Raw genomic sequence first — 576,716 nt, 5'->3', positions numbered from 1 at the left:
TAGGCCCATGGCAGGGGGGTGGAATGAGATGAGATTTAATGTCTCTTCCAACCCAAACTATTCTATGATACCATGATTCTTTGATCCCAGCCCTGAAATGTAAAGGCTGAAACTTTCTTCAGTCTGAGCTGCCCTGGCCCATCCTTGGTCTGCAGGGCCAGAACTTCTGTGAGCTTTGTGTGAGGGGAAAGGAGCAAGAGAAGAAATACATGGCCATCTGCTGCACCACTTTCCCCATTGAGTGAGATGTGGGTCTGCCCACAGGCTTGGGATCACACTGTCACCCACCTACCTGTGCTTTATGGGCAATGCAGAGGCCCAGATATTAGTCTGTCCAAGCTGCCACTGAAGTCTTGAACCAAGTGGTTTCCACTGATGAGAGGCTGGAAGCCAAACAAGGGGACTCAGAAGGGTCTCAGACTGAGTGAGTCTTCTTCCCAAGAATGTTCTTCCTCCCCAGGAATGTTGGAAGTCTGATCTCAACATTTTTACCAGAGATTTAACCTTTTCCCCTGTATTTTCATGGACTTTCCCCCTTGACTAAGTCTGGCTGCAACTTCCAGCTACAAGATAGGACTGGGATACCAAATCAAAACTTACTGTGATACTCCTTGGTCCACACATAAGAAGCTCTTGCAACACAAATCAGTAATAATCATGTGAAATTTAGCAGGACATTCAAAAGAGGCCCCAAATCTGCTCATTTGATGCTCATTTAGAAGCCTTCACCTCTGAGAATAGCTGCAATCAAACCACTGCTTGCTAATTAAATCTTGTAATTTTGCCTCCTTTCACCTGTCCCAGAGCTCTCTCCTCTGAATGCAGGACAGAGTCACTGTTGGTGGTCTGGGAGATGCAAATGGCACAAATGCTCTTGCCCTGAAGTACTTCTGGTTATAAAAACCTGCATCTCTCTGCTACAGAAATGGATGGGGAAAAGTTTCAGGGCTTGTTTGCAATGCTATAGTTTGCTGTTTTAGAGCAAGAGTTGCTACCACACCAATTAAAATTGAGGGTTATTTTAGCACAGAAAAAAAGTTAAATGTTAGTTACAAAATTGGAAATGCAGATGCAAAGAGAAAAAGCATATAACTCTCATAGCAAAGTGTCAGGACCTTCCTGAGCTTCTCCTGATATTCTTTCTGCAGCCTGTTTTCTTCTTAGGCACTTTACTCAGAGTCCTAAAGTCATAGAGTTGAAGAGTCCTTTAGGTTGGAAAAGCCCTCTAAGATTTTTGGGTCCAACCACTCCCCTAGCACTGCCAAGGGCAACACTAAACCATGTCTCCCAAGTGCCACATCTACACACCTTTCAGGAATGGTGATTCCACCACCTGCTCCCATGTCTGACCACCCTTTTGGTGAAGACATTTTCCCTGATATCCAACCTAAAGCCCCACAACTTGAGACTGTTTTCCCTTGTCCTGTTACTTGTCCCATGGGAGAAGAGCCCAACCTCCACCTGGCTCCACCCTCCTTTCAGGGAGTTGTAGAGAGTGAGATGGTGCCCCCTCAGCCTCCTTTTCTCTAGGTTAAGCCCCCCCCCCAGGACCTTCATACACTTCTCATAGGACTTGTTTTCCAGTCCCTTCTCCAGCTCCATTGTCCTTCTCTGGATACCCTCCAGCACCCCTTGCTACTAAAAAAAACCCAGAAGACCCTGCTTGGCAGGGCTGTGGTGCAAAACCACTTTTTTCTCTAGGTCTTTGACTCATGCATGGTTGCATATTCTATCCTGGCTCTTGAATTTCAAAGCACATCTCTAGAAACCATGCATGGCTGAAGGTACCTCCCCATTGTGGGTGAAGAAGGATCTTGCAATAGAAATTCCTCTCTTTCCTTCAGGAAGGCAGCTAACACACCATCCCCACTGCACTTTGCATGTTTGCAGAAAGGGTTTGTGGTCATCCTGTGGGAGGCTGAATCTTAATTCCTCCTGGGTCAGCCAATCTGAGCCTTCCCACTGTGTTAGAATAGCTTGAAATGTGGAAATATAATTTCTATAGTACTTTTTTCAGCCCTTCCACTGCAGGAATTGATGTAGAGATTACATGTGAAGTGATTACGTGTTAGACTAGAGTTGCCTGAGTTCACCATGCTGTGAAATTTAGGGGGTTGCATCACAATAAAATATAAAATTATAAAAACTAAGAGTTAACAAAGACTGCAGGAAGAGGGTGCCAGCTTTATTTCACAACTCCTGCAGGTCTCTGTAGAATTGTTCGACACACGTATTTGGACTGTAGGCATCAGACTCAGTCTTGCAACCCTTTATTCACCAGGGAGTCACACTGACTTCAACAAGACTGTTTCTGCAGATGCTCCCTGTGCACTCCACTTCAGCAAGAACAGGCCAGGAAATGCAGAATAAGAGTGGTACTTCTTGGTGCTATCTACAGGCTGAAGGACAAAAAACTAATCTAGTCACCTGAGGTTGTTTTCACTCTCTAAAGAGCCTTTCAGTTGCTCTTCATCTTGTCCCACATTTCTGGAGTGTTCTAAGAAAAGTTTATCATAGAATCAGAGAATGGTTTGGCTTGGAAGGGATCTTGAAATGTCATCTATTCTAACTCCCCCTTCTCCCATGGGCAGGGACATTTTCAGCTAGACCATGTTGCAGGTCTTTTCAGCGACCTGCCACATGAGAAATTTCTTGGTCAAATATGGACCAGTGTTTTGAGGACACCCAAGAACAGACCAATGGCTTTGGTGTATAAACGGGAAGACCTCCTTTCACAGGTCATTTTCTCTCAGCTCTTTTGTGCTGCAGTACTTTCAGACTCATGGAAGTCCTTATAACCCTGTGTTGTCCAACTCCAGAAGTTGAGATGATCATCAAAGTACACTTATCTGTGTACACTCAAGCACCCATTGTGATAGAGATTATTATGGAGATTTTACTGGATCCAACTCATCAAATAAACATGGTTTAGCCTGAAAACCTGTGGATTGAGAAGACATGATATGTGATGACATGAAGACAGAGAAGGGAATAATCTTCTTTCCATACTGGATGGGGAAAAAAAAGCCATGAGCCAAAGCACATCTTGAGAATTTGAGTTAAAATTTGGGTTAGGTATAAATTCTCTGGGAAGGCTGTGGCATGTTTATCACATAGAAAGTCTTCAAGAGCATATTAACACCATGTCTGCCTGGTGACATATGACATGGATGGACTTGATCCTTCCTTGAGATAAAGGGTATGGCCCCACTGACCTCTTAATACCCCTTCCCAGCCCTGTTTCTCTATGACAGCAGTCCTGGGAACAGTAATTTCAGCTACATTATCACCTCCACTGCTCTAAGAGGATTTCCCACAGGATGTGCCTTAGCTAATAGGCTTCAGAAGATCTTATGTGAGGCCAGTTTTAGCGTGACCTGCTAGGAAGTGATGAATATTTCTTCCTTCTTAGACACCAGTGTCCAATGGCTTCGCTTGTTACTGGGTTTCATTGCTTCTAATGCATCTAACACTCCTAATGCTCTGCACTGGTCAGTGCAAAGGAAAGTGAAGTGGTAGAAGGCCTCTTTACCCAAATAAAGCTTTCAACAAAGATTAACCTTTCCTACTGCTCCAGCCATGGCCAGCCCTAAAGTTTAGCAAGGGGGAACCAGCAGCACATCCTATCGTCATTAATGTGGTGTGCCAGGGCTGCAGTGACCTCTGTGCTGCAGCACATGCTCTCAGCAAGATGTGAAATCCATTCCACCTCAACCTTTGGCCAAAGGATGTGGACATCCCAGACACAAGGAGGTCTGATACAGCACAGCTGCAAGAGTTTCTGCAAGGGAACTGAGGTCAAATAGAGTGGCAAGCTAAGAAGGAAGGAAAGGGGAAATAGAGACAAACAGAGATGGTCACTGAAAGAGGAGGTGGGGCTGTAGGGACTCCTGAGCCATGGGGCTAATGTGGAGAGTGTTGGAGTCTGGAATACAGAGTGTGTGCCCTTGTTTCTGATACCTAGTTATAAGATCTAGAATAACGCTGAATTTCATATGATATGAAATTCATGAGCATGTTTTCATGGTGATACATGAAAACAAATGTTAAAGTTAAATGAAATAAGCTAAAAGTGTAAGTGTGTAGATTAGAAAGTTTTTTTAAATCACTAGGTAAAAAAGTTAGTTTAGAGAACAGGAGACAAGATGTAAGACTTAAAGTGTTGTCCCTTGTCCCTTCTTCTTTCTTCTTCATGTTCTTCTCCTAGAAGTTTTTAAGTAATAGTAAGTGATTGGATAGAAAATGCCGCAGTGCATCACAGAGGTGATGGGTCATTGAGTCATTAAGAAAAATAATATATGTGTCTCTTGTTAATTAAGTAAAAATAAGTATAAAGATAAAAGAACTGTGTATTTCGGGGCCATTTTGTGCATCAGACACAAAGTGTACCACAAGGCCTTGTTTGTACCATCAGAAGAAAGAAATGTACCAAATTGCAAAGATTAACCTTGTGTAACCAGCCTGGAAAGACCTGTTAAGTTTTGTAATCACCTGTTAATAAACACGAGAAACAAGATTCTAACAAGCTCTAGAGTTTTCTTCGAATCATAAGAACTGAGATAAGCAAAGCTCCCCACGAGGGAGAATCCCAAAAAAAATTCAGTCCAAAAGAAGCTGAAGAATCCAAGAATAAAAAGAAAAATACAGAAGAAATGCAGCAGAAACAAAAAAAAAACCCAAAAAAATACTTTTTAAAAAAAGTTACAGAGAGGACTTTTTCTGTGTCATTTGCACTTTCCAAGGAAGGGAATAATTTTTGTACTAAATACCTGTCAAATCTGGACATCACTTCTTTACTTCTAGTTTTAAGTAAGAATTTAGCCATTTTGCTTGCTTGCTTTAAAGTAATTGTAATTTCAACTTGTTTGGCCTATTTCTTCCTAGACTGATACTCTTCTTTCTCCCCCTCTATGTTTAACTGTAAGTATTCACAGAAGAGAAGGTTGATTCAGATTAGATATCAAGAAGAAGTTTTTTTACAATGAGGGTGGTAAGCTATGCTATGATTCAGGAGGATTTGGGTCTCAACTTTGCTACTGTCTTCCTCTGACCAGCCACAAATCACATGGATCTATATGATAGGGTAATCTGGGCCACAGGTCATTCTTATTCTTGCTCTTTGGCCTCGTGACGTTCCTGATCTTGGGCTGACAGTAGCCCAGCATGAACAGAAGGGTTAAAGAAGCTCCTCCTCTACCTTTCTAGGGATTATGGATCCCATTTCCTTGTAAAGTGCTTGGCAGTTCCTGGAAGCAAGGCACACTGTGGGACTTGTAGATAATGCCAAAAACACAGCATGGAAAAATCTGGCACTCAGCTCATTCCCTCCTCTGACAGACACACTGATTCTAGTGAACAAGCATCTCTGGATTCTGGGGTGCTGATGAGGAAAATGAGGTGCTTAGCTTTCCTAGGAGATCCTGCCACACGGCAGCTTAGAGGATCTCCCTCTCAGAAGGCAGAAGCTAAGCACTTTGTAAATAATTCCGAAAATCCTGACCTCACAGCCCTGTTTACATGCTCTTGGCGATGCAACACTGCTCTCCCAGTTCAAAGTACTCTGATGTGGAAGTGAGCTCCTCAGCATCCACATGCACCCTTGTACATGAAGCAACCAAGTTCTGTTCTTGCTGGCAGTGGTGAAGATAAAAGCACTGATTGCTAGCACTTGTTCCCTTTCAATTCTAGGGGATCAGAAAACTTTTTTACCAAGAATTAAGCATGAACTTTTTTCTTTTGCATTATTTTTCTTCTGTGCATGCGCAATGCATAGTATTCTGTGCATTCATGGTTTTCTGCAGGCTTTTCAAGAACCCAAGTGATTTCAAATCCTTCCTGTACTGCTTTCTGCATGTAATTTTCTGTGTCTTGAATTGCTCATTAAAATCATGTTTGGTCTGTATTTTGTTGGCTTCTTATAATCTAATAAAATATTAATCCCTTTAGCTCACAGGAATTATTTGGTATCCTGACACCCAAGATGCTGGCTCACAACTACCTGATTTTACAGGTGCTTTCCCTCCTGATAAATGCATTCTGTTTTGAAGGTCACCTGTTGCCTGAAGCACACAAATCCCCTGTGTCCCAGAGATGTGGTGGCTCAGTAGGTTGCCAGCCCAAAGTTAATGGTTTAGCATCTCCAAGGGGGCTGGGGTTAGGACATGGGTAATAGTAAAGCCAAGAATGAGCTTGAAAAATGGATTAATCATACCAAATAATTCCTTAAATCCAATATATACCCTCCTGCCTTGTTGGTCATTGTAGATTATTCCTTCACTCATGGGTTTTTATAACCTGAACAAGGTGGTTTGCCAAAATCCTGTATCAGATGTTTCCTCCAAGAAAGGCTGTGTCAAGAGGTGAGTTCACATAATGGGAGATGCAGAAAAGAGTTCACTGGGTACAAGTCAGACAGAACTAACAGATTATCCCAAAGTGTCATTATTTATGAGGAGACCCATGCTTTCTAAGTGTTTTAAATGTTATTGTTCAAAATGTTTAAATTAAAAAGGAAACAAAAAGATGTCATTTCTTGATTTGGATTTGGTTTTGTGTTTCTTCCTTTGTTTGTTTTTCTAATGCAAAGTGATGGGTTTCAGATGGTCTTGCAATTTTATTTCCTTTCTTGAAAGGTATACCATAAGAGAGAGATGTTTAGCATACCACATTTTGGGACTTTATTGAAATAAAGGCAGCAAATCTTTTTCTGAGTAGAAAATCACATTTTTCAGCAGAAAACCTTTTAATTCTGTTTGCAACAGCAGGCAGTCTTTTAATCCCATCCTCAGGGCAGTAAAACAACTTTGCAGCTCTAGAGCTGCAAAAGGGCAAAAAAGCATTTTTTTGCTTGGCTTGCCTCCTCTTGGAGAATTAGTCCATGTTTTGTATTCATCAGTCATCAGAGGTTTTCTTCTGAGCCTCATGATCTGAACCTAAGTAAAGCAAATCCAGATTAGAGCCTCTCAACCAGCTGAGTAAGTAGGGAGTGGACATGTTGGAAGGAAACATACAGTTTTGTTTTAGCTTTGAGGGGTCCTTATTTTGAGGCGACAGCTTGGAGTTTCCTCAGTTGAGGGTGCCTCCAATTGAGCCAGTTTCAAGCTGAAGAGTCAAACCTAAACATTGCTTGATTTGGTTGATCTGAGCACTTTTCTTTCCTTTAGGCTTCTCCTGCCTTGTGTAGCATCAGAGTTTTAATCCTCCAGACAGCTCTGTGTGAGGCTGAAATAGCACAAAAGCTTCTTGTTTTACAGTGTTTCACTCAGAGACAGCTCAGAGAGAAGCTCTGGCCTCTTGAGATGGGACCTCTCATTGTGCTGAGCTCCCCGAGCTCCTGAGGCTGCAAGGATGCCTACGAATTATTGTTCTTAATGTTATATTTTACACAAACCCAGGCACTTAGCTCTCCCTCCTGGGTTATATAGGTCCCCAAGGGATTAAGGGTATTTTCCAGTCTGTGAGATAAAACTGACCTTGAAAGGAAGCCAGTTACGTACAGCCAACACTCTCCTCTGACTCCTCCTCTCCAGCATTGTGGTCTTTCTTCACCTTTGGATCTCTCTGACCACCCCAACAGCTTTCAGACAGCTCCAGCATCCTCCTTCCCTTGCCTCCCTGAGATTTTTTCCTGACCACCCATTTTCTGCCTTTTCTCTCTCAGAATGGTAACACAAGCCAGGAAGGTGAGGGGTCAGCCCACCTCTCAAGCAGGCGTGTCTCTCACACTGGGGGCACCACTGCGACAGCCCCAAAAGGATAAGACTGAGGCCTCTGTGGACAATTGCAAACACACCTTCTAATATGGCTCCTCAGTGAGGTAGAAGTCTCTCCTACTGACCAAACCCCTCTTGTCAGTACCAATATCTGCCATCCTTGTCTGTGACTTTGCATCCTGCCCCTCTCCATTTCCTACACCCCCCAAAATATCACCACATCTCCACAAATCCCCTTCCTCCCCTCACTGCTGATTTTCACCCCAACAGCAGCACCTTCACTTTTTATCCCCTTGCATCAAGATCTCAGCTCCTCATCCTCACCTCTGGAGACCTCCCCCATCCCCACAACGTGCTGTGATGCTGGGGACATCCCCATCACTTCCCTCTGGCACTGATCCCCACTGGGGTGTTTCCAGAAGGTCATGGCAACATCCCTGAGGTCTGTGAGTGGATGGCCAAGTAAAAGGAATGGCAGAAGAAAGGATAGAGAAAATAACCTGGAGCTAGGGTAATGCTTGGATGGTAATGAACTCCGAGAGAAAGGGGTGGGAGATGTATATTTGTTTGTTTGTTTGTTTCTGGTGCAGAAAATCTTCCTCCTCCTTGGGCACCTCTGTCCTTAACTAAGAACAAAGGAAAAGAAAAATAGAAAGCAAGCAAGAAATCAGAGCATGTGACCTGTTTTATTGGATTGGATTAAGTGTGGGATTATAGGAGTGTTTAGAATATTGAGCAGGGCTCCATTAAATTCTTCCTTGCTGCTGCTTTTTTTCTGGGAATGGGAGGCATCTGCAGGGGGTTATTCAGATTAAGAATGTGGTGAAATCTTTACAGCCTTGGTCAGGACAGGAGGCAGGAAAAGGAAACAAACCTCAATGATGGCCTGGTATTGTCAGTCGAGACAGAGTTTTCAATTTTTTAACAAGTTTTTCTCCTTAAATGCATTTCTTGCAGTTTCAGGAACAAAAAATAAGTGCCTATGATCTGCAGGATTTTTGGCGGCTCCTCGCAAGTGGGGAGTAGGATATGAGGAAGAGAAAGAAATGAAGGGAGGGAGAAAGAAGAAAAAGATAAAAGTATCAGGGCTCTGTAAGAGTGAACTTCACAAATAGCTTCCTGCCACCTGAAACTTTCACACTGCAAAATCCCATTAAGGGCAAAGTTTAATGAAGTTCTGGATATCAAAAAGAAACAGCTATTTAAAGCCTCGACCACCTGCCAAATGTGGCTCCCCCAAACCCCAATAGATATTTCTGGCCCAAATCACTTTTCCCTTCCCCCATATCCTGGTCATGCTTCTCTTTCCTAAGAAAATGGTCTCATTTCTAAAACAAAATGCACAGTGACCTGCTACCATAGCTGATAATTGGGCATGTTCCTATGCAGGGGTGTCTGGGATAAACCAATCAAACTGGAAGCAAGACTCCCAGAGCCCCAGTATAGTGAACCCTTTGGATAAGTCCCTAGACATTATAAATTTATTTCTGATTCATATTTCTAAATTAATTATGAAATAATGTATTCAGAGCAGGCAGCTGAGGGATAGCTGCAGTGCCAGGTGTAGATGGGGCTGTGGTGGCAAGAGCTGGAGGCAAGAGGCAGCTGCCAGCCCTTTGCAAAACAAAAGGGCACAGGGACCTTTGGCACAGCCAGGTAAATGGATGTACGACACAGCAGGAGCCGAGGACTCAGCGAGAAGAGCCCAAACTTTCCCCCACACTCAGATAATAAGGGCACATAAGCTGAGGGTTACTTTTTTTTTGGAGATTCCTTATCACTTCTGGAGGTTCCCACCCCAAGCTGTTATTTTGTTCTTGCATGATTAAATTATTTGAAGTATCCAGATGTCTGAGACTGTGCTATGGGAAACCAGGGGTTGAGCCAGTAAGGAACTGAGCCAGTCTGAGTGAGTGTGGAGTGTGGAGCTGCTAAGGGGCCTCAGTTCCAGCTCAGGTGGTGTGAGTGTGACTGCCAGAGTGGCTCCTGATTTCTTTATAATAATTAGAAATATTTTAATTTCTTTTGCACCCATGGGTTATGGCATTGTGCTGCTGAGGGTGCTTGGCATCGTGCTAGGCATATGACCTTTCTGATAAACTGTACCTGAGGTGGTGAGAAAAGACCCTAGAGTAATTAAAAGCATGAAGTGCACCAAACAATGTTCATTTGTTGATCTAGATGAATTATATTTTTAAAAACATATGCCTTCATCACAAGTTATGGCTCATTGTCCCATTTCAAAATGAAAATAATGAAAAGGAAATAATTTCAGTAATTCAGATCTGCCTGGAAATATCTGAATAAACTGGCATCCAAGCCAGACTAGAAGTGCTAGTTTTGTGCTGGGGAGTTTCAGTTGTGCTGACCACAGATAGGATTTTTTTTTGCTTCTCTTTTATATCTTTTATGTGTTCTGCATGGAGAGAAAAATAAAAACATGGCTCTACACCCATGCAAATACTGGGAAAATCAAGCTCTTTTCCCTACACTATATAGACTACATATTAACTGTGACTATATTGAGGTTGTGAAGTAGTTCCAGAGAACAGGGAAACTTGGAGTTTGATCTCCATGGTTTCACCTTGCTTGAGGCACTCTATATAAATTCCAAGTGGCTTTCTTCTGGGATATTATATTTAGCTTTGTGCTTCTCAAAGAGGTTGGACAATTCATTTAGATATTTTTGATGGACTTGATCAACTTCTTCCTCCGAGGGTTCATGCCTCTTCTGCACTGGAATTGGCTTCCCAACTGGAAAAGAAGCACAGGTGTTAGGAGGAGCCAATGTCAGGTACCTCTGAACACCTCGCTCACCCTAGCACAGAGCTGAGGTCAGCCTCTCCAGGATGGACACATCAGTATCACCAGTTATTTCCTGGAGCCTGGGAGATAGCACAACCAAGGAGGGATGGTGGCTCAGATCCTGACCAAGCTCTTGGTCTCCAGGATCACACTGGTCCTTGCCTCAGTTTACCCATCTGCAATGTTGGTTAAAGACCCTCTGTGTAGCCTTTTGAAGCAAGAAGTGCTGTATCCCAGTGCAGTCCCAAGAGTGCTTCTCACATCTCAGATGTGCTGCAGATAAACACAATATAAAGACAGGATAATACTTGGTTTGGGCTTTCCAAGTTGTTTCCACATGACCCTGGGAATCTGCATTGCAAATGGAGAATGTGAGGAACAGGGGAGCCCCACACTATTGAAAAACATTTGCAGTAAAGGTGCTTCTACTTTGCTCAGATTAAAGATTCTGTGAAATATCTGATTTTTATTAGGAACCAAGTACTTACTGATCTTTTAAAAATCATGTTTTATTCAACAGAAAATCTAGTTATTTTGATTCCTATCTCTAGAAGAGCCTTTCCATCTCCTAGAGCTACCAGGAGCAGGACCAGGTACCTGGCAGGGGACAGACAAAATCCATGAGGCACCTCTCTTGCTCTGGTATCTTACTCAAATTGTTTTTGTCAAGTGATGGAGGGTTTCAACATCTTATAAGGCTATTCTTCATCCAATTAATGATGAGCCAATGTGATACCACACAGCTCATAAAACCATTGAGACAATCCAAACAGGCTGTAATACAATTAGAAGTAATTGCTGGTTGTCAAACTTAATCAGTGGTGCCCTTCCAAATAGCATTTTTAATTACATTAATTCACAGAGCATCAGCCACACTAGTGGGCCAAGCATGGAGATGTTGAAAAACTTATTCAAAACCAAAGATTTTCTTGAAATTTGGTTTCCCATGGACATGGTCAATATGGTTCAACTTCCTCACATGCAAATAGGTTTGGATTTGCAGATATGACTGCACAGGACAGTGAGCAAACTTACAAACTGCTTGAGTGTTCAGAGAATCACAGAATGATTTATCTTGGAAGTGACCTTAAAGATCATCTCATTCTAACCCCCTGCCATGAGTAGGGACACTCTTCACTAGACCAGGTTGCTCTAAGCCCCGTCCCAGCTGCCCTTGAACACTTTCAGAGAAGAGAGGCAGCCACAGCTTCTCTTGGCAACCTGTGCCAGGGCCTCACAGCCAAGAATTTCTTCCCAATATCCATCTAACCCTGCTATCCTGTTACTCCATGCCCTGGTCCAAAATCTCCCTTCAAATTCCCTTCAAATATGCCCTTCAAATTCCCCCTTTATTGGAGGCCACTTAGGCACTGGCAGGGGCTCTAAGGTCTCCCTGGAGCCTTCTCTTCTCCAGGCAGAGCATACCCAGCCCTCCCAGCCTGTCACCCAGATGCTCCAAGCCCTTGGTTGTCAGAATAGGGGCAGAATACTCTCCCTAGACCTGCTGGTCCTACTTTTGTTTATAAAACTTCCTTGGAAGATGTTTAACACAACTCGATTGTAGTGTTTTTTGTAACCTGTTTTTTTGTGGTGTTGGGGTAATCTGCATCTCACAGGAGTGATGAGGTTGGCCGCATTTGCTCTGGGGCTTTTCCCAACACAGCCCAGATGGCCTGGGATCTGTCATGAGATCAAACCAGATTACCAAACCAGTGTGACACATGAGCAATTTGGAACACGCTGCTTTGCAGCACCTTTCTAGCCCGCCACTGTTCGTGCTCTCTGGCATGATGCTTCAGCCTGGCCAGAGGATGACACAGCCCAGGGACTGTCCCTGTTTTCCCAGTTTGGCCAGCCTAAGCGTGTCTGGCATCATGTCAGAGCTCTGTGGATTGACTCACCCACGGTGCAGATGGGCCGTCGGTAGGGTATCAGCCCAAAGCTGTACTGGAAGATGCCTCGTGCATGGAAGAGGGGAAGGGAGATGCCCATGATCTGCTGGAGACAGTACTGAATCCTCCTCAGCCAGGAGCCCTTAGGATTCTTCACCTGATCAAAGATGTTGTTCTCCCCAAAGGAAAAGGCAGGGACCAGAGGTGTGCTGCAGGGAGTCAAAACCAATAGGGTGTCAAGATTAGCAAAGCCCACTCCAGAACCCCTTTGTTCTTCTCCAAAACACCCCATTAACCAGCCACAGAGCCAAGCAGGTCTCCCTCAGCACCCCTGGACCCCACACCCTGCATTACCCATGCTGGATGGCCAGGCGCACAAATCCCTTCCTGTTCTTCAGCAGCAAGGTGAAGGATCCTGGATGGGCATCCAGTGCCTCCTGTGCCCCACCAACAATGATGGCCAGCAGGTTCCCACCCTCTGGCTTCTGCAGCACATATGATGCACTGTCCTTGTCAGAGGGGATGAGGCCTGGAGAGCAGAGAGGAATTAAAAGTAAAACCCACCTGTCTGTGGTTTGCTCTGGACCTTTTTTCCCCATAACCCATCTCTGGAGAGATGCTGAACACTTCATATTCAGATTTGAAAACCCCAGCCCAATTCCCTTTAAAGGTACTAGATTTGCCTACAGCTCTGCTGGATGAGTACACAATAATCCATTTGCTGTCTGGCTCAGAAGTGAGAAGTGAGGGAAAAAAATTAGGAAAAAAAATAAATGGGGAACTAGCTGCACTTGAGCTCTAGGTAAAATCTGTTTCAATTTGTTGTCAAGTGAGATCGTGTCCAGTTCTGAATAATTCTAAAGTCAGAGAAACGTTTGCTTTAGGTCAAAACACACATGCTTTTCAGTGGATGGTGCTAATTAAAAATGGAATTTGATGATGGATTTGGTCCTTTGGTGTTATTTACTTGAATAAGATAGAAATCTTTAATTCTAAAATGACAAAGCAATGTTGTTTTGACTATTTTTTAAAAAAGCCCTTGTTTCAGGGGCTAAAACAATTTGCACATTAAAACCTCACTGTGAAATGGATTCAATTGACCTGAGCGTTATGCACCCAACTCCGACATTACAGTGATTAAACCTTCCTTCACCTGAGCCATAGGTCTCTCATATATTTCACTGTTTGGATTTCTCACTCCACATAAATACTCTGGCAGCAGGAACAAGAGTTTATGTGGGAAACAGGGTAATGGATGCCTTGGGGTACATCAGATGGAACTGGATGCCTTTGTTTAGCCTATTGAATTCTGCCCACAGTCAGCTGGAGAAGCTGAATTGCCAAGCCCACTGCTGAGAGATGGAGGTCATCCTGCCAGTGTCCAAAATTCTATCAAAACTCCCTTTTCACTTCTCTCTGTTTAATTTTTACCTATCCCTTTTTGAATTCCTTTTCACTACATCTTCTCCACCACCACATTCCATTGCAGCAGCATGAGCTACTATTTTCATCCTCTGTCCCTAGATACTGCTTCCCTGGAAGCAGCAGATGCTTCAGAAAAAGAGTTTTCTCCTCACAATTTCAAGCCTGAATATAATTTTTATGAAAAGAAATACAGAAACATTCTGACCTGCAGCTCTCAGCATTTCTGTTCACAATTTGCTCTGCATTTTGCTGTTACACAGCACCTGGCACAGTGATGCACTGAGCACAGAGACCATTTATGAAGTTGAACAAGAGAGATAAAAGCAAGGAGGGCAATTTTTAACTTCAGAGGTTTTGGGTTGCCATCTCAAATAGCTGCGTCCCTGAATGGGATCCAGTTGGCTCCAGGTGAGGGAAAACAGATCCTTGACTCCTCTTCCCCATGTATCTTCACTCTGTGTTCCCCAAAAAAGCACCCACACATACCACTGCTTGCCAGAGGCCCATGTTCCTTACCTCCACTCATCAAATAATCCCTGAAGAACGGGAAGCGAAACCACAGAGAAAGCATCATCAGGTGGGGCGTGATGCCTGGGAAGAGTGTGGAAAAGCCAGATGCCTCTGTGCAGAAATTGATAAAGGCTCCAACTGCCAGGACTCCATGGGGATGAAATCCCAGCAGGTAGTTCTGCCGAGGGTCCAGCTCTGCTGTCTTCACCAACTAGACACGGGGATGAAGTCAAAAAGGGGCCAGGGTTAGTGCTGTAATCTCAGCAGGGTGGAACACTGGCTATGGAGAGCAGATAAGGCATTCCTGGAGGGGAGTGTCTTGCACCCACCATGTCTTTCTATTGGGAAAAGTCAACTGGAACAATTCCCTCATTTTCAACTGAGATGTATTTCATTGCCCATATTTCCATCTCCTCCTATCCATTGGCCTAAAATGACTTTTCTAATGGCACAGTTCCTTATGTAGCCTAGAACTTGTCTAGGTGCTCTTGGGAACCAACTTTGTTTAAAATGTCCTCCAACACATTTTCTAATAAGGGGGAAAAAGCAAGAAAAGGGTGATTTCTTTCACACAGTACCACTTGATGCCACAACCAGAACTGTAGAGGGAGTACATAATCACTCTGGTAGACCTACTACACAGTGCAAGCACATGTCCCACCCAACAATTTGGTGTGGATCAAAGGTTTATCCTGTCCAGAAGCATGTGCCAGGTGATTCTAGGATGTTTTCACACATGGTAAGTTGAAATCTAATTCCTAGACATCTAACTGAGAAGCTGATGGTTTTTTTCCCACTGGTGAAAGCCTGCAGGATGCCAGCTGTTTGTGCCTGTGTTGGGTGCCCAGATCCATCAAAGAGCAATGGATGTCTGTCCAAGGCTGCTGTGACTTTAGCAGGAGGGAACGGGGAATGCCCATGTCAAGCATTTTAGGGATGGGCAGCATGGATTGCAGATACAGTGCAGCTCATGGCCTGCCCTTGAGGGCTGGCTAAGCAGCTTGTTAAAACCCTCAGCCGATCTGAAAGTGATATTGAAGCTTCAGATATACTACATGGGAGAATGGATACCAAACAGAACAAGAGGGAATGGTTAAAGGGAGATAAGGGACAACTGGGATTTGAACTCCATTACACCTGTTATGGGCTGCCCAGGGGAGAGGAGCTGGTGTGACAAAGCCACCCTCCAGCTCTGGCACCAAGAGGACCTTGCATGCCAACATGCAATGAGCCAGCATGTGCACAGCCCAGGCAGAAGCAGGCAAAACTGAGTGCTGACATCTCTGCACCATTTCTGTGGATGCTGAGGACCCTCACAGTAGCAAGGAAGGATGAACCTTTCAAAGGTTAGTCGTCACACCACTTCCTCACTTAAAGGGTGGTCAAACATAGAAACAAGATGACTGGGGAACTGGTGGGACCACAATCCCTGAAATTGTTCAAAAAATATGATGTGGCACTTGGGGACATGATTAAGTGGTGTTTGTGATGGTACTGGAGAGCAGTTGGACTCAATGGTCTTAGAGGGCTTTTCCAACCTGAACAATTCTGTGATTCTGTTATCACAGAGCCACCATGCCTTTCCAGACAACTCAAAGGCATTTGTGCTCAAGAACGACCAAAGCCCTATGCATTTCGGTGTCACCCCTCCAAATACCCTGATTCCATCTGCACTCGGTGCAGTTAATGGTGCATGTGTTTTCCTAGAAGCAACTAGAACTGCAGGTTAACCATGAGAGTGTATTTTACTTTCTTCCATCATGGCTCATTTTCCACCTGTCTGAAAGCACTATTGACTGTACATGTGCCCATTCAAGCACCTGCTCCTAATGAAGGGAATGGACAAACAAAAGTCCCACTGCTGCCCAGGTGCAGAGGTCTCTAGGCAGGAAGAGAGGCAGATGGCTGAATCACTAAGTGCCCAAGGCCCCCTCCACCATTTGCTCTTTTTTGAGTAATCTCAGCTTGCATCAATGTTTCCTGCATTCATCTTCAGCTTCCAAACAACCTTTCTCAGGCCTGTTGGAAACTGCTACATTTCTGGCTCTGTGTGTACAGGGAGACAAGAAGGGGCAAGGCCGGTGCAAGAGGGCAGACACTGAGTGGTCAAATTGCCTTGATGGGAGAGTTCGCCTCTCGTAAGACACCACACATCTGTAAAAACACTCCCTAAGAAACATCCAGCTGCTATCTTGGTGCTCATCCCAGTTAAAGAAGAGGGAGGAGCAGAAAGGAAATTACAAAGGATAGTGCTTGGAGTGATAACATGAGGGAGAATGCTTTTAAATTAAGCTATGAGGACTATTCTATGAGACTAGCTTGAGGAAATTTTTATGATGAGAATAGTGAGGCCCTGGCACAGGTTGCCCAGAGAAGCTGTGGCTTCCCCATTCTTGAAAGTGTTCATGGACAGGTTGGATAGGGTTTAGAGAAACCTGGCCTAGTGGAAGGTGTCCTCATTCAAACAAGGATGAGCCCCTTCCAACCCAAGCCATTTTGTGATTCTGTGATAAGACATGATCCTGGGAACCTGGCTCTGGATGGCCCTGCTTGAGCAGTGGGTTGGGTATGTTGACCTCTAGAGTTCTCTTCCAATGTCACCCAGTCTTTGAATCTTGTTTTTTGACTCCCTGCTCTAAACCAGACAGCTGGAGGGTAACAGTTGAGTCCCTCAAGAGTTGGTGGACCTGGGTAATGTTTCTGCAAGAGCTGTTCCCTGCAGTAGCCTTGGGAAAGAAAGTCCTCATTTTATCACAGATTCCTCTCACATCTGGATGATTTGGCCAAAACTCTGAGAAATCAGAGCTTGTACAAGAATGAGAAGGAAATCTGTAGCAGAGGAGAAACTTGGACAAAGTCTCTTAAACCATAGGTCTAGACCCTACACTACCATTTTCCCTCTGGAAACTCTTCAACATAGAAACTCCATCTTCTCTTCTGGATTGTTCTCACTGTCTCACTCCTTCTCTCTCCACCTGGCAGAGGTCCATTCCTAAACTTCTGGGAAAGTTAATAATGTGACTCTGCACAGCCTCCCCCTCCTGCTGTCCAGCCAAACTGCCTAATGGAACTGGGTTTGAGGTGTCAAGGAGTGGGACTATCCTCCATCCTGACATCTTTGGAAGGAGGGTCAGGTCTCTCAGGAAGTGCTAGATTATGTAGGAAAAAAAATTAGAGAGGTCAAAGCTCACTTTGAACTTAAAATGACGACTTCTGTGAAGGACAATAAAAAATGTTTTTACAAATATATTAACAGCAAGAGAAAAGGGAAGACCAACCTTTGTTCTTTATTGGATAAGGGAGGGAACTTAGTAACTGCAGATGAGGAGAAGGCAGAAGTACTTAAAGCCTTCTTTGCTTCAGTCTTTAGTGGGAAAGCAACTTGCCTCCAGGACAACTGTTCTCCTGGGGCAGCATGGTCCCCCCGTTATCCAAGAGGAGGCAGTCAGAGAACAGCTGAGGTGCTTGGATGCTCATAAATCTATGGGCCCAGATGGGATCCATCCCAGGGTGATGAGGGAGCTGGCAGGTGAGCTTGTGGAGCCACTCTCCATCATTTACCAACAGTCCTGGCTCACTGGTGAGGTTCCAGATGACTGGAAGCTGGCCAGTGTGACACCCATTCACAGAAAGGGTGGGAAGGAGGATCCTGGTAATCACAGGCCACTCAGCCTGACCTCAGTACCTGTTAAGGTAATGGAACAGTTTATACTGAGTGTCATCACACAGCACTTACACTATAGCCAGGGTATCAGACCCAGCCAGCAGGGGTTTAGGAGAGGTAGGTCATGTTTACCAACCTGGTCTCCTTTTATGACCAGGTGGATGTTGGAAAGGCTGTGGACATTGTCTGTTTGGACTTCAGCAAGGCCTTTGACACTGTATCCCACAGCACACTCCTGGAAAAGCTGTCAGCCCTCAGCTTGGACAGGAGCACTCTGTGCTGGGTTAGGAACTGGCTGGATGGCCCAGAGAGTGGTGGTGAATGGTGCTGCATCCAGCTGGTGACAGTCACCAGTGGTGTCCCTCAGGGGGCTGTGCTGGGGCCAGGTCTGTTCAATATTTTTATTGATGACATGAATGAGGGTATTGAGTCCTTCATTAGTAAATTTGCAGATGACACTAAGCTGGGAGCGTGTGTCGATCTGCTGGAAGGTAGGAGGGCTCTGCAGAGAGACCTGGAACATTTAGATGAATGGGCAAAGTCCAGTGAGATGAAATTTAATAAGTCCAAGTGCTGAGTCCAGCATTTTGGTCACAATAATCTCCTGCAATGTTACAGTCTGGGGACGGTGTGTCTGGACAGTGCCCAGGCACAAAGGGACCTGGGGGTGCTGGTTGACACCCGACTGAAGATGAGCCAGCAATGTGCCCTGGTGGCCAAGAGGGCCAATGGCATCCTGGCCTGGATCAGGAATAGTGTGGCCAGCAGGAGCAGGGAGGTCATTCTTCCCCTGTACCCAGCACTGGTGAGGCCACACCTTGAGTGCTGTGTCCAGTTCTGGGCCCCTCAGTTTAGGAAGGATGTTGGGACACTTGAATGTCCAGAGGAGGTAACAAGGCTGGTGAGGGGTTTGGAACACAAACCCTGTGAGGAACGGCTCAGGTTGTTTAGCCTGGAGAAAAGGAGACTCAGAGGTGACCTTATCACTCTCAGGTGGGGTCGGTCTCTTTCACCAGACAACAACTGACAGAAGTGACAGAACAAGAGGACACAGTTTCAAGCTGTGCCAAGGGAAATTTAGGCTGGATATTAGGAAAAAGTTCTTCACGGAAAGAGTAATAAAATACTGGAACGGTCTGCCCAGGGAGGTGGTGGAGTCACCATCCCTGGATGTGTTTAAAAAAAGACTGGATGTGGCACTCGGTGCCATGGTTTAGTTGAGGTATTAGGGCACCAGTTGGACTCGATGATCTTGAAGGTCTCTTCCAACCTAGTGATTCTGTGATTCTGGGATTCTGTAACAGAAGCATCCAACCCTCCAACTAGAGTTTTTCCTCATGGTGTAGTTATGACCGCAGCTGGCAGGTGCCTCTGGCCGCCCTAGCGAGGCAGAGCGATCCCCTCAGCTGGTGGCGTGAGGGAAGGAAGGAAATTGCTCCTTTTGCAAACTCAGGGGCAGCATTCGATCTGGGCACTACCAAGGAGTAGCTGGCAGAAGCAAGGGAAGCAGGCAGATTGGATGGTAGTGCCGAATTGCAGCATAGTGAAGTCCTGGAGCCGAGTACACAAACTCCTTCAGCACCGTGCGACCGCTCTCCTCAATCCCCTTAGGAAAGGAGGAAAGGAAGGTAAGACCTCACCCCCACCACGGCTCCCGTCTAAGTTCACAACTTGTGGTGACATCACGCCACAAATCCTGAAAAACTCTGAAGAGAAAAACCCACTCCTCCAGCCAAAAACTCCCCAACCCCACAACAACTCCACTGGAATGCCAGGAGACTTCTTTTTGTGTCTTGATCGCTAACTATTCACCCAAAAAGATGCCTTCTTCCAGCGTCCCCCTGATAACAACGGGAATAAATTCACTGAGAAGCCTAAAAAAACCACAACAGTCCCCAAAATTATCCGAGACCTTTATTTGCTAGAACGGACTCATAACCCAAGCTGTGTGATCCAAAGGTGAGATGTCTTGTCTAAGCCAAACATCCAGCCCCAATTTTCAGTCAGTGAGAAAGATGGTGACTTCTGTTTGATGACCGTGGTAAAGATAGATTTTGTCAAGCTCATGCTTACACTTTCCCCATTTCACCTTCCTCATCTGAGGTTACCAAAGCACCTTGTCTGTATGAGGGAGGATGGTGACAGGACAGGATGGGGCTGGGGGGAAAAAGCAGCAATGTCCATTCACTTGGCATGGGGACAGAATTTGTTTTTACTGTTAGTCTGGGTGTATCCTTCATCGTAAAGATGCCCTGATAAATGAGGAGGACGGCATTATGAAAATGGAGATAGGGTTTGGGCAGCAGCAGACAGATTACTGACTTCTTTTTGAACATAGCATAGATAGAGCAGTTGACAACATCCAAAATCACTCTGTAGGCAGCATCAACACAGCAAGCATCACAGGTTATCTGACATACTCTAGCTCAAACAGATTAATTTAAAACTTTTTGGTGTATTTTTCACAACATTATAATGCAGCTGAGCTCAGCCATGTATTGGAAATGAAGAATCATAGATCCATTTAGGTCATAAGAGCCCTCTGAGACCATCAAGTCCAACCATTACCCCAGTACTGCCAAGGCCACCGCTAAACCATGTTCCCAAGTGCCACATCTACACGATTTTGAAACAATTCCAGGCAAATTGAAGGACCAGAATGAGAGCATATTTCAAAAATAAATAAATAAATTAAAAGGAAAATTAAATAAATAAATGTTAATAAACAAACAAAACAAAACCAGACTAGAATAGGTTTAAAATGCAGGGAAATTAAGCAGAAATAACTTCCCTGGGCAATGCATTGGACCCTGACTTGGTTTCTCACTGCAGTTTTTATTATCCCCCTTTTAAAAACACTCAAGCTCGTTCAAGACCTGCCTGACTCTGATTTTCAGATCATTAATTAAAAGGCAGTCAGTTCCAAGGGGGATAAATCCAACAACAAGTGGTACTTGTGCAAGGGTGGTGAAGTGCAAGTGTGTGCAGAAGGTGCACCTTGCACACACTGTGGTGGCCTGTCTCAGCACTGGCATGCTCCATGTTCTGCAGCACACTACAAATTAACACTGCCCAGAAAGCAGATGCTCACCCCAACCTCCCTTTGCTTCCACGACAGCAAACATGCACAGGGATCCCTTAAAAGCAGTGTTTAAAGCTGTTTCCTAAAATAAAACAGCAGGCAGCACTTGCTGCCTCCAAACACTTGACCATACTAAGTTTGCTGCTGGGATCTGGTAGGATTAGGAGTCATACCTAATCTTCCCAGAAAGCCTAATGCTCCAGGGCTTAACAAACTCTATCTACACACAAATACAACCCAGAGTCCTGGATGCCAACCCAGTCTGTGTCCCCAGATCTCACTTCCTTGTGTCCCTTGCACTTGGACTTTGGGTAAGTGGGGTTGTTCAGCCTGAGGAAGAAAAGGTGAGACCTTTGAGCCCCTGCCAGTGGCTCTAGCCTCCTGCTAAGGGAGCTCAGAGAGCTGGAGAGGGATTTTGGACAAGGGCCTGGAGGGATGGGACAAGGGACAATGGCTTCCCACTGCCAGAGAGCAGGGTTAGATGGGATATTGGGCAGAAATTCTTGTCTGTGGGAGTGGTGAGGCCCTGGCACAGGTTGCCCAGAGAAGCTGTGGCTGCCCCATCCCTGGAAGTTTTCAAGACCAAATTGGTCAGGGTTTGGAGCAAGCTGGTCTAGTGGAAGGTGTCCCTGCCCATGGTAGGGGGGGTTAGAACTGCATGATCACTGAGGTCTCTTCCAACCCAAAACATTTTTTGATTCTACAATTCCATGACTGAGAAAATATTTTGGAGAAACAGTATTATGTGATTTCTTGGTTATAATGCTCTCTATATTATATATATTTTTAAATGTTTCTGCTGTCCTTTTGTGGAACTTCCTCTGTGTTCTCCCAGAGAAGTGGAGAGAAGGGTTCTGTGGAAGCCCCTGGGCCCTCACCCAGCGAGCTGCAGCCAGACCCCACACCATGCTCCCTCTACTGGTGTTAGTGGTCCTGCTGCAAGAAAGGACAGACAGAATGCAGTGAGGCATTCAGGAGCGGGCTTCCATGTTCTTTAGAAAGGGAGAGGAGAAAGGTCGTTGCTGGGCTGAGATGGCAGCTAAATTTCAGCAAAGAGATTGGTCCAACACTTCACAAGTGGTGGCTTACAGCTAATACAAATAATTTACAGAATATATCTTGCATATGGTTATTGCAGTCACATAAATCATTGAATTTCTGTATGGTTTGGGTTGGAATGTGATAAATAACAGAGAATATAAATTTTCAGTTCCCCTGAAGTTGCTGAATAGAGCTTAAAGACTAACTTGCAAAAAAAAGATTAAATTATGTAAAGGTATGCACACTGGATGATAAATGTAGCTTAGCAGTTGAGGAACAGATAAAGAGGGCTACAGTGGTTTTTTTGCAAGTTAGGTAACCAGAACCAACAGCACATACTCAAAGAAAAAGTTCAAGGAAAGGTCACGTTCAAAATTGAAGTATTCACTGAATAGGACCACCAGAGATCACTCCAGGATCATATAATGATTTCCAATAGAAGGCAGATGCATGCAAGTTAGTTCTAGAAAATGTGATGTTTATGTGTTAGCTAAGAGTCACGCTTTAATGAATATACATGATTATAATGTTGTAAAGCCTCACCAACCACATTAGATTAAAGGAGACATCCTTGCAAGGTGTCCCACACAGATAAAGAATGCCTACTTTCAAACACTTCAAACTGTGTTAGAAAGTTTATTTTCTGACTGATTTCAGTACCAAAGGAACCTTAAAATTCCACTTCCTGGCATGGGAACGGACACCTTCCACTAGACCAGGTTGCTCCAAGCCCCACCCAATCTGGCCTTGGACACTTCCAGGAATGGGGCAACCACAGCTTTTCTGGGCAACCTGTACCATGGCTTCACTACCCTCACAGCAAAGAACTTCTTCCCAATATCCTATCTAAATCTACTCTCTTACAGTTTGAACCCATCCTCCCCTTGTTCCATCACTATAGCTCCTGATGAACAATCTCTCTCCATCTTCCCTGTAGGGCCTCTTCAGATACTCGAAGGTGCTGCATGGTGTCCACACAACCTTCTCCAGGATGAACAGCCCCAACTTTCTCAGCCATCTCTGTATGGCAGGTGCTCCAGTCCCCTTATCAACTTTGTGGCCTCTTCTGGACTTGCCCCAGAAGTGCCATTCAACCTTCTTACATCGGGGCACCAGAACTGTGCACAGTATTCCAGGTGTGATCTTATGAGAGCAGAGAAGAGGGTTATTTCTATTTGAGCAAAAGCTGATGAGCATGTCATCTCTGGTCTTCACTTTGCTCTGGCTCCCCTTAATCCTTATCCCAGCCCCTACTCCATGCAGGATGGACTCTCAGGCTGGGTTGTTTTTGCCTTTGGGCTGGTAGGTTCTTTGGCTTTTTGGGCTCCCAACTTCATTATCCTGGATTGTAGCAGTCAGCTTCTGACTCTAGGTGATCTCTGACCAGCTGGGGGCATCCCATCTAATATATTCCTAAAGGAATTATCTTAGAAATTCCCATTGCCTGATCTACCCTTGAAGCTTCCTTGCACAACCCATGAACTCTTCTGCTCCCTTGCTCAGATTTATACCAACTTGTGATGGCTCTGAGGCAGGACTTGCTGCTGCTGCATGCATCCATACCGTGCCAAGGGGACACCAGATAACAGAGTAAGGGCAATGGCCAGCCACATGCATTAAGTAAATCAGAGAATGTCTCAGATGTCCCTCTCAAGAGAACAGCAGCTCTGTGAGACTGCCCAGTGCACCCCCAGCTCTGCCCATCCATCCCCTTCCTCAGCAGAATGGGATACTGGCATTGCAAGGCACCCAGGATATCTTAGATTTTGGTTAAAACTTGGCCCTGTGCCCACTGGGTAAATTCTGAGCAACCTGGAAGGCAGGAATGTTGTAATATAGACATGGAAAACAAAGGTGAGATTTCCCTAACAGCTGGAGTGCAACAAGGTTAAAAAGGTGCAGAATAGACAGCTGATTGAAGGACGCAGTTTTTAAAAATGGTAATCCTCATTTTTTACTGTGTCTTTGAGTAATCTGGGAGCTGGCAATATTATCCTTCAACACCAAATTCCTAGCACCCCATGCCATGACTGCTGGCCCCAGACTGTATTTAGACTCCAAGGACAAAGCTGGTCCCTGAGACACTGAAAAGCCAATGGATTGGTGGCACTTACCGTGACGGGGAAATAGTCCTTCATGTACCTCCAGACGATGCCGTTCCGGAAGAAGTGGATCCGCCGCCCACCCTTCCTGGGTTTCTCCCTGTCTATTAACCACCATGCAGCATAGAGGGCACTGACCAGCCAAAAAGGAGTGAAGAAGAGGGCGATGAAGGCAACTGTACAGCACTGTGCTGAAAGAAAAGCCAGCAGTGACTTGATAGTTGGGTTAGGTAGACTTTGGGAGAGGAATGGTTCACTTGGAGAGGCATTTTGGTCCTGGGATGGAGCCTCCACTGGGCTTGCTGCTGAATTTATCAGTGTGAAGGCACCTCTGATGCAGAATTGGTTTGTTTTCTACCTTCCCCAGTAACCTGAAAAGACACCAGTCACCTCTCTTGTAGCCACCATGTCCCCCTCTTCCCAAAAGACTGATGAAATCTCATTCCATTCACAGTATTCTCATGGATCAGCTCTCTATCCCTTTGCTGTCTTGCTTTTCCCTGGAGTCCAACTGATCTCTGCAATTATAATGGCCTTGTTTTATCCCAAAACTTCTGTTAATACCCCCTGATGACATCCAATATTTTGCAATGGCAGCAAAAAGTAAAAAGCAAAAAAAAAAAATAAAAAATTATGTGATGTCCAGTATGTACAGTCCCCAATAGCTTTATCTTGAGCTAATGATTCCCCATTTTAATTGTGTCCATGATTTATACCCATAGATGAGATTTTACTCTTTACTGAGTTTTTTATTATTGATTTTGGACCCTTTCCTACACTTCTCAGGTTCCATCTCTAATCTTGGACTCTAGAGGATTTTCAGTTTTTTCAACTCAGTGTCATCATGAATTTTATAAGAATGCTCTATTTCATTCTCTAAGATTTCCATGATTGGGACTTTCTCCAGTTAGTGCCCAGCTTTGACCACTATCTCCCACCTCCCTTATACCCTATGTTTTGGAAACAAGAGAACAAAGGTCTTTGTGCAAACAAACATCACTTGGTACATAAAATCCCACCCGAGCCCAACACTGTCTGCAGATACTGGAAAGTGATGATGGCCACTAAGCTGCCACCTGGTAAAGCAGATGTCAGGTCCCCAAACTGAGTCTACCACCAGCAGTTCTACTGTTCAGAAGAAATGGGCAGGTTTGGGTGTGAGGTTGCAAACAGACATGATCCTCATCTCCTCCTTCTGCAGATCTGGACTCCTGTGCTATAGCCCAGTGGCACTGAATTGCTATAAAATGGCTTAAGCCCTTACACAGAGCTCTTTCAGAGCACCTTGGGAAGAGCTGCATCCTCTCCATCTGTCCCTCTGGAACCCTTTTGAATGGGAAGACTGAGCTGAAGAAAATCCAAAGATTCATCTAAGTCTTTTGCCTTCCCCAGCTCATGGATTACATAATGTTTTGTATATTTTGTTCTACTTTGCATTCTCATTACAGATCCACCACCCAGGTCTGGAAGATATGAGGATGGAGATGCCCTGCTCAGCTTCAGCTTCTGCTGTGACATAGATGCATCCATACCCTCATGCTCTGAGACATGCTTTCCATCTTTGGGAGTCACCTAATACCTGCTCCTTCCACTTTCTCTCAGCTAATGCCCGTCAGAAGTGGAATATGCTCTCATCTAAGACCTTCATGTACCTCTTGTTTGCTTTCACTTAAGAATAAATAAGTAGATTGTGTTTGTAGCTCTTTTTTTTGGTGATAAATCACCCTGATTACAAAGCTGTGCATTGAAAAACAAATTCTTGCCCTTTTTAAAAACTGTCATGATGGTACCAATAATTCCTATGGGGAAAAAAAAAAAGCAATAATCTAACAGGATCCTAAATCCCCTTAAAGCCAAATGGGATTGCATCTTCCTATAAGTAAAGACACTGCAGCAGGCACCTGGGTAGGCACTAAGATTTTTGCAGTCGGGGGAGAAACTGCAGCTCTCAGCAAAGAAACAGATCTAACCTATAATGCATTGTGCAGTTCAAAAAGAACCACTTGGTGCCACACTTTTAATGGAACCATGGAAGTCCCCATAACTCTGGCCTTGGACGCTTCCAGGGATGTGGCAGTCACAGTTTCTCTGGACAACCTCTACCAGGGTCTCACCACCATCACAGCCAAGAATTTCTTCCCAATAACTCATTTAACCCTGCCCTCTGGCAGTGTGAAGCCATTCTCCCTTGTCCTGTCTCTCCAGGCCCTTGTCCAAAATCCCTCTCCAGTTCCCTTAGAGCTCCTTTAGCACTGGAAGAGGCTCTAAGGTCTCCCCAGAGCCTTCTCTTCTCCAGGCTGAACACACCCAGCTCTCCCAACCTGTTTCCAGAGCAGAGGGGCTCCAGCCCTTGAAGCATCTCCATGGCCTCCTCTGGACCCACTCCAACTGGAGTCTCACAAAAGCAGAACAGAGTGAGAGAATCCCATCCCTCAGCCTGCTGCTCACATGTCTTTTTCAAATGCCACAGACACAGACTTCATAATTCTCAAGAACTGCCTAGAACATAAACTGCAGCTCTAGGGTCCATATGATAAATAAACACAGTTTTACTGCACCTGGGACCCAGGTCATCAGGTCTGCTGCAAAACAGTGCAGTACCTAATTCTCTTTTTATCATACTGTGCAAAGTTCAAAGTACATTCTGCAAAGTGAAGGAGTAGTTCTGGTCCAAATCCATGCTTTATCTCACAATTATATAATTATTAATTTCTTCCTTGATTCATTTACAAATCAACCTTTTTTCCCCCAAAGCAGAATTTGCACTCAGTGACCTTCACTCAATTTTAAGATGTGGGGGTTTTTTGTCTTTTTGAAACCTTTTGGTGCTCTGTGGGAAAGTAGCCCATTACTGTCCCAGAATGGACTGTCAGTCTAAAAGCTACTGTGGATGAGACCAAAAAGACAGGAAGGTTCCAGAGAATATACAGTTAAATCTGCATCTAAACAAATTCCAGTCTTAGGCAGGCACCTGATTATTTATGGTCTGCAATTTGGTGAGGAGGAACTCTGTACCACTGTCTGGACACCGACACTTTCTGTGCCACCAGAGGCAGGCTATTTCCACAGAGGTCTATTAGTGCTTCCCAAAAGCCATGTCAGGTCCCCAGACTGAGTCTACCACCACCAGTCTCACTGCTCAAAAGAACTGGGCAGGTTTGGGTGTGAGGTTGCAAACAGACATGATCCTCATCTCCTTCTGCAGGTCTGGACTCCTCTGCTATAGCCAAATGGTATATACTAAATTGCTATAAAATGGCTTAAGCCCTTATACAGAGCTCTTTTATGGCAGACAAGGGCTGTAAGAGCAGGGTTAAGGGCAAATGCAGATGCATCAGTTCTGTTATCTGAAAAACAGCCAGATAATTCTGGGCTGGGCTGAGATTAGCTGCTGCACTGCCATGGAAAGAAGAGACTGCTTCAAACCAAAACTAAAATCAAAGGGTCCCTGACAAGAAAGAATGCCATATGCAGACCCTAAATCTTGCATTTTATGATGAGTCCAGATTCAGGAAGGTTCCTCTGTGGTTGTCCACGGTGAGGTTTGGCTCTGGGTAAAGCAATCATAAGATGGTCCTGGACTCTTGCAGTGCACCTCTTGAGCAGGGGTGCAACAACTTGTCATGGTCCAGGACCCAGCATCTCACATCTCTATGGCTGTATGGGACTCAGCAAAGAAAAGACACATCAATGTGTATTTGATGGCTTTTTTGGATTTTTTCACAGGTCAAATAGTTTCCTGGGCTGGATTCCTTCAAAGAAGCTCATAGCAAAAATGAAGTGGTGGGTTTCTTATGCTGAGTAGTTTTGCTGTGAGCTGTAAATCCCTCTCTGGACTAGAAAATGGCCATATCACAGAGAGCACAAATATGTCATAGGCTCCAAGTGGATTCCAAAGGTTTGGCCACACAGGTTTCAAAGCACATGGAGGACTTTTCTTGCCAAATCTGAGCATGGACCATGTCCCATCAAAGTGCTCCTAACCCAAAATGTGGTAATTCAGCCTGAAACAGGGAAAACTGCAGCCCACAGAAAGAGATTTTTGTTGTCACAACAGCCCCAAAGTGAGTCAGATTCATACTGCACTTGTCAGAAGGGTTTGCAAGATCATCACAGAATCACAGAATGCATTAGGTCAGAGGGATCTTAAAGACCATCCAGTTCCAACTGCCCTGCCATGGGCAGGGATACCTTCCACTAAACCAGGTTGTTCAGAGTCCCATCTAAACTGGCCTTGAATACTGCCAAGACAGGTTGCTGAAGTCCTCAGTGCCAGCCTGGAGTCCCTGATTGTGGCCACCTACACAGATACTGCACCCTTGGGCACAGCTGATGCACCCTTGGGCACAGCTGATCTGTGGACTACACTCAGCTGCCAAGGAAGCCTGATCATGCTGGTACCACATGCCCTTTGAGCCAACCCTGATGACTTGAAGGTTCAAAGGCTGGGTTTGGTATGCTGGGTCTGCAGAGGTAGAATTCCCAGGTGTATTGCCCCTGCACTGGGTTTGTTTGCCATGGTTCAGCCACGCAGTCGTAGTTCTGCATGGTCTGCCTGGATGGGCATCCATGCCCAGTGGAAAGTGGGAATGAAAGATTCAGAAGGAAGCAGTGTAGCAGGCCTGGGCACCAGCCTGCTGATTTCAGTTCTTTGCAATAGCCTGGTAACTCCATTACAAGGGGGCACTGGTCAGTACTCGGATCATGTACTGGGAAGGCAATGGGGTCCCCACTCCTTATCCTGCAACCTATTCTTACACCTTTCACTCCTCCAGCAGCTGTCAGCCTCTGAAATAAATGGAGCCTTTTGTCTCCATGCTCTTGTCAGGAGCATCCTCAAGAAAACTGGCAGTATGGACAGTGCCTGCCTATTGCAAGGGATGCTGGAGCAGAGCACTGGGGCCGAGCTGCTGCCCTCATCCAGCATCCTGCCAGGAATGAATGTGTCCCTCCCCCAGTGCTTGGCTTCTTAGGGGATGCATTTGCACAACCATAGCAACAGCTGTCTGCAATCAGTGCTGTGGGGATCTCTGGCCAAAGGGCTGTGCATCAGTCAAATCGGTGTTTCAGACACAAACCTATCTCCCAAACAAAGGAGCAGCTGGCAGCTAAATCCTGCCCATGGAAAGTGTGAGCTCTGTGCCTGAAGATTTTAACAGTGCAACAAAGGGTGTTTGGCAGCTTATGGGATGAAAATAAGGATCTTAGCATCTAGTTTATGCAGTGGTTAAACTGGGAGATTTTGGGTGGAAAGCTCCAGGCTTAAAGAAACTTTGTAAAATTAACCAAACCAGCTGGAATTGCTTCATAAGGCTTCATTACCAACTTTCTAATGCCCTTTTTAAGAGCATTTCTTAACTGCTTTTGGTTTCAGATTGTATCACTGAAAGAAACCCAAATTAAACCAAACCGAAAAACAAAACAAAAATGAAACAAACAAAACAACAAAAACATCTTAGGTTGCAACTCAAGATGTAACCAAAAGTATGTATTCTATTACCATCTGTTAAAACCAGGTGGGGCAGTGTTCTTTATCTCTTCCACAACCCATCCTCCCTCTAAGGGAACATCTTCTGTTAATGAGCCATTGAGTCTCACTGCATGACTGATAAAATTACATCATCCCATTGTAAAATGCTCCACCCAGGGGGAGGAGCCCAGCATTCCTACCTGGATATAATCTGAGACTTGGAACACCACAGGCAGCCTTTCTCCACTGAATTCCCAGAGGAGAGACCAGACCCATCTACACCACCACTAGACCTTCAGAGGAAAACTACACCTTTGTACAGGATCACTGTTCCAACAGAACCGTGTCTGTCACTCCAGGAGGACTGCTGCCAACACCCTGACCAACAGGGTGTCAGGTTGTATTGTAACTCAATCAGTGTTTCTTGTACTACTGCATTTTATTTTAATTTTCCTATTAAATTATAGAAGTTTTCTTTATTTATACATACTAGCAAAGAACTATTATTCCTATTCCCATATATTTGGCCTGAGAGTCCTTTAATTTCAAAATAACAATAACTCAGAGAGAATTTACACTTCCCACCTTAAGAGAAGATCCTGTGTGGGGGCCAATAAGGCAGCCACCAGGGCAGCCACTCTCCCCTGCAGAAAAAGCCCTTACACTCCAGCTTGCTACATGCCCCCTGGGGGAGAAATGCCAGCTATCAGACCTGCCAGCTGTGGCAAGCCACCCCACCCACCCCCCAAGGATGCCTTGCAAATTTTGTGTATCCCATGCAGATTGTATGTATCCCATTGGACCTTCCCCTTTGTTCTGCCCCTGAACCCTCAGTTGACTAGTCCTGCTCCTCCTATATAAACCCCTGCTCCATCTGACTCCCTGGCTCTTTGTCTCATGAGCACTCTGAAGAAAAAGCTGAATAAAGCCTCCCAAGGAACTCCTTACAAAGGCTCTGTCTCTTCTGTGTTGCCTGAAGACCTGCAATTGCAAGAACGTGGTCTTGACAACCCATGACTGGGGGGAGCAGTGTGCAATAAGGGGAGTTGAGAAGGGGTCTTGACAACTGGGGATGGATGGATCTTGCTGTTGTGTTGGAACAGAACTGGTTAAAGGAGAGTGTGGAGAGATATGGTTGAGGCAAGGAGCAGCAGGACCAGGTGTGGAGGTATGGGACTGGGAGCACGGGCTGGGGGCCTGTGGGGCTGCTGGGACTCAGTGCTGGGCAGTGCCTGACACCGCCAGCCCTGGGCAGGGGTGGCAGCGGCTGCCGGCCCTGTGGGGCTGCAGGACACCCTGGCCACGTGTGGTGATGCCAGCCAAGCCTGCCAGTGGGGAGGAACTGCCTTTGGACGCTGCAGCAGAAGGACCGGCTCTGGTCTACGGTGTGTGATAGAGGGAGAACAAGGAGGAAGGAATACCCGGGAAATGCAGATTGTACATTAAAAGATTAGGATTTTCTTTTAAGGATTTTGTTTGGTTCACTGGAAAAATGAATAGTTTTGAGGTCTCAGAGAATGAGTACCCACAGGCAGCTGTGGGAGGGACTAGAGGAAGGTCAGAGTAAGTCCCTGGATGAACTGGTTGAAAAGATACAGTAAGTGTATGTAAAAAGGGATGAGGAAAAGGAGAAAGAAAATGCAAAGGTGATGGCAGAGTTTTTACAGCCCCAAATGATAAACTGCAGGACCCAAGGAGTCCACTGAAATAGAATGGATAGGGTCAGCCACAAGGATGACCCTACCATCCCTCCTCAGCATTCCCTCCTCAGGAGCAAAGAGCTGACCCAAACAGTGGTTGAGAAAGAATCAGTGTACTTTCTGCAGGGCAGAGGGACACTGGAAACGGGAATGTTCGCAAAACAGCTGGACCTTCAGGAGGAGGAAGTCCAGAGGATAATTGAGATGGATTTCTAACAGTGTCAGGGCCTTCCATTATATACCAGGGACCGACTATCCTGGAGCCCTTATTAACTTTTAAGGTGGGTCCAGATCAGGAGATGTGTATCCTAGTAAACACAGGGGCCTCTTGATCCACCTTAAATTTTATCCCTTGGAGGGGGGAATTGTCAAAAAGATCCTTGATTATTCAAGGGATTGTGGAAATTGTAGTTTCTTCTGTAGGCTTAGAAGTTTGAACATATTTTTCTCTGAGGGAATTGTGGAAATTGTGATAAATAGATTTGGGGATTTAATTCCATTTTCTAAGTGGGGTTTTATGTGGAATCAAGGCTCCCATTTGGAGGGGACCCAAGCCCCTGTGCTTTTTGTGTGTTTTGTTGTGGAAAAAGCCAGAGTTGGCAGGTTTCAGTCCTGAAGCCAATTCTGCATCCTCAATCTTGTGGGCAAAACCCACCAGTCTGTGATTTGTTGTGGAAAACTAGAATTGTCAGGTTCTAATCCTGAGGCCAATTCTGCAGCTGCTGCCTTGTGGGGATGGTGTTGTCCCTATGCAGGCCTAGGTATTTAACATGCAGCTTCCTCTGTGGGAGCCATAGGAAAACTTCAGGGGAAAATAGTTTATTATCTTTACTTGGTTAATTTATTAGTCACCTTCCTACCCCTAAGGTGGACTTGATGCTAAAAATTGGGATAGGGAGAAATTGGTTACTAAAAAAAAAAAAAAAAAAAAAAATTAAAAAAAAGTGATTGGTTATTAAGAAAGGCTTTAGGCAGTGGCATTGCTTGCTGCTGAACTGGATCGTGTCCAAAAGGAAAATCACTAAAACAAAAGGAGCAAACTGATAAGACAATGCTCCTGGGAAAAATGCAGAAGCCTGCTAAAACCCTGAAATAAAAACAACTCAAATACCTAATTCACAAATATTTGTAACTCTTACAAAACTTTTAAAAAGTCTCACTCCCTCTGCTGAACAGCTGAACAATCCATCAGAGGAAACTGCAATGAGAACCTGTGGTGCAACAAGCACTTCATAGAATAAAAGTTAAAATTCCACCTGAATAAGTTAATGCAATTAACTGTTTCACTCAGGCATATTTTGCCAGGGAACTCTGTTTGCTTTGCCTTTTCTAGAAATGTAAAACTTCCCTGCATCAAAGATAAGGAAAACATTTTGAGAGCAGAGAAACTGCAAGCAGCAAAATCACACCTAAATGTGATAAGTCCATTTCTTCACATGGACTCTGTCACTTTGTGTTAGCCACCAGAAGTTTTTACTTCTTTTTAATAATCGGTCTAGTAGGCCAAATTTTAACTTTTCTTTTATAGGAACGTGCCAACCCATGAGATGGAGCTGCATGAAAACAAATTAAATTTAAAGTATCACCATAATTGCTTGCATTGTCAGTTTATTAATGCTTGTAATTTCTGTTTTCATTGCATGTAACTTGGTGAAAGATCAAATATTAGTTAAAACATTTTACATATTCTTGAGTTTGATTTTTGTCTAATTTGTTTTGTCTTTTTAGTGAAAAATGATGTCACTAAAGGTCTTATGGATGTATAATTTGTCTCAACCAATTTTATGCTAAGTTGGCATAAGAATTTTTATATATTTGGAAACAGACTAATATGTGTTAACCTTCCCAGTTCTGCCTCAGAAGGCTTCAAAATTATTATAATTTGGCTAAATATTTTCATTTACTAATTAGCGAATAAAATAATCTTAACAAAACCCAAGGAAATGTTACATGAGAAATGGTTGAATCCCCCTTCCTAAACCAGGAGGAGCAGCTATAGACTTCAAGTAGGACAAGCATAAAATACAAAAAAGCCAGCTCTCATATCTTAGGGAAAGTTAATGAATATTTACTGGTACCAAATATGCATGTGGGGTGGTGCATTTGTTTGGAAAGATAAGAAATTTGTTAAGTTGCAGGGGCAAAGTCCACTCAGGAGAGCTCAATTTATCGCTTGTTGGAGGTAATGAATTTACCCAGAGAAATAGGAAAAAGCTGTTAAGGGACATTGAGGCAAGGTACTCAAAAGAGACAATAGGTAATTGACTGTCTAGAAAGATTCAGAAAGGAGCATTTCTGCTAGAGGTCTCTGGAATCCCCCCTTTGCTCCCTGTGGCTCTGCTGTTCCCAGGGGAAGGGAAGAAGCAGTGGTTGTGGTGGTAGTGGTGCTGCTGCTGTCTTTCCCACCAGAGGAATTGGAGATAATTAAAGGTAGAGCAGCAGAGGAAGGAGGGGAGAACTGAGTTATAAAAGACAATAAACATTGAATGCCAGGAGCTTTGACCTTGCAAATATTGGGAGTCTCCATGAAGGGAATTGTTTGGACTCTTGAGCATTGGGAGAGACTTTCTTCAAGATGTACTGCCTCGGGTCTTTGTTGTAGCAAAACCAGCTGTTGAAGAGTGCCTGGCTAAAGCTAATAGCCAGACTACAAAGGAGATTGCAAGGCAGGGAAATGACCTTGGGCTATACATCCTTTCCAGAGATGTTGGGTGTACTTTGCTGAGATGCCCTGGACAAGAGGGCTTAGATATTAGGATTAGGGTAGTGGTATGCCAGCTGGCAGAGTGGCCAGAAAAGTTCCCAGTGGCTTCAGCAACCATTTGCTCAGTTAACAAATGGGATTGTGAAGGCAGTGGACTTGGACAGGGGAACTCATTTTACAGGGGGATCCTACAGGGGATTATGGCTGCTTTGAGAGCACAGTGGGACTTCCATACCCCCTGGCACCCCAAGAATTCAGATCAGGTAGAAAGGATAAATGGAGGAATAAAGAAATACCCTTTGAAACTGGTGACAGAAACTAAAATGCCAAGGGTACAGCTTTTGCCATTAGCTTTGGCAAGAATAAGAGCCAAACCCAAGGTAATATTCAATTATTCCCCTTTAAATTGTTTGGGATTCTTACCCTGCTAATTTTCATTGCAGCAGGGAGGTGAACACATATATTTAAACCAGTACCTGGCCAGGATACTGTGTCTCATGAAAGCTCTTTGACATGTGTCACAATATTGTCACAATACAGCTGTTCTGGACTGGACAAAGTGAATCTGACCATAACACAAATCCAAGTCAGCTGGCCCAGTTCATGTCTGAACATGTCCCTGGATAAGTTATAGAGGACCCTCAGCCAGCCCCATTCAAGCTGAGAAGAAAGTACACCACAGCCCAGGATGCTGGGCAGGGAAACAGATATCAGCCAATGGCTGTCTAGCCTGGGAAATTTGAATTGGGTATTTAGTGAGTTCTGAATAATAGACGAGGCTGTTTGTCTCATGAGCACCTGGAGCACGAGTTGTGGGTTTTCTCCTGACCCATGACTGGCACCTTACAGACAGGAAGCCCAGTTAGCACAGACACTACCTTTGGACATTGCTGTTCACAACATCCAAACAGGAGATTGGGTCCTAGTTAAGGAGTGGAAAGAAGCACCACTGGTGCCCAAGTGGTGTGGACCTTTCCAAGCGTTACTGACCACAGAAACAGCCCTCAGGGCAGCTGAACATGGGTGGACCCATCACACTCAGGTCAAGATCTCTAACACCCCAGAGGTTTGGACATCTCAGCTGGAAGAGCAGGACAGGAGACCACGACCAACACTCCACTAACACAGGAGTGGACCACAGCAGCAGCCAGTGCATCTAGACTGCCTACCCACAGGTTATCTGCTGAAATAGTCTGTATGGGCATCCCTCCTTTCAAATCTCCAGTCACTGGGGGGCTAATCCTTCCTGTCATTGTTTTCTTTATGTTAAGTGGTTTCTGTGCCTTCAGTCACCAGAAGTGATGCGGAAGACAACAGAAGAATTAGGTTAGGAGATTAGATTACACCATTAGAATGGTTTTCTTAATAATCTCACCTTTATATTGTCAGTTATGTTTGGGCCAGGAGTGGGAGAATTGTTTTTTTAATCCAAAGAGAAAAAGTAGCAAAAAACTTTACCCTTAACTTTTGTTGAATCTGCAGAGGGCCAGGAAGATCTGGCCCTGCATGGGTGGCATCGCAGGTTACCTTCAAACTGGTCAGGGATATGTTATGTAGGGTATATTAGACTGTTGTTATTTTTGCTACCACAAGTTCAGGCAAATCAGTTAGGAATCAAGGTATATGATGATCTAATTAGAGAAAAGTGGTCAATTGGTGCATCCCTGGCTGGAGGGAGCACCCAAAAGTGAGGAAAAGATGAATGACCACCTAAGCAAATCATACACCACTATGGAGCAGACACTTGGAATCCAAATGAACTAATATCAGGTGCCAGAGAACCCATTTATAATTTGAATCGGACAATTAGATTACAAGCTGTCTTTGAAATAATAACCAACAAGACAGCAACAGCTCTTGACCACCTTGCTAACCAATCCAGTCAGATGAGGAATGTGATATTTAAATATCAAATAGTAATAGATTATCAGTTAACAGAAGAAGGGGAAGTGTATGGAAAATTAAATGACTCAAACTGCTGTTAGCAAATAGAAAAGTGGTGAAACAAGTAACAAAAGGAATAAGAAAGTTAGCTCATGTAGCAGTCCAAACATGGAAAGGATGGGAATGAGACATGTTTTTGTGGTTACCTGGTGGACTATGGGTTAAATAAATGGTTTTTTCCTCTTATATAGAGGAAAAAATATATCTTATATATCTTATATAGAGTTGCTATAGCAACTCTAATCTTTTTACCATGTACAATCCCTTGCTTAGTGCAATGTATTCAACATGTGATCAAAGGGATGCAGGTAGTAGCCTTGCCAATCCAGAAATGTCTATAAAAGGACAGAAATTAATATCATTGCAAATAACTGCACAACCAAAAAAGACCCAGTAGCAGAAATTAAGTAAATGATAACTAAAGTTTGTAAAAACAATTATTGAGAAAATAAAAGAGGAGGGATTGAAAGGAATGGGAGATTTGTCTTTACAAACTGTGAGTCTGCTTGTAGGTAAAACTAGCAGTGAGAGATAAAAGAAATAATGAGAAAGATTCCACTGATTGATAAATTAAATGAGAGAGATTTGTCTTTACAAACAAACTGTAGGTCTGCTGATAAATTAATTTGGGAACAGAAAAAGTGCAGGGGAGGATATATATTATAAGGGGGTCTTGGTTATTAGGCATTTTGGGAAGTCTGTACCTCCCAAATACCTCACCCAACAGGGAAAGAGAGAGGGAAATGCAGCTGGGAAACTAGAATAAAAAGGAGGCTGCATCCTCTAAAAATTTGAGACCCCTAGGAAAATGCCCCATGGCCTCTTCTTTTATTGAAATACAGTTACAGGACTCCTCTGTCTCTTTTTTGGACATAAACCTCTGGTGTTCGTAGATTAATTTTCCTGACACACAGCATGGGCCAATCCTATACCAAGAAACATTTAAAGAGCTGCATTGTCTGGAAAAGTATGGCACAGTCCTCCAGTCCCTCAGATACTGGTGCAAAGGTAGGCCATTCAGGCTCAGGTCTGTGGCAGATCTTGGAACGGCCCATCTCAGAAATTGAGTGGGAGTCTGAAGCACAGCCTGTGTTTTCTGTGCAGGTATAGTTCTGGAGATATTTGTGTACCTCTACAGGGATACACACAAAGATCTGCTGTGTTTTGGGCTAGTTAACAACTGTCTAGCCAGAGCAAATGAGGATCTTTACATACATCCAATCTGAGATTCACAACTGGCATAACAATGGGAAATTCTATCATGTTACCTTCCAGCTTGGTTCCTGATGGGCTGTAAATGGCCCTAGACACTTTACACTGGTAACCTACCTCTGATACTCCCATCTCTTTATTTCCCTAAAATTAGGAAACACTGGGATATCACCTTCCAGCCTGATGGGCTGTATATATGCCCAGGAAGTTTGCACTTTCTGATGATGTGCCCCTGTGCCTCCCATCATCATTTCCCTGTGCATCCTATCCAAAACTGCATGTGTGCCATTTCCATCAGCACCTGATGCCCTCCACCAAGGAGTGACTTTGTCTGCATCTCAGTTTGCTGATGTGTCTTTTCCTCAAACTATCTGGATTTTCTTGGAAAAATGACTTTTTAGAACATGCAGAGGCATCTGTAAAAAGCGAAGTGTCTGTTCCCAGGGCTGCAAAGCAGAATCCCTAACACTCTTCCTGGAGTACAATTCCTCAAGCATGGTAATTCTATTTACCATCCCTAACACCAAGCAGAGCAACAGCTTAAACCAGGAAAACTCTTAACCTAAAGAGCAAGAGAAACTGAAAACCCCACCCTGGTTTTAGATGCTGCATAAGACCCATAAATATTCCCACACGCCGGCATGCACAGTCAGCCACACAATTCCTTAGTGCCACCGTGCTCTGATCAGGTGGTGAGAAGAAGCCAAAAACACTGGCACAGATTGCTCAAAGAAGCTGTGGCTGCCCTATCTCTGGGGCCCTGTTCAAGGCCATGTGGGACAGGCATGGAGCAACCCAATCTAGTGGAAGGTGTCCCTGCCCATGGCAGGGGATTGCAACTGGATGATCTTTAAGGTCCCTTCCAACCCAAAGCATACTGCAATTCTATGGAAAGCTTCTCTGGCTTCTCAAAAAAAGGAAAAAGAGATGTCTCTTACCTAGACACAGGAAGCTGAAGACCCATTGAGCCACTGATGCTGTCTGAAGCCTTCTCTGCAGTGGCACAGACCGTGGTGCAAACTCAACCTTCATCTTGGGTTCTGCATGCACGTCTTGCAAGGAGAAGGAAGCAAGTGGCGAATGCAAAGTGCAAAGTCACCTGTCAATATCTACCCAGTGTTACAGTAGAAGGGATTGTGCAACATACATTTGAGGTGGTGGCTGCGCACAGCACCGTGCTGTACGGGGAGGAGAGGGAGGTGTCACGGACTTTACACCATCATGACTCACAACACTGTTAGATGGTGACAATTTTATGCTTCTACCACAGAAATCTGGGAACGAAACTCCATTCAGGACCCAACAGGTTCAAGATCCTGTCTTTTTCAAATTTGGCAATATTTGAATGTTGGCAGAGACAATGAGGCATTCATGCCTGTAAACCAGTTTTATTTTCCCCCTTCCCCTACAATTCTGAGACATAAACTTTGAAGAATTTATAATTTTAGAGAAGATAAGGCCTTAATTAAAAATAAGCCTTGTTACAGCTAATTAAAATAAATAGATGGGCCTTGCTAAAATTAAAGGTAGATAGAGAGGCCTTGCTAAAATTAGAGGTTAATCATTGGCTAGTAACTAATTGTTTGTCAACCTTATGCTTCTTCAGCTGGGCTTGTAATGAGAAACAAAGAATCTGGTAAGGAACTTCAAGAACATAAGACAATTGCAAATCAGAAATCAATTGAAGACATGAAACTAGGAGCCCAGACAGGGGTCCATTTGTCACTTTGCATGGAAAAGGTAGAAAGGTCAGGATGAGGAAGAGCTATATGTCTTCCTCCCTTCTGTGATGCCTCCTCATGTAAAGACCACCAACCCATTTCAAGGAACAAACTACACATGCTTAATTGCTTTTTTTGCTAATTAGCATAGGAAGCAGAGAGTGGGTGGTAACTGGGTTGTGAATATGTATTTGTATTGAATATTTTTGCAAATAAAAAGCCTGTAATCATCGGCACTCAGGGCTGTGTATAAGGGGTGGCCCAGCACTGGCCCAGCACTGCTAATAAACATACACTCTGTAACCCCAAAATAGTTAAAGAGTCTTTGTCCATCTCAGTTGGATATTGATACTAGATCATATCCATATTTTGGTAAATCAATTCACCCTGTGAGCAGCAGCAAGGGACAAGCAAAAGGGATGAGCACAGGCAGGTCACTTTTGTTTGCAAATGATGTGATGTGGATAGGTTTCGGTCTCAGACAAGGAGGTGGGGAGACAACACAAGGGTGTTTCACTGCTGACCACAGGGTACATAAGCAACCTCATGCCTCTGCCAAGACATGGATGGATGGTGGACGGATGGGGCAGGTGAGTTTCCATGTGCATCCTTGCACACATTTATAAAGGTGTTGAGAAAGGAAATATGACTCCCATTTTGCATTTTTATCTCCAAGCAGGTGCACAGTCTGAGCCTCTGCCTTGTCATGTGCAAAGAGATGCAATTTACTATGTGGAAAAAAAATTAGAAATTTGAGGGGAAAAAATCCTCAAGGAACCGGCAAGCCACTCAGGTAAGCAAAGAAATCATCTCATGGGAAGGCTGGAAAAACCAAAGGTCTCATTGTAACTAGGATACAGAATAATACTATGAACAGACTGCACTGAACTATGAGCACTGTGAAAGGACTGGCCACGTACAAAGGCTTCACTCACATGTCTAACAGGCATTTCAATCCCAAGGTCACTGCAGCCAAGAATTACAGGAAGAAAACTAAAAGCAGCCTTTGGCAGAAGCAAATCAGAGATATTAGCTGAAAAATAGTCCCACACACACACACACACTTCGTCCAGCCTAGGAAGACTCTGGGCTATGAGGGATCTGTTAGACTCAGTTTTCCCAAATCACTAGGATAACGGGGCTCTGGTAAAACTCCAAGGGATCTTTTCCTAATGGCATTGGTTGCTTTAATTGAGATAAAACTGGTTTAGATTTCACTCAAATCTCTCTCCATCCTTTGTCTTCTGCTGCAAATGCTTCAGACCCTGCCTGCTTCAAGAAAGCAAAGGAGGTTTTTAATTCTTTCAGCACTGTTACCTTGAGACAAGATGTTTCCTGGTGAGAAAACATCAGTGATTTCCAAAATTCTGTGGGGAGATCTGTGGGCCCAGGGCTCTTGGTCTTCCTGGATTGTGCAACACCAACATTTTCAGAGAGGTGGATGGTGGGACCAAGGAGGGGTTAGATTGGTTATTAGGGAAAATTCCTTCCCCAAAACAGTTTTCAAGCCCTGGCTCTGCCCAGGGCAGTGGTGGAGTCCCCATTCTTGGAGTCCCCATTCCTGTTAACGCACATGTAGATGTTGGATTAGTGGTGGGTTTGGCAGTGCTTGGGGAATGGTCAGACTTAATGGTCTTGGAGGGCTTTTCCAACCTTAACAATTCTATGACCTATGAGAAGTTATGCATTTCAATTATTCTCTTTATGGAGAACTCTGAAGTGGACTCACTTTGGCTCCTGCTCCATTTGCCTCTCACAACATACATGAATCATAAGGACAGCTGGCAAGGAAAACGAGAACATCCCAGGCTGAACCTTGTGAATCCCCCAGGCAGAAGCTGTGCATGATTATAAATTAAAGATGTGAGAGGCAACTGAAACTCCCCTTTAAATTGCCACCTGAAGTGTTGTCATGTTCTCTTGTCCCAGGTGATAGATGTTAGGGATGGGAGCAATTGGTGCCGGGACATCTCCTGCAAAGTGGAGGGAGTGCCTGGAACAACCAGAGTAAATAGGGCTTTCCTGCATCTCACTAGGGTAGTGTGGAGCTGAGCACTCTGCACAGAGGGAGCTGCAAGTCCAGCTCTGGCTTTGGAGATGGAGTCTCACCTATCTGTAGCCCAGGGCATCTCCATTCCTATAATGGAGGAAAGGATATATATATATATATATATATATATATATATATATATATATATAAAACGGAGATATGGGGCTCCTGACTGATTTTTTTAATTTTCACTTCTTTACACCTTTTGTCAGTGATCTCCTGGGAGCAATGGGATGAGTTGCTATCCCCTTTCTCTGACTCTAATCAGTGATTAACATGGAGTTAGGTGCCTACCTTTGAGATGGCTTTGATTGCATGGGGTGTTTTCCCTAAATAAACTCACCGTCCATTCCTATAAGGTCTTGCCCTGAGCTTTGCCATGCTGTTCTCACAATGCCATTGCATTATGTCATAAAAGAACTGGTGGATATGTGTGTACAGGGTCTGGGAGAGAATGTGTACACACAGCATGTGAGGAGATGTAAGCTGGCGGTCTGAGAAGAAAAGCCAATCCACCTTTGTCATCAGATCCCACAGAGATAAAAACATTGGCTCACATCATCATTGCCAGTCATCTTGCTCTTCATGCTACCACAAAATGCAGCAGAAACTATCAGAAATGTACCTGGATGGTCTCCAATGGCTTAAGTTTGACTGAAAGGTGCCCTGGCTTCATGTGATGCTGGCAGGAGAAGCAGGTTCATCAGGTGTGGGAACTGAATTACCTAGGATAGATCATACCCTGGACAAAGTTCCTAGCATTGAGGGGATAAATCTGAGGCCCTGGAATGTGGAGTCCTGGGAAGATGCTGATAGAGACATCCCAGAATAGGCATGACCTTAGACTTATAAGGTCAAAACCTTGTCCTGTGGCTACAATTGGCTGTTCAGCCCCAGGTAAACCTAGTTATTGTGAAGCCCACCACACCTCTGGGTCTTTGGATTGCAGCCAACGGACCATGAGGTCTTTCTGTGAACATTAAAATCTATCTTGGGCACTCCACTGTACCCATCTGAGAATTATTGCCACCTCCTGGTGGGACTGGACCCCAGATCACAGAGAATAAACTGTGATAATCAGTACCTTATTAATGAGTTTCCAAAACATCCTGGATATCCTTGCACAGGGGATGCTTGGCACTATTCCTTGCCTCCACACCAGTGGATCCCAGCATGGACAGGACAAGGAACCACTGCTTGGGGCTCTGCTCAAAGTCAGAGATGATTTTGGGGGCTGCAAAATATTGGTCTTGCTCTGGTTTGTACCACACCATCATGCCTTTAGCATCATCATACAATCACAGACTGGTTTGGGTTGACAGAGACCTTAAAGATCATCCTGTTCCACCCCCTGTCATGGACAGAAACATCTTCCACTAGACTAGGTTACTCCAAGCCCTGTCCAACACTTTCAGGGATGGATTAGCCACAGCTTCTCTGGGGAATCTGTGCAAGTGCCTCACCACACTCAGAGGGTGGAATTTCTTCCTAATAGTAAACTTTTTGGCAGGATTGTGCCCCAGGCTGATACAGTCTGATGCTGTATGACACTCATGTCCTTGACCACCTCCTCATGTTCCACAATGTGGCATCACCTCCAGAGGAGGCTGGAAAAGGAATTCCTCCTTCCTGCCATGATGGCTGTAATTTAAAAACAGATTTTTTTTTTTTTTTTTTTTTTTTTTTTTTACTCCCGTCCTCTCTCAGAGATGCTTGCAGCCAACACATCAATTACGCTGATGAGAGTGAATGGATTTTACTTCATGATGCTTTTCCATAGCTGATTCCTGAACAAGAATGAGCAACCATGCTTCAGGATAAAGATACAGATATAGATATAGAAATATAGTCATATATTTCACTGAGACACTAAGCAATTTTTAAAATTCTGCAGCTTCTAACACCAGCTGGGTCTGCACAGTATCTGCAGAGCAGCAAAGTCTCCTGATGCTGCAAAACCTCACAAGGCAGTTTTGACCATGACTTCTGTTATAAATAAAGATGATTAATGCATGACTGAGCATTTCCATGTGGCTTGAGCCAAGGCCTGCTGCAGATGAGGGACTCTCAAAAAGAGGCTCAAAAGCTCTTCATGCATATGCCAATCCCCAGTCCCCAAACATGTTCAAGATGCTGTGCAAACCCCTGTGTGATGGCACTGCTGAATGCAGAGCTAGGACATGGATTAGCTCCAGAGTGGGAGCTGTTGCAATGTATTCATACAGGCTTGCACCCTCCAGAACACACTAATATCTCAGAATCACAGAATGGTTTGTGACTTCAAAAGATCATTGTACTCCACTCCTCTGCCAAGGGTGGGGACATCTTCCACTAGACCTGGTTGCTCCAAGCCACATCCAGTGTGGCCTTGAATACTTCCAGGCATGGGGCAGTCACAGGTTCTCTGGACAACCTGTGCCAGGGCCTCACCACCCTCACAGCCAAGAATTTTTCCCTGATACCCCTTCTAACCCTGCCCTCTGTTGGTGGGAAGCCACTCCCGCTTGTTCTGTCATTCCAGGCCCTTGTCCAAAGTCCCTCTTTGTCAGGGTGCAACATTGGTGGGTGAGTTCTTTTTTCCCAGGACTGACATTGACAAGAGAGGCTGTTTGCTCATGTTCGGGCTTAGTTGTTTATTCTTTCCTTATCAATATTACATATATACAGAGTACAAGGAGCTACATATGCTAAGATAGAAAGGTGCAAAATGGAGAGCAAAGAATCTCCCTAAGGTCTTTTATATGTCTGTTTGTCCAATAATCAAATGCCAAGTAAGTTATTTTTCTTAGTCACCCATTGACCCAACACCTGTGTACTGCACTGCAGATTTCTTTATCCAATCACTCATTATTACCAAAAAACCCTTAGAAGAAGATGAAGAAGAAGGAAGAAGAAGGAGAAAGGGACAACGGCTTAAATCCTCCATATTGTCTTTTATTCTCTAATACAGCTTAAGCCCTAAACTAACTTTCTCACCCAGTGATTTAAGAAAACTCTGTCTACTTACACACTCACATTCCCAGTTTTCCGGCTTAACTTTAAAAGCTGTCTCCATGGTGTTGTGCTAAACTCAGTGCTCTCTTGTGTGTTAGAGCCAGGCACAACAAATAAGGGCTTATTTTCTGTATTTCTGACCCCAACACCTCTTCAGCTCTTGGAACCTCTTTTGGGACTGGAAGAGCCTCTAAGGTCTATACAATCTTTACTTGTCCAGACTGAACAGCCCCAGCTCTCCAAGTCTGTCTCCACAACAAATGGGCTTCAACCCTGTGATCATCTTAGTGGCTCCTCTGGACTCATTCCAACAGGTCCATGTCCTTCTTCCCACAAAATTTCACTGTTAGATTAAGAACAACTCATTTCACTAACGCCTCTCAGTGCAACAAGTCCTGAAACAGCAACACAGATGCACTTCAAAAGGTTTTCTGGAGGAAAGTCCAGAAACATGTGGGGTCTCTGTGGGCAGCAGTTCGCAGATCAAGATGGGGTTCACGCTCTCAAAAATTGTGACTGCGCAGTTGGTTTGTAGCCGCCAGATTAATCTGGCCATATCAGACCCCCAAACTTGACCAGCCTAGAAGTAAAACAAATTCCTGGACAAGGTAAAGATAGATTGGATTCAAACCTACACTGGACTCTCAACCAGTCCCATCTAATCCAAATGCAGACATATCACTGGTCTAGGAGCTGGGCGGTGTTAAGACCCAGACCAATCAGTTGTCTAAGCCCAGTAAATTTAAACCCCCTGTAAAAAGAAGTTCTGAACAATAAAACAGCCTTTTTATCTCATGATCATTGGTCTTAAATCATGAATCTGTCTCCAACCCATGACCACATGTAACACATGGTACCCCATGTAAGGACACAGCCATACTGCGAGCAGAGCAGGGGAAGACAGAGGCCAGCACTGCAGAGCCTGTCCAAACCAGTGAAAAAGCTGGGAAAAAGCAGAGTATGTGAGAAGACCTGCTCTGTGGTGGAAAGCCACCAAAAATCTGGATTTTCCTTTTTATATATCCCTGTAAATAGAAAATGGCACTGAAGACATGGGATGATGGTTTTCACTGGAAGAAAACCCAGTTATGAAGGTCTGGACTATTTTTTTATTTCAACGGGGAGTAAAGCATGAGCAACAGGCTTTAAAAGCTGCTATGGAGTCTACAGACGTTATAAAGCTGTGGAACCTTTTTTCAAACTTGCTGGAGCAATTGGAAGCCGAGCAGAATGCAGGGACAGCAGTGGAAATACTGCAGCACAGCCCACTGAAAAACCCCACCATAGCGGTCGCTGCGTGGTGCATGAGCTGCCTGCTCAAGGTGGCGGAGCACACGCACCAGAAACCAGAAGAGAAGCTGGCAGCTGCACTGCTGGAGGCCTTCTGGCACCACCTGTGCCCATGCCATGAGTAGAGCTGCTGGTGCCAGTAGCTTTTGCATCGTGCCCAAACTGTTCACCTGCACCACAACTGCCTGAGCCAGCACAGCCATGGCTGGGTGCATCATCAGAGTGCCCAGGAGCGCCCACACCCCAGCTGCAAGAACTATTGCTTTGCTACACATCCCTCGTCACCTCAGACACATCTGGCACGCTCACTTACAGCTTCAGCACTGTTATAAATGCATATTGTGATGTTGGCTTTTGGCAAGTATTAAGATGAATGTTATATGTATAATTTTAGAATGGCTTTGCTGTGTGGATGTAGGTTTGTTTTTTTTCTCTCTCCTGATATTAGCAAAAATTTAGGCATAAGTGGTAATAGTTGATATAGTATGTTTGAACTGCCCACAAGTTAGGATAACCCCCAGTGAACAAGTGATGGGGACCTGGCTGCTATCAACACTCATCCCTGTGGAAAGAAGGAACCAAAGCCCAAATTAAAAGATGATAAGAAAGGAATTTAAACCACAAGCCAAGAAATGTGCATGCTCTAAAAAGGCGGCTCCAAGGAGTGGTCATGCAAAATAGTTCCTGGAAAACTATAAACTAGTTAATAGAAAAGTTTGAATATGCATAAAGTCTGTGAATGTGCATCAAGGTGATGCAACAGAAATTATATATAAAGGGTGTTTCCAAAACACCAGGTGTGCTCTTGGCAGAGTGCCAAGCACCTGTCCGTTTTAACCTTTTGCTTTATTGTCTTTGTCTCTTACTGTCTTTTTTTTTCTTTTTTTTATTAAACCTTTTAAAATTTACCAGAACAGTGAACATCATTTCTCACATGCAGAGCAGCGGGCCACTTTCTCAGCAGGTCTGGCAAGACGCCCATAGCTTTCTGCATGTTGGCACTGCAGAAGTGACCCAGGGAGCCCAGTGGCAATGGCCAGGGCAGCACAGCATTCCCTTCCTCCCCAGTACACGGTAGGCTTTGCCCAGTAAGGCATGGCCACCATCTGCTGGGCTAGCAGAACCCTGCAAGCCGCCCCGGCACTACCTCCAACCTCTGCCTCACCGCTCCCGCTTCTGCCAAGCTCCCGTTCACTGCAGACCCTTGTGAGCTAATATTGTGCTGGAGAAAAGACCTGGCTGGATAGGTAACCCCTTCCTCAGGGGAAACTACAGCATTTGCCCAGCCTTGTGCAAAAACAACTGCAAGCTAAGCCTGTTGGTTCTACAGCCATTCCGTAGAACTTTTCTGGTTTTATTATTCAGATAACGATTACTACATGATTTAGGGGGTCAGTGCTGATGTTGTGTCTGTATTACCACTATCCAAGACCCTAATTTAAAACTGCTTTCTGTGAATAGATGCTCCTGTAATAATTCTAATCTGCAAAGCTATCCTTTCAAGCAAAAATTAACTGCATCTTTTCAAAGTTCCCTCTTTGCTACTTAAGGAAACTGAAAAGGCAGCTGCATCTACAAGTGGTGCCACTTACATATCTGCTTATTATCGTATTTTAAGTTTAACATATGATCAGTAGCATTCCTTATCTGTCACCCTGAGAATTCAGAAAATGCATGAGCTCTTCTACTAAACCTGCTGTCCTTAAAATATGTACTATATTTATTAACCTCTTAATAACATGTTTAAGTCTCAACAGTCACATACAGCTCTATATATTATAGCTAAATTTATAAGTATATATAATATTTACAGTTTATACAGTGTTAATAGATGGGTGATGTGATGGTTGCCACTCACAATTAAGGGATGAATGTTATGTGTGTGTTAAGAAAAGTTTTGTAGATGCATGGTTATGTTACTGTGTTCTCCCCATAGTTCCCTTCCCTTCTCCCTTGTATTGTTGTCAATGGGCATTTGGGAAGGGCAGGCTTGTTGCTAGGAGGCATGGCATGGCAACACCTGAATTTCAGCCAAGGTGTAAGAAAATTATCTCCACCAATGGATGGCAGAAAAGGAGTTAACTGACAAGACTTTGGGAGGGGCCAAGAGTGTAAAAACCAGAACATCCATTGTGTAGACGAGCATGTGGCATTTTAGTCTTACACTTCCAGCGCTACCCTTCTCCTTATTTACTCTTTTGTTGTATTTTGTTAAGGTTTAATAAACCTTTGAAATTTTAAAAGTAGGTGTCGTTTTTCACATACAGCCACCTAACATGGCAAATTATTTTCTAATACAAAATGCGCTGTGATGGGTAGAGAGTTTATATATTGCAGACTGCCTTAGAAATAAGAGATACCACAATTCCACAAATCAGATCAATCAAAACACTCATAATTAGTAATAACTAACAAAGTTTGAACTTATATTTTCTATCTCAAGGCTTCATACATATACCCATCCACACAATACTGCTTTAATTAACAACAATTAACATACAGGTTTGCATAAATATTATTTTTCCAAATATATTGGAACATGATAGAACAAAATAAAATTGATTGCAGTGTCTAAAGACAGTGCAAGTGGTTAAATATTCCTTTTGTGTTCACAACTTTAAATTATTTCATTAGCAAGTTTCTGATTATAGCAAGTCTGTCACTACTATCACTAAAATAATAATATACATGTTTTCTTATTTTTGAACCAAAATATAACCATAGCTTTTAATGTTCAGCTTTTGCAACTAAGTATACAGATACAATAATCAAAAAATAATTTCAGATTACAGAAAAGTTAAAAACAGAAACTTCTAAATTAACAAAAATAGTTTGCCTTGCACCTTGAGGCCACGTCTTTATACCTTTCCTGAGGAAAACATATTATTTAAAGATGCTTAATCATCCCAAAATTACATTTAAATTAATTAGAATTGTCATCAATTTCGAAACTGTTAACAAAAGGAAAAGGTTCATTATTTACACTACTGACATTAAGCAATGTGGTTAAGTATACTAATGATAATACAGTAGCTATGTAACTTAATTCCTTCCAACCTCACGAAACAACTTCATAAGTGTCCTTAAATAACAAAATTATTCACTTTTGTTATCTCTGTTCTGTAATACTACAAACAATCTATATTTATAGAGACAATCAACCCAACTAATTTTACACTGTTTTTAGTATTGTGATTTTACAAGGCAATTATACAAATAAAACTGAATTATTTTATTAACGTTGCGTCTACCCATGAAAGAATAAGCTAAAATCACAACCAAGCAAAAAAGCCTTCGCAAGAGAAATCCAAAAATTCCACATATACACCTTAAACCATCTTTGGGACCCATAGAATGACAGTTTACTTATGACTTGATTCAAAAAACCTCAAAAATCAAATATTTTAAGGACATTGTTAATACAAGGATGTGTCACTTCTAATCATATACTACAATATGACATGTAAAAGCTAAGACAAAGAGATGTTTCCTTTGATAATTTTGAATTAGTTTGATTGTAAAAAAAAGGTAAATAATACTTTCAAGACAGTTGTATATATAAATATGCATAGATATAGTTATTTACAAGTTATTTATATATCATTAGTTATTTAGCTAAGGATAGATAACAAAGCCAGCTGTTCTATGAGTCATTACTGAAAGAGTTCTTTTAAAGATATGATAGGGAAGCCTTCCTAGTCTAGGTCTTAGTTCTGGCCAAGCTATGGCCTTGACTGGCAAGGGAAAATATGCCATCAAACCTAGGTGTTTCTTTGATGAGCTGATTTGGCTTTGCAGAAGCTGAACCCCTTTCCTTCAAGATATACAAGGAAGCCTCATCCAGAAGAGGCCTTCCGAGTCCTCATTGTGAAAAAGAGGTTCCCTGTAGGGGCTGATCAGACCATAAATATCAACCTGAAACCATGGGAGTCCAGTCTGTAGGCCAACTTTAAATTTTTAACTTAGGGTGAGCAGTACCCTGCCAGCATTGTCCCCTGGGAAAGTGGCATGCCAGTAGTTCTGTCTTTGGAAGGTTGTGGGTCTAGACAGTTTCTCAGTTCTTCCCTCTGACTGGTTGTTGTGTGTTGCATTGTTTTGCCTATTCCTAATCACTGTTTCTTATTGGACTGGAGTTCCTTATTGAACTGGAGTCAAGCATCTTATAAGATGCTTGACTCCAGTTCAAAGGCAGAAGATCATAAGGCTTTATTGTCTACTTTTTTGTACCTTTTATAAGGTGTTCCAATACAGACTTAACATGATTGGTAAAAGGAACAACACCTCTCTAGTCCCACTGGTGGAACAAGAGAAACACAGTCAGCACAGCTGTACAGATTTGTTTTGAGAAACATAAGTTATTTACAGAAATTGTCCTTGAAACAAAGACTCTCCCGAGAAATCTTCCCTTGGGAAAGAAATCAGCCGCTGGCACACTGAAAACCTTTTCAGACTCAAGAAATATCAGGCCCACACTCAACCAATCCCATCTAATCCAAATGCAGACATATCACTGGTCAAGGAGCTGGGCGGTGTTAAGACCCAGACCAATCAGTTGTCTAAGCCTGGGAAATTCAAACCCCCTGTGAAAAGAAGTTCTGAACAATAAAACAGCCTGTTTGTCTCATGATCATCAGGCTCAAGTCATGACTCTGTCTCCAAGCCACAATCACATGTAACAAAACATCACCATGGCACCTTAAAGATAAATTAAATTATTGAGAGTATTTAAAAAGAAACACAATCTTGAACTTCACCAGCCAGAAAGCTGGATCCCATTGCAGTATTTTGGTTGCACATATTCCTTGCAGACCTTGGTCATAAAGGTCATTCTTTTCCAATTTTCCTTGTTCCTTTTTTCATACATATATTAATTTTTTTGTAATACCATAGTGTTTTTAATGCAAAACCTTTATGCCATTAACCTGTAGTATGCATGGAAACAGAGACCTGGGGTCTGACAGCAGCAGTTTTGGGATGGCTCTATCGTCTTTGGTGCTCGAAAATGACTAAGGGGTGCTTGGTCGAGTGTGACAGCTATAGCTGGTCTATAGCTGCACAGGTAATTTTACTTGACAGACACTTACTCGACCAGCCTAGCTCATTACAGAATTGAAGTGAATAAGTGCCCAGGAGTGAAAGTGATTGGCTGAATTCAAACTCAAACAGTGGACCCCAGCCAATCCCTTTTGTCAGGAAAATTAATCCACGAACACCAGAGGTTTATGTCCAAAAAGGAGACAGAGGAGTCCTTTTACTTTATTCGAATAAAGGGAGAGGCCACGGGGCATTCCCCTGGGGTCTCTCAAATTTTTGGAGGACACAGCCTCCTTTTTATCCTGATTTCCCAGCCACATTTCCCTCTGTCTTTCCCCATTGGCTGAGGTACTTGAGAGGTACAGGCTTCCTTGAATGCCTGATACCTAAGATTCCTCTCCAATGTATAACCTTTCTTTTTAATTTTTAATTCTTATGGAACTTATGGTTTTCCCCCATTGTTTGTTTCATCTTTCAATATCCAATTTCATTTCTCAGCAAACCTACAGTTTGTTTGTAAAGGCAAATATCTCTTTTCCATTCATCAGTCAGTGGAATCCTTCCCATTGTTTCTTTCATCTCTCAGTGCTAGTTTCATCTACCAGCAGACCCACAGCTTGTTTATAAAGACAAATCCACCATTCCTCTCACTTTGAAGCATGGATGCTCCCATACCATTGGCCAGTGAGCTGGGTGGAGTTGAGACCCTTAATCAATCGTGTATGTAAGCATGGGAAATTTGAAGCCCCTATAAAAGAGGACACCCCCAATAAATGTTGGATGCTGCTGCATGAACTTTGGCGTGTTTATGTCGTATCACTCTCTCCAACAACAGTGACAATTGAGAATGTTCTAGGTGTGCCCAGATGGGCAAGAGGCCAAAGGCACTTTGCCTGTGTCAGCAATGGTGTGTCCAAAAGGACCAAGGCAGTGACCATCCCCCTGTGCTGCGCCCTGCTGAGGCACATCCAGTCCTGGGGGCAGTTCTGGGCCCCTCAGTCTGACAAGGACATTGGAGAGTTGGATGATGTCCAGAGAAGGTAACAGAACTGGCGAAGGGTCTGGAATATGAGGAGCAGCCAAGGGATATGAGGGGTTCAACCTGGAGAAAAGATACTCCTTTACTCCTTCCAGCCTGGAGAAAAGGGGGAACCTTCTCACTGTCTTCAACTCCTGTGGCAGGACTTCCCCCCATACCACAGAAGAGCTCATCTGCTCTGTCCATCAGATCGTTTGACAGCTCCAGACATTCTCCCCCCACCCCCACATGAATTAATAAGACAACCCAGGCCAGCTTGCCTAGCTAGTGAGATATTTCTCTCTGGCCCCAGGGGTGGAAATCCCAATAAACAACTGCCTTGAGAACAAGATTGGGGAGATAAGTTGGAATTCCTGACTGACAGACACTTTATGTTACAAACTATTAAAGCTACACAAACTTTCACAGAGGCAGAAGCTTCATACACACACCTTGGAACTATGATGAACTATGAACTTCTCCCTAGATTTTGGATGCAAATAATGTGGATACTTTCCTGAAAAATGAGTGAAAGAATTCTATGTGTACTCCATCATCAATCTGGTGGTTACATTGAATCCTAATCTATACTATTTCTTAGCTAGCTGTAATATAGGTACCTTTTTATTGTGGAATATGTGTTTTATCTACTAGTAGCTCTTTTTGGTTTACCCTGTGTAGAAAGACTGTTTAAAGTTTTATGTCTGTTCATTTTGTGTCTATTCAATAAATAATTCATTTTGTAATAGACCTAATCAGACATTATTAGGAATTTGCAAACAAGCAATCTGGGTGCAGGCCCCCCCAAACAGAGCTACTGCCAGAAATCTGAGTCAAAGGCAGAACTTGTCTAAGCTCATCTCCATTTGTAATAACTCATTGGAAGGAGGCTGGAGCCAGGTGGAGGTTTGGCTTTGCTCCCAGGTAACAAGCAACACAACAAGAGGAAATGGCCTCAAGTTGTACCAGGGGAGGTTTAGATTGGATATTCTTCATGGACAGGGTTGTCAAGCTGTGGCAAAGACTGCACAGGGCAGTGGTGGAGTCCCTATCCCTGGAGGGATTTAAAAGCCACGTAGATGTGGAATTTAGGACACGTTTAGTGGTGGCCTTGGCAGTGCTGATAGAATGGTTGGACTCAGTGATCCTAGGGGACTTTTCCAACCTCAATGATTCTGTGATTCTGTTTCAAAACTCAGCCTAAGCAGAGATGAGCACATCTATGGTGGATGCACAGAAGTACACTGCACACTTACAAAGGTGATACATGGTGTATTGATGCCCCAGAGCACTATGGCTTGGGTGCCAACTTGGGAAATACTGAGGAGCTTCCTAAATCTTTAATTGTAATCCTTTCTTTTAATTGCAGTGGATGTAATAGCAAGAATGATATAATTCTGGAAGACAAAACAATGTCTATATAGAGACACTGCTGGTTGATACTTATTTATTCTTTCCAAAAGCAGCTCTTTGAACCATCTATCCCTAGCACTGAGGGCTCCAACACCATCCATAAAATGAGTTTCCACAATATGCCTACAGGTAAGAATTAAATTAAGCCATTCCAGGCAAAGACAAGCAAAGAAAAAAAATCAAACCCAAGCCCAGAATCCTCAAGGGTTAAGAATCAATAAGGGGATACAGTGCTTTGTAGTAGAGAAGCAATCCCCGCAGGGGTAATCCCGTCTTTCACTGAACTCCCAGCAGCTGCAGTCACTGATGAGTGGGAATTGCTTTTTCTCTTTGTAATTCAGCATTTGGGTGTGTGAATTTCACTGGCTTTATTGGAGTTCTGCTCTCAGTGGAAATGCTGGCAGTGCCACAAGGCTGACAAAGGCTGGGGGGCTTCAAGTATAGATGTGATTTGAGTGCAAATGGACTCTATTGGCACCAGGGAATAAAGAGAAAGATGCAGAGAAAAATGGAGGGGTTGAGGGAGTGATGGAGGGACAGTGGGAGAATGGAATGGAGTGATGTAGGGATGGAAATAGAGGGATGAATGGAAAGCTGGAGGTATGGAGTGATAGAGTGAAGGAGGAATGAAGGGATGAAGAAACAAGGGAGGAATGGAGAGAAGGAGGGATGGAGGGACTGATGGAGAAACAGAAGGATGGAGGAAGGGTTGGATGGCTGGTATGATGGATGGGGTGAAGGTGCAGGCAAGGCTAGAAAGGAGGGTGGGATTTGGGGCTGTGATTCCACTCTGGGAATCAGATTTCAGAGGAAGCCTTCAGCAGGAGATGGCTGGAGGATGTTTTGGTTTGGGTTTTCAACTGCAAAAGAGGCAAAATAAAAGAGATAAAATGTGTGGGTATGTGTGTCTGCACATATGTGTGCACACAAATGGGCAGCTCCCATATGTGCACACGTGTGTGCAAGCATCTGTGCATGAGTGCATGCAAGCCCTGTTGTGTCTATATCTATCTGTGTATCTATATCTATCTGTGCATGGGTGCATAGGTTCACATGTTCACATGCATGTGTACAGCATGTGCACATTTGTGAGACTGGACATGTGTGTGTGTGACTGTGTGTATGTGCACGTGTGTGCATGCATTTGTACAGGGGCATGTGCTTGTGCATACAAATGTGCATGTGCACATGTGAGTGGGCAGACATGTCTAGTTGTGTGTGTGTTCATATCTGTGTGCATGTTCATATTTATGTAGTGTGCACATATGTGCTTGTACATGTGAATACTGTGCATAGTGTTGTGCATGGGGGTGTATTTTCACAGTTGTTCATGTGCATGTTTCTGCATGTGTGTACAGGGGTAAGTGTATGTGTACAGGTTTGGGTGTACATGCATGTGTTTGGATGTGCTTGCATGTGTATGCAGTCATGTGTGTGTACACGTGTGTGCACACCTGGGTGTACAAATGTCAGTGTGTACTGCATATGAGAACCTACACGTGTGAATGTGATTTGTGTGGTTTTACATGTCCGTGTGTCTGTGTGCAAATGTGTGTGTGTGTGAGCTGACCTGTGTGTGCATGTGCACGTATGCCTGTGCAGGTGTGCACACAAGCGTGTCTTGCATGTGTGTTTGCATTCCTGTGCATGTGTGTGTGCAGGTGAGTGTGACCACGCATGCATGTGTTTGCACACATGGGAGCCTTGCACATACGAGTGGAGGTGTGTGACCATGCATGTGTGCACGCACACAGGAGTGTTTGTTGGGTTTGCATGTCTGGCAGGTGTGTGATTGTGCAGAAGTGTCTGTTGAGGTGTGTATGAAGTATGCAGGTCTGTGCACACATGGGCCACATGGGTGTGTCTCCTCGTATGTGTGCAGCTGTGCAGCTCTGTGGCAGTGCAGGTGTGTGCACATATACGGGCATGTCTTACATGTGCATGTGCAGGTTCCTGTGACCCTGCATGCGGGTGTACACATGAATGCCTTGTACATGTGTATGTTGGCAGGTGTGGGCACACTCACAGCCAGGAGCCACACGCGTGTGCAGGTGCGTGGATGTGCAGGAGTGGGCACACGCACAGCCAAGAGCCACACGCGTGTGCAGGTGCGTGGATGTGCAGGTGTGGGCACACGCACAGCCAGGAGCCACACGCGTGTGCAGGTGCGTGGATGTGCAGGTGTGTCGCGCATGTCCGTGCCTTGCCCGTGTGCGTGCAAGCGCCGCCTCCCTGGCCCGCCCCCCGGTTGCGGAGCGCGGAGCTCGGGGCGGAGAGCGGTGCGGGGCTCGGAGCGCGGAGCGGTCGCTCCCGGTGCGGGCCCGCCATGGCGTGGCCCTGCATCACCCGTGCCTGCTGCATAGCCCGTTTCTGGAACCAGCTGGATAAGGCGGACATTGCCGTCCCCCTCGTTTTCACCAAATACTCGGAGGCCACCGAGCATCCCGCCGCGCCCCCGCCGCGCCCCGCGGCCCCCATCGAGACCCAGCCCGGCGGCGAGGCGGCTGCGGGGGCCGCAGGCAGCGAGCCGACTCCCGGTCCCGCCCGGCCCGGCCCGGCCCCGCACGCCTCTCCTCCGGCCGACTCGGTCATGCGGCACGACTACAAGCCTTGGAAGGTGCAGCGGCCGGAGCCCAGCTGTAAACCCAAGAGCGAGTACCAGCCCTCGGACACTCCCTTCGAGAAGGAGACGCAGTACCAGAAGGATTTCCGTGCCTGGCCCATCCCCAAGCGGGGCGACCATCCCTGGATCCCCAAAGCGGGACCTTCCCCCGTCCTGGCCCTGGACCGCGCTCCCCCGGAGAAACCGGCTCAGGAGAAGCGGCGGAAGGTGCACATCGCTCCCGAGAAGAAGGAAGAACACCCCGAGGTGGAGGATGAGCATCCCAAAGCAGTGCGGCCCGGGGATGGGAGAGAGAAGGGTCGGAAGAGGCCGGAAGAGGCGGGGGGGCAGCCGGCGGAGCCGAGCAGAGGCCGGGCGGCTGCCGATGCTGTCAACAGGCAGATCAAAGAGGAGGTGGCGGCGGGGGTCAGCTCGTCCTACAGGTGAGAAGACATCTCCCTGTCCCCACCCCCATCCATCTAGATCCCCAGTCTGCCGCGCCCTTGCCAGGTCTTATCTAGTCCCTCTTTGCGCTTCCCCGGAGGAGCATCCCACCCTGGGAGTGAGGCTGTGAAACATTCCAGGGGGGGCTTGCAGATTTCCTGCCGGGGGGGGGGGGGGGGTGTCCTTAAATTCCCTGTCTCTCTGGGAATCGATGATGGGGCAGTAGGTATCGTGCAGGTAGTGGACACCTTTTGTCGGCGGGTTTGGCAGCGGGTTTGAGTGCCTTTGTGTCGTGCCGTCGTCCCCCCCCCTCCACTCCCCCGCCGCCACTGCATTCCGAAATTCAGAGACAGCCGCCACCTTGGATTTCCATAGGGCTAATGTTTGGGGTCACCTCCGTGGGGATGTGCAAATCGCCTCTAGTCCTTTCCAAGCACATCCCTGGCTGTATTGCTGCAGCCAACCCAAAGGATCAGCAGCCTGACCACATCTCAGGGGGCCCATGCACGAATGGGATGCCCGACACGCAGGAGCATCCCAGGAAGCATCTCAGGCTGGCCCGTGCTCAAGACAAAGCATCCCAGCTATGCGCCAGGATGAGGGATCTGTATCCTAGGCCGCTTGGGTGGGGCAGCCTTGAGATGCTGCCATGTTTTAATGCAGCGCAGCAGGGGATGACACATCTTTCTGTCTCCCCCTAACAGCTCCCCAGCCAACTAGAAATGGATGCCCTTATTTCACCTCAGCAGTAGACTTTGTTGGGGATTCAGAGTGTGAAACTCCTTGCAGTGAGCTGCTGTTGTTTTTTCTCTCTGGGTCAATGTTCAATGTGTTGGGAATGCAGAAACAGAAGTGACGGGGTGGTTGCCCTGCATGTACGTTTTGCAAGGAGGGTTTGCTGCAGTTGTGTTTTCCAGTGCTTTCTTTGTCAGAGCCTGCCACTGCCAAGACCAGGGTGAGGGTGGCATAGAGCAAAGCTGGGGGTTGTGGTGACAAAAGTGTGATTGCAGCCTTTTTGCTTTTCCCTATATCTGTGTGAATGCTGAGGTGTTTATGCCTTTGAATTATTTATTTTCATTTCTGGGGAGATTAGAGGTGGCAGCTGTGACTTGACTTCTCTGTCCCACTGTTGGTGCAGAAAAGCTGGCAGTCATCTGCTTTCCCCCCTGTGTAAGTGGGAAACACTTCAAACAGTGAGATCTTGATTTCTGCTGTCTTTTGGCATCAACTCTCACTGGATATTGCTGGGGTCTCAGGTGCATAGAGTTGTGACTTGGTGCTGAGACACAAGAAAATGGCCAGGGATTTTTGGGGCCTCTGTTTTGCAGGGGTGGAGAGGGTGGGGAAAGGGGTCTCTAGGAGTGACACAGCTCTTAAATCTGCTGTGAACTGAGACTCAGCTTTTTGTCTGCTCCTCTGGGCTTGTGCTGGCCATAGCAGGGCTAAAGCAGAAAGTTCCCCTGGAACTGGAGAGGTGATGTGTTGCTTCTCTTCCACTACTACAAAGGATAATTAGATTTCTTTGCATATTTAAATGCAGATTGCTCACCTTCCTATCCCTCCAGTCTGCTCCAGCAAATTCCTAAGGCACTGGGCTAGGATTCCTCCTCAAGGAAAGGGGTTGGATCAGAAGGGATGTTAAACCTAAGAAGAACTAGAAGGATTCAGCTTTCTTTGTGTTGCTTGTTGGCTTTCACAATACTCTTAGGCCTTCTCTTTCCACTTGAGAAAGTGTTCTCCCACTTCCATGTTTTTCTTCCTTGCCGCATATTACAGAAGTGTTTGCTCTGATGCTCAGACGTAGAACATAAGCACCTCTTCATTAATGAATAAGTGATATTTTGGCTAATTGTTCTCATTTTCTGTTCAAATTAGGCATCTTCTAAATGCTGTTTATTGTTTGGGTTCTTTTTAAAAACCAAATTCTCCAAATCCTAATTACTGCCAAGAACCTGTCTGTTGACATACTCGGTGGGTATTGAACATCTCCAAGGATGGAGACTCACAGCCTATTGGAGCAACCTTATGGGCCACCCAGGAACCAAAAATTACCTCCTAATGACCTCTTGCTAGAGAGGAGCAAGGATGGCTTACATGGGGCTTTTCTTCCTTGTGCATGGATCAAGGCTCCCCATCAGCAGAGAGTGGGGGGGAGATTTCCTTAGATGCAAATCAGTGTTACCAAGGCTGGGAAACAATTCCTTGGTGAAACCAAAGAGCAAATCAGCAATAGTTAAGCTCACTCTGTCCCACTGGGTATTATTTCCATGTGAGGAATACCTGAGAGCATGGGATAGAGTAAGCAACTAGCCCAAGGTCATGGGGGGAAGTCCATGCTAAAGGGAAGAATTCTCTTTTTTAACCTTTGTGTACCTAGACAGATGAATATCACAAAGACTATGTGCCTGTGACCTCCTCCCAGGTCCACCCAGAGGTACACAGCAGAGGTGGTGCCTGGTGGTGAAGTCCATGGAAGATGGAGGTTCCTCCCAGCCAGAGGAATGAGTGATTTGTTTGTATTAGCATTTGAGCCAGAAGCCTTCAGTGAGGCCAGAGTGGCAGGACTGTGGATGTCTGCCAGAGACTGCCTGTGCCCAAGGATCCAGCAGAACAAATAGGATTTATTTCCAATATTTCTAGTATTTCTTTATCTCATTCATAGTATTTGCATTATTTATATATTTATATTTAGATATTTATTAATGATAATTTATTAACTATTCAGTTATATATGGGATTTATATATGTACTTATTCCCACTGCTCTCACTGGCTGTGCCGTGGTCAAGCAAGGTTCCAGCACCGAGGGGTTTCTTGCCTCAGTTTCCCTCCCCAGCATATGAGCTGCCCAAGTTTACAGGTTACCAAGGCAGATTACATCTCCTTCACCCCCCTCTTCTCTTTGGTCCTGCTTCTCAGGGTGGCCTGTGGACCCTGAGGGACCAAGGACTAGGGAATCCTTCAGTCAGGTCAGTGACTAGCCCCTTGGAAAGCCACTGGTGGTGGATGAAGCCATTCCTTGTTCAGTTCTGTGAGGGCTTTGTCTGTATTGGGTGAAGGGATTTCTCCCCCTGAACTTCTGGATGGGATGGGCAGAGCATTTCTCCCTACTGCACCAAAGGATGGAGTGGGCTGGACCTGACCCTGGGGATTTGGGACCAGAGAGAGCAAGTGACAAAATGTGCACACAGCAGCATTTGCTGATGGATGTGAAAAAGTAGAAGCACATTTGCCAAAAATAAAAGAAGGAATGAATGCTTTCTATTTTTATTTGAAAATTATGGGAAAATTACAGCATTAGATGTTTCTTGGGTGTTTCCCCCCCCCTTCTTTGTCTTACATTCTGCTTATTTTGTTACCTTTATTCCCTGAAGAAAAAAGATACAAAAGGGAAACCATTTACTCCCTTTGTAAAGTATCGACATGAGTACTAAGAAAATTAATTTCCCCCTGAGGAGTAATATTACAAAACCAGATTTGATTTTTTTTTTTTTTTTTTTTACCAAACCAAACCAATTATTCTTTCTCTCTCACCAACTTCCTTTCCTAGCAGAGGAAACAAAACAATACAAGGCTTCAGTGGAAAATTTTGGACTGCCTCTAGTACTAATGAATTGCCTGTTGCTAATGCTCTGTCATTCATCTCAAACCCTGGAGTTACTAAAGATGTGGAGCAAATGAGAATTTGTAGTAGCTATAGAGACAAATGAGTCAGCACTGGAGACTTGCTGCCTGGTTTTCAGAGATACAGCAGAGATAATTTAGGGAGGGATGTCCACACAGGAAGGCTGGACCAAGATAAAAAAGGGCAGGAAATTCATACTCCTTGTTCTGAAGACCGGCTGGGGGAACTGGGGGTGTTCAGACTGGACAAGAGAAGGTTCTGGGGATACCTAAAGTGCCTAAAGGGGCTCCAAGAGCCAGAGAGGGACTTTGAGCAAGGGCCTGGAGGGGCAGAACAAGGGAAATGGCTTCCCACTGTCAGAGGACAGGGTTAGAAGTGATATCAGGGAGAAATTCTTGGCTGTGAGGGTGCTGAGGCCCTGGCACAGGTTGCCTAGAGAAGCTGTGGCTACCTCATCCCTGGAGGGGTCCAAGGACAGGTTGGATGGGGCTTGGAGCAGCCTGGTCCTGATGGCTCTGAAGATGGACATCCCACTAGACAAGCCCGGGACATGTTGGTAATGCCTCTGTGATAACATTTAAGAAGAAAATCAAAACAAAGTGGGGCACAGTTTTTCTATAACCAGAGAAGAGAAGGAGGTGAGACCATGTGAGAGAAACAACATGGAGACACCAAGGTAAGTGGAGAAGGAGGAGGAGGAGGTTCTCCAGGCACCAGAGCCCAGATTTCTCTTCAGGCCATGGTGATGACCATGGTGAAGCAGGTTGTCCCCCTGCAGTCCATGATGATCTGTGGGGGATGCAGAGATCCACCCACAGCCCATGGGGGAGGTACCAACACCAGATTGGGTGGATGCCTGGAGTAGGCTGTGATCCAGTGAGAGACCTGGTAGAGAGAGGGGACCCCTGCCCCCAGGCTGGAGCAGCCTGTCCTTGGAGGACTGTGCGCCATGGAAGAGTGACCCATGCCACAACAGTTTTGGGAGGAATGTTTTCCCATGGGAAAGACTCACATTGCAGCAGTTTTGGGAGGACCGGTGCTCATGAGATTGGAATGACACTGGAGAAGTTCACAGAAAACTGTCTACCATGGGAAGGGACCCCATAGTGTATCAGGGGAAGGATTTCTCTCCCTGAGCAGTGGAAGATCTTGGGTGATGAACTGACCAAAACCCCCACCCTCTGTCTTCCTGCTCTGTTGATGGGAAGCAGGGAGGGGTTGGGGTAAAAAGGTATTTTTAAGGGCTCATTTTACTTCTCATTATCCTCCTCTGACTTCGTTAGTAATAAATTCACTTTGTACTTCTAAGTTGAGCATCTTTTGCCCTTGGAGTGTGTTCTCTCAGTCCTTAACTCATGAACCATTCATTTAATTTTTTTTCTCACCTCTGCCCAGTTGTAGCAGGGGAGAGTGAGTGAGCATCTGTTGTGGGTGCCTGGCATTTGGCCAGTGTCAAACCACAACACACAGACAGAGAGCTATTCTACCACACTCTTGATCTCCTCTGGATGTTAGTCTATCAGCTGAAAAGACTGCTGGTGTCTCCAAGTTGGGGACACTTGCAGTAGGTAACTCCAAGTTGGCAATGTATTCCCTGCCATCAGTTTAAGGTGGACAACATCAAGCCCCAAAAGCCATTGAGGAGCTGCTCAGCAGTGTAGGTAAGACCGAATTTTGCTGCTTTGACTGTGTGCAAACTGGAACTGGTCTGTGCAGGCCTTAGGACATGGTAGAGCGGGTGGAAGAGGTGGAGGCGGCATTCAGGTGATGGAGTCAACATGCTTGAGCAACTATTCCTCTGCTCCTGCTCAGGTGGGTCACCTCATAGAGACCTTTAGGCACATGGAACTGGATGGGACCCTCTGAACCTTGAAGGACAATTATCTGGTTTGTTGTTTAGTCTTCATAAATAACACCCAAGGCTCTGTCTCAGAAATGCAGAATTTTTAGTTGCATTATGCCAGCAGGAAGGATGTGCCAAGATGTTTCTGATGATTTGCAACTCGTTCCCAGTCTGGATCAATGGACAAGTTGTAGTTTGCTGGTTTATTTGGTTTATTTCTCTCTTATATTTTTTCTGTTTTATTGGCATACTTAATGATTTTCTCCTGTTCAAATGTCACTGCTTTGTGTCTCCAAGTACAGTATCCACATCATTTAGCTCTATAGCTAGGAAATAAACATTTTTACTTCCTATTAACCTTGTCTCTCTAGCTCTTCCTAGATAAAATCTCTGTTTCTTAAACAGAGATGCAGACTATTGCCCTTTGGAGATGAGGTCCCCATTTGTACTGAAGATTCATGAGTCATGTTTGTGGGCATCACAGATTCATCATGAATCTCTCATTTTCTCTTTGATAACAAGGATGTCCACACTGTTCTCCTTCTTCTCCTTCTTAGGTAGTTACATCCCATAGTAAAAAAATTCTGGTGATTAGTACCAAGGCTAGAATTAACTACTAATTTTCATTACATTTTGAACATGGCAGTCAAGGTCAATCCTTTCCTTCCTCTGTGGTTTCCTGATTCTCCTACACATTGGTGTTCCCAATTATATTGTGTCATTAGGAAGTGTTATCAGTGTTGCCCTACTTTTTTAGTGCCAAAGTCAACCTTAAAAATGTTAAACACTGCTAACCTCCTTCCAGGCTGCAGCTCAGCATTCCAACACTCATCATTTCCCTTGCCTGGTTTCCCATTCTGCTGATGTTCATGTTCATTGGCTTAATTAATCATTTCCCATACGGCCCTGGATAAAATGCTTTGCTGAAACCAAATAGATTTTCACATTTCTTTTGTCTGTTAAGACAGTTATCGTGTCAAGCATCTCTCATCCTCCTTTTCCACACACTTCTGTGTCTGGTGAGACCACCAACTTCTTTGGGATGCAGAAGCTGATGCTGTAGGGCAGATGCCACTTTTACTTGGTGGCTTCAAGCCACCACTGTAACACAAAGGGCAAATAAAGAGGAGAGAGATCAACTATTTAAATTACCCATCATTTCTTTTTCAAATGAATCACTAAGAGCTGTTATAAATCTGTCTCCTCTTGCATTTAGAGCATGACATTTCCTTTTTGTGTGTCCTACCAGCTAAACAAACTATCTAAGTACTTCTACACCCAATCTTGCATCAGTCTCACTGTTCTTTGCTCTGAGCTGAATGTATTTATTTGTTTGTTTATTTATTTATTTATTCATATGGTGTCTTTGGCTAAGCCTTGCCCCACTGTGGCATGAGCATGGATGCTTTTCTGCTACTGTGGTCACCACCACCAAGGAGGGAAAGAGCCATTTTAGGGAAGTTTTATAGGATGGAAGTTTTATTTCTCTTGATGTTTAACTTGGTATTCCAGATACCCTTCCAATGTCCTTTATAAATATATATGTATGTATGTATGTATGTATGTATGTATATATATTTATAAAGGACATTGGAAGGATATATAACTATTTGCAATTATGTATGGTTTATTTTTATAGATTGTTTTATATAATAATGTTTTATCTATTATGTTTATATCTATGTATATCTATTTTTGTATATTATTAAAATACTATATGCCCAAATGGGGCTGTTGATCCATTAGCCTCCAGCTCATTTCTCCTCCCCAAATCCAGCATTGCAGCCTTATTCTATTGCAAACACATTTTGCTTTCTATTAATAACTGCTTTATTTTGATTAATAGCTCATTATATGGCAACTATTTTTTGAATTAGTAATTTCTTTTTGATCAAAAAGTGCCTCTAGCTGAGGGGACCCTGCAGCACTTTGCACACAGTATGCATATGGAGACACTGCTGCTGCTTTGGTGAGCTGGATGCAAGCTGTGCTGTTGACACTACAATATAGGAGCTGAGAAGGTAGGGAGGCTGTTATGTTTAAAAAAAAATCATGAATGTTTTTAAAATGTTAAAAATAAAGCCTCACATTTTTAAGAATTTTAATAATTTATATAAATATTTATATTATGATAGTGTAAAACAATTTTTAATAATTTTAAAATCTAATTTAATTTTTAATTTATATAATTATCTAAATTAATCTAATTTTTTCTTTAAATTTTAAACTATTTTTTAGTTGTTTGAGGTTTTTTGTTCGGGTTTTTTTTTGAGTGGGTGGGGTTTGTTTGTTTGTTGTTTGGTGGAGCTGTGATTCAGCCTGGAAAAGAGAATGTTGCGTGGAGACCTCATGGCACCTAGCAGTGTCTCAGGGGGCCTACAAGAGGCCAGAGGGGCACTATTCATCAGGAACAGCAGTGACAAGACAAGGTGGAATGAGTTCAAACTGAAGTAGAGGAAATTTAGGTAAGATATTGGGAAGAAATTCCTCTCTGTTAGGGTGGTGAGGCCCTGGCACAGGTTGCCCGGAGAAGCTCCTGGAAGTGTTCCAAGACCAGGTTGGACGGGGCTTGGAGTAACCTGGTTTAGTTGAAGGTGTCCCTGCCTGTGGCAGGGGTCAGAACGAGATTATTTTTAAGGTCCCTCCCATTCCAAGCCATTTTGGGATTAATTAATTTAATTAATTAGTATATAGCTTCACTGCAGACAGCCACTAGTTTTTTTAAGACCATCACCTTCTGGTTTTTTCCCTTTCCTGAGCAGCAAAGCACCTGCAGAGCATCACACATCTTTAACCCTTTTAAAACACAAGAAAAAAATGAGCAGCAGTCAAGCACCATTAGTCAGGCACCAGCAACCCTGCAAAATATTCCAGTGAGAAATCTCTGTCTGTTTTCTAATTCAGCATCTGAAAAGTTGGGTAGATAAACACCCTGTGAGAGCTAATAGGGTCTTTATGCTGGATGAATGGGAAAAGAAGAGGTTGTCCAGATCCAGGAGAAGGAAATTCTTGAGACCTGATTGCTGAGCTTCAGGCTTCCTCCCAGATTTCACTTTGCCTTTCACCTTGAAGGAGGAGGCTGCGCATCTGCTCTCATGCAGGGAGCTTTGTCTGAAAGCAATCATCATCACACTCCGATGGGCTGGAAACACAGGCAGAGATGTGAACCCTGATTGGTCCCATTCCCAGGCTGAGGCAGCAGTGGGGTTGTTGGTTAGTTGATTGGATGAGACTTTAAAGGAAAATCTGCAGATGCCTTCAGGATGCCATTTCACTGCACGGGTGGCTCCTTTCCCTTCTCACATCTATTTTGGTTGTGTAGTTCCATCGCCGCGAGCCTCAGCAGAAAGTTGAAAGGACCCTGGGTGTCTTGCAAACTCCTTTGCAGCCTGAGCCACACTTTTCCACCAGTGCATCAGAGCAGACTATCAGTGAAGTTCCTAAAACTAGGGAGGGAATTAGCCAACAAGGTCTGATTATTCCAGTGTGCTGGATTTGTGCACATCAGCATGCTGGATCACAGATCAGGGCTTTGAACATGTTTTGTGCTCTTGTTATTTGGATATAAATGGATGTGTGGAAGATGTGAGGTAAGGGAGGAAAGGTGGGACTGGAGGTTACCCAAACAAGATCCTATGAAGGTATGAAAGCCCTGGGTTGCATTTGCCATGGCTGGGTGATAGCCCCCAGCCAGGTACCCTGTGTATCCAGAGGATGAAGGCACCAGTCTCAGCCAAGCAGTGGAGCTTTGTCACTGTCAGTCAGCAGCTATGGCAACTCATACAGAGGATTCCCAGAGAGGGATGTGTTGGCAAGCAGCCCAGTAGAGGAAGGATACAAGAAAAAAGCATATGTTCCCTTTGGGAAACTGGGATGGGGTTTGGCAGTGTCATCATGCAGAGAGCAGAGAAAGTGGCATTGAAAGTTCCAGTGATTGAGCCTCCCTTGGTGGGTAAAAGCTTCTGACAGCACAACAGCACTGGAACAAAGCTCGGAGCAGAATCACAGAATGGTTTGGGTAGAAAGGGACCTTTAAGCTCATCCAGTTCCACCTCATGCCATGGGCAGGGACAACTTCCACTAGATCATGTTGCTCCAAGCCCCATCCAACCTGGCCTTGAACACTTCCAGGGATGGGGCAGCCACAGCTTGTTTTACGGGAAGAGGTGATTTCCTGGTGTCTCACAGAAATTCTCCCATGGCTCTGTGTAACCCACAAGGCTAGAAGGTCTGCAGCTTTTGGCTGATGTGAATTCTGGGATGACACAGGACAGGTTGTTTCAGCCACTGACTGTCTGTAGCCTCTACAGAAAGCCAGCCAACCTTCAGAGGACATACAAAGGTCCGTTGCTTGATCCTGATCCCAGAGCATGGGATGAACTACATGTGTTCTTGAGATTCTCCCCAGCCCCATTTCCTGAGATTCTCCTTCATGCTTGTTCTAGGACTGCATACTAACATGGCATGTTGATCCCTGTACATGGAGGATTTTCATACTCCCAAGATTTCTCTTCTATGACCAGTTGCAGTTTGTCTCCCTGGCTGCTCTGAAAATTGGAAACCCTCAGAAAACACAAGCATGCCTTAGAGGATGGTTTTCCAATTGGGTTTCTTTAGTGTCCTCTAGTCACTGAAGTCTTGGCAGTATTTTTGGTAAGTGTTTACAAAGCCCAGCTCTTGGAGTTACGTGGTTTGGGGAAGCCCTCAGCTTCCTCTAGAATAAAAATCTTGCAGGGTGGTGCAATCTCCAAAGCTGGCAGTGAGTAACTGAAAGATGTTTCTTTAAACTCAATACACTGTGGTTGTGAGTTGCAGCCAAGTGTGTCTGTCGAGCCCTTTCTATCTCAATCTTTGGTCTTCCAGTGGGTCTTGATGTCTAGTAGTCCATCAGTGGTGATGGACTCATCATCATCATCATCTTTCTCACACCCTGTTGGGCAGTAGGGGTGCTCCAAGGAGTTAGTGCTGGGATCTAGTAACCAGGCTTTGGACTATATCACGCTGATGTTTGATATGGAAGTTGGGTGGGAAGTCAAACTGGATGGCTGTGTAAAATTGTTCTTTTCATGTCAGACTTAGGACATGATGCAAAATAGGAGGAAACAGAGGCTAGTCTTGTAATTCAGGCCTGGGAAGAGTGAAGATGCGAAGGTGGTGCACTGCTATACCTCACTTTTGTAGCCGTGTTGCTCTAATGAGGGGAGCAACATAGAGGCTGTATTAGAGGCTTAAATAGAGGTTGTCTTTAGTTTTGAAGTCTCAAAACACTTGCAAACAGCTCCTATTTAACCTGGTCCCCAGTCTGGACTTCGGCAGACACATTCCAGCCCATAGAAGTATTACTGGGTGCTAGAGTCTGGCAGTGTCCAGCTTCAGGGCTATGCCCTTGACACAGAAGCTGCATGGATGTGTTATGCAGAAGGGGAAAAGAGGGGAATCACCATGACCTCAATTGCTGTGCACACTCTATCCCTCTTTGCTGTGTGGAGACATCCCTTGGGCAGCTGCACAGGTGCTGGAAATGTGTTCAAGCTTCCACAGGAACAAATGATCAAGGATATTCTACTTTTGAAATATTATAGGAAATTACTGTATAATGTTCAGTGTAAGATTTTGTGGAAAGGGAAGATACTTATTCACAAAATGTATTAAAAACTAGGGGTTTTTTCCTCTTTTTTCCTTTGATTTCATTCATTTACACCCACCTTGCAGGTAGAGAGATGTCCATGTTCAAGCGATCTGACAGAGATCACTGGTAGACAGCCTGAGGGACACCAGCTTTTGAGTTCTCATGTCATTCCTGGGTTTTTCTTAGCTGATGGCAACAAACTCAGTTTTGGGCAGGTCTTTCATATCATTTAGGGGTTATTTATCTCAGATTTATCCTTGAATAGCCCATCAACAGGACTGTCTTACACTGAACACTTCCATGGATGGAGCAGCTGCAGCTGCTCCAGGCAACCTGTGACTAGGACCATGCAAGGAAGAATTTCTTCCCAATATTCCATCTAACCCTGCCCTCTGGCAGTAGGAAGCCATCCCCCTTGTCCTGTTCCTCCAGACACTCGTCCAGCTCTCTTGGAGCCTCTTTAGGTGTAAGATGCCTTAAATGCCTGTCCTGGTTTAGGGCAAATTTGAGAGAAAACCTCTGGATGGGATCCCTCCAGAAAGCAAATTCAAGCAGCCCCTCCCCCAAATGGTTCAGGAAAAGATTTCCTTAGAGAAACATGGAAAAAAACTGTTTATTTAACAGAAATGGAATAATATTAAACAATGAAACGTCTCGCTGTTCAATGAGATGTCACATCCAGAAAAGTCCTTGTCCTGGTGTGTTGCTTGGCTCGCTCAGTCCCTTATCAGTCCCTCCAGCGCTGGAAAGTGCTGAGGTCCAGGCCTTAATGGACCACAGGTATGAGCTCCTGGGGTTTGGCTGGGTTTTCAGTCCAGAGCAGGTTTGAACAGATCCAAGGAAAAAACAGTCCAGGGAACTTCCCTGCCCAAGCTAGCTAAAAACTAACTAAAAGCAAAAGAGAGCTCTTTCCAGCTGTCTGTCCATGCCACAGACAATGCAGTCCAGGAGAAGGATGTGGGGCAGTGAGTGCTGTTTCTGCAAACAAACTGCGGCTGCTTCTTTCCCCCTCTTGGCTCTCAGAGTCAGTCTTAAAGGCGCAGAACTTAGTATGTAACATAAACAAGGTGACTGGGGATACAAGCATCACAAAGTCACCCCAGGACAACATCCCACAGGCAATTCACATTTGCAGCGCTATGTTCCTCCTGTAATTCTAACTGATACTTCATTTGTGGTAAGAGATTTATAAGGGCAGAATGTGGCATTAGGATGGACCCTCCCACCTAAGAGACTGTCCAGAGCCGTATTTCATCCATGTAATCTTGTGCTGAGTCCTTCACTTATGTTTGGCTAAATAATTTAGCATGAATTGGAATTCAAAGAGATCTTGACATATTGAAGAAATAGCTTGAAACAAAGAAGCGACAGTTTAGGAGAGGTGAGGGCTGGTAGGAGAGGAGAGGTAGGGATCAGCAGTGGTGGCAGTGCAGATGGGAACAGCTGGTGGAAGAGCAATTCTGCAGGGAATCACAAATCACATGTCAGTGATTTTAAAAAACATTTTAAAAAACAATTAACAAAAAAAAGCACTCCAAAATAAATACTTTGGGGCAAGTAATGTAGTGAGATACATGGAGAGGATGTGACATCTTTCCACATTAACCAAGACTTGGGTACATTTTTTTGGTTCAGGTTTTGGTTTTGTACTTCAGCAATCATGGACCAGAGAAGGTTCTGAGGACAGCCATTAGAGAGGCCAGGAGTGCAGCAGACATGGTCATAGCAGGAAGACGGAAAGTATGGATCGGTTATGGAAGAGAGAAATGGATTATTATCTTTGCATCTATGAAATGTAACAGTGGGTTAGTGTGAAAAACAGAATTGACTCTTTAGAATTGGGATAAAAAGGGACAATGTACAGTGCTGGGGTGTTTCTGGCTATCAGTTATCTATACACTGCTACATTACAGAGGTCCATGTGATCAGGTCAATATATTTAATTCTCTCATCCTGTTGCTTCACACTTCTCTGATAATGAGGAGTTAACAAGTTCTTCTCCAACTCCTCTCCTGTGCTCTGATTTGTGTCATTGTTATCACTTGAAGAAGTCAGTCAGCAGATGTGGGAAAAACAACATAATTGCTTCACACTGCTCTCTTAGTTACATAGAAGCATTTTAACATTTCATGTTTTGCTAAGGCTTACAATATAATACATTTATCACACCACTATTTCTATAAGCTATATTGTGCACACATAGATATGATGTATTCATCACACCATTACTTTTATGAGCTATACAGTCCAAAACTAATAAATTGTGGTATACTAATACACAGCTAAAAAGAGTTACAAATTGTACCACATCTAAATACTTATGATCAATAACAACATGTAAAGGCTAATACATAAATGCAAAAGACAAATACTGTTATTTTTAACAACTCCTCCTCTTTTTCTTTTTTACTGCATTTGGCTTGAGCTATACTCTCTGATCTTTTGCGCTCTTGGCATATTGATACATTTTACAGATCCCAAATGCTGCCTTCCTTAGGTTTCTATTCTCTTTCATTTTTCTCAATACTGTAATTTTCTGCTTATTTTTTATGGTTCTTGACTCTGGGTGGGTGGGTACTGTCATTATTTGCATATTTTGAAACATGTAAGTAATTAGTCAGATAAGGCATGGGATTAATCATGGAAGAAAAATCAGACTTCTTATTCCACATAACACTACAAACCCCTACCTTTTTCCAATAGGATATTCCAAAAACCTCTTCTAATTATCTTTTATGCATTATAGATTCCTGTTTTTGGACTGGTACATGGGCTATTTTCTGGATGTTTCTGGCTATATCTAAAACTGCATCTCTATTACCATCAATTTGTAGACAAAAATCAGATACGTTAAACTTTCTGCAAACCCCTCCTTCTTCCACTAATAAATAGTCTAGCACTAACTGATTTTGGTATGGTGCAGCTCTGGTTTACTTTTGCTGGCTGACTTAGTAGTCAATTCCATGGCCCTGGCTGTTTCATTGGTTATGATTTCTACAATTTGCTTGGAGACTTATGGTGTGATTTAGCATATAAATTGGAGTTTGGTATCTTTGACTCCCATTTTGTGCCTAGGTAGCTGGACCATATGTGTATTATTAATTCAGGAGGCCACCCCTCACTGCCCTACTTCTGGTACCTTCTAATTTCTCTGATTAGGTTTCTCTTGTTCTTTTTAAGGCATCGCATACTGGTATTCCTAAATTATTTCTGTCTTGGTTTGGTAACAGGAAAAATCCTTGTTGTATAATTCTTAGAGTGCAACTTCATTTCTACAGGGGAGGAAGTTTTGGATAATCCTTTTTCATACATATCTAGAATAAGCCATCTGGTGCTTTCTAGTACTCTTTTCCTTGGTTATTCATGTTTTCTCAAAATTTAGATTTTTCAGGAATCTTATAACAGGGTTTTTTTCTTAGGGTCATTATACAAAAAAAGTTTAATTCTTTTCTCATATTTATAATTCTTTCCTTTTCTCTTGGGCCCAATACTGTATTGGTTTTTCAGGAATCTACTATGTGAAAGTTCTATTGTAAACTTTATATCTTTTACAGGAGGTTTATCTTACATTGTCTAGAAATTCCTTTTTCATACTCTAGAAGCACTTCTCTCCTATTATTTCTGAATTTAATATCCATCTTTCTGGCCATTTTTTGATTTTTATGTTGGTTCTGTTCTATTTGAGAAGTTCAGCTGGGCCTAGGCTACTACCCTTCTATGGCTACTCTTTGGACATTTGGTAACATTTAGAAACATTTAGTTCTTTACTGATTCTTTCCCCCAGATCTACAAACAAATTCTTTCCTAACTTTGGGATTTCTATTTTATTTTCCAGTTGTTTGAGTTTTGCATATAAACCTCCACATGGAGTTGGCTCTGGGGTGGGTTGCTGTCTCTGTTTTCTCTATTTGCTTATCATTATCTCCCATATTAAGTCTTGCATCGAATCTCTTTTTTTTTTTTTTTTCATTCTTAGGTTTGACCCATGGAGAAGTAAACCCATATGTCTCCCCATGGGCATCTAGGTTTTGACCCTAGAATTTTTGTAACCCCATACATTCAGTCGTTTTGTAGGCAAATGTCTGCATTTGATGAGTTATAACAGCGGTGGCTGAGGAAGGTATGAAAGCTAAAGTAAGAATTCTGAATTTTTCCATGATACAGCTGTCTGTTGCATTTGTGACATGGATCATCTGGATTCTCAAGGGGGCAAAGATTAATAAGGAGTAACAGGAGTCTAGTATAACATGTACCCCCATCTTCCATGCTTGATGGGATTGCTGCCCACAGTATGTAAGTATGAACTTCTTGGTGACAAGTATAATGATTAATCTGATCTTGCCTCTTTATCTCCTTACTACAAAGTTATCTATGTTACCTGCTTTTCTTGTATTTTGGTTCTTTTTTTAGTAAGCCAGCACTTAGTAATTTCACTTACAGAATAGGGCCTTACTACTTCTTATGGAGTTATATGGAGTTGTTGTCTTCACTCAAAATATGATTCGTGTTTTTTACTACAGCCTCCCACTCAGCTTCTAATAGCTCATGAGTATTGGGAAGCATCAATTCAACTCTATAACAAAGTGTTAAAATTGGTACTTGCTCTTGATTTGTGTTTGAACTTTTCCCTTTCTCTCAACAAATTTTGCAACACGCTTGTCACCTGGGGGAGCTACAATGCTAGAGCTGGCCACAGTTTTCACACTGACATTGTACTTAGCTTGAGTGTGTTGCTTTAGAGTGTTTTAGGAAGGGTATGTGACTAGGAATAAATCTGGGAGATGTTTTAACAGGGAGAGCTGATGGTTTTGCTTTTTGTAGGTCACAGGCTAAAGCAAAAACTCCAGGATCGCTTATGGACCTGGTGTTTGGTAATCTATATAACCCTGATCCCCATACCTGAGAACGTAGTGAATTACTGCCCCAGAGTTTGGAAAGCCTCTGGCCTTTGGGAATACAAAAGAATCTATAAAGCCTACAGGGAACTCTCAGTCTGGATTGATGTGCAGTTGCCCATAGTTTACTTGCCACATTGAGCCCGTGCATTGTGTTTTAGGGTAATTTTTAGTTTTACTGTGGGAGTGATGATCTAGTCATGGGGTTCTTCTACTGGTTCTTTTATTCTGCTAGCATGAGTCTAGCTTCACTCTGCAGTTCATACAGTTGATTTAGCGGTCAGCAATACTTGAAAGGGACCCTCCCACTGCAGGGTTAAAGGCTGTTTTTCTATATTATGCAACCATTACCTATTCCCTAGGATTAATATTATGAATTTTGAAATCTAGGGTAGCTGTCTGAGGGATTCTTCTCTTTTCCCACGTTCCTCTAGAGCTTGTGCTATAGACAGGACATATTTCTTGACACTGTCCTCCCCTTCTTCGTAAGTGGTAATACTATTTGGCAAAATCAGAAAACATAAACTAAATATCATTTCATAAGGTGAAATCCCTAAATCCAATCTGGGCTGTGTTCTGATTCTTAACAAAGCTAGGGGTAGGCATTTGACCCATGACATTTGGGTTTCAATCATCAGTTTAGTTTGAATTTTCTTAAGAGTTTGATTCATCCTTTCAACTCACCCCAAACTTTGTGGATGCCATGAAGTGTGTAATTCTTATTCTATACCCAGAGCTTGGATCACCTGCTGTAGTACTTTTGATGTGAAATGAGTTCTTTGGTCCAAGTTAATGTTATTTACTATTTTATACTGAGAAATGATTACTTCTAAAAAAGTTTTGCTTACCACATTGGCAGTAGCTTTAACTGCTGATACCACTTTTACCTAAAGGGTTAAATGATCTACTATTACTAGCAAAAATTTCTACTGTTGCACTTGGGGGAGTTCAGTGAAATCTACTTGGATACTCTGAAAGGGCACTAAGGCTAATTCCTGCCCTCCTCAGCATGTTCCCCTCATGACGTTTTTGGCAATATCACACACTTTTCAGTTACTTGCTTAGCTATTCTAAAAATCCCTATGCAGCCTCAGTTTCTCAGGAACTGATCATTCAGCTCTTGGGTACCTCAGTGAGTCTTTTTATGCATGCTTTCTAATATTTTCTTTGCTGGTAGTTTATTTAATAACTGTCTCTCATTGGATAACACCCACTTCTCTTTATTGTCCTTTTTTGCTCTTATTTCTAGGAATTTTCTTTCCTCTGTTTCACTGAATATCAGTATATCCTGAATTTCTTTTGTGAGGGTTAGGACTATCATTCTGTTCTCTTCTCTGGTTTTGGCTGCATTTTTAACCTCTAAGTCTGTTGTTTCCCTGTATCTCTAAGGTGGTTTCTTTCCGGTATCGCTGAACGTGTACAACAGCAATTTCTTTGGCAGTTGTAAAACTTCTAACACTTCTGAGATAAACCTTTTATGGACTAGTTCTTTCCCTTTTGAATTTAGTAATCTTCTTTCTTCCCAAATTTTCTCAAAAGTATGCACTACTCCAAAGGCGTACTTAGAATCATTGTACATGGTCTCTCTTTTTAGTGCTAATACTTCAAAGGCTCGTTTCAAAGCATATAACTCACAGACTTGGGTTGACCAACTGGGTGGTAACTTTTTATTTTCCATGGTTATTAATTCTTTATTCACTAAAGCATATCCTGACATTTACTTCCCCTGAATTACTCTTGAAGACTCATTAATGTATAATCGCTTCCCCACCTTGAAGGGGTTGGTCTGTCAGATCTTCTCTCATTTTGGTTTGATAGTTTATGATTTCTAAGCAATCATGCACTAGTTCTTCTACTGATTCTCCATATAAAAACTGGGCAGGATTGAGACATTTATCTGCAACTAGCTCTAGATAACTTTTATCTATGAGAATAGCTTCATATTTCAATGCTCAGGAGTCAGAGCTATTTCTCAGCTTTTTGATTCAAAGTATTTCTAACTACATGTGGGGTGTGCACTTCTAATTTTCTTCTAAAAGTTATTTTTTTTGCTTTCTTCTACTAGTAAGGCAGTGGCAGTTATCGCCCGGATACAGATGGGCCATCCCTTACTAACAGGGTCTAACAATTTTGATTGGTAAGCCACTGTTTCATGCCCCTCCCCTATTCTTGGGCTAGGACTTCATGGGCTACCCCATTTCTACATCTACAAATAAGTAAAAAGATTTATATAAAGCAGGGAGACTTAGCGCAGGGGCAACTTTTGTTTCAAATTTTCAAATCTCTGTTTATCTTGTTTTTCTCATGTAATTTCATCCTTCATAAATTTTTTATATAGGAATTTAACAGCTTGGGTATACCTTTCTATTCATATCTTACAATATCCTAACAAGTCTGAGAGTTTTATAATTTCTTTTTAGTTTTAGGCTGGGGGAGTAAGGTTATTCCTGTAATCCTTATAAGTTTTCATCACCTGCTTCCTTGGCTTATTATATGCCCTAAGTATTTCACTTCATTCTCTAAAAATTGAACCTTTTTTGTCAATACCCAAAGCCTTTGGTTTCCTAAGAAATTCAGCAATGATGCAGTGAATTCTCGGACTTTCTCTTCTTCTCCTGAAAGAAGTAAATTATCTACATATTGGAGAAGTTTTATTTCTGTATAATAGGAAAGAGTTTTAATATTTCTTCTAAAGATTTTCCAAATAAGTTAGGGGATTCAGTAAATCTTCGGGGTAATTTTGTCCACCTAAGTTGCTACTTTCTCCCTGTATTGGGATCTTTCCATTCAAAAGCAAATATATCTTTGCTTTCTTCTGCAAAGGGACAAGCCAAAAAAGCATCTTTAAGATTGATCACACTGAACCACCGATGGGGTGGAGGAATTTTTCTTAATAGTGTGTAGGGATTGGGTACTATTGGATATCAATCTATAGTTCTTTTTTTCACTTCTCTCAGGTCTTGGACGAGCTTGTACATCCCATTTGACTTTTTTACAGGTAATATAGGGATATTGTGGGGAGACATGCACAGTTCTAAAATTCCATCGTTTATTAATTCTTGAATTAGAGTTTTCAACCCTATTCTCACTTCAAAGGAGAGTAGAGGGTATTGCTGTACCCGAATTGGGTGGTCTTCATTGGTTATTTCAATTACTATAGGGGTTATGTTTAACTATGTTTAACTTTCTAGGCTTGGCCCAAACTACTTCTTCAATTTGTTTTTCATCTTCCTCTTTTAACCAGAGGAGTTTGCCTACTATTTTATCCCTTTCTGGAAGCACCCTGATGCCTAACTGCACTTGTAAATCCCTCCCTAGCAAATTACATCTTGCCCCTGTCCTATTTTGTTTGTTCCTTAAAGTATTACATGTTTTATAACTGGCGCTTTAAATCATTCTTCTTTTGCCTCTAATACTTGAATTGTATTTTGTATTGTATTTGTATTTGAATTGTATTTTGTATTTTTGTATTTTATAAATAAATATATATCTCACATCCTTTTGGAATTCGACAAACACATGTCCTCTCTGCCCCTGTATCCACTAGAAATTCAAATTCCTCCTCCTGAGGACCTACTTTTAAAGTTATAAAAGGCCCCTGCTGATATTTTGACCCTAGGAGACAGAGCCCTTGACACCCCTATTCATCTGTTTCTTGAATCTCTTTGAAAACATTCAGATTTTTTTTCTCTCTGTGGGCAACTTTGCCTTAAGTGTCCAATTTCCTTGCAATAAGGATAGATTGGGCCCCAGTTATTAAACTCCCCTTTTTCCTTTCTAGGGCCTCTTTCCCAGGGAGCTCTGTTTCCTTTAACCTTCTACCTGGTCCCCCTTGTTCTGGCCTGACTGGGGCCTCACTTCCTTATGGGAGTGGTTCCTTGCACAATGGTTTCCTTTGGCAATAGCAGCTGCCATTACATTAGCTTTTGCCTTTGTTTTCTCCTCATCCCTCTGTACATATACTTTCTGGTCTTCTTCTAACAGGTAATTCAATCTTCTGTCTTGCTAATCTAATATTTCCAGTTTTTTCTTATATCTGGCCAAGCATTACTGACTAAGGTCACTTTTAACAGAGTTTGTCTAGTCTCTGTATTAGTGTCTATTCCTGAGTACTGTCTCGTATTTCTTTATAATGTCTCTAGCTATTCAGTTGGCAAATGCTCTTTCTTTTTGTTCAGCAAATGCATTATGGACATTTTGGTTTCAGTGAGTAGCTTCCCTAATTCCCCTGATAATTAATGCTCTATACTCTTCCATGTTTTGTCTTCCTCTGGGGTTATTGTGATCTCTCATTGGGCGCTGTAATGGCATCTTCTCCTCCCCAGGGTCTGTTTGCATGTTCCCTCTCCTGTACCTGCATCCCTGCTGCTCAGATTATTTGTCCCTCTTTGCATGTAAACAAAAGGTTTAGCATAGATTGCATTTCATCCTCAGTATAAATATTGGTCTCTAAAAACTGTTCCAGTTGTTCTGCTAATCCGATAGGATATTCTAGCAGACCTTTTAATTCTTTTTAAAATGTCTTCACATCAGAGGAGTTAAGTGGGACAGTTACAAATCTAATTCCTCCTTGTGCCCCTCCCAATGGAACTTCCTGGAGGGGTTATAGTGATACTGCTTGTCCTCATTTTTCAATTCCTTCTGCTGGACCGCTCTTCCCCTGGTATTCTGGCTGGGTCCACCAGGGTGTGGAGGGGGCGCATTAGGTGCTGTTGGATATGGAGGGGGCAGACAATCTAAGGGGTTTCTGTTTTTAGTTCCTTTTAATTTAAATATGTTCACTTCCCCCAGGGAGGTTCCTTCCCCCCAACAAGCAGGGTAATCTTTTTCTTCCTGACTTTTGGCATTTACATAAATATTCAAAGCTTGGTACATCTCCTTCCTAAAGGAAGCATGCAGAGGCTAGAATAAATGGTCTGATCTTACCTCCTCCTTAGTCCATTCTATCACACAGTAATGTATCATTTTGATCTCATTTTTATTCTTTGTGTCAGGGTTAGGTTCCCACTGTGTCAATTTTACTCCCAGGGGCCTATTGGAGGTACATCTATTGATACTTCCTGGCTTCCCCTTCCCCTGGGGGCTTTCTCCTTGCTTGCTTTGTGCTTTATCTTTTCAGTTTATCTTACCACCACTCATATTACTCTTTTTGCTTCTTTTTTTCTTAACTTCTATGCAAATCTAACTCTACACTCTCTACAGATATTTCCCCATTTCTCCTCAGATACTGTCTAACTTCTGTGAACTAAATACTGTTTTCTATACAGTACTTTAATTATTTCTGCCTGCTGTGACTCAGCCTCTGCTTCCCTCCAAGCTGTTCTTATCCTGGGGCTGTCTACTTCCTCGTGTTCTACAGAAATTAAGAAATTCAGTGCCCAATATCTGGTTCTTAATTCTGCTCTGCTGCACTCCTGGCACCAGGCACTCTTGCAAATAGCACTGCAATACCACCTCTTATGGTAGTTTTTGCACTCACATAAAACCTAAGGCTCACACCTGGGTCTATAACTTGAGCACAGTATTGCACTCATACAAACAATACAAAATCTTATAGGACAACAAGCATTTCAAGCCTTTTTCTGGTCACCCAGAGAATGAAATTGCAGATCCAGGCTCTCCACTCACTTCATACTAACAGTACATCCCATCCATTTATATATTTATTTATACTTGCCAGTCACACTAGACAAGGGACACTCACATATACCTCACAAACATTTACACAATAATAAGAAGGCACACTTGTTGTCAAATTAGATATTAATATTCCTTTACAGGTGCTTATTTGTTACACAATGACTTACTCCCCAAAACTAGTCTTAAATCCTTCTAAAGTTTTCCTAAATTTAAAATCTTTCTCCTGCCACCCACACACCTATAAAACCCTGGTCATATAACATCACTTGAAATGAACCTCAACGCTTTACTACAGAGATTTAGCTTTTTCCCTGATATCAAGCAGGCTTAATCCATCTCTTCACATCTCTCAGGTAGTGTTTTCTATTCAGCAACGTAACAGTCCAGATCAGCCCAGTCATTCATGCCTCAAGATATATTGGGATTTCAGGTTCTCAGTTTCTCACCTTTTTGCAGACTCTGCACCAACTTTTAACTGTTCCAGCCCCCAATATAGCCAAATTTCCTGCAGGCAACCAGACATGGGTCGAATGCAGAACTACCTAGAACTAGGATTTCTGCAGTCAAAATTACAGGCAATTCCTCTCCTCTTTGTTTTCATAATTCCCTGTTTAAATCCCAAAATAGCTAAACCTCCCCCATTCTGGTCTCCCACTCAGTCTCCAGCATTCGCTTTGTCCCTTCACCAGCCAGTCCCCTTGTGGGGAAACAGAACCTTGGTTAGAAGGACTCTGCAATTCGCTTCACAGATCAGGGACGTCCCCTGCCTGGAATCCTCTGAAGTCACAGGGACTTGAGATCTAAATCTTGGTGGAAGCTCCAAATCTGTGAAAAGCAGAGTTCACTCCTCAGAATTTTTAAAAGTTTAATAAGGGAATAAAAAGGGACAATGTTCAGTGCTGGGGAGTTTCTGGCTATTGGCCAAAGAACACACCAGTAGATTAAGACAGTGTTATCAATATACTGTTACATTACAGAGGTCTATACATATTCATGTGCTTCATACAGTACTCAAACATTCTTGGGAGCTTTTGAATTTGCAGAAACTCTTTTGTTTGGGCTTACATGCTGACTTATCTGCATGACATTCTGTAGATCAGGTCACCATATTTTAACTCTCTCATCCTGTAGCTTCACACTTCTCTGATAATGACGAGTTAACAAGTTCTTCTCCAACTCCTCTCTGGTACTCTGGTTTGTGTCCCTGGTATCACAGGTCAGTCAGCAGATGTGGGAAAAACAATATAATTGCTTCACACTGCTCTCTTAGTTACAGAGAAGCATTTTAACATTTCATGTTTTGCTAAGGCTTACATATAATACATTTATCACACCACTATTTCTATAAGCTATATGGTGCACATATAGATATAATGTATTCATCACACCATTACTTCTATGAGCTATACTGTCCAAAACTAATAAATTGTGTTATACTAATACACAGCTAAAAAGAGTTACAAATTGTACCATATCTAAATACTTATCATCAATAACAACATGTAAAGGCTAATATATAAATGCAAAAGACATTATTATATTGTTATTTTTAACAGTTAGGATGCTCAAACCTGCTGTTGTCACAGCCCAGAGGAGCAAAACTTGGATGTCAAAAGTTGATAATGTATTAAGTGCATTGCCGGAGAAATTCCAAGTGCTATTGTGAATCTCTGGGGATGCCAGGAAGATTTCTCTACAGTCCCTCTCTGTGAATCTAGGAAAAAAAAAAAATAAATCACTATCACTCATTCTCTACATTGATGTTTTTCTCTGCAGTGTTTGGTGCTGCTTTTCTTTATGCTCCCCAGGGCACAGATTGGATCAAGCAATTAGAGTTTCAGTAGAAGCTGCCTCAGTGTATGTGTGGTGACATTTGATTTCCATTATTTTGATGGTTTCTGCTGATCATCAGTCATTGTTCCACTACCCTCTCTCCTCCCTGCCATGCTCTCTGTCATCTGTTCCATGTTGGGGTCCAACTGTTGGAGTCTTACTCCATGCTGGACCTTGTGTATCTTTGCAACCAAGACCAAATAACCTGTCAGTGGGCTCACAGCTTCCTCACATTCATGTTGGCTTGAAATCAAAAGCATTATTGCTTGACAGCAGAGCTTAATGTGAGACCACTGAACCTGCCCTGCTTGGCTGGAAAACACTTCATGGTGCTCAGAAAGTCTTTGGATATGGCACTTGGGGTTATGGGTTAATAGTGGCTTTTGGCAGTGCTGGGTTAATGGTTGGACTTGATGATCATAGAAGTATTTTTCCATATAAATGATTCTATGACTCAAGAGCAGGCTTTATATAGCTGTTGCAGAGATCAATGGGAAGCACTCCATTCAGGGCAGGATCAAGATTTGACTGAATAGAGCAGAGTACAGCCAAGAATGACCCCATTGAATTGCTTTAGTGGTGGTAACTTCCATGCAATCATTTCCCCATCATCCTTTGGGTTGATTTTTCTCTTGGCTAGCATGTTAGTTTGGGTTTTTTGCAATGTAAAATTTAATTATTACTTAATATCAATATTTTATGAACTGCTATGGGAGGTGAATTATTTATGGGAAGGGAAGGAGTGCTTTTTCTGAGCCTTTCTGCTGTCAGTTGCAATAAGGATCAAACTAAGAGTGTGTTTAAAGCTTGCATGCTCTGCCTCGGAGACAAGAATTCTGCCTTTTTCCATCATCTCTTCTCTCAATACCTGGTTAATACATTTGTTCCTAGCATGTTTTATTTTTTGATTAAGTTTGGAACAGCTCCAAAGGAAGAAGTATTTGCAGATCACCTCATTTTCAAATGAGACAAATTATTTATCAAACAGCATACAAATGGCTTGGAGAGGCTGTAAACATTTGCTGTGTGTACAAAAGTGCATTGTAACAACAAATCCTCCTTCTACTTCTTTCCAGAATACTTATAAAAGTGGTGCTTCTATTTCTTTGTTCCTAAATTTATTGCCTGGGAGCTTTTTTGCCTTAAGAAAAGGATTGCTGTACACACTTTTGTGTGCTGGCAGCTGAGTTTGGCAGGTAGGTCTGGCATGGGTGATGCATGAAGAGACTGCAGTGGAGGAGTGTTTTTATTTAGTTCTATGTTAATGGTACCTTTCTTGGGAAGTTTGTTTCCGTGATCCATCATGATTCCCTTATACATTTAAGGCTATTTACAGCTACATTACAATGGCATGATCCTCTAGACCAGGTGTCTCTGGCCACATGAGCATCAGTACAGCACTGTCTCTAAGGAAGTGGCTTATCTGCAACCACCTTCAGATGTTTCAGGCTGGGCCTGGAGGTGCCAAAAGACCCCAGGACATCAGATCCCTGGGTGGTAACATCCCGTCAGCTTTGCAAATCATGACAATGCAAGGTGCTCCCCAAAATGAGAATAGGCTCTGAGTCTCTTGAGTGTTTCTATGGTTTTCTCCCAGCCTGTGCAGCTCTTCAGGCTTTGCTGCACACAGTGGTTCTAGACCACCTTTGCTGGCACAGGTAGCAGTGCACATAGCCAGGAATTTTCTTTCTCATGTGCGTGTGAATGGTGTGTCTCCCTGATATTTTTGGTGAAAAGCATCAGCATGATGCTTTCGATGGAGCACAGTGGGACCCTCTGGACATGAGCACCTTTGATATAAAGACACAACCTACATGGTGTGAGCTTTGCTTTCAGAGCTTTACACTCTGTGCAAACACTGGAGGAGCCCTTGAAAATAACCAAATAATTACAAAACAACCATCTTCCACAACATGCTTTTTCACTGTTTTCCATATAAAGCTTTCCTACAGTCATCCTTACCCCTTTTTATTACACTGTGACGTGTAACTGGCGACAGTTAAGCTTGCCCTGCTCTGTTCCTTCCTTCCACCTTTTGGCTTTCCTTTGGTGTCAGCAGATCAAGGCAATCTGTGTCTACACAGGACTTGACAAGCATCTCCAGAGACAAATGGGAGCTCATTTCAATCCCAGTGTGCCCTGGCTGGGCTGAAAGAGGGTGTTCAGGTCACCTCTATCTTGCACCAGCTTCAGCAATCCTCAGTCAAAGGGAAAAAGCAATTAAAACAACCAGGGTGGGCGAAGCCTAATGCAAGAGCAGTGTGGTGTTCACTGGTACATGTGGAGACCAGGCTTAGCTTTAATGGATATGGTTCAGGCCACCACCTCCCCAGGCTACTGTCATCTAATAAGATCTGCTGCCTATGCATTTGTAAGGCATCTGCCCTGTTCTGGGCAGTCTTATGTTCTCAACAGGTCTGTAGATGGATAAACTCTCTTGAAACGCACTGGGAAATTTTCCTGTTGAACATGGCTTGCAAAAGGTCACCTGATGTCTGATATACTCTTTTTCACTGAGTTTTATTTCAAGTTCCATTTCAGGTCAGCACTGGGTTCCCTGTTGATTCTAATTATTCGTTGTAAGGCTGGGACCAGAACTAGGCAGAAAATTAGGAGACATGTAATTTCCTGCTATTTCTGTTCAAACCCTCCATTTCATGCGAAGAGAGCAGTTCCAAAAATCTTCCTCAGCAAAATTAAGAGCAATGAAAATCCCTTCAATAAAGAATTTCAAAGCTGGACTAAGCTGTGCCTGTTGTTTTCATCCAGATTAGAGCTGATCCGTGGTTCATGCTTGCTGCTTGAGAAAAGGTTTAAATGAGCTGTGAGACCGACCTCTTTTAGAACAGGTTCTAACATGGTCCTTGAATACTTGGGAGAGCTAATTTGGTGTGCAGAATTCTTCAAAGGCCTGGACACCACTATGACCTGCTGTTCTGAAAAAAAAGGGGAAAGTAACATTTTCAGGGGTTATTTCAGATTGCAGAAGGAATTTGTAACTTTTGGGCATCTTTCCCACAAATTTGCCTTGGAATGTTAAATAATAATAGGGGAAGTCTCAAAATGACAGGATCTTTCTCCAAACCTGTAACGCTGTATTAGGAACGTAGAAGTGACGACACAGACTCTCTAGTCTTGGTTGCAAAAGAGAGCAAGTTTCATTCTTCAGGATCTTCTTTTATAGACAGTTCTGAGCAAGTCACAAAAGGCAAAACTCACTGGTCATGAAAGTAACACATCACCATCATTGGACAGTTAGGAACTACACCCCTTGACCATTTCTTACAAGTAAACAAGGTGATAAACAACACCTGCAAATGTTGTTTTCCCTGTCTGAGGACTGTTTGGATTCCTCCTTATGATTTCTCTGGCCAGAGTGAGAGAGTTGTGTACTTGACTTTCCCACTTGAGACTTTCAGGCTCAAGCTAGTGCCTGAAATTTAAAAATCTCTTATTTGACCACTGTCAGTCCCCACACAAACCAGCCTAAGTTTTAATGTTACAGGAGCAACCAATATGGTTCCTTAAAGTACAAATATTTTTACTACACCCAGAATAATTTAAAAAAAAATAAAAATTAACTCTTAAAGCTGCTAGTTTTCCTCGCATTTCTTCACTGCATATTAGAAGTATGTAAATGTATGACACAACATCTCTGAGTGACATAAAGATCCTGGAGAGTCAGGCCAGTTCCAGATGACAGAATCATAGAATGGTTTGGGTTTGAAAGGACCTTAAAGACCATCCAGTTCCAACTCCTTGCCATGGGCAGGGACACCTTCCACTAGACCAGGTTGCTCCAATTCCTATCCAACCTGACCTTGAATACTTCTAGCAATAGGGCATTGCACAGGAAGTACAGTGCAACTGCCTTAAGAGAGTGTAGCTGTGTCATCCACTGTTTGGACAACATGAGGTCATGGTGACATTGAACAGTATCAGACAGACATTTGATTCAGAGTCATCAGACCTGGAAGGGGGATATAGGTTACCTTCCTGAGACATCCCCTTCATCCCTACAAGCAATAGAGATGCAGACCCCAAGCAAGGCACCTGACTCCTCTTTCGTACTTTGCATTGGGAAATTCCCTGTGCCTGACATTCAAACATGGTGATACAGGTTGCAAAGTTGCTAGCGGACTCTTGGCTGCAATTCTGTCCCGTTGTAACTAATGTTTTCCAATTAATTGTTGAGTTGGATTCAGGAGCTGGCATATTCCAAGAGCACTTCCCAATAGGTTGTTTTCCCTCACTCATCTGCGGTGGAGATGGAGAGACTTAGGAATTAGTTCTCATGGACCATGTTGAGTTTCTGGACACTGCTGCAATCAGCAGAGAATAGCCTGTGTCTGTTCTAGTAACACTTATTCAAAGTTTATGTGTTGCCTGAATATCATAAATAGGCTTTGAGACCAGCCTGTTGCACCAGCTGCAGCTGTAGTAAAGGGTCAGAGATTCTCTCCTCTTTCTGCTACCTCTGCATGTTCTGGATGGCAAATATGGAGAACTGGACACACTGGGTGTTTCAGTGGTCTAGTAGGAAGTGTCCCTGCCTGTGGTAGGGCAATTGGAATTACATGAGCTTAGAAGTCCTTTTAAATCAAACCAGTCTGATTCTGTGTACGTGGTAACAATGGGGAGTGGCTGGTCCATCCCAGGTGTGGTGGGACTCCATATGAACATGGCCCATGCTCTCTCATATACTTGAAGTGACCAGTTGTAGTATAATAGCTGGTGATGTTAAAACATTTGCCTGAAAAGGATTTAGACTTAGATTTAGGTTTAGGTTTAGATTTAGATTTAGATTTAGATTTAGATTTAGATTTAGATTTAGATTTAGAACTATGTTGGTCTTGTATTAATTGATATTTAGTAAGGAAGAAAGAAACCACCCATGGAAATTATTTTCCTGAGAGAAGCTGATAAGAACTTCCTCTGTGCCTGGAAACAAAACCATAGCTGGCTAGTTTTAAAAATTGACGTCCTATTAAACCATTTAGAAGCTGGGTCTGCCTCTGTGAATTCCACATCTTAAAAACAGGCAAGCCCAGGAAATCTCTCTCTTGCTTCTGGCCTCCAAAGGTAACTGACCTCTGGTGGGGCCTGCTGAAGCAGGGCCAATTCACAATTACTAACATCTTACTAACACCAAATCCTGCCCCTGGCATCGGCCTGTGCCGAGCCGGGGTCCAGCAGGCCCCGGGAGCGGCTCCAGGCCGGGCCAGGCCCCTCACCGCCAAGGAGCTGCCAGGCAGGGGCCCAGCAGGGCCTAAAATCCATCACCATGTGTTGTGGTTTTAAAGCAGTAACTAAAAAATTACTAGAAAACTTACTTATTTCTTGCTGTGAAATATGGATTAGAACAAGAGCAAAACAGGCTTATAACTTAAAAGGAATAAAGAAAGTTTATTAAGAAAACTACAAGAATAAGAACACTAGAATAAACTTTCATAAAAGTCTTTTATCTTCCACTGCCTACTATTCTCTTGTTCACATGACAACATAGAGACAAAAAACTTTGGAACTTTGGTGTTTAAAACAGTCCCAATTTTTGCTAGAGTCTTTTCATCAGCTTTTGTAGAGAAACAGAAGTCTTCTTCTGCTAACCTATGGAGTTTCTCACAAGAAAACTATTTCTGTTATAGTTTTCTATTTCTCTGATGCCAGCTGCCTGGAAATCTGTCATCAGTTCACTCCTCCCATTTCACATCACTCTGAGGTGTGTATGGGCCATGAGTCTAGGGATGTCATTTTTAAGGATGAGTTATTCAAAGGCAAAAGTTCTCTTCATCTGTCTCTGTGAGCTTCTCTGGAAAAACAGTTTTCTCATTGCCCTCAAGGCCTCAAATCTTCGCTTCACTCTGTTCCAGCACCTCACTGTATCACAATTACTCTATCTTAAAGGTAAAGTCACCCCATGACACCATGACTGCTTAACCCCATAACCATCTGCAGGCTTAAACAAAATATTAACCCTTTCACTACACAGATGAGACCTGCAGACCTTAATCCTGTCTCTCTCTCTCTCAAAAAAAAAAAAAAAAAAAAAGGCAAAATAACAACATGTAGAAAGACAACACAAAAACGCCAAAGTCAATTAAAAAATCAAGTCTCAAATTAAAAAAAAATACCCTAATATTAAAATTAAAAGTTATTACAGTAAAAGCATTAAAATATACTGTAATACACTAAAATATCCCCTTTAATTCATAAGAAAGTACGAAGAAATAAAGTATTCAAACTATAAATGCAAACAAAAGTGTCCAGAATAAAGCAAAATAAATACAAAAAACTATAATCCCATAAAAAACATAAAAACAAAAAAAAGGAATAAAAACCCTCTATCCCCAGGGAGGGAAGAAAAAGACCTCTATTCCCAAAAATAAAATAAACATAAAAATAAATAAAAAACCCTTTACATTTAAACAACTCATCCTTAAAATAATACCCCATAAGTTAACGTAACTCATTTACCCAAATGTAAGAAAGCTGCAAAAATAAAAAAGTTTTTAATTTAAAATTACAAATTTTTTCCTCAAACAGCTGCTATTCATAAAAATAAAAAACACAGTTTTTTGTAAACTTTTTTTATAAAACTTATAAAAAAGGTTCCATAACATAACAAAAAAAACCCTCCTCTCTCTACTGAAACTAATAAAAAACTATTAAAAAATAGTAACTAATTTAAAATCCCATGTTTTATCTCTACGTTATCAGTTTAAGGAAAAAAAATCAAACAAAAGAAAGTGTTGTAAAAGTTTTATTCTGATACTTCTTATTCTCTTAATTCTATTAATAAAATTTTCTTCATACCTTTTAAATTTTAAACCTATCTTACCCTCCTCCTAATCCATATCTCACAACAAAAAAAAAATAAGTACAGTAGTAATTGTATCCAACACTAAACCCACCACATTATTTAGTACATTAACCATAAAACTCAAATCAACAAACCTAAACCACTACAAGAATATAAACACAGAATCACACAATGGTTTGGGTTGTAAAGGACCTTTCAAGGTCATCTTATTCCAGCCCCCCACCATGGGCAGGGACAACTTCCACTAGACCAGGTGGCTCCAAGCCCCATCCAACCTGGTCTTGAACAGGGATGGGGCACCCACAGCTTCTCTGGGCAACCTGTTATTTCTCGATGTGCACTGAATCCATGTGACATACTGCTGTTTAGAATTTCTTCCTCAACAAGGTGTGGTATTTCTAGATCAATAGACTTTTATCCTCCATTTCCAGAGTCGTGGCTGAGCTATTCCAGAGCTGGTAGACACAGTGCAACAGTGCACGTCCACCTAAGAGTGGCTGCTGTTCTATTATTTGCTGCAAAGGCTCATCTTAGGAGACATAAAGTAGTCAAGGGTCAAGTCCAATCATCAAGAACAGTGGAGCTGAGTACTCACAGAATTGTTATATCTGCATTCAGACCAGCAAAGCAAGGATAGAGACAGGCAGTCTCATTTTTCACAGTCAGATGAGACTGTTGCATTAAGAGCCTGGCTCTGTTGCAGAAATGCATTTTCTGACAGCCCACAGGGAGTACAAGGCTTTTCTGTGCCTTTCTGCAGAGATCACAGTGGTATGGGGGGAAAGCCTGTCACTTCCTGCATGTTTATGTTTGTGTAATACACCTGCTAATGAAGTTGCCAGGCACTATGGTAACAAATACAGTCATGCTGCTTCAGAGCTCACTTTACATAAACCAGCATTCTATGAGCAGCAGAATGAATAAATCCTAGTTTGTGTTCCACCTTTAAAATCCACTCCCTACATCCACAATATAACAGCCTTTGTCTCTGGTTCTGTAGATACAACCTGTGCTTGGTCTTGCTGGTTGACCTGGTGATCCGTGGGGGCAGGTTGTTCTCTGTCCTGAGAATGAGTGAGAAATTTTACCTCTTTCCCTCAGCTGCAGAACGCTGTTTGTATGTTACCCATGCACCCATTCACTGATCTTGAGAAAAGCTATTGTGATTTTCACCTTTGAGATTTCTACTTCTGCCAAAAATACAATAGAAAATAGTTAATGGGTTTTGAAGTCACTAGGAAAGAAATCTGAGAGACAGATATGGGCAGAGAGAATTAGTCCACCATTTTATTTATTTCCATATATTGAAAATATATAGTCTATTTTGGAACAAATGTGGATCCTAGGAAGAAACCTCTTCTAAGCAGTTTAGGATGATCTTTGAATTTGTCATTCTGTCTCAGTTTGAGACAATTTAATGGAGAATGCTCTGGAATGAATTGTCTCCCTTTATAGGTTCTAACAATCCCCTTCCACCAATAAGGAACATAGATGAATAGATAACTGAAAAAAGAACTTTACTACATTTACTAACAAGCAGAACAACAACAGGCAAAAATAACAAACAGATACAAAATTTCTAAATTTCATGGAGTGCCCCCAGAACAAGAAGAGACCCAAAAATGCTGGGGACACACACACACATACCTGCATCCACCACGATGGCGTTCTGCAGTCAAGCATGTGGTTCGAAGGACAAAGGGAAGGCTGGTGTCAGTCTTTCCCCCACCTCCTTGCTCTGCCTCCCTGACAGCTAGAGCTCCGACTGATATTCTCTGGGTTAAGGGGCTAGAACTTGCAGAAGGATTTTGTCTTCCTTGCAGCAGGAGACTACAGGACAGGCAAGGCAAGGTGGCTGGGCTGGGGCAACTCACGGTTTTCTGTCCTCAGGAAAACAGACGACCCTCTGCAGCCTAGCATCCCTGCCTGAGAATCCTCTGATGACATGCATGTTATAGATGAGAAATGCGATGGTTTGCTCTCACAATTAAGGGATGAATATTATGTGCGTGTTAAGAGAAGTTTTATAGATGCAGAGTTATGTTATTGTGAAAAACAAGATTCACGTAATAAATTATAAAAAGTTTCATATAAACAAAAAGACAATTAGGAGACAAAGGAAATAAAGCAAAGGGTTAAAACTGCCCGGTGCCCTGGCACCTTGCCAGGAACACACCTGGTATCTTGGGAACACCCTTTTTATCCCATCCTGCTGTGAGGGTTTAATGCATATTCAAACTTTTTCAAGAAGTATTTAGCATGTCACCTCCCTGGTTCCGCCTATTTAGAACATGCTCTGTATGGTTTTTATTTTTGGTGATCATCATTATTTTTGCTGATCATCGTTATTTTTGAGTTTGGTTTTCTTTCTTCTGCAAATGGTCAGTGTTGATAACTGTCTGGGCCCCTCATCCTTCCTCTGAGGGTAGCTGGGCTTCATTTCTTTCCACTGCCAACAACCTGGTCCTGGCTGATGATAACAGCTCGGTCTCCATTTCCTGCTGCTGACAACAGCCTGGTTTCCACTGTCCTTCCGCTGAAAACAGCTTGGTCATCCCATTGTCTTGCCTGTTGGCGTTATCTTGCCTTGTCCAGATGAAATATATCCCTACTGTTCAGAATTCCTTTCTAAGCCTGTAACTTGCTAAGAGAGAGAAGAATATAGCAAAAAGCATATAGCATGTAACATTTATCATAATACTTGCGAAAAGCCAATATTTACAATATGAATTCACAACATTATGGTGGTATGTTGTTTCCACAGTACTCTTTCCCCTCCCCCTTGTATTGTCAAAGGATGGCCTTGATAGTCAAGGCACTTGGGGAGGGCTGGCTTGTTACTAGGAAGTGTGGCATGTCAACATCTGGCCTCCAATCAAATTGCAAGAAAGTAGTCTCCACCAATGGACGGCAAAGAGAAGTTGATTGGCAGCCTTTGGGTGGGGCCAGGGGTGGCTGATGTGACACCAGGACTATAAAAGGTGGTGCAGCCATTTTGTAAATGAGCACATGGTGGTTTAGTTCCATGCTGCTAGTGCTGCTTTTTCTCCTTTTTCAGTCTTTTATTTTGTTACAATTTAATAAACCATTGAAATTTTAAAAGTGAGCATTGTTTCTCACAATGCACATGTCCATACTTCAAACTTTCCTGATTCTCTGGACTCAGTACAGCTGCGTATCTTCATAGAAGTGAAACCAACTATCTCCATTCCCTTTCGACAAATTTGGTTGAAGCTGATTAAGATATTCAAAATTATTACGGGAAGGGATTGACTGGCATCCCCCTTACACAGAGTTCATTTCCCTAGTGTTGAAGGTTAGGTTTTCTTTTTCTTTAGGGAATTTTCCTTCATTTGTTGTCATAGAGATGGTGAATGGACTTTCATTTAAAAGACAGAAGACGTAGCCAGGGCTTTGGGATTTCAATGGAACGGTTCTGGGGGAGGGGGAGAAGCACCTATGGTGGTTGGCAGTTTCTTGCCTGGGTGTGAGTCACTCTTTGCCTAGCTTGGAGGGCAGACTGTTGTGGATTTTGGTGCTGGACTTCTCCTGCTCAGGGGAACTTGCTGCTACATACAGCTGAGCCTTCCTTTCCATTTCTCCTTGCCGTTGGTGGGCCACTGCTCATAGGAGCGATGACTGGAATAGGACTTTTTGGCACCCACTGCTTTAAGAAGGTCCCTCACCCATCTGCCTGGGCACCTCAGAGGAAAACTGGGCCCCTATCTCCTCTCTCTCCAGAAAGAGAACCTCACGCCTGCTTACTGGAGCCCTCGACAGGACATGTGAGAGCCAGGGGAAAACAGAAACACCCCTCACTTTCCACCTCTCTCCTCCCAGGGAAACCATTATCCCCTCAGGAGGCGCAGTGCTTCAATGAGCCGTCCTGTGCCTCACACGGAGCCAACAGCACCCCCTACAGCTGTGGGGGAGTCACTGCAGCCTCTCTGTCTCAATAGGCGACATCAGCGCCCCACTGCCAGCTGTGATTGTAACTACACCAAAGGGGAAATCGCTTGACGGGAAGAAAAACTATGTTACTGGGATTTTTTTCCTGTTTTGTTGTTGTTGCTGCTGTTGTCATTGATGTTTGTCTGCCTTGTTTTATATTTTTATATCTATATACGTGTGTGTATATAAATATTTATATCTGTTATAAGCAACTCAGACCCCAGGCAGGAGTGAGTAAATAAAATTTAATTAGAACCCATTAAAGTTGCAAAGCAAAGAAAGGACAGTGCTGGGAGCATAGTGAGGCTTTTTCTGCTCACCAGAGGCTCAGCTCATAAAATGGCATCTCTGCCTTTTAGACACTCAAGGTTGCATCAGCGACATTAATATTCATAAACAGTCCTAATATGTCCTCCCAGCACTTCCCACAGTGGCTTTGCCCATATATGTATATTTGGCTCCTCCTGGTGTCTGTGGCCTCATCCTTATAGGTAGATTTGTCTCCTCCCAAGGTCTGTCAGCCAGTGCTCCGTGGCTTTCACTGCTGGATGGAGCCCCTCTCACATCTTGGTGAGATGGTGGTGAGATGTTATCCTGATGTTATCCTGATGTTATCCTGCCAAGCCTCCCAGCAACACGTGTCCCCCACTCCCTGCCCCTCCTGCAAGGGGCAAGTATACACCCTCCCCCAGATGTTTTGACAGCCCTGTTAGCCAGACCGGCCAGGCAGTAACCACAAAAGGGGGAGAGGAGGATTGAAGGGCGAACAGAAAAGGGTTCAAAACCAAACTAGAACAACAAAAGTACCTGTCAAAGGAACTGTAGGCCTTAACAGAACTTCTTCTGACTTTATTATACTTAATAACTCTTCCTCATTTGTATGAGCTAATCATGACACCTTATTCATAACATACCTATTTTAGTAAAAAACTGTTATTCCATTCCCTTATTTTTGCCTGAAAACCCTGTAATTTCAAAGTTATAATAGTAAAGAGGGAATAATATTTTCCATTCCAGGAAGGTTCCCACCTTCCTTGGCAGACATTTGTCTTTTAAACCAGGACACCTAGTAATCCAGGCTGAAAATGAGTAATGCAACCCACAAGTGGTTAAGTGGAAAAGGCAAGAGGGGCAGGGTCTGTAACTCAAGAGGGTTAATGCCTTGGAAGTCCTGAAATTAATACAAGAGCTTGGAGCAACCTGGTCTAGTGGAAAGTGTCTCTGCCCATGGAAAGGGGTTGGAACGAGATGTGCTGTAAAGTCCTGGCCAACTCAAACTATTCTGCAATTCTGTGATTTCCAAGGAAAATTTACCCCTTTGCAGAGGGCTTGTATCAGCAGATGCAAGATTCTGGCTTGCATTGGTTTAAGGATCTAAACACTGTCTTGGTCTATGTCTGAGCACAACTCCCAAAGTTAGCAATGCCTTTAGGGTTCCTCCTTCCCCATTCTCAGGTGAATGGTGAGGTTTAGAGAGAAATTAAAATGGTTTTCTTCAAACCTGGAAGGTTGTTGATGTTGTATTGGGAAGAACTACAAAAAAGCAAGTGAAGGAGGTTCTGGATGGGAAGCAGAATGTGTCCAGAAGACACTGATACACACTTTCAACTGTGTTTGGGGCTTTTTCTACCAGAAGTTGCAGCTCTGTCCAAAAGAAATGAAAGATGGTGTTATTTTTTCCCTGTAAATCAGGAATCCACTATCAGTTAATAAAGGGAAGCCGTAGCTCACAAGATACCTGATAAACTGCATCCCCTGCTCAGCTTGAGTTTACATCTCGGTTGGCATTTTGTTAATTGGTTAACCGTTCTGCTTAATAGTTGGAATATAGGTGGAATAATACCAGTCTCTACTTACAGGCATGGCTAAAGGGTGTCCAGGACCAGCTGATTTTAATAGACCACATTTCATTTGAATTTCTCATAATGTGTCAATAGGTTTTGGATGAGGTAAAAAACAAATTGTTGGGAGACGGTTTCTATGTAAACCTGATTGGATGGATGAAGGCAAAATCCTTTCCACATAAACTTGGTTAAGCAGTGCAAGACTCCATTCCTATGTTATCATTGTTCTCCTGTTGGTTTAATTCCTGAACCCTTTTTCTTTTTGATCTTCAGAAATGAGTTCAGACCCTGGATAGATGTCAAGCCTGTGAAAGCGATAAAAGCAAAGCCCCAGTACAAGCCGCCAGAGGAGAAAATGACCCATGAAACAAGTTACAGCGCTCAGTTCAAGGGGGAAACCAGTAAGCCTTCTCCAGGTGATAACAAATACCTGGAACGCAGAAGAATACGCACTCTCTACAGTGAACCCTACAAAGAACCTCCAAAGGTGAGAAACATGGCAGAAAGGACACAGGGACATCACTACTCCTGGTGGGACATGTCCAATGCAGTAAGGCTGGGCTGAGCACCACTCACTGTCATTCCCCTTTGTGGTATCCTCATTCCAACCAACAGGTGCATCTCGGGATCCACCTTGGAGATGGTGGTGAATAAAAAACTAAGCATGTCCTGGCCATGTGGGCTGTCAGCCCAGAAAGCCAACAGGGTCCTGGGTTGATCCCACAGCATGGACAGGGAGGTCAGGGAGGGGATTCTGCCCCTCTGCTCTGTGAAACCCCCACCTTCAGTGCTGCCTCCAGCTCTGGGGTCCTCAGCATGGGAAGGACATGGATCTTTTGGACTTAGTCCAGAAGAGGCCATGGAGATGCTCCAAGAGATGGGCACCTACCTCTGTTATGGAGACAGGCTTGGAGAGCTGAGGATGTTTAGCCTGGAGAAGAGAAGTCTCTGGTGAGACTTCAGAGCCCCTGTCAGTGCCTAACAGGGCTCCAGGAGAGCTAGAGAGGGACTTTGGACAAGGGCCTGGAGGGACAGAGCAATGGAGAATTGGCTTCACATTGCCAGAGGGCAGGATTAGAAGGGGCATTGGGAAGAAATTCTTGGCTGTGAGGGTGCTGAGGCCCTGTGGCTGCCTCATGCCTGGAAGTGTCCAGTGCCAGGTTTGAGGGAGCTCGAAGCAACCAGATCTAGTAGAAAAGGTTCCAACCCATGAAGGGGGTAGGGAATGAGATGTTCTTTAAGGACTCTTCCAACCCAAACTGTTCTATAATTCTGTCAGCTCTGGGACAGCTTAAGGCACTTCAAGACAATAGTGCCCTACATCAAATTGTAAAGAAGTGAGGGTAGGGCTGAGATGAAGAGGTTTTTCTGTTGCCATTTCCTATGTGATTGTCCAGGCAACTTTCTCTTCCTCCCTCCAAAACTTTAGGAGCCCCACGTTACATTTTATTCCAGGAGCCAGACATCTGTTAATTCAGAGCATTCCACATATCTTGACAGTATGCACTTCTGGCTTTGATCAGGTTGAGAACATGTGTTGAGAAGGGCCTGAGCTGAAATGGCTTCCAGCCTTGTTTTCTAGGACCAGCAGAGGATCTGCATATAAAAGGAGTCAGTCTGTGAAGTTTTAAACAGAGGAAATAAGTTGTTCCCCAAGTTGATTTGTGCTGAGATCTGTGAGGACTGTTCTTAGTCCTCAGGATTGCAGGGTGAGCATATAAGAGATGAAAGCTTCTCCCTTGATTTTTGTGACTGTCCTTCCTATTTTGGGGGGTGTAGAAACAAGACATTGTTGTGGAATTTTCTCATGTGCCAATTAGTGTTCTGCACCTCAAGTATCCCAAAGTAATCTTCCTCCATTTTGGGAATCTGTTTGAGGACAAACAAATAGAGGAATCCCCTCTTTCAAGAAAGATGGATACTTACAGCAGCCTCTTTTTCCTGAGCATCATTTCTCTGCTTCCAGTCCAGAGAATAACTATCCTCTGTGGGTTTGCAAAACCCTTTCTGAAGTCAGAGAAAGATGCAGAAATTGATAAAATGACTGATAATATTCCCTCTCCTATTCACTCTGCTCTATCCTGATCTGGATACAATGGGCTCTGCTGGCTCCAGAGGCAGTGACTTCAGGGCATCCTGAAAGGAGCTGGCCATCTGCAACTCAGCATAAGCTCAGCTGCTCCCCTGCCTTTGTGGCAGGGCAGAGATGAGCAGATAAGTAGCATCTGTGCTGTTTCAGATCTAAATCCTGTTTTCCACTTGTCCTTGTGTCTCTCTCCTCTCTCTCTCTCTCTCTCTCTTTCTCTTTCTCCATCTCTGTGTTGTCGTTTTGCCTGTTACCCTCCATGCAGGTGGAAAAGCCTAGCATAAAGCCTTCCAAACCAAAAAAGACCACAACAAGCCATAAACCCCTGAAAAAGGCCAAAGACAAGCAGATTGCATCTGGCCGGGCTGCCAAGAAAAAGAGCGCCGAGACCTCCAACACTGCAAAGCCAGAGGATAAGGAGAAAAGTAAAGAGATGAACAATAAACTGGCTGAGGCAAAAGAGTAAATGTCACTGCACTTTTCTTTCTTTCTCATTTTTTTCCTTTCTTTTTTTTTTTCTTTTGATTAAATAAAGGCCACAAAATTAATTAGAGGCTTCTAATCTGCTTTTTGTTCTGATTGTATTAGAAGCTTTTATGTTTTATTTCCAAGGAGGATTAGGAAATCCTTGTTTCTGAGGTCAGGTTGTTCTGCTTTGCCTGCACAACACGGCTCTGCACAGAGTGAGAGATGTGAGAATGCATAAGCAGGGTCCTAAGAGATGAAGGTGATGGATCAACAGTGATTGCATTCAACAGCTTGTCCCTTTCTTCGGGCTTGGTTCTTCAGTGCTTTGACAGCATGCAAGTGCCCACTGAGCCATGGTGGGGCTGTGCTCTCATCCAATGAGGCCCTTTTGGGTTGGCCATTGTTGTGCCATCTCCCACTGGTGTCAACAGGTAAAGAGTTTGGAGGCAGAGAGGATCAGGTTCATTCATGATGCCATGGATATGCTGTAAATCCACCAAAATCAATGGTGTGGCCAAGAAGGATTTCCCCTGGTGACAGTGATGGGAATTCTGCTCCAAGAAGCAACGGGGAAGGAGATCCCATGTAAGTAAAGGGCCAAATCCTCTCCAAGGGTAGCTGGAAATACGTGTAGCTGCATCAAGGCAGCTTCACTCATTAACACCACTTGAAGTCCTTGATGTAAAAAAAAAAATTGGTGAGGGAAGGTGCAGTGAGCAGTGAAGACATTCCAAGCATATGGCAGGTTAGACTAGGTTATCAGCAGGTTGTTCTTCCCTATTGTTTCCCCTAAGTTATGGATCTTGTTAATTATTCCTGTTTTGTTTAGAATCTTGGTCTGTTCTCTTCACTTCTGGGATGCCAAAAGGCAGAGCTAGGTTTCAGAAAGTGATTTAGTTTGCAGGCCTGACCTTCCAAGGGGTAGAAAGAAATGTGTCACCAAGGTTGGCTAGAGCTGTCAGCCCCCATTGTGTTTATTCTTCCAGCTGTTTATGTTGGCTCATGAGCATCTCAAGAGGGCCATAAAAAAATTACTGGGAACCCTAGACTCCCTCCAGACAAGATCTCAGGGTTTCAATCATATTTACTGTGCTCTTACTCTAGGAAATCCCCACAACCAGTTTGGAAGCCGTAAATACAGCAGGACCATTTGTCAGTGAGTATGAACCAGCCCAACAGATTGGCATTGCATGCCACAGAATTTGGGTCACTGGATCAGTGGGAGAGCTGTGGTCCCAGTCCAAATTTATGTGCCTAATTTCTGGATTGGGTCCTAAATACATAAGGATTAATCTTTATCCCACCAAACTGAGCTGTTAAACTCTCCCATGGCAGAGTGGCTGCAAGGTAAGACGCAGGATTCTTGTTACTTATTTTTGCAGCTCCAAATTTTCTCTCCTAATATGAAGTCCAGCTTGAAACTTGCAGTGGACAATTAGAAAGCATGAAGACAGAGATGGGATAGAGTAGAGAGGTGGTGTGTTGCTGTAGAGGTGGTGGAATAAGGAAAGTCTTGCTGCTAGGGGTAAGACCCTAGCAGGATGCTAGGGGTATTTTAGAGATATGAAACTATCTAGCAGAAAAATGGATGAGTTGGGAAGGTAAGGAGTCCTATTTTGGGGGTTACATCCCATTAGAATTGGTCTTTTGGAAACATAAATGAGTGGTGGGCTACAAGGTTGAGTGAAAGTTTCCAATGAGGAGGAAAGCTCTGTGATATACAGGTAGTGACATTTGCTGGCTTTAGTAATGAGTAAATGCCAAGTTCAGTGTATCATGTGATGTGTCCTGTTTGCCTTGCACTAATAGCCTAAACCTTTGAGTATCAGTAAGTGTAGTGTTTGAATTAAGTGATGTAATTCCAAGCTTAGCTTTGTTAGAACTGTGTGCTATGAGCTAGTCAGGTTGTGCATGTGGAAAATATATATTCATATATATAAGTACATATATATATTTAAACCTCCGCTGTTTAGGAGGAAACCAGGGAAAATCCTCCAGGAAGTAAAACTGTTGAAACATTTGTGAATGTAGGTTTTTTTGATTGGTTGTTTGGTTGGTTGTTTGGTTGGTTGGCTGGGTTTTTGTTGTTGTTGTTCAGTTTTTGTTTGTTTGTTTGTTTTTTCTTTGGTTGGGATTTTTTTTATGTGCATGCCACATGGAGATGCTGACCTGTCCATACTGATCATTGCTTTTCTGAGTGCTCAGAAGCCCCTGCAGCACTGCTCAGCTCTGTCTCCAGATCAGCTCGGCAAAAGGCTTGTGTTGAGCTGGTGGAGAGGTGTGCTGCTTGCAGTTCTTCCTACCTGTCACATGAGGGACAACTGGCCAGAGAAGATGAGCTCCCAAGACTTGGTGTGATTCCTTGGCTTTTAAGATGCTTCATTCATCTTCAAACTCCTCAGTAATGTCCTTTCCTATAGGATATAGCATAAGCTGTGAAGATGGTATGTCACAGCAGGCAGAACACATCAGGAAGGCACTAGACAGTTCAAATAGCTCAACACACCAATCTTACATGAGGACAGACCATACAAAACAATTCTTCCTATTATTTTTCAGCCCTAAGTTTCACATTTAAAGATACACCACACTTGCCACTGTTTCACCTGAAATTCAATGAGAATTTAGCCCTTGATTTCAAGGTGAACTAAATTTTGCCCAAGAAACATCACTAAGATGCTCAAATCACCTAATCCAAGCATCTCCATGATTCTGGAGGAGCCGCTGATCATCCAGCTTGGGATGGTTTCTTCTTAATGAAGAGCATCCATCATAGTATTTGAAACATACACAATGACTGGTCAGAATATAGCTTTATTTTTCTTAAATAAATATGCATATAAATATTTTCCATTTAGTTTCCATAATACATTGAAGTTTTTTTTTTCCATAATACGTGAAGCCCCATGGCAAGGGGCTTGTAACTAGAAGATCTTTATGGTCCTTTCCAACTCAAGCCATTCCATTAGCTCACTACAAAGCTAGGTGTGAAGTGTTAACCAGTGGTTTTAATTTCCTCTCTAGTGAAGGAACTTTCCAAGAGTCATTGAGCTGCCTATTTTTGACACCTGTCTTTGGGTGGGATGAATGGTCCTTGAAAGGTTTTCTTTGCAGAAGGAGCTTGGGAGACTGGTAAGGGCTGGGTGCCTTCCTCTCACATCAGCAAAATAGGGATAGAAATCCTGGCTTGTGCTCCATGTGCACCACATCTGCAGCATGCATCCAAGCACACACACATATCCAAGCACATGGGCTGGCACTGCATTGAATACCAGGAACTACAGCAGAGGCAAGCCTCAGGGTGAAATCCTGCATTGCTGTACCTTCCACAGACTCTGTGCCCATCCAACCCACTCGCATTTATCAGAAAGGAGACCAAATCTCTGCCATTTCAAATTCACTTTGGGCTCTGAACTTGTCAATCCCACTGGGAAACAGTGCTGTGCTGTTATGTGTTTCCACCTACCACAATGCTGATTCTGTTCCACTGCTGATTTGTAGTATTATACTTTTATTGTATAAAGAAAATAAAGAAATTATTTGCTTTTTACTCTGTGAGAGCTCCTGTGCTATTGCTTGCTTTTGCATTTTCACTGTTGTACTGTTACTCCTTTCTGCAAAATGGTGCTAATTGCTGGCTGAGCTCCTGACTGCTTTGCACACCAACCACCTGCTTCTTCATTTGCAGCGCAGCCAGTGCCAAAACCTGGCACCCATGCATTCCAAGAATTCTTGACTCTTGGAGGCAGATAGGAAGTGTCTAATTAATATTTTGTGGCCTGGGTTTGGTTGCATATCACAAATTGTCTCTTGTAAACATGTTAAGCATACCTCCTTGTGGTGCTTTTTCATTGTTGATATTCTGATGAAAGTCTCTCACACACACACACACACACACACTCACACACACACACACATTAATGTACCGCCAATTGATTGTGATGTGCTTGTGATCTTTGCTTGCTCAAAGGGTTCTTTTTCCAATGATAAATAAATGCTGAAGACAAATACCACCTCCTTGATCTTGTTTTCTCAATCAGAAGCACAGTTAAGTGAAAGAAATGCCTATCCAACCAAAATGAGGCTTGTGTTGCTTAGAGTTGCCACTTTCATGCCTGCTGTAGGGACAGCTGGGCTGGCACAGTCTAACTCCCTTTAGGTGGCTGCTAACCTCAGATTGGTCTGGCATGAGCTATAGGTGTTTGCAGATGCAAAGACGGACAGTGAAGTCGTGGATGGTGAAACTTTAATTTTCTATATAAAATATTTTTGAGTAGAGGGTCTGTGCAGTGCCTTGCTCATGTCTATCTTGTACTGGCTTAGGGAACAGAGACCAAATGCCATCAAGAGCTGGAGGAGGGTAGATGATGTGTATTTACCAATGTTAATGACACATTTTTCAACTGCCTACAGCTTTTGTTTTCTCTCTAAACCACACCTGAAAAATCTGGTCTACTGGAAGGTGTCCCTGCCCATAGCAGGAGATTGGAACTAACTGAGCTTTAAAGTCCCTTGCAGCCCAAACCTTTCTATTGTTCTGTGAAAAACACTTTCAGTGCACTGCAAACCCAGCCACTGTTGAGCAAGTGCTTGTCAGAGTCTGTAGAAGTGTAAAGCAGTGATTTTTTATTAATGAAAGTATTGGCTATCTGGAGAAAATGTTGCTTGAGAAGAAAGCACGACTGAGGACACAATTTTATTTTAAATTGTTAACCCTAATCTTAGCTTAATCTTTTTTTTCCTTTTAATTAGCCTGAAATTTTTTGTATTTTTGTATTTTTGAGTAATCTGGTCTAGTGGAAGGGGTCTCTTCCCATAGTAGGGGGTTTGGAGCTAGATGGTGTTTAAGGTCCCTTCCAATCCAATCATTCCATGATTCTATGATTTTGAAACTTCTCCTCCACCTCCTCCTCCTCTCTGTTGACATCCATGGACCACCAAACCTTTTTTGCCTTCCTGTTCATAAGGGTGCTATTTCTCATCCCTGCCTGGTTTACAAATCACTTTCTGAATTTATTCCACTTGTGACCACATGTGACCAGTGCTGCTTTCTGATGTCCTTTGTATCACCCTGCCTTCCCTCTCCCTTCCCCACCAGTTTCATCCATTCATCAGTTACACCTACCTATATGATCTTGGGAGTGTTTCAGCTGGGTTGTAGGTTGCAGGATTTATCATTTCACTCTCTACAGCTGGTAGTGGAGAAAATGCCCATTTCTAAAAGGTTGGTTATTATTTGGGCTTATCCGTGACAATCCATGATGGGCAACAAAGTGCTTCCCCCATGACACGAAGGTATGGGGTCTTTTCCATGCTGCAGTCTGGATAGGTAATCCATCTGATCCCTGCAGCTGCCCAAAGTGAATGCTGGAAAACATGCCTTCCCTGCCCTGTTAACCTCTGAACTCGCTCAGCCTTGCAAAGCCCAAACGTAGAAGGGGGCAGGATGCATTTCAAAGGAACAGTAGGACCTACTGGGCTAATGAAAGGCCTGGACTCCCTGGTGTTTAACCATCATTACCCGAACCCACTGGTGCTGACTGACCCCTTAATCTTCACCAAATCACTAGTGACTGGCACTGCCTGCCTCTTTACAAGGGCTGTGCTGGAGGGCTTCACTGAAAATGAAGTACTTTGTCTTACAAGAGCATTTAGTATGGAGGTGTGGAGGCACTGGCTGGAGGAGTCTTTGTCAGTGTTGGCGTCTGGGTGAAGTGAACAAGGAGGGCAGACAATAAGTGGAATTTTGAAAGTCGAGTGTCCCTCTCAAATACTTAATAACAGAGTGTCTTAGAGGGTTTTTTTCCAACTTAAATAATTCTGTGATCAGAGAGTGATCAGAGGCTTTGCAGAGGTGTCGCTTTGACTGCCATGAGAAGTTGCCTCCCAGCGTCCAATTTTACTGAGCTGCTTTTTGAATACATTGTGTCCATTCATCTAGGATCCTTGTGCATGGGTGGATGAAGAAGTTTTTCCTTGACGCTCTCCATCCTTCCATTTCAGCTTGGGCACAGAACTGAGCGCCCTTTGAAAACCTCAGTTATCATTTTTACATCCCTGACTGGTAAAAGGATGTTTCATCAGCTGACATATCAGCCCTTATACAAATGCATGTCATGGTATTCTTTTGATTTAGGATTTATTTAGAGATGTGCCAGTGCAGGAGAGAAAGAGACTTTTTAAGAAGATGCTTCTGACATGGCTTGTACCTCCCAACATCCAAGGAATAACAACCATCCCCAACAGTGATGTCAGATCAAGAAGAGAAGACATACAGGAAGGAGAAAATCCTTAGTATAAACATGATGATATGGATGTGCTCAGCTCTAAGAACAGTGTCTTTTCCAAATTTGGAAAATATTGTGATGTTCAGACATAGGCTTCTGCTCTGCCTTGTTCCAGCAGCGTCATGGTAAGTTGGATTCTGTTGGGGAATTGGCACCTCACTTCCATTTGTCCTTATTCACCTAAGCTTTCTGGGTTGAGAGCAGTTCCACTAATGCCACTCAGTCTACTCCCAAGCTCAGGGGTGTGTGATGAGGGGTAACACAGCTCTGACTACTTCAGAACAGGTCTGTCATTAACTCTGAATTGCTTGTAAACACTCTTAATTTCTGTTGCAGGGTGCCTTGGGAACAACTGCCTTATCCTGGCTGTCATGACAAGGACATGTGAGGCAAGAACACAAGAATCCTACTAGTGCATTGAAGGCATCTTTATGCTTTCTAAAATGCCAGCTTGCCCTTCAGGCAGTCTACTCCATGGAAGCCAACGACAAGGACCAGTCACCAAAAAAATGATGGATGATAGTGGCAGATCTTAGCGATATGTGAGAGCCCTGACTGCTTTCAATGTGTTCAGTGGTGTGAGAAATGGGAAAGGGAAAGCATTTCTGAACCCTCCTTGTTGTCCTCTGCCTACCCCAACCTAGCCTGTGGCATGCAACAACCCCAAGCCCCAAAGAAAGCTGGATGTTCACATATCTTCTTGGAGAACCCAGTGTGTCCTCTCTAGCTCTGAAAGAGGTCTGGAGAACTGGGTCACAGCAAAGAGTGAGGAGCACCCTGCATGGCACAGGTGGAGGGAATCTCACCATATGATGGGTGGCAGGTGGGTCTGTTCTTGTCAGTTAACAACACTCATAAGCACTTCATGGTTCCAGTACCAGATGGTCGAGGTAGGGAGATCCTGAGAGCAGACCCTGCCCATTGGACTGACCTGCTCCTCAGGATTTAGTACCCAACTGAAGACAAGTTCAGCTGCAGCCGCCTTGTTTGGACCCAAGAGATTTTCCCAGAGAAGCTGTGGCTGCCCCACACCTGAAGTGTTCAAAGCAAGATTGTACTGGAGTTGGAAAAACCTGGTCTAGTGGAAGGTGTCCTTGTCCATGGCAGGGGAGTTGGAACAAGAGGATCTTGAAGATCCTTCCCACCCAAATAATTCTGTGATCCTGTGATTTATCAGCAGGGACACAACCCCGCAATGTACCCTGAATTTAATGAAACAGATAATGTTTTGGAGCTGCACAAAGGACAGTGAATGTCTTTGCCCTCCTTGCCCTTGCTCTCTCCCCTCTCCCCAAGGTTCACTGCTGATCAGAGATCTCTCCCTGTTGGCTCCTTCCCTTGCAGTCTGAAATGCCCTCACCTCCCCATCTGACCCATTTGCCTGCCGCAACACCATTTCTTCTTGCCTTCAGAATAATTTTCCCTCCATCCTCTCTGCCAGCTTTTCTGTGTCCGTCCCACAGCTGCTTCTTCAGTCTTTGCTTTCTCCAACACCTTTCCTCTCCACATCACCCCAAATACCCAGCTCCACTAAGGACGTTCTCCTTCCCATCCTCTCTCAGTTACTGTCTCATGTCCTGTCTCTCTTAGATTGGAAGCCTTTTTCTTTGCCTGTACTGTGTGATATCACTCACTGCTTGAATAAATGATACCTCACCTACCAACGCCCCTTCTATCTCTTTTCTTGGTGTGACTTCACTAGATGTGTCTGCAAGTGTGTCTGTCCTAGTGGCCAGTCTTGCTTCTGCAGATCTGTCTGTCTTTTAGGATGACATTGCTTATGCTTTTGTCCTCTGGTACCTTTGTTTCCTTTTTTTTACAGCCACAGGGACAAACTTTGTTATCAGTGTAGGAGCCTGGCACATTCAGAGCTGCAAGATCTTCTGTCCCTTGCTATTCTGGTGCATCTGATAAAGAGGTTGGCCTTTCTCCAGCTTCTTGCAGAGATGTCCTGTGCTGCCAGGTGGCTCAACAAATGCAGCAGCTGAGGAAAGTGAAGGAGAAATCTTGTAGCCCAGAGCAGAAGCAGCTGATGGTAAAAGAATGATGTTCCACTGTAAGAGGAAGCAGTGGGCAGAGATACTTCAGTGGAAATCCAAGCAGATATATGCCTCAGGGGAATCAGCAAAAGATGGCTTAGCATGTTTCAGAGAAGGATGCCCAGGAGGCATCTTGTGGCTCAGAAGGTGCCCTGGATATCTGCTTCCTTCATCCCAGGTGAAATGAAGGACCACCACCTGCCTGTGGTTCCTTCTACCTGTGAGTACATCAAGGACCCAGTTGTGACCCAGTCTCAGATGGCTCCTTGCTACCTCCTTGTCCTAATTTATTGCCTCAAAGTGCTACTTTGGTTGGTGCTGGCTGGAGCTGTTGATGCACATGAAGATGGTACTTCTTCCCAAGTGCTCCTTATAAACATGGAAAGTTACAGGAGCAGCTTGGTTCCTCTACCCTTACAGTGACCCTCCCTGCCTGTGGTGTGACACCAGCCTGCCAGAAAGCAAAGGAGACTCCTGGTCATGCTGAGTGAGCTCAGAGCATGGTCATCAGCCTGATTTCATGGGCCATCTGCAGGAGTTAGGTCTGAGGACTTAACAAGAGGCAAAACTGAAGTGGTTTGGTGGACATGTATGGGAGAGGGATCAAGCAGTGCTCAGTCCCCTGGGCCTCCTGCAGTGCAAGAGCAGACAGAAGAGATTGAATGTGTGGAGAGCTCAAATATTCAGTGATGAGCTTGGAAATGCCATCTAGAACAAGCAAGATTTGCATCTGGGTTGTGCCTCACATCTCACATCTGGTGTAGGTGCTGGAAGGAGGCATTGGGAAAGAGGATCAATCACTTGATGTAGGTGTCTCCTGGTTTAGGGCAAATTTGGGAGAACAACACAGTCCAGGAGCAGCATGCAGGGGGAGCAAGTGCTATTTCTGAATACAAACTGTGCACTTCTTCCCCACTCTTCACTCAGAACCAGTCTTACAGGTGCAGAACTTTGTATGTAACATAAACAAGGCAACTGGGGATACAAGCATAAAGTCACCCCAGGACAAGGTGATATCCTCCATCTTTTCCTATGTGCCACCATGACTTACTTCCACCTGCCTTGCTTCCACAGTGCTGCTGCCTCCTCCTCCAAGCTGTAGATTCCACCAGCAAAAAAGCACTGAAAAAAAATCTCAGCTGCAGTTTTAGGGGCTGAGTAGTGTTTAGGACATGATACCTCCATGCTGCTCAGGTCCTCATCTGACTTGGAGGTATGCAGAAGTCTTCTAGCATCTAGATTTCTGCTATCAGAGCTCTGTAAGAGCTTGCCTATCTGCTGGTTTGGTTTGAATTCCAAAGGGCTGAATTCCTTGTTGCTCATCCCACACCTACATCAGGCCAGATTATACAACCAGGCACTTTCTTCTTCAGACCTTGCTGGACCCAAACAGGTGCATGTCTCCAGGTCTCACAGCTTTGCAAGGACAGCAACCCCTCTGCTTGCTGAGGTATACAGTAAGGCTGAAATTCTGCACTTCCCTGATGTGATTCACAGTGATACCTCTACTGCTTGATGTGCCTTTTCCAAAGAATGCACCTGAGACCAATTATAAAGTACCATGTTAAGACCACTTTTCAGGATAAAAAAGGCTTGTATTTTTGTTGCTGCTTTGTAAAGACAACAAGTTTCAGTGCACAAAGGGCAACACAGCATTTGGAAGACAGAAATGACTTGTCATAACCTACTCACGATCTAACTGGGAATTGCATTTGCCCAGAAATCAATGGCTTTCTGTCTTCTGAGAAATATGAACCTGCCAATGTCCTCCTGGATAAGGGCACTAACCAAAAGGTGGTTCCTCCACAGACAAGAGGTGTCTCCTTGCCTGAATTCTCTGGGAAAGAAAGGACAGATTTCTTGTGGGTTTTTTTCTTTAAAATGTTCCTTCAGCACCCAAGTTCTGTGCCTGAGGCTGTCTCTGAGCTACTGGTATGAGGATTCCTGCTGCTTCTAGTTCTCTTAAAGACAACTTTTAATTTTCTCTGTGCCTTTACAGACTCATAACAGCTCCCAAATAGCTAAACTGCTTTAAATTAAAGTAATTTTGCAGAAGACAAGTTATCGGATCATTTTGATATGAGGCCACCAAAACATGAAGATGTGAATTCATAGAGGAACAGGGATGACATGTGAGCAGGTCCTCCACATCTCTGAGGAACAGGATAATACTGCTGGAGCTGTCAGAGGCAAGTTTAGACCCAAGTCATAAAATCCCAGCTCCATGTGGTTACACCAGGACCAACAGAGAGGAAATGGTGCTATGTGTGCTCATGGTGGCACATAAACACCCCTGATTATTTCCAGACACCTTGTGCTGCCTCTGGGAAATGAACCCCTGCTGAATTTCATACTCTTTTCTGCACCTCTCTCAGACATAACAGGAGGAGAAATCTGTCACCTCCAATTCATCTCTTCTGTATTTCTCACCATCTCACAAAACTAACCCGACAATTTGCCATCAGCAGCCCTCATGAGGGCAAAGATCTCCAAACTTTCCTTGCTTGGCTTAAATAAAGATCATTCATAAATGTTACTGCATGTGTGTTGGGGCTTGTTATGTTTCAGGATCAGGCTTTCCTTTCAACTTTCCAATTTGCACACTGCCAGCTCACTCTTCCCAAGGCTGGTACCTAGGACTAGACCTCACTGTGCAGCCCTGAAGAGAACAGCCACAGTTATTCTCAGCTGTGCATGCTCATGCAACACCAGGGGAAAATATTGTAATTACCTACCACTCACACTCCTTCCATTTTTAAGCAGGTTTGAATGGACAATCACAAAATTGTCTATATTCATGCAAACAAAGAGGAAGCCAGGGGATGAGATGTGACACAGTTTCTTTCTTCTCCTTAGGCCTGAAATCCATGGCTGAAGGATGCACACAGTCATGGGAAAAGAGACAGCAGATTAAAAGGAAGAACATACATTGCATGCTTTTTGACTGTCTCAACAGGCACCATCATTTGGGACCATCCCAAATGCTGCTGAGATAGAGGAATTCCCCTGGTGTTTCTAGCAAGGGCTCAGGAAAATGCTGGCAGCTTGAAAACAGTTTACGTTGCTTCAGGAAGAGATGATTTTTTGATTTCAAAGCTCTCCTTTGAAATGCAGGGTAGCAGCAAGAGCAGGGTTGGATACCAAGGAAGAGGTGGGATGGCTCTGGTGTTGACCCACCTGGAGCCAGTTGAACCCGAATCATCATGTACACACTGGCACCTGAGATCATACCCCATAGTTCCTGCATCCTCCCTCACTAAATGAGGTGTGACAATGTGCTCGGTATCTGGAGTAGTTGCTGATGGCCTTCAAACTGCAAGTGCAGGTGCCCTTGGGCACCATTTCCACTGGCAAGGATGTGCAGGCATTTCCAGCCTCCTCCAGTGACCAGGCAATGGGTCCCATCCTAGCAGATGACTGCATCAGCAGTATGGACCTGGTCTACCCTGACAGTGGGGCATCTTTCCAAAGAGAAGCTGCTCTGCTTTTTCTCCCTAATCCTTTGATTTACAGTGCTGGGCTCACCTCATTCCCATAGGAACTACTGGGCTGAAAGAACTCGTCAGATTTCCTACCAACCTCTGCCAACAGCTTCTGGCAGCAAATGTCTCTTTGTAGTAAGCAAAAAGAGCAAGTTGAGGGTGAGTATTTGAGAGACAGATGTCCTTCCAGGGCTCTTCACATGGTCCTGCCCCACAATCCTCTCACACAGAAATGGTTTTTCTTGTGTCTGGGTTGGGCTGATTTAATAGATGAAGAAAATGGTAACCAGCCACTCCATGGTGTCAGCCCCTCCTTCCCTCCTCTAACCTGGAACCATTCCCTCCAGAAAAATGATGCAAGACTGGGGTACAAATGGGGATCTCCACAGTCCCGTGATGAAACCACCGTGTAAAGCTGCTCATTTTAAATCTTAGCAGGCTTTTTGTGCATCATCAACCGTTTTTTGCCTTTCTGCACCCTCAGAAACCCGTTCCTATCCATCCATGTCTCTCCTCATCCCCAGAGATCATCCTCCTCTTTCCTAATGAAAACTGATTCCCTCATTCCCTACAAGTCTTTCCTTTCCCATCCCTTCCTCTGTGCTTTCTCAAGATCCAGCCTTCTTTCCAACACATGTCCAGAGCTTTTACTGGCAGCATCTACCTTAACTCCAGGATGCCTTTTTTCTTTTGTGCTGCCATCCAAGACTGTCCAGGTACAAAGCTGACCCTGCCAGACATCCAGTATCTTGGTGCCACCATCACCTCCTGGTGTCTTCTGGGGGTATCAAGCAGAAAAAGAGTGTTCTCAAAAATTGGGAGTTAGTATATATTAGCTGTGCTTATTTGCCTGCTAGCTGTTTTAACAGGTTCCAGGTGCTTCCTGAGTGGCACAAGAGCTCAGGTCAGCTGTGACAGGGCTTTTGTTACCTGTCATGAGGGAAACAAACTGCTTCTTTGTTAGACAATTTTACACCAAGGTGTTTGTTTGATGCAGGTTATAATCAATTTGCAAGCATTTTTTGTAGCTGACAGTAGACATGATCCTGGTCACAGTTAAAACAAGGGCTGGTCAAAAAGTCCAACCCAAGCCCTCACAGGTTGTGTGGACATCCATGGCTTTTGGACCAGTTCCTTGCAGGGAGCAGAACCACTCACCAGCCAGCCTGAGGACATACCAAATGTGTGGTTGCTTGGGGAACACTCTGCAGAGCCATTGGTAATGGGGCAAAGTCCAGCTCAGGGGTGGCATTTTTTTGTGATGGGCCAGCTGATTGCTCTGAAAGCTTTGCAATGATGCTCTTTCTCTGCTTTCCAGGACCCATGAAGAAAACACTGGTGCTACTAACCAAGAACCTTAGTGCAGGACGAACTCACGTGAAGTCAGGAACTTCGGTCTGAGCAGCAGCTGAAGCAAATGTATAGTTCGCATGAAATGTGTATTGTCTGGCTGGCATAAAATAAAGCTGATGATGAGAGCTGAATGACAACTTCTATTGTCTCTCAAGCACTTTGAAGTTATTGTGTGATGCAGTTAGCATGTCTGTGCCTTGATTTATGTATAGTAAAGTTACAGAAAAAAATGGGTCCAATTCTCCCTTTATTCATAGATGGGAAGCAGCACTGGTTTTAAAGGTCTCTGTATTTTACATGGGCAACAGAGAGATAGATTCATATCCATAGCTTGTGGAAATATCACAGTAGATTTCAGATATTAGGCCAGAATCCAAGCTGATAGAAGCAACAACTCTCTTCAAAGATCCTTGGAAGATTTCATGCACTATAAATTTTTAATCACTGACTGGAACTTGTGTTTGGATATTGCCAAGTGAGGCACACCTTGTGCAACATCTGGCAGATCCCCTTGTCACTGTGCTGTAGCCACAAATATTTCAGATCTTCTGAGGCTGCTAATATTCAACTGATTGCAAATTTGGGTATCACTTAAGGCAAATCATAGAATTGTTTGGGCTGGAAGGGACCTTATAGATCATCCAGTTCCACCGCCCTGCCATTGGGAGGGACATATTCCACTAGACCAGGTTGCTCCAAGCTCCATCCAACCTGGCCTTGAAGACTTCCAGGAATGAGGCAGCCACAGCTTCTCTGGGTAACCTGCTCCAGGGTCTTGCCACCCTCACAGGGAGGAACTTCTTCCTGATATCTAATCTAAATTTTATTTCTTTCTTCTTTCATTATTTTGTTTTGTTTTGTTTTGTTTCTTTCTTGTCCTGTCACTACATTTCCTGATGCAGAGTTCCTCTCTGTCTTCTTTGTAGACCCCTTCAAATACTGGAAGATGTTCTCAGGTATCCAGACAACCTTCTGATTTTCAGGCTGAACAGCACCAGCTTTCTCAGCCTATCCTCTTAGGGGAAGTGTTCCTTATCAAATGCTGGACAAGACATCAAAACTTGCTGGAAAATTAGTATTTCTTCTCAGCTTATTTTCTAAAAATGTTTTACTGAAAAACTGTGAGGTTGTTCACAATTGGAAATGTAGGAAAAATATAGTCTACTCATGGTTGTTCTGTATGTTCATCTTTTCCGAATGAGGTTCCGTATGTTCATAAGATTGGACTGGGTGATCTTGGAGGTCTTTTCCAACCTTTATGATTCCTATAGGATGCATGTGGTGCCATGACAGGAGATGCAATCCAGTTCTACAGCCTGTCCTGTACAGATGGCATGGAGTCCCCAGACTGCAATTCAAGCACGGTAGTGACTCAGCATACTCCAATATATATTTCTAGGTTTAGGCTGAAGTGTTCTAACATTTAGAGCTGAGATTAGGTTTACTTTCCCAAAGTGGTAACTAGGCAAAAGGTTGCTCTTCCTTCACAAATTAGTTATGCAAAGGAAGTTCTTCACTGGAATACTCTACGGAGCATGGCAGCTCCATACCCCTCCAAATCCAGAGTGTTTGGCTTGCTGAGTCTAGTTCATAAGAAAATTGCCTTGGGGTTGGAGAATTCATTAACGTATTTCAAAGTGAAAATGCAAGTCCATGACACACCTCATCCTCCTCATCCTCCTTGTCATCACCCTCATTCTCCTCCCCCTCATCCTGATGTTCACATTGTGGGGAGTTCTCTTTGGTAGCAAGAAAGTTGGAAATAACATCCTTGTAAAAGAGATTAAATACAGAGAAATATTTGTCACAACTCTGTTTCTACAACCTCTTATAGATCAAGTGAGAGCCTTTAGACCATCTCTGCATTAGGTTCAGATTTTTGGTAGCAGCTTTACTCAGACAACCTGCTCCTAAAAAGCTCTGGCTTGCAAATTCTCAGGAATGGCCAATCAGGTCTATTATAAAAATTAGTTATTGATTGAATAGAAGATTAACAGACAAAAGGCCTTAAAGAGATTTACCTACTACACAGATTAAAACAAAGAACTACTACTAGACTTCCGTAAAACTGTGCACAACATAAATGTGCCTATACTATAGCTAGCAAAGAAACAGTATAGATTAGGAGTCAATCTAATTTACACCAATTGATGACGAGTCAATGGCACATAGGGTCCTTTCACTCAGTGTCTGGAAGAGCAACCACAAAGTGTAGTCCTGACTTCAGGGAAAAGCCCCACACATATCCAGGAATTGTGCAGAAGACTTCTGTTTTGTGAAAGTTTTGTGTAGCTTTTACAGCTTGTAAAGTGAAGTGTCTTTCAGTCAGAAATTTGAGGTTGTCTTTCTTCAGTCTCACTTGTAGCGTCGGGTGTGGATGATAAGGCGATGCTACCTTCCCAAAAGCACCTCCAGAGGAGACAGCATCTGGGCAGACTGCAATCACACAAACACACACAGACACAGACAGACACACACACAGACACATACACACACACTCTCAGACACGCCATGGATAGCAGTTGCTAATGGAGAGGCAGGAAGAGTCTCTGCGCAGAGTTCCAGTGGGGCTTATTCCAACCACACACTGAAGGGGTCCAGGAACATAAGACAGGGAGTAACGGAGGGTCCAGGAATATATGTGGGATTGAGGGGGTGTATCCAAGGGTCAGGGTCCAATAGAAACAGGGGAAAGTGGTGCAGAGGTGGGGTCAGGGAGAGGGAGAGCCAATGGGATTACAGAGTCAGAGGATTGCACCAAACTGGGGCCAGTGGGGAAACAGGGAAGGGAGAACTTTCCAGGGAAAGGACATACAAGGTAAAAAGAGGAGGGACAGCCAACAGGCAAACTGGGTATATAAACTGGGGTACAACAAAATGGAGGTGCAAAGCACTATGGGAAAACCCTTTCTTATTAACTTTAAAATGGGGGAAAACCTTACACCCTGGAGGCCTCCTTCCACGCCATGATAGCTTTTGGCTCCAGAGCCTCCACACTCACTCTCAGGGCATGTTTATTGTCAGCTGGGAATGCCACCTCAATGGCTCAAGGAATAACTCACTACCAGACAGATGTCCAGCTTATCTCACCAAACAGCAAACTCATGTGAGGAGGAAGATGCCCTGAGCTATCCCACCAGCTGACAGGCGGAACAGATAAGCCCTCCTCTAAGGAGTTACTCTGACAAGAGTAAGTAATAGTAACTAATTAAATATTTACTGTAAAGGGTCGGAGATTACATGCCTATGAATAATTGCACTGTGTGCCTCAGCAGCTCAAGGATCCTTGTTACACATGATTAAGTAATTAACTGTTCTTGTATATAATTACCATGATTGCACAATTATTACAGAGGAGACCAGTCCAAAGGTCAAGTGCCAGATGCTGGTTGCCTGCAGGAGGTTTTGCTCTGATTCCCTGGAGCTGTTGGTGTCCAGTTAGCCAAAAATCGTATCTATACACAATTATGAGTAGTAACCCACATATCCACAGTGGAAAACTTGAGAAAAAGAGGCTTGTTCTTCCAGCAGTATCTGATTTCTGCAGTGGCTTGGAGAGGCAGAAAATCCAACTCAAACATGCACCAGAAGAAACATTTTGTGTGCCTCTTCAGTTCACTGAAAGTAAGAGCAGGAAAAAACGGTCACCAGCTTTCATTTCACCAGTGGAAAATGTAGGGAAATGTGTCTGAGTTAAGTAGGTGAAATTTCCCAGCGGTAGGTTTTGTAGCAGTAGAGTTGATTTAAATGCTGACCTAAATCAAGGCAGAAGAAAACATTTGTGTAACACTTGTGTAAATAGTGACGTGGTTTTCCACCAGACTGGGTACAATATTTCAGACAAACCAAAAAAACCTAAAGTTCTAATTTAATTTCATATAGTACTGCAGTGTTCTGACTTACCATAAAATCATGGAATGGTTTGGGTTGAAAGGTGTGGGAGTCAGGCTGGCTGGGATGGACAGGGGGCTGGCCTCAACTGATTACACAGGAGGCATCAACTTAAGGCCATGGGAAGCAGGATGCCAAGAGGGAAAACATCTAGCTAGGCTACGGTGAGAAGAACAGGATCATGAGAGTTATTATGCTAATATTGTCATTCCATACTAGACAATGTTTCTAGTTTTTGTTTCTGATTGGTTATTATCATTTTACGTATAAGATTATGTTCTGAGTTCCTGTTGATGATTAGTTGCTTGTGTTATATATATTGTTATGTTTCCCCCATTTTGGGGTCTTTGGAGATTGCCCTATACTGTGCACAGTATAGGGCAATCTTGCTTGTTATTAAAGTTCTTTTCTGGGCTACTCCATTGTACCCATCTCTATTTCATTTTGCCACGCAGCTCCCAGCTGGTCCGGTCCTGAGGTCATGAATGCTGAATTGCGACAGAAAGGGACCTTGAAGACCTTCTCATCCCACCCCCTGCCATGAACAGGGACATATTCCACTAGACCAGGTTGCTCCAAGCCCTGTCCTGTCGCTATTGGACACGAAATAAGGAGTGTTGATTCAATGCAGCAGCAGAGGTAGATCATCAGAAAGGGTTTTTTTTGGAGCTTTCTGCCCCTTTTATAAGATGTCCCAATACAGGTTTAACATGATTGGTAAAGGGAACAATGCCTCTCTAGTTCCATTGGTGGAACAAGAGAAAACACACTTAGCACAGCTGTATAATATTGTTTTGAGAACCATAAACTATTTACAAAAATAGTCCTCGAGGCAGAAATTTTCTCAAGAAACTTTCCCTTGGGAAGAGGATTTTTTACTGACAGGCTGAAAACCTTTACAGGCTCAAAAAATCAGGTGCACGCTGTCCAACCTGGCCTTGAACACTTCCAGGCATAGGATAGCCACAGTTTCTCTAGTGCCAGGGTCTCACCACCCTCACAGCTAAGAATTTCTTCCCAACATCCCTTCTAACCCTGCCCTCTGGCAATGGGAAGCCATTCCCCTTTGTCCTGTTATTCCAGTCCTTTGTCCAATGTCCCTGTCTTGTTCTCTCAGTCCCTTTAGGCACTGGCAAGGGCTCTAAGGTCTCCCCAGGACCTTCTCTTGTCCAGTCTCAACACCTCCAGTTCTCTCAGCCTGTCTCCATAACAGAGGTGCTCTATTCCTTGGAGCATTTCCATGGACTCCTCTGGACTTGATCCAGCAGTTCCATGTCCTTGTAATGTTGGACCCCAAAGCCAGAGGTAGCACTGTAGGTGGAGAGCTCTTGAACAGGACAGTCTTCCCCCTCCTCAGCTGTCCCCACTGTGGGGATGCATACCAGCATCACCTCCTTGTCACCTTAGAATTTTCATTTTGCCACAGGCTGGAATATTTACGGTTTATAAAGAAAAATCAATAATTTCTCCATTCCTCATATTTCTCTTCCCTCCCTCTTGGTGTCAGCTGCTATCCTCAGACACCTGTTTCCTTTCACTTTTTGTTCCATTGCCTTTTCTTTCCCTACACATTATGTTCTCCTCAGGTTCCTCCTACTCTCGAAAATAATCAAGTTACTAACTGCACTGCCCATCCTATGTATTATAGATGATTTCCTGCCTTGGTTTTCCTTTTACATTGCAAAATCTTTCCAGCTGGGAATTTCCCTACATTTTTGACCTGCTCATCTTGATCTTATCCTGAGCTATTACTGTAATACATGTGACAATAGGAATTATCCTCCTGCCAGCAAGCTTAATTCAATGCTGCTGAATTGTGCATGCCTGCTTTTATCTGTTGTGTTGTGAATGTGGCACATTCTTCCAGCCCTGGCTGTGGTTTGCATCAGAGTGGTGTAAATGTGTTAAGACTGAGGGAGAAGAGGAAATACCTCAAGCAAAAAAAGCCAAAGTTGAAATAAGAGCAACACAGGAGACCAGAAATTAGAGGAGTGAAAGAAAAGTAGTATTTCAGATTCAGAAATTAATGAAATGGAGTCATATAGAAGCAAGGGGGCAGGGTTTTCTGTTCCTCCATCCAGGAGCTGGGTAATAATACTGGTGGAAGGAGTACATATACCCTAGAGAAGAGGAGCAGCAGTACTGAAAAACAAAGGAGAAGAAAGTGCTTGGGTGAGTGTTTCAGACTGGATTTCACTCTTTGTAGGCTCCAGGCCTCACAGCTTTGAGGGCATTTGCTGATTTTTCAGGGAACAGCATTGCCCAGGGATAGGAGATGTGTAAAGTTCACGCTGGAGATGCTTTACTCACCAGCAGCACTAGCAATATGGGCAGGGATTAATGCTGCAAAGCTCCTTATTTATGGGCTATTTCTTTTTAATGAGGCAGTGACTGAACTTGTTCAGTGGCTAAGGAGAGCTCCCAGACAGATCCATCAAAGACCAGGGCAGAAGTAAGGGAGGATTCAATTAGGATTTGAGGGCAACAGCATCTGTGGTGTAAAGTGACCAAAACTGTTGTGATTGTTCAATCTGTCCATCTGATTTATGGGTTATGTCCTCACTGCATTTTGCTGTAAGGGAAACCATGGGATGCTACTTTTACAGACTGCTCAGACGAAATCAAGCACACACGAGCCGAATATTGCATGTGAGAACTGTTATTGATAAAGACACCAACCTTCTCTGTGTCCCAACCAGAGAAGGATAGAAAGTCAAGTGTAGAGAGGAAAAGAAAGACAGAAAGCGAGAAAGGAAGACAGGGACAGAACATTACCACCAGGATTCTTTCTGGGATGCACCACTGGCATTCGATCGGCAGCTGGCGGACAACCATGGGCTGGCCAGGGAAATTTTTCCTAGTCAGCAGGGGTTTGCCTGCAGGGGGAGAGACTTGCAGCCCGGTTTGAAGTGGAATGGTTGTTCCCAATTGAGGTGGAAGTTTTCTCTCCCCTGATTAGCTGTCAGGCGAAATCACCCCCAGAGACAGAGCTCCCCTCCATATTCCAAAGGGGTTGCCTTTGTAGGGACTGTAATTTGGCAGTCTCCACCCCTCCTCACATGTGTTAGCCACCTTCTACACATGCCACGTGTTAGGGCTCAGCCCATGTAGTAATTTTCCACCTGATGTCAGAAAATGGCTTTATAACATAAAATCCGAAAATGTTGAGGCATAAATAAAAGTTAAATTGGTTCCTCACAGTCCTGTTAAGGTGTAAATACCCAGAACTAGATTGACTTGTTGCTGATTTACCTGAATCAGTCTGTCCAAATGGTGATTGTGAGAAACAAGGCTCACTATTTAGGATTTTTTTTTAAAAATAGAAGTTTAATAAGGGATAAAAGGGACAGTATCCAGCACTGGGGTTCCTGGCAAGCTGCCAGAAGCACTCCATTATCTTAAAACAATTTTCTTATATACTTTTCATGACATTCGTTAATGCATATTGATGAAGGTGATACATACTCAAACATTCCTATGGGTTTACATGTTTTGGGAATTCTTTTGCTTGGTTTTAACCTTTGACTTGTCTTTATGCCACCTGGTGGATTAAATCAATATATTTTATTTCTTCTCAAGGCTCCATTCTGTTGTTTTGACACTTCCTGATAACTGGAGAGTCAGTAGTAAATTTTCTCTTGGTGTCCTGGTTCTTGTCACCTTTATCTTATAATTCAGTATAGTCCACAAATACATTGAATCAGCTTAGCTATTTCACACCATTATCTGAGTTAGTTACACAAATAATAGTATTTAACAGTACATAGCCTCTATTTTAATATTATGTGACGGTCTAAGCTATAATGTATTTATATTTACTACACTACTGTTTATATAAGCTATACAGTTGTCTACAAAAGCTGGCAGATTATATTATATCAAAAAGCAGTTAAAAGGGAATACATATTGAACTATATCAGAGTTTTTGTGATCAATAATAACTTGCAAAAGCCAATATATAAATGAGAAAACCAATAACTGTATTGCCATTTATAACAGTGATTCAGAGGAATTTACAGACAAATGGATTGTCTGCAAAAGCACTTTTATTTTAGTTGTCAGTAGAGCAGGGGTCCACATGCCACCAAAGTGCTTCTCCAACACTTAAAATTTTCAGTGGGTTTGTATAAAAACTGAAAAACTGAATATATAAAATTTTTTTATAAAAAATACCATACATCCTCACACTTTTAAGGTTAGTATTTGATAAGAAAGTGATTAGAGCTACATTGCTTCAGATTCCTATAGGTTAAGTTAGTGTCCCTGCGCTATCCACACACAATCTACATAGCCTAAAGCAGTTAGTCTTCCTTATTGCTTCCTTGATTCCCCTGATTCCCTACTTGCCTCTTAGCTACTCTGGTATACTAAAACTTTTTGTCAAGTCACACTCATGTCAAGCTAGGCTTGTCAGGCTTTCTTATTCTAATTTATGCTAAGCACTTCTGTATACTTGTGCTAAGTACTTACTTACTTATGCTAATTTATTCTACTTGCTTATGCAAAACAATCCTTTATTTTGTAAGGGTTAAAAGCATTGTGCCTAGACATTCTTGGGCTGTGAGGTGCCCCCTCACCCAGGGAGGCAAAGATTTCATTTCAGATAAGCATTGTTAAAGTGAAAGGTATGGCTTCAAGCCCAGGAAATGTAAATTCTAAACCTCTGCCTCAGGGGATGTGTCCTGTGAACCCAGGAAGAGCTGCCCCACCCCAGACCCCCTTGTGGGGTGTCAACCCAGGGAGTTCTGATTGAGTTTGAGCCCCTGGGGTTTCTCCCTTGCTGTGTTCTTAGTGGTCCCTGATCTTGAACTCCACCCTGATTCTGTCCCTCAAAACCCATCACCCTGCCTCTGTTCAGGGCTCTCTGTCTCTGTATCTGAGTTTGTTCCTGTACTGAATAAATGGTTTCCTGAGCAGAAGCCCGTCTCCTTCGTGTCCCGTGCTGGTTCCTGGTAACGTAGCTTCTCTGGACAAGATCCTGCAGCTGCAGAATGCAACATTGGGCAAGAATAAGATCCATTGCAACCAAGACAGAAGCTAGATGAAACATGGCAAGAAATAGGGAACAAAACTGAAAATAATGAAGGACAAAGCTTGCTAAAACTAATTAGGAAATCACTGAAACAGCTAACAAGAGACTGTGGATGCCTGGAGGAGAAAGGTGAAAAGGGCACGGCGAGGAAATTATCTCACCTTCATCAAAGGATCACCGAGGAAGATGCAGAGCCTTCCTCAGTGTGACCACAAGGGTGCACCATGCCTGCTCTTTGTGTATTCTAACGATAATGATGAGTTCTAAGAAATAGTTTGCACATAGTAACCACACCTTTTCTAAGGCAAACAATGAATATGTATGAAGTATAACCATATCTTGTCATCTGCGGTGTACCGGTGTGTGCGTATGAGGAGGAGAGATCCCACACATGCCCAGCACACTGAATAAAGTGATTACGCACTTCTTTGACTTTGCCTTGGAAACGTCTCTTCACCTGCTTTGGGGTGATTCAATTTCAGTGGCACAAAATATCCAGCAGGTCTTTTTAATGCCATGAATATCATATTGCGTTTGGTTGGTTCCCTCCCCTCCTCCAGTGATTCCTAGATGACTTATGTTCCCTTCTTTACTCGACTCTCATAAATCCTAACCTGAATTATTTAACCCTGAATGACTTCCCCTTTCCTCCACTGACTTTTATTTTTTGTTTCCTTTACCTTGATGTGTTTATTTTCTTCTTTGTCACTCCAGTCACTTCATTTCTCCTTCTTCCCTTATGTATCTTTCATAATTCACCCCACTTTCTTCTGGCAAGGGGCAGGTTTTCCTTCTGGTGGAGTCAGTTTTTGTGGCATATCTAGGTTACTGTCAGGACTTCTTTCCTGTGTAAAATGACTTTAATTTTGTATGAATCTGCTTTAATATTTTATCCCACATCAAAGATGTACAACGAAATCACCATCCTGAAATGACTTTTCCATGCTGAGGTAATGGAGCAGAGATGGGCTGGAAGGTATTACCCCCAGATACTATTTTGGTGCAAAATAAGCCACAAGATTCAGGGGAAAGAGAAGGCTGGAACAGCTGAGATGATGGTAGTGTTTAGGGTCTGGATTAGAAGAGAAAGGAATAGACCCACCTTTACTTTGCCTTATAGTAGAGAACATCAAAAACCTAAGAACAAAATTTTCCCTATCCCAGCCAAAAACAGGATGTGAACCATCAAAATAGTTTCACTGATGACTCAGAGCTAAGCAGCACAGAGATGAACCACTTTAAAGAGGAAGACCCAAAACATCTTTGCCATAAAATCTTATTCACACATCTCAGGATTTCAAAACCACTCAAGATTCCATTATTACCTTTCCTGAGCTGCATATTTCCCCAAGCTGGTCCAAAATGGATCCCAAGATGTACATAAGACTTATGACCCTCATGAATTCCTGTGACTGCTGCAGTCAGTCTGTAAGCTGCACAGATAAAAGCAGCCATAACTGACACCAACTCAACCAGCCTAGCTCATCAGAGAATAGAAGTAAACAAGTCCTCAGGTAAAATAATGATAGTCTGGATTCAAATTCAAACAGGAGACCCCAGCCAGTCTCATTCAATCACAGATCCATACATTGACCAGTGAGCTGGGCAGTGCTAAGAACCCAACCAATCACATATGTAAGCGTGGGAAATTTGAAGCCCCTATTAACGGGGGCACTGACCCCCAAATTTTGGCTGTTGTTGCCCAAACTTCAGTGTGTTTTGTTGTGTGCCTGTCTCCAACATCAGTGACAAATTCATTCAGTAGATGGGAGAGCTGCTGTAGTCCTGGTGATGTAGGGACACCTGTGAGACAAGGTTGGTAGCTATTTTATCTTTTATTGGAAGAGTGTATTTGATTTAGTTCATTTTCCCATAGGAGCCTTCACAGTGCTGTGTTTTACATTGGTAGCTATAAAGCTGTTGATAACACACGACTTTTTTGACTACTCCTGAGCAGTGCTATCTCTCTAACACTGCCCTTCCTCATCAAGGGGCTGCACGTGGGCAAGATCCTGGGAGGGGACAGAACCAGGCCAGCTGATCCATATTTACCAAAGGGATATTCCACACTGTATGCTGCCAGCTCAGATATAAAAGCTAAGGGATGGAGGAAGAACAGGGGACATTTGTCATACTACAATGTTGGCCTTCCAGAGCAACGGCTATGCATGCTGGAGTCCTGCTTCTGGGGAAGTGACTGAACATTGGAAGTAGAGATTAAACTTTCTTCCCTTTTATTTATATGTGCAAAAACCTTCACTTTCTTTTTGCTTTAGTAAACTGCCTTATCTCAACCTACTAGCTGTTTTTTGTCTTATTTTCCTTCTCCTGTCCCGCTAGGAAGGGGAGTGATGGAGTGGCTTGCTGAGCACCTGGCATCCAGCCAAAGTCAACCCATTATAGAGAGGAGCAAAGGTTTAAGAGAACATTTTCTTAGGATCAGAACTGCTACATCAAACTGAGTGGAGGATGCTGGTCCAGTCCCTTCCAGTGTCCTTGGAAGGGCTGATTAAGAAGTCAAATGCACACATACAGTATTTTAATAGGAATAACCAATTATGAGGCACAAGCAAAATACTCTTAATTTTCAGGGTAGTGAGGCCATGGCCCAGGCTGCCTACAGAAGCTGTGGTTGCCCCATGCCTGGAAGTGTTCAAGACCAGGTTGGATGGGGCTTGGAGCACCTTGATCTAGTGGAAGGCATCCCTGCTCATGGTAGGGGTGGGAACAGGATGATCTTTAAGGTCTCTGTCAACCCAAACCATTATGTGATTCTATGGTTCTATAGTTGTATGCATATGTAAAGGCAACCAGGAGCTGAAAGCATCACCAGAGACATATTTTATTCAGATTCTTCTAGGTTTACCACAAATGCCTCTATTGAACTTCACTTGGAATTAGAGGGAACAGACATCCTGAAAGGATGACTGGTCCAGCCTCAGCCTAGAAGGAGGTGGAAAGAGAGACAGATTTGCAATCAGGCCCAGGCACTGGTCCAGGCAGTGACCTGGGACACTGGCAGCAGAAGAGAAGGGCAGAAGGTTTGAAATTGCAAGGAGGGATTTATCCAAGTACACAAGTCCACACCATCCAAGATGTTCACTCCAGCCTTCTTCATGGCCAAAAAAGAGAAACAAGCACTTCCAGGAGACAACACAATGCATCCTAAGAGAAATGGTAAAAATAGCTTGCATGAATCATGTCACAGAGAACTGGGTCAGGGATGATCATCTCAAATATTTATATTTAGATGTCTGATGTCGAGGGAATTGTACTCCCTGGTGTGGCCCAGAGAAGCATACGCAAAAGTCCAAAAACATCTTACATGAAGTGTGCATTGCATCAAAGATTGCATAAAAAAATAAAGGACAAAGCCTTGCTACAGTACCAAAATGTGGATTCTTTGCATCTAAATTTAATGCATACACACACCAACCCCAAAAAAAATTGTCAGGGCTGCATCTGCTAACACATTAGATCATCTACTCTGATGCTGTAAAAGAGCAAGATACTGTTTACAAATAGAAAACCAAATCACAAAGAATTTAATTGCTTTCACTCATTTGTATAGAATATAGAAATGAGTGAATAATGGATTTCATGCTTATGTCTAGGTACACACAAATTATTCATAATTACTACAGGAACATTTTCATTTGTCTTAATTTGCATGACATTATGTACGTGATATGCTGGATTTCCTGGTAAAAAGTGCAAGGAAAAGGTTAAACCAAAGGTGTACTACAAAGAGATTTGGGAAGAACTTGATGCTCCTTATCCACCCTCCCCACAGCACTCACCACTTCTTCTAAACAGGCTTTGGAGTCAGAACCTTAGAGAACTTTGTTAGTCACAAAATCACAGAATCACAGAATGATCTGGGTCGGAAGGGACCTTAAAGATTGTCCAGTTCCACCTCCTGCCAAGGGCAGGGACTTCCACTAAACCAGGTTGCTCCAAGCCCTGTCCAACCTGTCCTTGAACACTTCCAGGGATGTGGGAAGCCACAGCTTCTCTGGGAAGCCTGTTCCAGGGCCTCACTACCCTCACAGTGAAGAATTTCCTCTTAACATCCACTCTAACCCTACCCTCTAGCAGTGGGAAGCCATTCTCCCTTGTCCTGTCATTCCAGGCCCCGGTAAACAGTTTCCTTCCAGTTTTCCTGTGGACTCCCTTCAGGTAGTGGAAGGCCACAATTGGGTCATCCCTAAGCTTTCTCCAGGCTGAACAATCCCAACTCTCTCTGCCTTTCCTCACAGCAGAGGTGTTCCATCTTTCTTATCAACTCGGTGGCCTCCTCTGGATTCGCTCCAACAAGTCAATGTCTTTCCTGTGTGTACCTTTATGGACCTGTAAATAGGTGCTCTTGCTTCAATTAGGGTAGTAATTTCTTTTCATGATAAGCTATTTTTGCAGTGTTCCTTCTAGACTGTTTTCCCCCTAAAATATCACACATCAAGCATTAAGAGCTTTCACCTCCAGCATAAAAAAAATCTAGTTCTTCACTGCTGAATTTCTAAGTCTGAAATGTCTTGTGCCCGTTACTTTAAAGAAAAATTTGAGAACAGATTTCCAGTGGGGGAAAGTAACCAACCCACTGATTCTTTATACATAAATTTCCTTATACTTGGCATAAGTAGATGAAGTTTGGATTGTTATGAATGAAATTAGATAACTAGGTCTATTGAGTTAACAGCAATTTAATTAAAAAATAATACAATTTAGTGAATTGAATAGCAACTTGGTATAAATGAATACAATTCAGTAAAAGAATGCAATTTAGTGAATTGAATAGCAATTTGGTATAAATGAATACAATTTAGTGAATATATTCAAATATATATATATATACATATATATATATATGTATGTAATTTGCCAGTAATTAAGTATGATTAAACATAAGCAAAACCAACTGGGGTACAGGTTTCTCACCCCACCTCACGTACAAAACAAAGCAATTCAAACTAAATTTATGTACTATATTCTTATACATATTCATTCATGTTTCCTGTAAGTTTCCTCCTACTTTCAATTCTTAAATTCTATGTCACTATACTTCATGTTGCATGCCTCACTTGTTGCTAGGGGGTCTTCAGTCTTCTTTTGGTGGCCTTTGGATGAAGGCTTACAGTCAACCTCATTGTCCTCTGGATAACCTTACAGGTTGCACATGTGTACTAAGCATTGTGTTACGTGAGTAAGCATTATATTCCAATAATTAGCCTTGCATTTTGTAGGTAAAACCATAATTTTAGACTCTATGCTTGAAGTCATTGTAGCTTTGTCCATCTCAAGGTCACTTCTGTCTTGAGACATTACTTATCTTAAAATTACATCCTGTATCCTATTTTTAACATGTAACATCTGCAAAGGGGTCCATCTGCCTTTTAACACTAATTCCCTTGATTGCTTTATAATAATAACTTTCCAACACTAATTCCCTTGATTGCTTTAAAATAATAACTTTCCAAATAGTTGCGATTTAGTTAGCACTATTCATCTCCACTTATCACAGGATTAAAAGAGTGCAGGAACAACATCTTTGACCATATTCCTCTGAATTGCAGTGGAGCCCTGCTTTTCTATGCTTCAGGGTCCCATTTGCACGCTTCAGATGTTGAAGTCACTTTGTGTTATCCATGGCAGAAGGAGTCTCAATAGCTTTCAGAGATAATTTCAGATGTGCATGCATTGTGAGCAAAGTCCTTGGAGAAAAAAATCCTTAAGAGCACCTCTGTGCTGTCAATCAATGTCCACTCTTGTAGATTAAATCATTTCTGCAAGCAGACACTTGTTACTGGCTTGGCCCATGGTTAAGTTGGTGTCTTCATTACTGAACTTGAACCCCTATGTACAGCCTTTCTACAGATTGTGCCCTCAACAGATTCCTGCTGTAGGACAACCTGGCTGTAAGTGCAGGAAAATGGACATTATATTCCTTCTTAAGAACTGACTGAGTTTGATCTTAGGAGACTACAAAATGAGGAAGGGTTCAATGGAGTGAAGTAAACTTTAGATCTTCTTTGAGTCTATGTTGTCACTGTTATTCTTTCATTGTTTTTGCTGCTTCTCCTCTGATCCCTCTGAAGCTGGCCTCATTAGCACTAGGACACTGGAGAGATGACCAGTTTTATCCAGTACAGCAATTCAGTGATTTCCACCATCCTTGATGGGCTTTCAAGGCAGCAACACTCCATTGCTCGCTGACAGCCCCTAGGCATAAATGTAATGGCCACAATTGCAAAAGAAATTTCTTTCAAGAGGGGATTCCCCTTCCAAACAGTCATGGAGCATTTCTTATACATCTAGTCATCCAGAAGACCCCAATCCTGAAAGGCCTTATGCCCAACAGAGATCATTGCAATCCATAATTCCTTGAAAACTGGTGTCACCATTGAGCTGATCGGACTACCTGTGACAGTGGTGTCTCAGACCAACCATTTAGCACAGAGTGAAAAACCCAGGTCTTGGTTTCCCCATCATTAGTTAATTAATATCAGTTTAATTCCTCAGCCCACCTTTCTGGGCTAGTAGCAGCAAAGGTCCTCCATCCTGCCCAATATGTAGGATGAGGTGTGTCTGTCTTTAGTTTCTATGACAGGTGTTAATTTTCAGATCAGTTGCATAAGGAGGAAATGTGATATGTGTGCAGCTGTGCTTGTGGTTCAGCTTTCTAGTAATGCAGAAATAAAAACAGGTTAGTGGGTTTGCAGAAACAGGAAGATCCTGCAATCCCCTCCTCATGGCAGTGCATAGTCAGATGCTTTCTCTCTGGACAGGCTCTGCAGCCAAGAGAGAAACCCTTTTCCACCCTTCCCAGTTATGCTCTGAACAGAGCTCAGAGTTAATCCTTCTCATCTAGCAGGGCATCTTATCAGGACATGGCAAGTCACCCCTTACCTCACAAAGCTCTTCTCCCTTGGCAATTAAATATGAATTGCTTTATTTTGTCTGATAATAAACAGCCCCATTGAATTTTTAGGAGCTTCTCTTGATGGCACTGTTTTCCTCTTGAAGGATTTCACTAGCCCCTTTTCCCCAGAAGATGAGACTTACTGCCTTCTCTTGGTGACCCCCACAGCCTATTCAGAGCCCTTCCTCCCAAGAAATCAGGCCACAACCTCCTGCTTTTTCCCAGATTCCAAGATCTTTTTGGTTTTATTAACATGTATTTTGGCTTTACATCCCCCAGGTGACCCATGTGGTCTCCTGGACAGTTTTTGTGGCTTCTATATTTTCTGTGCATTGTATCAGCAATAATTTTATATTTATTTTCAGATTATTGAGGAAAACATTGAAGAGCATCAAGCCCAGTAGCAGCCTCTGTGGATCTCTATTCCAAAGTTCTGCAAGCAATTAGAGAGTTCAAGTCACCCAGCTGGTATCTGGTAATGGAAACCTGTTCTCTTGTATCATTGATCAACATTCCTTTTGCTGATGGCATGGAAATCTCTTTGTCATTGTCATGCAGGTGAAATACAGCATCCAACATGACTTTCTGAGGGTTTGACTAATTCTTAGTGACAGCTCCAACCTGTTCCTGGAGCTCCTCCCTTTCTCTTGCAGCATTTCTTTGCTATCTTCTCCCCAGACACCTTGGGGTTTTTTGCAGCATCCAGCTTCTCTTCCTCCATTTTCTCTTCTCTTTTGCCACTGTATATAATACAAGATATAGGATTTCCTTTTTGCCCTTGAATTTTAGTGTTTTTAATTGTAGACACCAGAGAAGGTTTTGATAGTAGGTGTCCCTCTTTGTGCTACAAACCAAAGTATTTGGAAATCTCATTGGCTCTTTCTGAAAAGCTTCTCGATATCACCCACATTTTCTTAGACCAAATTTCCCCTCTTGGTTTGTCTTATCTCTGTTGCTCCTCTCTGCAGAGAAAAGACATGTCTTGAACAGTTCATTGCTAAGCCAGAGAGGAAAAAAAGGCAAATTATTTGAATTCAGAATTATTTGAACATTCAGAATGAATGTTGTGTTATTAATGGACTTAAAAATATATGAGTTACAGTCCTTAATTCTGAGTTCTTCAATCATCTGGTTAGTTGTGGTTTGGATTTAATTTTACCACTTGTGTGAAGCAAGCCAAGAGTGCATCTGTGCAGAAGGAAGTTCCTTTTTGGAAGAGCTCACCAGCTCCTGAGCTGTTTTCAGTAGGGGGATCTGGCAGCACATGGGGATGCAGATGCTTCAGAAACACCACATGACCAAATGCAGGCTGATCTCTTTGGAGAAATTATCCTGCCATACTTTGATCATGACAAGCAAACACAGAATGAAGGGTATGTTGGAGTCAGAGGCAGAGTGTGTACCCTTATCTATGATACCTGGCTCTGACATCCAAGAAAGCACCGAATTTCACATAACACCATGGAGGCAACTGTTCAAGTTAAGTAGAAAAACTAGGAGTGTGAGTGTGTAAGTTAGAGAATTTTCTTAAGTCACTAGGTGAGTTTAAGCTCACCTAGTTTAAGCTCTTTTAAAAAAACAAAAAACAAGATGGAGGATTCGGGGTGTTGTCTCTCCTTCCTTCTTCCTTCTTCATCTTCTTCTTCTAGGGATTTTTGGGTAATAATAAGGGATTGGATAGAAGATGCTGCACTGCAGCACACAGGTGTCAGGTCATTGGGTCACTAAGAAAAATTATTTACTTGGCATTTGTTAATTGGATAAATAGACATATTAAAGACCTTGAAGAAGTTCTTTGTTAGCCATTTTGCACCTTTCTATCTTAGTGTATATAGTTCTTTGTACTCTGTATATATGTAATATAGATAAGAGAAGACTAAATAACCAAGTCCAAATGAGAGAAAACTGACTCCCTCTCATCAGTCTCAGTCCAAGGGGGAAAAGAACCCAGCCACAAGTGTCACACCCTGACAAGGGGGTACCAGCTAGTCCCACCTCCAGTGTGTTCAAGGAGCTCTGTAAACAGTGCACTTGGAAATGAACCTTTGCCTAAGGCAGTATTTTAAACAGGCAATGGCCTTACTCATGCCACAGACTATGTATCTATTTGGAAATGTGATATGGTTACTTTAACACTCTAAATCACAAAAATTGTTCCTTTGGCGGGTTTTTCTCCCTCTTCTTTCTCTATGGAGAAAGGAAGTCTTGTAGCAAAGATTTATTTTCCGCAAAGGTCTGGTTTAGAAATAGAGGGGAGGGAAGGCTGCCAAAAAAAAAGTAGAAATGGAGAAGGACCTGGGGGTACTAGTGTATAAAAACTGGACATACCCCAGCTGTTTGCACTGGCACCTCGATACCCCTCGTGCTGGGCTGATCCCACAACATGGGCAGTAGGGAAGGGAGGATTCTGTCCATCTGTGGTGAGACCCCACGTGTAGTGCTGCCTCCAGCCCTGGGGTCCAACATCAGAAGGATGTGGAGCTGCAAGAGGGAGTTTGGAAAAGGCCACAGAGATGCTCTGAGGACTGGACTACCTCTCCTATGGTCAGGCTGAGAGAGCTGGGGTGTTCAGCCTGGAGAAGAGAAGGCTCCAGGGAGATCTTAGAGTCTCTTCTAATGCATATAGGGGCTCCAAAAGAGGTGGAGAGTGACTGTGGACAAGGGCCTGAACAAAGGAAACCCCGAGCTTTTTTACATTCACATCTAAGTGTTAAAGTCTTGGGTCATGGGCTCCTGTTGTGTCTCTTAAGTGTCTGGTCACCCTGTGCCTTTTGTTTCCCCAGGTTCCTGTCCAGAGCTTGACCTGCAGCTCACACTGCAGCTGCACACCAAGTTACCTGCACTGAGTGTGTTCCTCAAGAGCCATCACTTTGTTTTAATTGAACACTGCTGTTAATATTCTGAAAGGAAAAAGGAAATTTCAATACATTTAAACACTGTCCTTCCATATAACTTTATTTCAAGTACCAAATGTAACACAGTTAAGGCTAATAAGATTGCCTTAAGAGAGTGGAAATTATTATCAATAAAAAATCACATAGGAATTTCAAAAGTCAGTTACTGATCAACTGCTTGATCACTGTTTCTAGCATAAATCTCCATCCAGCTGGGTGCCTCCTAAAGAAGCTCTCTATCCCCAAAGACACAGCTGATCAATTATATTTGCTGTCAAATGACACCTCTGGCTGATTCAATTGACTGTGGAGCCCCATATCTAGGTGCAATTTCCTCTAGCAGGGCTTTTACAGTTCTGCCTGTGTCAGCCCTTCTTGCTGGAAAGGCTTCTGCCCAGCCTGACAGCTACCTACTGTCACTGGAAAATGCTTACACCCAGCATAGGTGGCATGTCCCAGAGTCCATTTGCAGTGTCTGAGAAGGGAGGTAGGTCCATGGTTGCCATCCTAACTCTGAGCTCATCTGATACTAGAGAACTTCTGGCAAGTTAGGAAAACAGTTTGTGTTCTTTTCATGGCAACATAAATTCCTGGAGCTATCCATAAGTTTTTAATTTGGTTAGCTATTGCCTCTGTCCCTCCAGGGGCTTGACTGTGAAACCATTTAGCCACAATAAGTGGCTAAGTATTTCTTTGGCAGAGTTGGCTTTCCCCCCCTTCACTTCCTAGAAGAAAATGGAAATTCATATAAATAACATTATTTTTAAAAGTAAATAATAAACAACTGCATGTAGTAGCAACCCAGTAAACAGTTCCTTCAGTGCAAGTTCATTGTCTCCAGAGATATGGTCCATGTGTGCATCAATTGCATATTTGATGGTTGCTGAAGAAATTTGAAAGTGCCTCACTTTCAAGGCTGATTCTTTAATCACCGTGCCTTAAAACTCTATTGTCATGGTTTTAGCACTAGCTTAAAATCACTAGAATTACTCATTTCTTGCTGTGAGATATGGATTAGGAGAAAGGAAAAACAGGCTCAAAACTTAAAAGGAATAAAGAAAATTTATTAACAGAACTACAAGAATAAGAAACTAGAATAAAACTTTCAGAAACACTTCCTCCTTACTACCCAACATTTCCCTTGTCCAACTGACAACATAGAGATAAAACTTGGTGGCTAAAGCAGTACTAACTATACAATAGTCTTTTCATCAGTCTTTGTAGAGAAAGGAGTTTTCTTTTGTCATTCCATGGAGAGTTCTCCACAAGAAAACAGTTTTCTCATGGCTTTTCATTCCCATGATGGCAGCCACCCAGAAAAAACTCTGCCATCATGCCCTCCTCTCATTTTCACACTACTTTGAGGTGTGTTCATAGGCCATGAACTCAAGGGGTATTATTTTAAGGATGAGTTATTCAAAGGCAAAGGTTCTCTTCATCTGTCTTTGTGATCATCTCTGGGAACAGAGGTTTTCTTCTTTTCTCCCTGGGGGCAAAGGGTCTTCATCAACTCTCACTTCTTTCTCTGTTCCAGCATCTCATAGGATCACATGCTTAGCTTCATCAATGGATACTTTTGCTCAGACCTACACTGTCCCACGTTGCTGCTGGGTCTTGGGGGCTTGTCCAGTCCCCAGCTTCTGCCAGCAAGTAGCCCAGATAGTCAGGCTGTCCCAGGGGACAGAGCCACCATCCAGGGTTCTGCAAGCAGTCTCCAGCCAGGGGTAACCCCTGGAGCATGGGCACAAACTTTAGGGTGACCAGCTCTTTTAGCAGTGATTTCTGCCCTGTGATCAGCTCTGTTCAGCCTAGACAGCTCCATTCATTACCCCAGCCAACACAGACAAGAGATGGAAAGATCATATGGCATTCCACAGAAGGTCTTTAATGCAGACTCCAGCAAAGGGGGGCAGTGATGATCTAACCCTGATCTGGGCAAAAGCTGGAGTTTTTATAGGGAAGGGGAGAATCGGGAAGGGGACCAATGGTCTGAGACCAGGATAAGGTGACCAATGGTTAACAGAGAGATAACATGGGGTCCTGAAGCAGGAAGGGGTCCACAGCTTAGTCACAGTGACCAGGCAGTTTTATCTTATCTTAGGGGGTTGATCTCCAGGGAAGATGCCTGTCAGAGGACTGGCTTCCTCCACAGTCCCAGGAGGGGTTGCCAGCAAGAACAAGCTGAGGAGAGGAATTTGAAGGGGCTCTGTGGATTGGCAGGTACTCACAAGATAGCAAGATCCCATCCACTGGTGGCTGGGGGCACAGTGGTCAGGCCAGCATGGCAGCAGTCCAGCAGCTGACACCGTGGAGAGATGCAGGGGTGCCAGAAGGGCTTTCTGGAGTGCCTCAGGCACAGGGCCAGTGCCAGTAGCAAGCCCAGCAGGAGCAGATCATACATGGGATGTGTGAGCAGGTCTGAACCATGACTGCCTGCAGTCACCTGGTATCAGAGGAGGCAGAGCCTGGGGCATTGCTGTGATGGTGCTCATGTCATGGCTTGGAGCAGGACCGGGGCTCTGGGCATGGAATGTCCATCACCAAGAGACTATGTCATACTCACAGGACCACAGCACAGAATCCTACAATGGACTGGCTTAGAAGAATTGTCCAGTCCCACCCCTCTGCCTTGGGAAGGAGCACCTTCCACCAGACCAGGTTGTTCCAAGCCCTGTCCAACCTGGCTGTAAACACTTCCAGGGATGGGGCAATCACAGCTTCTCTGAGTACCTTTGCCAGGTCTTCACCACATTCATACTGAAAAATAAAAATAAAAAACACAGCAGGACCTTTTCCAATAACCCTTTTCAAACAGATGTCTCTGGAAAATCTTCTTTGGGAATACAAGCCCATTTTACCTTCTCTTGCACTCTACTCTTCATTGCACTCTGTTCTGTCAAGCCTTAAATACAACCATCAGTCCCAGCTCCACATGTTTTGGTTAAACTTTATCCCTTGCAACCCAAAATCCACCCCCTAGTCTCAAATCTACCCTCAGCACCAAATCCACATGCCAGCTCAAAATCTACACCTCCTAGTTCCAAATCCACCCTGCTCAGACTCAAATACACACTTCAGGCCCAAATCTACTCCCAGATTGCTCCCCAGCCCCAAATCTACCCACAGTCCTAAACCTGTTAGCATTCAGGAACACACATAATCACAGAATGATTACATGCAGGTGCTTTTATTGAGGCACATGGGAACTAGGGGTATCAGCAACCCAAATCTAGCTCCATCATCTTTGTCCAAAGTGCACATATTTATACAATTTCAGCTGTAGCAGTAATCACTATAACAACCTTATCAATATTGCTTCATTAACTTTATCAATATTGCTTCATTAGAGTTAGCTCATCCATTCGTATACAAACATGTACAAATCTTATCTCTGGGTATCTTAGAGACCCAAGTACCAGTTCCCATTACTATGAACATTTTCGTTTGCTAAGCCATCCCTAATACCAAGCATTCTTGTGCCCTACTTTTACATGATTTTCAGAAACATTTAACCCCATATTAACAAACCTACTCCCCAGTACAAATCTACCCCTAAATCCTCTGTCCTCCCAAGCTCCAAATATGCTTTCTTAATCCCATATCTACGTCCCAAGCCCCAGATCTAACCTGTCCCATTGGCCGCTCCCCCCTCCCAGCCCCTCAGAGTAGCCTGTCCCACCCCAAAAAACAGACATGTTGGCAGTAGCAAGTTTATTCTTCAGCTTTCTTTCAGAGGAGTAGTGCAGCCATGGTTGGCAAGAGGCTGGAGTGGGAACAGAGCTGTCCCTGGTGTCAAATGGTGCAGTTCCCCTCTCCATAGCGCCGGCACTTCATCACCTTCAGGTAGGTCTCCACCTTGTGCAGGTCCTTCTTGAAGCAGGAGAGCAAGCCGTAGTTCTGCAGTAGTGCGTCCTCACTGCGCAGGTGGATGTCAAATTTCTCATAAGTGGCTTTGAGGATCTGGGGACCTTGTGGGCTTCGGTCCTGCAGCTCCTGCAAGAGGATTGAGAGGTGCTGGAGGAGGTGGTGGGTGCCTGGGAATGAGCTTGGGTCACAATAACCTCATGCAGTGCTTCAGGCTGAGGCAGAGTGGCTGGGAATGGCCCTGAGAATACTGGTTGACAGTGGCTGGACATGAGCCCATATGTGCCCAGGTGGGCAAGAAGCCAATGGCACCTGGCTTGCATTAGCCATGGTGTGTCCAGCAAGACCAGGGCCATGATGGCCCCCCTGTCCTGGGCAGGATACCTCCTGGGGGCAGTTATGGGCCCCTCCTTACAACAAAGACGTTGAGGTGCTTGAGCATGTCCAGAGAAGGGAACAGAGCTGGGAAAGGGTCTGGAGCTTCAGGAGCAGCTGAAGTAGCTGGAGGGGCTCAGACTAGAGAAAAGAAGGCTCTGGGTGGACCTTCTCACTCTCTATAACTCCCTGATAGGAGGGTGGAGCCAGGTGGGGGTCAAGCTCTGTTCCCAGGGAACAAGTGACAGGACAACAGGAAACAACCTCAAGCTGTGCCGGAGGTGTTTCAGATTGGACATCAGGAAGAATTTATTTACAGGTAGGATTGTTAAACATTGGAAGGGACTGCCCAGGGAGGTGGTGAAGTCACTGCCCCTGGAGGTGTTTAGGGAATGGCTGGACATGGCACACAGTCCTCTGGTTTGGTTGACAAGGCAGTGGTCAGTCTTGGACTTAGTGATCTTGGAGGTCTTTTACCACCTCAATAATTCTATGATCTTCTACAGGCCCAGTGCCACAGCTCCCATTGAACTTTAAATTAGGTCAGGGGTTTCTTCCTCCAGTCTTAAAGCATATTTCAAACATATTTTTGAGTGTGTGTGTTTGCAGGAAGAGCAGTGAAGCAGGGATGATGCTACAGTGAGAAGGGAGCTGGGCACAGGGCTGCAGGGAGGGAGGAGTGTGTCTTTGGGGTCTTAAAATAAAGGGAAAGTTTCAGGGTCTCTCTGTAGCCCCTCCAGTCAAGGAGACAGGGAACCAGGCAAATAATTCTCTCTTTTCTCCCACTTTGCCAGCAAATAAATCTCTGACTGAGACCCAAGCCATGTACATCTGGAGCTGAGAGCTGCACTCCTCCTGCCCTGCTGTGGTCACCAGCTGCCACAAACAGGAAAGTTTTGGTTAAAAAAAGGTGCCATAAATGGGTGAAATATGATTGTTTTCTGGTTTCTGTGCACCATTTCCTAATGTCCAAGCACATACCTAATGGGGACCAAAATCATAGAATCGTGAAGTCACAGACTGGTTTGGTTTGGAAGGGACCTTAAAGACCACCTCATCTGAAGCCCCCCTGCCATGGGCCAGGACACCTTCCACTACACCAGGTAGCTCCAAGCCCCATCTAACCTGGCCTTAAACAATTTCAGGGAAGGTCAGACACATCTCTGGGCAACCTGTGCCTCACCATCCTCACAGTAAAGAATTTCTCACCCACACAAAAATCTGGAAGTGGTACTGATACCTACCCCTACTTTCTCCTGCTGAAGTACCAGGACAGAAGGTCTCTGTTTACCCTCTGAGGCTGACATTCAGAATAATTTTAATGCTGGAAGACGTAAACAATATTCTAGACTCATTTCTCACAGCTGCAGGTCTCAGAACTCTAGCTACAGCATGAACCTGCCAGATAAACTTAATTACAGAATAAACATAACTGAAAAAGTGTCCTGGCAGGTAATGCACAACTTCATTTAAAACAACAGTGCAAAAATAAAGTAGATTATAAAGGAGGCTTAGAGCAAAGGTAGAGAGTGACTTTTTACATGGACAGATAGAGACAGGACAAGGGGCAATGTTTTTTACTAAAAGAGGAGAGATTTAGATTAGGTATTAGGAAGAAATTTGTGGTTGCCTTATTCCTAGAAGTGTTCAAAGCCAGGTTGGACTGGGCTTTGAGCAACTTGGTCTGGTGGAAGGTGTCCCTGCCCATGGCATGGGGTTGGAACAAGCTTTAAGGTCGCTTCCAACCCAGACCAGTCTGTGAATCTGTGGTTAGTTCTTCCTTAAAGAGGATCACCCCTCACCTTTCAGCTCTCTGGATGCTGTAATAATGTATGAGGGAAACACCAGAGTGCAGGCTTCCATCTGTACACAGATGTTTTTATAAAATATTGTGAATCATCACAAAATTTGCCACATTTCACAGTATTTTGCATGGAGATGCAGCAAACATTATTTTGCTGTTAGTACAACTGAATATTTTTTTGTTGCTGTGTTTGGGAAGACTTTGGGTGTGAATTGTAATTCCTGATCAGTAGTGCTTTGCGATGGGTGTTAACATTTGTGTTTTCTTATCCTCCCTAGCAATGAAACCCAATATGTAGTATCATGATCTCATTATCTAAAGGTAAACAAAGTCCTAAGGATGCCACTGGTCTTTAGCATGGATGGTGGTGAGATTTCTCAAGGTCTTTGGATCCGTGAGAGCTGAGTGCCCTCTGTCTGAGAGATCAATTCTATAGTCATGCTACATGCTGCAACTTACCCTCATCAGAGCTTGAATCCCTTCTTCCAGGTCCTTTAGTTTTTCATATACTCTGTCTGAGGTGCCAAAAACCAGATTGTTTGTGAACATCTTGCTTAAGTACTGCATCGGGGTCAGCCAGGATTGGATGAGAATCAGGGAAAACTGAAGAAGCTCAATGTCCTGAAATTAAGACAGGAAAGGGTCAAAGCTGTGCAGGGGTATTTGACAGTGTGTCCTGCACCCTTTGGAATACCTGGAGATGTACCACCACTCTTACAACTTCAGCAGACACAAAGTTTTCATGCTAGTTTTCATGCTGGGAAGCACCACCCTGACCTGTGTCCTGTGCAGACAATAGCTTTTCTCATGCTTGGAGTAGGAATGTGATTTATAGTGTAGCCCACAATAGTATTTCTTTATTTATGATTGGTTCAAGTAATTAAAAAGGGAGGAGAGAGATGAAACACTCAAAGGTTCACAGATGAAAACCCTCTGTTCCTGCAGTGAAGCACAGCTGGACTCTTCAGGCAAGTCTGTGCTTGACCTGAGGGCGAAAAAAACTTACTGATTTCTGTTGGGCATCATCCTTCTTCATGGGAGCAGGGATGGTTTCCGAGTAACAAAATGCTACCTGGGAATTCTTGTTTGTGTGTCTTTGGTCCTCTGGAATGTAGGTGCGTTCCTATGGAGACATCCCAAATACACTCAGATCTATTGCCTGTGTTCTGGACAAGACCTCAGACACTTCCAAAGCTGCTCTGAATGGTTACTCCTTGCAAGAAATAAATGTGAGACATGAGGTGCCTTTGGACAGGGTTGGTAGGTGGGAAGCAGGAATATCATGTTGGCACAATAGCCACTGGGCCTAAAGGTCTTCCTAAGCCAAGGTGCTGAGGTGAACCACATCTGAACTAGGTTCTCCCAAGGAGTAAAAGACCCCAAAGGTAGGTCTTGACAAAGTGACAGCTCATGTCAGCAGAAGAAACTAGATAGTTTTAAGCACTCAGACTCTCCCAGGGACAAAAGTGACCAACACAGGAAAGTCTTATCACACATCTATGCCATGTCACAGCTGATCCTGTGCAGCCATGGTCCTGAGAAGGGGGGTGTACAGAGTATGGGGGCAGAGGGCTGAGAGGAGAAAACAGGGCTCAGTCTGATGGGACCTAACCTCTGCTATTCTGTTAACACCCTCTCTCCTCATCCAAAGAGGGCAAAGGAGACACCAGTAGTTGAAAGATGTCTGTTACAAAGTCCTGAAGCCACAAATATAAAGTGGAGGAGATGAGCAGAGGCCAAATCACTTACAAACTCCTTGTATGTCTCGGCAGCCAGGAGGTGAAGGTGCTGAGCCCTCAGCACAGCGTTGGTAAACAGGCTGGAAAGGGGTATGGCCGGGAAGGTGGCAGCTTGTTGTGGCCACTGCAGTCCCAGAATGATCATGGCAATGGCAAGAGGAGAGAACCATGACCCTGCAGCAAAGCACAGTTGAAGGTGTTAGTAGCCCTCAGGAAACTGGGTTGAGGAGGGAGTGGCACCTGGGAATTAATTCCCATTCTCTTCTGTCCATGCTGGCTGAACGCTTATCTTCCTTGGTGCCTGTTGGCACCAAGAGTAAGCTTAGCTTTCTCCAAAATTCTTTGAAACCCTTTTTACCAAGACCAACCCCCACCAAGATCTTGTGCTTCTCCTAGTGTTACCAGCAGTGTTTTCCTGGGAGGAGTCATGGTTGTTCCATGAAAACTAGTGTGTATCCCAATGTTTTCACGTGATACACTCAAGGTTTTCCTTTTCTCATGAGTCCTTGCCCATGTGAAAAGAGCATGGTGCACTCTGAGGGTGCACTACACACATGAGCAAGCAGTGGATGATAAGCACCAAGCGAGGGCCTGGGAGCACCTCACTGTAGCCATGGTTTATGCTGTACTGTTAATGTGATGGTGGCTGTCTGCTTCACTGGGGTGAGAGCACATTGCCTGTGCTCTGACTGACACTCTGGGATATGACTGAAGAATTTGGTGTTCTTTGTCAACTCTAAATATTTTCAGCCTGTGACATCTGACTCACACTAGTGTCTGTCTGCTGCAAAGACCACAAACTTAATCTCAGACAAATACCCCTTGGAGGAGAAATGCCCTGGAGCCTGTAGGACTTGGCCTGTTTAGGCTAAAGATTAATTAATGAAGGAAAGTCACATTTCAGGGAAAGGTATTCTTAGTCATTGGTTTATAAATTGCCATACTTTAAGTTAGGGCTGTCACAGAGTGTGTGTATCCCACCACATACCACCCCATCATCATCTCCTCTCACCCTACACACATGGCAGCACTGACAAATCCTTTAAAACTGTAATAAAAAGTACCTGGAGCCATTTCTGCCTGGTGAGTTCTCAGGTGTTGCTTGACAGTGAATATTTCCTCCTTTCATCTGGCAAGGGGAACTGTTGAGCCACCCTTTATATAGCAGGGGGTCTGTTTAAAATGGATCTGTGTGTCTGTGATCACAACAACTCTGCATCTTCTCCATGCATAAATGCACAGGTGTTACAGTGGTGCTGCCTCATTGTAGTAATTTATACACAAAAGTACAAGTTGGGAAGGTTGTTTACCTCAGAATAAAATCAGTGCTCAATGATTTCACCATATCCTGCTGTTTATGACAAACAGAAGTTTCCTGGTCATTGGAATACCCATCCCAAGTCACATCAATGTTTTTATATGGTGGAATTTGCTTTGTCCACCTGTTTTTACTGTCTGGCTCTGCAGCCTTGGCTCACAATTCACAGGCCTGACTAACCAGTTTGAGAGATTTCTGATTTAAAGCAAATGGCAAGTTATGCCAGGGCAGGTTCAGGTTGGATGTGAGGGAAAATGGCTTCCTCAAAGGAAACCAGGCACAGTCTTTCCTGGGCAGTGGTGGAATCCCCGTTCCTGGAGGGATTCAGAAGCTTTGTTGATGTGGCACTTGGGGACATAAGTTAGTGGTGGGCTTGGCAGTGCTGGGGGAACAGTTTGACTCCGTGATCTCAGAGGACTTTTCCAACCTAAACAGTTCTGTGATTCTATGTTTTCCCCTTTATTCTTAATAGGGATAGAGCTGGATGGATGTTGTCAGATTAATCCTATTTCTTTCGATTTCTACCAAAATATTAAATATTCAGCAATTACTATTGCTGAGGGTGTGACAAAGAGCTGTCATGCCTAGGTGCTTGTTTGGGTTCCAGCCTGCCCACTGCAAATACAACTGCCAGAGCTCTGGGAGGTTTCTCTGAGTCTGTGAAAAGACCTGGTTAAGAACATGTTCCTGCTCCTAAACAGATTAAGCAGAGGGCAGCTGTGGAAAAGAGGTAGAAGAGATAGGGAAGAGAAGAAGGGGAAGAGAATCATAGAATCATGGGATGGTTTGCATTGGAAGGGAACTTAAAGCTCATCTCATTACAAGCCCCTGCCATGGCATACCTTCCACTAGACCAGGGTGCTCCGAGCCCAGTCCAGCCTAACCTTGAAGAGGAAATGCCACAGCATGCCTACACTTTCTTTTGAGCAAAATGAAACAGAACCCTGGATGGGCAACTACAGGGGGGTCTTAAAGGCCTTTTACTCCTCATAAGGCACTAATCTGATTATCCCAAACCACACTGGTTTGAACTTTTGTTGGGAGTTCAGGGTCTGTTTCTTTCTGGACAAGTGGTGATTTGTCTTCCCCAGACCCTGCATTTGCTATGCCTCCCAGTGTGGGTCCAGTTTCCAAGAGGCAGCATCATCCCTGGGGCAGCTGGAGCAGAAGGTGGAGAGGTGGTTAATAAACATGCTGTGGAGAGCATGGTCTGTTCTGAAAAGCCCCTGGGGTGGAGATGTGGTGGTGTCACAAGGTAAATGTCAGTCCTTGGAGAAGTGGGAATGGCTATCAGGTATCCCGTCACCCAATAACCAGCAACATCTGGTTGTGTTTTTCTATTCCATATTATGTTTAAATATATCAATATTTGTCAGAGATGAGCAAAGCAGCAGCACCTCAGCACAACCCACGGGCTGCTGCCTGTGAATGATGATAATGTGGCACTGCAGCACCTTGAACCCATGTCCTGCTGCCCCTTGCTTCACTGGCTGGCTCTGGTTTTCTTAGTGAAAGCTTGGTGCTAAGTCAACATTTTTTATGTTGCAGCCAAGCATGGAGATGCTAGGATGATCAGCCTGTGTGGTTCCTCTGAGGCTTGGGCTGTCCTCAATCATTTCTGGGCATTAAATGAGAAAGAAGCATTGTGGGGAAGGCAGTGTAACTGAAATGTTGGGCTGGGAAAACACACACCACTGGCAAAAATATAATTGCATAAGCTCTTAAATCTCAACTTTTTTTATAGATTTCAGACACAGGAATTTGCAATCTAAAGCAGTATCTCTTAAAAGCAATGTGTCACTCTGTAATTGGCAAGTTCCTTTTATTTTTGAAAGAGAGAAAAACCCTACTTCCCTTCAGCATGTTCACACATCCACCCACTTTACCCTGAGCATCACCTACTCTAACAAGTTTCACTAAAGAAGTGAAACAACTCTCCTTGCAGTGCATGTGCTCCCTGATTCCTAGGAACCCCCCATCATGGGGTGGCTATGTGGAGAGGACCTTCCCAGCCTGACCTTCCTTGCCTGGACCTTTGTGGTGGGCCAGGCCAGGTTGGTTGATCTGACCCGGGAAGCCACAACCTTCCCAGAGGGAGCAGTCCTGCAAGAGACAGCCTTTGAGGGATCTCTGGCAATCCCTGGCCACCAGGTAACCTCAGCAAGGGGCAGCCTGTTTTTATGGCAAGTGATTTCAGCTCAATGATTTCAGTTCAGCTTGCTAGGTTATCCCAGTCTGACTCAGAGACAGAGAGACAGGAGTGTTGTGTGGAGATTCCACAGAGACAACCTTTATTGTCCAGCAGGTCTGTGAAGGGTAGCCAGGGACACCAGCTCCCTGCTGAACTGGGCAGAAGCTGGGGTTTTTATGGGGGAAAGCCAGGCTGGTACCAGGGGGGAAAACCAAAACCAATGGGTTACAAAGGATCAGCACAGTCAGCAAAGCAAGATGGGATAGGTTACCATGAGAAGAGAGGATGGTCCCATCTAAGGGGTATCTATCTCTCCAGGAGAGGGTTGAGATAAGTTTATTACAGGTCCCTTAAGGCTTTGGCAGGCTCACTTGCCCCCACAGACCTTCTTGGGTAAGCATAGCTGGTAAGTCCTGACCAAGGAGCCACTGCCAGCCCACAGGCTAGGTTCTGCACATTGGAAAGCAACAACATGATTGACGGAGCATTGAAGTGGCAGTTGACATCTCTTCTAGCTCACTGCTTGGAAGGTAAATTCCTTCTGGAATTTATGGGTTTTTCTTACTGGAGGTAGGACTGCACAATTTCACTGAACCCATTTGGAAAGATTTTAGAATCATAAATGCATAAAATGACCAGGATTGGAGGGGGCCTTAAAGATAATCTTCTTCATCATCTTAAAAACCCCTTCCACTAGACCAGGTGGCTCCAAGCCCCATCCATTTTGGCCTGGAACACTTCCAGGGATGGGATAGCCACAGCTGCTCTGGGCAACCTGTGCCAAGGCCTTGGCACCTCACAGGGAAGAATTTCTTCCCAGTATCTCATCTAACCCGGCCCTCTGTCAGTGTGAAACCATTCCCCCTTGTTCTGTCACTACACTGCCTTGTAAATAGTCTCTCTCCATCTTTCTTGTAGGCTCTTTTAAGCTAAAGAGGTCCAGGACTGTAACTCAGTCTATGCAAAACCAGCCATCTTGTTCAAGCAGTCCTGATTCCAGTTTCCAGCATGTGGAAATATATTTTACAATTATTTTTCCTGAAAACCCTCCTGTTTTCTGTATCCATACATGTTGGTTGGAGTTTTTAGCCTGGTTCCTTACTAAACCAGTGCTGTTTTTCTGCTTTACCAGTCAGCCTGGAGGTCTACTGCTCATGTTCATTTGCCATGAGCAAATGGTCCACATGGACCATTACCTCTCCTCCCTGCTTCTGCAATTGTTTTTCCATTATAATTACCTGTAAGAAAAATCTTATATAAAGATGTGTGCAAAAGCAGTCAGTAAGATTTTATCTATGAAGTGCAATTTCTGTGTCACTGGCTTGGGGGTGCAGCACCAGAGCCAGACAAAGGGATTTCAGATCCCAGGAATAATCCCTACCCATGTCCTGAGGAATGTTACAGTCACTGCCCATGCCTCAGTTTCTCCACTAGTAAAATGATGGTTCTGACACTCATTAGAAACATAGCTGGAAAGCAGGTAATGATGGCAGAGACACAGGTAAATTAAAAAAAAATCTCATCTTTTCTGCTGAAAACAAAGCAAAGCCAGTCAATTTAACCCCTTTCCAGTGATTTTATTTATTTATTTTTTAATAAGTCTTTTAAACTGAAATGCAGCGACAGGAGGTTGTGCAGGAACAGGCAGCAGCAGGGAGTAAAAACAGACTCTGCAAAGTCATTCATTCACATTTTTTCAATTTCTCTGTCCACCAGTGGATATGACACCATCATGTGTCTCCCAGCATGAGCTGCCACATAGGAACCATCAGCCTTAAATTTCCTGGGCTGAATTTCTTGGTCAGTGCCTCTCCAAATGAATGCACTGTCCTATGGGATGCCAGTGGGGTGGGGAGGGAAGGTGCTGAGGCCAAATCCCAGCTCTAGCAATGCCACAGTCCCGTAGAGATTCCCGAAATAGCTTATGCTGAAGGGTTTGCTGTAGGGTGTGGAGAGGAGCCATCCCAAGGCACACAGTATGAGGAGGACTGGAGCCTCTCTGCTCTGGAGATACGCTGAGAGAGCTGGAATTTTTCAGCCTGGAGAAGACAAGGCTCTGGAGACACTTTAAAGCCCCTTCCAGTGCCTAAAGGGGCTCCAAGAGACCTGGAGAAGCACTTTGGATAAGGGCATGGAGTGAAAAGAAGGAGGAATGGCTTCACACTGACAGAAGGCAGGGTTAGATGGGATACTGGGAAGAAATTCCTGGCTGTGATGGTGGTGAAGCCCTGGCACAGATTTCCCAGAGAAGCCATGGCTGCCCCATCCCTGGAAGTGTTCCAGGCTAAACTAGATGTGGCTTGAAGCAATCTCCTGAGTGAAAGGTGTCCCTGCCCATGGCAGGGGGGTGGAAGATGGTGTTTTTTAAGGCCCCTTGCAACCCAAACCATTCTGTGATTCTATGGCTTAGGGTGTTCAGCACAAGCTCTCATAGATCTGATTGCTGGGTGCTCAGTTCTGGATTGATCTTTTGGCTTCTTTAAAAAAAGAAAAGGCACTTTTTACTCCAGTGGTGCTACTGGGGATGGTCAGCAAATACAGAGTCTGCCAGCATGGTTCGACTGCAATTTTCTAAGTCTGCAAAAGGGCTGACTCAGTTTGTAATTTAATTTTGGGAAAGTAATCTTAGTGCCTGTTCCAGTTTCCCCATGTATGCAAAGGGGTTTTGAAGAGCACTCATTCTCAGAAACATTCCTCACTGCTTCAGCTCCCAAGTGGCTCAGTTAGGAAAAACTCTTTTCCAGGATGCTCAAGAGGTGCTTTGGACCACCCCTGAGATGGAAGGGATGTTGTATGACCACATACCAGGCTTCTGTGCGTTTCTCAACCCATTTTCAACAAGAATCTCAGAGGTAGTAATATTTTTTCCGTTTATTAAAATGTACATTTTTTGGGAAAAAACCACAAAAATCAAAGATTTGGTCCTTGAACATCAGTGATTGAGAGAGATGGGGAGAAATGAGTTGTGATAAGAATCCAAATTTACTGTGAGCTACATATGCTTATATACCATTCTAGGAAGGCTAGTAATTTTTTACTAGAATGATTGGGTTAAACATCATACTAACAAACTTACACATTTTTTGCAAAATCTCTTCTACTTGCAGAAATTGATTCAATCTTCTTTCCTGTCACCAGTCTGGTAATTCTTGCAATCTTCAAATCTATGTTTGTTCTTTCCAAGGCATCCTGATTATCAAATCTCTTAGGCTAATCAGGTCCAAAGTACTTCCTGTCTTTGCAATACTTGAAGATTCTGGTCAAGCTTTGTTCCGGGTAGGCTGCTTCTTAGGGCGTTAGGGTTGTGGCTCCTTTCCTTTTTGTTGTTATGATTCACTAATGTGTATTCATGGTCTAATATCTGCTTGGTTTTATGTTCTGACTCCATCTCATCAGACAAATTAAATCTGAAATGCTGGCAAATGTTTTTGAGTCAATTAAAATTTTGATTTATTTGGTGTTTCTGCCACCTCAAGAAAGGCCATTTATTTTCCTGATATTATGGGGAAATTACTTTGAATTTATGAGAAAGCCAAGCTCAAATTATGGTTATTGACTATTTCCATTAGCAAAACTCTCTGCAACTATGAAATTTTTCTTCTTCTTTGCTTAGGGAGAAGCTTGAATGAAAACCATTTAGAACTTGGCATAGACAAAATTTGGCCCTCCCTGACTCCTCAGGGTTCCTATGCACCCAGCCACATCCTGTGAAGCAAGAACTTCGGTTACTCTTCTCCAAGGCATTATTTATTTATTATATTTAAATCCTTAGCTGAGATTTTCAGGACCTGAAATTGTCTTCATTTTTGCTGTGTGTTTCAACCCAATGTTTAACTCATTCCCCAGGAAGAGGCAAGGAAAACACCCTGTTTTACTGCCTTACCTTTGAACCACCATCTCCTGAGCTGCTTTCCTCTCTCTTCCTTGCACACCAGTATTTCAATGTTCAGATCTAATTTCAGTACTAAAATCTTACAACTACAATCACTGGTGTTCACAGGGAAAAGCTATCTGAATTTGCATGACACTGGCAAATTCTCGGGGCAAACCCACAAGATTTGCATCAGATATTGCATCACTCAGTGGGGAAACCTGGCTGCTAAATTCTTCCAAGATGCCATCTTTGAAGAAACCATGGAATCACAGAATGGTTTGGGTGAGACAGGACATGATGGTTCATTTCATTCCAATCTCTGCCATGGACAGGAACACCTTCCATTAGACCAGGTTGCTCCAGGCCCTGTCCAGCCTGGTCTTGAACACTTCCAGAGATGAGGCATGTGCCATGGACATGTCCTACTCCCACTGTGAATCCCACATGCATGGCCCATTTCCTCTGGACATGACAGCTAAATTGCTTGGGGACTTCGTGCCACTGACATCTCTCACCTACTGATCTCTCTTTTACGTCCTGACACTCAGGCTGGGTGGAAGAAGTTGCTTCATTCAAAATGTTCTGTAAGGGCATTAAAGATTTCCCAGATGCTTTTTAGTCTTAGGAGCATCCAAGCAATTTGGAGATACACTGCACTTAGCATCTGTGTTTGGAAATCAGTGAAATAGTCTGGATGAATTTGGGGAGAATAAACAGAATATTTAAAATAAATAAACATTTATTTATAAATAAATAAATAAAATATTTAAAATTTAAAATATTAAATATTAAAGTGGAAGTAAAATTGTATAATAATAATTTATAATTATTTATAATTAATAAATTTAATAAATTAAATTTAATAATAAATTTCTTGCTCTAAAAAAGCACAATTATACAGTAATGACTATAAAAAGTAAATTAAATAAGGATAATTTGTACAATTCTGTATTAGCTTTCGGATACTGATTATAGTCAGGACCAGCCCTTGATGATGTCTACAGACTTCAGCAATGTATTAATACACAATACACGTGGTTTCTGTTCTGTGGAACACCTTCTCATGGTTTTATAACTCACTAGTGGTCTACTAACCACAGGTTAACACTGGATCATTGCAGCAGAGCCTGTGCTTTACCACATGAGACCCTTCTGCTCACATCTGCTTATTTCTAGGGTAATTTCATTGATGATTTCTCAGAACAGACTCATAAAGCCATCCAAATGCTATTAAGCACAACTGACACATTTACGATGCATTTTGCAAGTTGATCATTCACAGCTTTAATGACTGAAATGGTCATTGCTTTTTTAGTCAGGATTTCCCCTCCCTTTGAAGGAGAGTCTGAGTTGCTTCTACCACCACAAGAAAAGGAAGAAGGGAAGCATTGACCCAGCAGAGGCTTTGGGGAAACCAAGAACCTAATACCTAAATTTTTAACAGGGGAAATATATTTATTCCATGAGAAAGCAGGGCAGGATTTTCCCAAAAGCAAACTTGGCCCTTGGGGCAACCCCAGATTGGGAGCTGCTTTTTGGGGTTTTTGTTTGGTTGGTTTTTGTTTGGTTGGCTTTTGTTTGGTTGGGGTTTTTTGCTGTTTGTGCATCCAACATCTTGTAAATGTCAGATCATGAGCAAATGGAAAAGGAATGCCAACACATGACCAGTGGCTGGAAAGTCAGGGTAAAACTGGATTGTGCTGTCTAAACATTTCCCCAAAGAGCCTGTATTTACAAGATTTGTCTTTTTACAGAGTAACCGTGTCTTTTTACAGAGTAGCCATGAGTAACCCTATTAATTCTGAGTGGAAATCCATGTAACAAGCCCTCTGGTTTGGTTGTGGACCAGATGGCCTTTCCATCCCCATCCCCTAATACATATTTATTCAGATTGCCTCAGCTGCTTAAGTATTTGGTCATTTCTGCTGACATTACTGTCCAATTGTCCTCATTTGTCATGGCCCTTCTGGACCGGATTGCATTGTAAATTTACAATTCAGTGCATCTGTGAGAGGCTGGAGGCAGATGAGTGTCAGATGGAGAATGGACAGACATTTTCTCATCCCTCAACCGATAACTGGCTGCAAAACAAAGTCGTAATTCATTCCCATTCCAGCTTCTCGGCTCCATCTAAGCTGGGAGTCTAGGTAGGCAAATAGAAAGACCTGGCTTTAAGTTTTTATGTTGTTTATAGGTTTTTTTTCTGGCACAGTTAAGAAATGGGGTCATTATTTATTTTAATATATATATATATATTAATATAACATATAAAATGTTATTAAAACCCCATATAAAATACCTTTCAGAAAACATCTAATTTAAGCTGAAGCTTAAACTGCTAAATCTAGCAAGGTAATTTGTCTGATGAGGGATGGTAAGTTTTACTAGAAGCCCACACTGAGGGAGCGTGTGGCTCCAAGACATAGCTCTGGCACCAGCTGAAGGACCCGACCCACGGCTCTGGGAAGCACTGCAAATATAGTCCACACGATATTCCACGCAGTTTCAGCCCAGCAGCAGCAATTTGTGTAGCCTGAGACATAAATTGTTTTGTTATTTTGTGTATGTGTGTACTGAAAGGTGAGCAAACGTGTGTGTTTCAGACATGCTATTAGCACGCGGTGATTGTGATTGTGGTAGTCCAAATCTGTGCTTCTACTCTGGGCAACCACGAGTGGCTAGAGAAGGATGAAGTGTTTTCAGGGGTATGTTTGGCTGCGTGAGCCCCTTTAATAACAAGTTCCCCCACCGTGGTTTGGTGTGATACACATTTTGAGGAAATCCTGCCATCTAGTGACAAAAGCTATAATTGGATACTGCTAACTTTTTCTTAACTAAGGTTCTATGCCTAGGAATAAGGGGCACTGGTAACCCAGTGTGAAAGAACTTTTCTGTTTAAGGAAAGGCTGTGATTGTAGTCCATGGATTGCGTTTCACTGTGTAGTTTGTCAGGAACCTTGGGTCTGACGTTGGGCATTAAAGTGGAGGACCCCTAAGAGAAATCTGTTTTCTTTGTCATTGTGCCACCCAGATAGCGACAAAGGTCTTGTTGATAACTGGTAAAGTAGCACAGGGCAGTGGTAAGATATTTTAGCTATTAGAGAATGGAGTCTCAGGGACCCTACAAAAACCAATTGAAATCCTTAGAGTGTGCCCAGTACACTCAGGTACAAGAATATTACAAAGTGAAGCTTCGACATTGGAACGAAGTAGAGAGACATTAGGAGAAAAAGAACTTCCAGCATGGGGGCAAGTGAGAGCAAAGAGATTCCTAAGAGTAGCCCTTTAGGATGCATTTTAACACATTGGAAAGAGCTGGTTGCCTTTGATGGTACAGAAACCAAGAAGGAGATTGTTAAGTTTAGTACATAATGGTGGCCACCTGGACACAAAATTATTCAGACAAACACCTCTCAGTGTCAGAACAGAAAAGCCCAACCTTTATTCTCTGATTCCAGTATTTATAGATTCTCGACAATGACCAGGGATTGGACAATTAAATTACCACCTTCCCAAGCACACTGGTCATAAAAAACATCCATCAAAAGATATTTCTTAGAAGGAATGTGGTAAACAACTTATGTTTATAGAACTTTCCTGGGAAAGTAACTAAAACGATGAAAACATTATCAGAAGGTTTTAATTTTCAGGGCTACAGCCACTTTATAGGCTTGACAGAGGTGTGAGGTGGCCCGCAAATGGTACGCCGGACTACGAAACATTATTGCAGTTATTGCTTTTTCTCTGGCATGAACAGAAGTGGTTGGAAGTGACTTATGCTGGTATGTTTTTTTCTCTTTGGGGTCACCCCGAGTGGCAGAGAGATTGTGAGATTAGACCACCATCTGATCCCTTGGTACTGGCCCTTGAGAAAGAGAATAAAGCTAACAGGTGCTGTAGTGCATGCTCAATAAATCAAATATGCACACACACTGACAAGATATACCAAGTGAAGGTTTTGGAACAAGAAACAGCAGACTTACTTAGACCACCCCCTAGAAGGCAAGAAATAGGGAGGGTGGAAGAGAAAGTAAGCTCAGAACCACCATCAGCTCCAACCTCCCCCACACCCACGTCCCCCACTTCATTTGGGGCCTCATCCTTCTTCAAAAGGACTGCAATTAAAGTAGGAGTTTCCCCACCAACTCCCGAACTAGGAGAGCCAACAAGGCCACACCCACCACAACCTAGTGGTGACAGTGAGTGGGATGAATCTGGACCTTCCTCATTAGGTCCCAAACCTCCCAAGCTTCCCTTACTAAGTCCTATAGCATCAAGGACCCAAAAACAAGCCAGAGGGGTCATACAAGCAAATTTTGCTTATATTCCCTATCAGAAGCCCCATCCGTGTTTCTCCCTTGGGTAGCTGCAGCTAAGGCCCTTGGTGAAATAAATCACCTGGGGTGTTGGCTTAGCAAGCAGGCTGTCGTGGTTTTAAAGTATTAGCTAAAAAAAATCACTAGAAAACTTAAATTTTTTTTGTGTGAGATATGGATTAGAACAAGAGCAAACCAGGCTTAAAACTTAAAAGGAACGAAGAAAGTTTATTAACAAGAACTACAAGAATGAGAAACCAGAATAATACTTCCAGAAACCTTTTTTCCCCACTACCCAACCATTCCCTTGTTCACATGACAACACAGAAACAAAAAAACCCTGGTGGTTAAAACAGTCTCAATTTTGCTATAGTCTTTTCATCAGTCTTTGTAGAGAAAAAGAAGTCCTCTTCTGCCAATCTATGGAGTTTCTTCACAAGAAAACCATTTTCTTCATGGCTTTCGATTTCTCTGATCCCAGCTGCCCTGAAATTCTGCCATCAGTTCTCTCCTCCCATTTCACATCACTCTGAGGTATGTGTGGGTCATGAGTCTAGGGATGTCATTTTAAGGATGAGTTATTCAAAGGAAAAAGTTCTCTTCATCTGTCTCTGTGAGCCTCTCTGGAAACAGAAGTTTTCTCTTTGCCTCTTAAAGACTACAAATCTTCAACTATTACTTCTCTCTTTTTCTGTTCCAGCATCTCATAAGATCATAACTACTTTACCATTTGCTTAAATCTGTATTTTGAAATGCTCCATTCTCCCCAATATACTTTGTCATGAATTAAAGGAGTTTTTTCAGAACACTACTGTCCATCTCCATAGCTTTAACAGAAAAATATTTCAGCTTATTAAAGCATCTCCTTATTTCTCTTCCCCTTCTGAAGCTTAATTCCTTTCTTCACTGTCTTTGATAGTTTCTGGTGTCTCTTTACATGTTGATCACTCTCTCTCTTCCCCTCTCTCTGGAAAAAAGGATCAATCTGCAAGTCTCATCTGGGTAGTAAAAGAGTTAAAGTCTTGCTCAAGCTGCAGATCCTCATGGTGCCAGGTGTCAGTTCAGCAGCAGAAACTGCAGCTGAGCCGGGGAACCAGCCTGGCCTGGCCTGGCCCGGCCAGCCCCGCTTCCCCCCCCCACCCTCTGTGGCCTTGTCCAGCCTGGTGGGGGTGGGAGGAGGCTGAACTGGAGCTCTGTTACCTCTTCAGAAGCTGGAAACCAAAGAGAGACAGAAAGTCTCAGGCTTAGGTCTTAAGGTGGTGTTCACAGGTTGATCTCACTTTTCCATGGTTAAAACCACTGTTAATTTTCAGAAATGGCCAGTTATTGGCCAGGAGAAAAACTCCCATCAGCCTCCAGCAGCTTTAACTTCGTTAGCTCTCAAAGCCAGTCTTAAAGGTGCAGAACTTGATATATAATATAAACCAGGCGACTGGGGATACTAGTGTCATAAAGTCACCCCAGGACACAGGCCAACGCGACACCTGCTGCCCTGAGCGATCTTTTAAAGGATGAGGAAACCATAAGAACCATCCCTAGAAAATCATGTGGCGATAGACTTCCTACTACTTGCCCATGGACATGGCTATGAGGACTTTGAAGTGATGTGCTGCTTCAACCTCTCTTCACACTCAAAATCCATCCACACAAACATCCAAAAACTGAAGGAATTAGTGAAGGACTTGAAAGTGGAAAACAACCTGGACTGGGTCAATGGGATGGGTGTCATCTTTAGTTAAAGGAATTCTGTGGATTTTTATTGTGATCATTATTGTATTAGTTATGTTCTCGTGCCTTCTCCATTGCTCTGAAAGAGCTACAGGAGAGATGCCTTTTAACTAAATACAGAGAAGGGAGTTGTGGAGGAAGGCCAGTCTTCTGAAAGGCTTCTGCCTTGGAGATCTGTCCCCCAAGAAAAGACAAAACTACTTAGTCATGGTGACTAAGCTGTGAACCCCTTCCTGCTTCAGGACCCCATGTTATCTCTTTGTAAACTCTTGGTCATTTTACTCCGGTCTTAAACCATTGGTCCTTTTCCCAATTCTCCCCTTCCTTATAAAAACCCCAGCTTTGCCCAGTTCAGGGGACGTGACCATCACTGGCTGTTGTGTTCCACAGCTGCAGGGTCTTGTCCAGAGAAGCTACAGTTACCAGGAACCAGCATGGGACACAAACAAGATGGGCTTCTGCTCAGGAAACTACTTATTCAGCACAGGAACAAACTCAGATCCTGAGACAGAGAGCCCCCAAACAGAGGCAGGGTGATGGGTTTTGAGGGACAGAACCAGGGTGGAGTTAAGGTCAGGGACTGTTGCTGCTGGTACTGGGGATCTGTCTCACCCCAGCTTCTGCTGGCAACAAGCCCAGATAGACGTCCCAGGGTAGAGAGCCACCATCCGGGGTTTCCAGGCAGTGTCCAGCCAGGGGTAACCCTTAGGAGCACAGGCAGTGGCTTTAGGTGATCAGCTCTTTTAGAAGTGATTTCTGCTCTTGCAGTGAGCAGTTCTGTTCAGCCCAGCCAGCTCTGTTCAGGGGTTACCCCAGCCGACACAAGAGACAAGAGAAGAGAAGATCATGTGGTGCTCTGCAGAGAGTCTTTATTGCAGGCTTCAGTGAAGGGGACCAGTGATGATCTAACCCTGATCTGGGCAAAAGCTGGGGTTTTCATAGGGAGGGGGAGAATCGGGAAGGGGACCAATGGTCTGAGACTGGGGTAAGATGACCAGTAGTTAGCAGGGAGATAAAATGGGGTCCTGAGTCAGGAAGGGGTCCACAGCTTAGTCACAGTGACTAGGTGGTTTTATCTTATGTTAGGGGGAAGATCTCCAGGGAGGATGCCTGTCACAGGACTGGGGACCACTAAGAACACAACAAAGGAGAAACCCCAGGGGCTCAAACTCAATCATAATTCCCTGGGTTAACACCCCATGAGGGCTCTGGGGTGCAGTTTCTTCCCGGGCTCACAGGGCACATCCCCCGAGGCAGAAGATTAATTCCCATTTGCCAGGCTTAAAGCCATGCCTCTCACTTTAAAAATGTTTGTTTGAAACTAAGTCTTTGCCTCCCTGGGCAGGGGGCACCTCACAATTGGCCCTCTTCACTGAAGCCTGCTATTAAAGGACTCTGGAATGCTACATGGCCTCCTGTCTCTCGTCTACTCGCCGGCTGGGGTAACCCATGAGCGGAGTTGAGCTGAGCCGATCACTAGAGCTGTAATCACATCTAAATGACCTAATCACTTGAAGCTTCAGGCCGAGTTCATACAGGTTAGCCCCAGCTGGAAACTGCCTGAGACCCCTGGACAGCTGTGCCTTGCCGGCACATCCCTATCCGGGATGTTGGCGGTGGCTGGGGGTTGGACAGACCCTCAAAACCAGCTGCAACAGGTGTGCATAAGTGTTTCATCACAGTTGCCTCAGTCGTAGTCATCCTCACCTCTCTAGGAAAATAACTATACTTCGTCTATACTATATATACTTCGTCTATAACTATACTTGGAGTCTAGATTAGGGTCTTCAACAAAATGTGAGACAAATTAAATTAAACAATATTCAAACCTCATAGAAATCAATTTTGGCAGAAGGAAATAACAAAACTTAACCTCAAAAGAATACCGAAGTGAAAAAACCTAACTTAAGAACACTCAGACTTAAGTATAGTGAAACTTAGCTTTGCTTAATCTTACCCACACTAAACTTACATGCAATTAAATATAACAAAACTAAAATTCAACATCCATAAACATTCTAACTCATTTTGATACTACTAATACAAAAGGCACTTCACTTAATATGGCTTTTCTCTAAAGCTCAATTTTGCTTGCAACACCCCATGACCTGAAAAGTGGACAGAACAAACACTTGAATAATTCAATAATGCAACTTGTAAATCTGATTTTTGCAATGTCTAATCAAAATATTCTTTTTTCAGTGGTGGGTAGATCACTGCAAAATCTTTGCCAGCCATTGTCAGCAATCTTGCTCCGGCTCTGATTATAATGTGAGCTGTCGTCTCTGGCATTGTAAAGATTGTTTTTGGGGATCTATAAGGCAAAAAGACCCATTCAAAGAATTTTTTGTAGGGCATGCTTGTCTCTGTTGAAAAGTTTTTGCCACTCCACCAAGAGCCTCCTGAGCTTCAGGTGTGAGTGCTCCTGGAGATGTAATGTAGCTTGTCCTGCAGTTTGAACTTCTCAGCTCACACTGTCACGATCTTTCTTCATCTCATTCTGTGTTAGAACATTGGCAAGGCTGTAAACTGTTCTTCTGCTATGTCAAAATCTCCTCCCTTTAAAGCTTTCTGTCCCAATTCACCCCAATGAACTGATTTTAAACTTTTTCCATAAAATCCCCTTGATTTAAAATGTGATGGGTCTTTTTCTGGATCTCGTGATTCTGCTTCTTGCAAATCTGTCCCTTCTCCCGTGTTAAAATGTTTTCCTCGCTGTTCTCCCCGCCTCCTTGCAGCAACAGAAGCAGCCAGAGGTGATGCTGTAGGTGGAGGTTGCAAGTCTCGGTGGTTCCAAGATGACATCGTTGGCAATATATGGAAGTGATTGCATATATGCTGTGAAGGACTACAGGCAAAGCAGGTCTCTGCACGGAGGCGGCACCTTGGCATGTGCAATACTGCTGCAGGGAACCTGCGTGCTGTTCAAACGGTGCTCTTCCAGGGGGGTTGCATTCCTGCCCAGGGGTTTGCTTTTAACAGTGATCCCTGTAGGGACTCACACAGGGTTGAGCGAGACACATGTGGGATGGAGGTGGTGGGGAGAGTGTGTTATTGGAGCTTTTTCTGTAGTGCTCCACTATGGGGGTGCCTCTGCTCTCTACAGCGTTCCAACGCTCCCCAACCATGCCCTTCTGAGTCAGGGAGAGGGGAACCCATCCAGATCTGACTCCTGTTATAAGTGCATATTATACTATTGGCTTTTCACAAATATTAGAACAAATGTTATACATATAATGCTGGAAAACTTTGCTGTATTAATATAGTTTCTTTTATTTCTGTTATTGATAAAACTTAGAAATAGTGGTGTAATATATATATATATATTTCAGGCTGAAAAAATAGTGAGAAACCCCCCTGAATTCTTAGATTATCTTATCCAGATGAAGACAGCAGTGACCAGAGCTCCAAGGGAGGAATTAATTTATTGAACATTTGTTATCAGGGAGTGTGAGACTCAACAGAGCCATGAAGATTGTTCTATTAGGGAGGGGGAAGTTGAAGCTAAGCAAAGGAACATCTAAAACGAAGAGGAATGTTTGAATCATGCATAAGAATCTATGAATATGCAAGAGATTGGTGTTTTTAAGGGACAATCCTTTGTTAGTAAGGCGTGCTCTTGGCTGAATGCTGAGGTGCCCGGCTGTATTTGTTCATTTTACTTTATTTCTGTCTCCTAATTGTCTTTCTATTAAACATTTTAAATTCTATATAAAAAAAATGTGAGCCTCGTTTTTCACACTCCTCTTGAAAGGCAGAGACAATATCCCACCCCTGTATTTCCACGATGGATTTAAAAGCATCAAGGATTTAAAAGCATCGGATCTCTCCTCCCTTTCTTTTCTCCGACTCTCCTCCTCTCTCTAAGGGTAGCACAGCCGGGAATGCTCGCTCGGCGGGGCAGGGGGCTCGGGGGTGGGATGAAGATGACTGCTTCTGTGACAAAGGTGGAATTACAGAGTTCACAGACTGTAGATCGCCCACTAAAGTTCTTAATTACCAAAAGGCACAGATAAACTAGCGAAAGTAGCCAAACTCCTACAGCATTCCAGGGAAACTTTCTGAAGGCATACTCAAGGTCCATATTGGGCAAATTACACTGCATCCAAATGAGAAAGTCTCTTAACTCTTAGTTACTGTACCATAATTACTTCTTATCAACTTTTTAGATTTATAATAAACATATCTAGGTGCTCCTCAAAGCAGCAGAAACTTTTTACATTTGAATAGCCGCACTCTGCATTTTTATGCCTGTTGAGAAGGGGTGGAGACTCGCCCTCCTGCTGCTATTGTTAATTCTTTAGTGGATACCACAGGACATTTTGTGGGTAACCTCGGTGCTTTTCTCTCTTTGCTTTTAACTGCTTTAACACTGCAAGCATCGACTTCCATGCTGTGCTAAATCCCTTAGTTTCCTTTAATCCATCACTCACGCCATCCCAGAGAACTACTCCCAGCCTTTCCTACTCAAAGGTATCAAAAACGCTCCTGGAGATGGCAAAAAATCCTCTCTCCTCACCCAATTTTAACAGTCTTTTTAAGACTTCTGTGTCATATTTAATTGCTCACTAAGGGTGTATGCTGGAGGATGGCTTGCTCTTCTTTTGACAGACCCTTCCCCATTCTCTCCAGCCCCAGCTGCTCACCTGTTCCGGTGTACCACTGCAGCGTACTGTGAATTATCTGGAGATTTTTCTCCAGAAAGCCTCCCTTCCTGCACTCTTTGTGGAGTTGTCCTCCAACCCCTCACCAACACGGTCCTGCCATGTCAGTCTCTGACCAGGCCTCCTGCCTTTTCACTCTGCAGGACCCCACTCTGAGTTCAAAGGGTTTGGGTCTGCTTCACATCACGGCGCTGTCATCACGTCACCAGGTCACCAACATGCAGGAGCTCAGGACCTCTCACCAACAAACCAATATGATTGTGCAGAAGCCATTTATTGTTTACCTTATACACTTATTTATAGATTCTAAAACTACTGTTCACGGGAACACGCACCTTTTCATTGGTGCCCCTGTCCTGTCCATGCGCTCTGCATGCACCCCTCAGGGCACAGGACTGGTTACAGTCCAGGTGTTCAACTGCCCTCTGTTATCTGGCTCTTGTGGTCTTGTTTTCTTGCTTTTCACCTTCTTTTTATTTTTAGAACAGCCTATGTCTCAGCAACCGTTGAGAAATTCCTGAGGGTCTGATAAGAAACTCTATAGATAGTTTGGCTGGTGCACACTATGGCCCAAGCTGTTCAGATGCATTGCTACAGGAAGCAGATTTCTACCTCTACTAAATTTAGAAAATTATATTTTTGACTGTGTTGGCTGATACATTTTTTTCTTTTTACAGTGGTTGACTGCCTGGAACTAACCCAGAGATGGCTCAGTCCTCATCTGCTGACTAGAAGCATGAAATGCCATTACTAAGGAGTTGGTGGTGTCTAATGACCTTTGAAAGCCTGGAGCTGTGTCACCTGAGGCAATGGAGCTGTTTTCCATCCATTACCGCCATAAATGTAAGCAAAAAGTATTAGTTTGTCTGAAATTTTCTTGTGTTTTTGTTTTCTGGTATAGTAACTATATTTAACTTCAACTTTAAAAAATAAAAGCCTGATCTTTTCTGTTCCTATTTCTACTAACAGACCCTATTCATTTACATAGATATACAGATGGAAAGCTATTTTCAGAAGTCTTCAGCATTGGCTTATATTTTGTAGAAGTCAGCAGTAAAACTCCTACTGATTTTTACTTGGGAATAGAACTATGTCAAGCCTGAACAGTTTTGAAAAGCACAATTTAAGCATCATTTTATTTAAATGCTGCCCAGATACAATCCTGAAAGAATTAATTCAAAACATTTATTTTAAAATGTCACCATATTTTCAGTCCATGTTTTCTGCTTAACATTTGCACAAAGACAGAGAATAAGTCAAATACTTCCTATGGATACTAGTACTTAATTCAAGCTACTGCTGTGACATTAAATGCATTCAAATTAATTTCATACATGAAATGCATTGGAAATATACCAGCTTTTCACACCCTTGCTGCTATACATAACTCCTTTCTTTTTTAAGTTTTCCTTTTTTCATTTTTTTTTAGAGCAGGAATCTTAAAGAATTTAGATAATTTCTGTTGCAGCTTGAACAGGGTGCTATTAACAACTGACTAAAACAGTATATGATGCAATTCTGCAAGAACAGAAAAATCATCCTTATGATGATGGTAATTCTCGTTTATATCTTTATATCTGTATTCTATATCTGTATTCTAGGTCCATATCTATATGTACATATACATGTATATTTTGCTAATTCAAGCACACTGGTTTTTAACACCTCTTTCCTACCAGATGCCAGTGTGAAGAGTGAGTTCCATGATATTTTAAGCCTATGCTAACCTACAATGAGCAATTTAAGCATAATTTAAGATGACTGCACAAACAAAGTTCACCGAAGCAGATGTTGGGTGGTTTAAATGGCTATGGAATTGCACCAGAATATCTTCAATATTTGTTGATGTAAACTGGAGATTGTAGGATTGTTGTTTTCAAATCCTGTGTGGTATCTGCTTTTGTTGATCACAGTAAGACAGACCAGCATGTGTGCATGTAGAAAGAGCAACAAATGACCTGCTTTCTTAAATGTTTTGCATAAGGTCAGTGATGTTTCAGTCAGTTTTGAACCTCAGAAATGCTGCTGCAATGCTAGTGGTTTGCTTCCAGCATCTCACATGACTAATGGGAGTCCAGGCTGTTTTTCTCTTTTAGATATATAGTGACATCAATAACTACCTTAACAGAGATAGCTGTAAAATACACCACAATGAGTGTATCATGTTTTATATATTTATGTAAGTGTATATGATATATATATTTAATGTTGTTAGGTATAGAAATAATTTCTAGGTATAGATATGATACTTAAGTGCCGGGGGGAAGGGGAAGGAATAGTTGCTTTAACAGTGTGACAGTAACTGCTCTACTACATTTGGTATAAAAAGAATAAGAAGTCAAATAGAACAACTTTAATATTGCACCTACTAACATTGGATTTATCTGCTTAATTTCCTTCATACTTTTTTTTTTTATCATTTGAGACTTTAGAGGCTGAACACCAGTATTTATATCTGTTTATTGCTTTTAATATATTTAGGTATATAGCCATAGATTAGTAGGCATAATGTACAGCTATTATGGTAGAAATATTTGTATATTATACTTAGAGATGCTGCTAATTTTTCATTAATTTTCTCAGCCATAAGAATTTCTCTGTTTCATTTTTTTCCAAAACCTAAATTTGTATGAGTTTTCCTGAATATGCTGTGTTCCAAACTCTGAGAAAATGATAGATATATTTTCCACCTCAGTTGTCCTATATAACCTTCTGACAATTTTCCAAAATGTGGTGATTTGTGGTTTTTTTTTAATTTGAAAAAATTAATTAGAGACTCAGTTTGGAGCAATGAATGCATACGCATTTGACAACTGCAGCTGGTCTGGAGCTGCACAGATAAAATCAGCCGTAACAGACCCCCAAACTCGACCAGCCTAGAAGTAAACAAGTCCCCGGGTGAAACAAGGATAGGTTGGATTTGAACTCAAACAAGGGACCCCAGCCAATCCCAGTTAGCCCTAAATGCAGACATACCATTGGCCATAGAGCTGGGTAGTGTTGAAACCATGACCAATCACGTGTGTGAGAATTTTGAACCCCCTATAAAAGGGGATGCCAACAATAAACTTCAGCTGTTGTCGTGTGACCTTTGGTGTGTTCAATCGTATTCCTGTCTCCGAAACTGCGACCCCAATGTAACAAGTGGTGAATTCCAGATGTGATGACAGCAGCATCCATGTGAAGAGCGGGGGAGACAGAGGGTGATGTGGAGAGCTGCACTCAGGGTAATAAGGCTGCCTAAGAAGTGTGGCATGGAGAGCCAACCAAAGTCCAGATGCCCTTTGTAAATACCCCTGTAAACAGAAGAAAGCCACTGCCAAGAAAATGGGAGGATGGTTTTCACTGGGACAAAACCCAGTTATTAAAGTATGGGCCCTCTTCTTACCTCAGCAGGGGTTGAAGTATGAGCAACAGGCTCTGGAAGCTGCTATGGACGTTCTAAAGCCTAGGAGGTTTGTTTCAGACTGGCTGGGGTGGTTGGACATTGAGCACAATGCAGGGGTGGCAGTGGAGATGCTGCAGGGACTGCCTGCCGGATTGCCCAACAAGGACAGAGTGGCAGAGGAAGTGAATGCCATCCCATGCACATGGGAAGAGAGGACAGGTGAGAAACTGAGGAGGCGTGGGGCATTATTCAGGCTCCCTATCCCTGCGGTATCGTTCTGCTGCACTGCCGGAGCTCCCCTGCTGCTGCTGGCATCGGCAATGTTTGCATCACACGCAGTTTGCCCGTGCTGCTGTTATGAATAAGATAACTTGTTTGATTAGAGGTGTTATGGTTACGATGTTGTTTACTGCGTACGATTGTACAGGTGTACAAGAAAAGTGTAATAACCAGTTTTGAGCAATAGAGGTGATATAAGCAGAACAGGATGGCACTTTCTAGAACAGTGAAGTCACAATTCCAGATGATGTAACGGATCCTTGGTGGCTGAAGAGACTGACCAATGGAAGGTCGAGTTTCAGAAATGATTGGTAGAAATCATATGATCCTAAAGACCAATCAGAGGACTGTCTTTGGACCAATCAAACTGAGGATTGAAAAATGCATCAATCCCGATTGAGCCAAAGGTATAAAGACTGTTCTGGAACTAAGTTCCAGGTTGTCTGGAGGACTCCTGAGGAACACCCAGTTTGCTGACTGTTTGTAGAAACAGATCTGGTTATTGGGCTGGATCCCTGAGCTTATCTCAGGGGTCCCACTTCTAGTTGGGATTTTGTTCTTTTTGTTGAATAAACAGGAGCGTTTTCCCAAGGAAATTTTGCTTTGTTTATCACACCGCGACCACTCGAGCCACTGCCGCTGGTTGCATCCTCAAAATGCCCAGGACCACCCACGCCATGGCTGCAGGAGCCATTTTTGGGCTTCACGCTGTTAACGTGCGTGCAGGTAACAAGCCTGCCTGCAGCTGATCGGACAGCCTGCCACTGCCTGGCATGCCCATCAATAGCAGAGTGTGCACACTGCAGATGCAGCCTTCCAAAACATCCTAAAATGGCAGAGCATGGGAGGCAGCCTGCGGGGTAGGGATGCCACCCCAAACATGTGGAGGCAGCAGCTGGACTTGCCCCTGCCATGGCACCCAGGACTCTCTCCGGTGTGCCTACCAGAACCTGGAATCATCGTAGTGCCAGAAGCCAGAAGGGAAGCCGGCAGCACCCCCATCAGAGTCCCCACCAGTGCCATGCATGCCCATGGCATGTGTGGAGCCACTGGCACCTGGGGCCACAGAACAGCCCACAGCACCACAGCAGTTGAGTTGTGGCAAGCAGCTGGAGCTAAGGGGGCCCTTCCTAGCAGCGTGTTCCCCCTCTGCCTGCCATCTACTGCTGTAAATATTCCAAGAACCCCTTCATTCTTGTTCCCCGTGGGGATGTCCCTGCCCTTCACAGAACACAGGTGGGAGAGGTCTCATAATATATACAACGTGGACTTATGTATTTTAGACAAAGGAGGCTCAGACTTGTGAGACGTGGTCCCCAGTTTATTGTATGTGGATCGCCCCGGGGTAAGAAAGAGACCAAAGTGCCTCGGGTGCTATCTCTTAAACTAGGGGGAGGGGGTGGCCAGGGGATACAGGGGGGTTACAGCCAATGGGATAGGGAAAAAGAAAGGGAGGTTAGGTAGGGTCTAACCTTATACAAAACCAAGGATGAGTTCTTCCCTTGGGACATACCATAATATTTTAAATGCACTACAACAATCTACAAGAGTGGAGCAGACCACATGGCTGCACTGCGCCAGCAAACACATGGCAGAGCTGAGATGGTGGCAAGCGGTGGACCACCTGCTTAGCAAGTCCAGCAAAATGCCTGTAACTCTGCATGTGGGCAGTGAGGAAGCAGCCCAAAGAGCCCAGTGGCACCGGCAGAGGCATCACTGGCAGAGGCAACACTGCAGCCCTGCTCCCCATATACAGCAGGCTGTGGACAGGATTTCTGAGCCTGAGAGAGTTTTGGCCTGTCAGGGGCTCATCTGTTCCCAGGGGAAAAGTTCCTGGGAACAGTTTCTCTCCAGGATTGTGTTATTGTAAATGGATAATATTTCTCAAAACAATACTGAACAGATGTCCTTGGTGTGTTTTCTCTGGTCCCACCAATGGGACCAAAGGGGGTGTTGTTCCTTCTATCAATCAGGGTAACCTGGTTAGAAAAACTATATAAGGGTTGAGAAAACCCTGCAATAAAGGCTTTTTAGCCACATGAAGAACTGGTTGTGTGTGGTGTTCTAGCTCAGACCTTTGCCCAATAGCTTGTGTCCTCTAGTGACAGCAGACTTTTCCCGATAAGGCACAGCTGCCCTCTTATGGGCTAGCAGAGCCCTGCGAGCCGCCCCTGCACTCCTGTAGCAGCCAGAGTTCCTGTCTTCTGCAGACCCTCGTGAGCTAATATTGTGCTGGAGAAAAGACCTGGCTGGACAGGTAACCCCTTCCTTGGGGAAACTGCAGCATTTGCCCAGCCTTGTGCAAGAACTTGTGCGAGCTAAGCCTGTTGCTTCTACACGTAGTCCATAGATCTTTTCTGGTTTTACTGTTCAAGTAGCATGTGCTGCACAGTTTAGGGAGTCAGTGCTGATGTTTTGCCTGTGATGTCTCTATTCCAGATCCTCATATACGATTACTTCTTATGAAAAGATGCTCCTGTAATAATTCTAATTTGTAAGCTATCCTTTCAAGCGGAAATTAACTGATGTGTTTTTTCAAAGTACCCTCTTCCTCCTTAAAGAAACTGAAAGAAACAACTGCATTATATATACAAGTGGTGCCATTTATATATTTGTCAATTATCGTATTTTAAGTTTACCACAGCATCAATAACATTCCTTATCTGTCACCCTGAGAATTCTAAAAATTTGTGAACTCTTCTACTAAGCCTGCTATCCTTAAAACATGTACTGTATTTAATAACCTGTTAATAACATGCTTAAGTCTCAATGGTCATATGTCTATATATTATATATGTCTACATATTATGGCTAAATATGTCTATATAATACTTATAATTTGACTAGAATTCAGTCTTCTCTAAAAAACATCTCAAAATTATAACCTGAAATATGTAACAAAGGTGCTCTGCTGTATTTCACTCACAAGTATGAGCTGTTTTGCATTTTATGGTATCACATGTGAGGTAGAGAGTTTGTGTCTTACAGACTGCCTTAAAAATAAGAGACACCAACAACCCCACAAAATCAAATCAACCTAAGCACCCTTAATCCACTAGTAATAATTAACAAAGTCTGAACGTATATTTTCTATCTAAAAGTCTGGTACATATATCCAGTCATACAACCACCATAATTAGCTATAATTGACCCACAAGTTTACATAAATATTTTCCCAACTATATTAGAGCATAGTAGAGCAAAAAAAACATTGATTAGAGTGTCTAAAGACAGTGCATGTGGTTAAATTTCCCTTTTGTGTTCCAGCTTTAAATTGTTTCATTAGCAAATTCCAGTTGAAGAGTTTTCTGACCAAGTATTTTCTACCTGTCACTTTTATTTATAATGTCTATAAAATAATTTTCAAGCTGAAAATCACTAACAGCCACCTTTCATACTTATTCATGGCTAAGGCAATCATGCCAGCTCCTGTTGAAGTCAATAGCAGGTTTCTGAACATAGCAAGTCTATCACTGCTATCACTAAAATACTAATTTGCATTTTTTTAATCTTTGTACCAAAATATGACCATAGCTTGTAATGTTGGAGTTTTGCAGATGAGTATGCAGTTGCAATAATCACAAAACTGAAGTAGTTTGAGATTACAGAAAAATTAAAAACTGTACATGAGAGGGTATTAACAGGAACTTCTAAATACCAAAAATGGTTTGTCCTGCAGCTTTAAGGTTATGCCTTTATACCTTTCCTGAAGAAAACATATTAATTGAAGATGCATAATTATCCCAAAAAACATGTTTAAATTAATTGGAATTGTTGATTAGCCCGTGTATACTATAAATTAATGTCTTCCTTTTTTATTTTCGCTGACTAACCATGACTCTTCATAGTAAACTGTTTCCAAAAAGGACACATTCAAAGGTATTTCAGACAGCAAGATTAGCAGTAACATTTTGCATTTAATTTCAATAATGCTTGTTAGTTTCTTTTGTATATAACTCCTAATACACTAATTTCTTTAAAATGTGATTTAATTTATACAGATGAATGCTATTATTTTAGCTTACAACTGTTACCCCAAACTGAGTTTTGCAAGTCAAATTATTAGGGAAATGCTGATTTGACAATCTTAAGTATTGCAGCATTTAAAAGGAAACAGAAGCCCAAACCAAAACAGGCTCTTTATATTCACTTATCTAATAAAATGCCATCAAACAGGATAGATTGAAACCAAGATCTGAAACCCTTTCTACAGATATTATTGACCATACTTAATTAACCTAGCATTTGTGTTCACCACCTCTGCAAATGACAGAAAATCATGTTAAATTATTACCAGTTCCTCTGATTTCTAGAGAACCTGCAGTGTGTCATTTCTTACAATGGATGACTCAGTACAGTAGCTATATGAGTAACCTAATTTCCTCTGACCTCAAGAAACAACTTCATAGATGTCCTTAGACAACAAAATGATCCAAATTTGTTGTCTCTGTTCTGTAATGCTGCAAACTATCTGTATTTATAGAGACAGACAACCCAACTGATTTTGCACTATGTTTCCAGTATTGTGACTATACAAAGGGATTCTACAAATACAGCTGAATGATGTTATTAATGTTGTATCTACCTATCAAATAGTAAGCTAAAATCACCACCATGTGAAGTAGCCTTTACAAGGGAAATCTGAAAGCTCCAAATATACACCTTAAATCATCTATGGCACCCTTGGAACGACCATTTACTTATGACTTTACTTGAGGACTGCAAGAATCAAATGTTTTAAGGACATTACTAATATAAGGATGTGTCACTTTTAATCATATACCAGGATGTGACCTGTAAAACCTAACTGAGACAAGGAAATGTTTCCTTTGATAGTTTTGAATTGCTTTGTTTGTAACAGAAGGGTAAATAGTACTTTCAAAGGAGTTGTATATATATGTGTATAGTTATAGTTATTTACAGGTTATTTATAATATCACTGGTTATTTAGATAAGGATAGATGACAAAGCCATCTGTTCTATGAGTTATTACTGAGAGATTTCTTTTAAGGATATGATAGGGAAGCCCTCCCAGCCTGGGTCTTAGCTCTGGCCAAGCTATGGCCTTGACTGGCAAGGGAAAATATGCCATCAAACCCAGGTGTTTCTGTGCTAAACATGGAAGCAGGTCACTTTGACTAGCTGATTTGGCTTTGCAGAAGCTGGACCCCTTTCCTTTGAAGTAGACATGAGAGCCTTACCCAGAAAAGGCTGTCCAAGTTGTCATTGTGAAAAGGGGGCTCCTCAGTGATGGCAGACCCTGGGTGATGACAAAACATACAGGCAGTTGTAAGTTTCACCTAGTTAATTTCATTGAAAAGTGCATGTTTTGTTGGTATTGGATTAAGTTCCTGTTAAGCTGTTAAAACAAAGAAAGGTGGAGTGAGGTGGGTGTATACCCCCCTCAAAAGTCTTGGGTATACTCATGTTTTTCAATCAAGTCACAACCTGACCTAGCAAGCTGACAGCTTTTTGGAGGCAGAAGATTATCAGCAGTGGTAGGACAATCTGCCCATCACCCTACTTGGGCCCCAGGACTCAAACATTTGGGAGACATCAGTGGCAGAAGGATGTGTGTTTTAATTGATATGGTTTTTGAATAGTTTATTGTTTGTAGTGTTAAGTTGTAATTTGTAACTTCTAAATAATGAACCTGGGGCATGATAGCCTGAAAGATTATATTACTGGTGATCTCATTTAACAGCTCCTGAATGTGAATGTTGCAACTCCAGTGATATATGAGATACATCACTGGCTGGAAGAGACCAGGCTTGTTGACTTGGGTGGGAAGTCTTACTCTAGCTAAATTTATTATCTCTGTCATCCTGTCTGCAAGGTGCCTCCAGAGGAAGACAAAGAACACTGAATTTTTTTAAACAGAAAGGGGGGAACTGTGACAGCTGCAGCCAGTCTGAAGCTACACAGATAAATTTGACCATAACAGACCCCCAAACTCGATGAGCCTAGAAGTAAACAAGTCCCCAGGTGAAACAATGATAGGTTGGATTCTAACTCAAACAAGGGACCCCAGCCAATGCCATTCAACCCTAAATGCAGACATATCATTGGCCACAGAGCTGGGCAGTGTTGAAACCATGACCAATCATGTGTGTAAGCACAGGAATTTTGAACCCCCTATAAAAGGGGGCATCAACAATAAATGGCAATTGTTGCCACATGACCTTTGTGTTCAATCTTCAAAACTCCGACCCTAACGTAACATACACAAAATATGTATGTATTTGTGATATGCAATGTATTTGAAATAACCTTGGTGATTTCAGAGTCTGTTGACTTTAAATGGAATGAAGTCAACTTCAAACAAATTGCTTTTCAAAATAGAACTTAATGAGATTTAACTGGATGTTGGCTTTTACAGCTTGATCTGGCTTGCTCTGTGATTCTGTATTGCAGTCGCTCACAATAAACTGCACCTAGAGTTAGTTGCCAGGGAGGTCTATCTGTACTGTAAAGCAATAGGCTTTCATAAGCAGGTGTCAGAATATGTTCGTTCTACAGCACCATGTTGATATTTTGAAAAAAGTGGATGATTCTTCAAACGTCTGACATGACACTGATCCTCATTAACTCTGCATAATTCTATGCTAATAAAAAAGCAGCTGCATCACTTACAATCCTTCACTAGTAGCTTGTTAAAAATGCAAAGAATAATGTCAGCATCTCTGTTACTATGAATATGTTGACATTCACACTGCTGGGTGCCTGAAGGAACACACCTTGAGCTGCACAGGTGCTGGGTGCTGGCATCCCAGCTTGCATCCCTCCTGCCCTGTTGGCCACTGAGGCTGAGTGTACAGTGTGTACAAGCCCTCTGTACCCCGTAAGATCAAGTTATGACATGGGACCTGATGACAGGAGCCTGACCTTAGCTTACCAGTATGCAGAGTCTAGTTTTAGAGCCTTTTTTGGTGGAACCAACCTTGTGCCTACCATTTCTCTCACAAATACTGCCAGGCAAGAAGGAAATTTCACCTGTTCTCCTATTTCAGTATGTTTTTGTGTCTCTGCTGTAAGTCAGAGTACAGTACGTCAAATTTTTTTGTGTGTGTAAAGGAATGAGGCAGATGTATGCCAAATCAACTTAAACAAATATTTTAAAACCCTGGTGCTGAGAGGAATTGCAGGGTGATTTCAAAACACAGGCTCTAAGGATGGCACTGTTTTTGTATACAGAACAGGCTGTGGTTCTTCACTGCAAATTCCCTTCCCCCTGTTTTCCACCCAGAACCATCCATTACAAAGCTCCTGCAGTCAACTGATTTATGTGCTTGTGATCAAACTTTCCTGCTTCTAATACTGTGAGTGTTTTATAAAAGATGCTTGTGATTTCTAGATATCTGTTCCTGCGCTGTTGTGCAGCTTCTTTGTTACGCTCCTGGCCTCATCAATGATTTCAGACTTACTATGAGACTCTAGAGAAATTATTCTCTTAAAGAGTTCATTTACATTTTGATGATGGCCTAATCTGCATTGCTGCACTATGCACTATTCTTTGTGGTAGCAGTCTGTGATACCAAAACCCTGATGGCAACCCTACAGCCAGTTTTTGACAGCCCCATGAGATTATATGAGTCCTTGTCCAAGAACAATATCAACTGTGTCACCAAGTGGTCTCACCTGTACTTTCTAATGTGTGCATATTAGGCCAGGCACATTATTTTGAGCACCAGCTAATAGATGAGAGAATGCCTCATGTTCCATATTTGCATGCGCTGAGTATACTGAGTCAGCTTGCCTGGCAAATGTTAATGACAGCTGCAAGGAGGGTGCATAGAAGGACTCAGCAAAAATGATGTAATATTTGAGGCTTCCTTCTCCTCTTCCTTCTCTCTTCTTACATTTTATTTTGCAAAGTAAATATGCTTCTGGCTGATAACCATGGGAGGCATTTGCAATCTCTATAGCATGCCAAAATATAGAAAGCCAACAAGAAGCACTACTTTTATTTTAAAACAAGTATGTTTATTTTCAGGTCTACCACTTGGCTTGAACTATAGATCTTAAGGAAAAAAACCTACCAGAATTTTGTAATACAAATGAAGGATTATTTTTCTTTCTAGTTTGTTTCCCCTTTAATAACACCCTCACGCATACAAGCACTGCACAGGCTGCCCCATTACACCCTTTCAGCCTCCTAATGCGACTTTACAAACAGCATGCTAAGAGAGTTACAGATGCACACTTTAGCCTCTTCCTCCTGCTCCTCCCACCTCAAATGCTGCTGCAGCCCAGCACTGGGAATGCAAGCATACCGTTGGTGTGGAGGATGATGCGGTTGTCAGAGTGAAAGCCTCAGTTGCGTACAGAGTGAGCATATGGGGCTACAGCAGCATCACCATTTATAGCTGCTGCCATGCTCTACTGGAACCAGAGACTTTAAGGCAATGCCTGTAGTCTTTCAAACAGCTGTCCAGGGAGTGAAGAGACAGAAAATTGTGGCACCTACACAGCTTGTAAGGAGTAAAATATGACCTCCTGAGTGTATACAAAGATATTTACAGTTTGAACAGTAGAATGCTGTCACCATAAGGTGCTTTCTTTGTTAAAATACCTCATGTTGTGTCATGTTAGTTAAATATCAATGTTGTTTTAACAGCCTTGTTGATGATCACTTTGCCTTGTCTATTGCCTCTGCTGCTCCCGGCACCCCTCAATGGCACCGATGACATTGCCCAGTGTGTAGATGAGCCAAACTCCCATGGGGGGGAGCACCCAGGGGAGGTGGAATTAACATCTAAAGACCCCCTAGAATCAGTGAGCTGTGACACAAACTGGACTCCAAACTACATTGAGGAACAAGGGCGAACATTGAGCAACCGACTGATGTTCTGGACCTCGTCACCATAACTAAAGAACATTTGCTATCCATGACTGCCCTAGATTTACAACGAGCCAGTGTCTTCCTGGGGACACCTGTGAGGATGGAAGCCCCAGCTCTGCCATGTGGCAAAACTGAACATCTCCTCCTCTGGGCTGTCCATTGGGAACAGCAGTGGTTGAGCTCCCCCACCTAGAGCTGACCTCAATAAAGGCATTAAAAAGGAGCTGGTCTCCTTGCCTATTGTTTTCAATCACACTGCTGCTGAAATAATTGAATCCATGCAACAATTTTTTGGGTTGGGTGTTTTTTGTCCACATTTGAAGTGCGGGCTTATGGCTCAAGAGACCTTCTTATCACCTGCTGAATTTTGGTGCAGTTGTGTTCCAGATGAAATTGTCATTTCATAATGTAAAGGTCTCAGGCTTCACTTCCTCTGAAAAGTTTCTGTTGACTGCTTCATATTTTCACAGCCTTCAGAAAACTACTATTTTTTTTCTTCACAGACTTTTGAGGAAAGGCTAAATCATGTGATGAGTTAAGTCTGCTGTAGGGAGGTTGAAGAATGGGAATGCTTTTCTTAAAATTCTTTGACAAACAGATTCTCTGTTTAAGTAGGGTCTGCTACTATTCTTGAATTTATTGGATTTGATGCCACTGTTGCAATCTAGCTGGCTGTTGGGTTTCTTTCTTTTGTACTTATGTTTTTTTTCCCCATAAGTTGCTAGGAAATTAACTATTGGGCACTTATGGGTACTAAGAAAAAGAGTGGTCAAACTCAGGGGAGAGGGGAGGGGATATCTGGAGATTTGGACAGCAAACAGGGGGTTGGGGAGCTGCTAGGGCTCTTGCTTTGGGTTTTGGAGGAGGATGGTCAAGCTGTTGCTTACTGTGGGGAGAATTCACTGTCACCACCAGAGCCCAGTCCTGTACTGCCTCATCCTTTCTGTGGGTGAGCTTTTGCTTGTAAGAGCAGCCATTGGATTGGGACCTTATTAACACCCTCTAGAGGGACCTAGCCTTGTCTCCTTGGGTGCTGAGGATCTTGGGCTCTGCCCTGCTGGGAGCCAGGCCGCTTCTATCCCATCCCCATTGTGTCTTCAGTGCTGCTCCAAGCTTTCTAGCACTGTATCCCCCACCTCCTGCTTGCCGAGACATCTTGCAGTTCCAGACACAGCTCCAGAGCTTCTGATGCATCTTGCTACCACCCCAGGATTTTTGCTTCTCCTGCCAGTCCAGCTTGCTGTTTCCGTAAGTCCTGCTGGAACACCAGGATTGACTGCTCCAGGGGGGTTTGTGAAGCAAAGCCTTGCTTCCATCCCTTCTCATCCCCACTGAGCTGCCATTACCATGTGCTCCCTGAGCCGGCGCCACAGCGCCCCTGCAGCCACGGAGGAATCACTGCACCTGCCCCACCCACCGGGAGCACCAGCGCCCCTGCTGGCTGTGACCAGAACTGCACCAAAGGGAAAAGTGCCTGCGGCCAAGGAGGTGGTCATTGGGTTCCTGTTTTGTTTGGTGCTAATGCTGTTGTTGTTTGTTTGCTTTATTATACACACTAGTAAAGAGCTGTTATTCCTATCCCCATATCTTTGCCTGAGAGCCCCCTTATTTTCCAAATTATAATAATTTGGAGGGAGAGGGTTTACATTTTTCATTTCAAGGGAGGATCTTGCCTTCCCTAGCAGATACCTGTCTTTCAAACCAAGACACTGGGTCTTTCAAAATTGAGTCAATCATTGTACTTCTAGCAACAGGTGGGAGGATGGGTCTGAGTATCCCAGCCTGCTGTATTAGCAATTAAGCAGATGTTTCATGGTCTGAGACACGATGCTGCAAGAATCAAAATGGCAGTGTATTCTCTCCTGTACAAATGTCTTCAGTTAACTGAACTCAGAATCTAAGAAATATTTTGTTCTTATATATGTATACATACATAAGCATCTGATAAATTTCCTTATTTTTATTTCTGTTCTAAGATAGTGTGGAAACAAAGCACAGTGTCTGGCTTTCTACTGACAGCTTCCTTTGGCCAGACAGAGACCCTTTTTTATCTTGAGGTCTGTTCAGGCATCTATGGAAGGCTTGCTTGGCCTGGAAAAGGTGGAAGCTGATTCAAAAATAACAAGATTTTTCTTTAATAACTTCACAACTTCCAAGAAGAATTTGTTACTTCATTGGCAGTACTCTTCTCTCATATAAAATCTATAAGGGGATTAAAGTGTGTATTAACACTATGACTATGAAAGTGTCTAAAGACAAGAGTTTAAAAGCTGAGAGGAATGCTTGTGTATTCCTGTAGGAGAGGCTTCGGGGTGGACGGTCTGAGACACGGCAAAGACCTCTATAATCGATTTAGGTGTTAGAAGTTTATTTCAGGGCACGGGAGAGAGAGAGAGCCTGTTATGAGCCAGCAGATAGAGCTCAAAGCAGGCTCGGAGAGAACAATACAAAAGGGGGTAAAATATGAATACATGAGCTCAAGACTTAAGATTGCTAAGAGAGAGGGGAACAGAACAGAAGTGAGAGAGCCAGGAAAAAAAGAGAGAGAGAGCATAGCAAGAGAGCCAAGAGGGCTAAGAGAGAGCCAAGAGTTAAGAGAGACTAAGAGAACCAAGAGAGCCAAAAGAGAGAGAACTCTCTTTTACAATTACTTATATAACCTATACATTGAATATTCTATTCCTTCACTAACCAATCTTTCTAAGTATACTAATACAGTAACATTTGTGTGTGACCTATAGAAATAGCTGGTTTTGCATATTTTTAGTTATCTCAGGGTCCTTCAGACCTTTCCTTATAAGGCTGGGAATAGGGGTCTCAGCTTAGTTTTATTGGGGGAAAGAATGTGTTCTGGCAAACCAGACCGGTTTCTTTGAATTATTCAAACCATGCTTTCATTTGTATTTCTTCCTTAGCCTTTCTGGCTAAAGAGTCATATTTATAATTCCTCTCTAATTCTACCTTCCCAACATATTCTTGGTTTGGGGGGCTGGGCAGGGCATGTGACAGACAGCAGAACAGCTCTGAGCAAAGCTACGTAAGAGTTAGATCTCCTGGAGGAAACCTGGACAAACCTTGAGAGTTGTGTCTACGGAGAGTTGGGTAAAGTATTGTGGAAGCACGGGAGGGGATAAAATAATGAAGTAAATCTTAGACATTAAAAAAAACCCCAAAACTTTATGACTTTTAAATAGTATTAAAAAAGCTTACTAGTGCACTTAGATATTGAAAGAAATCAAAGATATCCTGTTGGTTGCCTCTATTTTTGTTAAGAGTTACTGATTTGGGATATTCACACCACAAACTGCAATATTATTTTATCTGGGAAGAGAAATCACAGTAGAACATGCTGCTGAAAAGATGCTGAGAGGACCAGAACCATCTCATCTGGGGGCTTCCATAACTGGAAATGCAAGAAGCACATCATAACTTTCAGTTAGAGGGGAGCAAATGGCCAAGTGTCATTTGCTCTGGGGTTCCTGTGAAGTTAGATGCTCTCAAGGATTTGCATTAATCATTCAGAAATGCTGATTTTTCTGTAAGTAATGCCAAACATAATTTGTTTAAAAAGAAATTGGCTTTGTTTACTGTAGAGTGGTATTTTTATTTTTTGGGAGAAGCATGTTAGTATTGAGTGGTTTGCATATAGGATGGTGAACTAAAACAGCTGAAGAAAGCCTTCAGCTGAAGTACTTTACTAGTAAATAAACCACACAAGCATGAGGTCAAAAATATTTAGAAAGATTCAGTGTGGGGGAAAAAAAAAAGGAATAGATATTAAACTCAGATTCTGCTAGGAATATTTGCATTATGTAGTAATTAGGTAAACAAAATCAGGAATAGAGAATCAAATGACGAAGCAGATATCCTGAAGATTTCCCCTTTATTGACACCATCAGCAAGCACAATAGCTTTATGTCAACAAAAGGAGAAGCCAGAATAGCACCATATTTGTTTGATATGGAGCAATGTCCATGTATATTCACATCCTAATCACTGGAGCAATTGCAACAATTACTGTTGCTTGAATCTCCATTTCATTTCCTTGGCTGAACATGCCTGGGATTTTGGACTGTGATTTCATAATTAACTTTGCTCTGCCATTTGTATTGTGTACCTGCTCCAGCAGGTATCATCAATGCCTAATACTACTGTGCTATGCAGAACAAATCATTTGCATTTGAGAAGGTCTCTATGGCTACTGGGTACTTAACTGTGTACTGCATCTGTAAAAGACAAAGTTAAAGATGCCTTGCAGAATTCAGACAATGACCAACTGTTCACTATATAAAATCATATCTGCACCTATGATGGTTTAGCATTTAAAAAAAAAAAAAAAAAAAAAGTAACACGGAAGTGAAGGCTTTCAGAAAAAGACTGATGGGAGTTTTTTCTCTTTTTCTCCTGGCCAATAGCTGGTCATTTTTGAGAACTGACAGTGTTTTTGACCATTGAAAAGTGAGATCAACACTGTGAATATCACCTTTTACCTAAGCCCAGGTGTTTCTCTCTCTTTTTGTTTCCAGCTGTGAGAAGTAACAGAGCTCCAGCTCAGCCCCCTCCCTCCAGGCCAGACAAGGAGATCTGTGGCTCCTAAGTGGGGGATTCAGACTGTGGGGTGGCAGGAGCCCCTTCCCAGAGGGGCTGAAGCCCTCAGGAAGCCCGCCAAGCCCTGTACAGCGGTGCTGCCGGGCCAGGCTGGTCCCTGGATCAGCTGAAATTTCTGCCGCTGCTGAGTTTCACCAGAGACTGCCGAGTAAGGGGAGGGGAAGCCATCGGCCCACAGAGTGCTGCCTCTGAGTGCTAGCCTGGCTGCTGAGATCCTAGCCACCCTCCCCCAGCACAGCCACCAAAAATCCTCCATCGCAAACAGGCCTGGCAGAGATCACAGGACCATTCACAAGACCTGGGCAAGATTTAAACCTTTCACTACACAGATGAGACCTGCAGATTTAATCCTTTATCCAGAAAGAGGAAGAGAGAGTGATCAACATGTAGAGAGACAGCATAAACCATCAAAATTAGTGAAGGAAGGATTCAAGCTTCAGATGGGAAGAAAATGAGGAGATGCTTTAATAAACTGAACTATTCTTTTGTTAAGGCTATGGAGATGGACAATAATGTTCTGAAAAACTCTTTTAATTCATGAAAGAGTATTTTGGGGAGAACAAAGTATTTCAAAATGTAGATCTGAGCAGAAGTAATCCATTGATGAAGCTGAGCAGACAGTGAAATGCTGGAACAGAGAAAGAGAAGTGAGAGTTGATAGAGACACTTGGCCCCCAAGAAGAAACGAGAAAACCTCTGTTCCCAGGAATGATCACAGAGATAGATGAAGAAAACCTTTGCCTCTGAATAACTCTTCCTTAAAATGACACGCCTTGAGTTCATGGCCCATGAACACACCTCAGAGTGGTGTGAGATGGGTGGAGGGCCTGATGGCAGAGTTTTCCGGCTGGCTGGCATCAGGGGAATAAAAATCCATAAGAAAACTGTTTTCTTGTAGAGAATTCTTCATAGAATGACTTTTCTACAAAGACTGATGAAAAGACTATTGCAAAATTAGGACTGCTTTAACCACCAGGTTTTGTCTCTAAGTTGTCAGACAAGAGAATGGTTGAATGGTAAGGAAGAAAGGTTTCTGGAAGTTTTATTCTGGTTTCTTATTCTTGTAGTTTTGTTAATAAACTTTCTTTATTCCTTTAAAGTTTTAAGCCTGTTTTTCCCTTCTCCTAATCCATATCTCACAGCAAAAAGATGAGTAAGTTTTCTGGTAATTTTCAGCTAATGCTTTAAAACCACCACAGCACCCATTCCTGTGGCTATCAGCACATATGACTGTAGGATTGATTAAGTACAATCTCTCTTTTCCTATTTTGGATTAATATTTAGACAGTCTTTTTCTCAGGGCTGCAGGCTGACTCCGAAGGAAAAAAACTCTCTAGAGTACACTTGCATGATAGTAAACAGATTAGTTATACCTGCAGTATTCAGGTTCAAGTTTTAGCATTAAAATTCATGTTGTGCATTTGAAAACTCAAATTCCTCCTAGAGCTGTCTGAAATAAATTTGGTCATTGTCCTGCACTACAGGAGGTAGTTTGGGGTGTAACCAAACTGTGTATTACTATGCCATTTCTGACAAACTGTTAATGATGGGTGGTTTCCAGTAGCTGCTCAGTGCATATCTGACACCTCAGGCTACAAGCTGGGTGTTTAATAAGAGACAAACCCTTTGTGGAAGGGAAGTGTTTCTTTGTCTTCACAAATGACTCAGCCACGATAACTCTCTCCGGAGAAGCACCAGCATAGTTACATCCATCCTGAGGGGTGTCACCTCTGCTAATGAGCCATAATGGTTCAATGACACCATCATAATAGGCAGCACCATCAAGACAAACCATCAAGAACTCACAAAAATATCCTGTGACTCACAGGATTACAGCATTCCATTGCACAGTTCCCCACCCTGGGAGAGGTACTGAACATTCCCACCAGAGCCTGATCATATATAACTGAGGACTTGGGACACCATCATCACCACCACTGGATGGCTCCAGAGAAAGACCAGGACTTCACAGGACCACTGCTTTCAACTGCAACTATCACTTCAACAGGACTGTATCCACCACTTGATAGGACTGTGACCACCATCCTGACCAACAGGGTGCCAGGTTTACTCTGATTTTGTGGGTTTAAACAAGTTTCTGTGTATCATTGCATTTATTGTCATCTCTCTATTAAATTGTAATTCCAACCTGAAATCCCTCTCAAGGTAATTGTGTGGAGTTAATTTCTCCCTCTGGTTTATTTTCAAACCAGCACAGTAATTTATGCTGTATTAGTTTTCAGAGTACAGAAAGACTCCTTGACTGGGACTAATAGAGAAGGTGTCAGCTCAGTAGGATCTGAGTCTTTAGCTTCCATAGATTCATTCAGAAATAATAACCCTAGTGCTTTGATCTGTTCTGTACATGAATAAAAAAAGCAGGCAAACAGTATTATCCCCTGTGAAGAAAATGGAGAGCACAGAAGTGAAGCAATTTTGGAAGGAGACAGTGAGTCAGCATTGAAGTCTGGACTAAAAATCAAGTTTGCCAAGTTGGAGCCTTCTTCTCAGAGATGAGAACAAATGGAGAAATCGTCTCCATGAAAGTAGTAGCTGCAGCATTGTTCCAAAAGAATCTGAGGAACTATTCCTCATACAAATAAAATATAGCCAACAAATGCAGTAATAACTTCTGTTTTGTTGGTGTGGATGAAACAGGATTCTGGCATTAGAAATTCAGTGAACATGGGTAAATGGCAGGTATTATGTAGAGCCACTTGCACATATTCAGAGATATCTGGCAACATAATTTTGTCCCTGCCACAGGTTGCCTGTCCCTCTTCAGAATTCACAGACAAGTTCTGTTCTTATGTAATTCATTAGGTTATGAACAGGCTGAGGTAGTTTGTTAGCCGTTGTAGAGTAGTATCAGCATTTGTGGTTAAGGTCCACTTGCTTCATGAGAATTCAATGAGAAACTGAATGGCTGAACAATGTTTGCATATATATTAAAATGACAAGGCTGTAAAATAATATTAGACATGATTTGTTAAAAAAAATACACAGGCAGAGTACAGAATTGGCCAAAAATTGAAACATGACATGCTTGATTGCTCATCACTGGAAAGTTACTACATTAAAATTGAATAAAAAAGCTCAGCAGCTAAAGGCAAAATCACATCTGGGTATAGTTTGGAATTATTTGCATTGTATTAAATTAGAATGTAAGCCCTGTGATCCAACCTGTGCTGCCTTCTTCTTCAGGAAGATAGTTTCCGTTGTTGGCCCTGCTGTGAGGTGGTAGTGGGCTTTGTTGCACTCCAGCAATGACAGCTTCTGAGGTCTGGTGAGAATGTATTGCTATACTAAGATGACAAGTAGAGAAAGAAAGGAAGAAAGTGTATTGGACCTTCTGTACAGATCCTGAAAGATGATAAAGAGTGGAAAACAGAACACAATCTTAGTTCTTTATCAGCAGATCATCTCCAAATTTTGTAGACTTTTTTTGTCTTTACCTATGACCTTTCAGTGGGTAACTTAATGAAATATTAAGCAAACATTGTCACTGTACTTTGGATATTACCACTGGTGTTTAATGGCTATAAATGCAAACACCTTTTGCATAAAGGTTTCCTGGTACCTTTGACTTTTCTCCATCTTTTCACTGGAGTCTTTCCTGCTTTCCCTGAAGGTGTGCAATCCCATGGGTCTGCTCCACTCCTAGCCATAAACAAAAAGAACCTCCAGCCTTCTTACACTCCCACTGTGACAAAAAAAGCAAGCTTGGCTGATTCAGAGAAGCAGCAGTTGAAACAGTCTTTGATTTTAGCACTAGGAAGAAGTGATTACAAAAAAGGTACCAAGCCAACCTATAATAGAAGAGCTACATTAATCTATTTTAGTTTTCCATCCATCCATCCATCCATCCATCCATCCATCCATCCATCCCCCCCCCCCCCTTTTCTTCCCCAGAAACTTGCAAAGATCTTCCTTCTGATTGCCTCCATTGTTTCAGAGAAGAATTGTTTTTGAATGATCTCTATAAGCTTTAACAGGCTGCTTATTTGCAGCCATGGAGTTGCTTTTCCAATGTGTGAGTTTAGAAGCCAACTAGTTAGAAAATTGGCATAGCAAATCCTTTCTAATGCCTGAAAGCCATGTGATCACCATCCTAAAGCAGAAAATGGTGTTAAATTATTACAGCTAAGCCTACCGTTGTTACAGTTTAACCATTTCAATGTACAGTTGTGTCACTGGTGTGTTTCAGAAGCTCAGCTGTTATCTGCCAGTCAGAGAGCTGTTAAATTCACCAAGTGGGACTCAGGAAATTCCCCAAAAGTCTCCATACATTGCCAGTTCATAGGCTTGTATGAGAAGATTCATGTTTGTATGAGAACAGTCTCCTAACTCTAAGGCCTGGCTGCAGGGTGAACTGCAATAGCACTATGGTCTTGCACTGCATGTTGTGGCTCACCTGACAGGCAACCTGGATTCCTCTCACCTGCAAAGCATTCTTCCACATCCAGACATAACTTTGGCCAAGAGTTTCAGTGGATTGCAGTTCTGACTTCAGGAGAAGATGAGTGTGAGAGTGGCAGTGAGCACAACACTGGGCTTCTGTAGTGAGCCATACATCAAGGGCATGTCATAGAATTATATCACAGAATCAATTAGGTTGGAAAAGAACCATAAGATATCAAGTCCAACCAGTAACTCAGCACTACTAAGTCCGTCACTGAACCATGTCCCTAGATTGCCACAAAGTGCCATAGACCTTTTAAATACCTCCAGGGTTCATGAGTCAATCAGTTCCCTGGGCAGCTTGATCCAGCCTAGATCTCCCCTATTGCAATTTGAGGCCATTTCCACTTATCCTGTCACTTATGATGGGGGTAAGAGAGTGACCCCTTACCTCTCTGCAGCCTAATCCCATCAGGTAATTACAGAAAGTGAGAAAATCCCTTCTGAGACTCCTTTTTTCCAGGCTGAACACTCCAGGTTCCTTCAGCTACTCCTCATCAGACTCATGCTCCAGATTTCAATCACCTGCCCCTCACACAGCCTGGCTGAAGGTCCCTGTTACAGGGTGGGTCTGTCAGCTGCTGTCTTGGGAGCCTTGGTGGGAGCAGAAATCCTGCCACAGAGTTTGCACATCAGTGGCAGAATGGGTCACTATCACACTGAATTTTGGCTACAATAGCAGCTGTTTCAACATGAAGCTCCTAATATTCACTTTCAATTATAACAGTGCTGTTCAGAGGGTGAAATGATGAGATTAAACTGGCCTCCTGATTTGATGGTATTTGATGAAGTCCTACATTTTCATTTGATTTCTTCCTTGTTCACCTGCCATAAGCTCTTCTGATGTTCCTGCATATCTTTGTTATCAATGGTGTGTGTGGTGTGTCATGTGGGAAACGTCTGTGCTGACTCATCACCTCCAGCTCGAAGGGAACGGGCGATCCCGGGCTGGTGTGCAACCTTGCCAGGAAATGCAGAATGTGTTAAATAGCCTATAAATCACACAACACTTTTAGATCTGCGTGTTTTTGTAGCACCTTGCAGCGATGTGGGGTGCGTTTCTGAATGTAGTGCCTCAGCAAAGGGGGACCACGCATGGAGGCGTCGCGGTCCCTGCAGACGCAGGCTGTGCACAGGCAGTACGGTGCCTTCGAGGACGGTGATCTGCGGTACGCGAGCGGCCGAGGAGGGAACGGGAGCGGCTGCTGAGAACCACAGAGGGCAGGGAAGGGTCGGTCGGCTCGCCCCTGGCCAGGGCCGCAGCGCCCAGGCGCCGCCGCCAGGGGTCCCCGCAGGCTGGGCGGGAGCACCGCCTGCTCGGGGGCGGGCCGGGACATCAGCTGACCGGCTCCGCCGCGCCGCTCCCGGCGCTGCCGCAGATCAGTCGTTCTCCTCGGCAGCGGCGCGGCCTCGAGGATTTACAGTCGGACCTCGTCGCGTCTCGCCGGACGGCGTCCCTCCTTCCTTCCTCCCTCCCTTCCCGCTCCCGGCCGCCGCGATGCTGCCCCACTTAGCCGTACTGCTGCTTGCCACCGGCGCCGCCCGGGCTCTCGAGGTAAGCGCGGCAGAAAGCGGCGGGCGGAGGCTTCCCCGCCACCCTCTACCGCTTCTCCGAAGCTTTGTCTGTCGGCAGCCGTCCCCGCGGCGGGGGTTTGGCCGCGGCGGGCGGGCGATGTTTGCTTTCCCAGAGGTGTTCCATCCCTAGCTGCCGCCGCTCTCCCTTCGCCGAACAATAGAAGCGGCGAGCCGGGAGGTGGCAGGGGCGTCGGGGAGGGAGCGGGCTGGGAGCTCCCGGAGCTGGCTCCGCCGGCCCCGCTGCGCGTGTCCGGCTCCGTGCGCTGGTTCGGTTGCCGGGGCGCTGCCCCGTTACCTTAGGCCGCCGCCCGCCTGCAGCGGCAGCGGGCAGGGGTCCATGGGCAGTGCTGCGTAGGTATGGCAGGGGCGCCGGCTCCACCTTGGGGCTGGCTCCGCTGGGGGCTTGGGAAGGGAAACTCGACTCACGAGTAGGCACGCCGCAGGCAGGTGGCCCTGTGGCATCTCCCGGTGGGGTGGGGGCTAGGGGCTGGCAGCCAGGCTGCGAGCGGGGGATGCCGGGGCGTCCCCCCGGGAGGGAAGCGAAGTCGAGCTGCAGAGCCAGCGGTATTCCCACATAAGGGGGGGGCAGGGCTGCGGGCGGGGGTGGCGCAGGTGTGCGGGGCGGCGGCCAGAGCTCCCCGCCGGCTGGTGCAGTGGCCCCGCGGGAAGGCGGTGACCCGTGGGTGGTGGTCGGGGCCGGCCCGAGCCCCCCGCGGCCGGCGGCGCGGAGGCGCGGGAAGATGGCGCCTCTGCAGTGCAGCAGAGAGGAGGCGCCGGCAGCCCGCGCCCCTCCGCCGCCGCCCCTGCCCGCCCTCTTTCCTTCCTTCCCCGGGGCGGCTCCGCCCGACCCGGCTGGGCGGCACCTCTGCCGGGTCCCTCCCTCTGGGTGGGGCGGGGGATGGGGGTCCCCGGTGCCCACCCGTCCGGGCGTGTGCGCGCATCGCAGCCCCTGCGGGGTGGGCTGTCAGCCAGCTGCACCCCAGAGGAGGAGTTGGCACGGCTGGGTTCAACCCCCCCCGCCGCCAGGTCTCAAAAAAGAAGGTGTGGGAGGGGTGAGTCACCTCCTGGTCTCCTTTCCTCCCTGCTTGCCATACTTCGGCCTGAAGACTTCGGCTTCTGATCTCCTCCTGTGTCAATTCTGCCTTCTCCCGGGAGTGTCAAGGGCTGGGTGGGACTGAGGTGGATGACAGTATTTAGCCTGATAGTAGAGACAGATGCTCGCGGTCGTCCTTCCCCACACGGCATGGGGACGCAGGTCTGTGGCTCAGGTGACCTTCCCGGGAGGGACCTCAGTACCCCATTAATAAGAGAAGATATACAGTTTCATACCAGCACTCCGTCCCTGCAGCCAGGGCTGCCAGCCACAGGCACTTGCTTTGAGGCATGATCTTGCCAACATTGAGCAGGATGTATCAAACTGAGCAGTTCTACAGATGCTCAGATGTTTAAAGCTTCCCGTTATAGGACTCGTTGGGGTTTTAGTAGCATATTGCAACCATTTGTCTGAATGTAGTAGAAGGAAATGTCTGCCTTGAGTATGTAGTTAAGTAAAAAATGAGATTTTATGATTGAGACCATGCTTTAGGATAGACCACAGAAGGATGGGCTTTTCTTTTGGGTCCTTGTAGCCCAGGCTTTACTGATAGGTGTGTAGGTGTTGCCACTGCAAAGGTGCTGGAAGAAAGGAGGGTTGAATTTTGCACCAGAATTGTTCAAGAGGACTGAACATCTATGCTCAGAGACCTCTGTGATCGTATCTGCCTTAGTGATGGCCAGAATTTTGAGAGACATCTGCCTGGAAACATTTACTGAAACGGGCAGTGACGTTTCTGCAGAAGCTTCCTGCCTTCTATCATTCCATGTGAATGTTTGAGGCTTGGCATTTATCCCTTTTCCTTATGTTTGATGGTGAAGTAGGTTTTAACATCTGGTGGTCTTGTGATAAGGTGTGTATCAGTCTTGATTCTGTAAGGTTGATGTTTTGAGCAAGCCGCTTGTTTTTATAGCACTAAAATATTTCATAATAGAAATCATGTGTATGCATATTCTGCTCTGGAACTATCTTTTTATGCTAAATGGTGAGGTTTTGGTGTTTGAATTAGATTTTCTGTAGATCTGTTTTATGAAATAAAATGTTTTTCCTGCCATTTTGACATATATTTTCTGGAAAGCAGCAAAGAATCTGTACTTTGCTTTGTAGTGTACTTTTGGAAATGTTGTAAGGAGGAGAAAAAGCATGAGCAAAACAAATTCTATTTTACACGTGAAGAATTCCTTTCTAAAATTACAGGTAGATTATTATTAGCAAATTAGCATCTTGAAAGGAAATATTCTGTAATGATGTCCTGGTGATGCCATGGTTGCTTAGCATGGTAATTTCTGACCTTCATGTGAATCATACTCACTGTAGTTAGGAAATCCTTTGGAGAGTTGTCATGATTTGTGAAACTGCCATATTCTGCAGTAGCTATTTTTGCATTTAATCTTTTTCAGTAATTGTCTGGTTTTAGTAGATAAATGCAACAGACAGTAACTATCTAACTGAATGGTCCTAGTTTACAAATAATTTCCTCTTGTTAGCACACAGATTTCTGCCATGCCTATTTTGCTCTGGGCTCTAGCTGCCTGTTTTTAAGCAAAGCTCCCTTGCCACTTGGCTGAAATTAAATTGTTGAGCTATCTCATAAGCTGTACCACAGAAAAAAGACAAAAAGGATGTTTCTTGACAGTGTTTTTCTTTGAACTGGGTAATATAGTGTTTTATAAGTTCTTATTTTTGTTATTTTGGCATTTTTTGTTTATTTTTTAGTAGAAGGCCCCAAATATTTGTTTCTTCAGTATTTAGTTTCCTAGTAGATATTTCAAGAAATGACATTTCAATGTGGAAGGGGGAGCAAAGTCTTTATTTTGCTTCTATTACAGACTTTCTATTCCTCTTTTTGTCGATTCTGTTCCCAGATTTCCCTGGCAAAGGTTTGCATTTCTTGCAGGATCCCTTTTGCACTTTTATTTAAGATGCTGACATGGGGTGGGTGGCTTAGTGGGTACATAAGGCTGGCTCTCTGGGATCATCAGTATCCTTGGCAGTCAGGTGAACAAATGAAGAAAAGATGCTTCTCCTTTGCTTTCCCACGTGTCTTTTGTTTGATTAATGATTTATAGACAATTTTGAGACTTGCATGATCTTCAGATGGTTTTTCTGTGGAAAAAATACGATTAACTGCTGTACTTCTTTACAAAACATCTATGAAAACTTGAGGATGCTGACAAGATCTTCATGTTTTTAAATTTTATTTTTTTCCCCATGAGCTGTTTGTGTGACAGATGTAAACCATCTTCCTTACCCATTTTTAATTGATTGGTGCTGAATTATAGGGCAAACCCACAAGAAGCATAGATCTACTTTGGCTCTTCATGACTTGCTCTTTGCATGTGTTTAATAAACTGTGAAGGATAATAAACAGTTTGATTTATAAGTTTTGTGAAGAAAAGGGATGACAATTTCTTTTAATGAGTAGTTTTTTTCCAAAACATGGATTAGCAAAATAGCAGAAGAGTGTAGTAACTTCATCTAATTCCTTGACAAAATGACAGCTGTTTCTCGGAGTAGAATAATTATTTTTAGTGACTCAGTAAAATAATTAACACAAGCTGTTGGGTGTGGAGGCTTGGTCAAGAAATTGATAGATACCTTCACCTGAAGGAGGCCTCTGGTCTGACCCTGTGCTCAAAGGAGAGCAGGCTGCATGGGGCTTTCTGCATTTTTGTCTTGAAAATGGAGCCCTAAGGACAGAGCCTGTGCCACCTCTCTGGGTAGCCTGTGCCATCCACTGGTTGGTTGGTTCACTTGTGTTGGAATTCTCTAGGCTTAATAGACATCCTTAGTCCTGAATACTCTGAATGATGTCATTTTGACACCTTCCAAAACAGGTATGCAATAACCAGAAGTTGAAAAAATTGTGTTTTGGTTTAATAAATAAAAATTTGACAAATGTCCACGTATATGTTTACGCATGTATGCATACACATAACTCATTAAAACATCATAAATCTTATGTATCAAGATAATGTATGCGAATATATTTAACCCCTGAACATACTTGCATATATAAAGTATTACATTTAACATTACTATATGTGTACATCTGTATCTTATTAGTCCATAGAGTGTATTATCCCAGCAGACAAATATATATACCTCAAGGCAATGAAGAGATGAAGACTACTGCTGATAAAAATGTGACTGGATTTATATATTGTAATAGGTTCATTGACGTGGTTAGGTGAGATGTCTGGTGTGATTTTAACAAATAAGTCTAGAGCTGTGTTTTACTGGATTTAAATTCTGGGGATTTAAAAAAAATTCCTGTGGTATAAGAAGGTTAAAAGTAGAGCAAATTGAAAAAGTACTGAACAAAGACCTTTATGTAAGCTTGGCTAGCTCTTAGAACATGCTCCAGTAATGAGAGTTTACAACAGTTGCTGCCAGACTGAGGAATGGCTGGAGCAATGTTGATAGCAGGCTTGAGCCTGGGATAATTAGGAGTCAAAGGACTCTTAAGATAAGTTAAACTTTCACTCAGACCTCTTTTTTGTTTAAAGCTGAATGCAGTCTGATGAGTCCTCATTCTCACAACCTGATCTGGAGTCTGCCTGCCTTCCCTTAACTCTCCTTCAACCTATAGCTGAGGTTTTGTTTTGAAAAATTATTTTCCGTCCTCTTTGGAGATACCTGCCAGCTGAGAATATCAGCTGGTAATGGCTGTATGGCTTTGATTCTTGAGCCCTAAATAAGTCACTTTTCTGCCCTTGATTGTAATGTGATCTTGGTTCTGAAATCTAGGGGCTTTTTCTTCATTTGGACCAAAAAAACATTAGAAAGCTACCTGATTATTAAATCTTGATGTAGATTCCAAAGCTCTCTAGATGCCTTCGGTTGCTAAAAATATTTATCTTTCCATGTGAGAATTTACTCATAGAACAAAAGAGAAACAAAATAGATGTGGAAAATGATCACATTCAAGAAGATCAATTTGAATTACAGCAAATTAGTATGTTTGCGTATGTATACAAATATACACACATACATACATACATATATATATATATATATATATGAATGCCACACCTCAAGCTCCTTCCTGTATGGAGGATATAGGACTGTTTTGATTCTGCCCTTTTTAGCAGAACAATGTTTCAAGTCATTACAAACCAAAAATTTCACATGATGGAAATTAGGGTAAGGGGCAGTATACTCTAAGGTTGTAATCAGTGCAGTGGCTCGCAGAACATGCTTTCCAGGTGACAAGCACACCTTGGAGTGAGAAAGTAAAGATGTTCAAGTAAGTGATGTTTTTTAGAAGGGTAGAAAACCGTACACCAGCTACTGACAGTAAGGACATCACTGTTCCATGGTTGTGTGCTGCAGGTTTCTTGCCCTGCATTGATTCACAGAAACAAGACTGAGCAGTAGGTGTGGATGTTGCTGGTTTCTTTACTGGAGCTCCCAGTGTAACAACTTTGTCAGAGTGCTCTGACTTCTTCATCTGGGGAGCATGACTTCTGGCTTTGTTTTCTTGATAGTCCTCCCAGCAAGTTCAGGAGGACTTAATCCTCTCACAGGGATTGAATATTAAAGGGTAAGTAAGTATAGTAAGTAAGTAAGTAAGTATAAATAAAATAAAGTAACGCTTCTGGCCAAGTGCTGGCATTCCGTGGACCATGGGACAACCAAGCTTTAAACAGAGGAGCACATGACCCAGGGTGCTTTGTGATTTTGCAGTCTAACTGCTCTTTCCAGACAGTAGTTAACCACTGGTTGGCAACTGAGCTCACTCAGGAGCTTGCTGCAAAGAGCTGCTTCTCCAATGGCCACCACTTGTTAGTGCTCTGTGACCCCTCTCTAGGATGGTTTTGCAGTCTGTGCTGTGCTGAAAGGAATGAGCTATATGTTTTTTGGTAGGTGGTCGTCTTCTGGCAAACATTTCAGATACCTGAGTCAGAAGCTGACCACAAGCAGTTGGGCTAGCCCATCTAAAAGAGCAGGCAGCTTCTCTGGGAAGAGAGCAACCTCCAAAACCACATTTACTGAAATTTGTGCAATAACATTTAATTAAGGTGTTGGCTCCTTTTCTTCCCTCTGGTGACTTGTAGCAGGGCATGAAAGTCTTTTCATATATCACCCCTTGAGTGTCTGGTTGTTAAAACCTAGTGCCTAAGTCACTGCAAAAAGTCAGAAATCTCCACGGAAGTGCATTCAGGATGACTCCACTCAGTTCCCACTGACCGTTTGGAGCTAATCCAGATAGGAATTGTCTGTTCTTCATCTGGTCTCATATTTCCCCAGAGCAGAGTTTACCTACTCAAGCCCAGCAGGTAACATGACAGGAATGGGACAACTGGTTGTGCCTGTTAGTAAAAACATTTAAAAGTGGTTCCTTTTCAGAGCAGGCTATCACAGTGATCCAGTGTGACAATTTGTGCGATTTACAAAATCTGTTTGGAATTATAATTAATCAAAGAAAGCACATGTTTAATAGATGTGCAAGATGGGAGGAGGTTGGGAAATTCCCTGTATTTTGTGGAACTGTATTAATACTGGACTTAGAGGTTTCTGAGACTATGAAACAGAAGTTTACATGTATACAGCTTAAATTTAAGTAATACAGTTAATTGATTCTACTAGAGTTGAGGTATACCATTAACTTGTGGTGAAAGTGAAAATTGCAACCTCATCTACCTCCAACTAGAATTAGTGTCCAATGGACATACACAAAAAACATAGAGATGGGGCAGGATTCTGGAGTTGTTTCCAATCTCCTTGTCGCACTATCACATTGTCTTTGTGCCTGCAGCAAACCTTCTCTTACCTTATCAGCACAATTTTTAAGTAGAGATTGCTCATTCTGAAGATTTAACCCTGTAAAATTGATTTTGTCTAAATCATGGTCACTGGAAAGGGGTGAAATTTTTCCCTTGGTCAGATCCCATAATACAGTTTTGTGACAAATGACTAATGGCTAACTTATTCTCTTGTCTATGCTTAGTTATGTAAATTTATTTGTACCTTCAGTTTTAGATCTGAAATGTAGAGTCCTGAACTGATGGAATTATTGCATTCTGCTTTCTCATCATTCAAATGTAACTACAAGCTATTTGATCTCTGTGCCTTACCTGTAAAAAAAGGGTCTGTAGGTAGATTTTTTTTAAGTATTGTTGCTAAAGATTTCATTTCATAGTAGTTAGTTTTTAAAGCTTCTCATGAACTAAGTCATGGCTTCTAATTACTTTTTTCCCCCTTGGAAAAACATTTCTTTAGTATACATCGGATATAATGTGTGCATATTTGTTTATACAAACAGTGGAAAATATGACATTATTAGGGGAAGGTAGACTGAGGAAGGGAAGAAAATGCAATGCAATAAAAAGAGCATTCATTATTTTGGGTGTTTTCTTTTGTTTTTCTTTAAAGATGCTGTACATTTAAATGTACTGAATGTTGATTGATTGTTGTCTAATTGTTGAATGCTTCCTGTATGGAAATATATGGGGTTTGTTCATGAATAGTATTAGTGAGCATCTAGACCTGTCACATGCTTTAAGCTGTTGGGTTGTTTTGAAGTTTGTTTTCTACTCTTTTGCAGCTCTGTTACTGTGTGCCTTGTCTGTCCTCTGCCCAGTTTTCTTAATTATGAAGTAGAATAAAATTGCTTTTAATGGCTCATTTTGCAGCATCCCAATTTAATTGTTTTCTTTTGCCAGTTCTGTCCTCAGTTCCATTACGTCTTAAAAGGATGATGATGCTGAAGTTGTTTAAGAACAAGCTTTTAAAGCAAGAATTTTGGAACTCCAAATTGACTTTCTTTCAGTGTTGCTTTTCTCATAGTACTTGATTGCTAGCAATTTGCAGATGACAGTTTGTCTATAATCCCAACATCCAGATTCATCATGAGAATGTCAGCTCTATGTCATTTTAAAAAAAGACAAACCAAAATGAATCAAAAAACTCCCCCAAATTAAAATTTAGTATTTAAATTTTATGCAGTAGGGTAAGGAGGGGAATTGGAAAGCCTGAAAGACTGAATAAGAGGCCCAGAAACACAAACATAAGAGTGAGAGAATTGTGAAGTCTTCTGAAGAGACTTAAACATTAGCAGTTTGTTTCACTTTTGTTTAGATTCCTTTCTACTTTGGTATTGTTTTCTTTTGTTCTCATAGTGGTAATATAAGCTGTCAGGATTTTTTTTCCTTTTTCCTGCCAGCCATAGTGTCTGAAAAATTAGGTTCTCCTTTTCCCTGTGCAGAGTGTTCTTCCTAGTCGTGGTCACATCTCTGAGCTGTGGAGGTGGAGTGACTCACCTTTCTCTGACAGCCTCCTGCTGGAATCCAGGCTGAAGCAGTATTTTTGACAAAAGTTAGCACTTGCCTGCATGGATTTTATTTGGTGAATGGCCAAGATGAGATTGGTGGGTGGGAGAGAGGCAGATGCCGTTCCTGCTGTGCCATGAAGGAAGGAGGATTGCTGGCTCTCCTTGGCTGTCTTCATAACGTACCTGATCCAGTTCAGGAGGTGTTCATTTGGTCAGAGAAACTGATGCTTTTCTGAAGCAACAAAATCCAGTGGATAGCTGAGCCTCGAGAGAAAAGTGTAATTGCAGATGAATAGCAGGGTAAAATTAAATCAGAACATTTTAGTTAGAAATCAGTCTAGACTATTTCTGAAAACATAGTCAAATGAGACTTTGGCTTTGTCAAACACCTTTAAATTAATTCATAGCTGTCTTGGGATGATTTTATGATGACACTTTATTCCTTAATGATCTGCTTTATGCCCAGAAATGTCTGTGGCATCTTTAAGATGAACCAGGGGGTGGGGCCGGAGCCTAGGAACACCAGGCACAGGCTCTGTTCAGTCTCTCTCCAGCGTGCTCCAGACACAGCTTGGGGGCAGTACTGGGAAATCCTCTCAGCGTGGTGTTTTTTTTGTTTTTGCTTTTTTTTTTTTGTTTGTTTGTTTGTCTGTTTGTTTGTTTCGTTTTGTTTGGTTTTTTTCCTTGAACAGTTTTCCACTTGCCTTGTTTTTATTTCCGGCCCCTCTGGGGAGCCGGTGGGGGGACTGCCCCAAACCCAAGACCTCTGAGGAACTGAATGAACACAAGAAAGGACATTAAACTCCACCAACTTCACCTGCTGCAAGGAGAAAACCCGTGCCAGAAATCTGACAGGTTCCCAGCTGCTGCATGAACTCCCTTCTCCTCCCTTGTCAGAGACGAAGAAGGGCAGCCACCACCTCCTGGCCATGTGGCGAGGTGGGGGTGGAATGTAAGGTTCAAAATTTTTTTTTTCCTGTGCTTTGTGGGTATCTTGTTTTGTTAATTAACAGTGTTACTTTTTTTTCACTTTCATCCCTTGATATCTGTTTCTCTCATTGTCAGAAGAAAAGGGAGTTATTGAAGTCCTTTCTCCATAGAGGAAATGCTCATTCCAACTCATTCTCCAAAACGGAGACAATACCTATAATACAAATGCTAAACTGTTTACAGAACTGCCATGGGTAATAGCAAAAATACTGAAGGTCAAGGCTCAGGTTGTAAAAATTTGGACTGGCATAGGTTGCTTGTCTCATCTGAAGCATCCTCTTTGATTTGAGTGACACTGGACATGCTTGAATATCAGTGCAAGCATAAATGTTCATAATGTGTTTTAAGGAAATTGTATCTCTTAACTGATAAGAGGAAGAAAGTTTTAATCTGTCAAGTAACAGAAAACTTCAAAGTAACAAAAAACTGTTATTTACTTCTTTTACAAGCAGGGAGAGAAGATATGACATATAGTGCTGTTTACTTGTGAGCCTCAACAGTAATCAATGTGTGGAAAATGAAGTTCACCTTTTCGGTAAAATTTAAAAATTTTAATGAAAAGACAATTGTGAGACAGAAATAAAGCAAAATGAGCATGTCTGGGTGCCTCAGCATTCAGTCAAGAGCACTGCCTTACTAACAAAGGATTGTCCCTTAAAAACACCAATCTCTTGCATATTCATAGATTCTTATGCATAATTCAAACATTCCTCTTAAATATAGATGTTCCTCTGTTTAGTTTCAACTCCCCCACCCCAGCAGATCAATCTTTCTTATGGCTCCTTGCAGTCTCACACTCCTCCATAAGAGAGGTTCAGTAAATTCCTCTCTTGGACCTCCAGTCACCGCTGTCTTCATCTGGATAAGATAATCTTAAGAGTGCAGGGGTGGTTTCCTGACTCTCTTTTCATTCTCTGGGTTATATGAACAAAAGCAATCTATTTTAATACTATGCTACAGCCTAAGAAATACATATGTATTCCACTACTATCTCTAAGTTTCATCAATAGCAGAAATAAAAGGAACTATATTAATACAGCAAAATTTTCCAACATTATACATGTAGTATTGATTTTCATATTTGCGAAAAGCCAATAATATAATATGTATCTAATAACAGATGGAAACCTTGAGTTTTCTGTTGTTGCTGTAAAACTGGTGTTTGCACACTGACTCTGATAATCAGTCAAGTGATTGCCTCCTTTTTAAGAGGGATTTTGGGGCCTGGAGCCTATTTTGAGAGTAGGCCATCTTCTCTGAGAAGGGTGTAGGGAAGAGGAATCTGGGGCAGCAGTTGGTGTCTGATGGATAGAAGTCATTTAAAAACAAAAAAATGAATTCCAACTCTGAATGTAAAACCAGGTAAGAAGAACAAGCTACTTTATCAAAATGAAGGCTGAAAAGTGCCTTATTTGCCTCCTCAAAGAATAAATACCAGGCAAGGAAAGGCATGCCAAATATCCTGTCTGGAAGGCTTTGCAGATGGGAGACTGGGACATGTTTCTGGCTGTACAGCCTTGGGGCAATCTGAGAAGGTAGTTGTATTTTTTTTTGCCTTCAGATACGAGGACTGCAGAACTAATTTTCTGAGGAGGTAAAAGATGGCTTCATTATTGCAAACAGGAGAGATCGAATAATGACCTGTAATGTGGAAGAAGTTAGGTCAGATTTTTCTGTTCTAATTGTGGGATTTGAATTCTGTTTGCATCTGGTACTCCCAAGACTCCAAGTGCTTTAACCACATACCCTGAGAGGAATACTGTGGTGTCTGATCATACCATATTTGGTAGACAATAAGACTGGTTGCAAATACAGCATAAATTATTTTGTTGTTGATTTCAGGATACGAGATTTGATGCTGTCAAAACATAATTAAGTCTTAAACTTGATTTTAATTCTTTTTTAAGCCTGTTGTGAAGCAAGTGTTTTCTTTGAAAAATTGGTTATTGTAGTTTGGGATTTCACAGATAAAAATGCAGTAATATTTACAGAACTAATAAAGGAGACAGTTGGAAAGTGTTTCTTCTTGGTGTTAAATTGTGACAAAAAATAAATGATAAATTTTTTTTTAACCCTTTCAAAAATTTTGTTTCAGCAGGACTGGTAAAAAACTAAAGATCCTGGATGCTGTTGGGTAGTGCTGAGAAGTTTGCATTGTATCTGTTTATGGTTGTCTTTGCTGCATGCATTCAGCCCCGCTCCTTGGCTCTTCAAAACAGAAATTTTCCAGAAGGAAAGAAACAGTTTTTAAGAAATTGGTTCATGTGAACAGATAAGGAGTACTTAATGCATTTTCATATCTTCTCATTTTTAGATGACTGAGTCTGCAGAGAAAGAAACCCTTGTGAGGCAGATCACTAAATAATGTGGTTAGGAGTAATAGCTTCTGTGTCCCTGTGACAGCTGAGGCTTGTATACAAGGCTACAGGAGCCTTTGAGGAATACTGTGTTTAAGTTAGAGCACAGGCTTTGTTTATCCCTTACTTATTGCTTTTTAATTCCAGAGAATAGTTCCAGATAAATCTGCAAGTTAAATTTTGGTATAATACCATTGCCTTGGCTGCCATCAGCTTTCTCTAGAACTAGGCTTCTGACAAGGTATGAGCTTGTCCAGGGGCTGAAAGAAAACTGAAGTAATTGTGGGTGTCAACACCACTCCATCGGAGTATCATTTGTTTTCTTTGTATTATGCTTGTCCAGAGTCTTCAAGATTTTCTTTGAATTCTTGCCTTTATTTTGCCCTTTGCGGAAGTGGGGGTGGGGGGACCTTGCAGGAACTCTGTCCCCTTGCCAAATTCTGTGGTTGTGGTGCTGCTCCCCTGAGATTCTCCTGCCTGTCTGGGCTGATGGGTTGCCAGGATTCATCGCACCAGGTCCAGAGGGGCTTGTGGGTGTCTTGTACACCAATGAAAAATCCTGTTCTCACTGTGCAATCAGTAAACTCTTATGAATCTTGTGAGATTTGTTTTCATTCAATGTTGTCTTTTTTGATTTTCATCTTCTTTTATCTTGTTCTAACACTTTTAATTCTTATTCCAGGGGCAACAATACAATATGAGGTTCATTTAGGAAAAAAATCAACAACACCCGTCAACACCACTCCCACCCCCACTTCTCACCCTAGTCATCTTACTTTGAGGAGCGTTGTATCACTGGTTTCCTAGCTCTAAGACTGCTTTTGATTGTGTCAGCAGCCAAGTTGCTGGTCTGTCTAAAGGTGATCTTCAGTAGGAAAATGGATGATTTTACTTGCTGCTCTGTGGCAGGTGTTGTAAGAACCAGACTTGAATAGTTTCCCTGAGTTGAGGGAAAAGGCAATAGACAACCTACTGAGTGTTTTTGGAAAGCTAGTGGTTCTCTTAACCACTAGCTTACACTAGTAAGAATCAAGGGGAAGAATAGAGAGAAAGCCTGTTAATTGCAAATTATTCTTTACGTGGTTTAGCATGTCCAAGTTAAAAACCCTATAGATTTTGGTAATGTGTACATTGTAGATTCATCCTTTGGCTTTATTTTGATGAACAGTATTTGTCATATGATACCAAGTTTTCTTCCTAAGCCAGGTGGTACAGAAATCTGGAACTGATGTGGTTTTTTTGAGTCAAAGTATTCAGAAAAGAAAGGGGGAGTATGTTGAGTCAACTGTTCCCATGACTTCAATTACATATGATAAAAAGCATATAAAAATTCCACTGGAAAATGTCTCAACATTTTCAGACCTATGCAGCCAAATCACTTAATGGCATCTAAATTGGTATGGTGTCAAAAACATAGGCTTTGAATTTAGTGTGCCATGTCCCCATTGTTGTTCTGCTTGTGCTTTGAAAGGTGAAAGCGCACCTGAGGTAAGAAGGGCATGCAGGCAGTAGTGGCCTGCCCACCTCCTTGGGATGTGGCCCCTGAAGCCTTTAGGAGAGGCTGTGCTATGTATGAATTTTACCTTTTCCTGTATGTAAGTGGGGAGGTCACAGCTTCCTTTAAAATAATGTCTGTTGTTTCTGTGTTATTTAAGAGACTGTTTAAATTGTAGGTGGGGAGGAGGTGGGTGTTACTAATTGCACAGGGGGAATTCTGACTACCCAGGTAGGTCTTTCTGAGAAGGTTTCATTTTAGTCAGTAAGGGAGTATCAAGGCCAGAAGATTAAAAGAATGTAGAAGTGAAATAGGAGTTAAACTAAGGAGAGTTAAACTAAAAATCTGCATATGTTTTAAAATACAATTGTATAGATTTGTGCTGTTTTAGTCTGCTTAGAAACTTTCTCTTCCCTCTGTTATTTATTGTCTCAGACCTCAAATGATGCTTAGTTTCTTGAATAAAAAAACACCAACTATGAAATTTTGGTGGGCTCTTTTTCTGGCTGGGTTTTTTTGGTTTGTTTTTTGGAGTGGTTTTGTGTGTCCCATACTGGGTCTCCCATTTTTTGGTGCCCAGAATAGTGTCTGTTGGTCTTTTTGCCTTTGGTATTAGCGGGTTTACATACGGTATTGGGTGTTAGTTAGGTGCAGTGCCTAGATTTGGTTTAAGGATGCAAGATTAGATTCTCTTGCAAGGAACAATAATGGGCAAATGGCTTGTAAAGCAACAGTTGACAAGTTAATGGTAAGAGTTTAATAAAGCTTTAAAGAAAACTCACAAGCAGCCAAGAAATGGAGAGCATGTAATGGCTCTGCTTTCAAAAGCAGCATACTGGTTATGAATTTGTGTTTGCAGAACCATGTCAGTCATGCAGTTCTACAGCTTATGTTGTTTTGATTAGGTACTCAGAAATGCTTATCATAGTTGCTGGATCACTGGCACTCACAACACACAGCTGGGATTTTTTAGGAAAGTACTCTCTTAGAGCATACCACAGCAGTCTTGGAAAAATCAAATTTTGTTTTGACATAAAAATGCAGTGTTAACGAAAGAGATTGTCATTTAGAATAAGAGTGCTTCATCTCAGTGTCCCCTCAATTTTCAGTAAACTTTTTAGTTTTGTAGTTGGTTTCCATGCTAATGCATATTATGACTTCTGTGAAGAAACATTTGGTATACACACAGATTTATTTTTAATAAAAAATGTATCCTTTTGTGTAATGGTGGTAGTTTTTGTTTATTTGTTTTTCTGCAGGTGGGTTGTTAGATCCATGTACTACATAAATCCCCAGCACCTTCCACTGACACATTCAGTAGTTGGAATTATCTGCAGAGCTAATTCTGAATTAGGAAATGGGTTTGGTTGCCTGAAACTGTTAGAAATATGTAGCCCAATTGTACTTGAAGGTATGCATACAGCAAATATTTTATTAATGCTTAGCAGGCACACCCATGTCTCTAGGTGGATTTCTTTCTCTTCCCAGTTAATGATGGGAGGCGATGAGAAAGATGAATTAAAATTACATGCTTTGCTTGCAGTAATTATCCCTAGATAAGGTGATGCTTCCTAAGTGTCCCCTATTGGCTTTGATGGTGGAAAGTCTTACAGACTTGTATTAAGTCTCGTGCTTGCTGTGTCCCCTACACCATCACTAGTGTGCTCCCCACCTCTGCTTGTTGTTCTCTGCCACCCTCCTCCAGTCCTCATCCTTGAAGCTGCAGTGCCAGATACAGGGTTCAGCTGCATGTGATGGTTCTCTTCCAGAAGCACCTCTTCTGAGTCCTCTGCTTGGGTGGTGTTTGCCATCCTGCTTTAATTTTTGCTTTGTGATAGCATGTGGGTGTGTTTCACACAGGTTGTTGTTTTCCTTTCTCTGCGTGCAAGCACGTGAAGTTCCTACACAGATGATTTTTCTGAGGTGTCAGAAGGAAAAAATTTTCTCTGAATGAAATTTAGCTCTTGAGATGATCTTTTGGAATGGGAAGGAGCAAGTGTATGCAGATGCCCTTGTCTTCTGAGGAAGTCATGGCAGACCAATGAGTATAGGCTTTGAGAAGGCAATGCAGTTCACCTATGTGATGGATTAGCATTTAAGAAACAAAGAAAAACACCTAAGGAAGTTTAGGCTGCTGGAGGCTGATGGGAATTTTTTCTCCTGGTCAGTAAGTGGCCATTTCTGAGAATTGACAGTAGTTTTGACCATTGAAAAGTGAGACCAACCTGTAAACGCCACCTTAAGACCTAGGCCCAGGAGTTTCTTTATCTTTTTGTTTCTGGCTGTGAAAGGTAGCAGAACTCCAGCTGGCTCTCGTCCCCTGCCCAGGCCATGTGGCCCAGGCAGGGGCTGGGCTGGGCTGGGCTGGCCACGGTCCCCGGGCAGGAGATGGAGCCTGTGGGGCTGTTTCCTTAGCCCAGGCCGGGGTGGGCTCTGCTGCAGCTTCCTGGGAAGCCTCCAGGGTGGCTGAAACTTTTCTCGAGAGATTTCCTGCTCTGAGCGTGGCTGAGCTGAAACCCAGCACCATGAACACCTGCGGCTTGAGCGAGATTTTAACATTCTACTACCCTGATGAGATTTGCAGATTTAATCCTTTTTCCAGGAAGAAGGCAAGAGAGAGTGATGAACAGGTAAAGAGACAACATAAGCTATCAAAAACAGTGAAGAAAGGAATTAAGCTTCAGAAGGGGAAGAGAAATAAGCAGATGCTTTAATAAGCTGAAATATTATTTTGCTAAAACTATGGAGATGGACAATAGTGTTATGAAAAAACTCCTTTGATTCATGATAGAGTATTTTGGGGGAATGGAGTATTTCAAAGTGTGGATTTAAGCAAATGGTGAAGTAGTTGTGATCTTATGAGATGCTGGAAAAGAAAAAGAGAAGTGATAGTTGTTGAAGATTTGTGGTCCTTAAGAGGCAAAGAGAAAACTTCTGTTTCCAGAGATGCTCACAGAGACAGATGAAGAGAACTTCTGCTTTTGAATAACTCATCCTTAAAATGACACCCCTTGAATCATGACCCAAGAACACACCTCAGAGTGATGTGAAATGGGAGGAGAGAACTGATGACAGAATTTTCTGGGCAGCTGGCATCAGAGAAATAGAAAGCCATGAGAAAAATGGTTTTCTTGTGACAAAGTCCATAGATTGGCAGAAGAGAACTTCTTCTCTACAAAGACTGATGAAAAGACTATAGCAAAGTTGGGACTGTTTTAACCACCAGGATTTTTTTTTGTCTCTGTGTTGTCATGTGAACAAGGGAATGGTTGGGTAGCAGGGAAAAAGGGTTTCTGGAGGTTTTATTCTGGTTTCTTATTCTTGTAGTTTTGTTAATAAACTTTATCCCTTTTGAGTTTTAAGCCTGTTTTGCTCTTCTTCTAATCCATATCTCACAGCAAGAAATGAGTAAGTTTTTCTAGTGATTTTTTAGCAAATGCTTTAAAACCACAACATTTATTTGGTGCGTTGGTCAGGAAACGAAATTGGCAAATCTAAACTACTACAACCTATTAGCCACATATTTTTGTCAGGTTTGGCCATACCTTTATGAAGTGAGGCACTTGTTTTGAACAGTTATGGCTTTGAGAGATATATCCCCCCTCTGTCCTGGAACTGATACCAGTTCTGATACCATTCTGAATGAGGTGATCCGTCTGCCAGCAGGTTTGATAGGTCAGTGGACTATTTCTAATAATTGCCAAAGTAAGTGAGGAAAAAAGACCAGCTTGCATAAGCCTAGCCTTTCTGGGCTAGGATGTACATTTTGTACGCCTATTTTTAGAGCCTCTTGGAACGTGAATTGGAAGCAATCATGCTGAACCTTGTTTGGCAGTGGGACATGTTCTACTATCAGTTGATAAACCCCTGTGAAAAGGCCTGTTAAGCCTTGAAAGGGGAAAGTATCACAGTGAAGCCTTGAAGGGGGGAAGATAGCACAGTGAGCATAGAGGATAGAATAGGTTGGTGTTACGGTATAGGGAGGATTGGTACAGTACTTTGGTTTCAAGAAACTATTGCAGCCTTACCTGTGTTGAGCTTTGGGCAACCTAATGTAAGAAAGATCTAAAGCTGTTGGAGAGAATCCAAAGGAGGGCTGTGAAGATGGTGAAGTGTAACATGCTGGGCCTGGCCAGGTGTTACCTCGGAGACTCTCGGCATGAGGTCTGCTTAAAGGTAGCTAATAAATGAGGGACGGGCACAATCTAGTGACCCGAAAGGAAAAAACTTCTAATAACAAAACAACAAACATGTAATCCAAATGACAGTATAGGGTGCACCAAAAAGGCCAGTGTCCAGGATGTGACAATAACTTATATAAGGTAGGTTAGTGGCAGAGTCAAAGGGAAAGAGACCAATAACAAATAGGGATTAGCAATATGTAAAATACTCTGACAGATATTAACCAATAGTAACAGAGAAACTATAGAACTTTCCAGCAGCATTAACATACAACTTTCCAGGGCGAATTGTGGGTAAGCTTTTGCTCACCCTAACTTGAGAAGATCCTTCTTCTTAGCGCCTGGGGTAAAGTCCCTTGCGAGCCTTTTACCCTGATGGACTCCAACAGTGAAGGGCCTGGAGAGGAAATCACATGAGGAACATCTGAGGGGTCTGTTCAGCCTGGAGAATAAGAGACTGAGCAGAGGCCTCACTGCAGTTAACAGCTTCTTCTGGAGGGGAAGATCACTTCTTTATGGTGACCAGTGGCAGGACCTGAGGGAATAGCTGGAGCTTCAAGGGAAGTTTAGGTTGGATGTTAAGAAAAGGTTTTTCATTCAGAGTCGGTTGAGCATTGGAACACTCACCAAGGAAGTGATCCCTGCCCCAAGGCTGCAAGAGTTCAAGAAGCATTTTCACAGTATTCTCAGGCACATGTTGGACTTCTTGGGGATTTTGTGTGCAGGGACAGTAGTTGGACTTTGATATTTTATGATTTGGTGTTTCCTTTTGATTAAAGTTGGTGTCTTTATGCTGTGCCTATATTGGCATTTATATTCAAATCGCAAGCATGTGTGAGAAGGTGCTGTTGTGCTCATGCACTGGGCTTGATGCTGTACTGCAGAGTGCTTGGAATGACATCTTCCACGGTGAAACTCAACTAGTATTGGTGTAAAAAACACAGGCTCATGGTGAGAGATTTCTCCAGGGTCAGGCTGTTCAGGAATAAGCAGTTTTTTTATTTGGGTAGAGGGTGGAAGAGATCTGTTTACGCTGCCAGCCACAGCATAAACATGGTCAGAGAGGGAGAGAGAGTGGAGCGAGGAGTCTGGGAACATGAGGGAAGAAGGTAATTGAGGGGGTAGAGAGAGGGGCAAGAGGGGGTGAGAGTGGGGAGTAAGAGAGAAAGTTAAGAGAAGGGAAGAGAGCAAGTTATGAGATTAAGAGAGGAGCAGGTAAGAGACTGAAGTTCTTGTTACATTATATCTTTTTCTATAGTGAATATTCTAATTCCTAGTGACCAACCAGTATACGACACACATTCTATAGAATTTACATATAGCCTATAAGAACTACTACATTACCACACAGCGTTACATTTTAAACTCTAAAAGCTACCTTTCAAATTCTTCACTTGCTGCTTGACCTTTGGATTCACTGTCAGCAGAAGGGTATTGTTCAATCAACAGGGATTCTCCTTCAGCTGGCTAGGCTATTGTTCTTTGGTTATATAGCAACTAGCACTCAGTATCCTATGGCTCAGAACTATATAGTTTTCAATTCTACTTCGATCCTAGGTTTCATATTTTCAGAATCTTTTGCTAAACAATCATATTCATAAGGTTTCCCTGTTTCATCTTCCCAAACAAACTAGGTAATGCTCTCTAGGAATGCATCTGAAATATGCTGGCCTCTCACAGGTGCCAGTGGTCTGTAACTGGACTAATTGTGATTGGAAATGAAGCTCCATTTGTTCCATCTCAGTTCCATCTGAGTACTGGTGGAAATAGTTCTGCTTTGCATGTCCTCTCTGTTTCTAATGCAGTTGTAGCTGCAGATGTGGTGGGAGAACAGCCTTACAGCTGTGACAGCTTGTAGGGATACTCTGTTTCTATAAGGTAGTGTACCTGCCATACTGTAGTCAGAAATGTGAGTGCTAAAAGAAAAGTGTGTGTATCAAACTCCTTTGGTAATTTCCTTTTGATGGGTTGGTTATTGTAAGGTGGTGCTGGCTCTCCTGTTGCCCAGTGTTACCTGTCTAATAAAGGCAGTGGGTATGCTGTCTCCATGGTCAGAACCATAGTCACACCAGTCTCCTTGTTCTAAGGCTCCAAATAAGGGACTGAGGATATAAAAAGTGTTTGCAAAGAGAGAAGTTCAGCTTGAAGAGAGTGTTTGTTTTGGTTGTTTTATTTTTTCATCACTCTTTCGATAGGGGGGAAATAATTGGTGTGCAGCCATTTGGAGAAGACTTATTAAAGCAATCCATATCTCTTACAAAGTGTTTAGTGACTCCTTTGTATAACTTGGGCATGGTCACATCCACTGTTGCAAATGAAAATTGCAGCCATTTGGAGAAGACTGATTAAAGCAATCCGTATCTCTTACATAGTGCTTAGTGACTCCTTTGTTTAATTTGGGCATGGTCACATCCACTGTTGCGAATTAAAATGTGCTGAGCTGAGCAGGGCATATGTCTGGGACCCAGGCTCCCCAAGCATCCCTTCTGAGCCTCAGGGGCTTTGAGATTGTTTGTTGGTTAAAGGAGCAGTGCAAGAGCAAGGAATGGTTCCCTGCTTTGGGGTAGCTTTGTTCCATCTGGGGTGCCACTCCCATGTGTAAAAAGCTGCCAGTCTGGATTTTCCAGGGGTATGTCCTTCAGGTCTGTTTGGCTAGAAAAAACCTCTTCAATAGTCTGTAAACAGTCGTGTTCAGGCTCATTGTCAATTAAGGTGGAGGACAGAAACTTGGCAGGGTTAATAGCAGAGGTTGTTTTCAGGGTAACATCATCCTGCTCTAAGCGCAGTGCTTGATAGTTTAACATCTGGTTACCAGATAACCAATGTTCCCCCTTTTGTTCCAGCACACCTGCTACTGCAGCTGCAGAGGTACATACACTACAGTGTTGCCCAAGGGTGAGCTTTCGGGTTTCCTGGATCAAGATGAGAGTGGCTACCACATCCTTCAGGCACCCTGGCCAGCCTTGGGCAACATTGTCTACCTGTTTAGAAAAGTAGGCCACAGCCCTCTGTTGCTTCCTGGGGCACTGTGCTATTACCTCCAAAGCCACATTCAGTCTCTCTCATGTAAAAAGATCAAAAGGTTTACTGGCAGATCATTACTCTCTCAGCTGCTTTAAATGTTCCATGTAGGGGTTTTACCAGTAGTCCATAATTTGCTATCCACAAATGGCACCAACCTACCATTCCCAGGAAAGCTTGCATCACCTACAGTATGGGGCTCTGGGAGTTGACAGATGGCTTCTTTCTGTTCTTTGCTGAGCTGTCAGTGTCCATGGAAGATCTCAAGCCTCAAGTAAACTACTGACTTATTACCAGTTTGTGCCTTGTCTTTAGAAACTCTGTATCCACTCAGTCCCAAGAAGCTTAATAAACGTACGTGAAGTTGTATACAGTCATCTCTGGTTCCAGCCACAATCAGAATGTCAACTGCATATTGAAGAATAACTCCTTCTGGCTCCTACCTTTTCCAGTCCTCTAGTTCCTTTGCTAGATGGTTTCCAAATACTGTTGGGCTGTTTTTGAAACCTTGGGGTAAAACTGTCCAAGTAAGCTAACTTTTTTTCCCCGTCTTGGGATTTTCCCACTAAAGAGCAAAAAAGCTCTTGTCTGTTTTTGTGCACAGGAATGCAGAAAAAGGCAGTCTTCAGGTATACAACAGTAAACCACCCTAATTCATCTGTCAGTGTCAAAAGGGTGTAGGGATTGGCTACCGCTGGGTGTATGTCCTCTGTAATTTTGTTAATTGCTTTTAAATCTTGCACTAATCAATAACTCTTACCATCTGCTTTCTTAACAGCTGAAATTGGGGTGTTGAATTTGGACTCACATTGCACTAATAAACCATGTTGAAGGAATTTTTCAATTACAGATACCAGTCCCTTACAGTTCTCTAATTTAAATGGGTATTGTTTTTGCCTTACGGGTGTAACTCCTGGTTTGAGTGTAATACTCACTGGTTCTGCTCGTTTGAATCTTCCTGGGATATCACTAGCCCATACCATTTGATTTACCACATTCTCAACTTCAGTGGGGATTTCACCACATTTTTCCTGTATAAAAAGTGCAGCAACTTGGACAAATTTAGATTCAGGAATTAAAACTCTTACACCTTTTCCCTTTTAAAATTTAATTTCTGCTTCCGATTTTTCAAGCAAATCACTCCCCAGGAATGGTTTAGGGGAGCTAGGCATATAGAGGAATTGATGAGTTACCCAGTGCTTTTCCAGTTTAAATTTTAAAGGTTGGAAGAAAGGCCGTGTTTTGCTTACCCTGGTTGCCCCAACAACGTGGACAGTATTGTGACTCAGTTTCCCTTCTAAGGTTTTTAACACACAATATGCCGCTCCAGTATCTACCAGAAATTCAATGTCCTCTTTCCCCAGCTTGGCTATAACTGGAGGCTTTGCTGGGGGTAGGGGGGTCACCTTTGGTCCCCATCATTCAGAGCTTGAGCTGCTTGAGGTTTGTACCACTGGGAGTTGGGGAACTGAGGATGTTTCTTTCAGCGCTTGACAGTCAGTTCTTCCAATGCCTCCACTTCTTACAGTATGCACGTTGATCCTTCTCTGTAGGGAAAATTTTCTTGGATGATTTTTCCTGAGTTGCCTTCTTATTAGGTTGGGATTTAACTCTTTCAGTTGGGCCCCTGTCTCGAAATACCTTCCAGGCGACCTCTAGCAGTTTATCTATGTATTGAATCTATGAATCTTTTCCAGCTTTCTTCTTATATCATTTGAAGCCTGACCCATGAAAAGTAACACCAGATGTGTTTCACCATCAGCTGATTCAGGATCTAAATCTGTATATTTGATGGCAGTTTCTCTTAATTTGTTTAAAAAATAAGTGGGTGATTCATCATAATTTTGCCTTACTTCATAAAGCTTTGACCAATTTATAGCTTTAGGGACACCATGGTTTAATCCGTATACCAGAAAGCTTTGATATTGTTTTAACCTTGCCATATGTTCTGGTATATTTGGATCCCATCCCAGATTTTCAAGGGGGAATATCTGAGTACCTTGGAGCAATCCATTAGCTATGGACTTCAAGTGACAGTGTGATGGCTTTATTGACCATTTGTCTCTCAGTGGGATCAAGTAATGTGTCCAACATAGAATTCAAATCAGCCCAGTCAGGGTTTTGTGAGTTAATTGCTCTTTCTGCGTTCCCACTTTATCTGTGTTCTCTTTATATTTTCCCACAGTGGTCTTCCACTGCTCTAACTCGATAAGGGAGTATGGAAACTTCACATATATTGGTCCCTGATTGCCAACTGCCTGCCTTAATGTGGCTTGCAAAATTGGTTCTTTTGGTCCTTCTCCTTTATCCTTTTTTGACCTAGTACGTTTGGCAATTGGACTACATTCTTTGATGGCTTTTATCACTATCTTTCACCTCCTTCGCCTATTTAGGGCATCAATGATCTCATCAATCTCATCTTGCTCCTCCTCAGAGCTGCTTGAGCAAGAGCTGTTTGACTCTGTTGTAGCAAATAATCTAGTTTGACTAGTCCCAATCCTAAAAAGTACCACGCAAGACTTACTGCGACGCTGTGTGTCTGCGATCTTTGATGATGAGGCAGTTCCTGACCATCAAGGTTGCTATGGAAACTCACAGGCCTGAGAGCTGAGGAGCCTCTACTCCGTCCATGGGAGGTTCTCTCCCCACCCTCTGTGGGAGGCTCTGTCCCCCAGCTCCTCCTCTGGGGGCGGTGTTGAGGGCTGCAGATGCTGGCTGTCACCTCCCCCTGCCTCTCCCTTCCCTTTGGGTGGTGACAGCAGCGGGGGCGGTGTCCATGACTGCCAAGGCCCACCTTTCTCCTCATTCACTGACTGGGACCCTGCCTGAGCCCTGTCTCCCCCTGCCTGCTCCCCTTTGGGTGGTGACAGTGGCGGGGTGGGGGCGGCAGCCGTGCTGGGGCTGCGCCCTGACCCGGGCCCAGGCCCACTGCGAATGCGGCTGGGACCGACCCCGCCCTCATGGCGGGGCAGCCAGATCTAACTCTGCTTCCTTTTTCTCTTCCTTTTTCTTCCTTTTTCTTCCTTTTTCTTTGTTGACATGCTAAGATCATAAAAAGCCTAGCATATTCTAATTCATCAAGGTATCTGTCTTCATGTATATGGGAAATCAAACTTGATATAAACCTCTTATCAAAGCTGCCAAACTTAGGCCATGCCTCATTGTTATTAAGTTTATAAGTCGGGCAGATATTTTCTGAGAGTCTGATGAGTTTGGATTTAAAAAAGCATTGATTCCCCACCAGTCAAGTGCCCCCAGTACTAACCCCAAAGGGCTGTCTCTTGTATTACTATTACAACATTCACAGGAGAATATACACTGCATATCTTAAGAGTTATAAAGCAAGAAGGTCCACAGAGATGGAAAGAACTGGAGAGAGCAAGTGAAATAGCAAGAGCACCTACAGCACGGGGTATGAACTCCAGAGTTTCAGAGCCGCAGTGCTCAAGCTAGCTCACTGTGCCACTTCTGGCCTCAGGCCAGGTTGTATCACTGCAATCTAAAGGTCCGTGTTTCAGAAGGTGTCCCTTCCTAGCAGATGAGATGGAGCGAAAGCAGCTCTGCCTGGGCCACCTGGGGTCCTTTTGCACTGAACAGAATTACGAGAGATCTCTTAACACCTAACTCAGGTGCTAAACCAGAATACCCATTTATTTGCTCATGTGCCTCTGTGCCAGACCCAAGGATTCTTAGGTTCTCATACCTTCTGGACCACAGATGTGCCCCCCTGGGAGTGCTGGCATGAGTGGGGGGGCAGAAGCTGGGTGTTCCTCTAGTCCAGGGGGTTTTCCAGATGCCTTCTGTCCCTTTGTGGTTGCCAGAAAATGATTCCTGGAGTAGGCTGACCTAGAACAGAGGCTAGGCAGAGTTAAGAATAAAGCAGGCATTTATTGAAAGGCCTTAAAGGATACACCTTGGACAGTACAAGAGCCTGGCCAGGGCTACACCCAAGATGGACCCAAAAATGGTCACAAAATGGACAACTGGTCACGAGGTCTCACATTTTTATAAGTTATGGTCCATCTGCATATCAGGGTTAATTGTTCAATTGTTGCTTCAGGTTATGAAGTCCCATTGTTCTTGTTTTCTCTCTTCAGTCCACTGTTGTTTATGCTTTTGGGCCTGAAACTTATAATGATTGTCCTTGGTATCAAGCTAGAAAAGGAATTGTTTTGTCCACCTACTCTGTGAAGAGAGCTCCCTAACACTTAATATGAAGCTTGAAACTACACACCCAGGCACCACAGAATATGAAAAATATAAAAGCTAAAACTTAAAGCATCACTTGCATTCTCTTCTGGCTGTGAAGTGGGTGTTCCAAGGATGTGGTTTGTGTATAATGATTGAATGTAGGCTATAGCTGGCAAAGCTTGATGCCTAACTGGCACTTGAATGTGTGATTTTGGTTGGGTTTTGTTTTTAGTTTTTGGGTTTTTTTTCCTTAGTTACTGACTACTTAGAATCTGCTGAAATTCAGCGTAATTATTACTCAAAACATGGAGAATAGGTCAACTTTTCTTGTGTGGTTTGTTTTTGGTGAGGATACAAAACAGCTGCATAGAAGTCAAAATAAAATTACCCTTGCTAAAAGGGGTAGTGATCATAGAGTGTAAATATGAAATAGGTGAAATACAAGTCTGAAATGGCACTGCAGGCTGATGAGGTAGTGGACTGTGAGTGCTTGGGTGTTGAGTATGCATGTTAAAGATAACTAATGCTAATTATGATTAGCTGTATAGTGCCTGTCTGAGGAGAGTCAGATGGACAAGGCTCATTAGTACCTCTAAATTTTGCTTGAGTAGAAAATAAGCTTGGGGTTGTCTTAGACTGCCTTCCCTTTTAATAAATAGTGTATTAAATTCATCCTGCTAATATTATGCTAAAGTTTACCCGTACAGTAATGGGATGAAAGATGGAGTGTAGCAAGTTGGGCAGTACTGAGATTTGACTTTAGTTCCTTTGATTGTATCTACACAAGCAAATGTAATGTCAGCTCCCTGGCATTAGGCAAAATCACAAAAGTGACAGTCCATGTGTAGGGTTGAACACTCCACCTCCTAGTGGTAAACCCAACAAAGAAAACCATCTCTAGAAAATTACAATGTTACACAATTAGAAAAATAAATAGAACCCACTCTGACACTTATATATAGGTCAGTAAAGATTTCAAAGAATGTATCTGTATTTTCATGCTCTTTTGCTGAAAGTTGAGATGCTGATAAGTTACTTTATTATCCAGTATTTTGCTGTTCAATCTTCGTCACTGAGCACCTGAATTATTTTTCAGCTTTCATCTTTTACTTCTTCCTAAGAATGATACAGTTAGGTTTAGCAGCAGAGTTCAGATGTTATGCTTGAGTTGAGGTAGTTCTTAATAATTTTTATAGGAAACACCTATTTATAATTAATATAATTTATGATTAAATATTCATGTGACTTGCAGAAAGGCTAATGCTCTAGCATATGTATTTCTCAGAATTTTTACCAGACTAATTTAAATGCTACTAATCTGTTCTTCTGTTTTTCTTAAACTAACAATCTGTTAAGAATTTCCAGATATTATTTTTTTCTTAGATTTGTTTAATTAAAATAAGAATTAAGAAGAAACATAACTATCATAGTTTCAGTAATTTCAAAAACTTTTAGTGAGCAGCTCACTTATGGCCCTGTAGTAGAAGTGTTCTTTAGCAATACATAAAAAATTTTACAGTCTTGGAAAGAGAGATTTGGACAGAACTGCAGTGTCTTCTTTCAGCTATTGCTGTAGGTGTTTCCCAGTGTGATTCTTGGAAGTGCAAAAATAATCAAGGTATGTAACCAAGAAGAGAAAACGATGGTCAGTTATTGTCGTATAGGTGATAGTCCCAATTTGATGTTTCACTGGTATGCTCATTTTTTCTTGGTCAACTGGAGAGCTTCAGTTTTTAGTCTGCTGGGAATAAGGAATAAATGTGCATTGTGTGGGATACTGTTCTCTCAGTGCAGAGTATTTCTCTGCTAATTATCTATTGAGTTAACCAGTGGTGTATTTTTTAAAACAGTGAAATTAAATGAATGCCAGTTACAAATCTGGTCCTGCAGATGAAATAAAATGATGAAGTGTAATTGAAGCAAATACTAGGTTGACTATGCATTTTGCATAGCTTGAAGCTGAACATACTTAGAGAAGCAGTGACTGTGTACAGTACATGCACTGCTCTAGCCATTGCAGCACTGATTGCCAGTATATCTTCCTCAGTCATTGTTGTTGCTGGAAGAGATATTCTGTCTTGCCTGTAATTGCAAATAAATCAGACTGACAGAGATGCTGCTAGACGGGGCTCTGCTGCGTGTCAGGGCCTTAGAGGCAAGAAAAGATTGGAGCAGTACGGATATGAAGAGGAACAGCTGGATATGGCAGCACACATGTGAACAGGAGGCTTTACTTTCGCAGACAGCAAACAGTGTTTTCAGGATAATGGATAGCACTAATATTCTCACCAAAGCATTACGTGTGGCTTTCACATGTTTGCTGTAATTGCTGTTTCAGTGTTAGGTTGGCAACAGAGGGGAAATCTTTGAAGGTTGCTGAAAAAAAACCCCAAATTTTGAGTTGCTGCTCTCAAATGAGGATGAAAGGAAAAGTAAAATGTTCTGCCTGTCTTGGAGGAAGATGTCTTAATTCTGACACTGGAAGCTAGACTACTGGCCTTGGTCTGAGGATGGTTCTCTAGAGGGTGATCTTTGGTCTCCACAAGTTCATAGAAGCAGAAAATGTGTATACCCAAGTTAATGTAGTTGCTGTTGTATGAGTAGTGTGAAGTTACTAAGGTTTGATATAGATAGGCAGTGATGCATTATTGCAGGGATGAGGAGACTGTGGCATGGGCTTTATGCAGTAGTTGTAACAGGTTTATATGTATGTCCCTCTGCTATCTGCCACAATTAGGTTTGAATAGCCTTGTGAAACCTAGGCTGAGGTTGCTTGTGATTCAGGTTACAGAAAAAAACACATATGAAATTTGATATGAATTTTGAAGAACATGAAGATATGAAATTCAATGACAGATTAAAAGTTTGACTGTTAGCAGAACTTCTAAACCTACATATTGGAATCTCAACACTCTGACATGGAAAATTTGTATTACATTTTAGGCTTTACTGTATCACTTAAGACAATGTGCTTGCAGCTTCAGCACTTGTGATTTATTGAGGATATCTATCGACGATTGAGAGAGACAGGGACAACTGAGTGGTGATCAGAATCCAAATTTACTGTGGGCTATGTATGCTTATATACCATGCTAGGAAGGCTAGTAATTTTTTATTACAGTGATTGGGTTAAACAGCATACAAACAAGCTTGCACATTTTGCAACATTTCTTCTACTTGATTCAGTCTTCTTCCCTGTCACCAGTCTGATCCAATCTTCTTGCAATCTTCAAAGCTCTGTTTATTCTTGCCAAGGCATCCTGATTATCAAATCAAATCAGGTCTAAAGTACTTTCTGTCTTTGCAATTTCTCCCCCTTCCTTTTCTACCAAAAATATTCACTTAATGGCCTTATTAATTAATCTGCACACATTGAAGCAAGCAAGGTATCATGTTTTGTTACATTAGTCAGGGTTATCCAAACATTGGTTTTGGGTTGCTCAGCAGGCTAAGCTGTGCTAATAAAAGCAAGCAATGCTAATAAGCATAAGCATTGCATTCAGTTTAATTCTATGCTTTTTTCTTAACTATGTTGTGGCAAAACCTTTTTTTGGATTTTAGTTTCTAAGCATATCTTTTAGCACATTCCCTTTTTGTCCTTTCCCAAGCTCCTTCAGGGACTGGCCAAATACAAGGCACTTAAGTTGTTTTGTTTGCACTCTACTTTGCATATATGGCTATTTTCGTATTCCCTCAAAACACCCCTCCTGAGGATAGGGAGGCGAAGGCTGTCCTTCTTCTTGTGGCCTACTGCAACGAAAAATTAAATGGCCTTATACCATATTTGTAACTCCACATCATAACATGATTCACAACATGCTATTACTATAATGGCTCTGTGATACCACCGATTTCCACACTTTTTACACTGACACAAAACCCAAGGTTCACAGTTTCCTTTACAGGTGGGATAAAAGATGTTAGTCATGAACTGCAGTCTTGGTGTGGTTCCCTCCCCTGCCTCCTCCAGGGGCTTGGTGGCGTCCTGGCCTCTGTCAGCTGCTGGTAGAGGTTCCTGGAAGGGTTTCACATTTTGTGTGGGGATCCAGTGTGGTCCTTTCTCTGTAGACACACAAGCAAAGCCCCTCCACCAAGGGTGATCAAAGGGTGAGGGCAAATGATTTTATCAGATTCTGGGTCACAGATCAGTACCAGTGGTTTCTCCTTGCAGGAAAGTGGTGTAGATGATGCAAAATGCCTGGTCATAGGGGGATTAAAGTCCATCACTGAACAGTTAAAAAAGTTAAAAACATATAGGGCTTTCTGTAGTCTTTCAGCAGGTGTGTCTCTGGCTCCTCTCTTCTGTTGTATCAGGAGAGGCTTGAGGGAGCCATGGGCCTGTGCTATAATGGACTGCAGGTGGGTGAGTGGGGTATGCCTGTCTTGTGGGTAATATCCCACAAGGAGAAAAAATTGGCAATTTTACAGGAAATGTGTGTGGGGCCATTATCTGTTTTAATCTGTTGTGGTATTCCTAATGTGGCAAAGGCAGCAGTGAAATGACAGCAAGCATCCTTTGCTGTTTCTCCTTTGTAGGCTGAGGCAAACAGAGCACCTGAAAAGGTATCAATAGAAGCATGCACAAATTTCAAACGACCAAATTCAGGAAAGTGTGTCACATCTGTTTGCTAAATTTGTAGGCTCTGTAGATTTCTCCGGTTCACCCCTGTGTTCACATTAGGAAGAGAACAACGCTAACAATCAGGACACGTAGCAATAACACTAGAAGCTTGTGCTGGAGTAAGCTCAAAAAGTCTTATTAAAGCAGCAGCATTCTGGTCAAAAAATGAATGACTCACTCTAGCCTGTCCTACTGTATTTGGTAAAACATGTTGCAATGTTAGGGTTAACAAGTCTGCATGGGCATTGCCTTCTGAAAGAAATCTGGGCATATTAGAATGAAACTGTATATGCATCACAAGGTAAGGAGCAGTCCTTTGATCTGAAAGAGGAATTAGTAGTTTCAGCCAGTGAAAAAGAATATAATTTTTAACTTGTTTTAAGACAGAGGCTTCGGCTCTAGACGTAATTCCTGTGACAGAGGCAGGAATTAGGTTAAAAGGTGTACTGAATTTCTGAAACACTCTGGTCACGGCATAATAATTCTAATAATTCATAATAATTCTGCTGTCTGCAGAGACCCTTCGACAACAACAGTGTCAGATTGCCAGGCTCCGGTTTCTGAATTCCTCTATACAATTACAGATTTATGGGTTTTCCTAGAGGCATCTGTGGATATTGTCATAGGAATCTCACTTTTCCTTGGCTTTGGGAGCAAATTAAAAGAACAGTTTAACATTTTGTGCTTGGGTGGATGAATAGATAACTGCCCTGGGTAATTGGCTAGAGCAATTTGCAATTTCTCAGACTTTTGTAGCAACCAGTCCAAATCGAACATTGTAAGAGGTAAAAAGATATGACCAAAATCCCTTCCAGCCAAAGAGGTCAGTGTTTGATGAGCTTTGACAATTAACATGGGCATAACTTAATCTTGCATGGAAATAGTCTTGGGCATACTGTTAGGCAAAAAGATCCATTTGATAGTTAACAGCGGGTCTGGTTTTTCTGCGTCCCACTGAAATATCAAGCCATGTGGCAGTCTATCAGAGCTGAAAATTATTAACAGTAGAGGTAACTCAGGAGCCTAGCAAGCTGACTGTCTCAGCAAGATAGCATCAGCCACTCTTTGTAATGGAACTTGTGCATTTGTGTTTAAATATCTACGTGATGAGAGATCAGGCTCTCCCCTTAATAGGGCAAACACTGGCTCCAAGTCTCCATTTGAGATTCTGAGCAAGGGACCAACCCAGCTTACAGTTCCTAACAATTTTTGTGCATCATGCAGAGCTTTGATTTCCGTTAAAATTTGCAAAGATTTTGCTGAAATAGAACACATTCCTATGGGCCAGCCCAGATATTTCCATGGGGATGTCCTTTGAACCTTTTCAGAAACAATGGTCAGACCTGCTGATGTAACAGCCTGGCTGACAGCCAGCACTGCTTCTTCCATTCGAACCACAGTTTCTGCAGAAATAAGAATATCATCTTTATAATGATACAATAGAACATCAGGCATACATTCCCAAATTGGGCTCAGGGTCCTTGCAATATAACCACCGGCAAAGAGTGGGGCTGTTTCACATTCTTTCGGGTGCTACAATCCAATGATATTGGATTAGTGGTGTCTGCATATTAATGTTTGGCGTAGAAAAGCTGAATTTTGGTGCGTCGTCCAGATGCAGTGGTGTGGAGGAAGCCCAGTCCTCTGACAGGCTTTCTCCTTGGAGATCTGTCCCCTGAGAGTCCCCTTTACCCAGTTATGGGGACTTGCCGATTGCTGCCGGATAGGTCGGTCCTTCACCTCACACGGGCCACCAGTTATTGGTGAGGGAGAGAGACAGCAATAACTGAGTGGTGATCAGAATCCGACATTGCTGTGTGCTATGTATACTTATACACCATGCTAGGAAGGCTAGTAATTTTTTACTACAGTGATTGGGTTAAACAGCATACAAACAAACTTAGACATTTTTGCAGCATCTCTTCTACTTGATTCAGTCTTCTTCCCTATCACCAGTCTGATCTAATCTTGCAACCTTCAAAGCTCTGTTTATTCTTATCAAGGCATCCAGATTATCAAATCTCTTAAGCTAATCAGGTCTAAAGTACTTTCTGTCTTTTCAATAGATATCATTCCATATTTTAAAGTATATAGCATCAATTACGTGCTCTGATGGACACAGGCCTGGAGGCAGGGCAGGGTGTGTTGGCCCAGGGTTGTCCCAGCCTGTGTGGTACAGCTTCAGAGCTGTGCTGCTCTAGGAATGAAGACCATCATATGCAGGCCATCTGGGATCATAGAGACTACAGATACCTAGCTGTGGGGTGTGGGATAAATAAGCATAGCAGCTTTTCAGTCAAGGGCTAATCCTACCAGCCTGGGAGTCATCCCTTTTTCCTGCACTTCTACTGCGCCGAGCTCATCCTGAAATGGAAGAAAACTGCCCTGAAAATAAATACAGCATTGTTGTGTGTAACATAATATGCTGTGCTTAAGCTTGGGAGTCTCAGGATCCTGTGTGATGCAGCAATTGTGCAAGAAGAATAATTCAAGGTGGTTTAAGTTTTGAGGTTTTAACTAGCTAATACTTGTACAGTGGTCACTACTGAAAATTTTATTTTTTTATTGCCCTAACTGAAGTTAAAATGAGTGTAAGTGAGAAGTACTAGGCGCCATGTGTGGTTTTTTTTCTAGCAGGCACTCAAAATAATTGTTTTAGAGGTGGATAGTGTTTTATGTGGTCTTGGCCTTTATGGATTATCCTTCTGGGAAAGAACATCTATTACTGCTACTGTATCCTTACTATTTCTGTTGAGTTAGGATAAAAATAAAGTGCTGGAGTCATGTTAATAGTCAGGAGTAGTATTAAAAAGAGCAGCCCAAATCAAGCTTTTTTTTGTCATTGACTTCACTTTCTGTAGTTATTAAAAACCTACAGTGTGCACATTTTCAGTTATTTTCCCAATGATATTCTTCACTTTAGTGCTCCCATTAAGACTCTCCCAAACCAGATACAGCTCACAATGGCTCCCCATCTCCACCTTTGTTCTCCAATACCCGCCACCCCCCCCACCCCCCCCACCCCTTCTTGTTTTGGGGTGGAATTGAGAACCAGAAGCACAAAAATGTGAAAATCATTGGTTGAGAGAAGAACAATTTACTGGAAAGATCAATGAGATAAGAAAAACAGTAAAAACAGCAACAATATTAATAACAAAAGGTGTAAGATAAATTTACATGGAAAGTAAAACGATACTGGACTACTGTCACAATGTAAGATAATATAAAATAATAGTAGTCTGGCCATGCCCTCTTCCTACTGTAAAAAATAAACTCTGTCCTGACAGAAACTAAAACAACTAGAACATATGTAGGTAAATGTGGCACTTAGGGGCATCATTCAGTGGTAGACTTGGCAGTTCTGGGGCAATAGTTGGACTTGATGCCTTTGAGGGACTTTTCCAACCTGAATGATTTTGAGATTCTATAAGTACTTCCATCTTAGGCTAGTGTGTTAAGGGATGATGCCACAGCCAGTTAGTTCTATTACTATCTGGAAGCCTGTCTTTAGATTAATTGTGTAGATTTAATTGATTTTCTACACATGCCCTCTTCTATAGCAAAATAAACTTAGAGTGTGCATATTAATCAATGTGTACTTTTTTTTCTGTGTACTGTCCTCATTGCCAGTTTGTGATAATTAGACCATATTTGTATGTCATTGTTACTGATAAACAGGTTTTGCACAGACTCCTGCAGTGTATTGCTGTCCTGGGGCTGCTCAAGATCATGTACTGCCAGCTTGGGTGCTTGTGGATTCCTCTTATTCCATTCGGCCTCAATGTGACCCAGATCAAATATTGTGCTCTGTGATCTTGTTACATTCACACCCTGTATCTTACACTGTGTTTTAATGCTTGCCTGACCACACACAAGTTTATTTTCTGATATTTGCCTTTTGTTTGTGATAAACAGAATGAAGAATTAGAAAAAGGGTTAACATTTCTGTTAAAAAATAAAACCTTATGTGATCCATATGCATGCACACTTCAGTTATGTTTCATTCAGGTTTGTGTGGTAGTTCAGAATTGGTTGTCTTGGCCCTTCACTGTGCTGGTGGAAGGAAGGTCAGGCTCTGAGCCTGGATTAGTGACCCAGTTCCTAATTATATATTGACTTTCAGAAGCTGGCAGTCCCTGGGATTCTCTAGTAATGTACATTGTTTTTCAAAACAAGAAATCAACAGAGCATCCTCTTGGTGTTGATCTGTCTTATGAGTATTTTGGTTTATAAGTAGTATCTGTAGCTTCAATGGTAATGGGTTTCACAGAGAAGCATTGTTTTGCTTGGGGAAAATGAGGGATGTTCCTCACCAGTGCATTGATCTGGTTGGGTGAGGAGCATTTAATATTTCACCTGTGGGACTTCGTGGGACACTATTCTGAATTCATTGTTTTTTTGTTTGTGACAAAATAAATCTCTATTTTGCTATTTAAATTGTGTCCTCAAACTGGCTAGAGGTTTGTATTCCCCAGCGGATTTATTTGGTGTATGAGATGGAGTTGTTGTTGCTGTACCAGTGTATACACAATATACAATATTGTAGTCTTTTTTGTGCAGGAAAAATAAAAGGCTCCTTTTTGTTTGCTTTTCATTTGCTCAGAATTCAGAGATGGGAGACAGCCTATGTACTGATTTTTATGAGGAGTAGTACTACTTTGCATTCTTTCATTTATTTTTGTGTTCCTTGAAACTTGGTGGGCATTTACATTGAAATTGTCTTTGCGAATGGTTTCCAAAACTGAATGTAGTATTTTGCATTGACAAGTAGCAAATATTTTCTGTTATGCTTTAATCTAACATTTTCATCTTCCAAGTGTCAGCAGAACTGTCTGGGTAAGATTTGCAGGTGGTGTGGGCTAATAGGTGAAAAAAGTGGGAGTCCTTCCCCTTGTTTGGCATCTCCTCATTCTTGTCGCTCCCTTCCTTACTGCATTTGTTCTCTGAGAAAAGCCAGAATTGGTTTCTTCTGAAGGGACCTATTGTTGTAGGGTGTATTTCAGTTACAGCTCGTCCTATTTTACTAATGTCAAGGAAAGAAATGTCCTGTTGTGGTAGAAGGCTCTGCTTTCCATCCCTTGTGAGCTGCCCTGGGCAAAGAAAGAGGCAGAATTTGTTACCTTGCCTTTGCACATGTGCATTTTTTTACATAATAATGTAGTAAATAAATTGCCTTTTCAGGCTCAGAATGAAAACATCACACATGTAACACTGATTCCTTCCAAGAATAAATGCTTGAGTGTTTTTGTATTGTGCTGGAGATCTGGGATTCATGAAAGACTGAATGGCAGCTGGGACAATACAGGTTTTTTATTTCCTGGTAATGTAAATGCAGGTTATGTATATGCTATTTTCAGTAGAATGAAGAATGAGAGGAGTGCTCAGACAATGATCTGAAGAAGGTATTGGTAAACAGAGTTGAGTGTTTGCATTTCTAATAATTTGCTGTTAACTCTCAAGTTAGTTTCTCATCAAATTTTAGCAGTAGTAAATTGCATCATAACTTTGATTATTTTTTCTGACAGACTTTGTAAGCAGTTTAATATGCAGATAGCACAATAATAATATCTTCATATCCTCAAATACAGATTTACAAAAGTTTGTTTTTCTCAAGTTTTTCAGTCCTTAAAGTTTCTGCCTTCCTCAGTGGTGTGTTTGGAGTGAAGTGAAGCCAGTGTTGGGTAAAGGCTCTGATTATTTTTAACAAGCTTGCTACCTGACTGTAGAAAGCTGAGTAATGTACTTTCTCAGATGTTATTTCAGGTATGGTGTTAATGCAGGGTGACCGCATTGCTGCATCGCCCAGGGATGCCCCTCCTGGGAGGGAGGGTGGAGAGAGCCCTGCATGGCAATGTTCCCAGCCTCTGCAGTGGCCTTAACACTTCATGGTACTAGGACTTCTAAGAATGACTACTTAATTTTGCTAGTAAAAGATAATATTGTTTTGAGAGAGCAGGAAAGACATCTCTGTTGGGAATCTCACTGTAGGAGCATTTTTCGATCTGTCCACCTTACATCTCTGACCCAGATTTTTGGCATACTTTGGTAATACTCAAACTCAGAAAGTATGATTTAAACTCTTGCATGTCCTTAATTCAGTCTCCTCTTCAGTGGGAGTGATAGCTTTTCGACTGTGTTATTTGGACATCTCTTAATAAAGTGTCTTATATCTCCCTCAATGCAGAAATACTTGGCCAGTGGCTTGAGTGGTCTTGAACCTAGAAAAGAAACTTCGTGGTAGTCTTCTACCTTCCCTTGTAGCTGTGTGTGAAACCACCTTGTATTGCTGTACTGTACCTTGTTATTTCATGTAAGCTCTAGTGCAGGAGAGAAATCAGTTTTTAGTGCTTCAGGTGTTGCTGCTTGTATAATCATATGTGTCTGTTGTGTGTCACTGCAGTGGATTTATAGGGTTTTTTCGTTCAGGCTAATTGCCTTGGACAGATTGTAGTAATAAGTTTGAATCACAAGTGGGTAGATAGCTAATTTCTCAGAAAGCTCCGAGCTAGAGACTATATAGAATATAGTACCTGTGTAAGAGTTTTGCAAGTCCTGTGCAAACAGGCTGAAATGTCTGATGACAGGTCTGGTGATGTGACCACCCTGAAACCTTGCAAGCACTAGAAAATGTATGTTCAATCCCTTACTTCTTTGAAAAGGCTATGAACTGATGATTTGGCATTTAAAATAAATCTGCATTTAATTTATTCTTCTCTATAATGTGGGAAGAGATACGTGTTGTAGACTCTTAACTTGTCAGGCAGACATAATCTGAAGATTTACTGACATGGTGAAAAGCATGGGTTTGTAATCTCATTCACTGTGAATGTGGAACAGTAAGAATAACAGTTTTTCCTTTTAAAAGCTGAGGAATTGTTGCAGAAGCACTAAAATTCTCTCAGTAGTTTGCATTTGTAAATCAATAAGGTGAACAGATGTTTGCCAAAGTCAGGAATGGTTAGAGGAAGAAAAATGCCTTTGTGACGAAGTCTTTGGGAGCCTGGGATGAACTCATGGTTAGTATAGATTTGATACTTATCTGTGGTATATTTTCAGGTCTTCTTTTTACTATTTTCTTACTTTTCCTGTGCCATGCTCAAGGAATCCTGTCAAAGTTATTGTGGCTGCTGAGCATGGCCGCTGCTGCTTTCAGCAGCAGAACAGGGTTGTAAATAGAAGAATGTGAAGGGAGTTCTGAACGTGGGAATAGGAAGGTAGGTGTTGGTTGCCTTGGAAGACCTTAGCTAGTACATGGAGTAAGAGCAGAGTATTAAGATAATTAGTGATGTCAGCTGTATTTGGTACTGTTTGCAGTGGTACCATTTCTTTCAATCTCCCAGCACAACAAGTGAAATGAAGCCTAATTGTGTAAAACATCTTGTGTTTAAATATGTTTTTATGTTTCTTGCCCTGAGTATGAAAACAAGTGTGTGTAACTTTCAGAGAGCATATTCCTTCAGAAGAGGAAGAAACATCCATAAAAGAGGCTTTGTTGCAGCTTAGGGCAACCTTTGCCAATGTGGGTTTTAAGTACTTCTTAATACCTGCAGGTAAATCTCTGTGGAAAACTGGAGGAGAAATAAACTGTTGCGTTGCTGCTCTGTGGTGTTTGGATTGTGGGCAGCTTGTGTAAAGTTTGTGCTCTACATTTAGTACTTTGGTCAAATTCCCTCTCAGGAGTCAGCAGCCCTGCTTAGAGTCCTTGGATATTGCATCAAGTGAAATAAAATACATGTTATTTCTGCTTTCACTGCACACTGTGACCTCGCTAGTCTTAAATAAAAGTTGACAGCCATTGTTTCTCTGTCTGCGTATGGAAATAAGGCTTCTTTGTACTCCCCACACAAGGCATCATTAGTGTTCAGTGGAATTTTCTGTAGTAGAGCACTAGGTTCAGTAGCCAAATAAAAATTTCTCCTTTCCATTGTTGCAGTGTGTGTGACATCTTTCATAGTATAACTCATTACATCTCAATAAAGCAACAAGCAGGAGGTGGGAAAGTATAATATTGTGTTCTCTTTTGTGACAGTGGTTTATCAGGATGCTCTAGCTGATGACTGTCAAAAGCAAGATGATGTTTTAATCTTCCAGATTATTCATTTAAAAGACAAATTAAAAGAACACCCAAAAGTAAGTCACTGTTTGAAGGATTCATGTGTTCTAAATAGCACAAATACAATGGAGGTGTTTAAGACAAAAAATGCTCACTTTTTAAGTATGTGGTTCCAACATGATTAAAAAACCTGGAGGGTTTTTTACTTTCCTTAGCAGAAGGCTAATGTTTTGGGGATTTTTTGTGCTTAATGATCTGTGGTGATTTTATTCTACTTACTAGTAAGGAAACAGCACTTCATCTTCATTATGTCATCTTATTTGGATCAGTTCTCTTGGATCTGGATATAATAGTTAACAATGGATAATCTCATTTATCTTCATCATTGGAGGATCTGAAAGTTGCCTCCAAATTAATCTTAAATTTTCTTTCATGGAAATCTGTTAAGTACAATTAATATGAATTTGAAATATAGTCTATAAGGATTGAGTTAAGTTTGAATGCAGTACTTCTCATGAGCCTTCAAATCAAATGTATGTGAGCATGTCTATGCTGCTATCACTATTGTCAAGATAGAGAGCAGCTAGTGGGTGGACCTGGAAGAGGACTTTGAGGCCTTAGTATAGTTAAAAAAACCAGAAACTAATACTTTGAATTTTTGGCTTCTGATTCACCTCTTCAATCGATTGCTTTCTCTAACTTTGTCTGAATGAGAAATGTTTGTGTAAGATTCTGGCAACCACAGTAACAAGTATGTCTTCCCATAGAAGAACAAGAGTTGTCAAGTATAGTTTTTTTTCTGTTTCGATGTTTTGCATAACTAAACTTGCATGTGGTACCTACTTCTGTATTATTAGTATTATTTTATATTTATTATTTTTTATATATATATATATGTAACATGTATTATTATTACTGTGAGAATACCACACTGAAGAAAGTTCTTGGACTGACAGATTCTAGTTTCCCTATCTCCCAGACCTAACTGACTGTTGGAGTATTCCATGGCACTCAGTAATATCAGAAATCCAGAACTTATTGTGGGAGTATACTTTCTAAATGGGAAAGAGTGAGAACATATACAGGGTACTCTGCTTCTATTTGGTTAGCATTCCAAACATTGAAATCAGTAAAGCTTTTGCTAAAGACCGTCTGTGGAAGAATTCAGATGAAGGCTGTGTCTTTAAAGAGAGCAGTTGTTGTAAGATACCAGAGGCAGGGTTTGAAAATTTAAATTTTGGATAATAAATATTAGAAAAACTAGTGTACTTCTGTAGGGTGGCCTTCATGTATTGGGAAGAGTAGCTAGAATATCTTTTTCATCTTGTCCCATATTGCTTCCTGCATATTAGTTGCTTTTTTTGCTGTTTTCTTGAATCTGTTGAATAGTGGATTTTGGAAAGTCATAGACTTAACATAACTATCTTCCTGATTGTTGTGTCATTAGAGATTGATTTTATTTGAGGCTGACTGAATTGCTTCACATCCAGTTTTGGGTGGTTTTGCTTAGCTTTTTAAGTTGAAGAGTTGCCTTCTACAGAATAACTAGTTTGTGTGGTCAAACCTCTAACTCCTTTGGTTTGTTATTTTCAGTAAGGTTGAGACTCCTGGCTTATATAATGTTTTTGTTTGTTGATCATGATTGTGCAGAGGGCTGTGTATCTAGTGTACCTGGTGTGTGATCCCTGCTGGTGGGAGAATTGATGCTGGGGCCCATCATGTGTTATTGTTGCCCAGCCTCCTGAACAAAGCTGCTGGGTTGTTTCTGTGAGGGTTTCACTGTGTCTTCATTTGCTTGTTTTTTTTTTCCTTACTTCTACTTCTTGCTCATAGGTCCTGAAAAGGAGAAGGTTCTTGGTTTTGAGCATTAGCACAGGTCATGTACAGTAGCATTTAATCAGTAAAAGATTGCAGAATGCAAACTATAGAGTTGAAACATGAAATGTGCCCAACTGAGAGAATGACAAAATATTTTTATTCTTCCCCAAACTGAGGAATCCTCTGCCTTTTCCTGCTAAGCACTTCTGAAGGTCATTTTCTTTATTACTTAATATTTTATATATTATTTTATGTATGCAATAATGGTGATCTTATCTTTGGTCTGGTGAATGAAATAAATAAGTTCTCTCTGTCTGCTAGAGCCAGAAAGCAGAGAGATGGAGAAATGGCTTCACCTTGGAGACCATGGGAGTGGGGCATAGCATCAGAGGTTGAAGGCTATACTTTTCTTTTGAATGTGCTACTTGATTGTTATGAAAAAACCTCATGAACATGGAGTAGCTGCTCAAAAACCAGCAGCTGGGTGCACAGTGATATGAAAATAGCTTGTGTCTAGTGGGACAGTGAAGTTACGTTGGGGTGTTTTTCTTGTTTTTTTATTTTGGTAACAGATACTTCAAGTACCCTAAAAACAGATACAGGGCAGGATCTGTTTCAGCATTGGGTGTCTAGTAAAGCTGTATTAATTCCCTCATCACAGTTCTGTTGTGGAGAGATAAAATTAATGGATTTTTATAGAAGAAGGATTGAAGCACTGGACCTTCAACTCAAAATTAATTAAGTCTGTCAACCATCTATTTTACTTGGGCTGTTGTATATGTATATATATCTGTCCCGCTTTTGTATATGCCTTGAAAGTAATCCAGGTAATGTTACATTGTTTAATCCTGCTGTTGACAGATTACTTCCTTCTGGCTTGCTTACAGCAGTGTTTTTGTGTGCCATTAAAAGGCTTGTGTAATTAGAGATATGTTGGTATCTTGGGTAGCATAAATATTTCAGGAAGGATCTTCTGGGCATGTTCTTCCTTGCGGCAGTCAGCAAGTCTTCCTCGTGCCAAACACTTGTGGCTGAAGTCAGCAAATGCCAGAAATATTTTGTTAATTCATCTTCACCTTGTTTGTGGAATGAAATTGGGAAATTGCCTTTTTTTTTTTTTAAATAATAATAATAATAATAATTCTAGTAATCTAACTAGTCAGACAGCTTGCAGAGCAGGTTGAGTCACAGACTCAACACTTGAGCAAAGAATAGCTCTACATCAAAAGAAGGCGAGAGGGATCTTTGGCATACAAGTGGAGTGCAGTCATAGTGCAAAACAGCTGAAACACCTCATGTTAAAACTGGTGAATTACATCAGACTTCCCACATGTTCAGATGTCTGTGGCTCAGACCAGTGGCAGCAGAGGATGATTCCATTCTGCATCATTTGGAGAACGTAAGTAATGCAGTCTGTGGAAGCATTGCTTTAGCAGTGTAGGTGATGCCTCTGTATCAAGGGCAGATAAAGAACTGTATGCAAGTAATAATGAGAATAAAATAACCATCTCAGAGCTTCATTTGATATCCAGTTGATGCAGGGTGGAGGTCCTGTTTCACAAAGAAAATTACAGCTCTTCTGGCTGTGGTGAATTTTGCTTGGGTAGAGAAAGCTTTGTTCAGATTGGAACACAGGAAAAATCCTCTGAGCAGGTTGGTTTCAGTTTCCATTCTTTCTTGGAGAAGCTTACAAATTCATTGTATAGTTGCTGCATTGCAGTAATAAGTCTGTAGATTTAGAGTAATTAGTTCAGTCATCTAGTGTTGTCTTTCTACAGTAGGAAAATGATGTAAGCCCACAGGATTTTCCAAATCTGAAAAATGTGGTATCTCTTTTTCAAGGAAGTTTGTTTCAGGAAAACTCATGTGCCTTGTGTAATTTAACTCACTGTGTCTAATTACTGTCTTGTCAAAAAAACAGGATGTTAGCACTATGTAATAAATCAGTCACACAAGAGTCATGCTTAGAAGCATAATTCCAGTGTTGTGATTTTTGTACTGTTTTTTTAAATTGTTATTATTAGTATTTATTTATGTAGAAAGTTTAAAGTCCAATTACTTAAACAGATGTCTTTGAAATCATATTGTCATCTGTACTGTGAACAAATTTTGCTGATTTGCCCGTAGGGATCTAAAAAGATAAAAAGTGTGAAAGAGGTAATTTAGATACTTTATTTACTTTCTTCCTTTTTCCCTCCTTCCAAATACTTCTAAACATCCTTCTAGAGCCTGTGATGGGGCACATGGAAGACAGGGAGGTGATTCAAGACAGCAGCATGTCTTCACAAGGTTCAGGCAAGTCCTGCCTGACCAACCCAGTGGCCTTCTGTGATGTAATGACTGCATCAGTGGACAAGGGAAAGGTTACAGATGTCATTTATCTGGACTTCTGTAAAGCCTTTCACTCAGTCTCCCACAACATCCTTCTCTCTAAATAGGAGAGATCTATTTGGTCATTGGACTGCTAGATGGATAAGAAAGAGATAGAACAGTCACATCCAGAGAGTGGTGGTCAATGGCTGAGAATCCCAATGAACATCAGTGACTAGTGGTGTCCCACGGGGGTCTGTATTGGGATGGGTTCATTAATTAATCAATCATTCATTAATGGTATAGAGTGTTTGAGTGCACCCTCAGCAAATCTGTTGATAACACTAAGTTGAGTGGTGCTCCTCACTTGAATGGTGGAATGTCATCCAGAGGGTCCTGGACGAGCTTGAGAAGTGACGCAGGGGAATCTCATTAGGTTTAGCCAAGTGGAAGATGCTGCATCTGAGTCAGGGAAACCCCTCATATCAATCCAGGCTGTAGGATGAACAGGTCCAGAGGAGCCCTACAAGAAAGATTTGGGAGTTCTGGTGGATGAGAGGCTGGACATGCCCTGGCCGTGTGCGCTGGGAGCCCAGGAACCCCCCGTGTGCTGGGCTGCATCCAGAGCCCCGTGGGCAGCAGGGCAGGGAGGGGATTCTGCCCCTCTGCCCCTCTCTGCTCAGACCCCACCTGCAGGGCTGCATCCAGCCCTGGGCTCCCAGCACAGGAAGGACAGGGACCTGCTGGAGCCAGACCAGAGGAGGGGCACGAAAGTGATCACCGGTATGAGACATTTCTCCTATGAAAATAGTCTGAGAGAATTTCAACCTAGATTGCTCAGCCTAGAGAAGAGAAGGCTTCAGGCTGCACTTAACTGCGCCCTTTCTGTACCTGAAGGGAGCTGACAAAAAAGGTGGAGAGAGACTATTTACAAGGACCAGGCAAAGGGGAACAGATCAGGTATTAGGCAAAAATCCTTCCCTATGCAGGGTGGAGAGGAGCTGGCACAGGTTGCCCAGAGAAGCTGTGGCTGCCTCTTCCCTAGGAGGGTTCAAGACCAAGTTGGATGTGGCTCTGAGCAACCTGGTCTAGTGGAAGGTGTCCCTGTTCATGGCAGGGGATTGGAATGAGATGATTTTAAAGGTCTTTTTCAACACGAGATAAATTGGATATGACTGTGCATTTATTTTGGGATGGAGGCAGATTATAAGCATCCCTGAAAAGGATTGCTATCCTCTTACAAATGATCCTTTTGCTGCTCAGTTTTAGCAGGAAAAGTTGAAAAACAAATAGCATAAAAAAGGAATGAGGATACTATGCAGAAGAATTCTTCTTCCATGGGATGCTTAAGCATGGTGGTGGAAATGTGATGAATGAAATGTGAAGCTATCTTACAGTTATCAGCTACTTCAGATTAAAAACAAGTCAATAAATTACTGAGCATTGACATTTGAGGGATAAAGTTAATTTGAGAAACTGATGTTGCTCAAATGTTAAATTCTTTATCAAGTTCATCGAACTAGGATTGTTCTTCAATTTTTGACCGAACAATTAGAATTTAAATTTGTTTCATATCATTGAGTTTGGTTCTGCATTGTGGGAGATAAGAAAAGGCTTGTAGAATAAGGGCCTTTTTCACCATTGTTAAATCCTGTTTACTTCATTCTTGCTCAACAGAAAGCAGTCTGGGAAAGGTTCAGCGAACAGTGAGGTAAAAAACAGGTTATATAACCAAAGGACAAATTTTATAACTAGTGTGTAGTCACCTTGTGCATGGGGCACTGACTGGTTGAGGAGACACATGGACACTGGGTGACCGAAAAGGTGGTTGTGATGCCTTGAGAAGGCTGACCTAGAACAGAGGCTAGGCAGAGTTAAGAATAAAGCAGGTTTTTATTGAAAGGTCTTAAAGGATACACCTTGGTCAGTACAAGAGCCTGGCCAGGGCTACACCCAAGATGGACCTAAAAATGATCACAAAATGGACAACTGGTCACGAGGTCTCACATTTTTATAAGTTTTGCATATCAGGGTTAATTGTCCAATCACTGCTTAGGGTCATGAAGTCCCATAGTTCTTGTTTCCTCTCTTCAGTCCACTGTTGTTTATGCTTTTGGGCCTGAAACTTGTAATGATTGTCCTTGGTATCAAGCTAGGAAAGGAATTGTTTTGTCCACCTACTCTGTGAAGAGAGCTCACTAACATGAAGCTCAAAACTACACACCTAGGAAAAATATGAAAGCTAAAACTTATGGCACCAGTTGGGTAAAAGGATGTGTGAACAGTGACACCTGCAGTGGCAGGCAGCCAATGCATGCTTATTTTGCTTAAGTTTAGAGCATAAAAAGGCTGGTTTTTTGCAATACATTATTTCTCTTTATGACTGCTAACGGGGAGTCCGTGTGTCTTTATTCCTCATTGCTGAAATGGCAGCCTGAACAGGGGCATGTCACAGGCAGTGAAGCATGTGGACTGCACGGGTAGCAACCTTGATGCTTACCTCCACTGAACCACAGGTTCAGGAGTTGGTTGACCAGAAAAATTTGACAAAGGGACCCAAACTGCATGCCAGTCACCTACCAGCTGAGCAGTGGGAGAATTATGGGAGGAAAAATGTCCCTGGAACAAAAGCAGTGCCTAAACCTTCTATGGCGGCTCCTACATGGGCAAAATACAGACATTTCTGATGCTACCTTGCTGGACTGGGTGTCCATGCATATAAAAGACTTCCCTTCTACTGTGCCTTTTCAATTGGAGGCCTGGCAGACAGTAGGACAGAAACTTTGTGATATTGCCAGAAATGGCTCTGCTGATGCTTGCAAGCACCTCACCACATGGGGGACTGTGGTGGCCTACAGCTGGCTTGGAGGCCTCACAGTTATAAATTATCCCAACTTTATAACTGACATGTGATGGATTATATAATTACCTTGCTTATGTAACTGGACCAGTAAGGCCCATGGGAGAGCAAGCCCAGGCTGTTGGGGATTCAGGCTGCTGTTGGCTGGCTGGCCGGTGGCAACTAGCTTGACCAGTGAGGATTATTAACCATGTGTGCCTTCCAATCTATGTTAGGAGAAGAGGTCTCAATAAAGTGGGCTGTTGCTGCATGGCCTTTGGGTGTATTTGTTGCTGTCCTGCCTCCAACATATCACTGCGACAGGGGACTATTATGGCAACTCTTAAAGAAACCTGCATGTAGTTCTGCCATTTGGTGACTTCAGAAACTGATTTCCCTGAACCCTTGGGCCTGCCTGCACCCACTTCCAACACACCGGACCATTCTGAGGTCATCCCATCCCCGATGGTGCTGCTTGACCTTGATGAAAATCCTTACCCAGTCAGTCCTCTTGACCCTGGACCCTTAGACCCCAAAGAAGAGGCAGAGTTGTACCCATCCACAGAACAATGATGCTGTGGCACAGTGCTGGTGGAAATGTGAAGACGCAATGAAGGAGGGCGACTTCATGGTTGTTACTGCTTGTCCTGTTATTACATACCAAATTAACTTCCTACTTACAAAGACTTAAATTATAAAATTATCAAAGAACTGAGGACAGTGGTAAAAGAAAGTGGTGTGTCTTCTATCATGTTTTAAGTTACTTGGAGTCTGTAAGTACTGCCTATGTTCTTCACCTAGTGATTGGAGAAGCATAATGAATCTTATCCATGACACAATTTTCAGTTTGGCTTACCGATTACTGTGAGCTATGTACTACTCAGGTGGGAGCACTGTGAGGCAGAGATCCACCTATTGTTGACACTCAGTTAACAGGAGAAGGCCTGCAACCTCTGCAGCACAGATGGGCTACCTTTGCGACGTGTATGACATAATCACCTGCTTAGCTTTCCAGGCTCTGCACCGACTCCTGGGGGCAGACATTGACACTCATATGTCTTTAGCTAAGATTTTACAGGGCACAGAATTATTTGTATAGTTTTTTGGCAAGTTGATAATAATGACTTGAGCTATTTAGCTAAATATAATATTATAATAATATATTAATATATATAATATATTATTATATAAAAATATAATAATATTTTAGCAAAATAGCTAAACATGAGCTATTTTGTTGTGGCAACTTGCTTTTGAATATGCAAATGAAGACTTTAAGAAAGCATTACTCATTGTTCCCAATCTGCATACTTGTGATATAACAGACATGGTTAGGGCCTGTCAAAATGTGGGTTCTATCCCTCACCACACTAGTTTTCTCAGTGTGGCTTTAACCATGCACCTCCAGGTTTCAGTGGCAGGAGCAGGAGCTTGTTTTAAAAATGGTTCAGCTGACCACTTTAGGAGGGATTGTCCTTGAAAGGTGGCAGGACAAAACTGGCTACTAGGGATTGTCCCAGATGAGGAAAAGGAGAACTTTGGGCCTACTGAATGTCATTCTCACTACAGTGCAAAAGGGGAAGCCATACATCTGGGAAACTGCCAGCAGCAGGTGGTGGGCTTGCACATCCTGCAGAATCAAAAAAATGTGAAGCAGAACACTTGGCAAGCAAGCTGGAGCCCACAACCACAGGCAGCACAGGACTGGATTTGGCTGCTAAAGAGTCAGTAATCCTCATGACCTTCTTGGTGCATTTAGTTCCTACAGGAATGTGGGGTCCACTTGGAAGTAATATGCATGCCTTGTTAATTGGACTTTCTTCCACCACTAAGCTGGAGCTTTTTATGTTACCTGATGTTATTGACTCTGATTATGAAGCTGAAATACAAATTATGCTGTGCCCCCCCCATGCCACCTTTGCTTTATACCTGCAGGTCAGTGTTTAGCACAGCTTGTTCCCTTTCCCAACGAAACCCCTGGTGTAAGGGTAAATGTGACATGGGTGGCTTTGACAGGATAGGCCAGCCACAAATTTTTTGGACAAGTTCTATCACAATGGCTCAGCCAACCCTGGTATGCAGCATAGATGGCAGAAAATTTAAAGGGCTTGTTGATACCAGAGCTGACATCTCCATCGCTGAAATCAGTGAATAGCCCAGTGACTGGCCCATGATTAACCCCACCTTGACCCTAACTGGGGTGATAGGAATATAGCCCCCTAAACAGAGCACTTACCTCTGCTTGTTCTTGGCCCTGATGGGCAAACTACCTGGATCACACCATTTATTGCTGTCATACCATGTACGTTATGGGGAAGGAATATTTAGGACAGTTTGGAGATTCCATATGGATAGATCAAAAGATCTTTTTCATAGGGTCTATTGATCATCTGTTCTGAACTCTGTTCGGCAAACTGATGTCACTCAAATTCCCAAATCTGGTTGTTTGAAATATACTCATGTATCTGTTGACACTTACTGTCATTTATTGATGGCAACTGCCCACACTGGAGAGAAGGCTCATAATGTCACTCCACCCTGGCTCACCTGCTTTGCCACTTTAGGCCTTCTGGACACTATTAAAATGTACAATGGGCCTGCCTACACTTCTGAATGGACTTGACAATTCTTACAACACTGGGGTGTCTCCCACAACACAGGTATTTCCTGCTCTTCCACTGGGCAGGCTATTGTTGCCCCAGGACATTGAAAACTATGCTTGAAAAACAAAAGAAGGGAGAGTCACGATGGTTACATGACAGGTTAGCAAAAGCCTTGTATGTTTTCAGTTTTTTAAATTGAGATGAAGTTTGCCAAACAGCATGTGAAAGACAATATTCTTTTGATACAAAGGCTTATCCCAGACCTCTGGTGATGGTATAGGACCTGTTAACGGGGCAGTAAAAAGGACCCTTGTATCTACTAACATGAGGCAGAGGTTGTGCTTGTGTCTCCACAGGTCACCTCTTGAAATGGTTTCTTTCCCATTTGTTATACCATCCTGAATGTCGAAGGCACTGTGAATGTCTTACCCCCTAAGACTGATGGAAGCTTATGATGCTGTGCATACTGATACCATGTGCATATTGTTCATGTCACAGACATATGTCGGTGTTTTTGAAGAGCTGTTACTGGGTTACTCCCCCTCTTCCTTGCTGAGTCATTTAACATCTGAAAATGTTTCAGGATCTGTTAAGGTTTTTCTAATCTTGTATATTATTTGTATTAAGTGTAAGTGAAATGTTTTCTTTCAAAAATGGGATGTTCCAAATAATTTTATTTGACAGGATGTCTTTTGTCTTATTGGCATACAACTAAGTACCATGAGAAGTATGTGCTACAAATGGGATTGGTAGGTGATGCCCTTCCATCACTTGAGAATCACAACAAGCTTTTTTTTCTTCATACTGTTCAGTAAATTAGGCTGGACTTCTGTGAAACACTTGTATCGAGAACATGCTTTCATTGTGAAGTGAAAGTGATCACGCAGTAATAAGCAGAAGTAAATTTGATTACTTAGAAATGGGCAAATAGAGAATCCTAAAAGCATCAGCAACCTTAAGCAGCTTACTAGGTAGCTGCAACAATGTGATGAAGGTGATTTGTGGGGTTTATTTTCTTGGCTAGGCAACCTTGGCTTCAAGGTATGGTTTAAATATTTAGTAGTATATGGCATAGTTGTCTTTGGTGTGGTTTTTTATTAATTAAACAAAGAAGGGGGAGATGTGGGAGATAAGGAAAGCCTAATAGAATAAGGGCCTTTCTCACTGTTAAATCCTGTTCACTTTGTTCACTCTTGCTCAGCACAGAGCACTCTGGGAAAGGTTCAACTAACAGCGAGGTAGAAACCAGGTTATATAAGCAGAGGACAAATTGTATAACTAGAATGTGGTCACCTTGTGCATGGGGCACTGATTGGCTGGGGAGACACATGGACACTGGGTGACCAAAAAGGTGGTTGGGTAAAAGAACCCAGTGGACAGTGACACCTGCAGTGGCAGGCAGCCAATGCATGCTTGTTTTGCTTAAGCTTTTAGAGCATAAAAAGGCCTCTTTTTGGCAATGAACAATTTCTCTTTATGACTGCTAATGGGGAGTCTGTGTGTCTTTATTCCTCATTGCTACACTGCATATAGTAATTTTCCTTTTCATACCCTTCCCAGGTACACATGCAATGGAATAGGTTTAAAATATAATCTACACCACCAAAAAAAAAGGGGCTTTAACAAAAACACAAACTAGAAGTTAGGGCCTTTTCTAATATTTGTTCTCACCTTGTAGTTTTAGTTTTGCAGCAGTGAGTTTCATGGGTATGATAGGACCCTAGAAGTTATTACTGAGCTTGGAGTAGTTCTGTGGTCTGCTGCATTGCTGTGAATTGCGCTCTTATTTTCTTCTACTTAATGTATTTATTTAAGGTAAGTGATAGTGGCTTCGAGTGTTGGAATAGAAAATACAGTGCTGGAATTAGATGGTTTACAGTGATTTATTTCAGTGCAAAACCTTGATTTGTCCTGAAATCAGTCTTATGTTTGTTTTGGGGTTGTGACAGCCCTGCAGGTGATGAAATTGAAATGCAGTGTTATTAGCATTTCTGTACATGTAGACATACCAAAAGAAACCATAACCCTTGTCATATTTATTGGTGTCATTAAATACTTATTTTGTCAGACTTGCACACTTGCTGAATTTAATCTTTTTTTCTGTCCTATTTTTCCAAATAAATAAAAGATAATTAGTTCTGACAGGATTTGTCTTTTTCTTGTTTACCTTACTGCTATTAGTCAACATATATAGCCAGGTAAATGATCAAAGACTGTTTCAAAATCTAAATTATTGCTTGGGAGCAAGATTAGTGGGGTTTTTTTTGTTTTGTTTTGTTCTTTTTTACTTTTATCTTCTTAATGCACTTTTTATTCAGCTTGTAAAATCTTAATGTTATTCCACTCCCTCTACCTCCCCATCCCTATATTGATGTTTAATTGGTGCTGCACTAGATTTAATGCTTCCTGAAAATCATTCCAGTCTTGGGTAATTTTGGTCAATCTGCTTGTTACAATTTTTCTTCCTGCCAAAATGGCAGTTTTTATAAAAAATTATGACTAAACTTTGTGGAGGCACCTGCAGGCTGGGGTTACTGTTAGCTGTGAGAGTTTTCAGTTATATTGATAGTTAACTTCAAGGTATGTAAATTTCAGTATGGACTCTGCAGTTAACTCCAGGGAAGACCTGGTTGGTTGAAGGTTGTTCCTGCTCCTCCCATTATCCTCCTGCCCTCGGTGGTGCACATCATCACCCATAGCAAATTGCTGGTGCTCCTGGTCTGGTTGTGACCTTGGTGACATAGAGGCTAGAATGCAGTGCAGTATTTCAGTTGGAAGGGAGCCACAGTGGTTGTCTAGTCCAGCTGCCTGACCAAGTTACAGCCTGTTACCAAGGGCATTGCCCAGTTGCTGTTGACAGTCTTGGGGTATTGTGATCCTCTCCAGGAAGCCTGTTCCACTGTTTGACTATCCTCCTTGTAAAAAAATGCTTCCTAATGTCCAGTCTGAGCCTGGCACAGGGTTGAACCATTCCCAAGCATCCCATCATTGGATCCCACAGAGAAGAGCTCATCACTTCCCTCTCCACTTCCCTCCTCAGGAAGCTGTAGGGAGGAAGGAGGTTACCCCTCAGCCTCCTTCCATCCAGCTAGATAAGCCCGGAGTCCTCAGGTTTTCTTTGCAGGATGTCATTTTTAAAACACCTTTCATCAGCTTTATTGCTCTGCTCTGGATGCATTCAAGCACCTTCACATCTTCAATTAAGACACTCAAATTGGAGGTTGTGAGAGTGTGGCTTTTAAGGGGTTTTTTTTGGAAGCAGACATATTGCTAGTCGTGTTGGTGGTAGGTAAGAAACTCTTGAAACTGCACTTACAGAAGAATGTGTTTTTGTTATATTCATGTAGCTGATGCAAAGATCTGCCTTCTCTGACTTGATGGGGTATTCCCCTGTGATAATTCCTCACATTTATGACTACATTCAGAGATGTTGATTTTTGTAGTTAAATTTTAATTTTTAGTCACTCTCACAGGGACATGTGTGCAAGATGGTGCTAGACAGGTTCAGCACAGGAGTTAGGCTTCTGCTGCTCTTGTGGTTCATCTCATTGCTTCCTAGTGATTCCAGGGACCGCAGGGAGGGTTTCCTTTTGTGTGTGTTCACACATGCACATGCAGGTCAGCTGTTTATACAGACAGTTCTGCTCAAGTCCTTTGAATATCTCTTATATGCATTTGGTTATTGGTTCACTTAGGTCTTTGAGGAGAGGAGCACTCATTTCCCTGTGGCTCCAAAGGATAGCCTTGTGAACTCAGTCCTGGCATATTTTTTGGTTTGGTTTTGATACCTGGTTTCAGGGTAAACAAATGCTTGGGGCTGGGTTGGGGTGTTGTTCTACAAGTACTTGGAACATGACCTGAGGGAAGCATTAAAACTAAGATTGTGGAGGTTTTGGTTCGAAACTGGATGGAAACACCAATTTAGTTGTAGTTGTTTAGGTTTGCTAATTTGAGTTTCCTGGCCAATGGACCTAATAATGTAATGGGTTTAGTGCTGGGTAAAATCACCAGTGCACCTACTTTAATTCTTTACTCATTTCTTGCTGTGAGATATGAATTAGGAGGGCAAAGCAGGCTCCAAACTTAAAAGGTATGAAGAAAACGTTATTAACAGAACTAAAAGAATAAGAAGAATCAGAATAAATCCTTCAGGACATTTTTCCTCCTTCTGCCCGACTTCTTTTCTTCCCCAGCTGACAACGTAGAGACAAAACATGGGATTTTTCAATCAGTTACTACCTCTACAATAATCTTTCGTCAGTTCTCGTAGGGAGAAGAGTTTTCTTTGCCCATGCCATGGAGACTTCTCCACAAGAAACAGTTCTCTTGTGGCTTTTAATTTCCATGAATAGCAGCTGCCTGGGAAGAGATCTGCAATTGTGAAGCTCCTCCCATTTTCACAGCTGAGTTAATGGGCCACGTCAACTTACAGGGTACTATTTTCAGGATGAGCTTTTCAAAAACAAAGGTTCTCTTCATCTGTCTCTGTGATCATCTTTATCTCTGGGAACAGAGATCTTCTTCTTCTTTCCCTGGATGCTTATCAGTGTAGATCGGTGCTCTAGATTATTTAATCGCATTGTAATGCTGGTATATTTTTCTTGTGAGGGTCTGAATGTAAATGAATGAAACCATTGGTTATTAAGAAAACCTGAGTGATACACAAAATTCATTACCAGCTCACATATTTTGGCTGGATATCGCCTTGATGTGACCAGCAATTAACTCACTCACCTGTTTAAAATGTTATGATATTATATGTGGTACAAATCACTTATCACTGTGTAAATTTTACTAATGTTTTAGTCCCCTGCTTTTTTTTTGAGTTTTTAATCTTATAATCTTTGTAAGTGTACATATTTTACAGAAGGTGATTCCCCACCTTTCCCCAAAAATACTGCTGTTCAGTCCCCTTTGTGATCAAACAGCAGTTCAATGTTTCTTAAAATGAATGGTATTTAATGAGATTTTACATTATCAGGAACTTGCACCATATAGAGATTCCTTGAAGTTAGTTATCTCAGCTAAATTTTAGTTTTTATTTTTGGCTTTTATTTTGGTTTAACTTGGCAGTGTTAGGTTTACAGTTTGACTCAATTTTAAAGTCTCATTTAACCTAAATGAATCTTTGATTCTATGATCTAAATACTTCACTTTAGTTTTGATTTATGATTTTGAGTGAAAAGAAATCTAAAATCTGCCTCAGTGTGGCTACAGTGTGCTTTATTAATTTACTAAAGATCTCAGTTGGAGGAGCAGACTGGGAATGTAGAGTTCTCATCCATACATCACCTGTGGAATGACTCACTTCTATTTTTATTGAAACTTTGATAAGGTTATGTTGTATGTATAAAAAAAACCTTAACTTGGAGGATGTTTTTCAGATTGTTATAGATGTGGTACATTTGCTCTCTGAAGTTTCTGAAGGAGTAAGCATGTGATTGTTTTCTTGATCAAGGCAAGCCAAGACAAGGTGTCATCCCAATTATTGGAAAATTCTCTAATTACTCAGTGGAACAACAGTGATACTTGATTGTTAAGTTGTACAGAATGTACTTGTTGCACAGGAGAAGAGAAATTGAGATAGTAAAGGGAATTCTCAGCCAATTGCGATGTTCCTGTCTTTTTAAATTTTTATAGTTTTCTGTTTTTCGAGCTGAATTGCAGTAACAAGTTAACATCTTATGAAAACAGGAAAAGAAATGTTCTCTCTTTTCTCTTAAAAAGAAACCCAAACAAAACTTTGGGGTAATTTTGACGTTTTTCACTTTCAGTGCTAATCCAATGGATACTTAGATTTTCATTCCTGCAGTGTTTCTTAGTGGGGAGTTTGGGGATTTTTTTGTACTGTAGGCAGATAAAATTCACTAATTTTTCTTGTGTTTGTTTAAACAAAGAGTGAAACTAATATCCTGGGTTTGCATACCTTGTATGATGCCATAATTCTTTTTCTTTGTTTTTTTGTGATTTTTAAAAATGTTTTTAATTTTCCTCTTGAGAATCCTTCTTGCTAAGAGAGTAAAAGTTAAAAATAGATATTTAAACCAAAATGAATACTCTGCTGCACCTTGAATATGACTAACTGGCCTTTGGAGCATGAGGGGCAGTGGAGAGCTGTAGACTTGTCTCTTGAGGTACCTAGCCCAGAGAGGAGGTTTCTCTTTGTGTCATGTTCCTCAGATGTAAAACAGAAGCAAGTCTTTTCAGTTTATACTTTCAGGGTTGACTCTTGGTTTGTCTCCAGTGCTGTGGTCCTGTGGGAGAGGTTTAAACCTGTGCTGAGGGTGCCTCTGATGTCTGGCTCTGTGCCCCAGCAGTGCTTCGTTTGGGTGTCATGGGCAGTGTCTGTGGTTCAAGAGGAGGAGCATCTGTCTTGAGTGTGGTATTTTAATGCTTGTTGGGGAGGTGGTGTTCTGTAATTCTTGGTTGTGATCTAAACATTCAGCAGAGCCATTTTGATACCTCCTCAGCTCCTCTGCATTTTAAAGTTCAATCAAAGAAAAGCTTAGGTGGAAGTTGCTTTTAACCCGCCATCTTCATAAGACATGAAAAAATGGGTCTTGTGTGCTCAACAAGGAGATGAACTACTGAGGGGCTTGAAGAAGGATAAATTGTGAGGTTTTTTAGGAAACTCTTGCTAAAAACTTGTTACTGTTTCAATTACTTTTTGGTAAATTCCTCCCCCACAGTATAACAGCTGTATCTGGAAAATTAAACTTCTATAACTGCTCCAGCCGTGCTCGTTGTTCTATGTTTAGCCTACGTTGGTAAGAAGACAGTTAGGGGCCACAGAACAGTTTGGTTACAGCTTTAAAATTATACTGTTGTAATCTGGATTTCTATGAAAACCCCATTTACATTTCTCCGATATCCCTGAAACAAGAATTTTGGTCTTTGCTGGGATGGGTGGATGAGTCTGGAGTTTGTCTCAGACTTGCTTGACCTATTGCTGCTTTGGCTGGACTGAAATGTCAGATGTGAGGATTAAAACCTTTCTTCTCCTTCCAGGTGCCTGCTGATGGAAATGCAGGGCTGCTGGCAGAGCCTCAGATCGCCATGTTCTGTGGAAAACTCAACATGCATATGAACGTGCAGAACGGAAAGTGGGAATCGGACCCCTCTGGCACCAAGACCTGTATTGGGACAAAAGAAGGGATTCTTCAGTACTGCCAGGAAGTAAGTGCTGTCTCAGGAATAACTGCAATGGTTGATCTTTCAAAAGCCTAAGTGCAGGCATGTGCTGGAGAGCTCAGTCTGTAGGGAATCTTCTCTTTCTTTTTTGACCCTTTTCCTCCATTGCCTTCTTGTCCCTTCTGAAGAGGTTCTCTCCAGTGCCTGTTACAACAGCTTCAGGAATTGATTGCTGAGGGAGTCACTGGGGCTGTTGGAAAATTTTGTCTCTCTTCTATCCTTGGGTGATAATTTTTGTATAGTATGTTTACAGTGGACTTCTTTCTTACAAAATGTTTTGAAGAAAGCTGAGGTGGCAATTTATTATTTAAAATGTCGTAGGTCTTTTTGGGCTGCTTTGAAAAGATCAGCTTCTGTTCTACCATGACACTGAAATGCATTTGTGCAGTCCAGAGTTATTTGTCTCTGCTGCACACAGAACCATTCAGAGTTTCTTAATAGAAAACCATCCCCTACAGATGAAGTCACAATGACAGATTTCATATTTGGGAGCAGAAACTTCTTTCCCACTTGCTTATGTCCTTAAAAACATGTGGATCTAATTTTGTTTTGTCTCTGTGATGTGATAGTACAATAACCTTGTACCAGTGTGTGACAATTTGAAAAGAAAATGTGTTATTTCACGCAGTGGAACAAAAGGGCATGGTTTGAATTGCCTGTCCTTACATTTACTATGGTTTTTTTTTTGGGTTTTTTTTTGGGTGAGGGGTATGGCGTATTGCCATAGCAGTAGCTGCTTTGTTTCCTAAATGTGAAACCAGTTCCTGTGAAACTATTTCTTTGGAAAGCAAGAGAATTTATTTTTCAGATCTTTGCTCTCTTAGCATCATCATTCCTGTCCTTTCACCCACTGATTGCTCTTTCTAGGTTTTGTAGTGTTTTATTCTGTTTTTATTGCATTTGGTGATTTCATTAAGGGTGATATTGTAGTGGCAATTGCAATTTATTCTTCATCAGTAGCTTTGACTCTTTACTAAGAAAATTGCACTGTGAAACTCATATTTTTGTTTATCACCAACAAAAATACCTAACCTATCCTACTAGTAGAGTTTCAAAGTTTTTTTCTGGTTTTCTGTTGTCTTCTTTGATTTATCTAAATAAAGTTGATTAATACATAATGGAATTATTGTGGGTGAGGAAAGGAATAATAAAAGAAGAGCATCAGTAACTAAAAATGCATCAGTGACTAAAGGTAGTAAGTCTATCTGAAGCTACAGAAATAAATATGTGAATTATAGAAGTAAGATTAGAAAGTTTGGGAGTGTTTAAGGCATGAATATGTCAGTAGGTTGGAGGTTCAACCACAAATGCTGCAGGCAGGGAAGGATTCTGGAACAAAGTCTCAGAGTGACTCAACTCTCAACTGACTGTTGGGTGATTTGAAATTTGGGGTGGCATTTTAAAAAAAAACCCTCTCAAAAGTAAAGGAAAGAGGTAAGCAAAAGCAGTCCGAAGGTAATAGTCATAGAATGTGAAATGATAAAGAACCTAATAAGAAAAATTTTGGCTCACTAAGAAAAAAATTTGTTTGCCATGCATGGAGACTGGAGAGCTTAACTGGAGACCATCTTGGTCTGGCATAGATGTGAGTCCTGGCTGGAGCTGAGGAAGGTCTAATGATAGGTGAATAACCATAATAGGTCTCCTTTAACCTGAATTTTTTTGCAAATCTGAAATTTTCTCATAACTGAAACAGAGGAGAGACCTTGTGTTACTTGTTTTCAAAGGTAAATACTTAATTTCCAGTGTGTTAAGCCCTATTTTGTGTGCATGACTGCTTAGTAGCGTAGTGTTAGATGATTGTCATGATTTTAGAGTGTCTCCAGTTCCAGATAAAAGTATGGCTTACAGGGTTCTGCCCTGTCATGGGCAAAGTGTGGGCAGGTCTCCTCCCTAAAAATGGGGTAAGCATTTTGCAGATTTTAGTTTGTCTCTGTTAATTGTGTGGAGCAGTATGCTTTTACCAGCTTGAAGTGAGCAGTTGTGCTATGGAGTGTTGAAACATGGGAATCTGGCAAAACCCCACCCATCTTTTCTTGATGCACTTTTGGATTGTTTGCTGGAAGCTGCTGATGTCCTGCTGCCCTGCCATGTCCTTCCCACACAATCCCTTGAGATGGACAGTGCAGCTGCTGTAGGCTGCTGATGGAGAAGAGACAAGGTAGTCTGGGGTGTAAGAGCATGTGCCACCTGGTGTTTCGGGAAGGGGTGGAATCATGTGAGCCCCAGGCTTTTGAATGCTGTTATAAAGTTTAGAAATGGATAGCAAATATGAGGAAGTTCAGATCTGCTGACAGCAGTTTAAAACCAAAAGCCACATGGAAGTTGATCCAACCCAGCAGCGTGGAAAGAAGCTCCCTGTTCCGTACCACTCTTGCCCATGATCCTCCCTCCTTCCCCACACCTCTTTGACCAGGTCTGTGGCATGCTGGGCTTTGGCTTTGGCCAGGGAGTGCCACTGAAGCTTTGCTATTTTTAAACTTGCCTATGACCCCACAAGAGAAATCAGAGTTGAATAACAGTACCGACTTCTACCGAAGAAATAAATTTGTAGAGGATTGCTAGTAAATGCAACTCAAACTGGCTTCTTAGCTTTGGGGAACTCCTTGTTATTGTGGTTGGTATTCTAAATATGCCTAGTATTTCCCTTGCTTTCTGCTGTTTACCTTGGCTGCAAGACAGTACTTCTATCAGGGAATGGGACAAATTTTCATTTCCCATTAGCAGGAAGCAATAAGCAGCAAGGCTGAGATGTGGAATCTTTTGTGTTGGAATAGTACGCAGGTAAAAATCTCCTTTTTGATTGCTTTTGCCAAATATGGTGTTTTCCTTCCTTTATTTTCTCTCCTTTAATGCTGCTTTTTTCCCACAAAAGGATTGCTTCTTCCTGTGTGCTTTATTTCTTGCTCTAGGCAGAGACTGAGTATAAATGCTCTGCTAATGCAGTGGACAGGTACTCTTCCTCCATCTGCCTTCTTGTTCCCTGGCACTGTGGCAGCTTTCTTGCTTCTTCATTCTTGCTGTAGCAGCAGCTCTTTATACCATTTGTTGAGGAACTGAGTTTTTTTACCCAGCTCCAAACAGAACCTTAATGTGACAGCAAGCAAGGAAAGGTTTGGCTTTTCCACCCTGACTTCTATTGAGAAATCTGTCCATCTTGTTTTTGTTGCAGTTCACTTGGGAGCACTGTTGAAGGACTTGTGATAGTGACTGTACTGCAAGGGGAGATGCACTCCTGTGGTAAAACCTGTAGAGTTAGCCTGTGCACCCAGTTCTTCCTCCAGCTTGGGAAAGACCAGAAGGCACACACCAGAAGGAGCCACTTGGGTGGAAACCCAACACGCAAGTGCAGTGATCTTGCTCTGCAGCTCCTTGAGTCTAAAATAATACAAGATTAATATATTGGGAAACTTCACTCACTGTTAATTAAAAAATAATGTATCATGTTTTCTCTGTCTCTGGTTTCTTCTTTGAAGATATTTTTTAAAAACCAAAAAATATCATCTCTCCTTTCATCAGAACTTACAAGTAGATGTGTTCCTTTGCCTCCTTGTTAGGTCTTCTTTTAAAAGAGCTTCTTTTGACAGTGCAAGTCTAGATGCCCAAGTGGTGGGCAGAGCTAGGAAGTGCGTAGACAGAAGGACTTTTATTTCTCCTGCAGACATGTATTGTGAACCTTGAGATTCTCATTGTTTCCTCTTGCAGTCCACCTCAGCTTAGTGGATTTTGAAGTCTTGATGCAGGAAGTAGCAGTAGAGGAGCATTGCAAAGCAGAAAGGGAGGAACAGGGAATAAGCAGAACCACCTACATGTTTTAAAGATTAATGTTGCTTGCTTTTGCTTTACTTCTTTTGAGTGGGAGATCAGTGAAGCACAGGAATGATCAGAGTTTGTATTTGGACAGCACATCAAACAGTTTAAATAGGGCACAGCTCAGACAGTAGATTGCTTTTTGAAAGGAAATGGAAGATACTTTAATGCTGCCTTCCAGCTTCCTTGATTTCAGTTAAACTCTTAACACTGAACTCCTAGGAAGTGGTCCTGGAAGCATATCTGAACATTTTCTTGTGTTCAGTGTAAGCTGATGGCTTTTTGTTTGTTTGTTTGTTTGGGGTTTTTGGGGATTTTTTGTTTTTTTAATACCACAAGATGAAACTTTCTCGGGTGGAATGAAATGCTGTTTAGAGAAGTACAACTTATTAGTGGTTTCTTTTAATGTCAGACTAGCTAGCATGCTGCTGTATGGATTGTATGTGTTACTGAGAAGTAAAACTGTGTGGGCCTCATCTGCAAACAGCTGTCAAGTGCAAGTACTGCAGATGCTGGAACAATGTGGCATTGATGTAAATTTGGATGGTTTACAACTCCGTAAACTTTGAAGATGTTGAGTGATCCTGATGATGCTTCAGATCAAGCCACTGGTCAGTGAGTCCTACTGCTGATGCTGCAGCACCAGCTGTTTCAGAGGAATTTTAGGAAAGCCCTGCCATGCTACACAATTACTCCATTACTACCCTGAGGAAAGTTTCTTCCTTAACAGTCCCTTGTGAGTGGTTAGCTGGTGTCCCGGAGCAGGTGGGTACAGCTGCTCCTGGATTTGCCTTTTGTTGTTTTATGGAGGGAGTTGAGTTGCTCCCACCTACACATTATTGTTGTAAGAAGATGCTTTTGGAGGTCAGTCAGCTCCTGTCTTCCTAACAGTGTTCATAAAAACCAAAGCCTGCCCTTTGTCAAAGTGTGATTTTAAAGTTACATGAATATGCAGAGTATGAAGTTAATTTAGGTGTGCTTCATTCCCTGTAAAAAGGGAAAGAGTGTTCAGCTGGAAGATATTGGTGTATGTTTATTATATGAGCAATTTTGAGCAGCTACTATGTGCAGAATTTTATGTCTAGTAATTAGGATACATTTTACGAGTTCCTTGAAGGACTGAAATTATTTTGCCATCTGTGTTGAACTCACTTCCGAAATGAATTGTGAAACAGTCACCGCTGGCAAAAAATTATTTTGTCTTAATGCATGTTTTTTTCCCCCACTTAGTTTTGTTTGGAGATCTCTATTTCCATTTTAAGTATGCATGTAACTGTTGGCTTTTTTCTTTTCCCCCCAAGAACAAACCACAACTACAATAAAATAAGTTTGGGTCTGGATATTGTGAGGATGAATTAAACCTGGGAGTTTGGAGATCTAGTGCACTTTGCAATCAGCAAGTGGCTTGCTTTGCAGTCTTTAGCTAGATGCCTAGAGTAGCTTTCAGTCGTAAAGTGAATGTTTGCTTTGGAAGGTGTTACACTTGGCTTCTCATGTCTGCTTGGTTTCTTTTGTAAAGTCATTACATGCATCCATTTCTTTTTAAACATCACTTCGGAGGAATGGCCATCTTGTGGTCAGTGTATATTTCTTAAAAAATCCTCCCCAGAAATAACAAAATTATAAATGCATGTTACTACATTCTTAACTGTTATCTCTGTGTTACATGGAGCAGAAAATAGAAGGGTAAATTCCTGTAATAGGTAATTAATTGTAACTGTTGACAGAACACTGTTGGAATTTCTGATCTCTAACCATAATGCTTCCAGAAATTATTATCTTGTCACTTTCTCAAATCCCCTGGTTTAGTGCTGTGTATTTAGGTATGTTGCTTGTGAAATCCAAAAGCCACTTTCAGCCAGGCCCAGTACAAGCTGGGGTATGACCATACTGAAACTTTGACATTAATTCACCCCACAATCCCCAGATGCCCCCTTTTTTGTACATTGGCCAAAAGGGCCACTAAATGACTGGACCATCTCTTTTTATTTACTTGCTTGGCTTTCTCTTGTCACTATGTCTGATAATCCTACTGTGCTTGTTTGTCCTGGAGCCTACTTCAGGCAGCACTCATGGCAGCAGTTCCTTCCCTCTAGTCTTTGTCTTCCTGCTAAGGAGTTTGTTAAACCGACAGGGATGACAAAGTTTTTAAAAAGAGAAAAATATTTTGGCCTGTTTTTTCTGAGAATTTGAGATGCAATGACAGTGGTCTTACTGCTTTGATAATGGTTTCTTTCCACCTTGTCATTTTCATTGCAATAGAAATTGTTTTTATCTAGGTTGCATTATGTGCCCTTTCTAGTTTCTCAAAGCAAATAGCCATAGTATTGAATGTGAAAATGAACTTTAAACCTGCACTACTTGAAATTCAGCAGTCTAAAAAGCCATAAATTTTGCTCTGAGGAAAATGATCCCTTTAACAAAAAGTGAAACATACGGATTTTTGGCAGCACAAAATGACCTTAAAAACAAATGACATTTTCAGCAGAAATGAGTGTTGGTATATTCCGAGATGTATGCAGTCATGCTTAAAAGTTTGACTGAATGGTATCTTAGCACTCTTTGCATTGATTACTGAGGTCTTAGGTTTTATTTAGCTATTGGTCAACAGCAAATGTTGAATTAGTTTACTCTTTCTGCCAGTGCTTAAATTTAATTTGCTTGGAAATAGAGGATGACTACTGATGGTATCTTTATCCTGCAGTTAAACCTTAGTATTCTCATCTTCTTGAGAAAGAAGGCTGGGATTTTTAGCCCAGACTGTAGTCTATCATTGAAATACATTTCAAATCAAGTGACTAACAAAACTTGGAGCAAATGTTGCAAGATGATTCCTGTCTTTCTGTTGATTAGAAAAAATTGCTCCTCTTTTTTTTCCCTATACTAATTTTTTTTTGCATGTTTTAAAGAGAAATGAAATGAAAAAATGAGGACTTTTTCAAAGAGTGCTTCTGTTTTGGGGCTGAGGGAGGAAAAAGGATGGAAAGGGATGAGGATTGTCTGCATAAATAAATATTCAGGTAAACATGTATTGCAGCATTTAATGAAACTGCAATGCTGCTTTTTCCTGTAGGTTAATTTTGAATTTCACAGATATGATGGACAAGGAAGGATGTTGAGAAGCTTGAGCACCTCCAGAGACAACAAGGCTGGCAAGGGGCTTGGAACACAAGCCCTGTGAGGAACGATTGAGGGAGCTGTGGTTGTTTAGCCTGGAGAAAAGGAGACTCGAAGGTGACCTTACCACTCTCTACAACTTCCTGAAACATGGTTGTAGTCAGGTGGGGTTGGTCTCTTTCTCCAGGCAGCAGTTGACAGAATGAGAGGACACAGTCTTAAGCTGTGCCAAGGGAAATATAGGTTGGATATTAGGAAAAAGTTTTTTTACAGAAAGGGAGATAAAGTATTGGAATGGTCTTCCTGGGGAGGTGGTGAAGTTATCATCCCTGGATGTGTTTAAAAAAAGACTGGATGTGTCACTTGGTGCCATGGTTTAGTTGAGGTGTTAGGGCTGGGTTGGACTCGATGATCTTGGAGATCTCTTCCAACCTAGTGATTCTGTGATTAATCAGTGGGTTCAGTCAGCATAATGTTTGTGCCAAGAGTACAATAGTTTATTCTGTCTTCTAAAAGACACTAATGCAATGGCTGTATGCAGGGCAGCCCTCTTGCCTTGTTTGGCTCATAGCTGAGCTAGCAGATGGCCATTTAGCACTTGACTGAGAAAAAGTTCTTCATTATCATCAGCAATCTGTGTTCTGTGCTTGTGGTTTGCTCCTTCAGATTACAAAAAGACCAGCTACACTTGGACTAGATGCTCAGCATGGCCAGCCAAGGGAGCGAAGCTCAGCTGACCCAACTCTAGTATGGCCCAAGATACTTCTGAGGGGGCTGTGTAGTGTTGGATGTGGTCTGTAGAGACATTGAATTTCCCACATTGGTGGTATCCTAATGGGGACAACACAGCCAACATTTATTGCTGCATTTCACATTCTCTTTTCTGTCTTACATACAGAGTTCTCATCATATGTGGTCTGCAATTTTCTTTACGGACACATCTCCTTGTCTTTCACTGTGTAACTCCGAGATGGACCGGTAGCAGCTGTTCCTTTAATAAATAATAAGCCTGAGATGTAATAGGCATAAAGTGTGATGGTTACTTTAAGTAAGTAAAATCTATTATAAATATACAGCTAATATGTTAAGTAAGTAAAATCTATTCTAAATATACAGCTAATATGTTTCAACCATTTTGAGGAGGATAGAGAGAAACTATTTGCAAGAGCATTTAGTAACAGGATAAGAGGGAGTGTCTCCAAACTGACAGAGTAAGTTTATATTAGGCATTAGGAAGAAATTCTTCCCTGTGAGGGTGGTGAGGCACTGACACAGTGCCCTGAGAAGCTGTGGCTGTCCCATCCCTGGATGTGTCCAAGGCCAGTGAGGTTGGAACAAGATGATTTTTAAGGTCCCTTCAAACCCAGGCAATTCTATGATTTTTTTCATCCACCTTTTGAGACCATGATTACATGGACACTTCAGTCTGGCACAGATTTATCCCACTTTTGTCCAAGATCAGTCTGGGTCCTCTTGAACTCCTGACACTTTCCACTGTGATGCAGTTTTTATTCTTAGGGGAATGTTTTCAGAGATTAATCAGTTCCTTGATCCAGTTTCTGTGCTAGCAGAGGCTCTTGGAGAGATTTTAGCAGTAAATGGACAAGAAATGTAATAATGTAGGAATTGTGCCCTGGTGATGTCAGACTTGTGTCCAATTCAAGGCACTGAAACCATAGCTCCAGCATCTGCAAGTGTGTACCTCTGCAGATGAATGAGTTATGCCTCCTGGGAATGGTACTCCTGAGGTCTGAAGGCTGCCTGCAGGGTTTGGGTGATTGAGTAGTTTTGAGTGTTTAGGGGCTTCATCTTCTTCTGGTCTTCCTCAAGTCTCTGTGCATGATTGTATGTATATGAATAGGCAGGAAGTTTTGTGTCATGTCTCATACTTTTTTGATTGTCCCCATCCCTTTTGGATGGCTTCACAGCTTTCCTCTGCTATAGCTTATTATTTTCTTAATCTTACCTTGTTATCTGTCACACTGTATTAAGAATTGTGGTAGTGACGACACAGGCTCTCTAGCTTTAGCTGCAAAAGAGAGTGCTTTCTATTCTTCCAGATCTTCTTTTATAGACAGTTATGAGAGGGTCCGAAAAGGTAAAGCTTTCATTGGCCATCAAACCAACACATCACCATCATTAGACAGTTAGGAACAACAGGCCTTGACCGTTTCTTACAAGTAAACAACAAGGAGACAAACAACACCTGCAAAGGTTGTTTTCCTTCTCTAAGGACTGTTTGGATTCCTCCTTATGATTTCCCAGGCCAGAGTGAGAAAGTTGTGTGCTTGACTTTCCCACAGGCTCAAGCTAGTGCCTGAAGCCTAAAAATCTCTTATTTGATCCCAGTTATCTTCTTACCTTGCTTTTTGTTGTGGTGGTAGTGTTACCAGCTTCTGATTTGGTTTTGGGGTTTTTTTTTGTGGAGACAAGTTTCTTTTTTTTTTTTTTTCCTTTCCCATTTCACTGTTGTCCATCTACTTTTGAAGATATGGAAATAATACTGGCTACAGTGGTGATTGCTTCCTTATAGTGTATGAAGCTTGTAGTAGGAGCAGTGGGTGGTATCACAAATTGGGTTCATGTTCAGAGGTCTCTTGGCAAGGCAAAGGTCATTACTAACAGAGTTTCAGTTGCTGGTTCTGAAGGCAAACAGAAAAACAGGAAAGACAGTTTATCTCCTTCCATAGCTTTGAAGCTGTCAGGAAGCTTGAATTCATAGCAGGGCAATGGCCCCAGGTTGGATGGGGGAAGTATTTCTTGATTTCTGGGATATTAATTTTTTCCCCATGCAGTTTACTACTACCACTTTCTGATTTCTAATTCATACAGTAGCATTATCATCCTGTTAGCCTTTATCCAATTAGAATTATTATGCAGCACTGTACTGAGTGCCTGCTTTAATCTTCCAAATACTTACTGTGTGCCTCTGGCTAATAAAAAATCCCACTGATAATCTTTTCTTTATAGATGTGTGTTCCTAATGGAAAATTGTTCTAGATCGTTGTGTGTCAAGATGAAAAATGAGGGATGGGACCACTATGCTATTTGAGATGATGTATTGCTGAAGTAAGATTTCAGTCTCGAAGATGTGAGATTTAGAGAAGAGCAACAAGTCAGCCATAGCTCAAGGTAGTCGCAGGTTTCTTCTTCACACAGCAATATATAACATTTTGGTCCAATAGACAGTTGACATGAAACTTGTTTCTACTTAATAACCTATCACCTTTGCCTAATTTTGCCACACTGTGTCTGTCTCTTAGCCAATAAGCTGACAGGTCATGCACTCATACACACACATCTATTATAGCTTCTAGATCTCTAACCTAAGCTGCATTATTACAACTCAAACCTCAAACTATTTTACCTAAGATAATTTCCTACTTACTCAAGACATATTCTTACTTACAGTTATAGGAACATAAGTTTATAATTTTTCTGCTTAATGTTTGTATACCTTTATCTCTACATTAACCCAAGCACTTTCCAAGGCTGCAGATTGAACCCATCAGCATCTGTAGAAGTTTCTATTTTTCCATTTTCCACAGATGTGGATTAACTGTAAACATGAAAACATTTCAGAATATCTGTACAATTATTAATGGTTTTATCTACCTTTTCCCCTTATAAGTATGCAGCATGTTTTTAACGGTTTAAGGCAGAATCTTTGTTTTTTTCCTTGAGTGGGACAGGATTTTCACTGGAGGGATCTTACTTCAAATTACTAACAGAAAAGTTTGAAAGGAAAATTTTGACTTTTAGATTATTTTTTTCCAGAGTTCTTAATGTATTGTATTGGTTTTGCTGGTTTTTGGTAGTGGCTGGAGGCACAGAGGTGGCTTCCGTGAGAAGCTGTGAGAAGCTTTGACCATGTCTGGCAGAGCCAAACCCTGATGACTCCAAAGATGGATATGCTGCTGGGCTGCCCAAGGCTGGGCCAGTTTGATGGCGATAATACCTCTGTTATAACTTACTTAAGAAAAAAGAAAGTCTGTGGCACAGTTTTAATTCCAGTCAGAGAAGAGCAGAGTGAGAATATGTGAGACAAACAACTCTGCAGACACCAAGGTCAGTGGAGAAGGATGGGGAGGACGTGCTTCAGGTGCTGGAGAAGCCCATGGAGAAGATCCTGCTGGAACGGGTGGATCGCTGGGAGGAGGCTGTGAACCCATGCGAGACCTGTGGAGAGAGGGGCCCTGCTCCCATGCTGGAGAAGCCTGTCCTTGAAGGACTGTACCCTGCAGAAGAATGACCCATGCCACAGGAGGATTATTTCCATGGGGTGGACTCACGTTGCAGCAGTTCACAGAGAGCTGTTATGAGATGGGCTCACATCGGAGAAGTTAGCAGAGAACTCTCCCATGGGAGGGTTGAGCATGTGCCGCATGAGAATAACTCCTCTCTCCGAGCAGTAGGAAAAGCCATGGGTGATGAATTGGCCACAGGCAGCGTTCCCTGCCTTCTATATGGAAGGAGGGATGGATAGGGGGGAAGATGTTTTAAAAGGTTTATTTTACTTCTCATTATCCCTCTCTGATTTCATTAGTAATAAATTCACCTTATATCTCAAAGCTGACTGTTTTGCCCATGACAGTATTTAATGAATGGTCTCTCCCTGTCCTTATTCCTCCCATTTTCACAGCCCTCCTAGAGGTGTGTCCATGGGCCATGACCTAATGGGGTATTCTTTTAAGGATGAGTTGTTCAAAGACAAATGTTCTCTTCATCTGTCTCTGTGATCATCTCTGGGAGCAGAGGTTTTCTTCTCTCCCTGGGGGCAAAGGGTGTTCATCGCTCTCATCCCTCTCTGTTCAAGCTTCTCATGGGATCTGCATGGAACAACAACAGGAACTGCTAAGCCACAGAGCACGGTAACAGACTGCATCAAAACATAATTCTGAAGAGCATTTAAAACTTTGATCTGCTTTTCCTTTCTGTTTGTTTCACAAAGTTTCAAGAGAAGTATAGGTGTAGTTCTGAGAGGCAAGAAGGATGAGCCAAAGCAGTACGGAATGTTAAGGATTTCTTGTTTGTTTTTTTCAGCAAATTGAAAATCCTTTCAGTACAGAAGTCCTTAATTGGAATGGGTACATTTGATTTATTTATGTTTACTTCAGTCCAATTCAGTGAACTTAATTCTTGTTGGAGAAAGGATAATTTTAATTTAGATGTATTGTTTGCCAGCCTTACTGTGAAACAAAAATAAAAAAAGACCCATACAATAAATTACCATAATTACTTTTAATATTAAAGTTCTCTCTGGATTTTGAGGAACCGGCAACCTGATGATTCTGTGAGTAGTCTGGGATATCTGCTGGCAAGATGCAGGGTGCAGAGGGACATGTACATGGGCATGTTGCAGCTTTGGAGTGGTTTATATTGGAAAGCAGATGCAGGGTTACAGTCTTTACTCTGTCCTTTGAAATTCAGGATCAACACATCTCAGCAGATTCATAATTTATTTGGATTTTAGTTTATTCTGATGTTCCCTTAGCTCAGTGTGACTTTAAGCAGCTGGAAATGAATATCCCATTTCTGAGAATAAGGTTTTAAATATATTGGTATTGAAGTTTTTGGGGATATGATTGGACTTTATTGCACCCCAACAGTGTTGTTCTCTAGGGATTGACATCACTGTGGTTAGTTGAGTCATTAGGAACAATTTGAAGGGGTTTTTCTATTTGGCAGCCATCCTAACCCTTTTGGGATTGGTCTTTTGTAGAAGGAGGAAACAAATTTTTCATATTTCAGGTTTTTTTTGATTGAATTTTTCTGTTAAAGAAACTGGTGTCAGGTGGTGCCTTAAGAGTGGCTACCTAGAACAGAGGCTAGACAACATAAAGAGAATAAAAGCAGGTATTTATTAAAGGCCTTCAATAGGTACACCTTGGGCAGTCAGAAGTCTCCAAGAGGCTACACCCAAAATGGACGATGGTCACGAGTTTTTCATACAGATAAAAGTTTGGTCCATTTACATATCAGGGGTTAATCCTCCAATTATATCTTCAGGTAATGAAATAATTTATTCCCAGTTCCACCCTCACAATTCACTGTTGTTTACATTTTTTCAGGGTGTGATACAGTAAGGTGTCCTTGAGTTTCAGGCCTAAAGAGAAATTGTTTTGTCTGAATAAAATGGGAGAACAGTATCTGGCAGTTTATGGAGTCTTAGAGTTATACACTAAAGCAGTACAGGATCTGAAAAATATAAAAGCTAAATCCTAAGGCATCACAGGGTTCCTACTGACTTCAGTGGAGCATGCATACCAAGCCTCAAAAAATGTTTTGCCATCTGTGTGGGAGGAAGAAAGCAGGCAACAAAATGTTAGCTTCTTTCTTGGTGGGGAATGGAGCACTAAGACAGTATGTTCTTTGGTTTGCAGAATTCTGGGCTGCTTCTGGTAAGTGTAAAGATGGCTATGGGCAGCTTGGTGACTGGCAACTTCATGCACATGGAGACTTGATGCTTATGCGAGTTTGTTGTTGAGAGCTTCTGTCAGAACCTTTCTCCTTCCTTATGTATACAAAGTTCAGTAGCCAGCTCTACAGCAGCGTTCCTTACTTGTAAGTGGAAAAAAATTACCCAAAAACTTTGGCCCCTAACTTCTCCTGTTCTGTGTGCACAGCTTGGAGCCTGTGAGTAGTGGGGACTGCTGAGGAAATATAAGGGTGAACCATGGGCCTGTTCTCACTGCTGGAAAATAAACCCGGGTAGGAGGGTCTGATGCAGTCGTGCAGCAAGAGAGGAACTTTTTGCTTCATGTTTTTCCTTCTGAAAAAAACCCATGTATTTTACAAAAAAAGAGTGCATAGGGTGTGTTAAACAGTTGAATTGCCCTGGGAGATGCTTCATGTGTATTTCTGTTTCAGACCTAGGGCTGACTCAATCTGCCATTACAGACCTTGTGCTTGTGTGTGTGCGTGGAGTCCGTAAGTCATGGAAATCTGGTGGAGAAAAAGGATGTTAGGACTTTGCTGTGTAATGCACATTTGATGATGTCCACTTCATTCCTTGCTTTGCTTTCAAACTGGCATTTGCTGGTGGACTCCAGGGTACAGCTTCATTGGAAGGATCATAGCCAGGTGCCCTTGTTTTCAGAAGTGAGGAATGACTAGGAGGTCCTGCTGATAAATACCCACATGGACATCATTGAGGGATTCAGGATGATGGCCTACTTCTTTAGCCACAGCGTTTAGCAGAAAATTTGGATTACTTGAGTTTTATTAACTAACAATTAACTAACTGGAAATGAAGACACCAATCAGTTTACTAAAGTAAAACAGAAGTTTCATATCTTTCTTGGACAAATTTCCAAACTTTGTTGCAAAGATCTTTGTGGGTGGCAGTCTTGATCTCCTTATCTTCCTTCTCTTCTTCTATCATGAAACAAAATTGGAGAAACAGTAAGTGTGATTTATGAGTAGAACTGAATGGTATGTGATCTGCAGGGCTTTGATGCTTTTATAGGTTAATGAGGATTTCTTAATATCCTGTTGGAACATTATCTTTCAGTAATTCTTGTGAGTCTTATCAAAGATAAAAGCAATAAATATTGCTCCCTGTACAGCAGAATTTGCACCACGTATGTGCAAACTCCTCGTTGGCAGATTTTCTTCTTTGCCTGACTTACTGAGGCCTCCATTGCCTTGATGCTGAGTTCTCCCCCTTTTTTTCCCCACCGTGTAGAAATGTGAAACAAATTGCTGTGGAAGTATGTCCTGGTTTAAAAGAAAGATATCTGCCAGGGAAGCTGGGAACCTTCCTGGAATGGAAAAGATGACCACCCTCCTTCCAAATTATTATAACTTTGAAATTATGGGGCTTCCAGGGAAAGATATAGGAAAAGGAATAACAGTTCTTTACTAGAATATATCTATATATAAGAAGACAGACAACAGCAAGAACACACAAAAAACAGAAAAACCCAATAATAGCCTTTTTCCCACCCATCAAGCAATTTCCTCTTTGTGTACTTACGACTTCAGCCAACAGGGGTGCTGATGGCTCCTGTTGAGGCAGAGAGGCTGCAGTGACTCCTCCACAGCTGCAGGGGATGCTGATGGCTCAGTGTGAGGCACAGGGCAGCCAAATCAAGCATTACCTGGGTGGTAATGGTGGCCCTAGGAGAGGGAGGGTGGGGGGTATTTCTGTTTTCTTCCATGTTTCATGTGTCTCGAGGGTGTCCTGGCAATGGCAGCAGCAGCCACTGAGGCCCTAGTAAGCAGCCAGGAGGTGCTCCCTCTGGAGACAGAGGAGATGAGGGCTCAGTTTCCCCCTGAGGCACCCAGGCTGATGGTGAGGAGCTTTCTCCCAGCAACGGTGGGTACCGAAAAGTCCCAGTCCAGTCGTCACTTCTGTGAGCAGTGGCCCACCAAAGGCAAGGAGAAGTGGCAAGGAAGGCTCAGCTGTAGCAGCAAGTCCCCCTGGGCAAGAAAAGTCCAGCACCAAAACCCACCACCGTCCACCCTCCAAGCCAGGCAAAGACTGAACCACCCCCAGCTAAGAAACTGCCAACCACCACACCACTTTTCCCCTCCCCCAGAACCACTCCAATGATATGCCAAGACCCTGGCTACACCTTTTGTCTTTTAAATCAAGATCCATTCACCATCTCTATGACAGCAAATGGAAGGAAAATTCTCTAAGGAGAAAACTTAATCCCCACTAAAGTCTCAGCAATGCTTATGATTCATCATATTATTATTCTTTTATGAAGTTCCCAGTTTCTTTGGACAAGAATTGTGGAAACTCAAAGAAAAAAAAAACAAACCTGAAAAACAATGGTTCTTTGTCACTGTTGGACACAAAATGATTTGCACAGATGCAGCTCAAAGTGAGATGAAAGAAGAAGAAGGTTTATTTGTTCTTTCAGTATTTATAGGTTTTCAACAACGACCAGGGATTGGATAGTCAGGTTACCACCTTCCCAACCACACTGGCTGTGAGAGACGTCCATCAAAAGGCGTATCTTTAATGGAATGTATAAATACCTATGTTTATAGTTACTTTCCTGGGAAAGTGGCTAGAAATTATGAAAACAATATCAAAAGGCTTGATTCTCAGGGCGACAGTTCTTTGAAAATATTCCTACTTTGAAGTTGAAAATGTAAAGCAAATTAAAGCGTAGAAGTTTTTTTTCTCCTGAAGTGTAGTATCAAAATTTCTCAAATGTTTTCAATATTTTTTTCAGGGAATTCTTTTAAGAGTGGAAGGGGGCATATCTTCAAACACATTTGTATCATAAGGGGTTTTTTTCATTTGAAAGTTACTTCAGGCTTGCAAGTTTAAAATGAAATCCTGAGTAAGTTCATGTGGGTCTGATCAGAAAAAAAACCATATTTTTAAAGCTTATTGAGCTTTTGGACTGGAATTTATTGCCTTTGTTTTGGAGCACTGTTATTTTGTAGTTTGAAACACTGAGACATGAAACATGAAAGACTACTGAACTTCTGTCTTGGTAGTGGCTCCAAATAGCAGTTCACTTAAGCAGATAAGGCTTCAGAAAATGCTTAGTGACAGTTTTTATTGATAAACTTTCATGGTTGTTATAGATAGGTAATGCAGTGGTTGCCTCTCGCAATTAAGGAATGGATATTATGTGTGTGTTAAGGAAAGTTTTATTGATGTATAGTTATGTTATTGTGATTTGTTGTTTAGGTGTCCTGTGTTCTCCCCATAGTCTTCTTCCCCCCCACATCCCCATGGTTGCCAAGGGACAGCCTTGGTAGTTGGGACATGTGGAGGGAGGGCATGTACCTGTGCCCTTGCATAGGGCATTTTGGGAAGAGGGAAGGCTTGTTACTTGGAGGCATGGCATGACAACACCTAACCTCCAGTCAAGTGTCAAGAAAGAAGCCTGCACCAATGAACAGTGAAGAATTGACTGACAACTTTAGTGAGGGGCCAGAGTTGCCTGATGCAACCCCAGGAGTAAAAAAGGTGGCACAGCCAATTTATAAACGAACTTGTGGCTGCTGTGTCGCCAACTCCCAGCATACTCTTTTCCTTGTTTAGTTTTTTTGTTGTATTTTTGTTAAGGTTCAATAAACCTTTAAAATTTTAAAGTGAGCGTTATTTCTCAGAAAAGGGGACTTGTCTGGGATAAAAATCTCATCTCCATGGCCCTAGGAGATTTCAAAAGAGTAGTGCACCCTGCTGCAAGTTCGGCAGCTCAGTCGGCTTCTCCTGGGACCATCAGTTATTGCAGGTCGACACCCTGAGGACAGCAAAGGAATGAATAATGAAAAAGAAGAAGGGAAAGAAGGGAGAAAAACCACTGAATAAAAAAAAAAACCAGCTGCAGATCTGGAGTATTGAGAGTATTTGTGTGTGTGGGAACCAGGAGTATGCTTGACATGTGAGTGAGGTATTTAGTATGTAAGTGAGACTGGGAAGAAAAATCCTCATAGTTGATTTGGCCAGATTGATGGCCCATAATCTGTAATGTACTCCCATAAATGGAGTACATTAATCCAGGTTCAGGCAGTAGTGCATAAGATCCATACTGGCCTCCGTTGAAGCTTAAGGACTGGATGGTTGGGCAGGTATTGGGCGGGATGCATAGTAGAGGAAAGCAGGGACCCGTGGGTGGTGGGGACACATGTGAAAGAAAAGTAGAAAAACCTGTGAGCAGAGAGAACTGTGAGCGGTAGGTAACTCAAGAGCACCTGTGAACATCAGGTTGAAAGTTACCAGATTTAGGAGATGTTGGATTAGTGGGAATAATCACTGATTGGTGAGGACTGCACTTGTACCAGGGCGCAGAGCTGCGGCAGCTTCTCCAATCTGCCAGCACAAAGGAAACCAAGAAGCAAGTCCACAAGGAGTGGTGGTGTGCATGGTGATGGGCTTCTGGTGCACACTCAACGTGGTAAGGTTCCAGTGCACACCAACCCGATGAGAGGGGGGCAGCAGTGACCTGGTGTGTGAAGCACACAGTGCTGCAGGTGGTTGGGGACCGGCCAAGTGGTATGAGTGTCTGCAGACTGGGGTGTGCTACCATGGTGGCTCCCCTGCAAAACCTGCTGGCATAAAGCTGTAAGACCATCATGGGGCTGCCCCTCCTGGCAGTGACTGGGGCGGCTTTCGCTGAGCGCAGCAGCACCTGGCAGGGCAGGCCCGGTACATGGGGTTTCCAGACCAGGGACGGTGGCAGCTTGCCTGGGGGCGGCGGTGCCCAGAAGCGGTGGAAGACTGCGGTTGGCAAGGGGGCTGCCAGCGGCAGCTGGGACAGCTTTCACCAAGCACAGTGGCGCTCGGCACTGGCCCAGTTCTGCAGGGTTCCTGGGCCGGGGGCCACGGAGGCTCTGTGTAGGTGGTGGTGATCAGAGGCACTGGAGCCTAGAGCTCTGGGCATGTCTGTGCAGGGCTGATGGCAGCAGCTGTGTTCAGTGGTTGCCCCTGCTTGTGGAGGACTGGAAGACTCCAGGGTGCACGGCCACAGCAGGCCCTCTGTGAGTGGCATTGGGCCAAGGGCACTGAGCATGGCGGTGCCCGGCCCTGCCAGCCCAGCTGGGGCCGGGTGGCCCAGGCACAAAGTGGTTGCCCTCGTGTGGGCAGCTGTCTTCCAGAATGAGCTGCTGGGGTGGAGCTCGTCCCTGCCAGGGCTGCGTGGCAGTGTGAGTAGTAGCAGTGTAGTAGCAACAGCCAGGGATAGTGGGAGATGGCACTGGGGACCTCGCTATGGGCCAAAAAGGAGGGGGCTGGGATTCGCAGCCTGCCGCAGTCCTGAACGCCGAGCAGTGGCCACAGCTTCCAGTAGGCAAGCTAGGAAAGGGGAGGACATGACACCAGCAGTGAAGCTGGGGCAGAAATAACATCAGCTCATTGGAGCAAGACCAGTAAGTCATGTGGTTTCTCACTAGTTTCTATTCACTTTTGCTTTCATAAAGGAAAGCAGGGACTTTCTTCTTTTTTCTCTTTTTCTTTTTTTTCTCATAGCTGAGAGGAAGGGGGGGCTGGTGCCAGCAGTGTGCAGTGGGGCCAAAGCAGAAGTAGCATCGGCTCATTATAATGCAGGCAATAAGCCACTTAGTCTCTTGCTAGTTTTCTGTTTATTTTTTCTTTCCTTTCTTTTTCTTTCCTTCTCATAGCTGTAAGAAAGCAGGCTTTTTCTTGCAGAGACCTGTAGTTAGTTGTTAAGGGGAAAGCTTTTATTATCAGAGACAAGAATTTCTCACTGAATAACCCTTCTAGCTTCGGCCTTTCAGCCCTAAATCTCAAAAGGGGGCTGCTTGGTACCCCATTCTGTCCAGGCAGGAAGTTTGAATTCAGAAAAATCCTACTGCTTTAAAGTGTGCTTTGTTTTCCTTCCCCCTTTTGCTACCTTCTGCCTTTTTTTGTCTTTTCTCAATAAACACTACCAGTAACATTCTCTCTCAGATAAATTAACTGCTTTCTTTCAGGTTAAGAAAAGAGCTTAGGTGTTAAGTCTCAAACTCTGTTTCAAAGTCAGTGTCACCCCCATGGAGAGGCCTGGAGCTTTCCTTACTATGTGCCTGATCCCCAGGAGAGTGTGAGCTGCCCTACATGGTAATAAGGACCCCAAGTACCTCCCTTCAATTAAAGGATAAGAACAGCTCCTTAAAAAAACACAACAGTTTAACTACTGTCACCTGCACTTCCCCTTCCCTTCCTCTGATAAACCACTGAACGCTGAAGTTCAGCTCCTGCCAAAGAGGAGCTGCTTCTTTCTAGGACTAGCTGCAGATCCTCTGTAGGATTCCTCTTATAATGTGAGCACAGGTTGTATACACTGATGTGTGTACTTGAGTTAAATGACACCCTCTCAGGTGTAAGTTTGTGCACAGCTCTGTGCTTGTGGGTGTGCACAGCCTCTGCATCTATAAGCATAGCCCTTAAGATATGTTTGCTGATGTATATAACACTACACGTATTGGTGTGCACAAGTCCATGTGTATGTGCAAGTGTGTGCTGCTGACAAGTACTGATGTACACCAGGGGATCTGTGCAAGTGAGCAAGTGCCTGTGTGTGTGCACTGGTTCTCCATGTGTACCTAGGTACACATGCAAGCTGGGCACGCCCAGAGGCATCGCTCCGGGTGCACAGCTCTGAATGCACAGCCTGTGTGTCCCACTTGGGAAGGGCAGATGTGTGTGTCTGTCACTGCTGGGCTCTGCTAGCTAGAATAGCCCCTGGCTCTCTGTGTGCACTCTGTTTTCGCAGAAGAGGGAATTTGCTTCTGTTTCCCCTTTGTTGCTGTTGAAGCAGGGAGAGGCTGCCCACCCTAAAAAGAAGAGGAGGTATCCTAGGCATGGCCAGTTCCTTTGTCCCTTTTCTCTTGGAGAACTGTCCATTCCATGATCTCAAGAGCTGGACAGCCTAGCACAGCTGGGTAACCAACTGGTTAGTGGAAGAACAGGCAGCTGTAGCAATATAAAAATCATAATGTGCTGTTGCCTTCCCCTAATCACTATCTCTGTGCTGTTAGCCCACAGTGTGGATGTAGCATTACCCTGTGAGGTGCCCCCGCCCAGGGAGGCAAAGATTTAGTTTCAGATAAGCATTGTTAAAGTGAGAGGCATGGCTTTAAGCCCAGCAAGAGGGAATTCCATCCTCTGCCTCAGGGGATGTGCCCTGTGAGCCCAAGAAGAGTTGCCCCACCCCAGACCCCTTGTGAGGTGTCAGCCCAGGGAGTTCTGATTGGGTTTGAGCCCCTGGGGTTACTCCTTTGCTGTGTTCCTAGTGGTCCCTGATCTTGAGTTCCACCCTGGTTCTGTCCCTCAAAACCTATCACCCTGCCTCTGTTCAGGGCTCTCTGTCTCTGGATCTAAGCTGAGTTTGTTCCTGTGCTGAATAAATGGTTTCCTGAGCAGAAGCCCATCTCCTTCGTGTCCCATGCTGGTTCCTGGCCACTGTAGCTTCTCTGGGACGTGATCCTGCAACCCTGGAATGCAACAGTACCCCCCATCACTGACAGCAAAAACCACATCAGTGACAACTGCTGCTTGTGCCTGTCACTTGCCAGCACAAAACCACAGCATTTTCTCTTGGTCTGATAGAAACACATGACACTGGCACATCTCCACAGTCTAGAGCAGCAAACACCCAAATCTTGCCAGCACAGATAAGCCTGGAGCATCCTAGAGACCCTGAGAACCAAAGATTGGCGGGGGGGGGGGTGGGGGATGGTATAAGCTGGTAAGCATTGCTGCTAAAAGAAATCAGAACCTGGATAAATACACCAGCTTATTAGAGAAAACCTGTTTGTGCTTTTGGGGTTTTTGTGCTGATGCCTTTCTTTCTCCATGTACGCTCAATTAAGGTAACTGCAGTGTCTCTACCAGATGTGATGGCCAGGGGACACCTGCTTACAATAGTTCATAAACCAGCATTACAGTTCTGGCCAGGCTGGCAAGATTACCTGACCTCTACTGCTTCTCCTTTTCAGAATACTCCCTAAAACAGAATTAAGACGCTCTGTTGAAAGAACCCAACAAATAAACCATAACACCCAGACCGGGTGAGAAGTAACCAGAAAAGCCTCCAAGATGTCCAAAAAGTAGAGTCAAGCTTCCACCAGCCAGCTTGAAGATTGTTTGAGATAATACTCTAAGCAGGGAATTTAAATCATATTGGTTATTGATGTAATTTTCCTATTTTAATAGAGACTGTGAGTGTTTATTGAGGGGAATGTCAGGAAAATTAATCCACAAACACCAGAGGTTTCTGTCCAAAAAGGAGACAGAGGAATCCTTTTACTTTATTCAAATAAAGGGAGAGACCATGGGGCATTCCCCTGGGGTCTCTCAAAGTTTTGGAGGGCACAGCCTCCTTTTTATCCTAATTTCCCGCCCTCATGTCCCTTCTCTCTTTCCCCATAGGCTGAGGTACTTGAGAGGTACAGGCTTCCCGGAATGCCTAATACCAGAGATTCCCCCCTAATTTATAACCCCCCTCTTAATTCTTAAGGCTTGGGGAATTTATGGTATTTCCTCATTGTCCCTTTCATCCTTCAGTGGAATCCATCCCATTGTTTCTGTTATCTCTCAGTGATAGTTTTATCTTATCAGCAGACCCACAGCTCGTTGGTAAAGTCATTCCTCTCAGGAAGTACACGGGGAACAGTGAGAAGTGCTAGGATTATTCACTTGGGAATTTATGAGTAAGACAAACTAGAGGGCAAGACTGAGTTAGCCCCTGTGCTTGCCACTGAGAAGATTATATAGCCCTGCTGTGGGCAGCAACCCCGCAGGCATGGTAATGTGGGGGTACAAGCTATACTAAGACCTGTATCATTCCCCAAAAAATTGCCTTTTCCCTTTAGAATTCTATATGGGTACAATTGACAAGTAGAGTAAGACAAGAACTAGAGGGCAAAACCAAGTTGGCCTCTGTACTCGCCACCAAGATACACCTGCTGTGGGTAGGAACCCCATAAGCATGGTAAGTGGGGGGTAAAATGTCTAATAAATGGAATTCATTAGTGCTAACTAAATTGTAACTATTTGGAAAGTTATTATTAGAAGCAGTCAAAAGAATTAGTGTTACAAGGCAGATGTACCCCATTACAGATGTTACATGTTAAAATTAAGGTGTAGGAAGTAGTTTGGAAGATAAGTGATGTCCCAAGACGAAAACAACCTTAAAATGGTCAAAATTAGAACGACTTTTAGGCATAAGGCCTAAAATTCATTAAATGTAAGACTAATTAGTAGACTTATATAACACAACGCTTAGTACACACATACAAATCTATGAGGCCATCCAGAGGACAGCGAGGATGAGTGTAAGCCTTCGTCCAAAGACCACCAAGACCAAAGACCACCAAAAGAGGACTGGAGACCCCTTAACAACAAGTGAGGCATGCTCCATGAGGAATAGTAACATAAAGTCAAAAAAAATTGGAAGTAGGAGGAAACTTACGGGAAACATTAATGAATATGTATAAGCATACAGTATATAAGTATATATAAGTGCTTTGTTTTGTACATGAGGCAGGGTAGGAAGCCCCCTCTGTACCCCAGTCGGTTTTGTACGTGAGGTAGGTTAACAACGCCTCCCCGTACCCCCCTTGGTTTTGTTTGTACTTTAATCATACTTTATTACTGGCAAATTACATACATAAATTTTATTTTTTTATTAAATTGTATTCTTTTATTACACTGTATTCTTTTACTACACTATATTCTTTATTACTATTCAGTTTACTAAATTGTATTCATTTTTAATTAAACTGTTATTAATTCAAGAGACCTAGTTGTCTGAAATCCTAAGTTAATTTATAACAAAAGCCATACCAGCTTTTGTTATAAATTTTGTTATAAATGAACAAAATTTATAACAAAATAAATGTTATAAACATCTGTGATGCCCTTTTATCTGCTCCAACCAGTTCATGTCACAAACTCCAGCAATTTGCATAAGACTCCTCATGTGTCTTCACCTTTTCCTTTTATCTGATTTGGGAGAGAATTGGTGTCTGTAGATTCGTTTGTTCTCAAGTTCTATCAATTGAAAAATTTTTACAGAGTTCTGCAGTACTTAAGAGTTGATCCCCTCCAGGCTCTGCACTGGGGAGTTGTTGGCCATGCCCCTTGCTGCTGGTAACTCCGTGAACTCTGTGCCAGTTTTACTCAGTGTCTCTCTTCATGCTGGGTGCTGGAAAGGCAAGAAGCTGCTGTTGCCACTTCTGCCCTTCTGTCTGCAGCATGGCTGGTTAAAAGTGGCTAAGTAAATGAAGTTCATTACAAGCCATGCCAAGATAGCAGTGGCTGTGTGGCGCTGCCCTGGCTGTGCGGCCCTGATCTCAGTGCTGATCTCAGCCACATGGCCACTCCAGGCTGTGTGGTCTCAGCCATGTGGTTGCTCATGCCGCCGGCATCGCCCCCAGCCCTGGCAGAATGATCCTGGCAGCTGCACTGGAAAGGGCCCTGGCTGCCCCACCAGGAAGTCACCCAATGACCCCCTCAACACCTCTCTGAGGGCAAGAAGAAAGTGATTGCACGCTTTTTTATGCTTCTTAAGTATGTCATCAGAGAGGCATTGCTAACTTCACTAATTGGGCCAGCCAATATGTCAACCATCAGAGCCTTTAGGGATTGGCTCTGCTGGACAGAGTAGAATTTTCGAGGAGCTTCTCTCCCAGAAACAGCCTCTGTGGGTTTTTCTCCACCCCCACTGAAAGCCAGATTAATCTATCACACCCTTAAAGAGGGAAGTGATGGATAAAATATTGTATCATGCCTAAACGAGGAGATTTTTATCATTGTTTTAGAACTCCTTATGGCTGCTTTTCCTCCCTTCCCCTCCACCCTCTTTCTGGGAGGACAGTAGTCCTTGTCCTTTGCACATCATGTTACTTGGAGATAAAAATATCCTGTTGGATTCATTAGGTATTATTCTGTCTCACTGCTCGAATACTTAACCTTATTCATGCAGAAATTTAATTTAAAAGTGCAAGCACAGAAGCAAAAAAAAAGCAAAAAATCACCAACACCCCAAACCCCGAACTGTTAATTGCTTCTGGCAATCCTGTAGAGTAACAGGCAGATGAGATTTCAACTCAAGGAGAGTGAATGTGTGAACGGACTTGTGGTGACATGATAAAGTGGACTTTGCTGACTCTGTGAATAAAATATTCTGCCTGTGGAGAAGTAGAAGTCTTTGTTGTGTGTAAAGTGGACAGGGAAGCAGTTTAGAAGAGGCTGTAAGTCCAGCCCTTTTACTCTGAGGTTTTACAGTATGAAAAGCTGGATGACCTCTGCAGTTACACAAGAGAGACTTTAGAGAACCTGATGTGCTAAACAGAATATTCTTGGCAAGGCTCAAGTTTTGGTTTGGTTTTCTTACTGCATACAGACAGCTGTGATATCAAATCAAGAGCTTGAAAGGCAGTGAGTAGGATGTGTTTGACCATGCAGCCATATTTCTGCTTTCATAGGCTTCTGCCTTCCCCATGTACAGAGAAAAACATAAAGAGAAAGCCAATATGAGTGTTCATTTTAGGTCTGTGTAAAATATGGAGCCTGGTGCATAGACTAGGGTTGAGCAGGCTGCCTCATGGCTGGCAGTCTTTCTGAACATTTTAATTACAGGGGAAGTGGAAAACTTGTGTGAAATTCCAGATAAAAACACCTTGGGGAATTTTAAGAGAAGAGATTGTGTATGTATAAAGCTTCCTATGGGTGAACCAACCCCCCTGATCACTGCACTAAAACCAGCTCATGTGTCTACCACTCAGTACCCAAGGTGAATGGAATGATACATCAAGATGTCATATGAACCCTGCTCACAGAGAAGAGTACCAAGTGTGTGTTGTCATGACTAGGAGTAAAAATTGCAGTAGCATCTCTGACCTCATCTCCCCCTGATCTGTGGTTAATGCCTAGAAGGTTCATCATCTCCCGTCTTGCTCTTACACATACACTCACACCTGCGTGTTTTGTTTTCCTTTGCTTTCCTTCCCACAGGATAAGATCAGTAAGGAGGAAAACTAGTTGAAGTGCTGAAATGTTTGCTGACTTTTGCATGCCTAGAGAAAAGAGGAGGAGGATTAAAGAAAAGAGGACAGCATGAACGTCTTAGCGTGGAACTAAAGAGGCCCTGAGTGGGCAGAGAGATGGGAAATGAGAACTTACAGAATGCCAGGATGAGTGGATTGAAGAGGCAAGAGTTGGGGTGAAAGGAGTTGAAATAGTGGGCAAGAAACTCTTGAAGAGCAGCTCTGTGTATAACAGTGAAGCAGCTGAGATGTTGGAAAGAAGGGTGGTTTATTAGATGGGCCTAAAAGAAATAGTTAGAAGACCAGCATGTGAAACTCCTAGGTGAGGCTGAGGGTTGACTTTGATAGCTAGTGAGGCTGGAGCTATTAAACATGAAAGGATATTGTGGATGGATGCAAGAGAATGTGGCTGAAGATAAGAAGTAGCGTGTGTCTGGAAATTTGTCCTCAGGATTTAATTAATATAAGAAATTCCCTGGCTGGTTAGGAAGACATTCAGCCTGGGATTATTTATTTATGCTAATTTATTTGGTGTGGGTTTTAGTTTAGGAATTTATTGCTGTTAAACTTTTTCTTTTAAACTGTGGGGTTAAAAGGGTTATTTTATTATATATATTAAAATATGCATACACCTTTTCCAGGTGGCTGCTGGAAATTAGTGCAAATACCTGAGATGTTACTCTGATTAACTTTCAGCAGTAGATGCCTGGAACTTGTAGTACAGGGGCAGAACTGTTCCTTCTTGGTTGCCTTGCTATTTCTCATTGGCTCATGACAGAGAATTTCAAAACTGCTCTGATGCTGCTAATGCCGGGTTTGACTGTCATAATTCTCTTTGAGCAAGTGAAGGCTTTGCTTGGGTTACAGAAAGTGACAGGAAAAGTTTGGATGCCAGCTTCAGCTAGCCCTGTAGCCTTGCTTTTGTGTGTAGCACGGCCTGACAGCTGAGAAAGCCAGGAGCAAGTGGCTCGGTTGTGGTCAGACATGATAGGACCCAGCTGAAGCCACAGAGACACAGAGAAGGGAAGGTGTTCTGCTCGTGATGGGAGTGCTCTGGATTGGAGGGGTGATGGTTCCTGGGCAGGGGGCTGCCACAGGGAAAGCCATGGAGCTACTGTAAAGTAATGTAGAATAGTTGTTGTAAAATTCAGTAATAAACTAGGATATTTTACATAAGACATTTAGTAACTTTATTCTGCATATAGCTGTCCATTTTCCAGACACAGACTACAAGACTGAGAAGAAGACATATCTTTTAGAGTTGATGGTGCTTGTGTCATGTCTACTCGTGTGACACTACTCCTGTAGCTAATTTGGGACTGTGCATGGACATACAGAAATACTTAACCTTCCTCTTCATGGATATGCCAAGCAGTTGGAAATTAATGTAGCATGCCTGTTGCTGCTCTTCAATACATCAATGCAAAATTCTAGGAAGCAGAAACTTTAAAGATTCTATAAATGCTTTAGAAAGGAATAGAAATAGTTTTTGATCCAACTGTAGTTTGTTAATCTGGAATTGAAAGCTTGTTCTTATTTTTTGAAGCATTGTTTAGATATCCTTCAGATGCCATTGCTGTCAAAGGATCTTTCCACAAGCAATTTTAAGACCGCAGTCTTCCTAAACTGGTTATTAAATGTGTGCATCCTTTTGTGCTTGTAGTAACTGTTTGCAGATTACTTCACTGAAGTGGTAAAACCTTTCTTTCTCTATTAAAAGCACAGAGATAGTTACTTGTGTGACATCTGTGGTTTGTGTTTACAATTTTAAAAAGTAGATTGTCTGATAATTTCTGTGAATGGTTCTTTTTATTAAAGTAACATTGATATTGTAAGTATAGAATATTCAACACATGAAGTTGCAGTGTTCAGGTAAGAGTAAACTTGTCCACACACCAACTGGTTTGGTTGTTTGTTTTCTTTTTTGGGAAAAGCTGTGGGAGGATAGCAATCAAGGAAAGTCTGTATGTAAACAATCTCTATCCTACTTCCCTATAAGTGAATCAAAGTATTTGAATGATTCAAGTTGCTAAAGATGCAACTGCTATAACCACCCTTATTTTTGTTCTGTTTACAGCTATAATTTCTTCTTTTATCTGTATGAATATTTCTTCTAAAGTAAGCATTTCTGTAGTCACTCTTGGATTTAATTTTTAATTTAGATACTGTCACTGACCACCTGAGATGAACTTCAAACAGAATTTCAGCTCATAAATTCCTGTCAGATACAGGTTGTGTCAGCATGAATTGTTCAGTGATATGCTGCAGAGAATCTGAACACTGTGCTTTCTTAAGGACTGAGTAGCCTTTTCTCCTTGTGCCAGTAGAGAATTTAATATTACATTTGAATTCAGTCTGACTTAGAAGTCTTGCTGTGCCAGATGCTGAAGCTTAGGGTAAATGGAGCATTTAATACCCACAAATATATTATCTAATTTAAGCCAGGACATCATGAGTAGGTACATCAAACAACTGAAGGATTTAGGAGACAGTAGAAAGAAACAATAAGAAGAAAATATGTCCACTTCAGACTGGCAATTAAATGAATACATATCTCTGATTTAGAGTAGTCAGAATTCTAACTGATGTGGGATGCAATTCTGAGAAAAATACTAAGGTGTTTAAATTTAAAAAGGGCAATTACATTAATTTTGCACATTAATTTTAAAGAATTTTTTTTTGCCTCTTGCCAGGTCATCTAGCATTTCAAATTGTTTGTGAAGGTGTATACCAATTCCTGATTATGCTTTACATTCTCTAAGATATTGGTTTTATTTTTTTTTCCCCATTAAATTCATGTTAAGGTGTAACACCACCCTGTATTTCACAAGGGGTGCACATAAATGTGTTTATCTGCAAGTCTGTGCATGTGTGTTCCATTTCACAGTTTCCATGGATGGAGCATACTCAATTAGGAATTCACACCATTGCTTCTCTATGGTGATTCTGCTTTTAGAATATACAGGAAAAGATTCTTATGTTCAAGAAGTAAGAAAAAATCTGTACTATTAATTCCAGTCATATACACGTACACTACTTCAAGATTTACATATATTTCTATTGCTGTTGTTTTGATTGTCTAATAAAAACTGGATATATAAATTGAAATATCTTCACTAATCTCCTAATCATCAGGTAAACTTGAAAATATTTTAATATTTTATTTGAAAATATGATAAAAGTAACATTCTGAATAGTCAAGGTTACTCTAGAAGATGAGGGACATAATCAATAATATCAATAAGTGAAATACTAAGCTTTTGAATTTAAATGTATTTTGGTATCAGAGATGACTGCTTCATGATTATGCTCAAGTACTACTTTAAGATTGAACCAAGATGTGCTGACCATGTGTGACTGGATGGAGAAACTTATTTTATATAATCATGTATCAGAGATTGATTTAAAAAACCAAAAGTATCTTTCATAGAGGTTTCATAGAATTTTGTAAGTTTCATATAAGTTTCATAAGTTGCATATAATGCTCATATTTGCATGCTGGCAGAGGTTGTCCAGAAAGTATCTGGAGTCTGCACCCCTCAAGGTACTCAGAAGCCATCTGGACATAGTCCTGGAGTTCTAGTGTCCCTCCTTGAGCAGGGAGGTTGGACCTGATGACCCCCAGAGCTTCCTTCCAGTCTTAACAGATCTGTGATTCTATAGGGATCAGGGAAGTCCTCAAAGATGGCTGGAGGAGGTGTTTGGGGATCCACCTGCCTGTACCAACCATGCTGAGAGCAGCATGCTTTGTGGCTGCTCTTCCTTACGCCGGCAGGAGAGCCAGCTGTGATGGAGGTGGCCTGGTTGCTTCTTTGCTTCAGTCTTGTCCTCTGCCGTAGCCTCTTTGGTTTTCTCAGATTTGTTTCAAAATAGTTTCTGGTCTCCACTTGGGTAACACATACCCAGCTAGTGGTATCATCAACACCTTTGTATGTAGACAGATACACATGCCATTTTATAAAATCATAGATTATCCTGAGCTGGAAGGAACTCAGGGGAATCAGCAAAGTCCAACTCTCGGCCCTGCACAAAACAGCCCCAACAATGCCACCACATGCCTTGAGAGCATTGTTCAAACACTTCTTGAACTCTTGTGAGGATTGGTGCTGTGACTACTCCCCGAGAGAGCCTGTTCCAGTGCCCAACTACCATCTGGATGAAGAATCTTTTCCCAGTACCCAACCTAAACCTTCCTGGACTCAGCTTCCTGCTGTTCCTACTGGTCAGAGAGAAGAGATCAGTGCTGCTTGTCCCACTATGTCCCCTTTTTAATTCCTTTAACTGGGAATTAAAAATATTTTCCCCAAGTTGAGTCTCTCTTGCCTGTGACAGTAATTGGTAAAGACTTTCTCTCTATCTCAACCCAAAAGCTTTCTCATCCCGTTTTCTCCCCTTCTTTTGCTAAGGATGTCTACATTTTAGTCCTAAATCTATGCGGCATCAAAGCTGGTAGTGGTAAACATGATTTTTAGCAAGATTATATTAAATACTGAATAGTCTAAGTGGCTTTTTAGATTTTTGTTTCTGCAGTCAGTATATAAGGAGACTTGGTGATGGAAATGGAAGTAAATGAAGATGTAGCTGTAACTCTTGATTGCCAGTTAAATTTTCTAGATTACATTGGTCTCTGTATTCTTGGCTTTTTCATTTAAGATGAATTAAAGGAGCTTCTCTACAGCAAGATACAATAATGTTGAAAGTCTGGTTATCTTGCAACTTTCTAGCGCTGCTTGCACTGACACTGTAGAAGGAGTGGTAGCTCATTAGGGACACTATAAATAAATATGAGGCTCATTTTTCTGTGCCACTAAGTGGTCCCACTTCAATTCAGAGCAAATACATTATGTAGGTCTAGTAGGGAAACTCTCCTTGGCCCATACACTGGCATTAATCTATTAACCTATTGATAATGAAATTAAAAGCCTGTTTTCTCTCCTAAAATGCAGACTGAGCTTTGTGTGAGCTGTCAGTGGAAATTATGTGATGGGATTATGTGGTGATTAGTGATGTAGTAATAGAAGAAGAGGCTTCTTTGTATTTCTTTGTCCTTGTGTACTTTTGACAAATACCACTAACTACTTAGCATTTGTTCCACTTTACTAACCAGCAGTTAAAATGGTGGTTTTGGGTAATAGTAAAAATAAAAATAATACATGAACTTATTTTTCCCACTAATACTTTTTCAACAAGGCCCTACAGTAATAATGCGCTCTTATTCTTTATAAATTCTTCTCAGGAAAGCAACTAAGTGTACTTTTGCTCTTGTGGATCAGAATACTATTTTCTATCACTTCAAACCTATGTACAAAGCTTTAATGTTGGTAAATAAATGCTTTTGAGTTTCTTTGTCTTATTTTCATTTTTTTAAATATTCCAGTCTATCCATTTTGAAATTTCCTTAGTTGTCCTCATTTAAGGCATTTATTTCCTCTACCAATGACAAGTGACACTTAACCCTGGGCAATGTTAAATGTCTTTGATGAGAATATGTCAGTTGACACTGATATATCAGGCACATGGCTTGTGACAGCACCCAGTATTATCTAACCATGGGTTGCAATTACGTCAGTGTGACATTTGTGGAGGTGTGAACTGGAAGAGTTCAGCATCAGAATGCTAAAGGAAGTACACAAAGAAAATCAAATCTTAGTGTCTCATCATGGCATGTTAGCTCTTGAGGCAGCTATGGAGTCTTGCAGGGTAATACTTACACAGCAGTTAAGTGTGAAGTTTCCCAATAATCCATTTTGGCAGTGCTGTTACAGGGATCATAAGCATGTGCAAGAGCTTTCCTTAAACCTGCTATTTCAGTGCAGAGTTCAGTATTCGAAGCACTGATGGAGCAGGGGAAGCAGCAAATTCCTCTGGAGCCAACTTTTTTCAAGCAGTGTCAAAATGGGAGTCTGAATGTAATGTAATGTAGATGATGACCATCAGCCTTGGCCACCTGCTGGCAAAAGTAAGTGAAGCTTCAGTCTTCTGAGTTCATGAAACTTTCACACTTTTCAGTTCTGCCTGTGCAGTTTCTTGAGGTCACTGTATCTTGTATGCTAGGTTAACATCCCAGGCTGCACCTTCAGCCTCTCTGCTTCTTCAGCCATGAGTTGTAGTGAGGTGAGGGTGCTGTTGAAACTGGCAAAGATCTGACGGATGGATTCTATTAAGTATTTGCTCAAGGAAAGAAATATCTAATTAATAAATTATATTTTGGAATAGAAGGCAGGGTTGATATTCAAGCTCTTTAGCATAAAGTGTGTTGTTTAGGCAGTGTTTCTTTCTGTAGTCATTTCCATGGCTTGTATCTGCCCTTGTTTTGTGAAATATGCTGTTAATACAATTCAATTTAAAAATTATAATAGCCAATTCATGTCTCTTAATTAAAGTAAGAATTTTTTTCCAGTTATTTACTGGAATTTTGATTGCTTTCTGATTGTTCCCATGTGTATGGGCTAGGCCACATTCATTTAAAGACCACTGATCTCAAATCTGAGAAGGCTGTACTGTTGTTTGTTAGTGTATTTTAAAGTTTAAGACTTTAGCTCAAGCTGCTTGCTTCATTTTTGCTATGGCTATATTTTAAGCATTCAATCAGGGGAGTGCCAGGAGGCACTGCCTCTCAGATGCCATGACCTCAGTGGAGATCCATGATTGAGACAAATCTTTTTATTTAAGGTGGGTCTGTCAAGATTCCTAGAGTACTTTTCCAAGCACCAGTTTTGGACTCTCAAAATTCACCCCATCTTAACCCAGTTTTCTTCTTTTGGGATTATGTTATTTCTCTGCAGGACATTTTTGGACCATCTCCAGTTACTAAAGACTTGTTCCTATTTCTGTTTTTCTTTTCCATTGGTAGATATCAGTAGACAGTAGTTTTCAGAGCACTTAAATCCTCAGATCTCACACAGCTGGAATCGAGGAAAAGCAAAGGAAAATTAGTACCTTCTGAGTTTCATGTTAGGGGTGATAGATTGCCAATTTGAAAAATGTAAAGCGAGAGCTATAGGCTGTGTTAGCATAGAAAAGGGGGCTGGGATAAAAAGCCAAAGTTGTGGTTTTCCAATAAATTAATCAGCAAGTTTGCTGGTGTGATGGTCGTGGGTGTAGAAGTGTATTGTGATATTAAAGCAGATAGAATTTTGATCTCAGCAATTTAGAAATTGGTAATGTAAACCTAAATATGAATAACTGTTTCAACAGACTTTTAGTACGAGGCAGACTGCAGCAGGCAAGAATTAGGTTTGTTAAAATGGTTGAGATGAACATAAAGGCATGCTATTAAGTTTAGTTGTATGGAGAAGATGCCCTGTATATGGAGTTTTTCAGTAGCCTAGACATGGAGGAGAAGGTATTTAACCACGATTAGCTGATCTTTACCTTGGTCAAATATAACTGGCCAAATTATAATTTTGACAGTCAGCTGTCACCACCATAATCTTTCTGAACTGGTGGTCACATGTTTTTACTGATGAACAGACACATCAGCTTTCTAGGTACATGCACACAGTTGTACCATTACATAAATATTTTGCACAGCAGAACAGGGAGAAGAGAGAGAAGATGGATATTGTGTTGTTACAAACGTGTTACAGTGACCTGGAGTACATACTTGTGATAACATTTGTCTTTTTCTGTACTTTTAATGCTAGGTGTACCCTGAGTTGCAAATCACCAATGTTGTTGAAGCCAACCAGCCAGTTACAGTACAGAACTGGTGCAAGAGGGGATGGAAGCAGTGCAATGGTCACCCGCATATTGTGGTTCCCTATCGATGTCTGGGTGAGTGACTCAGTTTTAGTCTGTTTTTTCCTGCTCTATTTTTTTCAGTGTCTTCATGCAAAAGATAGAGAATCTACATGAATGTCATATACCTCAGTATTATTGTCTTTTCTGAAAGGAGTTCTGTCCAATTGTTCAGTCTTTTGAAACTGCATTATCTAGAAAGAAAGTACTCATTTTCTCCCCTAATTAAACCCTTCTTTTTTCACATTAATTTTTGAGTATCTGGTACTTGGACTCTTACCATGAAAGACTATGGGAATCTGTATTTGTTGAAATGAAGCAAAAGATACTTTCTAAATTCCTCCATTTCATCCTGCAACTTTATTTTTATAGCAGTTGCTTGCTGTTTTCTTCTGTGTCCTTGGTGCTTTGAATCAGTTAAAAGGGAGGTTTGGGAAGTTTGGGCCCTTGTTTTTTTTGTCAACCTTTACTTTTATCTGCATTGGAAAATGGAATTGTTAATTTGCCATTTTCATTAATATTCCAGGTATTACATTTCGTTATATTATTCCATATTTAAGTATGTTGATTAACTACTGCCATTTGAATTGTGATTAATGCTGGAGCTCAGAGTTGTAAGCCAGGACAGCTAAAAGGCACAGAAGCCAACTCAGACCAGTTATTCCATGAAACAAATAATGAAAGAATTTTTTTTAAATATGCAATGTTTCTAGAATTTTTGTTCATTTTTGTAGAGTAGGTAAAACAAAGGATGTAATCTGCCCTTAGCAAAGCTGGGACTGAAGAGTAACTAACAGAAATGCTACTAGTGTGGTCAAAGTGCCAAAACAGCAGGTGTATAAAATCCGAGTTAAGTATTGGGGAAATTTTCTTGTTTTGTAAAGTTGCTAGATCTGATGTTTGTATAGATATAAAATAGGTGTTTCTAAACCTGCAGTATATCATTGTTGATGCTACTGAGGCTCTGTAGGACTAGTTTATTCAGAGCAAAAATCCTCAAGGAGAACCCAATTTCCAGACTTTTAGTGAGAAGAACCTGCCTTTAGGGATTACAGATTCTGACTGGAATTTGGTAGGAAGGAACCTGCTGGTTTCTGTGTTTTTCCAGACTTCTGCTTGAGTTGAGTTGGTTGGTTCCACCACAAGCTTTAATGCTAAAAGGGACATGCTCTTTTACCTATTTATTGCTGTGTTTTCTTTAATTTTTTATAGTCAGGATAGTAGTAGTGTTAATATATGTGTAAAGTCAGATAAGCAACTTGTGAGAGGTGAGGTAGAGCTGCAGTATCACTTAGAACGCATCACAGTGTATTTGATCAAACTCCATGAGGGTGCACTTGCACTAATTAGAGATATGGCAGAAGAACATTAGACTAGTGGAACTATAAGAACTAATGTTTTATTTTATTGTCACCCCAAGCAAAGCTCTGAATTAAGAAAAGGGAACTCTTAGGCTTAGGCTTATGTCAGATTTGGTCAGTGCCCTGGAGGTCTTACAACCTAATTTAAGCTAAAAGACAATGTCATCACAAGGGCAAATGAATATAAATTTGCTATGAATAAATTTAATCTGCAAATTATAAGGAAGTATCTGCAAACATAAGGAGCTCCAACAGTCTTCTGGTAAAGGAGTAAAAAGTCTAATCATGTGTAATAAAGTTCATAAGTTTATGGAAGGAAGTTCACAAATTTATGGACTGGACTATATGCAATTCCTTGCAGGAGTGAGGAACTGGACTTGGACTTTAAAAGTGCCCTCCCTGAGTTGCAGTTTTGAAAGAAAAGTCATTGCAAGTTGTATGGTTGCTATCTTAGGTAGCAAGATTTGGACACAAAAATTTTAAAGATGTTTAAGCACTTCACTCCCATTAACCATTAGACCTTAATTATTTTTCTTTTAATCTCCACATATGCTAAGTTTTTTCTGATTTCTGATTTGAATTGAGGCTTCTGTAATTGTATCTGATACACTGTGTTAGCTATCCTTTTTGTATGCTGAGATTCATCTTTTGACCCTGACTAGAAAACCTTAGATACTGTTGTTCCCAAGGGGCTACTGGGGGATAGATGGCCACATAATTACTCCCTCTGGAGGAAAAATTGTGACAGTGGCCATAATCTGTAATTTCTCCATCAATCCTCTGCTTGTGGTATACTATGTCTGTCTTGAAATACTTTTCCTTAAAGCATCTTTTTGTATAGAACTAAGGAATCCAGAGAGCTTTTAATTTTTATTTTTTTTTCTCTCCTCCTAGTGCTTCTTCAGTATTAAAAGATTTTTTTTTTTTTTTAATTGCATCTTGCCTGTCAGCTGTGCAAGTGCCTCAGGTGTTCTCTGTGTGGTAGCTTTTAGTGGACATTGCTAGAAGTTGGGCATTGGCAGTTCCCATTCCTCTGTCATTTTAGTGCAAGTAGACCCTTGCCCTAGACCACTGTTCAATCCATCTGGTAAGAATTAAGATACCAACAGAAAATTTGTCAGTGGGCATCTGATTGCAGGGTTGAGTCTTAACTTTGCATTGTTCTGAGGATCACTTCAAGTATCTTGAGTCAGCCCAGTAATTTCTTCCATCTTGACGTTATTTTTCACAGTTGAGAAACAGCAAGTGACAGAAATCTGGCTGCTTTCAGGCCAGAGCATCTTTACAATCTGTTTGTATCATAATCTTCAGCCAAGGCTTTCTAATGTGTGGAGCCCATTTCACTACAGCCCTTGCCTGCTCCAGGAGTTTTTCTCTTTGAGACTTCTGCAGTGTGGTTGTTACAGCAGTTATTTGTAGCAGTGTGCTTCAGTAACGTCCATCAGATTAACTAGATTACACAGCTTCATAGTTTCTTAAGAGAATGCAACTAAAGCATAAAAATAGTAGTTCAAACAGGGCAAAATGAAAGCCCCTTATTTGAGTCTGCCATGTGTCTTTGCATTGACCATAGAAATATTCCCTAAAAATGTTCTAGTTGGATCTAAATCTTAAAGATTTGAATTACTTGAATTGTTTGAGTGAGGACTGTGGTGCTTGACATAGAGCCATGTACGTGTTTGGGTACACAGCAAAAATGAGGAGCTGTGAGATGTGCTGCTCGAAGAGTGAAGATCTGCAGAACTCCCTTCTCCTCTCTCAGGTGTGTGTACCACCCTCACACCTGCATCACTTGCTGTGTGGCACAGCTTGCAGGGTTACAGCAGACAGTGCCAAGATGTGACAGCTACAGCTGGTCTGTAGGCTTCACAGATAAAATTTGCCATAACAGAACATCCAGCATGACCAGCCTAGAAGTAAACAAGTCCCCGAGTAAGACAATGCTAGGCTGGATTTGAACTCAAACAGGAAACCCCAGTCAATCCCATTCAATCCTGGATGCAGACGTCTAGTTGGCCACTGAGCTGGGCAGTGCTGAGACCCCAGCCAATCAGAATTTAAAAAAATCAAATTTGAATCAAAATTCAAGCATGGGGATTTTGAACCCCCTATGAAAGGAGGCATTCCTCAATAAACATTGGCTGTTGTCGCACGAACTTCAGTGTGTTCTGTCGTGTGCCTGTCTCCAAAACTGCGACAAACAGAACACCAAGAAACCAATGATTCCTTCCTTTCTTTACAGAAACTTTTTTTTGGGAAAATACTATGGCCACCATCTTGACCATGTAAATGTTGGTGGGAGCTCTACTGCTGGCCGCAGCAGGAGAGCAGGATTTCTGCCACTGTGTGGGCAATAAGTATTTCTACTTTGCACTTTCTCCTCTCTTCACTGCTTGCCTGAGGAGAGACAGCTGGTGAATTTGTGCAGTGGCCAATGAAATGAAGTAATTCACTCCATGTTCCTTGTTGGTTGTAGGAGAAGTCATCCTTGTCCCAGAGTGTGATTCTTTGAATACCTTGGATAAATGCGTGGATATGCATTTCTGAATTGATGGCATTTCATTTTCTGTTGGTGAAACACATCCTGAACCCTGGATAAAGAGGGGACACTCAGTTACGTGGGTGTGGATCAATATGTGGGCATGGCAGATGGGATATGGCAAGGTGTGCCAAAGGGGGAATTACAGGAGCTTAACTGTGCTGTTCAAAGTGCATGTTCAGGAGTGGCTCTGCCTCATTATCCCATTAATGTATGCTGCTAAGTGTTGGAAAGATCCAGATGTGTTGGAATCTCATTATGTATATAGCCTTTGTCAATCAGAAAGCGATTACGTGCAGTCATTTGTTCATAAACGAGTAGGTTATATGAAAAATATATTTAGATGTTTGGTTATGCACTGAAATACTGGCTTCTGTTTCTGGTTTTAACAAAAATGTCTTCAAAAATATTTATTAACTTGTCATGCTTTATAACTCTAGCAGTTTGTGAAGTTATCTACTTCCAAACTTCCAGGGTTTGAAAGACAGATGTCTGCCAAGGAAGGTGGGAACATCCCTTGGAATATGAACCTCTTCCCTCCAAATTATTATAGCTTTGAAATTACAGGGCTTTCAGGCAAAGATATGGGAAAAGGAATAGCAGTTCTTTTCTGATATATATATATGGGAAGGGGAAGGGGTTCGGGGTCCTGTTATTTTCCTCTGAGGTACCTGAGTAGATGGTGAGTGTCCTTTCCAGTGAGATTAGGTATTAATAAGCTCCCAATTCAACAGCAGCTCTTACGAGCAAAGGCTCACCCATGGTTAGGAAGAAGAAGTAAAGGGCTGGACCTGTTGGTGGCAGTGAATTCTCCCTAAGGTAGCAAAAACTCCACTGTTCCCTTCTGATCCCGAGAGCAAGAGAGAGTGAGGAGCTTGAGCCCAGTACCTGATCCTCCAGCCAAAATCTTCTGGTATTTCTGCCCTTCCAAAGAGAAAACCCCTGCCAGCTGAGAGTGGCCAGCTGCACCCTTCCACCTCCTCCCCTTGCCAGCCATCTCTTTAGTCTCTTAATTAGTGGTCTTTATAATCTCTCAGGCAACTGTTTTGGTTTAGGCTAAATTTGGAACTTATGAATGGGGTCTTTCTAGAAAACAAATTCAACTGGCCCCTCCCCCAACTGGTTTGGGAAAAGATTTTTTTAGAGAAAAATGAAAAAAAACCTGTTTATTTAACAGAAATTGAATAATTTTAAACAACAAAACTTCTTGTTGTTTGATGAGATGGCAAATCAATTTATCTAATCTTTGTGGTGTAGCTCAGTTTGCTTAGGTTTTTATCAGTCCCTCTGACACTGGAAAGTGCCGAGGCCCAGGCTCCGGTGGGCTGCAAGTGTGAGTTCCTGGGGTTTGTCTGGTTTTTAGTCTAGAGCAGGTTTGAATAGATCTAAGGAAAAGGGAAAGAACCAGTCTGGAGAACCTTTTTGCTTCAGCTAGTTAAAACTAGCTAGAAGCAAAGGAGAGCTCTGTCCTGCTGTCTGTTTGTGTTGCAGACAACATAGTTCAGGAGCAGGATGCGGGGGAGTGAGTGTTTTTTCTCAACAGAAACTGCGTGCTTATTCTTTCTCCCTTTTGCTTTTAGAGCTAGTCTTAAAAGTGCAGAATTTAATATGTGACATAAACAAAGTGATTTGGGATACAAGCATCATAAAATCACTCCAGGACATTCCACCCCTTATCTTCATATCGTCAACTTATTACTAAAACTAATATATATATTTTAACTCTACAAACACATACATTATATATATACACATATATACACATATATAGAGTCAAGGGTAGTGATAGTCAGCAAATAGTGATATTTACTTATGGTTCTTACTTTACAATTAGATTTCTTCGAGGTACACCTTGCATTGTTTTTTTTTTTTTTTGTATTATCAACTGTGTGCACTTTGGTCTTTGAGCAAAGACAGCTCCATGAATGGGTTTGTCTATACTTGAAGTAGAACTGATTTAAACTGTTTTTTTTAACAAGCTTTTGACAGGTATTAGTGGAATTTTGATTTCATTTATTGTATGCAGGGGTTCAGATTGGGCAGGGCCTGCTCAATTAGTGGAACTTCAAGTGTTAATTAACTAGGTGGCTTTTGTTAGATGTTGTTTTCAACTTTTGAAAGATCCCGCACCCAATGTTTTTAAGGTGGATTTTAACAGTTTATTGTATTTTTTCACTTTCCCAGTCACTGGTGCATGGTAGGGGATATGATACACTCACCCAAGCTTTTAGCTCAGGTGTTTATAAGGCTATTGAAATTAGTCTCATTGTCTGACTCAGTCCTCTCAGGGGTACTGTGCTTTTAAAGGACTTGTTTTTTAAGGCTCAGGGTGGAGTTCCAGGCAGTAGCATGAGGTACAGGGTAGGTTTTTAACTATTTGGTGGTGGTTTTTACTGTTGGAGCACGTAGTATTTGCCTTGGCGGGTTTGGGGAAGGGTGATGTAGTTAATTTGTCAGGCTTCTTTATACTTATATTTGGACTACTGTTTCCTATACTATAGGGGTTTTATTCGCTTGTCTTGTTTGATTGCAGCACACGTCTCACAGTCATGGATAACTTGAGAAATACCGTTTATGGTTGAATTTAATTTTTGGTTTCATGCTTACTTCTAGGTGGCATTTTTATTTTGATGACTTGAGGTATTATGAGCTCATTCAGCTAGGAACAATTTTCTTTTTGGTTGTTAATTTAAATTTGGTTTTGACACTTATTTTTGTAGCTTGATTTATTTGTGTTTAGGGTTAATTGAACAGTTTTGAGTTCAGCAAGTTGGTTTGATTAATTTTTTTGTTTTTCAGTAGCTTTTGCAAGTTGTCGTGCTGGGTTTTATACGGTTGTTTTTTAATTTCGTTTCATTTCTATGATTTGACAGGAACTATCGTTGAAAAGAGCATAGCTTGTTTCCTCTGCTGGCTGTTGGTTGTATGGTGGAGTTTCTTTAGCAGGTGTTATTTGTGTTTGGTTTTTTTCATGAGTGAGACTAAAGTTTTTACTTTTTGGTTAGTTTGTATTTTTAAAATTTTGGGGTGATTCAGTTTTTTAATACGGGAGCGTTGTGTGATGTGAGTAACTTAGTTTATTTTATGTGGCATTGATGGCATGGTAGATGCTGGGAACTTTTGCTTTGAATATCCACTCCAGCACCGGTAGTCGGGTTGTCAGGAGTTGTGTTTATGTGCTAATTACTTTTGAGGTGGTTTGAACTCTTTTACAGGCTGTTAAAATTTCTTTCTTTGTGGGAGCATATTTGGTTGTAGACTTTTTATAGCTTTGACTCTAGAATCTCAGTGGTTGGTTTTGAGTCTCACTCGGCACTTTCTGCCAAAGGCTCAAGGACAGACCATGGCTCCTGGATGCAGAGTAGAGCACATTTTTCACATCTGGTCTTGTCTTGACTGGGCTAAAAGTTACTGTATGAGCGATTTCATGCTTGATTTGGACAAAGGTTTTTTGCTGTTCAGGGTCTTACTGGAAAGTGTTGGGTTTTTTTGCAGGTGATCACATAGAGAGGGCTTACAATCTGGCTGTATTTAGGAATATATATTTTCTAAAAACTTATGGTGCTTAAGAAAGCTTGTGGAATTTTTTTGCTGGTTGGTGGAGACATTGTTATGATCTTGTTGATGACATTGGTGGGGATCTGATGCCATCAGATTTATCTTGTCACTTTTAGGAACTGGATTTTTCAAGCAGGTTTTTTAACTTGGCTCTTTTTGATGGTGAAACCAGTTTTCAGGAAAATCTGGATGATTTTTCTTCTTTTTTTCAAAGACTTTTGCAGTTGTATTCTTTTACACAGTGATGTTATGTACTGTAGATGTTTTGGAGTTTTACTTTTTTTTAGTGCAGTCTGAATCAGTCCATAACAGATGGTGGGATTATGCTTCCACCCCTGGGGCAGTGGGTTTTAGGTGTGCTGCATTCCTCTCCAGATGAAGGCTAACTGAGGTTTGCATTTTGCTGTTGAAGGAATGGAGGAAAATGTGTTGGCCATGTTAATAGTGGTGTACTGTTTTGTTGCCTTGGACTCCAGCTTGTACTGGAATTCTAGTATGTCCAGCACGGCAGTGCTCAGTGGTGGAGTCACTTCATTCAAGGCACAATAGTTTACAGTCAATTTTTTTTTTTTTTTTTTCAGATTTACGCACAGGCTAAATGTGACTGTTGAAGGGTGAGTGGGTTTTGTTGACTACCCCTTGGCTGTCTAGCTTAGAGATTATTTTGTGGATGGGAATCACAGCATCTTGAGTTGTTTTATACTGCAGGCACTGCACTGTTGATGTGGCAATTGATACTTGTTGCTCTTCCCCATTCAGAAGTCTTACTGCAGAGGGTTCTCTGATAGTCCAGGAAAGGTGTTCAATTGTTTGGTGTTATCTGTTTTTACAGCTGTTATATCTAAATGCTTACTTGAGTTTTTTTGTGTCTTTGAAATACCTACTTTGGAGGATGTTCAAAATGCATGGGGCCTCTAGGCCAGTCACAATAGGGTGGTTTTTTTACTCATTTTTAGTCAGGTCCACATCAGCTTTTACTAAAGTCGTGTGATCCCCCTGTCATGCTAGCAATAGAAACAGATTCTGTTTTTGCATGCATTGATGGGATTAATGTGCACTGCGTACTAGTATTAACTAAGGTTTCATATTTTTGTCGTTTTGATGTGTAGGTTAATGAATTTACACAGTTTAAAAGACATGGTTTTCCCTAGCCTCTGCCTGGCTAGAGGCAGTGCCCCTCTAAGCCTGGTTATTCTTTTCTTTTGTGTATTTGATTTGGAGGTTTCTTCAAGGGGATAGGACATGGTGTTACTGTCATTATACTTGGCAGTTTGGCTGTGTCAGGCTGTGACACTGGCTGTTGGGTTCTTTTTCCCAGGACTGAGATTGATGAGAGAGAAGCTATTTTCTCGTGTTTGGACTTGGTTGTTTATTCTTTCCTTATCAATATTACATATATACAGAGTACAAAGAGCTACATACATCAAGATAGAGAATGCAAAATGGCTAGTGAAGAACCTCTTCAAGGACCTTTATATGTCTATTTGTCCAATTAACAAATGTCAAGTAAGTAATTTTTCTTAGTGATCCAATGACCTGACACCTGTGTGCTGCACTGTGGCATTCTCTATCCAATCACTCATTATTACCCAAAAACCCTTAGAAGAGGAAGGAGAAAGGGACAGCGCCCTAAGTCTTCCACCTTGCTTCTTATTTTCTAAAATAGCTTAAACCTTAAACTCCAAATTTCTTGTCCAGTGACTTAAGAAAACTCTATCTAACATATATACTCACATTCCCAGTTTCTCTACTTAGCTTTAACAGCTGTCTCCATGGTGTTATGTGAAACTCAGTGCTGTCTTGGGTGTCAGAGCCAGACATCACAGATAAGGATACATATTCTGTACCTCTGGCCCCAGCATTGCTGTTTTTTAATTCAAGCAATCATTTTGCCAGAGCAGTAGTAGATTTCTTATTTAATTTCATCATTTCTTCTGGTTTTTTTACAGTCACGCAGGAAGAACTAAAGCTCAGCTTGTGGGGTATACTTTTTTTTCTTAATTTGGAGGACTTTTGTGTTTTGTACCAGGACTTCTGATCTGTATTGCCAAGATTTGGAGAAAGCTTTCTTTCATTTATTCTTAAAGATTTTTGTGATCTTTAAATTTTTTTATTTTGTTTTTTAATTTTTGCAGACGTGTTATTACAGTTGCAATTTTTGTATGTGTGGGGCCATGCGTGGTATCTGTATATGTTCAGAGCTTTTTTGCTGTATCAAGCATGGTTTTCTCCCTGTCATCTTGTTTCATTATTGCTAAAGCAGAAGTGTATTTTTGTGGCCCAAGTCATACAAGTTTTCGCCACATCATGGATGTACATGGTACCAAGTCTGGATTTTTAGTGCTTAGGTTATCTAAGAAGAGAATCCCTGCCACTGCCATTTCTCTTAAGCATTGAATCTCTTGTTTTATGGTTTTCTACTGGGTTTGCTGTATATAGAGATTATTTGCACACTGATATCTTTGTGCCATACTTGCCAGGACCCATTCCCAGAGGCTATAAGGGTCAGCCCCCCTCATCATTCTTTGGTCAATAATTGAATTTTAACTGGATTTTAAATGCTTTGCTTTAGTACCATCCAGAACTGTAGCCTCACCTGCGGCGTCCCACAGATGGACTAACTAACAAATTATAGATTCATTAGGTTATTGAGTGTAATATTTTTTAGGCCATGAAGGTACTTCAGGCAAAGGACTCACTAGTGACTTTTGATTTTGTGTCAGTTGCTGGCTTTGAGAGTCCTTCCCCCGCATCACCATTATCATGATCTCCTGGCTGATCGGTTTTGGTTTTGTGTTTTATGCCTCTCATGGTGGGAGCAACAACCAGTGGTTTAGGCTCACTGTCTGGTTTAGTTGCTGGCTTGGGTTTATTGTTTGGTTTAGCTGCTGGCTTAGCTGTAGCTTTAAAGATTGGGGTAGTTGCTGATTTATTTCTCTGCTTTACAGTATCTAGCAGCATGCGATAAGCATACACTAGGGCCCAGTTTATTGTAATGATATTTTTCTCTTTAGAATCATCATGGCAATTCTCTTCCAGATATTTCCCCATGTCATCTGGGTTTTGTATTTGTTCACGTGAAGATTCCCAGGCCTGGGGGGATCAGAAAATTTCTTCAGGGCCCAGCCCATTCTCTCCCATTCTCCACACTGCTCAGGATTTTCTACACCTGAGTCTACTTCTGGGGCAGGGGTCTCATTGGCTCTGCTGGATATCTCAACCTTCATTCTAGAGAAGTTACAGATCATAGAGAGGAAGCTTAACAGCTGAACTACCAGGAAAGTGGTATCTTTAACACTCAAGGGAAACTGAATATTTTCAAAAAGGGACATAACAGATTCAAAGGAGAAGAAGGAAAGGAAAAGCTGAAAAGCCTCATCCCCTGCTCCTCCCCTGACAAACTGGGTGCAGTTACCAAAAAACCCCCAAAACATGCCACTGGGACTGAGAGGCAGGGTCAGACGAAGAAACCATAAGCCAAACATACCTGGCACAAACTCCAGTATCTTTATGAACTTCCTATAAATCTTTATGGCCAAGCCCAGCACATAGCTATTCTCATCTGTACCCCTCTACTGTAAAAGCTACGTGTTGGGGACAATACTGGAGCTATCTCTGGGAAAGAAAATAAACCTAGGGACCAGAAAGGTATTAAAACATCAAAAAAGTCTAGGGACCAGAACCACATGAAGGCCTTCACCCTGAGAGACATTATGCATTTAAACTACATGGCTACTGACTGCTTTATCCCAATACAGAGTGAGTACAACCAAAATACAATTAGTAATCAGTAATTAGTACACTTTTTTTCCACTTTCCTGAGCCACACATTGGGGGCCAGTAATTGTATTTGTTTTGGTTTAAGGTAAATTTGGGAGAGAACTTCTGAATGGGGTCTTTCTAAAAAGCAAATTCAACTGGCCCCTCCCCCAACTGGTTTGGGAAAAGATTTTTTTAGAGAAAAATGAAAAAAAACCTGTTTATTTAACAGAAATTGAATAATATTAAACAATAAAACTTCTTGTTGTTTGATGAGATGGCAAATCAATTTATCTAATCTTTGTGGTGTAGCTCAGTTTGCTTAGGTTTTTATCAGTCCCTCTGGCACTGGAAAGTGCCAAGGCCCAGGCTCCGGTGGGCTGCAAGTGTGAGTTCCTGGGGTTTGTCTGGTTTTTAGTCTAGAGCAGGTTTGAATAGATCTAAGGAAAAGGGAAAGAACCAGTCTGGAGAACCTTTTTGCTTCAGCTAGTTAAAACTAGCTAGAAGCAAAGGAGAGCTCTGTCCTGCTGTCTGTTTGTGTTGCAGACAACATAGTTCAGGAGCAGGATGCGGGGGAGTGAGTGTTTTTTCTCAACAGAAACTGCGTGCTTATTCTTTCTCCCTTTTGCTTTTAGAGCTAGTCTTAAAAGTGCAGAATTTAATATGTGACATAAACAAGGCGATTGGGGATATGAGCCTCATAATATCACTCCAGGACAGCAACAAATGGGACAAAAGTCCCTGAGAGAAAGGAAAAAAAGGAAAACTTCTAACCTCCAACCTCATGTCAGAAGAAAAAGCACACTTAAGTTTTGATATGCATGCTTAGCCGATTATATCAAACACCAAGGTTATGCTTGGAATGAATAATTTGAATAGAAATACATGTAATTTGCAGTTGTTCTAGCAGTAGTTCTTCTAAAATTACTTGCTGTTTTAACGGTGGAATTTTTTCACACAAGAATGTGAAGTGCTTGTATATTTCTGTACATGGCAAAACTTGCTGTTTTTACCTCCTCTAAACTCACGTGGCACCTATTTCTGTTGCAGTGGCAGAGCTTCTGGGTAATTGGAAACACTTTCCAATGGCTTTTCCATGCAGTTCCTAATTAACATTAAATAATTGTCCTGGAGTTTTCCTGTCCTTGTTAGCTTAGCTTTTCACCTCCAGCTTGCCTCAGTCTTCAGTCAGCCATGTGAGTGATGCAGACAAGCCTCACACCACGCTGTTCCTAAAATAAAAAAATTCTTAGTTGCAGCCTACAGAACTGCAATATGTTTAGTTTTTCTGACAGTACTAGCTGACAGGAAGCAGAGGAGTTACTGATCATTCATATAAACAATAATGAATTTACTGATTTATTATCATTCTAAGGTCTATTGCCTCATGGTTTATAATTGTGTCTTTTGAAGTATTTTCTTCTCAAAGCAGGACTTTAAAAACCAGGGGACAAAATTCCATCACCTCGACAAAGAGGTAGGGAGAGGGCAAAGAAATCCCGAATGTGATCATCCACCAGCAGCACAAAAACTTCCTCAGCTTGTCACAACTATGTTTCTGGAGGCTTCCACCTCTTCACTCAAACCAAACATTGGTTCAGCTTTTGGGTTAGCCAGATCCTAGCTGAAGGCATAGAAACATAGAAGGGCAGAGATAAAACAAAATCAACATTCTGCAGATGACCACAATGTATTTTAATTATAACACTATAATTAGTATTTACATATTTTTGTGTAAATATTTACTATGTAAATACATATGTATCTGTAAGTATTAATGTAAAACATCTAATTCTTGTATAGTAAGACCAGAAGAAGAAAGAATTCCAAATTTGTATATTTCTGTGCATTCTTGGGATGTACATGTTTTATTTATTTGGTGGTTGCAGTAAGGTTGTAATAAGAACAGGGGACATCACAAAAACTTTTTGAGATCTTGAACATCAGATCTACTCCTAAAGCAGTAAAATACCTTCTTCAGAGGTATTTGCTAAAGACAGCATTACACATTGTAGTAAGCCTTTCTATGTTTAAGGAGCTTAAGAAGGAAAATCAGTTTTTCTGCTTGAATGACTAAAGCTAGTTGGACTAAGTTTTCTGTCACTTGTAACTCCGCCCAGGCTGAGGTATCAGGGATTAAAAACAGGTGTTCCTGCTTTTTCTGCAGTGCTTCATGTAAAAAGACTTAACCTCAAAAAGTAACACTAAAAGACTATTAGTAAGGTTAAAAAGAGCTCAAAAATTGGAAAAAGGTGAAACTAAGGGGCCTCTCTGATCATAGTTCAGTCCTTCCTGTGCAGAGGGTTACAGGGAGGCTGTGATTGTGGAGCTGCTCTGCCTGCTCTGTTACACTGTGGGTGCTTGAATGAGCTATTCTATGTTTCTTTCCTGATCCAGCCTCTCCCATGCCCAAGTTACTGTTCACCGCTCAGATCCTATCCAAAGACAAAACTAATTTTCCTCTTAGAAGTTTCTTGAATCTTACCCAAACACTTCAGAGATCATACATTTCATTTCATAAATGTCATAAGGCGTGTCATCCTTAATTTTTTAGTTGGAAACTTGAGAAAAGCTGGAGAGAAGCTTCCAAATCGTAAATATCCCTTGGTAGTTGGGCTCCAAACTGCAAAATGCTTGAAACAGTCTCAATGTGTATGTGAGTGTATGTACCCAAGGAGTCTTCATGAAGCATATACCTTTGGTTTTTATAGATGGGTATGTTCACACACACATAACCCATGAGTGATGCATGAACCTGCTACATGAGTTTAATGTCTTGTTCATTGTACCCATCCAGTTTTTGGAACAGACAGACCAGGAAGTTTTTATCCAAATGTCTTTGTAGTGCCACAGAGCTGATTGATCCTTTTTTTTTTTTGGTGCTTTTCTTTCAACCTAAAGAACTTAATTTTGCAGTGGGAGAATCCTGCTGATTAGTGTGTGGTTTGTTTTAGCATCTTAGGAAGGAAGGATGGGGAGAGGAACAGAAAGGAAACATCCATCTTATCATGTAGTCATTAAATTGATCTTAATTGAAAAGATGTAGCATCTTTCAAAAAAATTCTCATCTAACTGAAGGTAGCTGTGAATTTTCATGCTAAATACATATTGGTCTTAGAGTGGAATTGAATGTTGTCAGCAGATTTGATGCAGTTAACTGCAGAGGGAGGGCCAGTCATGGGACTCACTGGGTATTTCGAAAAGGTGCTAGGGAATCTTCTGGAAATGCAGTTCAGTAAGCCTGTCTGGGAGAGGGGATACTTCTTTGAAGTGCTGAACATCCAGGAATATTGGACTTGTCAGTGAGTATGATACTGAGAAAGAGTTTGTTTTTTATGAAGAGTAGCTAGACAAATGCATAGTGTACCTTCTTTGATTTTTCAGAAGATATTAAACAAGATATACTACCAAAAGCTATTAAAGATTAGCCATGGAATAAAAGAGAAAACTCATATGTGGCTAAATAAAGATAAGAAAAGGCAGGAATTAAATGTCCATCCTCAGACTAGAGAAGGGTCAGCAGTAGAATCTAAAGGGATCAGTTCCTGTGCCAGCGATGTTCAAAGTATGTGTGATTTGTAAAAAAGAGTAAATTTTGAGGTGACCTGCCACAGCAGGGGCGATGGTGAAGGGGGTGCTGCGACCTTTCCAAAGAGGCATCCTGAGAAGAACTGCTTGGGGGCACTGGCATGTCCTTCTCTTTCCCTGGAGAGTGATTTCTAGCTCAGTGGCTAGCTCAGCAGCTCTTTTAGGCAACACAGAAAAGGGACTGGAGAGCTGTGTGGCAATACACAGAGAAATCAGCCTTTATTGAAAGCAGGGCCCTCTGAGTAGGGAGCCAGGGACAGTTGCTCCCAGAACAGGGGAAAAACTGGGTTTTATATAGGGAAAGAGAGGGGCAGGGAGAAACTAGTAACAAATAGAATACAAGTAACTTGGTGGGGTGACAGAGACAGAACCAGTGAGTTACAGCAAATCAACATACAATGTGCAAAGGCCTCTGGGTGGGAGACTTTCTCACCCTGAGCACAAATATCTTGCTCAAGGGTTAGCTCTCCAGGGGAGTGCCACAACTTCTTTGCTGGCCGATTCTTCGGCCCGCAGAGTAAGCCATTTGATGAAGATACTAAGTTCTTCAAGGTAGAGTTAATAAAGACAAATTATGAAGAATTTCAGAAGGGTCTTTGATACTGAGTGACTGGATGTAAAATGGAAGCAAAAATTAATGTCGTAAAGGCAGTGTTTATTGGAGAAGCCCAAAATGCAATAATCTTAGTATATATGGTGAGACTGTGAGTAGCTTCAAACTTCTCAGGATTGAGACCTTGAGGATTAATACTTCTGTGAAAATATATGTTCTTTAGTGCTGAAACCCAACAGTCCTAGGGATTATTAGGAAAGGAATGGGGAACAAGGCATAGAACATAACTGCATCACTGTGTCAGCTATGGACCTTCATGTATTTGTGAACACTGTGTGCAGTTCTGGTTTTCCTCAGAAGTGCAGAGTGGAAATCGAAGAGTTAAGAATGATGGGGAGTGCTTAAAATATGACATGGCCCCCATAAAAAATATGACCCAGTAGATTAGATCTTTCCAGTATGGAAAGGAAGATGACTGGAGGATCTGACAGCACTTTGCAAACTCATTAGTAGCTTGGAGAGGATGGCTGGGGAATGGTCATTCACCCTGTATTTCATGAGAAGACCTCAGATTATCAAATTAAACTTGCAGGCTTTAGGTTTCAAGCAAACAGAAATAATTGAGTAGTTGTAAATTCTGTTGCACAATGTGTATGTGAGCTCCTCATCCATCAGCCACAATGTCTTTTGGATGCTGAGAGCCTACAAAGTTTTAAAACCCAACAGTTCACTACAAGATAACTCATAAGGTGTTAGAGACCTAGTCTTGTGTCTGTAGAAGTTGTGGTGAAATAGGGTCTTGGGGAAGTACTGCTGCATGCTGGTCTGCATATACCTTATGCCCTTTTGTGATGCAGTGTTGAGCTGCTTTTGAACACTTGAGCTAAAATGTTTTGTGGACTGAGATAGGCATTGTCATGCTTAGGTGGCTTCCTCTGCCATATCAGTGCTTGTGATCAGACTAGTTACTCCTTCCCCTTCTAACCTTCTTCTCTCCTGCCTTTCTGTGTCTCTGAGGGTACTGCCCCTGTCTGGCTCTTCTTACAGATCCACTTGCTCCAGGTTTTCCAGCCTTGCTCTGTTCTTTGGCTCACCAGATGCTACTGTCTTGACCATCACCATTTCACTCAAGTCTCCCAGGCAATGATGTTTCTTCACCTCTCTTTTTCTTCTGAGTAATCCTCTTCCTACCTTGACATCTGCCTTTTCCTCTCAGCAGGTTCTTCTTCCTGTCAGCATCTGCTATCCAAGCCAGTTTTGTTTATGTCCACTTCCCAGATCTTCATCAGCTCTGCTGTGCATCTATTGCCATCTTTTTAAACACCTCACTTGGTGATACCTGAGCAAGCAGATCAGGATTCTTTGATCCTTTCTGGAAGTAATGAGATCAGTCGGTTCCAGCATGATGGCAAAGGACCCCTGTTCTAGTTTTAGCAGGGACAGAAATAGCTAGCAGGGTGATGTGTTGAGGATTTAGGGTGAGAATAATGTTGGTAACACACTGATGGTTTAGTTGTTGCTGAGGAGTATTTGCAATCGGTCAAGGAGTGTTTCTGCCTCTCACCCTTTCCAGCAAGAAACTGGGCAGAAACAGCAAAGGCACCTGATCCCAGTGACCAAAGGCATATTCCATGCCATATTGTGGCATACTCAATATATAAACCAGGGAGAAAGCTGGCCATGGACTCTGCTTGGGAGCTCTGTCTGGGCATCAGGTGGTGGGTGGTCAGTGCAAGCTTCTTTTGTACTACAATATACTACTATTATACTACAATAATACTACTAGTAATTTTTTATTTTTGGTAGTAGTATTTCTCCTCACTTCCATTTCTATCTTGTTAGGCTGTCTTTATCTCTGTCTTACTTTTTTTCTCCCCCCCAGTTTTCTCCCATATTCCATGGGGAGGGGGACAGTGCAGGGAATGAGTGAGGAAGCAGCCACGTTGGAGTTTAACTGCCTGATAGTGTAAACCAGAAGAAAATTTAAGACAAAGGAAAACTATCTTTCTGTGACAGCAAAAAATGCTCTGGGTTCTGGGTGTTAAGGTGTTAGTGTGTGTGTCAGCATTTAATCAAATGTAAAGAAAGCTATAATGACCTCAAATTAGTTTTTTATTTTTCAACCAACTATAGTAAAATTTAGTTTGTTAAAGTATTCTAAATAGACTGTTATAGACAGAGTGTTGTTTGTCATGTTGCTTTATTTGTGTTGGAGGAAGATTCTGATGCTCTCTTTGTTAGATGACCTGACTGCTGCAAGGTACTCTACTTAAAGCTTAGCTAAGATGATGTCAAGTTGTATAACAAACATGGTTATTTCCCCTTTGGTGGCTTCTGATTAATGTTTTAAATGGTCTTTAATTTTCCCTTTTTCAGTGAAAAATGTGATTCCATGTTTCCTTATAGTTGCATTTAATTATTTTTTAAAAACAATCCCCTAACAAAAACCTCACCTTAAGGTATTTTTTCTTCTCCATTACTTATATCCTGTTTATGGCTTATAACATTGGTTGAAGATTTCCTTAGTCTTTATTTCAAGTCCAGTGTCTTGTAGGCAGGATGAAACAGCATTATTGGTCTCTTATAAGTGACATTGTGATTCTTCTTAAGCATTAAGTCCAACATTAAAATGAACAAATCAGGAAAACTTGGAATAATAATGCTTTGAGCTCTGAAGTCCAAAGGAGAAAAAAAACACAGTGATGGGCACTGTGGAAAGGAGAATCCTGGTTATGAGTCATGGTGTTGAAACTGCTGCATTTCCAAAGTCTTAAAACAGTGAATTGGGCCTGTGACCTGTCATTCCTTGTCTGAGCCTGCACTGTCCTCTGTCCCACATACGCATCACCAGCAAGGCAGTGTTCTCACTGAACTGTTGCTTTGTGCAGAAGCAGATGGATTGCTTGCGTGAAAAACAAAGTTCACTTCCCTGGTAAAATTAAAATTTAATAAAGGACAATAAGAGACAAAGATAATAAAGGAAAGTTTAACAGCTGGGTGCTTGGCATTCTGCCAAGAGCATACCTGCTGTTTTGGAGACACCCTTTATATACCTTTTCTATTGCATCAGCCTGTTGCGTATTCATAAACAATTATACATATTTAAACCTTTCCTCACACTAGTTTACATACTCTAAGAACTGTTTAGTATGACTCCTCCTCAGGACCACCTTTTTAGAGTGTGCACATTCCTTGGCTGTGGTTTTAGTCCGTTCTTATTTTCACCTCCAATTTGGGTTTTGGTCCATACTTTCTTCAGACAGTAGGTGCCAATAATTGGCATTTCGGTAGCAGGGGTCTTCATCATAGGTACATTGGATGTTATCCCAACCAAGCAGGCAGTTCACAAGCGGAATTATATCAGCTATTTCATTACTATGTCTAAGTTTAATTAATAGAAATAAAAACCATAGCAAAGTTTCTTTAACATTATATATAATACCAATTTCAATATTTTGCAAAAAGCCGGTATTATAATATGTATTTATGACACTTGGGAACACTGGGCATGGTTCATTGTTTTTATCATTGTGTATCTCTGTTAGTGCATCTAGAGTCCCCTTGGGTCTGAGAATTGCTGAATCACCACTCACTGCGTGAAATGCAATTCAGCAACACTTCCAGGGTATCCACAGCTGCTGAACAAACACTGTTATTGTGCACTTGAGTTGTGTATATCTGTGTTGTGTTTTCTATGGTTTTCAACAGTGTTTGGTACTAATATTACCCATGTAATTTAGAGGTGGCATTGCATTTAACCTTGATCACTTTGAATTTAAGTGGCATCTAGATATTGTATTTTTTTTTTTTTATGACACAACACTTTCACTAAAACATCAGAATTAGTTTTCAGGAAATATGTGCTTTTAAGGATCAGTGTAAAATAGTTAATAATTTGTTAACCATAGCAAAAATAATTTTAAAATACATATATAATATAAAAATAGAAATAAAGTAAAATATAAAAATCATAAAAATATATTTAAAAATAAATGTGTGTAATGTAGCCAGCAGTATATATAGCAGGTTTTTGTTATTAGAGTGCTGGTCTGTGTTGGGGTTTAGGATTCTTTTTCTAAGTTTCTTTCTCCCAGGGAATTTCTTCCCATATGTGTTGCTAGGAGACAATAACGCCCAGGTACTTAGGAGGGACAAAAAAAGTTGCTGCAACTCAGGGGAAGGGTGCAGCTGGCTACTCTTCTTTTTTTTAACCTGTGGATTTTTCTGAGAAGGGCAGAGATATCACGAGGTTTGGGCTGGGGAAAAGGGCTCCTAGCTCTCCTGTGCTCTCAGCATTCAGAGGGGAAGAGGCTGCGGTCGCTGTGGGGAGAATCTGTCACCACTGCAGGGTTCTGTGTCCTGCTGCCGTCCTTCTGCTGTGAGTGGGGCTCTGCTCGCAAGAGCAGCTGTTATACTGGAACCTTATTAACACCAAACAGGGGACCCTTCACCATCTGCTCAGGTGCTTCAGGGGAAACCCCAGGATCCCCAAGCCCCTTCTCTCCCCACCCCGCTTCCTCAAGGGAGCCTCTGTCTGCTGTGTTTGGGAACCGGGCTGCCGCTGCCCAGCACCCTGCTGTTTCTTCAGCACTGCTCAGGTTTTTCTATTGCACTGTAACCCCTGCATCCCCTGCCTTCTGTGATGCCCCCACGGTTCCAGCTACAGCTGTGGAGGTTTTGATACATCTCATCTACCACCCATGATTTTGCTCATTCCTGCCATTCCATTCCTGCTGTGTCCAAAGGTCCTGCTGGGGCACCGGGATTGGCTACCACTGGGGGTTTATCAAGCAAAACCTTTTTCCTCTGCCTTCCCGTCTCGGCCCAGTCACTATTAACTGTGTGATCCCTGGACTTTGGCCAGAGCACCCTCTGCAGCTGCGGGGGAATCACTGAGCCTACACTGCCCACCAGGAGTCTGCCAATGCTCCTGTTGGCTGTGACTGTAATTACTGCTTGAAGAGCAGGAAGAGACTGTTCATGGTTTATAAATATGCTCTTACATTCTCATCTTTAGTGGATAGCCTGGGTTTTGGGCAAGGTTTGTGTCAGAGAGCTCATCTGTAACCTTGACTTTCAGTAAGTGTAGGGAAGACCTTGGTTAATTTTCAGTCAAGGATTTCTCATGTAGGGCACATTGCCCTTCAGGCAAAGATAAAGCTGGTACTTGGGATGTGACAGTGCAGTGCCTCAGTGTTTATCTGCTCTCAAAGGATAAATTGTCCAACACACTGGCAAGAGGAGGCATGGCAACATTACAGAGCTCTGTTCCAACTGCTGGAAGTTGCTTAATTTTAGCATGTTCACTCATACTGACAACATCAGGAGATAGAGGAGGACTGGCCTCACATTGACCAGATGTGGACTTTGCAGTGTGCTCGTCAAAGGACAAGCTGGGATTCAGTGGCTGCAGGGCTGTGTTGGGATGACACCAGCTGCCTTCCCTCTGGATGGATTGTGGTGCTCAGTGTGTGCCTGGGAGAAGAATTGTTCATGCTTGTCTAAACATCCAAAATCTTTGCAAGTTGAACATCCAAAATCTTTGCAAGTTGAACTGGAATTTGAGGTCAAACATCCTTCAACACTTACAGTCTCCCTTACTTGCACAGGCATCTTTGTCATACAATCAGAAATTCCCTTTAGGTTCCTCTCACTTTTACATGAAAGCTTACACTTGTGGTTGATGCTAAGAAAGGCTGTGTAGCAGGAGGCATTTTGTATTGAAATGTGGGGACTTAGTTTCTGGCAAAAAACTTCTGCAATGGAAAATATAAGTTGAGAATGGTTATGCGCGATCTATATTTTTAATATTCTTGTCATGAGATGAGTAGCAACAGTAACCTAAGAACTTTCTCATGCAGGTATATTTGGTGTTTTGGGGCTCTTTTTTTTAACAGAATTCCATCCATTCCAAATTCCATCAATTCATACATTCAGTAACATTTTTTGGCTGTGACTTCTTCAGGGTTTTGTTTTGTTTTGGTTTTTTTATTATTGTTTTTTTTTTTAAGTTTACTTCTCTTAAAGCTCTTTTAAGTTGACCATGTGGTTTGTCAGCAGCACTGAAAACTGAGAGCCAAGTTCTATACAGCTATCAGTCCTCTATCCAGGTATTCTGCCAAAACAAGTGGAACAGTAGTATGTGTGTTTTAAGGAGCCATTTTGACTGTGTGTGAGGTTTTTGTGCTTGGAGACTTGTGTGAAGGTCAGGCAGGGAATAAGTGGTTGGGATTGGAGTGGATGTTCTGGGGAGCCACCAGCTTGGCCCCAGGAAGCTGGGGAACTGCTGATGGATAGGTATTCTGGCCTCTCCAGAGTGAGCTTATTTCCCTCCTACCACCATTATCTGCCTGCCAGTCTTTGCTTGTTAGCACAGGCAGTGTCACTAGTTTCTGTAGCTTACTTCCCTATAGCTACAGGAAGCTAAAGAAAGAACAATGATGGTACTCAGGGGTGGGAATTCATTAAATTACCAAAGCAAGCATTTGATGGGATTGTTTGGGAATTTTTTTTAATCCTGTGCTTGCATTTATTTATTTATTCTCCATGAGAAGACTTGCATTGGTTTATTTGAAAGGGTCTCTTCTTCTCTTTTGCCTTCATTAGGCTAAAAGTGAGGAAAAATGCCGGTGTAGGGCAGTCACAAAATGATAGAAAGGAAAAATTGGTTCTGCAGAACAGCTGTCCATAGCCACTTTGCCTTTAAACTTCCTAGATTTGATCTGTTTATACATAGGTCATGCCTGCCCCAAATTCCAGCTTGTCATTTCGTGGAAATACTGCTGGGTCTGGGACTGGACAATGTGAGGTCACACCTTAATGATACCTACAGCCTCCTTGTTAACAAAATCAACCAAATAGTTTTAATACTCTGTTAGCTTGAGGGATTGCTGTTTTACTGATTGCAGTATAGTCTTTCCTAGTCAGTGATTGCATCTATATTAATGCATGTATGTGCAGTTCTACATTTTTTGGATTTAAACTTTATTCTGACAATTTGAAGTTTCTTTATGAACTTCAAGATGAGAAGTAATATTAGGGTGTTTCAGTATGTTGAGAATCACATGGAAACTTTCTTAATGATCACTAAGGACCTTAAAGAGAAATTTGTTCCCGTTAAATATATGAAACTGAAGCTAATACAAAGTTCTTTTTAGTAGAACATATGAATGTGCTTCAAAAAAGAAAAACAACTTTAGTAGTAATCTTTCTTCTTAACCTCCTGACTTTCTGTTGTTTCCTAGTGAATCTGTGTGTACATAAAATCCGCAGAATTAATAGGTAAGAGTTGTATTTTAAGAGTTGTTAGTTCTGTAGCCAAGTTGATGTGCTTAAGCCAGCCATTAAAAATGCTTCCTGATTGTTCAGTTTAAAATACTGAAAGACAGCTAAAAACTGTATTAGGGATAATGAATGAGGATCATGATTAATGGAAGTTGTTTACTTTTTGAATTATGGTATTTGATTTTTAACTCCCAGTGGCTTTGTTAATGAGTTCTTGATGTATAAAATATTTAAATTACCCTGTTTTTCTATTTGGTCATTGCAACTAGGTCAACAGAAAATTGAATCTTAACTACTTGATATCAAAGGTACTTTTTGGTAACATAAAATAATGTTGACTGTGAAGTAATATGGGCTTTTACTTCTTTTACTAGAAGGTACTCAGGTGAATATATAACTAACGTCTTAGGAAGTCTGAGCCTCAATGGTTTGAAGGAGGCTGAGTTTTTTTTTTAGTTTTAGCTGTTCCTAATTGAGTTGGTCTTACATGTGATACGTTTTTATTCCTTTTTTATTCTAATTTAACCTAGGGCATGATTTTTGAATATCTGTTATTTTGTTAAGTCATTATCTTTCAAATGTGAATGCTCTTAATCTGTTGGAAGATTACTGACTATTCATGATGAGCTCTTGTTGTCTGGATCCACCCAACAGAGATTTTATGTGTTGCTTAATACAGGAACACCCTGTCCTATAATCATAGAATATCCTGAGTTGGAAGGTCCCATCAGGATCATTGAGTCCAACTTCTAGCCCCACACAAAACAGCCCAAACAATCCCACCACATGCTCAAGAGTATTGTCTGAACACTTGAGCTCTGTCAGCCTTGGTGCTGTGGCAACTGCCCTGGAGAGCCTGTTCAAGTGCCCAGCCACCCTCTGGGTGAAAAATCTTCTCCCAGTATCTAACCTAAACCTCCCCTGACACAGCTTCCTATGACTGAAGAGGAAGCTTTTGAAATTTATTTCACAGTTGATTGAAATGCAAGCTTCCAGGCTCACCAATGATCCATGAAATATTTGGCTACCCAGTGTGGCTTTTTTCTAGCTCTCTTGGGTTTTATACTCTGAAATACTGGGTTCTATGCCCAGAATATAGAAATAAAATGGAATATAGAAAACACAGCATATGTAAATCACAATGAATGTTGTGTTGTTAGTGTAGAAAACTGAAGTAATAAATCTTTAATGTTTCTTTTCCTTCTAAATCTTCATGTTTCAGATTTTGGCAAAAAAAGAAGTCAAACTTCATTATAGTTACAGGATGAACTTCCTCTCCACATGACCTTGTGCTCCATTCTGTAAATAAGAAACAGTTTGTATGTTACTTTGTCCTCAGTTAGTCTGGGAAACAAGGATTTTAGAATGTATATCTAATTTAATCTTAATCTAACATTTATCTGTAGCCTATCCAGAGCCTTTTTATGCCTTTATTTTTTCTCCTTTATTAAATAACAATGATATCCCAAGTTAATTTGACATGTCATAAAGGAATAATACTAAATTCTTACGCACCTTTCTTTTTTGTGAAATTCTCTGAAATGATAGGCAGCTTTAGTATTTTATGTCAATTTTTCAGGAATGTAACTGCCCTCAAAATGTCTCTTATATCAAGCTGATTCAAGAGTAACTTTTATATTCTAATAAGGATGGAAGGCATAATTTCAAGTTACGCTTATGCCGTTTTATTATTTTGAGCAATTGCTTGTGTACAGTTATTGTTACCTGGTCTGTTAAAACAGAACCTGTTTACAGCAGGTTTTTTCATGTTATCAGAGCTAGAGATCTGAAGTGAAATGTTTTCTAACATAGCCTGCACTGTATTGTGACCAGCTACTTTAGTTAAAGATGTTGGAGAACTGGCAGGATGCCTTTCAGATCCTTCCAAGTGCTTTAAGGTGCCACCTCTTCCAGTTTGTCCTTCTCCCTTCTTCTAGCAATATGGCTTGTAAAGATGGTGTCTATGATACTGCTCATTGGCCAAAAATCCTTTTGTTGTCAGCTGCATGTCACAGGAGAACATCTGAACAGTGCCTTCATTGTGTTTTGGCCTGTGTGTCACACTAGGAGATGTGGAATGCCCAAAAACTCCTCTTAGAAACTGGGCTCGGTAGTACTTTATGGTACTGATGCCTAGAACTTCCCTTTTTTCCATCGGTCTCTCTGCCATAGAATTTCCTTATTCTCTCAAGATTTCTGTTTATTACATGACAAGTGTAGCTGAGCATGAAACAGGATGAAATAGCATCTTTGGGGAACACTTGATGAAGAACTCATTGATGTGGCCTTTCCTTTGTCAAAGCAGGGTTGGTTTTTTTCTAAGTACTGTGTCTTGGTTTGAAACACAGGAGTCTGCTAAGGAAGGCAGAAGCCTCCCTTGGAATGGAGAGGTAAACCCCCTCTCTCCGAATTATTATAATTTTGAAATTAAGGGGCTCTCTAGCAAAGATATGGGAATAGGAATAGCAGTTCTTTACTAGGAAAATTGAAATAAAAATGCAATAGTACAAAAAACACTGGCTGAGAATACAACCTGACACCCTGTTGGTCAGGATGTTGGCAGCAGTCCAGTTAAATGGTGGCTGCAGTCCTCCTGGAGTGACAGATGTGGTTCTGTTGAAGCAATGATCCTGTAGAAAGGTGTAGTTTTTCTCTGAAGGTCCAGTGGTATAGGTGGGTCTGATCTTCCTCTCCCAGTCCAGTGGAAAAAGGCTGCCTGTGATGTTCCAAATCTGATTTTTATCCAGGTAGGAATGCTTGGCTTGTCTCCCTGGGTGGAGCATCTCACAATGGGATGATGTAATTTTATCAGTCATGTAATGAGACTCAATGGCCCATTAACAGAAGAGATCCCCCTGGAGGGAGGATGGATTGTGGAAGAGATAAAGAACACTGCCCCACCTGGTTTCAACAGATGGTTATAGAATACATACTTCTGGTTACATCTTGTGTTTCAACCTAAGATAGAAGGAAAGTGTTTGTTTTGCTGAACTGGAACAATCAACTTGACTCTTGTCTGATATACCAAACTCGGATTTCTTTCTGAGCAAGAAGGGCTATGCTGCAATAAAGTACCTGAATATCTGTTTTGGGAGCTGTGGTCTGAAGCTTTGGCTAGGCAGTATATTTTTAAAAGACTTAACCATTACAGTCCAAATAAACTTACATGAATAATTAAATGTTATGTACAGAATCACAGACTGGTTGAGGTTAAAAGGGACTACAGTGGATCCTCTGGTCCAACCTCCCTGATCAGGCATGATTATGTCAAAGCACATTGTATAGGATTGCATCCTGATCATTCTAGAATATCTCTAATGAGGGAGATCCACATCCTCTCTGGGTGATCTGTTCCAATGCCCGATCACTGCACAGGAAAGAAGCTCAGGTGGAACTTCCTGTGCATCCATTTCTTCCTATTGCCTCTTTTCTGGGCACCACTGAGCAGAGTCTGATCCATGACTGATCCATCCCTCCCTGCAGGCATTGACAGACACTGATGAAGTCCCTTCTCAGTCATCTCCTCACGAGGCTGAAGAGTCACAGCTCCCTCAGCCTTTCCTCATAAGGAAGATGCTCTAGTCCCTTCATCATCTTTATAAACTTTAATATGTGAAGTTTTTCATGGTAGCAGTTTGACTTCAAAACCAATCAAGGCTTCTTGCTGTCTTGTTGGGTCAGTCTTGGCCTGACTGTGAGTTTTTTGGCAAGGTGTCTCCTCTGCTGAGGTGACTTTTAAGAGGAGCATTGATAGAAAAGTTCGGCTTCCTGGCCAATTAGGGCAGAGGCACTTAGGGGAAGAGGCAGCACCACCAATAGATGTCGTAGACACATTTTGTGTCTGTTTCCACTTTTAATTATTAACACATCTAGAGGCTTACCTGCAATGCTGCCTTGCTGCTTATGTCAGAGGCACTGCATAATGCCAATTTTTATCTGCCCTTTTGAAAGTTTTTGCTCCTGATTTGCTAACCTGTTTAAAGCTCTCTGCTTCCCTGTGTTGTGTGTAACTCTGTCCAAATGGAATTTGAGTTCTGAGCAGTGCTCATTTCAGCTAACTTAATGTTTTCTTTGTGTGGGAGCTAATAAGATACATTTCAGCTCATATATACATTGTCAAATATGTATATAAAAATATGTAATACACAGACTTTCATTAATATCATTCTCATGTTCTCTTACACATTTGAGATAGATTGCCATTACATTCTTTTCAGTGATTGTTCAACTAGACACTTTGGACTAGGGGCAGAAATCTGTAAAGGATTTCATTATAAAAATTAGCTTTTATAGACCTTTTAGATATATTACAAAATGTTCCACTTCAGTGGTTAATCTTGATGTATTCCATCTTATTTGGTCATCCTTACTGTAGGCCTACAATATGATATATTTCGTGTTCTTGTAGAGTTTCATGTATTCTTTATTGTTACTCACCTTAGTCTAAAATCCATTTACTCTCTCAATTATTTTTTATCTGTTGATGTGATACAAGATTCGTGAATTAAAAAAAAAATCTTCATTATGATACTGGGGATTAGAGTAAGACACTATGCAGTGTTTTTGAGCATAAAGTCAATCCAAATAGGAAATATTATTATATATAACTCAGTATTTGTATGGAGCATATTGTTTATATTATTCCTTAAGGGCAGGATTCAGTTCTCAACAGAACATGATCTTACATTTTAATTCTGACTTGGCTTCTGTTCATAATGACTCATTTACAACAAAGAAAAAAATATGGAACAGGTTGGATTAAATCACTTGATAAAAATATGAATGTCTTCTACCAGCTCTCAGTAACTACCATTGTGTTCACTGAGTTAATTCTTACAATGAGAACTGGAGAGGAACAATTTTGTTATAAAGAGGGTGAGATTTTTTGTTGGTAGTAATATTTATATTAAATATTTATGTGGCATTGCACATTTACAAAAATTGTTGACTTTCACTGAATGCAGGAAGCATGTTACACTGACTTCTGTATTATTGGATGTGCTCATGAGAGGGTTGGTGACAACCCAGAGCTTTTGTTTCTTAGTTATTCAGAGGAACTCAGTCCTGTCATTAGTTATAACTTTCACATCCTACCCTTGAAGATGGGGGAGTTGGAGTCCTGGTGAACAGAGTCCTGTCCAATTTCCTGTCTTGGTGTGTTTAATGATAGAAGCCAGAAATTATATTTGCATTGTACTTCTTTTAGAAATGATTTTTTAATATCTGGAGTGGGCCCAAAAAATTTGCATACCCAGTGAGGCAGGTAATTAAACTAATGTACTGTCTTCCTCATTAGGCAGCCTGTCTTCTCCTCATTGATAGAATACACTAAACAAAGCCAGTGCCGAAAAGAAGCCCTGAGGTGTGGTGTTTTTTCTTCCAGGCAGAGTATGGCCATGAGTACAGTACAGCCAGGAGCCATTACCCATAAAGCTCCACAGCACAGTTTTTCACCCAAGTAGGACTGTATCCATGTAAACCATAACATTCCAGCTTGGATACAAAGATGTTGCAAGAGGGAGATGGTGTTGCATACCTTGCTAAAGTTAAGGTGGATGGTATCTACTGCTCTGTTCTTAGTCACCAATTTTGCTGTTCCATCCTAGAAGGCAAGTTAGGTTGATCAAGCACAATTTACCATTGTTAGATCTGTTTTGGCTATTGCTAATCATCATCATCTCCATGTGCCCAGAAATGGTTTTCAGTAGGACTTGGATAATGATTTTCCCAGAAAATGAAGTGAGACAGACTGGCCTGTAATTCCCCAAAGCATTTTTCTTGTAATGTGGTTGCAGCTTCTGCATTTTCCAGATGTCAGGAAAAGCTATCTCAGACTCTGTATCTTAGAATATGTAACTCAGTCAGGTTTTGCTTTAAACCTTGTATTTTAGTCTGGTTTATAAATTAGAGAACTTAAAACTTCTAACCATGAAGGTATTTTTTGGTAAACCAGTATATGGTAGCCACAGGCAAGTTTCAAGAAGTTCTCTATTGCCCTAATACTTAAAACCTGGCTTACTAACCATTCAGAACTGTCCTTGACATGAAGAAATGCCAGTGTTTATCAGCTGTCTATTGCTAATAATTAGTATTTTATTTCTAAAACGTGTTAGTGGCTGAATGCTGATTGTGACATTGCATTCAGTCTGTGTGGCTACTGCTTTTATCTTCCTTAAGAAACACATAAATAGTCTCTTTTTCTCCCATGCTGCCCAAACCCAGCTGCCTCCTGGCCGAGCTGACAGACCACACTGCCATCCTTCCTACGAGATGGGTAAAGGCTTTGCTTAGCATAGAACAAAGTAATGTTTTTTCATGTAATTGTTAATTTGATAGCATGTAAACTGCAAAGCCTTAAAGCAGTTTCTTGTTTTGCCATGTGACTGGTAATATGGCATAGTCTTTCTCCTATGAGTTGTAACAATTTCAGTGAAAGTTTGGTCAGGATTCATCACTGTTACAGGAAGTGATTGCTTTGAGTGTTAATAATCAACAAAGTACATCTGCAAAGTTGATATTCAGCTGCTGCTTAGCTAGTTATTTATTTCAAATGCTGCTTATAGGGTTACTTGTTCACTTACGATAGCCTTTGCACAAGATGGTATTGCAGGAACATTTACTGACGGAACTAGATTTTGTACTAATTTCTGTTCTTTGTCAGAAGAGAGAGAAGGAGAGAAACAACTGGAATAAAATATTAATGAAGTAGAAGGAATACAAATTTTTATTTTAAAATAAGCTATATGAAGGTATTTGGGAAGAGGGAAGAGGGGAACAGAAATTAAATCTTGCTGAAGTAAATATGTACTTGTTTAAAATGTAAATTGAAATTGAAGCAATTTGAAATGGCTTTTGATGACCAGACCATAAATGTCTGTAGTATTTTCATTCTTTCCACCTATCTATGGTCAATTCTCCCTCTAGACATCAATGACTAGCAGACCCTTCTCTAGTCTTACTCCTAATACCAGATGCTCTACTCCAATTACCAAGAATTGCCCATGAGAAGCATCTCATCATATAATAATGCAAAGCACAGCAGGATTACTCATCCCAGTTGTACTGAATTATTCACAAGCATTTTTTTATGCCATCTTTCTGTTTGGTTGGTGTCAACAGCAAGTCACTGGTATGAATACATAAGGTATTAAAGAATTCATTAATCCAAATTGCTTCTCACTGGATGTTGTTGCCATTTCAGAGCCCATTTTCCAAGTACATATTACATAGTGAAGTGCATTAAGTATCCCTTCAGACAGAGGATACTTATTTTAAATACTATATTTTAAACTGGTTGGAGATTTGCTTTTTGCAGGTCTTGCTGCAAAACATGTCTCCTGCCTGCTGTGAAGAGGGGGAGCAGGAACGCTGACAGCTGGTGTGCAACTCTTTGTGCAGCTTGGCAGTAGTGGAATGTGGTCTTAATAAGCCAGAGTGTTAAAACTTGTGCATTTGGTAGCATTTATGAAGCCTAATATATTTTGAAATTCAGACACAATTTAAGCTTGTGAAAACCTGAAGGCAGTTGGAGGGGAAAAACATGCACAAATACAAGATTCCTGAAGGTTTGGAATGTATCTGCTCTTCAGAAATACCACTAAGTTTTATTTAGTGTTTATGTTTAAATATAAGGACGGGCACTGAAATGGGACCTACAGTATCAGTCATCTTTATCAAATCATGGTATACAGTTATGTTAATAATTTCTGTAAAGGTTCTTAGAAAAGTTTTTATTTTTTAAAAGCTGCTGTCTTTGTTCAGTCTTGACATTTGTGAAAACCAGCTTCATTAAAAACTCATAGTACAGAGAAGAGTGTCTTGAATAACACAATTCCTTTCCTACCGTAGAGTTAGCATGTGTGAGTAGGCTCTTCTGTTTCCCCCTAATTTGAATCATGCCATGCTCTGCTATTTATTGTCCTTCCTGACAGAGCTGTACAAGTACATGAGTACAGGGAATAAAGGGAATCTCAGTAAAGTCGTAAGACTACAACATAGGAGGCAATTAATATTTTGAGATGCAAAATGAATCAAAAAAAATTAAAGTGTACTTTGTATAAGAAAAGCCTGCAAATTATGAAGAAAATGTATTTCTGCAAAATAATTCACACCACCTGAGGCTTTTTCTTAGTATCTGTGATTTTTTTAATTAACAGTACCTCAGCACTAGACTGATGATGCTGGCATAAAGACTTTCAGTGGTGCACATATGCGGGAGCTCAGGACTTCTGAACAACAAACCAATATAATTACACAGAAGCCCTTTATTGTTTACTTTATACACTTATTTATATATTCTAAAACTACTGCACACACTGAGCACACATTTCCTGATTGATGCCTCTATTTTGTCCACGCATTCAGCACGCACTTCTCAGGATATGATTGGTCACAGTCCAGGTGTTTGACTGCTCCCTGTTATCTGGTTCTTGTGGGCTTGTTACTCTGTTTCTCAGCCTCTTCTTTCTTACTTTAGAACAATTTATGTCTCAGCAACCTTGAGGGATTCCAGAGGGTCTGATAAGAAATTGTACAGATGGTTTGGCTGGAGCACAGTATGGCCCAAGCTGTTCAGATGCATTGCTACAATTCCCCCTTTTTCTTCTTGCACCAGCCAAACTCTCTTTACTGTATTTTCTACCAAGTGGCTCACCAATTTTATTATGCATGGAATAATACAAAGCAATAAAGTAATGACTCATAGTAATTACAAAGTGCCCTTTACAATATCTTTCAACCATCCAGTTACTCCTCATCCCTTAAACCATTCATCTAAACCCCAATCATTCACAGTCAATTTCTTCATGTTATCTTGTAGTTGAGTTTCCTGCATCTGTGAATAGATGCAGAATGGTCAGAGAGGTTCATACAACACATTCCTTCAAAATCCTCACACCCCTGCCCATGTGCTCACAGAAAAAAATCTATAGCAGCTCTGTTTTGCAGTGTGCTGTGTCTAATATTATTTATATCAATGAGCATTTGATTTAAAACAGCTGAAGTTATGTTTAGTTGCTTGACTGTCCAGCATTCCAACTTATTAAGCGTAGCCAAAGCTTGAGAAGCAGCAACACCTGGAGAAAGGAATGATGCTATTATTCATGCTGGAGTGTCCCAAAACTGTACATTATTGTTACAGTCGGGTCCCAAACCTGTGTTTGCTTTCTTAGCTCTCTTGCTATGTCCCGCTCTCCAAATAGTCTAATTCAGCATCTCACACACCCTAGGGACAAGCATGGTCAATTTTCCTAAATAACAAGGTCCACCAAATGAATTATTTGGAATTGAGAGCCATACCCTATCCCCACAGATTAGAAAGATACCTGGTTGAAGCTTTCTTTCAATCACATTTGCACCAGCACTCCCAGGATACGTCCAGCTGTGGCAATATTTAGTCATATTCTTATACCATGGAGAATTAGGATTAAGAATGACACTATTATTTGTGGGACGTGGGAGTAAAACATTGCTCATATAAGTTGATTTTGGATTTAGAAAGTAGTTAAAGACCAAGCAGTAATTTCCAGGTACCAATCCTAACAGGTCTAGTTCTTGAGGCTCTAATCCACTTTAATTCAGTGATTGTGCTATCATACCTGCTTGGAAGCCCTTTGGCTTCCTTTGCCATTTGGCTTAATCTCCAACTTTTTGTACGTGTCTAATTTTGTACTACCTCTGGTTATGTTACACTAGTGATTCTCCACACTTGATCTATTTGCTCCTACATATGGCTGTCCTCTTTTACCCATGTTGCAAAACCAGTAAAGTTACTTCTTGGGATGCTAATGAATCTCCTGGCATGGCTAAGGATAAACAAAAGGAATCCACTCCAGTAGCATTGGCCCACATAAACCACGTATCCTGTCGATGCCATCCTGGCGGGTTAATTTCCTCTGCACTACAGATGTTGCCACATGTCACAAATAACAGAGAAAGACTCCCAAAAACCTGCACCTCTAATTTCAGACTATTCTTCATCTTGATCATTGGTAAAGAAACCTTCCCTTATGAGATCAGGGATAAAATCCAAACTGACTGTGCCCCCTCCTCTTTGAGCCCTTCTCCTATTCTATCTATTTGGTTCGTCTGTTCCCACCTTCACTTTGTTTGTTCCCACTGATCGGGTCTAACTCCCCAGCCCCGGGGATAAATATTCTTTTCCCACATTCAATATCATTAATCCTATTCTCCCTCTCTTTTGGCTTGAGCTTCCAAGTCCATTATGATACTACTGAGTAGTCTTTCCCAATACTCTTGATTCTCAAACAAAGAGCACTTCTCAAGCACTTCTTAACAGGTTTTAGGGGAATTACCTGTTATTCCCGTCACTTGGAATAACACCACCCTGGTATTGAACACTTGAGTGTGCCAATGTCTGCACTCTATACACCTTGGGAAACTTCCTCCTCTAAACTGACACCATTTATCTGATCCACACCCCATGCATTCTAATCTCACCCAAGGATAGCAAAAGTGTTCACAGTTCTGAGGGCAGTGGATATTTTCAGGTAGCGCTGGTTGTTGGTTCTTTGGTAATATCAGGGTAATATCAGAGTATCCTTCTCAAGCCAGGGATGAACCCATTTCTCTGGTATCCATTGGCGTCCTTTGTCTGTAATGATACAAGCATATCCCCTGCCCCACATTAATAAATCCGCAGGTCTTTCCCATAATCCTGTCATAGGATTTTTAAAACAGACTTTTGGTCGGTGCTGTACCAATTCAGAATCTTGCTGCAAGCCTGAGTAATGTGTAATTGCTGGTGGTTCACTATGATTACCTACTAACTGTAGATGATTCATGACATAAACTGCTTTCAGCACTCTATCCTGTGGGATCAGCCCATCCTACCCCATTTTTTGTTTATCAAGCAGTCCTTTCACTACCTGATGTGTCCTTTCAATAACAGCTTGCCCTGTGGAGTTACCTAGTATACCTGTGCTACGCTTCACTTCCCAGTGAGCTAAGAAATCCTGGGTCTGTCGGGCTATATATCCTGGCCCATTATTTGTTTTGATTTCCTGAGGCAAACCCAGGACACAACCTTGCAAGTATTGAGAAGACCCCCGAGCTGTTCACCACTCTTCACAGAAGTAATTGTGAATGCCAGTTTATTTCTATCTTTAGCACACTTTTATAGGGTTCTACAGGGTCTGCAGGCAGAACAAGCTACTATTGGCTAACACACACAGTTTACATTTTTTCTCTTACACACAGGGATATTGTTTTGCTTTACTCTCTCTTCTGCATGAAGGTTTCAAGGACTTTAGCCCTTAATATCACGACTTAGTTCAAAGGCTGGTTTGTGCATGCAGGCCTTTACTAATATATAAAATATAGCAACATGCAAGTGTCGACTGACAAAGTGTGACCCTTTGCTTGTCATTGGAGTGGCCCAGACCATAGCAGAAAAAGTAGCTATGGTTACATGAATGTGTTTAAAGCAACCAAAAGAGGTGTAGTCATATCAGTTTGCCATAACTGCAATGGTCCCAGGCTGCAAGTAGTAACTCCAGGACTCAATCATCATGCCCTGGCATTGTGGACAAGTTGTGACAATTCCTTGAGCATACTGCAGTGAAATTCCAAATTGTGTGTGTAAAACTTTTACACTTTGGTGAAAAAACTCATGATCCCTGCTGTTCTGGCTTGTCCAAACTTACCAATGTTGGGTGAGGCCGAGATCCAAAACAGTGCCAGCAGTTGGTCAGACTTTATTTCCTAAGGCCAGGCCTTCAGTCAATCCAGAATGACTCTGTATATGGGTAATAAAATAATCCTGTTTGCAAGAATTAAGTAACAGCCATAGTTGCAAAAAGAGTTCCCACAACCGCCAGTTTTGAATCTCTTTCAGCAATGCTCGCTCCATGCACTTGACAACACCCTCTACATAGAGAGAATCAGAGACAATGTTAACGGGGTCCGGTGGTCATTTTTCAAACACTCTGATAACAGCATGTAACTTAAACTAAAGAATCTCCTGGCCCCTCAAGAATTTCACTGAGCCATTTGCCTTTGTCCTGCCAAGTAAGGCCTGCTTTAGAAGTTTTTCAACTGGCATCAGTAAAAACCAAGAGGCCTTCTACAGGTTGTCTTGACAGCCAAGACAATTCCACCTGTTGATGCAGAGAAAAAAAGCTTATGAGGTGGAAAATGAGTGTTAATTGTTGGGGGAGGATGGAACAGGGAAACCTTAAGAATATGATTGTTTAGCAAAAGATTCTGAAAATATGAAACCTAGAATCGAAATATAAATGAAAGCTAGCTTTGAGCCATAGGATACTGAGTGCTAGTTGCTATATAATCAAAGAACAATAGCCTAGCCAGCTGAAGGAGAATCCTTGTTGATTGAACAATACCCTTCTTCTGATAGAGAACCCAGAGGTCAAGCAGCAAGTGAAGAATTTGGAAGGTAGCTTTTAGAGTTTAAAATGTAACACTGTATGGTAATGTAGTAGTTCTTATAGGCTATATGTAAATTCTTTAGCATGTGTGTCATGTAGTGGTTGGTTACTGGGAATTAGAATATTCACTATAGAAGAAGATACAATGTATTGTAACAAGAACTTCACACTCTTACCCACCCTTACTTGCTCCTGTTCTCTCTCTCTCTCTTAACTTCTCCCCCCTCTCTTAATCTGCTCCCTTAATCCCTGTTCTTGCTGTTATTCTCTTACTTAACTTCTTACACTCTCTTACTCTCTCCTCTCTTACTCTCTCCTACCTTCTTCTCTCATGCTCCCCCACTCCTCTCTCCTCTCTCTCTCTCTCTCCCTCTCTGACCACGTTTATGCTGTGGCTGGCAGCGTAAACAGGTCTCTTCCTCCCTCTACCTAAATAATAAACTGCTTATACCCCGAACAGCCTGACCCTGGAGAAATCTCTCACCACGAGTCTGTGTTTTGTACATCTATAGTTGATGAGACCTGGAAATGAAAAACAGGCCCTGATATGAAAAACAAAATATTGATTAGTTTTGTTTTGCAAAATTGTATAGACATATGTAAAATAACCACATAAGTTGTCATTACTAACCTTCTTTGGTTATGAGTATGAGGTAACATCAGAGCAAAACAATATATGCAGTGAAAAAGAAACTGACAGCAATTAAAAATTAATCAGGTAATACACACAATCAATAACACATGTCAAATTAGATAATTACTAAGCACTATAACACTAAACTGTCATCGCAGAGTCTGCAACAGCTGAGAAACTTCAGATCAGTAGAGAACTGCAAAATCACTCTGAGTAACGATTCTCCAAGCTCACTTTAAAAATAGGTTCAGCTATCATATTAATAAGGTCAAATTGCCAAGCCAAAATGACTTTAATCTAATTTTGATGCAGAGAACATCTGGGTTTGTTGGCAATTTTCTCCTCTAGGTAGAGCTAGGGCCTGGCCACAGCCCAAACTCTAATTGGTGGATATCACTTAACACATTTTAAACAAAGCTCTTAAAAACAGCAGTTATGTGTAAAACCTTAGGGTTAAAGACTAATCTAACCATCTAGTAATTGCATCCCTCTGAAGTTTTCTTCAGATTAGAGATGCTTCAAACACAGCAAACCTCTTCTTCAAAAATCTGAAAGTGGTCACAGACAGGACGACAAGTCTGTATCTGGACACTGAAAGTGTGAAGGTGGAGGAAGTACAGCAAGATGAGAGATTACGTATCCAGCACAAAATCCAGGAAAAAAAAGGTAATATTGCAGCTGGACTCTCTGCTTGAGTGCTTCTATAACAATAACTGAAGGAAGCCACAAAACTAGCAGTCTGGAAGAGGCTTTTGATGAAGCTCAAATTTATTTTCTAGGAACCGCATTGAAACAATAGGCTAGAGAAGTGGTTTGGATAAAAAAGACATTTAAGCAACTAAAGAACAAAAAGGAAAGGATCCTGAAGAGACACATGTCTTGTAGGTCATCACACAAAGAAATGGTAAAGCATATTAAAGCCTGCTGTTACTACTATAACAATACCTTATAAATAATTCTATCACAAAATTCAGTGAATTCACATTGAACAATCAATATATCAGCAGCAAATGTTTGTGGAAGTTAAAGCATCTTTTAAACATTCATGAAATATTAGTAACAGTCACTACTTATCAGTGTTATCTATAGAAAACAAAAATAACAAAAGAGGTTATAAGCTCACTATTAGTAACCCCTAAAACTTTGACTCATCAGGGAAAAGGTAAACAGCTGATGATTTTATGACTATGATCTGATTGAAGTTCCCCAAGTGTTCTGTCTTTGGAGAAATTTAGCAAGGTTGCCACTACTATTTGTTGTATCTTCACACAATGGTTTTACTCGGTGGGAAACACTTTTCCCAGTAAAAGATTTACATCTATATCATATTTAAATTGGAACTGATTTACATAGTGTCTTCCCTTTTTACATTTAAGACAACGATTAGGTTGCTTTTTGTTTTTTGTGGGCTCTGAGCAATATTTGCTTGTATTTCCAGGCTTCCCACATTGGAAGCATATTTTGATGGCTTCTGTTCATATTGTGACAATGGCTTGTGTGAGACAATCTATGGATAAAATGAATGGCTCAAATATCCTTTGTCTTACTTTCGTGTATGTTCCCTCTGGACTTCCTGCTGATTGGGCTTGCAGAATTGCTTTTTCTGAATGAGCACTTGATTTAAAATTGGAAAAGTTTCTGGTATCTGGAGGGAATAAATTTGGTTTTTTCTTTGGCTACGGTTGATCTGCATTCCGTAGATTTGTTTCTTCTGCCTATGTTTCTGTATAGAACTTCTTATCTTCCCTTTTGCATGCAATAATGGAAGTAGCAAAGGTGGTGCTGCAGGCATCTGCAGCAGTGTGCATTCTTGTCACGGGGGGCCACCATCTTGTACTGCAACTTCCTGTAGGGCGCCATTTTGTTCTAGGATGGAAATCCTCAGTAATGATGTAAGAGAACTTGGCATAGCCACCATGGCTTGAAGTTGGGACGCTTGGGTTTTCACTCGAATTTTCAGTTAAAAGGTTAGTGGGGCTGTTGGTTTTTTTTTTAGAACTGTTATTTCTGATGCCGTTAAGTTCACGCGTGGGGTCGAAGGAATCACTCGTAGGCTCCATATCCCTGGCTATGAGTACAATGGAGGTAGCCTTCCCCCCCTCAGGGCAGGGCTCCCCCCTCTCCTCTGGTGTAATATTGTAAGTGGCTGAAGGTGGCATGAGCTCAGCAGTGGGACTCAAAGATGGCACTTGCTGTTGCACAGGAGAAATTCCAGAGATAAAATTGCTAGCTATGCAGTTCGGCAAGATCTCATTAATTACGTGTCACGTTCAAAGGAAAACAGCCACAACTTCATCTCTCCCAGTAACAAGATCAAAACACCGAACACCAATAGAGCCCCAAAGTTCAGAGAAGTTCTCAATCACTCAGAGTAGTAAATCTTCGAATTGGGAATTTAATCTTATCAGAGTCTTTAAATTTAGTAAAAACATCCCTTTGTTCTAACACATCTCTCCCTCTTGCTTCCACCATTAACAACGATTTGGCTTTTTTTCTTTCCTTTATTTGTCGATCTATTGAAGTTCTGAGTTCAACTAAGTGTATCTTCTCCTGCCACCTTCATTCCTCTTCTTCAAAGCAGCATGAACTTTTGCACTTGAATAGTCACGCTCTGCATTTGTATGCCCGCCGTGATGACTAGGCAGCAAGTAGCCGGGCAAAGACTTGCCCCCCTGCTAATGTTGTTAACTTTTTAGGGGATACCACAGGGCACCTCGTGCCAGTGGAGGAAACTGCACATCTACTTCCATTTTCTCTGGTTCAGGTGCAGCTTGTGGAGTCGGCGTGGGCTTTTGCTCTGCATTGTTACTGTCTGGAACTGCCTCTTGGGCTTCTAATTCTGGCTCCAGGGGTGCAGAAGCGTTATAGATACATATTATATTACTGGCTTTTTGCAAATATTAAAATGAATGTTATATGTATAAGGTTAGAAAACTTTGCTGTATTAATATAGTTCCTTCTATTTCTGTTATTGATGAAACTTAGAAATAGTGGTATAATACATATATATGTTAAGCTATGGTATGGTATGGTATTAAAGCAAAAACTACTTTTTGTTTATATAACCCAGAGACTGAAAAAGATAGTCAGAAACACCCCCCCTGCATTATTAGATTATTTTATCCAGATGAAGAGAGCAGTGACCAGTGCTCCAAGGGAGCAATTTATTGCACCTCTGTTATCAGGGAGTGTGAAACCCAGCAGAACCAAGAAGATTGATCTGTTGGGAAGGGGGCGGGTTAAAAAGTAAACAAAGAAACATCTAAAATTTAAGAGAATTGTTTGAATCATGCATGAGTGTTTATGAATATGTAGTAGGGTTCTGTTTTTAAGGGACAATCCTTTGTTAGTAAGGTATGCCCTCGGCTGAATGCTGAGTCACCTGGCTGTATTTTGTACATTTTACTTTATTTCTATCTCCTAATTGTCTTTCTATTAAACTTTTAAAATTCTATATTAAAAAATATGTGAACCTCATTTTTCACAGAAGATAGGGCGGGTATAGTAGGTTTTTCCCTCTCAAAAGAATTTTTGTGCAAATGTCAGGAATGCAGCCACGGGGTCGTCTGGCTCTAAAGCAGCCGCTGCTCTTGCTGCAGCTGTCCTTTCTGCTTTTAACTGCATTAGCGCCTTAAACATTGACTTCCACACTGTGCTAAGTCCCTTGGTTTCTTTTGACCTATTACTCACGGCATCCCAGAGAACTACTCCCAGCCTTTCCCACTTGAGGGTTTCAAAAACACTCCTGAGGGTGGCAAAAAATCCTCTCTCCTGACCCCATTTTAACAGTCTTTTTAAGATTTCTGGATCATATTTAATTGCTTTCTTAGAGAGAATATGCTGGCCTGTTCTTCTTTTGACAATGCCCTTCCTGTTGTCTCCAGCCCCCCATTGCTCACCTTTTCTGGTGTATCTGCTGCCGCATTTACATATTTTTTCCAGAGCTTTTCTCCCAGGAGACTCCCTCCTGACTGTGTGGAGCTGTCCTCTGGACTCCTCACCCCACCGTCATAGCCATGGTAGTCTCCGACCAGGGCCTCCCACCTTTTCACTCCAAAGGACCCCCTTCAAAGTTCAAAGGGTTTGGCCTGCTTCATAATCACGACGCTATATCACATTGCTGGGGTCACCAGCATGTAGGAGCTCAGGACTTCTGAGCAATGAAGCAGTATGATTACGCAGAAACCCTTTATTGTTTACATTATACACTTATTTATAGATTCTAAAACTACTGCACACGCTGAGCACACATTTCTTGATTGGTGCCTCTATTTTGTCCACGTGTTCAGCACACACTTCTCAGGATATATGATTGGTCACAGTCCAGTTATTTGACTGCTCCCTGTTATCTGGTTCTTGTGGGCTTGTTACTCTGTTTCTCAGCCTCTTCTTTCTTACTTTAGAACAATTTATGTCTCAGCAACCTTGAGGGATTCCAGAGGGTCTGATAAGAAATTGTACAGATGGTTTGGCTGGAGCACAGTATGGCCCAAGCTGTTCAGATGCATTGCTACAATTCCCCCTTTTTCTTCTTGCACCAGCCAAACTCTCTTTACTGTATTTTCTAACAAGTGGCTCACCAATTTTATTATGCATGGAATAATACAAAGCAATAAAGTAATGACTCATAGTAATAACAAAGCGCCCTTTACAATGTCTTGCACCCTGTGTCACCCTAAGTACTTGACAGGGATGTACGCACTTCATTATGGAAGGAAAAGAATTCTACGTGTTTTGGAGGAGAACAAATATTTATGAACATCTCAGGTTTTGTTTTTTATGACAGTTTTCAGGGACATGGAGGTTAGATACTCTTACCTCTTTTCCCTCGCACTTGCTTTTCAGGCTGAGGTGGTCATTGCCTTAAGGAACATTTCTGAGTTTATTTCACTGCACCTTGCTGTACAAAGCTATACAGAGACAGGATGTTTTGCAAACAGAATGGCAGTGGCATGTAATGGCAGGGACATAACTGCATCTCTTAGGCAGTACTGTGTCAGCAGCCTCTGAGGGCACAGGGTTTTTTTTCGAGTAAAAGTGCTGTTATCCTTGAAGGTACCACTGTCCTATCTTCCTCATGGATTTTTTTTTTTTTCCTACTGGGTTGTGGCCAGGATTCTGCTCAGGGTTCTTGACAAAGTCTTAGTAAATCTTCACAAAATGGTCTCATTAAGCCTTTCATATTTCAGATCTGTTTCTTAAGAGTTTTCTGGTACTGTTCTTTTTTCAAGCTTATTCCTTTATGTGAATTTTACTGACTTTTCTGTAGATCAAATAATTTCCAGTAGTTTTTTGGTTATTCTGTCCTCCCATTTGGGGAGTGCAGTAATTCCCTCTGTTATTCTGTATGCAGGATCAAGCAGTCTTTTCTAACTTACCTTGGCTTTCAGCACCTTCCAACTTCTTATGGCTGGCTCTTTTTATAGCACTGCAGTAGACCTGTTTTAGCTAGACATGCTGCTGTCAGTTTAGGGTGGGACCTGGAGTCTCGAAAAACCGACTTCCCTACTTGAGGAAACACCAAAACTTTCCACCAATTACTCTGCAGGAAGCAGCCACCCATGGCATTCTTCACTTTATAATCTTTTTTACCACTGTAAGCGGCTATGCTTCAGTCACCAATGTGCTCAGCATCCCTCCAGAGCAGCTGAGCATGTTTTCTTACAGATGTGTCAGACAGAATTACTGCCATGTTGGAGTGAAAAGGAAAAAGTAGATCTAAGGAATATGCTGGGGCTGTAGAAAAGAGAGGGGAGGAAGCATTAAGCAATTAATGTGTGGGAGGAGAAGAAAAGGTTTTTACTTGGGTAGAATCACATAAGAACTCAGTGACTGAGGCAGGGTGGAGTCAGGCTATCCAGACTTCATTATTCCTGCTGTTTTCTAACTCAAGAATTCAAATAAATTAGGCAGGATTATGTGTTTGTGAGGGAAGGGGTTGTGTCTACAACAAATACTCTCTCATTTGTGGGAGAAGCATTGCAGACATAACCTGTGTGCCAAGGAATTGGAAGGGAGAGCAGCTCAGTCCAAAAATTTGTCCTCTTCCCAAGGTGAATTTTGCGGCCTAATTTTAGGCCTGTTTCCTGGTAAAGAGTGTTTGAGAAGCAAACTCCTGATTTGTGGTGCAGGGCAAGCAAGTTTGCTAGTGTGAGTGGTGCGTACCTAGAGGAAGAAAATGGAAGAGAAAGTCCCTCAGGGAGCCTTTTTTGAAGTGACCTTTGGTGCTGGTCACACTGATAACTTCTGGGGTGGTGTTTTTTGACACTGTAGGCCTTTTAGGAAGGTGATGTTTTTAGGAGCAGGAATCCATGTGGAATGGTGCTAGAGTAATGGGCTTTAGCACTGCTCTTTCGTGTTGCAAAATTTTTCCTCAAAGACTGGGGAGACAAGTAAAAAGCATGAGAGAAGTTAATGAACTTATAGTTTCAATAAACTGTTGAGGTGCTATGGACTTTTGAAGAATGTTTATTTCCTTTGTTTATAAAGATGCCAGTGTGTGGTGATGTGCATTTGAATCTTTTTGTATGTAAACACAAATATCTGTTGGTGGCATAATGCAACAAATCTGATCTTATGTTTTATCTGGGAATAAGACAATTACATCAGAAAATTCAGTCAGGCAACAAAATAGCAAAGTGAGCTGAAATTCCATTTATGTCTCTGATGGAAGCTACAGAGGAAGGAGGAAGAACATTTAAGAAATAACCTTTTTTAATGTATGGTGCCCTATGAAAATGAAGACATAATAACCACCACAAATTAATTATTTGTATATTTCTTAATATATACTTAACTGATTAGTCCAGATAAATGTAGTTTGATGGATTGTACCTAAAGGATTTTAGCCCTTTCACTCTAGAGTTCTGTGTGAGGTACTTGGACTTGCCTTTGTTTTCTCCACATGGCCAGAGACCCATAAGCCAGCAGGGTCTGGTTTTGTCCAGCCCTTCCCTGCAAGAGTGGGTGAGCAGCTACTGGAACACAAGTAGCTGTTACACTGTTGTGTTGGACAACCTGAGAGAATGTAGTGGTTTATGAACTCACCAACAGACAAATGGTGCCATCATGGTTTATTATTGAAGTACCTCTGCACAGATTTCCAACTGTAATCAAAATACAAGAGATGCTAAAGAAGGCAGAAAAGTACTGTAAAATAGTTATAAGGCAGACAGAGGTAGTGTTGGTGGTGGTAATACCAATGCTTTGTGGTTGGTAAAAATTTTGCAAGCTCCTCCATTCATGGTGTGGTCAGGGTTTACCTGACTCTGGGAGAGCAGGAGCAAGGTGCTGGTAAGGACAAAGGGACAGCTTAGGGACAGGAAGGGTTTTAAGGGCAGTCCTGCTACCTAGGGAAGTGCTTATCCTGCTTAAGCATCACAGGCAGGATGTTAAGGACCAGCCCAATATGATGCAAAGTTAGTATGTTGCTGTGTTGGAATTAAAAATAATGTCACAGTGGAATTTGGCAATCTCATCACCTGATAGTAGAAATTTCAACCAGCACTAAGCTGGTTTGCTCCATCAGTCAAAGAAATGTAGTAATGCACAGCTCTCTCTGTTATGGCATGTATTGGCAAGGAAGAGTAGTATTACAATTTTTCATTATTTTTGGAGCCTCTCTTAGGAGGTGCATGATCGTTCTCCCTTCATGTGTGCTGGTTAGCCCAGTGTAATTTGTGGGTAACTCATTCAAGTAAAGAATCCTTGAAATCTTATGACTCAGCAGAATTGGAAGTTAAACATGTACAGGAACAATACCTGCAGAAGCTTGCCTGCAAGCCTGAGGTGCTGGAAGTGCTTCTTTATGACGGATTTGTGTTCCTATTGGGCTGCTCCAAGCAATTAAAACATTGCAGTTGTCAAATTACTTCAGTCAGCTTCATCAAACTGCTACTTGAACATTAATTTATTTGAAAAAGAAACAACAAAAAGAGAACAAAAGTTTAAAGCTTTGCGTTTAAACTTGAGTAGTAATTATCATTAAAGGAATGAAAAAAGTTTCTAGAACATGAGCTCTACATATGTCTAAATAATGGACAGAGTTAAATTTTATTTGTAATAAAAGTAGAATTGAAGGCAATATAAATCACATGTAAAGTTGCAAGTGATTACTATTGCCTAGATTTTCACACGCTTAATTTACTTTAGATATAATATATAATTCTAGATATTGAAGTATTACCATGAGCAGCCATCCTTCTCCCCAGGTCCTCTGTTCCTTCCAAAAAGCAGAGGAGGGCTTGTTCCAATGGATTGTTTATTTCCATGAAATTCAGCAATTGTTTACAACATGGAGCCTCATCTGAAATGAGAATTTGGGTTACTGTGAGGATACTTTTGCTTTATTTTTGAGCAATATTATTCTATAAAGCACTGCACATTTTCTGTGTGCTGGTCAAATCTAACACTGTACCTTCACTGACATCTGAACACCTACTATTTCTACAGTGTATTGTTATGAGTTGACTGATACAATTAGATGCTCAAAAATTAATGTGTTTTTTAAAAAATGAATTACATACTCATGCATACTTTTAACAACACTGCAGCCCAAGCTGCACTGTCCAGAACTTTGGACATACAGCTTTCCATCTTCCGTTTGGTGGCTGCAACTCAGTGGTACATCCAATTGTGTTACTTTTCACAGAATCATAGAGTGGGTTAGGTTAGAATGGACCACAGTGGGCCCAGTTCAACCTCCCTGCTCAAGCAGGATTATCCGAGAGCACATGGCACAGGATTGCATCCAGGTGATTCTGGAATATCTCTAGTGAGGGAGACTCTGCACCCTCTCTGGGTGATCTGTTCCAGTGCCCAGTCACTGCAAAGGAAAGAAGTTCTTTCTCATGTTCAGATGGAACTTCCTGGGCATCTGTTTCTGCCTGTTGCATTTTGTCCCATTGCTGGGCACCACTGAGCAGAGCCTGGTCCATCCTCTGATCCCTCCCTGCAGACACTGACAGACATTGATGACGTTCCCTCTCACCTCTTCTCGAGGCTGAGCAGCCCCAGCTCCCTCAGCCTTTCGTTGTAAGAGAGATGCTCCGGTCCCCTCATCATCTCTGAAACTTCTACTGGACCCACTCCAGGAGCTCCATGTCTCTCTTGGACTGAGGAGCCCAAAACTGGACACAGCACTCCAGATGTACCTTACCAGGGCTGAGTAGAGGGGCATGATCACTTCCCTCAAACTGCTGTCAGTGCTCTTCCCAGTGTGTCCCAGGATCCTATTGGTCTCCTTGGTCCCCAGGGCACTGTTGGTTCAGGGACGACTTGTCCACCAGGACCCTCAGGTCCCTCTCCGCAGAGCTTCTCTTCAGCATGTTGGCCCTCAGCCTGCAATGGTGCCCAGGGTTATTCTTCTCCAGGTGCAGGACACTGTATTTCTGCATGAAATCATCATACTCTTGAGTCTTCAGCAAAGTCTCTGCTTGCCCGCTGCTCAGGCACATGACTAAATTAAGGCATTAAGAGTTGTCAATTACTTGTGGCCTGGGAAAGTTCGGGTATATGTCTGGCTGGTCCCCAAAAAAGTTGCAAATGTATGCAAATTTCACTGCAGGATTTGTGTGTGTCACCACTGGGAACAGAGACTTTGTTAAATGAAAATGCAGATTTTGTATTTACAGTTACCAGAAAGTGTACTTATTATTTTTGCAAGATTAATTCTGGACACCTCTAGAAAATGCTTCTATTAATTTGCAGGCATTAGGGTGTGCTAGGGAAGGATAAAAAGAATTAATTTCATTTTTCCTAGTTAATTGAGTTACAGAAACTAGTTACTAATTCCTAGCTGACTAATTGACTTTAAGGGCTTCAGATTAAAGGCACTGAAATACAGCCAGGAATTTAGTGCAAAATACACATCTTGGTATGGTATATAGCAAAGGTATATATTCATTGAATTCTGCCTTTTTTTTTCCTAAGCATTGGGTGTTGGTTATTTTTTAAACTGAAATTTTAATTGTAAGCCTTGAGTGCTACTTCATCAGCTTCCTGAGATGACGCTCTACTCAACAGTAAACTCATTTTGATCAATTAACCTATCATTACATCCTAGTAGCCATTAGACCATCTTGATTCTTTCATATAACACAGACTGTAGTTTTTTGTAGGTTGTAAACAAGTGGGCTTTAGGGAGTTGATTTATGCAAGCTGAGTTATGTGATTTCACAATCCAGTATCTGTTCAGTATATACACTTCTCTAAAGTACTCTGTCGTTTTCCTTCAAAAAATATCTTTGAGAGGGTTTGGGGTTATTTAATTGCAATGCCAGAATTGTACAGAATTACAGTGATTTTAGTCTAATAAATCATATTACTTAGCACCTGAGTTTCTGAGTACTGATGCTGTGAGCAGTGTTTATTTCATAAGCATGTAAATTTTTGTTCTGCTGAAGATGGAACAATCCCTTTGGTCATTTATCCTTGGGGGAAAAAAGGCTCTTCACCCACTTTGATCTGACCGGATATTCTGGTGATCATGAATCATCTTGCTTCCTGGCTGATGAGCTCTACTTGCTTATCAACCTTCTGGGCTAACCCAAAATCATCTGGCTGATGACATGAGGATGCAATGAAGAGGCTGCAGCAACAAAAAGTTGACTGTGTTGCTGTTAGCACTGTGTTAATGGAAGTATTCTCAAATGCTTTGAAACAAGGTGTTTGTGTCATTTGTTTTACGTAGAACACCAAAGTATTTCAGAACACTTCATACCCTCTCCCTGCTGCTATTAAGATGCAAAAGGTAGTTGTCCCTCCCTGCCACCATAGTCCCCTTCCTGGAGCTAGATCTGCCAACTCCTGAATTCACGTTGCATCCCACATATCTGCAGTGGGTCCTTCGATTGTATTATGCTTGTATTATGCTGAAGTTTTCATAAACAAATGCGTCTGAGATGAAAGGCCAGAGCCTCTTTCCAATGGCAAGTTGGAAGAAGGTCATAATTGAAGCACCATCTAGAACCTGTTCCATTCTCTGCAAACCTACCACTCATTCACAAAAGCTGCTAGTAGATAGACGTTTAACAGGATGAGATATTGGAAGCAAAATTAATATTTCTTGGGTGTTAACTCTTTTTTCTTTTCCCTTCCAGTGGGTGAGTTTGTGAGTGATGCCCTTCTGGTGCCAGACAAGTGCAAGTTCCTTCACCAGGAAAGAATGGATGTGTGTGAAACTCACCTGCATTGGCATACTGTTGCTAAAGAGGTACATTCATCTGTCTTAAAATGTCCTGCCTTCCCTCTTTAAAGCTGTGTAACTCTTCTGAGGATGACTTTGAATATAGCAGTGACAGGGAAAACAAATAACAATACTTTCAAATGTGTGAGTGAATGGCATTTTGGATTTTTTTATAAGGGAAGTCAGAGCACAATAGAATCCATGATTGCTTACCATTGGCCTTTGAACACTGACCCTCTTTCATAGCACTATTTTTTTCTTCACATTTCCTCACAAACTCTGTTTTCTACTTCCTCCATTTTCCTGTGTTAGCACTGGAACTAAAAGCCTAGGATTTGCTTTGAATCATTTTCCCAGGTAGATATTATCCCTTATTTATCATGGATATTGATATGCCAATACCAATCAGGTATCAAATCAGGATAGATCAAACAGACCTCAGGGAGTGCACTATGTCAAATTCAGCTGAAAAGGAGAGCTGATCAAACTAGAACTAGCCAAAGACATTTTGCAGGCACAGAGTTTTTACAATTTAACAGTGCTTTACTGAAAATAGAAATAAACTTAGTGTTACAATTGCTAATGTGCTTTGGACTTTTTTTCCTTATGTAGAGAGGTTTTAGGAATAAAAACTGAGATGGGTTTCCAGGATTTCTGATTGCTTATTTTTTTGGAACCTTTTAGCTTGTACATTATTCCACCTTCGGGAGATAAAGTTTGAAATGTTATCAGCAGCTTTTCAAATTTTCAGTTCTTGTTTGAATTATACTTAAATGAAACATTTAAGGCACCAACCTTCACACAGGGAATTTCTAGTTCATTTTGACTACTTGCAAACTTGAAATGTCAACAGCCTGGAAGAACATCATCACTGTGCACCACTGAACTATTTTAATTTTTTCACCTGTCATACATCACTATATCTTTGAAGTATAATTATGCCAAACTGACTGTTTTCAAACAAGGCTGGGAGAACTGTACTGGCAGAGATGTTAGACCCAATGCAGTGTGTTTCCACACTGCAGTATGCAGCCCCTTCTTATTTTCTCAAGGTCTGTGACATTTTTTAGTCTTCCTCCATGCCAATATTGTAGCTGCTTTTTCTCCTCTCTTTTCTGCAGTCCTGTAGTGAGAAGAGCATGAATCTGCATGACTATGGCATGCTGTTGCCCTGTGGAATCGACAAGTTTCGTGGTGTGGAGTTTGTCTGCTGCCCGTTGGCAGAGGAAAGCGACAATCTTGATTCAGCTGATGCTGAAGATGATGATTCAGATGTCTGGTGGGGAGGTGCAGATGCAGACTACGCAGATGGAAGGTACAGTGACTTTGTACCCTTCAACTTGTTATTAAAATGCCAAAAATCTGTCTACCTAGGCATAGAAGAGTCTTTGCACCTTAAACATGAACTTGCATCTACAGTGGCTGAAAGCATCAGTGTTCTACTCCTTTTATTTTTAGCTTTCTACAGAAAAGTTTATTGTTAAACACTTTTAAGGCACACTTTTTAGTGCCTTTATAATTTCTTCAGTGAGAATTATTGTCATATTTATAACAAAAATGCTTAAATTCATAATTTTCGACAAATAAATGACAAATGGTGTACTCCTAAGATGCTTCATATGGAGTCTGGGGTACTGCAGCAGATACCAGCCAGAATAACCAGTGGAAGTTCTGAAATGCTTTCATTTGTAATAAGAATTAGCTATGTGCTGTTATTGCTGTAAGAATATTTTTCTGCTGACAATTAGCTTCTAAATACGATCTAAAAGAAAATGTGTTTTATTATCTAGCCTTTGACTGATTTATTCATATGCTGCTGTTAAAAAGGAACATGGAGGTTTCCTTTGCAAGGCAGTGATGGGTAAGAAGATAGAATCCCTGCCGTTACCCTTCCCATCCCCTCTGCACCTAGGCTAATTTGAAGCTGGATATGGGTTATAAGTATGTTGTAACACTCAGTGGTAACTGAGTGATCTGGTGCTGTTAGAGCCTTCTCATATCACTCTCCTGAGCATGTCAGACAGCAGTTGGAAGAGCAGAGTATCACATCAGCCAGAGCTTATCTGGCTCTATCACTTCGGCCTGCTCCAAGAGTGGGTCACACCCCAGGAGCAGGATGACCCAAGGTGTGACTAGAGCACTTGCTCTACGGCTTTTGGCTGTCAGTCTGTGCTCTGAGGAGACAAGGACGAGAGGGAGGTCTTTTGCATGGGATGACAGAGGATTTATTGCTCTGGGGAATCTTGGGGGCAAAAGACAGAAAATGCGAGTGTGCAACAGCTGAAATAGGGAGGCGGTTCAAAGGGAGGGTACAAAGCATCAGCTAATCAGAGATACCCTGGGGAGGGTAAAAGGCAGGGTTCACAAAATCACCATCCAGTGAGGGAGGTGGTGGGGGAAATTGGGTCACATGAACTAATCAAGTGTTGAAGTTTAGGGGATTTGCAAAGTGGAATTCCAAGCATGTGGTGGGCCTAAGACAGATGGACAGGAGACTCAGGGTAGATTGATAGTGTGGGGTGGGAGGGTCTCATTTGGACCAAACTATCAACTTGGGCAATAACAGAACATACCATTAACAAAAAACACACTGCAACAATAGAGTACCATGTCATATCCTTGCAACTGGATGCAAACAACTTGCAAAGATGGCTTTCTTCATAAACTAAGATCAGTGTTCAAATTCTGTTTGTGCTCCCCAGGCTTTCAACACTTGATACTGTGCTAATGCAGTGTTTCTCCTTTTTTTTTACACAAATGACGCACAAAAAAGTCTAAGACTTGTCTGATTGCAAGTGGTTTCAAGGAGTACCCAGAAAATAAATGGGCACCAAATTATATGAATAATACAGAAAGTTAATATGTCTAAACTGTATTATGTTTGGACTTGTTAATAATCTAGATGGGAACAATTCAAAGAACAGTGCAGAGATGAAGGACAGAGTCCAAATTGCTGTAATTTGATGCAATGAGGTGGCGTTAAGACCTAAAATAATTAGAACCTATATCATGGTGGGCAACTAAATCTTTCCTGACAAAGCATTAGTAAGTGTTGCAAGGTAGAGTCCTTTGTGAATAATGGAATAAATTTAAAATAAATATTTCCCCATGGTAATTTACAGTTTTCTGTCATAAACAGTAGTGTATGATCAGACTGTTTGATGCAAGAGCCTACATCAAAGAACTTCGCATATTTCATATTGATATCTTTGGACTTTTTTCTGATTTGTACTTTTAACATCTGTCAGTGTCACTATTTATAACCATTTCAGTAGGATTTGTAAAGCTGCCTTTGGACTGTTGCTGTGTCATTCCTGTATATTTAATTTAGTTTTTTATTGGGTGTTTAAATGTTCTCTCATTCTAAGAAATGAGTTCAGACTTTGTTCTAATTTAAATGTTTGGTTTTTTCATTATGTATATACATATATGTATATATATATATATATGTATATGCAAGATAGATCTATCTTACATATCTATTACATAAGTAACATATTTATTATATATATATGCACCTATATATAAAGCACATGTTATGCATATAAGATCAAAGATGCCAAAATTATTTTAAGTGAAATAGCCCACAGGGGTATAGAGTACTTCTGTTTGCAAGACAGGTATCGGCTTTATTTCTGTCTTTTTTGTGTTTGTCATTATACATTTAATTTACTGTTGTAGTCCATTTTCTTCTTCATAAAGCAGTTTAATATTTAAAGAGATGAGTTCAAGAATAACGTGATGAATTTTGTATTCTCTAGGAACGGGAGCTGTAATTGCATTTCTATCCATTTCTGAAATTCCAGGCAAATACTGATTTATTTTTTATTTTAGATTGACTTACTGATATTTCTTGCTGCCTCTTAAGCTTCCCAAGTACACTGGGAACAGTACAGTGTATTGGAGCCAGAAGTACTCTTGAACTTTAGTTATAAGAGCACTCTGTGCTGGATTAGGAACTGGGTGGATGGCCCAGAGAGTGGTGGTGAACGGTGCTGCATCCAGCTGGTGACAGTCACCAGTGGTGTCCCTCAGGGGGCTGTGCTGGGGCCAGGTCTGTTCAATATTTTTTACTGATGACATGGATGAGTGTATTGGTCTTTCATTAGTAAATTTGTGGATGACACTAAGCTGGGAGCATGTCAATTCTGTTGGAAGAGGTAGGAGGGCTCTTTAAAGAGACCTGGAATGGTTGGATGGATGGGCAGAGTCCAGTAAGATGAAGTTTAATAAGTCCAAGTGCTGAGTCCAGCATTTTGGCCACAAAAGCCCTCTGCAATGTTACAGACTGGGGATGGTGTGTCTGGACAGTGCCCAGGCAGAAAGGGACCTGGGTTTTCTGGTGACAGCAGCTGGACATGAACCAGCAGTGTGCCCTGGTGGCCAAGAAGGCCAATGGCCCCTGGCCTGGATCAGGAATAGATGGCCAGCAGGAACAGGGAGGTCATTCTTCCCCTGTACTCAGCACTGGTGAGGCCACACCTTGAGTGCTGTGTCCAATTCTGGGCCCCTCAGTTTAGGAAGGATGTTGGGACACTTGAATATCCAGAGGAGGCAACGAGGCTGGTGAGGGGCTGGGAACACAAACCCTGTGAGGAACGGCTCAGGTTGTTTAGCCTGGAGAAAAGGAGGCTCAGAGGTGACCTATCACTCCCAGGTGGGGTCAGTCTCTTTCACCAGATGGCAGCTGATAGAACTGACAGAACAAGAGGACACAGACTCAAGTTGTGCCAAGGGAAATTTAGGCTGGATATTAGGAAAAAGTTCTTCATGGAAAGAGTAATAAAATACTGGAATGGTCTGCCCGGGGAGGTGGTGGAGTCACCATCCCTGGATGTGTTTAAAAAAAGACTGGATGTGGCACTCAGTGCCATGGTTTAGTTGAGGTGTTAGGGCATCGGTTGGACTCGATGATCTTGAAGGTCTCTTCCAACCTAGTGATTCTGTGATTCTATGATTCTGTGATATATATATATATATATATGTATATATTAAAAAATTTTTTTACATGGCAGTACATGGTAATTCAAATTTTGTGTGTGTATATATTTATTCATCTCTAAGCATATGTTTTTCTGGCTATCAGTACATATATGACTTAGTCCTAAACTGATTGTGAGGGAGAAAAGAAATGTTAGGTACAGGAACACTTTACTAATGCTAAATTGCCAATATGCTCTGCTATTAAAGCACCTCTGTTTGAAGTGCTTACTCAAGTCTACATTTGTCACTTTACATGGGTATCCAAGTCAAAGTGAAGGGGACATGTTTGAGGTGGAAGTGACAAGCTGAAAAGCAGATCTTGTTTCTCAAAACTATGACAGAGCAAATCTGGGTGATCTATTTTGAGATAACTTTATATCTCAAGCTATCAGATCTAAATTTTAAAATATTTGCATTTATGGTCCTGAATGTGTAGAGAAAAGCACATTGCAGCCATTCAGTTAATAAGTGTCCTTTTTCAGATCTTTGTATTTTCACCCACAGCAGTTGTTCCTGATGCTCTGTATTTTATTTTTTTTTTGCTTTGTCAAGGGTGTTTTCTTCTCCACAGGGGGAAGAAAAGCTCAGCTGCATGTTGTAGCCACACTATGAGAGGGCATGTGGAAGCAACTTGGGCTGCGGCGCCTCATAGCTGTGTGTCCTTCCTACCCAATATCTGACCACCACCTGGGTCTGGATGGAAAACTGTGTGACTTGCTTGTGGTGTGGCTTGTTGGCAGTACTTGGAGGAAGGTGGGAGGGTGTATTTTGGTGAGATATATATATATATATATATATATAGTCATTTTATTCATAAGGCCAAGAGGCAGGATCCACATATGCTTTTGAAATTGTCTTGTCATGCTCATCCTGAAATAGTCTGTAACTCTGAAAAAGACATCACAAGCATTTTTAAGCAGTGGAGTTCTTTGTTGCTATCCACACTTTTAATTAAAATTTACCTTGAAGTCTGCCTGAGGGACAGTCAGATGTAGATGCTGAATTTCAGTACAGCTGCAGACCTCTCCCTGCACAGCTGCAGCTCCCTCAAGTGACCTGCAAGCTCTGGCTGCCCTTGTGACTGACTCAGCACAGCCTGGTGGCCCTCCTGCCTATGTGTGGGAGCTAGCTGGAAGCTTTGGTGTCCTTGATGTCCAAAGCTGAACATGTTTAGGAGTGACAGCCAAGCTGGAAACTTCTGTTTTTTCTCTGTCTATATCTGTCTTATATCTGCCTCTCCTTATCTTCCTGTCAATATATGTCAAACCTCCCAGGCTTTCCTTCCCACCAGGAAAGCAGTCTGCTATCATTTTCCTTCTTTCACAGTAGGGAATCCAAAGCACTGTAAGTCTCACTCTTGAGAGTTATATGGAAAGCTTTTCCTAAAGTCCCATAGCTCAGGAGCAGAAGTTGGTGCCTTAATTCAAGTATTTCTAGACCATTTAAATATATTTTCAAGGTCCAAAATAGGAGATGTCATTTCTCATTGCTTTTCTTTCAGTAGATTAGGCAAAATTAATTTTATCTGTGTGGTGAAAAAAGGTATAAAATGCTGATGTAATGATGGGATAGTGTTGTAGATGTTGCATTTTGGGGAGTAGTGTATTTAATAATGGTATGATTTACAGTTTGTGAGAAACTTCTGCCAAGCAAAGTTTTATGGTTTGTTCATACTTTCCATTAGCATAGTTAATACAGTAGCTTTTTTACTACTAAGTTAAAAGTATATTAAGTATAAATAATCCAAAAGAACACAGTCTATTTTGTGCTGATAATTAGCCATCCGTGAAATACAACTAAAACAAATTTGTGCTATATAGCATGATAGTCATGTTCTCTGATTTTGCAACCCTGTACCAGACTGAGCTTAAGGATGAGTGCTTACCTTTCAGATGCTGAAAAAAAAATAATGTAGTTGAAATTATCTATCTTCTTGACTTGATGAAGAGCTTTGTGGTTTTTGTCAGTAGTATCTGGAAAAAATTAATTTTTTTCCTAATGGCCTCCTTCAATTATAATCCAAGAAGTCCTGAAAGGTATTTAAAGCTGGTCAAATTTTGTAGTGGTGAAAGCAGCATTGTATATGTGCCTGTTAAGCTGAACAGCTTCCAGGTGACACCCTGTGCTTCTCTGGGGAAGAGGAGTGACAGGGCCCAGAAGATTTACTTTGCTTAATAATCTGTTATAAAATCTGCACTAAACATGGAGGAAGTATATATTTGATTTCTTTTGCTTTCTGCTCTTCTTACACATTCATCTATAACTTTCATGCTACAACACACGTGTTACCCAGTGTCTTCCCTTCAGAAACATCTACAAGTCAACCTGAGCATCAAATTAGTTACTGCCTAAATTCCCCTGAGTTCTGCCATTAAATCACACTGTCACAAAGTGTGGTTAAGTTGGTCTCAGTTGTACAGTGCCCTGACCTTTTATAACATCACACAGACTCCTGTCCCACTGTTGCCTTGCACAAGGTAGGCAGACAGGCAGTTGGGATATCTGCCTGTGGGAGAAGTTTATGAAAAATGCCTTTTTGTGAAAAAAGTCTAAAGAATGACACATAAGCAAGTCAATTTAATAGTATACAAGAATTTGCATAAGAATTTTAAAAGTCAAATTTAATTGGGTTAGTAATTTCACTTCACACTTTAGGAAAATTCTCTTTCCTTTTGTGTTACTTTGACTAGCTCTTTTTGTTTGGGTCTCTGCATGCCAAAGCAGTGGGAGATACATTGCAGGCAGGAGTCAGGAAGATGTTGATGTTTTAATTGCAAATACAGCTGAAAAGTAAGTAAATGCTACAAACTCCATGATGTTCTTTGTGCTCATGGTGTTCATTGGCAAACATTGTCCAAAACATGAAATCCTCCTGCACTGTTTCTCTCCCCATGTTCTTAAAACACATTTTTTCCCCCTGCTTATCTCTCCATCCACCCTCAGAAAAATGTATTTGGAATTACAGCACAAAAAGAGAGCCCTCAAGGTAGAATTGTGTTGCGGCTGGGTCCTGGGGGCCTGTCTGACCCCCAGCTTCTGCCGGCAATAAGCCCAGATAGATGTCCCAGGAAGGAGCCACCATATGGGGTTTCCAGGCAGTTTCCAGCCAGGGATAACCCTTAGGAGCACAGGCAGAGGCTTCAGGTGATCAGCTCTTTTAGAAAGTGATTTCTGCTCTTGCAGTGATCATCTCTGTTCAGCCCAGCCAGCTCTGTTCAGGGGCTACCCCAGCTGACGTGTAGACAAGAGATGGGACACCATATGGAGTTCCTCAGAGAGTCTTTGTTGCAGACTTCACTGATGAACTAACGCTGATCTGGGCAAAAGCTGGGGTTTTCATAGGGAGGGGGAGAATCAGGAAGGGGAACAATGGTCTGAGACTGGGATAAGATGACCAATAGTTAACAGGGAGATAACATGGGGTCCTGAAACAGGAAAGGGTCCACAGCTTAGTCATCGTGACTAGGCAGTTTTGTCTTAGGGGCAGATCTCCAGGGAGGGAGCCTGTTAGAGAACTGGGCTTCCTCCACCAAATTGTTTGACCCAATTATATTTTACCATATCTGACCAAGGACACAAGTAATCAAAAAGCTCTCATCTTCCATATCTATTGCTTTGATGGATACTCTCTTTGGCATTTGCTGGAGGAAGCAAATGTGGCTGGAACATGGAGAAAAAGAGGATAAGCTAGGAAGAATCAAATGGTGCTGGTGGCTTTTAAGTATAGCTGGAGGGAAGAGGCCAGCTCAGATACCTGGAGTAAAGCCAGGCTTTGGCTGTGTGAGCCCTGGGGCATTACAGTCCCCCTGCAGTAGGAAGGGCTGCATGGCTGACAAGCTGGCTGGATAATGGAGGGTTGTGAAGGAAGAAGTCATGGGGGAGGACCAGATCTTTCAGAGATTCTTAAATCCTTCATTTTCTGTGCATTTCCTCATGCTTGTATCTAGTATGCAGTGACATGGTGTATCTTGATGGTTCTTCTCTGTCCTCCTTCTTTCCCTTGTTCTTAGTGTTGTCTTGTGATGCTGAATCAAAAATCTGAGCCTTAATTGGAAGTCCAGCACTGAGTCCAAAAGAAAAGCCTGCAAAATATAGGGTCACAGAATGATCAAAACTGCAAGAGACCTTCATGATCATCTAGTCCAACTGTGAACATCATAACAGACAGCCCCATCATAATCACCCCTAAACCAAATCCTCAAGTGCCACATCCAGATGTTTCTTGATCAGTTCCAGAGATGGTGACTCCACCAACTCCCTGGACAACTTATTCCAATGTCTGACTGTCGCTGCCCGAATCGGCCTCTTTTGCCTCGGCTAGCTGTGGCCGATGTCAGCGGCAGGAGTGGGGAACCAGTCAAGCACTGCGAGGCTCAACCTGGAACCTCCAGAGCTCCTCTGCGCTCTGGCGTTGAGGCTTACAGGGCGACACGGGTTGTGACGAAGGGAGAAAGAGTGCTCAAACTCCTCCGATTTCCCAGGAACAAGTTTATTCCAACAGGTGCGGGGCTGGGATCACAGGGGAGAGGTCTGAGCCGAGACCCTGGGCACCCCCATGCGCCAGGTTTTAAGGACCGTGGGCGGCTCGTATGGTGACCAATGGGACAACAGCAACGGAGGGGTTAAGGGTGGGGATTACAATATGCAGGACCAATGGTAGGGACCCGGGGGGGGGGAAAGCAACTGTACAATCAATAGGGCGTCGAGGAAGGGATGATAGGCAGGGAAAGAACTGGAACAAAAGGTGGGGGTTCACATAGATTGACAGGGCTTAGGGGCAGGATTAGGGTGATGGATGGGGAACAATCTGGAAAAATGGGAAGGGTTTACCATGATGGGCACCTGGGGACAAACCATTCTTTATGACCGGGGAGCAACTGGGGTAAACTACCTCTGAACTTAATAAAACCAAGCAATATGGGCGGCAACATCTCCCCCTTTCCTTTTAAGAAACAGAGGAAGGCGTGGGGTCTAGGGGAGCAGAGGGTACAGCAAACCATTCAGGAGTGGGAGAGGGAAGAGGAGGAGGAGGGGAAAGAGGGTTTACATCAACATAGTTAACTTGCCGTGGGGGGAATAACAAAGAAAGGATAAATTGAATTAAACACTTCCGCAACACCGCGAATGTACCTAATAAAATTCACAAAAACAATCTATAATATGGTTCTTATAACAGAAGAGAGCCATCCGGAGACACCCCATCCTGCAGGAGCACGGTGGCTAGTGCGACGTTCGGGGTGGTCATCCTTCTGATGGCTCTCTAAAATTAAAGGAAAACAAATACTTCAGTTAACATAAAGGGAGAGCAAAAAATCAATAGAGAAAAGGGGTTCGAGACATTCCTCCTCCTCGTCGTCCTCGGGGGTTACTGGGGCGGCCTGCACGGACGCAGCGACATCCTCTTGCTCATCTGGTGGCCTGGTAGGATGTTTTGGGACATAAGGTTTCACCCACTTTTGTGGGATCCACCTTAGTCCCTGGGGCGAGGAGACGCAAGCGTAACCTCGCCCCCAGGTCACCAGATCGAATGGACCCATGATCTTTTGGGTCTCTGGGTCCCGGACCAGCACTGGAGGGCGATGTTGGAGCTCGTAGTTGCTGGTGGAGTTAAAGTGCAGTGCCACTGGAGGATTGGGATTAGTATCAGTACAGTTCAGAAAATTGATAGTAAACAGCGCCTTTGATAGCCTATCCTGAGGGGCGCAACCTTTCATTGAATCCCATTGACGTTTTAGGACGCGTTTGAGCGACTGGTGGGCTCGCTCTACAATCGCTTGGCCGGTGGGGGAGTGTGGGATGCCTCTCTTATGTGTCACTCCCCAACTCTGCAGGAATTCTTCCAGTTTCCTGGAAATGTATGCTGGGCCATTATCTGTCTTTAGCTCTTTGGGGACCCCCAGCACAGAGAAAGCCTGCAAGAGGTGTTTGCAGACATGCTCGGCTTTCTCTCCTGTGTGGGCAGAAGCAAAGACTGCCCCTGAGAAAGTGTCTATGGATACATGTACGAACTTCAGCCCGCCAAATTCGGGAATGTGAGTTATATCCATCTGCCACACCTCACAGCTCCCCAGGCCTCGAGGGTTCACCCCCGCCCCTAGAGAGGGCATGACAGTGGTCTGGCAATGGGGGCATGTGGCCACAATGGCTCTGGCCTGATCCCGCCGCAGGTGGAATTGGCGGACCAGGCCAGGCACATTCTGATGGAACATTTGGTGGCTCAGCTTAGCTTGTTGGAACCGATCGGGGAGCTGAGCCATGGAAACAGGGGCAGCGAGGGAATCAGCCATCTGGTTTCCCTCGGCTACTGGGCCGGGGAGATCTGTGTGCGACCTCACATGCATCACGAAAAATGGTTGCTTCCTGTGGGAAACAGTATATATTAATTTAGAAAGCAACTCGAACAATTTTGGGTTAGAGACCTCCTTCAGGGCAGCGTGTTCCGCTCTGGCAACCACCCCTGCAACATAGGCCGAATCAGTGACTAAATTGAAAGGTTCAGAGAACCTCTCAAAGGCCCTGACGACTGCATCCAACTCAGCAACCTGTGGAGATCCCTCCACATATTGAACATCTGCTTCCCACTGCTGAGTCTCAGGATTTCTCCAAGTCACCACAGACTTGTGAGATGCCCCGGATGCGTCAGTGAACACAGTCAGGGCTTTGAGGGGCTTCCTGCTCCGTACTTCTTTTGGAATTGGTTCGAATTTGGAATTGAAAAATTTGTGGGCAGGGGCATGAACAGAGACCTGGCCCTCAAAACTATCTAAAGCAATCTGGAGTGTCTCATTTTCCCGAAGTAACTGATTAAACATCTCTTTTGTCAGCTTATTTGGGGACTCTTTGTCCCGAGACAAGCTGACTGGTACCCGAATGCATGCAAAGTCGCACCCAGCCATCTCCCGAAGCCTGGCCCGAGCTCTCCCGATGAGCTGAGCCATCAGCTCCTGTGGCCGGGTGACACTTTTGGACCTTTGATGGCTCAAGAAAACCCACTCTATGATTAAGAGGGGATCCTTTGAGCCCTGGTCCCACTGAAAAATCAGCCCACTGAGGTGTGGCATTCTCCCGAGCACAATAAACTCAAAAGGCAGGGTCGGTTCGTACCGATGCGCCTGTCTTTCAACAAGGGCCTCTTCTACTTTCTCCAGGGCTTTCCTCGCTTCTGGGGTCAGGGTCCTGGGAGAACTCAGCTCCTTCTCCCCCTTCAAAAGTGTGAAGAGGGGGGCTAGGTCTTCAGTGGAAAGGCCCAGCCAAGGCCTGACCCAGTTTAAGGTCCCACACAGCGAGTGAAGGTCTGACAAGGTTTTCGGATTGCTGTTTATTGCCAATTTTTGAGGCACAACGGTCCTCTCAGCAATCCGCAGACCCAGATACTTCCAGGGTGGCATCCGTTGAACTTTATCCTCCTGGAGTTGAAAGCCTGCAGATGTTAAAGCCTTAACCACTCGGTCAAGTGATCGGGTGAGTAGATCGTCATGGGGGGCGCACACTAGGACATCATCCATATAGTGATGGATGATGACCTCCCCCATCTCTTTGCGCACGGGAGACAGCAATGAGGAGACATACCACTGGCAGATGGTGGGTGAATTCTTCATGCCTTGTGGCAACACCCGCCAGTGGAATCTCCTCATTGGGGCTTCTCGGTTGAGGGTGGGCACCGAGAAGGCAAACCGTGGGGCGTCATCAGGGTGCAAGGGAATTTGAAAGAAGCAGTCTTTTATATCAATTACGGCCAGATTCCAATTTCGGGGGAGCATCGTTGGAGTAGGCATCCCTGGTTGGAGGGGTCCCATGTCAACAATGATTTTATTGATGGCACGAAGGTCGTGAAGGAGCCGCCACTTGTCTTTCCCCGGCTTCCGGATAACAAATACCGGGGAGTTCCAAGGGCTGGTAGTCTCTACAATATTACCTTTTAATAATTGCTCCTCCACGAGCTCGTTGAGCGCCCTTAATTTGTCTTTTCGAAGCGGCCACTGATCAATCCAGATTGCTTCATCAGTGGTCCAATCAAGTTTTTGGAAGGGGCGCTCTACAGTGGCCGCTATTAAAAATCCCGAGGGGTTTTCGGGATTTCAATCTTTACCCCCCATTGTGACATAAGGTCTCTCCCCCACAAGGGAACCTGGAAATCCGCAATGAATGGGCGTAAATTTGCCAATTGCCCATCCGGCCCCATAATTTGCACTACGCTCCTTGATACTTGCGCTAATTGAGTACCCCCTATACCCTGAATTTTCCCTGCCACAGGTTGCAGCTCCCAATGTGACGGCCATCTCCTCTGGGGGATGATCGTCACATCTGCCCCCGTATCAAGCAGACCCTTCAGATGGACAGATTCCGCACCCTGCTTGATGCTGCAATCGATGATGGGTTTGTCCTCACCCACTATTTCTGTCCAGTAGACGCCTGGTGCGTGGTCGTCCACTGGGACTCCCTCCGGGACAGGAATGTATTGGGCTATGATGTGCCCCTTCGGGAGAAAATATGGTGGGTGAATGCAGCGCGCTAAGAGGAGGAGATCTTCCGGACCCTCTGGGAAGGTGATCGGGGAGATCTCAATCTCTGGGGGTGTGTGTTTAGTGTCCCCGATGGCGATGTACTTACAGTCACATCCAGTGTTTTTCTTGCCTCCCTCCAGTGGATCCACAGCAACTACTGTCCAGTGCTGGGTTTGAAAGAGGATGTCCTTGGTGGTGGTTAGATGTCGCGTCCGGTTGGGTGTCCAAGCCTGATGTGAAAAGCCCCCCTCCCCCGCAAGGCCTGCCCCATTTATCGCTTCGCGCGGGGCAGGCTCGCGCAGCTCCCCTAGTTTTTTTTTATTATTGTATTGTTTGCCCTCGCCCCCGCACTGCTCCCTTGGCTAGGATGCTCTGCTGGGCAGTCCCTAGCTAGATGTCCAGGTTGCCTGCAGCGGAAACACAGTGGTTGACGCGCTGGTGATGGTGGAAACTGCGTCACTGCTACAGTAGGCGCTTGTCTCAACTGTTGCGGTGGGATGGCTCTGGACATCCCCATCATCGGCACCTTCCTGGAGCAGGCTTCGATGAGGATGTCTAGTGTCGGGGTTGGGTAGAGAGGCAAACTGAAAATTATCTGTTTGCAAATGTCATTGGCATTGGCTTTTGCCACTTCTAATACAAGCTGTTCTTGTAGATTTGCCTCTTCTACTTGCTTCTCTGCCTGGGCTTGCAATCTATTGATAAACTTATTAAAAGGTTCATTAGGGAGCTGGAAAATACTCATTAAATTTATCTGGGGTCCCTCCTCAGGTAATGTATTGAAAACCTTTTCTGCGGCCTCCATGACTTTAATCAGGACAGGCCGGGGTAATACCCTGGCCTGCTCCTCTGGCTTGTCCCAATTTCCCTCACCGCACAAGTGATCTAAAGTCAGAGGGACTCCATCTATACATCCATCAATACTGTGCAAGAGGCTTGGAAGGATGGTCTCTAATGATCTCTTCCACCCCTGTTTCCACAACCTGAAGTCAGCTGTGGAGAGTAGGCAGGAAAACAACTCCTTCAGATCACTGGGCACCATTTCGTTCGCAGAAAAGGTAGCTTTTAATAGACCTTTAAAATATTCACTACCTCTCCCAAACTCCTTCTGTGCCTTGCACAGCTCTCTCTTAGTCTGGAAGGAGAGGGCTTCCCATTCCCGGGACCGCCCCCCCCTTCCACTAAAAGTCACCGGTGCGGCAAGGGGGATTTCTACCTGTTCCGGGTTCTGGCTTCCAGGCTTACCACCTCTAGCTCCCAAAGCATGGGAACCGGGTGTGGGACCGTGGGAACCGGAAGAAAGGGCGTGGGAACCAGGAGCCGGAGGGGGCGGGACTGGAGGACCGACTGAGGAGGAGGGCAAGGGGGAGGAGCGGCAATCAGAAAAGGCGGGGTTTAGGTGCATGACTTCAGAGGGGCCCGCCCCTGAGGAGGAGGAGGTTTTCGAGGGGAACTGGGTGGAGTTAGGGTAGGGAGAAGGGGTGGAGCTAGGGAGGAAAGGGTTGTTCATGGGGGTCTGAAAGGGATTATGGGGAGAGGAGGCACAAGGGAAGGTCCCAGCCATGTGGTCCCCGCCATCTTGTGCCCTCCGGGAGCCCTCTTGAGGGTTAGGAGAGGGGTAGGGGAACACAGGGGAACATTGGAAACTGGGGGAAACTGAGGCACGGGGATCTGAGGGTGAAAACTGGGGACTTGCAACCTGGGAAATGTTTAGCTGAGGGTTTGTAACTGGGGAGACGGGGGAATCGAAAAGTGCTCTGGTAACTTGGCCAGGGCTACCAGGGCAGGGGTTCTGGGAGAGACGTGGGGGGCCAGGGATCCTGTTACCCTTGGGGGAACCCTGAACAGGACAATTTGCCCTGCAGGTCGCTCCACAGGTCTCCCTCAACTCGGGATCAGGGGGAGAGGAACACGGGGATGGGAAAACTGGGGAAACTGGGGCAGTTTGTGGCGTTTGCTCCTGCATTTTTTTTTCTTTTATTACGGCAGACTGAATTAAGATAAACAATGTTACAAATTTGTCAGCCGATGTATCTCCTTCATTCACTAACTCTGTTAACTTTATTCCGACTTCATTCCAAAACTCTACGGTGTTTGCTCTGTCTGGGGTGAAGTTGGGGAAATGCAGGAACAGCCATCTCACAAACTGTTTCACCCTCCCACGAGAAAACCGTCTACTCTCTCCTTCAAGGGTACTCACAACTTGGTAGAAAACTCTTTTTTGCTGTGCTGACAGACGTGCGCCCATCTTTTGAACCCCAGCACAGCAATTCCCACCACCCCCTGCAGCTAAAGGCACACGTAACAAAGTACGGGTCTGAACCGGGCTACCCCACACTCCCTCCCCGAGGGATTCTCAACACACAGCAGGGGGAGCTGCACACCAACACACAGCAGGGGGAGCTGCACACACTTGCACACCCCCTCGTCCCCCACGTGGGGCTACTCACCCAATTCCGGACCGGTGCTGCAGGAGACGTCCACAAACCCCGAGGCGATCGTCGGCACGTCGACGGTTGCCACCTCGATCCCCAGGAGCAGCACTCGACAAAAATGAGTCTGCTCTACCGGGGTAGCTGCCGCTCACAGTCTTTTGTAAAATCCACACAAGTGCGTAGATTCACCGACTTCTCCGGGGGTCTCCACGCCTCACGAGAGGCCCCGCGTTGAGCGTCATCTGTCGCTGCCCGAATCGGCCTCTTTTGCCTCGGCTAGCTGTGGCCGATGTCAGCGGCAGGAGTGGGGAACCAGTCAAGCACTGCGAGGCTCAACCTGGAACCTCCAGAGCTCCTCTGCGCTCTGGCGTTGAGGCTTACAGGGCGACACGGGATGCGGCAAAGGGAGAAAGAGTGCTCAAACTCCTCCGATTTCCCAGGAACAAGTTTATTCCAACAGGTGCGGGGCTGGGATCACAGGGGAGAGGTCTGAGCCGAGACCCTGGGCACCCCCATGCGCCAGGTTTTAAGGACCGTGGGCGGCTCGTATGGTGCCCAATGGGACAACAGCAACGGAGGGGTTAAGGGTGGGGATTACAATATGCAGGACCAATGGTAGGGACCCGGGGGGGGGGAAAGCAACTGTACAATCAATAGGGCGTCGAGGAAGGGATGATAGGCAGGGAAAGAACTGGAACAAAAGGTGGGGGTTCACATAGATTGACAGGGCTTAGGGGCAGGATTAGGGTGATGGATGGGGAACAATCTGGAAAAATGGGAAGGGTTTACCATGATGGGCACCTGGGGACAAACCATTCTTTATGACCGGGGAGCAACTGGGGTAAACTACCTCTGAACTTAATAAAACCAAGCAATATGGGCGGCAACATCTGACCACTCTCTCAGTGATTTTTTTTTCTTTTTCTGATATCTAATCTAAACCTCCCATGGTGGAACTTATGGTCATTTCCTCTTATCCTTTCACTTGAAGCATGGCAGAAGAGACGCACCTCTACTTCACTACACCCTCTTTTCAGGGAGTTGTAGAGAGAGAAAGTTCCCCCTGAACCTCCTTTTCTCTAGGCTGAGCCTCCCCCGCCCCAGCTCCAATGTGATTTTATAATGATTAGTCTATTCCCTTATTGTCTGTTCTATGCACAAAAAAAAAGGTTAATATAGCTTAAAGGTGGGTCTGGTGGTGGGGGGGGTTGGAACCTTGGGCTCTTGTGCGGGCTTTTTCAAAGCCTTATTCCCAGGCATACATGGTGCTGTGTGGACTGCATTCTCTTTTTTTGCTTAGCTAGCTTGGTTTTTTCTTAGCTTAGACAAGAAGGGGTTTGGTTTTTTTCCCTTCCCTGGCCTTGGAGAGGCTGCATCTGCAATCCTTTGGCAGGTGTTTTTTCAAAGTGAGTGGGACAGTTTGGATTTGGTCCGAGATCAGAAAGAACATCTGACTGGAGATTAATTGGCCAGGCAAAGGTAAGGAAGGCAAAGGAGCTGCTGCCTTTCGGCTCCAGAGCTCAGAAGAGCCAAGCCAACAAAAGAAAGGATGACAAATCCACCAGCTTCATCTACTGTAAAGAGAGGACCAACATCAGAGATTCACCAGCTTCCATCTGTTTATCCAAGCTGCTACATGAAATTTTGTTTGTTGTTTTTTTTTCCCCTCAAGACAGGAGCCGGTGTCATGTTTTTGTCCCCATCATATTGCCAGCCACTGTGGTGGTGTTTTTTTTTCTCTCCCTGGCATTTTGGTGTTTTTTCTCCTAGAGGAGGGGTGGGGGTGGTTGGTGGTGTAAGGCATGACAGTTCAATATCTAGCATTTATCCACCTTTTCTTTCCCATGCAATGTGGGCACTTGGTCCATAAACATTTGGAGTTTCTCTCACTTTCATCCACTAGTATGCATCTCTTATTGGCACAAAGGGATTGTTGGAACCCTTTTTTTTAGAGAAATACTCATTCCCGGAGTGTTTTCCTCCTAAACTTGCCTCTAAACCGAGACATCCCTCAACCATTCTCTGTAAGATTTGTGCAACAGACTGTTCCATAGCTTTGTTGTCTTTCTTTTTGAAATTTTTGTTGTTCTAGAGCTGTTAGTAGTACTGATCAAGAAAAAGAAAGGTGTTGAGGCTAAATTTTTTGTTGGAAACATTGTCGTCACTTGTAGAGAGTAAAGTAAAAAAAAGTTACTTGTAAGGAAATTAAAAATTTTGTCTCTAGTGTGTTCACCTGTTTTCAAGCCATCTTGCCAGTCATTATAAACCATAAGTTCTCATTAGAAAGCTAATTCTTAAAATTTCAGTGGGAAAGGCTCCAGTGAGAATATCCTAGATGATTCTTTCGAAAAACATAACATGAAAAAAAAAAAACCCTACTTCCCTACACTTGAGCTGGTGACTCTCAACCAGATGTGAAGCTGGACAAAGGATCTGTAATGCAGGTTCTGCTTTAGAGAAAAGAAATTACTTGCATTTGGACGTATAAAAAAGTTTTCCCATTTTCTATATGTGCAGGCTGAAATATAGGCTGTTTATAGCCCTGAAAACTTAAGGAAAAACTGAGCCTTGTACCTGTTGCAGTGATTCAGGATCTGCTTGATGGACAGCTCCGTTGGCTGTGACACAGAGGCAGGAAGGGGTGCAGCCAGAGGCAGTATTTTCATCAGCTGTCCTAATGCAAATTGTTCCTAATTCAGAGTCCATGCCCTAAAATAAACACTAGGAATTACAAACCTGCTTTGCTGTTCTTGCTTTTTTCTTTCCTCCTTCCTGAAATTTTCCATGAGTAGAGGTTAACACCAATTATTGAGATAGATTGATTTTGCAGTACAAGAGTTATCCATCACTAAATTGCTATTTCAGAGTAATAATTCATTTAGGGAAATAGTGGAAATAGTGTGGAAGGTATTTTGCAATATCATATTTCAGCTAATTGGTCAGAAGTTTACATAATCTTGATTTTTTGTGGTAGAAGTATTAGAAAATGAAGTAATTGTATATCTGTTTTAAACAGATCTATTAATGGTAGAGCTTCTCTGAAATCTTCGTGTTTTTATAAATATTTTAATGATAAAAATCACTTGTATTTGTAAATTAAACTAAGGCATCTGAATTGTGTACAGTATAATTGCATAATGTTACTGCTTATGTTGAAGAACTCTAGAAGTATTTTGTCCTATTTGCATATTTTGTATCCTATTAGCATAGTCTTTGTCTCACATTTTTATATTAATTGGGTTTGTCACTTATGTTGGCTGTTACTTAATAGTCAGCTAGCTCATTCTGGTTTTTAATAACAGTTTTTAAGCTTTTTATTATTGGGATCAGAGCAGATGGGAACAACTGAATGATGTTATAAAAGGTGTTTTGTTGCATAGTCCATCAGTCTCATGGAAGGGTGAGACACTTAAGATGTAATATTCAATGCCATCACCTCAGAAGCCTTCTGAATTTTAGTTACAATGTCTTTTATAAACTTTTTAACCAGTCAACAAGTATGACAAAAGCTCACCAGCATCTTCATAAACCAATCATTATTTGCTTCATCTCATATGATACTGCCACAATGCATGTTTTTTCATCCAGTCATATAACACTACAGAAACATACATTGATACATCTTTAATTTCTTACTAACTCTATAACAGGTTCTATTGTTAAACTTTAAAGTCTTCTTTTGTCTTGCTTAACATATTTATTCACTTATATATGGCACATTTCTACTTGCTTAAAACATGCTTAAAACATATTTCTATTTAAACTGCAATGTTCTGTTCTTACTTCATGTTTGTATAGCTTCATTGTTCTAAAGCTCCAAGCCCTCTCCAAGGTCTCAGGTCAAACACTGTATCCATCTTTATTTCTGAGTCTGTATGCTCAAGGCCCTGAGAACTCTCTGTGCCTGAATTTCCCATATTTTATCATGGAGGTGAGGTTGAAAAAATAAAACTCTGAAAGCATGGAAACACCAGAACAGTCATGACTCACAAGACTGGTAATTGCTGGATTTCTCCTTAGGACAAGAAAGTTAGAATGGAATTGATGAAACAGCACACTGCTGCAAGAGATAATAGCAGTGATTCTGAGCTGGCAAACAGAATCACCATTTCAGTATAAAGCATTAACTGAATTGATGGATGAGGCTCTGGGAGGAGAGAATGAATCTAATTGAGGAAGTGATGAGCAGAAGATAATCAGGCTTTTCCTGACCTTGATGAAAGCAGTTGTAGCTGTGCAAGCTACCTGTATGACTTCAAAGAATGTTGAGCTTGTTTCAGGAGGCATGACAGTGACTCATTTGGTAGGAGGTTTATTTGCAGAGAAGGGTTATGTGTTTTTGACCTCACAGACAAGAGCCATCAGCTGCCAAGTTTTCCACAAGTACCAGGCAACATTTTATAAGCAAAAATTTTAAGTTGTCACTTACAATGACTGGTGATGACTGAAGTGTAGGAGATTAAGGTTTGTGTAGTAATCAGCTTAAGAAACCCTTCTGATAGATCTGCAAGAGGTTCTCAGAAGTTGTTGTGACATTGTGATAGATACTACCCCATTTTAAGAGCTGCATTACTTATAATGCCTGAAGAAATAGGACATGGGAAATTTAAACCTGGTGGTTTAAATTTTTTTGACGCATACTGTCATACCAGCATGACTGTCCTGGAAGATGCATAGTATTATATGCTCTCATAAAGTTATCCAGCAGTTCCTGCTCTGCTTTATCTTTCAGAAATACTTGTAATCTGCACTAGAAGTAAGAGCTTGGCATTAGGGTGATTCGTAGGAATTTCAGAATTCCACCTCTTGTGAAGTTGTGCTTTAATAGCACAGTGGACTAAAGGGTCTTTGGTAGTATTTTTTTCCTTTTGCATTCTAAGAAAGGCTTGAAGCACCAAAAACATCTAGGTTGTTTTTTACCAGGCAGAAAAAACATCGCATTCTAATACTGAATGCAAATGTTTCAGCTTCATTACATGATGAGAAACCCTTCCTTTGCATGGCTTCTCTAGTTTGATCACTGCTGATAGAGTAACACTGAAATTCGGGCCTGAGCAAAGAAGAAAAGGCTTAAACAGTAAAATGATGAGCTGTAGAACTGGATCTGTGCTTCTTCCTGCCAAGTTTTTTGCCAAGCTTAGCATGCTGTGGCCACCATGAAAAATTTAGTATGAAAGGTGCCCCTTTTTCTTCTGGTGGTGTGAGTGGAGATTATCTGCTATGCAGAAGTCCCAGCCTCTTGCAGCTGCTGCTGGTGGCAGTCGTATTTAGAAAGCTTAAGATGACACATTCTTGAAAAAATGCTTTTCAGTATCTTAAATTTTACGTCCAGAATTACTGCATGTTTCTGTTTTTTAAAGGGTTTTTTTTGTGGTTTTGTTTTGAATTTTTTCTCAGTTGCAGAACAAAATTAATCTTCCAGTTTTCTCCTGTTGTCCTTGTATGAGAATAGCAAGATTACGAGTTCCACAAGCAAGGCGAGTAATTGGTTTGGTACAGATGTCACACTGTCTGCCCTGGATAATCAGTAAGATAACATGTTGAACAAAGAAACTTCGTTGAACAAAGAAAAAGAATATTTCATTTTGAGTACAGCAGAAGTTTTGTAGAAATAAATATGTTGTAACAGATGCAGATTTTTCTGCTGATTCTCAAACAGAGCTGTCTAGATGATCTTCCCTATGCACTCTTCCATTACATACACTCAATGCATTCCTGCTGTCAGGATTTTTAACATATTTATTCATTATCATCAGGCTCACAAGGCATGATTTTGTATGTTTGCGGGTCTCATTTTCTAATTTCTAAGTTTCTCCTTAGCAAAAATAATCAAAGCAAGAAAACAAATGGGTTAATATTTTGGTTTGGAAAGACAGGTGTGTCTTGGTTTAGCGTTTCCCTTGAAATGGAAAAGGTAAACCCCTCTCTCCAAATTATTGTCATTTTGAAATCAAGGAGCTCTCAGGCAAAGATATGGGAATAGGAATAACAGTTCTTTATTAGGAAAATTAAAATAAATTAAAATAAAAATGCAGTAGTACAAAAAAAACCAAAACAAAACACTGACCGAGTCAGGATACAACCTGACACCCTGTTGGTTTGGATGTTGGTAACAGTTGTTGCCGCTGAAGATGAATAGATCACACGGACACAGGTCGAGGTGTGGTGAAAGAAAGAGCAGAGTTTATTTTTCCTCCCAGGATTTATAGGCTCCTGACCACAGCCGGGGATTGGATGGTCAGGATAACACTTTCTCACAGCACTGGCCATGAGAGATGCCCATCACAGGACGTGAAATAGAAAGAATGTACACATATCTATGTTTACAGTTACTGTCCTGGGAAAGTCCTTAGAAACCATGTCAGCAAGCTCAGAAGCTGAGTTTTCAGGGCGACAAACAGTCCCGTTAAATGGTGGCTGCAGTCCTCCTGGAGTGACAGATGTGGTTCTGTTGAAGCAATGATCCTGTAGAAAGGTGTGGTTTTCCTCTGAAGGTCCAGTGGTATAGGTGGGTCTGATCTTCCTCTCCCAGTCCAGTGGAAAAAGGCTGCCTGTGATGTTCCAAATCTGATTTTTATCCAGGTAGGAATGCTTGGCTTGTCTCCCTGGGTGGAGCATCTCACAATGGGATGATGTAATTTTATCAGTCATGCAGTGAGACTCAGTGGCCCATTAACAGAAGAGATCCCCCTGGAGGGGGAGGATGGGTTGTAGAAGAGATAAAGAACACAATTAAACGGTGGCCGCAGTTTCCTTGCCCATCAGTAAACAGGTACCTTCTGTAAAATGAAAAACTACCTTGTATATGTGTCTTTTCAAGCAACTCAGGTATGGAAAGACATTTCTAATGGTATAAAAGATGTTATTTAATTATGGGGGGAAGGGGTAAATATATCTCTCAGAGGCAGTAGAGCAGGGATTGTGTGGAGGTTTTCGTATAAGTGTTCTATTTAAAAATTGGATTGAAAGATTCTTAGTGCAACTTCTCTCTCATTTTTTACACATTTAAAACTGGTGCATATTTTGGTATTGTTTTTGTATAAAAGCTTAATTACAGTAAAAAGAGAGAGAGTCTGAAGCACAAAATTCAGTTTTTTTCTGTCTAAGAACTCAGAAATCACCTTTGAAATAACTTACTTGATTTTTTTAAATTAGGAAATGTAAAAATAAAGATCATTGAACCTCTTCAGTAAAGGAAAAAGCAGAATGGAAAATTATAATAAGTGATAACGTGAATGTCTGAAAAATGCTATGAATATGAATTGTCTGTCCCAACTTGCTGTGCAATGGAAGGTGTCCATCTGAGTTCTTTGAAGTCTAAAAGTGTCATAATAGGTAAACACCTATTACAACACTTTTAGACTTCAAAGAATTCAGATGTGTCCAAATGTGATATTTTATCTTCTTCATATGAGGTACCAAATTTCCCAGCCTAATCTATAACCCAAACCTAATGAAAATAACCAAGGCACATCTTGAGCATTTTTTCGCTTTTGTGGTCACTTAACAGGCTAGAAACATTGCTGTGGGTCACACTGTCAATTCTGTAATTTTCCAGACTTTGGTAGCAGTAAGCAATTTTAAAAATCATAGACATCTGGCATAATTCTTTCCTTTCCTGACTCTGTGCCTAATCTCACAACTGCAGTGCAGTTTAATTTTTGGCCTGCTGTCTATTCCTACCTCCCCTTTGCTTCAAAAAACCAGATGTCTTGCTAAAATCCCTCAAAGACTTTAGAGATGAGTGTTGAAATCTCTATTTCATATTTGTCTTTTACTTCCTTTCTTCTCTCTAGCTCATGCAAAACTACTTCGGTAGGTGTTGCTTAAATCTGCTACCTGGACTCAGTATCATAGTTACTATACTCAACTTAATATGGAAGTCAGCTTGTGTGGCAAGGTTATATAATAAAGTACAGTGGGAAAAGTGCTCATGTGCCATAAATGTGCCATTCAATTAGTTTTTAGATTTAAGTAGTTACTGTTCTGCCTCAAATTTTTGGTTAGTGACACCATTCAGAGTGTGGTGGTGGTGGCATCAAACTCGGTTTCTGAGAAATCTTGTCCTTTGAAATTTTAGTTCAGAAGAAATTTTTCTAGCATGCAGGGTTTGGAAATACGTTAGGTAAAAAATGCCCAGGCCTCAGATGCATGTTTGTTGAGGGAGTATTTGTTTCTTTGCCTGTTGGCTTTCTGATTTTCTTTTAACCAAAAGACTGGTAATTAAGCCACCTCAAATGCACTCATTTTCTTTCCTGGCTTCCAAGCGTATGTCTTATTTTTGTAATTTTCTTTCTGTTTTGTGCTTTCTCGTAAGGCATGTAGAAATCCACTGTTGGATCTGTCAGTTTCTTCTCCAACAGCTGAAGAACTTGGTTTTTTTGATCTTTCCTATACAAGAGGATAAATATATATCTATGCTCAACATTATTCTTTACCTGTAAGCAAAGCTAAACCCCAGGTGGAATACTTGACAATCCCATTGCCTTCCAGTGGTCCTGGAGTTCATCTGGAAGAGCTGTGGAGGGGTGGGGTTTTGTGCTTTTGGGAAGATGAAGCACAAGAGGCTGGAAACTGGAATGATGGTTGGTACCTTCAGTGGTAAAGGTTATGGGTGTATAAATTACCATCTGTCACTGCAATGATGGACTATGATGGGCACAACACTTCAAAATTCCAGCAGCAAAAGCCAAATCTTTATTCCACACACCTCATATTTATAGAGTTATCAGAAGGTAGTGCATTTAATTCTAACTTTCTTGTCACTCACTTCATTGGTTAGTAAGTGCTCATGTGCATACATGCTAAGGCTCTCTTCTTCCTAGAAGTTTACATTTTTATTTCACAGATACTCACAGGATAGACTTCTTATTTTCACAGGTATCAGATAGTTTTCATGGGCAATGGCTGATGTGCTTGCAGGTTCTCACAGAACAGGCTAGCTGTTAGCTATACTTAGTTGGAGTAACAAAGCCTGGAGTATGGTTTTACAAGGCCTTTCTTTTCTAAGGGTTTACCTATGTGTAACACCATTGGCTTAGCTGAAAGAACCGAGATAGTAATTGCTTCTCCTTTGTAATTCCCATAGCTGTCCGTGGGAATTGTCTGAAGCCAACATTGGCCTTTCCTTCCCTCTTTGCCCAGGCAGCAGCTTTATTGCTGCTGCTGTTTGGCTCTTATCCTGGAATTAGCTTTCCCCCAGCTATTGGCTCAGGCTTGGTGGCTGGTAAATCTACAGTCAAGATAGTTGGGCTCTGTCTGCAGTAAAATACAGTTGCAAAGTGTAGTGAATGCTAATCTTTCCAGATATTAAAACACCTGTCTCGAACATGTTTGCATTCTTTCTTTCACCCACTGATGGAGTATGTGGGTTTTTTCAAGTTATTTGGCAAAATCATGGTAAAATTGCATCAAAATGGGTGAGCATTCTTTGCAGACAAGCAGAAAACACTTCCCAATACCAGTAATTAGTCCATAGCTATTTGCTATTCTAAATTGAAAGGTTTGCATGAAGTTAGTAGCTGCAGAGATGTAACTTCTTGAAACATAACTTACCCTGCAGCCCCATTATTTCTGAAACAACATTAGAAAGGGAAACTCACTGTTCTTGACATCTGTTGTCTGCCTTTGTCACTCTTGCAAGTTATTGGAATACAGAAAACTTACATTTACTAATGTTTTCTTATTTCTTGAACAGCAAGAAGTAACATAGTTGGCTTTCCTTCACTCTCTTTTACCTTTCCTTCAGTTTTATCTTCTTGAAATAACAGAACGATTCAAGCTTCTGAGTGAAAGTAATAAATAATACATTGGTGCCAATTTTTACCACAGTGATAGATTGGGAAAAGGAGGTTACCAGATACACATTTACAGGTCCATGGTTTAAACATTGCTTGTAACTATGTGCTTAAATACATACTAGGTGGAGCTGTGCAGTGGCTTGTGTTTTAAAACCAGAAATATGCCCACCAGAGTGGTCAGTATGTTCCTGTTTGAGTCAAGAAGGAATTGAGTAGGACTTAAGGCTGCCTGGAGGCCCAGCATGTTTGCAGCAACAGAAAGAGAACTGAAACCACCAAACTTCAAACACCCTCTTTCACCACATCATCACCACACATAGGACTGGAGATGATTTGTACTAATGACCCGTTGTGCTACTTGGACTCAAGCAGAACATCATTTCCATGATGGGGGAAATGGATCTTAAAATCCCATGTGTGAGGCATTTGAAGCAAGAAGGTTCAAAACCATGATGGCCTTTTATGTCCATATGAAAGAGAAGTGCTGGCCCTCCTTGCCAGAAGTCCCCACAAACAGGAGATTGAGATGTTGGTGGGGGTTGCAGGTATATTCATGGCTATATCAAGCCTAAAAATTTCCCTCTGTTGTTTACTGTTGAACTGTTAAATTCAGACAATGGCTGAATGACTTTACAAATATGTGAATTTGTCACTGCATCAAGTAATTTTTTTAGCAGCCTTTGAAAATTACTGGCACTGGCACCACTAAGCTAAGGTGAAATGTCAACAAATTCCTGTAAATTAGACACCACAGTCTCTGGTGCCAATAAAACTTTAGCTGGGATGATATTGAGGGAATAGGCAGAAAAATTATTGTCCTTCCAGGAGAAACAGGACTGGGTCATACTTGTTTACAGAAGAACGTAAAATGTAATAATAATAATACCAAGGAGCAAGCATACCTGTTATATACATTAAATAAAGCTCCAGGACTTCTGAGAAAAATACAGATATCCACATTCATTTAGTAGTAAATGTTTGCTTGAAAACAGTGAATTTAAACTGATTACTGAGGTAAAAGTGTTCAGAAGCAATATGTACTATGTGGGAAACAGCACTGAGGTGCTGCTAATTGAGAAGTGTAAATGGAATCAGAGAATTTAGCATGGTGGTGAGAAACAGCTCTGCAACAGGGAGGGATTTGTCCCCATGTGAATGGTTCATGCTGTAATTCCAGATATTGTAGATGTTCATTCCCTTCTCTGTTTTTCTCTACCATTCCTCTCATGTGTATTCTCTTCGAAGAGGAGCCAGGGTGATAACAGTGATTAAATCCAAGGAAAAACACCTAAGTGTATTTCATCATGTTTCTTGCAAGATGTAGTACCTTTACGATACTAAAAATATACAAAATTTACTTTAATTTTAATAAATCTAGATTTGAGATAAACCCACTTCTATTTCCACTGTTCCTTTTTCTTGAAACATGGAATAAAACATAATTCTGTGAAATATGACCTTTATGACTGAGTCTTGTGGAATAGCTAGCAGAAATAAGATTTTTCTAGGAGAAATGAGAACTGTAGAAGAAATATTTTGATAATATTATAGTACATTTCTGTGCAAGTTTTTAAGACTATTTTCAGAAACATGACCCCATACACTGATGAAGTCTCCCGCTACTTGTGGCTCTTTTTTTGCGTTCTCAGATGTCTGCTTTTTCATCTAGCAGCAAGTCATAATGAGGAGGCAGGTGAAGGCTATCCTTTAAGCATTTGCTTCTGATAAGTAACTGGAGAAGGAATCAGGGCCCACTTTAATGGCAGGTACAGCCAGCCAGTGGACACAGAGAACTGTTCTTTTTCATCCCTCATTGGTGCTTTTTCACCATCATGCCCCCTTAAAAAATAAAAAATAAACAACAATTATATATATATATATTTTTTTTTAATAATTTCACAATAAAATTGTGAAAAAATGGACTGACATAGCTGAATTGATTGCTTTTGTGTAGTTAAAAGATGGATGTTAGATGCATGCATGCAAATTATTTTTTAAGTACCTTCCATGTGACTAATTGTCTTTACTTTGTTTGTTTCACTGGGTTATTTTTGTTGTCCTTTTTTAACATTATGAGTGTGCCTGAGTGATCTGAAACTGATCATTCATGAGAAAGGAAGAGGAAAAATAATTTGCTGATTTTTAAAAACATGTTGTGTTTGCAGCTTAGGTGAAAGACAGACCACATCTTTAGTGTTGATAGGCATATGGTATCTGATGCTCTTGATCAAAATTTGGGTGTCTTATCCTTAGCATGCCTAAGTTTAAATGTCCATAGTGAGCCAAGACTGGAAGCCCCTTAACTTGGGGATCACCTGCAGGTACTGGACTTGACAAATCCACTTTATTCTTGCATTTCAGAGGTGATGGTGTATGTACAGTGTTTATTTCATGCTTGCAAAAAGTAAAAATACCTGACAGAAGAAATAAAGGCAGAAGATACACAATATTCAGAAAGGAGTTACTTAAAGTGAAATTGGAAATTTCAGACATAATGAAATTAGTTTTTCAGGGAGAACAGTACAGTGGAGATAGTGAAATTTCCAAGCCAGTTACTAGTAATCAAGAAAAATTAAGAGAGGAGCCAAGTGGGTTTGTGCCCCTTTTTAACTTTTTCTCCTGTGTCAGTGGAAACAAGTCATCTTTTATGCAGACTCTTCTGTAAGGTGGCTTTAACCACATCTATTCATAAAACATACCTGGGTTTCCCCCAGTTTTCTCAGTGGAAAGCCTCAGTATTATTTGAAGTATTGTTCGAAGTCTCTCTTGTTTTTCTGGAGGCTAGGTGTTTTGGGGAGAAGGGAACAGGGAAATCGTTCTTTGTATAGAGGCTTAGCTTGCTCCTAGTAGAGTCAGGTTTTTGGCAGACAAAAATTTTATCAACATGTTTTAACTTCTTAATGGCCTGTTAAAAAGGAATCATACTGTCTTCCATTTTGCTGAGTTTACTTTCAAAGTTGTAGTAGGCAACATAATATAAAATGAAATATTAAAGCCTTCATCTCTGAAATGAGTTGAAGAAGTTAACTTCGCCTAGAGGGCTGTTCAAGCACATGTGATGCCATGAGAAGGATTGACACCCACTTGTGCATGAAGGTGACAGAAAGTCACGGCGTGTTTAAATATTTAAAGATCATTTATTCATTAGCAGTAAATTTCAAGTAGATCAAAAGTCTGAAACCTTGTTACAACAGAGCACTAAGTTTAGAAAATATTTTGAAGGCAACAGTGGCAGTAGCCAAACTTATATTTTTTTACCTCTTGTCTGTATCACTCAGAACTAAGAATGATCCCACAAGATTCTTGATGTATTAATCCACCAAAAGCATTGGCTAGTCAACTTCAGTATTTCCTCCTGTTGTCCTGTAGAAATGTCCTTTCCTTTCACATAGTACTTGTAACAGCAGACAGAAAAGCTCTGCAGTTGGTAATTCAAGGTCAATTCAACACGTGGTGGTCCTCTATGAAGGGCCTGCAGGGAACCTCTAGATAAGCTGTCTTCTGAGTGAGGTGGAGAAGTTACTGAGGGACTTTCTCGCTTCTTTCAGATCAACTGAGTGCATTTTGTGTAGATTTGATCTTCTTTCAAAATAAAATTTAGTTGGTGGTATCATGGAGTAAGCATGTTTACAGTATTATTCAGCTGTCAAAATACGGTATGCTAATGTTGACTTTTTTTTTTCTTTAGACATTTCTTTAGCATTTCTTACTATTTGGGACATTCCAGAGTCCCTGATCATTTATTTTCTATTTAAAGGGAAGGGAGGGAGATTGAGAAACAGGTAACTGCTTTCCTTATAGAGTTTTTGAATAAAATGTTCTCTCATGTTACCTTGAAGCAATTTTTTTGCTGACAAGTCATGATAATTTTCTTCATTTAGCGATGATAAAGCAGTAGAAGAACAAGCAGAGGAAGATGAGGAGCTAACTGTTGAGGAAGACGAAGATGCAGATGACGATGATGATGATGATGATGGTGATGAAATTGAAGAGGCAGGAGAAGAGTATGAGGAGGCAACTGAAAGAACTACCATTATTGCAACAACTACCACCACTACTACAGAGTCTGTGGAAGAGGTTGTCAGAGGTAAATTAATGAGCATCAGTCTTGGGGCTGATAAACTAATGCTGCTGCTTTGCATATTTGCCCTTTACAACAAAAAAATGTTCCAAACAGAAAAATACCCAAAATTGCAGTATTGTTGTACTTTGGCTCCTGTAATTTGCGTGTTTAATCCCCTCGCCTTTCCTTTTCCTATTACATATATTCTGTGGAGTTAGTTCTGCCACAACCCTTTAGGTTTTCTGACCTCCAGCCCTCCTGGCGCACAGATGCTGCAGGGACTGTCTGTCCTTGAAGTGTGTTTGCTGTGTGTGTGTAAACAGAAGGGTTGGTTTTATTTTAAAGTAGCATTAAATAAAATTCAACTGCCATATATAGCAAATAGGATAGGAAAGTGTGTAGGGTTTATCATGCACATGAGTTACAGAAGGATAGGGAGTATCAGTTCCCAGCAGGAGGTAGCAGAAGCTGATTTGGTCTCTCATATTAACATCACTGATGGGTTGTTTTGTGTGATTCTATTAGATACTTGTTTGCTATGTTTCTCCATGAATTAGTAATTCAGTAAAGCTAGGCTAATTTAAAATAACTATGCAAAAATATGAACCTAAACTAATGACTGTTGAACTGTGTGGGGAAGAAGGAAATAGACAAAAATAGAATAAATACATGGAGTCGGAAAATTCTTAATTTCTAAAATTTAATTTTCATTATAGTTTTTAGTTATTAATGGGATTGCATTTTAAACTTTGAATTGTATACTAGTTTATGATCAGCATAGCAACATAGTTTTTTTTAATGCCTCGTTTCTCCTACAATGCATATTTTAATTAATTATCCTTATTTTTTTATTTTAGTAATACAGTGTGGTGTAAATCTGAGTAAAATAGATCCCAGTTCTTCTACAGTGTTTACATTTTTACAAATAAATGCTGAAGATGGTGGCAGGAAATGAGATTAAAGACTACATTTGAAAAGAAAGGAGTCGTGACATGTAGAAAGAAATTTGGGCTGTTGTGAAGTGAGGCAGAAAACATCTGGCCTGCCTCCTTTCTTCTCCCCATGATTCCCTATCCCCTGCCTCTGGGTATTCTTGTGACTCCAGTGGTAGTGGTGTCCCACATTTTGCATGTGGTAGTGTCCCTTTCTCTTGAGTCTGTGTTCCAGTGTTTGTCAGAGCAGAGGGTGCTGGCTGCAATTTATCACACAAGGTACAGAAGCACACCCAGGGGATGCTTTGGGAAAAACAGAGTTGCTTGGTTATATTTTTCTGTTCAGTCTACATGGAGCACTAAAGCTTTGGTAAAATTACTTGCAAATGTTTCTTTTTAAGGCTGTCAACTCAGTCTTGTGTGTTTCTGTCTTATATAACTGTTGAGTGTTTTGCTCAGTTGTTGGAGAGCCTTTTCAGTGAGGAGGGAGTAGGAGGAGTTTATATCTTTAAACCAATTAAACATATTTCCGTGACCTTTTACCCCCTGGGGATGAAATGCCCTGTTCTCACTGGTAAATGAATATTGAAAGGGAAAAAAAAAAGAAAAAGTGCACTTGACTTTAATGGGATTTTGGATGAATGGAAATAAGGACAAATTTAGTAGAACAAGTTTCTTTACTGAGGGTGATGTTTCAAAGAGGTTAAGATTTATAACTTCCAGGAAAGTACTGTACAATCACCTGAATATAAAACATAACATATAAAAGATGAGATAAACTATTGAAGTGACCTTTTAGAAGCCCTTTAGAAATGTATATATTTGCTGATTATGAAATGCTAGCATATTGTTTTTCCCAAGACTGACATTTTCCACCTTGGGTGACAGTGAGGGAAATACGCATTGGTTCAAACGAGATGAGGACAATCTGTTACCAATACTTGTTTTCAGCAGTTCTGCCACAAGCCTTTTGGCTTCCTGACCTTCAGCCTTGCTGGGGCACAGATGGTATAGGAACTGTCTTGGAGAGAAAAGTGCAAAGTGCTTGCTTTTTTATTAAGGTAGAAGTGTCCAAATGACATAGCCTTGATCCTTGCTTTCACTTCCCTTGCTACACACTAGAGAAAGCTTTTTACAGGGCTCTGTCCTCCTGGTACAGGCAGCAGATCCAACATAGGAACTTGGACAGTATCTTGCTGATACAAACACAAAAGTTTGTTGGTGTCATTGTAAATGAATGAGGCAGTAGGACTTTGTAGAGAACATATGTATTAAGAAGTGGTCTTTACCGTGGAGACATCTTGAAAGCCTCTCTAGAAGGATTGAAGTGTCAGAGCTTCATTCATGTGGACTGAGCTCTGTACCAGGCTGCCTTGCCCAAGCACTAGTCATAAATCATCCTAGAATGCTCTTCACAACCCTTTACAGCCAGTTTTATGAAGCTATAACTAATATTATATCTTTGGCATAAAAAACACAGAGAGTGGGGTTTATCCAGTTTAAGAGGAGCTGCTTTTCAAATGAACGATTGTTGTAAAGCCATAAGTAAAAACCTAATTGTGGGCCGGTACTGAGTCCTTTCTCTGCCAAATCAGTGGAATGGCTGCCAGCAGCCATAAATAGTTAAAAAGCATAAATGCAGTGTTATATTATCAGCAATTGAGAGATGGGGACATCCAAGTCGAAATCAGAAGCCAATTTTATGGAGTATACAAGGCATTTATATAGGGTTTTATTTGTATGGCACTTATATAGGGTTCTATTTTTGATAACAATTTATGATTAGTTACACATTCTTCATGACATTACTTCACCTGGTAACATTATCTTATTACAAAGTTTCTCAGTGTGTTTCTTGGTCATTTACTGCCCAGGGAGCACTTATCTGTGTCTGTCTTTCCCACGGTTTCTGCTGGATCAGGATAAAGTATCAGGCTCCTTAGTTCCATTGTACTCTCTATTTTATTCTTTATATTATACTTTAAAGATACTTGAGCTATTGTATAATCAGTTTTTTAGGCAGGTTTTTTTCTGTGTATATTTTAATGTGTCATGACCAAAATAGTAATAGTAAAGAGAAAATAAGCTTATTTTCAGTGAAAAGGAGATTAATCTTGCCTAGAGAATGAGAAAGGTCCATTGGCAGGAAGATAGTATTTTCATTCAGTTTCTGCAGCAGCCATATTTCTATGTATTTATTAAAAAAATGTGAATAAACTTTTCATAGCCAAGTATTTGCCAGTATTCACTTTCCTACCTTCCGTGAGAACTCATCTTTACTCTCATTTCATATAAGACCCAGTTTAAACTTTTAGATATGCTCTTGCTGGGCTTCAGATGTTAAGTCCTGATGATTGTGGGTCTGAGATTACAGGGATACAGATGGTGAAATTAGTGCAAAATACACAATTTTCACCTTTGGTCATGGGGAGATGTTAGCATTGAATTTGTGTTGAAGAAAATATGGCTCATTTATGAAGCCCTGCTATTGATTTTTATCTCTATGTGGAGCAAGGGAAGTGATTCTGATGGCCAAGATTTAGGCAAGGGAGTGGTTTTATTTCTGCTATTGTTGCCATGGCGTTATGGGTGTTGCAGAGTTGCTCCTGAGGATCCAGACTCCCCATGATTTTTCCGGTGTGTGATGGAGGCAAGCAGGAGCACTGCTTCCCCCATCATGTGCAGTGTTTTGTGATTTTGTTTTTGCTGTCCTTCTGCACAGGACAGCAGAAGGACAAAGGAGGTGACAAGAAAAATCAGCCTCTCTTGGCATGCAACAAAGAATAAGCAGTTTTGGCTTAGTGCTTCCCATCAAAATCATAGTTAATCAGATCTCATTAAAGTAGTGCAGCGTGGTCAGCCCAGCAGCCTGGCACAAAACACTTGGCAGCTTCTCTGCACACCTGCCAGCAGATGTGGGGGAATCAGCAGCCTAAACCTCACCTGCCTCTTCCAACAGTGTAATATTGCCCTTTATCAGTTGGTTTTGCTTTCTCTAATTCAGCTGGATTTCTTTAGGCAGTTAGGAACCAATCTAAGCAGTGCTGCTTTATGCATCATTTTAACTGTATTTACATTCTGGAGTTACAAGTGAGAGACCATATGCTGATTTTGTAGCAAGAGAAAAGTAGCCTGATGTTGGTATGGTATGGTATTGTGTATGGTATGGGGTATGGTATGGTAGGTCTTAGTGTCATTGACCTATCATGAGTGGTTTTTTCCTGAAGATTTTTGTCTGAAAGACTTAAAATCCATTCAGTGACTCCTACTATATATTGTAAAGCAAGAAAGATTAACCCTGATTGCCAGACCTGTCAGCTAGGAATTTTGAAACAGTATTAGTAGTGTATGCTACATCAGTTGGGGTTTTTTTCCACATTCCATAGCTTTGCCCCACTTTTATAGAATCATAGAATGGCCTGGTTTAGAAGGAACCTTAAATATCACCCAGTTCCAACCCCCTGCCAAGGGCAAGGACATGTTACTCTAGACCTGGGTGCTCCAAGGCCTCCCCATTCTGGCATTGAACACTTTGAGGGATGGGGTGTCCACAGTTCCAGGTCAACTTTTCTTCTTTGAAAAGTTATCATCTTTGAGCTGTACTGTACAACTACTTTCCTTGTTCTTCTTCCTTGCCTTCAAGACTATGCAGTATGCTTTATTTGGAGAGGGATGATGTGTGATTGCCTTTCATATAAAAAAAAACATGATTGGCTGCTATATAAATAGTACACATTAGGATAGATCCACTGGGATTTTTTGCTACAAGATCTTCATTAAGAGTGATCATCTACTCTAATTTATGAACAAGAGGTAAAATTAACCTAATGGATTTGCATTTATAGCTTTTAATTAGACAATTTAAAGGACAGCTATCCCACCATAATGTAATGCTTTTTATGTGTTGCAATTGGAGAAAATCTTTCTTATAATTTGGTGACCTTGTTGATGGAGATGCAATGTATTACCTTTTTGGGTCAAGGGCAAAAGTACTGAAATACTAAACACAGTAATAATGTTATTTTATGTAAGGTTGTAAGGTGGAGAGTAGTTTAATTATATATATAATCCTATATATTCTAATACATTAGAAATATATCCTGCCAGAAAAAATTAGCAAGAATCTGTTTCCCTAGAGGAAATGTTATTTTATTACATAGGAGCAGTAATTAATTGCATTTTTTTTTGCTTTATAAAAAGGAATGGACTTCTGGGCTAATCTTCATACTCACTGTCATGCCATGTTAGCAGAATTGTGATGTTATGTGGAAATACTTTTTCTAAAACACATAAATTCATGAAACTATATTAACCTAGATTTAAAGTCAGGCTGGGATTTTGTTTGAATTCTGGCCATCAGTAGTAACTTTATGGCACCTTAGTTGCAAATATAGTACTGTTGTGCACCAGAAATAAAAAATATATTTTCACATATTTGTTCCACTTCAGAACTATAAGGCTTTGTATTCTAGCCATGTATACAACTAAATTTCTTTTAATATTCTAAATATGCCCTTGCAGTATCTTAAGAATAAATATTATAGAGACAATTTAATCTTGATTACACAGGATGGAAATTATAATTTAAGAGTATTTAACAGCTTTAGAGGAGCTGTCCTCAGTATTGCATTGAGAAGTCATCATTTTGCTTTCTTAACTTCCTTTTTTAAAAAAGCATTTTAGCAATTGTGTAGCTTGTGCACTAACTTTAGTCCCAGAGCATGTGCCAGCTTTACAGCTGTATTCTCCTAATTCCACAAACCCTTTCTGAAATTAGCTCGTCTTTAAATACTCAAACTAAAATTTTGTTGCCTCTTCTAGCCATGTATTCAGAATAAGGAAATTTTGTTTCAGTTAAATTATCTTCAAATATTCCCTTTTGATTGATTGAGTAAAAACAGTTGTGTCTTTTTAGAACACAAAGAGTATATATCAACTCTTGCCTAATTTTTCTCAGCTAGTTTAAAAAATAAAGACTAATATAGAGGCATACATATTAATATCCTCAAACTGTAGCTCAATTCCTGATATGGAAGCCAAAATTTCTCCATTTGTGATATTTTACATACTAGTGCTGAAGAAGGGGATACCTCATGATACACATTTGAGAGGTTTATTCCTTTGGCCTCTCTTGCATTTATCAGTTACTTACCCTGTTCTTTAGTGAGATAGAAATGGTAAAATAAAAGATCTGATCCCATATACTTAAGCAACTGAGTGTTTGAGATCCTCATTTAAGAGGCATTCAGGTCCCATGTTGTTGTGACACAGTTTGAAGGGACAACAAACACACACCAGTGCTAATGGGCTCGTTCAGACCCTCAGTATGATTTAGCTGTGTGTCCTTGATTATATCAGCTTCAAACTTGTAGAACTGGTAGTACAGAAAGGCTCATCAGTACAATATGTTTTCCATTACCATGGCTGTATTTATCAAGACATTGCAGTATTTATAAGTCAGCATGATGGTACCTTTCTTCTGTAGCATTAAGGTAAATACATTTCTTAGACGTGTAAACTAGACATGGAAAGCCAACTTCCAAGACAGGTCAGAGCTAGTAACCTAACTCCTCCTGTTGGTCCCTTTTTTTCTTAGATCTCTTCAAATTTAATTTCTGATTTAAGGTTTGTGGCTGACTGCCAGCATTAAATGAGCTTAGTTCTCATGATCGTGTAAATAAATTCAAATCCTGAAAAAAAATTGTGTAAACTTGATATTTACAGTGATAGAAATATGCAAATATAGCTTTAATTCTTCTCCCTGTTAGAAATTTACATTTTATTTCCAATTTCTCAATTGAAAGTGTTATTGTTAAGAATTTAAGTCCCAAAGGGAAAAACAAAAAGCATGGAGTCAAGATTTTAAATAAAGCAATTATAACTTCACTTAGATTTGAAATCAGTTTTCTTCAAGTAACAGGGAAAAAAATGGTAATAAAAATATAAACTGACATTCAGAACCATATTTTATATTTCTCTCTGTAAAAAGTAATCATCAAAAGTATCTAAAATGTTTGCACATAAATTCTAATGAGCTCTACTTACAGCATTTTGGTAAATGAGTTCTTATGAAAGTACTTTGTATGAAGTCAGTATAAATCAGTGTTCACATACTTAAAGACTGTATTTCTAGAGTGCTGAAGTCTAGGCTTTGAAAAGAAAAAATAACACGGTCAGTGCCAATGTTTAATGTAACTGATTAGTTTCCAGTATTCAACTACTTAATTGAAAAGCAAATCATCAAGCTTTTCCATAACACTGTCCTTCAGGGAGTGATGTTTGCTTGGCTGGAAACAATTGGGTTTGCCCCAACATGCTGGAATAAGTACAAGAAGCTTGGAATGGGGAAAGTTGACTTACACTTTCCTGATTATCTCAAAAGTAATTTGTCATGTCTGAGGTTTTGGAGAACAGAGGTTTTGGCACCTGTGGTTTAGGTCACAGGATGGGAGAAATTTGACTATTGGAGTAGGATGGTTTGAAAACTCTGAAGTCTCTAAATGCAACTCTTCATGAACGTGGGTTATCACAAAGGCTTTTCCTCTTCAATTGTATCCAGTTTCTTGAAGCTAAAGGCAAATGTTTGTTTTTGGTGGGAGAAGAGAGAGAAAGTTCCTTAAACAAATCAAAACTCACTGTTGATGCAGTGCTGTATAGAAATTATTTATGGTATCAAGTAAAACTGAATTGCACATGTGCGAAAAGTGACTCATCTTTGCCTCAGTTTTCAGCAGCAGAATTAAAATATGAAGCAAAGACAGTTTGCAATTTTTTAAAGAATTGTTATCTCAGCCCATTACATGAATTAGTGCTGTATCTCAAATAATCAAACCCAACCCTCTACATCAGTGCATGCTACCTGCCTGCTCCTAATATCTGCTAAAATACCATAGTTCACCCCTTGTAGACATTAATTGCTATACTTGGCAGCAGCAGAAGGAAAGGGAAGTGGTGTTTGGATCAATAGCCTGGGAAAATCTGTTGAATTTCGCATCTCAGCAGTTCATTTCCCTATCTTCTCAGCTGAGGTGTTGCAGCTGAGAACCAAATGCCGTGCTTTTTTCTTGTAAGGACAAGTGATGGATGGGGATATAGAGAGGTGGGGGAGGAGCATCTGGCCCACAAACAGGACTGATGGGACCATTGCCCAGGAATAGAAGCTGGTTTAGAAATGTACCTTTGCCCTAAAGCAGGGGTGAAGGAGTGCTACTCTGAGCCCTACAGAGAATGGCAGACAGGCATGGTAACATCAGGAAAGGGATGAATGGCAGCAGTGATGTGTTTCCTAGACTGGACTGGCACCACACTTCCTTCAAAAAGAGCAGTCATGAAAAAGTAAACCAAAGTACTTCCCCTTCTCTTGTTTATTCTCCATTTAGGTAATGAACATTAGAAGACAATAGAGCATTTCTCTCTGTGGTGACCTAAGTACCATGTAGGTCTCACCAAGAGAAGTAGGGTTGGCAGTGCAGGCTGGAGGGAAGGATGTCCCTCCCCTGATGGGAAGGTGACAGGTCAGGCAGGGGGCCTGTTGATGGCCACAACAGTGGGCTGCAAAGCTTCAGGCTTGCTCTTTTTAATATGTTAACTCTGTAGTTTACTGAACACTTGTTCAAGTGCATCTTCATGTGTATAAATGACCTAGTTCACCAAAGAGCTAATTCCAGTGTCCAATGATGGGCAATTACCTTTGCTTTTGCACATTCAAATCTCTTGCTATTTCTGTTAGAGAGGTACTTATAGGAAATTTCAGATTAAATCTGTGAACAGTTTCCAACCTGTTATCAGTGCAAAATAAATCAGTCTGTATAGCAAAACAAATATTTTGAGGGAAACCTAGGAGGTGCTTACTGTGTGGCTAGAGGCTGGCCTACAATCACCATTAAATAAGAAAGACTGAATTGTTGAGACTTTGTATTTTCAGAAATGGCATTTCCTGTCAGTAAAAATTCTTTGATTGTACCTGTTTTATATGAGAAGATGCAATTAATTTTTAATTCACATGTGACAGGCTTTTCCAAGACTGTGCAAAGTTAGCTTTTTGTCAAGATTTGACTGTATAATCGGGTGGTGTGGCTGGATTTCATTTTAAAATAAATCAGGAGAACTATTTGTATACTAAAAATGGTCTATAATCATATGGTAATATATAATTAATTGTAATTAATGCACTGTGCAGTTAATGATACTTATTTTGTTTTTTCTTCAAGTAAAACTCAGTATTCTTTTTCCCCTAATTTCTTCATACAGAAGTGCAGCATTTTTAGCACATCCTTGATGACTGCATATTCTCAGATCTGTTTCTCTCAGACCAAATGTATGATTGCTGAAATTGATTCTTGACATTATTTATAGTTAGAATACATGAATAAATTAAATGCATGTAAAACTGTACCTATATAGTATATTTAAGGAAATGTTGGTTGTATTGCCAGTGACAATTGGACATAAAAACCTATTTATAAGTAGTGATGCTTCTGAGGATAGTGAATTTGATGGATCAGGACAGACACTGAAAAGCAGGATTCTTTGTAGCCAGCACTTGAGAGATGATGATCATGCAGGGGATTTCCAGTGCTGGTGCACTGATATTTCTTCCTACCTCTCAACCCTTAGGAATCTGCTTTCCACAAAATTCAAACTTATGCGGAGAATTTAGAAGCCTGTAGTTGAATGTGGCAGTTTGTCTGCCACACAATGTGTGGGATGAAAGTAAATGAGGGGTTTATTGGTGTTTAATATTACATATATTTGAAATTACTTGTGAAGCACATTGAAAGTTAAAACTGGTTTTGTCTGTTTGGAACATTATTGGTAAAGGGCTATATGTTTACATGTGTAATTGGCTGAACTCCAAATTGCAGGCAGAATTTACTTTGTCTTTAATTTGTGTGGTTTGGTTCTTCCCTCAGGTTTCCCTGTGTTGCAGGATGTAGGCAGTGACCTGTAGCAACTCACAGTGAACACAAGCACAAATAATTTTAATTTTTTTCCTGTTGATGTATTTACTGGGAGTGAGATTTCCTCCCATGGATGGTTCAAGCTGCAGCAGTAATTTTTTTATATGTGAGCTGTCAAACTGTGAATTAAAAATCCTGTGCTGGGTGGCTTACAAAAGGGAGTTTCTTCATCACTGTCTACATTTAAATAGGTGTCTGAAGAAAATTTGTTTTCCACTATAATGTATAAATAATTGTTTGTTTTCTTTTGTATAGTTTGGTCAGGGAGGGTATATAGAGCTGAAAAAGAGCAAGAGAAAATGTGTCTTCTACTTTCAGATGTTTCCTTTCAGGTACCAAGTAAGCTGCTTGGGCAGGAATCCACCCAGTGCTATCAGCAAAACTCCCAGTCGGGAGGGGTGTTGTACCCCTCTGGCCTGGAAGCAGATGAAATTCCACATTTGTTTCAGGGCAACACCTCTCGGTGTGTGCAGATGAAGTTGCTAAAAAGATAAGATATAGGCAAGCTAGGGAGACTTTGTGGCAGGAATCTGTGTCAGTTCAAAATTTACCTTCATTGTCTCTGGGGAAGGGTTAGGGTTTTGAAGAATATTCTTCAAAACATCTCCTTGGTGCATCTCCTTCCAAAGCACTTTCTTGGTGCATCTCCTTCCCCACTTGAGTGTGTGGACACAGAGAGACACCTAATTAAGAAGCCAAGAAGATACCATTTCCATGCTAAATGTGGTTCCTCCGGGTCTCCTGTGACTAGAGGTGTGCTCTGAGCAAGCTGAGACTGGGCCGTGCCGCGCGATGATCTCCCGCTGGTACTTTGACGTGGCTGAAGGAAAGTGTGCACCCTTCTTTTACGGTGGCTGTGGCGGGAACCAGAACAACTTTGACTCGGAGGAGTACTGCATGGCGGTCTGTGGCAGCATCAGTAAGTGCCCTCCACAGCGCCCACCGTGAGGGGGAGCGGGCCTGGGCTCACACTAACCCCAGCCGCGGTCTGTCCACACCTCTCTCTGCTCACCACTCGGGCCTTCTTGGCTTCTTGCTAACCTGGCATGGTAGTGGGTGACTTCTTGGCACTGTAGGTGGGCTCTGAGTTGGGGGCTGAGAGCTTAAAACCTCCTTGGGTGAGGCTGTCGCACCCATCTTGTCTCTATTCTCTGTCAAAGTGTACTGATGTTTCACGTGTCTGTGCACGTACAATGCATGTGCAGGAAAAACCACTAACTTTAGAGAAGCCTCAGGTAAGTTTTAAAATAGCTCATACTTTTACAGTGTATTTTCATGTTTTTCTGACCTTTTTTTTTCCAAAGGTAAAAAATATTAGAATGTGTATTTCCAGATTTTTTGGCTTTGTTTGGTTGAATTCTTTGTGTGTGTTTGCAATGAAAAGGGGAGAAATGGTATTTGATTTTTTATGTTTCCCTAAGAGCTGCGGTGCACATGGATGTGAATAACCTCTCACTTACTTTAACTCAAACCATATGTTTTAATGACTGTTTTTGCTGAAAAAAAGGTGTTTGCACTGTTTGAGAGTGGTGGCTTTCTCCACCATACACCATTGAGGCTGATAAATTAGGTGCTGGTTTTATCAGATGTGTTCTGTTTTGAGAGCCTCTTTCACATTCTCCTCCCAATCTGCTTTGCAAGCAGGCACTCCTGGGGAAGCATCAGCTGAAATTTACATCACAGAGTCAGTACATGTCTTTCTGCCCCATCTGCTCACGGGGCATGGAGGAGCAGAACACAAGCAGCATCTGAGGGCTCCTTTTAGTAAAATTTTTTCCAAACTTGGCCTTTTCAGAAGCATTTTCAGTAACTGGAAGGGTTAAAGATGCCCACAAACAGATGAAGAGCCTTAGCAAGGAGTGCTATGTGTGTCATGGAGCAGAGGAGCTGATCTGTATTCTATTGGAGCAGAAGCAAGAGCAGTCCTGAAGGCAGGATTGCTTAACTGGTGCTCCAGTGGCATTTTATCTCAGCATCTTCTGGAGCTGTTCATGGCAAAGCTCCAGGGAAGGGACATGGAGAAATCTGCCATGATGGGAGTGAGTAGGATACTTCATGAACCATGGTCAGCTTTTGCAACAAGACAGAAGATGTAGTGAAGGAAGAGATCTGTGCAGGAGGTTGGAGGGAGGTCTAATGTATTTACTGACAAAAGAACATTTTGAACCATTAAGTTTCTGTGTTAGGTAAGGCGTTTCCAGAGATGCAAAACACAGTTTGTCTCTGATTGAATCCTCTCTTCAGGAAGATAAATGACCTTCTCTTCTGCTCAGGAGATTCTGCTTTGGCTCATGGAAATTGTCGGGCTGGGTGTTTTTTTCCTCAGATTCATTTCAATGAAACAATGACAAGACTATTACCATTTCCATGATTCTCTTGGTTTAATTTGGAATTCTAAATTTTTGGTCTAAGTAATTTTCTTTTCAAGGACAATGGAGTTAGGTTGAGTACTTGAGTTTGTTTGACTTCCTTTGTACAACTCAAACTGAGTTTCTATCTCCCATAGGTTTTTTTTTCTTCCCTGACTTTTGGTTTTTTCTTCAATAGTTTCTCAAACAGCAGTTGAGTCTATGAGGACACATTTTCCAAGCTATTTCAGTTATATTTTTATTCCTGGTTTTTAATGTTATGTCAGTGTGTTCTATACCCTCATCTATACATGTGTTTTTTCTGTTCCTGAAATTATTTTGTTTTCTTTTAGTTTCATGTACTGTTACAGTCTCACCATGCTGTTTCTCCTTATTCATCATATTTTTGCTGAATAGAAATTTTAATGAAAATAATTGGAAGTGCTGAATATAATAAGTTTCACCACTGAAATGATGTCTTGTGTTTAGTACTAATCTAATGTTGCTGAAAGAGGTAGTACAGACCATCTTTCACCCCAGTCTCACAGAAGAAAAGAAAAACAGTGGAGAATAGTTTCCATCAAGGCCACTCCTGTCTCTCCTGTCATTTTTCCCCCCATTTTTCACCCTTAATTTAGTCTTTGTATTTGATCTTCGTACCTCCTCCTCCCCGCTTCATTATTAGTAATGAATTTATTCCATTCCTTATTTTCTCTCCAAAGTTCGGATTGTTCTTGTTCCCTTGTGTCCTGTTCAAACAAAAAAAAAAATCAAGCCTCTATTAGGCAGGAAGCAAAATGGATGCTAAAGCACATCATTCCTTTGTCTAGCTATAGTTTGCTTTTCAGGATAAACTAGTTAGATTTTACAGAGTAATGTGAAATAGTGGATAGCATTGGTTTTCTCTTGTATATTGGGCAAAGGGTGAAAGTGTGGGATGTGAGTCAGATTTTCTGGTAATTAATTGGAACTGGACTGAACCAAAATGTGAGGATATTCTGTTGTCACAAATACCCATACATTGTGAAATCTGAATACTAATATCCTGAACACATTCTCTTAAAAAAAAAAGAGTTTAAAAAAACATGTTTTGTTCTGCTTTCTTGCTGAGTTTCTTTGCCTTGATCTGGAAAGGTGGGTCTGTCCTGTCGTGGAAAGCCTTAAACTCCCTTCATGTTCAGTGGATTTGACTGGTGCTCTGAGGTCTGACAGAAATGATTTATCTTTTGGGTAGGAGCTACTGTTGTCATATATTTTTTCATTTATCATCCAGCTCCATGGATATTGATACATAATTGCTTTAGAAGTAGAAGGCTTTGAGGCCGATGTTAACCAATTCCTTCAACCTGTCAGACCATCTGCTCAGTCTCTACTGATTTTTAATAAGTGTTCAGTACTGTCTGTGGTTTCCGTTCAATATAATGATTCAAACTCACACTGTGGCTGTCCACAATGGCTTCTTTGAAGTCATAGGATCTGTCAGGTGGTTAATTTGGATTTAATGGCTTCAGAATGAGTATATATTTACAAGAATAAGCAAATATTGCTGTTACCAAAGGAAACATTTGTCTTATACTAAAAAATAATCTATTGTATTATTTCTTTTACTTGTCAGTTAATTGTTGCATTTTAAACATCCTTAAAGTTACAGGAAGTATATTTTTTAAATGACTGCTATTTTAAAATTACATTAATGTTTAATTCTTAACTTGGGGATTTAAAAGCTGGTAAAATACATTCTCTTAAATGTACTTCATTTCTCAGATAGCTCTCCCAGCAGCTCCAGCAGCTGTCAGAGCTGAGTGGAATTCACTGTGTTTTCATTTGTTGTTCATTCAAAGTGGGAGTGAGTTGTACTTTGGTGTACTTCAAAAACTGTATGGTCAGTTTTTGAAAATTTTGATACATCATTAAAATGACCTTTTATAAATAGGGTTTTTTATTTTTTGTTAATACTGAATTTCTGGGGCTCACAACGGAGGGAACCAATAGGGTTCAGTTTTGTCTGTTCCCTCCTTCCTTGCATAAACCCTGAAACTTAGTAGGAAGTTTAAATGTTGACACACATGATTTTATTTTTTATCGTTTTAGAGCACTATCACAGGTTTTTGGGTGAATTTAGGTATAGTACTATTTATTCTCTAGACTAAATACTGAGAACTTCCAAACTTGCTAAATCTCTTGGTGATTTTTAAGTGGCAGATACTGTTCACCTTACTTTTTCTTTGGAGATGTATTGCAAATAAAGATCTGTACCTTTTACAGCAGCAGCTTACAAGATGATACTCCTCTTGTCAGTCATTTCCTTTATCCATTGTTTGTTTGGGATTTAGGAGGAAATAAAATGTTTTGGCAACTGAAGTTGCATGCCACCTTCCAGTGTCTAAGACATTAAAGAACTGTGACTTCTAATATCATCTATTTAAATTATTAATTCTGACTATGACCTTTAGTGGATGCAAGTAACTGACTAATTTCTGTTTCTACAGTTTTTTCATTTATAGAAATTTGCACTTTTATTTCACCTTTGAACCACGTATGTTGTACTAGACAATTAATAAGTAAGTGGGTAGAGTTTAGGATTCAAAAAGGAAATAATGCAAACACTTTCATATCCAGAAGTTAGACTACTATTAATTTCAAACACGAAGAATTTAATTAATATAAGGTATTGCTGTGGGCAGTGTTTTCTGTAACTTGTTTTGCTGGGTCTAACCACAGCATTTTTTGTTTTGGATTTTTTTACTCTCTGGAACTTGATGACTCTTGTTTACAATCTTGGCAGAAATCACGTTAAAGAAAATACTTCTTGTATACAAATACTTGTATTTGTTCTCATTTGAACCAACACATGAAGAATTTAACATTTTTTTTCCTCTCATAAATATTTAAACTTACGATAACTTCAAAGAGAATGACCTTGCAGCAGAGTATTGCAAAGATACTTGAGGAGGTTTTGCTTTGGGGCCCTCCTCCCAATCATGAAGTGCATCAAAGAACTTGGGGAGGCATGATCTGAACCATTAATGGATGATTATTGAATGGATATCAGCAAGGCAAAATTGTATTTCTCAGGGTTGGTGAAAAGGAAGTTATTCATGGAAGGCCTGATTGCCAAGTGGACACGTAGGAAATGTATCTTGAAGTTCTTACTCAGGAGGCTTTTTATATGAGAAAGTTCAACTTAAACCTAGTTTAGATGGCAAATGGCATCTTTAATTAAAATAATGGATTGGGAATAATAAGAGTATGGTATGTTTCACTGAATGGGTTTTTTTCTTCTCCAAGGAGACTCTGAGGGATTTCACTAAAATCTTTCAAGCTGCCTGTTTGATGCCATACCAGTTACTTAAATTCTAACATATTAAAGGAAAACAATCAGTCGTAGCAAAGTAGGGGTTGGATATCACTGCATCATGAGGGTTGTTGCTCACTTTACTTGAATTACCCTAAATGTAAATCTTTATACTACCAGTGTCACACCTATCTCCTAGTTCTCCAACAGCAATGGCTGGCAATTAGTGCAAGCTTTCTGATTATTTCCAGCCTTTCTGAGGGTTTTTTAAAATCAAAGTTGTTACAAATAAAGTAACTATCTGTGAAGCCAAACTGTTGTTAAGGGAAGGATTTGAGGCATTTCATTGGGTAATGTGGAATCCATAAGTGCTTTAAAAGGGATTTGCTCTCATAGTTACATGTTACAGTTTGCCTTTTAAAAATAAACTTTACGAATCATATAACTTTGCAAAGTGTGTTTTGCTGGCTTACAGGCTTTATTCATTGCCAGACTTTTTTTTGTACTTGGAATTTTTCTTTTGGCAGCAGTTTCTAACCCGTTCCAAGAACATTGTTTTGTTCACTCTGCAGAGCTTCTCTGGGTTTATAAAATGGGATGAGGAAGGGGTAAGAAATCCTGATGTATTTATGTGTATTTGCTGTGTATAACATGTTCATTTAAACCCTGTTTCTATGTCTTCCTCTGAGGCTAATTAGATGGCTGCATTCCAATGGAAATTAGGACAGATGCTTCTTTATTAATCCATCTAAATTTTTCCCATACTAAAGTAGAAATTCTCCTTTTCTTCTCCCTCCCCTCCCTTCCCTCTCTCCACCTCCAAATTTTATGTCAGTCCCTACCACAGCTGCTAGCACTCCTGATGCTGTTGACAAATATTTGGAGACACCTGGAGATGAGAATGAACATGCCCACTTCCAGAAAGCCAAGGAAAGGCTTGAAGCTAAGCATCGTGAAAGAATGTCTCAGGTAAGGGGAGATTTCTTTATTCCTAAGTGTGTGAGTTTGTCTATTAAGTGATAAGTGATCCTTCATCTTCTTCTTTCCTAAGGCTTTATCCAGATGCTCTGCCAATTTTCAATGCTGAAAACACATGATTTACTGTCTTTCTGACTCTTACCTAAGAATTCAGCTGACTGACACACATTGGTGGTTGTGTCACCGCTGCTATCATAAGTTGCTACAGTTACTAGAAGGGTTGAAAGAAAAAAAATACTGTAAAAAAAATGTCACTCGTCTTTGTGGGAGAATGTTTGTTTTGTGAGATTATTCATGTTTCAAAATAAAGAGCTTGGCCACTGTATTAATTGTCCTTCCCTTGGAGCAGCTGAGGGAGATGGTCTGTATTGAGCTTCCTTTTCTCTGTGTGCCCTGGGGGCAGTGTAAGATCACATATGTTCATCTAATGATTTTGAGCCTCAAGGTAACATGATATGCATCTAAAGTCAAAGAAAAGAGGAAAAAGTGATGCTTTTGAACTAAAAAATTCAAACTGAATCAAGCTTTTTCTTTCCCTTGAACCAAAGAGGTTTGTGCAGCCTGAAACTGTATTACCTGGGTTTTAATCCAGTGAGAGGTGAGTTACCCACTCTCTCAGAAACAGCATTTATAATAGCAACGACAAAAAAAAAATGGTCACAGCTCTACTTTAATAACAACAAAGAAAAAATGTAAGGAGTTTAAAGGAAAGTCATATGCGTATTTTTTTGGTAATGAAACAACCAGAAAAAGTGAACGTAGTATAATTCAGATGCACTTCATATACCTGTGTAGCTAATTTACTGTATTTTTTCATTATAACTTTGTTCCCCTCATGGGATTTCAGTGTGTCTGTCTGTTGCTCTGATACATTATTAGTCTTTAGATACATTACATTGTGCTAAAATGTTACTCCAAATATGAAAAGAAAATGTTATGAATGAAACTGAAATTAAAATCTCAGTGTACTCCCTGTCTATTGGCACCATAGCTGTCCACTTTTATAGATAAATAAATACTGTATTTAATAAATAAATCAATAAATTGGGCAGGGCATCTTACCTGAAGCACTCATCTACCTGGTGTAAGCCACATACTGAGAGTATGACATGTCATAGATGGGAAGATAGGTGCTCCTCATCTGCCTGGGAAGTGTTGAAGCACAAATAATCTGTCTCCTCTTTAAAGAGAGAAAACAGAACCAATTTAATGGACAGGGAATCTGGAGAATAAAAAAGGCACACAGCCCACGAAGCAGAGGAGAGGCCCTGCCTTGGCTAGGCATGCAGAGGGTTGGTGGACAATAGTCACCACCCCATCATTCCTTCACCTTAAAATAACCTTTTTGTAAAAAATACTGTTGATGTGGGTTTCCTGAAAGCAAAGGACAGTCAGTGCAGATTTCCTTGGCACAGTCTTCAGATTCTCTCTGTGGTTCCACGTTTGTGTCCAAAATCCCGGTATGTAATTAGAGGCACTATTTGGGTCAACTGTGTATTTTCTGTTTAAACATGAGCATCTGGGGGACCCTCTCAACTGAAGAGCATGATTCAGGGGTTTGACTGAAACTGGAGCTGGTATCCTCATTAGCAGATTCCTAGCCATCCTTGCATGAGCACTGAGCACACAGGAGGTGGAGGCAGGTCAACTGCATCCCTCCTGCAATGTCAATTCTCCAAAAACGAGCCAAATAACCATCTCTGGCCTGTTCAGCAACCCAAGTCAGCCCTAGTAAAAAGCAGCATGATAGGTACATAAAAAAAATCAATCATTTAGTTGCCTGAGATGCTTATGAAATCACATCTTAAAGGACATATGTCTTGAAGTACAGAGACCCCCTGAAGAACTTTGAAGACCAGAGTTTACTCGTAGAGGGAAAGCTAATTTTTAGAAACTTATTATTTGTACAGTGTTGAGCTAGCCTCTACATGTTAACTTGTCAAATGTTTAAAAGATAGTAGATGCTATGGGCAGGTAGAAAAGCCAGCTGGTTCACCATTCTATATTTCCTCACATGAATATCTATGTCTAATACCAATATCGGTTTCTTTTTCTGGAATTTATTTTAAAATGGCTTTCTACATTTTCTTTAAAATCAGGTATGTTCTGAATATAAAATTAAACTATATATTTAGCTGAAAATTAATATGGAACTCATACTTGTTATGTTAAAAAGAATGCTGAGTAAGTTAACTCAGTATGCCTTTGCTGTCAATGTTTTTCTTGGTAAAAGGAAAAGGTAACAAATGAGAGTCACTAGCCAAGTCTTTCAACTGCACCAGATTCTTTTTTTTTTTATTCAAAGTCCAGTTCTTTCAAAGCTGAAAAGTGAAGGCTTATAAAACATCAGAAATTCCCATTTTTTTTCTATTAAAAAGAGAAAAATTGATCAAGTCATTCTTTAATCTTGATAAATGTCCTAATCTGAAATAGATTGGTTTGTTCACAAAACACAGATAATTTACTTCATTTAATAAACGGCTAGTTTTAAAATAGTATTGAGTTTGGTGCACACCTTATTTTGCAACAGCCAATTAACTAATAAAAAAATCAGATGCGTTCTAGTTATCATGCAAAATATATAATCATCTAAGGAGTAGGGAAGTTTATCAGTAAACTTGAATTCAAATATTTTAAAACATTATCATCAGGGAAAATGTAGATATTCTGCATATTCTCTTTCTGAGATTTCCCTTAATTTACCATGAAATTCTGACAATTTGTGTTTCTTTTTCTCTTGTATAAAGATGTTCAGACGAGTAGAGACCAAGATTCTGTCAGTGCCTATGTCACATCATACTTCACAGCTCATAAAAGTGTTTCAGTAGGAAAGTCTGTCTCTGTGATGATCTGATGCACCTCTGGTTCAGACTCTTAATCTCTTGTGCTCTAAAGTGTCCATCCCTTTAGACTACAGATCATGAAAGTTTTTCTGCACCACACCTGAAGTAACAAGGCTTATAAACTTTCTTAACTTACAGAAGTATTATAAGGAGAATTACATTAACATAAATTTTTAAGCTTTTCCCAAGAATTAATAATACAGCCTCAATAGCAGGAAAACTGCATTCCCATGCAGCAGGGGTAGTCATTCAGTAATGCATGCACAATCTTTAAATTTTTGCTGTTCTCCAAAAAGATAAAAGAATAACAGATAACCTCTGTTATGCTAACTGATTGCAAGGTGCCATGGTTCTTGTTTCTTGTTGGTACAATTCCCCTTTTTCTCTTTTCAGTTTGTTAATGGCTATACAGCTCCCTTAGTTAATCAGTTGCTGCTAAATAGCCTGATGAACCAGATACTGAACCTTATTCAAGGGAGCAGTATATTTATACATTTCTCTTATCAGACATCTTGTGATCTCTTCATGTCTTAAATTTGCTCTTCCTTTGGCTGTCTACAATATTTTTGGAATTGTAGCATATAGAATACTTACAATAGGAACTTCTTGATACCTTTTGTCCAAGAATAGTTTTGCTTCTTGGAAGTTTATTTCCAAAGCAAACATCTCAGAATACTGCAGTTCTCAACCAGCCTGAACAGTTCTGGTGTCTGTTTAAAGTTTTTACTTTTTTTTTTTTTTTTAATAATTTTAAATTCGAATTAATAAAGAGGCCACTAATTTACATCTCTCTCAACTAGCTGTATAGGCTGTCAGTTTATCATCCTGCCTTCCGTGCCTTAAAAGAAATAAAATGGACAGAGACAGACCTGATGTAGCCAAAGGTCCCCTTAATCTCATTACCCACAGTGCTTATTTTCATTATGTGGATTAGCAGAGGGTTAGTTTGGGGGATAAAGATGGCAAGGGAACTCTTGTTCTGAAAATCCATAACTGCTCTTTCAGAGTCAGAAAATTAGGCAGATGTCAGAGGTATGATTTTGAGACAGAAAGGGAGAAGAGGGAGAAAAAAATAATAAAGTTGCTAACCTAGGCCAACGTTCAAGCTTGAGCACATCATTGTAGTTTATGACTTGGCTTAATGCTGTAAGTTCTGGGCCTTCTGTAAGTTCACGTGCTCTTGCAATCTTCGCTACTCACAGAGGAGCAAAGAGAACTAACTCAGTGAATAAAGCAGAAAGAACCCTGAGTATTCATTCAAATATTGGTTCAAATACTCCCCAAAACAGGATAAAACCCAAACGTGGTTAGATGTTGATACCAAACAAGTTATATATTTTACTTAAAAGAGGCAAAGAGAAAAGAAAAAGAAAAAAAGAAAAAGAAAATTAAGTAGAAGCATATCACTCCTTCATGGGTCCCGACATCTCCTTGTTTCCCTCCATCTGATCTTCTTGGTGGTGAGGGTCCCCTGCCAAAAAGTATAGGATCCCATGGATTAATTTACATTTGGGCAGGTGGGAACACAGGTACCTCCCTGAGGGGAGCCAGTTAGACACTGTCCCTTGCAAGACTGTGGATCTGTTGCATCATGTACCATCACATGCAGTGCTTTGGTGCAGGGTCTGGGGACCCCTTTGCGGGCTGTTATAAACCAGTTTAACACAGAAGACCAAAGGAAACTAAGCCTCTGTGAAGAAAATGGATTGTACCCAGGAAGGTTTGAAATATACCCAAAGAACATGATTAAAAACAAACGGGGTTAGATGCAAAGAAACTTAATATATTTTATTTAATAGTGTTATAGACGGGTAATGCATAGGTTGGCTCTCAAAATTAAGAGAAGATTATTATTATTATTATTATTATTATTATTATTATTATTATGTTAAGTTTTAGAGATATATAGTTACATTATTTTGGTATGTTCTCCCCATAGTCCTCTTTCCCTTCCCCCTTACATTGTCATCACTGTTTGGGGCATTTAGGGGAGGGCAGGCTTGGGGACCCTCACCAACAAGACCAGATGGAGAAGAATGAAATGTCATTTCTACCTAACCCCTGTCACTCTTTCCTGGTCCCCACACCACCCCTCCCACACAACTCTCTTTCTGTTTCTTTCTTTTATCTTTCTCTTTACCTCTTGCAGTATTGTGAGAAATGACAGTCACCTTCAAAATTTCAAAGGTTCATTAAACCCTTTACAAAATATAACAGATTACTGAATAAGGACAACATTAGAACACTAGGAGCATAGGACTAAACCACCATGTGCTCATCTACAAAATAGATGCCCAGCTTTTATACCCTTGGCCCCTCCCAAAGTCTTGTCAGTCAACTCCTTTACTGTCCATTGGTGGAGATCACTGTCTTACACCTTGATTGGAGGTCAGGTGTTGCCATGATGTGCTTCCTGGTAACAAGCCTGCCCTTCCCCCAAATGCCCCAACTATCAAGGCCATCCAGTGACAATGGAAACAGTACAAGGGGGAGAGGAAAGAGGACTGTGGACTCACCACAATAGCATAACTATACATCTGTAAAACTTCTCTTAACACACACATAATATTCATCCCTTAACTGTGAAAGCCAACCATCACATTACCCATCTATAACAAGAGTAACCCACTCCCTGACTATTGAAATACTACTGCTCTGTGTTACTGGGAGAGGAGGCTTCTCACGTTGCTGAAAGAAATGACACCAAAAGATCTCCTACATTATTTTTCTGAGAGTGTTGTACTTGAGATACATATTCAGTTCTTGGAAGTGTTTCTACAACCTCTGTTTCTGGACAAATAGCTGGACTAGCACAAATTATGTGTAATTTTTGATCTGCCCTACTCATGCGAGTTATGCAGACTGAATAAATTAAAAGGTTTTATGTTGCCAAAAAAGGTGGCATGATCCAGTTGGGATGAGTTGAAATTTACTTGTTTTGTCCAAGGATGTACAATAGGTGGAATCTGTTTTCTTCCTGTCTGAGATGAAAAAGGGCTGGTGTGGTCACCCATGGAGATCTCCACTTCCCTTGCTTGAGGGCTGGTTAACGTGTTCCTTCATAGTGGAGTTGTGAGAGCTTGGCACAGTGTTCAGAGATACAAATACTGTCTTTTTTTAATTTAATAACAGGATCCTAACTTCATAAAATGTTGTAACTGCCTTTTTTTCTAGAGATAAATGGAGGAGAGGAATGTAAAAATATGACTCTTGGAGCTGCAGTGCTTGGCTGAGGCTAAGCCTTGGGACAAGAGAGGAAAATAGGAAAGTCACACTCCTTGTTTTGTTCATTAGGTCATGAGAGAGTGGGAAGAGGCAGAACGCCAAGCAAAGAACTTGCCAAAGGCCGACAAGAAGGCTGTTATCCAGGTAAAGGAAAATGCAACCACAACCTTACCATCTAGGGCCCCACTTCAGATACAAGGGGTGCTGAGTGTGATGTAATTTAATAATCTGCTTTATGGAGATTTCATGTTATTCTTTGCTCCTTTTTTCTCTTGAGGTTTTTTACCCCAGCTGTTAGTGGCCACTGTGTGTCTCTGTACTTTGCAGCCAATCCTTGGAACAGCAGTGCAGGACATTGCTCCTGACTGAATGGAGAAGTAGATTCCACTTGAATTGAGATTTGCCTTCAGTGAGAACTGAAAACTCGGTTCCCATGGGCTCCTATCAAAATGTAGGCCATTATAAAATAATACAAGCTGCAGAACCTAAGCTCAAAGCAGAGATGGAAAATGTGATCTAAGGAAGGAATTGCCATCAGTTTTATCTGGAAGATACCCTTAGCCAAAAAATTGTTTTATAAAAAATTATATTATAATTGAAAAATTCTGACAAGCCAGACACTCCTAGAATCCCACTGTTGGTATTATTTAGTACTGCTGGAATGATTTCAGTGCACAACTATAAAAAAGTAATGTTCAGAACCAGATTGGTTTGCACATTAGGTCCCACAGCTTTCCTGTCTGTGCATTTTATCCATACAATCTTTTCTTCTGTTGGAATAAGTTTGCATTCAATTTTTCTTCCTTGTGGCCAGTGTACAAGAAATCATAGTGACTCTGTTCAGTCTGAACATTTTTTTCTCCCCATATAGATTTGCTCATGAAGTTGTGTTGATGGCTCTCAATGGCACAGGTTTACACTTTTAAACTTCACCCTCCCCCAGGCACAATTCTGTGGTGCTGAACCTCCGTCTCGGGGCACACAAAGGATTCACTGGTGGTTGTGCTGAACATGTCAGGAATATTTTTATTAAATTAATAAAATACGGCCAGGTGTTCCTTAAAGAGGCACTGAAGTTCCCACTGAAATGAGTAAAGGGTGTGTGCAGTGCAGTTTCTGGGAGCCAGACTACACTGACATGGGGAAAGATTTTCATGGTTTGCAGAGGTGTTCATGTATGCTGGTCTATGCTGATGTCTTCTCTATTTCTGTTGTGATTGATGTTTTTTCAGCATTTCCAGGAGAAAGTGGAATCACTGGAACAAGAAGCAGCAAATGAAAGACAGCAGCTTGTGGAGACACACATGGCACGGGTGGAAGCCATGCTGAATGACCGTCGACGCATTGCTCTGGAGAACTACATCACAGCCCTGCAAACTGTCCCACCCAGGGTGAGTGTGATACCATAAGCTGTGCCAGCTGTGTCAAAACCATTGTGGTTGTCTTGGGGGAAATGTGGGGGAAATGTAGATGTGCCCAGGTACAGTCCAGTTTTGGAGCCAGGAGTGTGTTCACTGTGCAAGAGCTGTGACAGTTTGACAAGCAGTCAGACAATTTGCCTAAATACAGACACGAGCACGCCATGTGCATACCTGTTGATGGTAGATTCATAATAAAGATACTTAAGTGAATCATGTGGAAGTGATTTGGTTGTCAGAAATGGTAGCTGTTCACAGATCTTGGGGGATGGTGTCTCTCCAAGTGATGCATATTAGAATACTTCATCATGACAACATGGAGCTGAAAGATAGGATGGTTGTGGTTTTTTGTTTTGTTTGTTAAACTGTTGAAGTATTTGGTGAATGATCTTGTGAGGATTGTTGGATGGCATGAAGTTAGCACACTAGTAATTCGAACTTGTCTGCTGTGGATGTGATGGCTGTTGGTGGGTGTACATTCAGAATGCAGATTTAATGGAATTTAATGACTCTATGTCTCTGATACTTGTTTCAATACCACAATAGCTGGTCCGTGACCTCCAGAGAAAGAGAATTTGTAAAAAGACTCGGGGAAAGCAGTAAATTGTTTTAGGTATCTCTGGCCTCTTGAACACTTCCTAGATGGAAAAAAAACATTGTTATACTGCTGAGTCTGTTAGTGAATTTGACCTCACAGGGAGTTATACCACTATGGCTAACATGATTATATAATATATTTTCAATAAATTTCCTCCTGAGGAGAAACCTGCATATTTGGTGACCATGTAAAAGTGATCATTGTCTTAGTTCTTTATAATTTTCATCAGAACTGATTTTTTTTTCTCCACCTGGTGGTACTTGCTTTTACCATGTCTCTCTTTTAACTCTCTTGCTTTTACCATGTCTGCCAAGTAAAAGTTAAAATCTTTCACTCAGGTAAAAGTGTCATGGGGTGACTTCAGGATAGTTGTGTGAAGAGTTTCCATATATTTTGCCATAGTAATTTGTGGAAAATTAAGCTAGTTGGTGTTAAATTGATAGAGGATATAATTTTTGAATATGAGTTTCATGTTATAACCTCTGACCACAGTAAGGGTAGTGAAAGGCTAGAACTCATTAGGAGACAGATTAGTGAGTTATAAGTTGGGATGCAGCTTCCTTTAGGAAGCTGGAGTCTGTGGCTCAGAACTGAGGTAAGGTGATTATATGGACTGGCTGCAGGTCATGTTTGCTTTCTTCCACTGTGGGTTTGGGTGTTACGTTCTGCAGCTGCAGGATCATGTCCAGAGAAGCCAGTTACCAGGAACTGGCATGGGACACCAACAAGATGGGCTTCTGCTCAGGAAACCATTTATTCAGTACAGGAACAAACTCAGATACAGAGACAGAGAGCCCTGAACAGAGGCAGGGTGATTGGTTTTGAGGGACAGAATCAGGGTGGAGTTCAAGATCAGGGACCACTAAGAACACAGCAAGGGAGAAACCCCAGGGGCTCAAACTCAATCAGAACTCCTTGGGCTGACACCCCACAAGGGGTCTGGGGTGGGGCAGCTCTTCCTGGGTTCACAGGACACATTTTCTGAGGCAGAGGTTTAGAATTTACATTTCCTGGGCTTGAAGCCACACCTCTCACTTTAACAACGCTTATCTGAAATGAAATCTTTGCCTCCCTTCGTGGGGGGCACCTCACATTTGGGTAGTTCACCAAAGGTAGGGTTTCCTGCTTTGAAGTTTGGCATTGTACAAATGTAGTCCTGTCAGAAAGGTACCCCAGTAAAATGAATTGATTTCAAGCTGTATGTGTGTCAGGCTGGCAGCTTGGTTCTGGAGGTATCTGTAGTTGTTGAAGGGTATGATGTGGACCACATATAACAGCAAGAAAGGTCTCTACAGCTGCCAAACTGTGGAATGCAGAAGGCACAAAATGAACTTAAGCTACAGAACGCTAAAGGGAAAAATGTTATCAGTGACTCTGGGACCAGAAAAACTGGCATTTTGTGCTTGTGTAGCTTGTAGTCAGCTCCCAGGATGTTTGAATTACTGTTACATTTCCTGTGTTAGGGGGAGAGCACCAGGCCTGAAAGGTGACATGAGTCCAGTAAAAGTAAGTTTTGAAGGTACTATTTGAAAAACTGAAGTGCATCCTATATTGAATATATGTCCTATATATGTCCTACAAAAGCTAATAATTCTGAAAGGAGGAGGCAACAAGCATGGAGGTAACATCAGCTGAAGGTGCTACCAGGCAGGGACTCATCTCAGAATAACAGGGTTGAACAGTTTTAAAAATAATATCTTTAAACAAGTCCTTGTTCAGTCTTGTAGATGGTCTTGTCCTTGCCTCAGCATTTTTTGGTTGTGTGCTCTGTAGCTGATGACAGCTGAGGTGTTGAACTGCTGATCAGGTGCATGCCAAAGCACTTGAAAATACTGACCTTGAATTCAGCAGGATGATTTCTCTGGTTGTATTGAGAGAGAGGAGGAGGTTTTGAAGTAACTTAGGAATAAAAAGAGGAAGTATAATCTTTGAAAGGAAGGTCAGGTATCCCAGGAAATATTTAAGGGGATTGCTAGGGCATGTAGGAAAAAAAACTAGAAAGGCCAAAGCTCAGTTAGAACTTCACTCGGCAACTTTTGTGAAGGATAATAAAAAGTGTTTTTACAAATATATTAACAGCAAAAGAAAGGGTAAGAGCAACCTTGGTTCTCTCCTGAATGTGGGAGGGAGCTTAGTATCTGCAGATTAGGAGAAGGCAGAGGTGTTTAACACCTTCTTTGCCTCTGCCTTCAGCAGAAAGACAGCTTGTCCTCAGGACAGCTGTCCTCCTGGGTTGGTAGGTGGTGTCAGGGAGCAGAATGTTCCCCCTGTTATCTAGGAGGAGGCACTGCTGAGATGCTTAGATGTTCATAAATCTATGGGCCCAGATGGGATGCATCCTAGGGTGATGAGGGAGCTGGCAGATGAGCTTGCAAAGCCACTCTCCATCATTTACCAGCAGTCCTGGCTCACTGGTGAGGTTCCAGATGACTGGAAGCTGGCCAATGTGACACCCATTCACAGAAAGGGTGGGAAGGAGGATCCTGGTAATCACAGGCCACTCAGCCTGACCACAGTACCTGGTAAGGTAATGGAACAGTTTATACTGAGTGTCATCACACAGCACTTACAGCATGGCCAGGGTATCAGACCCAGCCAGCAGGGGTTTAGAAGAGGTAGGTCATGTTTACCAACCTGGTCTCCTTTTATGACCAGGTAGATGTTGGAAAGGCTGTGCACATTGTCTGTTTGGACTTCAGCAAGGCCTTTGACACTGTATCCCACAGCACACTCCTGGAAAAGCTGTCAGCCCTCAGCTTGGACAGGAGCACTCTGTGCTGGGTTAGGAACTGTCTGGATGGCCCAGAGAGTGGTGGTGAATGGTGCTGCATCCAGCTGGTGACAGTCACCAGTGGTGTCCCTCAGGGGGCTGTGCTGGGGCCAGGTCTGATCAATATTTTCATTGATGGCATGGGTGAGTTTATCATCAGTAAATTTGCAGATGGGAACATGTGTCAATCTGTTGGAAGGTAGGAGGGCTCTTTAAAGAGACCTGGAATGGTTGGATGGATGGGCAGAGTCCAGTAAGATGAAGTTCAATAAGTCCAAGTGCTGAGTCCAGCCTTTTGGCCACAAAAGCCCTCTGCAATGTTACAGGCTGGGGATGGTGTGGCTGGACAGTGCCCAGGCAGAAAGGGATCTGGGGGTTCTGGTGGCAGCAGGCTGGACATGAACCAGCCCTGTGCCCTGGTGGCCAAGAAGGCCAATGGTCCCTGGCCTGGATCAAGAATAGTGTGGCCAGCAGGAGCAGGGAGGTCATTCTTCCCCTGTACTCAGCACTGGTGAGGCCACACCTTGAGTGCTGTGTCCAGTTCTGGGCACTCAGTTTGGGAAGGACGTTGAGATGCTGGAGCACGTCCAGAGGAGGCAACGAGGCTGGTGAGGGGCTGGGAACACAAACCCTGTGAGGAACGACTGAGGGAGCTGGGGTTGTTTAGCCTGGAGAAAAGGAGACTCAGAGGTGACCTGATCACTCTCTACAACTCCCTGAAAGGTGTTTGTAGTCAGGTGGGGTTGGTCTCTTTCTCCAGGCATCAACTAACAGAAACAAGAGGACACAGTCTTAAGCTGTGCCAAGGGAAATTTAGGCTGGATATTAGGAAAATATTTTTACTGAAAGACTGATAAAGTACTGAAATTATCTGCCTGTGGAGGTGGTAGATTCACCATCCCTGGATGTGCTTAAAAAAAGACTGAGTGTGGCACTTGGTGCCGTGGTTTGATTGAGGTGCTGTTAGGGCATGGGTTGGACTTAATGATCTTTAAGGTTCCTTCCAACCTAGTGATTCTGTGATTCTGTGAGGGTGAAACCTGGGGAGCAGCTGATGATAGCTGAGCAACCTAATGAGTTATTCCAGTCCACTAACAGCTTTACAGGATATAGAGCCAGAAGTTTGAATACACTGTGAATCCAAATTTGGCTGCCTAGGCAAAGAGAAAATGGGCTTAATGAAAAATGCAACTCTTGTACCCTAGCTGTATTTCGCTCTGGCAGTTCCCTAGTAAACTAAAAGTGCATTTGATGCAGTTGTGTTATCTTTGGGAGAGTAATTCATAACCTTACTGATAGCTTGTTAAGTATTATTAGAAAAAGTGTGGGAGTAGGGGGTTCTGGAGTTCTCAAATTATTTTTAAGAACTCCCTTCGCAGCCTGCTTCAAGTCACCTGCTATTAGTATGTTTACTACAAAAATAGATTCTAAATATTTTAAGTGATGGAGTCTCTCTAAAATTGCGTGGAAGAATTCGGATTTAAATGTAAAAAATAAATTAGACTTTTTAATGGAAGTGCTGTGTGCAGTTAGGAGGGTTAAAAATTCTGTGAATCCTTTGTGAATAGCTTCTGTATCAGATTAAAAACTGTAATTGCAGGTTTTTTAATGTGTTGCATGGATGATTGCCCAGTGCCAGTGTCAGAGGTGTGTCTCTGAGTACCATTTAGGGCAGCAAGGGAGATAGGGAGCACACAGAGATGACATTTCATAGTTTCAAGGTGTATAAGACAATAAATTTAAGCAAAACCAAATACTTTTACTTTTGTTCTGTTCTCAGAAGCACTGTCATGCAGGCTGCCCAGAAACTCAAAATTTGATCCTCATTCTTGATTCCTGATGCAGCTTAGCTGTGCTGCTGTACTTTGCTCCCTTTGAAAATGGGGTGCAGCTGTTCAGTATCCAGTGTCAAAATAGTATATTGTTTCATCCTGCTTAATGGGCTTACTACAGGAAAGGAGGATTAGTGGCATCTGGAAGCAATATGCCTCTAGTTTTTAAAACAGTTGGAAATTTTCCCCTTCATTTTGTACATTAAATAGGGGAATTCAAATCCATCATTGTCTGTGAGCAGATTTATTCTGTAATTTGCTTGTATTCCTTTCTTCATGTGCATGTCAGATTTTTGTGGATTTATGTCTCCCTTTGTAATCTTTGATGGTAAGAGAGGCACATTGTCTGAGGGAAGCTGGTGGTGGGTAATGAAGACAAGCAGAAAAGAAAATTTTTGAAATAAAGGATTTTAGAGGAGTGACTCATACAGGAAAACTTTGAAAGGTAATTAATTAACCTCTTTACTTTGCACATAAATTAAAGTAAGCATATAATTCTTGAAATCAGTTTAAAATGCTTCTCTTCTAATTCAGCACTATTTTACTTAAATGCTAATTCTTGCTTAGAAGAGTGGGATCATTAAGATCAACCCTGTAATGTACATTAATCTGTCTGATTTTTTTTTCCATGTTTTCTTTTTCTTCAGAATTCACTCTGGTACCTTTAATGCTTGGGAGCAGTGTCTATTCACAGAGAGAGTACAGTGTGGGCTAAAACTAGTCAGGTTTGGCTATTTGGATGGGGAAGAGGAATCTGCAGGGGAGCCCATGCTCAGTGTCTTGGTATTTGGGAAGGTCAGAGTATTTCCTGAATCCAAGGAGATTGCTGTGTAAAATCACAGCTGGAGGCAGGCCAAAGTGTTGCTGCGGAATTTGTGATAAAAATCTTCCTGAGCAGCAGGAAACAACAGTCCAGCTCTAATACTCCACCCTTTACCTCTGCTCCTCCAACCCCATTAACTTCTAGGTGGGGAATTTTTCACATACGCTTAATTTTTTAAGTTTTTTTTGTGAAATAGGACGAATTGCAAATAGCTTTCATTTTATTTGGCCCCCAGAGGAGTCTTTAAGAGGGGAGAGAAATGTAAGTCTTGGGCATCATTATACCCACGCAATTTTGATGTGTGAGATAACATGCTTTGTTACAAATTAGCAGAAATTATGAGAAGACATCTTTAACTCCACAGAACAGGTGTCTGGATGGGGATTTATTTGTCTTGCCCATGAGTAAGTGTTTGCATTCATCCAGTTCAACTTTTCTTGAATGTTTCTAAAATGAGCTACTTCTCGTAGATGAAACATGACCTGTAAGTTAATAATGTAGCAAGTGAACTATGTACTGAATATGGTACACAAGGTATTCAAAATAGTAAATGAAAAGATGCAGTTGTTGCAAGAGGAGTAATCTGAAGGACTGATGATTGATTTTTCTCTAAAGGCAGGGTTAAATAGCATAATACGGCATTGTGAAAGTTTCCTTTCTCATTTTGAGTGAATTTTGATCAAAATGACAAGCCAGCTCAGAATTTCCCATGGAAGTTCCATGGCACAGGAGGTTGTGTTTTCAAAGTGCTTTAATATGGTTTAATATGGTTTTTGTGTGGTTTCTCTAGTAAGTATTTTGGATATTGATGAGATTTTTTTTTTTCCATGAGAAGAGATTTTAGCTATGCAAACTACATTTGATGTTTCCATTTTCCAAGCTCAATTAAACTGCACTGTGTCATCACTCCCTTAAGATCTGAAACAGCAGATCAGGATCAGTATAGAGATCATGGTGGAGAAACATCTGTATGTGTATGTATTTGTATTTTAGGTATATGTGTTTATATATAACTTTCTAGAAACTGGATTATGGGCATTTTGGATCTCATATACAAGACCACAGAATGAATCATCTTCCAAGTAAGAGATAAGGCATATTCTGTACAATTCAAGGTAGAACATTTGTTCTCAATGGCGCATTGTCATCCCAGATAGTCTGTGTAGCCCACATACATTGTCTGTGAACCTGTCTAATTTGTCCCAAATGTATCAAATGCATGCAAGTCCTCATATACTCAGGAAAGCTATTTAAATTAGTACTTTGACAACATTCTCCAGCATAAATGCGATTTTAAACTAACAACTATAAAATACCCAAGAACATGAGCACATCTGCTGGACGGTCACAATAGGTTATAAGAAGGACTACGATCAATCTCAGTTGTGCTTAGTTTAGATAAAAAACAGGTGTTTGCATCTGCTGAGAAGGGGGAGCTTTGGAATGAGTTTGATAGGAGCAAACTGTGTTACAGTATATGCTTAAAATAGTTGGTAGGTTCACATCTTATTAGGTATGTCTTTCTTGCTGCATATGCTTGAATAGTGTGTGGCATGAGACCGTGGATTTAAGCTTCTTGCCAGCCAGGCCAGAGTTTTGGAATACACAGTACCTATGTTATTCCTAACTGATCAGCATAGTTAATGGACTAAAATGTATTCAGAATTTGATGATGTATCCTGTTGCTGAGGAAGTCACTGGCCATTCTTGTCACTGCCTAAATGACAGTCACCAGTGTCATCAATAGTATCCTGGTTGCCTTCAGAGGAAGACCAAAACAAAAAAAAAAAGGAAACAAGCCAGCAAAACAGGTACAGAGCACTGAAAATAGTGGAATTATTTCATGAGGCTTAGGTATAGCCACTGGTGGCTGATTCCAGATATTCTGTGAGATGTTTTTTACTAAGACGACTACAGCCATAAACATGCAGAGTTTTCCCTGGCAAAATACACAGCAGAACTTCCAAGTGTTAGACCCAGAATTTTTTAAAGGAGTTTGGTGGTTGGTACATTATTTAAGAAGAGCAAGAGGTGCCAAGCTGGCCTAAATACGTGTCAGCCATTTGTTCTTCTGCCGTAGACAGTGTCAGAGCTAGGACCTTGGGAACCTAATTTAGCTCATAATAGAACCACTTTGATTTATAATTTAGTCTGAAAGTTCCTGCTTAGGGTCAAAGTAATAGACAGCTGTGGATATAATGGCTTCAGTTTTCCCAGGAGAAACAAATATATGATAGTGATTTCCTCTAAATGTCATAACTTGACTAGTTGCTTTCAGTTCTTCTTCCTGCAGAATAAGAATTTTGCAATTCTGTAGGCCAGTGGTTTTTTGAAGAATATGCATTGTATCAACCCACAGTTGCAAACAATTTTTAATTTGACAAAGGAAGTGCTTCTGCAAAAAGTGTCTATATGTGCAGAACTTTTAAGTAGAATCAGTTCACTCAATGACATTTAAAAGAAAATGGGTATGGAGTACAATATAGAGCTGGGACTTGAGGTCAACTCCTTTCGATGATGCAGAAGTTTGTCAAAACTCTGCAAACAGTAAGTCTACGGCTTCCTGCATCAAGAAGAAAATTTTCACATAACTTTTAATATTTTTTTTGCAGTCTAAGTTAAATTCAACTGTACAACATGGGCCCAATTTATGGTAGATGCTCCACTAGGGTCTGCAAAGCCCTGTTAAGAGTTGTCATTATTCATCACCAGCTCTGGCAGTTTTGCCTCTAGCCACAGCCCTGAAGCCATGAGGCAGAAGCACTGAAAAATAGTTGGGCAAGTTGGAGGTCTGACCTGATCCAATACATCTGGGACTTCCAGAAAGGAAGAAGAGCTGTTTTAGTTCATGTCAGATGTTCAAGGGATACCACCACCTTTTGGGGAATTTTTGATCTATGTGCAAATGACCTAGTATATTAGCTTAAGAGCTGGGGCAGGGCATGTTTCCTAAAGGTCACAATAAAGACATTTTTGACAATAAAAAGTATGTGGTGAGTCTTCTAATCCATTTCAACGTAGACATCAGGAGGTCCTGTGCACATATATATCTCAGGTTCCAGCATTCCATTCAGAGAATCCTGTTGTTTCCATGGATGCCTACATACATCCTAAGAGGTCACATGTAGTGCAATGCCCTGCTGACCAGGAAATCCTTGTGTGTCTGTGCCAGGTGATTCAGTGCTTCACAAGGACTTCTTAGCTCTGGATCACTTGTTCAAGGAATGTCACAAGTTTTTAAGACATGTGAGATCACCACGTCAGGGCTGAAGCGTGCAAATGGATAGTTTTAAAACCAAAACATTGAAACTCCCCAGGTTTGTATTCCTTCAGAGAGTGAGTTTCCAGTGTTTTGTTGGGGTTTCTTTCCTGCTTGAGAAAAAGCAGTCTCTGCCTGTCCTAAGGAAACACCTTGCATTAAATATTCTTTCATCGTCCTAAACTTGAATTATGGATTTCTGCTGCCATAATAGGAAGATTTCTTGGTCAGACATGCTGGAGGAACACATCTCCATTTCTACTTTATAGTGATTTATATGTGGGACATTTCTCAGTGTTAGAAAAGGCACTGAAAGTGGACTGACAATGTACCCAAGTACTGCTGTTAGTGGTATTTGTTAGGTATTTTCAAGATGGTTGTCCTATTAACAAATCTACTTGTAAAGTCTCATTCACACATTCCAGTGAATACAGACATGCTATGGAAAAACAAAAGCTATTCCCTTCTAGTTTTAGACGTGATATTTAACTTGTAATATCTCATGAAAAAAAAAATAAAAATTAATCCTTTTCTGTCTAGTCTGCCCTAGTCTGTTACCTTGATGAGTGTTGGGGGCAAGAAAAGTTGAATTATCAGGAAAGGTAGCTAAATTCTCTGTTTTCAAAATTTTCTTCTTGTTGTTAAACTTTCTGGTCTTCTAGCCTTCATTTTGACAAAGCTTTACAGTTGACATTTCAGTTGTTTGGCCATTACCACAATGTCGTGAAGATTACTCACTTTCTAGCATTTGTCCACAGTTTCTTGCAATTTCATCTGAGAACACATGGCTTTGGGAACTTGGAGTTATTTTCCTCATTAATGAATTTTCAGCAGTGGAGACAATTTAATTATCTGGCAGGATATGGCTTCACATCTCTATTTCTGTCTGACATATCTTCTCCCAATAATCTTTAGTTTACTTTCCTTAGACATTTTTGAATCTGTTGCTTCTCTTAAACTGAAAAGATTCTGAAATATTTGGACTCCATATCTTAGTATTTGTCTCTTGTGTAAATGTTAAATCAGTTTAGGATCTATATTTGTCCATGAATCTTAAGTCTTCCTAAAACTTCACCCACAGTTCTCCCTACTTTGGAAAGCCATGCACAGAGCTTCTGACACTTATTTTACCACTTCCGCACCTTCTTCCCTGTGTCACTGTCAGTGCCTAGACAAGCTGTTTACCACTTCTGTTCATTCTTTAATCTGCCACACAATAAGGTCATCTTTTTGTTCTTTCTTACTGCTCAGCAGCTTCAGGTAGGATGCACGAGCACAGCACCACAAGTGGGAATGGATAGAAGGGGACTGCATTTTCAGAATCCATCATAATCTCAGTTAAAGATGGATGTCTTAGCTGGATGCTGGAGAACACTTCCTGTTTTGACACTGTATTCTTGTGCAGAGCAGGAAAGTACATAGAAATACATGTCTTAACCTTCAGTGCTTTGCCATCACAGTGTATATTTTCAAGTTCCCTTCATTTGCTATCTTTTCTTTCTTTGTATGCAATTACGTGCCTGAAGGCTTATATCTAGTAGGTTTTACTAATTGATATTACTTACAATAGACTTCACTTTTTGGAAAATCTAGCATCTAAGCTGAGAAACTTCAGAAAACTAGTAGGCAGATGTCTCTTTTTTCTTATGGGTTTTCAGTCAGTTGTGTGTTCTAGATGTGTATGTTCTCTACCTCAGCTCAGTGGTTCTTTTCCTGTTTTCTCCTCTGGTGGAGTAGCATTAGTGGCAGGGCCGGAATATTATGAATTTTCTTTTTCCTTAAGTTTTGCAGTCAAGTCTGGGGATTGGTAGAAACAGAAAATCTGAACACCCTCCTCAGGAACATTATCTATGCCTACAGCTACTATTTGATGGTGCATCCTGATGGTGTTCAGTTGAGAGGATGTTCCTCAAAGTAGTCAGAGTCGTCTTCTACAAGATAGCACCAAGGGCTTTTGGCTTGGGATACATATCCAGTGTAAGAAATAAAAACGTGTGTTGTTCTAAACTGATAGGTTTTTGTTCTTTTTCTTCCCTGTAGCCTCGTCACGTATTCAACATGCTGAAGAAGTATGTGCGTGCTGAGCAGAAAGACAGACAGCACACTCTCAAACACTTCGAACACGTCCGCATGGTAGATCCAAAGAAAGCTGCCCAAATCAGATCTCAGGTAATCCCCACTGATGCTTAGTGAGGTCATGTTGGTTCAAAACTATTGTGAAATTTCTGTCAACCTATTTTTTATAAAATACCCAACTCCCTTCCGTGGACAATTTTAAATGCAATCAAAAATAATCTGTTTTCCATGAGAAGATTAAGGCAAAGTGATATAGTAATATGGGTATGATTTTTCTTCTGAGAAGAACTGAAAACAGGTTTTTTTTCATGGACCATGAGTCAGTCGTGAGCATGTCCTGAGGAGACTTCCAGAGCGGTAATGCTGAGAGCCTTCGTTAGTGCTTTGGTAAATAATACCTCTGGGAAAACATCAACAATTGATTTAACAGCAGCACAAGGTTGTGCTTCTCTCAGCTGAGGTGGCAGAACCAGAAGTAGTGTAGCCATCTGACTGTGACCAGCCTTTCTACAGTCATTGCAGAGACACTTGTAATGTCTATAAATGTGATTACTGCAATGCACTTGAGTTTAATGTGTTCTTTTAAAATAGACACTGTAGTTCATGTAATGTAACTGCTGAATGTTACTGTAGTCCTCAATGCATATGTTTTGGAACATCTTTTATCTTGTCTTCATAAATCACAGAGGGCAAGTAAGCAGAAAGAAAACAACCAAAATTGAAGATGTAGCTGGTTTTCAAAACAGCAATTAAAATTGGAGTCAGAATGGATAAGCTGCAAAAACAATGTACTGGAATCTGTGGAATCTGCTGCTGTTCCCTCTTGTAGCATTCAATGACAGGCACTGTTCCAGCCATCATTTTTGAATTAACTGATATTACTAAAAGAAAAATCAAAACTATATACCTCCCTGGAAGTTAGATAAGATTTTCAACCATCTGTTTCAGCCAAATGTGTACATTGAGATCATGCTGTCTTGAAATGGCTAGTTACTTCTAAAAGTATCTGCTGTGACTGTGGTCTCTGCCTTGGCTTAAGTATCTAACATTACTTTTATTTTCCAAGCCATTGGATTATTTAATAACAGAAATCAGTGAAATTTTGCAGAGCACAGGTTGTGTGGTAGCTGGTGAAGAATTGAAACTGACATATAAATACAAGAAGTGCACTGTATTGCCTAATATGTCATTGTAGGAATGAGTATTGATACAGCATCTTTGTGTCTAGAACTGGTGAGATGGTTGGGGAAACGTGGCCTTAGAGTTCTATTTGTGAAATTTTTTTTTAGTGGAAAATGGAGAACAAAATATTTTCTTCAATAGCATAAATATTTGGATTTGAATAAATCATACTGCTGCTTCATTAAAATTGCTGTCTGCAACTCATTTTACTTGTTAGGCCTAATTATCCTGTCAGGCTTCTAACTATTTTAAGATGCACCTCATTTTCTCCTTCTACTGAAGAAAGGTGATACTTTGAAGAGTACCCTGGGGGAGCACATATCATGTGATGTCATAACTCAGCCTGTAACAATGTGAAGGCACTTGGGGTAATAGAGCTGTAATCTCATGAGACCATGCAGTAATGCTTCTGGGTGGAAATAGTTTTTGTTTGCAGCTGAAAATGTTTACAATTTGCAAATGTTACCTTTTTTTTCTTTCTCTTTGGAGACCTGTTTGTTTTCTCAGTATTTGGAGCAGGAAGTAAATAAATAAATAAAAAAAACGAAACACCTGAAGCATTCTGATGCAGTAATCACTGTGCCTCCCTTGGTTTACACGTTATGTGAAAACTTATGAGTGTGGGCAAATGTAAATGCTGCTGAAAGAAGAATGAAGCTGTGGATTTCTGCCACAACAGCTGCTTACGTTCATGTTCTGTCTCACAGCAAATGTAAACCCCTACTTTAAATTACTGCATTTCCATGAGATTTCAGGTGATTGCTATGGAAGACCATTTAGAATGCTATTTTTAATTTAGGAGAGAGGTGAGTTTTGTAATGGGTTTGACAGTTTTGATACATAGAGAATATTGAAATATTATACCTGCACATGTGAAAATGGTCTTGCTTCTTATAATTTATGAAATTTGTGATAATGTCAAATTATCCATAGTATTCCGCTCCACTGAATATTTTTGTTTCCGTAGGTTATGACACATCTACGTGTGATATATGAACGCATGAACCAGTCTCTCTCCTTCCTCTACAATGTGCCTGCTGTGGCAGAGGAGATCCAGGATGAAGTTGGTATGCAAATTACTAATGTAGAAAAAAAATGTACTTCTGTGATGAGAAATTACCGCCAGAAGCAAAAATACATCATCTCACTTTTCCTATTGATACACTACCTTAGTTGAAAAATAGAAGAGTAAACCTGGCAGTGTTCTTAAATTTTGAATTAAATTGTAATGAACCCTTGGAAGACAAATCCGATGTAATCCATTGTCCGCTAATACAAGTGGGAGTCATGAGAGGTTCATTTGATCTCAGAGTGCAAAAAGGACACAAAGGGATTTCAGTTTAAATCACAGCAAGAATGCACCTTTATTTTAGTGCAAACAACAGGGGTTATGTGATAGAGAAGGGGGAGTTATAGCTACCAATGGACGAGACAAGATCACCAGTGTCTTCTTCAGTGGGAAGATCTCTCTCAGAGGAAGTAACTTAGAAAGTCACTTTCATAGTCTGTTTCAAAAGTGAGGGGCAGCTGGCCAAGAGGTGGGGAAATTCCTAGGCTATTGTGATGAGACCTGTTGCTCTGGGAAGCAAGTGTAAGGTACAGAACAGACTGCTCCTTACAAGTCCCTGCTCACCAGCAGGAACAAAGGCAGGGTACCATGGCAGCACAGCAGGTACGCCTGCAAACAATCACAAGGCCAGAACCCCTGTACAAAGTCCCTTGGGGTCTCCAGGGTCTTAGTCTCTGTTCTTGCGACGGTCATGAGGCAGATGAGGGAAACTTTGGACCATCTCTTACACCCATGCAGTGGCATCATCATACTGTTGTAAATATCTTCCCTGAAATATTAATATTAATTGACGTTTGGAGCCTTCCATGATGTAAGGATGCAGCAATTGACAATGAGATTTAGCAAATCCTATCCTTTGGATATTTAATTTATGTGGTGAGTATTTACATGATATAGACTGTTTGGAAATCCCACAGCTAAAAATTGCAGAACCAAGCATCTGAGAAAAGTGTAGGTATCAACTTGGCACTATCCTAGTGGTCACAACTTTTAGTTCTTGGTTAGTTATGAAATCAATATCTTTGCTCCTCCCATTTTTTCCAGCATACAAGGTGGACTGTGGATGAATCAGGTAGCAGTAGTCCCATGTTTGCCTCTTCCCTGAGAGCTATAATGGCTATAGATAGATATATATATATATAGATAGATATATATATAGATAGCTGTGGGGGAGAATGGCCTTTCCTTCCATCCAGATTCCTGCTCTTGGCTGTGGCATTTCTGGAGCATAGAGATCTCCAGTACAGCACTCAGACTCTGCTGTGTGCTGCTATTGCAGCAAGGCAACTGCGCTCAGCTTTGGACATCACGTTGTTTATGTGTGCCTTTAAGAAAAATAACACATGGTTAAATGTAAAGGTAGATGATGGGTCCCAGAGATGGGACAGTCATTTTTGGAGCAGCTTTTTTCCCAAATTGTAATACTCTGCCAAATGGCAGTTACTAATAACCAACTTCAGCTGACTAAATAAGTCGTTGATTTCTTCAAAACACAAGGGAGAGAGGCATGCCACTGCAGTAAGGATTAGGATGCATTTAGGACACAGGGAGGGGATGGGCAGGGAGTAGTGGTGGATTCATTTGCCCAAAGTATGAGTTATGATGGAGATGTACTTCTGCTTGATAGTGCTGAAAATGAGATCAAGAAATTGTGGAAGGGATTGGGAGGCAGCCAAAAGATAACTGGTTAGTAATTGTCCTTAACCATGTGTTTCTATGCTCCACAATTATAAGTACAATCAACAGTCTCAGTCTGTGGGTGTAGTCATTCAGGGAGGAACAATGTCTTTTTGATAATTTGAAAGCATATGATTTCTGTAGAAACAAGATATCAGTACTGTGAGGTCTTTGAGATGCTCAGTTAGTTTTCTTTTTGCACTGCTGTCATTCCCTCGGGGTTTTTGCTTCAAAATTCAATTTCTTCTATTCTAATGTTAATGCTTGTTGCTGAGGACATTCTTGTAAATTTTGTTTTCCTTCTGAACTGAAGTTGAAGTACTGAAGTGGAACAAGAATTTCAGAATCTTTCAAGTGACATGAGACCAAAAGTCTGTTAACTGCTGAGTGGTTTACAAGAATCTGACTCTTAATCTCAAATGTAATACTAATTTTTAGGGGCAAAAAACAGCCTAAAATTTCCTAATAAGCTGAGAGCAGCTAAGAAATCACAAAGAAAATGTTTGTCACATTCCTTACCTTGATTTTTTTTTTTTCTTTTTGTGGTTTAGGCTGTGCTAAAACCTATTCAAAGCATTGCAAAGTTTAAAGCAATTAAAGATCTCAAAATTGGGAGTTACTAAGAAGCACAAATTAAAGTGCTATCTTTTCTGGGTAAAATATCAGATCTAGATAAAATAATTTTCTGTAAGGCGATGTCTTTCAGTATCAACATGCTTCTTGTTGATAATATTGTCTGTATATTTGGTTTTACATGTTGGTTTTAATCAAAGTTTGTGGAGGTCATTCCCATCTTTTCAAGAAGATAGTATCCTTCTAGCTTTGAGCCTTCTAGCTCTGATCAGCCTGTTTCAAATTCTGTTCTGAAATTACTGAATTTCTTAGTCTCTCTAGTCTTTCTAAACTTATGGAAAAGGACTTCTATTATAGCTGCAAAATTTGTGGAAAAGTAAACTTCTAATAAAACTTCACTTTGTAGCATTCCCAAGAAATATTACAACTCGCATTAAAAAGACAAATGTTTGATTAAATACCTTTTATTGGAGCCATTGACTTAGAAACTCTGAGTCAGTAGAAAATCTGAAAAATAAATGAGGTAAGAATATCTCACATGGAGTGCCTGACTAATAAATTGCATGTAATGAGACACTTGAAAATAGTTTTAGTTCATTTTCTTTCTTCATTATAGTTTTAGTTTGTAGTTCCACTCTGCAGCAGAGTTCTTCATGAACAGTTTTTACCTTGAGGAATGGATAATCTTTGCTGTAGACAACAGGGCTCTGATAAAGGTAGTTTTTCCCTGACTCAAACAAGTAATTCTATAAGCAGCAATACAAATGAGATTTAGTTTGCTGTGAATTTGTACCATGGATTTAATTCCTCTTACATCTAATGTGGTGCTGTTTTTCACTCAGTTTTTCTCATTGCTAGAAGTATTATGACCTATTTTTGCACAGTTGATCAGATAAATCACAGTGTAGCAGTTGGACATTTGAAGTTTTCTTAAAATAAAGATTATGTTTGAAGTTTCTACCTTAAAAGGCAGGCTTGCAGCCATTGTTTAAATATACGGAATCCAAAATAAAAAGTTCAGGTTCTATGCTTAAAACAGGCTTTTATGCCTTTTAAAAGCAGCCTTTTCTAGCTATTTTCGTAAGTCCAGCAAAGATAAGGTAAAATTTAACAGAGCTGAAGTCCTTACCTGCAGGTGTCTGTCACCAGCTTTAACAGTGGGTGTCATAGGAACATATAGATAGTTGGAAGACCCACAGCACTCCAGAGGGTAGAAAACAGCACTTAATTTAAGTGAGGGTTTTCATCCTAAACATTTGACCAATGTGTAATGTGCAAATGCCCATAAGGGTAATGTAGCAGCAAATTCCAGCTGTGTGAGGAAGGATATTGCTGGCTGTCTCTGGTTCATGTGGGGGCAGGGGGAAAGGAGCCAATCTGAGAGTTGCAGAAAGAAACCACATGGCCGTGGTTGTTCTGAAAAAGCTTGGAAAGAATAAGCAGGTCGTTTGGGTTGGAGACTGGCATTCTGGCTGCAAATGATTTCTCGAGGGGCAGTGATGCAAATGTGCTAAAAAACAGGTCACTCTTGGCAATTGATGTAGTTCTGGGTGATAAATGGAGTTTCTTGTAAGCAGGAGTATGCCCTGTGAATAGGAAAGTGACAAAAAAAAAATCTGAGCAGATTATTTGCCTACCTAGAAATTTGTACTCACCTTTTCCCTCTGATAAATCTCATATGCTATTTAATATGTATGGAAACCCAGAAAAAGCAATAGTAGGCTTTAAGAGAAATCAACAGTTCCTTTGAGCACATCCTGCTTTAAATCCTTATTTGATTAGATTGCTTATCCATGTATGTAAAAGGCAATTTATTGCAGAGTGGCACAGCAGGCACAGCTTCTGAATCAGAAACTATGTCACAGTTTTGTGCATCAGTCACATGAGAAGGTAGTGATCTGAATTTTTAATTCTGTCTTTGCTACTTGTTTCCAAACTGATGTCCTCAGCTTCAACTTTTCTAGCCCATCACTGAGGAAATATTAAGCACTGTAGTAATACTACAGCAGTATTGTACCTAAGCTCAGAAGCATTCAGTTACGAGCAATAAGTAAAAGAATATTATTTCATCTGTCCCTTGACAAATAAAATCAAGCTATTCTTATTTTATTATTGTGTTCCACTCTGCCTGTCCTGTTCTTCTGCAGCACGTTCTGGATGCCATACCCACATTACTTGCCTAGAAGTGAAGGCAAACCCGGGCTGACCCCAAATCAGTGCTTGCTTTCAGATATATATAGTGTGCTGTGGGTCAGGTGCTATTTAAAGCATTTGTGTACTCCAAATTAGCATGACAAAATTTGAAAAAAGAGACATTTGCCTCTTGACATTCGCCTTGCAACTTCCTTTGAAGATTTTTGTGATTTTAGAAACAGGACAAGCTTCAGGATGTCTGATGACATCCTTTCTTTTAACAGCTCCTCTTTAATCATCAGGCCCAATACCTGTCTGAGTGGAGGGCAAAGTTAGTGCTACCTCAGCTGGATCTGGTCTTTCAGCATTTATTAGACTAATTTTTGATTCCTTGTAATTTTGACCTGTAGTCAATCCACAGCCTTGCTGCATTTCTTGTCATGAGTTGAATTAGGATACTGTTCCCAATCATTCTGTGGTATCCTTTTCAAGAGGTTTAATGGTATTAATTTCTTGCCGCAGGCTGACAGTTCAAACCCACAACCAGAGTGGTCTGGGGACTGGTACTGCAAAATCAAAATATGCTCATGGAGGCTTTGCAAAAGCAGATTCTGTGTGTTGTCTTGTTTGGTGCCATTCCTTTTGTGATTGTTTTCTTCATCCTCTCCCTTAAAATGCTGTGTTTTGAATATGTAATTAGTAATGTCATTCAGACTGCAATGGGACTTCTCAGTGTCTTGTTTTTCTGTAACTCTTCCTTGTCGTTCTGTCTTAAAATTTAGCTGATGGAAGAATTCAGCCTTCAAAAATGTTAAAGATGTCTAAGCAAGACTTAGGATTTCTGAACCTTTATTTAGGTTGCCCTATCAAGGTATCAGAATAATAAAGTGAAGTTGACTTACATTGGCTGTGTCAAAAGCTTGTTTAAAGGTTTCAAGGAGTATTGTAATGGGATCAAACAAAATGGTGTAGTTCCTATCTAGTAAGAACAGTAATTGTGTTGTAACTCAATTTGAGTGTGTTAACTAGAAAATTTTTGAAATTGCTTATTGTTTGCAGAGGTGGTAGTTCTAAGCTGCTTAATAGGAACCAGTTCTAGCCTTCCTCTAAAACCAGAGGCAAAAATATTGGTAGCATCTGATTGATGCTATAATGTCATGCATCAGAGTGCTTATAATGCCTTAATATTTTTTTCTGGTAAAGTAAAACAGTGTTGTTGAGGCAAGGGCAAATGAATATGCACTGAGACAGACCATGTTCAGTGAACTGGCATAGAAAAAGAAAATGAATAGTCAATCACTAGTGGTGCTTATTGTCAGGGCAGTTGGGTTTTGTACTAGTTGATGAATGTGCTTAATCCAGACAATGTAAATAGAGTGAGTATTTGCAGTAGTTTCAAAAACCCATAACAGGGGAAAGTTGGACAATCCTTTTTCAGTTCTATACTTTCTCCCATCTGGAGATCAATGGAATTGTCATTTCTAAATTGCCCCAGGCACTTGGCTAGTACTGTGTAGGGGAGTGTTCAATTTTGGATGCAAGGAAACACCTTCTTTGCCACAGCAGAAGTATTGCATTTCCACCCTCATCTCTTTAAAACCAGCACATTTTTCTGTGACAGCAAGTATTCCATTGAGATTTGTTGGATATCTACACCACACAGAAATTTCTCAGTAAACTATAAACAGAGTTTGTGGAAGTAGGACAGTAGTATGTAGGTCTTACCAAAGGTTCTGTAAAACCTGCCTTCTAGTTTTAAAGAGCCTCTTCAATGTGTCTGTGCTGTATCATACAAGCCCCTGTTCCTGCTCTTGTGCTCTGCCCTTTGTGCTCATAAGTGTAATGCAATTGGAACAAGCAGTCAAAAGCAGCCTTCAGAGAATGTGTATTTGTACAGGTACACTAAAGTGACTTCCAGCACTAACTATGCCTGTGCTTTCTCCCCATAATTGTTTTGACATATTTATGTATATCCAGTAACCTCAGCTTTTCAAAGTAAAAATTTAATTTTCTGCGAAGTGGTTATTTACCTTTAATATTCTACCTTGGAGGCCTGTAGCATTCAGTCAAAAAGCTGGTTTGTTAGCATTCTAGCAAAATACATATTGTTGTATCAGTAGTTAAAAATAGCTGAGTCCTTCCACAAAAACAAATGAATTCTGTGTTAAACTCTCCACAGCAACATTGAGATAGATTTTGCATGCATAAATGCTGACATACGGCCCAGGTGGAGTGCCTGAGCAATTAAGACCTTTTCCACCCATGGACATTGGCTTTTAAAGCACTTCACGAATTCGTATAGATATATATACACACACTCCGGAGCTTTTTTTTTTTCCAAGTGTTGTTTTTTTCTTTAATCTTCACAAGCCTATGGTCTTTACTAAGCTATCAGTTTTACCACTTTGTTATCTCTATAAAATATTCTTACAATTACTTAAACACCCTAAATAATAAAATGCCATTTGTTGGAGCAAGGTGATGTGTGATGTTTATGTAGGGAAGCAGCCAATGTCACAAAAGCACAGAATGGCTGAGGTTGGAAGAACCTCTGGAGGATGGAGGACATCTGCTCCATTCCCTCTACAAAAGCGAGGCCACCCAGAGCTAATTGCCAGTGTTTGGTCACCCTCACAATGAAAGAGCTTTTTCATGTTGATGTTTAAGAGACTCAGCTCTTTCTACTAGTAAGAGATGTCCTTAGCTTCAGGGTAGGAGAGAAGGGAAAAAATCCTGGAAATAGATCCAACAATTTATTCTTCTAAGCATTTCTTATTATTTGTCAAGATTATTTAACTGTCATAGAAAATTAGACAGAGAATTGTAGATGATTAAAAATAGATATAAATGCACGTCACAGATGCTGGTGTTCTGAATTGCTTTCATTAGCAATGTACTATATCGTCCCCATCTTTTGTAGCTAAATGGGCTATTGTGTTCTGTCATGGGCACTGATGTTCTCCAGAAAAGATATGAATCCTAATTTTTGTGTGCATAGGCCCTCTTTCCATCTCATAAATACTGTGAACATGACTTCAGTCAGTAAAAGAGCCAGCTTCCTCCAGGGCTCACAGATATTGGGGAAAGGATAAATGGCTTCAGGTGACTTTGGATTGAGGTAGCTTTCTCTTAAGGAAAATATATGAGACATCTTGTTTTCCAGTTCAGAAATTTAATCAGAATAAAAACTTAATAGAAGTGACTAAGTTTATTAAGAGAATATTTTCCTCTGGGTTGAATAATGCTATTCTGTTTCACTTGCACCTTTAAAAAATCTGGTCTCATGATCCAGATGTTAGAACTGAAAACTGATAATAATCGTGGACCTATAAGTTATAAACAAAGTAATTTTAACATTTTCTGAGCATCTGCTATTTCAGTGAGTATTTAAATCTTTCACTCTAAATAATTCACCTATTTGCAGGAGAGGTTTAAAGGTGTTGCCTTGATTATCTTCTTCAGGAGCTGATGGCGAGAGCACTGCCCCTATCTATTGATAGATCCTTCTTGAAAGAAGGAGGGATCATTCTGTGGCCTTTCCATTATTTTAGCCTGAAGTATTTTTTTCATAGTCACTTCTCTCTTAATAGAAAGTTGCTATCCCCACTACAGATCCCACAGGGAGTTCATGATCATGAGACCACTCAGGGCTCACAGTGGCAATAGGCTGAGACAGTGTACACTTAAAAACTTCTTTTGAAACACCTCTGCAAGAGTCCACAGTCTACAGTCACCTTGTGCACAATGGGAAAAAATGCATTAAACTTTGAATAGTCCAATTATTGGTTGTATAGTTTCCTAGTTTTTTATTTGATTGGATACACAGATTTGATCAGGATTTTCTTCTAAATCACCAGTCATTTTCAGGTGTCGTGAAGACAACAGACTGGGAAATTCTGTCTTGGAGAGCCTTGTTTCTGCAAGTAGTAGGGTTACAATTATATGAAAATGTTGTATTTAAAGGAGTATGTGTATTATTTTAAATCACTATACTGGATATATTTAATTTTAAAAAGCATTATACATCAGGATTACCTTGTAGCTACAGATTTGCTCATAAACATGTAGTTGAATTGATTTCCTGTTCTTTTGTATCTTCAGTGAAAAGTCGAAAGCCAAGCACTCAGTTTTGAGATGATGCAGATAAAACATATGGTGATACCAAAATGATTTTTAAAGTCTGCTTTTAGTCTTAGGAAGCAGAATGGCTTCTCAGCCTTTCTCATTAGTATTTCTTAATAATTGCTTCTAGCTTTATGCTTTAAGTAACTCATGTGATAGTTCATCACGTGCCAAATTTAAGATGTCATTCTTTTTTTTTTTTTTTTTTTTTTTTTTTGGTAGATAACCAAAATCTGAAAACATCTTCCAGATATCCAGCTTTCAAATATGATCTGAGAGCAGGTGACTTTCCAAATGCATAGCTCCAGTCAGAGGAGAGGGTCTGGCTTGGTAAAATATTGCCTGCTTACAAAAATCTCATTATACTGAGCTATTTGGAAATTTATTTTTTTTATAGACTGAATATATGCGTATTTTTTTTTCAAAAATACATCATCTTATATCAAGTTCATGATGTCAATACCCATGAGCACTGAAGCAGCCCAAAATTGTGGGATCATAGACACTCCAACATCTGCTTATTTGTGCTGTTGAATGATGGAAATTTTTTTTTTTCCCAGTTAACATGTTTTGGAAACACAGTTGTGTCATTCTGTATGATTCACTCTAAGATCAGATTCCTAGTAGGAGGTCTTCAATTGTGAAAGAAACAAAGGAATCATCTTAATTCTTACCTGCTGGCAAATTGCAAGTCTGCAGTGACAACCAGTTACAGACTGTCTACACAAGCTAATATAGTTTTATATATATTACAGAGCTAGTGTGTCAGTCTCTGGAATTGTTATCCAGAAGAATTTAAACACTGAAGTCTGAACTGCATCACTGTGGGCAGGTATCCTGAGCAGGTTGGCAAAATAAGTTTTTAATGCCAATGGTGTAAGAAATTTTGTTTGGAGCATAGCTTGCTTTCCAGAAGTGCAGAGGGAAAACTCACAGTTTTCCCTCACAAGTCAAGAGTATCTGTGGTGTTCTTCCTTGGCAAATTGTTACTGTTGGGATAAAAAAGGAAAAAATTACAGGGGATATGTGATTTTACAGAATAGCTGAGTTGATGGGGAAGTTGCAGTAATGTCCTGTAATTCCCATGCACATGGGATTACAAATGAAGTGATGTTTCATCAGTGCAACTTTCTCCTATACTCAAATCCACTTAAAAATGCATTTTTCTGAATGCCTGGGCAGGGTTGTAGTTCTTGCTCTGTTCTGCATCCTTCTTTTAGATCATGTGTATGAAAAATAGCCCAAAAGGCATCAGAACTGACCACATCCCACTTCATAGATGTATTTGGTAAATTTAATAAATGCATCTCTTTAGATTACTCTGACAACCTAGGCTATATCTGGCCTATCAAGTGCTGAATCTGTAGTTAATAAATAGGCAAAATACTTATTATCTGGAGCAGGAACTGCAGAATTCAGTTTTGGTAAATTTGAATTTAAACTTTAAAATATTCTCTTTTGACCCAGGGTATCAGCTGCTAATGGCTATTTGGTCTTGCCTAGAAACAAAGGCAAGACAAAGTGGATAAAGGATAGAAGCGGATATATTAAATGAAGGGCCTACAGGTACATTAAGAGGTTACACCCAAAATGGACAATGGTCACAAGTTTTTCAGACAAAGTTTGGTCTATTGGCATATCAGTGGTTAATTCTCCAATTTCAGCTTCAGGTAATGAAGTCATATACCCCTAGTTCACTCCTCCCCCTCTCCCCCCCACGCACCCATTCACTTTTGTTTACCCTTTTTGGGGCCTGAGGCAGATCGTGTCCTTGGATCTCAGGCCTAGAAGGATTTTTTTTTGTCTGATCAAAATGTGAAGAGAATTAACTAACACTCTATATGGAGTTCAGAGTTATACACTAATGCAGTACAGGATCTGAAAAATATAAAAGCTACAATCTTAAGGCATGACTGCAACAAGTTAATGGGCAGATCTTTATATTTTTTCATGGATTATTTATTGCTTCCACGATCAGTACATATCAAAAATTGTTGTGGGATTCAAAATCTGATCTTTAGAAGTGTTTGTAGAAAATGATGGGTAACTTCTTTCAGGTGTTAGAAAGTGGTAGTTTTAGGTCCTACAGCAGTTTTAAATTGTAGTGCGTATTGTAAATTTGACAAGTAAATACAATTATTTTTATCAAAATAAGACCAACAAATAATTTTTAAATAAAGTACATAATTATTCTCAGAAAATAAGACAATAAAATTCTGTAGCAATATTTCATATACATGTTTTTTTTTGCAGGGAAGTTTCACTCATAAACTTTATAGGATACTTAAGAGGGAAAGGTACTTGGCTTTTTCTACTTCATACAAGCCTGAACAGGAATAATGATTGTTGATTCATCCGGCAGTAATATCAGTGACAATTGTCTGGGCTGTTTATTTGTTTTAATTTAGACTCTTCAGCCTATTTTAAAGCACTTAATGATGTGTTAATTTGGAATTAAATGTGGAGCTAAATTTAAACTTGGAATTTGTCACAGTGCTTTCTGTGGATCAGGATGATGATATACAATATATGTTCTGGATTATGGTATAATTTCAATTCAATTTTTCCCCAAGTATTTTTTAGTATTATCTTGTCTACTTTCATATTAGGTTGTTTCCATGTCTTACTTGGAGAGGAACTGCCTAATTTAACGAAATTGAATGAGGAGGGGATGAGAGGAAGGGAAAGAGACAACAGAAATTTACAAAAAGGCATGTTGTGAAAGGGAAGAATAGGGTCTTTAATTTCCATTAAATAACTCTCAGATGATACAAGCTTCGATACTCTCTGCTTTGAAGTGAAGAGGAAATGCAGTTATTAATTAGATGAATCTCTGTTAAATCCAAAACAATTATAAATATGCACTTAGCTATAGCCATATGTTGAGATTTAATTTGAGTTAATAGCTAGTTTCGGTAGTTGTTAGATAACGATGGGTCTGTAGTAATTAAAGTGTTCTGTCACTGAAGTTAAAGAACATCATACCTGCCTTCTAGGAAAATTAGACAAAATTTCACATCATGAGTTTCATAGCAGGCTGATGAAGTGGTGTGAAAATTGTCATGAACCTTTGCTCAGAGTGCTCAGTAATTGCATAGCCACATACAAAACTAAATTTACATTGAAGTCCATCCCTAATGAAAAAGATGCTGAGGTCATTTTGAAATCAATCATTGGTAATAAGTATTTTCCTGAATTGGATTACCCAAGCTTTAAAGACTCTTCTGTACCAGAAAACCTGTGATTTACCCACACAAGGAAAGTAGCTCTGTATATTAGTAAAAGATCTTTGGGAGTTTTAATGACTTAAGACGAAAGTCTGCAAGGTAGATTTAACTGAACCACTATTCCATTTACCAGCTGACAGGAGGAAACTCACTTGGGTTGTTTTTATGATACGATTCAGGAAACAGCAAATCCACATGTGCTGAAATAGAAGGAGCAAGAAATGTGAGAGAAATGAAAGTGCTAAAGTTGTGATTTTTAAAAATATTTAGAAGAAGCATGTTCTTTTTAGCATGGTTCTAATTATAGCATCTATTCTCAAGTTCAAATATGTATTTTTTCTAAAGTTAGGTTCTTAGCCATCAAGATGTTGTTTAAGGCTATGGGATGCTTATTCTCTTACTAAATTTCTAGAAAAAATCTTTTAGGTCAATTGTTTCACGATACCTTTAATGTTCACTTTCTGAGAATTTGAAAAGGGCAAACTCTTTTCAACTTACTGAACAATGTTTTCACACACATAAGAAATTTCGTAAATGTGGAGGGTTTTGGCTGCTACTTGCTCTTACCTAGTGGTGATATCTCTGAAGGACAGAAAATAAACACTATGAAATTCTTTTTTCCATGGTTCTACTGCTCTGTCTCCCTTTAGTCCCGAGGGAGAGATACATTGCACTGAAAAAGTTTCCAGTCAAAAAGACCTGTGGCATAATTTCACAGGCTGACGAGGAGGTGAGAGGAAAGCTTAGATCTGATGTTGTGGTCGTATTTCTCTGTCAGTATGGATCTGAGCACTGAAGGTTGGGCTCATTTCCAGTATTTCACAGGAATGATCTACCATATCACTCCTCTTTCATCATTTTCAAAACATACAGGCAACAAAGTCACTCCTCCACCCTCCAGCAGGCAGTTCACTTTCAATAACATTCTCATCAGAGTCTCTCTAAATTATATTTGGCTTGTAGTATACAAATTAATTAGTTCAGCACTGAATACCACAGAATTGTCTTTTATAGCTTGATAATGTTATAATTATGACTTATGGCAGTATGTAACATCATGATCATGCAGTGTTTGATTCAGCAAAACATCTTAAAATAACATAATACTTGAAATTCAGTGGAGCTTCACTCTTTGTGGTAAGGCTCAGGAGATCTTATTTTCTTATTTACCAATTTGGGAATTTTGATTTATAGAGGCAAGATTCATGCATATGACAAGATGGAGACACTCAAAATTAGTTAAAACCTGACTGCATTACATCAGTGCCACTGTTTTGGAAGATAACAAGACATATTGAATTAGCCCATAAAGTAGGTGTAGAATTGAAAGCTGCAGCTAGACATGGTACCAGGTGCACTGTAATAAATGATTGTGTTTGTGTTGTTAGTGAATCCTAATTGTGACATACAGCATGTGCATGATTTAAACTGCCTTCAGACTGGATTAAGGCAATATGTGTGCCAGTGTAAATGAAGCTGTTGCTGTGACTCAATTGCTCTGTAATTTCTACTGTTAATAAAAACAGAGAGGTCACTGGCACTTTTTAGTTTTGTAATTTTGAAAGCACATGCTCAAAAGCAAGTAACTTTGGGAAAAACATGTGTTCAGTTCAGACTGAATGGTCATTGATGCTAAGTGAGGCAATATGACTCTGCATTTGTACAAGTTTATTTGAGATGGTTCCAAGCCTATCTTTGTTGGATCAAGTATATGTTCTACCATGTAGATGGCATTTTACAAAGGAAGTTTGATGTTGAGTCAAAATTATGGCATATAATTTGTTAGTATTTTAACTAGTCCTAATTAGAGTTATTTTGGGTGCACTTCATTTCTAATCTGGTTTAAGAAATTGTTTTTTAGAACTCCACAATTACAATTGCCAATTTTAAAGCTGCTTTTCAAGTGCTTTTCAAATTCAATGGTCTTGGCAGATAATAGTGATTGCAGAGATTTTCATCTAGTAGATGATCTCCTTGAAAACACAACAAACAAATATTATAATTATTTTTGGAAATTTTAAACAATAAACTATGAACCAAATAAAAATTATGGTCTGAAAGAGAGCTAATGGGTTGTTGGCACTCCAGGACAGCAAGAGAAGCTGTTACATACGAAATTCTTGTCATTATAGCTGTGCCAGTTAAGGGCTGGGGAGTATGTCCCCGAGTTCAACATTGGAAACAATGTTGTGTGACAGTTAAAGTAGATAAGGTTTTAACATAACACGGGTTTTGCCACTGAAAGACTCCATCAACTTTGTTGAGATTTGTCATATCTTTTCTAGCACAGTGCTATTTGCAAAGATTTGGAAATAGAACTGTTGTCTTGGGGTTTTGCAGGCAAATAGCTTCTAACAACTCAGTACCTACCAGAAGATTTTGTATTTTTGTAGTAAGTAAGTTTCTTCAGCTCTTTCTTTGTTTTTGGCTCCATTTCCCTCTTTGTGGGATAAGAGAATAATCTTGAAAGGAGCTTGGAGTGGTATTACATTTTCATTCAGTTCCCCAAACATATTTCACTTCAATTTTTCTAGATGCTGTTGTTGAGAAGTATTGACCCATGAGGAAATGACTGAAGTGAGTCCAAGAATGAGTGAAACTTGCTTAGGTGTTACAAGAAGTCCAAGAAGCATGTTATTAAAATACTAGAAGTGAGCCTGTCTCTCATCTTGTGAAGGAAAGGGTTTAGGTGCCTAAAGGAGAAGTTTGAGTGTCTGGAGGAGAAGCAGCAGTTCTGTGCCCTCACACCAAATCCAGAGCTGGTGGGAGGTCTGAGGTCCCAGCTGAGTGTGGTCTTTTCCCAAGGTCATGGCTGTTTTTGAGCACATGCTCTCATAGGGACAGAAAGATTTGTCATCCTCTTTATTTTTCTCAATGGCAAGGCTTAGCAGAACGCTACAAGGAGATAATAAGCCAAGCAAAACCCATTTATTACAGAAAGATTCTCAGAGAGTTTTTGTCCTGTTGGTTTGATGTGAGATGAAATTTTGAGAAGCAACCTAGGATCTCTCTATTTTCAGCACCTAATGATATTTACAATACAAATAAAACCCCTGAAACAGTCTTGAATGCACATCCTAGCCTCTAGCTGTGTCTGTACTCCCTGCCTATTTAGGGATCTGTCTTTTGCATGGTGGGGGAATTGAGTTGGCAGCTGCAGATGGAGGGAATACTGTGTTGATGAATAGATGTATGGCTTTCCATTAGCGTAACTGATGGTTCAAGTAGCCATCAATACTTGGAACAAAATCAGCCCTGAAAAATTGATCTTGGACTTTACCAGTAGTACCAATAAGTGGAAATCCTAAGGCAAACTTTTTTTAGCAGTTCAATGATTGAAGCAATTGTTTGTGAATCATTTACTCAGTGCAGATACAGCTGCCTTAGGGTGATGGATTCCAGCAGTTTCTATGCCAGGCACTTCCAATTTCTCACTGTCATTCAATGTCTGATTCTTCCTGTCAGATGGGCTTGACTCATGTGGCTATTGTTTCCCTGCTTGTAAGATGGATGTGACCATAATCTACTGGTTGTAATATCTATCTGCCTCACTTGAGCTGTTGTGCAGGTCAGTTCCTCTCCATGCCACATGCCACAGCTGAGTGGAAAACAATGGAGCTGGCAACAGTGTGCTCCCACTTCAGTAACCTTGAGAGAGACTTTGTGTGTGATCACTCCCAGCCCTCAGAAATTTGGATATATTGATGGTATTATGATGGGAGTTTGGAGCCCCTCTCTGCCAGCCCGGCAGGCCCATCTATGCCTGCACCATGGCCTCTCCTGAGTGCTGTGCCAGTCCTGGTGCTGCTCCTCCACTGCCAGAGCTCAGGTCTTTCCTTCCCCTCTGTGCACCATTTGTTCCTTTCCAAGGGCAGGAGCTGTCTGAGTGAGCTGGCAGCAGAGTATGGACAGGAATTGTACAGGATAGGCACTGCCCAGGGCAAAGGAGTGACTGGGGCACAGCTTCTCCAGCACCATCCCCTGCCACTGCTGCCTGAGCTCCAGGTCTCTTCAGATGCCCCACACCATCCTCTGGGGATGGGGAGGACAGCAGGAACAAGGGGAGCGGTGTCCCAAAACCACTCCAATGCCCAGGTTTTGAAAGGTCTGTGGTCACAAAGATTTTCAGTACTGTAACACTCTCTCGTGTGGTCCATCAGTACATAGTATTAATGTTCTCAGCTGCTGTCATCTGTGGCTCCCTGCAAGGCACATGGACACCAGACTCTTCCTTCAGGCCACTAAAATCCAGCTCTTATTTGTAAAGTCTCTTCATCCCTATCTAATGAAAATTAACATGTCATGTGATAGTGTCTGCTCAGAATATCAGGGTGCTTCACCTATCTCTCTTCCGATAAAAGGAGGTAGTTTAATTTGAAAAAGGGTTTGGAGACAAAAACAGATTTAACATCTATGCTGAAGATTTAGTAGGTGTCATAAAAGAGTACCGTTTTCAGTAAAATGAACATGAAAAGAAAAACAATTCAGTGTGACTGACATAGGCTTTCTATACTGACCTAGTAAGTCATTCTAATGGGCAAATTAAATCACAGAATTAAATTTTGTATTCACATTAGTCTTACCATCTGCTCACGTAACTACTGTTTAAAATTTATCTTAAAACATTACTTTACAAGATTCAGAACCCATGTTTGCCCCAGAGCTAAGGTTGCAACATTTTATTTATTTTTGATGTTCTGAATTTAGTTATGGAAATAGAGTGGCAGAGATATTCATTGGCTATCTCAAGGTGGCCTTTGAAAGATGTATTACAGTGCAGAACCTTACTGCATCATCATTGATAGAGGCACTGAAACAGTGGCACTTGTAATGCTTGTGAGGTGGTAAGAATCCTTACTGAGGGTGTTGCATGTTTACATTTTACCTCTGTGTTATGAAGCTTCATGGTGTAAAGCTGGGAGAAACATAACGTTCAAAAGATTTTGCTGAGGTGTCTAATGGTGTGGTGTGTATAGAAAATTAGATGCCCTTCATCACTGATATTACTAGGAAATGAGTGAGCCCCTATGGAGTGACATAGAGGGTTTAGCAGCAGAGTGGTGATTCATGTCCCTGACTTGCTACATGGTAGAGATGTGAAGTGTGAGATGTGTGGGTGGGACAGTCAGGAGTTCCTTAATGAAGTGCAGAGAAGACAGTTTTAATAAAAGGTGTTGTATCATCAGCTGCCATGTGTGTTCTCCTGTGCTCACTTGCACTCTATTACAGTGTCCTATTAGGAACTATTTAGCTCTGTGGCACCTGCTTACTATTGGTGCCTTATTTGTAGTTATTAGTCCAAATTGCTTACGTGAATGTGCTCTTGTGCAGCCAGTTCCCTCAAAATACTTGCAAATAGTATGTTTTTCTACAAAAACAGATGTCAGTGAAGCAGGGTGCTCAAGAATGGAATTGTAGAATAGTTTTGGTTGGAAGGGAGCTTTAATGGTCATCTAGTCCAGCCCCCTCTGCAATGAGCAAGGACATCTTCAACTGGATTAGCTTGGTCAGAGCTCTGTCCAGCCTGGCCTTGAATGCCAGGTGCAGGGCATCTACCACCACCCTCATTGTAAACGATTTTTCTTATATCTTACATAAATTTACTCTCCTTCAGTTTAAAAACATCACCCCGTGTCCTATCACAAAAGGCCCTGATACCAAGTTTGTCCATTCTTATAAGGCCCCATCTAAGTATTGAAAGGCCACAGTAAGGTGGTCTAGAACCTTTCTCTTCTCCGGGCTGAACAGCCCCGGGTGTCTCAGCCTGTCTTCATAGCAGAGGTACTTCAACATACTGATCAACTCTGGCCCTCTGGACTCACTCCAACAAGTCCATGTCTTCTCTGCACTGAGAGCAGAGGAACTTTGATGTGAGAAGGGAATAGGAATAATGAAGCACACACAACCTCTGAGCTTATTTTTAACACTAAGTTGAACAGTCTATCTTATACACCTGATGGAACTGAAAAGTGCTTTGATTGTTCTCACCTTGCTTCAATCAAAAAACTCCACAGCATAGATAATAGAATGTAGCTTTAGGGGCTGGTGACTTGTAAAATAATTTGCCTGCTACTACTACTACTAGTAGATGTCTACTACTGCTTTTTAACAAAGAACTTCTTCAGCATTATGATGAAGTTATATATGTTTAAAAAATCAAATGTTTCTTCAGATTTGATGTGTTATAGTAAACCAAATTTAATACAGTGACTTCTGTGGAGATTTAGGTTTTAAGAGTTATGAGCTTTGACAGCGAGCATTTAAGAGGAAGGAGAAATTACAGACATTCCTTCCTGTGGATTTCTCACCAGTTCACTTACAGCAGCATGTCGAGTTGAAGGGTATTGTTTTGTGGTTCCTTTCAATATGGTTGGGAAGAGACAAGGAATGTATATAGCACAGACCTGTGATCTGTTATGTAGTGAACATGCGGGTAGGAAACAGCATTAAGCAATTCTGGTTGATGTTTCAAAAAATGCCTTAGCTGCAGCGCTTATCATGAGGTTTTGACTATTCCAAGCCTTAATGTTTTTATTTATCAGAAGAAAACAGAATCTCACAACAGTGAATTCTTACTTGAGTAGCATTGAAAATAGGTCCTTAGATATGCTGGCTCTTTCAGATAATTTCTGCATTAAAATTTCCTTGCAGATGAATTACTTCAGAAAGAGCAAAACTACTCTGATGATGTTTTGGCCAATATGATCAGTGAACCCAGAATCAGCTATGGAAATGATGCTCTTATGCCTTCACTGACTGAAACAAAGACTACAGTTGAACTTCTTCCAGTGGATGGAGACTTCAGCCTAGATGACCTTCAGCCATGGCATCCCTTTGGAGTTGATTCTGTTCCAGCCAATACTGAAAATGAAGGTAAGTACAATAGGGGGAGAAACCACAGAACTTTCTGAGGTGAGCTTTGTGGTTTCTCTTCACGTTGTTCCCTGAAAATCAGTATTTTTCTTACGTGTAAGTGGGATAGAGGTCTTGAAATGTACATTTGGAACAGGTCTGCTGTGTCAGTTGTGTTTCTTTGATGGAATAGAAAGTCCTGACTAAAATCTATAATTTAGACACACAATAAATTTCAGAGTTGAGCTTACTTGCCTTCAGAAACAAACAATAATAAATTCTAGGAGATTATGAGTAAGTCTTAAACAGTACATGACAATAAATGAAGGCAGATAGGTAAGTTATTAGATTTGTGCTGTGATGAAGTGAGTGTTTTATTTAAGGTCGAGCTTTTTATTTGCTGGCATGAAAATGATTACAGTTCCAGCATAATCCTAGCAGACAGATACTGTTATTTCAGTCTTTACACTGGTTGCCTGGAATGTACTTCAGAAATGTTCCTACGTGCACATCAATACAACTTGACTAGTGAAAAAGTTTTTCCTGAGGAATCTTATATAGACTACTTCACTCAAGTGACTGCACACTCCGTGAAAAATCCATGTAAAATCTGGAATTGGTAGTTCACTTAGGTGCTGGAGCAAATAAATCAGAAACCTGAGGGACTTTGGTCATGTCATTCAAGTTCCTCCTCTTGCCTTGGTTTTCCTTTGTTCAACTGCACTGTTACTAGTGCTAAGTTAACCGCATCAGTGATAAAAGTTTGATATTGCAAAGTCACAGTACACACAGAGACTGGAACTGCAGAAGTCTTCTCAGGCAAATTTGTGATTTGTAGCTGAACTGCACAGACATTAGCATCCTCCTTAAGTCTTTTGAACCACTTGCTTAGGCTGTACCTGCCCTCAGAATGAGTTCTGAGGTCATCCTTATGCAGTTAAGTCTCATTCCAGCACGGTATGTGAGTGACAGTGAGCAACTGGGTGTGTGGGACACGGACATGGATTTGCCAGGTCTGGTGTTGGTGCCAGGTGAAATCAGTGGAATCAGAAATAAATTTGCAATCAAAGTTTGTCCCAAGGAGTCAGAAGACTCCTTGCCACTTGGCACTCCTTGCCTAAGATCAGACAAAAGAAAAGACCTGCACAAAGGTCAGTGAGGCAGATATTCAGCAGATCTGAGGGAAAGAGGAGAGGTTGGTCAGGAGTAGGGCTAAAATCAGAGTACCAGGGAATCAGCACTGCAGGTTAGGGACAAAGAGCCTAAGACCTGAGAGCAGAGTCAGAGCAAACTCAACAGACCAGCTGGCAGGAAGAACCAGAAGGCAGGAGATGATGGCAAGGACTCCAGCTGTGTCTGAAGGGCACTTGCAGCCAAGTGGCATGCCAGGCACTGAGAGCAGCTGGCTGGAGCACATCAGGCACTGGCAGTGGGTACAGATGGTTCACAGGCTGGGAGGCTGAACCTCATTTTCCTGGGGAAGGAGCTGCAGCTTGCTCTAACCCTAGCACACCTAGCAAGGCTGTCTGCCAGGAGCAGGTCACAGTCTAGCTCATGTCTGTGCTGCAGGAATTTTCAACTGCAGCTCTTGCTTCAGTGTTTCCTGTAGCTGAGGTACCCAGGGCATCAGTTCTATACCTGTTGCCTGCTTTCATAAAACATGGTGGGGATTAATTATTTTTGATGTCTGTCCTTCCAGCTTTCAAAATATATCTATTCCAGTCACCAGGTTTAAAAGTTATTAGGTAGAAGGCGCCCCCAGACATATCCACAATTTAATCACCCAAGTGTATTTATCCTTCAGAAACCTGTCTAAGGTCAGAATCTAATAATGAAAGGTACTTCAAAGTGACAGTGAATTGCCACAGGCAACTATACTGAGCATGGTTCTCCTTTTCAAATGTATGGCAGCAAATAAGAAACAAAAACTCTCCTGCATGGAATACCATACTCAATTATTAGAGTATGTGTTTTAATGCAGCATGTGGTTTGTTGCAGCACTTATTCTTTCATGCCTTCAAGTTGATGGGCTTTGGTTTGGTTTTTTAGACCAGGATCATATTGTATTTGTCATGAACTTATTGCAGCAGTCAGTTCAGTTAGGTCAACCATTATAATTGTTCAAGTATGCACAGTTAGAAGTGGAAATTATGTAGTGACTCAAACCTCTTCAAGTCCTTCTTGTTTCCCCTTATACTTCTCTGTCCTTTACCCAAATCATGGTGTTCTTTATGTGATCATGCCAACAATACCTTCTTTCTTTAGTGACTGTTTCTATACCTTTACCCATAGCATCAAAGGGGAATTTCACAGCTTCATTTTTTTCTCTTGTGTTTGTCTCCCATCTTGTTCCAGAATCCCAGGACTGACTGTGCCATTTGACTTCACTTCCCATGAGTGTTTTCTTCTTTGATAGTGATCTTACTTCAGGCTTTGTCTACATTGCTTCCAAAAATATGTTTCTGTGTTATAATATGGTTTGGAAGTAGCAAGAAGTTAATAAAAATTGACCTAATTTTCTCCTACTCTTTTTTTTCCCCTCTGATGAATTTAAAATACCACAACCCTCCCCACTAAAATTTGTTATTATTAGTTCCCGTGTCTGTTTCCTTCCATAGCCATGATCTAATCCCCGGTTTCACCCAGAGATATTAATAGTGTATTGGATTGGTATGTTGCCATATAATCTTAAGGTTTCATAAGTCCATTTGAAATTTTCCCAGTGTAAACTGTTTTAAAGAATGGGTTTTATGCAAATAGTTTATTTTCCTAGAATTGCTTTTACTGACAAGTGAAAAATAGTCTAAAAATAAATAGACTTTGAAAGTCTAGCATAACTCAGTATTTTCTGCAAGTATTTTCTCACTTATTTTCCCCTGAGGTAGTTTCCCTGGAAATGCTGACAGAAGTTAATCCGAAGCAGCAGATAATACACTGTATGGATGTCCACCATGCTGCAACATAAATTAGGTTGACAAAGAAAACACTTTCTGAGAACCGTACAGAGGCACCATGAAAAATGTCAAGAAACTGTATTTCAGCAGTGCAAAACACATCTTCAGAGGTGACCCCTAACAAGCTCCCAACAGCTGTGAACCTCTGACACTGCCAAGCCCTCTGGGCATTTTGCCAGTGACTAACTGGGTTTGTATTTTAGCTTCAGGTTATGGGGAGCCTTAATGGCAATATGTAGTATTTATCTAAAGTGAGATTCCTGTAAATGTACTGTGTATGATTTGTTCAGTTGCTCCCTTCAACAACGTTCTTGATAGGTGAGCATCACGTAGTGCTCCTCACCTGCTGGTTTGTACCAGGTTTTAAGGTATTTTTCTTCTACTTTTGAAAAGAGAAGTAAACACATTCTCTCTCGCTCTTCTGAGATGTATTAGGTAAAAGTGGGAGTGTGTGGCCTCTATGAAGTCTGAGTAGCCAGTGTAAATAAACATGTACCAGTTTAGTTTGATGAGTCTATTTGGACAATGCATTTTCAGTCTTATTTCTGTGTACTTGGAAGTATATTCAAGAGAAATAAAATGCTGGAGCATCAAAACGAATGCACTTTTTATAATAACACAAAGTATATATTTGAGTTTTGGTTATTGATAAGTGCTGTAGTAGGTTTGAATTCCTCCCCTCTTCATTGGCTGTTGTGATGATGTGGTCCAGTGAGGTGTAGTGGGTTGACCCCTGGCCAAATGCCAGTGCACTCACAAAAATCATCTACTCATCTTCCTCTGCTAGAATTGAGCACAGGAAGAGAAAAAAAATCAGTTAAAATAAAGCTCATGGGGTTTAGATAAGGGTTAGGAAAAATACTTTAAGGGCAAGACAGACATAAAACTTTAAAAGGTATAAAGAAAACTTTATTAAAAGAAGGAAAAGAAGAATGATGAGAACTGAAATAAACCTTTAGAACACCTTTCATCTCCCCCAGCCCCTCTTTCCTTCCCACCAATAATGCAGAGACAAAAACTGGGATTCTCAATCAGTTTATCACTTCTAAAAAGAATCTTTCTTCAGTTCACTCAGGGAGAGGAGACTCCCTTGCTACACCATGGAGTCTTTCCCACAGGAAACAGCTCCCTGTGAGCTCTTACAGCATGGTTCCAATTTTCACAGCTAACAGTCCACCCTGAAAAACCCTGTTTGCATCATGAAATCCCTCCCACGTCTTGCAGTCTTCCCTCCAATGCTTTCATGGGCCATTTCAGCTTATAGGGTACAGTTTTTAAGGATGAGCTGTTCTAGTACAAGAGCAAAGGGTCCTCTTCTTCTGTCTCTGAAAGCATAAGTTCTGTCTCTCTGATCACAGCTTTTCAACATCTACATTCTCCATGTCAGGAAAATTAATCCACAAACACCAGAGGTTTCTGTCCAAAAAGGAGACAGAGGAGTCCTTTTACTTTATTTGAATAAAGGGAGAGGCCATGGGGCATTCCTCTGGGGTCTCTAGATTTTTGGAGGGTGCAGCCTCCTTTTTATCCTAATTTCCCGGCCGCATGTCCCTTCTCTCTTTCCCGACTGGCTGAGGTACTTGAGAGGTACAGACTTCCCAGAATGCCTGATACCTAAGATTCTACTCTAATGTGTATAACCCTCACTCTTAATTTTTAATTCTTATGGAATTTATGGTGTTTCCATCTTGTCTCTTTCATCTTTCAATATCCAGTTTCATTTACCAGCAAACATACAGTTTGTTTGTAAAGGCAAATACCTTTTTCTATTCATTAATCAGTGGAATCCATCCAATTGTTTCTTTTATCTCTCAGTGCTAGTTTTATTTACCAGCAGACCCATAGCTTGTTTGTAAAGACAAACCTGTCATTCCTCTCATCCAGTTCTCACGGGCTGCAAGTGAATGCTACATCCACCCATACGCTTCATGAATTACAGGGAAACAGTTTGTTGTATTATAGTCCTGTCATCATGTCATAGTCCATCATGGCTTGCGGAAGATTTTCAGCTCGGACACATGGAGCAGCTCCTCCTCCCCTTACCGCTTCTGAATTGACCTGGTATCACCATGCTGTTCTCCTAACATGTCCCCACTTCCCCTTTTCCCTGACCTGGGAGAAGATTGGTGTCTGTAGGTTCATCTGTTCTCAAGTAGTGTTCTGCAGTGCTGAAAAGCAGATCTTACCCAGGTTCCACAAATCGGTGGAAACGCTCATTGTGCTTTTCTCTCTGTTGGTCCTGTGATCTTCCCAGCACTGCACAATCTGCACCAGCTGTCGGCTCCACTCTGTGGTTTTCTTCTTGTGGGACACTGAAAAAAGAAAAGCTGCTGTTGTTTTTGTCCCTTTGCATGACTGTCTGCTTCTAACCTGCTGCACTTCAAACAAAGTCTATCACTGGCCAGGCCAGTATGGCGGGGGGCTCATGGTCAGTGGCAGGAGCAGCCAGGAGCTCAGTGGCCACACCAAGATGGTGGTGGCTGCATGGCTCAGCAGGGCCTGGCCCAGCAGCACACCAGGGGCCCAGCAGCCCCCAGCTGGCCACCTCTCCAAAAGCAGGAAAAAGAACTTCCTGTGGTTTTTTGTTCTTAAATATGTTATCATAGAGGTGTTCCCAGCTTCTCTCATTGGCTTAGCAGTGTGTCAGTTCTCAGAGCCAGCCAGCTATTGGTTTTGCCAGGCACAGAAGAAGCTGTTAACAGCTTTTTACAGAGAATTACTTCAGTGGCTGATGTTTTTCCTCCTCATCAAAATCAATTTAATGCAAAACCACCGTATGAGGGCAAGCAGTGAAAAAACCCACAGACAAGATTTTCAGAGTTAACTGCTGTTTGTGCATATACCAATACTGGGGCATAACAAGAAGGTTTTAAAATCTGGCTGAAATTCAAAAGGTGATAGTTCAGGGCTCTGCAGAAGCCAGCCTTTCTTTGTATTATGTTGCCTGGCATCACAATCTGCTGTCGTGGTTTTAAAGCATTAGCTAAAAAGTCACTAGAAAACTTACTCATTTCTTGCTGTGAGATATGGATTGGAACAAGAGCAAAACAGGCTTAAAACTTAAAAGGAATAAAGAAAGTTTATTAACAAAACTACAAGAATAAGAAACCAGAGTAAAACCTCCAGAAACCCTTTTTTCCCCACTACCCAACCATTCCCCTTGTTCACATGACAACATAGAGACAAAAAAACCTAGTGGTTAAAACAGTCCCAACTTTGCTATAGTCCTTTCATCAGTCTTTGTAGAAAAGAAGTTCCCTTTTGTCAATCTATGGAGTTTTTCACAAGAAAACCATTTTTCTCGTGGCTTTCTATTTCTCTGATGCCAGCCGCCCAGAAAACTCTGCCATCAGTTCTCTCCTCCCACTTCACATCACTCTGAGGTGTGTTCTTGGGTCACGATTCAAGGGGTGTCATTTTAAGGATGAGTTATTCAAAGGCAAAAATTCTCTTCATCTGTCTCTGTGAGCCTCTCTGGAAACAGAAGTTTTCTCTTTGCCTCTTAGTGGCCACAAATCTTCAACAACTATCACTTCTCTTTTTCTCTTTCAGCATCTCATAGGATCACAACTACTTCACCATTTGCTTAGATCCACACTTTGAAATACTTCATTCCCCCCAAAATACTCTTTCATGAATTAAAGGAGTTTTTCAGAACACTATTGTCCATCTCCATAGTTTTAGCAAAAGAATATTTCAGCTTATTAAAGCATCTCCTTATTTCTCTCCCTCATCTGAAGCTTAATTCCTTTCTTCACTGTCTTTGATAGTTTGTGTTGTCTCTTTACCTGTTGATCACTCTCTCTCTTCCCCTCTCTCTGGAAAAAAGGGTTAATCTGCAAGTCTCATCTGGGTAGTGAAAGAGCTAAAATCTTGCCCAGGCTTTGTGGATGGTCCCGTGATCTCTGCCAGAGCAGCAGCTGGAGCTGTCTGTGATGAAAGATTTTTCATGGCTGTTCTGGAGAGTGTGGCCACTGTCTCAGCCTGCTGCAGGTCAATGGCTTTCTCTCTCCTTACTCAGCAGTCTGTGGTGAAACCCAGCAGTGGCAGAAACTGCAGCTGGGCCAGGGACCGGCCTGGCCCGGCAGGCCTGCTGTACAAGGTCCAGTGAGCCCTCCAGGAAGGGGCTCCTGACACTTCACAGTCTCCATCCTCCCCGGGACCCGCAGAGCTCCGGCCAGCCCCGCTCCCCCCGTGGCCTTGTCCGGCCTGGAGGGGAGGAGGCTGAACCGGAGCCCTGTTACCTCTTCAAAAGCTGGAAACCAAAGAACGCAAGAAATTCCCGGGCTTAGGTCTTAAGGTGGTGTTCACAGGTTGATCTCACTTTTCAATGGTCAAAACTACTGTCAGTTCTCAGAAATGGCCAGTTATTGGCCAGGAGAAAAACTCCCATCAGCCTCCAGCAGCTTTAACTTCCTTAGGTGTTTCCCTTTGTTTCTTAAATGCCAATCCATCACATCTGCTTTGGAAGACTTTTGACTCTTACTGTTTGCCTCCAGTTTTTGCCCTGAAGGTGATTTGTGACCTTGACCGGGTATTTTTCCTTCTGTGTCAGTTATGAAATGTGCCAGTGTCCCAGCCTTTCCCCCCTGTAGAGGGCTTCCAAGATTATAGATGACAAGAATTATTCATTACCAATACTTTCACCTAACCACAAATACTGCATTACTCTGAGGTCAGGTCCATGCTACTGTACAACAGAAACTTCTTTCATCCTTTTCCCCTACACTTACTCCCATTTCTGTTGCACAGGCTTCTCTCTCAGTTCTCCATAGGTGTTGTCATGTAGAATTACAGAGAGGAGGGGAAACCCCCCTCAGACTTCTAGGGAGGATGCAAGATAACAGAGAAGGGGTCTGCAAGAGCAATATGGGCAATGTTTGCTCATGGTTGTTTCTTCCCTTGGGTCCTTGCCACTGAAAATTACTTCTTAGCAATCTGAGAGTTGGTGCTGAAAATACAGTGAAAACCAGAATTCACTCTTTAGAATTTTTATAAGTTTAATAAGAGGATAAAAAGGGACCATGTCCAGTGCTGGGGTGTTTCTGGCTATTGGCCAAAGAACACACTGGCAGATTAAGACAGTGTTATCAATATACTGTTACGTTACAGAGGTACATGCATAATCATGTGTTTCATACATTATTCAAACATTCTTGTGAGCTTTTTGATGTTTCAGGAACTCTTTTGTTCGATTTTACACTCTGACTTATCTGTATGACATCCTTTGGGTTAAGTCCATATATTTTTTTTCTTCTTGTGTTTCCATCCTGTTGTTTCACACTCCCTGATAAGGAGTTAACAAGTTCTTCTAAAATTCTTCTCCAGTGTTCTGGTTTGTGTCACTGTTATTTTATTACTTGGAGAGGTTAATCAGCAGATGAGGGGGAAACAGGCATAATTGCCTTGCATGCATAGTTGTCTTACACCATTGTCTTAGTTACATTGGAGAATTTTATCATTTTTTGTTTTGCTAAGGCCTACAATATAATACATTCATCACACTATTATTTCTACAAGCTACACAGTGCAAAACTAATAGATTGTGTTACACTAATAAGCAGCCAAGAGGAGTTATTTATATCTAAATACTTAGGATCAATAACAACATGTAAAACCTAATACATAAATGTGAAAGTCAATATTATATTGTCATTTTTAACAATATTGAAGAATGTAGCAGAAGACATAAATAGGAAAATAATCAAAACTGTGGTTTTTACTTAAGGATGGAAATTGCATTTTGTATAGATCTATGTAAGAAAAACAATTACATGGTATGCTAGTGCCACTCTAAACTGCTGTGAAGAAAAGTGCCTCTGCAGCACCAGACCTGCTCTGCAGCAAGCTCTATGAAAGGCTGCCTTTCTGGAGACACAACTGAGTCAGATGTGCTGATGTGCTTTTAGTCTGCAGCTACTCTAAAGTTACTAAGTTACTGGGTTTTATTCAGAGGCAGGAGCTCATGCAGTCATCTCCTGTGTGTAAAGGACACGGAAGCCACTTAGGCTCTCACTTACAAGCACAGTAGGTTGTTTGTCAAACCCACAGGAACAGTGGCCTATGACCCACAGCCAGTGACACAGACTTCCTGAGAAGATGGACAGTTCCATTGCTCAAATCAACAGTATCATCAGATTTGTGTGATTTTCTGATGAGCAGTTCTTGATTGAAAACTGTGGTTCTGACAGATTTCCTGTGTTACTGCATCTCTTACTTAACCTCATATCATTACCTTATCTCATACTTACTGCTGATAAAGGCTCATACCTAAATCCAGAAATTCAAATGAATTAGAATATATGTTAAAAATTCATAATTCTAAGGAACAATGTAACACTTCATTTCTGAATTTAAGTTCTTTGACACTGTCAAAGATAGGGTAGATAAGGAAGGCAGCACAATTGGAGCAAAAGAGAGAAACAACCGAAAAAGAGGGGTAAAAATCTGAATCTTTTAATCAACATTTCCAGTATGTTTGAACTTGCTGAGGCAGTAGGCAGTGACTCAAATAGCTCTAAGTTTTGCAAATAATGTTTTTCTATTAGTGCCAGCGAGCTCCATCAACCTTAGATTTCAACTGACAAAACCTTTGTAGGGTAATAAAAGAGTTCTGTTAAACTGTATATGGCACACATTTAGATAGGTATTTGTGTTTTTACTTTGTTTCCCTTCCAAAAACTTGAAGTATGATGTTCAAGAATCCGAACATATAGGAATATTGATTGTATTTTCAAGAACTTGACTTTTTTTAAATGTTATAGCTGGTGCTGTAAAGAATCCCTGTTGAAAGGAAAAAGTGGGGATTCAGGAGATTTTTAAGTTAGTATTGGTAAAGAGCAGCTGCAGGAGCTCATCATGTGCATTCTGGCTGCCAGTTCTGATCACACAATAGGGAAAAGTTTGCATGTAATGAATATGGTTTTGTTCTATTGACAGAAATTCTTTCGTTTAATAGTTTCTGACTTGAAGGAGTAACCAGAATATGATGTAAAAATGATGCCTCAACTCTGAACTTTCCTTGTGAAGTCCTGCCCATCCCTTCCTTTTAAAATCAGGCAGATATAACAGATATTTTCTAGTTTTTGCTTTGGTAACTGTTAATGCAGTATGTCTCTCCTGCACTGTCCAAACAGAAGAGCCCTTGACTTTGTAATTTTGGGGAATTTTGTTTATTTTTGTTTACTTTTTTGTTTCTTTTCTGCACATACCTAGTTGAGCCTGTTGATGCCCGCCCAGCTGCAGACAGAGGACTCACCACACGACCAGGTATATGACTTGCATGGCTTTTACCTAATTTGTATTTTTCCAGCATGCATGTGGTCTGCTGGGGCTGAAATTATTTACCTTTGCTTTGGTGTACCCCTCTCACAAAATTTAATGCTATTCCATGAATGATGGAAGCATGATTCCCTCACAAATCCCTTGTGTGTGTGCTGTCCATATTGAGGGCATTTGGGATGTGTGCTTGCAGCGGGTGTGGGTCCCAGACCCAGAACTGATTTGTATCAAAGATCTCATCCCTTCCAGAAATAATACTTTGGCAGGTGCAGCAGGTGGTAAACTTGGTACCCTGTAGTACAGACACTACTTCTAATTTGGGAAGTTATAATAGAAATGTCAAATCCTTTATTTTAGAGTGAGCAGGGCTAAAAAAGAATTAATGCGTATAGTTTCAGAACTTCAGGGGACATTGATATTTTTTGCTATGGTACTTATGTCCAAATACCTAAAAATGGGTATTATCCCTCTGGATTCCCTGAGGATGCCTGAGGACACAGCTATTCATTCCATTCTAGGACAGAGCAGGGTGATTGTTTCTCCTCTGTAGGTATCTCTGTCTTTGTATGGATTTCAGAACAACAGTAGATCACTAGGCTGAGTCAGGCTGCAAATGTTTGGAAAAGTTAAAATGGGACAAGTCCAGTTTCCAAAAGGAAGAATAATTTCAGCTTTTCATACTAACTTTTTTTTTTCTTTTCTTTTTTTCTTTTGGGGTTGTTTTTCCTCTGTTTTTTGTTCAGAATTATCTGAAACTGTTAAAGCCACAGAAAGGAAACAGCCTTTTACTTCAGAAGAGGCTATTCTCCGACTCTTCAATGTAGTGAGAATGTGGTTTAGGGTCAGGATTATTTCAGTGTCACATCGTAATTGTGTTTTCTTCCTTCAGATTAGATTAAACTGATTGATCTGTATCCTTCTTCCCTTCTTCTTGTCTTCCAAACATCCATTAGACAGCATCATGGATAGCACCTTCCTAGTGTTTTTAGATCTTAACCCACCAATGTTTGCAACTACAGACATTGCTAAAGTGGGAGGTAAAATAAGCTCATATGTTGGGATATGTGTTGTAAGTAGTGTGTTCCTGGTACTGTTTTAGGAATCTGACATATTTACTTGTGTTTCGAATCTTTAATCAGTCCATAAAGAGAGCCTGGAAACAGGTACAGAACTACAATGCCAAAAATCTTGGAATCAGGGAAAATCCCTCCAGTACTGCATTATCTACCTTCTTCCTCAGGAGTAGTAGAAATATCACAGATGAAACATGCATATGGTTTAATCCAAATTTTGTAATGTTAATTCAGTCTGGCAGTTTTCTTACAATATTGAAATCTATTATTATTTACAATTTTAGTTTCAGACATCTTGAAAAATTTCCTGTTATGAGGCTCATACTTATTACTGCAGGTTATACTTCCTCCCTTCTGTTCCTTCACACATAGAGACACACATCTCAGAAATTCTTACTGTCCCTTCTCTAGAGAAAGGATTTTCTCTCACTGCCACTCTCTAGTTTCAGAGTGAAACTGTATGTTTTAGTCAACTGCATTAGAGTGCTTTGTTGGTTGTGGTGATACAAGTAGTACTAAAATCTATAAGCCTAATGACAGTAGTAGGCTCAGTCATGAGTCACCTTGGTGAATGTGTGCGATAGACTACTAAAGATAGGTAAAAAATATTTCAGCATCTGACCATTATGGCTTGAAATTTGGCAGATAGCAGATGCTATAACTTTTCCACTGTGAAAATAGCATGGGATATTTTCTCAGTGTTCTGCTAAAGTGCAAAAGTAGTGCTTAACTTCCCTATGTCTTTAATCATCATTTACAGATTTAGAAAAAAAAATTTCTTACTGATACAGATTCTGTCTATAAATGTCCATGTAGTTTTTCATCATCCTTCAAAAGCAATTTATGTGACAAAATTTAAAGTTAACAGAGAAACTATCCCAATCTGAATATCTTCATGAACAAGGAATAGAGGAAAGCAAAGTGATGCTTATTTAAACTGAAGTACAGAAGGGATTCTGATAGTTTAAAAATGTGTGCTTTAAACCTGCTTTACTTTACTTGCTAATTGCAAATAAATTTCTACTTTAGAGGTTCAGAAAGGAAAAAAAAATGCATTTTGTCCAGTAACTGTCTGTTGTTTCAAAGACAGAGAGTACTTTGGATCTGATTAGTAAAAGAGACTTAATAATCAGGATGACTTTGCAAGAACAAATGGAGCTTTGAAGATTGCAAGAGTATTGAAAGACCCCCAAGCTGTTCACCAGTCTTCACAGAAGTAATTGTGAATGCCAATTTATTTCTATCTTTAGCACACTTTTATAGGGTTCTACAGGGTCTGCAGGCAGAGCAAGTTACTATTGGCTAACACACACAGTTTACATTTTTTCTCTTACACACAGGGATATTGTTTTGCTTTACTCTCTCTTCTGCATGAAGGTTTCAAGGACTTTAGCCCTTAATATCACGACTTATTTCAAAGGCTGGTTTGTGCATACAGGCCTTTACTAATATATAAAATATAGCAGCACAAGAGGATTGGATCAGACTGGTGACAAGGAAGAAGATTGAATCAATTTCTGCAAGTAGAAAAGATGTTGCAAAAATGTATAAGCTTGTTTGTGTGATGTTTAACCCAATCATTATAGTAAAAAATGACTAGCCTTCCTAGAATGGTAAATAATCATATATTGCCCACAGTAAATTTGGTTTCTGATCAGCAGTCAGTTGTCCCAGTCTCTCTCAGTCACCAATAACTGTCCTTTTGGATAGATTTTTACAGATTGGGGCTATTATTGAAGAAAAAAACATAAAAAAATTAGTAGATTTCTCTAGAGTGAAAAAGTATTAATGAAAGACCTGCAGATTAATGCATCCAGATGTTTGTGACTTTTTGTTTTAATTGCCCTGCTTCTTGTTGGTTTCCTGAAAGGTTTGCCCTTTTTGTGGGCCTGACTTTCCAGTTGATACTTCTACTTGCTTGGCTCAAGTGACCTTCTTCTTGAGGGTGAAAATACCGGTGTCATGTCAGCCTGCAACACTCCAAGCCTGAAGAAGTGAAAACAAGTGAATGTTTAGTAGCTGTTTGAAATTCTTGAAGAAAATGAGCTCTGAAAGCACTAAGAGAAACATGCAAACATGTGCCCTTTTTTCTCTTTTCTATTTTATTTACTTCTTGCGCACACAACATTTTTATAATGATCAGTAGGTTTTTCTTAAAGGCAGATCAAGATCATGCAGATCATCTTTGTCACTGTCTTACAAGAGAGATAGTTTGGTCACAGTACAGAATAGTGTCACAGACTCATAGAATACTGGGTTGAAAGGGGACCTCAACGATCATCTGGTTCAACAAGTACTTAGGTGGTAGTAGTATTTGTGATATGTAGGATCTTTTTCCTTCACCACATCATACTCTTTCAAAAAATGAAGTCTGTCAGTCAAGTCAGAGAAAGTAAGGAGTTGTCCAGTCATAGAGTAGAAAAGTTTATGAGTAAGCACCAAATTTAAAGCATTTGTTGAAATTTATGCCAGTTGTCTAAACCCCCACCTCTGTTGTGCTTCACCTTGGCTGTCCACAGTTAAAGCCTGAATTGGAATCTGATCTGCATCAGTCCTAGGGAAAGAATATTGTCTGGATGAACCCCATTTTTTAGTATGGATAAAACTTCTGTGTAATTCATATGGGCATTAGAAAAGGACTCTAGTGCCTTAACTTACTGCCCTTCCCCTTCCTAATTTGCAAATGGACAAACAAAAATAAAAATTATGCCTAAAACCATCTCTTATAATCTCCTTTCTAAAAAGGAAGTAAATGAGATGGTAAAAGGTCAAAGAGAAGAAAAATATCTAGATGTTCTAAGTAGTCATCAGTGAGCTATTTTTTAATACAGCACAAAATTAGAACAGATTTATGACATATTTCTTGCTATTTATAAATTGCTTTATACAGGGAAATGTTAGATGTTGGAAGGCTCCAGTCCAGCCTGAGAGCTTCCATGGGAAGAACTTCAGACAGAAAGAGTACCTCTTACAGTAACCTCACTGTAACAACTTACTCAGTAGCTTTTCCTTCTCTCCTGTGCTCCAGTACTCACTTTTCATGATTTAATTTTTGCCATGGGCAGGGCCACCTTCCACTAGACCAGGTTGCTCCAAGCCATGTCCAAGCTGGTCTTGGAAACTTCCAGGGATGGGGCAGCCACATCTTAATATTTTAAAAACGTTTACAACTCTTTTTTTTCAGCTTATGTGTGAAGGAAAGTGACTGAAAAGTCAGGTAAATGCTGTATCAGCCCCTCTGATGCCATAGTGCCAGCAGACCAGAGGAAGCTGGGGAAGTTCTTACTGCTGTTCCCACTCCAGTCCCTCCTGCAAGAAATCCTTTGGGTTCTACTCTATTAGAGTATCCTTGGCAGCTCTGAACCACCTGACTGAACCACCATGACTCCTTCAGTGCTCAACATGTAAAATAAAGGGGACATGAAAAGAAATCTGTTTTCCCAGGGACCTGCTATTCCTGAGCTGATGCAACAGCAAATAGAAAGGGAATGTGTGTTGATATAAGGGGAGTTTCCTGACCTGATGTTCTCTCTGCTTCCAGAGGGCTTGGATGTGGGATGAGTCTGAATGAATACAGTCAGTCAGAGGGAGTCACAAAACCCTTCTTCTTTGTTATGGTGTAGACACTGTGTATTCAATCCGGTGTTTCCATGTCAACAGGGTATCTGTGCCAAAGCCAGCACTGAAGTTGAAAAAGAAATTTGCCTCATTTAGAGAAACCCTCCTGTCTTTCCTGGGGACCGATGGACAGGGAGGCACTGGCTGGATCCCATTCTTGGGAATGCAGTCCTGTGGTTGATTGACTTAATTTCTTGCAACTGAATTTTGGGTATCTGTTTATTAGTAACTTTTTCTTGGTGTGTGTGTACACATGTACATATCAAGACATATACACATAAAAATACATATAAAAACATCTCTAGATGCTCATGAATGAGCAAGCTCATTTTACTTATATTAATTCAGCAGGTCTGATCTGTGAAAATTGAGTGAAGGTTAGAAAATGTACCATCAGAAGGGACATTGCTTATTATTAGCATATTTTCTGTAATTCAAGGTGATAAACAACAAATGCTCTGTTCTGGGCAGATCATATTTTCATCTGTTGCAGAGTTGCAGTTGTAAGTATACCCTCACAGCTGTAAATACATCACTTACAGGATGCTCATAATTCAGAAGGCAAGGATTTTATGCTATTAAGTATGTTAATTTCTTCCATGTAGTATAGTTTGGACTTGATGTTTTTTTGCGTTATTCCAGTTCTTTGCCAGTTGATCATTTTTGCAAACATTTAACTATTTTGGGGAAATGCTGCACATAAAGCTGTTTCTGAGTCTTTGGCCCTTCTGCTAATAAATCATGACATGTCTATCTTTATTACATTGCATAATAACTGAGGGGTTTCTCTCCTCATGCAGAGGCTCTATAAGTCTAATGGCTGTTCTGCAGAATCATTAACACATATGCTGCAGTCTGTATGAGGTGAGGGCATAGAGCAGCTTAGTTAATTATTTATGATTTTCTTGCTGGTAACTGCTAACATATTTTTTCCTGTCTTTGTGATGCTAGTTCAATACAGTTACTTTAACTGTTTAAAGTCTGCAGCTACTAAATAAAAATCATTAATGAGTTTTTTTCCATTAGATTGTTTTGGTTTGTTTTATAAATGAGATCACTGCTAATTGTGAATGCAATTATAGTGCATATGCACAGCATCTGGATTGACATGCCAGAAAAATTATCAAACCAGATTTTACTTGTTTTGATTATTCATTTCTACACACATGTATTCTGAGAAATAATTATTTTATACTCCGTTCCAGTGAGATTCTTTTGTGAAAAAGATAACAATTTATTGCACTGGTTTTCTGCTTTCTTCAGTTTGAGAGCCCCATGAAGTAAAAGTGAACCAGCATTTCACTGACATCTTAGGAGAGACCAAAAGTTTTAGTTCCATGCAGTCTTAAAAGTACATATCCCTCTGAGATATGTGAGTTATCCTTACAAAAAAGAGTATACAGTCTTCATTTTCCTCTTTATGAGTTTACAATATTCATTCTTCTTTCATTTCAAAATTAAATGACCTGCACAAAGTCACAGAGTCAGATAGAAGTAATAGTTGAACTTCTAGTTAGAGCAGGCAGCTCTCTACCCTAGGGGAGTTGTTCAAAGACTTCATTCCTTCCCTTACACCCTTTTTATCTTTGATGAAGCTTAACCCAGATAAAGCTGTTTTCTACACATGTAGATTACACATGTAGGCTTTGATTCAACAACTCTTTTCTTGTTCTTGACATGACTCAAGCACAGTTCATGGACATGGAGCTGAGTGTTTTCCTGAATGCTGTCAGTACCGCACACTCAAACTGCTACTTTGGTTTTCTCTGTGTAGAGACCACCCAGGTCTAGTTGTTTCAACTGTGCTTCACTTGGATATTTAATTTTTAACTCTAGATGTAACCTGAGACACAGCTAACACTATCTTAGATCTGTGCAAAACGATATCACAAAACTTTTCTAGCCGTGTATGTAACCAGTAGAGGAAGTAAGTAATTGCAAGCAGTATGGTAGATAATGTGCACCTAATTATATTCTTGGTGGGACTCACTGTATCCTCTTTTCTTCAGTCTTCTGAAAGCATAAATATATATTTACAAAAATGCAGAAGCTCATCAATGCTAGTATAAAGTGTTCCCCAAAGCAGCTATTTGGTGTTTCTTTCATATGAGTAGTTTTTCACTCCATATGATTTTTTTCCCTTTAGGGCAAGGAAAAATAAGGGTTTCATACTCTGCATTTTTTGATATTTGGAAATGTATGTGTGCACACATGCATGTGTACACGTGTATATAAAAAAGCAGTTAATATTGCTAATTAAAAGCAATATCAATAAAAAGCCCATCATAGTAATCTCATTTTGTTGAATTTCCTTAGAAACCTTTAAGCCCATGGTTTTTATAACAAAATAGTTCTGTCAGTTTTTCTAAAAACTGTGAGTTAATGTATTTGCCAGCTGAATTGAAGCATTTTTAAATTGAAGTGATTAGGAATGCAGCTCCCTAAAGATGGTGTGTAATTCAGAAGAAAATGCTAGCAATTATCATTATTTGTGAATTTGCAATGAGGCTGTTGCTCGTACTTTTCATCTTGTGTATTAACTTTCATGTTTGGGTTGTGTATTTTAGAATTGGTAGTGAAAAAACATCATTTTGTCCCAGGTCAGGATTGAAGTTCTTGTCAGAGAACTGTTCTTTGTGTGATTGTCTTCAGTGCGAGGATAAAGAGGTCTTAGGAATCCATTGACTGTTTGCATCTCACCCCTGATCAAAGTTTTAGAAAGACCCTGAAGTTTTTCCTTCTTCAGTTACTACCCTTAAAAAGTATATCTTTAATTTTAGCATACAAGTCTAAATGTGTGGTCACCAGGACAGTAAAGTGAATGAACTGGTAATAAAGAGAAACTCTTCAACAAAAAGTCTCTATATCTCTATATGTTATTTTATAACATTATGGAAAGGCATATGTAACCCCATATATATTTTTATCTCATACCAGGTATTTAATTGATTCCAGTGCAATGCCATACTTTGCCTTAGTATATAATCAGTTATTTGCAGAAGACCAGCAGTTTACCCTAGTTTTCCTCACTTGTAAGGGAGGTAGAAAGAAGGAAAAAGTTGCTATCGGGTTTGTTAGGGCAACAGCTAAAAAAAATTATTTCTCTGTTTCTGAATTTTTTGTAGTGCAAGTTGACAAAAACAAGTTTCAGTAAGTCTTAACATCATTAACTTCCTAATATCAGGTCCTACCTTGTGCTCAGATTCCATGGCATTTTTCTGGGGCCTTGGTCACTTGGCTCAAACCAAAAACTTTCTGCATGATCTCAAGGCAAACACCCATGGTTTAACCTGCTACATACTGAAAGTATGGCTTCCATGCACTGTTGGATTGAAATGGGAGGAGGGAAGGGAACCAAATTTTAAAAATACTGCTCTAGGGAAGCCATAGCCTGCATTTTTCCGAAAGCTGAGACTACTGGTGAACTTATCACCCTCTGGTGCCCATTGGTGTGACCTGTTCTGCCCCTGAAATGCTGCTGTAACTCCTGCCTGTGGCGTTTGACTGTTGAACAGAAGCTGAAAAGACCCACAAACTCAGCTGTTGAAGCTTTGCTTTCAGTGAAAGTGGTCAAACCCCCAGAGAAGTGCTCATGTCCATTTTTTGACATCTAGCAGTGGTACAAATAGAATATGAACAGATTTAACCTCTGCCTTATACCCCAGCACATCCATTGAGCAGCTAGCATTTGGTAGGTTCCAGGACTGAAAACTGTATTTTCACTGCTGTGTTTAGTAACCCTGAAGGAACCTTTCCTCTGCATTTGTTCATCTGTATTTTAAACATCCTCATGATTTGTGCCAGTGAGTTCCACAGTCCAGCTTTGCATTGTACTGAATTGTATACAGATGTGCACACACTTTCTTGTGTTACTTTTCAATCTGCTGTATCATAGCCATATTAGTGTCCTGCATTTCTTAGGAGAAGTAATGAATGACCATTTCCTGTAGACTTTCCCTTGTCATTCTCAGTCACATTCTGTTGCGTTTCACTTTCTTTGCCTCCTCCAGTCTGAAGACTCACAGTTTCAGCTCCTTCATGTACAGAAACCATTCCATACCTGTGATCATCTGTCTCTCTCCATTGTATCTTTCTTAGTTCCTCTGCCGTAGTGTGAGGTGAGGTGACCAGAACAAATTGCCAAATTTAAAATGAGGATGCATCATTTATACAGTGGTGTAACAGTGTTTTCTATTTTCTCTATTTTCTCATAATTGCTCCTATAATAATTTCTCTTTGCCTTTTTGACTGATACTGAGCCAAGTGCCCACAGAGTTCCTCACAGTGATTGCAAGGTCTCTGTGGATCAGAACTAAATTAGAGTCTTTATAACTATATATAGTTAGGGCTGTGTGTCCCCACAGGCACCATTTTGCATTATATCAACACTGAATATAATTTCCTTTTTATTGTGCTCTTGGAATTTGTAAGATCCTTCTGCAGTTCTTTGCAACTATTTTTACTTTGACTGTCCTGGTTTTTTTCTTTTCTTTTTCATCAGTAAACTTTGTCTTGTCACTATTCACTCTCTTACCCAGATCACTTCACAAACAGCACAGCACAGGCCCTTATGGGGCCCACTGGTAATGTTCCTCCATCGTGAAAAACAGGTGTGTATTTACACTTCATTTCCTTTCTCTTAGTCAGTTATGGAAAGTAACATAGCACCTTCCCTTCTAATCATTGGCATCTTAGCTTCTACCAGAGCTTTGACCAAGGACCTTCTCAAAAGTTTTTTTAAAATCCAGATTCACTCCAAGCAGAATCACTGTTTCCCATGTGATTCCTAACTCTTCCAGTGACCTCTGAGAGTTTTGGGAGGTAGGACTTCCCTCAACAAAAGACAAGCAGATTCTTCACCGATTTTATATGTGTGTGGATATGTTCTAATCAATATTTATAGCTTCAGTGGATTTGCCAGCTTGTTGGAATGCATGAAATAGAAGCTGTAGCAGCCAAGTTGTGCAGTTCCTCAGGCCTTTGCCTTGGAGGAATTTTTCATACCCTGCTTTTGCCAGGGTATCTACAAGGGGCAGCAAGTGTGGCCATGGACAGAATAGCTGCCTCTTCAGCTGCTGCAGCCGAGGGCAGTGAAACAAGTCCTGGGAAAGCCCTTTCTCCCTAGCTACTGCACTGGTACTCCACTACTGTAATTTTCTCCCTTCCTTTTTAATCCTAAAACCAAAAAGGCAAGAGGAGTTGACAGATCAAGCTTCCTTGCAGGCAGATACATGTTCTCCTTTGTTGCAATCTGCTCTAATCAGAGAGGAGAAAAAAGAACTAACTCTCTGTGAGTGAAATGGAACAAACCTGGATGTTTGAAATAATCCCCAAAGTGCGATTAAACCAAAAGAGGTTAGATGTTGATACCAAAAAAAATATATATTTTATTTAGTTGTAAGAGAGGGAAAGAGAAAGAATATGAAAGGAAAAGAAAGAAAGAAATAGAAATGGGGAGTGGGGGGAGGGAGGACAGCAAGAGTTACAGAGACAGATACTAGAAGGATACCACCCCTCCATGGGTCCCAGCAACGTCTCCTTGTTTTCCTCCATCTGGTCTTCTTGGAGGTGAGGTTTCCCTGCCGAAAAACTATAGAAACCAATGGATTAATATGTGTTTGGGCAGGTTGGAACACACAGGTACCCTCCTGAGGGGGGCTAGTTTGACACTTTTAAGACTGTGGATCTGTTGCATCATGTAGTATCATATGCAGTGCTCTAGTGCAGGGTCTGGAGACCCCTTTGGGGAGGGTCTTTGATGGACCATGACCATGGATGGACCTGGAGACCCCCTCATCTGTGTCCCATGTGAATGTCCCATAGATGTCCCATAGCTTTCCAGGGGTGGGAGGTCCTGCAGCTCCCACATAGTGGAGGATGGGCATTCACTGCCTCAGACCAGAGGCTTTTTTGCCATACACAGGAAACCTCTCCTCCTCCTCCCCTTGGTGTCTGTACAAGCTTGGTAGCAGATAAGCCTGGGGCTATAGCTTCCACCCCTGAAGGTGCTGGGCTTAATCCTCCTGTGAAAGTATTCTTCCCAAACCATACCTGCGAATAGTGTCACTTTGTCTTATCTCAAATCAATTTGCAGTCCAGGGCCTCAGTCAGGAGCAAAGTGGTCTTCCGTGCAGCTTTCGTTAGACAGTTTTGCTAAAAGAGACAACAGTCCTTTGTAAAAATATTTAAGCCATAAACCATAACATTTCAGTCTCCAACATATTTTTCCTCATTTCCCATTGATGCAGGCGTAGGGAGTACTTTGAGATGATGCACAAAAGAGAGTAAATCCTACTCTTAATTTGGGAAACTGGCCATAGCTGCTTCAAGGATAGAAAGTTAAACTTGTTTTCAGGTACCACATGGGCTTTATTTCCTGCAGCTCCATTTCCTCCTGAATTTATTTGACAGAATCAATTTTTTTTTGTTTTCAGACTGCAATTCCTTGAGTACTTTACAGTTCTTGCATTTAAAAATGGTCTCCCATGTATAAATGTCATGCTATATTTGTGTCAGTACTGTGATGTAGCATCAAAAATCAGAAACTTCATAAAGAAATTTGAGGGGTTGAAGTGCTTGATTGCTTAAAAAAAAAAGTAGAATTTATGGGACAGTCAGACTCTTCAAGCAAATAACCATAAATTCTTTATAACATTATGATGATTCTTGTTCTCTCCTTTGCATGGTTTCCTGTGAAAATAAAAATGAGAACCTTAGAGTGGGTTGTCTGTACAGTCCAGAAAAGTTCTTGGGAAGATCTATACTTGCTGGTTCATAATTCAAAAATAAACCACTACCTAATAAAAAAAGAAGTTGCACATTCAAAGGCAATAAAAAAAATAAAATTGATTGACTGCTATTTTAGATTGTGGAGCTCATTGGCATATGGAAGTCTTAAGGAATTACTGTTGAGAGTCCAGAGAGACAGTGGAGCACAGGAACAGTCAGTAGTGTTGAGAATTTTAAAAGAGATTCTTCCTCTTCATCAAAACTTAAGTTCAGCACAAGATTCTAAGAATTAAGCCTTGGAGAGAGCAGTTGGGGGTGAAAAGATGCTGAAATAAATGCAAACAAGGAATATGAACTGGTTTGTTTTTATTATATTCAGTAGAGGGAGGAAATAACATCTCATAAACACCATTCTTCTGCAGTGTTTTTACCTCCAAGAAATACAAATGTTTGGTGCATTGATACTGAGAAGGAAAACAACCAGCTCCATGAATATCCATGTATTCTCTCTAAGCCAGAGCCAGCTCTTCAGGATTCATAGACATATACAAGATTCACTGCTCTGCTGTTGTGAAGTCTGGCTCATTCTCCTAAGGCTATTTTTCCAGGAGGAAATTTTGGCCTTCTCTCCAGCTAGACAAGTGCAGCATCTCCTCTTCACACCCATAAGAGAACAGGACTACAAACTATGTATAATTGTTGCAGGCTGTACTCACTTGTTTTTCTGTATGTTTCCAATTGAGAGAAGTTTCAGCAAGAAGACAAGAAGAATCATTAATTCTGAGCAGTATGAAATCTGAAAACAAATAGAAACTCTGTAAAGTTCACAAACATTTTAGTAGCTTGTGCGTATTTATGGAAAAGGTACAGAGTTGCAGGACGCAAAAAAATAAGATATCTGGAGTTCTCTTACTTACACCATGAGTATTCTGTGTTTTCCTCACAGCAGCCTGAGCTGAGGGAGGAGGAAGATTTTGGCCTAAACAACAAATTTTCTTGACATTACTAAAGACACTGTCAGAGCAAATCTGTATGCAGCCTGTGAGCCAGTTCAGGAGGCCTCTGTTGGTCCCTCACAGTTTAGTTCATGCAGTGTTTCATGCTGGAAGCCTTTGATGCCTGTACCAGTACAGCTTCTGAGGGTTAAGGATCGTTTAACAGAGGAGAAACTTTACTAGCTCGTTCTGTGTCACTTCAGTGGGACTGAAACACCAGATATACCTCACTTTCCTCCCAATTCCCTTTCACATTGCGTCACACCTCCTCTGTGTGAATGGCACTGTAGCCTTCTGCTCTCCAGCAATGGGGTTAAGCAGAATATTCCTGAATCTGAATCCTGACTTTATTGAATTGTCTTTGTGGTACAATCCAGGTTCCGGGTTGACCAATGTTAAGACAGAAGAGATATCTGAGGTGAAGATGGATGCAGAGTTCCGGCATGACTCAGGATATGAAGTTCATCATCAAAAGCTGGTGAGTGATCAAACAGTGCTTTCCACTTGTGTGTTTTGAGACGCTGATTCAATCTTGAACTAGTGAGTCACTTACGGCCATGTTTTTCTTGAGTGATGTGGACGCTGAAAGTGCCAACAAAATGTTACCATGTGAAAAGATTATGACTTTTCTGGTTCTCTCTTCAGTGAGAGTAAACCTGGAACAATGTCTCTAAAAAGGATAGAAAGTCACAGACTTATATAAGAGGAAATTCTGACAGTTCCTGTCCTTGCACTGCCATGTCACTGGATGTCTTTATGTGCTGGCTTTGTATTAATTGATATTTGGTGAGGAGGGAAGAAGCCACTCATGGAAATGATGTTTGTGAGAAGCTGCTAAGAACTTCCTCTGTGCCTGGAAAAAAGCCAATAGCTGGCTAGCTCTGAGAATTGACATCCTATTAAGCCATTTAGAAGCTTGGTCCACCTCTGTGAATTCCACATTTTAAAGACAGGCAAGCCCTGGAGAGCTCTGTCTTGCTTCTGGCCTTGGAAGGTAACTGGGCTCCAGTCAGGCCAGCCCCACTCTGCCATGGCCTGTGCAGCCTGGCGGGGCCAGGCTGGACCCCAGCGGTGGCCAGGCGAGGGACAGGAGGCCATGGGGCCTCAGCTGAAGCTGGGCTGGTTCACAGCTGCTGACATCTTGCTGACACCAAGCCCTGGCCCCGCCATCAGCCGGTGCTGAGCCAGGGTCTGACAGGCCCTGGGAGTGGCTCAGGGTCGGGCCAGGCCCCCTCCATGGCACCCTGCCCCACCTCCAGCAGCTGGAGCAGCTGCCAGGCAGAGGGAGGGGAAGCCATCAGCCCAGAGCTGAAATTGAAGGAAACAGGGGCCAGAGACTAGCCATGCAGCCAGAACGGCCACAACCATTCTGGCTGGGCCCCCTGAGTTCTTGGCACAGCCCCAGCATGGCCTGAAATCCATCACCGTGACTGCTTCAGCCACTTCCTGGCAGAAACCATCATGACCATCTGCAGGCCTGGGTGAGATATTAACTCTTTCACTGCACAGACGAGACCTGCAGACCTCAATCCTCCCCTCAGGTGAGGACATGTAAAAGACAACATGAAGACACCAAGGTCAGCAAAGAAGAAGTCAAGTCCCAGACGGAAGGTGAATGAGGAGATGCCCTAGTATTGAGGCTGAAAGTTCTTTTGGTAAAGCCATGGAGATGGACTGTGATACACTAAAATACCCCCTTTAATTAATGAGAAAATACGGGGGATAGAGTGTTCAAACTGTAGATATGAGCAGGGGTGTGTTGCTAAAGGACACAAACTGATTCACACGAACGCCTCTCAATATCAGAACAGGAAAGAAGAAGCTTTATTCTCTGACTCCAGTATTTATAGATTCTCGACAATGACCAGGGATTGGATAATTAAGTTACCACCTTCCCAAGCACACTGGACATAAAAAACGTCCATCAAAAAAAAGATGTTTCTTAGAAGAAATGTGATAAACAACTTATGTTTATAGAATTTTCATGGGAAAGTAACTAAAACGATGAAAACATTATCAGAAAGCTTTAGTTTTCAGGGTGACAGGGGTATCCATAATGAAGCAGAGTCGATGTTGAAGGAGCTGTGATCCCATGAGAAGCTTGAACAGAGAGAGAAATAAGAGTGATGAAGACCCTTTGCCCCCAGGGAAACAAGAAGAGGAAAACCTCTGTTCCCAGACATAAAGATGATCTCAGAGATAGATGAAGAGAACCTTTGCTTTGAACAGCTCATCCTTAAAACAGTACCCTGTAAGCTGACATGGCCTGTTAACTCAGCTGTGGGAGGGCTGTGAAAATGGGAGGGGTGTCAGGATTGCAGATTTTTTTTCCCAGGCTGCTGCTATTCGTGGAAATTAAAAGCCACAAGAGAACTGTTTGTGGAGAAGTCTCCATGGCATGGTGAGAGAAAACTCTTCTCCCTACAAGAACTGATGAAAGATTATTGTAGAGGTAGTAATTGATTGAAAAATCCCAGGTTTTGTCTCTACGTTGTCTGTTGGGAAAGAAAATACCGGGTAGGGGGATGAAAGGTGAATCTGAACGTTTTATTCTGATTCTTTTTACTCTTTTAGTTCTGTTAATAAAGTTTTCTTTATACCTTTTAAGAATTGAGCCTTCTTTGCCCTCCTCCTAATTCATATCTCACAGCAGGAAATGAGTAAATAGTTTTAGTAAGTGCACTGGCAATTTTAGCCAGTGCTAATCCCACCACATTATTTGGTGTATTGGCCAGGAAACTCAAACTGGCAAACCTAAACCACTATAGCTTATATGGAGAATACTTGTCCCACAGTCCATCTGTCTCATAGTCTCTCTGAATCATACAAGGGATACAGAGGAAAATGCTGAGTTTAAAAAAAAAAAAAAGGACAGAATGACACTCTTTCAGGAATATAGTCCTTTCCCATCAACACAAATGGTAGCATTGTATGCATGGAGCATAACCTTTCACAAGAATGGCTGCTTGGGATAAAAGGAGATTGTCCACTGGCCTTGATTTTAGTTTGTGTTTGGCTGCATCTGTGTGTTTTTGTTCCTTAAGGTATATGAAGTTATTAACAGGGGAAAGGCAGTTAGGAGCAAAATATTGTTCCACATTTGAACTGTGCTTCTTGTGAACATAAAAATGACAACCAAAAGCACTATGGGTAGGAAAAGCATCTACTAAAAGCTTTTTTTGGTCACTTAATAAGCATTGAAGAACCCAGACAGCAATGTTGACTATAGACATGTTCCGTTTCTTGTTTTTAAAGGTATATTTATTATGTTATGAGGTTTCAGTTCCATAGCTTTCAATATTCTGGTATTAAACTTGAAAGCTTCTTTTCCTTAATAAATTCTCAAAGCTAAGTAGTGCTGAAAATCAAAATTAACATGGGATTCAAATTTGCATTTGAACTAGACAATCACTCTGTGAAACGATATTCTGCAATCTCTTCAATGCCAAGAACTGGGAATTTCCAATTTGATGAGTTAATCCAAAATGCATTGGCAATAATTTGGGAAAGTCTGACGTGCTTAGCTCAAATGGGTTAAACATGCCGATGGGGCAAAACTGTGCAGGGTGCAGAAGGGAAGAAATTTGCAGGATCGTGTGCTAGACACAGTAGTTACAGGTTGTCATAGTTTTCAGCAGCACCCTTTAGTGTGTAAGTGGTTTGATACCATCTCAAGGAATTAGGTGCTTGAAACTCCCCATACCATGGTGGCTGATGGGGGGAGGGCATTGCAGTCCATGCACACAGTAATCTGTGTCATGCTTAAAATGGGACCCTTCCAGCTTCTCACAGCCATTTTTTGCCATGCTTTTTACTGATAGGTACAACCACTATTTAAAAATTAGTGAGCTGTCTTCTACGTTCTCTTTTCAATTGAGAGTGAGCAGGGATTCTGGTATTGCTGAGCAAGTACTGGACTGATGCGTACAAGGCCTTGCTTCCCTGCCATGCACCATGTCCTATCCAGTGTCCCTTTCCATTAAGCATTAATTCAAAAGCAGGAAGCAGAAAACACTTTGATCTGTGCTTCCATTCTGTGCTATGATAAAATTTCCTGCAGCAGTCTCCTAAGGATATTGCTTTGAATTCAGCTGCACATTGTATTTTACATGCAGACCTCTGAATCGGGTTGAAATTGCATTTATTTTCTCCTTTATGGAGGTTCATGTTTGAACTATACATTAAGTTGATTTTCATGTCTCAGGGTGCTTAAGGCTGTCCTTTCTTGCACATACATATTAACTGGGGCATTTCACAGTGCTCTTAAAATTGTATAGTCACTGAATTTCAGTCCTAGGCAGGTAAAATTCGTGGAAGAAATTACTGCTTTGCACTGGCTTATGCCAACACTATCCATTGTCTGTACTTTAAATATTTATACTGCATGCTTTAATACCTTTCTGAGGAAGGTTGTGTTTATTAAAGAGTGCAAATGTTATACAGCTCAGAATTATAATTCTCAGCTGGTTTCTTGCTTCTCTCTGCATTTTTGTTAAATACTTGTCAAAGTATTTAGTCTTCCAGCATGAGGTTGCCGTACAATTCTGTGAATGCAATTTATTCTCCAATCCTTTTTGCCCATTTTGGTTTAAAATAATAACAGTAACAACAACAATAATAATAATATTAATAATAAAAATTAAAATAGCCTGCTATTGGCATGCAGACAGAAGGATTGTAATATATATGCTCAGATGTGAAATAATCCTATGTATTCTTTGAATACGGAACATGTCAATGAAAACAATCACCATTCTTCATACTTGCTCCTGCTTATAAAAGCCAGTCTTACTATATGCATAGTAAAGCATTTTGCTGTCCTCTGTTTTGCCTTATCCCTGTATAAAATTCAAGTGGATTTTCTCTGTTTTTCAGACAGCTGTTACCTCCTAGGTCTCACAGAAGTACATCATGCAGATACAGCTTATTCTCTTTACCCTACAAAATCTTGGTGGTCACTTAAATCAGTGATTGCTTTTGTTGGCTCATCTCCTTTGGTATGAGGATTTTCTCCCAGCTGGTTGTGTGAAAGTTTCACTGTAGTCCTACAGGTCCTTCACTACTCTTTTATGAAAAGAATGCATTGTGGTTCAAACGGGCCACACAGATGTAAATTTATGACCACACTCATGATTAACATTCTGAAAACAAAGGGTTACTCCTGGGTTACTCCACTCAATCACTGGTGCAATTAGCTTTTCTCTCTTACTCAATGAAAAAAGGGAGCTACTATCTGAGACCTGTGTGAAGCTGAACATGGAGCTGAGTCCCCATTTAGCACAGCACTGCTACACCACAGGCCAGGTGTATGTCCCAGATTGCTCCTCTCCAGCTTTCAGAGCTTTGTGGCACAGTGATCCAGGATTGAATAATTATGAAGACATGCAGTGCCATTCAATTACAGATGTTTCAATAGTCTTCATATTGCTGTGGCAGCAGGCCGGGTTAGTCAAATGTTCAGTAAGCTTTTTATTAACCATCTTCCTTTATTTTTCTTTTGTAGGTGTTCTTTGCTGAAGATGTAGGTTCAAATAAAGGTGCCATCATTGGACTAATGGTGGGAGGTGTTGTCATAGCAACAGTGATTGTCATTACTTTGGTGATGCTGAAGAAGAAGCAGTATACATCTATTCATCATGGAGTTGTGGAGGTAAGAAAAGACTTCCAAGCATAACTGGTGCAGCACAGTCAACACACTGCTTTATAAATAATAATCTATGAAGGAAGAAACTGTGGTTTTGGCTATGTGTGCATAGTTACATCCAGCAGCATGGAATCGATTTGCTTTATTTAGTAAATGCAAACACAATGTAAACCATGTTAAAGTGGGTGTAAAACCACAAAACTTTCTTCTGCAACTATTCCAGACCAGTCATTTCATAAAGTGACAGTCTATTTTGTAAGAAATTTGACAGTAACCAATGAGAAGATACTGCACAAGAGGAAAAATCTGGTTTTACCATTGGGAGTTCACACACCAATTTCTTTATTTAGCTTTAATGTTTGAGATTGGCCCTCCTGTAGCTTGTGTTGTGCACTGCAAGGATTTTCCCTAGGCAGGTATCTTATTGCTCTCTGTTCTCTAAACAAGATTTTTTGTTGCCACGAGCAGCTTTGGATTTATGGCTAATCTGTGATGCGGAATTTTGGTCTCTTCAGGGCTGAGCTCTTTTTGGGAGTCTCGCTTGTCTTAGTTCTGTGTCAGGAAGAATATTCCAAAGGCTTGTTAGGCTCTTGTTTCTTGTGTTTATTGATATATTATCAAAAGACTTGGCAGGCCTTCCCAGACTTTCTGCTCAAGTTCAACTCATTATCGACTGGCTCAAATTGGCTTGAATGGCGCAAAATAGCTCTGAAATGTGCAGCTCTTTTATCTTTATACTCATTTTCATCCAATTAACAATAGACACATGTATTGTTTTTATATATTAACCAATAAATTTTCTATATCTACTTGCATAACTAAAACTGCAACTAACTTCTAACTAATCACCCCTTGTGCTCCTAAAAACTGCAGAATTATGGACAAGAGAGGAAAGAAGGAAGAAGGGTTAAGAACCACACCCTTTTTCTTTCAACTTTACTTTATTTACAAAACACTTTAAAATTTATATTTTTTACTTCAGTGATATATTATACTCTATACTATTTTCTATCTTTTTTTTTTTTTTTTTAATAAATCCTGGTTTACCCAGGGATATTTGGAAGCTTTTCCATCAGTGAGAGACAAAATTAATGCTTTTTGTTTGGAGGATAGGACAAACAGAGAAATGTTCCTCTGTTTTGGGATTCCTACAATCTGAAACTCAAACTTTAGAGAAACCAATAGTATATAAGGCTTATATAGGGTTTTCAAGAAAAATCCTTGTCTCTTCTCAGTCTGCCAAGGAAGTTTGTGGTCAATTTACAATAATTTAAAATATTATATCTATTTCATGGCTTCAAGATAAAATCTCTGTAAGTAGAAAAACTTCATTATGAGAACTGGAAGGGATTAATGTAATTCTTTTTCTTCCTATTTAGTTTGCTGTGTGATGTCTGCTTTGCAGATAGTACTTGTATTAGTAAGCACTTGAGACACTTGTATATTTTTTCCTTTTAGAATTGATATTTTACATTTTTGATTGAAATTGAAATATTGATCAAGCCCATAGTTTATGTTGGCTTCATCTTGAGTCAAATGAACCTTGCTTTGGTCTTTCTGGAGACACATGTGCTTCATGATGCATTTATTCCACTGTCTGGGATCATGAAGGGTCTTAAGAATTATTTGTGTAAGCCTTTGTCTTGTGAATCCTTGTGTCCACAATGGTTATCCATGTGGTTTGAAACCTTCCAAAGAGACATGGTCAGAAGATCACCAACAGCATGGGGTGATTTGCACAAGTAGAAATCTGTCCAGAATTTTGGACCAAGAGGCAGAAAACAGCAAACAGGAATCCCAGCTTCAGCTTTTGATGTGATAGCTTTCAGCCCATTTTCAGAAAACTGAAGATTTTAGTATTATTCCACCAAGCTGGTATCTGCTGCCAACAGTTGTGCCACCAGAAATTCTCCTTTGGGTGAATTTAGTGAGAATGGAAAAAGCAGGAACCTTGCTAGGCCAAACCCTAAATCAGACATTGAGTGTAGACATACCATTATTGCAGTGAGAGAGAGACAATCTGGCTTCTCAACCTTAAAATTCCAGGTGGGTTTTGCTTGATAGAATGACATGACAAAGGCCATCCTGGACTTCTACAAGCTTTCTTTGGTAACAGTGAATTTGGAACTGTTGGCCTAGAAATAACATGAACAAGCTGATTAAGTCATTAATGCCAAAATGACATCATCACTTAATAAATATTAAGTGATTTTTATCTGTAAAAAATTTTACAGATAGAACTATAAAGCTTTAGCATGCAAATGTACGAAGAATATTGGTGGATTTATAGTATCACACTGCACATTGTGTCACCTTATGGATTTGCTAGCACTGGCAGCCAGGATTCCTCCTGCCTGACTTGCTCAGTGGTCCTCACAGACTGCACAGCCTCACTGTCCCATCTTCTCGCCTACAAGAAAGGCATAACATCTCTTTTTGTCCTAACTTGGTAAAAATTTTGTAGCACTTGTATGGGGGACAAAAAAAAACCCTTTTGAATTGATGTTTAATAATAAAATGTCTTCAAAATTAAGCTGTTACAATCTAAAGAGAATCAATTTATTTAGCTACTGCCCACCTCTCCTATACTGTGCACAGAAAGCATGGAAGAGCAAAATCACTTGATGTAAAAATAACTGTACATCAGCTCTAGCTTGGCTGAGTGTATTTTAACTTATTTGCCACCTCACTGTTGTATGTCACAAGTTACTGTGTCAATTTAACTCAGTGGTAATGGAAGATTACAAAACAGGTCTTGTTCGACCTGTGTTCTTCTCTTCCAAAAAGTTACCTCTGTTGTACACTCTCATTTCACTATGATTTTTTTATCAAAATAAGTTATTAAAAATCCTGTTAGCCTTTTTTTAAGCTCAGAGAATAGATATACTTGCCCTATTTAGAAGTGTCATTTTTTCCCTACTCTGAGAATAAAAATGTTCCAAAGCTGTTCAGCCTCCCCAGAAAAAAACCTTTCATAGTAAAGTAAAGAAATTACTGAGATTGAAAATTACTTACTACATGTGCACAGAGGGGCTCCAGCAAATGTTTTGAAGGTTTTTTTTGCAGGTGCACCCGCCCCAGCTGTCTGCAGGAGATTATTTTCTCCATGAAAGCAGGTGGCGAAACAGAGATTCTCACGTCTGCTGTGCACTGGGCAACCACTGACTGTCTCAGCTTCTTCTCTTTGAGGATGTCCTGTTCAAAGCTCATTTGCTTGCTGACAGAAGCAGGACCTCCAGCAGTGACAACAGGAGGGCTTTGCAGAATGGAGCAGAGATGACACTGAAAATGCTGAAGGGGATAGGTGGACAAACAGTCTCACAAGAGGTTATCTACCTGACTGAGGTGTTTTTTCAAGAGACATCATGTCATAGAAAAGAGAAGTGTTGAACCAGAGCACCTATGCCTTTTACATGCTGTGTTCAGCTTCTGCCACCTCCATAATGGGTGCTAAAAGCTTTTTTAAATGGTGAGGGGCTTTGGGAATTTACTGACAAGGAGATAACTGGGTTCAAAACATGTCATTTGGCAGAGTGGTACCTAGGGCAGAGGTTGTAAGGAATGTGAAGAGTTTGGTAGCATCAGATTGTGTAAAAGAGAATAGAAGACATTCAGGATGGGTGATAGCACATGTAGGTTGATGGTTAAATGGATTACCCTGCAGCAGAGAGCTACAGGAAGGAGATGAGGTACCAGCACTAGTTATTTTAAAAGCTGAAGGAGAAATTAAAAAAATAATTGACTAAGATGGCAAGTTGGAGCTTCACTAAATCCCTTTTATCTATAAATGCCATATTTCAGAGTTTATTTCCAATTTCATTGGAAACTGGTTTTATCAAAACAAAATTTTTTAATACCATAATTGTGCAAAGGCATTAAAAATTCAGTCTTTTTTAATTATCCTTTTTTTTTTTTTTTCTCTAATCTCTTTTTCCTCCTTGATTTTCTTCCAAGTGTCTCGTCAGTTCTTTGGTCTCTTCTGCCTTGCAGTTTTCTTGACTTGTTTTTAATTTATGGTTGTCTCTCACTCCATTTCTTTCTCACAAGCAGGTTATGCTGTGTACTTACCACATTTTCTAGTCATGAATAACAAAAGCTGAGTGAAAGACTTAGACTAAAATGAGTGACAGAGTTCAATACAGTATTGTTTGGAGCTTAAAGACAGAAGTCCAGGACATGTTTTGGCATCCCCCTCTGTTGCATCCCAGCCTGGTGGGGGAGCCTCCTAGTAACAAAAATGCTCTTGGGCAGGTATTGGTACATATGGAACACTGGTCTGTAAATGCCAGAGCTTCATATTGAGTTTTAATTTTATGCTAAAAGAGAATCTGTTAGTAAGATTAGTGGGAATTGTGAGACTCTCACTTCATGATATGAAGATGCTCTGGATGTCTGAGATAGTGGTGATATAGTGTAGAAGAACCAGGGCTGACTGCAAGAAATAGGTGTTTAATTTAAAAAGAAAGACAAAGAAACCCTGTGAATGGCAGTATTAGAAGTCCAAGTTACATTGCAGAATTTGAAACACGAGGAGCAGTCAGCACAGCCCAGTGATCCTTTCTGGCATCCTGTTCCTTGCCCATAGGAGTCAAGGGATGCTGAAAATCTCAGGGCTCCCAGCTGTGAAGAATTTCACAATAGCTTGTGAATGATACATATATAGAGAGAAATATATAACCTTTAAGTTGGATATTTCACAAAAATATCTAATTATTGTGTAAGAAAAACATATCTGATGGGAGATACAGTGTTGATTTAAAATGCATTTTGAGAGTCAGGACATAAAAAAGGATGCAAAAATAAATCAGATTTGGGGTTAGCAGTTAACCTGAGTAATCGAATGCATGTACCACACAGAGAACCATTTCTTAAATAGCAAATAAAAGAGCATATAAAATAGATATGGCTCTGAGAGGAGCCATTCTGTGGTGGAACTGTAGGAAAGGTGGTCAGCAGTGTGTTGTAACCTGCAGCAATGAAAGAACAGCTGCAAAAATAAGCTCAACAGCCTGTGTTAGTCCCAAGCATGGGAAGAAGATACCTTCAGTCTTTCTCCAGGGTATCAGGGAACAACTTACCAACATCTTCTCATTAGGCTGAGATATTTCCAGTATTTCAGAGTAGATTTAAAATTGGTGTCAGACATCAATACTTCTCCTTTGCCTTTTTATTTAAAGGTTAGATAGAGTAAGTTCTGGTTTCTTGAGAGAATACGCTTTCCTTTATCTTAATGGCTAGTTTGATGCTGAAGGTGACTTGCTGTATTTCCAAGAGGTCACACTACTTAGAGGAATCCACAGGAAAATGTTTTAACATTTAACAGCAGAGTTTTAGGCACCTTCCTGATTTTAGACACTGTAAAATTCACTTCTTACTGTTGATTTTAGGAGCTGTCAAACACTGGAGACATCAGGTAGCAAATGAAATAACTGACAAGCAGACAGTTTTCATAGGTGCTTAGCAAGATATCCAGGATTTGGTAGGTTTTGAAAACACGACTACTGAGCTCATACAGCAGAGGTAAAATACGTAATTAAGATTTAGAGGCAGTTCTCATCCACTCTAATTTGATGGAGTTCTATATTATTGTAAAATTCAGTGAAGGAAGAAAAGAGAGAAACAGGTATTCAACAGCAAAGTCAAAACTGAAGTTTGTGCCTGTCTTCTAAGTAATCAAGAAAGGTCAATTTTTGTTAAGTGTAAATACTTAAACCAGTGCAGACATGTCAAGTTTTTTGTTACTAAACTAAACCAAACTCAGCCTTGGAGGCAGAGGAATTCTGTGTCCCTGAGTGAATGGGATTTTTTGCTCACCTTGTGCCTGTCTGCTCTGGCATTTCCTTGCTACCCTCATTTTATCTTTTCCAATTTTTTTTTTGTTTTGAAACCACCACACCTGTGACAGATTTGTGAGCACAATGCAGGCAGAAGACAGACTCAAGCCACTGCCTTCATGTTTTTAATGAGCTTTTTCTTTTCTTTTGAGACCAAATTGATCCTAAGTATAGATATTGAGATATAGATAGATAGATAGATAGATAGATAGATAGATAGATAGATAGATAGATAGATAGATAGATAGATAGATAGAGAGAAAGAGAGAGAGAGATAGATAGATAGATAGATAGATAGATAGATAGATAGATAGATAGATAAATAGATAGATAGATAGATGAGAAGAAATCTCTTAATGAGGGACTAGCAGAGAGAGACAAACGCCATCATCCTTTTTTGTTTGGAGAGTTGCTTTGCAAGCCAGACAACAAATTCCAAAGCTGGTACTGCTGGCTTTGGTTAGCTGGTTTTGAAGTCGTGGAGTTGTTCTTGGTGCATTATCATCTTCTGTTCAAGAAGTGAGCCAGAGGATGCTTTCCTCCCAAACACACAGGGTACAAAGTACATTGGATGGCTGTAAAGTGGGGAAATATGGGGTATGCTGTGAATTAAGCAGGAATGTGACCCCAGTTGTCCCCTCTCCTGACAGGTGGATGCTGCAGTGACACCAGAGGAGCGCCACCTTTCCAAGATGCAGCAAAATGGCTATGAAAATCCCACATACAAGTTCTTTGAACAGATGCAGAACTAGGACATCATAGCAGCCTCATGAGTTGGACAGAAGAAAAATTGCTTCACTGCCCATTGGTGTTCAGTTATAGAGTAATGTGGAAAGAAAGAAAAACACTCTGCTTTATTATTTACTCATTCTCGCCTTTTGACAGCTGTGCTGTAACACAAGTAGATGCCTGAACTTGAATTAATAAAATCAGTAATGTATTTTCTCTCTTTCTCTTTACATTTCATTATTAATGAATGTTTTTTGTGTACTGTAAAGAGGTTAGCTGTATTTAACTAGTGCATGGATAGATTCTCTTTCCCAATTATTTATCATGTAGCTTCCTTAGCCAGTTGTATATTATTATTGTGATTTGTGACAAAAATTAAGTCCTAGTTGAAACATGCTTTAAGAATTGATGGGGGATGCTTTCTGTGTCTGTGGGGTTTAGCTGCTTCTCTTTGCTGAGCATTTCTTTCTGATCACTATGCATTTTAAAGTAAACCAACATTTTTAAAAAGTATTTCAGATGAGTTATTGAAATTCTTTTCCTCTGCAGCTGCATTTTATTGTACGGATTGTTGCTCCTGCTGTATTAGTGATGTAGAAATCATGAGCATACACATTTGTTTCTTTGTGCCTGTTTTATGTGCACACTTTAGGCATTGAAACGTAAACTTTATTTTCTTTTCCATGTATCTTTTTGATCTTAAAAGAAAATTATTAAAAAGAGTCCCTGTTAATTGTGAGCACTTCTGGGGAAAAAGTGCCTGCTGGCCAAAAATTAATGGGTGTCCTCTGCAGGATGATTGTACAGAGTCATTGCTTATGAATTGATAGCTTTCTACACTGTGTTACATAAATAAATTAAGAAAAGAATGTGTGGGAGTTTTCTTTGGAGGCAGAAGACAAAGAGTTCAGAAAGCCATTTAAACAGGATACATAGGTGTTCACACTTGAGAGAGAGGTGGGATCCTACAGAGACTGTGGCACTGACAGTTGGACCAGAGCAAAAGGAAGGCAGCAGAGAGACAGGGTGGGAAGTGGGAAGTGCCATCTTTGGCACAGCTACCCCTCTAAGATGTCTTTTTCTTTTTTCCTATTCTTTTACTTTCAGTTTGTATAACAGTGTTTTAATGTAAATAAATACATTTGTGGAGGAGCCCTGTTGTAGTAGTGCGTTTCTGTGCCAACCAGCCGTCCTTGTGCAGAGGAGCATGATGTGGATGACTAACCCACCTCTCACTTTCCTGGTCATCCCCTGGAGTGATTTACAAGCAAGCTCTTCCCTCTCCTCCCTGCACCTCTGCTGGCTTTCTGGCAAGATCCATGCCTTGCAATGTGCTATATTGGTGAAGGCAAGGAGGAGCCTCGCAGGCTGCATCCAACCTGGTTCTGCTGCCTCACAGTGGGTGCCCAGGAAGAGTAGGACAGCAGCACTAGGAATTTTTTCTGCAGGAAGAAGGCAAAGCCATTGGTGAGCTCTGATACATAACCCCCAGCCCAGCATGTTCTCTCCATTGCCTGAGAGCTTCCTTCAGCTCCTGGCCATCCAGGAACACTTCTATGGCACAGGGAGAGCACAGTTAACTCACCACGGGGCTCACCTGCCAAGAGAGATGAGACTACAAGTGGAACCTGGGGATCTTTAAGATGGCTTTTGTACCCAGCCCAAAGTAGGGACTCCTCTGTTTGAACTTGGAAGTGGGTTCTGGAATAAAACTGGAGGGGTGTTTGTGAAAAGTAAAGTGAATTACTGTTTCTCTACAGTGAATGGGTTAGATAAAGCAGGACTGAGGGAAGAACTAGGAGCAGAATAGAGACAGCATAATCTCTTCAGGGAAAGCCTCCTGTAACTCAGTTTGTGTGCAAGCCATGGCAGTCTCTTCTTCAGCCTCACTGCTGGTTTTGTCTCGGCAAGCAAGATGAGGCATGGCTGCAGTGGGGCTGCACAGCTCAGGCAAATGGCTGAGTCGCTCCCAACTTCAACTAGGAGAAAATAATAGTTTCCAGTCCTGTTACTCACTAGTCCTTCCCCATACATGATCTTACACAAAACCTCACCTGTTCAGGTAATTCACCTGCTGGCCTGGAACACAGCCATGCTGGCAGACTGGCCAAGAGGGATGTTCAGTCAGTGAAGGAACAACCAGGTCAGGGAGTTTCAGAAGCCAGCTGTGGAGATTCAGGATAATGAGGTGACACCAACTACTCTGAACCAGTAGTGGGAAAAGAACTTCCTGTTGCCTGTTACCAACCAAGTGTTTATTTCCTTTGCTCTTCCACCCCTACTGTGTAAAGGGAATTCATCTCAAGGGATCTGAGCCCTGGAAATGGTTGGTGTTATTTGCAGGCCCTGGAGTAGCAGTATGTTACAAAAAACTTTAAAAATATCCCAGGGGATTTACCATCTCCAGTTTTAAAACTGAACTGGTTGGGCCAGAATAATGTGTGATGATGAGCAGAGGCTTTCAGGCCCCAAACTGCTCAAAAAAAAAGATCTTTTACAAATATTTAGGTTTAAGCCTGTGTCTGTTTGTATAGGTGGTGTTATATAGGTCACACATATCACCTAAAAAGGAATACGTAAGACTGTCTTCTGTGCGCATGTCCAGTATCATGGAAGAAGATCCCAGTTTAGGGGGAAGGCAGGATGCAATTCAATTTAGCCTAGTCTCATTAAAGAGGGATTATCAAAATTCCTTTTAGATGAAGCTGGAGTAATCTGTAAGATACAGGGAGGCACTGGCCTTTAGAGCAAATCCCATTTATAATACCATAATCCCATGCAATCCCAGTTATAGAAAAATGCAATTGCTTTGAACACCAGTTCCCAGACAAACAAGCCTCCTGGTGTGGGGTTATGTGTCTAGTGAGATACTGGTGCTGATCTTGCTACTTATGCATGAGCTGTTAATAAATTGCTGCTTTATGCACTGATTAAGTGATCAGGTTTTATGATTCCTTCCACACACATCTCCTGAAAGAAAGACAATAAATGGACACCATGGTATGCATGAGAAGCACAAGATGTGAAAAAAGTTCCCAAAACTTCAAGAGAAACACTCCCACAACTGCTCCCAACTCTGGAAGTTGATGTTCCCAGGTAACAATGGCAGCATCCTGCCCACCTCTAGGCATGCAAGCTCCTTATTGTGGAAAGATGATATTAGGTATGAATAAAAAGAGTTTGATAGGCTCATGAAGTAGAAAAGCAGAGGACAGTAGGTGAATGTCTTGCTTCTAAGTGTGGGATTGATTTGGTATCACCCTCTTCAGCAATAAACCAGTCAGGGCCACTGCACGCAGCTGTGGGCTGGAAACAAAATGGTATTCTCCAGCCCTGAGGAAATTACTCTTGGAGGGGTGGAGGAATAAGTAAAATAAAAACATCCCTGTCTGTTGAGTTGATATATTAAATGGGAGAAGTTTTCTAGCCTGTCCATTTAACAGAACGTGGTTAGGGAGTGTTTGCACTTCAGGTTCATCAGCAGAGCTGGTTAGGGTGGTCCCTGGAAAGTGAGTTCCAGGAAGGGATGAGGACCAGCCCAAGCTTCCTCAGCCTCCTCAGCTTTGGGGGTATGCTGGTGATCTTCCTTTGGCTGGGTTGTGTTGGCTTGCTCAAGTTAATGAGCACCAAGTGCAAGGTGAACCTTCATTTTCAGGCACATAGTAGTGGAGCCACCCTAAAAAATGTGCCATGCTCTGCATCCAGTCTGTCTCCAAATCAAACTAGATGTTTCCCCCAACATTTGGGGATATGGTTTAGGGGTGATTATGGTGGTGCTGGGTTGACGGTTGTACTAGATGATGTTGAGGGTGTCTTCTAACCTTGATGATGCTGTGTTTGACTACTTGGTGATCTAGGAGAAGCAAACCAAGGCTTTGTGTTGCCTTTGCAGGCAACACCTAACAGCAGCTTTTTCCTCTAGAAAAAACACCAGTATTTTCCTCTAGGTCTCTTGTGATCTTTGCACAGCTCCAAAGTCCCCATCCTCATTGTGTCTGCAATTTTACCAAAATCCAATTTTACCAAAGTATATTTAGGGCCTTCACTGTGTGGCTAAATGGCTAATTTTTATTTTTTAAACTAATGGATTTTGTGGGCATCAGGCAAGCTGCTGTTAAATTACCCTAATGATACATAGGAACAGGTTACAAATAACATTGTGTGGTTGTATTTCTGTGCACTTTTCCCATCCCTTGAAAATGAGTGGCTCAATTAAGTCAGGCTATGATGGCTCTTCTCTTTCATTGCTTTCCAGTAATCATCTATTTCCTTCCTACAAGAAACAAGCACTGAATATTCCCCACAGCTTTCTACAGTCCTGAGAAATTAATTTAGCTGACTAGATAGCAAAATCTTTCAAGGTTCCAAATAGCAGTATTGAGATTTATATTGAAGTAATGAAATATTCTGGCTTTAATAGGATTCTTAGTTAAAGCCGAATTTGGACACTGGATTAGAAATTAAGTCTTCCTAACTAGTGCATCCCATGTATGAATTACAGCATCTGTTGTGAGGAGAGACCATAGGAGCTGGGCCTGTTTAGTCTGGAGAAGACTGAGAGGGTATTTCATCAGTACATAAAAATACCTCAACGTAGGTTTTCAGGAAGATGGTGGCAGACTTTTCAGTGGTGCTCAGTGACAGGATGAGGAGTAATGGCTATAAACTAAAACACAGGAAGATCCACCTCAACACGAGGAGGAACTTCTTTCCATGGAAAGTGGCAGAGCACTGGAACAGACTGCCCAGGGAGGTCCTGAGTTCTCCCTTTCTGGAGACATTCCAAACCCACCTGCACACATTCCTGTGTCACCTGCTCAAGGTGACCCTGCCTGGGTAGGGAGGTTGGACTGGATGATCTACAGAGGTCCCTTCTAACCCTGACAGTTCTGTGGTTCTGTCTTTGTAACCTAGTTTCTCTAAGGAAAATCACTGGGGGAAAGCATCCTCAGCAGTTTCAGATAGGATACTACCTAGGTCAAAGGGTGATTGGTGTCTTGGGGTGATTTTATGATGATACTTTATTCTCTAATACATCTGCTTTATGCCCAGAAATGGCTGTGGTATCTTTAAGATGAACCAGAGGGTGGGATTGAAGCCTGGGCACCGGAACCAGGCACAGGCTCTGTTCAATATCTCTCTGGTGTGTTCCAGACAGTGTGGACCAGGAACGCTGCATTGTTACTTTTGTGGGATTGGGGTTTTTTTTGCTTGCTTAAAGCAAGAAGTTTTTTCCCCTCCTTTCCCCTAGCCTGGAGGCTGTACTGGGAATCCTCCTGACAGCTTTTTGGATTTTTTGTTCTCTTGAACTGTTTTTGGCTTGGCTTGTTTTCAGTCTGTCCAGGGAACTGGCGGGACCACCCTAAACCCAAGACTTAGGAAGAGCTGAACCAACACGAGAAAGGACATTAAAATCCACCAACTTTGGCTGCTGTGAAGAGGACACCCACACCAGAAATTCAACAGGTTTCCCATCTGATTTGCTCCGGGCTGCTACGTGAACTTTTCTTCCCCTTACCGAAGACAAAAGGGACCAGTCGCCATTTTCCGGGCCATGGGGTCCACCCGTGTATTTTTCTTCCTCAGGCATTTTTTGTTTTATTTTTGTTCTACTGTGGGTGTGGGTGGAAATTTAAGTTCTGGGAGTTCATATCTAGCATTTATTCAATCCTTTTCTGTGCATTGTGGGCACATAGCCCCCCCTCCCTTTTTTTTTTAATAAACTTTTTTTTTTCTTCTTTTACCGAGTGGTATCAATTTCTCTCATTGGCAAAAGAAAAGGGAGGGAGTTATTGAAGCTCTTTTCTCTTCAAAGGAAGTGCTCATTCCAGGGCTTTTTCTCCTGGAATTTGTCTCCAAAACTGAGACAACTGGTCTTTTTAAATGATACTAATTAATAAATAAATGAAAGAGAGAGAAACAGAGGAAGAAAACTAGCTGGCACAAGGCAGACACACCTCAGCAGGGGTTGACCAGCACCTGCTGGAAGCAGATACTTGAAATAGCTGTGACATTGCTGCTGGTCCAAAACAGGCTGTGGTTTTGGTTATTGGTTATTATGGTTATTTTGAGTCCCACATCGATTCCATCTAACTCTGCCTTAAGCACTACTTCAGGCTATAGGTCAAGGGTGTGTTGCATGCACAGGATCTTTCTTCCATTAAATTAGGATGAGAGGGCTTGGAAGTGTGAAAAACGAGGTTCACTCGCCTAATAAATTTTAAAAGGTTTGTTATAAACAAAAAGACAATAGGAGACAAAGATAAAAAAATATTATAAAGCAAAGGGTTAAAAGTGCCAAGAGCACACCTGTGCTTTGGAAACACCCTTTATATAGCATTCCTGCCACATGGATTCATGCATATTCAAACTTTTCCAGGAACTGTTCTGCATGGCCACTCCTCGGGTCCGCCTTTTTAGAGCAGCATGTGCATTTGGATTTAATGTCTCTTATCATCTTTTTATTTGGGCTGGGGTTCTTTCTTCTACAGGTGGTCAGCGTTGATAGCAGCCTGGGCCCCATCATCTGTTCACTGGAGGTTATCTTGCTTTGCTCAGGAGGGACCTAACCCTAACGTCTGAAATTCTTCTTGACCTACACCTAAATTTTAGCAGGAGAAAAAGATATAGCAAAAGCTATCTAACATTATACATATAGCATTCATCTTAATACTTGCGAAAAGCCAATATCACAATATGTATTTATAACAGAAGAAACAGGCAAAATCCTATTTACCCCATACGTTGCTCCTCTAGGAAGGTTTTTGAAGAAAGGTCTGCATCCCTGCAGCTGCAGAGGAGATGAAAGCAGAGATGATACTTGCATAGAGATGAAAGCAAACTCAAGCTATGGCCAGCAGTGCTCCCTGCCTGGAAGGCAACTGAACTCTGGAGTCTTAATTTGACTCTTAGAGTCCCTTGAGAAGAAAACAAAACCAAACCTGTGATATACATATTACAGTGCTGGCTTTTGAAATTGTTAAGAGTGAATACTATGTGTTCTATAATGTTGACTTCTGTAAGAGGAGTTCTGCTACAGTTCAGAGTTCTTTTCATGTGAATGTTGTATTGTAATACCAATGTTACTGACGAGTTGTTGTAATGTGAACGTTTAACCAGTGAAGGAATCAAAACCTGTTGAATGTATCAAAAAGTAACAAATGACCACAGCTAAGACCACTGCACATTCTCCAAAAAGGTGGGACAAAGGGGGAACTATATTAAAATATTTGAATATGTATGACATTTATGAATATGTAGTTTGCTGATGCAATACCCAGGGTATATAAGGGGTGTTGCTGGGTTCACTGATGTGCCTCTGGCTCCAGATAAGGACTGAGGGCTGTTCCTTTTGCATTATTGACTTTGTCCCCTGTTGTCCCTTATTAAATTTTCTTTAAATTTTAACAGAGTAGTGGGCTTCATTTCTAACAAAGCTAAACCAAATAAATACTGGGGAAGTGCGTTTTTTTTTCCTTTTAACAGCCTTGTCTCTCAACCTGCTTTATGAAAAAGAGCAGTATTTTTGTTTTTTGTTTTGTTGTTGTTTTTTTGTTGTTGATGGTGGGTTTTGTTTGGGTGGGGGTTTTTTTTATTTTTTTTTTTAGTGTGTGTATGTGAACTGACTGCTTCCTGGGGAAGGGCTGGATGCTGTGCTCCCATACCTAACTGGGATGAAACTGCAGGCCCAGGGCACTCATTTAGGGCTGCCTGGAGGGAGAATTCCAAACTCTGTGTCTGGCCTGCCCACTGACCTACTGGGGAAACTGTGATTATTAGATCTGTAAGGGATGGATCTGGGAAGTTGATTTAGCATGTGGGTTTAGCACCTGGGGAGTCAGGATGAACTCCCTGGTCTGTTGCCAGGGCAGTCATGACACAGCACTACAAAAGATGATCTTCACCTCCCTTGCAGATACCTTCATTAGAAACCCCTTGTTTGCAACAGCATAAAGTCTCCCCAGAAGTGACATAAAAAATGAGCAATAAAAGACTGAGCTGCAACTAGCCAAGTCTTTTTTAAAAATATAATTTATACTCTATTATCTATAGAAAGTGTTGTAGTACAGTTTTCTTTTGTTTCCCTGGCACAGGAAAAAAAACAAAAACAAAGACACTTGACTGTTTCTGACAATAGAGTTGCTAGAAAATCTGCTGTGAGAGTCTGTGGGCTGCCAAAATTCAGGAGCCAAAAGAGTATTGCAGTCAACAGCCTGCATTTTGCAAAGCTTAAATTTTACATGATTGATATAAAAGAAAGTGTATAAACCTAGATATAGATAATAAAATTCTCCATTCAGTGCCCCAGGATAAGTGTCATCTTTAAAATATCCCATAAATGAAGGGAAATCAGGAGGAGCAAGCTGATGACAGGCCCCAAAGAAGAGTTTGTCTTCCCCAAGGAGGATTGGCCAAGCCTCTCTCTGCTGCTTGCCCAGAACAGCCCTAATGCTGCAGTTCTGACCTGGTCCAGAGAAGATGTCAGGACATCCTCCATCAAAGCTATGTTGACACTGGGGTACACTAAATTTTCATGTGCTCACATAGAGTGGAGCAGCTCACAGCCTCTTCTGAGAGGAGGAAGCACCTGGAGCCACAAAAAGATTTCATCCATGATGCAAATTCTATTTACAATCCGCAGTTTATCCAGAAACAACCACATCCCTACTCTGACCCTTTCCAATGCATATTCAGTTCCCTAAGCAGAGAACACCTTCCAAAGGGTGTAGGACACACCAACGGAGTCACAAAGTAGCGGGAGAAAATTCTGATTTGCACTGCACAGTACCAGCATATCAACATAAAGAAACATGAAACAGCAGATGGATATAGAGTGTCAGAGACAAAGTCCCCCAAAACCCAGCATCCTCCTTCCCATGGCAACCAAAAATGAAAGCCGGGGAAGGGTATAAGAGGTTCCTAGATATCCACCATATTCCACTCCAGAAGTCTTAGTTTAAGAAGGACACTGAGGTGTTGGAGCATGTCCAGAGAAGGGCAACATAACTGGAGAAGAGTACAAGTCTTGTGAAGATCAGCTGAGGGAGCTGGAGGTGTTCAGCCTGGAGAAAAAGGAAGCTTGGAGTACCATATTGCTCTCTACAACTGCTTGAGAGTGTAGTGAGGAGTTAGTCTCTCTTCCCAGGCAATAAGAGGAAATTGCTTCAAGTTGTACCATGGGACATTTAGATTGAATTTAGAAAAAATTTCTTCACTGGAGCGTTGCCAAGCCCTGGCTCAGTCTGCCCAGGGCAGTGGTGGAGTCCCCAGCCCTGGAGGGATTTAACAGACACGTAGATGTGGCAGCTGGGAATATGGGTTAGTAGTGGGCTTGGTAGTGCTGTGGGGGCACAGTTGGTGCCAGTGGTCTCAGAAATGTTTTCCAACCTCAACAATTTTGTGTTTCTGTGACTGAGTTTATGTCAGGTTGCTACTAACCTTGAAGAAGTTTTAACATCCACAGTGCCTGGTTCAGGATGGGCCCATCTAGAACATGGCAGTGCAAGGTGGGGCTTTGATGGGATTCAGAAATGTATACACTCCATATAATAGAAATTACAAAGCAGAATGTGTCTAGCCAAGACAACTGCTACTGGCCTTTACTGACATTTTAATACAGAATCACTTCTGTGGCACAGAATCATTAGAGTGAAACCCACTGCTTTTAGGAGAGTGTTATGTCTGATCGTAAACTCTTTAACCAGTAAACTTTAAACTTTTAGACCAGTCTGTAGAAACCTGGCCAAGGTCCAGTTGGCTCCCACCTTGGGACCACATCAGTCAAGAGTAATGGTGACAATAAAATAAAAGGACGGATGTGATGCAGTAATCCAAAACAGAAATACTTTAAGGGCAAAACAACAAATGAGATAATCCGAACAGCAAGTATAGGGTGAACTCCCAAGGCCAGTGCCAAGGTAGGCACAAAGTACATGAGGGGAAAGTTAGGGGCAGAATCTGAGGGTAAGGGTCCAATAAGAAACAATGATTAGCATCTATCAGCAGCACAATCTTACCAAGTTAGCACACCTAAAATAGATATTTGTTCAAAATTCAGTGCCTGTGTGTAGGTAAGACAACAGGAGGCAGATTTTAGACTCAGAAAGCATCATAGATATTCTCTTTTTCCCCAGTAATTTCCCTTTCTTAGCCCTACAGTATGTAAAAACACAAACACAGCTAATACCTAATCAAACAATTTCTCTTGCTTTTTGTGAAGAAAGATGGAAAATGTTACTATTATTTCTATTTTGAAATAATTTGGAGCTCTTTGAGGTCTGCAGCTCCACAGAGCTTTACAAAATACACAAAATTCCCATTACCTTGGACTTTCATATTTAAAATTCAAATTTAACTACACAACTCAAGAAACATTGCAAGTCAAAGGCCATAATAAAAACAAGCTAATATCTCACAGTCAACCTCATTAAAAACAAAGATGTCTCACTCTAAAATTATAATAAACACTAAATATATGCACAGTGTAAGTCAGTGTTAGCCAAATGGCACTTTAAATGGCTCCATATGGTTTGACTAGACTATTTTGTAATATACACAATAAAGTCTTCAACATTTTGCTAATGTATAATGAATGTTTCCTTCAGTTTTACAGTGTTGCAGACTGTAGGAACCTAATTAGATAGGAAAGGTTATACCCTGGACAGAGTTCCTAGCACAAAGGGAATAAACCTGAAGCCTTGGGAGGCGGGATGCTGGCAGGTGGGGCTGATAGGGTCATCTTACCTTAGACTAATAAGGTCAAAACCTCGTCCTGTGGTGGTGATTGTCTATTTCACCCCAGGTAACCCTAGGTATTGTGAAGCCCACAACACCCCTGGGTTTTTGGAAGCTGCCCCTCAGACCATGTGGTGTCTCTATGAACATTAAATCTATCTTGGGCAATTCCATCAAACCTGTCCCATTGTTATCACCACACTGCCCAGCTGGACTGGTCCTGGATCACAAAGAGCTGACTATGAGAGCAGACTGTGGCGGTTTGGCATTTAGGAAAAAAAATAGAAAACACCCACAGAAGTGATGGCTCTGAGAGAGGCTGCTGGGAGTTTCTTCTCTGCCTGAGATCAGGCCAATAGCTAGCCAGTTTTAAGAACTGACAGCATTTTGGACCACTGAAAGGTAAGATCACCTTTGTGAATGGCACCTTTTAAAAACTTAAGCCCAGGAACTCCTGCTTTGTTTCTGGTCTTGAAAGGGGTTGGAACTCTGGTGTGGCTGACTCTCTCCCCTGCCTGGCCTGTGTGGCCTGGTGGGGTGGGGAGGAGGCCAGGCTGGACTCCAGCAGCTCCCAGGTGGGGATGGAAAATGAGGGGCTTGGATTCTGCTGTGGCCCCTGGCCCTGGGCTGGGGCAAGCCACGACAGCTGACATCTCACCCCATGGCCCGCACATATGGCTCCAGGCTGAGGAAGTGGCCAAAAAATGTCCACTGCCTTCCAGGGCTGCCGAGCTGAAATCTGACACCATGAATACCTGGTCTCAGTTTGGGCCAGATTTTAACACTTTCACTGCACAGATGAGACCTGCAGACTTAATCCCCTCTACAGAAAGGGGAAAGCAAGAGTGATCAACATGTAAAGAGACAACATGAAACATCAAGGTCAGTAAGAGAAAAAAGTCAAGCCTCAGATGGAAGGAGAAAGAGAAGATGTTTTAATAAGTTGAAATATTCTTCTAGTGGAGCCATGGAGATGGACAATAATGTTCTGAAAAACTCCTTTAATTCATTAAAGAGTACTGGGGGGAATGAATTATTCAAACTGTAGACCTGAGCAAAGGTATCCATTGATGAAGCTAAGCAGATGGTGGAGTAGCTGTGATCCCATGAAATGCTTGAACAGAGAAAGAAGTGAGAGTTGATGAAGACCCTTTGCCCCAAGGGAGAAAAGGAGAAAACCTCTATTCCCAGAGATGATCACAGAGACAGATGAAGAGAATCTTTGTTTTTGAATAACTCATCCTTAAAATAATACCCCTTAAGTTCATGGCCCATGAACACTCCTCTGAGTGGTGTGAAAATGGGAGGAAAGCATGATGGCAGAGTTTTTTCCGGGCAGCTGCCAGGCATGGAAATGAAAAGCCATGAGAAAGATGTTTTACTTGTGGAGAATTCTCCATGGAATGACAAGAGAAAACTCTGATGTAGAAACTGATAAAAAGACTATTGTATAGTTGGTACTGCATTAATATCCCAAGTTTTGTCTCTGTATTTTCAGTTGAGAAAGTAAAATATTGGGTGGGGGTGAGGAGGAAAGGTTTCTGGTGGTTTTATTCTGGTTTCTTATTCTTGTAGTTCTGTTACTAAACTTTCTTTATTCCTTTTAAGTTTTAAGCCTGTTTTGCCCTTCTCCTAATCCACATCTCACAGCAAGAAATGAGTAAGTACTCTGGTGATTTTTAGCTAGTGCTAAAACCACCACACAGACTATTAAACAACTCAAGAACAAACTCTGGCTTCATTAACACAAATCCATACAGTTTTTAATAACTCCCCTCTGATTATATGTGGGGACTCCAGAGTCAAGGACAGTAATGTTGTGGAAGGAGGTCTCTAATGTATGGAGTTAAAGCATAAAGAGAAGGTCTTCCCCCAATATAAGAAGAGAAGGAAGAAATTCTTTTCCCATAGTTCTTTGCACCTCCATTTCACTGTACCCCAGTTGTATGTACCCAGTTGGCCTGTGGGTCATCCCTTCCATTTTTATCTTCTATTCTTCCCCTAGAAAGTTCTCCCTTCCCTGTTTCCCCATTGGCCCCAGTTTGCTGCAATCCTCTGCCCCTGTTATCCCATTGGCTCTCCCTCTCCTTGATCCCTCCTATGCACCAGTTTACCCTGTTCCTATTGGACCCTGACCCTTGGATCCACCCCCTCAAACCCATATATAACCCTTGATCCTCCATTGTTCCCTGTCTGTGTTCCTGAACCCCTTCAGAGTGTGCAAGTAATAAACCCCACTAGAACAAGGACTCTTCTTGACTCTCTGCCGTTGCTTATCTATTTGTGGCGTGCTTCTGAGTGTGTGTGTGTGAGTGATTGTAGCCTTTCCAGACGCCTTCCTCCCTGGAGTTGCTTTCAGAAAGGTAGCATCACCTTATCATCACCACCCGACACTACAATTATATTTCTCCAACCTGGCTGCAGACCATGTCAACTGAAAACTCTTCGAAAGTAGCTTTTTTAAAATATACTTTAATGGCATGTAGCTGAAGGAAACTCTGGTCCAAAAGCAGATCTTCTCCAACAAGAAATAATTAGACCTCAATAAGCACTGATAGCCCTTTCTTACCTGTGCGCAAAGGTCTTCAGTAGCTTGAAATCTGTAAACATATAAGATTTGTCACTTTCTTTTGCTTCCAGCTTAGGACTTCATGAAAATAGGAAGTGCATGAGCTTCAATTTTGAAAAAAGCTCTTCAATCGGCTGGAAAAGAGAGCAGGGGAGCAAGGAAACCATAAAATATAAAAGCTGTTCTGCGTAGGAATGAGTGCGGAGATGCATTGGAAACTTCATGCTGCTGCTGCTACTTTTGATGAAGAGAAACCTGTTGTGACATCTGGTTCAGCCTATCTTAGCAATTAACACAATGTAATAAATGTGGATCTGCTGATCAAAGCACTCAAGTGTCTCATGTCCTTGTTGTTACTAACAGAAGTGGGTTTAGACAAGTCCTTACCTTTTGCCCGGGCCTCTGGCAGCAGGCAGTAGCTTTATTGATGTGGCCAGCACACCAAAACCCCCTCTTGTTTGCAAATTCGTCAGAAATGGCTGATTCAGTTTATTATAGAATTAATGATGTATTTATGTCCTGGGGTGACTTTATGATACTGGTATCCCCAATCGTCTGGTTTATGTTATATATTAAGTTCTGTACCTTTAAGACTGGCTCTGAGAGCAAAAGAGGGGGAAAAAGAAGCCGCAGTTTGTGTTAAAGAAAATATAACTCCCACACATCTCGCTCCGGGACTGTGTTGTCTGCAGCACAGACAGACAGCGGGACAGAGCTTCTCCCTGGCTTTTTAGTTAGTTTTAGCTAGCTGAGGCAGAGGAATTCCCCGGACCTTTGGTTTTTTTTCCTTTTTCTTGGATCTGTGCAAGCCTGCTCTGGACTGAACACCCAGCTAAACCCCGGGAGCCCACGCCTGTGGCCCACCGGGGCTGGGCCTCGGCACTTTTCCAGCGCTGGAGGGACTGATAAGAAACTGAGCAAGCCGAGCTACACACCACATGAAAAGGACTTTTCTTCCTAGATTTGCCATCCCATCGAACAGCAAGAGGTTTTATTATTTAATATTATTCAATTTTCTGTTAAATAAACAGCTTTTTCCACTTCTCTCCAAAGAAATTTTTTCCCTTTCCCGGACCGGTTGGTGGGGAGGGGCATTTCCCTGGGGAAATCCCCATCCAGAGTTTTCCTCCCTAATTTGCCCTAAACTAAGACAATTTAATAGACACAAAACTAACAGGGATAAGACTTAAACTAATACTACACAGGAATATTAAAGAAATATAGACATAACATAAACATATATACATAACATATATTTATAACATATACACATAAAGAAACCCCTAGTGTAAATACAGAGTGAGATTAAAAGTACCTATTAATTTTACAGCTTGTGAAAAAATAATATCATTTAGGATTCAATGTATCCTATCATCTAACTGTTGGTGAGGCACACACAGAGATACTTTCCTTCAGTTCCCAGGAAAGTAACCATGGAATCTGCGCCCAAACTCTGGGAAGAAGTCTCAAATGCTTGTCAGGGTGTAAGAGGCTTCTGCCTCTGTGTCTTGGTTTGGAAGACAGGTGGCTGGTAGGGGGGGAAGGGACCTCCCTTGGAATGAAAATGTAGACCCCCCCTCCCTCCAAATTACTATAATTTTGATATCAAGGGACTCCCAGGCAGAGATCTGGGGATAGGAATAACAGTTATTTACTAGTATAACTAGGCAAACAAACAACAATAACTACAGCAATAACAACAAAACAGAAGCAGGGACCCCGTGACAGCCTTCTCGGCCGAGACGGGAAGGGATGGAGGAGAGGCTTTGCTTCACAAACCCCTCGGGCAGTCAGTCCCGGTGCTCCTGCAGGGCTCTGAGGAACACTCAGCTGGAACAGCAGGGATGAGCTGAGATCCCGGGCTGGTGGATGAGGTGGATCAGCAGCTCCACGGTGGTGGCTGGCACTGCCACATGTCCCGGCAGGACAGGGGGTGAGAGGCCCAGAGATGAAGAAGAAAGAAGGAAGAAGAAGAAGCAGCAGCTCCGTCTGGGTAATGGCGAATTCCCTTCTCCAAGCCGCAACAGCTCCAAGAGTACGTCTTGCTCTCTAGTCCCAGAAACAGCCAGCCCTCAGCTGCCCCTGCCTTCCCCCTCACCTGCCCCCCTTCTCCCCAGCAAAACTCCCTGTGTTTCTCAAGCACTCAACAAGTACCAGCAATCAGGTTTCCCTGCAACTAATGGTCAAAAAATTCCCATAGGTGAGATGGAACAAAAAGAAGGACCCAACACTCTGTGATAACTCGTGTCTCACTCACACATCATCCTTTCTAGAAATTATTGCAGTGTCTTTTCCTCTGTCTTTGTCACTGTGGTGCTGCTCACATAAATTTGTACACACATGATCTCCCTTTTAAGGGTCAATGCCAGAAAAATCTCTATTTTTGTTTTTCCTGGTGCAGCTCCTGAGGGGCACCACAAAGCTGGCTTATCCATTCACTGTGTTCATGTGAGGACAGCGTGATTGCCAAGGGGATGTGGGTCAAGGGTGGGAGATTAATCCTGAAAGTGGAAAGATACCTGATACCTGTTGTTGTGGGCTCTCTTTCCAAAAGGATGAAGATGGCAGGATTTTCTCTTGAGTGGCCACCACGCCTCGTCTGAGTGTGACCAGGACCTCAGGGACATGTGCTGCCTCATCCCTCTTGGTGTGCGTGGCAAACATTCAGCGTCTCAGTGTGAGTGGTCACAGTCAAGGCAATCAGCTGTGAGTAGACTCTGGTGTTCCATGTCAATTTCTGGGAGCTTATCTCTGGGATCAGAAGATCTGGTGCCCTGGGGCTTCTCACCATGCCAGTCCTGTCATCCAACCATTACCCAGTTTGGGGTGGACAAGACAGCCAGAGAAAGGTGGTGCCCAGAGTTTGTCAGATATCCTCCAGGCTCTCCTCCTTTGTTGGAGCTGCTGGCTATGCTCACCTTCCCATCCCAAGCTTAGTCCAGGGAATATCTGACTGCCAAGGCTTTCATGGACCCTCATATATATAGGTATGGACATCTCTGCAGAAGGACTCTGTCACTCAGGGCATCTGGTCCCAGCCTTGGATTCCATATCTTTGCCAGTATGTTTCTTTTCAAGCCCTCACCATGTTCATGGTGGAAGTTAAATGGATGTTTCTAGCTAGAAGTGGAGCCAGTCTTCCGGTGGCATCTGGCATATGGAGCTCATGGCTGTCACTGATGAGTGCCACAAACACTGGTCATCAGGAGTGGTTTGCATGGTAGGGTAGCTAGTGACCAAAGCTTTTGTCATTGTAGTAAATGTACTGTCAATACAAAAGGATCCCAGTGCTTCTTTCTGTCATCTTTTTCTTCTCCCTTTTCTCAGAGGACGACTTCCTTCACCCTCCTCTAAGATTTGTTTACTCCAGTCTCTCACTCCTGAGTAGTACTCAATCTACAAGCTTGGAGCAAGAAGAGTTACTTTGGTTACCCCTCTCCTTGTCCTCGGTGGTTTGTGCTCTTACATCTCCATCAGGCACCTGTGCATCTTTGAAATAGACCTTGCAGGTTCATATCCTCTGAAAGGGATCTATCTTCCATACACCAAAATCCCTCTGGGAAACAAATATGTCAATAGGTAACATGGATGCTCTCAGGGGGGTTATTTTAACCCCCCTAGCAGATCCTAACCAAACCATTAGAGTCAACAGTGTCTCTTTTTCAGGTGTGAGACACAGTCAGTCTTTCCTGTCTTTCTTTTTCCATTCCTTCCCCCATCAGTAAGAAATGTTAGCACTACCCTCAAAATGCAAAGTGATTTTTCAGTAGTCCATCTTGAATCTACAAAAAGCTAAAAGTAATTGAACCTAAGTTGACTCAGCAGGAACATAGACTTGCTTTTGCCTGACAGACAATTAGAGATTTTTTTTTTTTTACTGTTTGGACTGCCCTGAGTTTGTTCATGATAACTACTTCCTCCATCTAACAAGTGTACAGGACCAGCCTCTTACTTCACCAGACACACTACCAAAAAGCAAAAGCTGCATTAGGTTTTGTCACTATCCTGGTCATGTGAGTCTAGGCCATGCAATTTGTCAATGCTTCCATGCTTCTACACTGTGCATTACAGTCATCTCAATGAGTCATCTCAACCCAAAATTTATTCATTTTTTCATGGCAATTTCACGTTATGTGATAGAGATTTACAGTGAGGCAATGTTGCGGTAGTGTCACAGTGCAGCTGGTCTGGATTGGACAAAGTAAATCTAGGCATAACACAGATCTGGTCTAGCTACAACACAAATCTAATTTAGATAGCCTAATTCATGTCTGAACCACTGCACACAACTGGCCAGGACACTGGGCAGGAAGAGAAGTATCAGCTAATGGCTGTCTAGCCTGGGAAATTTGAATTGAGTATTTAAGTGAGCTCTGATTAATAAACGAGGCTGTTTGTCTCATGAGCAGCTGGAGCATGAGTCGTAGAGATTCTTTGTCTCCCCACCCACGACCTTCATGTTACAAGGCAAGACACAGTGGAGCAATAAAGGATCCAGCTGAAGAGGCTGCTAGCTCTACAACAAAGACTCCGGTTGAAAAAGCTGGGAGCAAGAATGCCAAATCTGAGCATGTAGCTAGCAAAAATTTAGAGTCTTTGTAAGTCAGGGAAGCCAAATTCCAGGGTGAAAAACAGCAGGAAATTTTACAGGCATCAGTTTAAACCTTTTGCTCAAAATAGCTTTCAATGGCTGCCTCAGAAAGCTCCTTCATTCAGCAATAGACATTTATTGGTGCCAAGCTGCAGTGTTTGCCTCTTTCCCATTCTGGCTGTAAGACACCATCTTCTCTATGCCTGCAAGTAATTAATTAGACAGCTGGTATGTGGATGATGCTTATGACATGGGAGGGGAGCTGGTATACACAAGGTTTGGGGTGTGAGTTAGCAAGCCAGCTATGCTTGCTCTGTGGGCAAGGAGAAAGAGCTTCTGGGCTGACTCAGGGAAGGCAGGCTCCAATGTGCGTGTCCCAGTCAGACTGTGTGCCACAGAGGCAATTAAATGCAAACCTTTCCCAGGCAGAAACAATCTCTGAAGGCACAGCACACCAGAGACTGGTTCACTCTGAACTAACTCCTTTGTTACTAAGTAGCAGCTGTATTTTTAAAATGCAGAAAAAGGAGTACCGGCAGAATAGGTGCAAGGTGGTGTAAAGGTGTCAGATGTTAATGCGGGAGGCAATTAAAGGCAATTAAACCAAAAACTGATGGTTCAAGCTGGCTATCGCTGTACTGCTGGAAGTGCCAGGAAAGGTCTGTTTCCCTCCCAGGGAACCTGGACTGTAGCTTTGTAGAGAATGACAGAAGAGTGGGAGAAAACACTGAGGCTGATTTGCAGTTCCCAAGACATCCCAGCTAACTGATGATCCTCAGTTTTGCCTTGTACTACATAAAATATTTTTTCCTGCTGGTACTGGTACCTGTCCTCAGACGCAGGTGAACCCTTCACCCAGCAGTGCGATGCACAGCTGGGGAGAGAGACAGGGTGAAATTCTTGTTTCATTTGAGCAGATCAAAACACAGCAGGAAAATAAAGTCTGTCTAAAATATCCACATTCTGCTGCCCCAGAGGCTGAGCTTCAGACTAGTGTGCTATAACTTGACACTAATATGGAGCCAAACCAGAAACAGACCACTTACAGAAACGTCAGTAAGGAGATAGAAAAAAAAAAAAAAAAGTAATATGCACAACTTAAGGTATCAACGTTTCAGAATTCTTTTTTTTAACCTCCTAAAAATGCATTTACACATCACACACATTAACCATATATTCTCTTCCTAACTAACAAGATCACAACTTTACCCATCATGTGGAATATAAAGAACTCACCAACTACTTGGTAAAAACAGCGAGCATCATTTGGAGGGGCCTTGGGGTAGACAGTGTTACCCAAGGTTTTCAAAATTGTGATGCAGAATGCAGAACTTTTATCCACCACCTTGTGCACAGCCAGAGTTTGAGGACACCTCTGAACCTCACAGGCCATCAGTCCAGAGGGAAAAGTGCATTCATCTGTACACAGCAAGTCATCTTGGACTCGCTGCATCAGGATCATCAGCTCCAAAAATGGGCTAGAAAAATTAATCTACAGCAGGTCCATAAACAAATACCAAAGGGTCTAGCCAAGGATGTGCCCTCTAACAGCCCAAATACAGTACCTGGGAAGTCCAGGAGAGTGAGGAGGAAGGACTGCCACTGGTACACGGGCTCATGTGCTCACCTTAAGTGACAGCTGGCACTGTCAGGGCTGAGCTACTGGGTGGCAGGGATGGCCCTTTAATCTGATTTAGGAATGTGGACATGATTTTCTGAACCTGAGAGAATTTCAAGCTCTCAGATTCTGATTTGTTCCCAAGGGAAAGTCTTTGGGAACTTTCTTCTCTCAAGGACTGTTTTGTAAATAAGGTTTCACTTTCCCAAAACAAGACACAGATGTTCTGAGAGTGTTTCTCTCTTGTCCCACCAATGGGATAAGGGAGGTGTTGTTACTTCTACCAATCAGGATAACCTGTAACAGAACACCTTATGAAAAGGGTTGAAAAATCACAAAATAAAGGCTTTTGCCTCAAGAAAAACCTCTGGCTGGCTGATTGTGTTACTCACTCTAGACTTCATGTCCTCTAGTGACATAGGAGAGCATTTGGCAAGTTACAAACATGCCTTTGGGCAGGGAAAGAAAAAATCAGCCCTTCCATGTGACTTCCTTTTCCCTAGAAAAGCAGGAAGTGAGAAAGATGAAGAGAGCACTTACACTCCCTGGAAGCTTTGGCAGTGCTGGCCATCACAGGAGCTGCTTAACTACAGTGTAAAGCTCATTCTCCCTGGAGCACTCTGCAGTCAGCCAGCACTAGGAGGCACTGAGAGTAATTATTCATATGGGCTGACAGCAAACATCACTGTTGTGGTCATTTTGCTGCCCTTTTCTCCTGCTCTACATCCATTAGAAAATTAGAATGAAAATGGCAGTTTTGGAGCAGGAATGGGTACTGACACAGAGGAGTAACACCACAATGCTGACATGGAATAAGCTCCGATGAGGGAGAGGTTAAGGGTGTGCGTGGTCAGTGTTCCCTTCACGGGTCAAATTTGAATCCAGCAGTGTGAGAGTGATGGCAGCTCAGAAGCATACATCCCTAACATTGCCACAGGGATGCACTGCCTCAGACATCACTGAAGTAATGTCTTACTTCTACCCTCTGTGCTGATCCAGTCCAGGCTATGCTGTCTCAGTCTGTCACTGCAGCAGCCAAGACATGCATCCCAAGCTGGAGGGGAGGATGGATGAGCTTCCATGGACATTACACAGTGACAACAAGGGCTGATCTCTGTCAGTAGAGATTCCAAGTAGAGGTCTCTGGGAGGATGCAACCAAGATTTATCACTCAGTGGCACTGAAGTTTGGGGCCCAGTTCCTGAACACAGCTGTTGCAGATAGCCTTTGTGGTGCTACAGTTTAGACCAGAGATTAACAAACCCGTCTCCAAGTAGCCACTAAAGATATGACAGGACAGACCTTGTTTTTTCTTTGTACTGCTCATGTTGACCTACCTGTGTGAGGTGACCAGCTACACTGTCACTTCTGATTCACACCTGTGTTTATATGTGTTGTTACTCTCTCCCTACGAACAAGTGCCTTCTGACACTATAGGGACTTTGAATGTGAGGCTGCCTTTTTTACATGATCTTTAGGGTACTGTGCCATTCAAATTCCAGTTAGGACCCCCATGTTCTAATAGGATTTGTAATCAAAAGGACCAAGACAGCTTTGCAAAAAAGAGCACGAGAAAATAACTTCACTTTTTAATAAAAGACCTTTCTGCTGGTGATACCTAAAGGCAGTGGGATGCCACATCTGCAGTTACCAGGCAACTGCCAGGAGTTATCTTTTTTGGCTTTACCCAGTTGCCTTGTCAGGGGAAGCTTTCTGGCACTGAGGAGGAGAAAGCTCAGGAAGCCTGGAGATAATGCATTCCCCACTAGTCTCTCAGATTTCTCTATTTCTTGTTCCCATGAAAAGAAATCTTTAAAAATGCTGGAGCTGTGAACTTAGACACCACTGCGCTAATCAGACATGGGCATTGAAACAAGCAGCAGGGATGTTCTTCCCCCTGCATAAATGTGTTATGACTAAGTTTGAAATGCCTTAATGCCTCAAAGAAGGCATGTGTAGGGATCCTGCACTTGGGGAGAAATAACCCCAAGTAACAGCACAGCTTGGGCTGATCTGCTGGACAGCAGCTCTGCTGAGAAAGGCATGAAGGACGAGGGAGTCTTGGTGGGTGACAAGTTGACTATGAGCCAGCAGTGCCCATGTAGCCAGGAGGGCCAAAGTTATCCTGGGATGCCTTGGGAAGAATATGGCCAGCAGGTCGAGACAGGTGATCCTTCCCCTCTACGTGGCCCAAGTGAGGTAATATCTGGAGTTCTGTGTCCAGTTCTGGGCTACTCAGCACAAGGAGCTACTGGAGAGGGGCCAGTGGAGGCCACAGGACAATGAGAAGTCTGGAGAATCTGTCTTAGGAGATGAGAGCATAGGAGCGGGGTCTGTTTAGTCTGGAGAAGACTGAGAGGATATCTCATCAGTACATAAAAATATCTCAAAGGTGGGTGCCAAGAGGATGGTACCAGACTTTTCAGCAGTGCTCAGCGACAGAATGAGGAGTAATGGCTATAAACTAAAACACAAGAAAATCCACCTCAAACTGAGGAGGAACTTTTTCCATGGAGAATGGCAGAGCACTGGAAGAGGCTGCCCAAGGAGGTCCTGGGTTCTCCCTCTCTGGAGACATTCCAAACCCACCTGCACACATTCCTGTGTCACCTGCTCAAGGTGACCCTGCCTGAGCAGGGACTGGACTGGATGATCTCCAGAAATCCCTTCCAACCCAACCATTCTGTGAATCTGTGATTCTGTGAGGTGCTAAAACTGTTGGTGACTCAGCCTTGGCCAGTGAAGGGTCTATCCTAGAACCAGCTGCCATTGGCTCTGTTGGATGTGGGGAAGCTTCTGTCACATTCTTAGAGGAGCCTCCTCTGTAGCCCCCCTGCTGCTACCGAAACCTTTCATGCTACCAAAACTCAATACAACCTGTCACCTGTTCCTCTCATTTGTAGCGGGAATATCTCAGTACCCTGAAGCAAATAGACCCCCTTAAGGTGGATTGATTTTTTCAAAAAAGGAACTGAGTAGCAATATGCTCAGCCTGTTGCCTTGGGAGCAGTGAGTAATTCTCTGACTAAAGAAAGGCAGCAGGTCAAGGAGAACACATGGGTTGCAGAGTGTGAGAGGTTTCCCTGATCCCAGCATTGAGATGACTCATTTTTGAGATGGGGTGGGGACAGAGCTGCAAAAGGCTGATATATCTTTAGGCAAGTGGGGAGTACCTGAGAGTGGAGTTTTCACTCAAGAGCTTAGGAGAGACAACTTACTTCCAGGGATCACATGCAAAAACCAAAGACCAGTAGGCTGCTGCTGGCATCTGCCACAGCCAGAAGCCATATGCCCTCTCAGGCAGGGAATGGTGCTTTGTGGGCTGGGTAGAGAGGATCAGTGACTCTCCTATTCCTTACGGCTTGTGTGTGCTCCTCCCTACCATGTTGACTCTCCAAAGAACTGATTGCTCCACAAAAAATTCCAAAGGGAAGGGGAAGGTAGTGGGTTGACCTTGTCTGGCTAACGGATGTCCAACCAGTCCTTCTTTCTCTCCCCTTCCTCAACAGGGCATGGGAAGAAAAGAAGACAAAAAATCTCATGGAACAAGATAAGGACAAGGGGATCACTCACTAGTTACTTCATGGACAAGCAGTAATGTAATTTATTGATGATTAAAATAGAATTGGATTGTGAAGAACAAAGCCAAAAATTAGAACACCCCTCCCCCCACCATTTGTTCCCAAGATCAGCTTCACTCCTTCATCCCCAACTCCTCTTCCTCCTCCCTCTCCCCACCGGAAGCAGTGGAGAGGAATAGGGAATGGGGGGCTGTCCTTAATGGCTTCACTTTGCCACTCCTTTCTCTGTATAGTCTCTCGCTGCTCTAGTGTGGGCTCTCCATGGGCTACATGCAGGAAACACCTCCCTGCTCTGGCATGGCATTTCCCATGACTGCAGGAGACCCCTGATCAGGTGTGTGGAGCACAGCACATGCACTCCCTCTCCAAGGGATTCTCCATATTTGCCTTTATCTCAGAGCACTTCAGAGAGGTAACAAAAGCCACTGAGAAGTCCAGATCAAGGTTTTCTTGGTAAAATATTTTCATTTTTTGGAAAATAAGAAAGAGATGTCATTGGGAAAGACAAGATGCCCAAGTCCATGTTTTTTTTTTTTTTTTCAGAAAATAAAAATTCTGTTAGCAAAAACTTAATTATGACCAAATTAAGACGAATGTTGATGCTGTCATAGAAAAGCTTCATCTTTGCATTTTGGTCATGTCCTTTTATCCTCTAACTCAGAAGAATGAGGTATAAAATGTTTCTTTCTTTGTACAGGCTTGAATGAATACTAGATAGATGTATAATGAGGTTTATTTAGAAGACCCTTTTGCGCTTCAGATGTTTCCACACAGCAAGCATGTGGAATCCATTTGTTTCATAGGAAGTCCATAAGAACCACTTTAAATTTAATTTAATGTAATTTAATTTAATTTAAAATGCACACTTAAGAAAACATTGCACTGGATCTTAAATAACTGCAGGGGACTTTGGAGGTCACAAACATGGAAAGACAAGTGGTTGTGTTATCATCAGGCATTAATTCCCTTTGATAAAGCCTGGCAGCACACAGTGGTCCTTCACCTGTTGCGTCAAAATGTTGATTCTAGGGCTTTGCTGACCAGAAAAGAGCAGTTGTAACAAACTGTATTGCAATTTTACTAACCAAACAAACACACACTTGAGGGTGTTATTTTCACTAGCAATTAATTGATGCCATTGGTGAAATCCCATCCCAGGAGGGGATTAAATAGCGATTCAGAGTTCAAGTCAAGGCTTGTTTGTGTACATCAAGGTGACCCATGCAGCTGCCAAGTTTCACATCAGAGACAGGAGAAAAGAGAAAAGATTAGCCAGGCAAGCTCAGTCATCTGTGCATCACTTTGGTCAAGAGATTTCTGATGGCATCTCTTTATTTACAAAACTACTGATTTTCTCTTTCTTTGATGCTTGTAATGAGAGGTAGATATGGAAAAACACTCTGTAGCAGGTTGACTGCTGGCCAAACACCAGTGCACTCATGATCATCTATTCATCTTCCTCTGCTATAATTGAGCAGAGGAGGAGAAAAAAAAAACAGTTAAAATAAAGCTCATGGGTTTGAGATAAGGATTAGGAGAAAATGCTTCAGGGGCAAGACAGGCTCAAAACTTTAAAAGCTATAAAGAAAACTTTATTAAAAGAAGAATGATAAGAACTAAAATAAACCATTACAACACCTTTCCTACCCCCAGCCCCTCTTTCCATCCCACTGACAACATAAAGAGACAAAACCTGGGACTTTGAGTCAGTTTACTACTTCTAAAACTAAATATTTCTTCAGTTCACTTACGGAGAGATGTGTCTCCTGCCATGCCACAGGAAACAGTTTATTGAGGTATTAATTTCATAGCTAAACAGTCTGCCAGTCTGCAAGCACCTGCTTCCACATGGAATCCCTCCCATGGTCTGGCAGTCATCCCACAAGACTGGGAAGTTCATGGCCATTCTTGGCCATTTTGGATGGGGTACAATTTTTAAGGATGAACTGTTCTAATATAGAAGCAGAGTCATCTTCTATCTCTGAAAGCAAAAGTTCTTTCTCTCCCTCTCTCTGTTCAAGTCAGATCACAGCTTTTTCAGCATCTACATTCTCCAGTTCTCATGGGCTGTGGGTGAATGCTGCATCATATGCTTTATGAATTACAGGGAAATAGTCAGGTGAATTACAGTCTTCACCATGGTTTGCAGAAGAATTTCAGCTCTGAGGCTTGGAGCATCTCTTCTTCCTTCTCCCTCTCCACTGACTTCGTTTTTCCATGTTGTTCTCCTGACATGTCTTTACCTTTTTCTTTTCTCTGTTTTGGGAGAGAATTGGTGTCTATAGGTTCTCCTGTTTTCAAACTCAGTTAATTGAAGACTTTATAGAGTTCTGCAGTGCTAAAAAGGTTAATCTCGTCCAGGCTTTACACTGGGGAATTGTCTCTTGCTGGTGGCCACATGATCCCTGCCAGACACTGGGCATGGCAGGGTTGCTCCCAGTGCAGATCTCAGCTGCATAGTTGCTAGCAGCACAGGACAGCTTTTCCAGCAGCATTATCTCAGCTGCCACACTGGGGCCGAGTGGGGGCCACTCCTGAGGCCGCTCCCTTTTTTCCAAGGTAGGAAAAAAGGAACCTCCCGTGGTTTTTTCTTTCTTGAATATGATTCATAGAGGCATGTCCAGCCTTTCTAATTGGCTTAACAGTGTGCCAGTTCTCAGAGCTAGCCATCAATTGGCTTTTTCCAGACACAGAGGAAGCTGTTAAGCAGCTTCTCTGAGAGAATTACTTCTGTAGCTGGTTTATTCCTCTTCACCAAAAATTCAATTAATGCAAAAACAGGACAGAGTCCTGACATCTTCATACACCCACATGCCTTCTAGTGGGGCTGGGAGGTAAGTGTGAAGGCAGGACACAGCTTTCACAGAGCACCCAGTCACAGAAGCAGCCCCAGGACATCTGCATTGCTCAGATGCAGAGTCCCTTCTTAGGCTGTCACTTAATCCATTAGCCTTGGCACTGTCTGAAAACTTTCTCTGCAGTCTGTGGAATTGTTCCCTGGCCACACATTTCCAGGCTGCTGCCTGAGACCATGGCAGGGCTCTCCTATATGAGTTGGAAGAAATGTTGTTAGAAATTATTTCTGTGGCAACCTATATTTATTGTCCTATTTTCATATGATTTACCATCTTTGAAACATATTCAGTCAATGATAATTTTATCTTGGTTACAGACCTTTACATCTACATAATTTGTATCTTTCTTTTCACTAATATAAACAAATTTCACAGAAAGTATCACAGCATAATAATTATTACTATTACATGGGCAGCTTGTGTGTGTAGGAGAACATTTCATTATGCCTTTAGCTTCTTTTTACTCTTAAGACAAAAGATGAAGGGATAAGACTATCCCAATGCCTTTTAGCAGGTGTCAGCAAAGATTTTGCAGAGAAGCCTCTACTCAGGCATATGGCAGTAGGTTGCTAAGACAAAAAAAAGGGTTTTCCTTCTTAGCATAGGCAGGTGAAGGCTCAGAAGGCTTCAGGGACTCACTGACTTGCATCCGTGCATCAAACTTGTCAGAAATAACAGACTTGTAGGAAAACAGGATAACGTTGCCTGGTTAGGGCTTTCACTTTTAGGGTTAAATAGGATTGTTATTTTTGCAGGCAGAATGGGAGCTTCAGACAAAGTTTATCAGGGAGACCCTCCCGTTGAGTCACAAGGTGCCCCCTTGCTTGTTATAGTCTTCAAAGAGGAGCCTAGATGCAGCTGGATCCAATTCTAGTCCCAAGAGGATCAAAAAGACTATATAGATGCATTTGAACCTTTATATGACTTTGTTCCACGGGACTAAGGATAGCAACACAAATATATTTATTTAAATAAAATAAATTATTTAAATTTATCATTATAATGATTATTATTAGCCTAAAATATCTTAATCAAAATAATTCACTGCACAGTATAGGTAACTATAATTACTACTGTAGTGCACTATTTTTTAAGTAGCAGGAGACTGGTGTTTCACACTGTGTTGGTTTTAAAGCACTAGCTAAAAAATCACTAGAAAACTTACTTATTTCTTGCTGTGAGATATAGATTAGGAGAAGGGCAAAACAGGCTTAAAACTTAAAAGGAATAAGGGAGATTTATTAATAAAACTACAAGAATTAGAAACCAGAATAAAACCTCCAGAAAACCCTTCCTCCCCACCACCCAACCATTCTCTTGTCTGACAACATAGAGACAAAACCTGGTGGTTAAACCAGTGCCAACTATACAATAGTCTTTTCATCAGTCTTTGTAGAGAAAAGGAGTCTTCTTTTGTCATTCTATGGAGAGTTCTCCACAAGAAAACAGTTTTCTTATGGATTTTCATTCCCCTGATGCCAGCTGCCCAGAAACCTCTGCCATCAGGCCCTCCTCCCATTTCACACCACTCTGAGGTGTGTTATGGGTCAAGGTGTGTCATTTTAAAGATGAGTTATTCAAAGGCAAAGGTTCTCTTTATCTATCTCTGTGATCATCTCTGGGAACAGAGGTTTTCTCTTTTTTTCTTGGGGGCCAAGTGTCTCTATCAACTATCACTTCTATTTCTTTGTTCCAGTGTCTCATGAGATCACAACTACTCCACCATCTGTTCAGATCTACACTTTGAAATACTTCATTCCTCCCAGAATACTCTTTCATGAATTAAAGGAGTTTTTCAGAACATTATTGTCCATCTCCATTGCCTTAACAAAAGAATATTTCAGCTTATTAAAGCATCTCCTCATTCTCTTCCCATCTGAAGCTTGGTTTCTTCCTTCACTGACTTTGATGGTTTATGTTGTCTCTCTACATGTTGGTCACTTTCATTTTCTTCTCTCTGGAGAAAGGATTAAATCTGCAGGTCTCATCTGGGTAGTGAAAGGTTTAAATCTTGCCCATGTCTTGTGGATGGTCCAGTGATTGTGATGGTCCCAGGGCAATGACCAGGGCTGTTTGTGATGGAAGATTTTTTTGGAAGATTTTTTTTGGTAGCTGTGCTGGGGGATGCCAATCCATCACACACACCACTCTACCGTCTTTGTGGCTGCCTCTGCCCAGTCACAGTTGAACAGGAATGAGCTTCACCTTGACACCAGCACCTCAAGCCTACAGATGCTGTGGGAACTCATCCGAGTATCAGTTTTTCCATGCCATGAGCTCAGTCTGTCAGTGGTGTTTGACATTGGACCCTGGAGCAGGGCTCTGCCATGAGACAATTGGGAAGCAGAAGTGTAAGTTATGATCACAGCCATCTATTTGAGTTTGCTTGTCTTGAGATCCATAAAACCCATGATATGCTGTCTTGAGGTTCAGCTTGATTGCAGACTCTGGTGGGAAGCCTCTGAAAACGGAAAATACCATAGTTTTTACAGGACTGAGGACTAATGTGGTGCTTGAAGGAAGGGGGGGGAGACTTTCTGTCTTGTTAAACAATAATGGTTACAAAATGTTAGACTCCTGTGTCTCTAAATTACTGCTTATTGAGGCACTTCAGTGAATAACTCTCTGCAAATAGCTGTCCCATTTTAGCTTCTCTCACTCTACCAACCCATCCTTCTGCTCTGACTCTGAATGCAGGAAGTAGCTGCTACTGGCTAGTGAGTTGTAGGCTGCAGCACCATCACAGTGACATTTCATAATGACAAAAATTAGCCTTGGTTTGAAATGGGGGTGGTGGGGGGGCATGCGGAGGGGAGGGGGAGAGGAGAAAGCATCTGAGGAGAGAAGGATGTTTTTTCCTTCCAATTGCTTTACATGTGACAGCATGGAACCCTCTAATGCAGTGTGAGCAGGACTTGGTGCCAACACATTGGGACAAGCCACCTACCACTTCTCATTAAAATGGAGATGAGGAGGCTTCCCTCCAGTTGTAAAGCAACACCACGGGCCCAGTTATTGTAGTTCAAGTGTAATTTTAGCAGCTGCTGGCATTGCAGAGATGTGGGCAGTGCTGACATTCTAATGACACATACTGCTGTTGGCTGATCCTTACTTTCTCTTTTTAAATTGCATTTCCAGTAAACTCAAAAAGGAAAGTTTTACAGAGCTAAGAGCTGTAGTGCCTCAAGGCCTCAGGACATTGATACTGGCAGCAAACCCAAGCTGAGAAGGGTTTGTCAGATGCAGGTGCATGGTTCTGTCCCCATGCAATCTTCACTGCTGAGTTTGTACAGCAGCTCAAGGGGATACAACACTGAATTGATCTTGAAAATAAACACATCAAAACAACTGTAAAGATTGTTTTAAAACAATTCATCTATTCTAGGCAAATATTAGAAAAATATCAACATATATTATGTCATATATAGGTTGCCACAGAAATAATTCCTAACAACATTTCCTCCAACTCATATAGGAGAGCCCTGCCATGGTCTCAGGCAGCAGCCTGGAAATGTGTGGCCAGGGAACAATTAATAAGATATGGGGACTCATAAGATATGGGGATGCACCCTGCGAAACCCGATGGTGCTCTCACTCCTGCTCAGCTGTGTGGCTGCAGGCAGGCAGAGGGGCAAAGCAGGGAGAGGCTCCTTCTCAGCTTCCCCAAAACAGAGCTGTTGAAAGCAGCAGGGCTGTGCCCTTGGCAGGGGTCTGGCCTCACTCAGCAGAAGCTGCAGCCCAGTGGAGCTGCCCCCCAGCCAAACCAGGACATCTCTGCTGCTCTGGGAGCTACAGCCCAAGGGGTTCCCCTGCTCCCCGCATTCGCTAAAACATCAAGTTGTGCCATAACACATAACAGGAATGTTTTTTTAATAAAAATGGCCCTGCTTTTGAAGAGGTAAAAAGATCATAAATCTTTTGACACAGCTCATTAGGAAGCTGGAATTATGCACAAATTAGTAGGAATTTTGAAGATTATGTTTTAAGTTTTCATTCAAATTATTGGTACTGCAATCTTCTATTAATTTCCCTGTTATTTGTATATGCACTTAAGAGAACATATACCCTTCATCCATCTTGTCAGACACATGCACCCAGGATTTTACCAGCAATAGACTGAGAGAACCCAAGGTTAGTAGAGACAGCTGCAGCAATACCCATGGTCACAGGGAATTCTGAGTACTTCTTCAGCAAATACATAGGAGCAGAGTTCTGTGACACAGGAGGCACACAGACTCTGTAGTTTCACAGCTTCACCCCTGCTCCTCCTTTTCCCCCACATTAATTCAATAGAAGAGTGTCAATCACACCACTGAAAATTACAGAGAAAAATCAGTATATGGAGAGGAGAGTGCTGTTGATGCACTGCTGTATCATATGGGAGGCCACAGAGAGCAGTCCTTTCTGCTGAGACTTTGCTGCTATGAATGCTACAGCCTGACACTTTTCTCCAAAGGAAGAGAGAAGAGTGATGATTTTAGTCTTACTTCAGATGACCATTTTATTCTAATTCAGCTCAAAGCTCAGAAACCATGACAAACCATTTCCAGAGAGAGTGTCATAGCAGGCAGCCAAAGTGCTTATTTGGGATGGATGGGAGTAATTGCCATATACCCAGAAAAATCCTGGATTGAAAATAGCCATTTTCAAGTGATTAATTGAATTCACTACCTGCTGCCCCAGGAGACACATCTTGCCTCCAGCAAGGAAGGCAAAAGCTCTGTGCTTACAGCCAGCAGCTGGAGGTGGTGGAAAGGAGGAGGAGAGATGTTCATCTGCCCAGAAAGATGGAACCCAGCCAGGCAGTTTTGGAAGGGTGAAGGTGCAGCAGCAGCAAATGGGAAGCTCTGTGCTGGGCTTTGGGACAAAACAGTGTGAGCTGGCATTACAAAAATCCAGTAAAAACAAATGAGCTATTGATATTTTTCATCACAGTTGTGCCAGACTCACTGCAAATTCAGATTGGGAGTCCCAGGCCTCCTGTTTCTTGCAGAAGGTCTGGGCTGTCAGGCTGCTGGGATATGTCCTTGCACCAGCCCCTTCCCCACAGCAGTTTTTCCCCCTCCCAGTGGGGCTCAGCTACCTTCAGCCTTCGGTTCTGCTGTATGTATTAATGCATCTCCCTCCTGCAACCTCAGGACATACTGTCTCTGTTCAGAAGCATCACTAGATTTTATAAAGAGTGATGGTGATCTTTGGTGTGCTTGAATCTATTGTCAGAGTGACATCAGCTGGGAAATGCTGGTAGTGGAGCAGGACTTCTTTTTAAGAATTTTCTTTCCACTCAAAAGTAAGTTTCCCCCTACAGTGCATAGAAAAGCAACTCAGTTCTTCTGAAATCAAAATGTTATAAGAAAATGATAACTTTCCATAACCTAAAAGCAAGAAATTACCTCCCTCTTCAAGAGCATTACCCAGATTAATACCCAATGAAGTTGTATTTTAATTATTTCTTGTCACTGTAAATTCTTTATAGATGAAATGAGCAAGAGCGAAGTGGCGAGCAGCAGCACAGCTGAGGGATAGAGCTCAGCACAGTGGAGTTTTCTCTTTTAGTCATACAGGAATGAAGTTTCAGCATCAGCTCTTATGGGGGCTGGAGGTGATAGCCTGATGGCACTGTCCTTCCATTACTGAAGGGCTGGCTGCTGGGAATGTTTTTCTCCTGGTCCTTCTGGTGATAGTAATTGTATTTTAACTTACTATTAAGACTACAGGCTCCTCATTAAAAGGCGAAGCAGTTACAACACAACACTGAGTCAACGTGTTTATAATAATTGTTGTCACAGGTTGCCAACACGTATTACTATGCAAAAATCTAATGTGTTTCGTATGATCAAGGCATTAAGCACAATTGTGTTTCTTTCTGAAAGGTATCAAGAATTGCTGTAGAGTACCATGGACAATTCTAGAATACATAGATGAGCAGGAAATATATCAGGATTTCTTTTTTACAAGAAAGAATGCATATCACATTTCTGAATGTGTGATAGATGTGGGTGGATAAATCTTCTTGAAGAGGAAGATAGGTAAAGAAATTCTCAGAGACTCAGATCATTGAAAAAAGGTTACTTTTCCTTGGAGCAGGAGACTATTTATTAAATTTTTTTTAGCCAAAAATCTCTACAGGTACAGCTGAGCTAATCTTTCGGGAAAGAAGTTGTATGAGATCTTACTTGGTAATATCTGTGTTTGCTTCTCTTTCACCTATTACTGGTTTGCTGAACCACTACAACCAGGGTTACAATCAAGATTTAGTTTAATGACTAAAGATTTACAGTTCCAGGAAGTGGGAGGAATTTTTTCATTGTCTAAGTTAAGCCTTGCAAAGGGAAATTGCCTCTTTTCCATACAGAAAACTGATTGCCCTGAGGGTCATAGGGAAAAAAATACGTTTTCTAGACACAAGCTAATTAAAAAGACGTTGAAAATATCTCCTGAAAACCAGTATGCACACACGTGCCTTTTCAAAGAAAGGAAAAAGCTGAGCTTCCAAGGAGAAAGTGACTACTGGACTTATTTTGGCACCAGTGCCCCTTGGCAAAAAGGCAGATGCTGAGCTAGCACATTCCCTGGGACCACTCTTGGGAAAAAGGAATACTTCCACTTCATTGCAGACTTTCAAAGGTCATATAAGTAAAAGGAAGGAACAAAGTGCTTAAATAAAGTAAATACCTAAAGTAATTCCCAAATTATTTGTGGAAGTCATATTGAGCTGGTATGAAGTTTGTGAGTTTCTCTGCAGTGAAAAACTTTTATTTTGTTCCTGGCTGAAACAAAATTGTCATCAGTAGCTCAAGCAATGGAAAAGTGTAGAGCATTACAGTATGCATTTCTAGTGAGAGTTCCTATGTATTGGTTTGGCACGGCCTGGTTTTTGGCAGCAGGGGGGCACAGAGATGGCTCCTGTGAGAAGCTGCTGGAAGCCTCCCACCATGTCTGGCAGAGCTCATGGCTCTGAAGATGGATATGCTGCTGGACAAAACTGGGCCAATGAGAGAGGTTGGTAAAGCTTCTGTGATGACATACTTAAGAAGGAAATAAAAAAAAAGTCACACAGTATTGCTTCTAATCAGAGAAGAGAAGGAGGTGAGAATATGTGAGGGAAACAAAATGGAGACACCAAGGTCAGTGGGGAAGGAGAGGGAGGAGGTGCTCCAGATGCCAGAGCCGAGACTCCTCTGCAGGCCGTGGTGAGGACCATGGTGAAGCAGGTTGTCCCCCTGCAGCCTGTCACAATATTGTCACAGTTGTCAGGAAAATTGATCCACAAACACCAGAATTTTATGGGGCATTCCCCTGGGGTCTCTCCCTTTATTCGAATAAAGTAAAAGGATTCCTCTGTCTCCTTTTTGGACATAAACCTCTGGTGTTTGTGGATTAATTTTCCTGACAATTTTTGGGGGCTCGGTCCGGGATATTTCCACCGTCCGGGGCGGCAGGCAGTGAGCGGAGCTGAAGGCGCGCCTCACCCAGTTTCGGTGATCAGCTCCCCTTGGTGTCGGCCAGCACCGGGCGATCGATTGGGTTCCCGAGACTGTCCAGGAGACAGACGAGTGGCAGACCAGGGGAGTCCATGAAGAGTCCACAGGGAAGGACCACTGAAAATCTCACCGGTGAGTAAAATGGGATCTTCGGGAGGCAAGCCTGGGAGGACACCCATGGAGGGTAGCACAGGTAAAACATGGTACCCTTGGAGGGTTGCAAGGGTACAGCTGGGAAGGGGCCCCAGCGAAAGGGATGACGATCCCAAAATATCTCCCTTGGAAGATTGTGGAGTTGGTTTACACATTCTCCCAGAGGTAATTAAGGATATAGATGCCTAAAGGAGGGCAATAAGGGAAAATTGAGAAGGGGTCTTGACATTCCATGCCCAGGTGGGCAGTAGGGGGAGTTGAGAAGGGGTCTTGAGAATCCATGCCCGGGGGGGCAATAAGGGGAGTTGAGAAGGAGTCTTGACAACGGGATGGACGGATCTTGCTGTTGTGTTGGAACAGAACTGGCTAAAGAGGAGTGTGGAGAGATAGTTGAGGCAAGGAGCAGCAGGACCAGGCACAGAGGTGCAGGACCAGGAGCATGGGGATGGGGGCCTGTGGGGCTGCTGGGACTCAGTGCCAGGCAGTGCCTGACCCCACCAGCCCCAGGCAGGGGCAGCAGCAGCTGCTGGTCCCATGAGGCTGCAGAACGCCCTGGCTGCCTGTGGTGCTGCCGGCTGTGCCCGCCGGGAGCGCCAGAGCGGGGAGGAGCTGTTTGGACAATGTGGCAGGACAGGGACTGGCTCCTGTATACGATGTGTGGTAAATAGAGTGAGCACAAAGAGGAAAGGCAAAGGTGATGGCAGAATTTTTACGGCCCAAGAGGGAAAAACCGCAGGACCCAAGGGGTCCACTGGGACAGAAGGGGTTGGATCAGCCACAAGGATGTGGCAGAGGCGTTCTCTCCCCAGCAGGGGAGATCCAACCCAAACAGCAGTTGGGGAAAAAAAATCAATGTGTTATCTGCAGAGAAGAGTGACAGTGGAAACAGCAATGTTCACAAAAACAGCTGGACCCTCAAAAGGAGGAAGTCCAGAGGATAATGGAAATGGATTGTTAGGGGTGTCAGGGGCTCCCATTGTACCAAGGACCCACCACCCTGGAGCCTTTGTTAACTTTTAAGGTGGGTCCAGATTGAGAGGAGGTGTGTTCCTAGTAAACACAGGGGCCTCTTGATCCACCTTAAATTTTATCCCTGATGGGGGAAAATTGTCAGAAGGATCTTTGATTGTTCAAAGAAGTTATGAAAATTGTGGTTTCTTCTGTAGGCTTAGAAGTTTGAATGCATCTTTCTTTGGGGGAATTGTGGAAATTGTAGTAAATTAATTTGGGGATTTGATTCCTTTGTCCACATGGGGTTCTTTGCAGAGCTGAAAGGCTCTAGTTTGTTTGCAGGGGACCACGCCCCTCTGCTTTTTGTGTGTTTTGTTGTAAAATAAATATAGGCAGGTTTCAGTCCTAAAGCAAATTCTGCAACTCTTATCTTGTGGGGAACCCCCCCACCAGTCTGTGGTCTGTTGTGGAAAGCTAGAATTGTCAGGTTCTAATCCTGAGGCCAATTCTGCAGCTGCTGCCTTGTGGGGATGGTGTTGTCCCTATGCAGGCCTAGGTATTTAACATGCAGCTTCCTCTGTGGGAGCTATAGAAGAACTTCAGGGGAAAATATTTTATTATCTTTACTTGGTTAATTTGTTAGTCACCTCCCTATGTCTAAGATGGACTTGATGTGAAAAATTGGGACAGGAGGAAATTGGTTACTAAAAAATGTGATTGTCTTTAAGCAGTGGTATTGCTTGCTGCTGAACTGGATCATGTTCAAAAGGAAAATCACTGGAACAAAGGGAGGGAAAATGGTAAAGTAACAATTGACATGGACAGTCCTCCAGCAAGGACATATAGTCACTGGTTTTGTTTGGGCAAACTTTGCAGAAAATATTAAGAGAGTTTACTCCAGCCTCAGGAGTTAGGCTGTTGCAGTATGTGGATGATTTGCTTTTGTCAGGGGAACAGGAGAAGGTGGTTGAAGAGGCTACTGTAAAGCTGCTTAATTTTCGTGCTAAAAAAGGACTTAGAGTGTCTGAAAAGAAGGCCAGTTGGTAGAAAAAAAAAAAAAAAAGAGGTCAAATATTTGGGACACATTCTGACTGGACAGTTACAGTGTCTTGATCCAGAAAGAATACAAGGGATTTTACAAGTACCGTTACCCCAGACAATAAAGGAGTTATGGCTGTTTTTAGGGTTGGTGGGGTACTGCAGAGTATGGATGAAGGATTTTTCTGTTGTGGCTAGACCTTTATATGGCTTTTTAACCCAAGACAGTCCTAATGTTCTGGTATGGACACCAGAAGGAGAGCAAAGCTTTAGAAAATTAAAAGACAAATTGGTTAATGCCCCAGTCTTAGCTCATCCAGGCTCAGAAAAGGAATTTGAACTATATGTAGATGTTAAACAGGGTCATGCTAAAGGAGTTTTGGTGCAAGAGCATGGGGGAACACAGAGGCCTGTTTGTAGGACAACATTGTAACAGAGCAAGGGCATGATATTTTAGTCAAAGCCTGTCTGCACAACCCAACTTTCGACCCAGACGACAATTCCAAAAACAGTGTCCTTGGGACTTTCCTAGAGCAGTGAGAATGAAGAAAAACAATGATGTGTACAAGAAAAGGAATGATAAACAAAATGTATTAGCCAATAGTAGCTTGTTAAGCCGTGTGAACCCTGTAGGACCCTATAAGAGTGTGCTAAAGATAGAAATAAAGCGAAGTTCACTTTTACCTCTATGGGGACTCCATGAATATGCCGAGCGGTTTTCCTTTACCTGATGACCTGATGCTTATTTTTCTAAGCTGTTAGACCTGGTGGCCAGAGGCTGGCCCCACTGTCTACAAAAATGTGCAGCCACAGCTCTTATGGTGGCTGAGGCCTGAAAGCTGACAAGAGGAGGGTATCTGATTGTTAAAGTTTCACATCAGATTAAAGCTTTGTTAACAGAGACCCTTTAAGTGGATGAGCAGTGCTAGGTTATTACAGTATGAATTTTGTTTAATGGAACAAATGTATGTAGAATTTAAAAGTGGGGATAATTGGTTTACAAGGGATGGTGAACAGTGGATACCAAAAGCTCTGGCCTTACAGCTGCTAAAACAGCTTCATGAAGAAAGTGATTGAGGCTCCCAAGGACTGGCAGGAGCCTTCCTCAAAATGTATGCTGCTGTGGGTCTTTTTACTCTAGCAAAGTGAGCTATTGAGGGTTGTTTGATTTGTGCTATAACAACAGTTACAAAGAAACTTGCCAGGCTTGGGCTCTACATCCCTTCCAGAGATGCCAGGTAGATTTTACTGAATGTCCCGAGTGGCAAGATTTAAATATTTTCTGGTAATAGTATGTCAGTTAACAGGGTGGCCAGAAGCGTTCCCAGCCATTTCAGCAACTACAGTGTCAGTTATTAAAGTATTTTTTGGAACAAATAATTCCAAGATATGGGATTATGGAAGCAACAGACTCAGATAGGGGAACTCATTTTACAGGAAAAATTCCTAAAGGAGTTATAACTGCTTTAGGGATCCAGTGAAACCTCCAGACCCCCTGGCACCCCCACAGTTTGGGCTGGGTTGAAAGGATGAATGGGGAAATAAAGAAACACCTTCTGAAGTTGGTGATAGAAACTAAGATGCTGTGCATACAGCTCTTCCCATTGGTTGAACAAGAAAGACACAAATTTCTCTATTAAAACTCCTCTATTCTGTAGCTATCCTCCAGGTGATTTTTTTTTCTTTTGATTTGTACAAATCTCACTTTAGGCTTGGTGAATTATACCTGAGGACAAGTTCAAGCTCCAGTTACAACTTCTAGTTCCTTTTTGGGTACAGTTCAGGTCATCTTATTAATTTATGGTTGTTAGCCGAACTGCTTCCCATTGGTTCTGCATCCCTTAGCTCTTTTCACAGGACAAAGGCCAGGAACAATTCGAGTTTCACAGTGAGTTTTGCAGCCTGACTGTCCCTAACCTCCCCTCACTGTTCTCACTCAGGACATCAAAGTGGGTACTATAGGTTTTGACATACAGCATCTTCTCTGAAGCCCAACAGGCTGGCATGCCAGAGGATATGGGAATACTACAGGCCTGAGTTTCTGGAATAAAACACTGCTTTCATAGAGGAAAAAAAAAAATATTTTCTATCCTAACCCTGAAGTTTAAGAACTGCACCCTGCAGGTGTCTAATTAATGTCTAGTTAATCTCATTAGATTTCATCTCTTGCATTCTCACACTTCCAGACTAATTTTTTCCATGCATGGTTTCCAGCTTTCACCCTGATGATATTTGTATAAAACATGCTGGTTTCTCATTGCCTTCTGTAGCTGAAGGTTTATGGAAACCAGTTCCCATGAAGCAGCTCCTGCAGGGTCCTTAAAAATGAAAATATTGAAAAACCTAAGACTACCAGGATTAAGAGGGAAGCAGCTAACTCACATTATTTCATCCTAAATTACATTACCCTGACTGTGAGGAATTTCAAATGAACAATAACTAAGAAACAAGTTTTTTAGTGCTATCCATGTTTGCTTCCCCTATAATCAGTAATTGATTATACTCACATAATTCTTATAATTTTCTTTTTGTCTACTGAGATGGGGATATTCTACCTTGATTAGTGAATTCTGAAAGGTAGGTCACATAGGACTAGAAATATGGCTCTAATAAATGCTAATTCCATACACTTAGGTTAAAAGGCAGGTTGAAGAGGTAAGAAAAAAGAAGTGTCTTAAGATTTCAGACCTATTATGGATGGACAGTGTGAGTTTTTTTATTATGTGAGCTCATTTAGATCATTAGTAACAAATACTTGAAGCAATGCCATAGACAAAATGAAACATTTCCACAAATTTTCACACTCCCCAAAGTTGCGCTAAACGAAACAAGCATTTTCTCTGTTTTTTTCTGAACAACTATTTCAACTCCTGCAACATTAAAATTACTATAAACTGACTTCTTTTACTATTTTATGTCCAGTAGTTGTTCTATAAGTCAAGAACTGCTGGACTATGAAAAACTAACGTTCTGGTAGGGAGTTTTAGCTTTTTCTGGTAACAACTATTTACATGAGGATTCCAACTGTTTCTTTATAATTATCTTTGCTTTTAAACTGACTTAATTTTTATTAAGTAGCTGCACAATTAAGTTGCTTAACACTATGATCAATTACTTTTTTGAATTCTTTCCTTCCTATCACAGCTGGTTACAGTGACACCACCTACAAAAAGAAATTACATGGACATTGTGCACCACAAACCACAAATGCAACAACTGATTCCTCTGTCTTTTCAAAGTAAATGAGAACTGTTCTGTGGCTTCCAGATCCATCTTCTGATACAACTGTCACTAGAACCATTTCATTTTGGTTTTCAGAAGCCCAGTTTTACATGTAAAAGGCAATTTTAATTAAAATCAGACCCTTGATATTTGTTTCTTCCTCTTCAGCATTTTTTAACCTTTGTTTCAAGTTATTAATGGGTAAGATGTCAATACTCTAAAATTACAAGATGGTAAAATTTCAGTTTGGTGCGTAATTAGATTCTTTGGGCTCCAATCATGGAAAAATGAGGCAAAATGTAGTGGAGTAATAATGTATCTAATGCACAGGGTTCCATGTTACAACCTTCAAAACCAGTCAATCATTAATTCTGTCCCTTTAATTAATTTCTTGTGAAGCATCATTCATATTAAGAATTACTTTTCCAAAGGAAAAAAATTAAATGGCATCAACCAAACATATTTTAACAGCCCTGACATAACAATATTAAATCTATAATCTTTAAGATCATGTGTGATCTTGAAGACCAAGACACCTCAGTCCAGTCAGTAAAAATATTCCTCACAAACCTGTATTAATGGACCATATAACAGTTTCTTTATCAGGCCGTAGAGTCCCACATCAACTTATCTTGATTAAGAAAGACATTGCAAACTGTCAGTTGTATTTCCCTATGTTGTTTCAATAATAATTTCTATATGAGAGGAATCCCAAAAGAAACTCACACTGGATAAATACACTAATAACTATAAACCCAAATAATAGGTCCTCCATTAATATGGTAGCAGAACACTTGTAAGTGAACTTTAAAATCACAGATTTGTTTAGGTTGGAAAAGACTTCTAAGATCATCAAGTTGAAACAGTTACTGAAATGTCTGAAAACTGGTATTTTCAGTCCATTACATGTCGTTGCTGTAAGCTAAACACAAACATTTTGAAATCAAGTGATGTGGCAGGTTTGAAGATGACAAAATATTGCAGTCTTTAATTTGGAATAATGCATCCTCCAGATGGAAGAGTTCAGAAGTATAATGAGAATATTTTTAAATCATGTCTCAGTAGAAATAAAGTAAGAGCGATACAATCAGAATTTTATCTTGTTTTTAACATGGACAATATTAGCAGTTTTGTTAGCAGAGCCACATGAAGTACATGTGGCCATACACAAGGGGCCAGCTTCAGGAATGAAAAAGTCCAAAGTTTACAAGTCAACATGAACCCTTCTGATTTAAACACTGCTAAAAGCATAAACTGAATCACTTCACAGGGCTCCATTTTGTCCTACTGAGTTTTCGTCATTCGTTTAACCTAAGCACCATTCTGAGATTTACAATTAAGATATTAAAGAAAGCTGCTACAGAAATAAAGGAGAGCGAGTTACAGTTTAAAAGTAGAAACTCATAGCCAAATATTGAGTCAAAGAAGAGGCATCTTCAGAATATAAACTGAGTTTGCCTTCTTTCTGTACTGAGCTTCTGACTTTAAGAGAAAAGAGAATAAAGGGCAGGTATTCATCTTTGAACTGCTTGTCCCTGAAAGACATTACAAATGTCTGAAAAATTAAGAAGGCAAATTAGCTGTATAACATTTTATTTTACTATATTGACATTTTATGCACAAATACTTTATCAGAGTAAAAATAGAAAATTGTTTCATGTGAAATTACAAAAAAGCAAAACACAAAAGAAATAGGTAATTATTAGCAGAGTATAAGTGTCTTTATTTAAGAGTAAAAAGTATGCAAAAACCCTTCTGTTTTACAAAAATTGAGAATATTCTATGTTTTCCTTCTGGCAGCAACAGAAAACCCTTTGACAATATATTCTACATCTTTTGCTTTACTGAAGTTAGTTTGTTTACTGAAGTTTAACATCAAGTTAAGTCACAGATTTCTCCCTCGATACAGAGAGTGTGATAATAATTTTATACTGCTTGAAAGGTTCTTTCTTTACTAATTAGAACATGGTGGAAAAGCAGATGGAACCACAACAAAGAACCTCAAGCACAATTACTCCTACTGAAAGGCTGCAAAGCAACAACAGGATATAATCACAAAGGTTGGGAGCAGAAGTTTCTCCCATGGGACTTACCATGAAACAAGAAGAGGCAGGAGAATGAAGTATTGATACTACTTTTCAATTTTGCTGTGTGTTTACCCACAGTCAGGTTTGATCTAGAAAGCTGGTATTTTAACCTTCTTTTCTTTTTATCCTGTATTTTAACTAAAAAGGCATCTCAAGAACTCTACTAACTAGGACTAGTGACTTGTAGTAGACTTGTGTTTAGTCACGGAATGTTGTTACATGCAGAACTGCTGCCCTCAAATACAGACTTCACATAATTCTTGGTAAGCAAACCTGAATCTCCTGCACAATCCACCTCCAACACTTTCCAATCAATGAGACCAACTCTAATAGCAAGAAAAGGAGTGATGTTGACCTTTCGTGACAGATACATTTACATTTTTTGCTCAGGGCTTACAATGTTTTTCAAAAGCAAAATGACATCAGCATACTCAGCAGATGAAGTGCTATAAGTACTCAAGGATGAAAACAACAGCAAGAGTTACCAAAAGAATCCAGCAAAAACCCCTTTGATTTTATAATCATGCCAATGATGAAAAAACACAAGTTAGAACTATATGCAATACTTGTAGTCAAGCAAAAACTACCTGCAGATGAGCATCCACCTACAAAAAGCCTTGTCCTCAACACGTGTTTAGCATATGCACAAGTCTTTGTATTCTCTGCCTTCTGCCTGCAAGTGTAAGCATTCCTGCTCGGCTCAAGAGCAGCAGCCCAGTGCTCTCACTGCTCAGCACAAGCACACTTTATGTTCAGAACCTCACCGTTCAAGGACTTTGGATTTAAGGTTTAAGAGTAGCTCGATCCCTAACAGAATTAAACGTCTGCCCTCGTAATTGTTAAGTGTTACCAGAGTGGGTTTAATTTATAAAAAGTTGATGAACATCAATGGTGACATAGCAATTATGCTGTTTATTAACATGAAGAGGCAAAAGCAACTGTTCTCAGACATCATACTGTTCTCAGACATCAAAAGAAGCAGTCTAACAAGCATCAGTACAGAAACTCAAAAGCTGAAGCCTACTTTTTTACTGCATGTGTAAGTTTGCAAGAAGCACTGAGTAGTTCAGAATTCAGGATACATCCCAACTATTTCTGACTCATCATCCTGACTCAGACTTCAAATTGCACCCAGCTCTGAAGCATGCATTTAGCCTAAGAAGCTTCAAAAATATCACTTTAAATTCAAAGAGAATTTAAATTAAAAGTACCTTTTTGTAGTTAATAAATGTTAGACTGTACAATGATTGGGAAATTAAACTTCAGTTCTTTGTGAAACTATTTTCAGTTTGCTTTCTGTTCCTAACCAGGGACTACTGACTGTGATTAACTTAAGTCTTCGGTCACTAAGGTTGACTACCATGCAGGTATAAGCACCTTGCAGAACACAGAATTAATACTCCCCACCAAAACAATCTACTCTTTGGGTGAGGGCTGTTTTTTCAAGTTTTTGAATTACCTGATGGGGAATGGCAGTGAGGGAAGAAGTTCACCTTTGCTTTCTGCGAAATGGCTAACATAAAGTATGTATTTCAAAACAGGTATCTGCCCTCGTATATGCATATAATGTGTATATTACAATTAAATACTCTTAATTGGCTTTTTACCTAAGCCGTATCTAAACCTGGATCTCCTTCTTCAGCACTGATCTCCAGTTAAGTCTAGTCTTAAGTTTCCTTTGCTTTTAAACACAGAAGTTATTTTAAGAACTTGATGCTTTGTAACATTTAACATGTCTTTCAGTTCCACTTGATTAACAGAATAATGAATATACTGTAAACTTTGAAAGCATCAAATGCCATTTGGTAGTTCAGCAGAGAGCAAAAGACTGGAAAAGGCTGTATTTATAGAACTGATCAGCCTGGGGACTAAAGGGACTTCATTTTTGTTAAGTGTTGCAGAAATTACTTTGCACAGCTGTGGTCACAGCGCTGAGTAGCTCCACCTCTCACTAGCTGCAGAAGTTGGGGTGATCCCTTAACGTACATTAAAATATATGCTGTTAAAAGATCCAAATTTATGCAAGTCTGAGTTCTTTATAAAAAATCATGCTCTATATTGTATGGTCAAGAAACAAAAAAAGTTTCCAACTCTGATAAAGGTTAAGAGCACCAACTGCTCTGGTTATAGATGCAAGGCCTCAGGTTCCCACTTACAGGTCCCAGTGCTTAATTATCTTTCTCTGCTTGCAGGGATGCTGTAGCCAGTGCCACTGCTGTAACTGGCTGTGCAATGCCATGGAGCTGCATCTTGGCCAGTTTCTTCTGCTCGCACTCTGTGACCAGGCGGTTCAGCTCTGCTGCACTGTACCCAATCAGAGTCTTCAAGTCACACACAAATTTGTACACAAACCTCTTGCCTTGCACCTTGCAGATCATGTCTCCATCATAGTAATACCTGCAAAATAGAAATCAATAACAGAGAATTTTGGCATCTGAAATTTTCATATGCATCCATTACTTAGTTAAGGTCACCAGAGGCTAAAATATTCTTTTTCTTATGGAGATTCTTGTAATTTCATATACGAAGACATTGTTGAGGCATTTTCTGATATGAGAAAAGGGAAGTGTTGAAAATTGTGTCTGTACCATGGTATATTAAGGAGAAACAAAACACAATAATTATTTTACAGGCCATTGGAAGCACCAGTTCAGGAATAAGTTCTTACAGTAGTTTAAAAACAGCTTGGCAGTAAGGATGTCTTATATTTAGTGCTTTGTCTTAACAAGAAAATATTGTCTTTCCCCTTATTATTGTCCTTTGCTTTGCTTTTCTGAAGGAAAAAAAACAATGCTGGAAACAGGTTGAAAATTACCAAGCAGTTTCTATGATATGAAAGAAGCTATTCCCTCCATACTGTCTTCAAAGAGGGAAATAAAACTATAAAGGCATGGGTTGAATTTGTGGGGTTTTGTTGGTTTAGGTTTTTTGGTTTTTTTGTGTTTTTTGTTTTATTATAATTCATATGCTGTCAAAACAACTTCTTTCCCTTTATTTACAACTAAAAGACAGTTCTCTAACAATAAATATCTTTTATATTGTGTGACAAAAAGAATTATCAGATTGGGCAGAAATGTAGTGAGATAACAAGGTCTACATGACCTTGTTATACCTCCCTGCCCCACTCCAGAGACAGTTCAGGACACACCAATAAAACAGAAGTTCTTGCTGTTCTCTCCCTACAAGCTTTAATAGAACGTGTATCACATTCTCTTTAAGGATATTTAAGTGACTGGGATGTAACTTGGATTTGATAAGCTTGACAAGCTTGTAATAAATTTGGAAAATAATAAAAACTCAACCAACACAACTCACACAATATAATTTCCTCAAAACCATCACCCAAATGTAGAACAAATGAACCCAGATTTCTTGACTGTCTAAAACTTAATCCTGGGACATGTTCATAATGCAAAGATGATTCTTGTTCATTAGCAAAATTAAGTCAATTAAAAGATGAACTTCTGATCCTCAGCTCTAGTGGAAAAGAGGTAACTAAGAATCCAAGTAAATTCTTCAGACATCTCAGTTCCAGAAAAAAAAGCCTTACTTTTGAGGGTCAGGATGTAAGCAGCTCGACCAAAGATATATGAGAGACAGGCTGTGTAGAAAACAATGTTGGTAAACCTGTTGGTTACTGAGACCATGAAAGAAGCCACAGGGGTCTGTCATGGACTACAAGAAGTGTCAGAGTAGCTTATTATTGCTCTGTGGGTAAAGACAGTGTGGTTTGTTTCGTAAAGCTCTCCTTCTCCTGAACGACATACAATTATAAAAAAGCTTCCTTATCAGTCCTTCTTCTCACTCTACCCCTCAAACTGCCACCTACATCCCTCAACTCCTCCGTTTCCTTCTCTGCATCTCTACACTTATTCTTGGCTGCTACTACAGCTTCCACCCAGCAATTCTTCATGCCAGCCCTGTCCTCCAAAATATCTCAGCACCAGCTGAAGGAACTGTTGTGCAGTGGTGTCCAGCACCAGCACTTTCAACCTCTTACCGAGGTTTAGTTGCAGTGGGTTGAATGAACTCTGTAACCATGTGTCGCCCTGAAAACTCAGCTTCTGAGCTTGCTGACACGGTTTTCTAAGGACTTTCCCAGGACAGTAACTGTAAACATAGATATGTGTACATTCTTTCTGTTACACGTCTTGTGATGGACATCTCTCATGGCCAGTGCTGTGAGAAAGTGTTATCCTGACCATCCAATCCCTGGCTGTGGTCAGAAACCTATAAATCCTGGAGGGAAAAATAAACCTCGCTCCTTCTCTTCATCACACCTCGACCTGTGTCCGTGTGATCTATTCATCTTCAGCGGCAACAACCATGAGGGTGGGATGATAATTTATGTTCAGCTTTCAAGTAGAGTCTTGTAGTACTGGGCAAAATTGGGGAAGGATGAGCAATAACCTGGTGTGTCCTTCGTGTGTGAAATGTGTAGGAACACTGGGCAGAGGCTCATGTTGAATATGACAGGATAGAGGACATAGAGAAACTGAGCTCTGCTCACTTGGGGCAATATGAAGCACCCGTACAAAAACAAAGTTTGTAATATGTGGCCATGGCATATGTCAAGTGGCAGTGGTCATCATTTTTTTAAAGGTAGTTAACTATGTACAAGCCTTTACATTTATTGTACAATCCCATATAATCATTCCTGTCTCAAAAAATGCTGTAGAAAAATGCTTTAAAAAACAGAATATACTTTGAATGATTTAGTCCACACTACTGGTATGATCAGAAAGGAAAAGGACCACAAGAAGTTATTTTTATACAAAAGCCCAAAACATGCAAGACTCCTACATCTCATGTTTGAAACACTCAAGTTAAAATCAGTCAATGTGGCAAGAGGGTATTTTCAATATTATGTTAAATGCATTTCTGATTACAGCATTTGCCTACTCAAAAACACAGAAAGCTAAAAATAAATAAAATTAAACACCCATGCAAGTTCACAAAGTTACCAGAACATTCCAAGACACATGGAAACTTCATTTAAGAAGAATACAGGAAATTAATTATTTTTCTTCAAGTCTCACATCCCTACTGGATAACTAAACAGACCTGGATTTTTAAAACATTTACCAAGATATCTATAACAAAAAAAGCTGCTCTTCCTTTTCTGCCCATCTGCCCTAGTTTCCATACGCCTGCTTTTCCTACAGCTGTGCAGAAGAGCCAGTACATTTCTCAGTAATACCAACATAATTTCCTGTACTAATCAATAACTGCCACAGTGTTTTCAATACATTAGTAAGCTAAACACATAATAATTTATCAAACTTCAGCTTGGCAACAGTGTATCACAGGAGTAGCGAGAGGCATTAAATATCCCTTCAGACATTAAACTGTTAGAAAACATGTCAATATTGATGCAGCTACCAAAATGACACCACTTTGAGGAATGTGATTTCTGCAATTCTGTGACTAAAATATAAATGCAAAACTTTTTTAATAGTGATTTATGCAAACTGGAGTTTAATATCCCACTGATAAGAACATTATTCCAAAGTTCTTCAGCTGCCTTGGGCATCTTCTGTGGAGATTGTTGACGAAACCTGGAAACATCATAATGGTTTACATAATTTTTATGTACCAGAAGGTTTTCACATATGCCTTTAGTACACAGACTCAGAGATACACAGGTTGGAAACATGGGAATGGTACTGGAACAATATAGGCTGAAGAACTGTAATGCAAAGGTCCTGCTTTGGGCAGGAAATTTGACCAAACACCTCCTGTGGCCCCTCCAACCCAAGAGAGTCTGCGATTCTATGAAAAAAATGAACATTCTATTTAATATATAAATAATGCAAGAACAGCCATAGAAGACTAGACTAAAGATCCAAAAAAGATCTAAAACAGGCAAAGGCTCCAACAGACTGAAACATAACACCTAAGGAAAAGTATGAGAGTAAGCATCTACTGTATGCTCTTGCTTTTAGTGACCTGAGGCTCAAGAACTCTTAGAAGTTGCATCTTTCAATACCCAAAATCATTAAAAATATTTATTTTTCATTAATTTTTCCACTTGTCTGTCAAACACATAAAATAATTCTGGTATCCACAATACTGTGCCTAAAGAAGTTCTAAGACAAACAAAATGGTATAGTATAGCTGTATATCTTGAGCCTGTCAAATATTAATTAAATCCTCCCTAAAAGGGTGTTATAAATACACTCGAGAGAGTGTCAAAGTTTAATCAAAGGAAAGTTTTATTAATTATAGCAAGCTAGCAATAAGCAAAAGTTTTACAGCGCTGGATGGCAACGGAGAAGCGGGATCGCTTCCCGGCCGTCCAGCGCTGTAAAACTTTTGCTTATTGCTAGCTTGCTGTAATTAATAAAACTTTCCTTTGATTAAACTTTAACACTCTCTCGAGTGTATTTATAACAATTGTAAAGAAAGATTATGATACTTTACCATAATTTCTTACAGAGGTATTTTGAAATATAAGTTGATATTTTTATATAATGCCAGAGGAGTTTACTTCAAAAAAACCAACCATACAAACAACATGTATCCAAAAGTGAAAGTGCTAAGAAGTAAAACAAAAACGTCATTCAAAATGCAATTTCACTCATACAAAAAGAATTTCTAAACCTGCTTGAATAATTTGCAGGATTAGGCAAAAACCATCTTTCTTGAAAACAAATCAAGACAAATATATTTAATGATATCACAACAAAAAAACCAGAAGTTCTCTCTCAACAATTTGCAAGAACATGGATGAATTTTCAAAATATTCCAAAGACTAACATAATCAGGGAAAAGCTGTCTAAAATTCTAAAATTGCATTCTTCCCCCTCCTCAAGTACCTCACCCACAGTGACTCAATAATACAAGTTCCCTTTTACAAATGTCAAACAATCACAATGAAATGAAGACACTGAGACACTTCCATTTCTTCAGATCAGTGTGATGTTGGAATTGCAACTGTTGAAACATAGCTGTCACGTGTATTTTTCAATTTAAGATCCACACAACAAGAACAATTAAATGAAACAATGAATATTTGAAGTTAGTAAAGGTTCTTACATACAGAGAACCACTAACAATTACAGAGAAGTATCTGATTTATTCCATAACAAGAGAAAGAAGAACACAGACAGTAGAACATAAAAAAAAGTTAATAATTCACATATTTCTGTATCCTTCACCAATAATCAATATTGTTTGGCATGCTACTAAAAGCATAAATATTGAAGATAAATAAAAAGGAGGTATATTTCTGGAAGTGAGTGACCCAAATTAACAATCTTGAAAAAAGAAAATCTATTTTCAAGAAGTTATTCTACTAGCTTCTTTAAAAATGAAAAAAAACCCAACAAAACAAGGGCAAAAAGCCCAGCAAATACCTCTCCCCTAAGACCAGCAGGATTTCATTGCAAGAACCAGCTTCAGAAGATTTGGCTATGCCTTTACTAAAAAAGCTGCAAGTTTTGCATTACGTTAATTAAAAATGACGTAGCCAAATGAAAGCAAATCATACCCCATGAGTTCCTTAAGTTTCTTACCTCAAAGCCCGACTAAGCTTCTCGTAGTTCATCGTGGGCTTGTTCTTGCGCTGTCCCCATTTCTGTGCAACCAGTTCAGGTTGATTCAATTTAAACTCTCCTTCATCACCAACCCAAGAAATACAGTCCCGAGCATCTTTGTCAGTGAGAAGTTCTAACAAAAACTGCCACAGCTGAATCTGGCCGTTGTTCCCTGTTAAAACAGGAATAACAAGTTTCACTTCAACTTGTCCTTTTTATGTTCCACTCATGGCTGAAAACCTGCCATCAACATATTAAAGCAGACCAGCATAGTCTGTATGATGGAAAGAAAACTTCCACTTAATTAATCCCTTCTAATGATTCTTTCGCAAACATTTCCCTGCAAAGTCATCAGTACCCATTTCTATTTAAAAAATGTTGAATACAGGAAAAAAATTCATCAAGATTTCACATAAATCTTCCCCTAGAAATTAAAAAAACCCAACCCCCCAATATAATCATTTATACACATATCTGTCTTTAAAATAGAACAGATTTAGCAAGAGCTGCTTATTCCTCTTCACACACACATATATATGTGTAATAGAAGCTGTTTTTTTTAAAAAAAAATTGGTTTCAAATTTTCAACATGAAATATTAGAAACAAAAGAAACCCCCAAACTTCAGCTTATATCAATGTAGCATCTTTCACATCCAATCGTTTAGATTTCTTTCAAACTCAAGTACCCACAGTTAAATTCCTAAATTCTCAACGAGATACAGAGAGACCTGATGACTAAAGACAGAAACACAGAGTACTCCTTGCTAATGTCAGCCAATAAAACCTTGGCCTTAAAATTCTGAGTGACATCATTAGAGGCCTTTATAGAGTCCAAAACTCTATAAAATAACATAACTAAAATAAAAACTCAAGGAAGAAGTGAAGGAAGACTATAACAGAAAAATCCACAACATTAAAGAGAAGCAAAACAAAAATGACAGCAAGAAAAAAGAAAGAAATTAATAATCAAAGAGTATGTACTAATAACAATAATTCCAAAATTAAACTGCAGATTTAGTACGGAGTTTTCCAGACATGCATTCATTTAATTAAACAAGAAATAAGAAACTTTATAAATTTTGAAGTCACCAGATTGGGGAAAAACAGAGGAGGAGTAAAACAGACAATTCAAGTAGCAGCTAGGCTACATTTTACAACATACAGTTTATTTTCTTCCCTTTTGGCAAATAGAAGTTAAAAGTTTAAGATTAAATGCTATGCAGTGGTTTGAGATGACAGACTCTTAAGTGATGGGGAAATTTATGCATTTTATTTGCTGCAGGATGGAAAAACTCCAGCATCATATTGACTTGGTGCTTGTGTGAGCTGACCAACTTGCCAAGGCTGCCTGTGGTTACCAGATTTTTGTACCTATGGCTCCCTTCACACCACATGGACTCCTACAAACATCACATTTGGAGTTACAAAGACGTGTTTCATCAAACAATAATTCAAATTAATGGGTCAGTGTTCAGTGCATTAGCATGCAAAAATGAAGGCAATACCTGTTCTGTTTCCAGGGGAACTCCTATCTTCCCCAGAGATCCTTGGAGATCTCTGTACTTTAGCTGCCTTTGCACTGCTGTTTATCACTTTGATGGTGGTTGGGGTAGCAGGCTGTACAGACGCTGGTATAATCTGCACAGCTGTAGAGCAGAGAATGTTAAAGAACATCAATTATAAATTGCTGGCACAGAAATAGGCATATTTTATTTATTATCATAACATCTAGAAGCTATTTTTTTTCCTTTGCTAAAAAGGTACACTGCATTAAGTCACAATGCTAAGTATAATTTAAAGACCTTTTTACCTCTTGCATGAAAACTGTAGTTTTAGACTAACTGCAGAAGTGTCACATCACAGATAAAACACCAGCTTTAGTTTATCGTATTACTATTACATGCTTCCACAAAAAAAACCCAAACTCTCTTCAAGCCTTTGTTTTCATCCTCATGCTGTTCCCACATGATCTGCCTTAACGCCCTTTCCTCTACAGTCACCGCACAACCTCCATACCTGATATTCAAACAGCAAACACCTTCTATTGCAATGGTGTAGGAGGGTGCAGATGCCCCACTCAAGCTGGCTTTAACTAGACACAACCACAGGATGTAATAAACAGTCTGTGTATTAAACATATAAGATCCTTATAAGTCTTCTGAAAATTGGTGCATTTTAATAATTGATGACACTACTTAGCTGAAAGAATGAGCTTCAAATAACTGGAAAGCTACTTTAATGTATTATTTTTAATATTGGTTTCTAAGCAAATCATCTCTTCCACAGAACCCTTCAGTTTTTTGAAACACTTTTTTATTTTAAATTAATATTTAAATAGATCCATTCATTAATGCAGTATATAACCTAAAGCCCTGAAACAACTAAAAACCTCAAATATGTATCCTAGAGAGCTTACTTCAAGAAAGTGGAAAATCTACCATTCAAAATGAAAGTTGTAAATTTCCATAGTTCAAGTCAAACACTACCCTTCAGCCAAACAAAATGTAGAGAAACTCAATGTCATGTTTTGAAGTTTAAAGTATGTGTTCCTCCCTTCCCTAAGAAAAAATACCCTCCCAAGTGATTTCCTAAATGTTGTACTATCATACTGCTGAACCACAGTACCGTGCTAAACCTACAAACAGTGACTTGTGTGAATTAATGCTGACAGAAGCACTTACGCTGATCAATTGTAACAGTTGCTATTTCTCCAGAGTGTTCTTGGCTAGCCAACACATCTACAAATTGGAAAAAAAAACCCAGCAGTTTTATATTTAACCTGTGAATAATAAGTCACCTGAATATCAAAAACTTTCATATTTCATAGAGGAAAATAAATAAAAATTAGGTATCAGTCTGCAAGAGACATGTACAGTTCATGGTCTTACAAGTGGAGACCTTTAACATCTGTCATTCATTTTAGAATGATGTACATGGCAAATTTCCACAACCTTATGCATTCTCCATCCCCAAAAACCTTCAGGGATATTATGTAAATGAAGACAGAAATAGTTATTTGTCTGGCAAGTTACATTCAAGCATGGTACATCTGAAATGCACATATATGTTACTGTAGTATGCACATAAAATGCATCACTTAGCAGCTGTATTGTGTACTAAGGATTTCACTTCCTGTGCTTAATAATCTCCACTTCTATATGACATAGAAATGTACATTTACTAACTCTAAATAAATATTTAATTATAAAAATAACAAATTCAGCAGATGCACAAACTATGAAGCTTTATAAAAAACAAAGGTGGAATAATCATTTACTACTTTCTACTATGAGATTTGATAAAAGACTGGCAGTCTGCAAGACAATGTTTCATGGCAGCAAACATTCTAATACCTGCTCTTATCTTGTATTGATACCCTCATTCTTACCCCAAACATTAAGTAAAGGAAAAATGACTGCTTAGAATTGGTTTTATAGTTCAATAAAGAAGTCTGAAAAAAACCCAAACAACTAACTGCCATACACTTTCGAAGAAGCTCCAGGTGGCTCCAGAGGATTTCTCCCCGTGGGACGCGCTGGAAGAAATCTTCTTGGCTGAAGTTGCAGAGGTCCCGCCCAGAAATGCTGAGTGCGTTGAGATCAATGTCAGTCATGCTGAACTCCTTCATCACCCACACCACCCAGTGGAGCACCTGGTCTGTTGACCACTGAACTGGGTCTGAAAAAGATGGATGAAACTGCAAATCACCTCATCATACACTGCAAAGCTCCTCCTCAATTATACAATAACTTCCATAAGAGTAAAAGCACAACATCAAGAAGCAGAGTTACTGAGACCAAATCTGCTTGGAAAGTTGGTGACTGTGCTTAAAATGGTGATGGAATGGTGTGGGATGGTGGGGTGACAGAAAAGGTGAAAGAGCAATTTTCTTTAGAGAAAGTTTTTATATCAGAACTATGCCTGACATATCTCAAACACAAAGAATTTTCTTCTTCCACAGGTCTTTAGCTTCAAAAAAAGAGTACTTTCTCTCACAGAAGGATACTCTTCTTCAAAACTGTTCATCAGTTTGTGATTACGACAAAATAATAAATTCTAAACTCATTCATATCATCTCAGTTTCTGCTGACAAAAACCACCACTGGATATGTCTGGTATGAATTAATTTTCTTCCCAGAAACCACTATTCTTGTTGTACTATAGGCTGGTGACCAAACCACTCTTGAAAGTACATTGAGATGTTTTGTCTACTGCTGAGCAGCGCTTGCAGAAGCTGCAAAGATGTGGCTCAGCCCAACACAGAGAACATAAACCACAAAACTAGCAAGAGAATTTTGAACAGAACAATGGGCTTGAGTTGGCTGCAACTCATGTTCTCCTTCCTGGCCATTAGGGACACCTAATCTCATGAGTATATTATAGACACCCATACCAGTAATCCTGTTGGGATTGGGACTGTGCAATGTTCTGCAATTGCTGTATTCATCTATCTTACCTTTGTGCTGGGTTTTAATGTACCTTGTATCACTCTACTAAACCAGAAATCCCATATAACAGCAAAGATTTTCAAATAAATTTGATACTCAATATTACAGCCTCCAGACATGGAATATCTAAAAGAACCTGGTCAGACTACTGGACTCCAATGCAAGGCCTTCCATGTTTCTCATTCAGCCACCCCAGCGAGTAGGCTGGGGGTGCACATGAAAATGAGGAGGGACAGCTGATCCCAACTGACCAAAGGGATATTCCACACTACAGGGAATACTGAGCAACAGAGTTTTTTTGAAGTATCCCTTGCATAGAGCCTGGCTGAGCACTGGGCTGCTGGAGGCAAGTGATTGTTTCTGCTTTTAGACAGAGCATCAAGTTTTGAGATCTTAATGTTGTACATAATATATTAAAATATGCCAACAGGTAAGAACTAGTAACTAAAGTAGGGACATCTACTTTTCACTGGAGCAGAGTGATAATGTATTTTTAAATTCTGATATTCCAATCAGATGTCATCCTGACAATTTTTAAGATTCAAAATAAATAAAATTAAGAATTAAGAAAAATTAAGAAAATTAAGAATTAAAGTAAAGTATCTTAAACATTTATCTAGGAGCTACAAATTTAGTTTTGGTTAGCAAAGGACAGCTACATGGCATCATTTTTCACTAATGCTACCTAAAACAGTGCAATGTAATCCTGTGGCAGAAAACACACCACAAGGGGGTTGATCTACCAAATATCAGCAGCAGTGAACTTTCATCAAAAAGCTTCTAATTCGTTCTCATTGACAGAACACAATCTGCAAGGAAACAAAAATAATTACTTTCTCTAACCACTTCTGTGGTTCCCAAGCTTTCTGCTGCTCTGTTTTCTGCATTTTTTTCTCATAACAATTAGTATTTTCCTTCCTTCTAGGTACCAAATATTTGGATTCTAATAGAAGAAATACTTTTAACAGAAGAGTATTTATAATCTCTAATAAAACCCACCCAAAACATAACATAAAGAGAAAGCCACAACATTTTAAAGACCTGCTAAAAGCTAGTTTTCCATTTGCAGCAAAGCAGAGAAGTCTGTAAGAATGAAGACAAAGAACCACTAGTTTTCTGGATGATTATTTATTGAATAGCCTTGACTCTTAACATCAACACATCCTGTCTTCTTGAAAAGATTGAAGAAATAATTTTGGGTTATAATGTAGAACCTAGGGCACTTTATTTCAGCCCAAGTCCCTGTAATGTCTACTCAGAAAACATTTAAAGTGTTACTCTTTCTAGGAGTGTAATTTAGCACTTTTTTTTTTATATCAAGAGAACACTATTATTTGCAATCCATGGATCTCTGTCATAATGAACTAATACAGTTTTCCTAAAAAATCTGCACTCCTATGGCCCAAAGATCATTAAACTTTTGAAGCCACAGTTGGGGGTTATATGGTTTTCTTAAAACATCAACATTATTAAAGTTTATTAAAAATACTATTCAACATAACAACAATGGTTTAAGTAATTTTCTTTAGAGAGCATGAAAATATTAGTCTGCTTCTGAAATCCCTCACTTTTTTTTTTCTTTCAAACATTCTGCATCAAATCCCTGACTATCAACAGACATAACATGAGGAAAACTATTTTTGAAGTGCTTACCAATTAGAAAACTAAAAAGCCATGAAAGAGCCTTTGCTTTAGTTACCAAAAATATACTCAAAATATAGGCGAGCTACATCCTGCAAAGACCTGTGACTTGACTGGAATTCTTAAACCCTTCCAAATATCCTCCTTGCCAAATATATTGTTTTACAGGTCTGCTCATATAGAACAGCTTCCTGAATATGCCTTGACAGTACATTTCTGCCAGTCATAAGAAGCAATTCAGCTGGATAATCTCACAACTATGATATAGGTCTACATCCCACAGTTCCAGTTCAATCTTAAACAGACATTCAGAGAATTTTTTTTTAAGCTAACATTCAAAGAGCAACCTGCTAAGTAACAAATTAACTAAAAAAAAGATGATCATCTAGAATATTTATTTTCAGTTTTAATCATCTTCCTCCAGTATGATGAAGGCCAGTACAGCTTCTCATACAAAATCTGATTTAAGAGAATAGCCAGGATCCTCCAGTCCATGAACAATTTGTTTCAGGAACTTTACAGACCCCATTACCAAGTACTGAGTCTGTTCAATTCCACACACAACCTGAAGAGCTTTATCACTAACACACACATTTTTAAGGAGGGCAGGAAGAACAGTGCTTTTTAGAAACTGCATTGACAAGCTAAGTTAGGGCAAGAAAGCACTCATTTAATGAAACTATTATGAGCATCCATTTTACCTGTTTTTTTGATTTGGTACTAAGAAAACATTCTTCCCTGTGGAGGTGGTGAGGCCCTGGCACAGTACCCAGAGAAGCTGTGGCTGCCCCATCCCTGGATGTGTTTGAGGCCAAGCTAGATTGTGCACGGAGCAACCTCATCTAGTCAAAGTTGTCCCTGCCAATGGCAGGGATTGGAACCAGATGGTCTTTAGGTTCCCTTCCAACCCAAACCATTCCATGATTATATAATTCCATTATGCAGATTATTTGCATTGTACTAACCCATACCACAGGATTCCTTCTCTGAGGTCCTTGAGCACCAACCCCACACAGAACACAATGGCCCAGCCCCCAGCTGAATACACCCATAGCTGTGCACTACATATGCACTATAATACCGTAAGGTATTCCAAGGCGCTCCTGCTCCTTCCGGTAGCCTTCCAGTGCTGCAGCCCATCGTGTCACTTGCTCAGACGTTTCATCTGAAATTGCTGCAATATGTTTTGTCCCATCCAAGGTTATCACTTGAGCTTCCTCAACAAGGTGAGCTTCAGCCTCTGCATGATGAGCATCTGGGTCAATCACAACCTCCACAGTCTCCACAGGCTTCACAATTTCCAGGATATTCAACTTGGGCTCTATCCCTAAGCAGGGAAACAACACAAAACTTAAAGACAGTAATGCAAATATGACAAAAAAATTGTTTTAAAGCTTTCTGATTAGTAGGGTTAGCAAACTCAGGAAATAAGCAGGACACAAAAGTGTCATCAAATTTCTGCGGGTGTCCTATATTACAATGACATACTTTATTAAGTATGCTTTAGTAATGTGAATAACAAAGCTGTCCCTCCTTCTTCCCCCAGTACTACAGCTTCCTGTTCTAGTTAAGTGATCTATTTCATGGATCTTGAACAGAACGTTCAACGTGTGCATAAGGTACAAGTATTTTGGTCTGTAAGAAATATACCAAATAAAACCCCCAAAACAAATAGAAACAGCAAACTCCAAAAGGACCCAAGTATCCAGCTTCACTCCAACCCTAAGGCATTTCTTTCAGCCTTTACAATACTTCCCTGGTATCTCTGGGGTCTACACAAAGCACTCAACATTTTCTTTCAGTACTCCGCAGCAGGCAGTGTGTTAAACAGCAAGTTAAAAGAAAATTCTTCCCATTTTAGGCTTCATCAGCTATTCGCATTTTGGCTTTATGTGTGCCATTTCAGATATTAGATCACAGAGCTAACAAGGTATGTCTGTATCCATTCTGCAGCAAGAAAGAACACATTCACTAATGCTTTGTATCACCACCCTCTCTGTTGTCTTCTGAGGTGTTTTGTCCAGATGGTGCCTCATCACATTTCTGACATTGTACAGAAGATTTTTCAAAATTATTTCAATTTTTGTGACATAAAATTGTCATTATAATGCCAACAACCACACTTACTTTAAGAGATTTTTATCAAACATATTTTCACATAAACAAAGAATCTTTACAATTCTATTTTATCATGAATTGGAAAACTTTGACTATGGTTAAGCTGATGAAAGTAGGATTCACAGAACATCATACAGCCAGAGTAATTTCAATATTCTGTACCATAAAGGTATTACTTTGTGTCCTTCCCATCTAATCTACATTAAAGCACAGCATGAGATGGCTCTGCAGGTAACAGCCTTAAATGCTAAATCCACAATCCAGTCACAGTTTGTAAGGGAAAACAAATGGAGTATATACCTGTCTTACAAGTAAGAAAAAATAAGTCTTTTTCAGACAAGTATTCCTCTAGATTTTAAAAGTCATTCAGCTTGAAAAAAATATTAGAAAGGGAACAAACATTACAAAGACCCTGAGTACAAAACTCAGCAATGTGAAATTGAGGATGTGAAAATAGATGTTGACAACCAGTAAGTGGTTGATTAGATGAAGAAGCAAACATGAAGAAAAAGCAAACAAGTATTTTCCTTAGGAGAGTGTTTTACCTAGGCCATGAAAAACTATGTACAACATATGCTCCTTCCAAAATCATATGAAAATGGGTAAGGGAAGCCACTAAGGGTCAAGATTCTATTTTTGATCTTCAAAAAATAAAGGAAAAAGCTTCTAGAGAGGTACAGCTCATTATTGCTCAACAAAGTAATTCACTGTGTGTCACAAAACTACATGTCAAAAAACTTCATGCTTTATTCACAATACAAACACAGAGATAAAAGCAATGCGTCTGTAGAGGAAACACCTTGTAAGTAAAATTGTGAATTAACAGTCTGCCATTAAACTTACTGCAACACTAGATCAGCATTAATTCCCTGGGTTTGTCTGCATCTCTCCTCACATCTCTTCTCCCTTTACCTACTGCATAAGAGATGACCAGTCTTCCTCGGACGGCACCCAAGTTGTGGAACACAATGCCACGCGCCCCAGAAGTATAAACTGGTACAAGCAATACAAAGCTTCAGGACATGAGCCATCAAGACACATGTAGATGTTGACAGGGCTGCCAACTGTCTGAAGGTAGAGGAATATACTGGGGTGATGACTACAGGCAGCCTGCTTGGTTTTACTCACCTTGAAATTTCTAGTATTAACCATAGCCAGAAACAGGACATTAGTAAAACAGCATCTTTAACCCAATAAAGTGTCATTACACTCACTATTTGTTCTTCTACATACTAAAAGTAACAAAAGCCTACTTATTTCAGAAATTATTATAGAAAAAACCACAAAATATCTTATTGTGGAGGTCTTCAAAACTAAAGCTTTTTTCAAATTCTTTGACATACAGTGGAACATAGTTACTCACAGTTCCACAGATATGCAAGAGCCCCAGTTCAGAGCAGTAGAGAACTGGGCTGCACTCAAGGCTGCTGTTCTCACAATGAAAGGAAAACCACATACATTGCCATTCCTCCAACCAGAGAAAATTAGTCAGGACAAGGCAGAGCACCATAAGGGTCTTACTAGTAAAATGAAAAAATAGGAATGGTATTTTATCTGCTGTAGAATGAAATGCTATATAAGAACTACACTCAAGTTCAGCTACAGAAGAGTGAAGCTCTATTTTCTGAACTGTTAGCTTAGTATGCAGACAAACACACTGTCTGTGAGAATGTAATACAAATAAGAAAAAATAAACAACTGAGTCCAAACACAAAAACCGTCTCTCTCTCTTGCTCATTAATCCTGACCTTGGGGAAAAAACCCAAAGAGACTTTTTAAACAACTGTAATTCACCTGTTGTCTTTGAATTTAAGGTCAGCTGATCAAAATGTGGTAGAACATTTGAACTGACAAAGCAGCTTTTCTTTCAAGAAAAAAGAGAGTCCAATCCAAGCATCACTGATTACTCCTAGCTGAATTCTATACATTACACAAGTTAGGGAAAAAATAACATAAGTGAACTGAGAATCTCTCAAAACCTCATTTATTCAAGTAAAACATGAGGATGGAGTAAGAAGCCGTTTTATCCCATCAGGTTCAAAGTGGTACTGTGGTCAAGAGCAACAAGTTCATTTTCCTGTTAGTGATCTAAATATCTTCCTTTTGCTTAAACGCATGCTATTTGTTTTCTAATATTCTGCCCTGCCATATTTTACATGCCTTCAACAAACAGATTTCTTATGAGTTGCTCAAGTATCAAGGCCTGAAAAACAACACTGAAGTGTTCCAAAGTGACACAGAAGTACTTTAATATTCAAATGTTTCTTTTAAGATGGGAGGAGGGGAAGGGGAGGGAGAGAGAGGAGAGAAGGCGTGATGGGGGCAGGGAGCAAGAAGCTCCTTGTGCTATGTGATCATGAACCTCAGTTTTACATAAAAGTGAAGAAAACAAAACACAGGATGATAGTAAAGATATTCATCATTCACACCCTTTTGAAAATGGAAGTCTGAGCACTGAATACTGGAAGTGACTGGGCATGAATTAAGAGCACGAATTAATATTCTAGTTCCCTGAAAGATATTTCCATTCTATTTTATAAGCAGAAAGGTAGTACACTTCCCATTACATATGGGGAACTGAGGACTCAATCTAGCACTAGTCACCTGACACTCAGCATTAAGTGCAAATTGTGTCTTACCGAAGACTGTTAATACAAAGCAGAAAAGTCTTCAGTCTAATCGACAATGAAGCCACAAGGAAACAAAAAGTACCCCGCAAATTTTGCTCATTTGCTTTGCTGATGTAACTCAAAACAGGTAACTAATCTACTCCTGTATGAATTTGTCCTGGTTTAAAAATCCAGAAATAAATACCTGTAGCTGTTCCCACAGCCCAATATATACATTGTCTTTAAAGAGTGGAGGCTGTCCTTCCACTCAAGACATATGGAGGGGCAAAGCAGAAAACTAGGACAAAAAGCAAAACAATGAAGCTGCTTGTTCCTGAGAATTTGACAAGGGGAAATCCTGTCATACCAGGTAACACAAATAAAAACTATGCCTCAACAAATCCATACCAAACTGGTTAATGTTCCTCTGACACAACAGTTTATTTTGACTTCTCATCCGAAGAAAACAGACAATAGACAGTGATCCTGGACCTTGATAAGGATTTTCAATTAGTTAAATTTACCTTCAAATTGTAATTGTTCCTAAAGCACACAATCTCACTTGCCTCACTGGAATGAAACTGTCACCTACCTTCACAAAAATCTTTTGCCTGTGTCAATACTTTGTCTGATATGATTACATACTCAGCCTTGAGGAAAACCTCATAATGCAATGGACACTACTCAAGGAAGAGTTGTTTGGGTTCTGGATTCGTGTTTGATTTTGTTACTTATAAAAATGATATGAAATTCCTTTAAAAAACATTTCAAATAGTATTAGTCCATGACATTTAATTTTACTACTTAGAACTACAGTACACAATGAAAAAGACATTCTGAAACTCTGTGACCATTCACTGATTTTCTCAATTTTACAGCTAGGAATAGGAGATTAGGTTTGCTCACAAGTATTCCTGGAGTATTAGTTTGTCTGTACAACAGACAAATGTACCTACTTACCTTGCCTAGATATTACTTGCACACTGAGTTGCACTGTTCCATCTGTTTTCACTCCTTGATCAAAAAGGCTTCGATCTGGGTCCAGCTTGATAATAGCATTAAAAATTTAAAAATTAAAAAGATGTATTAGTTTCATAGTTATAATAAATTTATTTTCCTTTAAACTTTAGAAACACTTGGTGTCTGCAGCAAATTTTCCAAAGAAGTGTGCAAATATTTTTAGTACCGTGTAAACATAGTACACAACAGAAAAAATCTGATCCTATTTGAAACTTGCCACTCTGTTCTGTTTAAGATATTTTCACCTGCAGAAACATTTTCTGACCTAAAAGAAACAATGCAATACAGGGAGGAACCTTCACTACCTGAAAACTATCTAGACTTCCTTCTCTGAGTTTTTAACACCTTCATATAAATTCTTATCTTATAACAATATTCTCCTGTTGTTTCTGGAAAAGCCACAAATGTCTGATTCTAACTTCAAATAAATATGTAGCTAAATGAAAAGCAAATCAGTTATACTGTCTAACATGTGGCAATGCCTGTAAAAATGGGGGGGATTTCTTGAGTAATGCTTTGCTACCTCTATACCAATAATATAGAAACCTTCTCGTTTAGGATTCAAAAGAAGATTAGATTTATGGAAGTTCCAGCAGCAACAAATGACATGGGCTACCTCAAGAGAAAGTAGTATGGTCATCGCCCTCCTTCTTCTTCCACTTGCAAGGTGGTTTAACTCACAGGAACTCCAAGAATATTTTGATTGTATTCACACTGAACTAGTGTGTATATATTAAATGGTCTGATGATAATGAACCTGACATGCAATTAAACTCTTAATTGTAGTTAATCCACATGAATTCCAGACAATGGAAAAAAGAGAAAATGTATGTAGAACACTTCTCTGTTGTCCTGGGGTGACTTTATGATGCTTGTATCTCCAGTTGTCTGTTATGTTTATGCTTATATTAAATTCTGGATATTAAATTCTGGACCTTTAAGACTCATTCTGATAGGGAACAGGGGGAAAAGAAGTGTGCAGTTTGTTTTCAGAAACTGCACTCACTCCCCCACATCCTTCTCTGGACTGTTATTGTCTGCAGCATGGACACCAGGAGAAAGCTCTCCTTTCCTTTTTAGATAGTTTTTGAGCTAGCTGAGTCAGAGAGTTCTCCAGACTGTGTTTTGGGGTTTTTTTGTTGTTTTGGTTTTTTTTTCTCTTTTTCTTGGACCTGTTTAAACCTGGACTGAAAACCCAGAAAATCACCAGGAGCTCACACCAGGCACACCAGGGCCCAGGACACGGTATTTTCAGTGCTGCAGGGACTGATAAGAGACTGGGCAAGCTACAACCCATGGCAAGGACTTTCTAAATTTGCCATCTCTTCAGAATAGCAAGAGATTTTATTGTTCAATATTATTCGTTCTTTATGCTTGTGAACACCTTGCTTGTTGAATGAACAGTTTCTTTCACTTTTCTCTACGGAAATCTTCTTCCCGAACCAGATGGGGGAGAAGCCACTTGAATTTGCTTTCTAGAGGGATCCCTTTTGGAGGTTTCCCCCCAAAATTTACCCTAAACTAGGATATCTATTATGAAGTTAAATCTTTCATAACCTTTCAATTTACCTGGATATCTTGCAGACAAATCTCGTGTGCATCCAGGGAACACTGCAGTCTGGGTTCCAGCAACTTCTTAAGATTTCCAATGGGTTCACTGATGTCAATAGCCTGACTCACAAATTCTGCAGTGGTGTAGGTTTGCTCGACAATGCTTAAATAGCAAATTAATATGATAAATCATTACCTACTAGTTAATAGAGCAGGTATAGGAAAGCTTAATAAAAGAAGTAAACTAGATAAAAAGTAATACTGACTCTGAAATCTTAATACAATGCAGTATTAGTTTGAGTACTATTTGTTTGAGTAGACCAAATTAAATTGGCTCTCATTAATTTTTCAGCTGTGTAACTCTTTTTTCACCCTGTCACCACTAAAAAGCTCAGGTAAGCAGCAAGATTCAGATCACCTTTTTCAAGAGAGTAAGCCATGGTTAGCATATTATATATTGTTAACTTGCATGTAGAGTAAACCAATTTTATTTGCTTTGCCTGGATTGTATTTAAAAGATACTCAAATTAAAAGCAAACACAGAAACTTAACAGACAGGGAAAACAGAAGGAAAAAGATACATTCATACATAGCAACTTTTCATGTCTTCTCACCAGTCAGCACAAGAATAACAAGCTAACAAATAAAAGGGACAACCAGAAGGAAGTACAGCAACATGGAGCCTTGAAGGAACTATTAGTCACATGACATGGCTGTACCGCACTACAACGACAGTATTGGCAAAGGTATTCAGAAATGTCATTGTTATGGTACTCATGTCATAACAATGACCGTACACAGTTGGGCTCTCTTCATTTACACAGGAGGAAACCAGAATGTACACAGATATAGTCTATAAGCGGTAAAAATGCAAAAGGAACTTAGAACAGTAAGAAACCAATAAGTGGTTTTGAATCAACTCTCCAGAGCAGGTTCTTAAAAGAGTCGTTAACCTAACCAGCCTCAGTTCTTTCTACCTGTCAGAGACTGAGATGTTATGGTTTGTGGCTTAAACATCTTTATGACGAACTTTTGCCTATTATAGTAAAAGTGGGTAACAAGAGCTGCATAAAGACCACTGCAGCCTGAATGGGCCTCCTGACCGAGGCCTCTGACTGCAAGTTAATAGAGATAAGATAAAGTGACCCAAGTCTGGGTTGGGGAAAAAGAATAAGCCCAGCACATTTGGGGTGGAGCCCACAGCCCCAGGTTTTTCCCTGCCAGGCTCCCACAGATCCCTACACCAAAGAGGGGAAGGAGGAAAGGTTTTGTGTGTGTGGCATAGCCTCTGGCCAGATGCTGTGAATGCTCATCCTCCACTGGGCCACCCCTGAAAGGCCAAATCATTGTGAGGGACAACAGAGGGGGTGTCATGGCCCATCAAAGGCTGCCCCCAAAGGGGTCCCCAGACCCTGCACCAGAGCACTGCATGTGCAGATACTACATGATGCAACAGATCCACAGTCTTGCAAAGGACAGTGTCAAACGTGCCCCACTCCGGGAGGTACCTGTGTGTTCCCACCTGCCCAAATGTATACTAATCCATTGGATTCTATACTTTTCTCACCACCGAGAAGACCAGATGGAGGGAAGCAACGAGATATTGCTGGGACCCTTGGAAGGGTGATATGCTTCTACTCAGTATTTGTCACTTTCCCTGACCCCACTCCTCCATCTCTTTTTCTATTTCTCTTTTTCTATTTCTTTTTTTCTTTCTTTTCTCTTTCTTTCTCTTTACCTCTTTTAGTATTAACTAAAATATATCATTTTTTTGGTATCAGCATCTAACCTCATTTGGTTTTAATCAAGTTTTTGGATGTATTTCATACCTTCTGGGTTTGATCTGCTTTACTCACAGAGAATTAGTTTTCTTTGCTCAGACTGGATTGCAACACTATCCTACACATTAGTGAAAATTACAAGGGAAGCATTGGAAACTAAAAATCCAGGTTGAGGTAATTAAATCAGAGGGTATCTGTTGGAATCCAGAATAAAAGTCCCTCTAAGTCCCCCAGAGAGAGAACAGAATTAAAAGATATTAAACCACATAGATATGAAGTAAGAGTGTAGGTTTTAGTTTTAAGTAAGTTAATATAGCTTAAATGCCTTACGAGTCTGTGTTAGCTAGAGAAAAGTGTTATTATCCAGTTTAAAGTTCAGTGATAATAACCTTCACAGATTCAACTTAGCTCCAGACATATTTGGAGAATATACAGCTTACATGTCTAGATAGAACAGATAGAACTATATACATAAATAGATAATGTCGTATACGTAGGGTTTAGGTAAGGCTAGCACAGCTTTCGTGAATTAAGAACTAAGCTTAGATTGGCACAGAAAGTTTTGTTTTAGAATTATGTTTTTAGCTGATTGGATGATTCATGAATTTAATCCCCTGTATTGGGATACACACACACACACACCCAAAGAAGAAGAACAGCAGCACCATCATCATCACCATGAAGAAGAACTACTGCAACTGCTTCTGAGGCCCAGGACAACAGAACTCCACGCCAAGAAGCTGCTGCCCAGAACATCGGGACTTTGTACCAGAGAGCTGCTGCTCAGAGTTTGGGACTTTATGCCAAAGCTTTTAGCAAGGACTCTAATGCTCTGAACTCTTTGCCTTCGAGACTGATGCTTTTATACAATAAATATCTTTCTAGCAACCAACAACTGCTCATGTCTCCTTGCGACCCAGTAATCCTCTCTTGAATCCCCACTGAATTGTCAACAGGTATCCTACTTCAGTATTTACAGTTTCAATGGCCCCAGCAACAGTATAGTTGATAACCAGCATCATTTCTGCACTGTTAAAAATCAATCATCCTGCATAAATTCTGTATAACAGTAAAGCAAATGACTGGAGATACAGAAAGGTTGATCTCAATTATAGAAGGATCCACAGAAGCTGAAAGGATTGCAGCACATACACAGACATACTAATACAGACATAAAAATTGGAAAAGTAAGTACTAGTAACTTAGCAAAAGAGAACCAAAACTGTTTGGGATTTAGATAACTAAGGCTGAGGAATATGACAGCATTATACTGATTTCCTATAGTGACTACATTTCAACTTCTGGAAAACTGCCATTTAATTAGATAAGAAACAGAAAAACTAATTAGTTAATTAATTGCCCAAGGATCCCAAAAATCAGACAGTACATACCTTTCTTCAGTGCACTCCTGTTTCTCAGTTCCATCAATTTCAATTTCTATCAGCTCCTCTGCCTCTCTCTTAGTCATGGCTGCAGTGTCTTAAGAACAGAGCTATGAACAGAAAATAATTTTTTGTGTAAGTCACAGACCAACAACACTAGGCAATGTTTTGTGTCCTATCACACATTTTTTTTAATCGAATACCAGAATAGCCTTTTAAAGCAAAGAATTAATCTAAAAAAATATATATCCAAAAGCTAATACAGATTTCACAAAATATATTACTATACCTGTCCTCAAACAAATGTTCTAGAAGCAAACATGTGACTATTAAGACATTTGCACAGAGCCCAAAGTCTGATTCTCTTGGAGGCACCCAAATCTATGGATTTTTTTTGTTGTTGCTACAGGCCACCTACAGCAAAGCACATCTGAAAATTCAAACTACCTTCCTAGCATGGCTGAAAGATGCTTATAAATTTAAGCAACATTTTACATGAAATGCTGCAAGAGGCAGTTAGGGAGAAGATCTATGATTTCTTCATAGGTAAATAGTCAACAACAAAGTGTTTGTCAATTATCCCATCTTTCCACTCATGCCTCCCACAGATGAATGGTTGATGACATGAGCACAATAAATGTAACTTGTGAAGTCCCAAACTAAAGCAGGACACTAGTAATGAAAAGAAAAGCTATTCTGTGACGACATTCTCACTAACACTGCAGATTTTCATGCCCTGTAGAACAGCGTTGGGAATGTATTCCCAGTCTGTTGGGAATGTATTCCCAGTCTGTTGGGAATGTATCGGGAAACAAAGAATTACAGCATTTGGTCTGTAAAGGCATAGCTGGTCTAGTATTACTGTTTTTCACTAACCAGCACATATACCATAACTATGAAATATATATGATAAAACCCTAGCCCAATTATATTAACAGTTTACAATAAACAACATCATGAACTCATTGCAAAAGAAGCAGGAAGTAGAAATACAGAGGAAGAAAAAAAAACACTGGAAAAAAAGCAACTATTACCTAAATATCCAAAATTAGAGGAGGTCACCAAGATTTCTATCCTGGAATCATCCTTTCCTAGGTACTACTCTATCCCAAACCCAACTGTTAGCAAGAATATCTACTGAAGACAAGATAACAAGAATACATATTAATCTTTAAAACTTCTAGAAGTAATAGTAACCAATTATATTTTACAGCTGCTACATAAACTGCCTAAAGAAATTCAAACTACTCATCATCTCCTTCAGAAACTATTTTTTAAGATCAGTTGTGAAGAAATCAAGTGCTGCATGTGGTTCATTTTGAAAGAAGCTACCAAGGTTAGGAAGTAAAACAATACCTTATCAATATCTTATCACTAGAAGCAAACCTAGAACCTGTTCACAGATCTGGATTTGTGAAAATCTCCAAAGGGCCAGTGTAGTGTCCAGTGAATAGGGCACCAGGAGTCCAATTCCTTTATCACTTAATCTTGCCTGTTATTCTCATGATAAATGTAAAAGACTGAAAAACAACTTCAGAAGAATGCAGACAGGCTTAATTATCTGAATGCACTGACATCCGCATGGTTGCAGGTGATCTGTCAGTCTGTTAAAAAATATTTCAAAACTGAGATTTGAGCAATGTCTCTTACTGAAAACTCCCAAAGAATCAAATTGGTATGATAAAAAAGGGGTGAATGTCTTTTCTGTATTAGCAATAAGATTAAAAACACAAAACAAAGGTAAATTGTCCTTTTTTTGTGATGGAGTTTACCAGTAAGGTCACAAAGGGGTTAGGCTGGAATTTATGTTCTTTGACATAATTTTATGGTATTTACTGAGAAAACAGTGCAAACTTACAGAAAGAACTGACCATCTTGATAGGTTTCTGGCAGAAAATATTCAATACGGCTAAATGCAGAGTGATGCAAAGTGAGAAAATATTACTGCTCATAGTAACCTCACAGAATTAGGTAAGACATTTAGAAGTCCCTATGGATTGGACTCCAAACTGGCACCTGGACTAGTAACTGTTCACTCTCTCTTCAAAGGCAGTTCATGGTTGAATCTCTTAGGCTTTGCTGTATTTTTGGATCCCTGGAGGAGCAGGAAAGAGGAACCAAGGCACAAAGAGCAAGGTGCACAAAGAGAAGTACACAGAGAGGAAGAAAGATGGTTCCCCTGAGCACAGATACAAAGAAAGGAGATGGGTATAAAGAATAACACCATAATGTAAACACATAAAATCATTAAAGTTCACAGAAGCCTAAAGGGGAAAATTATTCAGTCTTCCCTATACTAGCATAAAGAGACTTCTTACAATTTAAACATTTCACATGAAGTCTAGCTGTTTGTTCGTACAGGATGATGCAGTTTGAAAGTGAACATAAGCTCAGATGGGACTGAGCTGCCTCACCCTTGCCTGAAGGCTACTGAGAGACAAGAAGACTCAAAGAGCCTGGTTTGCCTGGAGGAGTGTGGCAGGAACACTAGAACAGCAGCATTTGTTCAATGGAGCATAAAAACCGTGCTTGATTCCTGTAAGGTTCAGCCTACTGATCTCTGCTTGTTTCTACTTTTTCCCTCAACCTAACGTACTCTAAGACTTACCTGATAGCCAGGAAGAAATCTGGCCTCTACTAACATACAAGAAGGCACCTATCAACAGAGCCTTCTTCCCTCACAGCTACTGGAGAGCACAGCCCAGTGCTTCTCCAGTATCTTTTACAGTAAGGAGAGTAATCCCTTTGCTCTGTTTAAGATCTATCTTTTCCTTAGAACACGACGAGTTAAGCAAGGAATGAGCCCACCATGAAATGGGCACAAACTCTCTGAGTAGAATGATGTTTGCTATCCCACCAGGTAATTGTGAAATAGGTTCCAGTTCTGGAGCTCATACACATAATCAGCTGGTACTGAAGCCCGGTAACTGGAGTTATCTGTGCCCCAGAGAAGCTCTGGTTTCCTATCCATCTGTATTATCCAAATTATAAATATCACCACAAAGCATGTAAGAAAGCAGACAGCCTGTCCTTTACAGATCAGCTTACTCATGAGCCAGTTCAGTTTTATGATGGAGATAGTGGAGCATTGAACAGGGTGGGGGAAAATCACACCAGATATAATGTGTTTAACTTCCCTATCAAGAGCCTGCAGTGAGAAAATAAAGCCAAAATGGGAGCTGTAGCTGTGCAGCATGTACCTGGCTGAACACTGGGAAGCAAACTATGCAAGATCATGGGATCAATTACTTTGGAAAAGACCTTCGAGACCATCAGGAGTGAACACCACGTCAGCTAGACCATGACACTAAATGCCACATCCAGTCTTTCCTTTAACGTCTCCAGGGATGGTGATTCCACCACCTCCCTGGGCTGCCTGTTCCAAATCACCCTTTCAGTGACGAACTTTCTCTTAGTGTCCAACCTAAACCTCCCCTGGCACGTCTTAAGGCTTATTACTGGTTTGCAGAGGAGCAGAGCCCGACCCCCACCCGGCTGCAACCCCCTGTCTGGGGATTGTAAAGAGAAACAGGGTCCTCCCCGGGCCTCCTTTTCCCCGGGGTAAGTCCCCCTCAGCTCCTCCTCGTCAGACTTGTGCTCCAGACCCCTTCCCAGCTCCGCTGCCTTTCTCTCGACTCGCTCCGGCCCCTCGAAGCCCTTCTCGGAAAGAGGGGCCCAGAACTGGAGGGGCTCACTCGAGGGGCTTCTCACCACTGCAAGGGGAAAACCACAAGACGCCGCATCGCTTTCACTTTCTTTTTTTTTTCACAAAACAAGGATTTTACAAGCGGGGATAAGTTTTTACGCGCCGGGGAGGCCTCGCGAGCTCCGGAGCGGGAGCGCTCGGTCCTTGGTACCGGGGCCTTTCCCTGCGACTGCCGAGGCGCCACCTCCCCGAGGGCCCCGCTTCCCGCGGCGCCTCCGTGTCGTTGTTTGAACCCGAAACGGAAATGGGATGGCAGAGCCGCCGGGAGAGAAACGGAAACAAAACACGGGCCGGGCCGCGCTCACCCGTCGCCACCGTCCGTCCGTCCGTCCGTCCGCCCGCCGCACCGACACGTCCCGCCGTCCGTCCGCGTCCGGGAACTCCCCCAGCTCCGGGTCCAGGACTGGCTCCGGGAGCGGGTCCAGGAGCGGGCTGCGCCAAGATCGGGGCGGCGCGCAGGCCCAGCGCGGGGAAAGCCCGCAACACCGCCGCGCCCCCGCACGAACTACGAGTCCCGGCGGCCCCCGCGCGGGAACTACGGCTCCCGGCAGTTCCCGCGGCTCCGGAAAGCCTCAAGCCCTTTCCTCTCACTTGGAAGTGGCTCTGTGCGGGCACGGTGTGTGCTGGGCGATCCCGGGGCTCTCCCGCGCTACTCCAGGTCCCGGCGGGCGCTAAGCGGGGCCGAACGGTGTGTGGGGATGGGGGAGCCCCGGGTGAGCGCTGGGGGTGGGGGGTGATTCCCGGCGCGCACCAGGAGGGCGGCGGGGCCGAGCGGAAGCGGTGGTTCGGCCAAGGTGACTCCGGGGACCTTTGCTGGGTTGGAACTGTTACCTTATTTTCTACTTAAACAACGCGAAGAGCGGAATACACCGTTTGTCTGGGTTGTTCTTTCGTGGTTCTGTACCGAGCGGGCTGCGGAGCTGCACCCGTGGGATCACGGTACCGTGGGGTTCAGGGGGTGTTGGAATTTCCCCTCCCCTCCATGCTGTTTTAAATAACCCTTAAATACCTCTCTGCTTTAAAGTTCAGCTCCAAAGTACATTTTTATTTTTTCTTTAAATATTTATCTTAATAATATCTTAATAAAAGAAAATCTATTTTAAATAGTTTTCTTGTTTCAGCTCCAAGTTATTTTTTTTCCTGCCTTTCATATGCATTTATATCGCTGTGACTAATTCATTGCTCCTTCTTTGGTGTTTTGTTAATGGTTAAACAGCAGTGCCATCATGATCCTGCGACAGATCTTGCGGCTTTCCTCCCTTTTCCACTCTGCTGTGTCCGTTCACTTGCGCAGGAACATTGGGCTCTCTGCGATTGTCTTCAACAAGACAAAAGAACTCGACCCGGTTCAGAAGCTCTTCTTAGACAAGATCAGAGAGTACAACACGAAGAGCAAGTAAGTAAAGGAAACTGTCTTAAGGAGGGTGTTGGCAAAAGGGGAAAATCTGTTGATTTTGACATAAAAACATCAGACATGAAGTGTTTGATTTATGACTATTTGATAGTTTTGTAGGCTAGTCTCTAAATACTTCAGGTGTGTTTCTCTGCAACACTTAGTGATGGTTTCACTAGTGGGAAAGCTTATTCCTTTATATCTAATAGAAAATACCAATTTTTCTTGGGTAGTTAAGGCACACAGTTAAGGTCTGTTGCACACTGCATGAATGTACTGGTATGTTAATTTTTACCCATATACATGCTCTGTAAATAGGGCAAAAAAAGCCAAACAAATCCTTTCTTTGTTTTTTTTTTTCAGCTGGGGAAAACAGTTATTATGTAGTCTTGTTTCCAGAAGCTGAATGGAAATAGCCTCCAAAAGCAATTGAGAATTAATGGAATTATGGGGATGGTTCAATTAACATCTTCAGTTAATAAGCAGTTCCTTCAAATGGAATCTTAGATTCTTGTAATGTATGAATGAACTACTGACCAGGAAACTAAAATTATAGTAATTCTGTGCAGTTTATTCTTGGGAAGTATTCCTGGGAAGGAATTAAGACACTTCTTAGCTCTACTGGTGGAAGATGTGTGTATCCTTACCTGCAAACACATCTGTGTAGGGAGGGAGATATTTGGTGGTTTTACCAATTCTAAGCGTGGATCCTGTGCTGGTACAACTGAGTGCTGGCAATCTAAAGAGTTACTATTTTAGTTATCTGATGTTTGAATCCCAAGAAGCTCCCTTCATGGTGGGAGTTTTTTGCTTCTTCAGCATTCCAAATGCATTTCCCTGGCAAGAACTGTTAAGCTTTACTAACTGAGATAACTAATTCAGAGATAGAAGAGGTGAAAATCACAGTTTTGTTAGGAATTCACACCTGGAACAAACAAAACTAAAAGCCCTGAGAACCTCCATACCCATCAGTGTTTTTTGCCTCATAAGACCACCTTTTGTCTCAAAAAGCTTGGATTTTTATAGCAGAAAACTTTTACTTTACCCTGAAAATCTTGTTTATATGTAAGGTAAGGAAGGCCCTAAGGTGTCATATCTTGACTTTTGGAAATACTTTATTTCATTTGGTTGGTTATTGAAAATGTTTTAATTCATAAGTGGGCTTGAAAATGTAGAACTTTCCACATGAAATGTTAGAACTGAGTTGTTAATGACAACTTTTAATGTTTATTAGGCAAGCTGGAGGGCCTGTTGATGCAGGACCTGACTTTCAAAAAGATATGAATGAATCCCTTGCAAGACTTCAACGGGCGTATGGTGAGGGAGATCTCACCAAGTTTCCGGAATTTAAGTTTGAGGGTGAGTTATCTTACACTTTTGCATAGTTCACATCTGTTTCCACGTGACTTCTATTTTGATTGTTTGCCTTTTTTAGCAGAGATGTGGTCTTCCTTATACTAGTGATTAACAAAACTTGAACTCAGATCAGGCTATCTTAATTGTCCTTCAGACACCCTAAAGAAAGAGCTCAAATAGAAATAGCCTCAGGTCTGTATTTTCCTCATCTTGCCAAAGAGATTAGCAGACTATAATGTGAATATCAGTTAGTCTTAACATCATCCAAAGTGACTTTTTTGATTTTGTGAACTCCTCTGGAAAGCCACTGATTTCAGAAAATTAACACAGGGCTTAACTTTCTTATTTATAAATGTTTTGTGGCTAAATTATATAAAACCTTTTTCTTCAGGTATTTGGATATGACTTTTGTTTAACTGCTCTAAGTTTGTATAGCCTGGAAGGGAAAGGGCACAACATGAGGCTTGGTTGGTATCTGGCAGCCAGCCAAGGCCAAGCCACCATAGTCAGCAAGTTGTAGTTCTGATCAGACTGTCTGGGAATTCTAATTTAGACTAGGAACACACCTGAAAATGTTTTGGGTTTTGATAATACTTCAGTTGGGTAAAGTTGGTGTCAGGTTGCACCAACAGAGTATCTGTAAAGTAGGAACTATGTTTTTTCTTTTTTAATTTTTCCACAATTTTAGGGATGTAGTTTCTCTATATTCAGTTTTATTTCTGTGTCATATGTGAAACAATGCATATTTAAGTTTTACTTGTTTTTGTAAGGAAAAAGAATTTGTGTGACCATAGGAATAGATCAAAGCACAGACACAACATGACTATGTTATTTTGCCACTGTTGCCTATCCTTGATCTAATTTCAGTTAGGTTTCAAATTGTAATTATATGAGTAATTATATGGGTAGGAACTTCAATTTTTTCACCTTAGGGATGCTTGCTATAAACTGAGCCCTGCCTCTCAGACTTTGTACTAAAGATAGCAGGCATTAGTAGCCCAGGTGCCCAAAGCCCTAACCTTAGTGAGCTTGTACCTCTGACATCAAGAACTCCTTGGTCAATATTTGCATATGGAGAGTATTTTGTTGAGTTGAAATTGTGTTCTTCTCTGTTAATATACACTGATAATACATTAAAGAAGGGAAGAGAAGAGCTTGATTACTTGTTCTTGTATCAAAGCTATGGTGGAAATACTCTGGTTGACTTCTTCAGTTTCTCTGCTGTCAGGTGTTGCTAAAAGCTGTTTTGGCAGAATATTATTGAGGCTTAGCCTTTATATATACTCCTGCAAGGTGAAAAAGACCTGTCTCCGGCCTAGTTACTGTTTACTGCTGCCCACATTTAATCAGTAAGTGGGTGCACAGACTGCAATTTACTGCTTTAGCCAATGTAATGGTTAGTTTTCTTTGAATTACGAATTAATTGTGGTGTTTGAAGATGGAATGAAAAGAGACTAATAGGAATTTTCTCTCTCCCATTCCTCCTGTAGAGCCCAAGTTTGAGGAGACTCCAAAGTGATCTCTGCAGCTTGTACACCGAACAGCAGTGTACAGCCATGGAGTTGCTGAACATGGCACCAGTTGTAATTTAATAAATGTGCTTCAGTTTGATTTCAGTGGTGTGAAGAAGCTCTTAACTGCATGGTGAGCATAGCTAGCTGTGATCATCAATTCTTACATGACAGAGGCAGCTGAGTAGTGCTGCTTAATGTTAACTGTAAAACTCCTTTGTGTACTATGTTTTAATGCTTATATATTATAACACTCATAATGATATACCAGGAAAGAACTACTTGTTCTATTGAGTTTATCCAAAAGGATTCTGCAGGAAAAAAAACTCCATGAACCTTAAGTCTGTAGCAAATCCCTACAGTAGTGATGGAGCCTGCATAGCTGAAAGCATAGGCACAAATGCCCAAATTCTACACTGCATCAATGAACACAAAGGTGATGAAGTTAATCTTCCAGAAGAAACTGAAAACTGCTAAAGAGGTTGTAAGGTGTGAATTTCTGTGACTGAACTATTGACAAAAACACTTCAGCTTCTGAGGAGCTATTTGTTTATAATAATTATTATCTGAGAAACTACATAAACACTTCAACAGTTTGAGTCCATGTACTACAGTTTGAATTGTATTGACACAATTTTTCTTCAGAACGAAACTACATATGCAGTCTACAGAGAGGGAGATTCCACATTAAACATTGAAACACTGCTTGAGCTTTAATTACAGGAAGATTTAGTCAGCATAGTGAGTTTACTTCTGCACAGCTACACACTTTGGAAGTGTATCAGATTTGCCAAAATCATCTCTTAAGTCCTAGTAAACCAGAATTGCAGGAGAAATTGAGCCCCTGACAATGGTTGAGACGCAAATAGTGAGGTCATCTATGAAATTTATTTGAATAGATTGTTCCAAGCTGCAAGAGTGAATCTTCTATTGCTGCATGTACATATGAACAAAATGAGAAGCTTTCACACAGAACTAAATTGAACATACAAGCTAATTTTTAAGGTTTTTGGGGGTTATTTTTTTGAAATGCCATCACAGCTAGGTTGACTAAATATTGGCAGTTTCTGTTTTCAGCATGTAAGACATTGAAACAATATTTACAGAGCAGAGGTCAAAAGATCTCTTGGTGTTGTGGTTTAACCCCAGCTGGCAACTAAGCATCTCACAGCCTCTGGCTCACTCCCTGTCACCTCCCTCTATGGTAGGGAAGGGAATTAGAAACAAAACTCATGGTTTGAGATAAAGCAGTTAAATAATTGAACCAAAGTAATAGTAAGGGAAAGAGAGAGAGGAGAAAACCTGAGAAGCGCAAGTGATGCACAGCCCAAGTGCTCCTCACCATTTGCTGACTGATGCCCAGCCTGTTCCCCAGCAGCAAATGGCCCCTCCAAACCAACTTCCCCTCATTTTATATACTGAGCATGATGTTCTTTATCACTTTGGCCAGTTCAGTCAGGGTCCTGGCCCTGTTCCCTCATGGATTGAACACCTCACTGGCAGAGCATCAGACACTGAAAAGTGTTTTACTCAGGGTAAGTACTGCTGAGCTACAACTGAAACAGTGTGTTACTGACATTCTCATACCAATTGAAAAAAAACAGCTTTGTACCCGCTACTAGGAAGAAAATTAACTCCCAGCTAAGACCAGAAAAGTATCAGCTGCTTATTCCATAACATGTCATGCTAGATTCTACACTTTCCAATACACCACCACCTTTTCTCTCTTATAGATGCACACACAGATACCATTTCCTTAATCTGTAGACAATCCCTGTGGAAGTCCATTGAATTCATTTAGTCCATGACTTTTGGCTTATGACAGTCATGACTTAGGACTGTCAAAGTTTTTCAGGGCAGGAAAGAGGGTGTCTGGAGCTGGATTGTTGCATGTTGAAGCCAGTTCTGATTCCATCATTGCTCTGCTTGTCTGGTTACATTAAAGTTCATTCGGCTGTGGAAGGGGAGTTGGGTTCCTATCCGTAAAGCTGGAAGGGTGGAGGCAGGCACCATGAGGTATCCCGTGCAATGATTGGCATGCAGCTGGCATAGAAGTGCTAATACACAGCATTACACAGCAACTGACATTACACAACTCACTGGCTATTCAATCATATCCACTTAATGCACAAACCAGACTTGCCCATCCTCCCATCTTACCAAGTGTGCCCAGGTCCTTGAGCAGAAACAATCCCACAGATGGGTTTGCCTGTGCCCAAGGCAGGAATAACGCAGTTCGTCTTCCGCAGCACATTTTCCATGTGCACTTCAGGAACTTTATTCCCTTCTACAGTACAAGTTTTGATTGGGCAGGGCCAGCCACTTGGCAGAGCTAGGGCAGACTCACCAGGTAGTCTTTGCCAATACGCATCCCAATGTTTGAACATCGCCCTACCCATTACTCTCAGTGTAGTCTTAACAGTCCATTGGATCATTTGGTTTTCTCAGCTGGTTCATGGCACAATATACCCAACAAATGCCACGTTCTTTGGCCCAAGTGTCTGTGAGTGTTTTCAAAGTATTTCTAGTTTAATCTGTTCAAAGGCTTGGTGTTGCTCAGGGCTTCATGTGAAATCATTCTTCTGAGTCACCTAATAAAGAGGGCTTACAATGAGACTAGTTTGGAATATGCATTTTCAAAAAACCCACAACATCTAAGAGCTTACTTTTTGAAGAAATGGATTAGAATTTCTTTCCGAAGGATCAGGAGTAAATTCAGCCCTTTCTGCCTGGGAAACCATCCACTGGAGATGGGAGTAGCAGCTTTCCTGGAAGAACCCCAGGGTTCGGGATTGTTTTCCTTACAATTCATATACCCATGTCTATAGGGTCAAGGTAGGTCTTCCATCCCAATTATTCATGCCCTCTCTGTGATCTCTTAGCTAAATCCACAGGGTATCCCATGGTGTGTACCTTCCATATCCTTCCTCTTGAGCCAATGTTTACTGTCATTAGCATGGGTCTGTAGAGGTGGAAAATAGAGCATACCCTCTTTGAACTGCTTAAACTCCTGGGACATTTTATCTGATAGTTTATCCACGGATGAGATGAGAGGAAGAGGGGTTGTCTTCAAATTCCAGAGATGGCAAGCCACTGCATCCACAGATGGTGGTGTGATGTCTTTCCAGATTAACATTGCCAGAGGGTTGGTGTGTACTCTTGATACACGCTACAAACTTTCACCATGTGGGTCATGTGCTGAGGAATTGGTCTGGATCTGTGGGGAACCTTGTATTGTCCAGGTCAAAATTAGTAATCTCTAGCACAGCTAATTCCCTGAAGCATTGGATATCTTTCCACGCTTGACAGGAGTCACTTCCAGAGGCTAAGGACTTGTGTCTCTTGTGGAATCACCTTATCAATGCCTGCTTTCCTAGAAAGCGATTCCTACCCTCTAATTCCAGCCTGTTAGCCCAATTATCCCAGCATCAGAGCAGCCAGGTGGTAGTATGCTCATCAGGACAACAGCTGAAATATTTATGTATATCCTGCAGCTCACTCAGGAATAAGGATTGAGTGGCTGCCTCCTGTGGCCTGTCACTGAAGTTTGTGTATGCACAGTACGTGTTGGTGGGGTTTCAGTAGCCACAGATTGTCTCTTAACCCTAAAGAAGGCCTGAACAACATACTGATTGTTACCAAAAGGACCAGGTTGGTTTCAAGGGTAGTCACAGGATATGCAAAGTCTTTAAAATTCTAGAATGCTACTGTAATCATCCTGGAGCGGAAGCAAGGTGTTTTTCCCATGGGTTGGCTCTCTGAGGGTAAAAGGCAGTAGATGTAACTGTGGATAGTTTCCACCAGATGGCTCCCAAAGGACGGCAGGGACACAGGCAGGCTCATGACCAGCCATTCTATCGTATCACAAGCCAGTACAACACTGAACAACACGGTGATAAACTTAGCCCACGCCCAGGGCAAATGAATCAATATAGTAACCAGCAACTATTAAACCAATACAGTGAAGGCTTATAACAAACTTGTTTTAACATGTTGTAGTCAGATCTGCTTTTATCTCAACCTTTGGAGTCCCATGTTTGGTGCCAAAAAGGACTGCCAGCAGCTCAGCCCCATGTGGCTGCTTGCTCACTGTCCTCAGTGGGAGAACTAGGAAAAAAAGTAAAACCAATGGGTTGAGAGAACAGCAATTTAATAATTGAAACAAAGTAAAATAAGATACTAATAGTACTAATGATAATAACAACAATACAATAATATGAATTGTAGTGAAAAGGAGAGGAGTAAAGCCTAAGACAAGTGATGCACAACAGTTTCTCACCACCCACTGACCAATGTCCAGCCTGTCTCGCAGCAGCAGTTGGGTCCTCCTGACCAACTTCCCCAATTTAAATACTGGGCATGATGTTCTGGTGTGGAGGTGGTCACCAAGCACCACGTCTGTTTGAGTTCCAGAAGTGTTTGTACAACATTCTCAGGCACAGGGTATGATTCTTGGGGTGTCCTGTGCAGGGCCAGGAGTTGGACTTCATGATCCTGATGGGTCCCTTCCAGTTCAGTTTATTCTATGATTCTGTGATTCTATGCATATCCCTTTGGACAGCTCAGAGCAGCTGTCCCAGCTGTGCTCTGTCCCTGTTTCTTTTGCACCTCCATACTGGAAGACCATGGACATCTGAGGACTCCTTGACTTGGAGTAAGCACTACTCAGCAGCAACTAAAAACATCAATGTGTTATCAACTTTATTCTCATATTAAATTCAAAACACAGCTACTATGAAGAAAATTATCCCAGCTGAAACCAGGACACTGATACTTTTTTTATAACAAGTAGTCATTTGATGTCCCTCACAGAGGCCGAAATCTTCTAAATAACAAAGGACTTGGTATGCTTGAAATCCTAAATGAAACAAACAAGGTTACATAAATAATAGTTCAAAGATTTTAAGCCGGTTAATATTTATTGAACGTTTCAGAAAAAACTAAGGCATTGAGCTTGACAAGAAATGTGTCTGACACACTGTTATTAAATGTTTATTCTTTTCTGGGATGGGAGGTCTACAAAATGCACTCTACATAGAAGTAGTAACCTATTCATAAATACAGCATCCGATTTTTAAATGCATTAGAAATGATAAACAAATACCATAGCTCCTCAAGGCTTTATCCTTCTCACTCAGAGCAAACAGACAGTTGGTCTCAGGAAGTTTCTTACATACATACTAAGTCAAGGAATAAGCTTATACAATTTAGTATGTTTTGTTTTGATTAAGGAAATTTTGATTAAGGGTGGTGTTCAGGGATCTTTTAAGGTTTTATCAGTATTACTCATGCTTCTTAAAACTCCTAATGTCCTTAAACTGTAGATAGTGATATTAAGTCACTCCTAGTTGAAGTTTTACTTAGAACTCTATTCCTTTTGTACCAATCTGAAAAGCTGGAACGATGTACGTGTAGTTAAAGCCCTTGAGCCCACTCAAGGAAGTGGGGGTGGATGTAGTAAATTCAGCTTCCATATTTAGTCAAGTCTTTTGACCCACATTATTCTTAGAATTCTACAATTAGAAGAGTTAGGACCCAGTCTTTCATTTGCTGTCTTAGACTGTGTCTCAGTTAATCAATATGTACAAGAAGATGCAAAGTATGGAGCAAGGTGCTGTAGTTGTGTGGCACTTGAAACTATGTAATAGAAAGCTATAAATGCAGACAGAGATAAAGTATCTCCAGGTACTGGTGCCAGGTATGGCATAGCAGATGTGAGGAGTTTGTGTACATGTGCAAAGACATTACAGATCTAAGGAAGATATCTAAAGCTTTTAAAACACACTAGTGCACACGAAAGACTTGCCTTTTCACTTGTAGATTGATAGTTCATCTTCTTTCTGTTAACAGAGCAAGAAATGAATGCAGGTTAAATAGTGACTTTTCCGGTGCTGGGTTTACCCCTTTGGGAGCCTTATATATGAATGCATTTTTCCAGATTTCCAGCAATCCTCAGGGTTTTTTCCTTGTCTCTTAGAAAAAACTTACCATAACAAATCCATTGAATGCTTTTAGATAGCTATCATTATCTCACAAACCACTGCCAAACCTTGTCTTTTCAAGTCTTCCAGCTATACTTTTTGTCTAGCTCATGGCCACAACTAAAATAGCTTGAGGAATTCTGACTTGCTACTAAGAAATTTGAGTGAAATAAACACATACCAAAGGAATAGACCAGGCACTATCAGAAAGTTTCTACCAGTTATGTTTTTACAAAACACTTCCTGAAATAACCTGTAGATGTGGATATGAGAGCAGTTCAATTTGGTTCTCACTGTCTTTTATCTAGTTTGAAGAGGAAACACACAAAAGCCTATAGCTGAGTTAGGGGTGTAAGCTACTATGTGAAAAGACACATCTCTATGTATTTACTACAGTAATGTAATGATTTACTTTCTGACTAGCACACTGGTTTCTAATAAGGAAACCAGCTAGTGTATAGGATCAGGTTTATCTCAGTGTCAAGAAAGCTATTGCACAAGAATCGTGTTAGAAAGGCTGTAAAAATCATTACAGCTACTGAATTGCCTGAAACATAAATGAGGTTTACAGTGATTTATGTACTACTTGCATCAAGATACTTACTGGGAAGAGCTTTCCTCTGAAAAAGAAAGAAAAAAGGAAAAGAATTAGCACAAGAACAGTTCCCTTAGCTGATTTAAAGTTCTTTGAAATAGTTATTCCTAGAATATTCAGCTCTTCAGTTTCTAGAAGGAGTTTCTGAACCAAATGTCTCTTTTTGGTGTAGTGAGTTTAGGCAGAAGAAAGATTAGGTTGCTTTCAAGGGTAAATGAAGCTCCAAGTGAATTCTAACAAGCAGCTCTGTAGCCTCTGGTACTTTCAGGCAGCTGACCTTTTCAGACCCCAGTATTTGCCACCCATTGTTGCTGTGCTCAACCCTACAGGTACCAATGTAAAGGCTACAGAGAGGGTTGCTGGGTGTCAAGCTCTTTGCAGCAATCCCAAAAAGCAAACTTTTTCCATGACCCAGTGGAAGAAGACAGTTAATCTGGTTTCCCTTTCATCAGAACTTAGCTGGTCAGATGCAGTAGACTAAAATTGGTTTACTTTTATGTTGCCTTTCTTAGGCATTCCTTATCAAAACTAGGGTGGAGAGGTTCCAGGAACCAGGGTCTAGCTTGTTGCTTTCCCTAGGTTGTTGTTTAGTAGCCTTAAGAAACTGCACAAACATCTCCATGTCATTTTCAAAGTACCTTTTGCAGTAGATGTTGGCAGAATAAAAACATCTGCACAAAATGTTGCTGTTTTAATGCTCTCCAGCTTTAGTACCATGGAGTTAGAACCTTCATGGAAAGGAGCACATGTCATCAGAACCATAAAATTATGGAATGGTTTGGCTAGGAAGGGACCTTAAAGATCATCTAGTTCCAGCTCCCTGCCATAAGCAGGGACACCTTCCACTAGATCAGGTTGCTCAGGACTCCCTCCAACCTGTCCTTGAACACTTCCAGGGATGAGGCATCTACAGCTTCTCTAGGCAAGGGAGAGTGTAATGGAAATTCTTCTAAATAAAGACATTTTTTTAACACAAGGAAGGAGTGATTTTATTCTACTTACTTGCAAAGTAGCCCTTTTTTTGGGCATAGAATACTCCAAGGCCACATAGTGCCATCACCAGAGCCACAAATACTACAGCCATAATAATACCGCTTACATTAAGGTCATCTGTAATTATAAAGCAGAAGTCCAATGTTCTAAATTGTAACAATATCCACTGACTCGATTTTTACCTAATTATCACAGGCATTTTTTGTATCTACAGATGGTCTTTGGCCTAAGATACATATATTAACTTGTAACACTTAGATGTTTTTAAGCAGTAAAAAAGCAGTAATGTGCCACAGCCACTTTAACAGAAGTTCTTGGTACACATCAACTTTTAGTTTGAGTCAAAAAGTAAGGAAATAATAAGAAGGACCAAGGGAAACATATTCCTCATCATACATACTCTCCAGATAAGTATTACCCAAGTCATATGTCTCTGAGGAAAAATACCTTAAAATCTTTGTAAGTGTTAAAGCAAGCTTCTTCATATAGTTAATTTGTTTTACACAACTGAAATAGCTGATAGCAATTGGGTGCCACTTCTAAAGAACTCTTCAAATCTTATCTGAAATGCAATGATTTTTTAATTTTTAATTAGCAAGGCTGAGTTGCCTGAAGTTAAGCTCTACACCAGCCTACTGAAACATCTGGCCATTTTTATTTTGAAGGTGATGGCTTGAGTTCAAGCATGACAAGGACCACACCCATATCCTGATACAATTACTTAGAGCTTCAGACTATCATCCATTTCAGGAAAACCAAAATTATCAACAAGCAGAAACATTTTCATTGGTTTTTGTTATGTTTCCAATTACTTATTTGGATTCTAACTCAGGCATATACATAATACTGAGATTCTATCTCAGTAGCTTGGGGAACATTTGCTCATAATCCACCAGGAATGCATTGAAACCCATGACACAGTGATTTTCAGCTACGTTCCAAGAAAGCACCATGTGGAACTTTGCAATTCCATGTGCTGCTTTATGGAAGATTTGGACAGGATCTTCTCTGCAGTAGTTATTAGGATTTGTTACCATTTGCTTTCCTATGATATCTGCAAGAACCAGTTGTGTATTTTGCAAAAATCTTCATGCATTTTGGGTTATTACAGACTGTTACATTAAGATTTCCCATGAATGAATCCCAAAAGGGAGGCTTTACATAAAGAAAACACCCCAGTTGACTGGCACACTCTTCTGTAAGCCTTCCATAAAAGCTTTTGGAAATATTAACATTCTTATATAGGCTGATGCTTTTCTGTGAAGTTCAGTGTTTAGCAATCTAAAAGCTAACTACTGTGATAAGGAACTTAGTATTTCTCCTCCCTGCAAATGCCACAACTAAATAAAAAGATTTAATTCAATCTGGTCTTAGCTTCTTAGTTGCACCATGCAATTACATAAATCCTACTGCAAGACTGTTTTCCACTACTATTTTCTTTAACACATACCAACTTGCATTCTCTTCACTGAGCATTTCTGAGATAATCCAATCCCATTGGAGGCTTCACAGAAATACTCTCCAGTATCATTCTTTGTAACTGTATTAAACAGCTGTTAAGAAAGAGTCCAAAAACATTATCAGAACAGGGAAAAAAATAATTCCTGTTGGATAGAAATTCTGGCATGTCAATGTCTGTATTTGTTTATTTTAAATAAATAAAACCTAAAAATCCCCTGAAGGCAAGTAAGAAATTCAGGTCCATTTCAACCTTGTAACAGCTCCTTAGTCACATTCCTTGGTCCTTCTACTTGCTGCCTAAGAGATTCCTTTAGATGGACATTTAACTAAGTGGAGTGTATCTACAAGGAAATTCATTTTCAGTGGATGAGAACTTTCCAATAATATCCACTTTTTAAGATACGCTCTAATTTCAGGATACCTGAAATCAAACAGTTTGTTCATTTTATCAAAACAACAACCCCATTAACTGATCCTTCAAAAAACTTGACACATATTACTTAGGATGCATTATCAGCTGAAATGTTTTGGAAGTAAAGAGTTGTTTGGGTTATTCTCAACCCTCCAAAAATACATTTTATGTCTTCAAACAGAGAAATGCTAAAACACACTATTTATCAAATATTACTACTGTAAAAATGAAAATGAGGAAGTGAGACTGTAGCAGGACATCTCCTTCCACCACAGAAGAGCTTATCTCTTGCCTGTTAGCTGGTGCAATAATTCAGGGCATCTTGCTCTCACATGAGCCTCACGTGATCCTTGGTGAAGTAATTAAATTAGGACAGTTTGTTGTGAAGTGAATTATTTCATCATCATGGGATTGACGCTCTCAGCTGACAGTAAACATCTTCCTGGAAGCAGATGTGGGAAGACAAGCTGGAAATTCTGACTGACATACACTTCACTTTACAAATTATAAAAGCTATACCATATTTTCACAAAGCAGAAATCTTCTGCACATTCCCTGAAAATGTGTGGGGTCTTCTCCCCACAGTCAGGATGCACTTTGTGGGGAGCCCCCTCTCCTAGGGGCTGAGTGAAAGGACTCTGTGTATGCTATTGGCAATTCAGTGGTAAATTACGTTGACTCCTAATCTATACTATTTCTTTGTTAGCTATGATACAGGTACCTTAATGTTGTGCACTGTTTTATGTAACCTATTAGTAGTTCTTTTATTTTATACTGTATAATAAGTAGCTGTTTAAGGCCTCTTGTCTGTTACCTTCTGCCAATTCAATAAGTAACTCATTTTATATTAGACCTAACTGTCTATTCTTAAGAACTTGCAAGCCAGAGCGATTTAGGTGCAGGTCACCTAAGTAGAGCTGCTGCCAAAAATCTAAGGCTAAGGCAGGGCTTGTCTAAATCTCTCACTTGATCCATAACAAAGAGATGGATAGAGACTGACCTCATGTCAATTCCAGTGTTTCTATTTTTTAATCACTAGACTTGTTTACTGTTTCTTTTTAATATATGCCATACTTGGATATTTTTAGAAGGGATTAGTAAGTTTGAGTAGTCCACCTGATTCTGTGATGTGCTAAAGGATCCTCAGAACTTCTGAATGCTTAGTCATACTTGAGTTTCCATGTTTGATTTTTCACGAGTAATGTCTGTAGAACAACTCTTTACTTCTTAAAAATCTCAGCACCCTAAGCAGCATCAGGTTCTTTTGAAGGACCAGCTAATGAGGGAAGCAAGAGAGAGACAGCTAGTTCTGAAGGAAAAGAAACCCAACACCACAACCCACAAAACAAACTACAACTAGAATGAAGAACTAAACTTACTTACAGTCCCAACTCATTCCCACTTACTTCACAGATCCTGGATGGGAACTTGTAAATGGCACTGGATTGTAGAGATTCTGTACTGCCCTGAGTGCTGCACTCCCCCTGAAGCATATGAAGCTACTATTCCAAATTTTAAGGTTCTGTCAAATGTAACTCTGTTGCTATATTGAACCTCATTCTCACCTGGCCCTAGTTTACCAACTGACAAGATAAAATTTATCACATATTTCTAGATTCTCAGTTATCACTACTGGCACCTCACCCAATTTGTGTGTATCACTCAATGTCTATGGCTTGTCACTGGTTTGAGGCAGAAACTACCTTCTACATTTCTCAGCACATATTTCAACATGACACTGACCTCCAACAAAGACCTTGTGAGTTTTTGGATTTAGACCCCTGTGCACCATTGTACTGAACAGTAAATTTGGTCTCCTTGATAGCTGTCTATGACAGAGTTGGTAATTACACTTACCAGAGTGCCAGACTTTTTATTCATGGTGTAAGTTATGTTTGCTTCTCTAGCACTGCCTGTTCCTGTCTTCTCCAGCAAGGCAACACCATTCTTGTACCACTGGTACTCAGATGGAGGGGAGCCCTCAGTTTCCTTACAGGTCATCTGCACAACCGTTCCTGTCATTGCGGAGCTGGGTACCTCACACACTGGAGTAGTCGGAGCAACTGGACAGTGAAATTGCACTTGTTACACATGTACTTATACTGTCCACATGTGTCAGAGACTGAAATAGTTCATGCCTCAAATATTGATATAAAGTTTTGCCTTTTATAATAGTAACTATATAAAGAAGCTACAACCAAAGAAGCCTCCCTAAAGATACCTGACTGAGACTTTGGACTGAAAGTCAAACTGCTGAGATCAGATAAAGGGAAAACCCATTCTTCAATCACCTGAAACAAACAAGTAAACAAGGAAAATAATGTGAGCCAAACCCAGAAGCTGTGCTAAGAATCATCTCTAGCTTGCTTTGGGGTGGGGGAGGCTGTAACCCATAGTCATGTTTGCTGTGAGCAGGTTTGCACAGATTTTCCTCCCAGCCCAGGCACGGGGATGAAGGTTCAGTGTGTTTTAACTTCTGCTCAGGGGCAGTGCATCCATCCTCCCTTACACAAACTGGCTATAAAATCCCCAGCCTTGAGAAGGCCACATCCATGGGACATTCATGTGAGAGGCAGCTGAGGGGATGCCTTAATGCATCAAAGAACCACCCAAATGCTCCCCAGAGTCATTGCTGAAACCTTGCACCAGAGAACTGCATGTGCTGCAAAACACCCAGAGTCTGTTCTAAGAGACAATGGAAAACTCCCCCTTCCCCCAAGGGAGGTGCCTGGATTTTCCTACCTAGCCTGAGTGTATATTAACCAATCAGATTCTATGCTTTTGGGGGGGACCTTCACCATCAAGAAGACCAGCTGGAGAGGATCAATGAAACATCATTTGAATCCACACAGTGGTGGTATTTTCCTTATTCTGTCCCCCTGTTAATCTTTCTGTCCCCCCCATCTATTTCCTATTTCTCTTTTCTCTCTCTATTTCTCTATTTCCCTCTCTCTCTCCTATTCAATATTAAATAAACCCCATACTATTGTCACTGGCATATGTCTCGTTTGCACCTTAATTCAGGCAGAGGCATTTCTAAGAACTTTAGTAATGGGATCAACAACAGTCTGGCAGTAATTGTGAGGAGGTGAGTACTTGTGCACATTTGATAACTAACACATCAATGAAATGAGGTGCAGGAGAAGGGCTAGAAGGTACAATCCTGCTACTGAGAGCACAGTAAAATTTATGAGTTGCTAAAAATGGAAGAGGTGCTTACTGCCAGCCTCCCCCCACCATATGCTCTGTCATCCTGTCTCAAATCCGTGTACTTTCATCCAACCCCAGAGAGTTTGTTTCACTCAATTTCTTGTATGGAACCTCTTGTTCACAGACAGAGATAGAATAACTCAGAATCTGTAGTTCAGCAATTGCCCCCTTCCCTGCTCTAGGATTTTAAAACTAGTGAGGAAGTGAGGAAGACCAAAAAGGGTTTTTGTATAAAAAGGAGTAAATTTTTGTGAAGTGATTGTCAGAAAGATTAACCGAGACACTGGCAGTCATCATAGGCACTTTGTAAACCCCAGTCTGAGGACCAAAACCAATTGGTTACTACATTCCAGTTTAAATTAAAAATGAACATTCCCTCACACAGATGCAGGAGAACTGTTTGTTCCTTCTCCTATGAAGATGAATGTCTCTTTTTTGATTTTTAGTATGTGAACAGAAAAGAAACTTTTTTATTTTTTGGTACTTAACATTATAGAGAAGAAAAATAATGGTGAAGAGGCATCCATGGAACATTAAAAGAACAACTAACACCTTAACTAGTATTGATAGTTTTTTCTTGGTTGATTTAAAAATAAAAAGCAAAAATAAAGAAAACCAATAGTAATAGTAATTCACATTAACTTTCAAAAAGGTTTGTAAGCAACACAACATGCCCCATCCCGCTCTTTCTCCCTTGGCCTCCAAGATTTCAACTTTAAAATAAGAAAAAATTCCTTTTTCCTTTAAAACAGGAAAGCTATTGAGAAAGTAGAAGAAAGAAAGAGTAAGTGGAGTTACCTCATTGTTGGCGCTAATCAGAAGTTCATGCATTTATCATCTTTTATGAAGAATTTAGAGACTTTATATATAATTTTTAAAAACAAATTATTATTATTTTTAATAGGGCAAATATAGAATCTACAAATACAAGTATTTTCTTTTGTCCCTGCACAGGTAAAAAAGGAAAACTATTGGCCTCTACCACTCATCCAGTGGGACAAATACCAAACCCAATGTGAGAAAAATGTGCTCAGTATTCACTTTTCCATCCATTCCCTAACTGGGAAAGAAAACAAAGACCCAGAAAGAACAACTGCTCCCCAGCAGGCACCACCATCTCTCCTGTAAATAAAGTCCACCAATTGCCAGATCTCTGGCTGTCATTGCACAGAAACTCTCCTTCCAAAACCAGGAGGAGACTGTAGCATATTAGAACGAACTTCTGCTTATGAATATTTGAAAAGTGTTGACAGATGCTGACTTTCTAGTGCCAAACACCATGATCATCTTATCCAGATTCTCAGTCACTGAGCAATTTCAGTTTTGAGAACTGAAACTTACTTTGATATAATAAAACCCCAGTTATGTCCCTTTCTAATGCAAGTGTGACCTTTGCTAAGCTGTTTTGTGATGTTGCAGAATGTTCATGTGCGGGTGTGTTTATAAACCTAGCCCAAAGAAGACCCAAAAACCCAGAAGCCACACACTATGACAACCCTACCTTCAACATCCCAACACCCCATCATCCAGTTCCTTTAAAAAGCCTAAGTAATAAAGTTTGTACCCAATACTGTGAGAGTAATAGTAGCCTCTCCCAGGCGTTGCCCCTCTTCGCTCTTGGCACTGATTTCACAGCGGTAGGTCCCAGAATCCCTTCTAGTCACATTCCTAATTCGGATTCCTGTATTCAGCATCTCTGCTCGGCCTCGAAGATCACCTTTAGGGAGAACAGACAGACAGGTTTCTGCTCTTTGCTTATAGAATCATAGAATCACAGAACAGTTTGGATTGGAAGAGACCTTAAAGATCATCTTGTCCCACCCCCACTGCCATGGGCAAAGACACCTTCTGCTAGACCAGGTTGTTCCAAGCCCCATCCTGGTCTTGAACACTTCCAGGGATGGGGCAGCCACAGTTTCTGTGGGCAACCTGTGCCAGTGCCTCATTACCCTCACAGGGAAAAATTTCCTTTATATATTTCCTCTGTATATCTAAACTAAATTTCCCCTCTTTCAGTCCAAAGCAAACATCTATGGCTCACTGGCTTATTCTGAAATCCTGTACTATTTCTTGATATTTTATGTCATATTGTACATGAAACTATTTGTTCAGTGTTAGTCACCTACCAGCAAAGAGCAATATATAATCCCCTTCTCAAGACACTATGAACCTTCCATTTAGTCAAAAAAAAACCACCCTCAATGCAAAAAACCTCCATCTGCCGTACATTACACAGGTGGAAGATGGAATGCATTTTTCTGCAGGTGTTTCAATAAAATATGTATAGCAGTAGTGACTGAAAGACATCCCTTTCCACTAGAGACAAGGCAATCGCTAACTTAATTATCTTAAAGAAAAAGTTGTGAGTGAGACCACAGCAGACTCTTTGACATTTTAACTTGGCAAGAAAAACTTGATGGATTTAACAAAGATATTGCCATCAGACTTCTTACAATGAAGAAGTTTTTTTAATTCTACAGTTTATCATGAAATTCAAGTTACATGCACACATAGAACCATGAGTTCCAGTGTTTCTCTAAATTAAATATATGCAGAAAAAACCCAAGTTCACCATCAAGGTCAACTCATCTGCAAGTTCTACAAACTAACGAAATTTCTGTGCTTTTATTTTACTTCTCAGCTTTCACTTATTGTGTACAATGTAACAGAGACCTGTACGTTCTCCAACACACAAAGCTGAGGTAAGTACTTTTCAGAACATAAAAAGAAAAATTCTACTTCTGAAAAGAATACAAATAATTTTAAATATACAGCTGAGTTTATATTTTATGTATATAAAAAATGCTGCATTATTCATATCTAAGCCTCCTGCTTTACAGGAGGCTCTAGAAACCTCTTTTTAGGATAGGAGTGCAGAGCCTGCAGCAGTTTAGGGGAGTTTGCATCCTCATGTAATTTCATTGTTGAAAAATCCCAAGGAATCTGCTGTGCCATTTTTCTTAGTCTTGAATTTTATTATATTTAACTGCATTAAAAGTTAACTAATAATTGATGATTTTATAAAGAAATGCCTTTTTATCCCCCAGAGAAGAATTATTTTTCTCAAAAGGACAGCTCTTCTATGTGAACGCTCTTGTTCAGTCTTATTCTTGGTGATGTTCCCCAAGAAAGAGTAAATAGCTATGCTAGAGAATGACATGTTAAACCATCTGTTTGTAGTACTGTACCTGTAAATTCACTATTGTAGTAGACAAATGAAACTCCTTGAGATTGGATTTTCTTCCACTCTATTCTTAAACTCATCCCTTTCGAAAATTTGTGTTTGCAACTAAGAATAGCCTCTAAAGGGAAGAAAAAGAATGAAGACAAAAGGGAAAATTAGAGATTTTAGTATTGCATTGATACACATTCAGGATCCATTAAAATTCATGTTCCCCCTTCAGAAGAACTTTACAGTCAGCAATGGCCAGATCTACTTCTCAAAGTGATGCTTCTCCAGATTTACACAAACATAGTGGAGAAAAAGAAACAAGTATATTTATATTTTATATTATAGTCTTATATTACTGTATTATTATATTATAATGTTATAATAATAACATAATATAATAATACTATTATTATATTATTTATATTTAATATTATTTTATATTTATATTTATATTTTATATAATTATATAGTATATTCCTATACTTCAGTGGCCTTTGGGTCAAACTTCAGATTCTGGGGACTAGATATTTCCATGCTGGATAGGGTTTATTACTTTCCCCATCCAACATGGGAATATCTAGTTCATCAATTACATTCTTTATTACTATCCTCATTTTAGCTTAAACATTTTTGAGCAGATCACCCCTAAAAAAGGGACTCTGACCCTGTTATAAACATATTTTCTGAATTACCATTCTGAATTCAGTATCAGTAGTTTTTCTGTTTAAATGTATAACTTAATGGAGATGGAAAATATTCCAGTAAGACAGTTAAAGAAACAAATGCAATACAGACCTTGCTACCTGTAGGCTACTAATTTTCCAATACAGGCCACATATCCAGAGCAAAAGCCTTTATAGTTTTGACATGGCTTGTCTAACTCTCATGATATGCACTGCTCAAACATAATCAACCATCATCCTCCTTTCCACTCTCAGCAAATGAGGCTGAAACGCAATTAAGAGCTACTGATAGATCTTCTCACTTGCCCTTCAGAGTCTGATTTCCTAGGTCTGCTCTGAAAAGAAACAAAAACCCAGAGAGGTAGTCTTGATGATATCTCACAGGGGAAAAACATATCCAGACTTGAAAGAAAAATTGAGGTAGGAGGGCATTCCTTGCCAGAAACATGTTACACATGCACTGGCCGTTTTGAAAAACATATTGTGCACTCAGGAAGTCTGAGGTTCCTGACTTCAGATTAAGTGGATGGGTGGAGGTTTCCTGAATCTTAAGATTTGCTAGTTTCCTTCCCATTTTTTTTTTGTCCTTCTGACAAAGAAAAACCATAATTCAAGCTCAGCTTGCTTTTGCTACTGGCCTTGTGACAACTGGCTTGTCAAATGAGCTGGTCTCTATTAGCTGACACAGAGACATCTCAGCTGAAGCATTCTCAGCTGAACAAGTCACCTCTCTTGAATGAGCTGCCCCTTTCTCGCATGCCACGTGTTTTTGTTTCAGAAAAAAACCCTAGCATTGATGCCCACCCATTAATCTTATTCAGAGAAAATGAATGGATGGAAGGAATGAAGTCAGGGAGAGGTATTTTCCAGAGCAGGTGTACTTGACTTGCATTAAAGTAGACTCACAGGATACTGTGTATCAGCCCTGGTACTGCTAGACCTGCAAAAGCCCTCTGGAATCTTGGAGAGATCTGCACTATATTTAATTTGGATTTACATCTGGTCTGGAGGCTATCATTGGTGATAGAATTACAGAATATATCAAGTTGAAAGGAACCCTAAGGATCAGTGAGCGTAGCTCCCTGCTCCTTGCAGAACTACCTAAAACTAAACCATGACTGGGAATGTCACCTAGATGCTCCTTGGGTTCTGTCAGGCTTGGTGCCATGACCACTTCCCTGGGGACCCTGTCCCAGTGCCTGACCATCTTCCTCTACAGTAACAGAAATTAGAAGAGAAAAGGAAAATGCATTTCAGACCAGCTGCACTCAGTGGAATAACTATGTCTATCAGCCCTACCATCCTTTAGTGCTGCTACACATGGAGAACTTGGCTTGGCATCTGGGCTGTGCTAAACTGATTTAATTCAATGTATAAATAACAAAAGAACAAAATGCAAGCCATATACCATATAAAAAGACAGAACCTAATCAAGCTTTAATATTACCTGAAGCATTTCTCTCTGCTTTTGCCTGCCTTGAGCTCTAAATGTATTCTGTCAAGAGAAGAATAATTAACAGAAGTCCAGATGACATAGAGACCTCTAAATTATTTATTACCTCAAGAAGATGAATGAGATTTAAAGCTCAGAGAACAGGGTTTTTTTATTCCAAATTCCCACCTCTCTCCACTCCAACCAAATTCAAAAAATAAACCCACATAACGCATAAACCTCAGACTACAGTATACCCCTCTCTCATCCACCCAGCAAACAGGCTTTCCTCTTTGCCTCCGTAAGTTCCCCACCCCATTACTGAAAGTAATTTGCCATTTTATATATGACACATACATATATAACTATGTAAATAGCCACTATAGCTACTGACAAGTAAAAATAGCCATTAAATTCATGTTACTTATAATTAGCTAACTTATACCTATTCTCTCTAGTCCCTCACTTTTCTGTCTTGTAAGATATTTAATGTTTCTCCTTTCCATTGGCTCCCATAATATTGTGTGGAAGGAAACCAGGCAGAAGTTACAGGACTGACAAACAAGTCATAGAACCATAGAACAGGTGAGGTTGAAAAGGATCTCTGGGGAGCACCTAGCTCAACCCCACCTTGAGTAAGAGAAAATAGGGACAAGACCAAGATAACACAGAATCAGTGGAGAGAGTAGGCACAAGACCCCTCAGGAAAGAGGAAGACAACCTCAATAGCTGCACAGGTTCTGTATACATAGTTTGCATATATTATGTATATATTAAAAATTATCACAACAATGCCCATACTGTACCCTTAAATTCCTCTGCTTTTACATTTTTGTTATCTGTTTCAATGGAGATTCCAGACACATCAGGATCTGCAAGGGGACAGCAAAAAAAGACAATTCAGCAATAAACATTTTTGATTTCATTTGTGCTTCAGCAGCTACAAGCAATATTTTTGAGAGCTCCTCACACTGTACAAGTTAGACACTACCTACAAGAAAGAGTACAAACTGAAAGCTAGACCAGGGCTGCCCTTGAACAGTTCATCTCTTTTCTTCAGGCTCTGGCACCTGTAAAAAATAAGCAATGTTTATTTTTTACAATAACATAATTATGTTTACATGTAAGAAGTTCTATATAAACACTAAATATTTTATATTGGGGTAATGTCTCAGTCTGTTTATAACTGGGAAGATATATATTAATCCGTAAGTGTATTTTCCATTACATTCTTATTTCAGGCATACAAGTTTGTGGAAGAATACCACTTACAGATTCTACAGGGTAAAAAATATGTACAGTAATTGGCAATTATCTCCAATTCTTGTTGAAATGGGAAGGAAGATAATCAAGATTTATCTAGTTTTAATTCAAAAAGAGAAAAAAAATCCCCATACACTCTTGGATATCTCATCACTGCATTCCACTAAGGTGGAACTTCAGGGGGTTCTTTTAAAACAGATGACCAAGGATGGAATTAAGTGAAACAAGGCAAGTATTGTATCTGAGAACCATTTATGGGAAGTGTTGCTCTGCTACGGAAGAACGGAAAAGACAGAAAAGGAACAAAGTGAAGGAAAAAGAATGGGCAGAGAAGGAGAGAGGGGGGTGACAGAGAGAAGAAATGGGAGTTACGAGAATTTCAGTGTGCTGTCAATGTCCAGCTGGCAGGTGGCATGTGCCCATGCCCTGCTGGGGGGAGCCTTTGCAGCTCTTGGGGCAGAGGCACAGCTCCTGCATCAATGGGTGACCAGACACCAGGTGAGTGGGCGCTAGGGCAGAAGGCGCAGAACCCTGGACAGGGTCATGATGGGGATCATGATAGGGATGCCGTAAGTTTTAGCTTTTATATTTTTCATATTCTGTGGTGCCTAGGTGTGTAGTTTTAAGCTTCATATTACTATAGATAATAACAATATTAATACTTAATACATAATAATTAATACTAACAATAATTTGTATTAATTATTAGTGAGCTCTCTTCACAGAGTAGGTGGACAAAACAATTCCTTTTCTAGCTTGATACCAAGGATATTAGTTACAAGTTTCAGGCCCAAAGAATAAACAATGGTGGACTGAAGAGAGAAAACAAGAAGGATGGGACTTGAAAACCTTAAGTAGTTATTGGACAATTAACCCTGATAAGCAGATGCACCAAAACCTATAAAAATGTAAGACCCCATGACCAGTTGTCCATTTTGTGACCATTTTTAGGTCCATCTTGGGTGTAGCCCGGGCCAGGCTCTTGTACTGCTCAAGGTGTATCCTTTAAGGCCTTTCAATAAATGCCTGCTTTATTCTTAACTCTGCCTAGGCTCTGTTCTAGGTCAGCCTTCTTAAGGCATCAGTAGGGTTGCTTTGGATCTGTTCATCCCCCAGCCTGGATTGGTACTAGATCTGACCCAGGTACAGCACCTTGAACTCAGTCTTTTTAAACTTCATGACATTCCCATGGGCCACTTCTTGAGCCAGTCCAGGTCCTTCTGGATGACAATCCCACTCTTCAAGTGTGGCAACAGCACTACTCATCTTGGGGTCATCTGCAAATCTGCCAAGGCTGTACTCGATTCCTTTGTCTATATCAATAATGAAGACATTAAAGAGCACTGATCCCATAGACCATAGCAGCCTGTCACAGTTTTCTTCTCAATTAAAGATCATTCCGCATGGTTTAAGTCTGGCACAACAGAGGGAATTCTTCATTCATTCTGTTCCTATGGCCTTTTTCCTCATTAATTTTCTAGGGTTTTTTTTTTCAGTATCCTTTAAAAACACAAATTGCAGTTCTACCAGTATTTATAACCACTGCCTCTGAGTCATGGAGCAACACTCAGGATTGGTATCTGAGACCCTGGCACTGTAGCAAGAGTTCAGTTATTCATTCACTGTATATTGTGGTGGGTTGGCCTTGGGTGGCTGCTGGACACCCACATAGCTGCTCTCTCACTCTTCCTCCTCAACATGACCAGGGAGAAAATAAGATTAAAAAGCTCGTGGGTCAAGATAAAGACAGGGTGTTTAGTTAGCAGTTACCATCACAGGCATAATAGACTAAATTTAGGAAAAAATAATTAAATTTACTGCCTGCTTAAAACAGAGTAAATGCAGTACTTGTGGGACTGAGCTTCTCTCTGCTGTTCCTTCCTCTGCATGCTCTCCCCTATTCCAGCATGGGCTGCTTTCTATAGGTCACAGTTACTGCCAGGAGCCTGCTCCAACATGCATTCTCTGTAGTGCTTTCTAGCTATCTCACATCCTCTTCCAAATACATCTCCAACAATTCTTCTGCTTAAAAGAACACAGCCTCACACCTGACACTATAAAGTGAATTTTTATGAGTGCACATTACCAAAAGATCCAAATTATCTGTAGCTATCCTGTCTGTAATATGTTTCAATTTTATCAACTTATGTTACCCAAAAAGAGTTATAATCGGAAATTTATAATATGAAATAAATAAGACATGAAGAATTCTAGCAATGACATTTACATACTCTGGGAATACTGAAATAGCAAAAAAATATTTGCACTACAAACAGCACTTAGAAATTTTTTCCACTCCTCCAAAAAATAAAACTTTCCTACAGAACTTTAAAGAAAGAAATTTTTAAAATTCTCTATATAAGCCCCCTCACATCCTGTTGAAATTGGAGGAGGAAACCATTTCTCCAGCCCCTCCCAAAGCAATCATTACTCTTGCAAGTCCACACACAGCTCAGGTCCTTGCTTTTGTTTAGGCTTGTTCTAGAATAGCCTGAAGTCTGTGAGTAATTTTCTTTTTAACATATTAGGTCCTATTTAGACCTAATATGTCTGTGACTTTTACCCAAGCCATGTTTCTAGAACAATATCCCTCTTCCCCCATATTCTAGATGCCAACAGTTAACAAATCACATTTATCTATTGAAATAACAGCTTCCTTCATGATGGGGAGAAGCATTTAATTCTAAGACTGACATTGGTTGTTATAGATGGATAATGTGATGGTTGGCTCTCACAAGGGATGAATATTATGTGTAGGTTAAGAGAAGTTTTACAGACTTATAGTTATGTTATTGTGGTATGTTCTCCCCATAGTCCACTTTCCCCTTCCCCTCGTATTGTTGTCATTGGATGGCCTTGATAGTCGGGGCATTTGGAGAGAGTCTGTTAATAAGAGGCATGGCATGGCAGCACCTGGCCTCAAATCAAGATGTAAGAAAGTGATCTCCACCAGTGGATGGTGAAGGAGTTGGCTGACAAGACTTCGGGAGGGGGCCAAGGATATAAAAGGCAGAGCATCCATTTGGTAGACGAGGACATGGCAGTTTAGTTCCATGCTCCCAACGCTGCTCTTTCTCCTTATTCAGTCTTTGGCTGTATTTTGTATTTTGTTAAGGTTTAATAAACCTTTAAAATTTTTAAAGTGTGTGTCATTTCTCACAGCAGCTAACATTTGATAACATTTCATAAGGAAGCCTTTCTAGGTCTCCAATGTGTGGCTAAAACCATTTCTAAATTATTGGCACATCAGCCTCTTCTGTCTGGACACAAAACAGCTCAAGTACATGCAATTCACCACTGTATTACATTCCCTGTTTCATGGGCCTGGAAATTTCTCTTCTCCTCATTAATAGAGGTGTCATGCTCATGTCATGCTGAAAATATTCACAGAATATGAAGCCACAAAAGGAAAACACATTTTATGTCTTCTGGGACAGGGCCATGGTATTTACTTTCCACTATGGAAGTCATTACAGAATTACTTTACATGCTTTTTATTGGGAGCTTGCAAACGCACAAAGTTCCACATTTACCCTTATATCAAGGGATTTATAGAATACATGAAGATTCTATCATGCAATACAATTAAGTAGAAAATATGAGAAAGAGGGGAAGAAAGGGAGAGAAAGAAGTTCAACATAAACACAGCCCTCCTCCTTACACACACAAACCACACATATACATGACCCTGTGAAAAACAGAGTTCACTTTTTAGAATTTTTAGAAGTTTAATAAAGGATAAAATGACAAACAATCCAGTGCTGGGTGCTCTTGGCAAATAGCCAAAGAGCACTGAGGTAGCTTAAAATCATGTTCTCTATATACAGTTACACTGCTGGGGTTATGTGCATATTCATTAGACTATACATTATTCAAATATTCTTTTGAGTTTTTTATGTTTTTATTGTTTGGTTTTAATCTCTGACTTATCAGCAGGACATTCTGTAAATTAGGTCCATGTATTTTATTTCTTCCTGTAGTTTTATCCTGTTGGTTCACACTCACCGATAATGCCAATAGAGTTGATAAATCCTTCCCAGATACTTATGCTCTGTTTTTTGTCACTGTTATCATTTGGAGAGGCCAGTCCACAGATGTAAGAAATAGTGTAATTGCTTTACACTACTCTCTGAGTTAGTTACATAGAAGTATTTTAGTCTCTATTGTAACATTTTGCTAAAGCCTATGATACATTTATCACACTTCTATTAATGTGGACTATACAGTGCGTACATAAACTGACAGATTATATGAAGCATTTAAAAGTAAGTATAAATTGTACTATATCAAAATATTTGTGATGCAAAAAGCTAATCTATTAATGCAAAAGCCAATATTATTTTATCATCTATAACAATCCTTTTCAAGAAGGTATAGAGTCCAAACAGTAATGTAAGGTGGTACGCAGAGACAGCTGACTATATTAAAACCATTATATATTCTGACCAAGCAGAAAGATGAGAGAGGTTCTTAAAGCTAGAGCATCTCTTCCCTTAGACATCCTTCGAGAAATGCCTCTGCCAAATATTCAGAATCCAAATCTTCAGCGTTGGATTTTAATTCACCATATAAAGAGCAATAGTGAATAGATGACATATTACTGTACCAGTAATATTATTCAGGCTGCTTTTTAAAGACCGGGGGCGAAAAAAACCCTGCTTTTACATGTCAGTAACTATACTTGTTTAGAAGTAAACTCCAAAAAAACCACACTTTCCGTTTGATAAACACAGCTGTAAACTGAAACTACTGTAAACTGAAGCTGGACAAATCATTAAGAAAAAAGTATTAGTCAAATCAAATCGAAAGAAACTGTGTGCCTGGAGGAAATTACATGAGAACAGAATCAAAACAAAGTTATAAGAACAAAAGAAAAACCAGTCTTGCATTTGTTTTGCCAACTTTTAAACAACACGTGGTCTAAAGCAAAGTTGAACAAAGGGTTTCTGAGGATACTGTAAATTTAGGAAGTCCAACATCTCAAGAGTAAAGCCAATTCTCTTACTGAAGTCCTTGAAAGAGAATAGGAAACCAGACATCTGTTTGGTGTTAGCATCCTCCAGATGTGATCACTTCAGGGTAAAGCCTCAGCAACACGATTGGGTGATGATGCAAACTTCTCAGTCATGGAACTATCTACCACAAGGCACTCAAATAATGCCCAGAGTTTTGCCATTGTCATATGCATACCTGTTTTGGCTGCCTTTTTGCCACACTTCCTAGCAGAAGTAGCCCACAGACTACATAGTCCATAAAAGAGAAAGGGGAAGGAAAAGATGCCTACCTTTGGACAGGATTAATTATGAATTATCAGAAAACACCCAAACTAGTAGCTCCCATTCTTCTTAGTAGTTCAAGATGTGGCTGCTACAACCCAAAGTCTACCAACCCTGCCTAGAGTGGCATCAGCAGGCTAGACCATGTTACCTGACAGGCACCCAGGGCTCAGACCCACCACTCTTCCCCACTCACACTCCTGTCACGGTACGTGTTAAGCAGCCTTCCCCTGTCACTAAAGGACATGAAATGATTCACACAACTACTTTCAGTGTTAGAACAAAAACCCGTGACTTTATTTCCTGACTCCAGTATTTATAGATTCTCGACAATGACCAGGGTTCAGATAATTAAGTTACCACCTTCCCAAGCACACTGGTCATGCAAAACATCCATCAAAAGACGTTTCTTAGAAGGAATGTGATAAACAACTGTGTTTATAGTTACTTTTCTGAGAAAGTAGCTGCAACAATGAAAAACAAGATCAGAAGGCTTAATTTTCTGGGCAACATTCCCTTTTGATCAGTGTGGAGTGCCCTTGCCAAAAGAGGCAAGGATTTGATTTTAGACAGGCAGGATTAAGGTGAGAAGTGTGGCTTTAAGTCCTGGGAAGAGTGGACTCCACCCCTCTGCCTTGGGGGTTGTGCCCTACAAACCCAGGAAGAGTTACTCCACCCCCAAATACCTTATCAAGTATCAGCCCAAAATGTTCTACCCTTCTTGTGTTGCTATTTGTCATATTCTGCTGCATTAACTCCTCCTATTCTACCCCTATTGTTTTGTACCACTGAGATTTCTCCCTTGCTGTATCTCTATCAGACCCAGACCTTAAACTCCACCCTTGCTCTACCACCACCCTGCCTTTGTTCTGGGTTCTTCATCTGGTTCATACTGGGTTAAGTTCTGTGTTGGTGATGCCCCAATAAATGGACTCCTGAGTTTAACTAAACAGAGACCAGTCTTGTTGATTTCCCACGCCGGTCACTGGTGGCTGCACCCTCCCTGGACATGACTCTGTTGCAACATGAAGCAACAGATCAGTTCTGCTTCATCAACACCAACCTTCAGCAGGCATGCTGGAGAGAGACTGGGAGTATTCACAGCCTCTGCTGGAGTCTCCTGAGCTACCCAAAGCCCTTAACCCATCTCTGAAACTGGTGACTGAAGCATCAAAACATAACCTGAAATAACTGGAAAAAATTCAGCTTTATTGTGTGAAGTCAATGACCTGTCAGTATGGTCAACCATGTCCTGGGCTGCATCCAAAGCCCTCTGGGCACAGGGGAGGGAGGGGATTGTGGCCCTTTGCTTTGCTCTGGTGAGACCCCACCTGCAGAACTGCCTCCAGAAACCCCCTGTGTGCTGGGCTGCATCCAAAACCCTGTGAGCAGCAGGTCAGGGAGGCGATTCTACCCCTCTGCCCCTCTCTGCCCAAACACCATCTGCAGGGCTGCATCCCTTTTACATCCCCCAGTTTTGGGGTCCCAGCATAGGAAAGACATGGACCTGTTGGAGCCAGTCCAGAGGAGGCCACCAAGTTGATCAGAGGGATGGAATACCTCTGCTATGGAAAGGCTGAGAGAAATGTGATTATTCAGCCTGGAAAAGCCTTATTGCAGCCTCTCAGTACCTAACGGGGCTACAAGACCTATGGATAGGGACATTTTATGTCCCATATGCTGTATGGAAGCATGTCTCTAAAGTGGAAAAGGGCAGGTTTAAATTAGATATTGGGAAGAAATTCTTCCCTGTGAGGATGGTGAGGTGCTGGAAAACGTCCTCTACGCTTTTTTTTTTTTACACTTGCCTTTTTGGAACCAACTTTCTGTCTTGTCTAATCCTCCACTCCAGTTGCTCTCCCGAGCAGGGGTATACATTTGAGACTGACAACAAGGCCAGCATCTAGATGGTAGGTCAGTTAGGTATATGACACAGACATTAAATGTTTTGCTGGGAAGTCAGAAGACACTCTTCACCTTTTTTAATAAAAGATCTCAAGAACAAAAGCAGTCGAATTATTAAAAAAATATATCTACAGATACTCAAGTAAGACAAACTCATCAAGTTTTAAGGTCTCTTGCCTTCAGGTCTTTTACTGCAACAAAGCAAAGTGCCACCCTAAAATACTTTGTAGGGAGGTTCCTCCCCTGACAAGTACTAGTTTCAGAGGAAAAAGAAACCAAAACCCCAAAGCACACCAAGCAACAACCAACCAAAAGTTAAGCTAAAGTGACAGATTTTAAATGGCTGCCCAGTTTGAAATAGCTTTCCTGTACTGCAACATGATGCAGTAGTTAATTTTTTGTGTTTTCAGATTATTAGTCCCATTCCAAAACAAAAGGTGTTGAAGTTATTAACATATCTATAGTGGACATACTATTTTAAATAGCATGCCTGGAAAAAGGGTTATCTCAGGAAAAAAAAGTTCTGCACCCTAAAGTCTATATATTCAAGAAGAACTAGCTGTTCCTCTCCTCTTTCTCTGTTCACACAGCTTTCTAAAGTTTTGAACAAACTTTAAATATATTTAAATGCTTCTAGAGACATCACTTTATTATTTTCTCAAAACAGTCAGTGCATTCTCACAACAACAATTTGTTATCAAGCCACTGCACTGACAACTGGGCAAAGCCTTTATTGAACTGTTTTACCTCCCTTCTACCCCTTAAAAAAAGCAGCTGAGAATCTGGACACAAGTGGAACATGAACAGGAAATACATGTCAATTTACTAATTACATATCCAGAGTTCCAGAGCCTAATACAAAAAGCATTATTTTATTTAGATATAGCATAACCTGAAAAACAATCCTTCCCACTCATCTTACAGAAAGTAGGTTTTAAGCAGCTTCAGTAACTGTCTTTATAGAGGAAATCACATGAGAAACAGAATGCAGAACAGCACTTTCATTCAGCTAGGAGTTATCTAAACAGGGGAGACAAGTGTTTCCAGAAAGTGACTAAGAGCAGGATTTCTACCTGTAATAAAAGCTGGTATTGGATGATTTGAGGAACACTAAGTCTCACAGGGACAAGAAGTTCCTGTGGTAAATGCCACAACTACAGATCAGACCAAGCAGGAGATTTTTATTTATAATGCCAACGTAAGAATGACCAGCACATCCGTCATGGTGTCTTTATTCTTAACTTTCAATTAAAAAAAAAATAAATCTTGAAAGTAAAAGTAACAAAAGACTGAAGTTTTCAGAGCCAATTATCTAAAGTTATCAGCAGGAGTCCTAAGAATTTAAGGTCATGTTATTGATTCATTTCATTTCAGAGCCCCAAGGACAGTTGGCTCTGGAAACACAAAACCTGAAGTGCTTGTAGAGGAGAAAGTGAAAAGGAAAAAAAAAAAAAAATCAAGTGGCACAGGGCAAGAAAGCAAGAGATTATTTAGGTCAGCCTTTCTGAAAAACTGAACACAAAAGTAGAATAATTTTAGATAAACTCAACAGACTCCTATGTGCTTTCAGTAGTCTGCAACACTGAAAGAATACTGCATGAGAGAGGGAAATGCTGAGGAAAAACTATAATTTAATGTTTTATAATTAATAATCAAAATGTAATATTTAATTCCCTTCAATGTTTATATAGCTTCCTTCTTTTCTACTCACACAGAAGAGAGGAAGGGTTTGAATGCACAGAATGCACAACTTGCAAAGGTTCAATGTAGCATGGAGTTTATTCCAAGACATCACAGAAAACATATGCTGCTAGCCAAATAAATATTTATAGCTTGCACTTTTACAAGTCTCAAAACACCAGTACTCCTCTTGTCTCCATGGCAATTCAGAGGGAACTTCTGCAAATGGGGGATGGTGGTTTAAACTAGTCAGGCTCTCAAAAAAAGCCTATTTTACAGCTTTCTCCTGGTCCTGCTCAGCAATGGTTTCCACAGCAACTCATTGGCAGCTCAAAGACAGCTTGTAAATGCAGTGAGAGCCTATAGCTGTTGCAGCTGTTGCTTATTTTAGGATGCATCAAGATACTGAGGACATGTGTCTAGCGCTTCATGTTTCAAAAGACTATGTGAATAGGCCACTGGTGTAGAAGCCCCTTACCACTGCTGTCCCACCCCCCTCATATCACACAGTGCAAAGCTGAACAAACAGATTTCCCTTTGCATTTCTAGGGGTAAGAATTCAGCAGAAACACTTGCCTGTGCAAACACCTAGAGAAACTCCATTATTAAATCTGCAAAACAAAGCTTGGTACCCAGTGCAAACCAGTGTGTTTCTCTGGAGTCAATAGTACCAAGACTGATTTACATCAACTGAAAAATCAGTTCTGAAACACAAGGGAGTTGGGAGACCAGAAGAAACAAACAATATCCCACTACTCTCCAAATGAACACAACGATTCTGGCCCACAATTTGCAATAAAGATCTCTGAAGTCGCCTACAACCTTTAAGTGACTTTTGCTGGAATTGCCAAACAATCTGGAAAGAATAAACACTTTCAGGAAGTCACTTAATTTATAAACCTATAAATACACTCATTACTTACCTTGAAATCCTGAAAACAGATTTAGTTTACTTTCAAACTTTATCAACTGTATTAGTTACAATTCCAATAAACTGCATATGAAACTGGAGACCTTGCTCATTCAGAGACAGTGAAGTCAGACAAGTTCCCTTACTGTTGGAGCATGTTTCCAGATGTTTAGGAAGAACACCTTGACAGCATAATTTAAAATTGTTCTAAGTAAATACATCGGTAAAGTGGGGAGGTGTCGCATCCTATAAGTTAGTCCTAGTACTTTAAGATGGAACCAAATTTCTTGTGCATCACAAAATCCTATCTGTGATATGTAGGTGAATATATATCTGTGATATTTGGGTTGAAAAAAAACTTAAAAATCATCCAGTTTCAACCTGGATGTCTCAAATGGATCTTCTCAACACTTTTCTGATTAATCTCAGTATTTCTACAAAACACACTGCAGAGGATGGGTACATACAATGCTGTATTAAGTTCTGGCTTCTAAAGGTATAGGAGTAGACAACTAACCAGAATTGTGCATAGCAAACATCTCAAATAGCAGGCAGGATAGCTAATTTGGCGAACTACAGACAGATGTCTCATTTGCAGCAAAATATAATGACCAAAACCAAGTCAGCATCGACACTTTATATCCCACTACGTTCCCCCAATGATGGAGATAAAACATATGAAATCCTTTAAATTTTTTTAAAAACTCATTCTCTCTGAAGCAAACATTGACCTAGAATATATTTCTACATGCAATGCATATAACTCCTTGAGATGAATTGTTAAAAAGGGCTTTACATATGTTTTTCTCATTAAAATTTTGCTGACTTTGGGTCACACTACCATGACTTTATTCTATTTAGCATGCCCATTTAAAAAAAAAAAAAGTCCTTCCAGCACTGGTAGGATGCTCTTTAAATATTCAGCAAGGGTCTTGTGCAATGCTTTGTGACTTCAGAATTTCTGAGATGTTTTCAGTAACTGGGGTGGGGGTTTCACTTGTGTAAAAATATCACTTGAACCATTAATTTTAGGACTGCATCCTACTGAGCAATAGCACGGAACTTAGTTTTTAAGCTTTTTGTTCTGCAGACTAAAGACTAGAATCTTTGCTAATATGAGCAGGAATTATGATGACCAGTTCTGACAGCTAAAAGAATATGGTGAACCCTTCGTAAGAATCGAAATGCAATGGCCAAATTGCTCATCCCATTCTCATTCACACGTGATCTTTACATAAGGTTGCTCAATAATCCCTTCCTGGCAGAAGCAACTAACAGTCATATCTGATGACCAGTATTTTCAATCAACATTGCAGTTTTACAGTATGAATGCATATTTTTAGCTTTAATTCCACAGGCCTTTAATAGATAATGCAGTTGTTTAATGCCAAATTTTATAGAAATGTCTTCTGTAGATGTATAGAAACATTTGAACAAGACTGAAGCCATGCTAATTCCATTAAGGCCAACATATGCCAAGAGAAGCTATAGCAAACAGAAGATGCTTTTCACACTCAAAGGAGAAGGTAAAGCTAAGAACAATAGGTCACAGTATAAGAGGTGCCAAGTTTTCCTTAGGGGGAAGAAGAAAATTAAAAAACCCAACTACAAAACGCTACAGTCTTCATCACAGTAAAAGCTACACAAGCAAAACAACATACAGCTATTCAGATTAGAAAGCATTACAACACTGGAAAGTTACACAGGAAACAGGAATAAACAAACTCTATGCCTTATCTATTTTGAAATCAAGCATAAATTTTAACTCGGTGATCATCACAGGTTTCCACAGGAAAGGTGTTTTAGGAGTCACATCCTCAAGAGTGTTTCCCTGATGAAACACTTTGCAGCTTTGCATTGGAAGAAGGCAAAGCTCAGTACATGAGCCAATATACACAATTCAGTGTTTTGCTTCTTCATGTAATGGGATTTGATGATCTTGTCTGCAGGTACATACATTAAGCTGTTTCACTGTTGCAAAATTTGTCTTAGAACTATTTATTATGACAGTGTATTCCATGATCCTCTGCTCTGTGCCCAAAAATGGGCATTGTATCTTTAAGACCCTGTAATGCAACACCTGGTATGTGCGGGGACCAGGGGATGAAGAGTTTTGCTCTTTCATAAGCATTTTTAAAAGCTCCCTGCCCAGGTTTTTCATGGCTTTTTCATGGCTCTGGTGTGGGTTTTGCTGGGCTGGTTTGGTTTCCAGCCCAGGCAAAAAGCATTTCCTCTCCTTGGCTCGGAGAAGCTGCAGTTGCAGTCTTTGGGCTGCCTTAAGGAGAACTCAGCAGCTCCTTGTCAGAGACCAGGGACACTGTGCCAGCAGTAGAGCTGCCCCACTCCAAGACAAGTGACAGTGAACCACGTTGAGCTGGGGAGAAAACACACTGAGAGGCTCCAGACCAGCTGCTTTACCTGCCATGATCTGCTGTGCTTTGTTGTGGGGAGAAAGTTGATGCCAGATGAGCCACTGGGCCTCCATCTGCTGCTGGAACTGCTCTGTGAAAGCTCCCGCCTTCCCAAGATCGAAGCCTACACCATCTTATATTGCATGTTGAGAGCAGGTAACCTCTGACATTTTGGGTCTTTGCTCCAGTGTGTGGGGCGTGAAGTCTAACTGTTTGATATCTACCAGATATTTACTTTTTTCCCTGCCTTGTGGGCATTGTTAGTTAATAAACTGTTGTGTGGGGTTTTTTTCCATTTTTGTCTATTTGTTCATTTCCTATTGCTGGAAAGGGATTGTTGGAACCCGTTAGAGGAGGTAACTCATTCCAGAATGTTCGCCTTTAAATTATCTCAAACTGAGACAAAAATTAAACAAGAAAAATACGTCAGCAATCCTGCAATTCTGTAAAAACACAATAAAAATATTTTTTAAAGCCATGATTTTTTTTTTAGAGTAAGCCATATGCAACCTCTGGGTCACTACTATCCCCAGCACAACTACCGTGCTTAAAAGTCTGGTGGTTAAAATGGCTGTCTGCAATATCTCTACAACACATATAACACCACTAATTCAGTTGATTAATATCAAATTTTATAGAAACATCTGGCACATTTGAACAGGACTGAAGCCACTCTAATCCCATTAAGGCTAACACATGCCTTGAGAAGCTAGAACAAACAGAAGCTGTTTTTCACACTCAAAGGAGAAAGCTGATTGGAAGAAATCAACATTACATTTCTAGAATTCTTGTTAGAGTCAATAGATCAACACATTTTATTAAGCCATGCCTGCCATATAAACATACATGTTGCTTTAAGCTACTGTTTTGTCATCTACATTGCTTCTGCCTACATTCCCTTTATAACCAACTGCTCATGGCATATTGATGTTCTAGAAACTTGGGTGACACAATTATTGCTTAAAGTTTCCTTTAGAAGTCACAGAATCAAAAGGTTATAAAAGACCTCCAGGACCATCAAGTCCAACCTGTGACCAATCCCTACCTTATCTCTCAAACCAGAGCACTGAGTGCCATGTCCAGTCATTCCTTGGACACCTCCAGGGATGGGAACTCCACCACCTCCATGTGCACCTCATTCCAATGTTTGACATCTCTTCTCAAGAAGAATTTCTTCCCAATGTCCAACCTGAACGTTCCCTGACACAACTTGAGGCCATTTCCTGTTCTCCTGTCATTTGTTCCCTGGGAGAAGAGAATGACCCCACCTGGCTCCACCCTCCTTTCAGGGAGTTGTAGAGAGTGGGAAGCTTCCCCCTGATCCTCCTTTTCTCCAAGCTGAAAATTCCCAGCTCCCTCAGCTGCTTCTCATCTGCCTTGTGCTCCAGACCCTTCCACAGCTGTTGCCCTTCTCGGGACCTGCTCCAGCAGCTCCATGTCTTTCTTTCATGTTGCAGTGTGTTTCTTTTTAATGATATGTTCTGTTATTGCCCAAGGTGATGGTTTGGTCCAAATTATCACCCTGCCCAGACCCTCCCACCCCACGTTCTCAATCTACCCTGAGTCTCCTGTCAATCCTACCTTAGGCCCACCACATGCTTGGAATTCCACTTTGCAAATCCCCTAAATTTCGACATTTGATTAATCCATTGATCCAATTTCCCCCACCACCTCCCTCATTGGATGATGATTTTGTGAACCCTGCCTTTTACCCTCCCCAGGATATCTATGATTAGCTGATGCTTTGTACCTTCCCTTTGAACTGTCTCCCTATTTCAGCTGTTGCACACTCGCATTTGGTGTCTTTTGCCCCCAAGATTCCCCAGAGCAATAAATCCTCTATAATCCCATGCAAAAGACCTCCCTCTCGTCCTTGTCTCCTCAGAGCACAGACTGACAGCCAAAAAGCCGTAGAGCAAGTGCTCTAGTCACACCTTGGGTCATCCTGTTCCTGGGGTGTGACCCACTCCTGGAGCGGGCCAAAGTGATAGAGCCAGATAAGCTCCGGCAAGATGTGATAGCTGGCACCTACCATGCAGGGCCCTGTGAATGGACCCCATGGACAAACTGTGGATTTTATCCAAGAAGTTCTGGCCGTCAGCTGCCTTTGAGTGCAGCAGACCGGTTTTTCTCTAGTGGCTCTTTGGGAGAGGAGGTGATAACCCTCTAGCATCCAGAGGACCACTTCCCTGAGGAGGACTTCCCTGCAGCCCCCATCCAGTGGACCAAAGGAGGGTGAGTATCCCCCAAGTTAGGCTGAGGGTGCCCACAAGTTGTGGGAAGGGTGCATTGCACCCCAGGGGTGGTGGAGGGGGGCCCCACAATCCTAAAGGCCATGAAAATTGGCTGCAGAAACCACCCTGTCTCTGAGACTGGCAGTGGAATTTTTTAGTTTGTTAAGTTGTTTCTTTTGCTGCAGGGGAGGGTGGATTTTTGCTGTGCCGATGCGGCTTAACATCAAGGAAAATGGGTGCAGAATTGTCAGTGCAGCAGAGAGGGATTTATTTCAGATTGTGGGTACCCTGGAGGATGGGAAGTGAAAGTTTTCAAAGGCATTGTCAAAATGGTTTGTTCAATGGCTTTTCCTCCACTTTCCAAGGGTATCCCCAGAGAAAATACCAACCATCCCCTTCTGGGATGTAGTTGGGAGCAAATTAACAGTCTTGACAAATAAAGGGGATGTCTTGGTTGCTAAATTATTTTCCTTGTTTGTGCTAATTCAATCAGTGATAGTTGAAGAAAAGAAAGTGGAGGAAAAGCTCGAACTAAAGCACCCGCCTCCCCTGTCCCCTGATCCAAAATCCTTGTCTCTTGCATCGGGAAGTCTGTGCCAGGCAAACCGCGATGAAGCGCAGGAGAGCCACCGACCCCCTGGCCTCCCACAGACTTCTCGGTACCCTTGCCTTGAGAGCGATGGCCACGCTGTCAAGGACCTTTTCCTAAACCCCTCTTTCCCAGTTGTTAATCCTCCAGTTCAAGTGAATGGCCCTAACGGAGATTCACAAGTTTTCCCTGAGTCCTCCCTTGCCCCTCAGAATGATCTCCAAGAGACACAAGATGATGGAAGCCACATGGCTCAGGCCCCTCCTCGTGCTTTTTCTTCCCAGAATCCCTTTCACCCTGTTACTTCCAACCCTTTCCTATCTCCTGACCCTACTCATGCCCCTCCTTCTCCTCCCCTCTCCCCAAACTTTGCCCCTTCCCCAGGTACCCCCCTTCCTTTCCACTGCCTCTGCCTCTCATTCCCATGACATCAGCTGTTCCCATGATGTCACCTGTGAACAGCACCTCCCATTTCAATGGCTGTCCCACCCCTGTTCCCTCCTCCTTCTCTGGCAGCTCTCATTGTCTTCCAGCTTCAGGTTTCCGCAATGTCATGGGAACCAGAAGCCACAAGTCGAAAAAACAGAACCTGGAACAGGAGACCATCCCCTTTGCTGCACCTGTTACCTATACCTGAACAAGAGGAAACCCTAGGCAGCAACCTTTTGATTATCAGCATAAAAAGGAGCTTTGCAAGGCTCAGAAGGAGTTTGGGAGGAAAAGTGAGTATTTTAAAGGCACTTTAAAGGTCACCTTTTCCTCAAACACACTAGTTCCTGATGATATTAGGGATTTGTTTGCATGTTTTCTAACCCAAACAGAATATCTGTTGTAAGAGAGGACATGGAAGAGATTAGTACTGGAGCTCCTTCCTGAGCTCTTGCAAAACCCTGACTGTGCCATTGATGCAGATAACAACAGTATCTCAATGGACCACTTATGTGGTGAAAGGGATTGATCACAAGCTAGAATGCAGGCTGGAAAAATACCACAGCCTGTGTTAGAACAGGTAAAGAGAGCTGCAGAGAAGGCCTTTATCCTTATGCCCACAAAAGAACCTAAGCAAAGTTATGTGAATATTAAACAGTCTCCCTTTGAGGCCTTTATAGATTTTGTCAAAAGGCTCTGAGTCAAGGTGGAGAGACAGATTGAAAGTTGGCCACTTGTTTTGCCTTGCATTATGTCTGTTAACTGCAATGAAGAATTATTAGTATTAGCTAAAGCCTGCTATCCCTCACTGCATATTCTACCTTGAACTCCTATAGCCATTGCTACAGCACTGGCTCTGGGGACTGCAGATCAAATGCCACTATGCTGCTTTGCAGTTGCTCCTAATAATCCTGAGGTTTTTGGGTCCAAGAAATTAGTAACCAACAACCATTGCTGACTTGTTAATTGTCAAATAGTGGAATTCAAGTTGATAGCACAGGCATGTTGGATACAGGAGCTGACGTTACTGTAATATCTCATTATCTTTGGCCAAGAGATTGGAAGTTGACAAATCCCTCAGGTGCTCCCACAGGCATTGGAGGTGCTACTCTCTGCTTGCAAAGTGAATCTATGATTAATGTTAAAGGACCAGAAAGGAAAAAAGCATTAATTTGTTTCTATGTAGTGCAAAAACCCATCATGGTATGGGGAAGAGATTTGCTTTCTCAATGGGAAGCCAAAATTTAAGTGGGTTTCTAATAGAGGCCACTGAGGCACTCAACACTCTGAAGCTGACCTGGAAAACTGATGCTCCTGTATGGATCAACCAGTGGCCCCTAAAAGATAAAAAGCTGTGTCCTCAGAAAACTAGTGGCTGAAGAACTACAAAAAGACCACATTAAAATCACTGACAGTCCTTGGAACTCACCTTGGAACTCACCTGAAAGCTTCTGACACCTGGCGATTGTTACATGATCTTCAGACGATAAATGCAGTAATTGAAAACATGGGCCCACTCCAACCCGGCCTGTCCAACCTTTCCATGATCCCAAGAGACTGGCCACTTGTTATTCTTGATCTCAGAGACTGTTTTTTCAACATTCCACTCCACCCAGATGATGCTCCTTGTTTTGCCTTCTCAGTTCCAAGCACAAACCTGCAGGAACCACTTCAAAGATATCATTGGCTCATATTGCCTCAGGGCATGAAGAACTAGCCCACTATTTGTCAATATTTTGTAGCCCATGCCTTGTCTCCAGTCCAAAAGCTATTCCCGCAATCAATTATTCTTCATTACATGGATGACTTGCTCATTGCAGCACCAACACAAAAACAAATGGAAGAGACCTGTGACAGCGTTATGACTGAAGTAAAGAAAGCTGGACTGGTTATTTCTGAAGCTAAAATAGAAGAGACTGCTCCCTGGAAATATTTAGGCTAGAGGCTAACAGAACAATCCATTAGGCCTCAGAAGATGCAACTCAAAACCAGTGTTTTTACTTTGTATGACTTGCAACAGCTTTTAGGAGAAATTAATTGGGTCAGGCCTGTGTTAGGAATCACTGCTGATGAACTTCTCCACTTTTTGACTCATTAAGAGGAGACAATGACATCAAATCCCCCAGATCTCTTACCCTAGAGCTTACAAAGCTTTAGAGAGTATCACTGATGCTCCGCAAAATAGACAGGCACATTGTCATGTTCCAAAGAAACCTTTTTTCCTTACAGTTTTAGGAGAAACATTAAGACTTTATGGCCTCATTTTTCAGTGGAATCCTTCTCAAAAAGATCCTTTGTTAATAATTGAACGGGTTTTTCTTTCTTACAGGTCACCAAAAATAATCTTCACATCTTTTAGAAATAATTTCTCAAATTACCATCAAAGGCAGAGCAAGGCTTCTTTCTATAGCAGGTTGCGAATTTGCAATCATTTATTTACCCATGATTAAAACCTGTTTTGATTGGGCAATGCAAAAATCAGAGGATCTGCTATATGCCTTGCTAGTTTTTCCAGGTGTTTGCTCTATTCATTATCCAGTACACAAATTGATTAAAGCTAAATTATGCTACAAAGAAAAACCTCCGATCAGTGAGGAACCTTTAGATGCAATTACTTGTTTCACTGATGGGTCAGAACAAACACACAATTCAGTAATTACGTGGCAAAATAAAAATACTAATGCCTGGAAACAAGATGTTCAGAAAGTTGAAGGCTCTCCTCAAATTGTTGAATTGGCAGCAGCTGTAAGAGCATTTCAGCTCTTTCCAGAACCTTTTAAGCTATATGCTGCTAACATTGTTAAGAGAATTGAAGGATCTGTTTTAAAAGATGTGAACAATGAGAAATTGTGTATTTGGCTTACCTGTCTTTATCAAATTTTGTTGCACAGAACCAATCCTTATTTTGTTTCTCACATTAGAGCTCACTCAGGTCTTCCAGGATTTATAGCAGAAGGAAATGAACAAGCTGATGCACTGGCATCAGCAGCATCGAATGAAGGAGTTGCAGCAGACATTGAAAATCCTGTTTCAGCACTTGCTGCAACTACTTTGCCTAACATTGCTGAACAAGCCAAACTGAGTCATGTCTTTTTTCACCAAAACACTCAAGCACTCAAACAAGATTTTCACATTTCTTAGAGCAAGCACAAGCTATCATACAGGCCTGCCCCGACTGCCAGCTTGTCCAGCCTCTCTCTTCTACAGGAGCCACCAACCCACAAGGGTTGAAGAGCTTGCAAACATGGCAAACAGATGTTACTAAGTACCCTTCTTTTGGGAAATTAAAAAATATCCATGTCTCTATTGACACATTTTCAAATGCAGTTTTTGTTTCTGTACACACAGGAGAAACAGCAAAGCATGTTTGCAAGCATTTTTCACAAATATTTTCCTCATTAGGTATCCCTCAAGAAATTAAAACTGATAATGGCCCTTCATAACTTTCACAAGAATTGGCCACCTTTTTAAATAACTGGAATGTTCACCATATATTTGGCATTCCATACTCTCCCACAAGTCAAGGAATAATAGAAAGAACACATCAAACTTTAAAACTCATTTTAGATCAACAGAAAGGGGAGAAGTTAGTGGATGATGATAATGGTGATGCAAGGAAGAACCCTCAAGACCAGCAACTGACACAAAATCAGAAGGCGCTGGTGAGCCCTTCTCCCTGAAAGACCTTTGTGGCCTAAGAGAAGATTACACCTGACGACCAGATGAATCTATAATTAGTTGGTTAGTCCATCTGTGCCACAGGTGAGGCTATAGTTCTGAATAGTACTGAAGCAAGACATTTGAGATCCCTGTCACACGATCCAGTTATTGACCAAAGAATGATAAGGGGGGCTGACCCTTATCGTCTTTGGGAATGGGTCCTAAAAAGTGTGGCACAAAGATATCTGTGCGCAGATGATCTCTATATAAAGCAAACTCATTAGAAGACCATAGAACAAGAGATTCAACGCTTGAGAGAAATGACAGTGGTAAAGATTGTCTTCAGAGATGACCTAAACACTAGAAATCCAGACTTAGTACCATGTACATCCGTGATGTGATGAAAACTTGTACAACTCGGGCCACAAGAATATGCTTCTGCTTTAACAATGATGAAGTGGGATGACAAGGAAGAGATCATGCTTGATATGGCGAAGAAGCTCTGAGCATATGCAGATACTGTGCATGGCCCCATACATGCAAAAATCACAGCTGTGAAAGCATGTCTGCAGACATTAGAAGACAAGATAGAGAAGAACCACAAGAAACTCAGAGAAGAAATTAAAGACAACCTTCTCTAAATCTTGGCAATACAGATCAAGAGTCCTAGTACTCTGTTGTAGTTGATAGCTTGAAATGTATTTTTCTCATCTTTTAGTTGTGATTTCCCCCCCCACCAGCTTCTCTTTCTCCTAATTGTTTACCTGGCGTCAAGTTACCATGGTTACTGAAGTTTCTCTCCTCAGCACCACGGTGAGAGGCTGGATAGAGTAAAGAGAAGACCCTGCTGGCATTTCCAGCTGCTTGAAGTTTCTTTAGCCCAGGAAAGCACGGGGCTGGGAGAAGAGAGACCCTTCTTTCCAACACGGAAGTTTCTAACTTTGTTTTTCCTGTCCCAGAATGCCTCTGAGCTATGGACGCTGGGAGGGCATGCTTACCTTGCCTTTCTTTCCCCCCTGTGTTGCCAGGAAACCAAGCCCCCCCTCTCTCCCCCTCTGTCCCTCTGTGGAGAATACTCCTACACCTCTGTGGGCATTTGAAGAAGTTGGTGTCTGTTATTTCTTATCTTGGTGTGTGTAACCTTGATTTGTAGAAAGTTTGTAAGATGTACTCACTGAGAAAAATTAGTTCTTTCTCTGATGTTCCCACCCTCCGAGAAACCCTGTTAAAAGAAACCCCCCAGACCCCAAATCCTTTGTCTCTCGTCCTTTGGATTCCCCTTCACAGAAATAAACTGTGGAATGCAAACCAGAGAGAGAGTCCCCCCCTGATTTCTTTACTCGCTCTATAGACTTGAATTCTTGAAGAAAATCAGTGAACCCCACAAACATATGCTGGCTCGAAACTCGAGTGAAGAGAAACCTCATCACTGAGCTAGCCGGGCCACACTCGAAAAGATCGAGTCAGTACTCAACGCAGAAGTTCTCCAGATAGGGAGAGAAAGCTACGAGCTGAACTGTAGTTCTTCCTGCATGACTGTGGAGAAAACAAAAATATGAGATAGATAATCTACTGCTGCTCTGACAAAACAGGTGCATAAATTAGAAGACAACAAAACTCACAGAGGAAGTTCCACCAAAAAAAGCTGCTCCAGTAACCCGTAGCCAAACTGCCAAGTATAACGACGATGACGACATGTCTGATCCCTTTGAAAAAACCTCCAAGACAGATGCACAGAGAAAGAAAGACAACCAGGCTTAAAGGGGCACTCCCTCTATAGCCAGGTAGAGGCTAAAGAAAACCATGTCTTTTGGACTGTGTAGATTCATTGGCCTGGCACACCAGAACCATGAAAATATGAAGCCTTAGTTAACACTGGTGCACAGTGCACATTAATCCCATCAAGACATGTAGGGGCAGAATCTGTTTCTATTGCTGGTGTGACAGGGAGATCATGGGACTTTACTTTAGTGAAAGCTGATGTGAGCCTGACTGAAAACAAGTGGAAGAAACACCCTATTGTGACTGGCCCAGAGGCCCCATGCATTTTGGGCATAGACTACCTCTGAAGTGGGTATTTTAAGGACCCAAACAGACTCAGGTGAGCTTTTGGAATAGCTGCTGTAGAAACAGAAGGTGTCAAGCAATTGAACACCTTACCTGGACTATCAGATAGCCCATTTGCAGTAGGACTCCTGAAAGTGGAAGAACAATGAGTACCAATTGCCACCTCGACGGTGCACCACCAACAGTATAGGACAAATCAAGATGCTGTGATCCCCATCCATAAGATGATCTGTGAGCTGGAAAGCCAAGAGGTGTTCAACAAAACCCACTGACCCTTCAACAGCCCTAATTAGCCAGTGCAAGTGCACAAATCTGAAAATTAATAGATTGACTGTGGATTATCATGCCTTGAATGAAGTGACTCCACCACTAAGCACTGCTGTGCCAGACATGTTAGAGCTCCAGTATGAGCTGGAGTCCAAGGCAGTAAAGTGGTACGCCACTACTTGACATTGGTAATGCATTTTTCTCCACTCCTCTGGCAACAAAATGCAGGCCTCAGTTCGCTTTCACCTGGGGAGGCGTGCAGTACACCTGGAACTGACTGCCCCAGAAGTGGAAACACAGTCCCACCATCTGTCTTAGACTGATTCAGACTGCACTAGAAAAAAGTGAAGCTACAAAACATCTGCGGTACATTTATGACATCATTGTGTGGGGGAATACGGCTGCAGAAGTCTTTGAAAAAAGAGAAAAAATCATCCAGATTCTCCTGAAAACTGGTTTCACCATCAAGAAGAGCAAAGTTAAGGACCTGCTCAAAAGATTCAGTTCCTGGAAGTAAAGTGGCAAGGTAGATGGCATCAGATTCCTACTGATGTCATCAACAAAATCATAGCAATGAATCCACCAGTCAGCAAGAAAGAAATGCAAGCCGTCTTAAGTGCCATAAGTTTTTAGAAAATGCATATTCCTGAATACAGCCAAATCATAAGCCCTCTCTACCAGGGGGCCTCAGGACACACGGCTTGCCTATAGCCAGCAGCTATAGGCTCACCCACGACCCCCCAACTGCTGTAACCTAGTCTATGCAATAAACAGTATCTTAAAGGAGAGCCATCTGAAGTCCCCATCTCTCTGTCAGGCTCTTAAACAGAAGCAGTGGACAGAGACAACCACCTACCCCCCCAATAAAACAACACAACAAAAGAACTCAACCCTGCAACATTAATCACATGTTTTTGTTTCTGAACAGTGCTGAGAAGATATCAAAGATATCTCTCTTTAATATTCTAATACTTTGGGTTTAGAGATAATCCTATTTAATCATTCCTACGAATGTTGCAAACATATGAAATAAGATTGAGTTGTTTATGTGCAGTATAAATTCCTGACTGGAAACTTGTAAATTTCAAGCAATTAAACAGTAGGTGTTTATCTGGCAGAAGTTATTAAAAAATATACCTTCTTCCAGATCTTGTTCCACCCCATCTGCCATGGGCAGGGACACCTTCCACTAGACCAGGCTGCTCCAAGCCCTACCCAACCTGGCCTTGGACACTTCCATGGATGAAGTTGCTACAGCTTCTCTGGGCAACCTGTGCCAGGGCCTCACCATCCTCAGAGGGAAGCACTGCAAGGATTCCTGGCCAGCAGTGCTCCTATGTCCTCCCATACCAGAGCCATCACTTCTCACCCCCACACAGAATTTTCTCTATTTAGGCAAGGAATCAGACTGCCCAAATACAGAATACTGCCTTTTGTTATTAAATTGCTTGGACGGGTTGTTTGAATTCCAGTTTCAGAAGTGCTCAGTGCAACTATTTTTGACAGTTTCAAAGATGAATTAAAGTCTGTTACACTTCCCAAAATCCCAGTCAATCTGGCTCAGGGATACATTAAACAAGAGACACAAACAAGCCAGGAGCTTAAGAGAGAATTCCTGTCCTTTGTGGGTGACCTCCTCAAAGACTGGAGAAAGGGCAGAAAAATCAGCTTAGGTGGCCCAATAGTCTGAAGTGAAAAGAATCAATATTTACTTTTAAGACCATTTTATGGGAACAGTAAGGGTACTAGAGCACAAAAGTGACCCAGAGCATGCACCCATACACACCAATGCATTCTACAGATACAGTTTTAGAGATGTTTTTTGTCTTGGTTTGAAAGACAGGTGCTTGCCAAACTTGGAAATTACAGGGCTTTCACGTAAAGATATGGGAAAAGGAGTAACAGTTCTTTACAGGTGTGTGTATACGTGTATATATATATATATATACATATCAAACAAGGCAGACAACAACAACAGCAGCAACAAACAGAAAAAAACCCCAGAGACCCAATAACAGCCCTCTCTAGTCCATCAAGCAAGCTCCCCTTTGGTGTAGTTATGGTCATAGCCGGCAGGGGTGCTGCTGGCCCCCGGCCGGGCAGGTGCGATGACTCCCCCACGGCTGCAGGGGGCACTGTAGCGTGAGCTCAGCCGCCCCACCACATGGAAATGGTGGCTCAGCCAGCAGGAGAGAGAGAAATGGGGCTCCCTGGCCAGTCCCAGTGCCCCTACGGATGGCAAAATGGAGTATACCAGGAACCTCAGAGCAGAAGGCTGGAACACCTGAGGTGAGCACAACCAGGGTGACAAAACAAGGTGTAGCAAAAACTGGAGCTGTGCCATGTCTGGGTGGGCATGGGCTGTCAGGTTAAAGACCTGAAAGCAAAAATACTGAAGCAGCGGCAGAAGACGGTGGGGCTGCAGAATGGCAGCTGGGAGATGCTCCCTCTACAGTGGGCCAGGGTCCCCAGTTTTCTCCTAATGCACCCAAGCTGATGGTGAGGTTGGCTGTTGAGAAGGTAGAAGTACAATGGCTGCTCTTAGGAGCAAAGGCTCACCCACAGTAGGAGAAGCAGTGAAGGACAGAACTCTGTGGAGGCAGTGAATTCTCCCTGCCACAGCACAAGCCCAACTATTCTCCCCTGATCCCGAGAGAGAGCAAGGAGCTGAGCCCAGCTCCAGTGCCCTGCTCCCCCACCAGCCAAAACCTCACAGTATCTCTGCACCTTCCAAGAGAAAGCCACCCAAGCAAGAGGGTGGCCAACTGTACCCTTCCCCATCCTCCTCCTCTCAGCTACATCTTTTGTATCAAGTATCATCATTATCATCTCTTAATCAGCAAATGGAAGAAAATTCCTTGAGAGAAAGAAAAAAAGAAAAAGGAAAAATCCTAACGTCCAACATTTTTTTACTCATTTTTGCCATCTACTAGAAGGCTTCTGTTATGAGCCAAGGCCTCCAGAGACAAGTACTGTCTATACATTCTAGTGGCAAACTGCTGTCTGACTCACATAATAGGCTAGTTTTCTGCATATATTTTCCTCATATTTTTACAAGTATGCCAAACACAAACACTTGTCCAACTCTAACAAACATACACAAGTCATTAGCATAACAGCCCCAAGACTGTCTTGCAGTTCATACTGGGCACTTTCTGCAGACTGAGATACAATCATTTTGGTTTGTATATTATATTAATTTGAGCAAATGTAATTGCTCAGGAATTTTCCATCATTACCTCCAAGTAATATATCAGAAGTTTGTGAGCAACAAATACATATATATATTAACAAATTTTATTAAAATTATGTCATATCAAAACAACCCTATAATACATAATTTTTCCATCCAGACAATAGTATGTTTTGTTCCCCTTCCAGTGCTCCAGTGGTTTGGATGGGGTCAAAAGCATATTCAATCCTTAAGATGTTAATCCACCTAAGAGCTATGAAATATATCTATTGAAACTTCAAGTTTCTATTGAAACTTGTAGGGCCTATTCTTTCCAGCTCAAATCTGACCATTTCCTACCTCTTTAAACAATCAGAATTAAATTTTCCCACCTGTACCTGAAAACTGCTTAGTTTTGAACTTTTAAGAAGCAATCATTCAAAAAGGTTCATTACCAGTTGGGTTTTTATTTTTCTTGTTTTCCCCTGCAAATAATCTTTGGGAGAAATTGGATGCCTGCTTTAATTTTCATTAACCAGAAAGGTTTACAAACTTACTAGTGGTTCAACAACTATGACTGTTATAGGACTTGTCTTGTTCAGAAATTGCTATTTTCCCCTTCTTTCTCCAAAAGCTCCTTCACTTCCCACTGTTTTAGAAACCAACAAGTGAATAGGACCAAATGTTCAGCTGCCAAGCTTACTTTCTGCCTGGTTTAATAAATTTTATGTAAGCACTTGAGTGCTTGATGATATATTGTGAGCACAGAGGTGACATAACTAATTGGAGTCCTCCAGGAAAAAAAGTGACTTTGGAAATACAGGTGAGCACAAGCACTGGCAATCATCCAAATGCTTCTCCAGCCTCATCTGCTGTCTCATTCTTTGAAATTCATATTCCATTCTCTAAAAAGCCCTAGCATTTAGATGAAGGAAACAAATAATTTGTCTTGATTACAAGGCACCATAATATTTGCTTTAAGCTTCCTGAAGTGTAATTACAGCACAATCACAGTGCTTTGAGGAAGACAGGCTTTTCTTCAGAAATGTTTAACTAAAACTGATGGTTCTTTCAGAAGTACTGGGGATGGGAGAAGACATGCCAGAAAGTAAAACTGTAACAAAGTTAACTTAAAAGTGGAGTGGGAGTGGCGGGAGAGAGGGTCAGCTAACCAGAATAGAATTAATGACCTGAAAAAAATAAACAGCTTCCACATAACATTTCCTTCAGTTTCCATTGAAGTGTTCACCCCATGGTACTGAACTAGACAATAAGAACTTGTAACCCATCTCTTTTCCCACATCTATGCAATACTGCCACAAAGTTATCATGGTGGAGAAAAGAAACAAAACAGCAAAACTAGAAAAACCAGCAATAAGACAGGTCATTGTACACATCCACAAGGACACTATTTTATGCAAATTTTGTTTTGTTTGATACCGTTATATAACTTCAAGTGAACTCCAAGGGAGTTTAGCCATCCCATATGGCCCTGGCAAGCAGTCTGCAAGGACAAATCCAAATGTCTACCTTGTACTTCAATTGCTTTAATATACAAGATATTTATATTGCAATGTGGACATTTCTGGCTGTGAACACATTTCTAAATAACCTTCCTTTACATAAGCATTTGCACTGGAGTCACCTCTAGTATTTCTAAGGGAAAGTACGACACTAAGCCTTACTTTAAGAAAAGTGCTCCTAAAAGGGCTCGCCATGTGCAGGAGCAAGTGTCTTCAGAAGTGCTCCAACACAAAGATTACATTTTGAGTATTGATGCATTCTAAGTAGACCACACCAGATGGAAACTTTTACATCCTAACTGCAGAACTATATTACTAGTTGTTCCTGGCTCTCTGAAAGCACCACCAACCCTAATCTACTCCCCCTCAAACAAAGGAAGCTTGCTTACTGCTACTGCCAAAGGTTCACATGCATGTCACTATCTTCAGTTAAGAAATACTACTATTATTTACTCATGTGAATTTATGAGAAAACTGAATATTCTTAATATCAGATGTACAAGAAGATTCTCCCATACTTCACAAGAGGACTTCTCCCTAGTGACCACCAGCACTTGAGAAGAAACTAAAGCAACTGAGGCACCCTTGGAGGAAGGGTAAATGCCTGCTGTAATGTGTTTAGTTCACTTCTTTAAAAACAGGTCTGCACACACCCCAAATAACATTTGGAGCCAGTGAACACAGACAAGTTTGGTAGCTCTAGGTCATGAAAGATGAAACCAGGTGTTCTGTTAAATCAACCAACTGAAAAGATGATGTCAAAATTCAACTACTTCTACTTCAACTACTTCAAATAATTTGCACTGGCATCAGCCAGTTTCTGAAGCAGGACCTGGCAGCTACCAAAACAGGCTGCTGCAGGAATTACAGGTGTAACACAGGAAATAACCACATAAATATCTTTGTGTAATTCAGTTAAATAGCCAATGGGAAGACCTCATCCAGGCTCAATTATATCTGTTAATCACAGTGGTAGTTTTAAGTCTCATTATTAATGCCAGATGCCCTATGATATTCACAATTACCAGAAATATGTATCCTACAGCATGAACAAAGAATTGTTGCAGCTTTAAAGCTGAGGACCTCAGAGGCCAAGCAAAAACAAAAGCAAGTCCTCCTCTTGCATATATCCACCTTAAAAAAGAAACAAGGAATTGCAACTGTCTTGATGTAACATTTCCAGGCATGTTTCTTATCTCCTGTATACAGTGAGGGAAGACAGCCACCCTCATTTTCTCTTCTGCACATCCAACAGTAGTCTGTGGGGCCAGCAACCTAGAAGAATGATACCATGGGGCCAGCCAAAGAAGAGCTCTCTCTGCCTCCTCTCTGCTGGAGAGAGACAGGAGGGAGAGAGAACAGCAACACTTCTGGCTGAGCCCTCTCAGGAATACAGAGCCCTTTCTAAGCAGCATGCCCAAGTTTAAGGAAAACAGCATGACTTGCTGAAATGCAGCAAAAGCCATGATTTTTGAGAGACAAGCCAGTAACTCACAGCCAGTTTCTTCTGAGCCCTGAGGATCTAAGCAAGAGGGTGAAATTGTAAAGCTTATTAAATAAGCTAGGGGGAAGCATGTACCCCTTTTAAAGACACAAATAATCTTTCCCACCATGTAAATTTGTATCAGTTTTAGACACATCTGGATATCTTGTGCAGTCTCACCAAAGCCATAAATGAAAAATGTTAGGCTGAAGACTAGAAACAAATATTGGTTTTTTTGTACTTAGTTTTCATTTGGTTTTTTTTATATATTAGCAGTTTATTCTCCTCCTACAACTTATGTTGTAGTGTCTAAGAGTCCGTGCATGCTTATAAACCTTGAGCAGCCTGTAGCAAAAAAATACTGCTTCTCACCTAAACCAGCAAGAGAATGGTTCGATTGATGCCTCTTTCCCCACTCCTCCTCCAAAACCAGGCTTTATAGCATTATGTTGAACAGATATTACTAGAGTAATACAGACTCTTATAAATTTAAGAAATCCTATCTTACCTGAATATGGCCTGATTTAGAAATCAGTCCCTACTAAGATAATCCAGCAAACAAAGAGGGTTCAACAGAAGACTGAGGGTTGACAACAGTCTTAATTTTGAGTACATCAGTTGTGTTTCACATAGAGTAAAGAAAGCATCGTTTAAACACTTTCACTGTCAATTCCTACAGCAGTGCAGTCATACTCTATGATTTCTTGTCAGGGTTGGGGGGGAAGAAACAAAAGGGTTCTTTGATCTAGAATCTCTGTATCTGAGTGAAAGATTTCTAAGGAATAGGAATGGAGTTTTCTTAAGCCAAAATAAACAAATAAACAAAATATCACCTTATCTGCTGCTCAAACTACCCCACTGAGCTCCATCAAATATTTAGGTAAGACTGCTATTTATTGCCTCTGCATTGTCCTCACACACACACATTTGTACTGCATTTGCTACCAGCATCACCAGCTGAAGTCTAATTTCAATGTGCACTAATATTAAGAAAAACCACACCTAGACGCTTCACAGAAAGGTCACTTGGTCAGTACATACTATCTCTTCCCATGAGGCCATGATGGTTAATAACAATAATTTCTGTACATATTTTCTTGCCAACAGAGCTCACAAGTCACAAGGTGCTGTGGCACTTTTACAACTTTCAGATGTCAGTTCCAGAAGCTTGTGCTGAGAGAGAAATTGATTAAAGACCCCCAGCATCCTCACTTACCCTTAAATTAAAGGTGAAGGGAAGATTAGCTCACAGAAAGTACAATTTCTGCAGGTCATGAATATTTCTTAGCAAGTTTTCAATGTAAGGCAATCCAAACCTCATCTACCCTGGCCATGCTGATGCCCTGTGACCAACTTACACAGCTTTTAATTTCTGCAGCTCAACTACCACGAAAGTTCTCTACACCTGCTCCTCAATATAACCACAGAACTGTGGAATCATTTAGTCTGGAAAAGACCTCTAAGGTCATTGAGTCTAACCTTTGACCAATGACCACCTTCACAACTAGACCAGAGCACTAAGTGCCACGTCCAGTTGTCTCTTGAACACTTCTAGGGATGGTGACTCTACCACCTCCCTGAGAGCCCATCCCAATGATGGTTTACTACCTTTTCCACATTCTTCCTGATGTCCAACCTGAACCTCCCCTGACTCAGCCTGAGGCTGTGTCCTCTTGCCATGTTGCTGGTTGCCTTGGAGAAGAGGCTGACCTCTATGCTGCTTGTGAGGTATCAACCACAACTTCCTTTTCCTCACCAATTTCTGCCCATTCCCCACCATCTCCAGAGGATGTGGGTCCCACAGAAGAGACTGCTCAGCCCATATGTCTGACTTGGACACCAGAATTACTCAGACTTACTGTTCATGTGAACACACTCCAGCCACAGGAGCAGCAGCAGACTTCTGATTGCCTGAATTTCTGCCTGGGTTTCCTCTGGCTCCCACAAACAATAGGCACCTACAGTCACTCTCTTCATGAAGTGACTTCTTATCAGCACCTTGCTTGTAAATTTCCTTTCCACCTAGTGTTTCTTTGGAATTGGGATAGGAAGAGAAAAAAAGCCCACCGAGAAGAAACTTCCAAGTCTGATAACAATGTAGGTGCCAAACTTGGATGCACTGTATTGCACCCTCGATCATTTCCTTAGCAGTCAAAGCCAGCACTGCCAACAGACAACTAACCAGAAGGCTGAGCAGCCTGAACACACTGAAACCTGTCACCAAAAAAGACCACAGCAGTTTCACCTGCTCAGATATATCTTGCAATTAAGAAGAAATTAAGTTAGAAAACCAAACATTTTTATTATTTTTAGTTACTGTGTGAAAGAGAATTTCTGCATTAGCTGTTCATAAGGTCTTGTAGGAGAAAAAAAGAGAGGAAAAGAAAAATTTCCAAGCCAATGACCTATCAGACATGCATAACAAAGTCCCTCCACTGCAAAACTCTGGGAAAAAAAAAATAAAATAAGGAGTTCACAGACACAGAGCCTTCTGTTAGGTAACGTTGTATTAAAAGGAATTAAATGTAAACCTCAAAATATACCCAGCATCAGTACCACGGATGTTCCATGTCTACAGTGGATTGAGAATCCATCTTGGGCTAGTCCTAGGTGGTCATTTCATTGCAAGACTGTGCTACATAAGTCTTTTCAAAACACTATTTTCATGTACAGCCCTTTCCCAAAAACATCAGTAAGACACAAGAGGCACAGAACAGGATCACTGTAAGACGTGATCTGAAATTGACAGCCTTATCACGACTGGCACTACTAACACTGTGTTAATTCAGTGGTTCTCTGCAGGTATATGGCCCCACAATCTTCTTTTTCCTATTATTTATATGTGCTTTCTCACCGGGGAATTTTTGTCCAACTTATTATAACCCTTCCCTTTTGTTTTTAAGGAGTTAGGACCATAAAAATACTGGAATCTCAAGTCTGTTCCGAAGATGCAGTATCCAGTGCTGGCAACAGAAAACGCACTCCCGCCCCTTGTTCATTCACTTCGTAAGGGCCATAGGAAAAACTATGCAGCCCGCATCTTAAAGTTTGCGCGGCGGCAGACGGCCGCTGACTTGAATTCAACCAGGCCGGCCTTAAACAGGTTACATCTGGGCGAAAACAAGAGACAGACACATGGAAGGAATCAGCGCACACCGCTCCGGCTGTCCCTGGCGAGGGGACGCGCTCGTTTGCGTTCCGCTCTTGGAGACGCGACTTGGCTCCTCTCGCTGCGGGCTGAGGGAGGGGAAGCGACACCTCCAGGAGCCATCCCCCTCAGCACACACACACACACACACGCACATATACACACACACACACACACACACACACAGAGATTTGGCGGGGACCGTCCCCCCACAGCGCAGCGCCGCAGCGGGCCGGGGGAGCTGCCCGAGGCTCGGGTTCGCGATCGCCCTGCGGGACAGGGACAGCCACTTACAGCTCAGGACCCCCAGGCAGACGAGGAGCAGCAGGCGCAGGCTGCGTCTCGCCATCTTCCCGCGGCGGCGGCGGCGTGGGGCGGTGCCCGGCGGCCCGGGGGCTCAGCGCCCGCGGAGCTCCTCCACTAGCCGGCCCTGCTCTACCTCCTCCGAGCCCGGAGCCGCCCCAAACTTTTAACGTGTCCGAGGAGGCGTCTCCCCGCTTGGTGCGCAGGAGCCGGGGCTGGATGCGGGGATGTGCCCTGGCCGCCTCCCCGCCCGCCCTGGAGGGGATCCGCGGCGGGCAGCGGTTCCGGGAGCATCCCTTTCCTCTACCGCCCCCGCAGTGCCCCCGCGCATCCCGGGGGCTGTCTGGTGGTGAATCCAGCAGCTCTTCTCCCCGTTTGGTTAATTCATTGGTTTGTTTTTAAGCTGGGACGTCTTCATAAGCTCAAGGACATTTGTTGCAACAGAATAAACTTTTCGTTAGGAAAAGGTTTAGTTTCTCAAAGAAGAGCGTTTTCCCTGTTGGTGCGTTTCCCTCAGGACCCTCGCCCCCCGGGCTGGAAGTAGGGATAACGGGGTGAAATCACGGTAGATATTCCGGATAACAGAAAAACCGTGTGAGGGTGACGCGCTGTTTTAAGGCAAAAGAAGTCACAGTGACTCCTTCTGCCTGTCTGTACAGCTGGACTGGACAGAGTCCCACCTAAAGTAGGAGATGGGTCACACGGTGACCTTCAAGACCTTTCATGTTACTATTTTATACCAGACTGGGAGGGGTTTTGGTTAAATATACAGGTGGTGTAGTGGCCCTTTAAATTTATGAATCAACGAAAATTACTCATCGTGACAGTTAATAGTGTATCTGAGTAGTTTCCAATGACTTCTTAAAAATACATTACCACTGATGTAAAGCAGTTCTATAACAAGAAAAGTATCACAAGTATTTTTTTTTTTTTTTTTTTTTTTTTGGTAACCAGAACAGCAATGTCGGCTATATTTTGTTAGAGGGCAACAAAATGAAGGAAGATCATTTATAAATAAAATCTCTAACAGCTATTTTAATGGAGAGCGAGGAAGTAGGATGCTATGATACTCTTCATAGCAAAACCTTTTTAGTTTGTTTTTCATGTGGGAAAATTGTATACAGAACACAAGTAATATTTCTTTAAAAATTTTTTATACATATATGTATGTATGTATGTCCAGTATATATTACTGGTATCATAATGTGCATTTAATTAAACCAAAACTGTCCCACTGAAAACAGAAAAGTTTTTTGTGTGTCCCAGCACATCATAGCTATAGGCATGTACAAAAGTTCATTGATTTAGGACTGCTTTACTATTTAGTCAGACAGTGATGGAAATGTTGTCTTGATTTAACATTTAAATATATGGCAAGAGTGGTGGAAAAGTTATAAACATGGGGAATGTTAAGAAATGGCAATATGGAATTAAATTAAATGATGGGCGATATGTTATTAATACTGATGGTTGATGAAAAACGAACTTTTTCCTGTTCATTGTTTCATTTCTCTTGCAAGTGAAGCAAATTCCTAGTGCACAGGATTGCTTCCCCCACATTTTTCTGACTTTTTCTAGTATAGTTCATACTTTCTTCCCATTCCCTTCTTTTAATTCAGCAATGACTACACCATGGTTTCTCTGCTTGCTTCATACAACTGCAGGAAACACCAGCAATTAAATGTCAGTATTTTGAAAGCATTTACAGAATTAATAGAAAAGTTATTGTAATACATATACTTATTTAATATATACACTTTTTCCTCTATGTACTTTGCTCAACAATGGTATTCTTAAAAATACTGTTAAGCACTTTGTTAGAAGACCACAAGACTGCTATCCATATTTTTTATCTTTTAAACTTGAATGTAGTAGAAATGTTTTCATTAAATAACACATAGAACCCAAAATGGAAGAATTTGTTTGAGATGCTCAGTTTAGCAGTTATTCTTGGAGAACTTTCCATAGACACTCCTTTTCAGAATAAGAAAAATAGTCTATAATTAACATCTGCACACAAAATGCCTGTCAAGAATATCTGTCTTATTTTGCGTTAGCTGTTCAAGTTCTTCATATAGAAAAACCTTGAAAAAATTTGTGTAATTGCAATATGATTTCAAGATTTGGATGTTTTGTAAACCCAGGAATTAATAAAATGAAAGACTGCCCTCATTTTATTAGACAATATTTTAGATAAATGAACATTCTTACATTGCAATGGAATTCTTCCTCTTTTTAATGAAACTTTCTATTGCAAATGTGGAGTGCTGATGATAATCTGTTCTAATAATAAGTTTACCTCTTTAATTATTGCACCATCACTGTGTTATGGTCCAATTTTTAGAGTTATTAGAAATGCCTCTGCTTGACCATATGCCAAAGTCAATAATATGGGTTTTATTTAATAGTAAATAGGAGAGAGACTGGGAGAAAGAAAGAAATAGAAAATAGGTGGGGGGACAAAGAGAGTGACAGAGGTAGATCAAAGAAAATATCACCACTATGTGAATCCCAATGATGTTCTGTTCATCCTCTCCAGCTGGTCTTCTCAGTGGTGAAGGTCGCCCCCTGAAAAACATAGGATCCAATGGATTAATATACACTCAGACAAGCTTGGAATGCCCAGGTACCTCCCCTAGGGTGGGGAGTTTGACACAGTTTCTTGTGGCAGGTTCTGGATCTATTGCATCACTTTGCATCACATGCAGTCCTGTGGTGCAAGGCCTCTGGGGAGCGCTTTGGGGATCTTTGATGGATTATGACACCCCCTCAACTGCCTCTCACATGAATGTCCCATGGATGTGGCCTGTGGGGCTGGAGGTTTCACAGCTGGGACAGTCTGTGTGAGGGAGAATGCATGTTCACTGCCTCTGACAGAGGTTACACCACACATCCAAAACCTCCTCTTCCCCCCTCGGTTGTGGGGGAGTCTGTGTAAACCTGGCCTCTGTGGGCTGTGGTCTCCCCAACCCCAAACCCAGCCAGGGATGATTCTCTGCTGTGTTTAGCTTTCTTGTGGATGCATTTCTTTCCCTCAGCCTTGTTTGTTTCTCCTTAGACTTAAGATGATTGAACATAATGTTGCCCTTATCTAGGTGGCTTAACTCACAGTGCAAAATTCCAGCCAGGCATCTTCAAGGAGAGGTGGGCTTCTGTGGTTGTAGCTTCATTACACAGTTTTTGCTATAATGGGAAAAACTTCTTCATAACAATGACTCAGGCATGAACCACTTCAGTCCCTGACACACTGTCAAGGAGTTCTGTTCTCCTTACCTAACAGAAAAAGCTGTTTTGAAAAATAATTTGTAAAAATTCTGTGAAACACCAAAGGATCTGACTCTTCACTTGGGAAACATTTTATCTTTCCTGGCTACAGGACACTAAAAATGAATAAAAAGAAATTAAGTTAAATTAAGAAAATCCTCCTTTTGGTGATTTCTCCACTCAAAATATGTGTGATTTTACAAGGGGGAACAAAATCTCTCTAGATTTGTTCCTCTACAATTTGCATGCTGATTTCTAGAAGAGCTTTGATGTAAAATAACAACAACAACAAAAGATCAGTAAACCAAATTATAACTGCTAAATTTGGTTGCAAAGGTGTTGCAATGTAGATACTCAAACAGCTACCACAGACAGATTAGCAAGGAAGATGACTGTGATTCCTCTTCTCAAAAACCTGCATAGAAGAGGGGCAAAAGCAGTGCAGTACATCAGGAGAACTGGCTGTTTAATAAGCACCTTGAAGAGTAAGATGCTAATTTCTTTGGAATCTCTTCTCTGTTATGGCTTACACATGCCAGACTAGGAGATAGTTGCGGGAGAGATAATGAATGTTCATCCTTGCATTGCCATTAAAAATAACTTTTGAAAAAAATTTAATGAAAAACCGTGTTTCCCTAGTATGTAACATTCAGGCATATCTCAAGTTTCCTCACTAAATTTAAGAAGGTTAAGTAATACAACCCTCATTCCATGTTAGAAAGCACATTATTTTTTATCCTGTTGATAAACAGGTAGTATAGATGTGTGATGATCTGGAGTAGCTGTTCTCTTGTTTGCAGAGTGAAAAGCCAGTGAAAGCATAAAGGATTACAGTTCTGCTCTGCTTTTCTTTTTTCTTCCTGTGCTTTATTATCATGATTGCTCTTTAAATGTTTTAGTGTATCTTGGTTCATCTGTAATAGAAGGTAATGTAGCAAGTTTGCTGATAATTGAGCCTGATAATGATATGAGGAGTAGCAGTGGGGAAGACGTAGAATGTGGAGCCACAAAGGGAGAAAATAAAAGACATAGGAAAAAAAGTGTTCCTGTGCATAAGCATGCCTATCATTCTTTATATGGACAGTTGAGAACTTTCTGTTATTAGAACTTACATGGCTCAGGCTTTGATTAAGAAGACACCTTTGAATATTTTTTCCATATTTAATGAAGAAGAAATAGATATTTTCATATTTCTAAAAAATATATATTATGTCTGAGGTGGTCAGAGATTTGAGGCCATTTGAGATTTGGTGCCATAGCCTGTGCATAAGATCTCTGTACACATCTTTCTTCTAAGCACATTGTTGTCGCATATATTTGCTCTAATAAATGCTGAATACAGTAGCACACAGCTGTAAAGTGACCATTCTGATGTGATTCCAGGCATAGTTATGGGACAAGCTGATGGAAAACTATTTTGTAAAACTGCTAAAACAGATTCCATTTAATTTAGTTTAATTGCCAATATGCACATTTTATTATCTGTGTCACAAATATTTTTTCTAAAATCCATTGATTGATGTGCTATGTATTTTTTGTGCAGCTTTGACTGCCAGTCTGCAGTACGTTGAATCTATCAGTTTGAAAGCCTTGCCCTTTTGCATAAAGAATAATCAGCAGCCGTGTGTGTGGACAGGCTGGTATTTCCAATTTAAGGGACACTTTTTTGGTTTTCAGTTTTAGTTATCACCACACCTGTTTTTTTACAATGTCCTGAGGTATTGCTTTAATGGCTGTCCACTCCCCTGGTTACAGAAGGCCTTGTCTCCTTTTGACTTCTGTGGCATGTTATTATTTTTTTATAGCTGCTTCATGTGATTTGTTTTAAATCACACCTGGGGAAAAATTCTGATTTATCTGACAGATTATCTGCTTGTTTTGCACTTTGAAACTAAAAACTGTGAGCAAGTATAGTTTTGAGAAAAGAAGTAAAAAGACACTTTAAGATATGGGGTTTTTTCTCCAAGCTGTCACTAATGGATGTTTAAAGACAGAGCATGCCATGGATTAGTTGCCTGGCTTTAATGCAATGGACTAGAGTACTGTGGTAGAACACTGTATTACTATTAGACTGTTAAAATATTTTATACTTAATGGCACTGCCAAACTTGAACCAAGGCCACAAAATGTGAAGGTAGAACAAGTAAAGACAATACAAATTACTTGTTCTCAGTAGATTTTTTTCAGTGAAACCCCCTACCCCCCACCTTGATTTTCTGGAATGTTTTGTATGATTTTATCTTTGACTTACAAAGTACAGAATCAATGTATTTTTCTTCTTTTTTTTTTCAACTGAACTTGCAAGATTACTGCCACTGAATAAGCAGCTCAGTAGCAATCAAAGGTCCATTTCTAAAAAAGATCCATCACACAGGATGGCACTGTAGGACACAATTCAACCTAAGCAACCGTGGACAATGCATTAGCCACAATGCTGTTGGTGGAGAATTCAGAATTATTTTGCCACAGTGTCCATAACACTACTGCTCACTAGGTAAAAAAATGCCTGGATAGCAGAGCCCAGAGAGTTCTGGTGAATGGTGTTAAACTAGTTGGCAGCTGGTCACAAGTGGTGTCCCCAGGGCTCAATATTGGGGACAACCCTGTTTCATATCTTTGTAATAGTCTGGATGAGGGGAATGAGTGTATCCCCAGTCAGTTGCAGATAACACCAAGTTGTGTGGGAATGACAATCTGCTGGAGGGCAGGAAGGGTCTGCAAGAGGGATCTGGACAGGCTAGATCAATAGGCTGAGGCCAGTGGTCTGAGGTTCAACCAGGCCAATTACCAGGTCCTGCCCTTAGGTCACAAAAACCCCCTGCAGGACAGGCTAGGGCAGAGTGGCTGGAAAGCAGGAAAAGGACCTGGGGGTGCTGGTTACAGCAGCTGAACATGACCCAGCACATGCCCAGAGAGATGGCCAAGAAAGCCAGTATCACCTGGCTTGTGTCAGAAAAAGTATGGCCAGCAGGACTGTCCCCTGCACTAAGCACTGGTGAGGCAACATTTCTAATTTTGTGTTCAGTTCTGGGCCCCTTAATTCAGGAAGGGCATTAATGGGATGTATCCAGAAGGGCAACGAAGCTGGGGAAGGGTCTGGAACTCAAGTCTGATGAGGGACAGCTGAAGAACCTGGAGTTGTTTGGCCTGGAGAAAAGAAGGCTCAGAGGAGATGTTACCATTCTCTACAACTACCTCACAGGATGGTGTAGCTAGGTTGGTCTCTACTCCCAAGTTACAGTGATAGGACAGGAGAAAATGGTCTTAAGTTGTGCCAGGGGAGGTTCAAGCTGGATATTAGGAAAAATTTAATCACAGAACAGGTTGTAAATCATTGAAACAGGCTGCACATGGAAGTGGTGGAAGTGTTCAGAAAACGAGCAGATGTGGTACACTGTGATATGGTTTAGTAGACATGGTGGTATTCAGTTAAAGATTGGACTTGATGGTCTTGGAGGTATTTTCCAACTTTAATGATTCTATGATTCTATAATTCTATGGTGTTACGAAGAATACACCTCTCAAGATGTAGTTACATGTCATCGTCGGAGCAGACACAACACAAAGCAGATCCTTAAGAAACTTCTTCCAAGTTTTTTTTTACTGTGCTCATACATAACATTTTTATACCCTTCTGACCCCATAGTGCATCCCATCTCATTGGCCATCATCACACCACCCCTCAAGTCCATTGGTGGAAGCACTGTTTTGAGAAAGCATCCCCAAAAATCTAAAATACAGATAAATCCCGTTTTTCCATGGTGTTTTTTACAGCAAAGGTGTTCTTTGTTTTCTTCTACTTTTATATTCTTTCTATTCTTCTCACAGACACACAGGAATCCTGCTGGCTTCTTCTTTCTGTCAACTCTTTAGTCTGACCCCCAGCCTGCTATGGGCCCTCTCTGCAGTTACACTGCATGTTGTCTTACAAGGCTGTTGCTGCTTCTGGCCATGCATTACTGCTCTCACTTTGCTTGTGCATGGAAATTAGTATAAGAAATAATGTGAATCATGTGAATAAAACATTATCTCTCAGCAGTACTGATCCTGTAATTTGTATCACTTCAGCGACCTTGCATTCAGTGCCTTGTACAGTGTGCAGTATTAAGTAGGACTTTACTCCTGTCGTTTAGTACTCCCTCAGAGTGACAGAACAGGGTAGTTTCTGTCTCTCATTCTCTGAACATTCTGCATTTATCTACTTATAGAATACTAATGTGTTTTTTTATACCCTACACTAGTAACCTTGTTTTGCTTATGTTTTTTTAACCATTTAAACCAAAATGATTGTCATGTGATCATTGACTGCATATGATTCCTTGAGTTAATAGATGAAATGGTGTAGTTGAGCTGTAATTACACAAATATTAGCATCATTCTAAGTAACTTGTATTTAACTAATTTTAAAAATGAGGAAGCAGGATGATTTACTTGCTGAAATTCTTAACCTATCAAATTATCAAACAACATAACGAAGGGCACAAATAGTTAGCATACTCACACTCCTGGTTTTATGGATGAGAGCCCAGGTGAAGAGGGAAGCTAGTGCCAGGTACCAAACCAAGGGGATCCAGCTGTCCCACTGCTCCACAGATGTGCTTCCACAGTGGAAAATTCCATGTCTTTTATTTTTCTGATGCTGAGTTTAATGACATGCTTTAGCTCTTAATGATACTAATTCAGAGTAACTGTCTGAGACTGGGCTCATGATGCCCACTTATATCATTGCCAGCTGAGGGTTGCAATGAAGATCATCATCAGCTACATTGTAAAGCATCAAAATGAACTCTTGAGTTATTTCATAAATGTATTGTTTTAATGTGAACCATAGTTTTTCTATATGGGCAGCATATTTAAGGAGGAAGGACAGTTGGGAGGTGTGAGGGGTTGGCCTTGGCTGGACACCAAGTGCTCCCTGAAACCACTCTATCACTCCCCTCCTCAACTGGACATGGAAGAGAAAGAGTTAAAGGCTTGTGGGTTGTGAGATAACTCACAAATGACCATCACCAGCAAACCAGACCAAACTGAGCAGAGTTAATTTAATTTATTGACAAATCAGAATAGGGAAGTGAGAAATAAAAACAAGTCTTCCCTCATCTCTCCCTTCTTCCCTGGGTTCAACTTCTCTCCTGATTTCTCTACCTCCTCCCCTCCTCAGTGGCACAGGAAGATGGGGAATGAGGGCTGCCAGCCAGTTTGTCTCTGCTGCTTGCTCCTCATGAGGAGGACTCACACTTTTCCAATCTGGGCAGCGGAACCTCTGCTCTTGGTGCCTGGAGCATGTTCTCCCTCTCCATCTGCACTGACCTTGGCATCTGCAGGGCTGTTCCTCTCATGCATTCTCAGTTCTTCCTTATCTGCTTACAATTGCTGCTGAAGAGTAACTTTTTCCCCTTCTTAAATCTGTTATCCCTGAGCACTACTACTATGATGGTTTACCTTGGCCAACATTGTGTCTGCCTTAGGTCCAGCTGGCATTGGCTCTCTTGGACACTGGATAAGCTTCTGGCAGCTTCTCACATCAAAATACTTGGGTGGTCCTCTGTAGCTCCCCCGCTCCACTTCCCAAAGCCTAGCCATGCAAACCCAGTGCAGGTGGGCAGTATTAGCAAAGGGGAGCAGGCAGGAAGTGGTGGAGGTACAACATTCTGGGATGGGGTTCCTGCCTAGAGTAATGCTCAGAACTACTCTCCAGGGCAGTGGTCAGAGCCCCAAAACTGTCAAGAGCTCACACAGTGTTTGGACAATGCTCTCAGAATCACAGAATCACAGAGTGGGTCAGGTGGGAAGGCACTACCTTGTCCAACCTCCCTGCTCAAGCAGGGTCATTCCCGAGCACATGGAACATGACTGTGTCCAGATGGTTGTGGAATATCTCCAGAGGGAAAGGCTCCAGAACTTCTCTGGGCAAACATGGTGTGATTCCACAGCCTCTGTCTTAGGCACATGGTGGTGGGATTCCTGGGGTTGTCCTGTGCAGCGCCAAAAGCTGGACTGCAATCACAGTCATAGATTCACGGAATGGTTTGGGTTGGAAAGGACCTTGAAGATCATCCTGTTTCAATCCCTTGCCATGGAGAGGGACACCATTCACTAGACCAGGTTGCTCCAAGCCACATCCAACCTGGCTATGAACACTTCCAGGGATGAGGCAGCCACAGCTCCTCTGAGCAGCCTGTACCAGGGCCTCACCACCCTCACAGCGAAGAATTTTTTCCTTATATCTAATCTAAACCTACTCTATTTCAACTGAGGCAGGCCATTTTTCCTTCTTCTGTCACTACAAGCTGTGGTAAATTGTCTTGCCTCTCTTTTCTGTACGTCTTCTTCAGGTGCTGGAAAGCTGCAATTAGGACGCTCTAAGGCTTTCTCTTTTCCAGGCTGAACAGCCCCAATTCTCTCAGTCCTTTCTCACGGCAGAGGTGTTTCCAACCCTCTGATCAACTCGGTGGTCTCCTCTGGCCCGGCTCCAGCAGGTCCCTGTCCTTCCTGTGCTGGGAGCCCAGGGCTGGATGCAGCCCTGTAGGTGGGGTCTGAGCAGAGAGGGGCAGAGGGGCAGAATCCCCTCCCTGCCCTGCTGCCCACGGGGCTTTGGATGCAGCCCAGCACACGGGGGGTTCCTGGGCTCCCAGCGCACACGGCCGGGGCATGTCCAGCTTCTCACCCACCAGGAGATCCTCCGGTGATCGTTGCGGGTCTCTGCCAACGCAGAATACAGTCTGTGGCTCTGAGCTGCGCCGGGGCTGCTGGAAGGAGCGGTGACGGCCGGGTCCCGAAGACTCCTGCCGCCCGGCGGGCGGGCGCGGAGCAGCGGCGGAACCGCGCGGCTGTTGCCGGTGTTTCCGGCGGAGCCCAGCGAGGAGGCACCGTGGCCGTGAGAGAATGGCGGGGCCGTGGGCCGCCCGCGGGATGTGGGCCGGAACCCGTGAGTGCGGGAGGGAGCCGGGAGTGCGGGAGGGAGCTGGGAGCCGTGAGTGTGGGGCCGGGCCGAGCTTGGGCTCGTACTGCGGCGGTGCTTTCAGGGACTGAGATGTCTTTATTACGCCGCGGGGGAGTTGGCCTGTCTGAGGGAAGGGCCTTTGCACAGAACCACAGAGTGGTTGGGGTTGGAAGGGACTTCTGGAGATCATCCAGTCCAAGACCCCTGCCTGTCATCACAAGCAGGTGACACAGGAACTTGTCCAGGTGGATTTGGAATGTCTCCAGAGCGATTGATTCCACACCCTCCAAGGGCAGCTTATACCAGTGCTCTGCCCCTCTCCATGGAAAGAAGTTCTTCTTCATGTTGAAGTGAAACTGTTTGTGTTTTAGTTCATGGCCATTGCTTCTCGTCGTGTTACTGGTTATCACTGAAAGGAGTCTGCCTCCAATCTCTTGGCACCTGCCTTTGAGATACTTATATGCATTAATGAGATTCCCTCTCAGTCTTCTCTCCAAATTAAACAGGCCCAGCTCCTGCAGTCTCTCATCATAAGAGAGATCCTTAAGGCCCCTCATTATGTTTTTGACCCCTTTTGTTGGCTCAGTCTCCTGTTGTGACTTCGTGCAGGTAGTACAGGGGCTTAGCATGGTCACTTGCTGGAGCTGCAGAAGTGCAGTTTACAATTTACCTTGTAAATATTGAGACAGGTGAGTAATCAGCGTTGTAGAAACCAACACCTTATAAAGAGGCTTTGAAAACTCCGAATGGGTCACAGAGTGGTTGAGGTTGGAAGGGACCACAGTGGGTCATCTGGTCCAGCCTCTCTGCTCACGATCATCCCAGAGACATGGCACAGGATTGCATCCAGATGGTTCTGAAATATCTGGTTAGGGAGACTCCACACCTTTACTGGCAATCTATTCCAGTGCTTGGTCACTGTACAGTAAAGTTCTTCCTCATGTTCATGTGGAACTTCCTATGCATCTGTTTCTGCCCCTTGCTTCTTGTCCTGTTGCTGGGCACCACTGAGCAGAGCTTGGTCAATGCTCTGACCCTTCCCTGCAGACATTGTCAGACATTGATGAGTTCTCCTCTCACTCATCTCTTTTCGAGGCTGAACAGGCCCAGTTCCCTCTGCCTTTCCTCATACGAGGGTTGCTTTGCTGGACCCACCCCAAGATTGCTTACTCCAGGATTATTGCTTACTCAGTATCTCTCCTGTCACCAGGGTACATCTCCACACCAGCTTTCTCTCATGTGAGACCTGATGAAGTGATTCGGATGCGTAGTGAGCTCTTCACCAAAGAGAAAGAGAGACAATTGTCTCTTCACCCACGGATTGAGAAAATTGAAGTGAAATACACTGGGAAGTTGCAGCCTGGCAGTACGTTTGTCATGAACAAGGCTCTGTCTACACCATACAACTGTGCCATGCGTAAGTGGATGGACTTCTGAACTAGCCCCTCATGGTGAATATTGTGCTGCCAATTGAAAAAGAAACAGTTATTTTTTGGAGGCTTTTTTCACAGTTCATCTTTCCAAATCACTTACAAATATGAAACTTGCAGCTGTTAGAAGTGCAGCAGTCTGAACTGCTGATCCTGGGAAATGTGGTTAATAACTAACTAATATTTAAGGATTTTTTTTACTTTCTTTAGATTTAAGCGAATGGCATTGCAAGAACTCTGTTCTGGCTTTAGTGGATGGCGAAATCTGGGACATGTACAGACCCCTGACCAAATCATGTGAAATTCAGTTCCTTACCTTCAAAGATGAAGATCCAGAGGAAGTAAACAAGGTAAGTTATTATCTTGTTTCATTGTAGGTGACCCTGGCTCTCTCTACCTTGTCTCATTTCAGGTGGCCCTGATTATGACCAGTTGATTCTGTGTGCACCTTTCAGTTCCATGCCTGTCTGCTTTCTTGAGCTTTGTTGTCATTAAAGCTCAGACATTTTTAATGTCTTTTTAATGGTGCATCATGGCTATGATTAGCTGGACCAGTGTGTGGGCTAGGTGAATTATTTGCTTTCCTTTCAGTTGTTGCATTATTCTATGATTTCAGATTTAAGTATCTCCAGAGTTACATCTGGCTTACATGCTAAGTGCGGTTTTGATTTTTATTTGATTCTATTTGGAGAATCATCTCCAAACAGAAGTTTAAATACCAAAGAAAGTAATCATAGCATCATGGAAAAGCTTGGGTTGGAGGAGACATTAGAAGCTCATCCAGTTCCACCCCCTGCCATGGGCAGGGATACCTTCCACTAGACCAGGTTGCTCATAGCCCTGTCCAGCCTGGCCTTGAACACTTCGGGGGGTGGAGTGCTTGGGTTGACAGCTAGGTTTGTGCATCATCCAGTTAAGTTTTGGTTTTTTGGGTTTTTTTAAATATTAGTTTCTAGGCAGTAAATCCATGTTCTGAAATTCTCTTTGCAGGCATATTGGCGTTCCTGTGCCATGATCATGGCGTGTGTGCTAAAGCAAGCGTTCAAGAATGAATATGCAGTCAACCTAGTTAAAGCTCCAGAAGTGCCAGGTGAAAAAAGAGTTTTATATTGATTGTGTTTTGCTGCTTCTCAAGTGAGTGTTTAATAACCAAACTTAGAAAAAAAATCAGAGGCTCTTTTACCAGTGATTGATGGTACTTAGCATCAGTATGTGTATTACATGCTGTTGTAGTTGCCTTTAATTAATAACAACCCAACTAAAAACAATTTTGTTATCAATGTTCAGAAAATTGGTCCGTGTGGCCACTGGGTTTCACTTAGGATTTCATAGCTAAAATTAGTAACTAAACCTCTGTATTGTGAAGTGATGTGAGCAAGGTTTCTAGATGTGATGTGACATGTTTCTGTGGAGTTTGCTCTAATAACTGCATAACCTTGTCTAGCACTTGAGTTACTAAAACTAGCAATGTCTACACTAAATTGGAAGATTATTGAGGTACAAACAAGCTTGAGGTACAAACTTCTGCTCATCTGTGATCTGATTTAAGGTTTAGAAAAGTGGGAAAATGCACAGGAGGTTGTTTCAATAACAAAACCTGCATAATTGTGCATTTAATATATGAGAAGGTTGATTGCTGGTCACGTGAAGTGCTATAACCAATTCTCTCTTCAGCAATTCTACATTTGTTGTGATTGATAAGTACAGGTAAATATTTCAGTTCTAGCAGAATTTGGAATAATCTTGGATATACTCAGATGTATCATTATACTGCATGTATAGAAATAGTATGATCTTACTGTGTTCGTAGATTTGATTTCTAAATAGCCATAGCTCTATATACGCAAGAGTGTTCCAACAACTGTCAGAGAAACTTGTGTTGCCTTTACCAGAAATTTGTGCCATGCTTGTGTCATGGATAAGCAGCTCTAATATTGTCTGATTTCTCTATGCAAGAAATTCCTCTTTATAATTTAATAGCACACATTTATTGTATGAAGCATACAATGGAAAAAAATGAAGTATTTTTAAGGTGAGTGGTTTTGTTTTTTTCTGCAGTGTTAGATGCAGTTTTATGAAGCAATGTATTTTTTCCTCTCTTTTTTGGCATTCTGTTATACTGACATTGCATTAAAATGCCTTTCAAATTACTTTCTCATTCAGTGAAACAAATTAAAACAACACAAGTTCAATCTGCCATTTCATAGCATAATCTGAGCTGAAAAGTTTGGTTTTATGATGAATTTCTAGAGACAATTCTGTTTTTCTTCTCATTCATTTTGTTGTAACAATATAATATAAATATGAAATATATACTTTGTTACAAACATGAATATTTTTTCTTTGTGTTGGAATTGCAGTAATCTCTGGAGCTTTCTGTTATGATGTAGTTCTGGACAAGAAACTGAATGACTGGAAACCAACAAACGTAAGCACTTTTCAAATGTAAACCCAAAAGGTTCTATAACTTGTGTCCTTGTCCAGTTGCTCTTTTTTAACAGGGGAGAAGGGACAGAGATTTTTTCCCCCTTTTTGTTAGTGCCCATTTGGAGTAGTCTTTGGGAGCTCATCTCTACATTTACCACACACTGGTGCTATGGCAGAGTGCTCTCAGATTTCCTTTCAGACAAAAATAAACCTTGTGCTGTCTGCCACATGCTTTCAGGCTCTAGGTCTGTGGAGCGAGAAAATTCTAGTCTGAAGTACGAGTTCAGAAACAGCTGATGGGCCTTTGGGACCTCAGTGCCATTTCTGTTACTGTACAGATCTGTTCCTCCTCAGCTGCTCTTGCCTGGTGATGTAGGTGCAGCCATAGTCTTTGTGTGAGTAGAACCTCTGAAAATGAAAGTGTGTATAAGGCATACTTTCTGGTGGTTTGCAGCAGAATCAGTTTGTTGTTGAATGAAATCTGTGAGCACGTTCAGCTGCAGCTCTCCTTAATAGCTTGCTTATATTTCATTCTCTGCAGTAAATCTAATGATTTGAATACTCTAAATGTCAGAACAATTTGTGATCACAAATGTTTTGCCACTCTGGTACCCATTCTTGTTCTTGTGCCCAAAAACCAGCAGGGGTGTGTATGGCTAGCAAAGCAATATTGGTACAATGCAGAATTCTTCTTCAATATGATCTTGTAGCTGAGGTAATTTAGTTAGAAATATTTTGTACATGACATTTTAAATGTAATTTCACCTCATAACAATTTCTTATTTATGAGTAAATCTGAATTACGGAGACCCTCAGATTCTCGTCCAAGGTGACCAATTTTTATTTATTAAATATTCAGTTCCTTTTTTTGCTTTGATCTATCACAATAGATCTTATTTGTAAATGAAAACACCACTCTGGGAAACAAGATATATAGATGAGTATTTTACAGTAGCAAGACTACTTGCTACTTGTGTAAATACTTGTGTATTTAGTGCCATGTCGGGAATACCTGGGCAGTTTAATTAATATATATTCTTTCCAATTGAAAAATGCCTATTGATTTGACTGGGCATTGAATCTGTCCATTAAAACAGTGAAGATCTGTAGTGCTCTTATGATAATAGTAAGACACTCCTACAGTAAAATTGCTGTATTTGGGGTTTATAGTAGATGATCTGTGATGTTTTGACTAATATTTAGTGTTTGCTTATCTGTTCACTACATCTGTGAAAAGGTGGTTACAGTTTTTATGTCCTTTTTCTAGGACAACTTCCGTTCTCTTACAAGGGATGCCAAAAAGCTAATCTATCAAGACCTGCCCTTTGAAACACTGCATGTTGAAGCAAAAGTAGCACGTGAAATGTTTCAGCATAATATGTGAGTGTCTGAATTTGCCTTTCTTTCTAAGAGGCAATCAAATTACTGCTTGGTTTTATAAATCCAAAGTAAGAAGGTACTTCTCCCACTGCTCTGAATGAGACGGCCTCCATTCTCTTTCTACCAACTTACTCACACCAACTAACTTAGTTCTTACTGTCCTCTCCAGAGGCCAACACCAGGCACCTTTACTGGATGTCGTTTTGTGACAAGCTGAAAGACTGAAACTTCTTTTGTTCACTAGCGAGCTTCAAGATTCCACTACTATTAAATTGAAGCTCTGGTGGTTAGCCTTGACATGGTAGCCTTTGCTGAAAGGCTTCCATATTTAAAGAAATATACCTTTTTCATGTCCTGGTATCTTCAAATGGAGATTTGGTGAAATGCAGTTTTTGAACTCTGCAGGGGGAAAATGGGTAAAATTATCTTAACAGCCAGAGCTTATCTGGCTCTATCACTTCAGCCTGCTCCAAGAGTGGGTCACACCCCAGGAACAGGATGACCCAAGGTGTGACTAGAGCACTTGCTCTACGGCTTTTTGGCTGTCAGTCTGTGCTCTGAGGAGACAAGGACGAGAGGGAGGCCTTTTGCATGGGATAACAGAGGATTTATTGCTCTGGGGAATCTTGGGGGCAAAAGACAGAAAATGCGAGTGTGCAACAGCTGAAATATGGAGACAGTTCAAAGGGAGGGTACAAAGCATCAGCTAATCAGAGATATCCTGGGGAGGGTAAAAGGCAGGGTTCACAAAATCATCATCCAATGAGGGAGGTAGGGTGGGAAAGTTGGGTCACATGGACTAATCAAGTGACAAAATTTAGGGGATTTCCGAAGTGGAATATCAAGCATGCAGTGGGCCTAAGACAGACTGACAGGAGACTCAGGGTAGATTGAGAACTTGACAGGAGACTCAGAGTAGATTGACAGTGTGAGGTGGGAGGGTCTCATTTGGACCAAACCATCAACTTAGGTAATAACAGAACATACCATTAACAAGAAACACACTGGAACATAAAATACTTTGGCCTGTGCTATAAAAAAAGGTTTGTTCAAAACCTCCTGTCTTCTTCACTGAAGAAAAATACCTCAGCCATGTTTCTGGTCCACAGCTTTTTGGCAGTTGGAGAGATGTAGAGATAAATAATTTATCATTGTGAACCAAAATTAAACTGCAATGAAGCTAAAGTTGCATAATAGCAAATTTTTTAGCTTAACGCTGAAGGTGATTTTAATGTGACATATGGATCATCATCTCCATGTTGCTGGCTGCATTGACAGCAGGTGAGAGCTGAAGTTTGATGGTACCTTTAGATATTATGTATAGAAAGCACAGAGAACACTTTGCTGTATTGCAGGTGACCAGCTGTTGAGGGCTACACCTTGCATAAAATCAGTTTATGTGGTCTATTGGTGTCTTCTAGTCTTAACAGGTGACCTGAAAAGCTCTTATTTGCAGTACTAAGTCCATTGTTTTTCTGAATAAAACTCTGCTGTGGGAGCAAGGCCCTCATATAAAACATGCACAGAATAGACTGGAATAAATGTTTCAATAGGAAGGGACCTAAACAACCACCTAGTTCAGCTGCCTGACTGATGGGGGGCTGACAAGTTACAGTGATTTATTAAAGGCATTGCCCAGGTGCCTCTTAACCAGTGACAGACTTGGGGCATCCACCACCTCTCTGAGAAGCCTGTTCAGTGTTCGAACACCATCTCCTAAGGAAATGCTTCCTAGTGTCCAGTCTGAATTACCTCCCAGCACAGCACTGAGCCATTCCCAAACATCCTGTCTCAGGATCCCATCCTGATAGTGCCTGATTGCATTATTTTTAAAGTGCCTTTCAGCAGTGCTCAGTAAAATCTCTGTAATTTTTCCACGAACTGAGTTAACTAACGGGTCTGTTAATGAAGCATATCAATATGTGTTGTCATTAGGAATTTAATCCAGTCTCAAAGCTCACATAAATACAAGCATGATTTTTTTAGGAATTTTAAATGAATTAAATTAATTTCTGAAGTGTTCTTATAAGAACTAGGTATTAGAGGTGAAGATTTTAAAAAAAAATATTCTTTTTCTTGTCCAGATACAAAATGGAGATGATAGAAAGAAAAGCTTCTCAAAATATGGAAGGAATTGTACAGTTACATAGGTAAGCAAAACTGAACTCCCATTCTGTAATGATTCACTAGAATGTTTGAGTATTTTACAAGTACTTTCTGCAAGGGAGAAGAGAAAATTACTTGTGATGGTTTTAAATTTAAAGATCATTTGTATTCATTACTGTCTGTGGTCTGTCTTAAGTTGCTTGGGGTGGTTTGTTTGCTTAGTTATTTTAATTCAAACATTATTTTGTGATACTACATTTCTATTTCTTGTTATGTTAAGGGTGGTAAGTGCCAGAGAAGTCTTACTGCTTTCGGTGGTTTTACATGAAAACTAAATAAATCTCTTAGCTTGACAGGCTAAATAAAATACAAACCAATAACTGGTTTGAAATTAAGAGTTAGCATTGTATAATGGATTTTTCTTTCAAAGTTGTCAAGATCTTCCTAACTTGCAAGCTACTGCTTTCTAGTGGTGGAGATGAGAATAGAACAGCATCCTGGGGATACAGCCTAAGTGTGCTGGTTTTACCTCCAGCTAAAATCACCAGAGTACTTACTCATTTCTTGCTGTGAGATACGGATTAGGAGAAGGGCAAAACACGCTTAAAACTTAAAAGGAATAAAGAAAGCTTATTAATAGAACTACAAGAATAAGAAACCAGAATAAAACTTCGAGAAACCTTTCCTCCCCTCCACCCAACCTTTTTCTTTTTTCAACTGGCAGCACAGAGACAAAACCTGAGATGTTAAAGCAGTACTAACTATACAAGTCTTTTCATCAGTCTTTGTAGAGAGAGGAATTTTCTCTTGTCATTCCATTGAGAGTTCTCTACAAGAAAAACAGTTTTCTCATGGCTTTTCATTTCCATGCCTGACAGCCGCCTGGAAAAAAACTGTGCATAATATTTTCCTCTCATTTTTACACCACTCTGAGGTGTGTCCATGGGCCATGAACTCAAGGGATATTATTTTAAGGATGAGTTATTCAAAGGCAGAGGTTCTCTTCATCTGTCTCTGTGATCATCTCTGGGAATAGAGGTTTTCTCCTTTTCTCCCTGGGGGCAAAGGGTCTTCATCAACTCTCACTTCTTTCTCTGTTCAAGCATTTCATGGGATCACAACTACTCCACCATCTGCTTAGCTTTATCAATGGATACCTTTGCTCAGGTCTACAGTTTGAATAATTCATTCCCTCCAGTACTCTTTCATGATTTTAAGAAGTTTTTCGGAACATTATTGTCTATTTCCATGGCTCTACCAAAAGAATATTTCAGCTTATTGAAGCATCTCCTCATTCTCCTCCTATCTGAGGCTTGACTCCGTCTTTTACTGACCTTGATGTTTCATGTTGCCTCTTTACATGTTGATCACTCTTGCTTTCCTCTTTCTGTAGAGGCGATTAAATCTGCAGGTCTCATCTGTGTAGTGAAAGGGTTAAATCTTGTGAATGGTCCTGTGATCTCTGCCACGCCTGTTTTCGATGGAGGATTTTTGGTGGCTGTGCTGGGGGAGGGTGGCTAGGATCTCAGCAGCCAGGCTAGCACTCAGAGGCAGCACTCTGTGGGCCGATGGCTTCCCCTCCCCTTACTCGGCAGTCTCTGGTGAAACTCAGCAGCGGCAGAAATTTCAGCTGATCCAGGGACCAGCCTGGCCCGGCAGCACCGCTGTACAGGGCTCGGAGGGCTTCCTGAGGGCTTCAGCCCCTCTGGGAAGGGGCTCCTGCCACCCCACAGTCTCCATCCCCCTCCTGGGAGCTGCTGGGCTCTGGCCCAGCCCACCCCCCAGGCCACAAAGGCCATGGGGGAGTGGGCCAGCTGCACCAGAGTTCCGTTACCTTTCAAGGCTGGAAAGAAAGAGAGCCAGAGTTTCCGGGCTTGAGTTTTTAAAAGGTGGTATTCACAAAGGTGATCTTACTTTTCAGTGGTCCAAAATGCTTTCAGGTCTTAAAACTGGCTAGCTATTGGCCTGATCTCAAGCAGAGAAGAAACTCCCAGGAGCCTCTCTCAGAGCCATCACTTCCGTGGGTGTTTTCCACTTTTTTTTTCCTAAATGCCAAACGACCACAATAATATAGAGAGTTTTTAGCCTGGAGGCAGGAAGCTTGTATTGAATCTCAGTCAATTCTCTGTCTTAGGCTATTGCAGGATATTCAGTTTTGTAGATGTCTGATCAGTTCTTAATTTTTGTGGTGCACATCTATCTAAAGGAACAGATGTCTTTGCAGTGGTGGTCCTTGAAATTTTAGAACAATGTTGGGTCATTCTTCTTCCCACTCTGATTTGCTCAATAAAGGGGAAAATGGCCTTACCTATTGCTTTCTTGGAGAGGTTCATTCTCAGTATTTCTTTGCCATCTCTTTTCTTAATTGATTTGCAGTTTTCCAAGAACTGGAAAGGGAAATAACTGCACCTAGTAAACACGGTACTGTGGCAATCTTGGAGACAGATCTTTTCTTGGTGAATGAGAGTTAACTCAGTTTTAGAGCCAACATAGCATCAAAGATTTTCCAAACCTAAGATACTTTCTAGACTTGAGATTTGAATGTCCTAAGTTCATTTGAGGAAATTGTGTGACCTGTACTTTCGGTTTAGGAAACTTAAAAATGCTGAGCTGGAGATTGGTTTATATATGGTTTGTGATTTGTGTGGATTTTCTTTCTGTTGACTGTAATTTCCTAATTAAAAATAAAACCTAATCTCCTTGCATTTCACTCAAAATATATTTGGCATATAAGCTGGGGTTTTTTTCATCTCCTCAGGTTTGGTGACTTTGTAGATGTTAGTGAAGGTCCTCATATTCCAAGGACAAGTTTCTGTTTCCAGTATGAGATAACAGCAGCCCATAATCTTCAGACTGACCAGTCTGAATTAATAAGGAGATTCCAGGGTGTGTCCTTGCCAGTCCATTTGAAGGTAAGTCATCCATTTTGCACACGTTTTCCTTCTTTAAGTTAGAGCATTTTGCCTAGGTTTCCATCTTTGTTAGATGTTGTGTTGGTAGATAAATGGAATTCATAGTTGAGAGCCGTAGAAAGTGAGGGGGGGGGCCTGATGATGACTGTGTTGGATATTTGGGGTTCATTTTCCTGAAACTGTTGTGGATGTGCAGTAAGAACTAGAAAAGTTTGCATGAGAGGCCTCATGATTTTGTTTTTCCATATGGAAAGTGTTTTGGTTGTGTAATTCCTGCGGGGATATTTCATTCTGCTTGCCTAAGTTTGTGCATGCCAGTCTTCTGATATCAAGGCTACTGACAGTGCCTAGAAGATCAGAATTTTGTATTTATACTCATGATAAATATACCATTTAAAGAATTTGATGACACCAAAGTAAAATGTAGCAACAACAACAAAAAGTCCTAGCTGTAATGAATCTTAAACAAATGTTTTGCAGGACTCAATATGGAGGCAGGAGTCTTTATTCCCATTCCTGTTGACTTACATGATTTTGAGCTTGTGGTCTAGCACATGAGTTATTATCTTAGTTGAGATGTTTTCAAGGGCTCCTCAGCTCACCTCTGTGTTCCCTTCCTAAGCATAATTCCCATTTTTGCCAATTAGCTCCTCAAGAATTCCACACACTGGATGAATCATAGAACCATGGAATGGTTTGGGTTAGAAGGGACCTTAAAATTCATCCGGTACCAATTCCCTTTCCATGGGCAGGGGCGCCTTCCATTGGACCAGATTGCTCAGAGCTTCATCCAGCCTGGCCATGAACACTTCCAGGGATAGGGCATGTGATGGGTAGACTTTTATTCAAGTCCCCCACATGAATATGGGCAGATTGGACATCAAAATTGTAAATTGTGGCATTTGAACTGGGCATTTTTGTGGTTTTGAGCCTTCATTTCTATACATTTGTTAGAATTTATTCTATGATAAGATGATTTTTTACCTCTGTTAACATCATTTACTGACATTTCATGCAGGCTTACCACACTGTATGGCACAAACTGCTGGAAAGATCAAAGAGGCTGGTAAGTCTCACTTGTGGTGAACTACAGGTTACCAAATACAAGGGTATATACTCTGATAGAGGACAATTTGAATGATTAGAGGTAGGTAACATACTCAAGAACATATCTTTAGGAATGGGAATATTCACAGATGAATGGAAATCAGAAATCTGACTGCTTGTTCATTAGAGAACATGGTAGCATTGTTTCTGAGGTCTGTTATTAAAATGCACTGTGCCATTTAAAAAAGCATCATATACTAGTTGATTAATATGATTTGTCCAATTAAAAATATTTTAAGGTAAATGGAACTATAAAATACTATAACCCATGTTACCAAATAACCACTATCAAGACATATGTAAACATAGGAAGTCTTTGTAAGAATTAAAGAGCAGCTGTTTTAGAGCCTTCTGATCAATAATTTTACTTACTTGTTGGGCAAGAGACAGAAAAAAAAAGTACTTCATGTCTTCTGAAACTTGTTAGCCAAGGATATGTTCTGAGCCTGCCCATGGCATCTTCCCTGAACTTAGTTTGACTATTCTTGTCCTTCAGGTTGATTTTGGAGAAGATAGTAGACTTTGTAGGTTGTCCTTTCTTTTTACAGTGACAGTATGAGGCAAGGATTTTCAGGATCAAGGAGAGTGAAGTAATTTTTAAAAATATAACAAAATTGATATCTTTCTGCAGGTCACTGAAGAAGATTTGGAAGCAGAAGTACAGTGTCTTGAGGCAAAAGATGGAACTGAAGAGGGAAAAACTATCAATTTAAATTAAGTTGAACCTCTGAATGTACATAATAAAATGTGTATTTTTACATTATTTGTTTGTGCCTCATACAAAAACGTCTTGGGTAATTAATTTAAATTCTGTGACCTAAATCACAGATAAGTATAGATACAGGTATACATGAGATGTTTCAGTCCACTTTGAAGATTTCCTTAAAGAAAAAAGGGGTGGGAGGAGGGAAGGTAATTCTTTATCTGCTATAACTAGAAAGTTGTCCCTGTCCTTACCTTGACAACAGTAATTGCATGTGTTCATCCTTACGTTGTTGTCTACTGCAACTGAAAATTGAGACAAATAGTATCTTAAAAAGGTACCCTTAAAGGTATGTGAAGGTGTAATTGCCATTGGTTTACCAATAGAAAAATAGCAGAATGTAAAATCCAGAATGTTCTTGGAATTTAATGATTTTCTTCTGCTGCACAACTGCAGTTAAAGATCATTTTCCAGAACAATACCAAGAATGTAGTTCCTTACTTGCCTTACTACCCCAGTGTAATAAGATCTATTATGCATTTTCTGACTTTGATATTTAAATATGGTGACTTCAAGTAAATTTCACGAGGGGGTTTTGTTAGATGATGTTTTCTGATGTTTTGTATTTTCATCTCGAACTCATTAGAACTGTTCTCATTATACCAGAGGAAACTTTTTGAAGTGCAAATATTTTCTCAGAATTTTATTCGTTATTTTTACCATTAACTGTGTCACGTTTCCCCATCAGTTGACACCACAGTTTTGTGAGAGCAGGGTAGTAGTTCAATAAAATACATTTAGGTGTAACCCATGTCTTCTCAGGATACTTGGAAAACTGATGGTTTTATTTCCTCTTGATTAATGTTGCAGAGGATTTTTATAATGGTATCAGATGTTCATTATTTTAAGATTGTTGATTCAGTTTACCTTCAAAGTACACATATGCATTTACATATTCTATATATTTTCATTAAATTGAACTTGCCAGAGTGTAC

General features: G+C 41.3%; 8 protein-coding genes across 17 annotated transcripts; 4 read left to right on the top strand and 4 right to left on the bottom strand.

Annotated features, from left to right (window-relative positions):
• Positions 1-10,311: 10,311 nt before the first annotated feature.
• MOGAT2 (monoacylglycerol O-acyltransferase 2) lies at positions 10,312-38,295 on the bottom strand. Its single transcript, XM_058830008.1, has 6 exons — positions 38,202-38,295; positions 24,246-24,424; positions 14,351-14,555; positions 12,764-12,938; positions 12,419-12,618; positions 10,312-10,466 (listed from the first exon to the last, which is right to left on the bottom strand). Exons 1-6 carry the CDS (start codon positions 38,293-38,295, stop codon positions 10,312-10,314), a joined length of 1,008 nt encoding a protein of 335 aa, XP_058685991.1.
• Positions 38,296-55,109: 16,814 nt separating this feature from the next.
• MAP6 (microtubule associated protein 6) lies at positions 55,110-107,743 on the top strand. Its single transcript, XM_058830005.1, has 4 exons — positions 55,110-55,828; positions 92,182-92,395; positions 94,260-94,456; positions 107,589-107,743. Exons 1-4 carry the CDS (start codon positions 55,110-55,112, stop codon positions 107,629-107,631), a joined length of 1,173 nt encoding a protein of 390 aa, XP_058685988.1. The 3' UTR covers positions 107,632-107,743.
• Positions 107,744-130,052: 22,309 nt separating this feature from the next.
• Positions 130,053-135,212, bottom strand: LOC131580653 (somatotropin-like). The gene is made up of 5 exons (XM_058842109.1): positions 135,203-135,212; positions 134,149-134,312; positions 133,406-133,522; positions 132,859-133,020; positions 130,053-130,349 (listed from the first exon to the last, which is right to left on the bottom strand). The coding sequence occupies exons 1-5, from the start codon at positions 135,210-135,212 to the stop codon at positions 130,149-130,151; spliced, it is 654 nt and encodes a 217-aa protein (XP_058698092.1). The 3' UTR covers positions 130,053-130,148.
• Positions 135,213-175,154: 39,942 nt separating this feature from the next.
• Positions 175,155-431,404, top strand: APP (amyloid beta precursor protein). The gene is made up of 17 exons (XM_058835905.1): positions 175,155-175,362; positions 229,239-229,406; positions 262,460-262,589; positions 309,333-309,445; positions 310,540-310,733; positions 339,022-339,227; positions 349,847-350,014; positions 355,574-355,707; positions 361,854-361,928; positions 363,017-363,175; positions 374,525-374,653; positions 376,710-376,809; positions 395,195-395,416; positions 405,565-405,618; positions 418,423-418,523; positions 423,549-423,695; positions 430,174-431,404. The coding sequence occupies exons 1-17, from the start codon at positions 175,306-175,308 to the stop codon at positions 430,273-430,275; spliced, it is 2,259 nt and encodes a 752-aa protein (XP_058691888.1). The 5' UTR covers positions 175,155-175,305; the 3' UTR covers positions 430,276-431,404.
• Positions 431,405-470,630: 39,226 nt separating this feature from the next.
• On the bottom strand, positions 470,631-499,379 carry GABPA (GA binding protein transcription factor subunit alpha). The gene is made up of 10 exons (XM_058827788.1): positions 499,236-499,379; positions 495,234-495,334; positions 492,080-492,224; positions 490,451-490,535; positions 485,845-486,090; positions 482,158-482,352; positions 481,356-481,412; positions 480,180-480,320; positions 478,653-478,845; positions 470,631-473,532 (listed from the first exon to the last, which is right to left on the bottom strand). Exons 2-10 carry the CDS (start codon positions 495,308-495,310, stop codon positions 473,304-473,306), a joined length of 1,368 nt encoding a protein of 455 aa, XP_058683771.1. The 5' UTR covers positions 495,311-495,334; positions 499,236-499,379; the 3' UTR covers positions 470,631-473,303.
• On the top strand, positions 499,373-503,290 carry ATP5PF (ATP synthase peripheral stalk subunit F6). 6 transcript variants are annotated; one of them, XM_058829648.1, is made up of 4 exons: positions 499,373-499,546; positions 500,147-500,326; positions 501,558-501,682; positions 503,170-503,290. In XM_058829648.1, exons 2-4 carry the CDS (start codon positions 500,157-500,159, stop codon positions 503,196-503,198), a joined length of 324 nt encoding a protein of 107 aa, XP_058685631.1. In that variant the 5' UTR covers positions 499,373-499,546; positions 500,147-500,156; the 3' UTR covers positions 503,199-503,290. The 6 variants fall into 6 exon arrangements, with proteins under 6 accessions (XP_058685631.1, XP_058685548.1, XP_058685470.1 ...); XM_058829565.1 differs by having other exon boundaries at positions 499,373-499,588; XM_058829487.1 differs by having other exon boundaries at positions 499,460-499,618.
• Positions 503,291-503,748: 458 nt separating this feature from the next.
• JAM2 (junctional adhesion molecule 2) lies at positions 503,749-553,716 on the bottom strand. Of its 5 annotated transcripts, none has more exons than XM_058829196.1 (11): positions 553,441-553,501; positions 521,936-522,001; positions 521,145-521,192; positions 519,031-519,144; positions 517,407-517,559; positions 514,490-514,695; positions 512,210-512,312; positions 510,769-510,876; positions 509,776-509,791; positions 508,997-509,030; positions 503,749-508,048 (listed from the first exon to the last, which is right to left on the bottom strand). In XM_058829196.1, the coding sequence occupies exons 4-11, from the start codon at positions 519,104-519,106 to the stop codon at positions 508,016-508,018; spliced, it is 729 nt and encodes a 242-aa protein (XP_058685179.1). In that variant the 5' UTR covers positions 519,107-519,144; positions 521,145-521,192; positions 521,936-522,001; positions 553,441-553,501; the 3' UTR covers positions 503,749-508,015. The 5 variants fall into 5 exon arrangements, with proteins under 5 accessions (XP_058685179.1, XP_058685090.1, XP_058684846.1 ...); XM_058829107.1 differs by lacking the exon at positions 521,145-521,192 and adding an exon at positions 519,810-520,032 and having other exon boundaries at positions 553,441-553,493; XM_058828863.1 differs by lacking the exon at positions 521,145-521,192 and having other exon boundaries at positions 553,441-553,715.
• A 9,774-nt stretch (positions 553,717-563,490) lies between these two features.
• On the top strand, positions 563,491-575,781 carry MRPL39 (mitochondrial ribosomal protein L39). The gene is made up of 10 exons (XM_058828447.1): positions 563,491-563,641; positions 564,867-565,073; positions 565,297-565,436; positions 566,077-566,176; positions 567,447-567,514; positions 568,781-568,893; positions 570,978-571,043; positions 573,758-573,911; positions 574,930-574,977; positions 575,650-575,781. The coding sequence occupies exons 1-10, from the start codon at positions 563,599-563,601 to the stop codon at positions 575,734-575,736; spliced, it is 1,026 nt and encodes a 341-aa protein (XP_058684430.1). The 5' UTR covers positions 563,491-563,598; the 3' UTR covers positions 575,737-575,781.
• Positions 575,782-576,716: the final 935 nt, after the last annotated feature.

This window comes from Poecile atricapillus, chromosome 1, assembly GCF_030490865.1.
Source record: "Poecile atricapillus isolate bPoeAtr1 chromosome 1, bPoeAtr1.hap1, whole genome shotgun sequence".
Lineage (NCBI taxonomy): Eukaryota > Metazoa > Chordata > Aves > Passeriformes > Paridae > Poecile > Poecile atricapillus.
Note: the sequence above shows the minus strand (reverse complement) of the source record. Positions and strands in the feature narration are given on the sequence as shown.

Bases quoted from the DNA above. Each gene is read 5' to 3' on its own strand.
- MRPL39 (XM_058828447.1), top strand. From the start codon at position 563,599: ATGGCGGGGCCGTGGGCCGCCCGCGGGATGTGGGCCGGAACCC. The intron at 565,074-565,296 runs GTAAGTGGATGG...TACTTTCTTTAG, and splicing joins ACCATACAACTGTGCCATGC to ATTTAAGCGAATGGCATTGC. The intron at 567,515-568,780 runs GTAAGCACTTTT...TCCTTTTTCTAG, and splicing joins ATGACTGGAAACCAACAAAC to GACAACTTCCGTTCTCTTAC.
- JAM2 (XM_058828863.1), bottom strand. From the start codon at position 553,495: ATGGCGAGACGCAGCCTGCGCCTGCTGCTCCTCGTCTGCCTGGGGGTC. The intron at 522,002-553,440 runs GTAAGTGGCTGT...GTCCCCTTGCAG, and splicing joins CTGCCTGGGGGTCCTGAGCT to ATCCTGATGTGTCTGGAATC. The intron at 508,049-508,996 runs GCAAGTCTTTCG...TGTTTCATTTAG, and splicing joins ATCAATCTACAAGTGAAAAG to GATTTCAAGCATACCAAGTC.
- MOGAT2 (XM_058830008.1), bottom strand. From the start codon at position 38,295: ATGAAGGTTGAGTTTGCACCACGGTCTGTGCCACTGCAGAGAAGGCTT. The intron at 14,556-24,245 runs GTAAGTGCCACC...CCCCGTGTCTAG, and splicing joins AGGACTATTTCCCCGTCACG to TTGGTGAAGACAGCAGAGCT. The intron at 12,619-12,763 runs GTAATGCAGGGT...GACTCCCTGCAG, and splicing joins CGCCTGGCCATCCAGCATGG to CACACCTCTGGTCCCTGCCT.
- MAP6 (XM_058830005.1), top strand. From the start codon at position 55,110: ATGGCGTGGCCCTGCATCACCCGTGCCTGCTGCATAGCCCGTTTCTGG. The intron at 55,829-92,181 runs GTGAGAAGACAT...TTTGATCTTCAG, and splicing joins GGGGTCAGCTCGTCCTACAG to AAATGAGTTCAGACCCTGGA. The intron at 94,457-107,588 runs GTAAATGTCACT...TCTGCTTTCCAG, and splicing joins AAACTGGCTGAGGCAAAAGA to GACCCATGAAGAAAACACTG.
- GABPA (XM_058827788.1), bottom strand. From the start codon at position 495,310: ATGACTAAGAGAGAGGCAGAGGAGCTGATAGAAATTGAAATTGATGGA. The intron at 490,536-492,079 runs GTAAATTGAAAG...GCTATTATCAAG, and splicing joins TTTGTCTGCAAGATATCCAG to CTGGACCCAGATCGAAGCCT. The intron at 478,846-480,179 runs GTATTGCCTTCA...CTGTTTTAACAG, and splicing joins TTCCCCTGGAAACAGAACAG to GGAACAACGGCCAGATTCAG.
- LOC131580653 (XM_058842109.1), bottom strand. The intron at 133,523-134,148 runs GTAAGTGATTTG...ATGTCTCCATAG, and splicing joins CCGAGACATACAAGGAGTTT to GAACGCACCTACATTCCAGA. The intron at 130,350-132,858 runs GTAAGTTGCAGC...ATCCTCTTGCAG, and splicing joins GGATTCAAGCTCTGATGAGG to GAGCTGCAGGACCGAAGCCC.
- APP (XM_058835905.1), top strand. From the start codon at position 175,306: ATGCTGCCCCACTTAGCCGTACTGCTGCTTGCCACCGGCGCCGCCCGG. The intron at 175,363-229,238 runs GTAAGCGCGGCA...TTCTCCTTCCAG, and splicing joins GCGCCGCCCGGGCTCTCGAG to GTGCCTGCTGATGGAAATGC. The intron at 262,590-309,332 runs GTGAGTGACTCA...TTTCCCTTCCAG, and splicing joins GGTTCCCTATCGATGTCTGG to TGGGTGAGTTTGTGAGTGAT.
- ATP5PF (XM_058829648.1), top strand. From the start codon at position 500,157: ATGATCCTGCGACAGATCTTGCGGCTTTCCTCCCTTTTCCACTCTGCT. The intron at 500,327-501,557 runs GTAAGTAAAGGA...AATGTTTATTAG, and splicing joins GAGTACAACACGAAGAGCAA to GCAAGCTGGAGGGCCTGTTG. The intron at 501,683-503,169 runs GTGAGTTATCTT...TTCCTCCTGTAG, and splicing joins TCCGGAATTTAAGTTTGAGG to AGCCCAAGTTTGAGGAGACT.